Source organism: Mauremys mutica, chromosome 2, assembly GCF_020497125.1.
Source record: "Mauremys mutica isolate MM-2020 ecotype Southern chromosome 2, ASM2049712v1, whole genome shotgun sequence".
Lineage (NCBI taxonomy): Eukaryota > Metazoa > Chordata > Testudines > Geoemydidae > Mauremys > Mauremys mutica.
Window position 1 is genome coordinate 286,278,817 of NC_059073.1, and position 576,716 is coordinate 286,855,532.

The following is a 576,716-nucleotide window of genomic DNA, read 5'->3' on the forward strand; positions in this document are numbered from 1 at the left end:
TTCATGTCTTTTTTATAGGAATAGTGAGGCGATAACAACACCTCAGACAGAGGGCAATGAAATTAACCTTCTGAAGTGAATAGCTCTTGGACGAACATCCTGGAATACACTGTTTTTGCAAAGCCACTATTCTGAATGAGAAACTGGACTGCACACACTGTAAGCTTTCTGAGGCAGGGGACTGTCTCTGGTTATATCTTTGTGCAGCACCTTGCACAGTGGCACTCTGATTTTCGTTGGGGCCTCTAGGTGCTACTCTGCTGTGAACAATTGTAATGTGGAACAAAAAGACATAAAGCCCGGATGCTCAAAAAGAGTTAGGTGCTTAAGTCCCTATTTTAGGTGTGTTATGCCCTGGTTTTGGCTGTCCTGCAGACTCCCTGACACCTCCATTTTTGTAGTAAGAGTTCCCTGTGTGCCTGCCTGTGAGCGTGTGCAGTGCTGCCTCTCTGTAAGTGTCCAGGGACCGCTCTCTTACCAAGCTTGCACAGTGATTCTCAAACCAGGGTATGACAAACATTCAGCCACCTCACTCGCTTTAGGGGCCTAATCCAGTAGGTGTGCTCAGAGGCCACCTAACTCCATATGAAACAGCTTGAGGAGGTGCCCACCCGATATCTTTTTGCCCAGTGATTAGAGAACTCACCGGGATGTGAGAGACCCAGGATGAATTCCCCCCTCTCTGCCTAGGGTGACCAGATGTCCCGATTTTATAAGGACAGTCCTGATTTTTGGGTCTTTTTCTTATATAGGCTCCTATTACCCCCCACCTCCTGTCCTGATTTTTCACACTTGCTGTCTGGTCACCCTATCTCTGTCAGAAGAGAAGAAAGAATTTCAGCAGAGGTCTCCCACCTCTTAGGTGTGTGCTCCAACCACTGGGCTATGGGATATTTTGAGGTGTCTCTCCCTCCATCTCTCCTGTTGAAGCTGTTGCCCTCTGGATAAATAACTTATGACTAATTGAGACCAGTGCACTGGATCCTGGGTCTGCCACATCCTGGGTGAGTGCTTTACCCAGCAGGGAATCACAAGCAGAGGGAGGTGTCTCCATGAGAGGGGTAGGGGTAGCACATACCCATCATCGGCATCTCCCATTGGCTCGTTTAGGTGGTTTCTCACAGTGTGCTGACTTTTTGTGAATTACAATCTAAGGCTCCTCTCTCTCCCTATTCATTGTATAGGAGCTTAGCCATCTCACTCAGGATTTGAGAATCACAGTGATTTTATCCGATGCCTACAAGTGAGGCTTGGTGATGCTGAGCATCACAACCGCTAACTTTTTTTGACTATTCAGTCCTAAGTACTTACATGACCTTCACCGCCATGGTGTCTGCTACCGATAGTCTTAAGGAGAATCACATTTACTGTTTCAATGTGCTACTTTGGCTAAGCTAAGACTTCTGTTGGAGTAGACGAAGAGGAGGAACAGGATGCTCTTATGATGGATCTATTTAATTATAGTTTAGGGTCCTGATCCAGCCTCAGGGGATGGACCATAGAACATTTGGGGTTGTCTCCTGGCATCATCTCGTGTTTTGAGGAACCTGGCTGAGGTCATGGTAGGCACAAAAGGAGCTGAACAACCTGATGAGTGCTAGACTTGGGTGCGGAATCCAATGTATTTTTTTTCAGGGAATATTAATGCATCCGACTTGCTTGAATTCATCCCCAACTGAATTTACAAGATAGTTTATCAATGTACTGACTCCAGTATCAGTTTCTAACTGTAGTATATGTATATCTTTGAGACAAATACAATATCTAAACATCTTATATCAGGACCAATGTACTGTAGCTGGAAATTTATTTACTTTGGTGACCATTAAAAAACATTTGTGGCTATGTATGCTAAATAAACGTACTTAACTCTAATGTTTCAAGTCATAAGCTGATGGAAGGAATTGCCTTCCTCTGAAGCATCAGGGATTGTCATTGCTGTATCCCAGATTTCAGACCACTGGTCCATCTCGTCTGCCCACTCCTTTAATAATGCAGCACGTTCATTCAAGGAGAGTTTCTTTATTTCCGATGGAAGCATAAAGCTCTACTTGTACAGAGACTTAGCTCCCATTTGGTTTTTTCTGTGAGCTTTCTCTGCTCCTAGTATTCTGACATGACAAATGGCATGTGAAAAGTGCAGATGCTAGCTAGTCTCTGGAGATAGCACTCTGTCTCCATAAAAGAAACTTGCAGAATACAAAAACCAAGGAAATAATAGTATGGGGGAAAGCGAACGTCCCTGCAAAAGAGTCCTGGCAATACCCCGCAGCTGAAGCCCATACATGCTGCTCCAAAAGGCCCTTCACTTTATATGAAAACACATCTAACCTTAGCCTCACCCTTCCCCTGCTCTGGACTAGCAAATCTAATCACTTTCCTATTTCTAGTTTCAGTGACTCTATAAAAACAAGTAGAAAAAAGCACTGGCCAGAAATGCCAATGCCACTGATCCTCTTCTCTGCTCCCACTCTTTCTGCACCATTTTGGAGGTAGAAAGAGGCTGGAAATCACCCAGATAGGGTGACCAGATGTCCTGATTTTATAGGGACAGTCCCAATTTTGGGGTCTTTTTCTTATATAGGCTCCTATTACCCCCCACCCCATCCCGATTTTTCACACTTGCTGTCTGGTCACCCTACAGCCAGAGCTCTCCAGCACGAGTCCCCTTCCCCAGCTGGCACAGAGCAGTATAGCTGGCACCTACCCCACCACTGCAACTCCAGGTGGAAGGGGCATGTCAGATGCACTACCTTGTTGAAGCTGGCGGGTAGTTCCCTGTGAGACACAGGCAGCTGATGTACTTTATGACTGCCTGGCTGAGGCTGACATAGAACTGGCCAAAGGATCAATAATCACCTCTCCTGTGCATGTGACCATTAGCCTGGCCACTGTGCCCAGCAGGGATTTTGGGCCAATATCCCTAGTCTATCCATACATACCCGAGGCAGCTGAGCAGCTCCCAAGCAAAAACTAGAAATGAGCATGCATTGGATGTAATCGGAGCTCAGTCTCAGTGGTGCGTTACAGGGAATAGCAAATAAGAGCAAATGTAATATAATGAGGATCTCTTTTTTTTCACTACACCAGTGTATAGGAGCAACTCCATTAAAGTCAATGGAGTTTACACCCGTTTTAAGAGGGTGTAAGTCAGAAGAGACTCAGGCCCAAAGCTTCCACTGAGATACTGTCTGTTTTTTTAACAATTCAGACCTAGTGGGAAACTGTTGGGAGCTAATGACACCGTCACTGTTATAACCCATCCATTAAAACTGGGACAATAATACAAAAAGGTGCCTCGGCAACATTGACATCTCTTGCTGTGTTTGTTTTCTGTGAATATTCAAGAAGTCCAGTTAACAGGGACATATATTCAGAGTCAATTTCAGAGCATATGACAGTGTTATGAGAGAAGTTATGACAGAACAAGGAGCAATGGTCTCAAGTTGCAGAGGGGTTGGTTTAGGTTGGATATTAGGAAAAACGTTTTCACTAGAAGGGTGGTGAAGCACTGGAATGGGTTACCTAGGGAAGTGGTGGAATCTCCTTCCTTAGAGGTTTTTCAGGTCAGGCTTGACAAAGTCACGGCTGGGATGATTTAGTTGGGAATTGGTCCTGCTTTGAGCAGGGGGTTGGACTAGATACCTCCTGAAGTCTCTTCCAACCCTGATATTCTTTGATTCTAAGTGCTTCAAGACTTGTCCAATCAGGGAATAGAAACAATACTATATGACTAACCTGATTTCCCTCCCCCCCAGTTATCTCAAGGTGTTTTGGATCAGGCTTTGGATGAGTTTGGAGGTCCTGCAGGGAAAATTAATATCATAGAATCATAAAATCTCAGGGTTGGAAGGGACCTCAGGAGGTCATCTAGTCCAACCCCCTGCTCAAAGCAGGACCAAACCCAACTAAATCATCCCAGCCAGGGCTTTGTCAAGCCTGACCTTTGTTATGTCCTAGGGGCAGCCGGTGTAGGAAGCAATCACTTGAGGCCAGAGAGCAGACAGCTAACCAAAACCTCCATTTTATTTACAGAAACAGAGAGCTCACTCAGCCGGTTGAAACCGGCTGAGCTATCCCTTAATAGTCTAACTCAGTTGCCATAGTAACAAAACCCATGACAACCAAATACACAACATATTCCTCCCCCCCTAATAAGAACATCTCCTAAATAAAACACACACTAAACTAGAGAAGGAGGGTAGACTGCCTCCATTCCCGGCTAAACCCTGGGGATTATTTTGCCCCATAACCGTGGGTTCGCCCTAACTAAAGATCCAGCCGATGAGGAGGCCTTCTGTCTCTAGGTGGATTACGGCGAACTTCTGGTGTTGTTGCACCCGAAAGTACTAGGGGCTCAGGGTCCGCAGCACGAATAGGTGAGGAGGTGGTATCAGCTCGTGCTGGGCAAAGGGGTATCTCAGCTGCCGTCAGTAATGGAGGAGAACAGTCAGGAACAGGTGACTCATGATTCGGTGTCTCACCAGGAGGGGTGAAGTCAGACCCCTCAACTGCAGATGGGTCCTGAAGACTGGCATGACCTGGCAACAGCTGATCTACATGTCGCCGCCAGGTAAGATTCTCTGCAGTCCGGACTGTATAGGAAACAGGTCCTGTTTGAGTGATGACTGTGGCCGGGACCCATTTAGCTCTGGAAGTATAATTCCGAGCCAAAACTGGCTGCCCTGGGCTAAAGGTTCGGTCTTTTGCTCTGGGTGCCCGTCTGATTACTTGATATTGCTGCTGATGTTGCACAGTTTGTCTGGGTTCAAAAGGTTTCAGCAGATCAAAGCAAGTGCGCAGCTGTCGTCCCATCATTAGAAAGGCTGGGGAAGCCTGGGTCGTAGCATGAGGTGTGTTTCTATAGGAAAGTAAGAAGGTATCCAGACGCTTTTGAATGGAGTGTTCTCCCTTTGCTGATTTCAAAGTGTTTTTCATTGTCTGCACAAATCTTTCAGCTAATCCGTTGGTGGACGGATGATATGGTGCTGACGTGATGTGGTGTATCCCATTTGCCTTCATAAAATTTTGAAACTCCTGAGAGACGAACTGCGGTCCGTTGTCGCTCACAAGTTGTTCTGGCAGACCAAAACGACTAAAGAGTCCTCGTAGTTTTTGGATAGTACTCTCTGCAGTAGTGGACTGCATTATAGAGACTTCTGGCCATTTAGAATGGGCATCTACTGCCACCAAGAACATGCTTCCTTCAAGGGGGCCAGCAAAGTCAACGTGAATACGTTGCCACGGGTTTTCAGGCCAGTCCCATGGGTGTAGGGGTGCCCACTGGGGTGGATTTCTTACACTCTGACATGACATACAAGCTTTTGCCTTCTCTTCAATAGCACTGTCCAATCTAGGCCACCAAAAATAGCTTCGTGCAATTTCCTTCATGCGCACTATTCCACAGTGACCAGAATGTAGCTGTTCTAACATCTGTGATCTCAGGGGTGGTGGAATAATGACACGCCTCCCCCACAACAAACAACCAGATTGGACCGATAACTCCGTCCGCCTGGACATGTAGGGAACAAGGTCGGGTGAGACCGGAGAGGTTTGTCGAGATTTTCCATGCATCACCAGGTCCATAACTTGGGATAATACTGGGTCAACGCGGGTTGCCTTCTTTATCTGAGTAGCAGTGATGGGTGTATTCTCTACCTGTTCAAAGCAGAAGATTTCCTTTTGGGCACTATCTTGATGTTTGACCGGTAAAGGCAACCTTGAGAGGCCATCTGCATTGCCGTGCAGAGTGGATTTCCGATATTTGATTTCATATGTGTGTGCAGAAAGTATCAATGCCCAACGTTGCATACGACTAGCAGCTAATGGGGGAATGCCTGTGTAGGGTCCAAAAATTGATGTCAGAGGTCGATGGTCTGTAAGAAGAGTAAACTTTCACCCAAACAGGTACTGATGAAACTTCCTAATTCCAAAAACAATTCCTAATGCCTCACGTTCGATTTGGGCGTAGTTAGTTTCTGCTTTGCTTAGAGTGCGTGAAGCAAAAGCAATAGGTCTTTCTTCTCCCGAAGGCATAATGTGTGACACGACCACTCCCACTCCATAAGGGGAAGCATCGCAGGCCAATTGCAGGGGTAAGGATGGATCAAAGTGCGTTAGAACTTCAGAATTTAACAATGCATCCTTAGCTTTGTTAAATGCAACATCACAGGGTTCAGTCCACTTCCAGGCCTTGTTCTGCCCAAGGAGCTCATGAAGTGGTTTTAGCAGTGTGGCTAACTGTGAGATGAACTTTCCATAATAGTTCAGTAGTCCTAGAAATGAGCGTAGCTGGCTTACATTTCGAGGTGGGGGAGCCTCCACAATAGCTTTAACTTTTGCAGGGGCCTTATGAAGACCTGCAGAATCGATGATGTGTCCCAAATATTCAACAGAGGGCTTGAAGAATTCACACTTGTCTTTGCGAACTCGTAGGCCATACTCTTCCAGTCTTTGTAGGGTAGCCTCTAAATTCTTTAAGTGATCCTCTTCATTTCTTCCAGTGACCAGGATATCATCCAGATAGCACTGAACTCCTGACAAGCCACACAAGATCTGGTCCATAGCCCTCTGGAACAGGGCGGGAGCCGATGTGATTCCGAAGGGTAGGCGACAGTATCGATAAAGCCCCTTATGAGTGTCCTGGTCTGCACCCTCACTTGAAACTGGGGGGTTTCAAAGTGAGGACCAGCATGTATCCCCCCACCCTAAAATCCTAGGGTAGGTCCCACCATGTCATAGGTCTCACCCCCACTTGGAGCTGTTCGGCTCCAATGTGGGGACCTGACTTGGTTTCCCTCTAAACTAAAATCCTAGTTTAGATCTAGTAAGCTGCCACCACTCAATCAGGAAATGTGGATTGAGACACAGTCCTTCCCCAAAATCCTAGGGGATTCCAAGAGCCCCAAATCCATGGAGTTCTTACACCCAGGAGAAACAAACCATTCCCCCTGCTTCCTCCCACCCCCTCCCTTTTCCTAGGAGAGATACCGGGATCTAACTACAGAGGGATACCTCCCCCTTCTCTTTCCCTGAGAATCCACCCAAGGAAAGACCAAACAAGTCCTTAATAGAAAAGAATTTATTAAAGAATAAAAAGAAAATACAGAATCTCTATGAGTCCAAGCTGGACACTCATAGGGGATAACCTTATTAATCTCTGGAGAGAATCCCCCTCCCCCTTTCTTTCTCAGTGAAAGCAAAGTAACAGCAAACAGGAATAAAGAATTTCCTTTAGCAAACACACAATTGCAAATGGAGAAAGCAACTCAAAAGACTAATTCGCCTTTCTAATTAATACTCACTATTGCATAGTAGAAACTACTCCAGGAGAACTTGGAGACATGACTGGTCTCTTTTAGATTCAAAAGAGTTCTCTGAGCAAAACAGGGAACACAGACAAAGGCTTCCCTCCACAGAGATTTGAAATTATCTCGTCTCTGATTGGTCCTTTGGTCAGGTGGTCACCAGGTACTACATGTTAACCCTTTCCAGGGAAAAGAGACCTTAACCCTTAACTATCTGTTTATGACACGCCCCCCAAATCGCCAACAGTGGGAACTACTGGTGGTGATTTCCTCCTAGAACTGTAAAATAAACAGATAAACAAAACACATGCACTTATTACACATACTACTAAGTATCTAAACAACAAGATATTTGACATTGAACAACACTTTTTATGCATTTGACCGGACATACTTGGCAACGTCCTTGCCCATCCCCTCCCAGTGGAAGGAATGTTTTTAACCTGTTGTTGGTTGTGTTCACCCCAGAATGACCACTGGGATGTCATGGCCCAAGCTTAAGAGCTTGTACCGGTACTTAGTTGGAACTACCAACTGTTTTTGAGGATTGTGGCCTTTCTGGTGTCCACCAGAAAAAATGTCCTTATATAAAAGTCCTTGTTTTACAACAGACTGGAATTGGGTAGAAGAGCTGAGAGGCGGTGGGTTGCTGCGTGCCGCCGCCCAAGCTTTCTTAAGGCTGTCATCGGCTTCCTGCTCAGTGTGGAACTGTTTCCTTGAAGCTGCAGACACCAGTTCCTCCTTAGACTGTGGACTTGGTCCCTTTGGAAGCGATGTAGGTGATGAGGTTGTTTCCGTTGACTGTGGACCGCTCTCCGCTGGTGCACAAGGTGATATTTCAGGCTCTGGCTGAGCCTGTTGGGTAGAGTTGTCTGCTGCTTCTGCCAGTTCAGGCCCATTGGCGCCCCCTGGCGGTGGAGTTGCAAGCGCTGGCGTCAGTGCTGGCGCTGGTTTTTCCGCTGGTTGCTCTTCCAGTTCCGGTCCTGGGACTGGATGTACTATGGCTGCTGTAGTTGCTGGCATGGGATCCGGTTCCACCACCTCTGTCTGGGTCTTTGGTAACACAGACCGGGTTCTGGTGGATGGCTCAGGAACAGGGATGGGAGTGCCTGCTTGTTTGGCCTGGCCGCGGGTGACCACTCCCCCCCTCTTGGCCAGCTGCACATGGTTGGCCAAGTCTTCCCCCAGTAGCATGGGGATGGAATAATTGTCATAGACAGCGAAAGTGGACTTTCCTGACCAGTCCTTGTACTGGTCTTCAGGGATGCTGTACCCATGGCAGGTCCTTTTAAAATTTTTGAAGAAGGCCTTAGTGTCCTGACCTGCCATGTAGGTGGGAAATTTCTTGGGATGGGGAACAGTGCCTTCTGGTGCTGGCCACACTCCTCTGCAGTCAGTGAATTTTATGTGTGGCTTGCTGGTGTTGCTTTTTGGTGCTGGCCACACCCCTGTGCAGTCAGGGAATTGGGTTGCTTGCTTCCCAATTCCTACCCTGTCTACTTTAGATTGAATAGAAAGAAACAAAAGCTTTTGATTTGCAAATGGTGTTTGCTTGTTTGCTGGCTTACAAGAAACTAGAAAATCTGGTTTGGTAACTTGCCTTTAGCAATTTTTAAGTACCTCACAGTAGGGGTTCTTCTAACAAAGCCTGTTAGAAAAACTTACACCTCTTGCCTAGCTGTTTTTAAGCGGACAGAAAGAAAAAAGAAAAGAAGAAGAAAAAAAATCCTTTTCTAACACAGCCTGTTAGAAAACCTTATTTCCCTCAGCTAAACCCAGCTGAAAATCTGTTTAAAAAAAAAACAAAAAACAATCTCCCTCTCCTTCTGAGCTGTGGTACTAATAAGCCCAGCTGACCGGCTGGTGCTACTTAGTACCTGCAAGAAAAGTATAGTGAATTCTCTCAGGGATTTGTATTCCCTGGCTCCAGAGGATTTCAAAAGACACAGGGAAAATAAAATCTGGCTGGAGGGTTTCTGTCTCCCCCCCCAAACCTGTTTTTCCTGCTGGATGGGAATGTACTTTGACGAGCACTTCCCCCCACCTTAGGAATCCTGAGTGATACCTGATATCACAAAGGAAGGACACACCTCTAGGGAAGAGTTTTTCCTCAGCATAGCCAGCAGAGAAAAAAAACCTCCTTCTAACCCTGAAAACTGTTTCAAAACTCCCTTTTCCTCAAGCTGCCTGTCCAAGCAAACAGAAAGAAAAGCTGCTTTTTGGTAGAAATGCCTTGCCAGGTATCCCACCTCTGCCACCATGTCCTGGTCTGCACCCTCACTTGAAACTGGGGGGTTTCAAAGTGAGGACCAGCATGTATCCCCCCACCCTAAAATCCTAGGGTAGGTCCCACCATGTCATAGGTCTCACCCCCACTTGGAGCTGTTCGGCTCCAATGTGGGGACCTGACTTGGTTTCCCTCTAAACTAAAATCCTAGTTTAGATCTAGTAAGCTGCCACCACTCAATCAGGAAATGTGGATTGAGACACAGTCCTTCCCCAAAATCCTAGGGGATTCCAAGAGCCCCAAATCCATGGAGTTCTTACACCCAGGAGAAACAAACCATTCCCCCTGCTTCCTCCCACCCCCTCCCTTTTCCTAGGAGAGATACCGGGATCTAACTACAGAGGGATACCTCCCCCTTCTCTTTCCCTGAGAATCCACCCAAGGAAAAACCAAACAAGTCCTTAATAAAAAAGAATTTATTAAAGAATAAAAAGAAAATACAGAATCTCTATGAGCCCAAGCTGGACACTCATAGGGGATAACCTTATTAATCTCTGGAGAGAATCCCCCTCCCCCTTTCTTTCTCAGTGAAAGCAAAGTAACAGCAAACAGGAATAAAGAATTTCCTTTAGCAAACACACAATTGCAAATGGAGAAAGCAACTCAAAAGACTAATTTGCCTTTCTAATTAATACTCACTATTACATAGTAGAAACTACTCCAGGAGAACTTGGAGACATGACTGGTCTCTTTTAGATTCAAAAGAGTTCTCTGAGCAAAACAGGGAACACAGACAAAGGCTTCCCTCCACAGAGATTTGAAATTATCTCGTCTCTGATTGGTCCTTTGGTCAGGTGGTCACCAGGTACTACATGTTAACCCTTTCCAGGGAAAACAGACCTTAACCCTTAACTATCTGTTTATGACAATGAGTCACAATAGTCAACAGCTCTTGGGACTTTTCATCGACGTGCATCTGTAAATATGCTTGACTCAGATCAATCTTACTGAACTTTTGTCCCCCAGCCAGGCCTGCGAAGAGGTCATCGATGCGGGGAAGCGGGTATTGCTCTGCACACAACACTGGGTTGACAGTGACTTTAAAATCACCGCAAATCCGGAGAGAGCCATCTTTCTTCACTATTGGAACGATAGGAGTGGCCCATGAGCTATGGGTAACTGGTATTAGGACTCCATTGGTGACCAGGCGCTCCAGGTCTGCTTCAACTTTTGGCCTGATGGCATATGGCACAGTTCGGGCTTTCAGATATTTTGGTGGACTGCCAGGTTTAATGTTCAATGTCACAGTGATTCCCTTCATACTTCCCAAATCATCTCCAAAAACAGCAGCATGTTTCCTTAGTATAGGGGTTAGACTAGTTTCTTCTTTAGTCATCCGGTGCACTTCTGCCCAGTTCAGCTGAATCTTCCCAAGCCAAGACCTACCCATTAAGGCTGGGTAGTCACCTCTCACCACAAACAGTGGCAATTTAGCCGCCTGTCCATTGAGCTCCACCTTAACATCAATAGTGCCCAACATGGGCACAGCTTCACCTGTATACGTCTTCAGAACAGTTTTTGTTGCCTTAAGCGGAAGATGCTGTAGCTTTTCCTTATACACAGTCTCAGGAAGCAGCGAGACAGCTGCACCGGTGTCTAGTTCCATGCGTATAGGTTTGCCCTCCAATAAGGGGGTTACCCAGTATTCATGTGAGCCCGCTGCCAAAGACAAAACATGCAATGGCACTTCCTCTTGTGAGGAGGTGTCACCTTGATCATCCTGGGTCTGCTCTAGGGTATGCAAGGTTCCTCTTTTTGTCGGCCAGACCACAGGCCTCTTTTTCTTTTGTTTACAGGCATACTCAATGTGTCCCTTTTTGCCACAGTGTCGACACACCAGGTCCTTACACCAGCATTCTGATGCCTGGTGACCCAGCTTACCACAGCGGTAACATTCTTGACTCTGCACCGTTTTGTGGGTCAGTTCTTGTGACACTTTTTGCACCCTAGGGGATGCACCGATGTATTGTGCCTCCCTTGTAGCCAGTTCCATGGAGACAGCAATATCAACAGCCTTCTGTAATGTAAGCTGAGCCTCTGTCAGTAGGCGCTTCCGTATAGCTTCACTGCAGAGGCCACACACTAACCTGTCACGCAGGGCATCATTTAACATCTCTTTAAATTCACAGTGTTCTGCTAGCTTTTTTAAAATGGCTACAAATTGTACAACTGTTTCATCTTCCTTTTGGTCTCTTTTGTGGAACCTATATCTTTCAACAATTACCAGTGGTTTTGGGGAGAAATGAGACCCCAGGATTTCCACAATGTCACTGTAAGATTTAGTCTCAGGCTTAACAGGGTGTAGTAAGCTGCGTAGCAGAGAGTAGGTTTTAGCCCCTACAACAGTTAAGAATATTGGCACCTTCTTCGCTTCTGTAATGTCATTTGCAATACCAAAAAGCTCAAAACGCTCAGTATACACATGCCACTGCTCTGTATTCTCATCAAAAGGCTCCAGGGGCCTGGTCAGAGTAGCCATGATTTTTAGTTTCACTTTCACAGTCAGTGCAAACAAGCTGCTTTTTTTTCTTTGTTTGGTCTTTACCTTGACTTCTACTTCCTTCTGTTACTGGAGCAGCACCAGGATCCCACCCTCGTCGCCAGTGTTATGTCCTAGGGGCAGCCGGAGTAGGAAGCAATCACTTGAGGCCAGAGAGCAGACAGCTAACCAAAACCTCCATTTTATTTACAGAAACAGAGAGCTCACTCAGCCGGTTGAAACCGGCTGAGCTATCCCTTAATAGTCTAACTCAGTTGCCATAGTAACAAAACCCATGACAACCAAATACACAACAACCTTAAAAACCTCTAAGGAAGGAGATTCCACTACCTCCCTAGGTAACCCATTCCAGTTCTTCACCACCCTACTAGTGAAAAAGTTTTTCCTAATATCCAGCCTAATCCTCCCCCTCTGCAACTTGAGACCATTACTCCTTGTTCTGTCATCTTCTACCACTGAGAATAGTCTAGATCCATCCTCTTTGTGACCATGTAATAAAATTCTTTTAATGCCTCCATGCAAGGGGGCAAAGTTAAGGTTACATGTGCAAACCTTGCAATTTCCTGACTCTTGAATGGTTTTTTACATCTGTTTAAAAATATTTTAGTAGCATCAGATACATGCAGAGCAGAGTCAGACTAGATGATCATAATAATCCCTTCTGACCTTAAAGTCTATGAGTCTATAAATCCTAACAAAGGTAGTAGATGAACTTTGCCTCTTTTTCTATTGGCTTTTTAAAAAAAGCATTCATTATTCAAAAAAAAATTCAATGGCATTTTTCAACACTTTTCACAATTTTGTTTACCCTTTGCTTGCCATTTGACATGTGAAATTTGAGCTTTTTTGTGACTGGCCACATGAATCATATACCCTTTTTGCTCCCTGATTAGAAGAATTGAGCTCTTGTTATCAGGTTCCTCGCACAAATTTTAAAATTTTGCCTTTGGTGAGAATTTGAGCATGTGAGCTAGGAATTCCTTTCCTCAATCATCCGTGCTTCAAAAACTCCATCACACAAATGGCCCACTTTTGTGGGATTGTAATTTCAAGTTCATGTACTCAAATATTTGAAGAAAGAAAATTTTAAAATGAGCTTTCCCTAAACATTTGCATCACGAACCTGGTCAGTAGGGCTTGGATTTAACCAAGCATTTAAGCACATGCTTAACTGAAGTCAATGTCATCTGTTTAAGGCCCCTATTCAGTCATTCAAGGACCACCAAAGTCAATGGGACTTAAGCGTATACTTAAAGTTAAACCTGTGCTAACACGCTTTCCTATTTTGGAGTCTAAGTGCTTTGCAAAATCAGGGCCTCGAGTTGCTCTAATGAACTGTAAACATGAGCAGAGCAAATTCATATTTAAAGTCTAACAATCATTCATGGCAATTATTTGGCATTATTTTCTCACTTCTGATATGCAAGATTGTTTATGAATTATACAACATACTTACGGCAAATAATTATTTCGTTCTAAGGTTAGATGTGGTTTTACATGCCTGACTTCCCGTTTTTGCACTAGAAGAATAGTTTTAATTATGTATTGCTGTTTGTATCATTTTAAGATAATTACACGGCAGCTAGATTTAGATCTGATTTATTTATTAAGCCACAAAAGCTCACTTTGCAATTAGTTAATATTCACTTAATGTAAAACTGTCCTGTGAACAATAGGCAGAATGGCTGAGACCCTTAATTTTAAATTGTTTTCCATGTTTACTATAAATATCTAAAATTGCAAAGGAAGAGTAGAATGTTCAACCTTTTGTTAAAGAAACTATGGCAAGCAGGTATTACAAAAAATAGTTTTTTGGGCTGTTTTTTAAGGATTTACAACAGCCAAAAGACATTTAAACTCCTTTGACAATTCCAGCCATTGGAATTTAATGCGACCAGAACAGACTAATGGTAGGTGAGAATCTACACATGAAAGTGACTATGGTATAAACCAAAAGGAATTGACCACTGAGCTTCCATTATCCAAACTAAGACCTTGATCCTGCAAATACTTACATACCTGCGTACCTTTCAACAGGTAAGTGCATAGACTTCCGTAGAATTACTCTTGTGCTCAACTTGAAGCATGTGTGATAGGCCTGGTCTGCACTAACGAGGTAAATCAATCTAAATTAAGCTAGTTAAGTTACATAACTTATGTAACTTAAGTCGATGTGGCTTAGATCTGCTTACAGAGGTGTCTACACTGCGCTAGGTTAATGGGAGACGCTCTCCTGTCGACATAGCTTCCTCCTCTCAGGGAGGTGGAGTACTGAAGTCAACAGGAGTGCGCTCTCCCATCCACTTATCGTGTCTTCACCAGACCCACTAACTCAACTCTGCTGCATCGATAGCAGTGGTAGTGACGACAAGCCCTAAGTGTTCACAGGATCAGAAAAAGAAAAGTAACAGTATAAATGTTTAGTACTATATCTTTACAGAAACGGGGCCCAATGTAAAAAAAGAAGAGGGACCCATGCTGATGGACTTCCCTTTGCAGGATCAGCTCCTTGATCAGTTAGGAAAATTAATTGTTCCCCGCTTTGTGGGCTTTATACCTGAAAGTCTATCTACAGGCAGAACAGGCACAAATACATAAAAACTGCAATAGGCTATATGTCTTACATATTATTTTTAGGATAACTGAAACTCCCAACTGCCTGGAGTTCCAGTCCTGCAAACATGGATATATATGCTTACTCCAAAGCAGGTGAGTTGTATCATTGACTACGATGGGACTGTACACTTGCTTAAAAACGATGCATGTGTGTGTTTGCAGGCTTGGAGCCATAGGCCTACCACCTTATTAGTAGGGTCCTACCAAATTCATGGTCCATTTTGGTCAATTTCATGGTCAGAGGATTTTAAGAATCATAATTTCATGATTTCAGTTATTTAAATCTGAAATTTCCCGGCACTGTAATTGTAGGGGTCCCAACCCAAAAGGGAGTTGTGGGGCGGGCGGGCGGGCGGAAGGTTATTGTAAGGGAGGTTGCGGTGCTGCTACCCTCACTTCTGCACTGCTGTTGGCGGTGGCGCTGCCTTCGGAGCTGGGCACCTGGAAAGCGGCAGCTGCTGGCCGGGAGCCCAGCTCTGAAGGCAGAGTTGCTGCCAGTGCAGTGCAGAAGTAAGGGAGGCAATACCATACCAGGCCATCCTTACTTCTGTGCTGTTGCCTGCAGAGTTGGGCCCTCAGTCAGCAACCGCCACTCTCCAGCCGCCCAGTTCTGAAGGCAGCAGCGCAGAAGTTACGGTGGCATGGGCTGGTATTGCCACTCTTACTTCTGCGCTGCACTGGCAGCAACTCTGCCTTCAGAGCTGGGCTCCCGGCCAGCAGCTGCCGCTTTCCAGGTGCCCAGCTCTGAAGGTGTCATAGAAGTAAGGGTGGCAATACCATGGCCCCCCTTAAAATAACCTTGTGACCCCCACCCCCGCAACTCCCTTTTGGGTCAGGACCCCCAGTTTGAGAAACGCTGGTCTCCCATGTGCTATATAGTATAGGGTAAAAGCACACAAAAGACCAGATTTCGCAGTCCGGGACGTGTTTTTCATGGCTGTGAATTTGGTAGGGCCCTACTTATTATGTAAGCACTGAATAAAGCACCTTTCATCCAAGGGTCACAGCACTTTACAAATGTTATTTAAGCCTCATCGCCTTTCTTTGAGGCAGGCAGGTGGTTACTCCTTTGTAGACATGGATATATTGAAGTGATAGGGTCAAATAACTGTCCCAATGCCACAAAGCAAACTGATGGCAGAATCAGTACAGGATACAGCCTATGAATCTCTGCTCTAACCTATTAGCCATATTCCCTCTCATTTTTCGAGCAATGTTGGCTCATTGCAGTGTATGAGGGGGGGGTTAATCCTTACTCAAATTCCTGTTGACTTTAACTGGATGAGTCATGGGAGTAAAGACTACAGGGTCAGACTCTAATTTTAGTTAAATTAGACCCCAAAAGGTAAATATAAAATGAGGAGCCAAGATCAGATAATCTCCTAACGTCTTATTCATTGATGACTGTTAAAAAGAAACAAGTTTATCAATCCATTAATTCAAGGTTAATCTGTTCTGGGATTTCGACTCTGGTGATTTATGATTGTGCTGCTCAGAACCTTAAATACACAGCTATGAATCACTGTCATGCCAGGGCTGGCCAGTCCCTTTCCTGCAGCCGTTGACTCAGCCACCACTCTCGCTAAACTTTCCAAATGATGTTTTCTGGAAACGAGAGGGGTAGCCCTCGCCGACGGTGCTGGGAGTGCATGCTAATTTATAACAGGATTAAACATGCACCGCCTCCCCCCCTTCTCCCCCCCCCCCCCGTGGCTTTGCAGTGCTACCATGGTAAGACTTCTAACACAGCCGCTTCGGTCTATTAGCATTCTGTCCATGTCTCCTCTTTGTCGCAAAGGTTGGGTTTTGTTTTTTGTCTACCCAATCAGCCATATATAACCAACTCCACAATAGACACAAAGTCTCTTAGTGATGCTCTCCGGAACCAGCAACATTCATGCAGCCTTCTTAGAGAGAGACAGAAGCCTAAAATTAAGAGCTGTTTTGTGTGAAAATCCATCCTTAGGAAATTTCTGAGCACAGTGCATCTGTGTCTGTTTGGGCTGCATTTTGCAGGGACTGGAGCACTGATCCAGCAGCATACACAACAGATGGTGCCGTGAAGGAGAAGCTTAAAGTAGGGATCTTCTGTGGGTAAAATCTCTTTGGTTGGCCTAGCGAAGGGGACTGTTGTACTGGGCTGACTGTAGGGCGCTGGAGCCCTTTGTGTCTGTGCTGCTCTCGGCAAACGGGAAAAGGAGCAACTCCCTCTCTCCCTGGCCCCACATTAATTCCACCCACAGTTAGTAAACATTTTGCTTCCTTCAATGCTTTCTTACCATAGGCAGCTGCTGGGCTGGTTAGCCAAGCACGTGTGTGTGAAAACCCCAGCAGCAGGGATGGAAATTTAAAAGATCAGCATGGAGCAAAGACTCAAGGAGTTGTCATTCTCATTGTACCCTGGGTACCAGCTCTTTAAAAATGTTCCTGCTTTGCAGGGCACTAGCTGCCCCATGGGTGGAATCCATTGAGCAGCCTGTGCTCCTGAACAAAGACACTTCCTTTTTGCAAGAGAACAGGAATTTTAAAGGGCTGGGACTCATTCAGAGGCAGTCTGCAGCTTTTCTGGTTATTGCTACAGGTGAGAAAATGCCAGGACATTGAAAATGACTCAGGGATGGGTATTTCCAAACACAGGAGTTAAAAAAACACAGCAGGCAGATGCAGCTGGATATAAAACATCCCACCCCTCCGTTAAACATACAGTACGAACGAATCCATCATGGTAACTAATGTAACTAAGCAAGTACCCCAGCCTTGCTCTTGACAGGGATTTAATCTAACCACAGTGGTGCTGTGGCTTGCTTCTGTATAATTTGTCATCCCAGGGGGTAATGTTAGTTCACATTTCCTGCAAATGTTCTGGAGTCAAAATGATACCTTGTCACTCTTTGTTTTCTGCAAGAAGCTCAGCAGAATGGTCGGGTAATGAGTGGCAGTGACAAAATTCCCACCTCACCAGGCCAGAATGTCTCAGTCATTGTGGATGATCATCCCCAGAGGAGGGATGGCCCCACTAGGAAAGATTTAAGGACTGATCCTGCTGAGATGATGAAGCACCCACAGTTCACATTGACTTCACTGGGAGGATGTCCAGCACCTCCCAGGACTTGGTCCCTTATGCTGGCCTCCCTCATACCTGCTTTCACAATGAAGATGTAGCCCCAGTGGTTTGGCCTGTTGGCTTTCTCCTGAAATCTTGATACATTTTTGTGATATTAATTCTATAATTGTAAATCTCCCTGCATTTTTTTTTGCTATACCTATAAGTGTCAGATGATCAGCTCTCTAGGCAGTCATTCCTCTGCATTTCTGTGATGAATCTTCCTGCCAAACTCTCATAGTCAGCAGTAGCATCCTATTTTAATTAAAGGACAACAAAATGTGCCCCTTTTAAAAAAAAGGGAACTGCACCAGTTGGGCCAAAATCTGCTCTGACTCATGCTGGTCTGAAATCCGGAGGAAATCATTTACGACAGCCAACAGAAGTGTAAGTGAGAGCAGAATTTGGCCTGTGTTTTTCAGTCCAGCACTAAGCCCACAAGACAAAAAAAGCAGTCGTCATGATGAAACAACTGCGAAACTAATTTTCCTACAATTTTTTTTATTCGTGATAAAGTTTATGATCGAACCCCCCTGAACCATAGAGGAATACACATGTTGCATCTGGTCCAGCTTTCTATATAATGTGCCAAACCAAATTCCTGGAGCTGAACAACTCCGTGGGAAAGTCTGGCTCTGGATCTTGTGAGTAAATTCAATTTCTGGCTCTGCCACAGACTTCCGAGTGTGAACCCGCGCAAGGGATTTAATCTCCCTGTGTCTCAGTTCCCCCATCTGTCAAATGAGGATAAGAATAGAGCTCACTAGAAAATGGAATATTTTGTCATTGCAAATGTAGAGAAAAATGAAGACGTTGATTGTCCATGGAAACTTTGTTGGTTTTTTTGTTGTTGGTACTCCCTTCCTCCAATTCTGTCATGTCCATCTAGATCGTAAACGCTTTGGGATAGGGACTGTCTCTTACCGTGCATGTACCTGTTCTGTGGCTAAACTTAAGATTTCAAGCTCATTTCAACACCTTTCACCAGCTCCAAATTCACATGGAAAACTTAATAGTGAATTTATATAAAATTTAATGAGGCTATAAACCGGTTTACAATCCCTTCCAGTGGAAACTGTTATGCCAGAGTGAGACTGTTCTCATGGGAAAGGTCTGAGTAGAGAAAGAAAGAAAATAAGATATATCAACAGGATCATTTCTATGCATAACATTTGTCAGAGTTTTTGGCACTGGGAAGCTTGTAATTGCTGTCATTTAATTCCACTACTATTATACAAATGGCCATAGATTTTTAATGGCCAAAAGTCATCAGGATCTTGGTCTTATGTCCCATCCACTATACAACGCCTTTGTCAGCACAGGACTTCCCCATACTCTGAGTCAGTAGTGACACAGGCGTAAAGAGTGCCATCTATTGAATGACTAATAGCATATCTTACAGCACCTCCGGTTCCTTAGAACAGTGTTTCTCAACAACCAGGCTGTGGTCTGGCTCCAGTCCCCGAGATCTCCCTGACACAGTTTAGGAAGGCACCAAGCTGGTCCCTGGTATCAAAAAGGTTGAGAAATGCTGCCTTCAAATTCCCCCATCCAAGTGCTGAGCTGGCTGTAAGCTTGTGAGTGAGAGGATCACAGAATACATGGCTGTCTAGGTTTTTCGTACCATGCCTGTTTCAACTAGACTGTAGCATCTAAAACCCTTGATTGATGTCAGGGCCCCAAAGGGAGAGAGAATCCCCGCCCCAAAGTGTTTAAGTCCTAAAACTGTGAGGGCCAGATCCCCAGCTGGTGGAACTGAGCTTTGCTGATTTACACCACTGAGGATCTGACTGGTTCTGCAGGTGGATAGAATTTCCCTTGATCTTGTCCAAGCCCTCCTGGGATGGGAGGAGGGGTTAGGTGTGGGAGAGATTGAGGCTGAAGGGACATGTGCTCTTTTCACCATCTACTCTGTACTGGCCCCATCAGCATAATTTTACTTCCCCTCCCTCCCCACAATGTTAAAACTGCTCCTGGGACAAGATTCGGGGACAGGGCAATGGGGAAGCTCATGGGTTCACACCTGTTACTTTTCAACCAAATGTAAAATCTGGCATGGGTGCGAGGAGTGGCTGGGTTCAGGGAAGCTGGGTAGTGACTGGGTTGTGTCCATCAGAAGAATGGGTTGATTTTTTTCTTAGTGGCCCATTTAGCAAACCTGAAGGAGGTTTCTCCTTTGAGTTATGAGGTGATCCATCCAACCATTGCTAAGTGCAGTGATCCGTGGTTGTGACAGTGTAAGGATGAGGCTCCTGGGAAAAGAAGGCTGTAATTGGAGATAGGGGAGTAGACGGGGGAAGGGTAAAAGAGGAAAGCAAGCAGAGGTGGATGTATGAAAGGTAGGTTCTTATCTAAGTAGCAACGGCTTCAGCTACATGTTTTATTGAAGAGAATCGATCAGTTGTCACTCAGGCTGTCATTGGGAACTGCTTGTACTGCGTTGGCTGACTAACTGCAGAGCCCTTTTGTAAACAGTTGCATGAATTTGTCCTTGTCTTGAAGTGCAACATCAGACAAGAGGGGGAACTTTGCCTTTGGCCATCTTCCTTGAGCACCACCAGGGAAGCTGAAAAACAGAACTTCAGGGGCACTCGTTGGGCTCCTTCACTCACTTTTTTAAGGGATTTAAAATGCACCTTTTCATGGGCAGCCTCTGCCGACCCAGTGGTCTGACACTCAAAATAAGTTTGCCTTGAAAGTGTGGTGCAGGGTGTACAGTCCATGCATGTCTTCTTGCTTCTTTTGCTAAGACATTGCAAGGCTTATTGTGTCTTTTAATCCTTTGCTCCATGAACCAGATGGGGGTTGTCCAGGGGTGTGCAAATGTAACACCCAGTCGTCAGGATTGAACCTAGGGCCTCAGAAACTTAGTGCATGAGCCTCTACTGCATGAGGTAAAAGCCAACTGTCTGTTAGCAAAAGCTGTAGAGCAGACTCATTTTATCTAGTGGGCTCGGTGCCACTAGATGGGACAGAACACCGCACCCAGGAGGTGTGTGGGTTACACAAACAGGCCTCATATTGCGATGAACAGTCACAACAGCACACGATCACTTCTCATACCACATCCCCGAAAGTCCCCAACATGGTACACATTAGTGTGCAGCGTCAGAGCCGTGTTCTGTGTTGCTGTCCCCTCAATCTGTGGCTCATCCGTTCGGTACTGACTCTGCCATCCTCAAAATGTTCTACTCCACTGCTTTCAGAGGGACTCTGGCACCATTGCAGAATCTCGGTCTCTCTCTGGTTGGGTAGAATTAAGGAGCTAAGTCTCAGCCTTGTGGTCCCCGTTTTCCCAGCCAGTTCTAACCAGTACTTAACCCATTAGAAAACAAAATAAAGCCCATCAGAAACACATGGAGATGTGGTTGGGAATCAGTTGCTTAATCTAGGAGTCAAAGATGGGAAGCTTAGCAAAGGACCAGTAATGATTAATAAGAATTGGACTATGTGTGTGTGAGGAGTTTCACCAGGACCTCAAGGAGGAGGAGGTGTAGAGGGGTGGGTGTGTGATACATGGTCAGATATAAGAAGGCATGTGGCATCAGCACAAGGAGCCTGTTATAGAAAGTAACAGATGCCCCCTGTCAGTGATGGGAAGGCTGCCAATCATAACCTTGTGACAATGTCCTGGGTAGGGGCCTCACCCCAGAACTCTGACTGAGCCACTGTGCTTCCTCATTGATGGGTATGAATGTGGACATGTTAGAGTCCACCCATGTGCAGCGCTTGTCTGTGCTGACAGCAGAATGCCCAGAAGGGGACATGAAACTGGCAATCTGTCCCCATTGATGAGCTTATAGTTACAGAGAGATGTCAGTCCAGCTCCGTGATCATGCTCAGAAATATAAAGGATTCCATGTATGGGCATGAAGATATGGGGGCTGGCTTGAGCTGGGTGAATTTGAAGAAGACAGACACTGTAATGAAGCCCCTCATTTCCCCTCTTTGCTTGCTGGGAGAGGACCTCACAGGATTTCCAGTATGTATTGGCCAGTTTGTATATGCACCGTTGCTCCCCAGTGGCTGGCCTGAAGAAGCTAAAAGACCTAGTGGAAACTCTCCTTTGGCAGAAGTAGGAGAGGCCAAGCATGGATCCCAGATCCAACATCGGCGACCCCTGTAGAATCACAGCTGCCTGCAAAAGAGGGGCATACAATCGGATGGGGGTCAATAATGTGTTCTCCACACCCTCCACGTGGTTGGCATTAGGCAGAGTAGGGGAGTTGCCAAGTCTCCACCAGTCAGTAATCCTCCATCTCCCCAGGATCTGACAGCTCACTGCCTGCCAGGCTCAGAGGTATTTCCTCCCTGTGGTTACGTCACCCAGGGAGCTGAGCAGATAGAGATGAAGGAAGTACACTCTGAACTGGGCCAGCAACAAATGGCAGCCTCCAATCACTTGCCTGTGCTTAGTGCGGTCACTAGTGTCCTTATTACCGCAGGAGCGAGTGCAAGTGTGCAGTAAAGAAGCCACAGCACAAGCTGGAATCACTCCCCCCTGCCCTGGTTAGCAGAGGGGTGTCTTGTCTTCCTCATCTGCCTTGGCACAGAGGTTCAGCACTGTTGGCACGTCCCCAGGCCCTTTCCCCAAATCCTGCCTGCCTGGAGCAACCTCTCCAGTGCTGTTTGCCCGTTTCTTTCGGCCTCAAGCACTGTGTCCCTGCCATAGACTCTGTCTGTCGTCCTCTATCCTTGAAATACAGATGGTGCAGTTGGGTGGGTGTGTGCATCCAAGGGGATTCTCTGCCACCCTAGGAATGGCTATCCCAGCAGCCAGTGTGGTGGGGGGACTTTGAACCTTCATCAGCCTTAGCTGAAGGTTGGTTCCCTACTCACTGTATGTGTATTGTCTAAGCGAACCTAGACTGGCCAAGCACAGTTTTGCCAATAGGGGTTACAGACAGCTCCTTAAGTCTGTGCCAGCTACCATGCCCACTTGTCCAGGGACAGCCTCTGACAGATGCACACTCTGCGGAGGCCCAGTCATCACTTCTGAGAATCATAGGTTCAATCCTAAGTAAACCTTTACCCTCCTTCATTCCTGGGCAGGCTGGGGGCCAGACTGACCCTCAATGAGACTTTAAAGCAACCTCGGGGCTGATCTAAGCTACCCCAGCTGCAAGCAGCAGTTGCACTGGCATTTGGCAGAGTACATTGCACTGTGTCCTATCCCCGGGCATGCTCCCTACACCATAGAGCAGTGGTCCCCAACGCGGTGCCCGCCTAGTGCCCAGCAGGGGAGAGAAGCTGCAGCCCCGCGCCTGCCGGGGACAGAGAACTCCGGGGCCCACAGGGTGCAAGCGCTGGTGTTCTCTGTCCCTGGCAGGAGCAGGGCTGCAGCTTCTCTCCGGCTTCTCCAGGGCTGCAGGCTGCGGGTGCTGGTGTTCTCGGTCCCTGGCAGGAGCAGGGCTGCAGCTTCTCTCCGGCTTCTCCAGGGCTGCAGGCTGTGGGTGCTGGTGTTCTCGGTCCCGGCAGGCGCGGGGCCGCGGGTTAACCCGGAGAGAAGCCGTGGCCCCGCGCCTGCTGGGGACAGAGAACTCCGGGGCTGCAGGCTTCATTCTATGTTAAAGTAAGAAGTATAAATATATTTGGACCAGCAGTTCAACAATGTTTTATTTTTTTTAAATACATAAGAGGAAAAGTGTTTATGATATTTATTTTGTAAAAACTCCTTAATTTTTCTTACAGGTAGATAAAAAAGAGCAAATTCACATGGTAAGATGAAAGAGTCATTGCCGAATAATTTAAGTAATACCTTTTACATGTAAAATTACCCTTTTTATCTTATGGATTCATATATTATGTAATATTAAATTTGATGTTTTTCATATTATTTAATGTACAAATACAAAATAAGCCTTGAAAAATTGTTGGCGCCCGCCACGCTCTTCCGAGAACATGAATGTGCTACTGACCACAAAAAGGTTGGGGACCACTGCCATGGAGCCAGGGTACACTGGCTTTGCCGTACTCAGGGGCTCCTCTATGTCAAGAGAATCCATGGCTGCCTCTTTCAAATAGCTTTCCTGGAGCTGGGGCGAAAAAGCAGCGTGTGTATCCTCCTGTTCCCCACACGGAGTGTACACAGCGAAATGTGCTCTTGTAAAGGTTTCTGCAGGCCGGCCCTGTGATGATATCAGGGCTATAACTCAGATGCTCAAAGATAAATGCCTGAACTAACGATATTTCGATTTTTGTAGTTGTCCCTAAACTGAGTTGAAATGCATAGGGCCAGAATCTGCAGCAGGTGTAAACTGGCCTAGCTCCATTGACTGCAGTGCAGCCACTGCAACTTATAAGAGCTGAGGATCGGGCCCAAAACATAGAATAGTTTCCAAGAGCCTGGTGGTTTGAAGCCATTACAATGCTGGGTAATAAAGAAATACAGCTTTCTGCTGTATAGTGATAGATCTTACGTGATCTTATGGGTAATTTAATCCACCTCTTATCTGAAGCTATCAAATCCAATGAATGGCATTTCCCAGCACTGCTTCATGATATTCTCTCTCATCTCAGTCGTGGCTTGCAGTGGCTTTGGACTCAGATGAACAAGCTAATTTATTTTAACCATCTCTTATGCTCCTGACAATTGGGCATTTTGCTAACTCATGAACGCTTGTGACATGAGCAGCTGAGCTCCACTGAGGTTTGCCTCTTCTCATTCTGATAGACTATGGGCAAATTTAGCTCCTGAGGTTCGGTACGATAGAATCATTGGCCAGGTTTTGTGCACTATTCTGCGAGAAGATAAACACTGTGTTCTGCTGAAAAGCTACACTGGGACTGTCGCGGTGCAGGGACTCACCACTGCAGCGCCTCCTGTTGGTTGTCTCAGGGAATTAGCGTTTCCAGGCTCCAGAGAGCCCTCTGCAGGCTGGTGTCCCACTGCTCCTGGCTCCCATGTCCCTCCCAGGACGTGGTGCCCCTTGTCTTTGAGGTGCTTCCCCCTGGCAATACCCCCAAAGTCTCAGGATCTCCCCACCCAGGGGAACCCCCAACCCTCTATCCCCACCTTGCCTCAGTCATGGGCTACTGCCAGTCACCATCTAGCCCCCGCTCCCTGGGGCAGACTGCAGTGTAAAAGCCACTCATCATAGGCAAGGCGGGGTTGGACCAGCTGCCTTCCTCTACCACCCAGTACCTCTGTGGGCCTAAGACCAGGCCCTGCAGCCTGGGGAGTTACCAGCCTGGAGCTCCCCTGCTCCTTTGGCCTATCACCAGCCCTGCTCCACTCCAGGTATCTTCTCTCATCTCCCTGCAGCCAGGTCCCTCCCTCTCAAAGCTAGAGAGAATCTGTCTGTGCTTCTGGCCCATCACCCTCTTATAAGGGCCAGCTGGGCCCTGATTGCACTGGCTACAGCTGTGTCTGGCTTCCCCATCAGCCCAGCTTTTCTCTGCCACAGCCCTCTCCCAGGCTCCTTTAAGCCTTTCCAGGCAGGAGCGGGGTCACCACTCCGCTACAGGGACAAATCCACTTTTTCCTAGTGGCTAGTGGTGGGAACATGGAACTCTGGATTTCACTGCTATCACGGTCACTAAAGTCTCACTGGGCTACTCCCTATGATGTGCTGAGTGCCACCAGTTTCCACTGTGTCAGGGAAAAATGATAAACCCCCCCAGTGCCTTAGGCCTTTTAGCAAAGCTATGAAACTTAAGTGCTTCAGCTAGGCTTGCTTTTCTGTACAAAGGGCATGCGGGGGCAGAGGGGTGCGGTCAGGGGCCCATGAAAGAGGAACTGGAATTAGATAAAGGGGAACCAGGAGATCTGTTAAGTTACAACAGCTGAGCTTGCTTTCGGGACTACAGAAAAGGTGTTAGAACAGTCAAACCACAAACTTGGCTAGGGATAACAATAACAGGAAAAAACATATATGGAAAACTAATTATTAAGCTTGCTCTTGATTAACGTTGTATTCCAAATAAGGCAATTGAAAATGTATTGAGTGTGTTACATGCTTGCAGTTTTAGCCTTTATAAGCTTGGTAAAATTTGTGGAGAGCAGAGCAGTTTGCCTCTTGCGTGGGGCCATGCTGTCTCTCCCTGCATATATGCTTGTATAAAATAAAGGAGCCTCAGGCTGTCTGATCTAAAATCAACCGTGTGGTCAATTTTCCACAACAACTGATTTCAAAGGCAATTGATCATGTTCTGCCCTTCATGGGACCAGCCCCTTAAACTGTCTGTCAGACTTAACCCATCTGTAAAAGAGATGTCATTATATTATGTAAATGCAGCTAAGAATCCGGTGGCACCTTATAGACTAACAGACGCTTGCATCCGACGAAGTGGGTATTCACCCACGAAAGCTCATGCTGCAAAACGTCTGTTAGTCTATAAGGTGCCACAGGATTCTTTGCTGCTTTTACAGATCCAGACTAACACGGCTACCCCTCTGATACTTGACATTATATTATGTAATTAACATTTGAAAAATACATCAAGGGAATCCTAGCTGAGAGGAGCTATGTACAATTTTACTCATGGTCCTTTGTTTGCTTTTTGTTAATCAGAGGCATTTGAACTCATTTCCAAGTTAAGAGGAGACATGTGACAAGTGCTATTAAAAACTTGACATTTACCGCTCCTCGTAATTACATTTACCGGAGTATTTGCAGCAGTCTTCATGCACTAAGCCTAGGGAATGCTGTAAATACCGCACATCAGGCGATGCCGTAAACCTTGGGATTTTAACAGTGCCTGTGGTAACACACACACATGTTCAGGGCCAGACATTCAAGAGCTCAGCTTCTGTTTAGATACTTGTGACAGGGTAGGTAGACAAATCTCGCTCCAGCCAGGAAGGAGTTAAAGGGCAGCACTGGGCTCAGTAGCCCCACCCTGCAACACTTGCACTGGGTGCTGGATTTAAGAGGAGAAAGCCCAGCCGCTGCAGGCTGGGGGTGAAGGCGAGCAAGCGGGCTGCTCCTAGGTGGATAAGGAGGCTGGCTCGGGTCAGGGACTGTAGGACATGCTGAAGCCCTTTGCAGGGAGGGGAGGCTTGAGCTGGATGGCTGATTAGGGGAGGGCCGGTAGCTAAGCGAGAAGCTGGGAGCCTGCCTGTGAGGAAGGGCTCTGGAGGCTGATCCTTAGCTGGATTGAGGAGTCGTTTGTTCGGTGTGTTCATTGGATGTGCGCTAAGTGCCCTTGTTCCCCTGGAAGCAGTTGAATGCTTTAAATGGCTTGGCAGAGGTCACTGCATGGCTGGTGTAGGCTGAAGATTACGGTGGGAAACTGAGGCAGGATCCCTGCAAATATCGCAGCTGCTACAAGGAGATGCTCTGGGACGAGGAGAATGTGTGTAAATACCTTGGGTCCTTTTAGTTAATATTTAGATGTACAACATCCCACTCACCCCCACCATACACACACTTTTCCCTACATAGGCCTCTTTGCAAGTCTTTTGAAAACCCCTCTCTCTTTTGTTTATATTTAAGCTTTTCTAATACTCTTAGCTGCCATTCTTTGCCATTTCTAAGGTGAGGTTTCAGTAAGTTCTCCGTTTTGAGGACATGGACCATCTGCTAAACCCTATTGGCTTCCCTCCCTAGGAAAGATGGGGAGTGGGGTGCAGGCCACTGGGTTTGGGTCAGTCCCCTCTTCAGTTACTCATGTGGGATTCGCAAATATCTATTTTTTGTTAATAAGCCTCCACCCATATTTTAAACAAAGAGCCTCTTTAATACTTTTATTCAGGCACTGTTATAGCAGTTAGAGCTTCAAAGCACAGTGCCTGCTGATTTCCGTTGCACCTGTGAGTGTCAGCGCTATGCAGATTAGATCTCAAGGTTTCAAGTCAGGCACCCAGATGGTGACTGTGACAGAGTGGAGCATGTCTGTATCAAATTAGGAATTCCTAGTCCCAATCTCCTCTGAGGTCAGACCAGATGTTTTATTTTTGAGTCTTTTGTGCAGGGCACTCTTTGCCTTAGTTTCCCCATTGTCACAGTGTCAGGGCACCCCATCTAGTCCAGGTGAGTACACTCTGTCCTCCTTGCATGCAAGGCGGTGTTTCTAGTCCTCAAATTGGTTCCCTGCACTGTTCTCGGTCCCAGAGTTATGAGGCCTAATGGACAGAGTCGATAGGATCACCCATATCCACAGGGCAGTAAGGCCTAATAGTGGAGTCCATGGTTTGCCCCTTCTCTGCAAAGAAGTAAGGCCTAGTAGCCAGAGTCAATTGTGTTGCTCTTATCTACAGGGTGGTAAAGCCTAAAGTCAAGAACAACAGGTCACCACCTAGGGGTGGATGGCAATGGGGTAGGGGGACCTGGACCCTCCTTGCTCCACCGGGTCCCAGCGCAGGGCCCTGTCAGTGGTGAGGGTCCCCACCACTGGGTCAGCAGGGATCCAACAGCAACATGCTGACTGTTCTCAGCCCTGCAGCTGGCATCCCCCCAGGCTACTTCCTTCTGTGTCCCTTGTAGTCATGATTTGGGGGTCTCCAGGACTCATCGGTGCGGGGTCTCCCGGATGTCCGCTGGTGTCTGGGTCTCCGCCTAGGTCTCAACGTTCCTTGCTCCCACTCTCAGAGCCTCTGGCGCTTCCTGGGCTGGATCCTGCAGCAAGTGTCCTTCCTCTTCAGCTGCCAGCCCAGACTGAGCTGAGCTGCTCTCTTTTCTAGTACTGCTTCACTTGGAGCAGGCCCAGTAGGGCCTGGTGGGCGTGGCTTCCTCACTCCACAATGGAGAGTTAATCTTTCCCAATCTAATGTTGGGGGGGGGCTGCACCCCATCACACCTTTTGTTTCAAACTTTCAGATATAACGATGAAGAGCACTAGGTAAGAGCAGTCATTAAAATTCGTTGAGGACTGGCTCAAGCCCCTATCTATGTGCAAAGTAAAAGTGTTATACTTATTTGTTAAGATACTGTATTACAGAGTTCTCTCTTTCTCTGTGCTCATCTAATTAGCTTAGTGCATGACAAAAATAATGTCATGCACTTAAGAAAAAAGAGAGAAACCAAAAGTTTCAGCCCTAGCAGCACCTTATTTCAAGGTTGCCGTACTCAAGAGCCCATTATAAAGAACCCTTTATGCTAACAGTAATTAGAGATAATTGCCAGCAGTCTAGCTGTTCATTTTCAGGAACCAGGCATAGGAGGTTATCTCTACTTAAAGTGGCCATCTCATTTGTGCCTGCCAGCATGTTTCTATAGCAAGGACCTTTGCAATTTTACCTAAGTATGTGAAAGGATAATTGACAGTATGTGTAAATATAATGTAGCTGAAAATTGGCAGTATGAGAGCCCTCTTCAGCTCTAACGTTTGGAGATGAATGACGGTCTTGTGGCCGAGAAATGAGACTGAGGCTTAAGAAAAGGGAGTTCTGTTCTTGGTACTGCCACAGACTTTTTGTGTGGCCAAGGGCAAGTTCCTTAATTCTCTCTATCTCGGTTGCCCATCTTCCCAGTGTGGATAATTGTGCTTGACTTGACAGGCATGTTGCAAGGATAAGTTCTTGCAATGTTTGTGAGGCTTTCTGATATTTAGATTGTCAGATCTAGGGAGTGGGGAATATCTGTTTTTCTTCTGTGCTTGTGCAGCCCTCGCACAATGGGATCCTGGCCCAAACCGGGGGCTCCTGGGTGCTACAGTAATACAAATAATAACAATGATGATTACGGAAGTTCCCAAATAGATAATCAAGCTAGTTATCTGTTCTTCCTTAGCTAGTCCCATTAACTGGCAGTCCAAGCATCCAAAAATGTCCCCACTAAAATATCCTGGCTAAAATGTCCCTTGCACAAGGAAAAGATTCAAATCAAATACAAGTATGCCAAAAATTCAGTCTAACCTCATTTGAGCTAACAGTCTCTCCTGGGCTTTACCTATGATACCTAAGCAAGACCTGCACAATATAAATGTGCACCATACACTGGTTGGTACATGTTCCTTACTTGATCATTTAAACCCTGTGCTGACGCTGACAGATGTATGTAGTGTAATTAGAGTGACCAGATGTCCCAATTTTATAGGAACAGTCCTGATATTTGGGGCTTTTGCTTATATAGGCTCCTATTACCCCACCCCCAGCGCCGTCCCAATTTTTTTTCACACTTGCTGTCTGGTCAGCCTAGGTGTAATTGTAGCCCAGGATACTAGAGAGACAAGGTGGATGAGGTAATATCTTTGATTGGACCAACTTCTGTTGGAGCCACGTCCGGCTCCAGACCCCAGCGCACCAAGCGCGCGCTTGGGGCGGCATTTTCCCGGCAGGGCGGCAGCCGGCTCCGGCGGACCTTCCGCAGTCATGCCTGCGGGAGGTCCACCGGAGCTGCGGGACCAGCGGAACCTCCGCAGGCATGTCTGCAAGAGGTGCCCCAGAGCCGCGGACCGGCGACCGCCAGAGCGCGCCCCGCGGCGCGCCGCCCTGCTTGGGGCGGCGGGATTCCTAGAGCCGCCCCTGGGGAGAGAGACTTACATTTGTCTCTCTCACTCACAGAAGTTGGTGCAATGAAAGATATCACCTCACCCACCTTGTCTCTCTGACAGATGTGGAAGTGAAGAAGAGTTTGGTATCTACTTGAATGATGTGGAAGGTGTTCAGATGCTGAAGTGATGGGAACCATATACATAGATAGATAGTGAGGGTTGTGGCAGAAAGGGTAGTGAAATAAGCCACCACTTGTAGCATAATGGTGTTATGTCAGAAGCATGTTTCATTTCTAAATATAATGAGCATTTTATAATAGAGATCAAGAATATAGAATATGGTCCTGGGGATCAGGACTCTTGAGTTCTGTTCTGGGCTATGACTGGAACTTGCAGTGAGACCTTGGACAAATCACTTAAAATCTCCGTGCCTCAGTTTCCCATCTATAATTTGGGGACATTTTTTCCAGAGAGGAGATCGTAATCCACAAACTGTTTGTATGCTGAATGTTAAGTGATACATTAGACTATCCATCAATAGATGGCGATTACCTTAAATTTCTTCAACACGTTAGCCCACAATTGTTTATACTCTTTGGATGGATCATAAGCATTTACATTAGTTAGTTGCATTTTTAGTAGGTAGGACACATGAGTAGGTAGGACACTACCTTGAGGGGTGGAGTTTGAGAAGCAAATGTACGAATTTGAAATTTGGTTTCTCAGAATACTAATGTGACAGGTATGGCAATTTCCTGCAGTAACTCTGGAAAACCTTATTGAATTAAGTTTAAGCATGTTTGGGGTCCGTTGCATTAAATTTATGCTTTGTGTATTTGGGAGGGGTTGTATGTAACCTCTATTTTAGGTGGGAGATGTGAGATGAGGTATTAGGAACTTCAAAGGACTGTAGTGAACAATGTGCCAGACAGAAGTGGACTTTTGGGACAGACAATGTCAAGCAGTTTGCCAGGAGAAGCTCTAGAGGGATGTGAATGCAAATTCGTCATGCCGAGTTATGCAAAAACAAAGCCATTTGAAGCTATGCCTTGAGGAAGGGAACTTTCTCGGCTGATCACCTGTTTCCAGAGTCTCAATATCAAAATTCCAAGCGGTATAAAGGAAAGAGTATCCCATAGCTAGTTCGGAGCTAAGGCTATTATGAACTTGGAACCACAGAAAAACTCCTGGCTGGGGTTTGAAGGACTGACTCCTACCAGAGCCCTTGTTGGAGTTCAGGGTGATCTCTGGTAAGCTTGTTAGCGTGCATGTTAAGGTTCTTTTGTTTTATTGTTTTAATGTTTTCTCTGTAATTCTTTGACCATAAGAGCAGCAAAGAGTCCTGCGGCACCTTATAGACTAACAGACGTATTGGAGCATGAGTTTTCGTGGGTGAATACTCACTTCGTCGGATGCATGCATTATTCTTTGACCATACGAATAATTCTGCTTGCTTATACAGGACTGTGTAGTAACTTGTAACTGCAGACAATTACAGTTGTTCATAGCGTTCAGTGAGAAAGCAAAGCACAGCTGCTGGTCTGGTTAGGCAGTCTGGCTTGCTGGAGATATCACAGTGTAGGCAGGGAACTGTGCAGCCTGAGAAAATCCCAGTCAGGAAGGAGAGAGACAAGAGTCTCTGCCCAAAAGAGGTGGCGGCTGAGGAGCCAGGGAGCCTAGAGTGGGTGTCCTTGGTGGACCACAAGGGGAAATACAAGGAAACTGCACCTGAACTGTGACAACTAACAGATATTACGAATGGCAATATACAAAAACCTGTAGGAGAAAACTTCAATCTCCCTGGCCACACACTAGCAGATTTAAAGGTAGCCATCCTGCAGCAAAAAAACTTCAGGACCAGACTCCAAAGAGAAACTACTGAGCTTCAGGTTTCAGAGTAGCAGCCGTGTTAGTCTGTATCCGCAAAAAAAACAGGAGTACTTGTGGCACCTTAAAGACTAACAAATTTATTGTAGCATGAGCTTTCGTGAGCTAAAGCTCACTTCTTCAGATGCATAGAATGGAACACACAGACAGGAGATATTTATACATACAGAGAACATGAAAAGGTGGAAGTATGCAGACCAACAGGCAGAGTCTAATCAATTGAGATGAGCTATCGTTAGCAGGAGGAAAAAAAACTTTTTGAAGTGATAATTAAGATGGCCCATAGAAGGTGTGAGGAGAACTTAACATAGGGAAATAGATTCAATTGGTGTAATGACCCAACCATTCCCAGTCTTTATTTAGACCACAGTTAATGGTATCTAGTTTGCATATTAATTCAAGTTCAGCAGTCTCTCTTTGGAGTCTGTTTTTGAAGTTTTTTTGTTGCAAAATTGCCACCTTCAAGTCTGTCACTGAGTGGTTAGGAAGGTTGAAGTGTTCTCCCACTGGTTTTTGAATGTTATGATTCCTGATGTCAGATTTGTGTCCATTTATTCTTTTGCGTAGAGACTGTCCGGTTTGGCCAATGTACATGGCAGAGGGGCATTGCTGGCACATGATGGCATATATCACGTTGGTAGATGTGCAGGTGTACGAGCCCCTGATGGTGTGTCTGATGTGATTAGGTCCTGTGATGGTGTCACTTGAATGGATATGTGGACAGAGCTGGCATCGGACTTTATTGCAAGGATAGGTTCCTGGGTTAGTGTTTATGTTGTATGGTGTGCGGTTGCTGGTGAGTATTTGCTTCAGGTTGGGAGGCTGTCTATAAGCAAGGACTGGCCTGTCTCCCAAGATCTGTGAGAGTGAGGGATCATCTTTAAGGATAGGTTGTAAATCTTTGATGATGCGCTGGAGAGGTTTTAGTTGGGGGCTGTAGGTGATGGCTAGTGGTGTTCTGTTATTTTCTTTTTTAGGCCTGTCCTGTAGTAGGTGGCTTCTGGGTACTCTTCTGGCTCTGTCAATCTGTTTTTTCACTTCAGCAGGTGGGTATTGTAGGTTTAAGAATGCTTGATAGAGATCTTGTAGGTGTTTATCTCTGTCCGAGGGATTGGAGCAAATACGGTTGTATCTTAGAGCTTGGCTGTAGACAATGGATCGTGTGGTGTGTCCGGGATGGAAGCTGGAGGCATGTAAGTAAGTATAGCGGTCAGTAGGTTTCCGGTATAGGGTGGTATTTATGTGACCATCGTTTATTAGCACAGTAGTGTCTAGGAAATGGACCGCTTGTGTGGATTGGTCTAGGCTGAGGTTGATGGTGGGATGGAAATTGTTAAAATCTCGGTGGAATTCCTCGAGGGCTTCTTTTCCATGAGTCCAGATGATGAAGATGTCATCAATGTAGCGCAAGTAGAGTAGGGGTGTTAGGGAACGAGAGTTAAGGAAGCGTTGTTCTAAGTCAGCCATAAAGATGTTGGCATACTGAGGGGCCATGCGGGTACCCATAGCAGTGCCACTGACTTGAAGATATATATTGTCCCCAAATGTGAAATAGTTGTGGGTGAGGACAAAGTCACAAAGTTCAGCCACCAGGTTAGCCGTGATATTATCGGGGATACTGTTCCTGATGGCTTGTAGTCCATCTTCGTGTGGAATGTTAGTGTAGAGGGCTTCCACATCCATAGTGGCCAGAATGGTGTTTTCTGGAAGATCATTGATGGATTGTAGTTTCCTCAGGAAGTCAGTGGTGTCTTGAAGATAGCTGGGAGTGCTGGTAGCATAGGGCCTGAGGAGAGAGTCCACATAGCCAGACAATCCTGCTGTTAAAGTACCAATGCTTGAGATGATGGGGCGTCCAGGATTTCCAGGTTTATGGATCTTGGGTAGCAAATAGAATACACCTGGTCGGGGTTCCAGGCATGTGTCTGTATAGATCTGTTCCTGTGCTTTCTCAGGGAGTTTTTTGAGCAGATGGTGTAGTTTCTTTTGGTAATCATCAGTGGGATCAGAGGGTAATGGCTTGTAGAATGTGGAGTTAGAGAGTTGTCTGGCAGCCTCTTGTTCATATTCCGACCTATTCATGATGACGACAGCACCTCCTTTGTCAGCCTGTTTGATTATGATGTCAGAGTTGTTCTTGAGGTTGTTGATGGCATTGTGTTCAGCACGGCTTAGGTTATGGGGCAAGTGATGTTGCTTTTCCACAATTTCAGCCCGTGCACGGTGACGGAAGCAATCTATGTAGAAGTCTAGTCTGTTGTTCCGACCCTCTGGAGGAGTCCATGCAGAATCCTTTTGTCCTTTTGTCCTTTTGTCCTTTTGTCCTTCCAGATCCACGAATATGATACAGTTTTGCGGTGACCTAGAATCCTACTTTCGCCGTCTCCGACTCAAAGAATACTTCCAACACACCTCTGAACTACATACTAACCCACAGAATCCTTCCTACCACCGCTATAATAAAAAGGATTCTGCATGGACTCCTCCAGAGGGTCGGAACAACAGACTAGACTTCTACATAGATTGCTTCCGTCACCGTGCACGGGCTGAAATTGTGGAAAAGCAACATCACTTGCCCCATAACCTAAGCCGTGCTGAACACAATGCCATCAACAACCTCAAGAACAACTCTGACATCATAATCAAACAGGCTGACAAAGGAGGTGCTGTCGTCATCATGAATAGGTCGGAATATGAACAAGAGGCTGCCAGACAACTCTCTAACTCCACATTCTACAAGCCATTACCCTCTGATCCCACTGATGATTACCAAAAGAAACTACACCATCTGCTCAAAAAACTCCCTGAGAAAGCACAGGAACAGATCTATACAGACACATGCCTGGAACCCCGACCAGGTGTATTCTATTTGCTACCCAAGATCCATAAACCTGGAAATCCTGGACGCCCCATCATCTCAAGCATTGGTACTTTAACAGCAGGATTGTCTGGCTATGTGGACTCTCTCCTCAGGCCCTATGCTACCAGCACTCCCAGCTATCTTCGAGACACCACTGACTTCCTGAGGAAACTACAATCCATCAATGATCTTCCAGAAAACACCATTCTGGCCACTATGGATGTGGAAGCCCTCTACACTAACATTCCACACGAAGATGGACTACAAGCCATCAGGAACAGTATCCCCGATAATATCACGGCTAACCTGGTGGCTGAACTTTGTGACTTTGTCCTCACCCACAACTATTTCACATTTGGGGACAATATATATCTTCAAGTCAGTGGCACTGCTATGGGTACCCGCATGGCCCCTCAGTATGCCAACATCTTTATGGCTGACTTAGAACAACGCTTCCTTAACTCTCGTTCCCTAACACCCCTACTCTACTTGCGCTACATTGATGACATCTTCATCATCTGGACTCATGGAAAAGAAGCCCTCGAGGAATTCCACCGAGATTTTAACAATTTCCATCCCACCATCAACCTCAGCCTAGACCAATCCACACAAGCGGTCCATTTCCTAGACACTACTGTGCTAATAAACGATGGTCACATAAATACCACCCTATACCGGAAACCTACTGACCGCTATACTTACTTACATGCCTCCAGCTTCCATCCCGGACACACCACACGATCCATTGTCTACAGCCAAGCTCTAAGATACAACCGTATTTGCTCCAATCCCTCGGACAGAGATAAACACCTACAAGATCTCTATCAAGCATTCTTAAACCTACAATACCCACCTGCTGAAGTGAAAAAACAGATTGACAGAGCCAGAAGAGTACCCAGAAGCCACCTACTACAGGACAGGCCTAAAAAAGAAAATAACAGAACACCACTAGCCATCACCTACAGCCCCCAACTAAAACCTCTCCAGCGCATCATCAAAGATTTACAACCTATCCTTAAAGATGATCCCTCACTCTCACAGATCTTGGGAGACAGGCCAGTCCTTGCTTATAGACAGCCTCCCAACCTGAAGCAAATACTCACCAGCAACCGCACACCATACAACATAAACACTAACCCAGGAACCTATCCTTGCAATAAAGTCCGATGCCAGCTCTGTCCACATATCCATTCAAGTGACACCATCACAGGACCTAATCACATCAGACACACCATCAGGGGCTCGTACACCTGCACATCTACCAACGTGATATATGCCATCATGTGCCAGCAATGCCCCTCTGCCATGTACATTGGCCAAACCGGACAGTCTCTACGCAAAAGAATAAATGGACACAAATCTGACATCAGGAATCATAACATTCAAAAACCAGTGGGAGAACACTTCAACCTTCCTAACCACTCAGTGACAGACTTGAAGGTGGCAATTTTGCAACAAAAAAACTTCAAAAACAGACTCCAAAGAGAGACTGCTGAACTTGAATTAATATGCAAACTAGATACCATTAACTGTGGTCTAAATAAAGACTGGGAATGGTTGGGTCATTACACCAATTGAATCTATTTCCCTATGTTAAGTTCTCCTCACACCTTCTATGGGCCATCTTAATTATCACTTCAAAAAGTTTTTTTTCCTCCTGCTAACGATAGCTCATCTCAATTGATTAGACTCTGCCTGTTGGTCTGCATACTTCCACCTTTTCATGTTCTCTGTATGTATAAATATCTCCTGTCTGTGTGTTCCATTCTATGCATCTGAAGAAGTGAGCTTTAGCTCACGAAAGCTCATGCTACAATAAATTTGTTAGTCTTTAAGGTGCCACAAGTACTCCTGTTTTTTTTACTGAGCTTCAGTTCATCTGCAAATTTGACACCATCAGCTCAGGATTAAACAAACACTGTGAATGGCTTGCCAACTACCAAAGCAGTTGCTCCTCCCTTGGTGTTCACACCTCAACTGCTAGAAGAGGGCCTCATCCTCCCTGATTGAACTAACCTCGTTATCGCTAGACTGATTCTTGCCTGCATATTTATACCTGCCTCCGGAAATTTCCACTACATGCATCTGATGAAGTGGGTATTCACCCACAAAAGCTTATGCTCCAATATGTCTGTTAGCCTATAAGGTGCCACAGGACACTCTGTCGCTTTTTACAGATCCAGACTAACACGGCTACCCCTCTGATAACTAACACATAATTATTTTTTTAATAAATGCTTTTTGTGAAGGCTTATGCCACAAATAACTGTTCACATGAATATACATGGGAAGTGAATAGTAAAGAGTCATGGTTTGGGGTGATGTAAACTTAATTTTACAGTTCAAAAAAGAGATTATGGGGTGACTTGATTAAGTACAGAAATACTTCTGATGTGCGGAGGAGGGGAGGAGGCTTAATCTACTTTTGGGGGCGGTGGAGGATGGGAAAACCAGAACAAGAACCAGTGGCTGGTAGTTAAGGCCAGACAAATTCAAATTAGAAATAAGGTATAAATTTTTAAATGAAGGGTGATTGTCCACAGGAACAAACCAAGTGGTGGATTCTCTGTCGCTTAATATCTTCAGATCAAAACTGGAAGATGTGCTTTAGTCAAGCAAGTTATTGGAATCAGTACAAGGGTAACTGGATGCAATTCTCTGGCCTGGGTTACACAGGAGGTCAGACTGGATGTTATAATGGTCCATTTTGGCCTTAAAAATCTAGACCTAATATTAGCAAATTTTTCTTTCTTTTTTTCGGTGTACACCTAGGTCTAATACCTACCTCAATGAGGCTCTTGATATTCATAATAATAATAATAATAATAATAATAATAATAATAATAATAATACAGGAGGGGGGAGGGATAGCTCAGTGGTTTGAGCCCTGGCCTGCTAAACCCCAGATTGTGAATTCAATCCTTGAGGGGGCCATTTAGGGATCTGGGGCAAAAATCTGTCTGGGGATTGGTCCTGCTTTGAGCAGGTGGTTGGACTAGATGATTCTATGGCCTTTTGGTCCCAACTAATATCCAGGAACCCCAGTTGTGCTAGGTACTGTACAGACATGTAGTGGAAGGTAGTTTCTGCCCTGAAAGCTTAAAATCTAAATAGACAAGGAAAAGGGCAGGAGAAACAAAGTGTTATCCCCATTCTACAGATGGGGAGCTGAAGCACAGAGGGCGAGTGGCTTGACCCACATGAAGTCTGCGGCAGGACAAAAAAACAGAATGGAGATCTCCTGAGTTCAGTCCAAAACCACATGACTCTTCTTCTATAACTCTTCTTAAAATTAAGAAATTAATACCAACAGATGGATCTTAACCTGACATAGGCAAGTCATAACTCTGTTTCAAATATAATGCTTTGTCTTGTTTGATTTGGAGGAAGAATTACTTACATAAAATCTGTTTTATGTTAACTGAATTCTAAAATAACCCAGAATGTGTTATTTAAAATATTTAAGACAACCTAATGTTTTCAATGATTGTAGTTCATAGCCATGTACATGCTTTTTATCAATTCATTCTCAGGAAGTGTGCAGCATTGAGACTAAAATAGGTTTATCCACGTCACTCAGACCATACAGCATAGGCTGCAGTCAAGGATCCCAGAATTCAACACCAGCAGCCCCCAGTAAGCCACCATCTCCCCAGCATCTGGCAGGTCAATGACCTTCAGGCCCAGAAGCATTTCCACCCTGTGATTAAGTCATCCAGGGAGGTGAACACATTCCATGCACACAGATGCAGAAGGTGCTCTCTGATCATGACACCATGGTCTCCAGACTTGCTTCTATGCTGACCCTTTTGACTGGGAGGATCTCTGCCAGAACTCATTTGCAAGGCTCCGACCCTATCCACATTCAGATCCCTCCTGCTGACTCATCTCTGTTACGAAGCCCATCAGAAACTTTCTGACTGATAGTGTTGTTTGATGTAACTTGGGGATGACTTCCTGATTTGGTTTCTTAGGTGTTGTCTATTTGTCTGTTCATCCTTGGACTTTGAGACAGAGAACGTCAAAGGTATTTAGGAACCTGCTCCCATTTCAATCTATTGGACTTAGGTGCCTAAATACCGCTGAGGTTCTGGGCCTGAGCCTTTTGGAGTGGAGATCACACTTTCTTTTAGGTTTGGCATACTAGCTGCTGTTGGTAACAAGCTTTGAAAACTGGTGGAGTCACTTGAACTACTATCAGTACAGATGTTAAACAGCTTATTATCTGCCTCATAGGGGTTTGCTTTCCTGGTTCTTAGTACAAGTATGGTAACAGGTGCTAGGTTTGTCAACTTAGCCGCAGCATACAACAACAGTGACTCACCACAACAGGCTCCTCACGAAATATACAATGTGCGGAGAGATCACTATCTCGTACAAAACGTGTTACCCGGGGTTCTTTCAACCCAAAGCTCTTGGTAACTTTTACTCTGTTCAATGAGGTGTCAGGAAATAAATCAGGGGAGACATGGCCGTCTGACCAAGAGATGGCTGGCACAAACAGGACAACACAAGACTGCTTTCACTTACAGTTAAACTTTACTAGTCTCAAGCACTTACACACGTCCACAACAAGATTAGTAAAACACCCCCAACCCTTGATAATTACCAAAGCTGAATGTGGCTTTCAAGTGACACAGCAGCAGGCTTCTGGTGGCCAAATCTTCCATCTGTCGGTGGGGACCACAAGATGTATCCAGAGGGAGAGTCCAAAGAGAGTCCAAAAAAAGTCCCCAAACGAGTCCAACTATCTCAAGCTTTCCCCCCTTATTTATACATTAGTAATGGAATGGCATGTCCCTTAAAGAAACCTTGTTAAGTAAGCAGTTTTAATGATCCAGCAAGAGGTTCCTTCTGATTATTGATTAACCGGGTGTGGGTCTTTCCAGGGTCTGCAGCCTTGAGACCCCAATAGACATTCCTGAGAGTACATCCTGCTTTTTTTAAATGCATGTATCAGCAACTTCAACACAATTCTTATCAGGGAGGATGCGGGGTCAAGCTGCCCTTGCTGTGGCACCCAAAACCCCCTCCCCTCCTGCCTTGGTCAAGCTGAGATTGCTGAATGGCCAATTTACAGCTTGCTGACTAGGCCGCCTTTAACAATATGCCATAGTGGTCTTAGGCACTTTACTGGTTTGCCAAAGTCTCCCCGTACAAACGGATACAATCTCTGCTAGAAAATCAACGTTTTTGCATTGAACTCTGGGCGAAGCAGGGCCAATGACAGCAACAGAAAAACAGGCTAGCACAAGGGAGCCTACTCTTGCCAATCCTCTTCAGCACTGAGATGAATGGTCAACTGCACAAGAAGTTTTATCTATGCAGACGACCTATGCGTCGCTGCTCAAGCCAAAGATCTTGCACAGATCAAAGCTATGTTTGCATTGGCACGGTCTGGGCTCTCCATCTGATACATCAAGAACAAATTGTGCACCAATCCAGCCAAAACACAAGTGAGTCTCTTCCATCGTTGGAATTGTGAGGTCAATAGACAACTCAGTATCATCTGGGATTGGGATGGGGTATCCCTTGCCCACTGCTGGAATCCTGTCTACCTTGGAGCAACACTAGACTGCACTCACTCCTTCAGGGCACACATAGAGAAGACAAAAGGCAAAGTTAGCACCTGGAACAACATATTCCGTTAACTTGCCGAGTCAAAATGGGGAACCAACCCTGCAACACTAAGAGCCCCTGCAGTTGCCCTATGCTATTTGTCAGCCAAATATGCGTGTCAGGTGTGAGGAAGATTGGCTGTCACAAAGAAGCTGGACCTAGTGCTGCATGACAGCCGCCGCTACATCACAGAATGTCTAAACCCAACACATGTGAACAGCATTTATGTGCTTGCCAGAGTCTCTCCTCTGGATATTAGGAGAGTGGTCACAAACAAAATGGAATGGTTACAACAGGTTAAAGAGGAATGGGGCAGGGATAGCTTAGTGGTTTGAGCATTAGCCTGCCAAACCCAGGGTTGTGAGCTCAATCCTTGAGGGGGGGCCATTTAGGAAGCTGAGGTAAAAATCTGTTGGGGGATTGGTCCTGCTTTGAGCAGGGGGTTAGACTAGACTAGACTAGACTAGATGATCTCCTGAGGTCTCTTTCAACCCTGATATTGAATGCCTTCCTACAGACATGGGGAAGGATTGGTTAACCTGAAGATGTTTAAATCACCTCTGAACAAAATCCGGTAGGTCAATAGGTGGAAGTGTGGCTATTTCAACAACCCAGAAAAGTGACTGCAATGAAACACAAACCATGGAACAGCTGTTGGCTTCTGGAGGAATTGTGCACCATGGAAGATCTTGCTAGGATTACAGACCAGGCCATATCATCTGGCTAAACCTATGGTGGTGGTGAATGAATAGGAAAAGTACAGAATCACAGCCCCTGAGATGAAAGGTTCCACATACTCTGAGCCATAAGCTGAAAAAACAGTAGTTTAATTTAATAGCAAAGGGATATTACAACCTGCAATATTTAAGGCCAAGATATTCAGAAATTGGAGCCTCCTACAACCACATATGGGCACCTAAATACAGGGCCTTATTCTTCCAAAGTGCTGAGCTAGAGCTCTCATTGGGTTGCCTTCCAAACCTAGAATATGCCATATACGGAGTTGTAACCAGAAGTTCACAAAACGGTCTGCTTCCCACCTGTTTTCCCATGTTATTTACTACATATTGTTAATGAGCATTTTGGTGATATGATCTTCATAAAATATCCAAAAGCAAAGGGAGAATAGGGACTCAGACACATTGTAATTTTTCCAGTCATATAATTAAGGCTTCTTCAAAACATCTGAATCCCAGAATGTATTTAACACACTTCCATAGTAAATACTAATCAATCATCTTTGTTATCTGTTGGGTTTTTTCTCCCCCATTTTAACATAGAGAACCTATTTTAATCAAGGATGAGCAAGCCAGCGGATGCTCTCATTTATCAGGCATGCCACTTGTATAACTATTAATTTGACCCTGATAAAGCTTACTTTTGTCCATTAGCCTTTTGTATTTCCTTGTGTGAAACATCACATTTTGAAATACTGTGCCTCAGTAATATCTAAAGAGCTTCTTAATGAAAGCCCATTCAAGATGAGTTACCTAATCAGGTTTCTAAGCACGTGCTTAAAAGTTCAGATGAGCATGTGCTTAAAGTTGAACACATGCTCACGTGCTTTGCTGAAGCAGGGATTGAGAGCTTTCCTTTTAATCTGAAACAGTTTGGATTGGCCACATTAAGTGTGTTCTGTATTTTTGTCATAAGAAAATTCAGTAATATTATAATCTTGTCATCTTTCAAGGAATCAGGAGCTTCAGCGCTTTCTATGAATTGTCTGTATGCTGAGTTTGTTAAGAAACTAGGTCCCTTAAACACACTGTTTTTCTCCAGTTTAAAGGGACACGCTGATAATTTTTCAGCTAAAGTTTAGATTTGGAGGAGAAAAGGGGCTTATACAACTTATTACAAGAACGTTTTCATGTTTATTTGCATTCTAAATATCACTGGAGGTTTTTTTATTAGGATTTACATATTCTCTGCCAATGTTAGAAGCCCAAACGATACAGTACAGAGAACCAGAAAGGGAAATAGAGTAGAAAGAGCACCAGATCTCCAGCTGATGCAAATCTGCAGAGGATCCCAGGAGCTACTTTATATCAGGGAGGATCAGGCCCTGAATATGAACCTGATTAAAGCTCTGTAACTGTTCCGGCTGAGTGAAATGCAAAGGTAATCAAAATGGACTAAGCAATTAAAAAATCAAATCACTTTTCATAGTGGGTTTTTTCAGCTTTAATAAATCTAAGATGGGGGAAATAGTGGGGCAAATTATCCTTTCATTTACATGACTGCAGAGAAATATATAAATGCTCCCCAGCCCAGCCTTTCCTTTCACTGAAATTCAGGAAGGAGAAGAAAATTCATGGAAACTTTCTTTCCTGTAATATGTTTTGGAGGATATTGGTGGTGTAACACCAACCCACACAGGGGTGTCAGCAGCAGGGATCAAACCTGGGACCTCTAGAGCTTAATGCATGAGGCTCTACTGCATGAGTTAAAAGGCATCTTCTTTCTTAGCTAAGGCTGTAGCAAATTCATTGTCTAGGGGGTCTAGCCACCACTAGAGGGGGACAGAGTGGCACTCCCTGCAAGCAGGGGGTTACAGGGGCATTAGGCTTCTAGCAATGTACCTGAGAGCCAAATTTGGCTCAGTGATATTAAAAATAATTATATATGGCCCAATACTGTAACCTTGTGTCACTCAAGTAGTCCCTTACTCAGCAGGTAGATCTGCTAACGTCCACAGGTCAGCTGGTCTTCGTAAGGATGTCTCCCCTGAGCAAGAGCTGTCTTATCTGAGTCAAACAGGGTAACAGCTGACAAATGACACCGATGCTATAAATCCACGCTACTCCTTTAAGTAATGGGATTTTTGGCAGCTGCTCCTTTTCTCTCACATCTTGATCTTTCATTACCTGTTGCTACTTCACTGCCAATTGGTCACTGAGTGACTGCTGCCCTTAGCTTCGCCCTTCCGCTATGTCAGAGGGAGGGGGAAGAACCATTTAGATCACATGAAAATAAATGTGGAGCGCCTGAGCCTGCTTGTTTCTATATCCTTGGGGTCTGCTTTTTTCTCCATCTGAGCCACCCTCTCTTATATGCAGGCTTCACGTAACACAAGAACTGTGATGGCTGAAGGATGAAGAATGGCTTAATAAGGGAACTGGTATTGATCTGATAACAGTCCAGTGCCCATCCTTTAACAGGAGAGGAAGTGCCAGGGAATTTGTAGCAACATTTCTCGGCTGTGTAATGGAGTTGGAGCCACGCCAGTGGAGCTGGCTGTGTCACACAGGGCCAGGTTGGGACACCTTTACTCACGTGGAGCAGCACTTTACCTTGCACACAGACACAGCCTGCCGCAGCAAGTCTCCGAGCCCAGGCTGACAGACTGGGGCTTGCCGGGCTCAGGCTACGGCACTAAAAATAGCTGTGGAGATCGTTGTAGCTTGAGTTGGAGCTTGGGCTCTGAAGCCAGCACCCTCCTTAGGCTTCAGAGCCCCAGCCCGGGACGCAACCTCAGAGTGCTGTTCACACCACTCTTTTTAGAGCAATAGCGCGAGCTCCAGTCTGTTGACCCATGCCCAGAGGCTTGCTGGCATGTGCTGCTGGCTGTGTAGACATACCGAGTGGGACTACGTATAGTGAAATGGGCTAATCAGGGCGCCTAAGGTAAGGGAATCGGTTTGCCCCAGTCCGTTGTTCCGGGATCGCACCGCTGCCTTCTCTGTTAGTGGTTGCTATGACCCACCTGTGAAGTGTGCAGTGAATACAGCTAGAAAAACACCATTGCCGCCATGAAATGACAGAGGGAAATACCTGCAGAGAGTGAGATCAGACTACAAGTGATTGCACCCCAGACACATAAATACCGTGGTGATTGACACCATGGTATAGCGAGATTGGTTTTAAACCCTACCAGTGCCATGAAAAAGCCAGTGTTCTCTAATATTCTTGCGTGCATCCGACGAAGCGGGTATTCACCCTCGAAAGCTCATGCTCCAATACGTCCGTTAGTCTATAAGGTGCCACAGGACTCTTTGCTGCTTTTACAGATCCAGACTAACACGGCTACCCCTCTGATATCTAATATTCTTGTTATTAAAAGCCAACATCTCACTACCCTGATTATTCACACGCCCTCTATTTGCAAGCAGTGGGATGAGTGAGGTTCTTAGGCATGGGAACATTTGCAGAAAGCCAGAGCATTGCAAGTACTGTATTAGCATGAGTTAAGGAGGCAAGCAGGGGAAGAATTGTGCCTCAAAGAGGCTGTGCCCCCTGAGGCTTCTTTTGGGGTGGTGCAGTTTACACACCGCCCTTTGCCCAGGGCCGTGCCTAAAATTCTAAGCCTGGTCTACACTGGTGGGGGGGGGGTGACGGGGCGGGACAGCCCCACACTGGTACAGCAGGGGTTAACCCTTCTTTGCTAGCAGAGGAAGCCACGCCCAGGAAGCTCTGCTGGGCATGCTCCAACTGGCAGACCGGTATAAAAGCCTGCAGGTCTGCTCAGTCTGGGCTGGCTACCGGGGGAGAAGGACGCAGACCGTCAGCTCCTGCAGAAGGAGAGCCCATGAGCCTGGACCGGGGCATCAGCCGAGCAGAGGCCGCCCCGGAGACCCCGGGGAGGGACGCCGGCCGTGAGGGACCTACGGGGGAACCGCTCCCACAACGCAGACGTCCGGCTATACAGGGTAGGAAGTGACCCAGGGGGATTGTCGAGACTGACAGCCTTAAAGCTGCAGTACCGCTCGGCGTGTTGCGGGCGGATCCCCGTCGAGCGGGCGGCAAGGAGAGCTTGCCACAATCAGGGCCCTGGGTCGGGGCGCGGTGGAGAGGGCGGGCCCGAGTCCCCCTACCCCACCCCTTAATACCCCACTCCGAGGGGGGGGGTCTATGGACTCTGGCCGCTAGACCGTGCTACCCCGCCCCGAAGGGGGTGGTTATGGACTCTGGCCACTAGGCCGTGCTACCCTGCTCCGAGGAGGGGGTTGTTGGACTCGGGCCGCTAGGCCGTGCTACCCCACTCCGAGGAGGAGGTTGTTGGACTCTGGCCGCTAGGCCGTGCTACCCCTCCTCGAAGGGGGTGGTTATGGACTCTGGCCGCTAGGCTGTGCTACCCCGCCCCGAAGGGGGTGTTTATGGACTCTGGCCGCTAGGCCGTGCTACCCCGCCCCGAAGGGGGTGTTTATGGACTCCGGCCGCTAGGCCGTGCTACCCCGCCCCGAAGGGGGTGTTTATGGACTCTGGCCGCTAGGCCGTGCTACCCCACTCCGAGGAGGAGGTTGTTGGACTCTGGCCGCTAGGCTGTGCTACCCCGCCCCGAAGGGGGTGTTTATGGACTCTGGCCGCTAGGCCATGCTACCCTGCCCCGAAGGGGGTGTTTATGGACTCCGGCCGCTAGGCCGTGCTACCCCGCCCCGAAGGGGGGGTTTATGGACTCTGGCCGGTAGGCCGTAATACGCCGGCTACCAGGGGCAGACCGAAGGACAAGTGAGTGGCGCAGCGCTAGGCCCCCAGCCCGCCCCTGCCACAAGGGGGTGCTGGGGTGCCAGACCCGTCACAGGGGGGAGGAAAGGTGAGCTACGTCGGTCTAAGTTATGCAACTTCAACTACAAAAACAGCTTAGTTGAAGTCAACATACTTAGCGCTACTCACAGCAGTGTCTTCACTGTGGTAGGTCGACTGCTGCCGCTCCCCCGTTGACTCCACTTACGCTTCTCGCGCCGGTGGAATACCGGAGTCGACGGGAGAGCGCTTGGCGGTCGATGTATCGTATCAACACTAGACGCGATAAATTGACCCCCGCTAGATCGATCGCTCCGGAGGTAAGTGTAGACATGCCCTACTCTTGCTCGCTCTTGGTTTCACTGGCTTTGTTTTTACAATCCCCTGAAACTCAAATCTGAGAAGTCCCTGCAATCAGCAAATTCCTCTTCATCCCATCCGCGCAGAGCAGCGCAGCACAATGCCTTTCATGTTCCAAAGCTTCTATTTGGCTGCATTCCCATCTTGGATGCCGTCGGTGTCGCAGTATGACCAGGGTTGGCAGAATTTGATTTTTAATTCTCTAGCATTTTGATGGAGAATATCCAGGTTTATTTTTAAGCACTTTTTTGTTGACATTTTTATTTTACATTTTTCACAGTCGTGGGAAATCTTTTGGGAGGGTGAGAAAATAACTATTTATTAACAGTAGACGCTGAGATTCCAAAAGTTAAAGCTTTGTGACTGTTTGGGTTTTAACAGTTACAAAGCTTAAAACATCTCACGTCAAAACATACAAAGTAAATACCCTCAAATCATATTCTAGAAAGTCCCCAAGCAGCATTTCTCTTACTTTGCCTATCTGTAAATTTCAGTTATTGTTGATGGAAATTTTTTTTCATCGGTTTGTGTGTGTGCAGTGAAATCAAGGGAAATCTAATCCTTCCAAGCCTAAATATGATGAGTGGAACTAGAGAAAGAGTGTCAGGTGTCAGCAGGGATCTAGTTTGGTGCAACACCAGGGCTCTACATTGCAAATAGGCAGCTAGGCTACTACTGGACAAACATAGAGATCTGTAGATCTCAGCAGAGATCTGTTTCCTACAACTCTGCCTGCCTGCTGCATGGCATCTTGTTAACAAAACAATTGTCCGCTTGGCAACTTTCCAGACTCTTGTTGAAACTGAGGCTATGTCTACACTAGAAAAAAAAAAAACCAGGAGTACTTGTGGCACCTTAAAGACTAACAAATTTATTGTAGCATGAGCTTTCGTGAGCTAAAGCTCACAAGTGAGCTTTAGCTCACGAAAGCTCATGCTACAATAAATTTGTTAGTCTTTAAGGTGCCACAAGTACTCCTGGTTTTTTTTTTTTTTTTTTTTGCGGATACAGACTAACACGGCTGCTACTCTGAAATCTACACTAGAGACCTTAGAGTGGCACAGCTGTACCGATCCAGCTGCGCCATGCTAAGATCTCTTGTATGCCAACAGAAGAGAGCGCTTCCATCGACAGAATTCAACCCCTTGCAACGAGCGGCAGTACCCACGTGGGCGGGAGCAGCTCTCCTACTGACATAGCGCTGTCCGCGCTATCGCTTATGCCGGCAAAACTTATGGCACTCAGGGCGGTGGGTTTTTTTCACACCTCTGAGCGACACAGATTTGCCAACTTATGCGGTAGTGTAGACATGGCCTAACTTGCAAGTCTTTCACTGTGTGGTGCTTTCCTTAAAGTCCAAGCACCTGGAGGCATTTGATTACAGGAGAATCTCATCTTGTGGATCTATATCTATCTATATTAATGAAAGCTTCTACCCCTGCTGGGTGTAAAGAATAGTTTAAAGCGTTAACCAAATTTACTCTTTGTCTTCTGGTTTGAGCCTTTAAAGAATCCAAATTTTATTACTTTCTTAAAATCATGTGACTCCCATTGGCTGGGAACAGCGAACCGCAACCACTGGGAGCTGCAGGAGGCTGTGCAAATGTAACCAAACTGTCTGGTGGCCTGCCAGTGGATTACGCTGATGGGCTGCGTGCGATTGCCCATCACTGCCTTAGACCCATTTTTCACTCATCCAAATGACGTCTGAAGATGCAGAGCAGGGGAGAATCAGCCCCACGTTGGACTCCATGCAGGACTCACTGGGTGAAATCCTATGTCCTGTGCTATGCAGGAGGTCAAACTAGATAATCACAATTGTCTCTTCTGGCCATAAAATCTATTAATATAGAAATACAAAAGGTTTAAGGTAATGGAGAATCAGGCCGATTAAGTCTGCCCTCCTTCCCAGTGTTTGTCCACGAGAAGCCACAGTGCTAATAATACCACTGTTGCTCTCCACTTCATAGCAAACAAACATTTCTATATCCATATCTGATCCCCTTCAGTGCTACAGATGCTGCCTCCACTGTAGAAAAGATATTTTCTATATTCTATGATATTTATCTTTCATGTTACAGCTGTAGCAAAAGATTCTGGCTGCTTGCGCATCCTTTTGCTGCCTGCATGTAAACAACTGTAACGATCTAAAGGGTTGATAGCTTAATCTTTAGGGAATAGCAAAGGTGAAAGGAAAATGTCACCCTCTGACAGTAACTGCATAAGTATGATTAAGCGACGCTACTGAGTGGCTTCCTAGAAGCCTGAGCTATAGAATGTGCTTAAGGCTCAGGAAGTGAGACATTCTCACATTTCAGAATCTTGTACAGCAAAAATATTCTCATTTTTGATTGATAAGATGAGGTGGGAGGAGGATATTCTAGAAGCTTGTTTATCCAAATAGACTGGGGGCCATAGAATTTAGTTGAAGAAATGGAGGCTTTTCAGGGCATGTTATGTCTATCCAACATAAAATCCAATTTGAGATAAAGGAGAGAAAAGAGATGTTTGGAAAAATAAAGTAGTGGGTGTGTCTGTGTAGAAATGTAGTGTGCACAGAGCAGTTTCTCAAGCTATGCAAAGTCTATCTGAATCAACCCACTTTCCTTTGTCTTTCTATGATATTCTCTAGTCTTCTTACAAAAAACTACCATGCTCTAATTGCTTTAATAATAGTTTCATAGAGTTCAAGGCCAGAAGGGATGACTCGATCATCTGGTCTGATCTCCGACACCTTCCCGACCATTAATCCCACCCAGCACCTGCACACCACGCTCGGCAACTGAAACTAGAGCAAAATATCCCAGTCGAGCTACAAGCCGTGCTGCACTTAACTGTTGCTATCCTACATAAGACCATAAGAACGGCCGTACTGGGTCGGACCAAAGGTCCATCTAGCCCCGTATCCTGTCTACCGACAGTGGCCGATGTCAGGTCAGGGCTGCCCGGGGGCAAGTGGGGCAATTTGCCCCAGGCCCCACAGGGGCCACCACGAGAATATAATATTCTATAGTATTGCAACTTTTTTTTTTATGGAAGGGGCCCCTGAAATTGCTTTGCCCCAGGCCCCTGAATCCTCTGGGCGGCCCTGTGCCAGGTGCCCCAGAGGGAGTGAACCTAACAGGCAATGATCACATGATCTCTCTCCTGCCATCCATCTCCACCCTCTGACAGAGGCTAGGGACACCATTCCTTACCCCACCCTGGCTAATAGCCATTGATGGACTTAACCTGCATGAATTTATCCAGTTCTCTTTTAAACACTGTGCGCTGTGTGAAGAAGAACGTCCTTTTATTTGTTTTAAACCTGTGTTTAATCCTGTGTTCACTTCTTCTAATTTTGAGTTCAGATCCTCAGCTGGTATAAACTGACCAGGTTCCAGTGATTTCAGTGGAGATGTATCAGTTAACACCAACTGGGAATCTGACCCGATTTGATCTTTTTCATTACTATAGTGATTTCAAGCCCACTGTTTCTCCTTTGCTTTTCTCATTATGTGTTGCCTGACAGAGTTTATTAAATTCTGCTGTTTGCTCATAGCTGAGGCAATAGACGTTAATGTATGGGGGTTTCACTTTCTGAGATCTATGTTCTGTCCTGACCAAGGCCACCAGAGATTGGCCTAAAAAGAGCCACAATTAGCTCACTGGAAACTTTGGAAAAATATCCTACACAGAGGCAATTCTAGTATCGTATATGCTAAATTCTGCATCACCAATGAAAACAGAGCTATTTTCCCTACTACCATAGGAACTGGCAGAAAGGATCAGACACAGGGTCCATCTAATTCAGCAGCCTGTTTCTGGCAGCGGCTTGTGCCATGTGCCACAGACCAATGTGCATACAACTCCACAGTAGGCAGAGGTTGGATAATCTGTCCCCGCTCCCTCCGCCACCCATAGTTAAAGATTGGTTTAAAGCCTGAGGTTTTACAGGCCTTCCAAAATATTTCTTAACGAACATCTGGAAAGGCCACATTTGGAGTATTGCATCCAGTTTTGGGCCCTCCACTATACAAAGGATGTGGACAAATTGGAAAGAGTCCAGCGGAGGGCAACGAATATGATTAGGGAGCTCGGGCACATGACTTATGAGGAGAGGCTGAGGGAACTGGACTTATTTAGTCTTTAGAAGAGAAAAGCGAAGGGGGATTTGATAGCAGCCTTCAACTACCTGAAGGGGGATTCCCAAGAGGATGGAGCTCGGCTGTTCTCAGTAGTGGCAGATGACAGAACAAGGAGTAATGGTCTCAAATTGCAATGGGGGAGGTCTAGGTTGGATATTAGGAAACACGATTTTTATTAGGAGCATGGTGAAGCACTGGAATGGGTTACCTAGGGAACTGGTGGAATCTCCATCCTTAGAGGTTTTTAAGGCTCAGCTTGACAAAGCCCTGGCTGGGATGATTTAGTTGGGGTTGGTCCTGCCTTGAGCAGGGGGTTGGACTAGATGACCTCCTGAGGTCTCTTCCAACCCTAATCTTGTATGATTCAGTGATTCTATGAACTACGGAAATAGGTGCATTTACTGTGTCCACTACAAGATCTGAGTTACTTATGTCCCAGTATCCCTGCAATCAATAACCCAAAGACATGCACAGTCGATTCCCTGGGAATAAGCACAGTGGTAATTTTGTATAAAGGCCTGCAGTTTTGTTATGCTGATGTGCCTGAACATGACGACTTTACCTCCTAGCCCATTCATGTGTAATTTCTGGCAACTTCATGCTACTGGCACTCGTCTGTGCCGGTCTACAGGGGACAGGGACACTAATTGTTACAATTAAAGTATTACACAAGCTGGGCTCTTTAGCTCAAGCTGTAGTTGCTTGTCTGCTTTGCTCTAAACATCTCTGGTTCAGTCCCCAGTGTGTTGTCTAAGATGGCAGCCCTCGCATGTTATACCGTTCCACAACCGTCAGAGCACCTTCTTAGCATGCTTTCAGACAAGCCTAGAATGGGGGAGTTATCCTCTGTCAGACAATGCTACAGTTTGTTTCTGTGTTGTTTGCACCCACATTCACAAGGCAAGTGAGAATTTAGCCCAATATTTTCTGTTTTCTTCATTTATTTATTTGTAATTACTAAGGAAAATTGAAAGCAAACAAGATCTCTGTTGCTTCACAAATGTATCTGCTCCTCTTCTCTCTTCCTTGCATAAAATCACCACTCTCATTTTCTGGCCTCCTAATTATCTCCACAGCAACTAATGGTGACTCACAAACAAAGGATTGTTATTTAAGTTGAAGAGTAAGCAGCAGGAGCAGAGGCATGACTCTAAGCAACAAAGATACTGTCTGGCCTGACGTGCAGTTCTCTTTCAGTTAGCCAGAAAAGCCCAGGGGTGAAAGTAAGGTGGTATGGGCCATGGCAAAGGACCATGCTTAAAGCACTGCTGCTGCACCGTTTTAACATCATCGCTCCCTATGCCCCCTACCCGGCCGCTGATGAAGGGGTGCAAAAAGAGCAGCTGCCTGGGGTGGCCGGAGCCCCGGGCCCTTTAAATTGCGGCTGGAGCCCCGGGAAGCACAGGCCAGGCAGCGTGGAAGGGTTGGCTGGGGAACACTGACCCCCCCCCCAGCTCCGCCCCTTCCTCCCCAGGCCCCGCCCCTTGCCGGGGCCGGAGCCAACCCCCGTACTGGTAAGTCTTCGGCATGACTTTCACCCCTGGAAAAGACTCCAACTAACTTCAGTCAACAGGCTTGGGATCAGGCCCTCTCTTTTAAATATTCCTATTACTGAAAAATAGACACAGGCCTGAACCAAAACCCCAAGATCCAAATGCTTTCTAACTTTGTATTTGGAGCTACCTCTGAACTTCCTCTCTGTAATTAAAGCAAGAAGCAGGAGAAAGAAAAAAAGAGACTGTTAATACCAACATCAGGCCTTTAAAGAATGTTATGTCAAAGTTCTCTGAAAGGTATCAGCAGGTTTTTAACCTGGTTGCTATTATACATATCTACACAATTTATATTAGCAGACACCAAGTGGAAAAAGCCTGACAAATCTTTCCGGAACTAAGAGGGAAAAAAGCATCTGCAATATATAGTAAATAGATTTACAATGTTACCAACTCTTCAGATTTTTGTCACAAGTCTCCTGATTTTTTTTTTCTTAAAGCCCCAGCTGCTGGAGCCAAGGGTTTATGGGAGAATCTCAGCTTTCAGTTATAATAAAACCAAAAGAACAACAAAAAGTTGCAGAAAGAAGCTCAGAAATGTGACCCGAGTGTAATTTAACAACTCAAAACAAAAGGCAAATAAAAGGAACCCAAAATTTCATGATCTTTAAGCCAATATCAGGACTTCTGGGACCTGACTCATGATTTTTGAATGGTCGAATTTGGTAAAACGTGTTTTAGCTGATATCAGCATGTCTCTTGGAATGAATGCTTTATGGACTTAAAACCAGCAAACACGTGCCAATAAGCATTTGCACCTGTTCTTCTGGTGTGTGTAGCATTTTGGCAATTCCTTTGACAGACTGTCAGATACTACAATGGGGTGGGTGATGGCATGGAAATAGAATGACACAGGGCAATGCACGAAAGGAAAAGGGTCACATTTTCTTTTGATAGTTGTTGAATTTCTACTGCCAATTCACGGTGTCATGGAAATTCTTCCTGGCCGGGAGTGGGTGTGGGAGGGAGGGGACATTTAGTACACTTTTGGGTGCCCAATGGATAAATAATATATAGTAGATGAACATAATATGCTATAGATGAACCAGTAGTGCCTAATGGTTAGAGCACTGGACTGGGACTCAGGAGAGCTGGGTTTGAGTCCCAGCTATGCTGAAGACCTTGAAGTTTCCCCATATGTAAAATGGGAATAGTGACACTCTCTTCCTTTGAGATCTACTGCTGGAAAAAGCATTGCATAAGATTTAGGTTGCCCCTGTTCTGCAGGAGAACTGTGCCCCACCAATCCATTAGTTCTCTGGGGCACTCAGTGAACTAGCTAACAAAGTAGAGAGCTACATGCATGCCAACGAAGCGGGTATTCACCCAGGAAAGCTCATGCTCCGACACGTCTTTTAGTCTATAAGGTGCCACAGGACCCTTTGCTGCTAAAGTAGAGCTCGAGTTTCGTGCTGTACAATGACTTCACCAGAGTACTCAGCATCCTGCGAGACTGGAGCCATCATGTAGCTAGACTTTCAAAGCCCTGTGATAAAGTCCATTGCTAAGAAAACGCAATCAGCGCAGGAGTGAGTGCATGTCTGATTGTCCATCATGGGGGTTTTATACCTTCCATGTGAGGCAGAAGCAGATTGAGTGATTTGCCCAGCATCACGCAGGAAGGAATTGAGGCCAAGTCCCAGGTAACTGTCTGTCCTTCCTCCCTCAAGTCAATGGGAGTTTCCTGAGTGAATCCCATTTAGCGGTTGACCAAAAAGACCTGCTATAAAACTGCAACTTTCAGAACCTCTCAGAGGGGAGACAGACTGTTCACTTGGCTCATTTCCTAGCCAGCAGAAACAACAGAGTTCCTAGCAGGAGAAGGGAAGAAAGGAGAGGGGGGATGTAACAGATATGGATCAGCTCTGTTTGCCAGGAAAAAGTTATTACTTGACGCAGGCAGGCTGGTACGTCTCTGGCAGCAGCATCCAGTAATTAAATAAAATATTGTTGAGATGCAGCCTGTCTGGACAGTTGCCCAGGTTGGAATTGCATGTGCAGTGACCTGGTGTGATCAGTACTTGTGCATGAGTTTAGGAAACACAAAGCAGGCTTGCAAATTGTAAGCTCTATGGGGCAGGGACTGTGTTAATTGCTGCATATACCGGGGCTAGCATAAGGAGGCCACTGATTGGGTCCTGGGAGCGCTATTATGTATTCAGAGGAACTGACTCCAGTGCATGTATCCTTGATGTAATCCAAAGCAGCATTTGGCCTTTACTCGTTGAAAATTGCCACGATTTGCTTAAAGGCCACACCGACACATGGTGTTTCCAAAGTGAAACGTGCTCTCTCCCGGGACCTTGTCAGCAGCTGACTGTGGCCCATCACTAACTAGGACCAATGAAACGGACAAGAATCATGTCAGTTTCAGTCAGCAGCTTCCAGATTCTGTGGCTGAGGGTGGGGCCCCAGAGTTGTGGACATCGGTAGCTCAGGTGAGCTGGCAGGAAACAAGACAAGTTTCCTGTGGAACCTATATGAACCAGATGTGTTTCTGTGAATCAACATTTTCAAGGTTTCACCAGAAAATTCCCCACTAGCTGTAGTCAAGGATCTCATGTTTACACCTCACCTGCTGTACTTTTCCATCTCATCATTAACACGCTTATAGAAAACAACTCAAAAAAAGAGTTCAGAAAAATCTCAGCAGCATGTGATTTACTTTGTCACTGGAGCAGAACTGGCTAAGTTAACAGTACCACATGTTCTGCTTGCAGGGGCAGAACCCAGCTTTACTGGTTTCTTTTGTCATTCAGCCTTTGAACACTGTGGTTACAGAATCTTCTTCCCTTCCTTTTTTTCCATTACCCTCATGAGATTTTTTTTTCCGTGCTCCATGCCCACGCAAATGAAAACATCCATGGAGTCGAAAAAGTTCTTTGTGGATTCTTCTCCTTTGCCGTCTGTTGGGCTTGGTTTGGGGATATATTTGCATTGCAGATTACACAACCTCCTCTACATTTGAAACACTGGTGTAATTATTTATGCTTGTTAAATTGAAAAGGACTAATGGCTGCCATCGGCTGAATCTTTGATCCAAAGACAATGACAGATCTAGTTAAAGTCAAGGGGTGTTCCAAGCACTCTTTCAGACTCAGTGAAAAGAGCAGTTAAGCTCCTTCACGTAGTAGAGACACCTAAAAGCAATGGAAGTACTGACCAAGACACTTGACCGATGAGAGCTAAATTTGTGGGCTGTGGGGTTTCCCTGATTGAAAGGCAGGGGTATATTGGTTTTACAGCCTGCCTGGGTTTGAGGCTTAGCGCAAAAAGCCAGCAGAGAGCCGGGAGAAGCAGTTGCAATCATGACTTTGAGTGGAAGCAGAGAGACAGTTTCCTGAGCACAGAACCTGCTGGAGGGGCAGACCTGGGGATGTATGAACAAGGAAACTTCCTGCTGTTTGTTTCTACTGCTTTCAGGGAAGCGGGACTTTGTGGACATTATTTGTAAAATAAACAAAATTACACATAAGAATGGTCACACTGTGTCAGACCAAAGGTCCATCTAGCCTAGTCTCCTGTCTTCTGATGGTGGCCAGTGCCAGGTGCCCCAGAGGGAATGAACAGAACAGGTAATGATCAAGTGATCCATCTCCTGTTGCCCATTCTCAGCTTCTAGTACCAAAGAATATATCTGACTCCTCACAAGAACAACCCTGCAGTTTTGGCTAAGCCTTTGAGCCAAAGGAACAGCAGTGCTCAAAGATGCACCTGCTGTTGCAGTCTAGAACTTGATTCCTTGTCATGCTCATTATGAGTCTGTCTTTTGCATATTGCTGACAATATGCTTGGTGCTGTGGAGCACTTGGAAATACAGAGCATCCCTAACCCAAATTGTTTACGCTCTGAGAGAAAGAGGCAGAGAAGGAGGTAAAATGAGAGATCCAGACGTGGAAAGGATGCAAGATCTTAGACTATGCACATGGTTAAATGCTTTGCTGAATCAGGGCCTTAGTGAGGTGGGTTTGTGTTTATTTATCTCCCTTCCTCACCTCCCTGCTTTTAATTATAAACTCACTTCTTGTAGCCTTAATGGGAAAAGTACAGCTCAAAAGACTGCAGTGAAAGGAGGGTGATGGCTGGCTGAAGTGGGAAGGGAATTCCACACACGCTTCAGTAGTTATCAGTTGCTATGGTAACCCATGTTACCCTGTGATGGGGTGTACAAACCCCACACTAGGCAAGGAGGGGTTAAGGGATTATTTTGGGCTCAGCCAGTCCAGTCCCGACACACCTGCAGCAAAGGCTCCATCTACTGGTGGAGTTAAGAGACAGAATTAGGTGATTTGGGTGGCAGAGCTGGAGGTGAACAGACTGGCAGCCCACAGCTCCAGCAGAGCAGAGCAAAGCCTAAAGGCTCTGACACAGCTGCCCAAAGGGGCCCTCCCTGAGGGAAGGGATGACCCACCCCAGAGACAATCAGAGAGGGACGTAGCCCTCTTGCCCCCATCTGTGAACCCTGGACATTGGTAACTCCCGCTTACTTATTTTGGTTTGGACTTCCCCACCAGTGGAAAACCTTGGACTAGGCTCCCTAGTGGGGAGGGAGGAAGGGATGGGGATAGCTCAGTGGTTTGAGCATTGGCCTGCTAAACCTAGGGTTGTGAGTTCAGCCCTTGAGGGGGCCCATTTAGGGATCTCGGCGGGAGGAAAGTTGGTGATTGGCCCCCCTTTGAGCAGGGGATTGGACTAGATGACCTCCTGTGGTTCCTTCCAACCCTGATATTTTATGTTCAACCCATAGGGGTGGGAGGGCATGAGAGGACAAGGCCCAGGGAGGGCAGTCTTGGTTGCCAAACCACTGGTAGCCTAAAGGGCCCTGGGTCAGAGCCTGATGGAGTGGGAGGGCCTAGGCTTCCCTCCCAACAAGCCCCTTGGCAGTCAGGGGGTGTGTCTCTGACCTCTTGGCCATGCTCCCCAACCAGATCCAGACTGAAGACCATTACATAACCCAGTGGCAGGTCTGCATAGGAGATTCATGAGTCTTCTACAACTGCCAGGGACGGATTTGTACAGGCTTTCAGGTGCCTAAAAATGCAGAAGCAACTCCCTGGGGAATGTATAGTGCAAGCCCTCCTCTGTACCAGTCTGCAGACACACTCACTGGGGGATTACACAGACAAGGGTCTAGTGGAATTTTCAAAAAAAAAATGGAAAGAGTCCAGCAGAGGACAACAAAAGTGATTAAGGGGCTGGAGCACATGACTTATGAGGAGAGGCTGAGGGAACTGGGATTGTTTAGTCTGCAGAAGAGAAGAATGAGGGGGGATTTGATAGCTGCTTTCAACTACCTGAAAGGGGGTTCCAAAGAGGATGGAGCTCAGCTGTTCTCAGTGGTGGCAGATGACAGAACAAGGAGTAATGATCTCAAGTTGCAGTGGGGGCGGTTTAGGTTGGATATTAGGAAAAACTTTTTCACTCAGAGTGGTGAAACACTGGAATGGGTTACCTAGGGAGGTGGTGGAATCTCCTTACTTAGAGGTTTTTAAGGTCAGGCTTGAGTAGGGGGTCCTACTTTGAGCAGGGGGTTGGACAAGATGACCTCCTGAGGTCCCTTCCAGCCCTGATATTCTATGAACACAGCTTAGACACCTAACTCCTACTAAAATCAATCTGCTGAATTTTGACTTCAAGGGGAGTTACGTGCCTAGATGCTTTTGAAAAGCCCAGTAGTTGTGTAGCTGCACCTTTAGATGCCTAAATACCTTGGAAAAATCTGTCACCACGGTACCTCTTCAGTTCCTGAGCTCAAGTAAGAGCTGCTCATGCATTCGGTGTGAAAAGTTCTGCATTCAATCCTGGTCGATAATTCATGGAGGATAGTTATCACTGAGAGGCAACTGAACCAGGGCAGGAAACTACTAGATTCTAAACTCTTTGCAGGGGGGGACTGTTTTTCTGTTCTGTGTTTGTACAACTCCTGGTACAGTGGGGTCCTCAGCATGGTTGGGGCATCTAGGCACTATTATAATATTAATAATAATGGCAAGCATAGCCAGCACCCTGTTCAGAATGCAGAGAACATCATTTTAAATCTTGCATTAGGTACAGGACAGTATTTATATGAAGGCTTTTTAGATTTTACTTGTGAAATCTCTTCCTTTATTTGGGAAAAGCCAGTTAATCAGGATAACGGCTTCTCCACCAGATTGTCCCAGTTTAAGAAGATTCAACTTTATCTGGGCTGCATTTCACACCTGCCAAAAATAAGCATTAAAACAGACTTTTTCTCTGTCATTTTAAGGGTCAGTTGAAGAGTCTCTCAATCTGGCATCTTTGTTATAAGCAAAAATCACCTTTTCACCCATTACAAAAAATTGCTCCTGTTGGGTTGAAACCATACTGTGTTCAGCAGAGTGGAGGTGAGAGTGAAGGTCACCGATGAATATCTTTTCTTGGATCCTCTTGTCTCCTCTCTCTGTGTGACCCAAGTTCACTGTCAAAATATAAAACACTTGTCAGAATGGGGAGTGGGCTGGACAAGTGTCCAAAGAGGAATCAGCATCTAATATGAAATATACTGTAAATCACTTAGACAACAAAGGAGATGGTTTATTTGAGTTTCTCGCATTATTGGTTTTGTATTATGGTAGGGCCTGAAGTCTGCAAACAAGATCAAGGCCCATTCTTTAAGTCACTGTACCAACTCCTACTAACAACACTCTGGCTTGGAGCGATTGTAGTCTGTATAGACAGAATGTGGGCAGGGATGCAGTGGCAAAATGACTTGCTCAAAGTCACACCTGAAGTCAGTGAAAGAGCTAGGAATAGCACTCAGGTCCTCAGATGTCCCATCCTGGGCCCTGGCCACTTGATCACAGGACATATCTAATTAGCTGCTGTGACAAGATGGCCAATGTAGTATGGTGGGTCCTGCACTTTTCTTGGTGTGGGGGGGCTAAGATGCCACCCCTTGCCCCTGCTCTTGGGGCACCAAGGGCCCCTCTAGTGGCCCAGGAAGGTGGGGAAGCAGGGGAGGGGTCTGGGTTTTCTCCTCACTCTGATCCCAGCCCCTCTCAACCCCTGGAGGTCCTTACCCTCTTGGATGGGGTACCTTCAGTCCTTAGACACTGGGGCAGGGTCTCCCATAATCCAGTTTTCTGATCTTCTAAGTCTCACAACACCCCTCCAAGCTCCAGTCCTCTCTCTCTCCTTCCTTCTTCCCCCTGACTGCCTGAAGCAGCAGGTCTTATTAGGTTGCTAGCAGGGCCTTAATTGACTACAGGTGCTCCAATTAACCTGTAGCAACCCTCCCTAGTCTTCAGGGAACCACACCTTAATTAGCCTAGGGCTTATATACTTCCCCTCTACCACGATCCCACTTCTCCCTGGCCCTCCTGTATCATACTGCGTAATATAAGCGTTGCTTTCATTTAAAGCAGGTTCTTTAGTCTACAACCTACTACTTCGGCTGTAACATCACAGGATTAGTACAGCTTGTATTAAATAGTACGTGCAGGGCTCAACTCTCTGTGCTAGGTGAAAGCATACCCGCTACATAAACAGGACAAAGAGAGAGAAAGGGAGTAGTAATATCCCCATTTTATAGATGGGAAAACTGAGGCACAGACCAGCAACTTGACTTGTGCAAGGCCCCACAAGAAGTCTATGATAGATTTCCTGTATTTCAGGGCCTTTCTCCTTCAGTCTTAGGAAAGAGAGATGCTCTTGTTCTTCCCCTGTCCCCTTTCTCTTTGAATCAGTCACCGTAATTAGTACAAATAGCTGCAGCTGAAGCGTACAAATATCCAGCATTTTCCAATTAATTTTCCATTGAAAACATTTTATTGCGTTTCTATTTTTTTTCCTGCCCCATACCAATTTTAATGCAATCCAGATGGAAGAAAAATGGTCTGTGGCAAACCATGTGTTTCTTTCAGGGCACTACAGTACAGCCGCGAGAACAGACTGGCATCTCACTTACCAAGATGAAGGCAAACTTCACTTGTCTATCCTGCCCCTGCCATTGGGCATTAAGTCACACAGTTTAACCAAAGGTGGATAACACGGATTGTGAGAGCCTTTGCTCGGGGACCAAATTCTCTGCTTGGTGCAGCAGAGACAAAGTCTATCCGGGAGAGGTTACTGCTCCCTACTTCTCAGGGCAGAGCTAAGCATGTGTATCCCAGAACTGTGCTAACTTCCATCAATTGACTGTGGTCCCTAAGAATAGCAGGAGCACAGTGAATTCTGGACACGCCTCCTCCTCAGTCTCACAGGTCTCTTCCAATGTGGCCAACTGGGGTAATAGGGACAACCTGCTCTGCACCAACTGAGAGCTCCTTTGTGCCAATCTCAGCTAGGTCGATTTTAACATTCTCCGGTCCTTCTGTGCCACTAAAACAATATAAAAAGGCTGGGACGGATAGCTTGGTGGTTTGAGCATTGGCCTGCTAAACCCAGCATTATGAGCGCAATCCTTGAGGGGAGCCATTTAGGGATCTAGGGCAAAAATCTGTCTAGGGATTGGTCCTGCTTTGAGCAGGGGGTTGGACTAGATGGTCCCTTCCAATCCTGGTATTCTATGATCAAGAATGAAAAACAATTATCTGGCCCCACATCTTCATTTTGTACAGCACCAAGCACCCTTGGTATCATTCAGTCTACAACACGAGCAGCATTATGCAGACAGACACCACATAGGCTGATCCATCTCCAATTTAGGCTTCCCTCTTCATTTCTGCCCCAAGTGGCTAAACTAAGATTCCTGGGTAGTTTTGGTTTTTTTGGGGGGAGGGCAGGAGGAGCGTTGGGTGTTTTTTTAAGAAACATTTTAAATCTCTAAATCCGCACTGTGAGCAACGAACTAAATGGGACTCTGGCTCAGTGGCCTTCTCTGATGTTTTTAGTAAAGCAGGTCAACATTTTTCAAACAAGTGTTTTTCATCCAAAAATGGCCTTTTTAACTGAACAGTTGTGTGGGAAATTGTCAGGTTTTGACATTTTAAATCAAATGGGACAATTTTTTAATCACAATTTTATTTGTTTTTCTCTCTTCTCCCCCTCATCTCCCCCACCATTCATTTTTGACAATCAAATATTTTTTCTTCAACATTTTTCATTAACCACCTGCCCACCCTAAAATACCAATACAAGAGGAAAAATGAAGCCCATCAAACCAAAGGAGCATTGACATTTTGAACTGATCTGCAAAATATTTTTTTCATTTTTCAGTCTCTATATTTTAATATATTCAGTCAGCCTCAGTTGATTCCATGAGAGACTGCTGTATCTCTCATGGACGTGAGATGTATAGGGTATTTCACGAAGCTATTCCATAGAGCAAATCTTGAGAAGATAGAGAAATCATAGGTTTCAGAGTAGCAGCCGTGTTAGTCTGTATCCGCAAAAAGAACAGGAGTACTTGTGGCACCTTAGAGACTAACACATTTATTTGAGCATAAGCTTTCGTGGGCTACAGCCCACTTCATCGGATGCATAGAATGGAACATATAGTGAGGAGATATATATATATATATATATATATATATATATATATATATATATATATACACACATACAGAGAGCATGAAAAGGTGGGAGTTGTCTTACCAACTCTGAGAGGCCAATTAAGTAAGAAAAAAACTTTTGAAGTGATAATCAAGATAGAAATCATATTGTACTGAACGCATTGGGAAAATCTGGCATGAAGGCATTAAAGCAGTTTCTAAATTGTAAACCCTTTTGGACAGGTACAGTCTTTTTATTCTGTGTAGCAACCAGTGCAATGGGGTGATCAACGCTGATTCCCACTCTGGCACTTTGAGTGCAGAAGGTGGGGGCCCGCAAGGATTCTAAAAATTAATACTGGCCACTCCAGGCTAGTATTAAACCCCCAAGGTTACAGCTTCTCTCTGACCTTGGCTTGGTAAATGCTGCCACCACTCAAATGCAAAACTCCTTAGACCCAGAAACGTGCATTTGGGCACATTCTTTCCTGTGGGGTTCCCTCAAGCCCTTTCGCCCCCTCTCTGGGGAAGAGCTGAGAAAGGAAAACAAAGAAATCAGCTGTTGTCACCAGCTAACTAAAAAACATGTGCACAAACCTCTTAAGACACAGAGATCCAAATTCTGTTAGTAAAAAAGGTAAATTTTATTAAAAACAAAAAGAAAGAAAAGACATCTGGAACTTAGGCTTTTGCTAGGTTTAAAAAACCCACTTACAAAAATTAAACATCAAGAATAACCTTCTTGAGGTCCAGCTTAAACGTTACAAGCAACACAAAAGCATTTGGGGTTAGCACAGAGGAGTCCACATGCCATAAGGAAATAAAAGAAATAACCCTAATCGTGTCTTTCTAGACTTTTCCTAATCTACCTACACATCTGGGTAGTTCTAGGTATGATCTGATGATTTCCATACCTGACAAAAAGTGTTTTACAGCATAGTCCCAGCCCTGTTCCCTCTTTCCAGAGAACAACAACAGACAAAGTGAAGGGTATTTTTTTTCCATTTTAAAAAGTTCTAGCCTTCCCATTGGCTCTTTTGGTCAGGTGCCCACTCCCTTTCCTTTACCTGGGGACTTTTTTAACCCTTTACAGGTAAAGCAAGTAGAGAACAGCTACCAAGAGGGATTTTACAGCTAACTGGCTGGCTGGGTGTCCATCAAAGGAGCTACCCCCCTCCCCTTCATTTATCACAGGGGTCCTGGTCTAGGACTAGGGCTTATAAGTGCTACCACAATACAAATAATTCATAATAATAATTCATTGAGAAATTAGCTCTTGTGCCAAATTTTGCTCAAGGAAGCATTATGGCATTTACAGAGACCATAGTATTGATGAAAATGAGACTTTCTTTTGCTCCTATAAGGCTGTACTATAATCATACGCCTCTGTGAAGTAGGACAGCTCAAAACCCACACTTCATTCACAATGTAAAGCCTGGTCTCCACATACTATTTGTTCCTGTATAACTATTTCAGTCAGGGGTCTGATTTCTTTTTGCTGAAATATTTGATACGGGTACCACCCCTAGGGTGAAATCAGTCAGACCGGTATAAAGCTGCCTCATGCCAGCATCACTTATTCCCCCGTCCCATACAGGAATAGCTATACCGGTGTAAGCACCTGTATACTGGTATAGTTAGTATGTATACAAGCCCAAAATTTTAAACCCCTTGCAGCTGAGTTCTGTCTCTTCTCTACCATGAGAGTCGCTCAGGCGTACCTCACAGCTGAAACACCCAAATATCACTGGAAGCTGTGGGTGGTCCTACCCCTCCACCCAACCCAGCACCACTACCATCTGCCACTTTGCTGAGCCTCATTACGCCATGTAATCCTCTGATCTGCCCTCTTCTACAATGACACATTTCAGTCTTGTCAGTTCTACCGCCAATACCGCAACAAAGCTCTTTCTCATGGTCGTTTCCAAAGATCGCTAGGCTGGTTATTCTACTTTTTTTTTTATAGACTAAAATTCTAACATTTTTGGCCTGGCAATGGCTCTCCACTCATGCACACTTGAACCAATGCCAGCGAAGGGATTACAGGCATAGCTTGGTATGCATTTTAACTCGGTCTGCATTCATTCTATTTCCAGGCTGCTGCCGGTAAAAATAGGACACTTTCTCGAAAAGAATCTGACTGGGGGAGGGGATGATTCAGAGAAATGGGAAGGGGAGGCAGAGCCTTTCTCCTGAAGATTGCCAATGGACATCCAGCCTGGGATCATCACTGCTCTTTGATGGCTGCCTGCTCGCCTATGTGCAATGAGTTAGTGGGCTGGGTCCCGTTCCAATAAAGCAGGTGCCTGTATCACAGAGGCACTCTCACAATTAGCGCTCAGCTGAGAGGCCAAAGACTGAAGATAGGCACAAAGACTAAACTACCCTCTTGCCATTATTCTACTCAGGTTCTCCTGTGGCACTCCTCACCCTGCTCGCTGTGTGCCTTCCAGCAGTGCATTCAGAAATGCGCCTAGCATCTGTTGCTTGGTGTTTGGTATCTCATCCTTTCCACCTAGGGTGACCAGACGTCCCAGTAAAATTGGGACTGTCCCAATTTTGAGCAATTTATCCCGCATCCCGACCAGAGTACGGTCAGGATGCCATTTGTCCCAATATTTTGTTTCCTGGTCTTTGGTGGCAATTCAGCGGAGAGTCCTTCAGTCGTGGATGGTCTACGGTGGTATTTCGGTGACGGGTGCTTCTGTCTTTGGCGGCAAAGTTTATTACCCCCTGCCGAAATACCGCCGAAAACTGTCTGCAACTGAAGGGCTCTCCACTGAATTGCCACTGAACTCCGGGACGGGTGAGTGTAAAAAAAAAAACAAAAAAAACCCTGCATTCCCCCTCCCTCCTGCGGTGGTCCCAATATTTTCCCCTTAACATCTGGTCACTCTATTTCCACCAGAAGTTGTACCACTGGCTCAGGGTTGAGATACATGAGCAGGGCAGCATTCAGAGGTTCATGCTGCAGCTGTCTCTGCTTTGAACAAACACAGAACTCCAGGAATCTATAAATATACATTTTGTTCCACTACCAGCCAGCTCCACTAGACAATCAGGAGGATGTGGCCTGATAAAGCCAGGAAGTAACACCAACCCTGTTCTTCTTTAAACATCTATCAACTTGCCATGTACCCATTGCCCTTTAGTTTACAAGTCTTTGGCTAATTCAGTCCATACAACAGTGGTATTATCCAACACCAGTTGGAATTAGGTTTGAATGTGAGGTTTGGTGAAACTCTTTAATAAATGACTTACTAAAATCCATTAGATAGGTATATATATCTATCTCATAGAGCTGGAAGGGACCCTGAAAGGTCATTGAGTCCAGCCCCCTTCCTTCACTAGCAGGAGCAAGTACTGATTTTTGCCCCAGATCCCTAAGTGGGCCCCTCAAGGATTGAACTCATAACCCTGGGTTTAGCAGGCCAAGAGCTCAAACCACTGAGCTATCCCTCCCATTACAAAAACCCATCAAAGGAAGGCAGAATATTACATAGACCCTGTTCCTGTAATTGTTTTTTGTAACTGTAAAAAGCATGTATTACTATTCGTATTGCACTAGTGCTTAGCATCGCTAGTCATGGCCCAGGACCCCATTGTGCTAGGTGCTGTACAAAACAGCCCCAGCCCCAAAGATATAACTATACAAATATAAGATGAGAGACAACAGCTGGATGGGAGGGATAGCTCAGTAGTTTGAGCATTAGCCTATTAAAGCCAGGGTTGTGAGTTCAATCCTTGAGGGGTTCACTTAGAGATCTAGGGCAAAAATTGGTTCTGCTAGTGAAGGCAGGGGGCTGGACTTGATGACCTTTCAAAGTCCCTTCCAATTCTAGGAGATTGGAATATCTCCTATTACCTATGCAGACAGATGAGGGAGCACAATGAGCCAATATTGGTTAGCATGGCAAGCAATAGCCTTGGCACACCAGCTGCCTAAGGCTGCCAAGTTTTGGGAAGGGGTTGCAGATATTGCAGCAAAGGATAATTTTGAGAGGGGATTTGCAGGAGACTAATGAGGTAGCTTTGTGGATGTTTACAGGGAGCTGCTCCCAGGGTGAGGGGCACATGGGTGCTTGTTTGAAAATGTAACAAGTGGGCAATGAAACGGCAGGTTTAATTTGTTTCTGCTGCGTGTTCTCTCCTCATTTATCTCTAACACTCCCTCATCTGTGGAACTGGGAGGTGCCCCAATGTCGCTGGACGCTCCAGGATTTGGCCTTGTCCTTCACCTCAGGCCACCAGATTTTCCGCTGCTGCAGGCGGAACAAGTTGATCAGTCAGTTTCTCCCAACTACTGGGTTTTATAACTTTAATTTGTATTTGTTTTCATTCAGTCACGACTTTCATCTCATTCCTCGCTCTCCTTTCCACCCCTCCCCCAACAATGGCTTTGTGAGCAAACAGAAATTTGTGAGACAATGTCTGTTTTCCATCCAAATTTTTCAGGTATCTGTGGAGAGCTGAAAACTTTCAGGTTTTGATTGTCAAACACCAAGTTATTTTGGTGGTATTCAGGCTTTTGGTTTTTCAAAACAAATTGAAACAATTCAACGCGTGACATTTTTTTGAAATGTTTTGTGGAAAATGAAATGCATGTTCTGACCAATTCTATGGCTGCAGGACTGGGATCCAACTAAAAAAGGGATGAAAATCTCACCCAGAAGTGAGTGATTTTTGTCTGTGTCCAGGCAACTTTGTAATGAATGTTTACATTTTTCAGTGTCTGTACTTTGGTGTATTCTGCACCAGTGTGTGTCTGCGTCTGTGTGTGTCTGTGTATATATATACATGCACTGGTGCAGAATTGTACAGTGTGGCAGAGTTCTTTATGCAATTTTCAATTTTTTAATCCTTTAGCAAGTTCACTAAGAAAGAGGAAGATTCACTGTGTACCACACCTCAAAATTGTGCAACATAAATGAGCAATTACTTGCTTGTGGACATGTTATGAACTTAGCAGCCCATTAACATTGCAGATGTCAGGTCTAGTAAGCGATTTCATACCAGTCTTGCAGCTTTACTAGTCCCATGCAGTTGAATAGTCACTGAATGGGGAGAGACTGTCTAGGAAGGAGTACAGCAGAAAGGGATCTAGGGGTTATCGTGGACCACAAGCTAAATATGAGTCAACATTGTGATGCTGTTGCAAAAAAAGCAAACATGATTCTGGGATGCATTAACAGGTGTGTTGTGAGCAAGACATGAGAAGTCATTCTTCCGCTCTACTCTGCACTGGTCAGGCCTCAGCTGGAGTATTGTGCCCAGTTCTGGGCACCATATTTCAAGAAAGATGTGGAGAAACTGGAGAGGGTCCAGAGAAGAGCAACAAGAATGATTAAAGGTCTTGACAACATGACCTACAAAGGAAGGCTGAAAGAACTGGGTTTGTTTAGTTTGGAAAAGAGAAGACTGAGAGGGGACATGATAGCAGTTTTCAGGTATCTAAAAGGGTGTCATAAGGAGGAGGGAGAAAACTTGTTCACCTTAGCCCCTAAGGAGAGAACAAGAAGCAATGGGCTTAAACTGCAGCAAGGGAGGTTTAGGTGGAACATTAGGAAAAAGTTCCTAACTGTCATGGTGGTTAAACACTGGAATAAATTGCCTAGGGAGGTTGTGGAATCTCCATCTCTGGAGATATTTAAGAGTAGGTTAGATAAATATCTATCAGGGATGGTCTAAACAGTATTTGGTCCTGCCATGAGGGCAGGGGACTGGACTCGATGACCTCTCGAGGTCCCTTCCAGCCCTAGAATCTATGAATCTATGAACCTATGTCTAACTTAATGAGAGCTGAAACTGACCTGATGGCTGATCTTTCAGCCACACTTAATTCCAAGTCTGGGCAGTCAGAAGCAGCCTCTTGCTTTTGTAGCTGCCCTGCCGCTTTTGCAAGTGAAATTCCTTACACAGAAGCAAAGTGGGAAATAGAAAAAAAACCAGAGACATATGCTGGCACAAATGGACGACACATGTGATCAAGGGGAATGGGATTTCATCTTTAACATATTTCCTTTGCCTTCTGTTGTGTGGGATTTTAGTGATATTTTGACTGCATTAGGTATACCTTGGTTGGGAGCTGGTGCTTTATAAAGAACATTTTTATTAAAAGTATATTTTTAATTCATTCCATTTTGTATAATCATCATCACAGTTTGTGTTTAATATCTACCTTCTGGCAATCCTTTACTCCACTGCCTTCCCTGCAATGCCTTTATCTCATCTCCCTGTGCCTTTTGCAGCCAATGTCCTGGGATGAATCCTGGTCCCACTGAAGTTGATGGAAGTTCTGCCATTGACTTCAACAGGGCCAGGATTTCACCCCTGGTGCTTTTACTGCTTCTTCCTAGACTTCTTCCTCATCACTCTATTCTTAATCCTTTGCCATTTGCCCTTCCCTCCACCAAATTTGCCCTTGCCAAAATATCCACTAAGGCCTTGTCTACATTCAGGAACAGCCCCGGATCAGCTATTGGTAGCAGATGATCGGTGTGGCTGCATTGCTGGTGACCACTAAAGTGGAGACGAGAGAAACCCACAGTTTTCACAAATTGAGCACGTTTCACAAATCCATGTTTACGTCTACACTTTGCCGTGGCCGCTTTCCTGATGCCAAGGAAACTGACAATAGCAATGGAAGATTAAAATAGCAAAGAGAGAGTGTTGTACTCCTGCAAATAGAAGAGGAGATTCTGTAGTGAGGGCTCTAGACTGGGAGGCAAGACCCAGATTTTTAAAGTTACTTAGGTGCCAACAGGTGCAGATAGGAGACAAGTAGGATTTTTAAAAATGACCATGTGCCTATCTCCCATTGAACTCAATCAGGAGTGGCCACTAATTTTGTATTATTTTTTTTTTTGCTGCCTTCTTTTTTTCTATATTTTGGGTAACCAGTCTGATATTTAGGGACCATGATTTCCAGAAGTTCTGGAAGTCCCGCAATTTCAACTGAAGTCAATGGAAGCTCTTGGGTGCTTGATGTTTTCTGAAAATCAGACCTCAAGTTGAGCACCCAAAATCACTGGCCACCTTTGGAAATTTAGCACCATGGTCGAAACACCCAGCATCTACAACTGCTTATTTCCTCAAGGTCGTTAGGATAGGTTTAATGGTCCTTATCAGCAAAGAAATGAACTAAATTACAACCTCAGGCTTGGTCAGCAATCTTTTTGAATATAATGTTGTGGTGCTGAGATGGATAATGGGCATAAGCACCTATTCCGAGGTTGATGGGTTTGACAAAATGTCAAAAGTCCTGTCAAACATAAGGTTGTTTTCCTATAATTAACTAATTATAACATAATTAAAACCACATGTGTGGATGGCAACTGAGACCTTTTGGCTATTAATAATTTACAAGGCAGTGATCAAAATACAGATGGAGTAGGCAGGAGATTTAATACTGCTGGTCGGTTGCATCGTCCCTTTCTTCTGAGCTTTCCAAAAGTAAGAAATTATGGGAGACCAAGGCCTGGAGAGGTTCATAGGTGACTTGCAAAAAGCTTAGGAATAGAACCTAGATGTTCTGTCTCTGAACCCACACTCAACACACTAGATAAAGATGCCTCCCAGTGATGGGCTGAAACCCCAACACAGGCCAGAGAGGGCTAAAAGTGAATTAGTGACATTTGCGATCCTAGTGCTGTAATTAATTAGTTGCATCTCAGCCAAAGGGATTGAGATTAAGAGGGTCAGAGGAAAACCCTATGGCTGCCGGGGCATCATAAAAAACTGCATTCAGTATGGGGAAGAAACTACACTGCTCCTATGAAGGCCCCAGATCCAGGATTCGGTGGCAACCAGCCAATGAAGCTGGAGAGAAGATTCCAGGCTGATTTGTTGGGACTTTGGACTTCAGTTAACCTTTTGTTACCCCAAAAGAGGTCTGAACTACACCCTTCTAAGCCAGGGGCTGGAGTGTATGTAGCACCGACAGACCCAGGTCAGCGGTGGGTGGGATTGAACCTGGGGCCTCTGGAGCTAAATGCATGAGCCTGCATAAGCTAAAAGCCATGTAGCCTTTAGCTAAGGCTGTAGCAGACTCATTAATCTTTTTCAGAGGTCTTGGTGCCACTAGCAGGGACAGAACACAGCAGGGATTGGTCCTGCTTTGAGCAGGGGGTTGGACTAGATGACCTCCTGAGGTCCCTTCCAGCCTTGATATTCTATAACACCACCCCTAGGAGGTGTGTGGGTTATATACTTCCCCTTGCTGAGGAAGCTCATCCCGAGCTTCAGAGACTTCCCAGTTGAAATCCTGCAGAAGCCCCTACTTGTAACATTGACAAACCCTGGTCGTTGGCAGGCAGGATTGAACCGGAAAACCTCTGGAGTTAAATGCATTAGTCTCTACTGCATAAGCGAAAAGCCACATGCCCCTTAACTAAGGCTGTAACAGACTCATTAATCTCTCTCTCTAAGTGGTCTTGGTGCCACTAGATGGGACAGCATGTGCGTGTGGTGGTTACATGTGCACAAATGTAAACTGTCTGCCAGGGAGGTCATTGGAAGAACTCCTGTAACTCAACACCCTAGCAAAAGGGTGTGCTCTGGAGGTGCGTGAGCCCCACACCACACCCCCACTACATTATTTTTTAAAACAACCAAAAGCCAACCATGATTCTTGTGTTACAGGCTGAGAGACTTGGTGACAGAGAGGTTAAATGATTTACCTAGTAACTCAAAGTCCTGTGCTGTAACCATTACATCATGTTTGCTTATTTCCCATAGATCTCTGCAAGTGTGCAGGGCCAGCAAAAGGAAGGTCCTAAGGGCAATAAAGAAAAGAACATAAGAACTCATTCAAAGCAGTCAATACCTAGTGCAGTTTAGGGTGGGGCATGGCTTCCTGCAGCGTGCTGTTATTACCTGTGTTTCCAGGTGTGTTGTTCATAAGTTGTTTCACTGTGAGTTTAAAAGGAGAAGGGGCCACAGAGTTCTTTATCGCTCGTTTATCGCACACGTCTCCATGCTTTCCTGAATCAAGGTCTTATTTGCCTCCATTTCATGCCAAGTGAAGGGGGTTTACTGATGAACAACAACAACGCTTGAGGATCCAAAAGAAAAGGCCAAAAGAAGTAATTGGGCTGCGGCTGGCCAAACAAACACATGGGAGCTAATCATCCCAACGGAATCCAAATCTCCTATTCCCAGTCCAGTGCCAGAAACACAAGCCCAGCCTTCGTCTAAGTGGGCCCAATTCTGATAACCTTAGTCCCATGACAACTGCCTTGCTCCATGAGTAGCACCAGTGAAATGGATGTGCCGGTGTGTGGAATAAGCGTGAGTAATGAGATGGGAATCTGGACCAATATGTATGATGCCAAATTGTCATTTGAAATTCCATGAACCATAAGGAGGGGGAGGAATTGTATGTGTTGCTCCACGCATAACTAGGAGTGATGAGACACTAGTGGTAACAGAATATCTAAAGCGATGAGCAGAAAAAAGAACACTGTTAGTGACGTTTATGTGGTGGAACAGCCTCCAAAGGGAATGGAGGAAAATCCATTGCTTGGTCCATTTAAAAGTAGGTTGAATGAAATACTAAGGGGAACAGTCCTACAAAGGCAAAAGAATGCTAAGATGAACTAATAGGTCTTTCTGTTGCTAATTGCTGCACTGTGAATCTGTGATTGACTGTGTCTCTGTGACTTGACGCTTGCTAGATAAAACAGTAGCAATCTCTTTAAAACAGTCATCCAGAAGGGAATTATGTGAGAGCTGTCAAGTGACAGATTTGCGAATTAAACTTTAAATGGAGTTTGGATAGGCAATTAGTATTTCTGACATGTTACCCGCTTTTCTCTTTCCTCTGCAGCTAAAGTCCTTGGGCCAGATCCTCAGCTGGTATAAAGTGGTGTAGCTGCATTGCCTCCAGTGGAGCTACGCCAACACACACCGGTGGAGGATCTGGCCCTCAGTGTCTAGTGTCATCTTTGTAACTGTTTTCAGAATAGCAGTCGTGTTAGTCTGTATCCGCAAAAAGAACAGGAGTACTTGTGGCAGCTTAGAGACTAGCAATGAGACTCCAATGAGAAACTGCTGAACTGGAATTAATATGCAAACTAGATACCATTATCTTGAGCTTGAATAGAGACTGGGAGTGGCTGGATCATTACACAAATTGAATCTATTTCCCCATGTTAAGTATCCTCACACCTTCTTGTCAACTGTCTGGAATGGGCCATCTTGATTATCACTAGAAAAGTTTTTTTTCTCTTGCTGATAATAGCTCATTTAATTAATTAGCCTCTTAGAGTTGATATGGCAACTTCCACCCTTTCATGTTCTCTGTATGTATATATATCTTCTTACTATATGTTCCATTCTATGCATCTGCTGAAGTGGGTTGTAGCCCACGAAAGCTTATGCTCAAATAAATGTGTTAGTCTCTAAAGTGCCACAAGTACTCCTGTTCCTTTTAACTGGGTATAATCTCAAAGGATCCACTTGGAGGGTCTCCTCTGGGCATGGTTTCCCCCTCATGCTAGGGGCATGAGCACATACAATTCTGGGGGATCAGGCATGGTATTACCCCCACCCATTCCCAAAGATGGAAGAAAACAGTGGTCTTAACAAATGTTAATTAGTAAGGGCATGATTTCTGAGGAGCAGGATCCAGTTGTAGCTGGATGGCAACTGAGATCTTTTGGATATTAATTTATAAGGTAGTGATGCAGATCCAGAGGTAACAGATGACTGGAGATTTAGTAATGCTGTGCAGTTACAAGATCGCCCCTCTTCCAATCTTTCCAAAAGATTGTATCAGTATTGTGGGAAACTGAGGCATGGAGGTTACTGTAAATATTTGTAATTCTAATATTTTTTCTATATTTTGATTATTTCCAACTAATTCACATTGTTCAGAGCCAGCCCAGGAACACAACAGCTACAAATGTAGGGCTTAATCCATGCTTGGTTTGACAGGTTTGGTGCAGGCAGGGTTAGATACAAGCATGTCATTGAATACCAGGGCATAGCACCCCATAGCCCAGTTATTTTCAAAGTTCGGGGTGTGACCCAATACTGGGTCGTGACTTGAAAGGCCCTGGGTCGCCTTGCTCAGTGACCCAGTGGCTCTGGTCAGCACTGCTGACCGGGACATTAAAGTCCCATTGGCGGTGCTGCCCAACTAAGGCAGGCTAGTGCCTACCTGCTCCGACACCATGCTGTGCCCCAAAAATGGCCAGCAGTGGGTCCAGCTTCTAGGCAGGGGTGCCACGAGGGGGGAAGGTGGGCAGTGCCTGCGAGCGAGAACTGTGCAGAGCCGCTTGTGGGCCTCCGCCTAGGAGCCGAACCTGCTGCTGGCCGCTTCCGGGGCACAGCACGGCCCTCGGTGCCAGGAGAGGTGGGAAGCCTGCCTCTGCACCCCGTCTGCACCGCAGACCGGGAGCTGCCGGAGGTAAGTTCGCACCCCAACCCCACACCCCAAGCCCCCAGCCCCCCAAAACTGAAACCCCTTCCTGCACCCCAAACCCCTCATCCCCATCCCCACTACAGAGCCTGCAGCTGCAGCCCAGAGCCCTGACCTCCTCCCACACCCCAACCCCCTGCCCCAGCCCTTAGCCTCCCCCCAAAACTGGAACTACTTCCTGCACCCCAACCCCCTCATTCCTGGCCCTCCCCAGAGCCTGCCCTCCCAGCCCAGATCCCTGACCCCCTCCCACACCCAACCCCCTACCCCAGCCCTGAGCCCCCGCAAACCCAGAGAACTTTGCACTTACCTTAATTGAATTACATCTTATTGAATTCAGATAAATTCTCCAATTTGTCAAGATCATTTTGAACTCTAATATAGGTTCCCAAAGTCCTAGCAACCTCTCCCAGCTTTGTGTCATCTGCAGATTTTGTAATATAAATATTCTTCACTCCATTATCCAAGTCATTAATGAAAATATTGACTAGTACCAGACCCAGGCCTGGCCTGACCCCTGCGGGATCCCATTAGATATGCCCTCCCAGTTTGACAATGAACTATCAATAACTATTCTCTGAGTATAATCTTTCAACCAGTTGTGCACCAACCTTATGGTAATTTCATCTAGATAATGTTTCCCTAGCTTGCTTATGAGAATATCCTGTGGTACTGGGTGAAAAGCCTTACTAAACGTAAGATATCACATCTGCTGCTTCCCCCTTCTCCGCTACAGAGGTAGTCCTGTTGAAGAAGGAAATTAGGTTGGTTTGGCATGATTTGTACTTATAACGTATTTTCCAGGTGATAGCAAACTGATTTGTTTGAGTATCTTTACAGGTATCAAAGTTAGGCTGACGGGTCTATAATTCCCCGGGGTCATCTTTGTTCAACTTTTTAAAGATAGGTGTGATGCTGGCCCTTCTGCAGTTTCCTGGGATCTCGCCTGTCCTCCAGGTGTTCTCAAAGATCATTGCTAATGGCGCTGAGATTGCTTAAGTACCCCATATGAATTTCATCAGGCCCTGATGAATTGAATACATCTAACTTATCTAAATATTCTTTAACCTGCTCTTTCCCTGTTTTGGCTTGTGTTCCTTCCCCCTTGTTTTTAATATGAATTGTCTTGAGTATCTGGTTACCATTAAGCTTTTTAGTGAAGACTGAAACAAAATGAGAGGGGTAGCCATGTTAGTCTGTATCCACAAAATCAACAAGGAGTCCGGTGGCACCTTAAAGACTAACAAATTTATTTGGGCATAAGCTTTTGTGAAGTGGGGTTTTTACCCATGAAAGCTTATGCCCAAATAAATGTGTTAGTCTTTAAGGTGCCACCAGACTTCTCATTGATTTTGTGAAACAAAATAGGCATTAAACACCTCCACCTTCTTGAGGTCATCAGTTATTAGCTCTCCTTCCCCGCTAAATGAAGGGCCTACGCTTGCCTTCTTCTTTCTCTTGCTTCTAAGGTATTTAAAGAACCTCTTATTGCCTTTTTTGTCCCCTGCTAGATGTAACTCCTATTGTGCCTTAGCCTTTCTGATTTCGTTCCCACATGCTTGTGACATTCTTTTGTATTCCTCCTTAGCAGTTTGGCCATGCCTTGCACTTTTTGTAGGATTCCTTTTTTGATTTTCAGGTCATTAAAGAGCTCCTGATAGGGCTATATTGACCTCTTACTATTCTTCCTATCTTTCCTTCTCATCAGAATAGTTTGCAGTGGTGCCTTTAATACTGTCTCTCTGAGAAACTTCAAGCTCTCCTGAACTCCTTTTTCCTTTCGATTTTTTGCTCATGTGACCTTACTTACCAATTCTCTGAGTTTGCTAAAGTCCATTGTCTTTAGTCTGCTGCTCTCCTTCCTTTCCTTAGAATCATGAAATCTATCATTTCATCATCACTTTCATCCAAATTGCCTCCCATCTTCAGATTTGCTCCCAATTCCTCCTGGTTGGTCAGAATCAATTCTAAACTGGCTTTTTCCCCTGTCACTGCCTCTGCTTTCTGAGACAAAAAGTTATCCCCGGTACGTTCCAAGAACTTGTTGGAAATTTTGTTTGGCTGCATTTAAGTCGCCCATTATTATGCGCTTTTGTGTTTTGGATATTTCGGTTTGTTCTAGATATGCCTCATCCACTTCCTCTTCCTGATTTGCGATCTACGGCAGACCCCTATTATGATGACATCACTATTTTTACCCTTTTTACATTTACCCAGAAACTGTCAACTGGTTTGCCTCCCACCTCCTTCTGGTCCTCAGAACAAGTATATATATTTTTGATGTAGAATGCAACACCACCTCTCTTTTTACCCTTCCTCTCCTTCCTGAACAAGCTGTACCCCTCTGCACCAATATTCCAATCATGAGACGTATCCCCCCCAGGTCTCTGCAGTGCCAGTTAAGTCATAATTTAGCTTATGTGCTAATACTTCCACTGCTTTCTGTTTATTCCCCAAAGCCAATGCATCTGTGTATAGATGTCTAAGATGTTGAGCAAATTTGCCCACTGATTTCTCTCTTGTTACTCCTATGACCCAACTGTAATTTTCCATGTCCTCCTCCAACCCTCTGTTAAGGTCACCTTTTTTTTTTACACTTGCCTGTGGGTTTTTTGTCACCTGCCCCCTTTGAACCTAGCTTAACGCCCTCCTTCGTAGGATGGCAAGTCGGTGTACAATAATGCTGCTCTGCATGTCAGCTCACCAGCAGACTTTCTTCCTCGGTATGCAGCTACCTGCTCTAATTAATGTGTTTGTTTCAGGCAATATTTCATCGCGTCTTCAAATCAAATCAGCTTTACTCTTATCTACAACGAGCTGGCTAGAAATCCCATAATCAGCCCCTGCCTATCTTCTTAAAGCCCTTAAATCTGGCGGCTGTGAGCTGAAACGCCTTCCACATCTTTAATCTCCTTTAATAATGTTTAAGTCTACATATGCTAGACTGTTACCAATTAGGGATCTTGAGCACTTATATTTTAATAGTCTCTTTTACAGTGTTTAAATAAAGCTTCCCCGTTTCCCTCTCATGTGAAAGGTGTGAGTGATCCCTGTAGCTTACAGCGTTGCAGGGAAATGAGATCCATGTCTGGGAGGAATCCTTGCTGCCAGTTGTGAGTGATGCATGACATTCAAAACGCCAAGCCCTGTGCTTGGGGAACTCGGGCAGTGCTGCTGTGTAACCATCGCTCTGCTTGGCTGTAGCCTTCTCTGCGCCGGCACGTAATAGTCAGACACGGCCACATATGAATGGAAAATCGAAACATTGTAACACATCCCTCGCTACCTGGGATATCACAGTATTCCTAGTTCTGAACCTCACGGCCATTTAGAACTCCATGACAACAGCAGAGATAACACCCAGGTCCTTTTCCAAAGCACACCCCCCCCCCAGCTTTTTGAACTAAATGAGAATCTCCATCAACTGTCAGCATGATAGGGCTCATGACACACAGTTGAGCATTCCAGATTCCATCCAGCAGAGGCCAATTGTTTACATTCACACCAGCCAGGTTATTCCAGAATTATGTGTGACAGATCAGCTATTGTCTGTCGAGAAAGAATCTTTCATATAGATGGATTTTATTGGGAAATAAGGAATTATTGAGAAGATGGGAGCTTTACAGGTTAAGGCTGAAAGAGACTGGCATGTTAACTCAGAAAAGCAGGCACCAACTCCTAGGGAAAAATCCTTTAACATGCAAATGAATTTTACTCTGACCAAGGTTTATGCTAGGAAAGCTTATAAATTATTGCCTATGCAAGATCAAACACATTTTGGCAATGCTGGAAGGCAACTGGAAAAGTAACTATGCTCTAGGGAAGGGGGCGTTCATAAAATATGGTCTATAGTAGCTACTGTACTGGAGAGATTGTTTTAGCTCCCTAGATATTGCACTTAAGCAAGTATCATACGAATACAACTCCTTTCCCCAAGGCAGAGGGAGCCTTTGTATTTAAAAGATCTCTTAGAGCAAGAAGCCCGTCTCCTCCAGCCTTCCCACCAGAGCTACTTCAAACACTTAGGGCTAGTCTACACTGGGGGGTTATCGATCTAAGATACGCAACTTCAGCTACGTGAATAACGTAGCTGAAGGCGAAGTATCTTAGATCGATTTACCTCGGGTCCTCACGGCGCGGGATCGACGTCCGCAGCTCCCTGTGTCAACTCCGCTACCGCCACTCACTCCAGTGGAGTTCCGGAGTCCACGGGAGCGCATTCGGGGATCGATATTTTGCATCTAGATGAGACGCAATATATCGATCCCTGAAAAATCGATCGCTACCCGCCGATAAGGCGGGTAGTCTGGACGTACCCTTAGAGGAAAAGTAGCCATTTGAATTGGTGGTGGCTTTTTCTTTAATATCCGTATTGCATTAGCACTCACAGAACGCCACACCCAGCCACAGAGCAGGGCTGAGGCTCCATTGTGCTAGGCACTGTACAAACACTTGCCAATGTGGCCCATGCCCTGACGAGCCCCACAAATGCAACAGGGCATTTTTTACTCCTGGGGAAATTCGGCGCAACTGCAGCGCAGCATCAAACTGCCCTCACTGTGCCCCCTGCCCCTCGCAGATTCCCTTTGCTTCCTTGCAGAAAATGGTTCCTGTGGGGAAGCAAAACGAAGCTGCACCAGTACTCACTCACCCCCCACTCCCCAGCAGTTTGGCACTCAGACTTTGCTCTGGCAGTGGGGGAGGGGAGAGGGGAAGAGAGGTAAATCACTGGGGGGAGGGGAGTCTGGGGATGCCCCAGCTGACCAGGGATTCTGGTCTCAGCTGGGCGGAGGGGGTGAGGAGGAGGATGGCGATGGAGTTCCCTCTCCCCCTCCCCTTCCCTGCAAAGAGCTTCCAGGGCTGGGTCAGATCAAGCCCCAGAAACTTCCCCTGGCTGCAGGAAGCTCTGCACTGCAGGAGGGGAGGCTGCGGGGGAGGGGAGGAGGGCGAGCCTCAGGAGGGGGATTGGGGGCGGGAGGGTCCAGATGCACGGGAGTTGGGCAGACAGGGGCAGCAGCTCCCTCCCTGTACAGTGACTCCACCGTGTATCCGGAACCCCCCCCCCATTGAGCCGCCTCCGCATCAGGAGCCCCCCCCCACAATGAGTCCCCCAAATCCCCATCCTGCCCAGCCTCACCCCCTGCATCATGAGCCCCCCACACCCAGACACCCACCCCACTGCGCCTCAACCAGCTGCACCCTGACCTCACATCCCACCGAGCCCCACTCCCCCAGCCCCCACACACTGAGGCCTAACCACCTTCACCTGGACTCCCCTGCAGGGTCCCATTCTCCCTGCACCCAGACCCTCGCACTGAGCCCCTGTGCAACCAGATCCCCCCCACCGAGCTGCCTGCACCCAGATTGTGCCCCACAGAAACCTGCTACTCTCAAGTGAATTCTGCGCCTTTTTTTTTTAATTAAAATTGCAAAGATCTGCATATTTTAATTGTCACAGAAACAATTTGGTAATTTATTTCAGCAAACAATTGTCAGCAAACAATTGAAAATGGTGTGATTATATTGTGTTATTCTGACAAATAAAATATGCAGAATTTTAAAATACTGTGCGAAGAATATTTACTTGTTTGGCGCAGAATTCCCTGTGGCGTAGCATTTTTCACACTCAGACACTGGTGTGGCTGTTGTTCAGGATCGGCTCCAGTAGATGTCACTCTTCCCTCTGAGTCAGCGTTCTGAGTGAGTTCTCCGGATGTTGCTCTGCTGGAGGTGACTTGAAACCGAGGCCCCATCTACTTAAGTATTTATAACATGGTATCTGAGGGCTGAGCTCTCCTGGTTATTAAAGAGCTTATCATACTATCTGGCCAAATTTCAATGAACAGTTATGTTCTGTTTCCCTAAATGCTCCATGCGGTTTCAATCAGACACAATGGCCTTCTCCAATTCCTGTCCCATTCTGCCATGTAAGTTTGCAGTGCGTCATTCAATAGCTGTTATAGTCCACCACAGAGAATTGCATTTCAGTGGTGCATGAAAAGATTCTTCTGTGAATTGGGCTGAATTCTAATCTGTTACACTGGTGTGAATTTGGAGAGATTACTTTGACACGCACTAGTTTTTGTGGCCACTGGATCCTACTTTCCTCTCTAATGGTTTAGTGGAGCTGAAGGAAATAAATCAAAGGTAACTCCTAGTTACGCTGGTAGAACTGAGAAAAGAATTTGGCAAACAGCTTGCTCTCAGTCTATAGCCTCTGCCTGGATGAAAGGCATTATATATATATATATGTCAGAGACTATCATTACTGGAGACGTTATGAAGAACTCCCATCACAAAAGGGGGCATTACTTCAGGAAGGGAAAATCTTGACTAAAAAGTTAACCAGCCTGTAACAAGGTCAGTTCAGCCAGAGGGGTAAGGCAAAGTATTCAATGAGTTCTCAGCAAGTGGTTGACTCTCTTGCCGTAGGCAGAAGTCTTGTCTGCTAAACAAGATTTGGACTGGATAATATTTGGATGGAGACCTCCAAAAAAAATCTAGGTATTGTAGGCAGGGATGGTGCCCTTCCCACTGAGACTACTGCGTCTGTGTCTCCATTTTATGGCAGTAGGGGGCATGCTGTTGTTCAAAGTGCAGTATTTTGAAACAAATGAAAAGCTAAAACCTTTGTGTTTACCAAAAATGTTTTGACTCGAGTGTTTGACTCGAATGTTTATGTGCGAACAGATTCGGTTTCAATGAATTGGCATTTGGGGGGCAAAACAAGGTAAATTGAAAAATTCCCAACTGGGGTACTTTCGATTTGACTCCAGATTAGAATGTAGATTCTTTCTGTGACCTGGGGTAAATCACTCCCGGCCAGATTCTCATATTCTTTCTGATGCTGATCAGCACCTCACTCCAAAAATGATCCTATTGATTTTACTAGGACTATTCCCAGAGTAAGCCTCACTCGCACTGAGTAATCTCCATCAGAATCTATCTCTTAATCTCATAGGGTTTGTCTGCACTGCAACCTCCCAGCCTGGCTAGACAGACTAGAGCATTAAAAATACCAGTGTGAATGATGTGGCTTGGGATCTCATGCCTTGGAGGGGGAATGCGGGGGGTGGGGGGTTGTATAGTGTAGACAGACCCATAGTACTTCCATTTCTCAGCCTTTGTCTTGTCTAGTTAGATTTTAAACTGTTCTGGGCACGGACTGTCTCTTTCTTTCTTTGTGTTTGGATGGTGTGTAGTGTGTAAGGGGGTCCTTATCTTGGTTGTTGCCTGGATGCACTTCTCTAACTCAAATGGCTAATTCTCCCATGGTTGCTTTCATAGATTTCATAGAATATCAGGGTTGGAAGGGACCTCAGGAGGTCATCTAGTCTAGCCCCCTGCTCAAAGCAGGACCAAGCCCCAGACAGACTTTTACCCCAGTTCCCTAAATGGCCCCCTCAAGAATTGAACTCACAACCCTGTTAAACTGCTTCTATGTTTTGCCCCAGAGGTGGAAGCATTTCAGTGGTGGGAGATGTGAACCCTCTGGTTTTCAGTTTATGCAGTGCTTTACAATCCTTTGAGATGAAAGCTGCTACGAACAAATAAGGTAATTATTAGTAATAAATCCTCACTTTAATCAATCTACTGGTGTCCCTGTCCTACTTGAAATATGAATTGGGGGTGGGCTAACGTGGGATCCAAAGCGTCATTTGCCACTTTCGAACGGTTGATGATTAAATGTTCGGAGAGAGAATGCTCTCTAGTTCAAAATGATTCTGTTAAATTATCTTACCCTTTATGACAATTTGTGAAGGTCTTTCAAAAATTAAAGAGATGCCTGGAGAAAGAATCGCTTCGGAATGTACAACATGTACCCTGTCACTGATGAGACTTCGTTTTTCCAGCTTTCCAACCTATGCTCATTTAAAGCCTTTCATTATAGTACTAATGGTAAAGCCATGAAAGGGAGACTTGATAGAACAATGTGCTTTATTGCTCATAAACAAACTCGAGATGAGTAAAGGGAACATTGAGAGTTCAGAAAGATTGGCGCTAGAGTCTATTTTCATGTTTATCGCCAAAACCTGGGTAATGCTGCAATGTTATTGCCTGTTTGGGTCCTTGAAATATTAAGCAGCAGACTATATCCTTAAGCATTGTTGTGACAGATTCTCATGCACACAGAACCCCTCCACCCCCACCTCAGTGACACAGCCTTAATGGAATGTGTGTTATTGCAGACAAAAGCTGCTCGAAAGGCATCGTTCAAAGGTCTACTTCCCTAACCCGCAGGAAAACAATGTACATTTTTCATGAATTATTTCACGCTGTACGTTTGCTGGTGTGTGTTTGTGTGAGAGTAAACATTCAAATAACAGGTTGGAGCTTGATTCTTTATGCACTGATTGCTAGAACGTATATTTTAGTCACAGAAGCGGTTCACGGCTAGATAAAGTCTTTTGGAAATATTGCAAAATTCACCATCTTTCATTAGAAGAAATATTCTATGAGACTGTGGACTGACTTCATACTTGGTGACAGTTCACTGAAATCAATGGAGTTATCTCAGGGATGAATTTGTCCCAAGATATTAAATGTGCTCAAATATGGCTTCTGAAATTATATTTATATTACAATGCACAAGGCCTAGTGGGTCTATTTTACTAGGCTTACGTACGGAGAGACTGTCTCTGCTCTAAAGAACTTACACCCTAAATATGCCAGGCACTCAAAGGGTGGGGGAAAGGAAGTATCACTATTATCCTCATTATAGAGATGAGGAACTGAGGCACAGAGAAAGGAAGTTACAGCCATATGGGACGACTCTGGCATGGCTGGAAACTGAGGCTAGATTTCTGAGTTCCAGCCCAGTGCTTTAACCATGAAACCATGCTTCCATCCTTGCAGTATAATTAAATCATTGCTTCCTTTGTGTGCCCATATTGAATGTGGTCCAAGCTTCAGGGACTGGAGCACTTGCATGTAAAAGAATGTACCTTCCACCCTTTATTTTGAGTATGTTAAGGTAGGCAATTGGGATTAATTGAACCGGTAGCCATAGAAAGTTGCCGTAGATGAAAAGGATGAACACTCAGATTGGAACTGAAATGCAAGGAAACCTAGTCCAAGGAAAATCTATGGAAACATTAGGAGACAGCTACAACAAGGAGCAAGGGGAACAACCTTCTAAAAGAGAGGAAGGATGTCCTTTTGGTTTAGGGGCTGGACTGGGAGAAGTGGGATAATATATGCATCACATCAGGGTATCATCCTGATCTCTAATAGTTAGAAGCTGCTTCAAGCCACAAGCCACAAGGTTTAATAAACCCGCCAAAGTTTTTGCTGTCATGAATTCTGGATACTCTTGATATCTATATAAATGTCTAATCACTTTTTGAATCTTAAATCCTTGGCCACAATGACTTTCTGTGGCAACAAATTCCACAGTTTAATTACACATTGTGTGAAAAAGAATTCTAAGTAGTTATTAATTCCCCACCTGTTATTCATAGATGCATAGAGTTTAAGTCCATCAGAGACCATTAGATCACCTAGTCTGACCTCCTTTATATCCATTACTCCTTCATTGAGCCCAATAACGTGTGTTTGGCTACAGCATATGTTTCAGAAAGGCAGCCAGTCTTGATCTGAAGACATCGAGATGGAGAATTCACCTCTTCCCTTGGTAATTTCTTCCAATGGTTAATTCCCCCTCACCGTTAAAAATGTGTGCCTAATTTCAAATTTGAATGTGTCTGACTTTAACTTCTAGCCACTGGTTCTTGTTATGCCTTTCTTGATAAATTAAAGAGCCTTTAGTAGCCAATCTATTCCCCCCCATCAAAGCATTTTTTAAAATTTCAATAGTCTCCTTGTTCTTGTGTTACACAACCGAGAGAACAGAAGTTCTCAATCTACCTTCTCAAATTAACAATATGGACAGAGAAAGAAAATGGCCAAAGATATTGCTAAGATTCTTAACAGTGACCATTGGAGGATCCTCAACAGTGGGAGAAGGCAGGAGAAAAGAGGAAAGAGCAAGGAGAGGAGTATGGAGAAAATAATATTTGTCTGGATTGTATTAAATTGGCTTTTAGCCAAGAGGCGATGGAGCTGACTCAGATAAAAAGAAAATTGCAGAGGTATAATGAAACAGGAACATATAAGACCATTATTAGCATATATAACACACTGACAAAGCTTGCCTCCCCTTTCGGAGCTGGCCCGCTAGAGGATAACAATGTACTCCTCAGAACATCTAATGGGAGTTTCCCCTTTAGTTAAGCAGCAGAGGAATCTGTTGTGGTGCTTATGGTCTCAGGTTTGAACCCTGCTGATTATCCAGATAGCAAATGCTATTAGAGGCTGTCAGATGAGTAGGGCCCTACCAAATTCATGGCCATAAAAAATGCGGCAGGGACTGTGAAATCCGGTCTTTTGTGTGTTTTACTCTATACTGTACAGATTTCATAGGGGAGATCAGCGTTTCTCAAACTGGGGGTCCTCATCCAAAAGGGAGTTGCAGGGGGGTTGCAAGGTTATTTTAGGGGCGGTCACAGTATTGCCACCCTTACTTCTGCACTGCCTTCAGAGCTGGGTGACCGGCAAGAGGCAGTTGTTGGCCAGAAGCCCGGCTCTGAAGGCAGCACCCCCTCACCCCCACCACCAGCGCAGAAGTAAGGATGGCAATACCATACCATGCCATCCTTATTTCTCCGCTGCTGCTGGCGATGGCTTTGCCTTCAGAGCTGGGCTCCCAGCCAGCAGCCACCACTCTCCAGATGCCCAGCTCTGAAGGCAGCGCTGCTGCCAGTACCAGTGCAGAAGTAAGGGTAGCAGTACCGCAACTCACCCTATAATAACCTTACGACCCCTCTCCCAACCACACACACACACGACTCCTTTTTGGGTCAGAATCCCTATAATTACAACACTGTGAAATTTCAGATTTAAATAGCTGAAATTATGAAATTTACGTTTTTTTAAATCCTATGACCGTGAAATTGACTGTGTATTTGGTAGGGCTCTACAGATGAGATAGGATGATGAAGAGGACAAGTATTTCTATAGGAGAGAAGAATAGGGGACTATGGTGGTAAAGATCTTTTGGGAGTCCATTCTCCAGGTGCAAGATGATTGATTAGTGCCAAACAAAAAGTATAGGAGGAAAAATGACACATATACAACAAATTCATATGAGAATATAGTTATGAATGGAGCTGTGCTTTGCTTACACAAATACCTTGTCTGGGCCATGAGAAAATGTGTATTCTTCACTGAAACTCACTCTTAGAGCTGGGCAGGGAACAGTTTTCCCATCCTATGAAAATTTTTGAGACTTTGAAAATTTTTCCCATCCTGAATCAGGACAAAATGTAAAAGTCAAATTTCTGCAAACTGAAAAACAAAATAAAAAACAAAACAAAACAAAACAAAAAAAAACCCCAAACCATCTGTTTGGGTCAATCAAAACACTTTGTTTCAATAATTTCCAAATGTTTCCCTTCAATTTTCATCTTTATTTCTTAACTCTTATCAGCTTAAATTTAAAAAAGAAACGTAGTTCTGAACTAGAATTTTTTATTTAAAAAATGTTGAAATGAGAGGTTTTGACAATTTCAAAGTCTTTTTTCCAATTTTTTTTAGGGAAGAAATTTGTGGAAGCAGATGCTTTCCCACAAAAAGTGTTGGTTTTGACAAATCAGCACTTTTTTTTACCAAAAAAAAGCTGAATAAAAAATTCCTGACCAGCTGTATTCACCCAATATTACCTTGATACTGCCTCTTTGCCAAGTGCCCTGATCCTTCTGGAGTTCCACTCCGTACAGGAATGGACTTTTCCTCCAGTTTCACTTCTTAGCAATCCTACATTAAGGCAGAAGAGACTGCCTCCCTGCTCCTAGAGAAATCTCTCCTAGCTGTGCTACTGCATTAGCAGAGATCAGAATCCCCTTCCCAAGGAAACCTTCACACACCAGGTAAGGTACAACTTTGGAGTAACTCTTTATAGAGGTTAGTAATCAGAACTGACTCTCTGACATATGGATCAAGAGCATAGCCCTGGGTTGCACTCACCTAAATGGATGAGAGTAGCAAAGAATATTACCCCAGAACACCCCGAGTGATCTGTCATATAAGTTGGGAGAAAAACGCTTGAATGCAGAGTCAGAAGAGACTATGCCAGGGAGATCAAGGAGGGGAGAGTGATCCAGAGTGACAACAGCATCTGATAAATCAATAAGGATCAGACTGGAAGTGAGACCTTTAGATTTAGGCACAAGCTGGTCATTAATAACTAGAGACGTGTGTCTAGGCGGAATGTAATGAGTCTTCCAGATGATGCAAAGGAAGCCTGTCAGCAAAGTGATGGAAGTGCTATGCCAATCAAGTCTGGAAGTCAAATAGATCAATGTTTTGCCCCCAATCACTGCTTCTCCAGCTTCTTATTGATGCTCTAATCAACTGCAAATGATCTGGATTAAGGCTCAGGCTTTGAGAACATCTCTACTCCACCTCCGCAAGGCAGTAAGTACGTGATGCATGACGCTCTGGTCTTCCTGCACATGCTGAGCAGGTGCCAACTTTACGGGCAGGGTCTCTTGTAAGGAACCTCCCTCTGCTGTGGGTTAATGAGGAGTCTGGAATTTCTGCCCCCTCCCCTTGTCAGGCTCCTAGAGGAGCCTTCTCCTTGATAATTAAATGCTAATGACAGCTTGTGAGGGTGGGTTGCATTTTGAGTGGACAGGGACCTCTTCTAGGGTTGAAGGGAAAAGCTGAATCATTGGCAGTGTTCAATCTTCAGTACACACACATTTCCAACATCTTCCTGGTTGCCCTGAGTTTCCTTCATCCCCAAGACTAGCAGCAGGGGAACTGAATGGCAGCCAGAGAGCACCGCCAACTATGCCCTGTTTCCTTTCAGAGAGGAGGATGGCACACACCAGCTCTATGCCATTCTTTGCTGAGTTGCTCATCGCTGGGCTGGCTATGTGGCATTGCTGCAGCTCCACCGCTATAAACTCTCTGCAGTAGTTTCACCCTAGCGATAACTGGGATCACATCCTAACAGAGGTTGTCCTATGGACCACATCTTACACCTAATTGCACAGACAACCAGCGATTAAAATAAGTGTGTGTGTGGGCGGGAGTCACTGTGGGGTCACGGGCCTATGTTAAAATAAAAACAAAATTGAACTGGATTGTTGAGAGGTGCAGGGTCTTACCAAAGCTGATGCTCCAAAATATGATACCCTCCCCCGCAAAAAGAAACCATTTTTTTCACCTGACTTGAAGCACTGCAGACAACCTTCCCTCCCATCCATGATCATGTAATATCCCTTTAGTAACATGCTTATTGTTTACTAGGGAAATTGCTATTAGTGAGGTATTGTGTATTTTTAGCTTCTGATTAGTCAATTTAGCAGGTGGAAATGACGAAGAGTAAGCAGACAATTCTCTCCAGGCCACGAGCAAATGCTCCGGGGATCACCATTTCAGAGTCAGCAATTTACTCATTGTGCTTTGTTGTAATTAACGCTGGTTTGTCTGAGCCGATAGCTTTTTTCTTCTATTTCCCCCTGCCCCACAAAAAAACCCAACCCTAATTTTAAATGAAAAATCTTGTGGAACATTTTTTGTTTGAAACTCTGTTTTGAGAGAACAAAAAAAAAAGTCTCCATTTTTTTCTGGAAAACCAAAAATGTTTTACTGAAAAGCTTTTGACTGTTTTGGGGTTTAGTAAAAACAAAAAGGCACAGCCCCCAAACCAAATAAATCCCCACAACACCCTGGAAAAATTATCTGGAAAAACTACATTTTCCCCTTTCATTTTTTCATGGAAAATATTTACCACTTTCTGAACAACTCGGGGGGCCACATTATCAAAGCTATTTAGGCGCTAATGATGCAGATAGGCACCCAGTGGAATTTTCAAACATACCGAGGTGCTTAACTACCATTGAAATCAATGGAAGTTAGGCACCAATCTGCATCTTTAGGTGCCTAAATATCGCTGAAAAACTGGCCCTAGATATTTTTCTAAGCAAGCGGAGGTAATATTGTGGTTAAATTATCATCTATTACAAAGCTAGTCTAATTTTCACAGCAGGATATAAATATGGATCTAGGCCCTAATCCCGCAAACTCTTAAGCATGTGTTTACTTTTGTTTCTGTGAATAGTCCCATTGGCATAAGTGGAAGGATCATGGTAGCCAAATTAAGCCCACGTATAAATGATTGCAGGCCTGGGACCCAACTGAATGCCTGTATTAGCCATTGTGATCAGTGGCTTCTTTCTCTTGCCAAATAATGCTTATTGTGCCATAGTCCAGCTGCTATATTTATGTCTCTGTCTTCACACAGCATAGAGCCAATGAAGCAGAATTTGTCCCTTCCTCAACTGCATCTGTTTTTCATTGTTTTGTTCCTTTCAGAGGAGCAGCTTCCTAAGTGCTGTCATTGTTGCCACATATTTAAGGTAACATGTTAGTTCTGGTCCCTGAAGCTGTCCCTCATGCTTGCTGATAAGGATAATGACATTGCCATAACAGAGCATCTGTTTTCCCACTGATATGACTGCTGCTCCCTAACCAACCTGAGCCAAGAGTATTAATATTTTTACTAAAAGATTGAACAGACTTAATGATGCAATGTAACCCTGGCTGGTCTTTTTTATGATGCCAGTTTTACCAAGATCTGGATCATAGAGCTACTTGCAGTAGGTTAATCAAGTGCATAGGAAAATCCTTTCCTAGTGGAGCAACTCTGAGTTGTACAACATAACGTGTTCTGTAGAACCTGATTCTGCAATTTATTTTTGGGCTTGTCTACACTTACCAGGGGATCAGCACTGTGGCGATTGATGCAGCAGCGGTCAATTTAGTGGGTCTAGTGAAGACCCGCTAAATCGACTACCGATTGTTCTCCTGTTGACTCCTATACTCCATCGGATCAAGAAGAGTAAGGGGAGTCAATGGGAAAGCATCTTCCATCGACATCAGGTAGTGTGTACTTTGAGGAAAGTAGATCTAAGCTACGTTGATTTGAGTTACGCTATTCACATAACTCAAATTGCGTAGCTTATATCCACTTTTCTCTTTAGTGTAGACAAGGGAGTGCTCTCAAATCCTGTGGACACCAGTGGAAGTTGAGAGCAATTCTGCTCAGTGCCTCAGAGGATTTGTCTTTTTTGTCACTTGTTTGTTCTAATTTCAAATTTGGGCTAAAGGTTTTGTCTTATATTTCCCTGAGGCTTAATGACATTGTATGTAGTTATGCTCTCATGTTTAAATTTCCCCTTCTTCATTCATTCCAAGATGGCCAGCAATGTTTTGCTCCTCCAAGAAATGAACAAAAGTAGCTGAGGGGGGTGGTGTGGGGAAAAATTTGACAAATACTTCCTGGAATTTTCAATGAATTTGCTTTGTGTGTGTGCATTTTACGTTCTCCAAGCTTTTGGCATGCCAAGCTTCAAATTCACATTTGCAAGTAATCATGGAAGTTGAATTTTAAATCCACAAGCAGGAATGTTTGCTCTTCCAATCATGGAAGAGAAACAACATAGTGTAAGTTTATCTGACCAATTACAACCAAAGCCAACTTGCATTTTGAATATCAACTAAATACTCCCAGCAATCTGTTTGCAATGAAACCGCAAATTAAAAAAAAAAAATTGGGGGGAGGGGAAGTTAGTTGAATAAATTCAAATAACTAAAACATTTAAGGAAATTGAGATCAGATGATAGATATTCCAGGAGCTAAATTAACCAGATACATTATTTTTGCAACATATTTGCTCAGGTCTAGAATTGAGAACCTTCTGTAACGCTCATTCACTAAAGATCTTTTTATCTTTGGTAATAATATCTTAGATCTACATAGAACTTTTTAACTCAAAGCACTGAACAAATGACAGCACCAGGAGGAGTATAAGTACAACCAATTGGTTTACAGCACTGGAAACAACGGCTGGGAGAAGAGAAACCTGGACTAAGGGCAGTGGACTCCACACTTACAAAAAATGTCATGATCTTTGATAGCCATATAGAACCTGAGAGTGGAAGGTCTAATCTAAATCATAAGAACATAAGCACTTCCATACTGGGTCAGACCATGGTCCATCGTACCCATGGATTCACAGGATCGATGCTGCACCCCCATCTTTGGAACAGTCTCTAAGAGGAACCCCTGAAGTATGCCAGACCTCTAAGGGGGTCTCACTCTTCATGCACAGGGTAGGTCCCACAGCCTCACCGCCTCCTTAGACTGAACATCTGGAGCTTCAGCACTCCTGCATCACACCATTAGCTCTGTTCAGAGAGTCCAACTGAGATAGACTTCTGGTAGACACTTGATCACCCTACATGGATTAATGCACTTCACCAAGCATTTGCAGTGACAATCAAACAGTGTTGTCAAAACAGTAGGGTTTATTAGTCAGCTCAGCAGGAACACAACACAGGAAGTCCTTAGGTTAGCATGGAGAAATGAAGGTTAAAGCATACACCATTCTGGTTAGCACAGAGCCCAGCAAAGCTGTATTGATCCCCATTGTTCAAGCTCTGTCTGGCTCCTTGTGGCCAGGGTTAAATCTCTCTTCAGGTGTAGCAACTGTGACAGATATTCCAGGGTTCTCAAACTTCATTGCACTACGATCCCCTTCTGATAACAAAAATTATTACATGACCCCAGGAGAAGGAGAACAAAGCCTGAGCGCACCCGAGCCCTGCTGCCCCGGGCGGTTGGAGTGGAAAGCTAAATGAAAGCTGAAGCTTAATAGAAGCCGAAGCTCAGGCTTCAGCTTCAGTCCCGGGCCCCAGCAAGTCTAATGCCAGCCCTGGCAACCCCACTGAAACAGTTTGGGGTCCCAACCCACTTTGGGGTCCCAACCCACAGTTTGAGAACTGCTGTGTTAACCCAATAACCAACCTGTGTCTGATATTTTCATAATTTGCATTCCCAAAATCAGTTTTCAACCAATATATGCAGAGCTCTTGTAAAACATTCATCATTTCCCCTTGTTTTGAATTCTCTGGTGGAAACAAGCTCTTTCATAAACCACATTTCCCTGAGGTATAAAGTATGCATCAAACATAGCCAGAGCCTTTTCATAATCATCTTTGTGACTGTCTTCAGTAAAGTCAAAGGATTTAAAGATATGCTCTGCTTGCTTCCCCACAGCACAAATTAAAGATACTTGTATATCATCAGTTTCCTTGTGGAGCTCGGTAGCAATGCAAAATCTTGCAAAATATTGTTTTCAGTCAGTTCATTGTGAAGGTTTGTGAAAGCTGAAGTTTTCTGGGGCATAGAAGAGTGCCATGTTGATGAGCTCCTGCAACCTTTGTGGCTGTTTTCCTTCTGTTTCTGTTCCTAGTTTACTCCTTGTGAGAACTTTTTGTAACTCTTCATAGTCAGCTTTGGACTTAACTATCTTGAGTAATTGTATATTATCTACAAACTTTGCCACCTCACTGTGTAACCCTTTTTCCAGATCATGTATGAACATGTTGAACACCACTGGTTCCCTATCTTTGAACCAGTTACTAATTTGTGGGAGGACTGTCCCTCTTATCCCATGGCTACATAGTTTCCTTGAAACCCTTTGGTGAGGGACCTTATCAAAGCCTTTCTGAAAATCCAAGTACAGTATATTGAACTGGATCACCATTATTCATATGCTTGTTGATTCCCTCAAAGAATTCTAATAAATTGGTAAGGCATAACTTCCCTTTACGAAAGTCCGGTTGACTCTTCCCCAGCAAATCATGTCTATCTATGTGTCCTGATAATTCTGTTCTTTATTATAGTTTCTACCAATTTGCCTTGTACTAAAGTTAGGCTCACTGACCTGTAATCGCCAGGATTTCCTTTGGAGCCAATTATTTTAGTTTATTGTTCATTTATTTTGTGTTGTTATGATTAACATGTTATGTCATATTTAATCATTGTATGCTGAATAGGGTTAAATTGTAGGATTATAGAAGTATAAGATTGATAAGTAGTTAGGAGGGATAATTATTTATTAGTTATCTAAGTAAGTAGGCCTGAAACTCAGGACCTGCAGGCTGAGGACTGTAAGATTTTAGCTTAGCCATTCTAGGCCATATGCTAAAGAAATGCTTGACATAAGTAAATGACCGAAGAATGATCCTATGCCATAAGATTATGGGAAAAGATATACTAATGGGTGATATTGCGAAAAATTAACAGAGTAATTTTTTGCTTACAAGATACCTGGCAGTCACATTTTTCTGACACATGCCGTAACCACAGGGTGCATGATGTGCTAATGAGATACAGTCAGAATCACATTATAAAAGGTGGGTGCCCAGATTAGGAAAATTGAGCTCCTATGGGAAACTCCATCAGGAGCCATCCCTCTACTGATGATCAATCCATGAGACCCATCAGACCCTAACACTATCTAGGAGGATGTGAGTATATTTGTATTTGTAACTTGTGCATAAGTCTCTAGAATTTCAATATACTTAGGTAATCATAACCTTAACTGTAACTTGAATAAAACTTGTAAAACAGACGAGACCTTGTACTTGTGAATGTATGTACGGACACTACCCTTGGTCTTTATGGGATCCTAGAGACTCTAAATCTGACACAAGTAGCAGAGGTGACTTTCGCTCTGATAAGCTTGAAACTGTAGCCACTGAAGAGCTGAACCCATGATGGTGTCATACCACATTACAAAATTCACTTTAAACAAAATAAAAGGCTACAAGCCCTTTTTAAAAATTGGCATTACATTAGCTACCTTCCAGTCATCTGGTACAGAGGCTGATTTCTGTGATAGGTTACATACCACAGTTAGTACTTCTGCAATTTTATGTTTGAATTCCTTCAGAATTCTTGGGTGAATCCCATCCAGTCCTGGTGACTTAGTACTGTTTAGTTCATCAATTTGTTCTAAAACTTCTTCTCCTGACTTCACTGCTAAAAAGATGTCTGTTCATTTTATCCCTGGGTAGCTATCGCACGCAAGCTATCCTGAGGTGAAAAAACAGTAAAGGGAAGGCACTTAAATTTTATCCTGAGGTAAACTAGGTGAGGTCTACACTATATACCCCTGCCTGCTTGTGGCTGATCTTGCCTCATGTCATTTACCTTTCAATAAACGTAAAATGCCTTGTCTTCACTGTGATTTTTACCTCAGGATAGCTCATGCATGCTAGTTACCTTGAGGGGAAACAACCATACCTGGTCTTAGCAGTAAATACAAGGCCTAAAAGTAAACTGCATGATACTCAGTTGATTTATATCAGAAGGGTGATGGGCTGAGACTCCTCTCCTGTGACTTGAATGTGTTGCCAGAAGAGATTTCAAAAGTGGGGTGAAATCCTTGACCTCACTGACTTCAGTTTTTCCATTGACTCCAACGAGGCCAGGATTTTATGCCTGGTGTTTATCCCCTTCCGATGGTGAAGGAATGAATGTCACCTTCTGTGAGTTATCTGAACATTACCTTGCTTCATTAGTGGTCTTAAAAGGCTTAGGCCGAAGCCGGCTTCGTTTGAAACCAGTGAGGATTTTGCCATTAGTGTCAATGGGACTAGGCCCCAAGACTGAGGTGTTCAATACCTTTCTCACTGGCTCTTCTGATTCCTTCCTACTGGTATAACTATGTTGGTAAAAATCACAAATTTAACCAAAATAGGTATACTGGTACAAAGTCCGTTTAGAGAGACGAGAAAAATAGACAAGGCAGGTATTTGCAGCTTCATTTTACTGGGCCCCCATGAGCCATGCAGCCTGTTGATTTTTCTCTCGCTGCAGAGCTGTGTGCTTGTCAACATAATTGAGTAAGGGTATGTGTAGGAAGGAGCTGACAATCCAACAGTCCTTTATTCCAGTCCACATAGTTCAGTAAAGAAATCAGAGCATTTTGCTTCTTTTTCCCTCTCTTTTTTTTCTTTTCAATATCACTCCATTGCTGGAACAGATAGCACAGTGTACGTAGGACCCTTCATTTCCGGTTTTTATTTTAATTTTTCCTGGGAATTTATTGGTGCTTATTACTACAACAACAAAAACAGTTGCAATTCGGTGCAAAAACTATTAATAATTTTTCTGGGTAAATATTGGGGTTTATTCTGGTGGAAAGAAGGACAGATTTTCATTTTCTTCCCATTTTAGTGTGTCAAATCTTTAAACCGTTATCTGCTAGCAGCTTGAAATGTTTATGTGGTAGGCGTGAGATTCATCAGTATGTTCAGATGGGCATGCACTTCAGAGCTTGCATGCATGTCTGTGTATTGTGTATATCATCTAGACTAATGCATGGCCTTACTTCAACAGGCAGCTTTGCATATACACACAGATTAATGTATTATCATAATATATATATTTCATGCAATGTATTGCATTTTCCTAATAAAACACGTTATTTTTTATATAGCTGAATGACATAAAAGGAGGGTGAAAATTGGAAAAAAACAAATAATACTTTTTGTAAAACCCAGGATTTTTTCAGGAAATTGTTTTAAACTGAAAATGAAGGGGTTTATGTATAAGATACATACTGTCTCATAAGGCCTTCCCTAGAGAGCTATTCATTATTATTATTAGCACTAATTACTATTTATTTTATCATTACTATTATTAGAGCTAGTTGTAAAATAGCAGACTTTTTTTGCAAAACCCCTGCATAATCTTGAAATTTTGAATATTTTCAACCAGCTGTAATAATCCTTATTATTTTATTATTTATGTTGCACTAGGTGGGTTCTAAGCATTTAAAGGAAGTAAAAGGCAAGGTCCTTCCACCAAAATAGCTACAATCTAAGGTTTGTAAACACTTCTGTAACCCACTGGTCAGTGTGCCCTTCTGTGTCTGATACATCTATGATGAGATATTACTACAGCCCACGTATTCAGAGCCTAGCTCTTTAGCTGAAGGAGTTCATGCTTTTAGCTCTGGAAGCCCCAGTTCAATCCCCATTCTATGCCAAAATGATAGTTTTTGCATGGGCTTAATTTATGTATGTGAGTAGGTCCACACGCAGGTAGTCCCATGTGCATAAACTGAAGCACATGACCTGTGTAACTATTTGCATGATCTGGGCCTAACTGTTTTGTTAAGAAAAATGTCTTCTCTGAGGACAGAACCTTCAGATTACAAGACTGGCCTGTGGTTTATTCAGGGCCAGCTCCAGGTACCAGCCAACCAAGTACGTGCTTGGGGTAGCACCTTGGGGCAGGGCAGCACTTGGTTTTTTTTTTTTTTTGGTTCGTCCGGGTGGCGCTGGAGGGTTTTTTTTGTTTGTTTTTGTTTTGTCTGGGTGGCACTTGGGAGGGGGGTGTTTTGGCGGCGTGACACTCGGATGGGGGGGGCTTGGGCGGCATGGCGTTCGGGGGGGCGGGGGCTTGGGCAGCACGGTGGTCGGGGGCGGGGGCTTGGGCGGCGCGGCACTCAGGGGGGGGGTTGGTGGCGCTCGCGGGGGGGGGGGGTTGTTACGGCGGGGCGGCGCTCTTTTTTTTTTGCTTGGGGTGGCAAAAAAGTTAGAGCCGGCCCTGAGTCTATTATGTTAAGAAAGCTCTAAAACAACTTTCAACTGAGAGCCTCTAGAAAGCCTGAGGTGACTCTACCTAGATTTGTATATCCAGAGGCCAGACATTCTCAGTGAAAGTCACTGCTCTGGAATTTTCTCTTCCCTTGATCCAACAGGGCATGAGTCTGTTGGCCTTCAGGACTCACTAAAATAGCAATGCCCGTCTGATTACCTAATACTTTTTCGGTGCAATTTGAGTGGGTGGGGTGGGGGGAACTGGTAAAACTTGTGAATACAGGCCTGATTTTCTGCTCCATTACACTGGAGTAAAATGGATGTAACTCCAGTCCTGAAGCTTTCTTCTGATGGACTATAACATACAAGTAAATGATCATGGGGATGTTTGTCACACTTGGTGAGTTACAGGTTTTGTTACTGGTTTGGCTTTTATATTTTTCAAGTTGGAGGGCGGGGCAAAGTGAGCGGGCTGGCAGGAGAGGGTTTGTTGAGATGAATAGGGTGAGGGAGGGGGCATATTGGGCAGTGGGAGTGAGGCTTACAGTGAAGGGGAGAAGGGGATGGGGCAAACAGCCCAGGCTCAAAACATGGCATTCAGATGACGGCACTGCTGCCCAAGGGGCTGTGAAGATCTGGGGCGGTGGAGAAGACACCCCATCTGGATCTCACCACCCCACTTGTGTAAATGCTGTGGGTGCCCTTGGCTCCTGCAGGGGCCAAGCAGCTGCTGCTCATGCCTCAGAAATCCTTCCTCCGCTGAGCCTAGACGGGGCCCACACGGGGGGCATTTGTCCCAGGGCGTTCTTTGGCTCTTCCCAGTTCCTGATGGGTGAATCTCTGCTTCTGCTGAACCGGGATCTGATTCTTTACTGGAGCCAGCCTGGCTGGGGGATGGGGGAGGCAGCTGGGGGGTTGATGCGGGGGTCCCTATCAGCTTCAGAGCTCCCCTCAGGCTGCAGGCCAGCTGCCTCTGACTCCTGCAAGGGGTGAATCTCTGGCTCTGGGCAAAGCTTTCTCCCCTGTGCCCATGTGGCTGAGGTGGGTGGGTCGCCTCCTGTGAGTAGCGGGTTCCATCTGCTTTCATAGAATCATAGAATCTCAGGGTTGGAAGGGACCTCAGGAGGTCATCTAGTCCAACCCCCTGCTCATAGCAGGACCAAACCCAACTAAATCATCCCAGCCAGGGCTTTGTCAAGCCTGACCTTAAAAACCTCTAAGGAAGGAGATTCCACTACCTCCCTAGGTAACCCATTCCAGTTCTTCACCACCCTACTAGTGAAAAAGTTTTTCCTAATATCCAACCTAAACCTCCCCCTCTGCAACTTGAGACCATTACTCCTTGTTCTGTCATCTTCTACCACTGAGAACAGTCTAGATCCATCCTCTTTGGAACCCCCTTTCAGGTAGTTGAAAGCAGCTATCAAATCCCCCCTCATTCTTCTCTTCTGCAGGCTAAACAATCCCAGTTCCCTCAGCCTCTCCTCATAAGTCATGTGCTCCAGCCCCCTAATCATTTTTGTTGCCCTCCGCTGGACTCCCTCCAATTTATCCACATCCTTCTTGTAGTGTGGGGCCCAAAACTGGACACAGTACTCCAAATGAGGCCTCACCAGTGCTGAGTAGAGGGGGATGATCACATCCCTTGATCTGCTGGAAATGCCCCTACTTATACAACCCAAAATGCCATTAGCCTTCTTGGCAACAAGGGCACACTGTTGACTCATATTCAGCTTTTCATCCACCGTAACCCCTAGGTCCTTTTCTGCAGAACTGCTACCCAGCCATTCGGTCCCTAGTCTGTAGCAGTGCATGGGATTCTTCCGTCCTAAGTGCAGGACTCTGCACTTGTCCTTGTTGAACCTCATCATATTTCTTTTGGCCCAATCCTCTAATTTGTCTAGGTCCCTCTGTATCCTATCCCTACCCTCCAGCGTATCAACCACTCCTCCCAGTTTAGTGTCATCTGCAAACTTGCTAAGGGTGCAGTCCACACCATCCTCCAGATCGTTAATGAAGATATTGAACAAAACCGGCCCCAGCACCGACCCTTGGGGCACTCCACTTGATACCGGCTGCCATCTAGACATGGAACCATTGATCACTACCCGTTGAGCCCGACCATCTAGCCAGTTTTCTATCCACCTTACCGTCCATTCATCCAGCCCAGACTTCTTTAACTTGCTGGCAAGAATACTGTGGGAGACTGTATCAAAAGCTTTGCTAAAATCCAGAAATAGTACATCCACTGCTTTCCCCTCATCCACAGAGCCGGTTATCTCGTCATAGAAGGCAATTAGGTTAGTCAGGCATGACTTGCCCTTGGTGAATCCATGCTGACTGTTCCTGATCACTTTCTCCTCCTTTAAGTGGTTCAGGATTGATTCCTTGAGGACCTGTTCCATGATTTTTCCAGGGACTGAGGTGAGACTGACTGGCCTGTAGTTCCCTGGATCTTCCTTCTTCCCTTTTTTAAAGATGGGCACTACATTAGCTTTTTTCCAGTCATCCGGGACCTCCCCCGATCGCCATGATTTTTCAAAGATAATGGCCAATGGCTCTGCAATCTCATCGGCCAACTCCTTTAGCACCCTCGGATGCAGCGCATCCGGCCCCATGGACTTGTGCTCGTCCAGCTTTCCTAAATAGCCCCGAACTACTTCTTTCTCCACAGAGAGCTGGTCACCTCCTCCCCATACCGTGCTGCAGAGTGCAGCTGTCTGGGAGCTGACCTTGTCTGTGAAGACAGAGGCAAAAAAAGCATTGAGTACACTAGCTTTCTCCACATCCTCTGTCACTAGGTTCCCTCCCTCATTCAGCAAGGGGCCCACACTTTCCTTGACTTTCTTCCTGTTGCTAACATACCTAAAGAAACCCTTCTTGTTACTCCTAACATCTCCGGCTAGCTGCAACTCGAAGTGTGATTTGGCCTTCCTGATTTCACTCCTGCATGCCTGAACAATACTTTTATACTCCTCCCTGGTTATTTGTCCAATCTTCCACTTCTTGTAAGCTGTTCTTTTGTGTTTAAGACGAGCAAGGATTTCACTGTTAAGCCAAGCTGGTCGCCTGCCATATTTACTTCTCTTCCTACACATCGGGATGGTTTGTTCCTGCAACCTCAATAAGGTTTCTTTGAAATACAGCCAGCTTTCCTCGACTCCTTTCCCCGTCATGTTATTCTCCCAGGGAGACTGTTATTCTCCCAGGGAGACTGTTATTCTCCCAGGGGACTTTGCCCCCGTTTCCTCTAGGGACGGGGGCAAAGTATCTAGCTGGGCATCCCCCCTCTGGGCACCGGCTACTTCCATCCTTTGCCCAATCCCACCCTCTCTCCAGCGGGCGTGTTTCCCTGCACCGGAGCAGCTGTGGAGCCACAAGTCCGGTCTGGCGGCGGCTGTGTTCATGCAGTTCCCCTCCCTCCCAAGGTGGCTGAAAGAATCAGAGGCTGCTGCATCCCCTCCCTGAGCCCGGCACCCTGCCTGGAAGCGCCTTGGCAAGTCGCTGCCCCCTCGATGAAACCCTCTGCAGGGCTCTCTGTGCAATGCACAGCCCCACCTTTCCTGCTACACTTCTACGCCTCTTCACGCCCACCCTGGTCCCACGCCCTGCAGCGATGCCACGCTGCATCCGCGGACACCAGCGCCTTGTCGCTCGCTTGCAGAATCCGGGGGGCAGCGGAGAGGGGGCTTGGGAAAAAGGGGGGGGGAGAGAAGACTTTGATTTAAGGAACCTGATTTGGATAAACCCCTCCCACCCTTCTTTCTCATTCGCCCCCCTCCTCCTTCCATAGTAATGAGGCTAGCCAAGGGGAGGGGACTGGCTCAGTGCCCTCCCCCCTTTCCTTTTCTCAGGCACTTGTCTGGAGCTGCGGGGGGGGGGGGGAGTGTTTGCATTTCTCTGCAGGACCGGCTCTCCTCTTCGCAGCGCATTGTCTGGGCATGAGACTCACACCCAGGGGAGCGCGGGCTGTGCATCTGATCCAGCCCCCTCGCCCTGCCCTTCCCCCCGCTCCTCCAAGCGCAAATTAATGACTTGATTAAAAAAATAAAAGTTTGCAGCCCACCTCTCCCCCCCCCCGCCCCCGGCGATGTAGCAATGGGAAATTCCTTCACGGCACAGACCGCGCCAATGCCTCGTGCAGGGGCCGCCCGGAGACGCGAGGCAGCACTAGGGAGGGATTTTTAATTCCTTTTGGAGCAATCAGACCGTGTGTGTAGGGGCAGCCTAGCTCCCTCTGGTCCATTGCATCTCTTGGATTGCTCAACCACCTCCTCGATTCAAGCAGATCGCCACTGCAGTTGCCTTCAGCCTTCTCCCCCCGCCTTGCCTTGCTCACCTGGGAAGGTGAAGAATGCATCTCCAATACTGGGACGGATCCTTGCTGCCATGGTAAGCTCTGCTCCCTCTTCCTGCCGGCGCGCATTGTACTTGCTCGCAGTGCATTTTCTCCCCTCGCTGGCTGGGGCTCAGCGCTTAGCTGGAGACTGGCTGGCAGCTGAGAGCTAACCGTGCCATGCTTTAGTTGAACCCTGACTCGACCGAGTCGGTGCCTTTATTGTAGTGCGTGAAGGACAACAGGGAAGCGGTAAAGGAAGCGGTCACATGAATTGTGTTGTGTTGCAGGAGTGACACTGATTTGCTCGCTTTTCCCAGCTCCTGGATGGGAATCACACACAAACGTCTTTCTGCCGCCAGCAACCACTGCATGCAGCTGTGGGGTGGTGGTGGGTTTTTTTTTCTTTAAAAACAAACAGCTGGGAACAGGCTAACGTGTTGTTGGTATGTGGCTCACGTCTGGTTTTAATGCAATATGGCTGGTAAATAAAACCTGATTGCTAACAGACCCAGAGCTGCGATTGGTATTTTTCTGGCTCAGCTACTCCCTTGCACAGTTCTGCATCTTCGGTCACCTGCCGCAGCAACTCTGAGTCGCCCTTCTACCAATGCGCCAAAGAGGGTTAGCGAGACTTCTCTGGTTTTACTATGAAGTAGTAGCTAAAATCTCAATTCTTGTATCGTAGTGTGTGTGTGTGTGCGCGCGGGGTGGGGGGCTTTCTCTTATCCGTATTTGAACAGCTTGTTCCAATATTTCCATCTCTATGCAAAGCACATTAAAGGGACTCAGAAAAGAGCTAACAAACAGGACTTCTCATCTTACTGCTCTGCTGTGCTGTGTACCTGTCATGTGCAGTGTTTGGAGCTGTGGTTGTACTGGAATCTTATGGTTTACATCAATAGCAGAGAATACTTAATGTGTGGAGATATAGCTATAGTATTAGGAGAGGTGTGTAGATTTCTTTTTTAGTTACATGTTGATATTTGTAGCCAGATGCACATCTCGCTAGGGTGTGGACATGTGAAGGAACTCCTCTGAAGACAGTGGATTTCCTCTGGGTTTAAGCTGGGGTGAGAACAGAATCTGGCCCTTCACTTGCAAAACATATGGGGGGTATCATTGCAGATACAACCACCAGACAAAAATCAATCCAAGCATAGTCAAATTGTAAATACCTTTATAATATTTTAATATCCTTTGTGGTTGCTTATACAAGGCATATGTTGTACAGTTGTATCCATCTATAAATTGATTGAAGCAGGTTATTTTAAATCTGACAAAGTACACATACATGGCTTTTTTTGTGTGTTACTCTGTTTAGATACGCCTCAGTCTGCCTTCTGCAGTCCTATACATCATAGACTGGATAAAATTGGGGAAACAATTGATGGGAACATAATTTTTTTTTAAAGTAAATAGATGCTTGCTGTATATTATTACTGTCAGCTGGACTGGGAGAGTGAACTCCTTAACCTGATATAGCTATAAATACACAGAGAGACTACTTTTGGCAGGCTTTCGTGTTCATATAATGCAAAAATTCACTCCTGGAAGCTTTGTGCTTCACAGAAGTTTCCCAGTGGACGGACATAACAAAACAGTTACATTCTGATGAAGAACTGAAGAACATCATTTGATGTAATGATTTGTAGATTCCAAAGCCATAAGGGGCCATTGTGATACTTACCACTTGTACAACACAGGCTGTAGAACTTCCTAGAGCAGATCTTTTAGAAAAACAGCCCATCTTGATTTAAAAATGATCAGAGTTGGAGAATCCACCATGACCCTTGGTAAACTGTTCCAATGCTTAATTACTCTCGCCATTAAAAATGGATAACTTATTTCAGATTGAGTTTGTCTAGCTTCAACTTCCAGCCATTGGACTGTGTTATTCTTTTCTGTGATAATCTGAAGAGCCTATTATTAAATATTTGTTCCCCGTGTAGGTTCTTACAGACTATAATCAAGTCACCCTTTACATTTCTCTTTGTTAAGCTAAATAGATAGACCCAGAAGAACTCAATCATTATAAGGCATTTTTTTTCTAATCATATAATCATTCTCACGGCTCTTCTCTGAACCCTCTCCAACTGACCAACATCCTTCTTGAATTAGGGGCATAATGATAAGACATGGACTGAAATTTTTCTGTCCGTATCTTAGCTACCGTTCAGTTTTTTGCCTCTGTTTGGCTGAGGGCTGCAATTGTTGATGTATTGAAACTGAAGGTCAAATAGAATTGATCTGTTGTCACTGGCAATCACTTTTGAGGACATGGCATGGAAGGCTTTTTGTTCTGTTTATTAATGTGAACGTGCACATGCTTTAAATGTGTTGCAGTGAGCAGGATTGCTGCTTGAACTGAATCGACGGTTAGATCACTGGATCGGTTCTCTTGGCTAAGCAGAAGGAAAGCCTGCTGGTCCAGTTGATTTCTCTTTGAATAGGGCTGCTCTGTAAATAACGGAATACACAGTGGCTAATCAGGCTCTGATGTTCCATCATTCCTTGACAACACAACACCTAAAGTGTACCTTTTCCCTAATGCATTTAATATCTGCCATTTGCACTACAGATTTACAGCCGCACGTAGCCATCTAGAAGTGCTCTACTCTGCACATATCTGGAGGGTGTAAACACCAAGACAGGAGAGGAATTGTTCAGGATGCTACCAGGACGAATAATTGGAAGGGTTGGGGTGACATTACAATTAGGAACAATTACATGAAAAGTGAAGGGGAACCTTCCAAACAGCAATATCTCTGAGATTGTGGAATACTCTACTGGCCACTTTCATCCCCTGGTTCCTGACTGCTCTCTTTGTATTCAGGCTTTTCTCATCCCAGCTCATGGCAGCCAGCATTCTGGGGACAGTGTTTTGGGGATGGTTTTCCTGTGCCTCTGCCTGTGATCATGTGTTCCAGCAAGGGACCTGATACCACCTCATCTGAATACAGAGGATTGGGTTATTTTTTAAATTCCCTCTGAGCACTTAGCACAAAGTAAGTCTAACTCCAAAATTTTCTTTTAATAAAACCCGGTTCTTAAAGTTGAGGAACAGAGAAAAGTCAAAGTCAATCCAAGGCAGGTAACGTACTGTAATTCTTATCTGATCTACAGTCTAGGTGGAAGTCTTCCTAGAACAGGTCAGATTTTACAGTTACGACTGATTTAAACCAAAGTGCATTCAGTGGGGTAGATCCTTAGCTGGTGTAAATCAATGTAGCTCCTTGGACTTCTCTTACTTGGATTTATCCCAGCTGAAGATATGGCCCCTAGAGTTCATGTGCGACAAGTCATTTATGCTTAAAGTCAGCAAGGAGTATTCTCCCAACGGCTAATGCCCTCTTATGTTTACTGCCTGTGCCCCATTGCTGTTTAAATCTGAACATCCTGTATTATCATTTTAGGCATGAAGGGTGTGATTCTCCTCTCAGTTAGGGCCTGATCCAATGCCCATTGGCATCTCACTAGGAATGGAGTGACCTTTTACCCCAGTGCAAATCTGGAGCAACCACGCCACTGAAGTCAGTGATGTCACACAAATGTGGGTGTCTTTCTCCTTGTCCTTACCTCACTTTTAAAGTCATCCTTTGTGGCAAAATACAGGCGTAGGTGCTGGAACTAGGGGTATTGGGGGTGCTGCCACACCCCGTGGCTTGAAGTCGTAATAACAATCCAAATACATGGTTTCCACCTTCAGCACCCCCACTGCAAAAATTGTTCCAGCAACCCTGCATATAGGCCAGGACAGTTGCCACACCACTGACTAAATTTACGACTCTGAGTTCCTTAATTCCCCCTGACCTTTATTCTGATATTTAATGAAGCTCAGCATCCCTTGAGAGAGCTTTACAATTCCCTCTTACTTTAACATGCAGCACTTCAAAGGAATCCTTTGAACCTGAGTGTGTTTGGTAGCTGTACACCACACATACTAGACATGGGCATTCGCTCATCTGCTGTGACTGGCTGCAAAGCTGCGTGTCCCTTTGGATGCCAGTTAGAGCCGATTGGAGAAATGAGGGGGGGTAAGACATTCATACATTTTTGGCAGATATTTCACCTTTTTCTGTTTTCTTGTTTGTTTTTTGTTCGGTCATTTTCTGATTAGCTCTAATAAATGTTGCTATCTCGCTTTATGAAATCTTCTAGCAAGCTGTCCTTGCTTGGACATTTGCATAATGACAAAACTTAAACCCTCAAGAAACATTTTTAAAGTTACTAGGGGCCAGATTCCCAAGCCCTTATTCATGTGCTGTAATACCTTAAACATGTATGTGGGTGAGGCTACATGGAGAGACAAGACGATCGGAATCAGCACCATATGTTTTTAATAATTCCAATGTATATCTCACGATCAGGGGTTGGATTGTCCCATCTCCCAAAGGATGGTGTGGAAGTCCTTTGTTCAAGACAGTTGAAACTAGAATGGATAATGTGCCGGAGAATATAATGTGGGAAACAATCATGCACAGATACAGGGATGGAGCTAATAGTACCCTTCCAGCGTTTTGCTGCTCTGAGTCTGTGATAATAGTACTATCCATCTGAGTTATTCTAATACAGTTGCCTTCTCAGGGTGAGCTACTCAGCCTTTAGAATCTTAGTTTCTCCACTCAGAAGCCAGATTATTGCTTTGCAAATCAATGTGATTACCACTTCATTTCAGTGATACCATTTGCCCCACCGTGGGTAAATAAGTGTGTGACAATTTTTCCATTATAATTCTTTTTTTTAGGGCATATATTATGAATCTCAGTTGAAACTATTCAGACATGATGTTACTTTACAAAATACATTTTTTTAAAAAATGTTTGACATGATATTACTTTAGGGTGCATTTAAAAAAATCATTTTTGAAAGTGTGAAAACTTCTATTTAAAACAGGTGATTTTATAAATGCTGTTTAAAAAAATCCTAACAAATCTAGATTGTTTATGTAACTCTTAAACTTTTTCCTTATGACAGAAATTGCTTAATTATTTTTTGGTATGTATTTAAATTAAAAAAGGAGGTCATTAGCATTATCCCCATTTTACAGATGGGGAAACTAAAGCCAGGGGAGGTGAAGTGGCTTACCCAACATCACCCAGCTGGCCAATGACAGAGCTGGGACTAGAACTGAGGTCTTCTGAGGTCCAGTCCAGTGCTCTAATCATTATGAAACGACAATCAAAATAGCATTTTGGTACCGCTTTGAGAACTTTGGATGAAAGGTGCTCAGTTCCTGGAAATTAATTGATCATTGTAATTTACTGACTGTTATTTTTAGTCTCCGGTAAATGTTGAATGGGACTGATGGATAGTGAGAAAAGTCCTCCTGGTTTATATACATACTGTCAAGTGACTGAAAAATAAAACATGGAATGGATTTTTATTTTTCAGTTCTCTGATACAGGGCCCAGTTCTGCCACACATCCTCTCCCGGAGGAGTACGTGACTCTGCAAGCTGTCTTGTTGATATGAAGAGGAAGAAGGTACTACTCAGTCTGAGTAAAGGTGCCAGAGTAGGGCTCCGGTTCATGGCGTCTGAGCTAGATTGTGTCATTAGGCACAACCCTGAACGAGGGGAGGTGCTTAAGTTGCCCCAGTCCAGAGGTGAAATCTTGGCGCCGTTGACTTCAGTGGGGTCCTGATTTCAGCACGGGAGCTGCAGCGGAGGCATTGTGCCTTGGCGACACCTCTCTGGGCCACATTCCATTGCTTTCCCTTTGCCCCAGAGTGGGGTAGTAACTTGCAAGTGCCTATACCAGCTGCAAATCACAAGCCATCTTTAGGCTAGCTGAGTTGTGTTAGCCAGCACAGTGGGGTGGGAGAGAGAGCTCTGCCTTTTCCCCACCCGGCTCCTCAGATTAGCCAATAAGAAGCAGAATAAATCCCTTGTTTTACAGGAGGGTTGGTGCCATCTCTGTTGACCATCATGTTACACCTCTATACTGATGCAGTTTTATTATTATGCATCCGAAGAAGTGAGCTGTAGCCCACGAAAGCTCATGCTGAAATAAATTTGTTAGTCTCTAAGGGTATGTCTACACTACAAGACTATTTCGAATCAACTTAAGTCGAATTTGTGGAATCGACCTTATGAAGTCGAATTTGTGTATCCACACTAAAAACACTAATTTGACTGTGTGAGTCCACAGTAACGGGGCCAGCGTCGAATTTGGAAGCGGTGCACTGTGGGAAGCTATCCCACAGTTCCCGCACTCCCCGCTGCCCATTGGAATTCTGGGATTTCCCCCCAATGCCCGCTGGGGGAAAAAATGTGTCGAGGGTGGTTTTGGGTAACTGTCATCATTGAACCGTCAATCACGCCTCCCTCCCTCCCTCCCAGAAAGCGCCTGCGGGCAATCTGTTCGTGCACTTTTCTGCTCAGTGACAGCACGGACACCACAGCACTGCGAGCACGGAGCCCGTGGCAGTTATGGCCGTTGTCAACTCCTCGCACTTTATCGTCCACCTCTTCCACAGTCAGCTGCTGAGAAATCGGGCTACTTTTCAATGGTGCTGCGAGCACTGGTGGACCATGGGGGACGTTTTACCAACATCAACGTCGGGTGGCCAGGCAAAGTTCAAGACGCGCATGTTTTCAGGAACTCTGCTCTGTTTAGACGCCTGCAGGAAGGTAGTTTCTTCCCGGACCACGAAATAACTGTTGTGGATGTGCAGATGCCTATAGTCATCCTCGGGGACCCAGCCTGCCCGCTAATGCACTTGCTCATGAAGCCCTATACAGGCGTCTGGGACAGCGACAAGGAACTCTTCAAATACCAGCGAGCAGCGTGACCTGTGACTGTTCAGTTTCTTTACAGAGAAGCTGAACCTGCCCCTGTTTCTTTACCCAGTTACTGTTGACTCTCCTCTTCGGTTACATACCCCGTTCACCCCGTTACCCCCACTTCCAGCACACGTGTAAAAATAAAATACATGTCCCATTATTACTTAACAAAGGTTTCTTTATTCATGACTTTTCGTGAAAGGGTTGAAACTGGGATGCAGACTGTGCTGGGTAGGGTGTGCGGTGATGTAAAGACCACCTCTAAACTCGAGGAATGACAGGCTCCTTCTCCCAGAGCGGTCTGCAGTGCCGGACTGGTTGTTTCAACGGAGCCTGCCATCCCTCCTTTTTGGGACTCTGTGTGCGGGGGCTATGTGGCCTTGTGGCGGGGGAGGACGGATACAGATTCCTCTGCTGCGTGGCTCTGTGGTCCAGGACAGGGACCGTTGCATGAGATCTGTAACCCCGCTCCCCCGCTACAAAGTCACGTACACCCCCCCCCACCCACACAGAACCTGCAAACCACCTCCCATACCGACCAGGGTCCGTACTGACTGCACTGTGTGTGTGACCTGCTGCTGATCCTGCCCCCGTCTCTGTACCCTGCTAAAGGTGACTGTCCTATGCAATATCCTACCCCCTTCCCCACCCACCCCTTCAAACGCAGCGTTGTGTAAAAAAGCATGACGGAAACAGTAATTAACAGCAAAGTATTTTTAATAATTAACCAGACAGTCAGGGGATGAAACTGGGATTGGGGCTAGAGTGAGTCAGGAAGGGAAGGACTTCTCAAAAATTAGGGTATGAGAGCTTTTGGGTACTTGAGCACTCTGCTGGGGTGCAGTGACAATTTTCACGGGCCCTGGCGCCACTCCTTCTGGTTACTTTGGGTGACGGGAGGTATGGGACTTTGTGGCGGGGGAGGGCGGTTGCAGATACACTGTGGGGGGGCTCTGTCCTCCTGGCTGCGGTCCTGCAGAACATCCACAAGGCGCCGGAGCGTGTCCATTTGCTCCCTCATTAGTCCAAGCAGCGTTTGAGTCGCCTGCTTGTCTTCCTCACGCCACCTCTCCTCCCGTTCGCTGTGTGAGCGCTGCTGCTGAGAGAGGGTCTCCCTCCACTGGCTCTGCTGGTCCGCCTCGGCTCGGGAGCACCCCATAACTTCAGCGATCATCTCGTCCCGTGTCTTTCTCTTTCGCCGCCTAATCTTTGCCAGCCTCTGTGAGGGGGATGCTGTGGCAGGTCTGGAGACAGTCGAAGCTGTGTGATGGGAAAGAGGGAGTGAATTCCTTGCAAAGATACATTTCTGCAAACAATGAACACAGTCTAGTCTGTGTCTGTGAACAACAGCATGCACAGCACCTATCTCGTCCGCACTCCTGCAGCAGGCAATCCGGAAAGCATAAACTCTGCCCCTGTTCTACCCCATCGCAGTGTCCCCCGACCCTTGCACTTCTGGGTTGAGATCCCAGTGCGTGATGGTGCAAATTTCATTGTCGCGGGTGGTTCTGGGTAAATGTAGTCAGTCATTCCTTCCTCCGGGAAAGCAATGCCAGACAATCATTTCGAGCCCGTTTTCCCTGGATTGCCCTGGCATACGCCATAGCGTGGCAACCATGGAGCCTGTTTTGCCTTTTGTCACTGTCACCGTATGTGTACTAGATGCCGCGGACAGAGGCGATTCAGCAGCGCTACACAGCAGCATTCATTTGCTTTTGCATGACAGCAGAGATGGTTATCAGCCATATTGCACCATCAACCATGCTAATGTAAATTGGCAAGGTGATGACGGGTAGCTGTCCTATTGCACTACACCTTCTGCTGCTGTCATAGGTGCCCCTGGCCGAGATCGGCCGGGGGCACAAAAGACAAAACTGGGAATGAATCCCCGAGTCAATCCCTCCTTTATGGTATCTAAAAATAGAAACAGTCCCGCCTAGAATATGGGGCAACTGTACTAGGGTTTTAGTGTATCAGAGAACTACAGAGCACAGCCGCTCTGTGTCAGATCCCACAGGAATGATGAGCTGCATGCCATTCACAGGGGGTGCCCCTGCAACAACCCTACCTGTTGCTTCCCTCCTCCTCCAGCCTTCCTGGGCTACCGTTGTAGTGTCCCCCCATTTGTATGCTGAAGTAATAAGGAATGCAGGAATAAGAAACAGTGACTTGTTAGGGAAATGAAATGAGGGTAAGGCAGCCTCCAGCTGCTATGATAGTCCAGGCATTACAGAATCTTTTCTTTACACATGAAGGGCGGGGGCTGATGGAGCTCAGCCCCCTGTTGCTATGATGAAGACGGTTAGCAGGCCGTCTACTTATGGGCTGATGATGAGGACAGGTAGCAGTCCTATTGCACTACATCATCTACCGCAAGGCTGATGATGAGGATGGGTACCAGTCGTTTTGCACCATCAGTCACCCATGAGGCGGGGGAAGGGGGGCGAGGATGCTACCGTAGCGTGCCGCAGCATGGCGTCTACCAGCAGCATTCAGTACACATAGGGTGACATTTACAAGAGTCAAGAGACGATTTCTTTCCCTTTTCCTTCTGGGGGTGGGGGGTGGCTGTACATTGACGAGCTATGCCCTGAACCACCGCGGACCCTGTGTTTGACCCTAGAAGCATTTGGAGCTCAGCCAAGAATGCAAATGATTTTCGGACACAGCGGGAACTGTGGGATAGCTTGCGTACTCAGCCCCCCCCCCCCTCCTTCCCTCCATAAGCGTCCATTTGATTCTTTGGCTTCCCGTTACGCTTGTCACGCAGCAGCGTGCTGACTCTCTGCTACGCCGTCTGTCCGGAGATTTTTTTAAAATACTTTGGACCAGGCGTAACATTATGGTAATTTTCCTAATTAGATGCAGGAGTCGCCAAGCGAGATCACCCTGAGGAGGGTCACTGAAGGAGATAGAGAGCGCATGCTGCGTGAAAGCCAGCACAAACCAGGGGCCTATGCAGCCGTGCTCGGGGAGGCAATGCTCCCTGAGTACCTCATGAAAGCCTGGCGCGGAAAAGTATGCTACCACGGAGCACCCAATAAGGCATCTCTCCCCAGGAACCTCCTGCGGAGGCTTTTCGATTACCTCCAGGAGAGCTTCGTGGAGATCTCCCAGGAGGATTTCTGATTTATCCCCATATATATAGAGACCTCCTTTTCACATACTTCAGATTCCTGTTATATTAAGAATAAAAGTTTACATGTTTAAAGCACTTACCGAGTGATCCTTCCCCTGATTCAGGGTCCGGGTTAACGGCCGGGGAGGGTTGGTAGGGGATCTCCGTGAGGGTGATGAAGAGATCCTGGCTGTCAGGGAAACCAGCGTTGTAAGCGCTGTCGCCTGCCTCGTCCTCCACAAACCCTTCCTCATCTTCCCCGTCCACGAACATCGCCGAGGAACTGGCCGTCGACACTGTCCCATCGTCAGAGTCCATGGTCACTGGTGGGGCAGTGGTGGCAGGCTCCATAGCGTCCGTTTGCCGCTTTGATTTTTTGGTAGCCTTGTCTGGGGTCCTTGATTTTTCACGCGGCGCTGCGTTGCATTCCACCTGTATCCTCTGTCTCTCATGGCTTTGGAGACCTTCTCGTAGGTCTTTGCATTCCGTTTTTTGGAGCGCAGCTCCGAAAGCACAGACTCATCGCCCCACACAGTGATCAGATCCAAGACTTCCCGGTCAGTCTATGCTGGGTCCCTCTTTCTATTCAGAGATTACATGAACTCCTCTGCTGGAGAGCTCTGCATTGCTGCCGGTGCTGCTGAGCTCGCCCCGATGTCCAACCACGAAATGAAATTCAAACTGTCCAGACAGGAAAAGGAATTCAAATTTTCCCAGGGCTTTTCCTGTGTGGCTGGTCAGAACATCGAAGCTCGGACTGCTGTCCAGAGCGTCAACAGAGTGGTGCACTGTGGGATAGCTCCCGGAGCTACTAAGTTCGATTTGCATCCACACCTAGCCTAATTCGACATAGCCATGTCGAATTTAGCGCTACTCCCCTCGTCGGGGAGGAGTACAGAATTTGAACTAAAGAGCCCTCTATGTCGAATTAAATGGCTTCCTGGTGTGGACGGGTGCACGGTTAATTCGAATTAACGCTGCTAAATTCGAATTAAAGTCCTAGTGTAGACCAGGCCTTACACATGTCTCTTCCTGATCCAAAGAGAAAGCAAGAGCAAGATGGTTCCTCAAAGGAGCTCACAAATTTATTTGGTGCAACTCTCTCCTTCATGAATCCTATCTGTTCTCCATGAGTGAAGTTTAGAATCCCGTTTAAGGCCAGTAGGGACCACCAGACCATCCACACTGACTTCCTCACAAGCCATTAACATGACCCAACTACCTGTGCACTACACCCAAAAAGTAGAACTGACTTTCCGGCGTGGTTACAACACCTGAATTTGGTGTGAATGGTCCGTCCGATTCCTTTGCCAGGTTGTCGTCTACTTTGTGCTAGAAATCTAACGTTCTCTCCCACCGGTAGCTGGTGGTAACTGTGCCATTGCTTCTATAGTATTTCTTCTGTTCTACTTTTCTGGCATACAGTTCGTATGCAAATGCTTCAGGATTAGCTCCAAAGCTTGTTAAATGTTGGGCAAGTATATATCAGTCCATAGTGAAGCTCACAAAAATTGGTTCAGGTATCTGCTCTTTTAACCCAAATGCAGAATGGTTATTATTTGTATTACTATAGCACACGGGCACCATGGTCATGGGGTAAGTGCTATACAAACACAAAACAAAAAGACAGTCCCTGGCTCAAAAAGCTTTGAATCTAATTACCTGTCTTTATAAAGTGCTTTGAGATCTGAAGATGGAACAGCATGATGTGAGTATAAAGCACGATTGATAGCCAAATATTTTTTTCTGGTGGGGTACCCATGGCACAGTGATGTTCAGTGGCTTGGCTGGAAGGTAGCATTTCCTACTGGTTTTAGACACAGGTTACAGCACCAGGTAACCTAAATTCTAGTCTTGAGTTTGATATTTAATTTGCAATGACTTCTCCTCACTTTTTCACCACCGTTTGGAGTGAAGGTAAGCTGTGTTAGGAATGCAGGGATATGATGGCCTAGGGAACATGTAGGTCTTGTTCAGTGTGCACAAAATGAGGCAGGGCTTCACGGGAGCCATTGTTGGCTTTTTAAAATAATCTGGAGATTTAACTGCATTTATTTAACATTTTAGAACTTTTCCTACCCAAAATAATAATAAAAAAATGATTAACAAAACCTGTGAAATTCCAAAACCAAAAAACCTTAATGTAATAAAAAAGAGAAGGGTGGGAGGTGACAATAATGGAAATACCTTATTTACTGTCAAATAGGTTTTTTTTTTTAGTATGGGATGGGTTTTGAAATTTCAAAATTCAACCGTAACGCAACCCTCATTTTCATATTTTTCAGGGCATACACATTGAACACCTTCTAGTGCAAACCCATGCATACAGGGTTAATCTCCTCAGCGTAAATCAGTAGTCATACACGTTCTCATAAAATACATCCAGCATCTAACGTACTGTACGAAAACAATGTTACTGTCAGTTGATCATTATATTTAACTAATAATGCTTCCCATTTAATATTATCCCTTGGAAAAAAATATTTACTGAAATCACAATGATAAAATACATAAACCCTCCTCAGCAGTCTATATGTCAGAGCTGAAGTTACTGTGTTGTGATGGAAAAAATGCTTTTCTTTATACTAGATAAGAATGATGTTTGTTTTTATTTGGGGAGTGTAAGACTTGCAATGTCCTTAACGGCTAGTTTGCTTTCTTTAAACATTTGGGTTTTGCAAATGATGTGATAAATAACAACGGTTGTCACTTAGTTAGCCACCGTAACTGTTTTTATTTTTAGACGAAGTTTTAAATTTAGGAACACATACAAAATGAGGCATTCAAGTCTATAGTTAAATGCCTAGTTTATTTTTTATTGCCCTTTACTAAACCAAAATTAAGAGAATACTTACGAAATATATTGTGTTAAATGTTTACAGCTTCTGCGGCATGAACCAGATGACGATCTAGCAGCTGCAGTTGCTGTGTTTTATCTCTTGCACACTAGTAAACTGACCTCTCTCTGCTTTGGCATAGAGAAGAAGTTTATAAAGAAGCTAGAAGTAGCACATTATGTAAAGGCCTGTGTTAAAGTAAATAGAAATTACTCATTTCCTGTGTGGGGATAATCAGACCCTTGGAATCTTACCAGGAGTTTTGTGGTTAGCTTAAGATGGAGAGGAGAAGAGAGAGTATCAGAAATATCACAGATGCTTAAGCTCCTAATGACTAATTAATCTGCCACAGTTGTCAAAGAAGCCTGGACTTCCATAGTTTGAATTAATTTACTTGAGTTGCATTAAGTTTGGCATTTGGGGAGTATTTTATGCTAGTGAATGAGCTAGTTAGTGGAGATGAGTTTATACCCTGGGCGAGCAGCTGGAGGAAAAGTCATTGGCGAGAACAGCACTGAATAATTGCAGAGGAGAGAGCAGGATGGAAGGTCGTCATTGACTAGGCTGAAGATGCTACTCTGCACCACTGGCCCTGGATAACTCTGCCTCACCTATAACTGCCTGTCCTCTCTTACTCCTGGTCTTGCTCCTCACACTCTTCCCCGGCATCATCGCTGTCCACTCTCCTTGTGCTGTTCTACCCTGTTGCCTTCTTCTGCATAGACGGCCATATATCATAGGTGCCGACTCCATGGGTGTTCCGGGGCTCAAGAACTGACCAAAAATAATAGGGGGTGCTCAGGCTTTTGTAGGCCTTGGTGCCCGGACCGTGGCCCTGACCCCCGCTCCTCTCTGAGGCCCTATCCCCTCTTGGCCTCTTCCCACCCGAGACCCTGCATCGAGGCCCCGCCCCCACTCAGCCTCTTCCCCCGCACTGTGCCTCGAGGCTCCACCCCCGCTTGGCCTCTCCCCCATGAGGCCTCGCCTGCAGCTCATGAGGTGGGGTGGCAGGGGCCGAGAAGACCACTCACCAGCAAAACCCAAAAGTCAGCATGTTGTGCCATACACATACCATTTCCTTCCACCAATGCCGTCATTGTGAAAAACGGTAGAGCTCCAAAAGGGGGCAGATTTAGCCAAACAAAAGCACTGTCATCGTTTCGATGACAGTAGCACCTAGCAGCCCCCAATCAGATCAGGGCGCTATTGTGCTAGGCACTGTACATACACCTAAGAAGAAACAGCCTCTGCCCCAGAGACATTATGTTCTAAAGAGACAGGGCAGATAAACGGGCAGAAAAAGGAACGATTACTATCCCCATTTTATGTGTGAGGAACTGAGGCTCAGAACGTGTACACAACTTGCCTCGGGTCATACAGGGAGTCTGTGGCAGTGCTAAAATGAACCTGGATCTTTTAAGGCCCAGTTCCATGCATTGCCCATAAGACTGTCCTTCCTCTCATTCTATTCCTTCCCCCATGTTTGTTGCATGCTCCCTTTGTTTTCAAGTTGTAGCCAATTATTTTAGTTATTATTCATCTGTTGTGTGATGTTATGATTAATCAGTACGTTATGTCATTCATATTCATTGTATGTTAATTTGTAGGATTATAAAAGTATAAGACTGATCAGTATTTAGCGGGACCAAGTATTAGACATAATTAAGATAAGCTGAAACACAAGTTCTAGGTTGAAACCTGCAAGACTTGTCTTGGAGACAAGAAATGATGACATAAGTGACTGGAAAATAACCGGATACCCTAAGATTAGGGGAAAAGAGGTACCATCTAGTAAGATTACGAAAAATTACCCAGAAGTTTAATATTAGATCATAAAAATACCATAAAGGCGCATCTGTCTCCATGAGTCTTCAATACAGGATACAGGTTGTGTGTCAGTGCTAATGAGAATAAAGGGAATTTACACAGGTTATAGAAAATTGGGGTCCCTGAAGTTTCCAGGGAACACAGACCAATAAGAGAAAAGAGGGTTGACACTTCTATGGACATGCACAGAATGTAGATTTAGACAGAATCACATTATAAAAAGGGGAAGCTCAGATTAGGAAAATTGAGCTCCCTATGGGAGACTTCAGCAGGAACCATCCCTCTACTGATGATCAAGCCATGAGAGACCGATCAGACCCTAACACTGTGGTTAAGGATGTGAGTATAACTACATTTGTACCTTGTGCATAGGTCTGTATAGAATTTCTGTATGCTTGGGTAATCATAATTTTAATTGTAATTTTAATAAAACTTATAAAAGAGACTTCACCTTGTACTTGTGAATGTCTGTGTTTAAGTGAGGGTTGCTCTGCATTTGAGGAATGAGCTCAGAAATCATCCATACCTCTTCTCTTCAGAATGGTTCATTCTGTAATGTAATGGCTCATCTGACTGTGCATGGAACCAAATCAAGCACATGGTCTGAACTGTACATCCCCACTGGGAGTTTCCACCTGATCAATATCTATTACTTACCCACATATGGATAAATAGTATGAGAATATAGCAAGGGGGTGGCTTAGCCATAAAACGTCAAGTCAGTCCATTTTATAATACATGGCTATTTTGTTCAGAGGCAAAGAGGGAAATCTTTTGAGCTATCTCACTATTTCTAAGGCATCTATTGCTTTGCTATCTTAGCACGGATGCGTTCAGATGCAGTCCATTTGATCCACTAATGTGCTCAGCTAAATCTTGTCTCTATTCCATACACAACAAGGAAAACATGGACATTTTATTTTTATAACAGAAAAATCTAATTCCAGATTTTTCAGGTGATCCTAATATATGGATGTTAATATACCTTGGCACCGTTTTCTCCAACAACTTTGCTTTGCAATATAAACTGATCCTGTGTTTGGGTTTTCTGCTTTAAACTGAATAGAGTCACAGAATCTCAAGACACATTTGTCTATCCTAGGTACCTATATGCCCCTCATTACTGTAGTATCTCAGCACCTTGCAATCTGTAATGTATTTATTCTCTCAGCACCCCGGTGAGGTAGGGCAGTGCTATTATCCTCATATTACCAATAGGGAACTGACGCACACTGAGGCAAAGCGACTTAGCCAAGGTCACTCAGGACACCTGGGCAGAATAGGGTCTTGAAGCTATAGCTCTTGAGTCCCAGGCTAGCTCTTTAAGCAGTGGGGCATCCTTCTTTTCTAAGCGCTGCATTACTCTTCATGTTAAGAACGTATAAGGCCTACATTTAAAAAAAACTAACCACCACCTCTCTAGTGACATCTCCTTTTGGACACGCAAGGCTTTTTAAAGTGGTTTCATTTTTGGAAAGTGCTCAGCAACCACTCTGAAAAAACAAGCCCCTTTAGCATGCTACAAGTTGGGCATCATAAATCATTAGGCCAGGGTTTCTCAAACAGGGGTCGCCGCTTGTGTAGGGAAAGCCCCTCGTGGGCCGGGCCGGTGGGTTTACCTGCCCCGTCCGCAGGTCCGGCCGATCGCAGCGCCCACTGGCCGCGATCGCTGCTCCGTGCCAGTGGGAGCCGCGATCGGCCGGATCTGCAGACGAGGCAGGTAAACACACCGGCCCGGCCTGCCAGGAGCTTTCCCCACACAAGCGGCGACCCCTGTTTGAGAAACTCTGAATTAGACAGTTCTGAGGACTTAGACTAGAGCCTAAGAATTTGCAATCCATGAGCAGGATACCACTTGCATTGGAACTGAGACGGATGAAGCAGCAAGGTTCATATAGGACCAAACTTGTGTTGGTATTAATGTTCCCTGCAACTGTGCAGTTCTTCTCTACTTATTGATATGCATCTCTCCTCTGGGCAGATGCATTTGAGGTTTTGTTTCAACTTCTGTCGGTGTCTGAAAGACGGAATAGCTGCTGCTGAGCAAGAAAAGTGACCGGCTTCCCAACTTCACCTCCTTTATCTCCTCCCTTGATGTCCCCTATTTGTAACTGGGATATCGCCCTGACGTCAAATGCTTTTTCTCCAAGATCAAGACGTTTGAGGCAAATGATAGAATTCACAGATGACAAAACATGGAATTGTGTGAACTGATCAAAATTCTGTTAGTATTAGCACTGTCTTCTGATGCTGCATGGTTCTGCCCCTCTCATCTGTGTGTATCAGTGTACAGACATTACTCTTCTCACACAATATCTTCTCTGCTGGTTCTCTGCTGCTGGTTCATTCTTTTCACATATCAGTATTCAGTGCTGGACTTGAGGGAGAAATATCTGGCTTTCTCTCCTCACAGCAGGAAAGAGAAAATATAATCATAAAAATATTTCCTTTCTGAAATGTCACCTGCCTTTGTGTGATTTTCAGATTTGCCAGTAATCAATGAGCATGGCAAATCATTTTCAGTGTTGCTGCTGAAAGCTCCTTAGAAGAGCCCTCCCCAACACACCCCAGCAAAGTATTGATATCTCGTCCTTTCATTTCATGCACCAAGCTTTCTGCACCCCTTTCGACAGTGTCCCCAAATAACCTTCCACCGTTTCTTGTTTGCATGCATTTTTTCTGTAGCATTTTTAATTTGTGTTCTCTTCATTCAATGTGATTCAGCATTTTTTCGCTAGTACTGTGGCTTTGGCCAACCTTGAGATAAACAGCTACATGCTTGACTGCCGTCTATTTTCATCCCTAGATTTACAAAAGGCTCATTGAGTTTCCACAACCCTTTCATCATCTTTTAAGTCATGAATGTGGGTGAGGGTGAAATGATTGTCCTGGAACTTCACTAATTATTGTAGCTCATCCTTGCTAAGATACCGTGGCTTCAGCTAGAGCTGTTCTTTTGTTCTCGCTGTACATCTCCGCAAGCATTCTATCAATGTCCTTTGATGTTTTTTATGCAGTCTTTTTAATTGACCTGCCCATATAACTTATTATTTGTAATTATGGTAGCACCTAGAGGTTCCAATTGATATGTGTTAGGCACTGTATACTGTGATACAGCATGGCCAGAGGGCAGCAGGAGAGGGTTAGAAGGAAGCCTTATTCCCTGTAAGGGGAAAAAAGTTTGCTATAGATTAACTAGAGCACCTGAATCCAATTAGAGCACCTGAAGCCAATTAGAGCACCTGCAGTCAGTCACATGATAAAACCCCCCTGCTTCAATCAGACATTGTGGGAGTTGGAGCAGAGAGGATTGGTGTTGGAGCAGAGAATAGTTTGGAGGGAAGCAGAGGATAGTTTGGAGAAGTGCTGCAGTGGGCTAAGAAGTCCAAGACCTAGGTAAGGGGCACCTGGCTTGTGCAGAGGGAGGGCAGGAAGCCCCCACAAGCTGAAGGGCAGGAGAGGGAAGTAGCCCAGGGGAAGGAACCATCAGTTCAAGTGGTTCACCACTATCCTCAGTGTCCCAGGGCTGGGACCCGGAGTTGAGGACAGGCCCAGGTCCCTCCCTCTCCACTCCTCTCCTCTAGGACACTAGTGGGGCAGTTAATATTCCAATTCAGGGGCAAGAAATGGCACCCTGAACCCCCCCCAAAGAAGAGAAAGTGTGAGACCCATCATAATAGTGCTGGCAGTTTGCCACAATACCCATAGTAAGAGACAGCCAGAGAGCCTACAATCTAATTCAGTGGTCCCCAAACTTTTTTCCTCGTACCCCCACTTACCCCATCCATGCCCCCTTCTGCCCCCTGGGTCCAGGAGCAGGGTTGCAGCTCCGGGACAGGAGACGTGGACAGGGGTAAGGGAGCTGAGGTTGGGGCCAAATCTGGGGTGGGAGTTGGGCTGGGAGCCAGGGGCTGAGGCCGGCAACCGGGGGCCGGGGCCAGGAGCAGAACTGAGTGGTGCTCCCTCCCTGCTCCCTATGGGGGCTGGCCTGGGCCCCAGTCCTGGCCCCCCAAGACTTCCTCCCCCCCAGGTATGTGTGCTCCACAGTTTGGGGACCTCTGATCTAAATGGACAAGACTGACAGTGGGAGGGGGAAAATGAAGCAGTATCGTTCCCATTTTACAGAGGGGGAAGTGAGACACAGAGAGATGAAATGGCTTGCCCAAGGGGAGTCAGGAAGTTGGCAGCTGAGCTGAGAATTAAGCACATCTCTCCTGAGACCCAGTCCAGAGTCTTTACCACAACCTTCCTCTCGCAAGTAGACCTTTATCAAATACATATGTTTAAAACCCAGAGGAGGAGTTGCACATCTGAGGCTAACTAAATACAAGCAAAGATTTTGATTTTTTTTTTATTTAAATTTATGAAAGCAATTAGCCAAACACTTAGGGCTCTCCCTCGCCCCCAGGGGACTTCTATCAACATGACACTGTCATCATCATCACGATGAAGAGAACATGAAGCTTAGCAGCTGAACACTCCAAACACAGAGCTCATGTGTGCTTTGAAAAGCAGCGTGTCACTTGCAAACCTTTGTCCTTTGCTAATGCTTGCAATGTGCTTGCCTGGTTTTTTTTTTATGACAGTGAGGAAGAATTATGTTGGCCTTTGCAGGCAAAAAGCATCTCCCTTGATGTGAAGACCCTTTCCTTTCAGCGGGATCTGTTTAATAATTGGTGCCCATGCTTAACTCCCCCATGAAAGGGATGGTAATTAGACTAGTGTGTAGTCAGCAGAAGAGATAATCATTTTCATTAGATGCTGTAATCTGGAAGGATTTCCTTTCCAAATGGGTTTCCATATATATAACTTACTAATTATGAATGTATGAAGGGTCTTCTGTGAACTTCTCGTGACTACTTAGCCAAGCCTTATGTCCATGGAAGGTAATTTCCCCCAGTACCAGCAATAACAGTTCAATTCTCCTCCCATAAAGCTAATGGGATTTTTCCTCATTGATGTCAATGGGTGTAGGTTCTGGTCTTCAATTCTTTGGGTGAAATACTAATCCTGAAATCAGTCCCCACTGATATCAATGCCTGAACTCCCATTGACTTCAGTGGCATCAGGATTTCATCTCTGGATTTCACTTCAGCCTTCAGTATCACCATAATCTGAGCATTCTTAATATAGCCATTCATCAGATGATTACTTCCACTGGTATTAAAGATTTACCTTTAGTAAACTGGCGTGTCTGTCTTGGGTTTGCATTAAGAAGTGGGACCTCTAGCGATGCACTTATACTCTAGAACTCTACCTAGACATTTCCATCTAGATTTCTCTGTTCCTGGTCCCTCTGGCATGAGTCTTTTCCTCCACTCTGGGTATTTTTTGTATGTTTGAATTTAGTGCTTGGAAAAGGTGCCAGATTCATTGCCCTGGGGAAATCATGTCCCTCTGTTTATCCACAGGAACAGCAGAAGCAACAGCAGCACAAGCTTCCCACGCACTGCCTATCTAGTGTACTTCAGCCTCACCAGGCGGGAACACTGTCAGACCTTGCATCCGACGAAGTGGGTATTCACCCACGAAAGCTCATGCTCCCAAACGTCTGTTAGTTTATAAGGTGCCACAAGACTCTTTGCTGCTCTTGGAGGGGCAGTTCAATTTCTAGCCCGTTTCAGGTCTTGGCTTCTTGGTTGCGATGGAGTGCCATTCTGGAGGCTTCTCGCTTGCCACTAGGAATGGATTGAGTTGACTCTTGCTCACAGTCCTTGAAAGAGGCACTGGTGGCAGCTTCCTCTTACTCAGGGCCGGCTCCAGACCCCAGCGCGCCAAGCGTGCACTTGGGGCGGCGTCCCAGCGGGAGGGCGGCAGGCGGCTCCGGCGGACCTCCCTCAGGCATGCCTGCAGAAGGTCCGCTGGGACCACGGCTCCGGTAGACCTCCCACAGACGTGCCTGTGGAGGGGCCGCGGGTCCCGCGGCTCCGGTGGAGCATCCACAGGCACACCTGCGGGAGGTCCACCGGAGCCGCGGGGCCAGCGGACCCTCCACAGGCACATCTGCGGGAGGTTCACCGGAGCCGCGGGACCGGCGACCGCTAGAGTGCCCCCCGCGGCCTGCCGCCGTGCTTGGGGCGGCAGAAATCCTAGAGCCGCCCCTGCTCTTACTACCTGTCAGGGAGCTGGGCCAGCCACAGAGCCAGTCTGCGGGCAAACTGGTGAGCGTAGCTGATTGGCTACACTGCCGGATTGGTTGGTAGAGGCAGCAGACTGGCTCCTAAGCCCAGTAGCAGCAGCAGTTCAGCGGCTGCTCAAAGCCTTTGCCTGTGGCTCTGGTAGGTCCTGTCTTGGCCTCTGTCTTGCCTCAGTGCATGTAACACAGTTCTAACCCTCGGTTCCAATTCCTAACCTCTGACTTTTACTCTGACCTTTAATTCTGGCATATGTCTTCTGACTCCAGCTCTAACCCTGGACTCCACCCCCTGGCTCCTGACTTGGGCTGTGGTCCTTGACTCTGGCAGCTGGCCGCTATCTCCTGCTCTGACCACTCGACCTGACCGCCCACCTCCTGGTCACATGACACTTCCCATCTGAGTTGGATACAAGCTACATCGAGCTTGGCTTCATAGAGAGGAAAATTGGGTTCTATATATCGATCTCCTGAGCCATCCATCCTCCTAGGTCTGTTTTTTATGTCTTAACTGCCTGTGTTTCAATTTATAGCCTTTCCCTGAAGTTTTTGGCAACCCGGATTTCTCTTTATGCTCTTAGTTTGAAGCTCTGGGAGTGCTAGGGTGTTGGCATCTACCAAAGAAGGTTTATTAGCTTGTTCATTCCCAATTACCATTTATCATCCATCCCTTTTCAAGTTGCTGTTGAGAGAATGACTGGATTATAGTGACCTAGGTTGACCTAGGTTTTTTGGGGGAGAGGGGGAGATATCCATACATGCCTGCATATGTACCAGTGTGCACACATACAGAGGGAGACACACCATCCAGGTTTGGCACGCCTAGAGTTTAAAACGATTTGACTGCTTTTTCTTGACCACTTTTGTGAAGCCTCCGTTGATGGTGATTGTTGCTTTATTTTGCTTCCTCTAGCTCCTTTTTATTCCAGTTCTTTGTACAAGTGGGGAATTGTTGGAAGGTGCTGCAGTGCTGTGGCGGTGATCACAGTATAAGAGCAAATGATTGCTGACTGGATAGATGGATGTTGCATTCGTAGATGGGCTGCCTGATGGTTATCGGTTTTTAGCAATTGACAGTGTGATCTGGCTGGGTACTTGGAGTGATTAGCTTTGGTTTTAGAGCCATTTTAATATTGTGTTCTGCAGGCTGTGCAATAGGGCCAGATTGCATCTGCAGTGTTATTGTAGCCGAGTTGATCCCTGGATATGAGAGAGACCAGGTGGGTGAGGTAATAGCTTTTATTGGACCAGATTCTGCAAACTTCTGCAAGCAAGCTTCCAAGCTACACAGGGCTCTTTTCGGGTACTCCATAACCCTTGGACCGGGCCCCAAATGTGGGCCATTGCCTCAAAGGTACGATGGAGCCTAATTAGTAAAACATTTTGTTTTTAAAAGCCCTGTCCTGTCTGCTGTGTGTTGGATGTTAAAGAGTCCATCTTCCTTTCCCTAAGAGTTGAGCGCCGATGTCTGTGGCTAACATTCTGAGTCTGCCTCTCTGCAGCAAAATGTGTGCTGATTCATCGACACCCTCTGCCTACTAGCTGACTGCATTGCCGTGAGGTGAATAGTTGGCGAAGTCTAGGGACGAAAGGTGCCATATGAATGTGAAATACTCTTCTGTCAGAAAGTTACAGGCTAGAATACCGTGGATGACTACTTTTTCTTAGCGTATGTGCAACGCGCCTCAGGTGGCATGTAACCAAGATTCATCGCGGAATTTGGTCCGCTGCTTGGATCATTAGCTTCCCCAGCTCTGACCGGGTATTGGCAGGGAGTGCAACGTGAATGCTGATCCATGCACCCTCATGGACAATATAAATATAGGATACAATAGTGTAGGTACCCAGGGTTCCCTCTTCCTTAATCTCCCAGGATTTGTGCATGCTGTTCTTTTGCTCTGGCAAACTAACCTGCTTCAACACTTCCTTTCTATCTCTGTGTAATGCAGCTGCTCATTGGATATGTTACTTCCATTTGCCGTGGCTCTGGGCTTAGCTCTAGTGTGCCCTGATAGGGGAGTCTTAGGCATGTGGCTTACGAACACTAACACAGAATAAGGCTGTTAGTGGATACAGTAGAAGAATTATCCCAAGGTGGGCAATATAAGCTGAGAAGTGTATTTGAAGGGAAGGTTGGCTGAATGTCGGAGAGTCTGTATACTGAACTTGTGGATCCCTAGGCAGTGATTTCCTTAGGGACAATAATTACATGGAAGATTTTAGACTGTATTCCTCATGTCTCTTTTTAGTGGCTCGGAGGACGTATTCAGAAGGCAACTAAAGGGATGATGTAGGCATTTCTCAGAAGGAAATGTATCATCCTTCTCTTTTCTATAGCTCAGAGATATATTTTAATCATAAACAAGTTATCTTCTTTAATGCTCCGAGCATTTCCCATGTATGGCCCAAATCTGCAAACTTAGGAGCTTTGGGGCCTCCGGAAAGGTACCAAGTACTGTCTCACAGGCTGCATCTACACTCTGAGCTGGGGTGTACGTCTCCTGCTCAAGTAGACCTATTCAGAGTAGCTCGAGGAGAGCTGGTGCGAGGATAAATAGCAGTGTAGTATTGATAGCATGGGCAGTGCCATTGGAGGTGTGGCTGAGCTGTCTCGAGTACCAACCCACTTGAGAACAGTGGGTACTGCCTCAGCTGCCACTGCCTGAATGACTCTAGCTTCACCATTGGTGCTCCGGGGCTGGAGAACCCACAGGGAAAAATGGTAGGTGCTGAGCACCCACCAGCTGCCCCCATCAGCTCCCTCCCACCCCCCAATGCCTCCCACGCGCCAGCGGGCTGTGCTGATCAATGCCTCCCCCTTCCTCCCCCGACTCCCGCCCACCACAAACAGCTGTTTCACAGCTTTCAGGAGGCTCTGGGGGGAAGAGGGGAGGATACAGTGCGCTCGGGGGAGGGGGCAGAACTGGGCGGGAAGAGGCAGAGCGGGGGTGGGGTCTTGGGGGTAGGGATAGGGTGGGGGCGGGGTCTGAGGCAGAGCTGGGGGTCAAGCACCCCCTGTCACTTTGGAAGGTCAGTGCCTGGGACTGAATTTGATGATCTCCCGAGGTCCCTTCCAGTCCTAGAGTCTATGAATCTATGAATCACAGGCAAAATGAATGTATTTCAGATTGCCTGTTTTCATAGGTCAATGGGTTACTTCCCAGTTCTCTCTGCTATATCTGCTATATCTGCCCTGTGACTGGGCTGTTGCTACCATTCTGCTGCCTGTGAGAACTGGAAGCTTCCTGTGAGCATTGTACATCCCTGTGTCGGTCAGTAACAGCCTTTATGCTGATCAGCTTAATCTCTGTGTGCTGCTTAGGGTTGAGAACTGACACTGCCGGCCCTAATGGTCAGAAGTTAAAAACACAAGTAACTTTCCAGGAGGTCAGGTTCTAATTCAGTTTCTAGTGAAGTCAATGAATGTTATTCAACCATTCAATGCTGAAAATATTTACTCACAAATTATGTGAAGGAAAAATCCTAAAGTTTGCTGAACAAACCCTTCAACTTGTATAACTTGTCTCATTGAAGTCACTGGGACTTTGTCAGAGTGCCAGATCTGGTCCAAAGAGAGGGCTGGGGAGTACCCCTCAAAATGCAGCCTCCACATCATTTGAATCTTTAATCCCTGGCTAACAGGGCAACTAGGTGAGTGTGTGTGTGTGCGTTGGTTTTTTTATATATAAACTGAAGTCCCATTCTTGAACCACTTCTGTTGAGATAAAAATGTCAGGTCAACAGTTTAAGGACCAGATTTCAGAACTCTGTTATGCTGGTAAGCAGTTACTCACTTAAGTAGGATTACTCTTGTTAATAACTGCTCACCAGTATGAGCAAGTGGCTCCCAATCTGGCCAATAATCTTTATCCTTACATCAGAAAGCTGGTCCAGCGAAGGCCAATTAAACCCTGAGATGAATGGATGATACACCCCAGGGTTACAGACCATGCAGTTCATGTAGTTTACATTTAAACCACTCCGCAGTGTCTAAGAAAATGAAAGTGATTTTTTTTCTTAGCTTCAGCCTTCCGGGCTCTATCATGGATGAATGTATCAGAGCTGAATACAAGATTAAGAATTAAAAGCTTTACAAGGTTAAATCACAGAAACCCTACATGGGATGCAAAATGTATCATTATGTATGGATGAAAAGTAGAAAAGTCTAAAATAAAACTGCATGGAATAAACTGGCAATACACATGATAAAATATCTAGAGTAACTCACAATTAAAACAGCAAGAGAAGATTTCTCTTACCTGTAAAACTGGGTTCTCCTCCTAAATATCGAGTGTTCTAGCCACTAATGACTGGATTATCATGCTCCTGCCATCCATGATAGGATAATCTAGCAGTTGATGGCTAGAACAATGAGCAGCTACAACGAGGAATAATTTTTACAAAAAAAGTAGTGTCATATTGAGGTTTCCTTGCAAGTCTGTTCAAGAGGCTACAGTAAATGTAAACAATACCAATCTTTTCACCACGGCCACTAGTCACCAGCGAGCTAGACTAATACCGAATGTTATCAGTGATAGTGGCAATTGTTGGAGGGTTTACATGGGATGTTGGGCATATAATTTGTAGAGTGGGTTGCGAGGGGGAAATGGCAACACTTAATTTTTCATGGAACAAAATCTCATCCATTTTTGAATTTTGAATAAAATGTTAGTCAACTCTATAGAATAGATGGAAAAACAGACCAAAAATATCCCTGCAATTTTTTTTTTGAAATAGCAATAAATTTTGCTGACACTTCAAAAATTCAAAGAATTTAATTCTTGTCCATACAATGCAATCGTTATATAACAAATGTTATTCAAAGGACAGCAAAGGACATCTGGCTAACAGCTGGCAGAGGAGGTGCTCGATTCCTTCGTCTTCAGAGGGGTTGTATCTATGTGTGCCTGTGGTAAATTAGACCAATGTGGTATAGTAATACCAAAATCAAACGCCGAACTCAATCATGAGAAGAGCCAAGTGCCCTCAACACTCTAAAGCTCTTCACGGGAACAGATCTTTACTTTGCTATGTGCTTGCATTGACATGACAAAAGTGAGTAGAATCCCAAGGGAAAAAAATGGATAGCATCATTAGTGTTATGTATATGGCTTTGTAGCTGGACAAATCACTGAAAGACTAGGAGTGTGTGTGTGTGTGTGTTTACTTGGAAAATTAGCTTGTTTTGAAGAACTGTTACAAAAATGTTTTCCAATTTTGGAGAAATTCAGGATTGTTTCAACTGTATATTAGAATAAAAAGATGATTAAGACTGAATGGTTTGAGTTAGGTCAGTGGTCCCCAACCTTTTTCATCTGGCGGGCGCCAGACAAGGAGCCATGGAGGACCATGGCGGTGGACAAGCATCTGCCGAAATTCCGCTGACAAGCGGCGACGTTTCAGCGGTGACGCCTCTGGATGATGCAGCTTGTTGGTGGCATTTCAGCGGATGCTCGTCCGCCGGCCAGTATGCGGGTGCACTTAGAGGCCCTGGAGGGCGCCATGGCACCCACGGGCACCACATTGGGGGCCCCTGAGTTAGATGATAGAATGTTGCATAACAGGGTGATGGGTTGGGGATTCAGTAGTCTACATATTTATGGCCAGTTATTCTTTATCTCCTGTCATTGTTTATTGTTATTTTATTGTTCTACTCTATTGATTTTCTGACTGGCTTGCTCCCTCAGAGGAAAATGAGCCAAAATTGTTTCTACCAACCCCCCCTGATCCCAGCTGATTAAGGATCCAGAAACAATAATTTTGTGACCAATCACAACCAACCCACTCCGGGGGGGGGAGGTAACTAAAATGTGTCACAAAATTCTAGTTTCATCTTAATAATGAGGGGGGAAGGAGGGGAACAAGCAAAGTGTTCTCAGAAAACTTTTTCGTTCTAATCTCCTGGCTTTTTGTTTCGTGGCTGTTTCCTGAACAGGCAAAATCTTTGCTAAAATACTTAATTCTTTGGACAGATCTAATTACATCCAAACTATATGCAAGGCAGAATCCTGCCATTCGTTGTACAACGTATGTTTACTATCATATCAAATATCTACCACGCACTTTACTCCATTTGCCTGAAACAGCATTATGCTATTTTCCCTTGGGGCCATTAGATGTTCATTCTTATCTGCTGAGACAAAGGGATTATTTTCCCCCATGAGTGACACATCGCAAGCTGGTATAAAAAAAAGTCTTATGCCTCCTTTACTCCAGCTGGCCACAGACGCTTGGGACAGAGGTGAACACTGAGGCTCAGTGAAAAAGAACGATTCTAAATATGCCCCCACGACTCATAGTGTGTTTTTTGTTTGCCGGGTGGCCATAAAAAGCTGCTGACGGACTTGCTGCAATGTACGCTGCCAACTGGGGATTCTGAGCGAGCCACTCAGCAGACCCCCTGCCGAGCCGGGGGACTGAAGGCCAAGAGCTTGTCACAGGCTTTACATGCATTAGTGTGCATTTCTTGAAGTGCCTTTAGCACTTGACCTTGCAATCCCACATGCCTCAAAGGCTCTTCGGTGTTGACATATAAACAGGTCAGCCTTTGGACTATGCCTTGTCAGCTAAGTATTCACAGAGAACTGGTGATCTCCTCCTCCTTGGAGATGGGTGATGTCCCAGATCCCCAGCCCCCGTGTTACCCTGGTGATGGGAGACTCTTTCCTGAGCTCCTACCATCTGCAGACTGCAAGAGCCATTAATAATGGAGCAAGTGGAAATGAGGGCTTCGGGACTTGTATATTTCTCATCTTAATAAATTGCATCCTTTGGAGAGGGCTAAAATAGATCGCCTAGTGCTGGCAATCAATAATGTTTTGCTTCACATTCGTTTTTTTTTTTCTCTGTCTCTCAAGCACTGAATAGGACTGGTTGTTCCTTTGCCGTGTGAGAACGGTCGCTACCCTGTGAAAACAGGCATGTTCACAGCAGTTACCCTAGTAAATGGGTTCGGAGGACATTCAAAGAAATTTGGTTTTGGAGAAGATGTGGAGGCAGGGAGGAGGGGGAAAGGAGTTATTCCTGGAAAACTAATAATAAGGCCATCTCCATGCTACAGCCTCTCCAATGACAGAGCTCTGGCGCTGTAGTTGTGTTCGTGTAACGTCATAGTGTAGATGCTTCCTTTGTTGAAGGAAGTGATTTTTCCATCAGTGTGGTTAATCCACCTCTCTGAGAGGCGGTAGCTAGGTGGATGGAAGAATCCTTCTGTCAGCCTGGCTGCATCTACATCGGGGGTTAGGTTGACCTAATTACAGCATTGAGGGTGCAAAATTTTTCCACAGCCCTGTGTGCTGTAGCAATGTCAATCTAATTTTTAAGGGTAGACCAGGCCTCCAGGAGGGATCCTGCTCCCCTGGAGGTCAGTGGAGTTTTGCCATTGATTTCAATAGCACCAGGATTTTACCTCAAGAGTATTTCACAGATGCAGAGCAAGGAACCACTTGTTCATGCCAGATTTTCTTCAGCAGCTATTCAAACCGTGGAAGAGCCGGAGACTGTTTTGGTGAAAGTATCTCTGCATAGTAACATAAATACATAGGAATTGCCAGACTGGATCAGATGCCGGGGCTCTCTAGTCAGTATCTTAACTCCAATAGCGGCCAGTGCCAGAGGCTTCAGAGGAAAGTGCAAGAAACCCTGCAGTAGGCAGATGTGGGATAATTCCCACCCCACACACACCCTCATGTAGGTTTAATCCTAGTCCCTAGTAATGAGAGATTAGTTTAAATCCTGGTTTTATAGCCCTGTTTTAAGATCTGCCCAATACCTTATTCCAGTGCTTCTCCAGCTGTGGTCCATGGAGCCATTTCTGTCCAATGGAGAAGCATCTGTCCATCTGCAAGCAGCAGTGCTACTGACCAGAAGCTGGGACTGGACAACAGGGTCTGGATCACTGAAAATTTGCCCTGTTCTGTTCATTCCCTCTGAAGCATCTGGCACCCGTCACTGTCAGAAGACATAAACTGGGCTACATGGACCATTGGTCTGGCCCTAGTATGGCCATTTTTATGTTATGTTGTGGCCAGGCCACGTGATAGATCCATGCCAAGACTGAGGATTTATGTAGGCTTTTTTGACGAGTTAAACTAAATAATCTCTCTGCATCTTGCACAGCTGCTTCATGTCCTCCTCTGTTGGGTGTTTCATTGATGTCATTTCCACTGTGATCAAATTTGTACAACACACCAAAATTGGAGGGTAAGTAAATGCACCGCAGGATAGAACAGAATTGCATAACAAAGAGAGATGAGAGTAGTGTAGTATCTACATATACTAAGGCCTGGTCCACACTCGGGGGCAGTGTCAAGGTAAGATACGCAACTTCAGCTACGGGAATACCGTAGCTGAAGTCGCAGTATGTTATCCTGACTTACCTCCCATCCTCACCGCTCGGGATCGACGTCCGCGGCTCCCCCGTCGACTCTGCTACTGCCACTCGCTCCGGTGGAGTTCCGGAGTTGACGGGAGCGCGTTCGGGGATCGATATATTGCGTCTAGATGAGACGCGATATATCGATCCCCGCAAAATCGATCGCTACCCGCCAATTCGGCGGGTAGTCTGGACGTACCCTAAGAGACAGACTCTGCCACACAGCATTTACAATCTAGATGGAGACGAGAGAGCGAGGAAGGGAATATTATCATTTCCATTTTACAGATGGGGAATGGAGTCACTCAGATTGTGACTTGCCCAAGGACATACATGAAGTCCGTGGCAAAGCTGGGAATTGTAACTAGATCTTCCTGAATCTCTGACTAGTGTCTTAACTCTCATTTATTTATCCTGTTATGGTAGCACCAAGAAACCTCACCCGTGGGTCAGGTGCCCATTGTGTTAGGTGGTGTACACACAAAGAAAAAAAAGGTGGCCTCTTCCCCAAAAAGCTTACAACCAACCTTTCTCATCAATGTGTTTTGTGACTGGAGATCTTACTGGTTTTCCAGGCATCTTTCTTGCATAGCTTGTCGTCCCACTCCCACCCCGTTCTCCATCCTTCTAAAACAACAGCACGTAATATCTCAGAAAGATGGAAGCAACTGAATTGCAGCACCAGACCTTTTCTGAGATGCATCTCCCTGGTGATGGAGTTCTCTAGGTTTTCAGGTCTCATAGATGGGAATAACTTTCTTTACCAAGCAGGCAACAGAAAAGGAAATATTCACCAAAGTCTGGTGAGATTTAGCCCGAGCATGCTTGCCTATTGTGGCACAGATTTGCTGGAGAGACTGACAGATCCTCATCTGGGATATCACTGTAGACTTGCTGAGTCAGTGCTCACTGAAGAAGAGGCAATTAGTTTCAGAAAGTCAGTGCAGCTTGCACAGGAAAATAATAAGGAATCCAACATTCAATTACATCATGTAATGAGAGTCAGCTAAAAAGTGACACGTTTTTAAAGTGCTTATATAGCAATGCTAGAAGTCTAAATAATAAGATGGGTGAAGTAGAGTGCCTCGTATTGAATGAGGATATTGATATAATAGGCATCTCACAAACTTGGTGGAATGAGGATAATCAATGGAACACAGTAATACCAGGGTATAAAATATATCAGAAGGACAGAACAGGTCATGCTGGTGGGGGAACGGTACTACATGTGAAAGAAAGCATCGAATCAAATGAAATAAAAATCTTAAATGAAGCAAACTGTAACATAGAATCTCTATGGATAGTAATTCTAGCTCGAATAATAAGAAATATAGCAGTAGGGATATATTATGGACCACCTGACCAGTATGGTGATAGTGACTGTGAAATGCTCAGGGACATTTGAGAGGGTATTAAAATAAAAAAAAACCTATCCCAGTATTGACTGGGTACATGTCACCTCAGGACGGGATGCAGAGATAAAGTTTCTTGACACTTTAAATGATTGCTTCTGGGAGCAGCTAGTCCTGAAACCCACAAGAGGAGAGACAATTCTTGATTTAGTCATAAGTGGAGCACAGGATCAGGTCCAAGAGGTGAATATAGCTGGACCGCTTGGTAATAGTGACCATAATATAATGAAATTTAACATCCCTGTGGTAGGAAAAACACCACACTGGCCCAACACTATAGTATTTAATTTCAGAAAGGGGAACTACACAAAATTGAGGAGGTTAGTTAAACAGAAATTAAAGGGTACAGCACCAAAAGTAAAATCCCTGCAAGCTGCATGAAAACTTTTTAAAGACACCATTATAGAGGTTCAAATTAAATGTATGCCCCAAATTAAAAACAAAAACAAAAACAAAAAAAAACCATAGTAAGAGAACCAAAAAAGAGCCACCGTGGCTAAACAACAAAGTAAAAGAAACAGTGAGAGGCAAAAAGGCATCCTTTAAAAAGCGGAAGTGAAATCCTAGTGAGGAAAATAGAAAGGAGCATAAACTCTGGCAAATGAAGTGTAAAAATATGATTAGGAAGGCCAAAAAAGAATTTTAAGTACAGCTAGTCAAAGACTCAAAAAGTAATAGCAATTTTTTTAAGTGCATCAGAAGCAGGAAGCCTGCTAAAAAACCAGTGGGGCCACTGGATGATCAAGATGCTAAAGGAGCACTTAAGGACGATAAGGCCATTGCGGAGAAACTAAATGAATTCATTGCATTGGTCTTCACAATTGAGGACGTGAGGGATATTCCCAAACCTGAGCCATTCTCTTTAGGTGACAAATCTGAGGAACTGTCCCGAGACTGAGGTGTCATTTGAGGAGGTTTTGGAACAAATTGATAAACTAAACAGTAATAAGTCACCAGGACCAGATGGTATTCACCCAAGAGTTCTGAAGAAACTCAAACGTGAAATTGCAGTACTACTAAGTGTAGTCTGTAACCTATCATTTAAATTAGCTTCTGTACCAAATGACTGGAGGATAGCTAATGTGACGCCAATTTTTAAAAAGGGCTCCAGAGGTGACCCTGGCAATTACAGGCCGGTAAGCCTGACTTCAGTACCAGGCAAATTGGTTGAAACTATAGTAAAGAACAAAATGTTCAGATACCTAGATGGACATAATTTGTTGGGGAATAGTCAACATGGTTTTTGTAAAGGGAAATCATGCCTCACCAATCTACTAGAATTCTTTGAGGTCAACAAGCATGTGGACAAGGGGGATCCAATGAATATAGTGTATTTAGATTTTCAGAAAGTCTTTGACAAGCAGGGTTGCTGGAACAATTTTTATAGTGGGGATGCTGAGAGCCATTGAACCAAACTGTAAACCCTGTATATGATGGAAACCACTTCAAGCCAGAGGGTGCTGCAGCACCCCCCACACCCCTAGTTCCAGCACCTATGTTGACAAGGTCCCTCACCAAAGGCTCTTAAGCAAAGTAAGCAGTCATAGGATGAGAGGGAAGGTGCTCTCATGGATTGGTAACTAGTTAAAAGATAGGAAACAAAGGGTCAGTTTTCAGAATGGAGAGAGGTAAATAGTGGTGTCCCCCAAGGGTCTGTACTGGGCCCAGTCCTATTCAACATATTCATAAATGATCAGGAAAAAGGGGTAAACAGCGAGGTGGCAAAATTTGCAGATGATACAAAACTACTTAAGGTAGTTAAGTCCCAGTCAGACTGCAAAGAGCTACAAAAGGATCTCTCAAAACTGGGTGACTGGGCAGCAAAATCGCAGATGAAATTCAGTGTTGATAAATGCAAAGTAATGCACATTGGAAAACATAATCCCAACTATACATATAAAATGGTGGGGTCTAAATTAGCTGTTACCACTCAAGGAATAGATCTTGGAGTCATTGTGGAGAGTTCTCTGAAAACATTCACTCAAAATGTGCACTGGCAGTCAAAAAAGCAAACAATGTTGGGAATCATTAAGAAAGGGATAGATAAGAAGATAGAAAATATCATAGTGCTTCAGAAAAGGGCAACACAAATGATTAGGGGTATGGAATGGCTGCCATATTAGGAGAGATGAAAAGTCCCAGTTTGACAGAGTTCCCCAGAGTCCCCCAGGTTGACTGTGCATTGTGTGAAGAAATACTTCCTTTTGTTTGGTTTAAACCTTCTGCCTATTAATTTCCTATGGTGACCCCTAGTTCTTGTGTTATGAGAAGCAGTAAATAACACTTCCTCATTTACTTTCTCCACACCAATCATGATTTTATAGACCTCTTTCATATCCCCCCTTAACGGTCTCTTTTTCAAGCTGAAATGTCCCAGTCTTACTAATCTCTCCTCATATGGAAGCCGTTCCATACCCCTAATGATTTTTGTTGCCCTTTTCTAAACCTTTTCCAATTCATATATATAATATTTATTGAGCTGGGGTGACCACATCTGCACGCAGTATTCAAGCTGTGGGCATAGCATGGATTTGTAATAAATGGTGAAAAGGCCTTTATTCCCTGCTGAAGGGAAAACACACTGTTCCGGCTTCCTCTAGATTCTGTTTCATTTCTTACTGTGTCAAGTAAAGGAAGGATGCTGCTCTTTATGCAGCTGGGGGCCCAATGCTATGAGGGGCTGAATGCTTCCTATCTGTCTAACCATCCAAGTTATTATACTGCATTCATCATCGAGGTGTTTAGCTGCCGCAGCTCCCACTAAAGTCATGCATGGCTCTGGGAAAGGCACATAACAGGGAAGAGAGTGAATTACTGTGTAAACAATAACTTGGTGCCATGCGTTTATTATGCCCTCCTGCTGTAGCTAGCGCTACCTGCTGTGGCCTTCACAGCTCTCCAGTGAGGCAGAGCTGATCAAAGGGATCTGCACTTCAAAGGTTTGCTTTAGTGGTTTTCAGAAACCAGGGACTTCATTTGCTGTACTCCTTATGGCCACGCTTGCAAAGCCCTGAGGGGTGGAGGAGGTTGATCTGTCACTTTCTCTCAGGCCTGGCATCCCACCTGAAGCAGCTGGATTTGTTTCCTAGAATCCACGAGGCCTTGTTTGAACAAGAATTGCTCTTCAAAGCCACGCTCCAGGTGTGGTAGCTATTTCGGTCAGTGGCTCCATGGAATGGGCAAAGTGTTGTCGTTGAACTCCAGTGGATCTTAGAGTGCTGGGGTCTCAGCCTGGTACTGCAGGGAGCAGCGCCATTCATGCCCCTGGCCTGGCTGACTTGAATATTTAAGCAAGCGCTGGTGAGAAGGTGGTCCCTTCCATTGCTAAGTATCTGTGCGCTTGATTAACCCCCATGGGTTCAAGGAGTGTGGCTTGTACTCAAGAGGCAATTCACTCCTAGAGGAGAGCAGGGGGCAGTACCACTGCTAACCTACCCTAGAAGTCATGGTAAGACAGCTTTATGTTCTGCCCAGAGGTTCCTAGGAACCAATCTTAGGGACATGTAGCTTGGACTGAACATCTCCCAAGCAGCCTGTCCCTCTACCCTTCTCTGGTCAGTCCTATGCACTTTCTAAGCTGCTCTAACTACCTGCAATTCCCTAATGGGGTTTTCCGATCTACTGCAATGCGCTGCTGGAGTGGAGGTTGCATGTAGCCCCTTCTTTCCTCCAAATCTGGGCAGAGTTTCTGTCACTGATGGGGAGTGGATGTAATCATGGGTTTTCCCAGCAAAAGTGATATGAGCTGCCTGAATCCATGGGCTTGTGAGCTGTATTCTCTTCTCACACCAGTGTTACCCCAGTGTAGCTCCATTGGCATCAATGAAGCTACACTTGAGAAGAGAAGAGTGAGTAGACATGGTAACAGTTTTCAAGTCTATAAAAGGTTGTTACAAGGAGGAGGGAGACAAATTGTTCTTCTTAACCTCTGAGGATAGGACAAGAAGCAATGGGCTTAAATTGCAGCAAGGGCGGTTTAAGTTGGACATTAGGGAAAACTTCCTAACTGTCAGGGTGGTCAAGCACTGAAATAAATTACCTATGGAGGTTGTGGAATCTCCATCACTGGAGATCTTTAAGCAGGTTAGACCAACACCTGTCAAGGATGGTCTAGATCAGTGATGGGCAGCCTGTGGCCCGCGGGCTGCAGGCGGCCCATCAGGGTAATCCGCTGGCGGGCTGCCAGACAGTTTGTTTACATTTGCACGGCCAACGGTTGCTGCGGGACTGGCAAACTGCGGCCACTGGGAGCTGCGAGTGGCCATTCAAATGTAAATGCAGGTTGCCCACCAAAGATCTAGATAATACTTAGTCCTGCCTTGAGTGTGGGACTGGACTAGATGACCTCTCGAGGTCCCTTCCAGTCCTACAACTCTATGATTCTATGTAATTAATCCTGATTTATACCTGGCCAGGCAAAAGGAGAATCAGGCCCATCTAATTTCCTGTACTCATTCTTTTCCTCTAGCTTTTTTTTTCTGTATTCTTCCTAAGTTTTAGGGATCAGAGTTATGCTCGACATTCCAGGTATGTTGACAAGTGAATGAGCCCCTTTTGATGGTACCACAAAAGAAACACAGATTTGTCTTGCAAATGTACCACTTCCCAGATAGCCTGTGCGCACAGCTTGTTTACAGCTCAGTATCCTGACCCTCAGGCACCATTTGTGCATACAGAAGGGTAATCAGGTCTAATTGCATTCTTAAGGGGTCCTCAACCACTGAGAGCCTATAGGCTTCATAGAGGAACAGCACTACTGGGAACCTTACGGCCTAGCCGCCAGCAATAGACTCCACCGTCCAACAGTGGTTTGTGAACACTCCGTAATATGCCGCTAGAGGAGAAGTACATTATTCTCTCTTAAAGGGGCCTTATGCAACTGTGTGACCATTATGTAAGGTTGTTTCAGGGCCATGAAGAGTGGCACTCTCACTACCCGGGTTTTGCATTTGATTTCTCTGTATAGTAATATCGGCTCTTTCATTATGGTGGCGCATTGTAGCTTGTGTTTTCTTTGCACCAGATGAACTGTGTGTTTCTGGTTCTAGAAGCTATGCAAGCAGAACACTGGCTAATAAAAACAACTGCCCACAGATAATTTATCATTAATTCTTTAGTTAGTTAGCACATGTATGTCATGCCAGTAGGTGAGCATGGAGCTTTCCATAGCCATTGAAGAGACAGGTTTCAATTGTCAAAAGTGACTGGTAATTTTTGGGTGCCTGAGTCAAGAAACTGCAGGGACCTGCTTTTCAGAGGGCAGGTGCTGAGCACTTTTTGAAAATTCAGGCCCCTGGAAGCTGTTTTAGGTTGGGCTTCTGAAAACTGAGGTTCCCAAAATCACTAGCATGGTAACTTAGAGAATGGTCCTGGTCTAGAGGCGTTGACAATGGCAAGGCTTTGAGATGCTGGGGAAATACCCTAGGGCAAAGGGAGGCCTGGTAGCAGAGGGACATGAAATAAGGTAGTGGGGATGCTATGCATTGTGTTACACATTGTGTTCCTTTCTTCTAAGCATTATTTTCATATATGGGTGGTTCATGAATTTAGGATTCATCGTGTCCTGGGCCAGACCAGTGGCCAGGACCAGCTGCTTCAGAGGAAGGGGCAAGAGATTAGAGAGTAAAACAGTAATAACTACATCTCAATATTGACATAGGTCACTCCCATAAGGCTATGGTTCCTGGCCTTTTGGAGTAGCTGTATCAATGAACCAGGCCACCGCTGTATTTCTTGTCCTTCCTCTACCTTCTTCACCTCACTAATGATGAACTCGGGGCTCAGTATCTGTACAATGGCTCTTGCTTGCATGTTGCTCAGTTAAGCCTGCTCCGGACTATGCATTTTAGACTCCTTCAGACTCTCACATACTCAGAGGGCTGGGGCCCTAAGTTCTCTTATAGAGTGAACATGTGTAGCTGAAAAAAGGAATGGGTAGCACTGGAGTCCATCTTAGAGTTCATGAACATGGGCCAAAAGGTGCCTGAGGTGCCGACTCAAGGATCCTTCCCCACTCATTACGCTTCTCCAGGTTCAGCCAGGCAAAATTGCAGTCCCTGCTAGCACACCTAGGGTAAATGAAAGGGGGTGGAAGGAGACAGATCTGTGACCCCACTAATCTCTTCCCTGACCATCTGGTATGGCCAGCCATGGGGTGACTACACACTGCACCCTCCTGAGGGGGTATAGCAGTGAATATGAACCCCCCCTTCAGGCCAGTTTACTAGATTCACCTGGGTCTACACCACCCCTAGCATAAGTCAGAGTGTGATTTAAAACAAAAGGGCCGTGAAAGGATCTCGGCTCTGGAGCAAGCTATGCCCTGGTCAGAAATAACTCTGGTCTGTTGACCTTTAGGGTACACATCTATTTGCATGGAGTGCTAAAGGGGGTGGGACGTGGTGAGGTTTAGAGCTGTAGAAGGTTGTGTGTCTTGTAGGGGGCTTCGCTCGGTTGGCTGTGGGATATAGATGGTTGGAATATTTTTAATCTTTTCATCAAAATTTTGAATTTCAACAATTTTCATGAAAAATTTGATCTATTTTCCAACATCTCCACTGCCTGAGGGTGTGGAAAAAGGGCTTCTAGAGTCTGTGATAGCTGCTCCTTCTTACAGAAATACAAAATAGGCATACCGCAGAACTAAGGAGAAAACCCGACAAGGAAAAGAAATTCAGTCAAACAGCAATTGCAAAACTTGGATGTACCAGCCTTAGAACACACCTCACTGGCTGGAAAAGAGTTCTTTACAGTTTCCTTTTGTACGTGCTCCTAACACAGTGCAGGAACTGAGTGTATTCTTACCTTTGTGATCTCATCAGGCATATTAGTTAGAAAAGGACAACTACATCACAGATTCTGCAAAAGGGTAATTAACCCATCTGTGAGGACAAAAGGAAAAGTCTCATTCTATTTTTACTTGGCCTACTAATGCTCCTAAAATACAGTTTTATAAATATTTCCTTGCAATTGACTATTCATGTGCATTAGTTAAGAAAGTCATGCCATTCCAACCGACTGACATTTTATGAGGGTTGTTGACAGAATAATGGCATAAAAGAGAACTGATAGGTGGTGTAGTAGAAAAATTTCCTCTACACAGGAATTACTGAGTGGATTCTTTGGCCTATAGTATGCAGGAAATCAGATAGACTAGTGTTTCCCAAGGTTCAGAGTTTGCCCCTTGCAGGCAGGGTATATGGATAAGCCTATTAATTATTCTCCTGTGACTTAGCTTTCATAAGTCTCTCTAGATGGTTGTGAAGAAACACATGAAAACCTTACCCGCATATAACCAATGCATCTATGTCTGTCTGGGTTTGCAGAGTGCCTGAAGCACTGACTCTGAGAGGTGTGAAGTGCTCCATTGAGTATAATGGGTGCTAACTCAGATGTCAGTGATGATATTTTAAATGTCAACATTGTTAGCTATTTTACTGCTTATCCAAGCATGTAAGAAAGGAGAGGAAGTATCATATTATAAAGATCTATGGTCTCTACTCATCTTAGATAGACTTAACAAGAGATGGGTGGGGAGATGTGCAAATAGATTTTTTTTGGCTCACTGGCTGTATCAAAAAATCAAAAAACATTGTTTCAGGTCACTGAACAAAATATTTCATTTAACACAAAACAAAATGTTTCTTTTAGCTTTAGAGGTTTAACCTTTAAAATAAATAAATAAAACTGAAGAAAAATTTCAAAAAGAAATCATTTTGAATTAAAAAAAGAGTTCATTCTGAAAAAGTCAAAATGAAATGTCAATTGTTCTGGAAAAATGTTTATAGATTTTTCGTATCAAAACAACTTGATGAATTTTACACCAATTTGTGTATTTCTGTCAACACGGTTTGCATTTTCCGTGACTTCTTATTGGATTCAGTTGCAGAATCGGGGCCCTGGGTCATGAGAAACTGAAAGTTGTCCTTGTCTAATACCTAGGTGATTAGATTTGGAAGTCTCGATCCAGTTTGAGATGGGCAGGTTTCCATGTCTTGCTTGCACAAAAACCTAGCCACTTTGTTGGCCTTCTCTACAGAGAGGCTGGGGAATGGAGAACAAACACTGCTAACATAGGGCTGTAGGGAAATTTTCCACTGTCTGTGAGAAACATGGTGTGGCACTACATAGAGGGCTCCAGCCTCTAGCAGTGTTGGTTCATCATCTCTTTAAAATAATTACAATAATAGAGTCCTGATGGCCATTATTTTAACACAGAGCGTCCATCCATCCATCCGTCATGTAACTAGCATATTTCTAATGCATGCATTACCATGGTGACTAAATGCCAGGCATGTGAGTAAGTCATCAGCTGCTCTTCAATCTTCTCCCACACTTTCCTCCCAATATCCCACATGTCTTGCAGTAAGAGAGTAAAGATCCATCTTCATACCCTTCTCTGGGCTTCTCTGCCAAAGCTGCCCACAGGAGAACCAATTACCAGCTAACAATCTGAAATCCAGTCCGAGCCATTGCCTCTGCCTGGCTCCCATGTACACAGGCTCCTTTTAATGGAGTGACTCTTATTTTCCACCTCCGCACCATTAAATGTCAGGATGGACTTTTTCTGTCCTCCTCGGCTCAGGTCTTATCTCTCTCTCATTATTTGATAAAACATCAGGAAGACAGTGTAGAAGTAATTAAATTCAGTACCTGAGTAGAGAGCGAGGTGAAGGCAGGAGGGAAGAGAGGGAGGAGGGTGAGTATGGAGAGGTTTTTGTGAATCATTTTTCCTCCTCTATTTAGTGGAGGCCTGGACTGAGATGACTAATGTAGAAGGAGAGGGTTTTTTTTTTTTTTAAATGAAAGGCGCTCGGCTTCCTGAATGCTGATATCTTGCCAGCAAGCTGCAGTCAAGGTTGAAATTGGAAGGAATATTGAACAGCCCTCGATTGGAGAGTTATTTCATATTTATCTTTGTCATTTATTTATTTATCTTGTTGCTTGCAACCCGTCTCCCTCCCCGTCTTCCTTTTATTTCTCCGTTTACTAGACTTAGCCCACATTTTTTTCTGCAGTCTTTTCTTTTGTAACAATAACTGTTTTTTTCCTCACAACATGTATGATTCTGGTATTCATTTTTGAATTCTCTTTCCTTTTTTCTCCCATCATGTATATGGTTTTTGTGTTATCTTTGATCCCTCTGTTAGATTTTCCCTTTTTTCTCCTCTTTTTTTGGTCATGTTAGAGAACGGTATGCCAAACTGAGAGCCCAGGGAAATTGTGTCTCCCATATATCTCCGGAGAAGTAGGGCCAGATTCCCAGCTGCTGTCAATTGACATGGCTGGTGATGACTTCACTGGATCTAAGAGTCCAGCCCCTTGATTCAGCTCAAGAAGTGAAAGTTCCCCAGTACGTCCAACAGGGGACTCAGTCCAGTCCTTGGGTAGTTCAGTGTTCATGCCCCTTCAGTCCCTGGCCTTGTACCAGTTGTCACATTCAGTCCCTTTACTTTTCTTTGGAGGTGTTTAGCTTTTATCATTTACATTGTTTCAGTAGTGCCTTTGTTCCAGATTATCGATAGCACAATAGTGTCCATGCCCCCTCCCCCATTCAAGGATCAGGACCCTGTTGTACTAGGAGCTGTACGCACAAGTAACAAGATGTTGGCTCTTGACTTACTCAGCTCACAATCTAGATAGTGTAACCTCTGTTCCAGGCCTGTTCCTCTTTCCCGCAACTCCCCTTCTTATTTCTCATTATTATAATTCTCATACTGTTTCGTTGCAGAGACCTGAGCTGAGTCTTGAAGACAGCGACACTGGGATCGGCAGATGGTGTGTGCTTGAGCCACAAGACCAGCTCTAAGTTGCTACAGATTGGCTACATATCTATTAGGAGAAGATGGCCGTCTCCATGAAGATCTGCTTCTTCACTCTTGTGCTCCTGCCTCTGGTATGGAATCCCAGGAACAATGGGTGCATGTCTTTGTAATGGCGTACTGCGGGTGCATGTTTTTTAAATGCATGGGGTTGTCAGCCTACCCTAGGAGAAGAGCCGGTTGCTGACAGTGGTTGATGGTGCTCCAGCTTCCCCCTTAGCTGCTATTAAACCACTTTCAGCGTCTAGGGCAGATGGGGGTAGAATGATGCTCACCGCCCTTTTTGCAAATGAGAAGAAGGCAGGGTCATAAAGGAACATGGTCAGGGTTAAAACAGCAGCCAAGATTGTCAAGTGCCACTCGTGGTTTTTGGAGGCCTCCATTTTTGGATGCCCAACTTGAGACAACCTAAAAAGGGGCCTGCTTTTTAGAAAGTGCTGAAAACCTTGACTTTAAGGTGTGTCAAGCTGGGCACCCAAAGGCACTAGTCACTTTTTTTAAGACTCTTACCTATAATTCTTGAATATAGCTCATCACAAGATTTGTAGGTGAAAGATGCTCGGTAAGGATGTAGCTGTAGCAAATTACTTACAGCTGTATCTGTAGCAAATTACTTACAGATACTGCCACACTGCTTCATGCATTTCAGTTCAGCTCTTTACTAGAGTAGTGACTTCTCGGGATTTCTCAGAAAACATTATATAGAGCGAGTCCCTGGGATATATTGTGTTTAAACCCTGAATCCCAGCCTTATTAATAGCTCCCAGTAACTTTTGAATACAGAATGCTACACAATTGCTTAGATATTTACATTTTAATGCACCCAGATAAGCTAAGCATTGTAAAAGGCTACTTAAAATAAGATTATGTAATGCATTAAACAATAGCTATTTGATCCAGAAGTTTGACTATTTTTCGTATAGACATTTTGCTGCTATACAATGGATTTACAACATCTGGATCACAAGGTACGGCACACAGCATACCATTTATACTCCTTTATTTAAACACATGTAGATGTACATTCTTTTGCCTCAGGTCTTCTTCAGAGATTATTTTCACACTCCAAAATGTAGAGTTTATCAGCTGGATTCTTCGGATTGGAATGAAAACTGTAGTATCCTCCAAAAATTTGGCATAGTGAGCAAACACAAGTTTGCTCTGTGAATTCTTCTAGCTAGAAACACTCAGCCCTCTTGATTGTTGGCTAGTTCGTCTGGTCAGATAGGAAGTCTTCCTTATAGACAAAACACTACAGGTCTGAGATCCAGATGTGACAGCAGCCATGTCCTCTTGGCTGATAAACTGACCTCTAGCAGTAGAGCCTGATGGGAATGCTCAGTGTTTCCCCTCTTGCTTGAATTTTCTGCTCTCTGAGCTCTCATTAGCTCAGCTCCGAGGTTAATGTTGTGTGAGATATGTAGAATTGTCTGCCTTTAATGATGGTTTCTATGCTGACTTCAAGCAGATACTGAGCCTGCTTATTATCTACCAGCTCCTCTTTTCTGGATTCTCCTGTTCACTTCTAGCTGTGCTTCCTGCCTTTGTCTCTGCACAGATTTCAACAAGGCTCTTCCTCTTTTTCATTGCTGCTCTCAGGACTTAAAGACAAAATGCTCTGTTCTAAAAGCATATGGATTATATGTGCAACATATTATTATTATATCCTATATAGTATTGTATTTGGGCAGGGGGAGGAATTCCTTACCTGAATTCCTAATATCAGCTTGGTTGCTGCCCTTAGACAAAGGGAGTTGTTGGCAGCACAAGTTATTTTCTCACATAAGCAGTAAGATAGAGGTGACTAGTAAATATAAGATGTTAACAAAAATAGAGATGGGCCATGGTCCCTCTTGGATCCAGAATTCAGTTTCTTCTCCTTATGTGTTAGTGTCCGTGGGAGTTCATATCTGGGTTTAAATTCAGACTGTTGGAGGCAGGCATCATTTGGACAATCCCGGTTTCTGGTTTGGGAAACAGGAAAGCCATGCCAATGGCATCCATCAGATACTGAAACAACACATTTCACTTTCTGTTCCAATGTGAATTAACTTGGATGCTCTAAAGTCCAACTGGCTGGGATAGATAATAGGTGAAACAAGATAGCACTCTAGAAGAACATCAGATTATGGGGACATGGGAAGGAGATTGTTAATGTACAATGAGGCTACCAAAACAGAAGAAAACAGTGAAAAAGAAAGCTCCACTGATCTAGAAACTCACCACTCTCTCCTCCCATGCTATATCATGGGCATTGGACTGGATATGAACCACAATTCTAAAGATGAAAGAATCTATATTCAACTGCAAAGCTCCAGAGCAAGGCAAATTTCACTTTGATTCCTTGTTAGTGTGGGTACAGGAATCACGTGGGCCCTGAAAGGTTCAAAAGAGTGATTAAATGGTGAGCATGCTGTTGTCTCTTAATGCTCTTTTACACCTTACCTCTCTTTCTATAAGAAACTAGGGTCAATTCCCATTCACTTCAGCGGAGGTCAGGATTTATCCCCAGGTTCTCAAAAACTGAGCATTAGTCATGTTTTGAACCTGTCCCAATAGTGATCGTATTTTCAAAATAATAAATGATTAAGGGCTTTTCTACACCAGCGTTTTTCAACATTTTTTTCATTTGCAGACCGCTAAAACATTTCAAATGGAGGCACGGACCCCTTTGGATATCTTAGACATAGTCTGTGGATCCCAGGGGTCTGCAGACTTCAAGTTGAAAACCACAGTTCTGTGGTAACAACAACCTTTTGAGGACCCCTTAGACATATTCTGTAGACCCCCAGGGGTCCACAGACCCCAAGTTGAAAACCGATGGTCTACACAGTATGTTAGTGCTCACTAGCTGGGGTGTAAATTCAGGAGCACACCAGCGGGTTATGCACTAACTGGCCCATGTGTACTCTGCTGGCATGTGCTAGAAGTTCCCTACGTTAGCGCGTGCCAGCAGTGTCCACATGGGCCAGCTGGTATGCAACATCCCAGGTGGCGTGCACAAATGCATCATGTCACTTGAATGAAAAGAAAATGACCTCTCTTTCCTGCATGTTTTCTCGAGTGTGGAAATCAGCATGGTAACTTTAAAAAAAAAAGAAAATGAACAGCAAGAAGAATGGAATGAGGTCCAATACATGCTATTACAATACCACCGTGGAACACTGCACCATTAGCTTAATGACTTTGCAGGACAAAAAAATCCCTGTCAAGGGTTAGTGTCTATAACCAGAAAAGGAGTTTCACATATTTGAAAGTAAAGAGAGAAACTCCCTAGCTTGAGATTCGGCCCAGCACTGTGACCCCTGGTGTGGGGGTCTGTCCTGCCTAAAGGCATTTTTGGTGAAATCTTGGCTCCATTGAAGTCAATGAGGGTTCTGCTCTTCACTTCAGTGGGGCCAGGATTTCACACGCAGCGCTGGAATTGCTCTCCTGGCCGGAAGCTCACCAGGCTGCTGTTTGGGTCCCAATGCACTAGACCTGTGTGCTCTCAAGCATTCCTTCCACACAGCAGGCAGCAGCCCTGTATTTCCCTTTGGCCTTCATGGCATGAATCCTTGGTACAGATGGGGCTCTACAGCTCAGCTGCCCCATGCCCCTAGGACCAGCGCTGAAGCCCCAAGATATGCCAGTCATTTTTCCAGAGCTCGAATCTCGTGGGAACTCTGGGTTTGCAGTTCCCCTTTTAGGGACATGGGATAGTGGAGAAAGCACAAATAAACAGGGTTTGTAAGGGTTTCCAAATGCAATTACTTTTTACTTCGATATCCTGAGAAATAAATATTCTAGGCAAAACAATGAAACTACCAATATACATTTCCCAGCTTCAGGTTTTTGAGCATTCCTGAGTGCTCTCTGGGTTTAGCTCAGAGTCCTCTGGAGTGTCCTCTGGGGTATCCTGGATCCTTTCTCTCCTCTTGCACATGGCTTCCTCTCCAGATCCTGGAGTATCTCTGGTCCCTTCTCTCTCTAAAATATTCGGTGAAAGACCATCTCTTTGTCAGGTAACCCCCACTCAGCCTTATCTGGTTATCAAAGCCCCTCACCAGGTGATCGATTGCTTACATATCTCCCCACTTGAATTCAGATTTGGTGGTTTGACTTATGTGGCAATTATCTCTTTTTGTCCTAGGATGCTCCCTTTAAAAAGGGCAATCGTCAATATTTAACAACCCGCTGTTGTTAGCCCTTTGCCACCACTTGAGATGTTAGTCCAAGGCAGAGGTAAAAAGACATCAGGACAGCATAGACCAGCCTTACAATCAAAATGGAGTTTCCAGTCTGACAGAGAGATAGAGTCCCTAAAATCAGACAAAATCCAAAAGCTGTACATAGACAGTGCTCTAACCCTGTCTCTTCAAACAGGCAGCTGCTGAATTGACGAGATACAGGAGGCATTCAAGATGGCAGGACAAGGTGGCAAAGAAAAAGCCTCTTGCACTTGTGCTAATGAGGCTGGGAGAGGGAACTGAGAGGAGAGTGATGCTAGATAAGATGAGGAATTGGGAATGACAAGCTCAATGAGATTTGTAGACTCAGATTTTCAAGGCAAGAAGGGATCATTATGACCATCTAATCCAATCTCCTTTACAACATAGGTCATATAACAGCAGTTCCCAAACTTTTTGTAAGCATGACCCTATTTTAATTAATTATTTCTGTCTGGGACCCCAGATAGCATGGGGGACACCCAGGGGCGTCTCCAGGCACCAGCATGCCAAGTGCGTGCCTGGGGCAGCAAGCCATGGCGGGCGCTCTGCCGGTCGCTGCGAGGGCAGCAGGCAGGTGGCCTTCGGCGGGGAGGGTCCGCTGGTCCCGCAGCTTCGGTGGACCTCCCGCAGGCATGCCGCCGAATCCGTGGGACCGGGGACCTCCCGCAGGTGTGCCGCCGAATCTGTGGGACCGGGGACCTTCCGCAGGCAAACCGCCGAAGGCAGCCTGCCTGCCGTGCTTGGGGCGGCAAAATACCTAGAGCCGCCCCTGGGGACACCATTTTGTAGAGCAATATGGAGTCCCCCACACAGCGTGACCTTGCACGCACAGTACATATCAGGTCACGCTGTGCAGATGATGCCACTTTGCAGAGCAAAAGGGTGTCCTTAGCACACTAGGGATTGGTGCAAACCCATCTGCTGATGGCACGACCCCATTCAGTGTCGCAACCCACACTGTAGAATTTCATCCAGTGATTCTGCATCCAGCCAAATGACTTGTGGTTGAATTAGACCATAGCTTCGTTAAATCATTCTCTTTGCTAGAGAAATTCTCCACCACAGACCTTGATACAGAGGCGTTTCTAGCGGAATCCCAGAAAAGGTTTTAGGAAGGAGCCATCCGAGGGCCCCTGAAGTGGGAATCTTCTGACAAGATTTTCAAAAACCTGACTCTGAATATTGAACGTCCAGCAAAGGACACATTTAAAGTGGCCTGATGTCCAGAGGGTTACTGCTCAGAAATTGAGGCCCATTTCACGTGTCTCAGATTGGGCGCCCAAAGATTGAAACACCGAAAATTACTAGTCACTTTAAAACAAAAATCTTGTCCCTCATTTTTAAAGGTGAATTGTGTTGTTATTGTAACTATATAATAGCTCTCTTGAGCTTCCAGGTGAATGGGCTTCCTGGTAAGTGTCAAAAGGCAACAAGCCACTGCTTACTATCTCTTGCATTACAGTAAGTTGCTATGATCACTGTTGTGGATAATTCATGATTGACTGTGGCTTCTGTAATGAGTGGCACTCGTTTGGTCACAATGAACGACCAGAAGGCAAACCAGGGTTAACAGGGTAGAATATTTGTCTTTAATGCATATCATTTTTCAGTGGCTCTGTACTTGTTGACAGTGCAGGATTTTGCTATAGTCTCCTGCAGGGTTCCAGAGAGGAACATCACTGATTTTTTCTCCCCCTCTCGTTATTGGAAAGACTTATGCCCCAGGTAGAGTTTTTATTATAATTTCTTTGTGTGTTAATTATTCATTCATTTTTCCTCCCTCGAGTTTCCTCTCTCAAGCTGGAGCCTGTGCATATCGCACTAATGTTATTTACACTGTATGCCTTGTTGTAGCTGCAAATTGCTTTGCAGTATCTGTACTAGTGGGTTTGCTCTCTGCTTTGACTCTCTGATCAAAAGTGACATGGATCCCCTTCACTCCTGGATCTCCCTGCTCTGTACAGTATCGATGTCTGGAAGCCAAACACATTCTCTTGCTGAATTTTACCAGGTTCCTTTCTTAGGTCAGTTGCAGATATCACTGCAAAGTTTTAGAGCAAACAAATTTCCTTCTTATATGCTGCAGACTAAGAGGCCCCCTGTAAAATGCTTTCTTTCCCACGCCCTGCTGCTTTGTTTTGCCTTTCCACCCACACCACTGATGTTTGATAAATCTCTATGGTACTTGCACGACTCCCATCAACGTAGTATCTGAGCACTTCACAATCTTCAATGTCTTTATCCTCACAACCCCCTTGTGAGGCAGGGCTGTTATTCCCAATTTACAGATGTGGAACCGAGGCACATAGAGATTAAGTGACTTGCCCAGGGTCACAAAGGAAGTCTGTGGCAAAGCAGGGAATCAAACCCAGGTCTCCTGAATCCCAGACTAGCACTCTAACTAGTGGTCAAGTCACTTAGTCTCTCAGTGCCTCAGTGCCCCATCTGTAAAATGGGAATAATAGCCCTGCCTCACAGGAGTGTTGGCATCTCTTGGCATGATGTAAATTCCATAAGGCAGTGGGATGAACTGGATTCATAGTCCTCTTTTATACTTAGAATAAAGCCAGCACTGGGAGAAACCAATGTAGCCACACCACTGCAAACCCCAAAAATATAGTTGAGCGTTTCTTGTTTCGAGTCAGGGTGAACTCAACCAGTGCAAGTCATGCCTTTTCTTGTCTACACTTGGAGATTGCACCTGTTCAGCTCATTGACTGAATGATCATGATGGTCCCTTCTGGCCTTAAAGTCTGACTTTCTGCATATTGCAGGCTACAGAACCTCACACTCTTCTGTAATAAGCCCATAACCTCTTTGAGTTACTGACGTCTGGTCCCTGATTGCAGAATCAAGGCTAATACCAAATATAGACAAGGCCATGTGGTCCCCTTCCACTGAGGAGAGGATGAAAGGGGAAAAAATATCCAAAAATCCTCTGCTTACTTCATCCCATGGAAATCCGTAAGAGTAAAGCTCATTGGTGCAGGAGAGGGAACTTTTTTAGAGGCCAGTCCAAGACTGTAGAACAAACGCCTCCAGGGACTAAGGGCCACCACAGACCTCACCACCTTCCACTTCAAGTGCAAGGTGCCTTTCTTTGACCTCCCTTCTGTAACATAAACCCAGAGCAGTGTATCCATTAACCCCCAAACCCTACCCAAATCTTCTACTGCATTCACAATTGTCACTTGGGCGGGGTGGGAAAGAGAGAGAGAGAGAACAAGCCGCATGTGACAGATGTTATGCATTAATGTGATGCGCTACTGGAAGGTGCTCAGATACTACAGTGTTGAGGGGGGTAGAAGAGTCTATAGATCAGAGTCCTACCACTTTTCCCTCCACTCGTGGGAGGAACTGGAAGAGACAAAGAAAGGGCAGAGGATGTGGTCTTTTCACCACATGGAGCATGAACGTCTAAGAACTCCTGGACAGCAGTGCCATGAATTTTGGAAGAGCTGAGCATATCTCTGCTTTTCTAGACTGCCCTTGCTCCTGGCAACTTCCCTGATTTCAGCAATGCCCTCCCCCCCCACCTCTTTCGGAGGAGGAAGTCAATATTGCTTTGAGAAGCATCATCTGTGGCATGAATTCTGCAGCTCATCCGTGGCCATGGAATACATCTTTAATGGTGTGTGTGTGTGTGTGTGTACAGTACCTAGCACAATGGGGCCCTGATCCTGGTGTTAGGATGGATACTGAAAAAGTTGTTATTAAACCTCATGCTTCTGGGCTTAAGCCCATTTCTAACAAGTGGTGTATGTCTATGCTGCAGTCATGGAGTGTGACTGCAGTTTGAGTAGACCTACCTGAGCTAGCTTTACTGCTCCCACTACCCAAGCTAGCTAGATTAAAGCAGGTGAGCTTGTACAGCCCGGGCTGAAGCATGGGCTGCCACAGTTTCACTGCTCTGCTACCTGAGCGAGCTAGATTAAAGCTAAAGCTAACACAAGCTGCAATCACACCCCGGCTACAGTGTCGACCTACTACCCTTAGAGACCAGGAGCAGACCTATCGTGGAGGGCAGATTTTCCCATATTCGCCTTCTGTGGGGTTCTTGCACTGTTCTCTGAAGCATCTGCTACTAGTGGCTGTCAGAGACAGGATACTGAGCTAGGTGGATCTCAGGTCTGATCCAGACACTACTGTACATTCCTAGGCACTACGGTAATGCAAACAATAGAGGCATTATTACTAATGGGGTTAAAGTGCTTTTAACATAAATGGATCTGATTTTTATCTGTGTCCTCAGCAAGGTCAGAGCTGATGAGGTATCATGGATGCCGTCACTTTATCAGATTTATATTCAACCTCTCTCTCATTCCTTTCTCTGTCTTGCCTGCATGTGCCTTGTCTTCATTTGTCCAGCTGTTCTCTGCACCCTTCAATCCTTTTCTCTGCTGTCACTTTCCTTGTCATTTGACTGGGTTTATTTTAGCACACATCTGCAAATGCAATAAGGATGTTTTTACTGGAAACGTTAACAAAGTCATCGTAAAATTATTGAGAAAATGGGGTCTTAAAACACGGCTCCTTTGTCTGGTACAAAAAGCACTCGAGAAACAAAGAAATTCATGAGTCACAAAGTTGCATTTGGATTTGAATTGAATCTTAAATGCGACTGCAATGCAGGTGTTTTAACTGTCTGTAATAATTCAATCAGATGTATTTCTTGAGCTAATGCTTGGAGTTTTCTGTGGATGCACTTTGAATGCCACATGGCTTGAAAGTCCAGATGGTAAAATATTCCATCCGATGGTTGATTGGTTGGATTACTGAGACGTGCCTTGGAGTCCCTGACAAAGGAAGGTGTAATTGATGCTCCTCGTATACTAATATAAGCTGGGGGAGGCAGGGAACCTCTACGAGATTAGAGGTCTGTAGCTGTATCTGGCAGCGTCAAGCCTCCATTTACTAAGGCGAGGAAAGGACCCAGACATGTTTTCTCCAATCCTATTGGCTGAGAGGAGATAGATTGCTAGATCTTTTTAAGGGCATGTTATCCCCTGACCTTCTTGCTGCTCTCCATAATCCACTAACACCTCTGCTCTGTCCTTTTATTACACTGAGATAAATTCAGACAGGATCATCTAAACTTGGGCCTCTTGTGATTTAAGATGAGGCAGTTCTTTTTAGAGGCATTCTTGGTTGCTTCATTTGCCTAATTCCTCTTCCTCCCTGCTGATGCATCTTTGAGGACTTGCAATTTCCTCTTCTTCCCAACTGTGTGGGTGCAAATAAAGGCACTTGTTCTCTTCCCCTCTCCTCTGACTACCTTTGTTTCCTTGCTTGGCTATTACCAACTAGCCTTGAACCAGTTCTTCTGCCTTTTCTCCATTCAGATGTTTTTGGTCTCAAGATCTTGTATCCCCATTAGAAAGGTCGAGGACTCCAAGTGGGGTGGGATATTGTCTGCCACAGGAACCCCTAACACAGATGTACCTGGAACCCAACCATTTCATATAAATACACTTATATATCTCCAAGGTCCCCTGCTCAAATAAGAACCAGGGTTGAGCCAGAAGCATATACATTGCACAGCGGAAAACCTCAGGGAAGTAAGTATTATTACTGCTGCTACTTATTGTTACTAGCACTGCCATTTTATGTAACATTTATAGATAGTGCGATAGGTGTACCGAGGAGTAAGAGGCAATCACCAAGATGCTGGCTGGGCCCACAGACATATGCCATTGTGGCTAATAATTGGTCTGGGCACACAACGCAAGCGAGGTGGTTCACAGGAAGAAGATTGAGCAATTTCTGGTGAGACCTATTCTGATCGGAGAGTCAAGGTCCAAGAGTCTAGAATAACACAAGCTGAACTATGCCCATGTTCACTGCAGGATTGTGAATAATATCAGGTTGTTGCCTAGGAGAGGCCAGTGTTTAAATAAAGTTCAAACAAGACCATGCTAGAAACCACATGGGGATACTTTGCAGAGGTCGTGTAAAGCAGGGAGTTAACATAGGTTTCGCTCTGTGCACTTATGCGGCATCTTTCATCAGAAGTTCTCAAATCTGTATTAATTAATACATAGTATTAGAAGAAGCAGCAAAGAATCCTGTGGCACCTTATAGACTAACAGACGTTTTGTAGCATGAGCTTTCGTGGGTGAATACCCACTTCTTCGGATGCAAGAAGATGCACTTGCATCCGAAGAAGTGGGTATTCACCCACGAAAGCTCATGCTACAAAACGTCTGTTAGTCTATAAGGTGCCACAGGATTCTTTGCTGCTTCTACAGAACCAGACTAACATGGCTACCCCTCTGAGTATTAGAAGAGCATCTTGAGGATTAGAGCACTCGACAGGGCCCCAGAAGATGTCGGTTCAGTTCCAAGCACTGCCACAGTGTCCCCTGTGTGACCTTGGGAAAGTCACTTACATTTTCTCTGTTCCCCATCTGTACAGGGATGCTAATAATACTATCTTGTCTACTGAGACTATAAACTCTTCGAGTCGAGATACTTTCTTACTGTCTGTTTATACAACAACTAGCGTGCTGGGGGCTGCAGGTGACTGAGCTGCTATGCCGATAGAAGCAATAGACATATAGCTATAGATAGAATGTCAGACACTATTAAGATAAGAAACTTGTTTTTTCTGTACATCCATAATTGCAAAACATCTAGATCTGAACCCATTTCATAAGCTTTTGGTTATGCGCACACATAGCTATCTAAACGTTGATACATTTTTTATTTAGGCTTAACAGATATCTGGGTCTTAAAAATGTTTGTTAGGTAGCAGATTACAAAGCACAAAATGGTTGCCTTACATTAAAACCTTCCCCCCCCTCCCTGGTAGTAGCCATAATAATATCGGTGACAAGCAAACAGTGTGGGGCCTACAGAGATTTAGGGTCTTTTATTATGATTTTTGCCCTCTTGTTTCGTATTTGTAAATTTGGAGGACTATTGGATGAACAGTTAAATAAAAATAAAATATTAGATTCACTGGGAAAGAGCATGTAAAATAAAATGTCAGATTCAGTGATTTTTTTTATTTTTTGTGTTGTTCAGTTATTAATATCCAGCTCCTGGAGAGAAATTATTCAAGTCTGTAACAAGGGTGTTGCTGGGCTTTTCTTCCTTTCTATTGCTGAATCAGCAGCCTGTGCTGATTTACTGTACAGTTAGCTCTCAGTGAGGCAGCCTCAGTGCAGACTGCAAGTTGTGTTAATAAAGAGACAGGAGTGCAAGCCAAAGGGTAGGAAGGAAGGGTCTGAGCAAAAAAAGGAAATTTTCTTTGTATTGCTTACCTGTCATTTACTACAGCTCTGTGGCATTAGTCAGGAACTCAGGTATTCCAAGACTGGCTCTCTCATTGGTTCAATCCATGGCCTTTGATAGGCATCTATCCATTATGGGCCTCAGTTTCCCCATCTCAAGCACAACACTTGTCTGCTTTACCGGGATGTTGTATGGGATGTATTAGTCAAACGCTGTAAAGCCCGTCAAGAAATATATTGCTACCATATGTAATTGCCCAGTGTAGTTACGACTGCAGGTCCCAAGGGTAAATAGCCCAATTCAACAAAGCCCTCTGTTTGTTTCTCTGGACAGGAGGTGAACAGCTTCACTTTAGTCCCACTTTGTCCCCAATTTCGTAACAGGAAGCAACACTTCTCTCACAAAATACATATCTGGCAACTGCTGAGGCCCGGTCTACAACACAGAGTTAGGTGAATGCAAGGCAGCTTACATCAGCCTGACTCTGTAAGTGTCTACACTACAATGTCACTCCTGTCAATATAACTCGCCCGCTACACCGCCTTAATAACTCCAGCTCCACAAGAGGCGTAGCACTTAGGTTGATGTAGTTTGGTTGACGCGGTGCCAGTGTAGACACTGAGTTGCTTACATTGACTGTTGCTGGCTTTCAGAAGACTTCCCACAATGCCCAACACTGACAGAAAACTGTGCAAGCACTCCTGGTGAGGGTGTGGTAGTGTGAACATGCTGGCTGCCGCTTCCCACAGCTCCCATTGGCCAGGAACAGCAAACCGCAGCCACTGGGAGCTGCGGGGGGCCGTGCCTGCGGATGGTCAACGTCAACAAAATGTCTCACGGCCTGCCAGCGGATTATCCTGATGGGCCGAGTGCCAAAGGTTGCCAATCCCTGATCTAACATATTGCATCACATCATGAAGAAACAACCATCCCAGAAGTTTTCTAACATCGTCCTGAAGGCTAAAAAAATCTGACCTCATCTTTGTGTTTACCTACCCTTTCCCTTCTCAGTGCACGTCAGCACGCTTGTTCTGTTCATCCAGTTTCTTCTGCAGCTGCCTAGGAGATTCCTTTGGGATGTTTTTGTGAATAAAATGTCTACACTGAGGCCAATAATGTCTCTCCTGATAACATCCATGTTGCTATGGGCAGGTCTACACTACTGCTTAAGTTGATCTAACTTACATTGCGCAGGGGTGTGAAAAGACACCCTCTTGAGCAGCACAAATGACAGTGACCTAAACGCTGTCCACACTGGCGTTATGTCAGTGGAAGACGCTCTCTGGCCGACATAGCTTCTGCCTCTCGCCGAGGTGGAGGAATCGTGATGACGGGAGAGCTCTCTCCTGTTGGCATCTTCACCAGATGTAGCGCTTCTAGAGTAGACCTGCCCTGTTGTTTACCAACCACTGACCATTGATTAGTTTATGTTGTTTTTTTGCTGCGGCTGCAGCCTACTGCCTGCTCCCTCAGTCCCTGTATGATGAAGCTATTAATATGCAGATAAAACCAATACCTTAAGACCAATTTCCACTGATATATTTAATCAGAGGGAACAAGGACTGATCCTTGTCCAGGGTGCATGAATGCTCCTCCTACCCTGGCTAGAACCAGGGACAATCTGGATCTGTATATTTGATACCATGGTGATGAGTTATAGGGATCACAATGAATAACGATTAATGTAAAGAAATCTCTATCTTCAGTATTATTGCTTCATTCCTTATTTTTTGTACAGTGTTTACTTTTATACCCTGCTTGTTTTGGGTTTTTTTTATATACCTATAAAATTGCACTGGTAAAAGCTTACTGTGTATAATTTAAATACAATAACCTTGAAAATCTGATAGAAGACAGTCAAAAATGTATTAACGTCACCCAGGACCAACCCATGAGAATTAATATAAAATATCGTACATCCCCACCCATGCTTTAAATTCTTTCTTTAGCTGCAATATTATCCCTCTGGTCACAGAGGGATCCACCTTATTTATCTCCACAACTTATTTGGCATCCAGAATTCAGGTGGCTGAATGTGCATTATTGTTAATTTATTATTGTCGCCCCTAAGAGCCCCAAGCACGGACCTGGACCCTATCGTGTTAGGCGCTGCACAGGGAAGGAAAAGACTGTCCCCGCTCCAAAGGGCTTACAATCTAAGTATAAGAGAAGAGACAACAGATGGTCCTAGGCAGGCAGGGGAGTACAGGCAAACAATGAGACAATATTAGTCAGGATGACAGCATGGCAGGAGATTACCCATGGCAGGAGATTAGTAAATTTGTAGGCTTCATAGAAGAGGAGATTTTTAAGGAGGGGCCAAAGATGGCCAATGAGCTGGCTTCAGGGGTGCTGGAACAATTTGTGCAGTGGGAGCACAAGAGTCATTGAACCAAACGGTAAACTCTGTATATAATGAAATCCATTTCGAGCTGGGGATGGGGAGGCGGCAGCACCCAGGACCCCTGGTTCCATCACCTATGCGTGGCTTTGTAGATGTTTTCAGTGAGTCCCTCCCAAGCGTGAAGGGAAGCATGGGAGAAAGCACCAAAGTGCAACATTTAACAAGTGTGCTATGGAAGTCGGCATACTGGGCTGATTGGAGGAACGAGACATCATCTCAATAGGGAACGAGAGATGACAGGTAAGGTGGGGACAGGTTGCACAGCTGGCATAAGGAATGGGTGAACCAAGTAGATTAAAATACATACTCCCTTCCACCCCTTCCCTCTCCCTGCCATCCTGCATCTCCTTGCCATATAACTAAGCTGCAGCCCAGAGAGAAATGAGGATGGAAGACTGTGACTGTAGCCCTCACCTTCTAAATGTTGTTGTCACATAAAAGTTGCAGGGAGGATAAAGGTCCTGGATCTCCCCCTAGAAACAATGTTGTTGTCTGGAGGAATGAAAGAGATCCCAGACTTCTCCTTAGAAACTACCCAGAGGGAGGAGAAGTGCTCTACACGTCTTCATCCCCTGGAATGCGGGGGGAGAGACAGAAAAGTGTGGTAGCCGACTATTGTCCCCATAACCAAGAAGGCAACATGAGCAGAGGTGAACCGGGACATAGAATCATAGCTTCATGGAAGATATGGGTTGGAAGAGACCTCAGGAGATCATCTAGTCCAACGCCATGCTACAAAGTCATTCGTAAGGAAGGGATACGAATAGGGAGTTGGAGGGGGGTGGCATCTCAGATGTTTTGGATAATTCAGGTTCTTGGCAAGCATCCATGCTTTGGGGACTTTAGCTGAACCTGAGCTCCAAACTTTCTGAGGTTCTTTCATCACTTACTGCAGCCTCCAAGAGGAAGTGCTCTGTATCAATGCCTGGTTGGCATGAAAAGAAAGATCAGTCAGACAGAGCATGCTGCATGGTGCTAATGCAGCGACTGCCAAGGTTAAATATAGAGACAAAACTTGGCTTGTCCTGCGGGGATTTGTAATGCAGCAGGACTGCAGGGCTCGTGGATTGCAGCAGATATCAGAAGCTGAGCATCTGTGAAGATATAATGTCACCAGTGACATTTATAGGAAGCCAGACCAAAATTTTCAAACCTGGGGAGCTAAAGCTAGGCTCTTGAATCTATATTTATCTTCCTAAGTAAATGTGGCCTGATTTTTTCAAAGATGCTAAGCAACTGCAGTTTGAGCAGCCTAAATTTAAGAAGCCAGATTGACAATTTTGGCCCAAGTCTACTATGGTTAGTGTAGATTAATGGCTTTGCATACTTGGGGTGTTGGGGCACTTTCCCCTCTGACACTAAAAATGTGTCTCTTGTACAAATAGGCAGAAGATCATCAGGCCGAAATGTCTGTACATTGCAGTCAATCAGACATCTTCTTGGCAAACAGTGCCAGTTGCCCTCTCTGTTCTCCTTGGGGAAAGCCCCATGTCACTATATTCTGTATTGAGACCTCCCAATCTCAATGGCAGGCTTAACGCTTAGCTGTATCTTCCATTTTGTTTTCACTGAGACTTAAAACAGCAGGAGAGCATAACATGGGAGAAATAGGATTTATCATGAATCCTTCTCAAGTGGGTAAGACCGTCACTGGTCTAACTGAGCAGATGTCATTGTACAAGAGAGTATCTGCCTGTGTGCATGATGGGATTCATAAAGTGAAACCTGGGCCTTGGTTCTTGGGAATTTACCCATTAACTCTCATGTTGTAACTGAGACAATTGTGCCTCACTGAACGTGGCATTTTATGGGCTGATTTAGTTGGGGATTGGTCCTGCTTTGAGCAGGGGGTTGGACTAGATGACCTCCTGAGGTCTCTTCCAACCCTGATATTCTATGATTCTGTGATTCAACTTTGTGTTGAGTCAGTTCCACATTAAACTGCATTTCCATATGGGTGCTTCACGGGAACTGTAACCTGTGTAGTTTGCACAAACAACCAGGTGACTCCCATGGTGCACCATGCCAGAGCATAGACTATGTTACATCACAGAAAATGGAATCTTGGCCAGGGAGCCCAGCCCATAGGAGAATGGGGAAATGTGGGACCCCGAACTTCATCTCCCATAAGGCAATCGGCCACCACAGGAAAATGCAATTCAATGTTAAAGTGACTTGAAAAGAAAACTCCTGACCAGCTGTGCTAGTGAGCATTTTTGGCCCCACCTGAGCAACCTTGAAGGGGGCTGACTTTCTGAAAACGCTAAGCATCCAACCCACTGAAAAACTTTAAGGCATCTCAAGATAAGCAGCTAAAATAACTAGCCCCTTTGGTATATTTAGACTCATCAGTCAGCTAAGGCTACATTGTGTCATGGAAGCAGCCCAAAAACTAGCCAGGGGAGGCCAGGAGAGAATTCCCATCTGCACAGAGGAAATCACTGCCAGCAGAAAGCTGATGTAGGCAGCTCAACCAGCCACGCCTCTTCTCCTCCCCTGGTTTAAGGGGAAGAAGGGATGTGTAGAGGGTAGAAGGTTGGGTTAGGGCCTGGGCATGAGGAGGCAGAACTATGCCCTGTTCTCCACCACCCTAAGTTATGGCTGCACAGGGCAGCTCTAACTGGCACCCGGTCTGGGCACTGGGGCAATTGTACCCCCTGCTGTGTGCTCCACCCAAGCAGTACTTGAACAGAGTAGAGAAACAAGGGCTCCATCCCCATGTGTTTTTTTCCAGCCCAATATTAAACATTTCCAGAGGTGGGGGCCTCCCTTTCCCCGGGGCATTATTATTATTCTGCATTATAACTGTTCATTATTGGGAAGCTTTTCCAGATCTTCACCCTCTACTTTTCCCTCTGTTAGTCTCCAAGCTGGTCAGTTTTATTGTGGTGTTACTCTGACACACCATTCAGCCTCCTTCTCCACTAGCTTCTGAATAGGTTTGTTCCTCTCACCCCAAGTATGTGCGGTGGGACAGAGGCAAATCTATGGAGAGAGATTTATTGAGAAGGCTGGTTTGCAGATTACTGGCCTCAGTCCTCCGAATAATGGATTCATTAAGAGATTAGCCTTTTCCCACTTGGACACAACATGGGAACCAGTGTCTCCTGGCTCTGAAATGAACACACATGAATTTTACAATGGTAGCATAAAAAAGTTCTGCCATTATGAATGGCCACCATTATAGCGAATGCTATGACCCTACCCTTAAGCACCCTTCTTTCTAATCACAATTCGATGTATTCTTCTAAATGTTGAAGCCCCTTGGGAGAACATAAGAGCATTAGCAGGACACTGGGTCAGAACCGGGTGAGGATATCTGGTAAAGTTGAGGGCAAATAGCATTAATTTAATTTAATTAAAGCTTTCTCCCTGGATGGGTTTCTACAGGCTCATCTAGTGGTAGTTGTTGCCCAGCTCTGTTAATTGTGACTCAGATCAGTGGTTCTCAACCAGGGGTACGCGTACCCCTGCGGGTACCCAGTGGTCTTCCAGGGGGTACATCAACTCATCTAGAGATTTGCCTAGTTTTACAATAGGCTACATAAAAACCTTGGCGAAGTCAGTACAAAATAAAATTCCATACAATGACTTGTTTATCCTGCTCTATACACTGAAATGCAAATACAATATTTATATTCCTGTTGATTTATTTTGTAATTATACCGTCAAAGTGAGAAAGTAAGCAATTTTTCAGTACTAGTGTGCTGTGATGCTTTTGTATTTTTATGTCTGATTTTGTAAGCAAGTAGTTTTCAAGTGAGATGAAACTTGGGGGTACAAATCAGACTCCTGAAAGGGGTACAGTACCCTGGCAGGCTTGAGAGCTAGTCATGACCCCATTGAATGGTGAGTTCTTGCTCCGATTCTAAACAAAGGGCATTTCCTGCCTGAAATATTTCCATTGGGTTTTATTTAAATTTAATTAAGGCCTGGTCTAAACTATGGGGGGGTGTCGAACTAAGGAACGCAAGTTCAGCTACCTTAGTTCGAACTACTCACCCGTCCAGACGCTGCGGGATCGCGATGGTGGAGTTCCGGAGTCGACGGGAGCGTGTTCGGAGTTCGAACTATCGCGTCTACACGTCGACCCGGCAGGTAAGTGTAGACCTACCCTAAGTGTAAATGGTCACATATATAATGGGTAAGAACAGTACTTTGCTTTGCAAACAAATGAACAGTTGAGCAAAGCCACAAGTCGAAAGTCTCCAGAGTCACGTTATTTCCAAATGTACGTCTGGAGAATTAGGTTTTGCACACGGGTGGATTTGCTCTGCTTTTGAATGCCAATATCCTTCAAGGTTATTTTGGCATGGTTCCCGCATTCAGCCACTCGGTGGCCCTGGTTGTGAGTTCTGCCAGAGTTCAGGGGCTACACAGGCAGCAAACTGGCCACTTGGGAATCTGAAAGGGGATCTCCAGTGATGCTGCCGCAGTGTCACTGCTCCAGCACCAGTGCTAGCTAGATGAAAGCTACTGTGGGTATGTTTCCATGAGCTGTAATCACACCCCATAATTCCAGTGCAGACAGACCCCCAAAGGCACTAGCAGAGAATGTGCAGACCATGGGGAGGAGGAGCAAAGGGGGGTTTAAACCACCTTCCTGCATCCCCTGATCCCAGGCTGCCCTGAGGGCTGGAGCAGCCGCTGAGTTAATTTAAGCAGCCTTGGTGGCCTGATGACATTACAGCAGCCTCTCTGGACTGCCCTACTGGTGGCAACACCATCCAGGTTCTTCACAGATCCATGGTCCAACCCCCCACATGTTCCAGGGTGCTCCTTACAACAAGGTTAGCAAGGGCTCGTTCGAAAGCAACCTGCAGTTGTCTCTACAGTGCCTGTGCTGGAGGAATCTCTCCCCACCCCCTCAGTCCAAATCAGGAGGTTAGTAGTTTTTTACCTGGCATAAAGGACCAGAGTAGCGGTGAGGGTCACAGCAGAATGTGTATAGCTGGATTTAGGAAGGGCTAGATATTGAAATGGATAATGAGGTCCACAGTAATACGGAATAAGATTAAAAATGAGAGAGTTGAACAGATGGCCTCGTGTTTTAGGGCATACATCACAACCTCGAAGAGCTGAGGTTAGTAAGACACATCCCCGGATAGCAAGTACACCGCTACCTCGATATAACGCCACCTGATATAACACAAATTTGGATATAAAGCAGTGCTCTGTGGGGTGGGGTTGCGCACTCCGGTGGATCAAAGCAAGTTCAATATAACGCGGTTTCACCTATATTGCAATAAGATTTTTTGGCTCCCAAGGACAGCATTATATCAAGGTAGAGGTGTAATTGCTTAGTCATTGAAGACAGGGATTCAAGAACCTTCCTCTAAAGCAGCTGGTATTGGCTGCTATTGCAGCCAGGGAACCCCCAAAGATGTACCCTGATCATTGCGTCACAATTAATAATTCCAGATAACTATAGCACCTGTAGCAAGCTAAGATAAGCACATATTAATAACAGATACAGCTTTATAAAAATCTCAGCCAAAGTTAGCTAAATATATAACCTGTTATAACCGGTCTAATTTGGAATGGCAATTCCTATGTACCCCAGAGATGGCACTGAGAATACCTGCCTCATGTCACTCACACTCACAGACAGATTTGATAATTGGTCTTCTCCAGAAAATGAAAGGCTGCATATGCCAAACTCAAGAAATAGAAGGTACTGCTGATTGCATAATTCACCTCTTTATCCAGAGTTACTGCTTCAGAAGGCATCCATTAAGTGAATTATGTGTGATTATACTGCGGCTGTTTTCTAGTGTGCAGATAGACATGCATCTCCCAGGGAGTCATTCAGCTCCAGAAGGTAACCACATCTTACATACACATTAACCCATTGAAAGGGATCAATGATCTGTCTTGCCAGCTGGCTCTGTCATTTTAGGTGCAATTTCTTTTAAACCGAGTGTCAAAAAATATTCCATCGACTCTGTTCTTGTGACTCGCTTTGAATAGCTTTCTAACGACTTTCCTCTTTAACTTTGTCTGAAGTGTTTTGAAATTACAGTAGTTTGGTCTCCATTTAGGCCAACTGACAAAAGCACAATCAAGTGACGACGTGTGGCCTTTATGGAGCAAACAATGTATTGAGTTGTCAGGCCAATGTTGTAGGAAGCAGTAATGGCGTAAATCAGCACCAAGAAAATCTATCTAATCAGAGATAATTCCCGAGCATCCCCACAAATAGGCTGAGAAATGATCGACAACTCCAGGCCTTGGCTGGGCCAATTGTTGCTTGTTAGAAATGGGAATGAAAGCTAATAACATTGTTTCCATTGCAAAGAAGCTTCCTTTCTGTAATTCCCTCATGCGTATTCATCGTTTTGGTGAGTTGGCTTTTTAAAAAATGAGAATCAGAATAGAGGTAGTAAAAAAATGTAATTCAGTATGACGTCACCGATAAAATAAACCCAATGGATTAAACTCATCCCTAGTGTAACATCACTGAAGATGATAGAGTTGCACCAGAGATGAATCAGACTCCATTTCATCTTTATAGTTTGTTGATGTAGATGACTTTGTTTCCAAAGGGCTCAACTGTGTTCATATACACAGTCTCTGTCTCTCTCTTCCTCACTGCCTGATCTAAATACTATTGAAGTAGGTGGAAAGACTCCCGTTCGATTCAGTGAGCTTTGACTCAGGTCCTTATAGATAGGAAATACAGAGATCAAAGGGGAAAGGAAGCTAATGCTATTGTATAACTGTTTTTAAATCATTTCTTTGTTGCAATGAACGTACCAAGGGTATTGTACCAATTCCTGTTACATCGGGACTTTGGTTTTACAAATATAAGGCCTGATCCTGGAAACTCTTAAGCACATGAGTAACTTTTATTTACTCGGGTAGTCACATTCAATCTACTCATGTGAATAAAATTCTTAAGTGTTTGCAGGATTGACCCATAGAATGTCCATTTTATACCAGAATTTCTAGCCATGAATTTTACACTTTGGGGGAAAATCCTCATTGTTTTTTTATCTCTGAACCTGGTCTTCAGTGGGAGCAACCTGAGACTTCTGAAATCCATTCATACGCTATGAAGAGCTTTTTTGATTTCCACTTGTGATCTGCAAAATTATTATTATTGCTTTCCATTCATCTTTTTTTCTAAAATAAGTGTTGATCAATTGCTACAAATATGGCACTGGGTCATTTTAATTTCTAGAGCTCTTCAGTGTACCACCCTGACGAGTGGAATCGGATATCTTTTGCTACCAGTCTCCACCTGATCCCTTAGCTAGATTGGTCCATGGACATCTCACAGGCTATGGGGCACCCTCCTTACACCTGTGCAGGGGCTAGCTCGACCTTGGGGCCCCAGTGTGCAGAAGTAAACAATGATGGGTATCTGCTACTCCATTTCCACTATTACACCCTCCAGAGTGGGGGAGGGTTGATGTGCAGAAGCCATGGCACCATCCCCGCCAAAGTATTGGCCAATGCAGCTAACCCAGAGCAGGAGGAGAGGAGGTGTCATAATTTGCTCCTGGAATAAGCCAGCAACAAAACATCAGCTCCCTTGAGCAAAGGGGTTTAGTGAGGGGTTGTTACTCCCTGAGCCACAGTTCCTTCACCAGGCTCCTTTTGGGCAGCTCAGCAATGTCCTGCCCCTGACTACGGGCCATATCCTTGTGGCACCAGCTCGCCTTACGTTTGCTTCTTTGATGCAACTTAGCAATGCTGATGATTTAATTTGTAATGCCTAGGGACCTATGAAGAGCAGGGCTTCCTGTGCTAGGCACTATAGAAAGACAGAGGAGTACCCAGAACTTATCACTTATCTTTACAAATGAAGGCTCAAAAATAGCATGAATGTGTTCCATGTCTCTAAGGGGCTTTTAATCATTCCTATATCTCTCATCGTGCTTTATGAAGGAAAGTCAATATGACTATCTATTAGATAGGGAAACTGAGGAGTAGAGACAAAGTGACTTGCCAAAGGTTGCCCAGCATGCAACTAGGGATAGAGCCCAGATCACCAGAGTCAGGATTCAATACACTATCCACTGGGCCACCTTGCTATAGTAGTAACATATGTCTTTTATCTTGTTTCTTCAAAGTTAAATAGCCAGCATCTGTTTTTAAAGCCATCAGTCTACATTTATTTGTCTTCAACATCACAAGTTCAGGTTTCATACTCCTTTTGCTTGATTGATTTTTAGTTCATTGCATACTATACAAAAATTTGCCTGCCTTCCTAGATGCTTCAGGAGTCCCAGTTGCTTGGTTCTCTGGGATTCCTGGGTTTTGGTTCTAAAAATTCATTTGTCTTTCTCGTGCTGCCTGCCTGGCTTCTAGGTTTTGTGGTATCCATCAGTGTGTGCCAGAACTGCAGGCATCACTGGTGTTTTCAGGGAAACTGCAACCAGTCTGTCTGGGAGCAGCAAATAACCTCAAGGCAAAAGAGATGAGATCAGAGAAGGTTGTGACCCTCGTGTCACATTTTGGGGATTCGGCCCACAGCAGTGCAGGGGTGTGTCACTGCCTGTAGCCCTACGTGCCTTAAATGCTCACAGATTGGACACCAACAGCCAGTGGACAAAAACACTTCCCTGAGCATCTGGTTCAGAGCTCTGCAGCCCTGGTTCAGCGTTCTGACCCCAGCAGCCTGCCAACAACACAGGAGCCCCACCAGGGTCTCCATCAACTGTGGTTACTACTTGCAGGGTGACCCCAACACACTCTCCACCCTGGATTTTCCCCAAACCTTCTGCCCTGAAGTGCCCAGCCCTCTCATGGAACACTCAGAGAATTCATAAGGTTTGTTGCACCTTTAAAGAGACCAAAGTTACACCTGGGAAACTCATGCTTCCGTTACCATGTACATTTTGTGGTGCTGCTTGGTCATACTTGGGAGGCTAGGGACATAGCATCCCTATGCATGAGTGGCATACAGTGAGCTGAGACGTGTCATGCATGCTGGGCTTAATCTGTGATTTCCAGGGACCTGCCCGGAAATTCTCAGCCTGGAAACAGAATTAGATGATATAGCCCATCTCGGTATAACTCTCATTTAAACACTGACACCTCTTTTGAAGTGCATCCCAAACACTGTTTAATTTTCTTAAAGTGAAGGCTGTGTTCCTTAGAAAGGCAGTGTGTCCTAGGGGATAGTGCACTGCACTGGGGCTCAAACATAAGAACATAAGAACGGCCATACTGGGTCAGACCAAAGGTCCATCCAGCCCAGTATCCTGTCTACTGACAGTGGCCAATGCTAGGTGTCCCAGAGGGAGTGAACCTAACAGGTAATGATCACGTGATCTCTCTCCTGCCATCCATCTCCACCCTCTGACAAACAGAGGCTAGGGACACCATTCCTTACCCATCCTGTCTAATAGCCATTAATGGATTTAACCTCCATGAATTTATCTAGTTCTCTTTTAAGACCTGTTATAGTCCTAGCCTTCACAACCTCCTCAGGCAAGGAGTTCCACAGGTTGATTGTGCTCTGTGTGAAGAAGAACTTCCTTTTATTTATTTTAAACCTGCTGCCTATTAAGTTCATTTGGTGGCCCTTAGTTCTTATATTATGGGAACAAGTAAATAACTTTTTCTTATTCACTTTCTCCACACCACTCATGATTTTATAGACCTCTATCATATCCCCCTTAGTCTCCTCTTTTCCAAGCTGAAAAGTCCTAACCTCTTTAATCTCTATGGGACCCATTCCAAACCCCTCATCATTTTAGTTGCTCTTCTCTGAACCTTTTCTAATGCCAGTATATCTTTTTTGAGATGAGGAGACCACATCTGTACACAGCATTCAAGGTGTGGGCGTACCATGGATTTATATAAGGGCAATAAGATATTCTCCATCTTATTCTCTATCCCTTTTTGTATGATTCCGAACAACCTGTTTCCTTTTTTGACTGCCGCTTCACACTGCCTTGCCGTCTTCAGAGAACTATCCACGATGACTCAAAGATCTTTTCCTGATTAGTTGTAGCTAAATTAGCCCTCATCATATTGTATGTATAGTTGGGGTTATTTTTTCCAATGTGCATTACTTTACATTTATCCACATTAAATTTCATTTGCCATTTTGTTGCCCAGTCACTTAGTTTTGTGAGATCTTTTTAAAGTTCTTCACAGTCTGCTTTTGTCTTAATTATCTTGAGCAGTTTAGTATCATCTGAAAACGTTGCCACCTCACTGTTTACCCCTTTCTCCAGATCATTTATGAATAAGTTGAATAGGATTGGTCCGAGGACTAACCCCTCTCCATTCTGAAAATTTACCATTTATTCCTACACTTTGTTCCCTGTTTTTTAACCAGTTCTCAATCCATGAAAGGACCTTCCCTCTTATCCCATGACAACTTAATTTACATAAGAGCCTTTGGTGAGGGACCTTGTCAAAGGCTTTCTGGAAATCTAAGTACACTATGTCCACTGAATCCCCCTTGTCCACATGTTTGTTGACCCCTTCAAAGAACTCTAATAGCTTAGTAAGACATGATTTCCCTTTACATAAACCATGTTGACTTTTGCCCAACAATTTATATTCTTCTATGTGTCTGACAATTTTATTCTTTACTATTGTTTCAACTAATTTGCCCAGTACCGATGTTAGGCTTATTGGTCTGTAATTGCCGGGATCACCTCTAGACCCCTTTTTAAATATTGGCCTTCCATTATCTATCTTCCAGTCACTGGGTACAGAAGCCTATTTAAAGGACAGGTTACAAACCATAGTTAATAGTTCCGCAATTTCACATATGAGTTCTTTCAGAACCCTTGGGTGAATGCCATCTGGTCCGGTGTTTTGTTACTGTTAAGTTTATCAATTAATTCCAAAACCACCTCTAGTGACACTTCAATCTGTGACAATTCCTCAGATTTGCCACCTACAAAGGACGGCTCAGGTTTGGGAATCTCCCTAACATCCTCAGACGTGAAGACTGAAGCAAAGAATTCATGTAGTTTCTCCTCAATGACTTTATCATCTTTAAGCGCTCCTTTTGTATCTCGGTCGTCCAGGGCCCCCACTGGTTGTTTAGCAGGCTTCCGCTTCTGATGTACTTAAAAAACGTTTTGTTATTACCTTTTGAATTTTTGGCTAGCCGTTCTTAAAACTCCTTTTTGGCTTTTCTTATTACATTTTTACACTCAATTTGGCAGTGTTTATGCTCCTTTCTATTTACCTCACTAGGATTTGACTTCCACTTTTTAAAAGATGCTTTTTTATCTCTCCCTGCTTCTTTTACATGGGTAAAAGAAAAAGAGACCTGAGTTCTCTGCTCAGCTTTGTCCCTGGTGTGCTGAGTGACCTTGGCAAGTCACCTCTCGGTCCCGTAGCACTGTTAAAACCTACTAGGGAACTTTTAGTTCATACCAGCAGGGTCTACATGGACCTGTTAGCATACAAGCCTGTTTGTCAGCCTGGGATAGAATTTTGGGGTTGACCTTTGATACTCTTATATCCTTAGTAAGATGTGTGAACAAAGAACAAAGACACTGTGTGTGTTGCTTCTGCCTGGCCAGATGGTTTGTGAGTACAATGGGAAGAGATAAGGGATAGAGCAGTTAAAGTGTTACAGGGCATGGTGGGAGTGTAATATATACACTTTAAAGCTGCCTCAACCCCATCTCAAGGCATGGTCAAGCAACCAGGCGGGAGGAGCAAAGAGGGATGGGCGGGGGAAGGTATAAAACACTAAAAGACCAAAGAAACGCTTGTCCCTGACCGTAGCACAACCTCACTGCTCACCCCTCCCATGGGGTACAAAAGGCTTGGGACTGTGTGCGTGCTCGGCAGGTATATTTGGGCCTGCTAAGAAGGGGGAATCGGGACACAGGCAAGGCTCTGCGGCGTCAGAACTGGGAACGGAACACTGGGAAACGGACTCTGTTGGCATGTAAAGCTATGGACATGCTTGCCGGGAACTAACCCCAATAAACATGGCATTGCCTGCACTTCGGACTTCTGGTCTTCTGCTTGCTGTCTGCGTGACAAGAACCAGAGGAGGGGGTGAAGGGAAAGCCCTCTAACAGGACCAATTAATGCCCAACACATTAATGCCCTTTAGAAACCACACCCCTGCATTACTGCCCTGCATATACAAACCCCTGGTGTCTTCCTTTTCTCTCTTCCTTTGCAGTGTGTCCTACCCTGGACTCCTGTAGAGATATAAAGACAGTGGCTAGTACCAGGAGAGATTTGATCAACACAGCTCAGTTTAGCTGGGATTGCATTTCATTTTGGCTGTAAAACCATCTTGTAGCCATGGGAGAAGAGAGGAAAGGAGGAAACATGGGCTGCAGAGCCACAAAAGTGTAACCCTTCTGCCCCTCTGAGTTGGCAGCAACAAGGGCCGGGTTCAGTATCCAGGGGTTCCGTTTCAATAGCGCAATGCAAAACTGGCTTGAGCCCCAACCCAGTGACCTGGGACAATTACATATCACGCCCCCCCCGGGCGCCTCTAGGAGGCAATACTTCCCCTCTCGCAAGCACGGAGCCTGAGTGTAGCAAAATCCTTTTAATAAAGGAGGGAAACAATGCGGCATTACGGTGGGGAAACACCACAAACAGGATTCCTAACACAAACCATGAGCAAAAGACCCACCAAGTAAGTTTTGGCAATGTCCTTTTCCCCTTAGGGTCTTAAGTCCAATCACCCCAAAGTCCAACAACCCAAAAGTCTCTGTCCCTGGTCAGTGCCGCCCCAGAGTTCAAAAGTTTATCTGCAGAGTATTAACGCCCCCCCCAGCCTGGGTGGAATGGGGGAGGCACACAGGGTGTTAATGGGCACCTTACGTGGGCCGAGGCTGACTGCCTCGCCTCTCCGTGAAGTTCTGCTGTAGCCTTCACCACGAATGGCTCTGTTCCACCAGCCGCTCCGTTCCTCCATCCATCCCGTGAGCTGCTCCAGACACCCCCACAAACTGCTCCACTCGCTGTTCCATGGGCCGCTCCAACCATCCCACAAGCTGCTCCGCTAGCTGCTCCACTCTACCAGCCATCCCATGAACCACTCCCGCTGTCCCCGCAAACTGCTCCGCTCTGCTCCAACTGTCCTGCAAACTGCTCTGCTCTGCCAGCCACTTAGCAATATATCTTCAGGCTCCCCCACTAGTTAACACAGCACTCAGTGATCTCAGCTCAGTAATTTTAGCTCTTTTAGTGGCTTCAGCTCTTAGTGATTTCAGCTTGTGGTAGGGGAGCCCCAGTGCTGGTGCACCATTGGCCCAAAGTGAATTCAGCTCAGCAGCCTCTAACAAGACTCCTAGTGGAATCAAAATTAGCTCTGCTATTCAACAATGGAGAGAGGAGGAGGTGCTATTGGTGTGCTAGGCCTTCAAAAGGCACCCATACCATCAGGTACACACATCTATCCCCAACCTTTCCCAATTCACTGGGTTTTGGAACCCATGTCCCTTGTCTAGCGAGTGATATTTAGTTGATGGTGAGACCCTCTGTCATAAAACAGTCTCATAGTCCTTCATTCACATAATCAGGGTAGCAACACTTTATTCCTCCTACCTCAATAACCGAGAACTTGGGGATCCCACAGCTGTCAAAGTGACCATTTTGGGCTGCCGTGGGCTCATGCTAGGTGGAGTGGGTGTGCCTATGCAAACAAGATCAGCCCCCTAAGTTCTTTTCCACACTTGCCATAATTCACCACCAGATGTCAGGGTAGAGCTCATCCTGACTCTGCTTACAAAAGTATTTACCTGGCTGAAAACTAGAAGAAAGAGGTAGATTCAGTGACATGCCCAAGGTTACACAACAGTAAATGGTAATACTAGGAACTGATCCTAGGGCTTCTGAGTCCCCATTCAATGATTTAATCACTAGATGATCCTTCCGCTATGGCTTCAGACTCCATAAAAGCAGTGTATTAGAAGTGGATAGCAGGAAAAATAAAACCAATGATATTCCTTGCAATAATTAATCTCCATTGTAATCCTGTTGTTTAGCTTTAGGTCTTCTGCACTGGGCAGTGAGTTTACAGTGCATTTATTTCACCTTCCAGGGCTGTTTTCCCCCCAAGAGGAGGATCACAAGATTTACTGGTTTTCCCATGAGTTCAGGATAGACTGGTGTATTTGTAATTGTTCCGCTTTCTGCCTTTCAGGTCGCAGCGACGCACTCAGACTGCATCATCAGAAAGGAGCAGGAGGCCTGTCTGGAGAAAATCAAGAGAGCAAGTGCTGTCAATCCACTGAATGAGTCTTCCCCAGGTGAGTTCCAGTCTGGGATGGATATGTATGTTGAACAAACCCCTTCCAGAGTTTCCCTCTTCTTACATGTGTGATCTGCCATGTGGCACACAGAATATTGATGCCAAAGGCTTACTAGAATATGATTTAGCAGTTAAAGTTAAATTAGCTAGGATAAACATTAGAAGAGCAATTAACTGTCATGCTTCAGGGCAAATGCTGATGACCAACCAAGGTCAGGAATATACTTCCTTCCATAGTACAGTATGACGCAATGAGGTATATTTATGGGACTGATCCAGAGCCCATAGAAGTCACTGGAAAGACTTTTCAGTAGGCACTGACTGAGTCAGGCTCTATGGGGTTTTACACCTTCATTTGGAGCATCTGACATCAGCCACTGTTGGAAATTGTATATGGGAGCATCGGTGTTTTCTGGAATGGCAGTTCCTATGTTCCTGTCTTCATTTCAGTAATAATTTGCATCAGTGGAGCACCTGATCAAAGGACCTCAAAAGTGCTTTACAGACATTAATCATATGCTACCGTGATGAGTGCCAGATGGATAGACAGAATCGTCCCACTACCTCAGAGCCACAGACAGAAAAACTGAGGCCCAGAGAGATGCAGAGCCTGCAATGCAGAGGGGCTGAGCACTGTCTCCTTCTCACTGACTTCAGTGGGAGCTGTGGATGCTCAGCACCTCTGAAAGTCAGGTCCTACATAACTCATCTGAAGTTGTAAAGCAAGTCACCAGTGGAGCATTACTGGTAGCCAGGCATCAATTCGAGGGCTCCGGACAAACTCCTGGTGGTGGAATTTGGGGTGGAGGGGTGTAAAGGCAGCATAAAAGTGGCCAAACTGGGGAACATGGTGAAATCCTGATTGTGCCGCCTCTGCCTGGCCATATTTTCCATCCTGGAAGCAAGGGGGAGGATGCAGGAGCCTCTACGTTGACTCAGTGCCACCGGAGCATGCCCTAAAGTGGGGGTGCTCCTCCCATGGGCCGTTCAGATGGCTTTGTGGGCAGAAATCTGCCAGGAGCACAATGCGAAGTAACCACACTAGAGGCTTGCAAACAGGCTCACGCAGCAGCGGCTGGACCCTGCTGTCCAGCGCCTCGTGAATGAATCAAATGGTTTGATGGAACCAGGGAGAGTGCACAGGTCAGGCCTTTCCTTTTACCCACAGGCTTCTCTAGTTGTTTCTGAGGGCGGCCCCTTCGGTGGCAGATGAGCCTCTGAATCATTAATGTGGGTAAGGGGGAGAATCTTTCGCTCCCCTGCAGAGCTATAGCAGCAGCTGATTGTGACTCTTGTTACCTTTTATTAATGATGAGCCAATTGGCTGTTGTTTGAATTCAGGAATTCAGAGAGTTTAGGGGCCATTGGATCAGCTGGTCTCACCTCCTGACCAGCACAGGCCAGAGAATTTCACCCAGTTGCCCCTGGTTCCTGGATCCTGACTCTCAGATCCTTGAATGTACAGACCAGTGTATCAGGCCGTGCCCCCAGGCAGAATTACAACTGAAGCCAATGCCACAAACTCTGCTTCTCCTGGACTCTGCGTCTGGCGAATCCATCCCTGACATGGGAGGGAAGCAACCCCTGCCTGCATGGACCTCTCTCTCTGCCCTACAAGCACTGCCTTGGCAACGGGGCCCAGCTCCCCCTTTTCTCCTTCCCTAAGCATCTTTCACAGAAATCACCACAGGCGAGATCCCCCCAGCTCGTCCTCAGCAGCGCTGGGGAGAATGAGGTCCCTTGTTGTCCCCTGGTTGGCCTTGCTCAGTTTGTGACTCCAGTTAGAGGGCAGGGGAAGAGCTGGAGCGACTCCCTCAAACTCCCTGAGTTCCAGTGGGAGGAGGAAGGCAGTGAGTGGGAGTGGCCACTGGCACCCAGTGTGGAGTAAGCTCCTTCACGAACTGTGTGTGTGTGTAACTTACTTTGCCACCTTCCGTCTGCCCCACTTGGGAGCCAGGGGAGGAATTGTAACTCTCGGGGTCACAATTATGCTAGCCTGGCTCAAGCTGGCACTCTACAAATAGCAATGTAGCCACCTGAGTCCGTACCTGCCTGGACCCCCTGGGTCCCTGGGTGACTAGCCTGAGCCACCACCCCTGTGGCCCCGGCTACACTGCTATTTTTAGTGTGCTCACTCGAGGAGAGCTACTGTGGGTACATCTACGCAAGCTTGGCCTCACACCCTCAGTTCCGCGTGTAGGCCTGACCTTCGGGTACCACTCCACTGCAAATGATGCCAGGATTGTCTCATGCTCGGCATATCTGCGCTCACGTCTAATCTAGCTGGTGCAGGTAACAATAGCACTGAAGGCATGGTGGGCATGGACCCTGGTGGTGGCTAGCAACCTGAGTACATACCCAGAATCCCCAGCAGGCTTGTTCTTGGGTAGCTAGCCCACCACAGTTACCTGTGCCAGCTCGATTAATGCTAGGGGGGAGGGTGATGTTTGCCTGCCCTCCCTGCAGACATACCTGTGACGGGTTGGATCATAGAAACCCCCCTGGGAGCTGCCAACTGATGTGATAAGACAACCTCTGCTCCTGTTTTCCCTGACAGCTCGGGACTCCAACACTGTCTTGCTGAGCCAGACACTCCTGTCTGCTCCAACAAAGACCCAGGGTCTGAATTACTTGCCCCAAAACGTCAGGTTTACCTGAAAGCAGCTAACAGAAGTGTGCTTGTCTTTAACACCCAGATGCCCAACTCCCAATGGGGTCTAAACCCAAATAAATCCGTTTTACTCTGTATAAAGCTTATGCTGGGTAAACTCATAAGTTGTTCGCCCTCTATAACACTGATAGAGAGATATGCATGTCTGTTTGCTCCCCCAGGTATTAATACATACTCTGAGTTAATTAATGAGTTAAAAATGATTTTGTTAAATACAGAAATTTATTTAAGGATTTAAGTGGTTCCAAGTAGTAACAGACAGAACAAAGAAAGTCACCAAGCAAAATAAAATAAAATGTGCAAATCTATGTCTAATCAAACTGATGCTTCAGTAAGTTTTTTCCTCAGACTGGACACCTTCCAGTCCTGGGCACAATTCTTTCCCCTGGTACAGCTCTTGTTCCAGCTCAGGTGGTAGTTAGGGGAGTCTTCATGATGGCTCCAGGGCCGCCGGGGGGGGGGAGGCAAAGGGGGCAATTTGCCCCGGGCCCCGGGCTCCGCAGGGGCCCCCAAGAGAACAGCGGAGGCTCCCGCCTCCGCCCCTCTCCTGGAGCCTCAGCGCATCAAGCGCCGAGTCTCCGCCGGGGCCCCTGAGCCCCGCCCCGCTCAGAGCCGCGTGGTCAGGGGGCGGGGCTGGGAGCTCCGGGCTGAGCTCAGCTGCCTCCGCTCGGCGTGGAGCTCCCAGCCCCGCCCCCTCACCACGTGGCTCTGAGCGGGACGGAGCTCAGGCCCCGCCGGCCACACGCTGCGGCTGTTCCGGCGAGGCGCTGAGACTCCGGGTGAGGAGGGAGCCGGGGGTAAGAGGCTGGGGCCGGGGCGGGGGGGAAGCGGGACCCGCCGCCGAAGCGCAGCCCGGTCTTCGGCGGCGGGGGGCCCCTTCCGTTCCGGGACCCGCCGCCGAAGTGCCCCGAAGACCCGCGGCGGGGACCCCCCCCCCACCGAATTACCGCCGAAGACCGGGCTGCACTTCAGCGGCGGGTCCCACTTCGGCGGTAATTCGGCGGTGGGGAGTCCCCGCCGCGGGTCTTCGGGGCACTTCGGCGGCGGGTCCCGGAACGGAAGGGCCCCCCGCTGCCGAAGACCCCGGGCCCCCGGAATCCTCTGGGCGGCCCTGGATGGCTCCTCTCTCTGTTCTGTTCCATCCCTTTATATATCCTTTGCATAAGGCGGGAATCCTTTGTCCCTCTGGGTTTCTACTGCCCCTCACTGGAAAAGCACCAGGTTAAAGATGGATTCCAGTTCATGTGACATGATCACATGTCACTGTGTGACCCCAAACCTTCATTCCTCCCAGCCTGACTCAGAGGAAGGTTTGCCTGCAAACAGAGCCCCAGTCAATTGTCCTGTTGATGGGAGCCATCAAGATTCCAAACCCCCTTTAATGGCCCACACTTTGCATAATTACAATAGCCCCTCAGAGTTATATTTCATATTTCTAGTTTCAGATACAAGAGTGATACATTTATACAAATAGGATGACTACACTCGGTAGACAATAAGCTTTTTAATGATACCTTACAAGAGACCTTTTGCATGAAGCATATTCCAGTTACATTATATTCACTCATCAACTTTTTATAAAATCATATAGACTGCAACATCACAACACCTTCCTTTGCAGTGTTAATGGGTTTATTCCCTGCGCTGCTGCCTGCTAGCCCATACTTGGGGCAGATTATAAAGCCATAATCTAGACCTATCTGATTCATCCAGCCCTGTGTGGTACATATTTCAGACCAGACTCTGCCATATTTATTCGTATTGAGTACTCCCTTATTCCACAATGATTCCTACTGCAATCAATAAGGCCGAAGGCGGCACATGAGCTGATTTTCAGTGGCACTCACACTGCCCAGGTCCTGGCCACCGGTCCGGGGGGCTCTGCATTTTAATTTAATTGTAAATGAAGCTTCTTAAACATATTAAAAACCTTATTTACTTTACAGACAACAATAGTTTAGTTATATATTATAGACTTATAGAAAGAGATCTTCTAAAAACGTTAAAATGTATTACCGGCACGTGAAACCTTATATTAGAGTGAATAAATGAAGACTCGGCACCCCACTTCTGAAAGGTTGCTGACCCTTGGGGTAAAGCAATATTCAGCATCACCAAACCTGGCCTTTCGTTCATAGTTATCAAGAGCCTCATATAAAAGACGGGCCCATTTCAGTTCTCGCTGCTCTGAAACTCCCCGCTTTGGGATACCTGCCTGCAGGTGGAGGCGGCCGGGGGCATTTGCAGTGCGTTTTCGTCTTTGATTGGTTCCTTTTCCTTCCACCCACCTCAGCCAACCTGTTCTTCAGCTGGGAGCATGTGCTGCGCTCTCATTAGTGGGCTAAAAAAATAAGGCTTATTAAAAGTGACAGCTGCTAGAGAAATGGACTGTTAGCTTGTTTCCTTTGGAAAACTGAGCAGCATAGAAAACACCTATGTGCTTGTCAGAGGCAGATGGGAGAAGGAAGAAATGTGTTCTGACTGGTAAATAAACAGAGAGGGAGGCGAGGGGTAGAAACCTAGGTATAGCCTTTGATTTCCCATCCAAACAAAGCCATGGAACAAAACCTACTTCACGAATAATCCTCTATCGAAGGAAATCTCTTTTCCTGGAGGGGCTGAGTGTAAGGTCCTTGGGGCAGGGGCTGAGTTAGTGGGCACAGGGGCAGTTTATTTCATTAAACCTTGTTCTGTGTTTATACAGCACCTGGCGCAGTGGGGTTCTGGTCCATGACTGGGGCTGCCGTGATGCAAATAAATAATGGGGAGTTCTGTGAAGCTGTTCCTTCCAACTCATTCTCATGCTTTAAATCCTTCCCTCAAATAAATTAATCCCATAGAAGTCAATGGGGGCTCTTTCTGCATGCTCCAGACTGCTCATATTAGCTCAGTCCTCCCTCACTTTGCCTCCCGCTGTGTTTGGCTCCTGCTTCCAGATTTGCAGAGGAGTTGGCTCCCCGGCCGGTCCTTAGGGCTCCCCGCAGCGAGCTGCAATATGTGCACAATGCTCACGCTGCAGCTGTAGCCATGGAGCCTTCAGATTAATGCTAACAATATCCTACCAAGCAGCCAGCCTGCGGACGCATTCGTGCCTTGGCACAGCAGCTTTTCCCCCTCCTCTGGGTTGTGTTTGCTGTTGTTTTGTTCTCCGCTGGGTTGTGTTTTTCTTCCCTCTGCTGCTTTGTGGTGTCTGTAAGTGCTTGGGAAACAATGGAGCTTTTCATGTTTATTTTACAGCCCCTCCATGATCACTGCTTCCTCTAAAGGGTTTTCAGTCTTTCAGGGGCTTTCATAAGAAAGAAAATAAGGCGAAATACTGACCCCGCCCCCTCATCTCTGCAGTCCTGGACTCCTATGTGCAACGCCTGAATAAAAGGAGATGCATACATAGATTTTGAGCTAGGGCCAGAATCCTCCTTTAGTGGGCCGTGGAGGGAGAGAAAATGTTACAGGGAAAAACGATGTAGGAGAATGAAGGGGAGGAGACAGGAGAGAAGGAAGGGCGGCCATGCACAGCAATGAGACCAGATGCTCTCCTACACTGATATCGCCCTGATTTTCTGCCATGTTCCAGCCTCAGTCCTAGAGCAGATTAGAGCAGCTTCTAGGCTGCTCTAACCTATGATAGCTGGCAACCGGCTACAGTCCACTGACCCCAGCCCATCATCCCTGCAGTACACTAGCTGAGAATTGGCAATGCACATCTGCACTCTGGCCAAACCCTCTCCTTCTCCCAGCATTCTCTGTCCCATCCCCATCACCCGGGAGTTAGTGGGGATGGCGTGGGAGTAAAGAGCTGTTGATAATACCTGATGGGGCTGGAAATGTGCAGCTGTCCCTTTAAATAGTTGCCTAGATTGTCTGTACAGCAACTGAAATGTTCCCCTTACTAGGCCCTGGTCTGCACACAGCCCCGGGGTCGAACTAGGGTACGCGAATTCAGCTACGTGAATAATGTAGCTGAATTCGAACTACCCTAGTTCGAATGACTTACCCGTCCAGACGCCGCGGAAGCGAACTCCGCGGCTCCAAGGTCGACTCCGCCAACTCCTCCTGCCACGGTGGAGTACCGGAGTCGACCGCGGCGCTTCCGGAGTTCGAACTATCGCGTCTAGATCAGACGCGATAGTTCGAACTCCGAGAAGTCGAACTCGCCGCGTCGACCCGCGCGGTAAGTATAAACGTACCCTAGGGGAATACTCAGCAGGCCAGGTGCAGTTAGCATCTGGCCCCTTTTTGCTGCCAGAGTTGGAACAAATGGGCTGGAGCACACGACAGAGTCTGGCCCATGAGTCCGGCTGCAAGACATTTTAAAGTCTAAGGGCCAAACCCTGCATCCTTTACTCACGTAACTACAATGGAAACACTCTTGTGAATATGAGTTCCAGTACAGATCCCTTAGGAGGTGATTTGAATAGGGGCTGATGATGCTCAGCACTTTACTGGTTTGATCCCTTGGTTTAGTAATTACAGTTTCTGAAATACAGTTCCTTGGTCTACCATGTCCATAATGCTGGTCTGTTCTGGGCCCACAGTGCACTGGATTCCATCTTTGTAGGGCAATGCCCTGTCTCCCTGGACCTGCCATCCCAGGCAGGGGTCTACACTCTGCCTGTAGTACAATAGTCATGATACCTGCACTTCTGCAGTGTCCATCATACCAAGATCTCAGAGGGTTTTATGACTGTTATATAGTAATACCTAGCTCTTACAGAGTGTTTTTCATCAGTAGATCTCAAAGCACTTCACAAAGAAAGTCCATACCATTATCCCCATTTTACAGCTGCGGAAACTGAGGCACAGGGCAGTAACTTGACCACGGTCACCCAGCAGGCCCATGGAAGAGCTGAGAGTAAAACCCAGGCCTCCAGTCTAGTGCTTTATCCTCTAGGCCATACTGCCTCCTCACAGCCTCTCAGAGGTGTACGTTGGGGACTGAGTGATCACATCACAAACAACCCTGAGCACAACAGGTATACAACCGTGCAGAGCAACACTCCACAACAGTTTAGCACAGGGACTGACCAGGAATACCCTAGCCAGTTGAAACTGCAGGGTGTATTTTAGTAGCTGTCATATTTGTAGAACACACCGGGGCTTATATTCCTTCCTTATCCGAAGTGCCCTGAGATCTTTCATGACCACAAAAAAGAGACACGCATTACAGATGCTTTAATGCACTTCTGGGCCGCATCCGGGCACCATAGTGACAGGCACGGTCTAAGAAGCTGAATGGAATAAGAAGTGGTCAGGGCTCTGGTTTTATGTCTCATTGTAAAATCACTCTTTAATTCTGGCTGCCCCAGTAAACTCTTTTAGCAGGTGGCATGCTTTCCATCCCACCCCCACCTCCTGGTGAAATATTTAAAGGGACAGCTGCACATTTCCAGCCCCATCAGGTATTGTCAACAGCTCTTTACTGGGCTATACACGTGCAGCGATCTTCCCCCGCGGGAGAATCATGCAAGCCAGAGCCCTGTTGTCATTTGAACATGATCGAGTAAAATGAAAGGTGTGGGGCAGGGGAGACAGAGTTGATTAGGTTGCACTTTCCCAAATGCAGCGGGTGAGCGAGTTTCACAGATGTGCGCTTTGAAAAGGAGCCCGTCTGGATGGGAAGATGGAGCCGGACTGCGGTGTTGTGCTGGAGAGGGAGAGTTTGCTCTCGTTTTTTTTCCCTGAAATGTCTCATCAATCTCCCATTCTTTCAAAGCCTTTGAGTGAGCTGTTCTTATTGCCCTTGCCAGCACTGGGGAGAAGTTATTTCATTGTGCATGCGCCTCCCTCCTTGTTGCAGCTGTGTACGGGAATAACGTGGCCGGAGTTGTTCTCCTGTCTATTAGCTCTTCAGAAGTGCTTTGGCGGTGTTGGATTTCTCTCCACAGCAGGGCAGAACATCCACTGACAATCTAATACCAGGTTCAGAAGCATGGGGCAAGAGACTTGGGGTAAAACTAGGTGCTACATGATGCCAGACTTGGCAGATCCACTCTTATTATTCGTAGTGGAAGGGGTATAAACTCACATGCTTCAGCATAAGCCAAGGTCTAGACACTTGGGTTAGGAAGAAACATTCCATATGGACAGATTATCCCATAATTGCCACCTGGAGTTTTTACTGCACCTTCCTCTGAAGCATGTGATGCTGACCACTACTGGAGACAGGACGGTGGGCTAGATGGATCATAGATCTGAGCCAATGTGGGAAATCCTATGTTCCTGCATATTGCATTAACACCTAGTGGCCCCACTCACTGTCAGAGACCCATTTTGTGATGGATTGTAAGACCACTCCCATGTCAAATCGCCTACAATCTAAATAGACAAGACATGTAATATTATTATCCCCGTTTTACAGCTGGAGAATTGAAGCATAGAGAAATGATGTGACTTGCCCAAGATCGCACAGAATGTCTCTGGCAGTAAATGGGACTAAACCCAGATCTCATGAGTCCTATTCCCTAACCACAACATGATCATCCCTCTTGATTTCACTAACCCTTTTGTTGCTCGTCTTCCATGGCACCTGCGGTGCTGCCATTGTTCTAGCAAGAGGCCATTACAAACAAGTGGAATGCCTGGGCATGCTGGTACACTCTGGATACGAGAGGAACATCCTACTTGCATATATTTAGTATGATCAGCCTCCATGCTGATGTATTCCGCATGGATGCACTAGGTGTGTTCCATAGGAATGTAGGAATTCCCAATCCAGATCAGACCAGTGGCCCATCTAGTCCAGTAGCCTGTCTACAACAGTGGCCAGCGCCAGATGCTTCAGAGGAAGATGCAATAACCTTCTGAATGGAGAATTATGGAATAACCTTCCTACAGAGGAAGTTTCTTCTTACCCTCATCAGCACAGCAGGTACGTGCTGCTGGCACGTTCAGTAGCACTCTAGTGGATAACATGGACTCTCTCATTTGATTCCCTCCCTCTCCACCTCCAAAATAAATCTGTGTTATTGTCCTTTGGACATTTGCCGAGTTTAATTTAATTGAGCCAGCAAAGGAAACAAAAGACGTTGTATTTCAGTGGCTAAGAGCCTGAAACCACCATCTAACTTGAAAATACAGGTGTGAAAAAGGCTATTCTGTATTACAGAGTGTATTATACTATGCCATGACCCCAAGGTCTTGAGCTTGGGTCCAGACGGTTCATAGGAGCAGCCACACTCCAACCCTCCACCTGCCACCCTAGGATCCATGAAGCCCAGCCCCACTGTGAGGCTCTGCCCCTGAAATCCAATTGGCAGGGTCCCAAAACAGCTGATTGGCCAGCTGGCCCTACTTAAACCAGCAGCAGGAGCAGGGTGCAGTCCAAATAACTGGGCTTCACTCTGCACTGGAGTATGTGCTTCTGGCTCTCGTTTGACTTCCTGGCATCCCAGGCTGGCTTAACTCCTGGCATCTGACTTGAGGTTCCTGACCTCCAGTGTGTCTCATGGCCCTGACTCTGGTTTCTGACTTGTGGTTCATGATCTCCAGTTTGTCTCCTGCTTCTGACCTCCTGTATCCTGGTATCCTGACACAGCTACCTCTGGACGCCTGTCTTGCCGCTGCAGACTCTGGCTCTGACGCCTAGGTCTGGCCGCCTACAACCTGGCTGTGACCTAACAACACTTACATAGTGCTTTCAAACAGATGAAGCCCTATACTCTCTTGGGAGGCAGATTATTATTAACCAACAGAACTGTTAACCAAGTCCCTAGTGCAGAATCTCTTAGTGCAGGTGGTGGTGCGTGAGCCAGAAAGACTTAAGTTCCTGATTGCAATTGCCATCATCATGGCAAGTCCCAAAGGGACATAGACTCCTTGCAGAATCAGAACCACCCACATCGATATCTAGCAAAGCCCTGAAGATGGTCTGGCTGGATATTCAGTTTATATCCATTGTTGGCAATCATCTCACACCACCGAAGCTTTTGGTGACCGTCTGATTGCCAGCCATGTGATCCCCAGCCCTGGAGTGCGTTCCTCAGTAAACGTGCTTTGTAATTCATTAGCCCTCCATCCTAATAATAACTGACAGCAAATACAAGCCCAGGCCAACCCTAGATTTTACTTGTAAATCGACCCCCTTGGATGAAGAGTCCTGTGCCAGTAAGCTCTTTGGGAGGGGAACTGTCTTTTTTTTCTGAGTTCATACTGCCCCTACTACAATGGAGTCCTAGCCCAGGAGGGGAGGCTCCTAGGTGCTACTGCAATACAAATGATTAATAATAATGTGTGAAAGCCACAATGTTATTTTACAGTCTCTTTTGAGAGGATTTCTGCACATGAAGGGGCCCCAGCAATGAATAACAGAGGCATTTTGAGGTGGTTTTTATCAAGGAAGGTGCACAATTACTCCAAACCAAAATGTATGATTAGCTAGTTTTTTTGTTAGAAAGGATTACACCAGGGCAAGGAGAGGACCGTGCATTAGTGCAAATGTTATTTATTATCTCTGATTGAATGAGCATGTAAAAGCAAAAGGGCTAAGGAAAGGGGAGGAGACACCGATGTATATGCTAATGATTCATGAGGACAAGACGAGCATTGACCTTTTCAGTAATACCTTGGGCACCTTCTTTTGTTCTACATGCACAGTGTACTAAGTGTAATGGAATTGTGTAGATACAGGAAGACAGATACTGAGAGAGTCTTAGCGGTCAGTGAGGAGCTGTATTACAGTGGGTTTGGTTTCTCAACATGTTCCTATATAGGGCCAGATTCCCTACTCTGTTACGATCCCTCTGTGCCACTCTGGTGGCATAAAGAAGCTATACTCTGGCTGCAGATTTCCAGCTGAGAATTCTCCATGTAAACACATTGCCAGTTGATTGTAACTGTTATATATATCTGTCCCTTTTCCCCACTACATAGGGAGTGTGTTGGAGGTAGGAGTGGGTGGGGAGGACTCATGGGCTCCATAGGGATCCTACATCAGTGCTGAAACTTAGATCCACCACTAGATAGTTCTAGGTAGGCTCAGGGCTAGCATCTGCCCTGAGGATGAAGGAACTGTAACCAGCTGCCTGTGCTGAAGTTCTGGTTCAAGAGAGAAGTTGATTAATCAAGTTCATAGTGAGCAGAGAATGGTGTGAATTACTGAGCTGAACCGATGCCCAGAACTCGGAATCTAAGTAATTGGTTTTACTATCATGAGTTTGGGATGGGTGGCAAAGCGAATTATGGTTTGTGGGTTATCCTAACATTATTGGCTGGATCACACAGCACAATGCAACCATTGCCTCAGTTGGTGTAAATGAGCGTAGCTCTGTTGAAGTCAATAAATCTACTCTGATTTACACCAGCTGAGGATCTGGCCTGTTTTTTTTCTATATATGCCACGTTACAGAAAAAAAGTATTTTAGGATAGACCAGTTTTTGCATTCCTCCAGCTCCAAAGCCAGGGGAGGAAGGATACGAAAGTAACCCCAATGTTTTATAAGTTATTTTAAAACATTTCTAAAGGTATTTTCTGTAACATTACTGGCAAATACAGAGACCTTTTTTCAACCATCAGTTCAAATGTCCACGATTAGTATTATCACACTCTGAAAGTCAGACCAGTGAAATTTTAAACCCCTGTTCTTAACTTTGGGAGGAAATAAGAAAACATTTATGTGACATCTGCTTTTCAGTGTAAAACTGGCAGCTGTTAATTGCTTCTATTTGGAATACTAGAAGTCGTTCTAGTGAAGGTAGACTTGTGGGATGAGTGCATGATTGCAGGATCAAACCTGAATCTGTTTAGTGTGCTTGCCGAGTTTCTCTTGTCTGCACTGGGGATGCTGTAGAGGAAGGATCACGTCCTAAAATTGTGCAAAAAAGCAATTTGTTACTTGCTGAAAACATCCTAGTTCATCATTCTGAACCATTCTGCATTTGCATGAATAGAGCTCTTTATCCATTGGTGTTATCAGTGGATTAATGGCATGTTTTTGTGTGGGTATATATATATATATATAACCTGTATGTTCTTGATAAAACAACTGCAATTACTAGTCGCTATCTTGTCCATTTAAAGAGAAACATGGGTTTACATTCATTCTGCTCCTTTATTTCAATACCAGGTGACAGAACCTCCTCTCAGTTGGCAGCGATGTAAGGCCCCGGTTCAGCAACATAGTGAATCATGGGGTTAGCTTTAAGCAGGTGTGTAAGTCCCATTGATTTCCATGGAACGTAAGCATGTTTTTAAACTTCTAGGGAGGTCAATGAGCTTTAAGCACATTCTTGAATTTAACCACGTGATTAGGGACTTTCCTGAATCGAGCCCAAAGCACCTGCCTCCCTATACATCAAGAGAACGGTATTACTCCTGCAAGATTTGTATGATGCCATTCATTGTGATTCAATAACTGTTTTAATTGGCATGCCATCTCTGTCAATTTGTTATTAGACCTCAAAAGAAATGTTTTCATCAGTGGAAAGTACCTTGCTTGTCCATACTTCTTTTGGAGAACCTGGGGATAAAACCTAATTATTCAAATCTCAATTTTTGTCTGAAGAATAGCTCAGGACAATACAAGCAAAGTGAATATGGTCCTATATGGAAGTTGAAATTGGACTTAAATAATCCAAAGATATTGTGCTTTGAGCAGTGGGTTGGACTAGATGACCTCCTGAGGTCCCTTCCAACCCTGATATTCTATGATTCTATGTGCTGGCTCTCTGCACAGGGCTGCATTTCCCCCAAGGTGAACACAGATAATGAAAGGGCAAACATGCTACATCACCAAATACACCATGTCCATTTATTAGGATCTTTACCGTTAACTTTTAATTATGTACGACAATGACAATATAGTAGTAAACATTCAGTACCACCTTTTTTTAGAAATGACACAATTATCATATTAGACTTTGCTAATTATTATTAATTTGTATTAACGTAGCCTAGAGGATGGACCAGGGCACCATTAGGCTAGGTGCTGTACAAGCAACAGCCCACCCTGAACAATTTACACAATCGAAGGATGACTTTACACTACAGTTTTTCCGGTACAGTTTTATTGGCAAAACCCTCCTAGTGTAGAGGCAGCATGTTCCAGCCAAAAATATGCATTTGCTAAGGTAGCTTATCCCAGTTCAGCGAGCAATCTAAGCTATATCAGCAAAAGGACTTCTATACCAATGTAACTTCAGCGACACCAGGGCTTTTGCCAGTATAGAGTTGTTTGGGGAGGGGATGTGTTTGGGGAGAAGGGACTTGCACTGTTAACAGACATTGCTATAACAGCAAAAACTTCTAGTGTGGACCTGGCCTAAGAATAAGGGCTTGTCTACGCTACCCACCAAACTGGCGAGCAGCGATCGATCCAGTGGGGGGTCGATTTATCGCGTCTATACTAGACGCGATAAATCGACTGCTGAGCGCTTGCGTGTCGACTCTGGTACTGCACCAGTGAAGGTCCTGCGGTAAGTGGATCTAAGTACGTCAACTTCAGCTACACTATTCATGTAGCTGAAGTTGCGTATCTTAGATCGACCCTGCGCGGTAGTGTAGACAAGCCCTCAGAAAACACATGGCTACAGAAGATGGGGAAGCATGAGGAAGCAATGAAATGATGCCAGTCAGCATAGTCAACAGTGGTCACAGCACACCAGCTGCCTAAGCATTGTCCATGATTTGAGGACTTCAATAACTCAGGCATAGGTTAGGGGTTTGTTACAGGAGTCGGTGGGTGAGATTCTGTGACCTGCATTGTGCAGGAGGTCAGACTAGATGATCATAATGCTCACTTCTGACCTTAAAGTCTATGAGTCAATTAGTATGCTGTAGACATCACGGCAGAGGAGAGTTTAAAGGTGATACAGCCTTTGCCATGGTATCTTTGCTGATAACAAAGTAAAGGGTGATAATTTTTGCATACAAATTATAAACCATGTGGGATCGTGAGATCCTAGTGTAGTCACTTCTCCAGCTGAGTGATGACACTGGTGTAACTCTCTGGTTTAGAGTAGAGTATGTGACCTCGAAGGATGATTTGTATTACCACAGAGCCTGGGGGTCCCAGTGATGGACCAGGAGTCCACTGAGGTAGGTGCTCTGCAAACACAGAACAGAAAGGCCATCCCCGCCCCAAAGAGCTTCCAATCTATGTAATAAACAAGAGGCCATAGAAGCATAGAGACAGATGGATGGGGGAAGAGAAGGAAACAGAGACAGTACTGATCAGGATGATAGGCAGTCATCTGGGCACACCAGCCATCTGACTGTTGTCAAGATGTTTTTTGTAGGCATCCCAGCAAAGGATTGTTTTAAGGAGGGGTTTAAAGATGGGCAATAATTTTGTGGAAGTTTATGCGGAGAGCCTCTTGAACGTGAGGGGCAGCATAGGAGAAAGCTCGAAGCTGCTTGTTGGAAAATTTAACAAGTGAATGAGGGAGGCTGGTGTTCTGGGCCAGTCAGAGGTGGAAGCCGACATTTTGATAAAGAATGTCACTATGATAGCGGAGGTGGGGAAAGGCTGTGAAGGGCCTTGAAAGGGAAGACAAATAAGATTCCTTGTGGGGTTTTTTTTCCCTCCAAATTTGGGCCTAGTTTTCAGAACACCAGACGCACACAGCACACTCAGATGCCTGTGACTGTGTGCATGAGTTGTGTGAATCATTACAGTGACGGCACATCCAGGAGCAGTTTGACACCACTCTTCATTTGTATGAGCAAATCCCGGATCTGTGCCACTGCTGTGCATGAGAATTAGAGACGCATGGGTGGCCCTTTCCCATTTGGTGTTGTGAGAATCAGGCTTAATGGGTTGATGATTTCACTCTTGTCGACGTTATTATTTTATCTCTTGTTTAGGCGGGCTGTGGCTAAAACTGCCTTATTTTATACTTTTGTTTCTTGTTCGGAGCTGCAGCCATTGCTTCTTAATATAACTCCCTTAAAACGTTAAGCCAAGATCTTCATTCTATTCAATTGCATAATCAGTAATAGTATATGTAGCTGACTGCGTGTAATAATTTGGACTCATGGCAGACTTTGCATATTTTTTCTTCAGCAAAATTGACTTCTCAAAGCAAGAACTGTATTGAGTTTTGTTGTTGTTGTTTTACTTTCTGCCTTCTTGTTTCTCTCTCTCCTTCCTTGGAGTGTTAAGCCATCATTTTCCTGCTGGAAATAACTAAGGGTCAAATTGTGGTCTGGCCTATTTGGTTGTACAAAAGCCTGAAAGGGAGAGAACATCCCCATGGCTCTGTGGAGAATGGGAAGGATAGGGGAGCAGGGACTGCATGCCTAGTACTCATGCTCCGTACCTCGCCACCAACTCCAGCAGGACGGCAGAGGAGGGTGGGGAGCCGGCGGGTCCTTGGCTCTGTCCACAGATTGCTAGCTAGCACAGCTGAGCCAACACGGGGTGGAAATGGGCTTCTCTTTAATGCTGTACGTTGTGCCTAGATGCCATGATTGATGCTTGGTTTGATGGCTTGATAAATAGATTGGTACTTTAGATATTTAATGGTGGTTCAAGGCAGTTACCTGCATCTTGCATTGTAATGAAAATTTGTGGCTGAGGGGCCAACTGAAAGCAGAGCAGCTTTGCTTTTGAGGCAGGTATTTGGGAGGCCGAGGCAACAAGTAAGAGTTCAAGCAGATTCTCCACCTTTTCGTTTATTCCAGCCAATACGGCATCCATAATTATAGCTGACTTGGTTCCCCCTCCCCAACATCTGTAACAAATTACAGACTTGAAATGTTTTATAGCATTTAAACAGATACAAACAGTTTATGAAAACGGTTCTGGAAAAGGGAAACGGATTCTTCGAAAGCTTTGCCGACAGCACCATGAACAGCACCAGACATTTTCATGCTCGATTTCACTCTTTATCCACATGGAAGACCCACTGATTCAGCAGGAAGCGTGCGTGTGTGTGTGTGTAAGAATCACTGGATCTGGCCCTATTGTTACAAGAAGCACTGTTCAAGATCAAATTGTTGAACCGTGGAAGACTGTCACGTCGAAGTGCTGTGCCAGTTCCAATCTGTCTGGTGACATTCTCCTGTCTTGTTGGTTATGTGCACGGCTTGCTTTGTAGAGGTGCTGAATTCCCCCAGCTCCCATTCTGCACCTTTGAAAATCAAGCTGTGCATCTGTTGCGTACATGGTCCTAGACTTGCACGAATGGATTGAAGAGCAGAGCACAGCAAAGCAAACAGAGCACCGGACAAACAAAAAGCAAGGAAAGAACAATTCTGAATTTGGGAAGTAAGGGTATGGGGGAAGGGATGAGGGAATAATTTAAATGACTTTCACCATAGATTCAACGGCTCAAGTGTTAACAAGAGCAGGATGTGGAAGTCAATACTGACTTGAGGGATATGTAACGGGAGACCGATCATACTATTGCCCAAAGGATGCGCCAACAGTAAAGCTAATATGGGGATAACAGCAAACAGTTCATTAAAAATGCAATGGGGAATTATACGTTTTGAGAATAAGCATCATCTTTGGGTCCTAGACTTTAAGGCTCTTGAGCTAGCTCTCACTTTCTGGTCATACAGCCAAAAGACTAATGTAATTCTACCCCTTCTCTGTTAACCTGCAAACTACTTAAAACACAAGCTATTGTTATACTAATGTAATAAGCGAGAGCAAAATTAAATACAGCACTCCGAGTCTGTACTACTTTATCATAATATCCCTCATACAGGATACACCATAAGCGCTCTGTTTATTTTCCATTACCCTTTCAAATTGAAGAAGTTAAAAAGAGAGATTCAAGTGCTTCAAAGTGCAAGAGCCGTTCACCTCTGTACATCTGAATGCAAGTTCTTGCTCAGGTCTCAAATGAAGGATGTGTTGGTGGGTTCCTAATTATTTTGCACTTACCTTCACATGACGTATTCTACTAGGATGAAGTTCACCCCTGTGCAGAGGGCTGACACAAGGTTTATGTACCACTTAAGTCTTATTTGGAGGATGTAACTTGGTTGTAAGTGCTGCATGGTCCTCACGCAAGGATGGACTTCATCCTTACGTTCTAGTGGATCTCTGTGCACATCAACACTGTGATGCCATTTGGCATAATTTATATCTGATTATGAGGCATGCAAGGATGAACTAGCAGAGGTGTTGCAAGTCAGAAAGTCAGCAAATGAACACAGAAGCTACAGATGGAAAAGAAATATTCAGCCATTTGCTCCATCCCATGCCAATGCAGGATTATTCCCAGATCATGGTTCCTGTACCTTGTCCGGTGTATTTTTACATGGCTCAGCTAATGGGACTTCTACCATCTCTCTTGGTAGTGTGACAGACCCAGGCCAGTGGGGTACAGGAGTCTGGTAGAGGGCAAATATACTGGTCACTGGATGAGTAGTTTTCTGTTCCCCGAGTGACCAGAGCGGGAGCTGCACTAGAGTAATCAGGAACCTGCTAGAACCAATTAAGGCAGCCAGGCTGATTAGAACAACTGCAGCCAATCAAGGCAGGCTAATCAGGGGACCTGGGTTTAAAAAGGAGCTCACTCCAGTCAGGCGAGGAGGAGCCAGAGGAGAGGAAGTGCATATGAGGAGCTGGGAGCAAGAGGCACAAGGAGCTGAGTGAGAGGCTGTGCTGCTGGAGGACTGAGGAGTACAAGCGTTATCAGACACCAGGAGGAAGGTCCTGTGGTGAGGATAAAGAAGGTGTTTGGAGGAGGCCATGGGGAAGTAGCCCAGGGAGTTGTAGCTGTCATGCAGCTGTTACAGGAGGCACTATAGACAGCTGCAATCCACAGGGTCCTGGGCTGGAACCCGGAGTAGAGGGCGGGCCCGGGTTCCCCCCAAACCTCCCAACTCCTGATCAGACACAGGAGGAGTTGACCCAGACTGTGGGGAAGATCACTGAGGTGAGCAAATCTGCCAAATAAGCGCAGGACTCACCAAGGTAGAGGAGGAACTTTGTCACAGTAGATTATTCCATAGTCTCATAGATCTCACCAATAGGAGGGTATTCATAATATTCACCCTAAATTTCATACCGTTATTCTTAGTTATACCTGCTTTTGCCAGTACCAAGCAATTTCTCTCTCTCCTAGATGTTCATATCCTTCAAATACATGTAGCCCAGTAGCATGTTGCGCAATCCTGACTTCCTTTCAGATTTCCATGGCAGTCCGCCTCTCCAGCACTGTCATGTTTTTTTTTTCTTGCTGTACTCTAAATTCTCTAGGCTTCAATCTGCTCTCCTTTACACTAGCCTTACCATCATCTAAACACACTGGCTTCAGTGGAGTGACTCCGGATTTACTGGAATAAGGGGGAGGAAAATCAGGGCCTCTGAATTAGTCTCTGACTATGCATAAAATATACTCTCCCACCATTCCAAAAGACAGAACCATTCTCCTGGTGGTTTGATGCGTACGTGAGAAGCCAAATATGCTATATACTGAACACTGCATTTTCTCCCCTACATGTTCCATCAGTGATGGCAGCCTGGGTGGCCCCTCTGTCTCCTTTTCCCGTTCTCACCTCAGTGCTTCCTTCCATGCTATCCCCTAGGTGAGGAGAGCCGCAGCCACCAAACTTGTTCACCAGAGACCTGATCCAAACCCTGACAAAGTCAATGGGAGTTTGTCAGACTCTAAGCCACTACCCTCACCTCCTTCAACTGCCTTCTAAAAAACAACTTCTCCCTTGTTGCCTATGAAGCATGAAATTAACATAAAAAAAACAAACCCACTATGGCCCCCACATTAGTGAAACAATTGAGAGGCACAAGTGCCTTATTTGTGTTACCATATAATTTTCCTTATCTTTCACTCACACCCCAATTTTTCTGCCTTAACGAACCTCGTTTTGGGTCATGTTCCAGTTAGATGACAAGGTGTTCAGGGCAGGGAGCGAGGGTTTATTTTTGTTTGTGTGGCACTTACCACACTCTTGAGCAATTGGTAAAGAAAAGGAGAGGGTTTTTGTCTGTATCATACTGATCAAAATCCCCTCAGCATGTACATATCCATATAGGTCCGGATTGTTTGTTTATTCTCTGAATAGTCCAAAGTGGGCTGAGTCAGGGAAGCTCGATCCAAAGCAAGATGCACAGACTCTAATTTTAATTGAATCAAACCTTTGTCTTTAGGTTTCTCACTCCATCACTGACAGCTTTGTAAGTAGTTTGAATGTATCACTGTGTCCGCCTTCCTGTTCAGGTGTATGAAATGGGTTGTGTTAAAATGACTGTTATCAGACTGTATGAACTGGCTTTTTAACTGTGTTGATCTCTTTTGTCTTCCTCCACTGGAACATCCTGTCCCGAGGGTTCTAATAAGGAATTGCTTGACTCACCACTAAAGCAATTATGGAGTTTGCTCAGAGAAAAAAAATGGTTATTTAATTCACTCATTTCTCAGTCTTGGAATATTTGGAGGAGTAAACACAAGGAGCTAGATGCATCCTTGGTATCACTCTTTTGACATCAGTAGGGTTACATCAGGGATAAACTTGACCCAAGATCTACTAACAATTCTCTTCTGCTCAGGGATGCATGTCATTTCAGTACGGATAATTCTATTTTTAAACAAAAGAGCAGGAAAATGGAGGAAGAGATGGTCTTGTGGCTGGAAATAAAGGACTTAGGAGTCCAGCTATTGTTAAAACATTTTTTAGAAATATGGCATTGCCCTACTATCTCCACACTTGGGGTTAGTTTTGATGTTCTTCAAGGAGGGCCGCCATTTTAATATGACTTCCCCACAGACAGTCCTGTTGGCTGACAGAGGGCCCAATCCTACAGTCCTCAGTTAAGTTTATGGTAAAAATTATCTCCAGGTAAAATTCACTTGCAGGAATTCTGCCTAAGTAATATCTGCCGAATGCTGAGCAAAGAGTTTATAAAAAGAGAAATGTTGCTGAGCAGATGAATGTCGTTCTGCATCTCTCTCTCTCTCTGCTTTGTCTTGCTCTCTTTCTGTAACCCCTGGTGTCTGTCTAATCCGCTCCAGGTAATTTTTACCATGCCCTTTATTGTAGAATCTGAGGTGGGCTAGAACCTGATATGAATACACATATTACTACTTATATTACTCCTGGAATACTCAAGGAGGTGACTGAGGAGATCTCTGAGCCATTAGCAATTATCTTTGAAAAGTAATGGAAGATGGGAGAGATTCCAGAGGACTGGAAAAGGGCAAATATTGTGCCAATCTATAAAAAGGGAATTGACAATCCAGGGAATTACAGACAAGTCATCTTAATTTCAGTACCCAGAAAGATAATGGAGTAAATAATTAAGCAATGGATTTGCAAACACCTAGAAGATAAAAACGTAATAAGTAACAGTAAGTATGGATTTTCCAAGAACAAATCATGTCAGACCAACCTGATACCCTGTCAAAGAAAGCTAACAAGCTTTATGGGGCAGGGGGAAGCAGTAGATGTGGTATAGCTTGACTTTAGTAAGGTTTTTGATACTGTCTCATATGACCGCCTCATAAAAAAGCGAAGGAAATAAAGCCTAGATGGTGCTATTTTAAGGTGGGTGAATAACTAGTTGGAAAACCATTCCCAGAGTGTAGTTATCAGTGGTTCACAGTCAAGCTGGAAGGGCATATCCAGCAGGGTACTGCAGGGATCAGTCATGAGTCTGGTTCTGTTCAATATCTTCATCAATGATTTAGATCAGGGGTCCCCAACGCGGTGCCCGCGGGCGCCTGCCCCTGCGTCCTGACCCCCGGGAGAGCACCCGCCGAAATGCCGCTGCGGCATTTCGGCTGGGACGCCTCTCGATGACGATGCTTGTCACTGACAAGTGACGTCATTGAGAGGTGTCGCCCCCAAATGTCGGCAGCGACGCCTCTTGATGACGCTGCTTGCCATCAACAAGTGACATCATTCAGAGGCGTCGCCCCCAAATTTCAGCAGCGATGCCTCTCACTGACGCTGCTTGCCATCGACAAGTGATGTCATCGAGAGGCATTGCTCCCGAATTTCAGCGGGGACGCCTCTCAATGACATTGCTTGTCGACGGCAAGTGAATTCATCGAGAGGCATCGCCGCCGAAATGCCGCCGAAATTCGACAGCATTTTGGCGGGTGCTCCACCGCCGCAGTGGTCCTTTGGCTGGCGCCCGCCAGCCAAAAAGGTTGAGGACCACTGATTTAGATAATGGCATAGAGAGTACACTTATAAAGTTTGTGGATGATACCAAGCTGAGAGGGGTTGCAAGTGCTTTGGAAGATAGGATTAAAATTCAAAATGATCTGGACAAACTGGAGAAATGGTCTGAAGTGAATAGGATGAAATTAAATAAAGAGAAATGCAAAGTACGCCACTGAAGAAGAAACAATCAGTTGTACACATACAAAATGGGAAATGACTGCCTAGGAAGGCGTACTGCAGAAAGGGATCTGGAGGTCATAGTGGCTCACAAGCTAAATAGGAGTCAACAGTGTAACACTGTTACAAAAAAAGCTAACATCCTTCTGGGATGTATTAGTAGGAGTGTTGTAAGCAAGACACGAGAAATAATTCCGCTCTACTCCACACTGATTAGGCCTCAGCTGGAGTATTGTGTCAAATTCTGGGTGCCACAATTCAGGAAAGATGTGGACAAATTGGAGAAAGTCCATAGGAGAGCAGCAAAAATGACTCAAGGTCTAGAAAACATGACCTAGCAGGAAAGATTGAAAAAACTTGGTTTGTTTAGTCTGGAAAAGAGAAGGCCGAGGACAGGTCTACACTAGAAGTGCTACATTAGCGCAGCTTCACCAGTGCAGCTGCGCCACTGTAACACGTCTGGTGAAGATGCTCTATGCCGACAGGAGAGCGCTCTCTCGTCGGCATGATTACTTCACCTCTGCGAGAGGCAGAAGCTATGTCGGCGGTGTGGACAGTGCTTAAGTTGCTGTAACTTGCGTTGCTTGGGGGTGTGTGTCTTCTTCATGCCCCCGAGAGAGGTAAGTTAGATCAATTTAAGGGATACTGTAGACCTGCCCTGAGAGGGGACATGAGAACAGTTTTCAAGTACATAAAAGGTTGTTATAAGGAAGAGGGTGAAAATTGTTCTCGATAACCTCTGAGGATAGGACAAGAAGCAATGGGCTTAAATTGCAGCAAGGGAGTTTTCAGCTGGCCATTAGGAAAAACTTCCTAATTGTCCGGGTGATTAAGCACTGGAATAAATTGCCTAGGGAGGTTGTGGAATCTCCATCATTGGAGATTTTTAAGAGCAGGTTAAACAAACACCTGTCAGGGATGGTTTAGTTATTACATAGCCCTGCTGTGAATGCAGGGGACTGGACTAGATGACCTCCTGAGGTCCCTTCCAGTCCTACACTTTTATGATTCCAGCAGTAAGGGTGGCGGATGTGAGAAAAGGCTTGCAACAACAGGCCCTATGCCTCCAGACCGGTCATAGCTGACTTCCTCTGATGAGAATAATTCACTTTTATTATATTTAAAAAAAAAACACCTTTTAAAAACAACGCTGCCCAGATTTATTGGTGTCTTACTCTTCTATGTAATTAGATGAAGGAATGGTTCCAGAATCTTTGTCCAAATTGCAGTTTCCCTTTTAAGCTCTCCAAAATGCACCTACTGCCAATTGGTTGGCAGGACTTAAAGGATTCCAGAGCTTTTCTTGGACAAGATTTTCTTGGCAGGTGAGATTGCGACTGCAGCGCTGAGCATGAGCTCAGAATAAATATCCAGCGGTTGTAAAGAATTTAAACAATGTTAAAAGAATACAAGGTTTGTGCCTCTCTCCTGACAGATAACAGCTCCTGTCCTTTAAAAAACTGCATTTCCCATGTGCAAAAGAGTCTAGCACATAAATAAAAACCTAGCCTCCTTATTTTATTTATCGGGTATGAAAGATTAATATGATAAACAAAGAAGGGATGAAACACAAGCCTTTCAGCCTACTGAGGAAGGATGCTCCTCTGGTTAATGGTAGATGAAAGACCCTGCTAATGGAAGACCTTCTATTAAGGGAGAAGGCTGCTGTTTTATTAATAATTATGTATTAAATGTTGTTTGCTGAGAATTTGTTTGACCTTCTGCGTGTGTATGGTGGTGTTTTTTTGTTTGTTTGCTTTTTGCTTGAGTTTCCTCACCTATGAAATGGGAATAAAGACACATCCCTACTTCACAGAGATGTTGGGAAGAGAAATCTCTAAATAGTACCTGAGTGCTTTGATGATGGGGAGCCATTAAGAACTTGGAGAACTCAACTCCCTTGAACTTTGATTCGAATACAATAGGGCCCTGCTCTGAAATAGATGTGCTTTAAGTCTGGCAAAACCCAAACCTTCTCCATCTTCAGACCGTCTCCAAAGGACGCCCTTTTTTATTTCATGTGTCTTAAAATACATTTCCACAAAATAGCAAACCAAACTCAGTTTTGTCCTTTTCTCCTCCCCTCAATCTCCCTCAAATAGTCAAGCGTTAACGATGGCACATTTTTCAGATAAAAAACAAACATCTTGAATCACATTTTTGTGATGTTCTATTTTCTACTTAAACAAAATTGTTTATTTTAATTGTTTTGTTTTAAAAAAAAACAAAACCTGTGCTTAGCTTGGTGAAAATGATGTCCTCTGAATGATAACCCCCTCTGTCAGAAAGAAGATTGAATTGAAAATGCTGCCGCAGACTTAACTATACTTGCATAAACGATACATTTTAAGTCATTCTAATATATGCTAGACAATATATTTCCATACCAATGGACCACTACAGTATGAAGAAACGCAGTGGAAAGTGATAGAAGGACCAGATTCTGATCCTCTTGCTCATGTTTTAGATGAGCAAACTTCAGAGTGGGTATGTCTACACGGCAATTAAATGCCTATGGCTGGCCCTTGTTAGCTGACTCAGGCTTATGGGGCTGTTTAGATGTGTTGTAGACATTCGGGCTTGGGCTGGAGCCCAGGCTCTTGGGACCCAGAACCCAGGCTCCAGCTCGAGCCCAAATGTCTACACCGTAATTTTTAGCCCTGCAGCCCAATCCCAAGTCATCTGTTGTGAGTCAGCCAAGACCATTCTGCGGGTCTCTGAGTTCAGGGTAGATGTATTCATAAGAGTACAACTCAAGTCACTGGGAGTAAGGGTGGCAGAATATGGATGTAAGGGGCAAGATCACTGGCTGCTGTAAATTGTCACAGCTACATTGATTTCAAAGGAGCTATGAAAATTTGCACCACCTGGGATCTGCTCTAATGCCTTTAAAGGTTGGGTAATGAAGGGCTTGAGCATTTGGTCTTTGTAAATAAAATTGCTCTACTTTGGAACCGAGTCATATGTTCAGAGTTGCAGACCTACGACTAGACAGATCGATTTGACATTCCTTGACCACGGAATTTCTGGAAGTACTGGGCGACCTTCAGGCTCTGACCTGTGAGTCAAACTCATGTTCCTCTTGATTGCTGAAATCCAGCACTAAGGTATCAGGTCAGTTACTGGAGAAGATTGTCTCCCTTCAGCAGAGCAAGTCCTATCAAGCATAATGAGGTGAGGACTAACAAGCAGTTCTTGATATGGAGAAAAACTCTATTCAGAGCTCACTTTGGGGGAGCAGACTGTGAAGAAGATTTTGGTGAGATAGTTCTAGCAATGATTGGAGCAGTTAAATGTCCTAGACCTCAGTCAATCCAATTGTAGGCCTGGCTATCGTACATGGATAATGCACTGGCGAATATTCTGCTTCTGGCTGAGTTAAGAGTTTGGAAGTGAGCTGGCTGAGACTCAGCCCAGATAAGACAGAGCGTGCAGAATGAGGCCGGGGTCATTTCAAGTTCCTCAACTCAGACTCATATCTAGGAGGTGGGTGTGCATAGCTGGATTATTGGCTGCTACTGGCTAGCCAGGTAGCATCAGTGCCCACCAGTGTTCTTTACCCTCTGCCCATGGCAAGATGTTTGCTTACGTTTTTTCGTCTGCATGTGACCTCTCGATTCTTATCCACACTTTTGTCACATCAAATATTAGATTACTACAATGCATTTGACCAAGGACAATACCTAGAGGCCATGTGGAAACTCAGCTAGTGCAGAAGGTGCTTTAGATATGGGTTTATCTATTGGAGGTGGCCCTTAGTTCAGGTTCACTATATTAATTATATATTGACAAAGCCCTGACAAAGCCCTGGCTGGGATGAATTAGTTGGGAATTGGTCCTGCTTTGAGCAGGGGATTGGACTTGAAGTCTTCATGAGTTCCCTTCCAACCCTGATAATCTATGAATGATACATTGATGCCTCCCATGAACTTCTGAAAACCATGCCCTAGATTGTTCACATTTTCTTCTTTAACTTTTTCTTTCTAAGGGACATTCACATGATGGATATATCCATGCCCTTCAAGCCATTTGCATTTCCTGATCTGGCAGCTCAACCGTTCATCGGCTCCTGCTTTTTTTTCCCTCAAGTCATAATCCTCCTTCTGTTCATAACTTATTTCCACCTCCTTTCAGACTAGAAGGTCATAATGGTCCCTTCTGATCTTAAAGTCTATGAGCCTATGTCCTAAAGAGAGTATTAGTTCAGGAATAGATTAATTCCAAATAAACAGTGATACCTTTTTCTTTCAAATGCTCGTACTACTAAAAAATGGAGGGGTATAGAAGTTAAGATATCTGGAATGACCAATGTATTCTGGGCCACCAACCAGTCACCATTCAAATACATCCAAAAGATTCATGTTTTCGCTAATGCTCACAAGAAGTAAATAAAAAAATGATGATAAACTTAAGAAAAATGTCCCAGTCATTCTCCTCTGGGCCTCCCATTGTTCCCTAATGCCTATGGCTGTCTTGTACGTGCCGTAAGATCTTTGCTTCTTGCAAGAGGTCAAACAAATTCTCAGCACACAACATTTAATACCCAACTTGAAAGACCTGCAAGAGGCCTGATCATCAGAAAGCGTGGACCCCCCATCTCTGTAAATCAGGCCCCTTTTTAGGTGTCTCAATTTGACCACCAAAACTCACTTATAACATTAAAAAATTTAGGACCCCTGCTCACATACTCATGTATGTCTTTGACTACTGAAATAATGTGATTTATATTTCAGTGCGGGAAGCCCCTAGATCACATTCACCCTACCTATAAAAGGCTTTATTCTTAAGATGCCCTTTAAAAGTTATTGTGCATGGCTGAATTGAGTTTAAATATGCTAGCTCTCAACATTACATTTCCTTTGATATTTTTTTCCGAAGCAACTTGACCTTGAAGATGATATTTTAAAGCAATGAATGAGGAGATGAGTAAAATCACAGAGCATTGTAGAAAAAACTGGGTGAGTTTCATCTCTGGTCTGTAATTTAAATGTATTTTTCATTTAAGGAAATAATACAGTTATTGTAACTGGTTAAAAAATATAGGCCAGATCCTTGATATCACTCCAGTGAAGTCAGTGGAGTTATACTGACTCTCACCAGCTGAGAATCTGGGTCTATATTTGCCGTGTATCAAAAATTTAGAATTTTGAGACAGCAGCGGGAGAAGAGAGAGTGCTTAAATGACATGGCTGTTTCCCCGGCCTGTGCTTGTGTGAAGAGTAGGGTTAGCACTATCGCGAAGGAGGTCTTTGTCACTGCTGTTCAGCCTGAGCTCTGAGTCCTTTTCTCTCAAGGACTGGTTCAGATATGAAGGGAGTCTTTCAGCTGCCAGGAATAGCAGAGCAAAAAGAAAGCACATCACTTGGAGAGAGGCTGCATTCAAAGCTAAACACAGGAACAAAGCTTGTGTGAGCCCTGGGGGGGAATTGGAAGGCTTTTGGTGCCGTCTCCTTGGTTTTAATTTCTTCTTTTGACAGACGACATTAAAAAGATATGTTTCCATAGTTTTCAACTTGTAGTGAAGTCTTGCATCTCTAGACACATGTTGTCTCTTTGTTCAGCAGCTTGCAAGCCAATTTCATCCTTGGTGTAACCCCCGTGCTTGATTTTACTGGAATTAAACCAACATTGAATTTGTCCCTAATTGTTTTTGGTCTAATATACAATTGCCATAATAATTATATTACAGTTGCGTCAAAGGGGTCCAGCTGAGATCAGGGCTCCATTGTTTTAGGCACTGCACATACACACACGGAGGAGCTTTCAGTCTAAACAAAGAAAGGATGGCAGACAGAAAGTGTTATGATCTCAGTTTTACAGAGTGGGAACTGAGGCAGAGAGAAATTCTTGGTAGGTCTACACTGCTGACACAGATTGTGATTGCAGCTTGTGTAGAGGTATCTAAGATAGCTTTAATCTAGCTCGCTCCAGTCCTGGAGCAGTTAAACTATGGGAACATGGGTTGTAAAAATTGCCCCAAACCCTTAGTTATTATTCGGGCAGCTAGCCTATATTGAAACACATGCCAGGTCTTCACTGCTCCGCTACTTGAGCAAGCTAGATTAAAGCTCTCTCAGGTATGTCTACACAAGCTGCAAATTGCACCCTGTGATTGCTGTGTACCCATATCCTAAGTGATTTGCTTGAGGTCATCCTAGGAGGCTTTAGCAGAGCTGGGAATGGAGCACAGATTTCCCAAGACTCACATGGTGCCTTTAACCACAAGAACATCCTTCTGAATGCAGCATGTGGTTCTCTTCTCTTCATCTGGGCCAGGCCCCTGTTGGTGGTGGTGGGTTTTTTTGGTTCGTGGTTGATCATCCAGCACTGAGAGCAGTCAGTGTCAAATAATAAACAATCAGGATTCAAGTGTAGGGCCCTTCTATAAAACACACACCCCGCAGTGAAATAATACACTTCTCCAAGCTGTTCAAAACCATGAAGTGGAGATTCTTGGATGCAGCATTGTCATGAATGTTTCAGCCCATGACTTCCAGAAACCGACTCAAATTCTTGCTTAACGTTTCCTTTGTACAATGCACCTCTTGCCTTCTTTCTGTTTCCCAGAAATGCTGAATTAAAAACATGCCCAATTATGTCCGGAGCACCCACAAGGAAGTTTTTATTTGGTTTTGACATGGGGGAGCCATATGGAGTCCCGAACAATCTGCCACAGATGTGCAGCACAAGGACCCTGACAGCGGTGGAGCATTTCAAGAGCTGGATTTAAAAAGAGGTGCTGCCTTTTACATTGGACTATGAAGAGGCTGTCATAGGCACTCTCCTGATGGATTCTTTGCTGCTCTCCTGATGGAGGCACTGGAAACTGCTCACACAAAGGCTACACCGATGAGCTTGACTGTGTACAATTACGCTCCAGAACTGCCATGTTTTGTGTGAGAGTTCATGGGTTCAAATCCCAGATGAGTCCACACTTCTGTGACAGCTGCCATTTTGGCCAACACAGTGGGAATTGAACTGGAGACTCCAGAGCTCAGAGCATGAGTTTGAGCTAAAACACCAAGCTTCCTGATTGAGAACTATAACAGAATCATATCCTCGATGGATCAGGCACAGGAGGGAGGACTGTAACACACACTCACCCTGTGGGTTATGGACACACTTAGCTTTAAGCTCACGAGTATTGCCACTGAAGTCAAGGGAGCTACTCAGTTCTTTAAAGTTAAGCATGCAAATAAATCTTTGCTGCATCGGGGCCTTCAGCTGTAAGGAGGGGCAGGGATGGAGTCTCTCTATGCTTATATAGCACCTACCACAATGGATCCCCAGACTTGATTGGATCCTTTCAACGATACTGTAATACAAGTATTCACTGGTAATATAGGGTTGGACAGTATTTTCACAGGATATTATGGTCACTACTGAGTTTATCTGCCCCGAGCCAAATAATGAATGTGAACCAAACTGTAAATCTTGTCTATAATAGAAACCACTTCAAGCCAGGGCAGGGGTTGGAAAACTTTTTGGCCCAGGGGCCACAATGGGGTTGTGTAACGGGTTGGGACTCACCCCTGCGGCACCTCCTGCTGGTGACTCTGGGAATTAGCTCTTTCCAGTGGAGCGCCTTCTGCAGGCTGGTGATGTCCCGTCCGTCGTTCTGTCCTCTGTTGTTATCTCTGGACCCGCGTTGCTGCGTGCTCGGCGGCGTCCTCTTCGAGGCCACTGCCCTCCGGCAGTGCCCCTTAGTCCATCTGCACCCCCTTCCAGGGGTCAGTGATCAGCAGTCCCAACACCTCAGTCACTATGTCCAACCGCCCTTGAGTCCAATCCCTCTTGTCAGGGATCTGGTGTAGCAATATGGCCACTCCCTACGGCCAATGGCTGGGTGCACTGCAAGGAGGGGGACCCAGGCCCGCCCTCTACTCTGGGTCCCGGCCCAGGGACCCTCTGGCGTCAGCCTCGCTGTCCTTCTCTCCCCTTCGGCTGTCTGTTTCCCTGGGCCGCTTCCCCTATGGCCCCTTGCACCCGCTAGGCCCTTCCCTTCAGGGCCTGCAGCCTGGCAGGCTACAGGTTCAAGCTCCCTAGCCTCCCTAAGCCTGGCCAGCACTGCGCTGTCCGTGGTGCTAGTCTCCTCCCTTGGAGACTGACCTTCCCCTGTTGAAGGCCTGGGACAGACTGACTGCTCCTGCTCTGGGCAGCCTTTTTATATGCCTGAGCCTGGCCCTGATTGGCTGGCTCTAAACTGGGCCCTGATTGGCTCACAATAAGCCCCTCTCTGATTGGCGCCCTGGCCTGCTGCAGCCCCCTCTCACAGGGAGTGGGGCAATCCGCCCCACTACAGGTTGCAAAACTGGATGGAGGGCCAGGTAGGGAAGGCTGTGCCTCCCCAAACAGCCAGGCCCCCGCCCCCTATCCACCTCCTGCCACTTCCCGCCCCCTGACTGCCCCCCTCAGAACCCCTGACCCATCCAACCCCCGCCCCCGCTCCTTGTCCCCCAACCGCTCCCCCGGACCTCCCGCACCTAACTGTCCCCCTCAGAACCCCTGACCCATCCAACCCCCCCTGCTCCTTGTCCTGGGACCACCCTCTCCCGGAACCCCCTTCGCCTAACCATCCCCCCAGGGTTTCCACCCCCTATCCAACTCCCCTGCTCCCAGTCCCCTGACTGCCCTGACCCCTATCCACACCCCCGCCCCCTGACAGGTCCCCTGGAACCCCACGCCTATCCAACCCCCCCTTTTCCTCATCCCCTGACCACCACCCCAACCTCCACCCCATCCAACCACCCCCTGCTCCCTGCCCCTTATCCAACCACCCTGCTCCCTGTCCCCTGACTCCCCCCCCCCACAGAACCCCCTGTCCCTTATCCAACCCCCCGGCCCCGGCCCGCTTACCATGCCACTCAGAGCAGCATGTCTGGCATCCGTGCTGCCCGGCTGGAGCTAGACACGCTGCCGCTCTGCTTGGCAGGAGCGTGCCGCTCCACCGCCCAGAGCGCTGCCCACGCGGCGTTGTGGCTGCAGGGGAAGGGGGGACAGCAGGGGAGGAGCTGGGGACTAGCCTCCCTGGCCGGGAGCTCAAGGGCCGGGTAGGACGGTCCCGCGGGCCGTAGTTTGCCCACCTCTGAGCTAGGGGGTGCAGTAGCACCCCTAGTTCCAGCACCTATGTCTGGCTTTCACTGATGTTCTATGTCAACTTGAGCCAATCACATCACCTCGCTCTTCCTTTGTTTTCCCTTTATCTGGCTTTGCCCCTGCCTGGAAGCTAACCAGACATTTCTTGCTATGTGTTTGTACAGTGCCTGTATAATGGAGCTTGGACTTCTGTTGCGCTGAGTGCTATCATAATATAGATATTAATGGCAGAGATTCATTAGCATTGAATTTCAAACAGTATTAGAATCACAGAATCCTAGGACTGGAAGGGACCTCGAGAGGTCATCTAGTCCGGTTCCCTGCACTCATAGTAGGACTCAGTATTACAATGCATTTCTCCCCTATTCATTTTTTGCCAAACACATGTGGTTCTCATGGTGTATATGGTCTCTATTACTGTTCCAGTATTTGCAAGAATACCAATTAGAAGAGAGAAAAAAGTTTACCCCACTTTCACCAAACGTGTTTGATTTAGGGGGGAAATGGAGCAGGTGGTTTGCATAAAACCTCATTAGTCTTTTTGATTGTTTCAGACACCTCTTGGAAGAAAATGTCTCATTACCGTGCATATTTACATAGCCCCTGGTTTTGTATTGACTGTCATGTAGCACTGTATTATAGAGCATATTATTTAATGTCTTTAAGATTTATATGACAAATACAGTTCCTAGTGGGTGAGCAGACAGTGGGCATCCCAGCCTACCAAAGCTAACAATGTGTAATTTGATCTGGATTTCCATCTTCATCATCCTGATTATATAATTAACCTTTGCAAGTTGATGTCTTTGAGCCTTCTGGAGAATGAGGTTTGCGTTTCTCAATAGCAGACAACAGCATTCTTAGAGGAAAGCCTCCATCTGGCAAATGGACTGACACAGGCAGACAGGTGGCCTCAATTAGCAATTTCTTCAAACCCCAGAAGAGATTTAGAGAGACGATTTGCAGCAACATTGGAGTATGCGGTGGTCAGCAAATCTGAATAAAGTTTCAGATGCCATTCCAGCATTATTTAGTGATGATTTCAGTTTGCTACTTGACACTAGTTTAAGTGTATTAGGAACAAAAAGAAACCTAACATTGGTAGTGGTCCATTACTAGATGGCATTTGACTTGGTGCAGTATAATATTTTGGTTTAAAAGGTTAATTTTGTATCAATCATGAACTAGATTAAAAACTGGGTAACTGACGAGCCTTAAAATATAATTGTAAATGGAATGATCACAGAGTAGGTACGCTTCTCGTGGGTGCCCCAGGGATTGGTTCTTGGTCCTCTGCTATTGAATATTTTTTATCAGTGACCTGGTGGAGAACATAAAATCAGAATTAACAAAGTTTGCAGATAACACAATGATTGGGGGAGTGGTCAATAACTAAGAGGACAGGTCACTGAAACAAAGTGAACTGGATTGCTTGGTAACCTGGGTTCAAACCAATAAAAGTGTACAGTCACGTTGTCTGGAATGGCAACAACTGGGAGTGCCTACCTCAGGGCAGGCTGTCAGAAAACAGGGCAGACACCCCAAATTGGTGGTATGTTCTATAATTAAATTTCACCAAGCCAGTAACAAATGTGAACTCCTGGATCACTGTACCAGTCTTACCATAGAGTCACAGACAGTCCCCTCAGACTCGCCAGCCTATTTTGCCACCAGACAAACTGATAAAAGGTCACTTATACCAAAAATCACAGCACATCAGGTTGCTCCCAGTCCCAAAAGACCAGTCTCTTACCCCAGATCAATGTGTACTTTATATCTTACACCAAAGACAATGCTGGCAGCCAATTCTATAGTAAATTAACTAAAGATTTATTAGCTAAGAAAAGGAAAGTTCTGGAACAGCCTTCCCAGGGGAGTAGTGGGGGCAAAAGACATATCTGGCTTCAAGACTAAACTTGATAAGTTTATGGAGGGGATGGTATGATGGGATAGCCTAATTTTGGCAATTAATTTGGCAATTGATCTTTGATTATCAGCAGGTAAGTATGCCCAGTGGTCTGTGATAGGATGTTAGACGGGGTGGGATCTGAGTTACTACAGAGAATTCTTTCCTGGGTGCTGGCTGGTGAGTCTTGCCCACATGCTCAGGGTTTAACTGATCGCCATTTCTGGGGTCAGGAAGGAATTTTCCTCCAGGGCAGATTGGCAGAGGCCCTGGAGGTTTTTTGCCTTTCTCTGCAGCATGGGGCACGGGTCACTTGCTGGAGGATTCTCTGCAGCTTGAGGTCTTCAAACCCCAATTTGAGGACTTCAATAACTCAGACATAGGCTAGGGGTTTGTTATAGAAGTGGATGGGTGGGATTCTGTGGCCTGCATTTTGCAGGAGGTCAGACTAGATGATCATAATGGTCCCTTCTGACCTTAAAGTCTATGAGTCTATGAAATGAAAGTTATTGAGAGGTTAAAGCAGGTAAAATATATGCACAGGTGAGTCACAGTTTGCAATTCCCAATGGTGGCAGAGATGTAATAAACTGCCAGGTTCCCAAAAGTCTTTTCATGGTACCCAGTATTGTATCTGTGCCCAAATGGCAATGTAGTGGGGTGGTTACCCCGCTCCTGCCCTGAAGGGCTTAAAACAGTCCTGGGGGAAGGTTGTGGCTGGGAGCTACTAAGCTGGACTGATTGGGAAGTGGCTGCAGCTGGGCCACAACCCAATCAGGCCCAGCTGGTCCCTATAAAAGGCTTGCCTGCAGGGAGCTAGAGACAGGGTACCTGAGTGGAGCAGGGCTGGGGAGCTCCAGCCTGGAAATCCCCAGGCTGTGGCCTAGCAGAAGGCCAAGGGATACTAGGGGTTGCTTAGGGCAGCTCAGGGGTAGGCCAAGGCAGCAGGTCCAATCCCTCCTTGCTGGTGATGAGTAGGCTGATACTGCAGTCTGCCCCAGGGCATGGGGTTAGACAATGACTGGCAGTAGCCTGATACAGAGGGAAGGTGGGGATAGTGGGTGGGGGGTTCCCTGGGGAGGGGAGACCCTAAGACTGAGGGGTTTCTGCCAGGGGGCAGCAGCACAGGTAAAAGGGCACCTGGGTCCAGGGAGGGACACGGGGGGACAGAGGACAGGCGGCTCATCGGCCTGCAGAGGGCGCTCTGGAGCTGGAATGAGCTAATTCCCAGAAGTTACCAGCAGGTGGCGCCACAGGGGTGAGTCCTCTCATCTACAGGCAACAATGGCATTCTAAAGAATTGTCTCCTTTCACTGAAGGTCTTTCTTTCACTCACAGCGTGAGAGGGAATTTAGCAGCAGAGCCATTCAGTTAAGTACAGTGCTCCCTTTAAAAATTGATAAGATTATGTACTCAGATTCAACATCAAACGCAAAGAACCAGAAAGCAATCTGCAATAGCAGAGAGGGTTAGATTTTCTGTCCCTTTCTTTTCACACAGAGGCAGAGCACAATTCCAATTTGAGGGCCTCTTGCACAATCAGTTTGTGGATATTAATGGGGAATTTAAGGGATTTCTCTGAACTCTTCTGCAAACTGGCAAGCCTTCCAGGCTTACAACCCTGAAAGTTGGGGACATTAAATGTAACAAATTTCATTGGCGGTCATGCTAAAAAATTTCCTTGCCAGTGAGATGCTCCTTGAAAAATGTTCAGAGTTTGTCGGGTTCCTGACAGCAGTACTCAGAAAGGAACAGGAGCTGAGCTGTTTTACCTTATCTCCAGCAGCTAATAAGAATGAGCCTTTTTTTCTGTCTTCTTAGGGACTTATGTTGCTGCCCATAACCCTAAACAAACAAGCAAGCAAAGTTTGTTTTACTTGAATAATAAGAAAAAGATGCTGGCCCAGATTGTCATCTGCATGCTATGGAGCAGATGGATTGAAATCAGTGGAGTTAAAATGAATTACATAAGCTGAGGACCCAACCGTCTATCTACTAAGCACAGCTGAAGATGGTGGGCAGAAGTAGTAGGTTATGGTATCCCAGTTCTGTAGCCAGTTTTCTGCCTGCCCAATCCTTACCATAGTTTAGAGCAGCCTCAAGGATGCTTTAAACTACAGTGGCTTGCGCTGGCTCTGGCACACTGGCTAAGGACTGCCTGGGGGTGGGGGTTATGGCTGGAGCACCACCAACTTAAAAACAGGGCAGTGTGGAGTAGAAATTAGGGAGACCATTGCTGGAATCCTGTCTTGTTCGGATGTCAGCACTTTAAAAAGGATGTTGACAAACTGGAAATGCATTTAGAAAAGAGCTAAAGATTGAATCGAGGTCTGGAACACATGCCTGGCAGTGACTGACTTCTGAAGCTCAATCAATGTCATTTATCTGAGAGAAGGTTAAATAGTGATTTGATAACAGGCTATAAGGCCCAGATTTTTAAAGGGTATTTAGACATTGCCGCATTCAGTGTAGCAAGGCCCGTGTGATTAGATGGTGAGTCCCATGTTCATAAGTGACTTAGGAGCTTTTTCTTATTGAAAGTCAATGGGACTTATTCTCCTAAATACCTTTGAGGATCTGGGTGTTAGGAATCTAACACCTATTGAAATCAGTGGGAGTTATGCACCTAAATACCTTTAAAGACCTAGCCCTACTTGCCTAAATCACTTTTCAAATTGGGATTTAGCCATCTAAATCCCGTATGCCTTGAAATGCTGAGCAAAGCAATGGCTAAATGCCTTTAAAAATCTAAATACATACACATAGAGATTTCTGATCATGATCTGATCTTTAATCCAGCAGATGAAGGTATAATACGATCCATTGAATGGCTGGATGTTGAAGCTAGAGCAATTCAGATTGGAAATAAGGTGCATGTTTTTTAACATTGCTACACTTTACCTGTAGAGGGGTATATTCTCCATCCCTAAAGGATATCTACCTTAACCAGAAATAATGTGCTGGATGCAGGGGAACTATAGGGTGAGGTTCTCTGGCTATTGCTATGCAGGAGGTTGGACTAGATGACCATAATGGTCCCTTCTGGCCTTAATATATATGAATCTATACTACCTGCATGGGAGGTAGGGGACGGGGAGTACGGGTTGCTCCCAGGGAGACCACCTGGTCAGTATTTGACTGGCCTGTCTGATTTTTTTTTTATGGATTTGCCAGTTGCCAGAAAAATAATTTAATCCACTGCATTTTTTTTACCTGGGTCTAAAGATTTGCATTATTTCTGTGTCCAGCTAAAGATGCTGCAGTGTTCCCACTTCTGCAGTTTAAGCGATAACAGATCAACACTGTTAAAAAGACAGCAGGTGTCTGCCCACCAACACGCAAGTGCACTGCCTGTGTGCGTGTGAGAGGGTTTGAGTCACGCAAGTGAGGACAGGAGTGATGTCATCAATCTTATTTCTATGTGTTCTCTCTCTAGATATTATAAGTGGCTGTTGAGGGGGTGGAGGGGAGCGTTGCGGAGTTGCCCTCTGCTTGGGGGTTGGGGTTGCAGCGGGCTTACCTTGGGTGGAGGAGGTGCTGGGGTTTTTTGCATTTCCAAGGTGGTACCCCTTGCTGCCCCTGTGGTAGCCGGGGACTATCCCTGATCGGTTACGCAGGGAGCACAAGGTGAAAGAGAAAAGGCTCTTGGGCCTAGACCATCAAAAGGTGTTTAGACTCCTATTGTCCCTTGAAATCAGTGGGAGGTAGGTGCCTAAATACTTTTGGGGAACTGGGCCCTGCACTCCCACTCCCAGACCCCACCCTCATTTTTCATGTAGTCCTTAGGCAACCTCCTGCTGGAGTGACTGGACCAAATCCTGAGAGGTGCTGATCTCTTGGGGTGTTTCCGGTCTTCAGGACCTCTCAGGTTTTATTTGCCTGAGGGGAAAACTGATGAAAGGCCTCTGGATTTGGCCCATGGTGTTCACTGATAGCTACATTAGAGCAGAATGCCATACCTGGGGGCCAGACTCTCCGTGGGAATAAATTGGTGCAGCTTGATTGGCACAGCTTAATTGGCTTCAATTTCTGCCCGCAGAGAGTATGGCGCCATTATCGCTGTTCCGGTACCATAGTAATGCCTCCTGTTTAATACTGTTGTAGTCAGTACAAAATAACCCCACCTATTTTAGGCCTATGTGAAAGAGTTACACTCCTTTAGAGTAATGGGCAGTATGTTTATGGTTGTGAGATGACGGTAACTATAAAGCACTACCACAAATTGAAAGGGGATTGGATTTGATTGCAACTCTTTCTTTATTTCTCTCTTTCTCTTCTCTAGGGTGCCCTGGGATGTGGGATAATATTACATGCTGGAAGTCGGCGAGTGTGGGCGAAATCGTCTTTGTCAAGTGCCCTGCTCTGTTCCGAATTATTAACTCTGAAGACGGTAAAGTGCTCGTCTCCTTTCTTCATTTGTTCCATGTGGTTGCTGGATTCAGCAGCCTCTTGCTGCTTGCAGTCATGCTGATCATACAGCCAAGCAATTGGTACTATGAAAGGGGATGAAAAGCTCTTTAGTGGACTGGGGCTGCTGGAGGCAGAGTGGGTAAACAATACATCAGGCTTCCAGAATTTGTGTGCGCGTGGAGGAAAACTTCACATAATGTACAAGATGAGAGGATCACTACACTCCGGCTAATTACAAAATAGAAAGCTGTGCCTTTAGATAACCATTGAAGCTAATGGGAATTGTGATTGCTGTCTAAGGGCCTTGTATTATTAATACAAAATTAAAATAAAAATAAAAAGAGAGCGAGAGAGACAGGTCTTGAAGTCAAAACTCAGGGTCAGATTCTGGTTGGCCTCATGCATGTGTGTGGTGGGGGGGGGGTAGAGGGTAGAAGGAACCTCCCCGCTTGTGTAGCCCATGAAAAGGTCAGGAAGAATTCCAGGGCCTTCAGTCACCCGAGGGTGGGGTTGGCTCTATTTATGCTTCCTATAAGGGGTAGAAATGGGAGGGGCCATGGACCTACCACCCCAGGCATCTGTTGGTGTAGCTGGCTGGCGGCGCAGTAGGTGAATCAAGAGTTGCAGTAGCAGTGAATATGCAGCCTGAGGCATTCAGGAGACGGATACCCCCCGGTGTTCCCTCTGGGGCAGTACAGGTGTACATCATCTTCAATGCAGGGATGTGCCTAACTATCCCAATCAAGCCCTCAGTCCTTCCTCATGCAAAACTCCCAATGAAATCAATGGGAATTTTGCCTGAGTAAAATCTTCAGGACTCGAGCAAGTTATAATAAACTGTTCAACTATTTAGTCTGATTATTGATATTAACGCACAGGAAACGAGGTTCCCATTTGAATGCATGAGAGAGGCAGACTTTCAAATTTTATTGGCAGGTTTTGTTTTTAATAATAATCCATTAATCACATTTTTGCTACCATTAAATAGCCCAATTTTGGACAATTCCTCCCAGCACTAATCCTTATCCAATGACGTAGCCATTAAATGGCAGCTCCGATTGAGAGGAGTGCTAACAAATCTCGATCCTGATCCCAACTGCTATTTTGCAAATTTTTCACACACATTCTTCTATAGTAAAGTCCACATTTGCACCTGGAAACACTGTACAGAAAAAGCTTTGTATATCTGAGCAAGTAAGGACTTCATGCACAAACACATGTGTGTGCTAAACCCCATTACACTGTTGTGATTGCTTCAGTGTCCTGGTCATTTATTCTCGTAAAAACGCTACATAGGATTTTATATGTCTAAATGTCATCACAAAGACCTTGTTTTCGATGTCCTATAATATATGAGACCCCCTGCAGCAGCCTCAATAGCGTTGAGGAATTGGTTCTGTAGTGACTCAGAGATGCACTTTGTAAATCGTCAAAGGCTAGTGATGATAGCAAAACATGCCAGAGTTTTATGGCGATAACACAGGCAAGAAAATTCTTGCTCTCTCCATGGATTTCTGACGAGCCTGAGACACAGATACCCATCTGCATCAGCCACACACACACACACACAGAGTCACTCACTCAGTCTGATGGCCAAACTAGTTCATTCAGGTCATCTCCAGAGCAGCAGTTACATTCAACCAAAAGTTTTCCCAGTACAATAATCATGGGGTGCTCGCGCTATGAAGGCACAGTGCTTTTATGATGATTATTGTGCACCAACTGGCGGCTGATTTATCATTTTCTTCTGATATAATTATAGCAGCCTGGCTTTCACTAGAGGTTCTTGTCAGAAGATTTTCAATTAGAAGCCCCTATTTTGGAGTGGTTTGTAATGACATTCTTTAAATATCCTTCAGCTGGAGCTTGGCAACGTAGAAGATCTTTTCTTTTTTTTTATGCCAGTGCACTGCTCATGGATGTTGCTGGTTTGGCAATGCAGAGAGTGATGTCCTGTTTATCTACAGCAAAGGCAAGATTTCTCTATACTAAACATGCCTCAACCCCAAACCTACCAACCGTCCCTCACCATTATGAACGTCAGTCCTGCATTTATTAACATTGCACCCAATTTTGGTGCTCTCTCTGCATTGGAAATAAACAGCCGTGGAACTGCACTTACAGACAGAGCTATGTACCACAAAGGGATGCATCCAGCGGTACTTTTAAATCTCTTGCGTAAATTCTTTTGTGTCCTGCATTTAGGATTTTTGTCACATGGTGCCTTCTGCAGTTGGGCCTTGGCTGGTTGAGCTCTCAACCTTGACCTGGAAGGGTGAGAAGAAATGCAGTGTAAAAACCCATTCAGCTCTCTTGGTCTCCATGCCAAAATTGCTAACAGGTGCCAGGTGGCATCACTTGCAGTTATCATGTGTAAACCTGTCCAACAGAAGCAAGTCCAAGACCTACCAAATCATCAAGTAACCAAACAGTTATTAGATCATTAACAATTTGAGGCCACTACTAACTCAGACTGGCCTTGTACTAGTGGCCCAAAGGTGGAAGAATCTACATCCATTTCAGATCCCCATGATCTTTTGGTATCATCCTTACACCTTGTTTATTTTTATTTGTCCAGTATTTTTGTTTCAGTAGGAGCAGAGTGGAGAAATAGTCATGTTTACATGACTGTTCCATTTATAAAGGGTTGGTTAATCACCGGACATAATGGGATATGACATTTCACATGACATGAAAACAGTAACCAAAATAATGAGGAATCCAGTGGCACCTTAAAGACTAACAGGTTTATTTGGGCATAAGCTTTCATGAGTAAAAAAACCCCACTTCTTTGTTTTTTACTCACAAAAGCTTATGCCCAAATAAATCTGTTAGTCTTTAAGGTGCCACCGGACTCCTTGTTGTTTTTGTGGATACAGACTAACACGGCTACCCTTCTGATACTAGTAACCAAAATGATATTTCAAGATCCATCTGGCTGAGAATTATGTAATCACTCCTAAATCTCTTCTACTCTAGTATGTTAAGGACAGATCAAGGTTTTTGAGCTGTCACTCTGCTGGGATTCGAGGATGCAATATTTCTTTCTTGAAAATATATTTATGTGACCTCCATCCATCAATCCTCCATCCATCAATCCATCAAGAGACCTTGCTTTCATTTTAGTCTTCTAGGGGAGGTTATAAATCAGAGAATTGTAGAACTGGAAGCAACCTCAAGAGGTCATCTAGTCCAGTCCCTTGCACTCATGGACAAACTGGAGAAATGGTCTGAAGTAAATAGGATAAATTCAATAAGGACGAATGCAAAGTACTCCACTTAGGAAGGAACAATCAATTGCACACATACAAAATAGTAAATGACTGCCTAGGAAGGAGTGCTGTGGAAAGGGATCTGAGGGTCATAGTGGATCACAAGCTAAATATGAGTCAATAGTGTGACACTGTTGCAAAAAAAAGCAAATCTCATTCTGGGATATAGTAGCAAGAGTGTTGAAAGCAAGACACAAAGTAATTCTTCTCTTCTATACCACACTGATTAGGCCTCAACTGGAATATTGTGTCCAGTTCTGTGTGCCTCATTTCAGGAAAGATATGGACAAATTGGAAAAAGTCCAGAGAAGAGCAGCAAAAATGACTAAAAGTCTAGAAAACATGACCTATGAGGGAAGATTGAAAAAACTGAGTTTGTTTAGTCTTGAGAAGCGAAAATTGAGTGGGAGCATGATAACAGTTTTCAAGTACATAAAATGTTGTTACAAAGAGGAGGGAGGTAAATTGTTGTCATTAACCTCTGAGGATAGGACAAGAAGACTGGGCTTAAATTGTAGCAAGGGAAGTTTAAGATGGACATTTAGGTTTAGGCATAAAGTTGCTGTTTGTCATGATTTTTGTAGTACAGTGCCAGTGTTGACTCTGCTGCTGACATGTCCTACTTTATAGGCCATTCAAAGCATCCCAACTCATTTTTGGTAAATAAATTGTGGTGATGTGTGACAAAGCTGTGATGTTGCACTGCTGTGTAACAAAGGAGGACAAGGCACTACAGTGAAGCATCTTGGTCCCACTGGATGTAATTTAATAAGCTGTGATCCTCAATAGTAATGTCAGCCTGTTTCTTATTTTCCATTTTTTCCAACCCAATGAAAATGCTGGCTTTCAAAAGAAGTCCAGAAAGCACCCACAATTCTGTTTGGCATGACTGAGAGGTTTTGGAGCAATTAATTCTGTCGGTCCAGATTAGTAGATCAGAGCTTGAGTAAAAACTAGTACAGCTGACAGAATGCAGTGTTCAGGGATTGCCATCTGCTCGACATTGTGACATTTATTTATTTAGCGTGTGCATCATCGTCTAGCCAACGATGGCATCTTCAGTTCTTCTAGGCCACTGCTGAACCTAGTCAGCAAGCATTCCTCGACAATGTGCATCATCGTCTGTGTTGTGCCGCAGCTGAACAAAGGGCTGTCACAAAAGCCCCAGCAATGCTAGCTGGCTGCACAGAGACCAAAAGATAGCTATGACTGGCTCTTGCTGGGTCTTCTCTCTAGTCAGAATGAATTCCCCTCCCCCTACAAGTGCTCAACCTAGGAAGCTATACACTGCATTAAAAAGAGCATGATTATGATACATTTAATTACTGTATATAAAAACAGACAAAATAGTTTAGATAGATTAGATAGATAGATAGATAGTGTAGTGTGTACCACCCATAAGAAATTCTCTAGTTAGAAGTTAGAGTTCTATAGCAATTACTCTAAAATACTATGGAATTCAATGGCAAATGAGATCCTTTCCATAGGTGTTTTGAACCATCATATAGGGTTGCATGGCTGGGATAGAACTAATTCCGTTGGATGGCCAAAATATTATTTGGGAACTGTTTCCTTCACTATTAAATTCTACAAGATCTTTTCATCAGGGCAAGGCTGATTCCATCCCATGAATTGGGTGGGGAAAGAAGCACTAATGGTCTGCTTAAGGCTTTCACCTCACTTCTACAATCCGCTGTAACCCCAGACTTGTCTCCCATGTGTCCTGCCCAAGTTTTATTATTCTGGTGAGCTAGAAACCACCGAAACTCTGCGCTCCCACTGCAGGATGTGAATAAGTTCCCATTAAAACCAATGGGAGTTACACATATTCTGCCATAAGAGAATCAGGCTGCAGGCCATTCCCATGTCTACTGCATTACAGTTACAATAGGCACTGCTGCTTCCTAGGCAGTGGGCTTAGCTGTGGCAACTAAATCTGTTGGATTCAGGAAATATTCTGTGGTCTTCCTCATTTTGAAATACATCATTCTTTTGGCAAAACTGAAGATGTCAGAAAGAATGGAAAAGGAAGGTGTGTGTGTGAAAGAGGAGTGCCGTGCTATCCCTATATCTTTCTCAGGATGAGTTGTGTATGGAAAAGGGCCCACTACTTATTCAGATACTGTGACATATCTATGGTGTCTCTATCTATCTATCTATCTATCTGATCATATGTAGATAGACCTTACGTACTTTGTCTTGTCCAAGCTGAAAATTGCTCAGAACATTTGCCAGCGACAGTATCTCTTACTTTGGCTGCTTTATTATTGTATTACTAGCTGAACACCCATCTTCTCACAAGGGTGTGGCAGCTGGGCCACATAAGCCACATCTGTGCAGTCTCCTGTATGCAACCAATGAAACTGTTGCATGTAAATTAGCTGTAGAGTAAAAGTGGTGATGGGCTCAGTTACCTCTGAGATTACAGTGGTTTGGACTCTTGGCATTGCATAGATACATGACTTGCTGTCTCACCGTGTAATTCATGAAGTCAAAATGGCTGAAAATGTTAAAATTGCATAGTAACAGACCACAGATCTCAACGGTGATTGAACCTGGTGATGTTCTGAACAAAAAGAGCTCTCCACCATGCTTGTAGCTGTTTGCATTGCTTCAAACTGACTCAGGAGACATTTTAGGCTTCAGAGTGACATAAACAGTTGACAGTCCTGGAATGTTATTGATAGAGAGAGGCAGTAAAGCTGACTATTTAAGATCAGAGACTTTCCAAGCAATAAAATGTAGCTAGAGAAAATACGCTTTTCTACTGAGCCTGGAGAAGTAAGCTTTCTCTGTTACCAGCCGAAATTAATGTCAGCATTGCGGCAGTCATGCACCGCTGGCAAATTAGTGTGGCTAAAGAATCAGGTAGCTGGGGTCTGACTTTTCAGTCCAAATTTCTCTCTTGGTGGATTTTTCAGACTCCTGTGAGGGAAACTGACATGGGAAGCAAACTCCAAAAACAAGGAATCTCCACTGGAAAAAAAAAAGTGCCCCAGTCCACTATAGTTCAAATATACAGACCACTAAAAAAAATACTGCAGCTGAGTGCAACTAGCATCAGGATACACAGGGAAAGAGGTGGCCTCTTTAGATATCCAGAGTGTAGGTCACTCAGGGCTTCATACTGAGTTTGACACTAACATCTTGCTTGGCACTCAGAAGCAAAATCCAGAGTAAAGCAAGCTGTTGCTTTTTAGTGAAACTTTTGGGTATCTTTCAAAGATAACCCCAGACAGAATGCCCTTCAGTAGTCCTGGCTAGAGCTGATCAAATGCCAAAAAAAACCACCTGTGATGAGCTGTACCAGGCCCTTTGATGCCCCTGCTGGAGGCCTCAGGGTTCTACCACACCCTGCCCCGGGAAAAGGAGCAGGGAAGGTGGGTTCTCCAGGCCTGCCTAGAAAGGCTTCAGGGAAGCAGCCAATCCTAGCCCAGCAAGCTCAATTAAAAGGCACTGCAGGGCTTGAGACATTCAGTTGCTGGCTGGGACCAGAAGGGCGAACAAGGAAGGACTGGAAGGCTGTGAAACTCTCCAGGTGAGATGGCCCGAGAGAGACCCTGCTCAAGCAGGGAACAGACAGAGAACTCTGAGGTAAGGGTGAAGAGGAAGGAGCTATATGAGAAGTGGCCCAGCGAATAGCAGCAGTGATGAAGTTAATTGAAGCAGCACATGGCTACTATTTGTATGGTCCCTGGGTTGGGACCTGGAGTAGTGGGTGGGCCTGGGTTGCCTAAGACCTGAGAAGGGGATAAGGCTTGTTTAGAGGCCCAATTGAAGGGCAGGAGAAAGCCCTGGAGGCACTGCACTGTACCAGGCAGATACAGACTTAAAACTAGCCCAGAAGGGGCTGAGAACTGAGCCCAGAGACAGGGCTGCAGACACCAACCAGGGCACCGTGATAGGTCCAAGTTGGACTTTTATTACCCCGGAAGAGGTTTGTTTGTTCATGCGCAGAGACTGTGTTGGCCAGAGGGCTGGCCACTGAGGACCCACCTGATGCAGTTAACAGCAAGCCCAAAGGCGCTGGAGGAGAGAGAATGTGGTCAAGTTTGCACCTGACCAACAGAAGGCACTCCTGAGAGGACAGTATCCCCAGTCACACCACCCTTACTTGAGAAAGAAGGTTACAAATTCCTGGCCATTGGGGGTGTTAAAGTATATAGTTGGTCACTGCTAACTGTCTGAGATTCCAGATCTCGGTGTAAACTCAAAAGCCTGTCTCTTCCACCAACAGAAGTTGGTCCAGTAAAGGAGATTACCTCACCCACTTTGTCTCTCTGAGATTCCAGGAGCATTTGTTATTGGGGTCTTGATGACTTTTTCTTTGAGGGAAGCCAAGCTCCTGCGTTCTTGCAGGAGGACATCAACAATTGCTATTAACACTTCTTTTGGGCTGGTCTTTCATTACCAGTGTGTTCGCAGATGGAGACGATAACTCTCCCAGCTCCTCTAAACAAGCAAGAGGGATTAAACTCACTGTGACCCTGCTCCCACATCACCAGGCAGTCCAGTTGGGGAGGGGGTGAGAATTCACAGCAAAGAAGGATCACCTCTGTATCCAAGTAAAGACTATCCAAACTTCCATACAGTGCCCTTGGTCTAGCCTTGGCAGATGCTGTGTTAGAGGACAAGATCGTTTTGCTGGCCTTCCCCACAGCCCTGGCATGGGAATGTAAGAGGTCTCTGTGCTACCAGTGATCAAACACAAAGTGTGATCACCACCACCAGTGCTCCAGCCTCTTCTCACTGCTTCATCAATACACCAGCGTGTGCAAGGTCTCTCACAATACCCTAGCCGAGCACAAAGGATAATCACAATGTGCTACCAGACTCTCAGCAAAGTGCCCCAGCCCCTGAATAGTGTCTGCCCCTCAGAGAATTCCAGGCAGAAATAGCAATCTAAACCAATGCCCTCTCTAACCTTGCTGAGCTGCTGCTTTCCATAGAAACTGTAAATGACACAACAAGGAATCGCCATCTGAATTGCTTTCAGAAAAGATGGAAGGTGAGGGATCTGGAGTACTTACTGTGTGGGGATGGACTTAGGGCAGTGGAATCAGCAAGGAGAGGGACAGGGACAGTGTGCAAGAAGGTGAGCTTAGCCATGGGAAAAGCTCAAGAATAAGACCCCAGAAAAGCTGCTGTCTAACTGGACTGCTGTTCCCTGATGCAGCTTCGCAAGCTGGCTGAACAGATTGCTGCAGGATCTCATGCACAGCACAATAGGCGAGGGAGGAAAAAGGCATCTTGTAGCAGAAGCTACAAGAAGTTAGCTCTGATATTTATTAGCAAGGAGGTGTTAACAGTACAATCAGTGCTGTACAAGACACAGAAGACATGGTCCCTGTCCAAGAAGCTCACCCCCTAGCTAGGTGGAGAACACAACAGAGAACATCTAGAGAAAGTTTTAGAGTGGTAGCTGTGTTAGTCTGTATCAGCAAAAAGAATGAGGAGTACTTGTGGCACCTTAGAGACTAACACATTTATTTGGGCATAAGCTTTTGTGGGCTAAAACCCACGTTGCCACAAGTACTCCTTGTTCTTTTTTCTAGAGAAAGTGTTATCCATATTCTGTCTCTCTCTCTCTCTCTCTCTCTCTCTCTCTCTCTCTCTCTCTCCACCCCCCCCCCTTACATTTATATAGGGCTTGATCTTGACCCACTGAAATCAATGCGGGCTTTCCCATTGATTCCAATTGGCTCAGGATCATATCCATTTGAGGATTACCTTTTGTGAGCTGACCCTTTAACCAAAATACTTACTGAGGGAGAATGAGAATTATCGAAGTGCTTTGGAACAACATGAGCTCTGACTGCCTCTGTTCCCTCTAGCCATACTTGCTGCACCACGAGCAAAGGGTTAAATAGAAGTTATCCCCAAATAAACATGTACACGAGGTAAACCAATCCCTAGGCCAGCCAACATAGAGAGCAGGGGGGAGAAAGTCAATTTGTAGAAGACAATTTAAAAGAATGTACTGAGGTTTAAATGCGTATTCTATACTATTTCTTGGCCTTCTGTTCCGTTCAGCCTGAGAAGCAATTAGAAGTTACTTGAGAATTATGATTCACGCACATCAAGATGGTAGCGAGGAGGTAGTTGTTGTTGTCTATCTGCAATAGATCAATGGCATTTCTCATTTGTGAAAACTCTATTACATAAATGACCAACAAAGAGGCAGGACGTACTTGTGGCTAATACAGGAGACTGAGATTCAGGAGATCTGGGTCCAATTCCCATCTCTGCTGTACACTCCATGTGACCTTGAGCAAGTCACTTCATCTATATGCTTTGGTTCTCCCATCTGTAAAATGATGATAAACAATACTTCCTTTGTCTGTCTTGTCGATTTAGATTGTAAGTCTCTGTCCCAAAGTGTTATCTCTTACCATGCGTTCGTACAGCTCGTAGCACAATGGGACCCTGAAGTTTGTTTAGGGTCTCTAGGTGGTATTGTGATACTAGTAATTATAAATACCGTATTGTCCCGAGTATAGGCCGCACTTTTTTCCCCTAATTTAAGTCTTTAAACTAGGGGTGCGGCCTATAAGCGGGATCTTGTCAAAAAAAACCCAATAAAAATACTTTAAATCCCAGCCGCGGCGGGGAATCAGAGCGCTCTGGGCTGCCCGCCGCGGCGGGAAGCCCAGAGCCCTCTGATTCCCCGCCGCGGCTGGAATTTAAAGAGCTCTGGGCTCCCCGCCGCAGCGGGCAGCCTAGAGCCCTCTGAGTCCCGGCCGCGGCTGGGATTTAAAGGGCTCTGGGCTCCCCGCCGCGGCGGGCAGCCCGGAGCCCTCTGATTCCCCGCCGCGGCTGGGATTTAAAGAGCTCTGGGCTCCCCGCTGCAGCGGGCAGCCTAGAGCCCTCTGAGTCCCGGCCGCGGCTGGGATTTAAAGAGCTCTGGGCTCCCCGCCGCAGCGGGCAGCCTAGAGCCCTCTGAGTCCCGGCCGCGGCTGGGATTTAAAGAGCTCTGGGCTCCCCGCCGCAGCGGGCAGCCTAGAGCCCTCTGATTCCCCGCCGCGGCTGGGATTTAAAGAGCTCTGGGCTCCCCGCCGCGGCGGGCAGCCTAGAGCCCTCTGAGTCCCGGCCGCGGCTGGGATTTAAAGGGCTCTGGGCTCCCCGCCGCGGCGGGCAGCCCAGAGCGCTCTGATTCCCCGCCGCGGCTGGGATTTAAAGGGCTCTGGGCTCCCCGCCGCAGCGGGCAGCCTAGATCCCTCTGAGTCCCGGCCGCGGCTGGGATTTAAAGGGCTCTGGGCTCCCCGCCGCGGCGGGCAGCCCAGAGCTCTCTGATTCCCCGCCGCGGCTGGGATTTAAAGCGCTCTGGGCTTCCCGCCGTGGCGGGCAGCCCAGAGCGCTCTGATTCCCCGCCGTGGCTGGGATTGAAAGGGCTCTGGGCTCCCCGCCGCGGCGGGCAGCCCAGAGCGCTCTGATTCCCCACCGCGGCTGGGATTTAAAGGGCTCTGGGCTCCCCGCCGCGGCAGACAGCCCAGAGCCCTCTGAGTCCCGGCTGCGGCTGAGATTTTCTTTAAGTTAAAAAAAGTTAAAAATTTATTTTTTTTAAAATAGCACCAAACTTTAAGGGTGCGGCTTATAATCAGGAGCGGCCTATACTCGGAACAATGCGGTAGTTATAGTGGTGATGAAAGATTTTCTGTAATTTTGAAAAAGTGGCACTTCATAAGTATCAGAGTTGGCCATAGATTGTTAGGCCAAAATGCTGTTCATGTGCAGAGAACATGCCTTCCAGGCTGACCAATATTGTCTCAATGATTCCTTGTACCACCCCCCTCCCCGTTGGTCTGCCGGTATCCATCTGTTGTCATTTGTCTTATGCTTGGTTTGTAAACTCCATGACACAGGGACTGTCTCTTTTTGTTCTGTTCGTACAGTGCCTAGCACAATGGTCCATGACTAGGACTCCTGGAAGCCACAGTAATACGAATAATAAATAATAGTAATAATAATAGAAGGGACCACCTGATCATCTAATCTGAGCTGCTGCACATCACAGGCCACTAAGACCAACCCAATTATTCCTGCATGGATTAGACTAAAATATCACGGCCCTCTGGAGACTATAAACTATTGTGTCAAATACTGGACAGAACTGTCCATCAAACAATATACTAGACAAGTAACACTTTGCTGAATGTATGATTAGATGGAGATTATTAGACCCACTATAGCGCTTATTGGTGTGTGTAAGCAATTATTGATTGAATAATAAATGTTCAAATACATTATTTGATGGATACTGTTCATCAAGTCTTGTGCTGTTACTTACTACATTATAGCACTGACTTCAATGTGTACCATGACTGTAAGACTTTAATTGAAATCCCTAACGAGGAGGAAGTGCTATTGATTCACTGATTTTGTTTTTCTCTGTAGCGCCTTTGATGAATCTAGCCCATTTTAATCATCTGAATGTGTTTCCTCTGATTTATTTGAAAAGCCTAGTGCACCAGAGCCCTCATTGTCCATGTGCTGAGAATAATATAACAGGAGGACTCGGGTGGGAGCCAGGAGAGCAAAGTGTTCTACAAGAAGGCAGCACATCAGCTGCAGAATGGTCATTGTCTGGGTCTTCAATGCAGTTCTTCTTTTTTAGCCTGTGAGTTTCAAAGCCAAGCTGTGCTTCATTGGGACATGGTGTGGATGCTTCAGGACTAATTCTGCCCGACCTTGCGCCATTAAACCCCAGTGCCAGTCCATTGATCTCCATGGAGTTCCAAAGGCCTGCAGCTGAGACAAAGCAGTGGTGAATCAGGCTCCCTGTGAATGCTCACTGGGACATGGAGTACTGCACCCATCCTTTGTACGCTCTGCAGCCAGGAAGAGGAGGAGAAAGCCAAAGAATGTTGTGGTTGTAACTCTGGGTTTCTTGTTGAAAAGGAAACTCTGTTCTTGTTTTAACAGGGCTTTGAGAATTTGAGTCAGATTGAACCTGTACTGCTGATAATGGTGATGGGAGTCCATATAAGTACATACCATTGAAAGCATACATATTAAGGGCTTGTCTACATTACCCGCTGGATCGATGGGCAGCGATCAATCCAGCGGGGGTCAATTTATCGTGTCTAGTCTAGAGACAAGTGCTCTCCCATTGACTGCAGTACTCCACCAGGGTGGGAGGCGAAGGCAGAGTCAACGGGAGAGCATCAGCCATCGACTTACTGCAGTGAAGACACCGCAGTAAGTAGATCTAAGTACATCGACTTCAGCTACGTTATTCATGTAGATGAAGTTGCGTATCTTAGATCGATTTCCCCCCCACTCCCCCGTGTAAACCAGGCCTAAGAGCAAAATTCTGCCCTATTTGAAAGCTCAGAGGATCGGACACTGTCCAATCCGCAATCTCAAGCTTCCTATCCAAATTCAGATTTAGGCCCCAACTGTACTTATCTTTAAGAATGGGAGTAACCCAACTGAACTCCATGAATAATGTGAATAAACGTAGGCTTGTCTTCTCGTATAGCGACATTGTAGCCTTTTAGTGAAGCTGCTCCTATGCGAGAACTTCTCCCACTGCTGTAGTTAATCCACCTCCACTAGAGGCGGTTGTTATCTCGATGGGAGATCTCCTGCCAGTTTAGCACTGTATACACAGAGGGGTTAGGTCAGTATATCTGTGTCATTCAGGGGGGTGGATTTTTCATACCCCTGAGCGACATAGTTTTACTGAAATAGGTCTGTAGTGTAGACCTGGCCTTACTCACACGCATAACTGTTTGTAGGATCAAGGTCATAGGGTCATATTTTAGGTTTGGATACATGCACACTTGGGTGCCACAAACTAGGGCCGCCCAGAGGGGGGGGGCAAGTGGGGCAATTTGCCCCGGGCCCAGCAGGGGCCCCTACGAGAGTTTTTCGGGGCCCCTGTAGCGGGGTCCTTCACTCACTCCAGGGCCCCCGAAAACTCTCGCAGGGCTCGGGCACCCGGAGCTTCTTCGCTCCCGGTCTTCGCTGGCCGGGGGTCCTTCCTCTCCGGGTCAGAAGGACCCCCTGCCGCCGAATTACCGCCGAAGCGGGACCCACCGCTGGAGTGCAGCCGGGTCTTCGGCGGTAATTCGGCGGCGGGGGGAGGTCCGGGACCCACCGCCGAAGTGCCCCGAAGACCCACGGTGGGGGCTGCACTTCGGCGGCAAGTCCCGCTTCAGCGGTAATTCGGCGATGGGGGGTCCCCGCCGTGGGTCTTTGGGGCACTTTGGCGACGGGTCCCGGAGTGGAAGGACCCCCCGCCGCCGACTTACCGCCGAAACGGGGGCCCCCTGCCACCGAAGACCCCAGGCCCCCGGAATCCTCTTGGCGGCCCTGCCACAAACTTCAATGAGAGTGGCACCCAGAGATGGGAAAGCCAGACTGTGGCCTGTAGCTTCCCTGCAATTATATTTACAACATGTTTTTTATCCGTACGCTCATGTGATTGGCTTTGACTTCTAGTTATAATGCAGAGCATAATGTAGAATGTAAATCTAATTGACTTTCCCATGGCTTAACGCATTAGTGAAAATTAGGTTGATGGATAAAGTCTAAAAGCTCCAGATAGTAAAAGGTTCTCCTGGAACTTTCTCTAACGCATTAGCAAATTCTGGACTGCAGAAAAATGTTAATAAAATGGAAATGTGCTATTAGGACAGGCAGAAAATTAACATTATAGAAAATATGAATCCATTAACTATGTCCAGCACAGGTAAAAATGCAGTAGTAATTTGGCTAGACAGGGATTTTTTTTCAACATAAAAAGGCTATTCATTGCACAGAGCTACATTAGTGTAATGTGGCTGTGACTGCAAATGTCATGCAATTCAGAATGAACCAAAATCCTATGTTCTATCACCACTGTATCTGAGTAGTCAGAAATAAACACAAATAGTGGGAATCTATCTCTTTCTTCCTTGTCAACTTCTAGGAGAAATAGTTTAATTGAGAGAGAGAGAGAGAGAGAGAGAGAGTCTGCTCCCAATAGTTAATGCTAGGAGAAAAATAATATTAGAAAGGCTAGAAAATTTGATGCTTTAAGATTTAAGCCAATCTTTATTAGGGATTAAGATGAGACGTTCGTGTGGGCCAGGTTATCCCACATCTGCCTACTGTGGGGATTTGTGCACCTTCCTCTGAAGCAGAGAGATAGGATACTGCACCAGATGGACCATGAATCTAATCCTGTCTGGCAATTCCCGTGCAAGTTTTGCCATTGATTTCTGTGAGAGCAGGTTCGGGGTCTGACTGAGGGACAGCAATCAAAGAACACCTGGCTTGCATCTGATCCTGCTCCCAGTAAAATCAGTGGCAAAACTCCGATTGATGCCAATGGGAGATGGATTGTGCCTTTGACCCTCTTAGATAGATCTAGTATTTGTGCTGTGAGAGTTGGTCATACACCATTTGACAAGAACAGTGTTCAGTGATTTTGGATGACACAAAATGTTGGCCAGCCAGTCCCGCTATTTGCAAACCTACTCAGTGTTTCAAAATGTGCAACAAATATGACAAGCGAAGGAATAGAGGTTGATGGATTTCTGCAAAGAGCCCTGTGATGGTATTGGCATTCTGCTCACAGGGTTCGAGATTAATCATTGAAAATGACTAGTGAGTTGAGTACACACATTTGATGTTGAATACATGTATTCAAGCAACCTCAGCAGCCCAGTTTGCCTGAAAGGGATTTGAATAGAAGGATGATGATGATGATGCAAGAAGTTTGGATGTTTAGGCTTGCTGATTTGTTTTCCTGGCCTCCCACTTGCCCCATAATCCCTGTAATCTTCACACTGAAGTCTTTGATTTCCCATTTAGTTGCTCCAAAGTGACATTTCAGTTTATTTTAAGAGCAAAAACGTGAAATAAAAATTATTTTTTGTTTTTTTCCAAAAGCCTCGTGAAATAATTTTTATTTCACAAAGCTTTTGAAAAAAAACATAAAATACAAGTTCCTCTTATGTTGTGCTGACAAGGGTCCAGGCATTATTTCTGTTCTGTACTGCTGTTCCTTTTTCAGCAGCAGCTAGACAGATCTCTCAACATTTTACATAATTTCTTTTTATAAAAGACCTCCATATAAGGTAGATGTGTGGCTATTCCAATCCCCAGTTAATAGCTGTAGGTCACGTTCAGCGTTAGTGTGGGACAATCTGAGGGCAATGGGATACTTCATGTTTTAAAGGACTACGCTAATCTAAACAGTTAGCCTGCAAAAGGCAGATAAAACGTTGTCCACATCTTTTCACTAAGTGTATTTGTTCAGTAAAGCATTGACAGAACTAGTCTGAACATCATGAGGATCAGTTAGTTTTCCACCATGATGCTTCTTCTCTGGTGCAACACTACCATCTTGTGGCTACACATGGCTCATCTTTTATCTGACTGGTGTGCTCAGTTCTCTGACACAGAGCCAAGTGCAAAACCCACTGACTTCACTGGAAGGACTCTGACTTCAGTAAGCTTTGGATCAGGCCCTTAGCTTCACTAAGGCAGCGAGTAGGGTTGATGGGAGGCTGGCAGGGGGCAATTCCAACTTGATGGCAGAAAATCAACGGGCTTCTGGTCCACCCATGCACTCCTCAGATTTCCTCCAATCTGTCTGTCTCGTCTGCGTTGCATCATCATGCATTCCAGGCACCAAAATTGTTCCAGGATCTTGGATCTTTTTTTTCAGGATGGTGTCACATCATAAGGGAGGATGTACATCTGGAAAACTTTTCTCACCAGGCCAATACCCCCCAGCCCACACACACTCGCACCACACCCAGTACCTTGTATTCTATTAAGCAGTAGTTGAAATCCCAAGCCCTTGGCTCAGTAGGACAGCAGGTTGATCTGTCTGACAGAATATGAACTAACCTGACAGCATTTTCAGGCTGCTGAAAAGTATGCCAGATCCTCAGCTGGCATAAGCCACTGTAGCTCTAGTGACTACAATGGAGTGACACTGATTTACATAAGCTGAAGGTCTGGCCCAATGTGCACTCCAGAGCAGATGTGTCCAGTACTGTGCAAGGATTAATAATTCCAGCTTCCAGGGAGTGTAGATGTGTGTGAGACCAGCCCCAATTGGCCGTATGGCCCCAATTGGCCATCCACTCGTCTCTGCTGGCTGCAGCAGGGCCAGTGCAACCATTTAGCCAACCTAGGTGGTCACCTAGAGTGCTAGGATTTGGGGGGCACCATTTTCTTTGGCAGCGACCGCAGCGGCCAGATCTTCGGCCACCCCAGTCGCCGCCGGCATTTAGGTGAAGGGAGCGGGGGCAGGGGAGTGCGGGGAGGGCCGCCTGCAGCAAGTAAGGCAGGTGGGCGGCACGCAGGGGAACTCCCTGCCCCAGCTCACCCCTGCCCCGCCTCTTCCCCGAGCACGCCGCGGCCGCTTCATTTATCCCACCTACCAGGCTTGCAGCGCCTAAGCTGATTGACGCCGCAAGCCTGGGAGGCGGGAGAAGTGAAGCAGCCACGGCGTGCTCGGGGTGGAGGCGGGGCAGGGGTGAGCAGCTGCCGCAGGGGGGGGGTGCCTCAGGGCGGAGGGGAGGAGCTGCGGTGGGGGGGCACCTCAGGGCGGGGGCTTGGGGACGGGGGAGGGCGCAAGGTGGAAGTTTCGCCTAGGGAACGAAACATCCTTGCACCGGCCCCGGGCTGCAGATGTCGAGACAAATTACAACTAAGGAAACTGATTGGGGAAGTAAAAGTGAAAGAACGATCCTGCCCTTCCATCCTTATTCCAAAGGCCGAAGGGTGTGAATAATGGTTTATTCTCTGGTGTCTTGGGGTGGGGTTTGCCACCCTGCAAACAACAGCAGAAGCCCTTCTGTGTATATATTAAATTAGAGAATTTTAGATCCAGAGACAGGCTCCTCTGCCAGCTTACCGCAAATACCCACAACTACTCATTCTTTACTGTACCTAACACATTTAAAAAAAATCTGGGTCTCATTTCCCACTAAAGCATAAAGAGACATAGCTTAAAATACTGTCTTTGCATCCCATACAATCTTGTTCCAGTCTTCAGTGTTGTATGAGGTGTACATGAAGGCAGAATTTGGTTCTCAATTTGTTTTTTAGCGTGGGAGGTAGCTTCATTTTAAATACAAGAAAAATGAGGCACAGACTGGTTAAGTGACTTGCCCAAGGTTACACAGCAACTCAGTGGAGGAGACCTGAATAAAACTAAGATCTGCTCATCATGATATAGGGAATCACTGACCTTCTTAAACAAGGAGTTGCTTATTAAGAAAATCAGCTACAGATAACCAACCAACCAACCAGGTTTCCATACAATTTGAGTACCTGCTTTGTGTCTCTAGTTTTCTGGGAGCTGCACCCTACCTGGAATGCTATACAGCACACAGAGATAAAGGTAATAATTGGAGATATACCAATCTCCTAGAACTAGAAGGGACCTTGAAAGGTCATCTAGTCCAGCCCCCTGCCTTCACTAGCAGGACCAATTTTTGCCCCAGATCTATAAGTGGCCTCCTTAAGGATTGAACTCACGACCCTTGGTTTAGCAGGCCAATGCTCAAACCACTGAGCTATCCCTCCCCCCTAGTAACTGAATAATATACAGGAAGTAAACATATCTGGTACTGGGCACTGCACTTTAAGAAAAATGTAGACAAATCAGAGGGTCCAGGGGAGAGCAAAAAAACTGATGAAAAGTTTAGAAAATCTGACCTGTGAGGAAAGGTTTAAAAGAAACTGGCCATGTTTAATCTTGAGAAAAGACAAGTGGGTGGGGGGCTGATAACAGGCTTCAAGTATGTTAAAGGCTCTTATGAAGAAAATGGTAAGGTTAATGTGACCAGATACTCAACAAAATTAATAGTAACAACAAGCAGGAAGGAACTCAAGCCTAAACAGGGAAAGAACAGTTCAAAGAATATTTAGGTAGATTACATGTATTCAAGTCAGCAGGACCTGATGAAGTTCATCTTAGCATACTCAAAGAACTAGCTGAAGTAATCTTGGGCCCATTAGCAATTATCTTTGAGAACTCATGAACGTTGGGTGAGGTCTCAGAGGACTGGAGAAGAGCAAACATACTATCTACCTTTAAAAAGAGGAACAAAGAGAAGTCGGGGAATTATGGACCAGTTAGGCTAATGCTGATACCTAGAAAGATACTGAAACAAATTATTGAACAATCAGTTATAGGATAATAGAGTTATAAGGAATAGCCAACATAGATTTGTCAAGAACAAATCATGCCAAACTAATTTAATTGTCTTCTTTGTCAGGATTACTGGCCTAGTGGATGGGGGGAAATGGTAGACATGATATATCTTGATTTTTGTAAGGTTTTTGACACAGTCCCGCAACACATTTGCATAAGAAAATTAGGGAAATTGGGTCTAGATGAAATTACTACAAGGTGCATGCACAACTGGTTGAAAGATTATTCAAAGAGTAGTTATCAATGGTTTGCAGTCAAACTGGGTAGGCATATCTGAATAGAATCAGTCCTGGGATCAGTGCTAGTGAGAAAAGGACCTAGGGGTTACAGTGGACGAGAAGCTGGATATGAGTCAACAGTGTGCCCTTGTTGCTAAGAAGACTAACGGTATTTTGGGCTGTATAAGTAGGGGCATTGCCAGCAGATCGAGGGATGTGATCATTCCCCTCTATTCGGCATTGGTGAGGTCCCATCTGGAGTACTGTGTCCAGTTTTGGCCCCACACTACAAGAAGGATGTGGAAAAATTGGAAAGAGTCCAGCGGAGGGCAAAAAAAATGATTAAGGGGCTGGAGCACATGACTTATGAGGAGAGGCTGAGGGAACAGGGAAGAAATAGTAGAGGAAGCAATAGTGGATGGGAACCTGGGAGGCAGTGACCATGAGATGGTCTAGTTCAGGATCCTGACACAAGGAAGAAAGGAGAGCAGTAGAACAGAGACCCTGGACTTCAGAAAAGCAGACTTCGACTCCCTCAGGGAACTGATGGGCAAGGTCCCCTGGGAGAATAACATGACAGGGAAAGGAGTAGAGGAGAGCTGGCTGTATTTTAAAGAATCCTTATTGAGGTTGCAGGAACAAACCATCCTGATGTGTAGGAAGAAAAGTAAATATGGCAGGCGACCAGCTTGGCTTAACAGTGAAATCCTTGCTCGTCTTAAACACAAAAAAACAGCTTACAAGAAGTAGAAGATTGGACAAATAACCAGGGAGGAGTATAAAAGTATTGCTCAGGCATGCAGGAGTGAAATTAGGAAGGCCAAATCACACTTGGAGTTGCAGCTAGCCGGAGATGTTAGGAGTAACAAGAAGGGTTTCTTCAGGTATGTTAGCAACAAGAAGAAAGTCAAGGAAAGTGTGGGCCCCTTGCTGAATGAAGGAGGGAACCTAGTGACAGAGGATGTGGAGAAAACTAGTGTACTCAATGCTTTTTTTGCCTCTGTCTTCACAGACAAGGTCAGCTCCCAGACAGCTGCACTCTGCAGCACGGTATGGGGAGGAGGTGACCAGCTCTCTGTGGAGAAAGAAGTAGTTCGGGACTATTTAGAAAAGCTGGACGAGCACAAGTCCATGGGGCCGGATGCGCTGCATCCGAGGGTGCTAAAGGAGTTGGCCGATGAGATTGCAGAGCCATTGGCCATTATCTTTGAAAAATCATGGCGATCGGGGGAGGCCCCGGATGACTGGAAAAAAGCTATTGTAGTGCCCATCTTTAAAAAAGGGAAGAAGGAAGATCCAGGGAACTACAGGCCAGTCAGTCTCACCTCAGTCCCTGGAAAAATCATGCAACAGGTCCTCAAAGAATCAATTCTGAACCACTTAAAGGAGGGGAAAGTGATCAGGAACAGTCAGCATGGATTCACCAAGGGCAAGTCATGCCTGACTAACGTAATTGCCTTCTAGGATGAGATAACCAGCTCTGTGGATGAGGGGAAAGCAGTGGATGTGCTATTTCTGGACTTTAGGAAAGCTTTTGATACAGTCTCCCACAGTATTCTTGCCAGCAAGTTAAAGAAGTCTGGGCTGGATGAATGGACGGTAAGGTGGATAGAAAACTGGCTAGATGGTCGGGCTCAACGGGTAGTGATCAATGGTTCCATGTCTAGTTGGCAGCCGGTATCAAGTGGAGTGCCCCAAGGGTCGGTGCTGGGGCCGGTTTTGTTCAATATCTTCATTAACGATCTGGAGGATGGTGTGGACTGCACCCTTAGCAAGTTTGCAGATGACACTAAACTGGGAGGAGTGGTTGATACGCTGGAGGGTAGGGATAGGATACAGAGGGACCTAGACAAATTAGAGGATTGGGCCAAAAGAAATATGATGAGGTTCAACAAGGACAAGTGCAGAGTCCTGCACTTAGGATGGAAGAATCCCATGCACTGCCACAGACTAGGGACCGAATGGCTGGGCAGCAGTTCTGCAGAAAAGGACCTAGGGGTTACGGTGGACGAAAAGCTGAATATGAGTCAACGGTGTGCCCTTGTTGCCAAGAAGGCTAATGGCATTTTGGGTTGTATAAGTAGGGGCATTTCCAGCAGATCGAGGGACGTGATCATTCCCCTCTATTCAGCACTGTTGAGGCCTCATTTGGAGTACTGTGTCCAGTTTTGGGCCCCACACTACAAGAAGGATGTGGATAAATTGGAGAGAGTCCAGTGGAGGGCAACAAAAATGATTAGGGGCTGGAGCACATGACTTATGAGGAGAGGCTGAGGGAACTGAGATTGTTTAGCCTGCAGAAGAGAAGAATGAGGGGGGATTTGATAGCTGCTTTCAACTACCTGAAAGGGGGTTCCAAAGAGGATGGATCTAGACTGTTCTCAGTGGTAGAAGATGACAGAACAAGGAGTAATGGTCTCAAGTTGCAGAGGGGGAGGTTTAGGTTGGACATTAGGAAAAACTTTTTCACTAGTAGGGTGATGAAGCACTGGAATGGGTTACCTAGGGAGGTGGTGGAATCTCCTTCCTTAGAGGTTTTTAAGGTCAGACTTGACAAAGCCCTGGCTGGGATGATTTAGTTGGGTTTGGTCCTGCTTTGAGCAGGGGGTTGGACTAGATGACCTCCTGAGGTCCCTTCCAGCCCTGAGATTCTATGATTCTATGAACTGGGATTGTTTAGTCTGCAGAAGAAAAGAATGAGGGGGGATTTGATAGCTGCTTTCAACTACCAAAGAGGATGGATCTAGACTGTTCTCAGTGGTACCTGATGACAGAACAAGGAGTAATGGTCTTAAGTTGCAGTGTGGGAGGTTTAGGTTGGATATTAGGAAAAACTTTTTCACTAGGAGGGTGGTGAAGCATTGGAATGGGTTCCCTAGGGAGGTGGTGGAATCACTTTCCTTAGAGGTTTTTAAGGTCAGGCTGGACAATGGGATGGCTGGGATGATTTCGTTGGGAATTGGTCCTGCTTTGAGCAGAGGGTTGGACTAGATGACCTCCTGAGGCCCTTTCCAACCCTGATATTCTATGATTCCTCTCTAGTCCCTTCCAGCTCTACATTTCTATGATTCTATATCCTTACATTCTTTTTTCCCCGTCAGACATACGTTCCGAGATTCTGAGGCCAGAAGGGACCACTGTGATCACAGAAGTTTCCCAGACATTGCAATAACATTTGGTTGTCATGGGAAACAAACCAGTAAAAAAAAATAAATCATCTGTGCTAACCAGATGTCATTTCTTTCCAGGTTGGGAAGTGGATAACATGGGGCAAACTCATCCAGGTAGGAGGCAGTTCTGTTGGCTTCCTACCTTTTATACATCTTCTCCCGGAGCTCCTCTCTCTAAATCGCTCTGGGTTATGATGTGCCTCAGACTGAAAATGTAGACAGACACCTGCTATTTTTGTACTTAGTAAATATTGGTAGTACAATAGCACTCATGAGGGGAAATAAAAAAAATTGATGTATTTTAAAATCAGTTTAATCTAAATGCTAAAATGTCTTACTCAAAACCATACGGTTATTACATAATACGGGGCAGAACTAAGGTTGTTTTGGTGCCTTAATTGTGCATTTCCATACCTTCACATGTTTGGATTTCCTTTAATTGTTATCTTAACTCGGATTGTCTTGGATTTATACCGCTTGATTTGGGGATACATTACAGGGACGTAGTGGGTATTTTATCCTAAATTACTGATCTGCACTCTCAACCTTAACTCCATCTTATTGCAGATTTTAAAGTGTGTGTGTGTGTAAACTTTAACATAAGTATGACCATCATTCAAACTAGAGGGTGAACCCATATTTGCAATTCCATCTTTCCCAAAGGCAAAACAAACCAGGCTACTTATTTAGGACCTGATCCAAATTCCCTGGAAATCAGAAAGGAGACTTTCCTGGACATTGGATCAAACCCATATTGTAGGAGCTGTAAACAAAATGTCCTCACTATATTTCTGGTTTTGTAGGTGATTTTGACCTATTGGATAGCACAGGCCAAACTCCCTTAGGTAAGGAAAAGAAACAAGGATGTTTTATTTATTTATTTTTACTCTGTTCTAAAGGAATAACCCAGCTTTCTCTCCTGCCAGCTGGAAATTATTTTTCAGATCAATTCTAATTATAGTGCCGCACTTCGTTGTGTGTTACTTTTAGCAGCATTATGAAGATCTATTCATCAACTGAATGCTACAATCTAACAAGGATATAATTATAAATTATATTTACTACTGTAACAATAATTACTGAATGGTGTTGAAGAAACCCAACCTTGTGATTTAGTAGCTGTTTCTGCAGAGAACTGGGAGCTGGTGTGCAACAATAACATACTGAAATTCACCAAGTAATGGAATGCTCACAAAAGAATGTGCTGATTAAATAGGTGCATTCGGTTCCATTTATGGAGGAATGACATGACTAAAAAATAAGGTCAGTGCCATTGACATGATGTGCTGTCTAACAAAATTGCTCTAAAAATGAAAAATACTGAGCAGCAGAAAATCCTCATGCAGAAGTTGAAATTGTAATCAATTCTGGTTGAGGTTCAATCCAAACAGAAGAAACCGTAATGGCTCAATAAATATAAAGCATTCTACAGTTCTGGCTTGTCGGGCATTCAGAAAAGACTTCAGTGCACCCACATGCACTGGTCTAATTTTTCAGTGTAGTCACAAGAGCTACTACTCTGGAACAGCCATGTGCTGGTAGAGTGTTCTAGGTAATTGGAGATGTGAACGAGCATGTTAGCTATCCTTCTTGGCTTCAGAATCCTCCTCTTAAATACTTCCACAACTGCAGTCTTTGGACTGAAGCTAAGGTTTAAGTTACGAAGTTGTCAGGCCAGGAACTGTGTGGTAATGCTCCAGTCAGTAAAGGAAGATGTTTCCTGTGGTTTGGTTTGGCAATGGCATTTGCCTTGTGATCTGTTTTACATGATGCTTGTATCCACTCCAGATGTAGGGGACATCAGCAGAAACTGCACAGAGGATGGCTGGTCTGAACCTTTCCCTCATTATTATGATGCCTGTGGGTTTGATGAAAATGAAACAGAGTCTGAAAATCAGGTAGGAACCCTTTAAAATGAGGAGCAAGTGAAGAACAGTGCCCACATGTTAATTGTATGGTTCATGGCTGAGCCATACGGCATTCATGTTATTCATATCCATAAATATGAGTTCAAAAGAGGCAGGGCTTTGCTTGTATTCTAACATTACACTGCATATTTCCATAATATTAATACATACCGCTTATGTAGCATGTAGCTCTTATAAACATTAGTTAATTAATCCTTACAGCTACTACGGCATATAGTCTGCCACAAAGTAAGCTGCTATGCCTTTGAACAACCTAGGAAGGAGTCAGTGCAATTGCAAAATTCTAGTGTTCTGTCACCTCAGTAAGGCACAAAGCCACAGAAAGGGCCAAACCTACGCTAACCCTGGTCATTATACATGGCACGGGAGAAGTAAATGAAGACATCATGTATGAGCCCAGTCCCGTTTGTGTTTCTCATCCAAGCAGTCCCATTAAGAGCTGAGGTGAGTGGAATTACTCCCCTGAGTGAGGTGAGCAAGATCTGGCCCTACGTGACAGTACTATTGGTGACCATGTGCTGTTTGTTTCTCAAGGATTACTACTACCTCTCCGTGAAGGCTCTGTACACAGTGGGATATAGCACATCCCTTGTATCCCTCACCACAGCAATGGTTATCCTGTGTCGTTTCAGGTGAGTCACCAGGAATGAGTTGTCGCTAATCTCTGTAGGGGGGACAAAAGATCAGGGCCCAGGGGACCAAAAAAAAAATCAAGTCCTTGATCTCAGGAGTTACAAAAATAAGATGAAAGATGTCCCTTAAAATCAGATCTTTCCAACGGGTGGTGTCATTGAGTCTTGGTTTTGTTCATATTTCAGTGCACATGGGATTGGAATTTTCAAAGCACTCAGCATTGGCCTAACTCTGATCAATCTTAGGTATTTATCTGGCCTCTATTACCATAGTATCTGAACACTTCATGATCTTTTAACATATTTATCCTCACAATATCCTTGGGAAATAGGACTGCGCTATCATGCCCATTTTACAGAAGGGAAAAGGAGGCACAGAGAAACGTAATGACTTACCTTAGGTCACCATCCTCCTCTCCCAAATCACTGATTAATGAAATCTTGAAGTCAATGGTAAAATGGCCTACCTCTGTTCCTAGTAAGGTAAATGGGACTATTACCATCGACTTCAATGAGAGTAGTTAGGTTGAGCGCTTTTGAAGGTGCCGCCCATGAAGTCTTCATGGAAAGTTCTGTAGGAACCAACTTTCACACCTGTGTACTCACTCTCCAGGAAAATTAAGCACAGACATTATCAAGGTTCTGATGAGTATCATCTCTTAAACCAGGAAAGCAAAATTCCCCTCTGTCTAAAAACCTAAACCTACAATGCAAAGAGTAAAAACGGAATCCAAAATTTTGGCTAAAATTCAATAAGAGATGCCAGCATTAGAGCAAATGCATTTAAAAGTCTTCCATAGACATAAAATATTTTTTGTCACACAATGCACAGTTAGCTGGTAGAATTAATTGCCACATGATATCATCAAGACCATGAGGTCAATAAGATATAAAAAAATGCTGAGGTCTCCCAGTCCCATGGAAAGCACAGAATACTGTTTCCTGAATTGCTGGATTGGCTGGATTCACTAATGTTCAAACTCCAGGTATTCAGACGTGAAACAACCAGTCTTGATGTTGTATTCTTAAGAGAGAAATCAATCATCCACCCGCCACCCACATTTCCTCTCTCCTCTTTCTAGGAAGCTTCATTGCACTCGGAACTTTATTCACATGAACCTCTTTATTTCATTTATTCTACGAGCAATATCAGTCTTCATCAAAGACGGGATTTTGTATGCAGAACAGGAAAACAACCATTGTTTTATATCTACTGTAAGTAGAACCAAAGCCGGAGTCCATTGTTTTTAATTATTGTTAAATATTTGTATTAATAGTTGGGTTGGTCCTGCTTTGAGCAGGGGGTTGGACTGGATGACCTCCTGAGGTCTCTTCCAACCCTGATCTTCTATGATTCTATTGCAGTTGCTCCTGGACGCGCCACCTGAGATCTGTCCTTCATTGTCCTTGACTCATACAAATGCATAGTAAGAGAAAATCCAAACCTGTATCATGATCAGCTTCCAGTGTAAACAGCACCTAACACACTTGTCTTGGTCCATGACTGGGGCTCCTAGGCGCTACAAATAATAACACAAGTAATTTTAGAGTCCTGTGGCACCTTATAGACTAACAGAAGTATTGGAGCATAAGCTTTCATGGGTGAATACCCACTTCGTCAGATGAAAGCTCATGCTCCTATACTTCTTTTAGTCTATAAGGTGCCACAGGACTCTTTGTCTCTTTTTACAGATCCAGACTAACACGGCTACCCCTCTGATACTTGACAAGTAATTTTAATAACAATCAACAGTGAGGGAAAGGGATGTCATTTAAAAACAGAGTGATGGTGATTTGCAGACATCCTGTTGCTTCCATGATGCGAGACCGTTTTGGTCGGTTTTGCTTATTAACCTTATTGTTATTCACACACCCATATTGTGAGTTTAGGTTCCAGAGTAGGAGTGTGGTAAGAAGGGAAGGCAGAAGGTGAACAGCTAAAAGGAAAAACAAAGGGAAGAGAATGAGTTCAAGGCAGTCTGAGGGGAGGCAGGAATAAAAGAGAAAGAGGAGCCTGGAGTAAGGCTGAAGTGAACTATGAGGGAGGGAGTTGGAGCAAACAGCCAATCATCACAAGGGAGATGGCTATTAGCCAGGATGGGCAGGGATGGTGTCCCTAGCTTCTGTTTGCCTGAAGCTGGGAATGAGTGACAGGGGATGGATCACATGATGATTCCCTGTTCTGTTCATTCCCCCTGGAGCACCTGGCATTGGCCATTGTCGGGAGACAGGATACTGAGCTAGATGGACCCTTGGTCGGACCCAGTAGGGCCGTTCTTATGTCCAGAATTAAGACTAAAAAGCATAGTCTGGTGCCATCAGTTGAGCCGAGAATTCACTGTTGTAGCTCAAGCCTTGCTCCATACACGCAGTTTCTACATTCCCCAAGCCTGGATGGCTAGAAGAGGATGGGGCCGAGGGGCACAAGAGACCAAGTGCCCCTGGACGAGGGATGGAGGGTCTTTTTTGAACATATCTGTGTTGGGGATGAAAGAAGATTGTTCTAACAGAAACTTAAAAATATCCTAGAACTTCAAACCATGGCCGTAATCAGGACAGGGCGAGCGGGGCAGTCGTCAGGGTGCAAAGCCATAGGGGCAGAAAAAGATGGGGGGGGATGGTAGGGGATGCAAATATGCTTGCTTGCCCTGGGTGCTAAAATGCCTAGTTATGGCTCTGCTTCTGTAGACTACCCCAGTAAAGTTCACTTAGTGAGGATAGCTCTTTTGCTTCTGCACAGCAGCATAGCTTCATGCCTAATGCAGGCACTGCAGTGCCATGCTGTAAGGGTCACTGAATGGTGTGTAACAATAAAATACATATATATATGTAAAATGTTTTGATATATTTTTATATATATATATATTAAAATATATCAAAACTTTTTTCACCCTCAGGAAAAGTTCAGTTTGTTTGGCTCAATTTTATGGGTAACTTTTAATCTGGTTCTTACTTTATCCAAACCCATCATCATTCTGATGAACATCTAGATGAGTTACTAAACTGAGGTCTCTCTTGCCCATCCAATTGTGATGTAAAGTCCCATGATTCTTTTTCAAAGGAAGAGACTGTTACTCTATTTTCTTCGTCAGCCTTTTCTTTCTCGCTTAAACAGATTCCAGCTTCTAAGGGTCTGTCTCTACTTTGAGCTGGCGGTGTAATTTCCAGCTCGGAGACACTAGATCCAATTGAATTTGACAAATGGTTTTGGTTGAAAAATTTTTTTTTAGCGAGATTAAACATTTTGTTTTGACCATTTCATTTTGAAACATTTTGTTTTGACTTGTTGACTCAAAATGGCATTTCAAATTATTTTTTGGCTAATTAAAAAAATGGCAAAAAAAGGAGGGGAAACCACCATAGATGTCCAATTAAAAATGAAATATTCAACCAAAAAATTAACAGCATAGTTTTGAGGCCACCGAAAACATGTTGAGTTGGCTGAAAGAGTTATGCTTCTGAAAGAATTGCATTTTTGCATTTGGTGAAAACTTTGTGAAAAAACAATTTTGGTTCCTATCAAACCAGAATTTGGTTCAGCCCTCCCGAACCGAAAATCCATTAATTCAGCCCTTCTTGAGTAGTTTAAAGTTTCCATGAACCTCAAATCACAAGTGGTGAGTCCCACAGATCCTACATTCTGGTGGCCGCATCTTTGGCTGACATAAATGGGTGTAGCGCCATTGAAGTGAATGGAGCTATTTCAATTCAGACTAGCTGAGGCTGTGTCCAGGTGTTGGAGTGTAAATGGGAGGCAACCAGGTGTCGTCTCCTCCTTCCCAAGCTCCAGGGATGAGCTTCCAGTTTTCAGGGCTATTCTGTGATGTCGTTTTGTGCGTGGGTGATGTTGCAGGTTCAATATCATCCTGTTGACATGCAACATTGGAAAGACAAGTCTGCCCAACACAATGTCTGTGTAGGGTTCAGCAGACTCCAGCAGAGTTTGACAGAGTAGATTTGTAGTTTTGTCTAAAACTTTTCCCCATTTGCTTTGTATGGTAAATCATTCAGCTATCTTCACACTTATCCTCACTTTTCATTTCCTGACACTGAGTGACAGCTTCCACCAAATTGCAGTGAAGTAAAATTCTGAACTTTGCACAGTAGGGTGCATCCTTTATGAGCCTCTTAGCAATCTCAGGCCTTTCCACACTTTTACTTCTATTTAATACTCTTCCTTAGATTTCTCTATACAAAATTGGATTATTTTTCTTACCTGCACTTAAGGCATGGAGGACTGTAATCTAGCAATTACCTGCCATTGTTGACATGCACCTTACTACTAGTAGAAGTTCTTAAGCTTCCTGAAAGCACTCATAAAATACCACCTAACTGCAAAAATTGGTTTTCTGCCCTTTAGAGCTGCACTCTTTAAGTGGCTTCTAATAGTTTTCTTAAACTCTTTAGATGTATGTATTATAAAATAAAAGGCCAGATTGTTTTACTTGTTGCTAGAGGATTTCGGGATCTGTGTCTAGTTCTCGTATCCCCGTAAACAAGGGTGAAACAGCAAAATAACTTTATTTGTGCTTGGTTTTTTGTAGGTGGAATGCAAAGCAGTGATGGTCTTTTTCCACTATTGCGTCATGTCCAATTATTTCTGGCTGTTCATTGAGGGATTGTACCTTTTCACCTTACTGGTGGAGACCTTTTTCCCAGAGAGGAGATATTTTTATTGGTACACCATCATCGGCTGGGGTAGGTGGCATTTCTTACATCGGCTTTGTTTATTTTTAGCCCTAATGCATGGAAAAGACTTCAGTCCCCCTACTTTTTTCTTGAAATGAGGAGTTGACTAAGAACAAGCGAATGAGTGTAATCAAAGCAGAAGCCACCTGGTATTTTCAGTCACCAACTCCAGGCACTTGCATTTCTGTGCTCTTCATGTGTTTGCGTGTACAAGTGTGTGTGACGTGTAGTCTAAATGGAGGGCTTCCTTACCTCCCACCCCAAAGCCCCAGCATCACAACCATCTTCCTTGCCCAATTTGAGATGAATGAGACCTCCTTTTGGGGGTCCTCAGCAGAGCTCATAGGCAAGTCATGTGGTTGGCTGGAGAACCATGTAGACCCAAGAGTCTTTCTTTCTGAAGAAAATCAACACGCCTCTTGTAGCAGTCCAAGAAGTGCTTTAATAGTCAAAAAAGAAGCAAACCAAACCACCCCCACTTCTCCATTGTACGTGGAATTACTGAGATAAGGTTTTTTTTCCCCTCGCACTGGTATTATAGATATTGGTATTGCCATTATAAATCAAACTGCTTCTTGTCTCCCAGTCTAGCCAGACCTGCATTAAAATAAGGAGGATTTTGCATCACTGGCAAGCATATGGTTTCCTTTAGAGGATTTCTCTTTGCAAGAAGAGCTCTTGATGTTCTTAATAGGAAGTTTTCTGCTTATACAAATCAAAAAAAGCAGCTCTGGCCCATTCCTTGAGGCTTCAGTCATGTCTGAAAGCTGATGGCTGAGTAGAAAGCATGTCCAAGTTAGGCCTGCTTCACAATCCAGGGATGGATAGGTAAATAAGAGCTGGTTATCTTGGAAAGAAACAAACTGTGCTTTAGAGAATCCTGTGATAATATGCAATGTGCTTATTTTGGATGTGAAACTTCTGGGACCGAATTCATCTTTCATGCATGTTAATCAGACAGTATGTAATTGACATTTTGGCAAAGAATCCAAGATGCCAGACACTAGAGAAACCATTGATTGCAGCTGCTTGTCTCAGGTTTAATCGCATATTCTCAAGGTTAGGCCCAATGTTTTATGTTATGCAAAACAAGTTCCCTTCAAAACGGATCATGGATAGAAATAACTTCTTAGAGTAATTTAAAAAACAGCAAAGAAATCTGAAAATGTTTACAACTCTGGTTCTTCCAATTTGTATTATTCTAGCACCTCCGAGTCCCAATTGGGTTCTGGGCTCCATTGTGCTAGGCCCCGTATATACACATAAGAGACAGTTCCTGTTATGGAGCTCATGCACGCTAAACAGACAAAGAGTGTGAGAGGAAACAGAGTCACAGAATGATGAAGTGAGAAAGCCAGGTATAGAGCTCTGGTCTTTGCAATGCTAAACCAGAGCCCTAGCCACTCAACAACACTGCTTCTCATCTAAGCTAAAAGAGTAGGGCTCTGTGCCTACGTGGCGCCCACTGAGTTTAATGAAACTCCTTGCAGGTGTAAAACTCCATCCCCATAGAGCAGAGTGCAGGATCTTTTGGCCTATGTCTGTTAGCGCATCTGCATATAGTGTTAAATATGAGAACAAGATAAGACAGCATACAGACATAGTGAAAAAGGGATTGTCGGGCTATAACATTAAAGTACTACATATATGTGTTACCAGTCCATTGTGCAACCCTGTCTCAGGTGAATATTTGATTTCAGGATCATAAGTTCCCCAGAGCAAAATATGTCCAACACTTCAAGGTGCAGGGGGCTGCATGCATAGGAGTTGAAGGGTGGTCCGTGCTCTGCAGGGCTGAGGCCTTCACCAGTGTTTTGGAGGGCCCCGAGTGCATTGTCAGCACTCAGCATAAAATTAATGACAATTATAAATGTGGATGCTTTTCTGAACTATTCAGTCCCCTTAGCCCTGCAAAATAGGACTGGTGATTTCAGGAGAGAGCCTATCTTCTCATGAGATTTCTTGTAATTTCTGCTCCTGATAAGGGAAGAAATTCTCTCTGCAAGAATAGGCCTTTCAGTGGCATTTTGATGTTACTTTTTTGGTGACCTTGCCTGGAATCTGGAAGTGCAGAAGCATGCAGGGGAGGAAATGATAAAAGGAGATGACATAACTTTTTCCTGGTGTGCATGTGTATGTTCTTGTTACAGATGATCCCAGATCAGAACAGCCTTATACAATACGGAAGCAGGGACGTGCACAGGAATTTAAATTTGACCCCTGTTGAAGGGACACATTGGACACACACATATTATATATATTAAACCATATCAACACACGCACAAAGACCATAGGCATGGAAATAAACAGCAGTATACTCATCATTTCAATGAAAATCCATGTGTCATGGAGCTAGGTCAATAGATGAATCCACAAGTACTTGGCTACGGTGGGATCACCGAGCTCCTCTGGCCGGAGCAGGGGCAGAGAGGAAGCTCTTGGGGCTTGAAGAGCTTGTGCTCTCACTCCCCTCTGCGGTCCCGTGGCTGGAGGAGCTGTCAGCTCCCGCCATGGCCCCAGGGCCTGCTCCCCTGCTTGCCCCCTGCCCTTGTGTATGCCCCTGTATGGAAGCGATGTTTGGATTACGTTTGCAATCGATACGTTGGGCCCCATACTGATCTCACACCCACTTTTCATTGTTGTAGCTCCACTGACTTTTTTGGAGTAACTTCTGATCTATGCCATTGTAAGCAAGAGATGCAGCAGACCCGTTTGATCCGCTCATGCTTACCGTTTCATCAGATCTTCATTTTTAATGTAATGTTTTGGTTTGAAATTTTAGAAACATCCATTATGCACCCAATATCCTTGGTCTTTCATAAGAATGAGACTATTAAAATTGGATTCAACTTAACACGTTTTATTTCCTTTCCCCAGAACATTTATTTTTGTTGCTGTTCAATCTCTCCCAATTTTAATTTTTCAGAATATCTGAGTATGTTCTTCTTTAACAGAGCTCTGCTTTGCTCAACCAAATATGTGTAGAAAGTGGTATTCTCAATTTTAGTAGCTTCAAGACAGGGCCTGAGAAGATTAATTCTACTTATTAACCAATGTGACACCAACTCAGCTTTGCAAAACGTATGAAGCGTACTTGCAGCTGTCAGTCTCACCTTCTGCTAGACCCTAAGGTTGTCTACATCCTTGTGGTTTCTGTCAGTCCGTCTCCTTAATCTTCCCACCAGGGGTTGAATCTTTCATTTGCCCCATTTCAAAAATACAATGCATGCCATTAAAACTCAACATTTGCCTCTGTGCAGCAGTTGCATACCACAGCATCTCTAAGTATAGGAAGCCTGGCTTATTTCCAGGTGATTGAACAATATCAACAGCACAACAGTCTAATACTAGATCATTCTATGATATTGGCCTAAATCGCTATAGAACCCTCCATGTCGTCATTTATACTCATGAAACCTCAGTGAAGTCAACTCACCCTCTCTCGTTTCGGACTTGAAGTCCTTACTTGCATGCCAAATCCTTACAGAGTAAGGACTGCTAGATTCATTTCAAGAACAATCCTATTGTAAGCTGTAGGGTTTGGGGTCATTCCTGGCAGCATTTTTTTCCTATCAGCCATTGAAACATAAAACCTCCGTGGAGAAAGACTATGCATCAAATGGAACTGATGTGTGATCTGCAAATAAGAGCAATAAATAACAATAAACAAATAATGATTTCTCTTTCTTGTCTTTTGTAGGCACCCCAACAATTTGTGTCACTGTCTGGGCTGTGCTGAGACATCACTTTGATGATATTGGGTAGGTACCATTGGGTGAGAAACCCTCCAGTGACCTCATTTTCAAGTGAAGTACAGAAGTGAAGAGGTCTGGTGGCTAGAGAAGGGGAATGTGGGCCAGGAGACCTGGCTTCCGTTCCCTGCTCTGCCACTAACTCATTGTGTAACTTTGGGCAATTTGCTTAGGCTAAACCAATGATTCTCAACTTGCGGCCCAATCAACACAGAGCTTCGGTCCATGTGACATTCTCAGGGCCATACTGGTAATATTGGACGTGGTCCATATAACCCATAGTGGGCTGCATATGCGGCCCACAATGGTAAATAGGTTGAGAACCATTGGGCTAAACCATTGAGTACCTAAGGTTGGACTCCTAAATACCAATTTAAGCACAGAAGTAGACGTGATACAGTGTTCCGAGTTGCTGCCCTTTGAAGCCAGTGGGAATTGCAGGCGCTCAGCATCTCTGAATATTAGATCCCAACTTCACCAAAGATTGGAGATGTTTGGATCTCAGGTTCTGGCTCAGGTCCATCTCTCTTAAATTCCCTTCTTAGTGATTCAGTGACTGACTACACATAAAAACCTCTCTCCATGGAGGATTTTTTTTTATCCAATGTTCTATTTTGATGATAAAACAAATTAAATCACCTATTTCCATGCAAAACAAGCCAGAAATCCCTGTTGTATCATTATGATGATTGTAGCACTGGTCCTAAATGCATTAATTTCTTTTAGAAATCCAGATGGTCCCTATTTTGGGGAGTAAATATCTCACGGGAGGAAAAACCTTTGCTGCTTTCTTTCTTAGAAGTTAATTAACATTTAGATGGAGTCTAGCTGAGTCTCTCAGTGGCGATTTTTTTTTTAAAGATCAGCTAGGTTTGTTCAGGGGTGGGGAGGAAAAGCCAACATGAGTCTGAAAACATTTCAGAAATTACGGGGCGGGGAATCCACCGAGAGAAAGGGAAAGGTCTGAAATTTAAAGACACTGACTTCAACTCCTGATTCAGCCGAGTGTAAGTGAGAAGGGAACTGGGTCTCTGGGACTAGATGGTGCTGTCTGCCAATCCAGAGTCATACCACTGAAGGGAATGGAGTTTCATCAGAGCTCAGAATTTGGCCTCTAAAAATGGAAAAGGGCCTTCCCCCCAAAAGAAGAAGTCACGTGCTTCTGGTCTCCACAGCAGGAAGCCACTTGCACCTGTAACAGAGCCTGCCTGAGGAGTGCAGTTTTTAAGTCGATACTTACATGCCCTGCTGTTTTCTCATTGTTTTTCATGTTCTAATGTGCTCTTACGTCACTGACTCATAAGAAAAGGAAAAGTGGCTGCTGCTTCCACCCCTTCCATTCTGTGGGAGGCACATGGGTTGGGCTAAAGTGGCCTTGGGAAATGCACATTTTGCCCTTGTAACTGCTTATTTTAGAAACCAGCCCATGGGCAGTCAGGTTCAGTGGAGAGTGCAAGAGTCATGCCTAGTGGTCAAAGCAGGAACTGGGAAGCAAATCTAGTCCCAGGGCCCAGGCTGGAGTCAGGAACCAGTAGCCATTCCAGGAGTCAGAGCCAGGGCTAAGAGCCAGGCCAAGGGTCAAAACCAGGATTGGAAGCCAGTAGCCACGCCAAGGGTCAGAACCGGAGTCAAGAACCAGGGTCAGGAAGCTGGAGCCGGGAGCAAGCTGAGATAGTTAGGACTGAGCAGGAACATGGTCGTGGAACAAGGCAATAGCAGGAGTAAGTCTGGAGCACGGCAGGGAGCAGCGGGCACAGGGAGGATCGCAGCTGTGGACATGAATGCATGGAGCAGCTAGAGAGCTGCTGCCGGGCTAACAGCCAGCCAGCTGCTCTTCCTGGCCAGTTAGGTGGGGCAGTCAGTCAGGGAGCCTGCTGCAAGCCAGCTGCACTTGTCGGGGTGCCAGAAGACAGACTCTGTTCCGGGCCCTGATCCCTGACATCTTATTCCTTTATAGACAAACTCTTAGCCACAAAATGATGCATCTTAACACTGCAAAACTACTTTCAATGATGTTCATATGCTAACCAGACGTGGTCTCCCGCACAAGCCCTCCAGAGCAGGACTAATCTCTGCAGGGTCCTGACAAATTCAGTTTTACAGATCCCGGCTGAAATGTTCACAAGTGCCTGCGTGGCTTAAGGGCACAAGAATCGTTGACTTTCAGTGGGACTCTTGCTCCTAAGTCACTTAGGCTCTTTTGAACATTCCATTCACTGTGTGTAAAATTTCATATCTGTGCACCACATACACGTGGAAGATGGAATCTGGCTCATACACATTTTGTCTACTCCCACACGTACACACAACAAAGGGACCATAGTTTTTAATGTACAGGTTTCTACTCTCCTCCTCTGCCCCCCGCTCCTGCAACGTTTTGCAGGCAGGCATTTGAAATATGTAAAAGGTAAAGATAAACTTCCACAGTATTAACATTTTGTTCTTCTGAGTTCTTTTCACTGTTGGTTAGAATCCGACAACACATCACTAGAACCAGGATTTACCGTTGTTATTCCAGTGAGGAGGAAAGCTCACGACGTCAAGTGCAAAGCATTTTATGACGCCTGAGGGTGCTAGGAAAAATAAATCCCAATGGATAACCAGGCTTGGTTTGTTTTAAAATTAAAACCATTGATCAAAAGCTGTGCAGGGGGGAAAGGTCAGATGCGTGTACAAGAGAAAAAAGTTTGCACTGTTTGCCAATTCTAGAAATACGTCCAAGGCCTGAAAACCCAAACTTTCTGTTGACCAATTTAGCCCTCAGATGAGTGTCTGTATGTAATCCTCATGCAGTTCCATAGGAGTCAATTGTGCATATGAAGGCAGAATGCAGATCCAATGGGCAGACATTTGCTTTAATGATAGATTGCTGCAGAGGACATTACAACAGTTAAAATACGAACTGACCTACACATTTGCCCAAAACTCAGTCTGAACTGTCTAAAATAACACTTTGCTCTTCTGCACAGTAAACCTCAAAACACCCCCTTGAGCTAGTTAAGTGCTTGAATACCCATTTTGCAGACAGATGGACTGATGCGCACAGGCACTTGGGGCCAGATTTTCAAAGGTCAGATCAGTGGATAGCAGGATTTCCGGCAGTGCCTAAACAGGTGAAGCACCTACCTGTGATTGATTTAAATGGGAGTTAGGTGCCTAACTCACTTAAATCTCAAGAGACTCCTCTTTGCATATTAGGGTGCCTAAATACCTTTGAACATCTGGCCCCAGGTGATGTGGCTAAGGCTGCATAGGGAAGTCAGTGTCAGAGACAGGACTGGGAACTCTTATTTCTTGACTCAAAGTCTTGTGCTTTAGTTGCAAGACCTTCCTTTCCCTTTTGTGACAAAATTCTAATAGAAGAAAATATCAATGTACTGGCGTGTCCGGTGGTCTCTTTATCTCTCTCTCTCTCTCTCTCTCTCTCTCTTCTCCTGAATCCCCCTTTATTTTTTAATTATTTTAGCTGCTGGGACATGAATGATAACACTGCCCTGTGGTGGGTGATAAAGGGCCCCGTGGTTGGATCAATAATGGTAAGTAACATATGTAACATGGCTCTCCATATGAGCTAAAACCGAATTAAAGTCAATGACTCTACAGGTTGTCATGTAGCAGAGGGCGAGGCTGGCTAGAAATTGCTCTGCCCTAAGCAAATTGGAAAATGCCTGCTATTATGTAACACATATGTACCCAGGTAGTACTGCTCCCAGGGTTCACAGACACCTTTAGCATGAATGACCTCTTTCTGGCTCTGGATAGTAAATCACGCACATCTCTTATTGAAGTGATTAATCACTGGAATAAACTAGCAAGGGAAGTGGTGGATTCTCTGTCATCTGGATGGCTTTCTGGAAGATGTGCTTTAGTCAAACACAAGTTATTGGGCTCAAAACAGGAATAACTGGAGGAAATTATCTGGCCTGTGTTACATAGGAGGTCAGACTAGATGATCATAGTTCTCCCTTCTGTCCTTAAGCTCTATAAGCCAATGGAAGTCCTAGGTGGGGCATCAGGATGACCCTGTCCTAGGCAGTGTATACTTGCTGTCATAGGCCCACCAGGCTTGCTTTGCCCCTATCAGCTGTACAATCAGTTGCACATGTACAAAATGGGAAATGACTGCCCAGGAAGGAGCGCTGCGGAAAGGGATCTGGGGGTCATAGCGGATCACAAGCTAAATATGAGTCAATAGTGTAACTGGGATGTATTAGCAGGAGTGTTGTAAGCAAGACACACAAACTAATTCTTCCACTCTACTCTGTGCTGATTAGGCCTCAGCTGGAGTATTGTGTCCAGTTCTGGGTGCCACATTTCAGGAAAGATGTGGACAAATTGGAGAAAGTCCAGAGAAGCGCAACAAAAATGATTAAAGGTGTACAATACATGACCTGTGAGGGAAGATTGAAAAAAAAAAGGGTTTGTTTAGTCTGGAAAAGAGAAGACTGAGGGGGGACATGATAACAGTTTTCAAGTATATAAAAGATTGTTACAAGGAGGAGGGTGGTAAATTGTTCTCCTTAACCTCTGAGGATAGGACAAGAAGCAATGGGCTTAAATTGCAGCAAGGGAGGTTTAGGTTGGACATTGGGAAAAACTTCCTAACTGTCAGGGTGGTTAAGCACTGGAATAAATTGCCAAGGGAGGTTGTGGAATCTCCATCACGGGAGATTTTTAAGAGCAGGTTAGACAAACACCTCTCAGGAATGATCCAGATAATACTTAGTCCTGCCATGAGTACAGAGGACTGGACTAGATAACCTCTCGAGGTCCCTTCCAGTCCTATGATTCTATGATTCTATAGTAGAGCCATACTGGTTATAAGGCTTAGTTATGTGGGCGCAGATGCAGAGACTAAAATGAATTCAGAAAATAATAATGCAACAATTGCAGGTAGAGGAGCATAAAATGAAATCATACGGATCCTGCAATTCCCGGTGACAGATCACTAAGGGGGATTCACCCTAGAGGATACGTAGGTGATGGTATTTCCACCCCCCTCCCTTTGGGTTTTCAGTGAAGGGAAAGCTAAAAGTTATGTCTGGGGCTCTGATGGTGGATGCTGCTGAGGGGATGCACTGAGCAGAGCTGGTTGCAATTTCTGACTATTTTTTTTAATCAAAAATGCAGCAGCATTAAAATCAAAATGTTATTTTGAAAACATCTCCATATGGATGAAACATTTGATTTTTGTATGGAATAAAGAATTTCAGAGCCCGGGGACCGTGTTAGCTTTTGTTTCCGCAGGTTTTTTAAATCGAAAAATTGACATTTTTAACAGAAACAAATTGGGATTTATTTTTTTTTACCACTTCTAGTGCTCGGTCAGGGCATTCCCCAGCTGCAGTGGCCAAGGCCCCTCACTAGCCCGCACTGCCCGCTCTTTGGGTACTGCAAACCCTCCCTCTGTCTGTCCTTCTGTAGAGGAGGTTGAAACCATTTTATTCCACCACACCTGCTCCCTTTTGTGGACATTATTCCACCACAGCCCCTCCCCACCTGCATGGATCTCTGAGCTGAATCGAGTCTCAGGACTGCAAGGAGCAATACAGCAAAGCCACCTGCCTTACCCTCACTCAGTAAGAGAACAAATCAGCTCTTCCTTCACATGTCACCTGATTCCGAGAGGTGCTGAGTGCATGAAGTCAATGGGAGTTGAAGGTACTCAGTACCTCTCAGGACTAAATTCTGGCCAGCCAAGTACAGGCGTTCAAGGATCTGTTTCCCTTGCCATTTTTGATAATGACAGATGCTGAAAACGGTTTACGTAAGCCTCTCATTAACTGTTGCTGGTAAAGGCATGCTCAGGCACGCAAGGGAGTCTGTGCCCACAAAATCTGGGCTTAGGGCAATAGAGAAAATGGGAATGCTGCCTCCAGGGCATATTGCCCCACTATTAGTCATGACCCTGCAAGATCCCCTCTCCACTGAGGTTCTGCAGAGTTCCAGCTCTGCAGATTTGGGAGGAGTGAGGCAACAGGGGCCAGCGGGTCAGACACTCCTTGTCATAGCAAGAGAAACATGGCATGGCTAAGAGCATTCTCCCCATAAGCCAGGATTGCTTTTCACTTCTCTTTTTCTTCTCTTCCCAGATAAATTTTGTTCTTTTCATTGGCATAATCGTTATCCTTGTGCAGAAACTCCAGTCGCCTGATATTGGGGGCAACGAATCCAGCATTTACTTGTAAGTACAATGGCTGTCAAATAAGCAGTAATTAATTCCGATCTCTAATATACACATAGGAAAAACACCCTCAATAGAACTCAATTGACTTGTTTGGCTGTGTCATAGAGTCTATTAATGATTTTTTTTTAATCCAACAGCCACCAAAATACTTTTTTTAGTGCCACCTTTGATCTCTCTTTAAAGCTCTTAGAAAATAATTTTCAGTGCTATAGATATATTTTAAAAAAGGATTATGCTCAGATCAGTTATTTGGAAATTAACATACTGTCCAAGCTTCGAGGATTATTATATTTATGAGACAGTTTGCTGTGCTTCATATGTTCCAAGGACCTGATCCAGAGTCCATTGAATTCAATGAGAGTCATTCTGTTAACTTCAGTGGACTTTATCAGATTCTAAGTTACGAAGTCCTTGTGAAGTTACATATATTCCCATTTTTGGATGGTAATTTTGAATCCATTCAACATAAACTAAACAATCGTTATTGTTCTTTAAACTGCTTCAAAGCTCACAGCTAATCTTAAATACTTCCATGTGAGGTTTTAAATCAGAGCTTGTTTTCATTTTCCCCTTTAATTTTTAATTTTTTTTTTTCAAAATATATATCCTGTCCATTAGCTCCTACTTCTTCCTCCTCCTAGAGAGCTGTTGTTAACATTGATTTGTCTGTAAACCCCCATGTCCGGTTTGTGTCTCCCATTAGAATGATTTTTGTTTTTCTTTTAAATACTTACGGAATGTTGAAAGGAAAAAAAAATAGTTACAACATGTCTGGTGCTTCCCCCAGTTTCCTGCCTAAGGACTAAGCAGGTTTCCCTTGCACCTTTCCAAAGTCCAAGCATTTTGTGCACGCTAAAACCCTGATTATTAGTCTGGCTTCTCTGCTTAGCACTGAAAAATCCAATTTAACAGGTTACAGGAGGAGATTTCTTAGCATAATCTGTAGGATTATGCTTAAAATTTCTATCTAATGCCTCCACTGTACCTTTGATAGCTACAACTGCAGCACGTTTGCACAGCCCAGTGCAAAAGTTCTTACTTACACAAAAAGGTCTGTAGTGTAGTAAGCAGTTCATTTTGTCACTGATAAGTCCTGGACAGAGCATAGAGAGATCCTGTGTAGTGACCATTTTAAAGCTAATTTAGAAGATAGAACTTCAGGATCTTTGTCTCTCTTCAGCATCCTAAATAATTCTCTTTGCATTCATTGCTATGGAGGCTTGTGTCTATGACAAAACACTGCAAAATCAACATTTGCCTAAGTAAGCATTGCAGGTTTGGTCACTACAGGAACCCATAGTTCATTGTGTGAATTGCATTGACTCACTGATGAAGATCAATTTTTTCCTCCTATCCTATTATGTTTGCATGAAATGGTGGTGTTTCTGTAGATCACTTCCTCCTTTTGATCTTCCCTAAATGGAAAAGCCGTTTAATTAAGGTGTTTCACTCAAAGCTGTAAGCTTTATACCCACAGACCTAAAGAATGCTTTAAATACATTCTGCGGATACACACTGCTGAGACTTACCACTCAGGAGAAACTGTAGTGGCTAGGTTAGCCGTCTTACCCTCATGGTTTGCCCAATCCAGTGCATGAAGACTTCCCATGTAATTGCTTGCGGGAAATCCCCACTGCATCTCAAATGGCAATCTAGATGTGCAGAGCCATTTCTTCCTCTGAATAGCTAAGCGCATGTTTGCTGCACATCTATTACATATGAGGCAAAGCATGCCATAAATTCAAATGATCAGATTAGGCTATGAAGCATCCTTGCCATTTTTTAGTCAATACGGTTTCACTGATATTTTTCCTATGTGTATAGTTGGCAACCAGAACAAGAAAACATCATATTTTCTGTTTCATTCGCTGCCTTTATTTTTTCATATTTGTTTGCAACTTTATAAATGGACATGTGTAAATATATCCTTCATTTATGTACGTGTTATGAAGTGGAGTGTTGTTTATCCAAACAGATTTAACAGTAGCAAATGCGTGTAAAAGTGATGCAAGAAATTAAAAATGTATGCATAGATATACACAGGCAGATATAGTGTGTATATATATACACTGCATACTGTATACAAATCTGTTATAACAGCAGAGGTATGGTTATGTCACCATATTAAAACTCCCATGGCATTTATCCTAGAGCCCATAATGAATATCTGCCCTGCCCTATTCTGTTATCTCAGACTAACAAATGTTTAGTTTGCCCATTTCTTTAACCAGACAAAAAATGAAACACTTCCACCCATTTCTGCAGTAACCTGAACACACCTCATATCAACAAACATGCTAAAAGCAGTTTGTTTGGGTTTTATCTTTTTGTTCTAATGTACCATTTTGAAAAAAGCACTGTGGAATTCAGTTGTGTCAGGCTAAATGAGAATGAAAGACAAGGAAGCTCATTCTGTATCCCAGCTGTGAATCCACAGACATGAGTCACATGGATGAACAAATAAATTTTCATACTGTTGAATACTGGTTGGAAAAAACACTTTGGGTGAAATCCTGGCCCACTGACCTCAATAGGAGTTTTGGTATAGGACCAAGAATTGGGGCCAGAATTTCATCCTTTATTATTAAAATGAGACAAGCCATCAAAATTTCCACTCAGACAGTCCCACTGGGGTCAACTCAGTACTCAAGCCCAGGTTCAGCAAAGCACTTAAGCACACGTTAACTTGTTCAGCAAAGGAGTTAAACATGTGGCTGAGTCCCATTGACTTCAATGGGGTAGAAGCACATGCTTAAAATTAAGCAGCTGCTCAAATGTTTTGTTGAATCAAGGCACTAATAAACTGGAGGTTCACAAGTATATCTATGGGCAGAATTTAGCTTATTCAGTTTAGTGGAACTACTTATGTTACTGCTATTGCTCATGTGAATAAGGTGAACAAGATTTAGCATCTTTGTGTTGCCCTAAAAAGATCACTGTGAATATGTTGTTACACACACACACACACACACACACACACACACACACACACACAGAGGCAGAGAGAGAGAAAAAAAAATGTCATACAGTACTTTAGGATAAGTTAATTCATACATTTCCATATTAAAGACCATGTGTATCTTTTTTGTAAAGACAAATACTCTTTTCACCCATATGGGACAAAAAAAAATTGCATCCCTACATTATATTTATCCATTAGGATAATTTTATATGTTGGATTTAATTGAGATGATACAGTAGATGACCCATATATAAATTAATATGTAAATAGTTCCTTATATATTAAAGTTCATACACACAAAATATGATCTACTGTCCATGTATATGAAACACACATGCCCTTTCCACATGGGTAAACGTGCCTGTAACTCAAGAAGAATTCTCAAAAGCTGGTTACTGGCTTTGAGAGGAAATTTTATATTCTTATTATCTATATTGTATCTTCGCATATGAGGGTCATTTTATCAACTAGCTTATGAGTTTGCTTTTGCTTTTTTTTTTTTAAATCCTGTTTCCTAGACACCATGGGCTAGATTCACAAAAGGACATAGGTGCCTAAATCCAAGAATCAGACTTGACTGGGGTTCAAAAACCCTCTGTTCAACTGCCGTCTCTAGGTGCCAAAAAGCCTAAACTCACTCAGCACCTAAATTTTTGCAGTAGATATTCCTTAGGCACCTATGTTTCTGCCTCATGCACACTGCAGCCTTGTGCCAGTCAGCCAGACACCTAAGCCCCAGTGTGATTCATGAACTGGGATTTATCTCACAGGGGGAGGGATAGATCAGTGGTTTGAGTATTGGCCTGCTAAACCCAGGGCTGTGAGTTCAGTCCTTAAGGGGGCCATTTAGGGATCTGGGGCAAAAATCTGTCTGGGGGTTGGACTAGATGACCTCCTGAGGTCCCTTCCAACCCTGATATTCTATGATGATCTAACTTGCTGTGAGGCCTGATCTAGTAAGGACACCTACAGAGAAGTTCACAACAAAATGGTGGGTGGAGAAGCACAAGGACCTCCCTCAAAACTCTAGCACAGTAGTTAGAGCACTCACCTGGGATGCTGGAGACACCCAATTCAAGTCCCCTCACCACATGATTTGGAGAAGGATTTGAACAGGCATCTGCCACCTCTCAGTTGGATGCTGTATCCATTGGGCTGTGGAGCATTTTGATGCAGGGCTGCCTCAGTCTCTCCTGTTGAAGATGTTCCATTGTGGTAAGTCATTACAGAAAGGTATTGGCATAGGATCCTGGGTCTCCCAGCTCCTGGGTGAGTGCACCAACCACCAGGCTACAGACTCATTCTCATACTTTTCCTTGCTCTCTCTCTCTGGCCCAATGATCCTTTCCTTATTTATCCCCAATGGAACAGCTTCCAAAGGAGAGACTGAGAGAGCACCACATAAGAATATCCTGTCTAGCCCAGTGACTGGGTCGCTCACCTGAGATGGTAGATCCCTATTTCTTCATAAGGTGGAAGGGGAACTTGAACCCACAGCCCCAGGGGAGTGCTCTAACCACTGGGCTAAAAGTTACAAGTAGGGCTGTTGATCAACTGCAGTTAACTCACGTGATTAACTTAAACAAATGTATCACAATTAAAAAATGAATCACAATTAATTGCACAGTTAAACAATAGAATACCAAGTGAAATTTATTAAATATTTTGGGATGTTTTTCTATATTTTCAAATATATAGATTTCAATTACAACACAGAATACACAGTGCACAGTGCTCACTTTATATTATTATTATTACAAATATTTGCACTGTAAAAAGGATAAACAAAGACAGTATTTTTCAGTTCACCTTATACAAGTATTGTAGTGCAATCTCTTTATTGTGAAAGTGCAATTTACAAATGTAGATTCTTTTTCTTGTTACATAGCTGCACTCAAAAAACAAAATAATGTAAAACTTTAGAGCCTACACGTCCACTCAGTCCTACTTTTTATTCAGCCAATCGCTAAGACAAACAAGTTGGTTTACATTTAAGGGACATAATGCTGCCCACTTCTTATTTACAATGTCACCTGAAAGGCAGAACAGGCGTTCGCATGGCACTTTTATAGCCGGCATTGCAAGGTATTTATGTGCCAGATATGATAAACATATGAATCATGGTAAATATCATGGTAAATCAGTCTCCTGGGAGTGACCCCTTTAGTGGACTAGGACCTAAGGACCCACAAAGTTCCACAGGGGCAAGCCCCTGGCCTCCAAGCCTGGCCCATCAGCACCAGAGATTCCTGTCTCTCTCTGTGACTGCCTGCAGCGAATCCAGCCAAGCCATATTTCTGTGGGAGGCTTGAACTGGGTCCCTCTAAGCCACAATGCTCTAAGTGTGTATTGACAGCGATGTAGGCAGCCCTTTCAAAGCAATGTAACCACTAGTCACTGGGCACACAGAATATGAAAGTCCTTTGGCTACCATAGAGAAATTAAGGTTAAAGCGTAGTCCATGCTGGTTAGCTCAGGCCCCCGGCCAAGCTGTAATGAACCCCATGTTCGGGCTCTGCCTCTCTCACTCTCAGTCACTCTCTCAATCTCAGCCCTTAGTCAGTTCCCAGGTGAGAAAGCCCAGACTCCTTCCAGAAGCCAACCCTTTATCCCCCAACCCTCATACCTTCCAGTCCTTTGCTCTCAAGCTGGGGGTCTTTGCTCAGCTTCCCTGCTGAGAGGTGGGGAAATCCATCTCCCTCTGGGTTCTTGGTTGCTAGGTGTCAATTTTCTGGTGACTGGGTTCTCCATTGTCGTCTTGGATTTTCCACTGGTGTGGAGTTGGCTTCGGACAGTCTTTTTTAATGACTCATTCAGAATCAGGTAGCTAGGCAACAGGCATTGCTATGTCTCTTAGCCTGCCCTGAGAGCAAACTTGGTCATTTTCTCCCCACTGGGTAGCCACGCAAAATATAGGGGAAACTGAGGCACACACAGGCTTCATAAAAATATTACAGCAAATTCTCATTTTGTCACTGCGGATAAGCCCAGGAGAGTATTTTCCGCTGAGAATCACAAGCAGAGGGAAGTGCCTCCCTGCTGCCTGGACTTAAGCACCTACTCCCAAAAGAGAGCTGGCTTGGCACCTCCCAGTGTACACCTACACTACACACTACGCCTAAACTCTGACACAGGTTTGTGCACAAACCCCCCTTCCATCCACACAGAAAACAGTCTGCTTCAGACCATCAGGCACTCGGGATCAGGGTCCTAGGATCCTACTGAGGGGACGGTCAGAGCCCGAGCATGGCTGGGACTTTGCAGTGTGGACGCAGCTCAAACCACAGACCCATGTGAGAATGGCTGCATAGTGCAGTGTGGATGTATTAGCTCAGCTGTGAGGCCCAGGTCCTACAATGCAGTGTGGACACTCAAGTGCATGCTGGGTAACTCCAAGCCTACAAGCCTGGGTCCCACAGACCCAGGCTGACAATGCAGCTGAGGCATATCCCCAGTGCTGGATTTTCTGAAGTCCATTCTGAGACGCCTGTCTGTCCCCATTCGTTGTCTGCCTAACCCAGGCTTTGTGAACCCCAGTGACTTTTTAGGCATCTAAAAGTGAGGCACGGTGATGCTCAGCATCGCTACATGTAACTTTCTTTGCGACTCTACCCCCGTGGCTCTGATTCTGTCAAACACTTAAGCACATCCTTGACTGTATGGAATTTAAGCATGTGCTTACGTGCGTTCCTGGATCGGGTCTCAGGGGGCCTAGTTTCCCATTGCCTTGGGGCCTTGTGCAGTCATTTCTACCTGTGCGAAAGTGGGCCAGATTCTCTGCTAGCATAACTCCATTCAGTGGTGCTCTTAACAATCTGGTTTCTCAGGTTTCCTAGACTCGTCCCAGAAACATTTAACAATAAATTCATTTATTTTCTCTGCTTAGCTCATACGTATATTGGGTGGCCCAATTCTTCATTCCTTGGGTATCCCACTGAAGTTAATGGGAGCTCAGAGTGCACCCAGAATGCAGGGTCTAGTCCCTGAATATCAACCACCAGGAAATAGGTACCACTATGGTTCATACGTCATTCAAACTAACTTTACCAGCGTGCCACAAAGTCACATGTATCTCTGTTCACAGACCAACAGTTTCACTATAAAATGATGTCACACTGCATTCATCTATAACTGCCCATAAGGGCCTCTTCGCTGGAGGCAAGGTGCATTATAGAGGAAGTATATTGCAATGGTACTGATGCTAAAGTCTGTGTAGTGTAGCCACCAGGATTGTGGGACTTGCTTCATTCACCTTAAAATATATTCAGCTCCCCAAATATGAGGGATTATCATCAAAATTAGACATTCACGCAGAATAACCTTCCCAATGATCATTATAAGTAATTTCCTATGTTTTCAAGTTGAAAAGAAAGGTTAGAAACATTTAGCTAATTCCCGGTGTTCTTCATTTTCTTTCTGCAGACTAGTTAAATGCTTTAGCGAGTGCGATATCTCCAATTTCATCCAGTTGTACATCCGCCCATTCATTACCAGCCTGGTGCAATTTGTCATCCTCCATTTGGTTCGGGCTCAACATTACCTGTGTGCTGCTCGTTCCATTTCAGATTGAGTTGCTCTAACTGTGACAGACCTGGACAGAACAAACAATGACTCAGTGTTTATTTTAACGATGCTTAAAACCCAAAGTTCTCCTTCCATTATACTTGAGTGAAGGCCGGATTCATGAAAAAATATCTCAGCCATTGAGAGGGGGGCACTGAATTCATTGTCAATGCCCTTTAAAATTTCAAGACTCTTTTTTTTCAGAGTTCTGTCTATGTTTTGCTAGCTTATTAGACCATATTTTCCCCCAAATATCATCACTTGTTAATTATCCTTGCCGCCTACAGGCAGAACTGAGCCGTCAAAGGCAAACATGCAGAAAGTTCAGGCTTGTGGTCCTTGGGCCATGTTCTGATTTCTCAAAAATAACAGGAGTACTTGTGGCACCTTAGAGACTAACAAATTTATAACAGACTACAAAGAGAGACTGCTGAACTTGAATTAATATGCAAATTAGATACAATTAACTTATGTTTAAACAGAGACTGGGAATGGTTGGGTCATTACACTAATTGAATTATTTCCCCATGTTAAGTTCTCCTCACACTTTCTATGGGTCATCTCGATTATCACTTCAAAGGTTTTTTGTTTTTTTTTCTCCTGCTGATGATAGCTCATCTCAATTGATTGGACTCTTACAGTTGGTCTGCGTACTTCCACCTGTTCATGTTCTCTGTATGTATCAATATCTCCTGTCTGTGTGTTCCATTCTATGCATCCGAAGAAGTGAGCTGTAGCCCATGAAAGCTTATGCTGAAATAAATTTGTTAGTCTCTAAAGTGCCACAAGTACTCCTGTTATTTTTGCGGATACAGACTAACACAGCTGCTACTCTGAAACCTGTCGTTCTGCTTTCTGTTATTCTGGTGTCAGTCCTCAGTAGTGCCACAGACTTCACTAGAGTTGCTCTGGTTTGACACCAATGTAAATTAAATCAGGATTGAACCTGGTTGGAGTTTTGAGAACCTCAGATAAAAGGTGTTCTAAAAGGGTGAAGTGTTGATTATGTATTAACCTTCATAATTTTATGTATTATTTCTTTTTGATTACTGCCCGTAATACACAGGAACCCAGTGTGAGCTGATATCCCCTTCTAGTGGCTGAACTATGTAAAAACGATTGTCTCCTACTGCCTCCAAGCTAAAGCAGCTGGTTTTATAGCTCAGACAATAGCAACTTCAGCTTTTATATCCAGTGGTCCAGGTAGCATTCCAACAGATGATCCATCCAGGGGCATTGTTACATCCACATATTGAAAGCCATGTACCAAGTTATAAATGAGCAACTAAATTCTCACCATCTGTTTTAACTCTCCTTTTGTGGACTAGAGACAAGTATCTACTATTTAGAACCCTGCTTTGACTGGCACAATCCATGGCACATCAGTTGGTGCCTGCATCATTCATATATTTTTTCATGAATCAGCTGCGGAACCGGAAGCCAAGAAATGCTTAACACAATGAACAGCCAAGGTTTTTTCATCCATTGCATGGCAAACACAGTAATATGGTGAAGATAGTGGACCAGATTCTGCACTCAGTTGCCCAGGTATAACTGAGCACAGAATTGTCTCTAGAGTTCTAGAGATAGTAAATACACCTGTAGTGCAGAAATAACTACATTGAGGTGTCTAACTAAAATTCATTTTACTGTATGCATGACCAAAGTTACTATTAATGAGAGGTTTATTTATATATGAAACGGAATGTAATTATATCAGTACGATAGGTTAAAAAAACCCAGGAGATGCATGAATCACTTATATGCTGGGTTGAGCCATAAGACTAAAATAGCGCAAGCATTTCCATTAAGCTTTTTGCTTGTTCACTCATTGCCAAGGGCTAAAGCACATTTGATTGACATATATTGGTTTTGGCTCATGGATGCATAGTATAATTTATTTTTGGTTTGTTTCTGCTTTTGCTTTTTTTAACCAACTCTTCATCCTGACTTTTGTATCATGCCTGTTGAAAACTCAAAAGAAAAAAATAAAACCACACATCTATCTAGCTAATTCAGGTCTACGTCATTCCTCCAATCAGCATCTTGCTGGAAAGAAAGGAGAAACATGGCATATACCATAGGTAGGTATGATTTTACATATGGTCCAATCTAAAGGGCTTAGGTTAGCAGAATCACTGTCCTAAAGCTAGTGTTTTGGTAAACAACACTCCTCTGCAATTCACTGACAAAGTCACTGGAAATTCAGTGATTCATTTTGCTACTGCTTTGTCTTGCTGCAAGTGCTCAAATTAGCAGTGCCAGTTATTTCCAACAGGATCTTCCTGGCATAAACCCCAATTATAACGGGAAACTGCAGCTCCTTTGCTGAGCGGTCTGTCCATTGGCATGGCGCTTTAATTGCTTAAACACGGACATTATGAATGGGGGATGGGAGGTGGAACTCCCACTAACACCAGGAATGCAGGGGTCTCTTAAGCAAAGGTTTATCCATTCCAACACTAGGAAAAGATTATGGAAACAGTGAATGTTGTTTACTTGTCAGCACATGAGACAATGAGGTCCTAGGTCTCATTTCTAGAACAGCCAATAAGTATGTTGAAAATGGTTGCTCTGACTATTTTTTTTAAAGACTAAATCTTACAAAAGTTGCCCACTGTTCAAGGATAAAATGCCTCCTTCACAAATATTGGGTTGTATCTGTTTTAAACACCATTAAACAGATGATTTTCTGTACCTCTGCACCACACTAGGAGTAATTAAGGTGAACCCCCTTCTGCCCCCAAAACGAACTGCAGAAAGCAGTGGAAGTCTCTGGCCTGCCATTGAGCTATCTGTGTATGATACTTAGATGGTCCCATTCCTATAGTATCTGAAGCCTCACAATCTATAATGCATTTCTCCCCACAGCGCCCCTATGATCTATATCCCCATTTAGCGCATGAGGAACTGAAAGTCAAAGTGTCTTGCTCAAGGTCACTCAGGGAGCCTCTGTTAGAGCAGATAATTGAACTTAGGTTTCCTGAGTCCCAGGTTAGCACCCTAACTACCCATCCATCCTTCTTCTGTACATATCCTGCTTGCATTATTTTAATAGTGATGGGAGGAGCAGGCCTAAAGCCACATCCATCTTGGATTTGGTTTTGCCATTTTATCGGTGACTTCCCAGTGCAGCATTCCATATGAGGGACAAAAGATTTGTAGTTGTCAGTGAGGTCAGTTTAAAGAAAATCCCGTTAGTTTCCAGGGAAACACAAACACTTTACTGTGCCTACATACGACACTGGTATCCTCTGATTTTGATGATGTAAATCACAGCAGCACTGTTCACATGTCAGTAGTTACAAGGTCACCTGCAATGCATGAATTTTTAAAATACAGTTCTGCTTGGGGGTGGGGGGTTCATAATTCAAGGCATGTCCTTTAGAACTCACTCAGCACAGGTGAGAGCCGTTATCATGTAGGCCAATTGGGCTTTATTTTCTATTTTGAAGTAGCAATGGAAAATAAACAAGTGTTTTTTTTATCTAAACATTGCTACATGTGCACCCTGCTCCAGTGTATGTGTACCAACAGTTCCATGATGTTGGCGTGTGGTAGTGTAGAGAGGAAGGGGTATAATCACCAGGCAGGCTTTGTTGTGAATGGGTTGGCTATTTCTGAAATTAAGAAAGCCCTGGTGATGTCCCAGTAGATTCCACTTGAAGCCATTACATTCTGCTGGGTCATTTGATACTTCCCTAATTATTGATTAGCCCAATCCTTTCAATCGGCCACAGTTTTCTGAGATGGTATTTTGACATGTGGATTTAGTGCAGCAGGAGTGCGAGCTTCCCCAGGCACTCGCTGTCCCACCTTTGCCAGGGCTAGTGTGTCAAGCCATGAACTGAAGGACACAGTGGCTAGGACAAAATGGCAAGGTTATTCTTGGATTTTTTGGGGTGGGGAGAGGGAGGGATTTTGAGTTTTGTTTTTCAAATTGATCCCCACTCCTTTTTTCTTGGAGTCACTTGCTTAATGGGGCTGAATTAATCGGGTCTTCATGCTGCAGTTGTTTGCTGACTGCAGATAATGGGGAATAATTCTGACATCTCTTGAGCTATGATGTGCTTTTAATTTCTTTCAAAGCTTGCAGCACAACATGCTATTCTGTCAAACGTCTGTCACCATTCGCCTTTAGGCTTCTATCATATGAAAAATGAAAACGGCATTAATTGCCAATAATGGCTCTTCTTTTTTTTTTATCCTTGATTTCTTGTGCCCTCTGTTTTGCAATTGACGCTCTTTGTGCCGAGTGTCTTAAGGATTATAAATTGGTGCACTGGACAAGCATGCAGGCATTTCATGATGTATGGCTGTGTTGAGTAAGACTGTGGTGTGGAAAGGTGTTGATGAACCTGTCTCTCATGAGACTAACATATCTAGAACATAAGAACGGCCATACCGGATCAGACCAATGGTCCATCTAGCCCAGTATCCTGTCTTCCAACAGTGGCCAATGCCAGGTACCCCAGAGGGAATGAACAGAACAGGTAATCATCTAACTGTGTGCATGAAAGGAACTGCGTGCTGGTGATTATGCAGTTAGTTAAATTCTCTGGGCCAGATTCTTCCCTCACTTAGGAAGGGAACCTGCAAATTGCAAATCATATAAGTAGTTCCACTGAAGTAAATGGGACAGTTCATATGAATAAGAGTCTGCAGTCGCAGGCCTGTACACTTCATGCAGCAGCCCACTGGGTCACATTCTCCTCATTTCCACCCAAGTAAATGCCATTGACAGTACTGGGTTGAAGAGGTGTAGCAAAGATACCTTGGCCCATTGGCTGCAGTGGGGTTTCACAAAGCGGAGACAAGAATAGAATTTTACCTCATGCGATGTCTGAGTCAATCTGATTGTTATTAATACAGCATATTAAAGTGGATTCTCTCATTTACACTATTGTAAATCAGGAGTAACTCCATTTAAGTCAGTGGAGTTACGCCAGGGTACAACCAGGGTGAGTGAAAGGGTAATTGAGCCCACAGAGCCTGCTCTTAGCTTCTGTTAATTTGGCATAGCTGCATCGAGGTCAATGGAGTTCTGCCAGTTTACACCAGCTGTCCATCCGGCCCTCAGTGTCACATGTTCACATATGCTCTAAGCTTCCTGCTCTATGTTTTGTGCTTTCACTAATGGGAGTTTGTGCACACCGATCCAGGAATGCAAAATCTTGTTGGCATGTGCAAATGCTTGATTTTGTGGGAATTCAATTCAATTCAGCAAAATTGATAGTCCAAATTTTCGGGGCCCCTTAGAAAATGCAACTATTAGCGTTAGACTTTCAGCTTATGCTGATTTGGGGCATTAAATGCTATCTTTAAAAAAACGGTAGTGACTCATTAATTAATTAAGAATTCCCTGATCTTCAATGTGTGAATTTGGGCACGAGTGCTCTGCACATCAGGTCAGTACTCCTTTCTGTAATTGCATTCCAACACACATAGGCTTCATCTGGTACAGTATGTTTTTCATATCGGCTCATTACTCTCATGTCCTCTGTGGTTAGGTCAGTTCATTTATAACAGAATCACTCCATTATACGTGACAATATACAACACCCCTTTGGATCACCAAGAACAATTCACTTGATTAAATAGGATCACATGAAACAATGTAAGGGAAGCTCGAAATGATGTAACTTTGAAACGATAGCACATTTAGTAAAGAAGATTCTAGGCTTAAGTGTCCGCTTGCTGCTTCTTTTTGCTCCCAGCCTTCCTGGCCAAACAAGGGCTACCCTACAATATGGTCTCCCTTCCGCTACTTGATCTCCGAGTGAAACCCACTGCCTTCCTCAGGGCTGCCTGCCTGCCCTATCAATATGGACAACACCAAAAATGATTCCAGGGTGTGGTTTATTGCTGACTAGGGGTGGTTTGGACCCAAATCCCATTTCATCCCAGCTGAGTGGGATTTGGGACTTCCAGACAAATGGTTCAACTGTGAGCCCATCTCCAAAAACAGAGAAACATGAGAGCTTCCATACTAGGTCAGACCATGGTCCATCTTGCTGGTATCCTGTCTCCAACAGTAGCCCATACCAGAACTTCAGGAGGAGTGTACAGAACAGGACAATAGTAGTGATCCATCCCCTCTTCCACTCCTGCCTTCTTGTAGTCAGAGGCTCACAGTTGCTCCAAATATTAGGTTGCATCCCTTACCATCTGGGCTAATCGCCATCAATGGGCCTATCCTCCATGAACTTATCCAGTTCTTTTTGAACCCAGTTATACTTTTGGTCATGACAATGTCCCATAGTGACGAGTTCCACAGGTTAGGTTTGTGTTGTATGAAAAAGTACTTCCTCTTGTTTGTATTAAACCCGCTGCCTATTAATTTCATCAGGTGACCTTGGCTTTTGTATTGTGTGAAAGGGCAAATAGCACTTCCCTATTCATTCTTTCCTCACCAGTCATGATTTTATAGACCTCTATCATATCCCTCCTTAGTCATCTCTTTTTAAGATAAACAGTCCTAAGCTTTTTAGACTCTTCTCATACAGAAGCCGTTCCATACCCTTGACCATCTTTGTTGCCCTTCTCTGAAGCTTTTCCAGTTCCACTTTATTCTTTTTGAGATGGCAACCGGAACTGGACACAGTATTCAAGGTGTGGGTGCACCATAAGTTTATATAGTGGCATTGTGACATTTTCTGTCTTATTTATATCCCTTTCCTAATAGTTCCTAACATTCCGTTGGCCTTTTTGACCTCTGCTGTGCTTTGAGTAGAAATTTTCAGAGAACTATCCACAGTGACTCCAAAAATCACTTTTTGGGGTGGTAACAGTGAAATTAGAACCAACTTTTGTATATGTATAGTTGGGATTATGTTTTCCAATGTCGATTACTTTGCACTTATCAATGTTGAATTTCATCTGCCCAGTCACTCAGTTTTGTGAGATCCCTCTGTAATCCTCACAGTCTGCTTTGGATTTAGCTATCTTGAATAGTTTTGTGTCATTTGCAAACTAACACTTCACTGTTCACCACATTTTCCAGATCATTAACAAATATGTTGAACAGCACAGTCCCGGTACAGCTCCTTTGAGGACTCTGCTGTTTGCCTCTCTTCATTGTGAAAACTGACCATTTATTTCTACCCATTGTTTCTTACCTTTTAATCAGTTACTCTGAGGACTTTCCCTCTTACCCTATGGCTACTTAGTTTCCTGAAGAGTCTGCTGAGGTACCTTGTCAATGGTTTCTGAAAATCCAAGTACACCATATTGACTGGATCACCCTTAACCATGTGCTTGTTGACTCCCTCAAATAATTCTAATAGATTGGTGAGGCATGACTTCCCTTTACAAAAGCTGTGTGGATGCTCCTCCAGAAAATCATGTTTATTTATGTGTCTGATAATTCTGTTCTTTACTGTAATTTCTACCAATTTTCTCCTTACTGGAATTAGGTTCACTGGCCTATAACAGCCAGGATCTCCTCTGGAGCCCTTTTTAAGAATTGATTACAATAGTTATCCACCAGCCATCTGGTACAGAAACTGATTTCAGTGAATACTACTACAATTAGTAGTTGTGTCATTCCATGTTTGAGCTCTTTCAGAACTTTTGGGTAAACACCATCTGGTCCTGGTGACTTATTACCATTTAATTTATCAGTTTGTTCTAAAACCGCTTCTAATTGGCACATCAGTTTGGGACAACACTTCAGATTTCTCACCCAAAAAGAATAACTCTGGTTTGGGTATCTCCCCCACATCCTCTGCAGTGAACACTGATGCAAAGAATTCATTTAGAGTCTCTGCAATGACTTTCTTTTCCTTAACTGCTTCTTTAATAACTTTGTCATCTAGCACCCCACTGCCTGCTTGTCAGGCTTCCCACTTCTCATGGACTTTACAAAAAATCACTGTTATTTTTTTATGTCTTTAGCAAGTTACTTCTCAAATTCTTTCTTCCCTCAAAGGTTCCCTAGTTCCTAAACCTAAATCCCGCCTTCTGATACCATCTCATCTACACGTTTAAACCTTGCAATAATTCCTGTCTTACTGGCCCTGTGCATAGAACTGGAAGCATTTCAGAGAATGCTACCATGGAGGTCCTGGACTGTAATCTCATACCTAGCAACCTAAACTGGGCTTCCAGGACCTCTCTCTTACATTTCCCTGTGTCACTGGTATCTACATGTACCACAACCAGCGGCTCCTCCCCAGCACTATATTTAAGACTATTTATATGTCTTGTAAGATCCTCTACCTTCTTACCCAGCATGCAATTCACCAGTCATCACAAACCCAACTATCTATGTTTCTAATAATTGAATTCCCTGCTACTATTACCTGTCTCTTCCTAATAATTGTGGTTCTTGCCCCTGGAGGGATATCCTCAGTGTGACAGAAGGCGGGTCCTAACTATGGGATCTATTCCCTCTGGTCCAGTTTGATGCTGTCCTGCCCTGAGAATTTCATCCTCCTCCACAGCACAGGGGCTGTCAGGAGGTGGATCTGCTCTACTATGCCCCCAGAAGTCTCCCTTGTGTACCTCTGTCTCCCTTTGTTCATCCAGTTCAGCCACTCTGACCTCAGGAGCCCATACTCAGTCTCTGAGGGCTGTGGTTTGCTTGCACCGCACGCCCACGAGGCAGGTAGCTGTACATGTTTCAATAAACTGGGGAGCCCCAAACATGCTGATGGTCTCTTGCCTGCATTTTTTTTTTGACTCTTGTGGCTTTTTTTATGTAGCCTTAGTTTAGGGTAAGTGTGTTAGGGGCATGGGTTTATTTGGCTTTTTTATTACTTTTCCTGGGGACTTGGTGCCTTTTGGATTCTTATAATCCCTCAGCCTCCTCCCTGAGCAGCCAAACTCTCCTTCCCTCGGTAGCTCACTCAGCTGCTTTGCTCTCGCACTTTGGCACAGGTTAGCCTTATCAAGTAGCCAGCATCAGTAGCAGTGGTATGCTGAACAGGGCCAGTAACTCTAAGCCTGTGGAACAGTGCGGGGTGGCTTCCCCCCAGGCAGCCAGAGCCCGTGCGTCAACTTCTGGTTTTAGTTACCATGGGGTAAACCTGGAGTAACTTCTGCTTTTAGTTACACTGGTGTAAACTCCTTTAACTTCAGTGGGGCTAATCAGGATTTACACTCATGTAGCTTTAAGCAGCGTTGAGGCCCCATGTCATCAGTACCAGGGAAGCATTGGAAACAAAAATAGCCTCTTCACAGACATCTGGTCACATTAGCTGCCCTCTGCCCAGCAGCTCCAGAGTTTTGCATTGACTTTGACTTGGCAAGCCCATAGAACTACACAGTGTAAGCCATTCTCACACTCCTCGAGCTTAAAGACCAGAAACAAAGTTATCCACAGAGGTTTTGAACTAAGAGTTCTCATGAGAATGTTAGAGAGTTTGGAGCTGGCCAAGAGTTCTGGGGAATGGGACTCACTCTCAGAAACCCAGCTGAGAGGCAGATTTCTCTTTGTGAAGTGCACAAAAATGTTTGTCCATAGGGCAGGACAAACACAATACAGCTTACTCTCTGCCTGTGTGGATTGGGTGATGCATAGTTCTAATATAAAAACAATGAGGAGTCCTTGTGGCGCCTTAGAGACTAACACATTTATTTGGGCATAAACCTTTGTTGGCTAAAACCCACTTCATCAGATGCATGAAGTGCATCAAGGACTCCTCATCGTTTTTGCTGATACAAACTAACATGGCTACCATTCTGAAACCTGTCACCATGCAAGTTCTAATATAGATTCCCTGAGTCGGACGGATGCTCAAAACTTGTATTAACTGAAGTTTTTGCAGACATCACAAGTAATATTTTTCAAATGCAAAACTACTTCAGCTTTGCAAGCATTTCTTCCTGATCCCTTAAACCACACTTTTTGCAAGGGTGATTTTGAATTTTCCTTGCTACAGTGAATCCTGTGCTATTCAGTAGGAAGAGAAGAAACTCCAACTCAAGCCTCTTCAAAAAAGCTAAATAGATACAAGTAGGTGCTTAGAATATGAGGTGTACACTGTGTCTATTTTTCATTAGATAACTCCTCCGCTCCACTCCTGTAGCGCCCCTCTCCACCTGATTACCTCCTTTACTGGCAATCTACTTACAGGTTTTGATGGACAGGTCTGGGTTCTTTTGGATCCCGCCACCCACTCAGTAGGGTGAATCTATTTTGGTTATGAAATTAGTTGGCGGTGCCTCCACCCCCCTCGCTCCTTCCTGGCAGAGTTACCAGGGCAGCTTGGGCGGAAAATTCTAACTACAGAGGAATCCCCACTTATTTGCCAGATAGTTGGAGACTTCCAAGAAATAGCACAACACATAAAAATATATTTAACACAACAATTATATTAAACAGGCAACAAATACAACATAACAGGGGAAACACTATTTTTAGGGTCACCGGTGCCCACACTTAAAATACCCGTGTCTGGATGTAACAAATGCAAAACTGGTGTCCTGTTGGTACGCGTACTTTGCTGGGGCCCTGGATGACCTATACAATTCTCTGCAGAGGTGTAGCAGTGTGGCTGACTGGGTTCAGAACAGCCCAAAAGACCCACAAGTGGGAGGAGGTGGTGAATCCCTCCACAGGTGTAATAAGCGGTAAATTATAAAATCCTCAAACCCTCACTCCCTGGCTTGAGGACACAGTTCAGGGAGTAGAGGGTCCCCAAAACAAATACCCTGACTAACTAACTAAAGACAAGGCACTCACGAACTCCACAAATGATCTTCAGGGTTGAGGATGACGCTGGACGATTTCAGGGGCTGCTGTCCGCTGGCAGGGATCCTCCTCAGGCAGGAATCAGCCCTGGACTAGCAGCGCTGACCATGTGGGGACTGGTCTCACCAGGGGAGCTGGAGGCGAACCCAGCCTGGCTGGGGAAATTTCTCAGCAAACATAACAATTGGGAATAATCCGTGAGGAAGGAAAACCCAGCTGGGGAATCTGGTGTCAGGTCCCTAGAGGCCAGTTCTCAGGGGGAACCCTGCTTGCAGGCCTGGGACTCACCAGCTCCCCACACAGCCAGTTTGGCCTTTTTCCTGGCTGGCTCCAGCCTCTCCTCAAAATGGCTTCTCCCTCTCCTCAACTCCCTGGGAGGGGCATCTCCACTCCCTATTGGTTGCTGGGCAGACTTTGAGTTTGCCTTGGCTCCTCCTCCCTGAGCTGCCAGCAGACAGAGCTCCAGGAATCTATGTAATCTCTTTGGGGGTTACACTCTCCCTGGGCAAAAGTCCTTGCCGTCCTCGGCAAGAGTGATTAAACCACAAAACAGCATGCAAGGTCCTCTTCATCAGGTAATAATAAACATTGCTTAGTGGACAATAAATGTCATTTACCAACAAGTAGGTATTGCCATGTCCACATACAATATTAATTTTAAATAACATGAAATTGTTATTCAATGTACATTAATAACATTCTTACTATATTGAAATAAATGACTTAACCTTGGAGTCTCCATTGTTAACTATCAGACAGAAACAATAATAGGCCACCCGCACCCATCTGTTTACTAAGTGCAAAGGGACAGAGGTGGAGGTCCCTGGAACGTCATAAGTGAGTTTTTGTACAGGCTTTCGCTCTCGTTCTGAACGTCGAAGTACAGGAGCTTCTTTATTCTCAGGGCTCTCAGCAGTAATGGCTGCAGGACAATTAATGATTTCCCTCTCTGCCGGTTGCATGGATTCTCCCACGTCCTCTAGAGGGGGAACCATACTAGCTGGTAAACCACTTGCCTCTTCAGGCGGTGCCAGCAGGCAGGGGTTATCATGCTCTATTGTTGACTGATGGGGGACAAATGGTGCAGCTTCAGGGTTAAGAATTTGAGCTAGAGGAGGCCCAGATTCTCCCTCTTTAATAGTTTTTACCTCAGGTAACAGCTCATGAAGCATAGAAGGTGTTGGATAATAGGGGAAGAATTCCTCCTCACTGCTACTTTGTGAATGAGGATCATTTTCTCCAAGGGAGGTTAAAGACTCGTTGTCTGCCTCCTCAGCAGATTCAAGTTGTGCAGGAAGGCTTCTTTCTGCAGAAACTTGCTTCCTTAGTCTAGAGCGAGTAATGGGTCGCCGGGAGGGACTACATTCACTATTGTTTTTTTCACCTATTAACTGCCCCACTGGCAAGAGGTGGTTTTGGTGAATAGTCTTACAAACATTTTTTCCATTTTCCATCCTAAGGCGGTATACAGGCAAGTCTGGTAGCTTATCAACCACTATGTAGGTGTCTCCATTTCACCGGTCAGCTAATTTGTGCTTTCCAGTGAGACCTAGATTTCGGATTAAGACTCTGTCTCCTACCTGCAGATCCTGTTCACGGACCCGACTATTATATTTCTGCTTGTTGGCAAGGTTGCTTTTCCTGGCTGCTTGGGAGGCCAGTTTGTAAGCTTCCCGCAAGTCACGTCTAAGATTTTGAATGTACTGGAGATAAGTTGTTTCGCTAGCTTCATCAGAGGATATCCCGAAACACAAGTCAATCGGTAGCCTTGCTTCTCTACCAAACATTAAATAATAAGGCGAAAATCCAGTGGACTTATTTTTACTGCAGTTATAAGCATGCACAAGGTAACTGACATGCTCACTCCATCTGGTCTTTTGGGATGGGTGCAGAGTTTCCAACATGTTTAGCAAAGTCCGGTTGAATTTCTCCGGTTGTGGATCTCCCTGAGGATGGTAAGGAGTGGTTTTGGACTTCCTTATTCCTAAGGTTTTTGTCAGTTCATGAATTAGTCTGCTTTCAAAATCCCTTCCCTGGTCAGAATGGATTCGGGCAGGGAAACCATAATGTATAAAGAATTTGTCCCATAAAATTTTGGCCACTGTACTAGCTTTTTGGTCTTTTGTGGGATATGCTTGGGAATACCTTGTAAAATGGTCAGTAATTACCAGTATACTGGTGTGGTTTTTTCTATCAGGCTCCAATGACAAAAAGTCAATGCACACCAATTGCATGGGTGCATCTGTAGTGATGTTCACCATAGGCGCTGCCCTTTTTGGCAGGGTCTTCCGCTTAACGCACCGAGAGCACCGGTTGCAGTGGTTTTCCACAGATGCCATCATTTTGGGCCAATAAAACCGGTCTCTGACCAATTCCAAAGTCTTGTCTACCCCCAAGTGACCATGGTCATCGTGCAATGACTTCAACACCATCTCCTGGTATTCTCGGGGTAAGACCAGTTGTTTTCGCACATGGCCCCTTATAGTCTGGATGGTCCGGAATAACAAGCCTTTGTTGATCACTAAATGATCCCACTCTTTTAAGAGAAGAATTGTGCTGGGGGGAAAGTTAGCCTTGGAGATGGGTTTCTCACCCTTTTCCACAGCTTCCAGCACAGGCCTAATGTCTGAATTTTTCCACTGAGCTCTTCTCAATTCAGTTGGAGTTAACTGGGGCAATTCAAAAGTCTTTAGCCCAACGAGGTTGGCATAAAGTGTAGGTATAGCCTTGTCAGATACCCCCAGTGTATCAGCATATTTTTCATCATTTACATAAGGGGAATGCAGTTTTCCTATTATGGTCTTGCAGGTGGCACGAATAGCAGGAGAAGGTATTTCCATCCACTCAGACTCTTTCTCAAGTGAGTTATGAGGGCGACGGGACAATGCATCTGCATCTGCATTGGTTTGACCCGAACGGTACTGCAGCTTAAAGTCATAAGCAGCCAAGGCAGCCATTCATCGCTGCCCAGTAGCATCTAGTTTAGCTGTGGTCTGCACATAAGTAAGTGGGTTATTATCGGTTTTTACTACAAAGGTCGCTCCGTACAGATAATCATGAAGTTTGTCCACAACAGCCCATTTGAGAGCTAAAAACTCAAGTTTGTGCACGGGATAGTGTCTTTCTGATGCAGTCAGCCCTCGACTGACAAAGGCCACAGGTTTCCATTGATTCTCATAATTTTGATAGAGAACTGCTCCTAATCCATCAAGACTGGCATCTATGTGAAGTTCATAGGGCTTGGTAGGATCTGCAAAGGTTAATACTGGTGCAGTAGTGAGTTTCTCAATAAGGGTATGGAAAGCGTTGTTGCATTCCTCGGTCCAACGGTCCCCAAAGGGCTCATTCACCTTGAAATACCTCTCAGGAGGACTCGCAAGCTTATGTTGGGGTGATCTCTTCCACGTTGGGGGGTAACCCCTTGTCAAATTGGTGAGAGGTCTAACAATGGAGGAGTAATTTTTTACAAATCGGCGGTAATATTCACAGAAGCCTAGGAAAGACTGTAAAGCTTTCAGGTCTTTGGGTATAGGCCAGGTGGTTAGTGCCTCAATTTTCTCTGAGTCAGTCGCCACACCTTCTGCCGACACAATATGGCCTACATATTTTACTCGGGTCTGACAAAATTGACATTTATCAAGTGACAGTTTCAACCCACTAGCTTCCAGGCGGTCTAACACTTTCATTAGTCGAACTTCATGCTCTTCCAGAGTCTTCCCAAAAACAATTAAGTCATCCAGATACACCAGCACTTCTAACAAATTCATATCCCCCACCGTCTTTTCCATCAAACGCTGGAATGTAGCAGGAGCTCCCGAGATACCTTGGGGCATCCTCTCAAACTGGTAGAATCCTAAAGGGCAAATGAAAGCTGTTTTCTCTTTGTCTTCAGAGCTCATCGGGATCTGGTAGTAGCCGCTTCGTAAATTTAAGACAGAGAACCATCTGCTTCCTGCTAGGCAAGCTAAGGCATCATCTACCCTGGGTACAGTGTATTGATCTGGGATGGTTCTTTTATTCAGTGTGCGATAGTCCACACACATGCGCACAGTCCCATTTTTCTTTCGCACCACCACAATAGGGGATGCATAGGGGCTACGGGATTCAGAAATTATTCCTGCTTCCAATAGTTCATGGATATGCTTTCTCACATCCTCAATGTCTGCAGGTGCCAGTCTTCGGGACCTTTCCCTAAAAGGCCTGCCATCTGCCAAACGAATGGTGTGTTCCACGTTAATGGCACACCCCACATCCCATTCCTCAGTGGAAAACACATTAGGTCTCTCACTTAGCTGTTTTTTCAGTCGGTCTTTCCAACTGGGAGATACAGGAGAGTCACCAAAATTAAAAAGATCAGGATCCAATGCCTTACAGGTCTTTCTGGATGCAGTTGCAGGGCTCACGACACTCTCTACCCTAAACAATCGTGCCAACACCATTCCTTTCCTGATGGCTATGGGATGGTTGGTTTCATTTCTTACTCTTACCACAATGCCAGCTTCCTCCATTTGTGGTAAGGATAATAAACCTCTCTGAACCATCAGACCACTAGGGAGGTTATCTCCATCAGAAGGCTCCATCATCACTGTAGGAGGAAGGCTGCGACTGTGCTTCTCAAGTTTTCCTCTCAAGTCAATCTCACCATGTGGGGGTATGGACAAAACCGCTTTGGATACTCTTACAACTTTCCCTAGTGAGTCATCGACACAGCTATCATGGTCATAATACATCCGGGATTTGCCCAGGTTAGGCTCTTGCCCTGGAGGGTGAACCATGCCTGGGGTCTTCTGGCCCAAACGACCACAAAGAGTGGCCAAAGACCGGAACATGTTGCTGTTGGTTCCAATCAATATGGGAATGCCATCAGAATTTTGCGTCTCAGGACAAATCAAAGCCAGAGTATCACATTCCTGGAGACATCCAGCCAGTTCTGCAGGAAAACTTAGAGTCACTAGTACATACCCATCGTACGGATAACTAGCATTGCTAAGGCCCCATATTGCCAGTCCCTCTAGAGGATAGATCTTCACTTGAGGCAGGAATTGCCGATGGAATTCTCTAGTAATAATGGTGACCTGAGATCCACTGTCCAGCAGGGCCCTACAAGGAATTCCTTCTACCATCACATTAACTACCGCTGCTGGGCCTATCAATCCCTCTGGGAATGGGCTCCAGGAAGGCTGTTCATAATGCAACTTAGTGGAGCTCTGTCTGTGATGGCTCCCAGTATGCTCCATTACTGGGACCCTTGGGAGTTTCCCTGTAGCTCCCTTTTTCGTTGTGCTACCTTCTTTTCATTCCTTGAGTTGTCACACTGGGTGGAAATGTGCCCATCCTCACCACATCGGTAGCAGAATCTCTTGTTCCTTGGGAGGGTTGCCAAGGTTTTCTTTACAGGTTCTCTGTTGGGGTCTCCTCTTCCTGGGCGAAAAGGAGGGCACTTTCTTTCCATCAAAGTTGGTGGAAGAATTTCGCTAAGTGATCCCCGAGGCATCTTACTCGTCATCAATTCCGTAAGCTGTGCTGTCAGGGTTTTAAGCTGTTGATGGAGGTCCTCAGTGGTGGACAGACAAGGATCTTCCTTCAGTTGGTTAGGAGCAACGGTCCTGCTCACTGAGATCTTATTCCTTTCTCTAACAGTTCTCTTTTCCTCCTCCTCCCGGACTTCTCGCAGCAATTGATGGAAATCTGGAGGACTGTCCAAGCGGTCTACAAGTTTCAATTTCATAATTAGAAAGTCATCATAAATGGCACCTCGTATGACCTGTTCTAGTCGTACTCGGTGTTCCTTGCTCCTCTCAATGCCTTTACGGCGGATGCACAGCTGAAGGGACGGTTCCAATCTGTGAAGATAGGACGATAGTTTTTCACCTGGCTGTTGGTAACAGGAACGAAATTGAAAGTAGAGGTCTTCCCCTGTCTCTAGGCTCCCAAAGGCATCCTCCATGGCCGAGAGATAGTCATCAACAGTGGCAACCGGCTTGCTGGCCTTTAATGCACATATTACATTCCCTGCAGGTCCTCGCAGGCTTTCTGCAACACGTTTCCTCTTTTCAGCCTCACTACATTGCCATTCCTGCATCACCTGATTTAGTTGATGCCTCCAAGTGTCATAGTCATCTTCCCCTACAGGCACTGGTTTAATACCTGAAAAGTACTTCAGCTTTCTGTAAGGACCCGATTCATATGCTGTCTTTATGGACTCCCCTATTGCTTGTCCCATAGCAAAAATTATTTGGTCCGTAGAACTGGAGGGAGGTACAGGACTACTTCCCAAAAGAGTCCTTAAGTCACTCATGGTCTTCCCTTCCTGCCTAAGAAAGTCTCTCAATTTGGACTGAAAATTGATAGGTTCAGATGGTGGGGCAGGTGGGGAGGGAAAATGTGATTGTGCTTGTATGGTCACCTTCCATCCATCCTTCTCTCCATCTGGCAGAATTACATGGGGAGTCACCACAGTAGACAGTATAATCTTGCTCTCTACAAGAAGGGATAAAGTAGCTTCCCCTTTTGCTTGCATCTGACTCCGAACCACACAGGTTCCCCATTCTCTAACATTAGCAATCTCCTCTTCAATTTTTCTGATGTCCCATTCAGTGGGTACATTCGTGAGCAGGAAGTGGCGTTCAGGGTCAGCCCCCTCCAGCTCACACCAAGTCACAAGCCTCTTCTGGTAATCCATACTGGGAATTTACGTAATTTCCCAGGAAGACAGCAGGGGTGTATATAAGGTCTGAGTTTAAAAGACGGGATCCCAGCGGTGCCTCCAATGTAGCGCCCCTCTCCACCTGATTACCTCCTTTACTGGCAATCTACTTACAGGTTTTGATGGACAGGTCTGGGTTCTTTTGGATCCCGCCACCCACTCAGTAGGGTGAATCTATTTTGGTTATGAAATTAGTTGGCGGTGCCTCCACCCCCCTCGCTCCTTCCTGGCAGAGTCACCAGGGCAGCTTGGGCGGAAAATTCTAACTACAGAGGAATCCCCACTTATTTGCCAGATAGTTGGAGACTTCCAAGAAATAGCACAACACATAAAAATATATTTAACACAACAATTATATTAAACAGGCAACAAATACAACATAACAGGGGAAACACTATTTTTAGGGTCACCGGTGCCCACACTTAAAATACCCGTGTCTGGATGTAACAAATGCAAAACTGGTGTCCTGTTGGTACGCGTACTTTGCTGGGGCCCTGGATGACCTATACAATTCTCTGCAGAGGTGTAGCAGTGTGGCTGACTGGGTTCAGAACAGCCCAAAAGACCCACAAGTGGGAGGAGGTGGTGAATCCCTCCACAGGTGTAATAAGCGGTAAATTATAAAATCCTCAAACCCTCACTCCCTGGCTTGAGGACACAGTTCAGGGAGTAGAGGGTCCCCAAAACAAATACCCTGACTAACTAACTAAAGACAAGGCACTCACGAACTCCACAAATGATCTTCAGGGTTGAGGATGACGCTGGACGATTTCAGGGGCTGCTGTCCGCTGGCAGGGATCCTCCTCAGGCAGGAATCAGCCCTGGACTAGCAGCGCTGACCATGTGGGGACTGGTCTCACCAGGGGAGCTGGAGGCGAACCCAGCCTGGCTGGGGAAATTTCTCAGCAAACATAACAATTGGGAATAATCCGTGAGGAAGGAAAACCCAGCTGGGGAATCTGGTGTCAGGTCCCTAGAGGCCAGTTCTCAGGGGGAACCCTGCTTGCAGGCCTGGGACTCACCAGCTCCCCACACAGCCAGTTTGGCCTTTTTCCTGGCTGGCTCCAGCCTCTCCTCAAAATGGCTTCTCCCTCTCCTCAACTCCCTGGGAGGGGCATCTCCACTCCCTATTGGTTGCTGGGCAGACTTTGAGTTTGCCTTGGCTCCTCCTCCCTGAGCTGCCAGCAGACAGAGCTCCAGGAATCTATGTAATCTCTTTGGGGGTTACACTCCTTTTTGCACGGTTTGTCTGCATTATTATCTCTGGCCTCCTTTCCGCTATGTTTTCAGTCTCCTTTTCCCAGGCTTGTCTTCACTACGGCACTAAATCAGCACCGCTGTGATTGATGCAGCTGGGTCGATTTAGTGCGCCTGGTGAAGACACGCTACATTGACAGGAGCGCAGTCTCTTGTCATAGTAATTAATCCGCCTCCATGAGAGGCGGAAGCCATTTCAGCAGGAGCGCATCTCCCACTGACGTCACACGGTGTAGACACTGCGTTAAGTAGATGTGAGTTATGTCGCCCGGGGGAGCGTGGTTTTTTCACACCCCTGAGTGACATAACTTTCATCGACGTGAGCAGTAGTGTAGACAAGCCACCTGACCCCCCACCCCCAAAAGGATTTGCCCAGGAATTCTTAATAGCATCATTCTTAACTTGTATAAAGTTTCCTGTTTTTCACCTTTGCAATCGTGCATAAGCCAAATTCTCCCTCACTTACACCTGTGCAAGTCTACTGAGTTAAGCACTACCTCTTCATCTCCATCTGCCTTGATGACACTGCGCGGTCCCATTCTAGTGAACAAACCTGATCTATCAGCTTTCCTAAATCCACTGTCAATGTATTATCAAAGTGCTGATGCTACGCAAAATTAGAGCACAATACATTTTTACTAAACATTAAGAAATGGTTTGACCTCATGTGCTTTTCGCTCTGTTTAGAAAAGCAATAGGTCAAATTAGATCAGGTAAAACTCAAGTAAGTATGTTTTAAGAGGAAATAATTGGGGATTTTTGAGAGCTTTTTTGGAGAAAAAAATATTCCAGTTTTGTTTTAAGAAAAAGCCTTTTTTTTTTAGTTTTTGCGTTCCTTTCTTCCCCTTTTTTCAGTTATCAAAAAGGGAAAGGGGTAATGGATTTGGATACAACTGCATGGTATCCAAAAAGACCACACAAGCAATAGTGGTACAAAAGCTTCTAGCAGATCTACATTCTACATATGTTTGGTTTATCTTGTAGAACACAATAGCAGGGACATAATTCTCTATTGTGCTTGGTCCTGCTAGTGAAGGCAGGGGGCTGGACTCGATGACCTTTCAAGGTCCCTTCCAGTTCTAGGAGATAGGTATATCTCCATATATTAAATTAAATTAAATTAAATTAAAAATGTATTAAATTAAGTTCAGTAGGATAGTTGGAAAAAAAGAAAACTCGTGGAAAGGTTTTGCTGTTTTTTATGATGTTCTGCAGACCTTTTCCGTAATTATTCCCAAACAACGTGTATTGCTCTTTCCTGGCTTTGCAGCAGCACTTGTCATCAAATATTATTTCCAGAGCTGTGTTTTTTCCTGCTGCTAATGCTAGTTTAGCAAACAAGCAGAATCATGTTGGTTTCTTATCCACCAGAATGATCTATATACACACACACAATGGAAAATTAATCTGCCAACTAGAAAAAGAGTGTAGCTACAGCTGGGTCAGTCACAGGATATTTGACAGACAATTGGTCCAATAAAAGATGTTATTTCTAAGGAAAAAAGGAGTGACGTGATAAGGGAAAGCATTTCTCACGCTTCAAAGAAGGTGCTACATGGAAACGTGTCAGGAAGAATTAAATCCAGGATTAAGATTTTCAAAAGTGGTAAGCAATTTTGGGGGTGTCAATTTTTGGGTGCCCAATTTGGGAAACTATAAAAGGCCAGATTTTCAGAAACTGCTGAGCACCGGCCCTCTGAAAATCAAACAGCGAGGTACCCTAAATCACTAGTCACTTTTGAAAATTTCAGCACTCATAAAAACAAGCTGACTGAATCTTCTAAAATTGTCTCCTGATTCCTCACTATGGATTTCAGTTGCCAAACAATGCACAATACAGCACAGTCAAAACAGACAAGGTACATGATGCAATGAACAGTTATACTCTGAGAAGTGATTTTCTAACAATAACACCATGCAGTTCTTTATTTACTCTCAGCACTATGCACAGTAAATGAGCTCTGCTTACAAGTCAAAGCATGATTATTTTTTTCTATCTGCTAGAACAGTTTGTGCCACGAGATCGAAAATTCCTGCTCTGTTCTCTCTGGCTCTTACATCATCACCAATAATATTCTGCAGTTGGAATGTAGCTATCCAGGTTGTTAAAGGTGCAGAAAGAGAGAAGTGTCTTTAATAAGTGACTCAACAGTGCTAACCGTGGTAATGCATATGGTCCAGCTACAAAATATTTATTCTACTTTATTGTTCCGTTTATAAAATGCACCTTTCTGCCATCTCTAGGCAAACTGATGGGCCTGAACTGAGTCATCCCAATGAGCGTTAGGGCTGGCAAGCTTTGACTTTGCCACCTCTAGCAGATGCACAAAACCACAAAATAATAATATATTAACACAACCAGAGAAAGACATGCTGTCAGTGCAAAAAGTCCCCCAAACTGTCATAAAAATTCCTTCCTTCCCATGCCACCTCCCTGGGCAAATGCCTGAGTAAATAAGTAGGCTTTGCAATCAAGAGAGCTGAGTTACGTCTGTGAGGTCAGGTTGGGAAACAAACTGCAGTCATTTGCTACCTGACCCAAGAACTACAAATCTGTGGGCTGTTAGCTGGAGCACCTCAGATGGTCTTAAGAGAACAGATGAAAGGGTTGGAAGAGCATCAAGGATCCCCGAAAGCCCTGAATCCAGCCAGGGGAGAATTCTCCTGATGCAGGAAATGAGAAAGACAGTGACTGTTGTCTGAAGACCTCCTCTCAAATATTCATCTAGGGAGTATGCTGTGGGAGGGAGGGGCATATTTGGGCTGGAGTTGCAGCATTGCAGAGATTTTGGACAGACCCCGGAGCCTGCCATAGCTTAGCCTCCCAGATTTGTCTAATTCATCCTGGGGGCTGCTCTGGCCCCCAGAGTACCCCAGCAGCTGGAGAGCACCAAGGCGGCTTAGATCCACCTCCTTAGCCCCCTCACCTCTTGGTCGGCAATTTCTGTGCTGCATCTCTTAGAAGTGCAGCATAGACAGCCCAGGGTGGATAAGGGGCCAGCACCTCTGCTTCAGGGGAGCTGTGCTGATTTACACCAGTGGAGAATGTGGTCCCTAAAACAGCCAGGACCCCAGATAATATACCATCCGTACATCAAAACCAACCCCTTGATGTCCCCCCAGAAGCAAACAAGAAGAGAGCACTTGTGTAACAGGGTCCCTGGGGAAGCCCCACTAAGCAATCACATTGGGCTTCTGGGGGCTCGTTCATACCAGAGTTATGCCACCAATGTAATCTGGGGCAAAGTGAAAAGTCCACCTGCAGGTGGGTTGCAGCAACACAAAGCATTCGTAAGCCCTGCTCCCTGCCACGCGCTGCTCACGCAAATCGGGTGGGGCTTGCTGGGGCAGGGTACTTGACGCAGCACATCCCCAGGGCAGCCTGCATTGATGGAGACTCAGCCACAAGTTAAAGCTGTCTCCCCAGACAGAACCCCCAAGGGGAAGCAGCGATGCAGAAGCCACCTGCACACGCTATATAAAGTTGTTAGCCATTGGCTCCTTATAAATGTTCCCCCAACTTGCCCCAATACTACCTTTCTTGCCAGCAGTGGGCACGCCTCCCAGGCACACATGGGAGTGTAATGAGTCCCTCCTCTTCCAGGGGGCTTAGCCGGAATCTCAAGGAGAAGGTGCGGTACTGTCGATACTGAATAAGGCTGCCGTTTTTACTTGTATACTCCTCTTAGCGTAAGCACACTGACAAAGCGTGAGATACGTCCCAATGAGCAGAGCCGGTCATGCACACAGTTTCCCAAGGAATTCCCAGGGTTTAGAGGAAGCTAAACTGAAAAAAACACATTGTTGTCCGTGACCACTTTCTAATAATGAATCACACGTGGTTGCAGAGTTACACATGCCTTTAATTTGGGGCTGGTCAGACCACAACACAGACTTACAGCAATTTCTGTTTTATAACTTGATGCCACTATTTAATTGTTTTCCATAATACCTAGGGTCTGTTTCAATTGAGTATATTGTTCTTTTATTCTCTGTGCAGTATCTGACAGCAAAGTCACATGTATTTTTTTTAATGCATAAATGTTCTAATCACCTGCAGCCAGGTTGTTCCTCCCTTAACTTACTGTGAATCAATACACCACAATTGCCAGCGGCAGCTAATGCATTTTATTTATGTTTTTGCTTTGATCAAAGAGCTGGTTTGTGCTGCATTTGCGTTTAGTTGCATCCACTTTCCATCTTTGTGCCATGTCTCGTGAAATGTGTTGAAACTGACCTACTTTGGCCTTTTCATGGTATTCTGAAAAAAATGCTAATCTTGTCATATTTAGCAGCTGCGTTCAGAAATGCTACTGTAAGCCCAAGAGGGCTAACCAGCACTCTTGCAAGATGTCAGAACTATCCACCATTACCCTGTAAGTGTACACAATCCCGTGACATTATTGTGTTTTTGTGAGGCATGTTGCAAATAAATGGTTTATATTAGCAGCGGGTCCAAAGGGAAACTGTTCATTATTTCTTGTTGCATGCGGATGATTTTGGTTTTGTTTTTTGTTGTTGTTGTGTGCTTCTGCTGTTACATCACAATCAAGAATGTTAAGCTTATTTGTTTGAAATGTGTCAGTTTATTGACCAACATGATTTATGATTATGAATAGTAGAATTAGGGCTTAATCCAAAGCCTTTTGAAGTCAGTGGGAGTGTTTTTTATTGAGTTCAGTTGATTTTTGAATCAGTGTGTAATATACCCACAAAGTCTTTATGAAAACTTAACAAACCTGCCCATTTTTAAAGAAAAAGTATTAATCATTATGTAGCAAGGGAGTGCTATGCACATTGGAAAGAAAGTACTTTGCCTGAAACTTTGCTAGGAAAAGATAAATATGAAAAATATGGACCAGCTCCACAGCTGGTATATATTGGTATACCTCCACTGAAGTTAATGGAGCTACAGCAGTTTATGACAGCTACAGATCTGGCCTAAAATGTATTTATGTATCTTTGCTATGCTGTATGATGTACAGCGCAGCTTTCACTGGAATTTCATGGTAAAGTCTTGTGATTTGAACCCTGCACTCTCAAAGATGGCCTGTCAAACTGATCTAAACACAATACAGCCTTTTCTCAAGGTCAGGGAAATTTCCCTTCTGAATGGTTGCACATTTTTTCCCTTTGTTTTCTAACCTATCCCATTTTAAGCCTGAAAATATATTTTTTTTTAGTTTGGAGACTGGATCTCTTCTCAGGTTACTTACAAAAAGAGAGCAGAGGAGGTGCCCAAAAAGATTCAGCCAAGGAACTGATCCTGAATAAAAACAAACAAAAGAAATAAAAAGTAGGAAAAGAAGAAAATAATTGTTTAAAAAAATCGGCAAAAGGTATTTGCTCAGTCCAGAGAAGGCAGTGATCTGAGAACACCATAGAAACTGAAATCCGCATTTCTGAGCTAAAATATTTTTTAAGGATGAAATTCACTATTTAATTCATAGGGAAATGGTGGACAGGCCTAATGCTGAGCCTCTGCATAGCGGTGAATTTCACTCTAAGTGAATTCAAAGGAGTTGAAAGGTGGTAGATTGACAGCTGAAGTCTTCTAGCTACCATAATATAAACCCGGCACAGGCAGCAGGCAATGTTAGCTCTCCATATGCCATCCCTGTAACATACCTCCAGCGTGTTCATGAGAGCTGCTGCCGAGCTGTGACAGGTTAGTTTAGTATTCATGCCCATTCAGCTGTTAGGCTGAAGGCATTAAGTACGAGCATTCTTACTGGCATGCCAAACAAGAGAGATGTAACCAGCTGCCCTGTTCGGTTTCAGAAGAGGCCCTGCAGATCTAAGTGGTGTGTTGTCCAGCCAGGCAGAGATAGGCAGGCCATTGACTGAATCCTCTACATTTCAAAACTGTAGAAATATACAGAAAATGTCTCTATCCAGGAGATTGCTGAGTTCCCAAACAACCATACCCTCTCCATATCCACCCGTCTCAGATTCTGCTTCCCCCTCCCGCTGCCGCTGCTCACCATGTCCCTTCTCTCCTCCACCCACCCCCTGCGAGGCTGCCCACCAGGTCTCTCTGCTCCTTCAGCCTCCTCTCCCCGCGAGATGCCTCACATCCCTCCTCTCCTCCACCCCCATCCCGTGAGACCCCCCCCACACCTGCCATTCACCACGTCCCTTGTCTCCCTCAGTCCCAAGAGACACCACACCTTCTGCTCACCATGTCTCTCTTCACCTTCCTGCCCCGCGAGGCCCCCCCACCAGCCGCATCCCTCCTCACCCGCCCACACCTCGTGGTGCATCCTTCCTCAGGCCCCGACCTGTGAGACCCCCCCACCCCGCCTGCTGCTTGCTGGGGCCCTCCTCGCTGCTCGCTCCAGCAAGGGGGTGAGGAGGGACACGGTGCTCAGTGGGGGGTCTCACGGGGGTGGGGGTGGAGGAAAGGAGGGAAGCAGCGAGTGGCAGGTGGGGGATCTGGTGAGGGCAGGGAGTGAGGAGGGACTTGGTGAGTGGCAGGCGAGGGGAGGTCTCGGGGTGGGGAGTGAGAAGGGACGCAGTGAGCGGTAAGGACCTCAGGAGATGGGGGGTGGAGTGGAGGAGAAGAGGGATTCACTCACCAGGCAGTGGTGGGCGGTGGGGGCCTCAGGAAAGGGACGGAGCTGGGAGGAGAAGAGGCAAAGTGCAGGGCCTTGAAGTCCAGCAGTGTGTCGGTGGCAGCTGTGCCAAGGTAGGCTGAGCCTCCACTGGCCTATTATATCCACCACCCATGACAGCCACGATGACTCCAAGATCTCTTGTTCGAGTGGCAACATCTAATTTAGTCCCCATCATTTTGTATGTGTAGTTGGGATAATTTTTTCCAATGTGCATTACTTTGCATTTATCAACACTGAATTTCATCTGCCATTTTGTTGCCCAATCACCCACTTTTGTGAGATCCCTTTGCAGCTCTTCGCAGTCCGCATTGGACTTAACTATCTTGAGTAATTTTGTATCATCTGCAAATTTTGCCGCCTCACTTTTTCCAGATCATTTATGAATGTGTTGAATAGCACTGGTCCCAGTAGAGATCCCGGGGGGACCCCGGAAGTTTTATATGAAAGTCGTCAAGAGAAGAGAACTAGGGACTCAGCAATAGGCCTCAATCAGTCTGTTCATAAATTGGAATAGTTGTCAATGTTGTCTCAATCTTAATGTGCACAGAGTAGCATTGCCTTAAGCTTATATATATGACAAGGATGTAGTTCTGTTAGGTGGCCTCATGACCAGACTGGCATAAGCAGGGAACCATGACACAGACACAACTTCAGTAAGCAGAAGACATCTAGAGAAGAGAGAGGCAGCTTTCAGCCTTCAGCTGCTGTTTTTTCATGATTCCCTCTTTCCCAGAAGCAGGAAGAACAGATAAACCCCAGAGCTTCCTCACAGAATCCGTTCCAGAGTCACGGTCCTCCTCCCTTTGGGGGCTGTCTATGTGTCTGACAAGGAACGCTCACTCACCAAGCCTTCACAATCTCTCTCTCACCATTCTATCTGCCAGGATTTCTAAGTCACAAGATGTGTCTGTGTTGAATCTTATTAATTAAGGTGGAAGAAAACATTTAGGACAGCTCATCCTCCTTACCGGCAGTTCTTTCCTAATGCTTTATCAGTAATGATGGTCTTGGTTTTTTATTAACCCACAGGGGCTGGGATTTTCAGCAATGTCTAAGGGGGATGGGAGTTGGCTGCCTCCCTCCCTTAGGTGCTTTTGAAAAATTCCTGGGTAATTTCCCTGGTAATGTTTGTTTTGCATCTGTGAGTCTGTGCAGTACCTAAGAAATTATTTCAGTCAGAAAAAACAAAAACAAAAAAAAACCTCTTAGAAAGCTTCTCAAGACAAACTTTTCTGGAGTTATGCTCTGCTTCTTAGAAGAACTGCACTACAACTATAAAGCATTTCTCCAAGTTCTACCTACCTATACATTCAACTGAGACAATCCGTAATAGTGCCACCTTGTGACTAACAAGAATGTTATTGTCGAATCCAGTTTTTAATGCCCTAAGCAATGGTGAGACAATTCTGCGTTGTATTAGCTCTTGTGGTCAATATGTTCTTCTTATTTATATTCTGGCTTAATAATCATATTATTAATGTCAATCTTTTACTCCTAGTTCTTACCCTCTTGTACCACTCTACATAATTCCTCTATAGCCATGTTTTTACATACTTCAAATACTTATAGACCTTTATCATTTCCCTATCCACCTATCCACCCAACCCCACTTAGTCATTGTTATGCATATTTGGTTATTTTGGGTGGAATTTTCAAAGCCATATAAGGCATTCCCTTTAGAATTAGATTTATGATTAGAAATTAATGGTCATTTAAATATTTTGATAGCTTTGAAAACCTCTCTATTATTTCCTTAGAACTCCGTTCCAGATCACAGCACACACACACAAAATCTCTGATTTTCTCAAATTAAGGTGTTTATTTTCCCAACCACACATGCAAAGACCAGTCATGTGTTTTAAAATCTTGTTTAAAATGTGAACTATGCATAGGGTAGAATATTCAATACAAATCACTGGAATGGGGACTAAATTCATCTAACATATTTGATCTTTTCCATCTTTGATTCATGCAGACCTATGCCCCCAGCAATGCACATGGGCTTCAGCAACCTCTCTCCAAACAAGCTCATTAATGCAAATGAAAGAGTCCGTATAGAGGACAAAGTTATGGAACTTTCCTCGTTGTTATTTCTTCCCTCCTATTGTAAATGTACCTCACTTAGGGCATTAGAATTCAGGTTGGTTGAGGCAACCTCATCAATCAGGAGATGAAGAAAAAGAAAAGGAAAAAATGAATCCATGTGTTTTCACAATAAAACTCCATTGCTACTCTGACTCCCAGTCACACTATAAAAGTGAGAAAACCCATCCCTGAAACTGTGATAACAAAGTCTCTCATTTTTAAGGCTTTCGTTGAAGACAGCCATCAAAACAATAGATGTTCTGCCTTGTTCGTTGTCTAACAGGGCATTTTAGCTAACTCTGGTATCTTTAGGGGTGTTGGACTGTAGCCAGGAGTTTAGTCGCATTTCTTAGAGGCTGTGTCTCTTCCAAACAGCCAAGTAATGTTTGGTTGGCGAGCTAGTGTTTCTGCATCTTCAGTAGCATGTCTGTTAAGTTCTGTGGCCATGAATGTAAATGGAGGCAGCACGCGGTAACAGTCTTGCTTCCATCACTGCTTCTGCTTTCATTTTTCTTTCCTGCTGCTGCTTCTAATAAAACAACAGGAATCATCACTTCATCCTCAACAGACTGTTTCTGCCTGTTGCAGGGTGACTACCCACCATCATGTTGCCAAGCCTTCTCATTCAGAAACAGCTATAGAGAGCTGCAAAAATTGTACCTGGATACGAATTTCTGCTCAATCCAGGGGATGTTCAGAACTGGTTTGGGTTTAGCTTATTATAGCAATAGGGCCAGCTGTGAAATTGAGATTTGTGTGCAAACTTCCCCAAGTTCACGGGTATTGAGATCCCCGGTTTTGGCTGTGACCCATCTGTAGATGTGATAGCTGGCTGCCAATGCTGGATAGCATCTACGGAGAGATTTTGGTTCATCAGTTGTTTTAATTTTGTGTTTGTTGCCTTTTGGTTTCCTCACCAGCAGTTTTGTTACATACAAGATCTGCACAGTATAGAAATTGTAGGGATCTCAGTTCCTTAAAGATGGAGGTTGTTAATGCCCTTCCCCAACGTCCTTTTGTGACATGGCCAGTCTATTGCACCAGATACTTCAAGTTGTCTTTCATCTAGGCTTGCTCTTTCATCCATTTCTGTTTGTTTTCTTGGCCTTTGCGGAATATGGAGCATTGAGCCATCACACTGCAAAGCTCATTTGTTAGTTCACGTGTTTTCTCCATAGCAGTAATGGAAGCACAATTATGAAAGCACATGACTCCTTTTTTAAAAAAGTGAGGAAACTTGTTCTGTTTAAAGCATGATTTTATTTAGTATTTCAAAAAGTCTCACCAACCAGCTTAGAGCCTTTGTCTTGACATCCTGCTTCAGGAATAGTATGCTTCAGTCAGACAAGACAGACTCCTTAACAACATCTAATTCTTTTATACCCATTACAATCTCCTTTTCTAACTTGTTTTGAGCCAATTTTTGATCTTCTATAAATCTGTGTGTGTATAAAACACTTATTTCTTAGTGTTCACTGTGCATGTATTTCCTTCAAGGTTTTCCTGGGGTTAATTAAAGACAATATCCTCCAATCCTGAGATGGCATTGCAGTACAGATTCTGAGATTTTAAAGCCAGTAAGGACATTTTGATCAACTAATCATACCTCCTGCTTAGTGCAGGTCATAGAAATTTACCCAGGCATTCCTGCATTGAACCCAGTAACTTGTGGCTGAATTAGAGCATGCCATTTCCATCCATTGTGAAACAATATACTTTCCATTCAAGCTGGGCTTTTTTTTTTAAAACATCTCCTCTCTAAAATGATGGATTTTGGAGAGCGATAGCTCCTTGTCTATCTTCATGCCTCAGCTTGATCTCTTCTCATTTCATGGTGAGCTTAAATATTGTAGTGTCAAATGGGTTTGAAGATTCTGTTAACCTGCTCTCTCTTCTTGTGCTTCTGTCACTTCTCTTATCCTCTGTGATATTTTTGTAGTCCATAAAAACTGTGTACTGAGGCTTATGATAGACTCATAGACATTAAGGTCAGAAGGGACCATTATGATCATGTAGTCTGACCTCCTGCACAGCGCAGGCCACAGAATCTCACCCACCCACTCCTGTAACAAACCCCTAACCTATGTCTGAGTTATTGAAGTCTTCGAATTATGGTTTGAAGACCTCAAGCTGCAGAGAATCCTCCAGCAAGTGACCCATGCCCCATGCTGCAGAGGAAGGCGAGAAACCTCCTGGGCCTCTGCCAATCTGCCCCGGAGGAAAATTCCTTCCTGGCCTCAAATATGGCGATCAGTTAAACCCTGAGCATGTGGGCAAGACTCACCTGCCAGCACCCAAGAAAGAATTCTCTGCAGTAGCTCAGATGATATAGATAGGAACATCTATCTTAGAGCTGGAAGGGACCCTGAAAAGTCATTGAGTCCAGCCCCCTGCCTTCACTAGCAAGAGCATGTATTGTTTTTTGCTTCACATCCCTAAGTGGCCCCTCCAAGGATTGAACTCACAACCCTTGGTTTAGCAGGCCAATGCTCAAGCCACTGAGCTATCCCTCTCTCCTTAAATGTGCAGTAGTGATCCATTGTAGTGAATTGACCGATGAAGCCTGTATACTCTCACAGCCTGTTGACTACCTGTACTTTGGCTGGCTCAAGCTGTGTCAGACAAAGGGGAATGCTGCAGAGGATGGGGAGGGGATACTGCCAAGAATACTGCCAGCAATGAGCCAGTGTCACATTTTCGCAGGGGCATTCGGTATAGCCATGTCAGCACTGCCCATGAAATAATTGCGGGGAGTTCTTCCAGAGCTCGGCCAGGGCCTCTTTCTTTCTCTATTCTCACCTGTATGCCAGCTTGTTTTAAGGGAAATATTCATGTGTCCCCATCAGATGTCTCTCAGCCACTCATCTTTCTACTGGAGGAAATTAACCTTTGCAACCAGAAGTTAATCTTTGTGACCGCTATATCCACTTTGTTTGCAGATAGGCATTCAGTTGGCTTGTTCCTTTTGTGTGCTTACCCATAAAAATTCAACTTGTATTGTAGCAGAAGGCAAGCGATGGTTTCTCATGGTGGCAAGCTGCCCCACCAACCACAGGCTTGCTTAATTAGGGCTTGACTGATGCAACGACATTGTGCTGGCCCTCTATGTAGCGTGAATTTCATCCATATAGAATCAATTGCTCACTAGTTCATATTTAGTTCCCAGTATTCTTGCCTAGACCCACTGGGCTCGATTTTCCTCTCACACCATTTTACATTGGTGCAACATAGTTGATCTCAATGGAGTTACACATGATTTCCACCAGTGTAAATGAAAGCAGAATCAGGCCCCTGGGCAGTAAAGTCATGCATGCATAATACAATGGAGACCTTTTCTCTTTCAAGAAGAGGTGAACACACAGAGAGGAGATTCTGGGTGCTGCATATAAAGAAGGCAATCAGGTGTGCTATTGTTCTTGATTTTATTTGTATTATGGTAGCACTCAGAGACCACTGCTAAGATCAAAGCCCATTGTGCTTGGTACTGGACATATCCCTAGTAAGAGACAGTCCCTGTCCAGAAGAACATGCAAGCAAAATAAGAGAATATGATAGTCCACAGTTCTAAACTATTGATACATATTCAGACTCAGACTGTACCAAGTGTCAGAAAATGGGGGCAGAATAAAATGTGGGCAAAATCAGGGGATGGGAACGAATGGGAAAACTTTATGTATATATTATTTTTATTTATTATTATTTTTTGCAAATGGAACACCACAAACTGTTAATCAAAGCTCAAGTTGTCCCTGCAAAGATATATTAACGTTCTTTCAATTTGTCGTAACAGGAGGCTGGCCCGCTCCACTCTGCTGCTTATCCCCTTGTTTGGAATTCACTACACTGTGTTTGCCTTTTCTCCTGAAAATGTCAGTAAACGGGAGAGACTAGTGTTTGAACTGGGACTGGGCTCTTTCCAGGTGATTATACCATGAATTCTGCTTTTTTTAAAAAAAAAGAAAGAAAAGAGAACTCTGGATTTGTTATGACTGCTGTGCATGGATCTCTCTTTGACTGTGTGTTCATTCACTTACCGTAGGTGCTTTGTAGACTAGCAATTCTCTCTCTCGCCCCCTCCTATTTTCAATCAGTTCCTTGAGGATTTTAATTTAAGGTCTTTTCTCTGCTGTTTATCCAGGGCTTTGTCGTTGCTGTTCTCTATTGTTTCTTGAATGGGGAGGTAAGATTTTTGATATTTTTACCTGTTCTCCCTCCGCCCCCATCTGTTTAGCATGACATTTGCTTGTGATCACACCGTGTAACCCACCTCTCAGCTGTAATTCATTAGCTATCTACTCCTTGTTTGCATCCAAATTTCAGACTGCCTTCATCAAAGCCGGAAGCATGGTCTTTTGGTCAAAGTACAGGGCTGGCAGTCAGATAGGTCTGGGTTGTCTTCCTGCCTTTGCCTCTGGCTTACCCTGTAACTGCTCGGAAAGTCACTTGGGACTCCTACTACCAGTGCAGGATTGGGTTCTTAATAGCCTTATGTTACAGTGTAGCTGTAAAATGGGAATAATAATAATTCCATACTTTACAGAGGTGATTTGGAGCTATTTTTATTACTGCTTGTAAAATGATTTGAGATCCTTGAGTGGAAACAGGGGATTTTGCCTCTAAAGATGCAACACAATATTTAATATTTATTTCCAACATTTTGCTGTGCGTAATATTTGCAGTTTCTTTACATTTTGTTAAATAACTTAGTCCTATTTTAAAGGGCACTTTCTCAATTTTGGCCTTTGGCACAGTGAGTGGAGAGGAATGAATTGCAGTCATGGCCATGGCATTTATGATTCTTGCCTTTCAGACACTGTAGATTTGATCCTAGATTTGACAGTTATTTTGTTTGTTATTAACCCAAATTGGTCTCTGGGGTTTGCAGTCATTGTGGTTTTCCATATGAGTGCCATTTACTATGGATGTGGGGTGGGGGGGGAGAATTAAAAATATAGGGCCGAATCCTCAGATGGTGTAAATCAGCTTTTCTCAGTGGAGTGATGCTGATTTACATTATCTGATCTGGCCCTATAATGAAAGGCCCTATAATGAAAATTATATATAATTTTCCCCCAAGTATATATAAAACTGACCTTGCCAAGGCACTGCTTACAGGGAAGTTTTAGGCAGTGTTCTGCACTTTTTACATAGGCAAATCTACAGTAATTGTGCATGTGAGAAATCCCATTTCCATGCAATAAAACTATGCTCTAACTTTGTCTGTGCATCTCAGTCATGAATGAAGATTGAGAGATATATTGTCTAGTTGATGTGCAGCATCCTAATAATGCTTAGCATTTATAACGAGCTTTCCATCCTTAGAGTTCTTAAAGTAGGGAGTTTCCCTTAGATAGAAGATTAGTTGCTAAGTTGTATTTACATTCCCATTGCAATCAGTGACACATTAGGTATACCTGGGTATTCAGCGACCCAGCAGGTGAGTGTACCGTACTGCGTACATGTCATATATACACCCAACAAGTTCAGCGAGCATCATGTGGTTAACAAAGAAGAGTTAAACCTAATTACTTGTTCATCTTCCAACTGTACCTGTCATAGCATGTGCTATTATTGCGTCATTTAGGTGACATACCAGGACGATGCTAGAAAGGGTAGCATGCACACTTTCATATCTGCCTGCTGTCACCCCTTTGTGGGGAAATGAGAGAGGAGAATGCAGTGTTTTCATTAGCCACACATCCACAAAAGGCGGATGGAAGCACTGGGAACAAGATGGGGATGAGATGTGGATGAAGCATATTCCGTCTTGAATGGTTCGCCAAGGTCCCAATCCAAAGTCAATGCCAATCAAAGGGGAAATCTTTCCATTGACTTCACTGGGTGGGGGCGGTTCATACCCAAGGAAAGATTAACTCAATAAGTGCCAAATGCAATGGAGAGCAAAAAATGCAAGCATGGTGATGCAGATTGTTTCCACTCATAAGGGAAAGACTCCAATCTGATTTGAGGATGGTGGGTCCACAAAGTTGCAGCCCATTGTTTCAGAACTGAAAAAAAAAATATCACTGACCGTATCATCCCTCTGCTCTAGATATGGTGGGTGAAATCCTGGCCACACTGAAGTCAATAGCAAAGTTCTCACTGATTTCAACAAGGTCAGGATTTCACCTGGAGTATCCAAGCTAACCACTAACTGCCTGGAGTTAGGAAGAAAGTACCACTAAGGGCAGAGGAGTCCATACTTGTCCATTACAGGATTTCATGGCTATGCTTCTTCCAAAGTATCTGGTATTAGCCGCTGTCATAGACAGGATACTGGACCAGAGTCATGACCCAGATACTGTGAGAGTCGGTGGGCTTAGGAACATTATTAATGTTATTGTTACATTTTTATTTATTATTTGTATTATCATAATGCCAAGCAGTCCTAGTCATAGACCAGGACCCCAATGTGCTAGGTGCTGTACAAACACAGAAAAACAAAACAGTCCTGTCCCCAAAGAGCTTACAATCTCAGTGTAAGACAAGAGACAACAGATGGGGGAGTATAAGAAATCAATGAGACAGTAGTCAGCATGGTAGGCAGTGGACATGACAGGACCTCGATGCACCCCTGATCTGAATCATGGTGGCAATTCATGTTCCCTGATGTCAGTGAGCATAGACTGAGTATACAATAGGGTTGCATTGCATTTCCCCACTGCCTCCACCCCGTGCACATCTAGAATTCTCCCTAGAGTTCACTGAGAGGAGAAGTTCAAGACAGGACTTAAACAAGCATTGTTTATTTTTGAAACTTGATTGTCTGTCAGCATGTACCCGAGCGGCTAAGTACATAAAAAAATGACCTTTTAAAGTTTCTCCCTAAAGGTGCAATCAGAAATAAAGAGAAAATGGAGGAGCTGGAAAGTCAACCGGTATTTTGCTGTGGATTTCAAACATCGCCATCCCTCTCTGGCGAGCAGCGGAGTGAACGGGGGGACACAACTCTCCATTCTGAGCAAGAGCAGCTCTCAGATTCGGATGTCCAGCATAAATGCAGAGAATCTAGCGACATGAGCAACTAAATAACCCCTCCCCCCAATAAAACCCAAGACACCCCGTTAAAAAAAAAATCATAATTTTGGTGGTGTGGGTTTTCTTTTTTAATGATTATTATTATGATTTTTTAAATGTAAGATGTGTCCACAAGCATGAAACAAAACATCCCTGGCATTTTGCAGAGAAGAAAAAAAGGATATTTTTTTAACAATCATTGTAAATACACCACTAAGATCCATGCCATTGACAAAAAAAAATCAATAAAACGCCAAGCCCACCCCCACACACCTATTTTGAGCATCTGCAAGTAATCCATTGTCAGCCAAGTGTATCAAGTGATTGCTGTGCAGTTGTGAACATTGGTTGCCAAACTGATATAAATCTCTCTGTGCATGGACTTCATTGTTGTTATGTTTGGGGTCTGGGTTTGTTTGTTTTTCTAATCCAATGCATCGTCGCTATGCCTCATTCCCATCTTTCGTGTCTGAATATTCTCAGTCTCTTTGGAGTCTTAGGATATAGCTATAGCGTTGGGGTTAATAATGCCAGCCAGTTCACCAAGGACTCCGGAAATGGATTTCATGGCTGGATTTGGTCAGAAGAACTCAGCGGACTTAGAACATCTGCTGTGACTGTGAGACAGCATACCTGTCACCATTCCGGAGAGAGGAATCCATGCAGCAGAGATGGGGGCTGCTATTTTAGGTTCTAGCTAAGCTGTGAATTTTCTAAGAGGGCCATCCATTTGAGAGAGATCTATATTTTTGGGGTTGATAGGTTGGAGTTTTGAGTAATGTGAACAAAGATTCCCCACCCCCACCTCCCCAGAGGCAAAGGTCAGTTCCAGGAGTCTCGCTTCCTCTGAATTACACTGAAGCTCCTGCATCGATGTCTGATCATTGCACTGCGACTGGTAGTGGCATGACATGTGTGTGTGACCTCTGCGACCAGGCTGGCATTGACAGTGTTACGCCTCAAGTTTGCCAGCACAAGAGACTCAACAGGGGTCCAACATGGTGGTGCAGGAAGATTAATGTCCTCAGTGTCTGTGGAGCACCTAACGTGAACAGTCAGACACTACGGAAGAGAATGATAAAGACTTTGGATCATTGACCATATCTGGCAGTTTCTTCTGTCATTGGATCTTTTGTTTGTTCACCAACAGATATTATTAATGCCAATGTCAGAGGGACAAAAGAAAAAGTCCTTTCCAACTTTGCCTTGCAGTAGAGCCACGACTGGATACATATCTACTTCAGTCAAACATCAATGATGTCAATTATTTCTTGAGAGGTTTTATGTGGTGCATAAAGGCTTTAAGGACTGTATTTGCTCTTATTTCTGTGTGGATTTATATGTGAGTGTATTAAAAAACAAAATGACATTTAAATATGATGGTTTGGACTCAAACTAACAGCAACCAGGGAATTCAAAATTATGGTTAGCTCTTTGTTCTTAAGTGAAATGAAAAAGAAAGTGTGTGTGGGGGGGAAGATATAGACACAACATTTTCCTGTCGGCAGAGATTTTGATTTCACTAGGTTTTGTTAGTTTAGTTCAAAACTTTAATGTCATTTTAAATATAGTTTTTTTAAAAAAAATAGTTTCCTTGTTTTTAAAAGGAAAAAGTCATGAAAAGTTACGAAAGAAGTATTAATTATAATACTTAACACTTAGTGCTTTATGGGACGTATTCTGCTCTTAGTTACAGCCGTGTAAATCTAAAATAATCCCAGTAGAGTTAGGAGTCAATCCTGCAATACATTGAAATGGATGGATCACTTGATGATGACCTATTCTGTTCATTCCCTCTGAAGCACCTGGCATTGACCACTGTCGGAAGACAGGATACTGGGCTAGATGGGTCTTTGGCCTGACCCGGTATGGCCATTTTTATGGTCTTATGAAATAAATGGGAGTGCTGCCTTGACTACAGTAGGTGCAGGAGCAGACATTTATTCCAGATTCACACCACTATAAGGGTGAAATTCACTCCTGTACAGAAGACCAGTAAAAGGACTATGTACAGCTTAAATGTACTTTGAGGTCTTAAGTGGGATTTATATGATGTACAGGCTTTTTGCCAGTCCTCTGCATGGGGTTGACCCTAACCGAGAGTAGAATTTGGCCCCCTATGTTCCAGACCTTGTGCAAAAATTACGTAAGTACTTTTTAACTGATAGATTGGAAACTTTTCTCTCATCAGATGCTGTAAATAGCTATTTTAGCAAGTTTCCCAATGAATCATGTTCTTAATGGACCAGAAAGACACTGAAGAGGGAGAGGGGTAAAGTCAGATCTATCCGGTAAATATATACTTATAATTTTTTAAACAAAACTATCTAATATTAAATGAACAGATGAAATTTAGTTTTGTATTTTCTGTAGTATGGACTTTCATGAGGTTAATACTGACAATGCTGTAAGTGTATTATAAAACGAAATAATGGACAAAGCATATTTTGCATGAATGGTTACTAGCCAATTTTCAGCCATTGATCACCATATTTAAAACTTGCCTCTGGTTGGAGGCCTTTTTTGTGCCACATTTCAATCCAGAGCAAGAGGTTTTTCTCTGGCAGTTCTAAAATCCTCTCCTAGTTGAGTTGGTGGGTCTCAGTCCAGTTCCTCGTGGGCAAGTGTCCACATCACAAAACCACCCTTGCAATTGGCACACATTGGAGGCTAGATCCTCAGCTGGTGTAAATCAGTGCAACACCATTGGTGTCCATGCAACTACGTCGGTTTACCTCAGCCGAGGATCTGACATGGGCACATTATTATTTTTGAAAGGCTCAGCAAGAGAGGCCAGGGGCTGAATGGTCCTGGAGACTGAATTCACCTCTTGATTCTTAGAGCCCAAACTCAGGATTGAGGCAGGTTGGTGGGATGTTGTGTTGGAAGCTTCCACACTATATGCTGTACTTGTTCAGTAGACCAGTAGTTCTCAACCTGCGGGCTGCTTGCGGCCCAATCAGCACACAGCTGCTGCCCATGTGACATGCTCAGGGCCATGCAGGTAGTGTATATACATATTGTGTGGATGCAGCCCACATAACACACAGAGAGCTTCATATGCGGCCTACAATGGTAAATAGGTTGAGAACCACTGCAGTAGACTGAGAGAGGACTTCAGTCTTTGAGATTTTCCATCCAGTATCGTTCACCAGCAATGAATTTACTAGAAGTTGTAGCTCTCTATATACTTAATATATTCTATAAAGTACAGGCAAATCCCTTCTAGTGGGATTTTTTACTGGAAGTACTGACCACTCTTACAGTGGTGGCATTCATGTGGCCACTGTATTGTTCAGTGTTACTCGAAAGATCATACTTCAGGTATATATAGAGAAACCAGTAGTTACTAAACAAAGATTCTAATGCCATTGCACAAAATATGCTCTTGGGTATCTTTATGTCGAATGTAAATTGAAGATGCTAGATGTGCGTGTCACCACTTCTGGTGACCATCATCACTAAGCGTCAAGATAGAAGGAACCAAAAGGAAGAATTGCTTCAAAGCATGTGTAAATATCTATTCACGTGTAACAGTGTTTGTTTTATTTCTACTGTGAAATATATTTTGGAGTTAGAAAGTACATGTTATTAAAACAAAATGGAATTTAAAAAAATGTGTGCTTTGCTCCTTGAGCCATTTTTATAATATGCCAATAATACATTTCCTGTCTAATTTTCTTATTTGGCTTTTGTAAATGTACAAAATCTTCTGTACTGCAGCTTTTGTGGGTCTGTAGTGCATAGAGCTGCTGTTCCGTTGTCTGCCGTTGAATGGGGAGATCTGCTACGAGATGTATTTTAAAATCCTGAAAGAAATACTGTGTAAGAGAGGTGTGATTTTTCAGTGGTGTTGGGCACACTTATCTCCCTTGGACTTTATTTGGATTTGTGGGTGCTCAGCAGTTCTGAAAATGAGACCCTGGGTGCCAAAATCTAGGTACCTCAATAAAAGAAGCCTGAATTTCAGAGGCACTAAGGTTGAAAAATACAGCTGCTTTGCCTAACTTAAGTACTCATGTTTGAAAAAATTGGGCTTAAGATTTTAATGGCACAATCTCAGTGATGTTCAGGAAAGACTCTCGCTTCTCTTTTTAGTCTGTGGCAGATGATTCCCATTGGATATGGAGGTCTAATGGAAGTTACCTAGTTACTGTAGTAGGTTCAGAGAAGAAGTAGATCAGTCCTGAAGTTGTGTCTGTGATACAATATGAGAAACCATGTCCTTACAGTTCTGGCGCAAAGAACTACATGTGTGCAGCACTGTTAATACAGTGTTATGGGCCATTATTTTCTAAGGGACCAGTCTTCAAAGGTGCTGAGTTCATCAGTTTGCAGGATCCTAATATTTATTTTTTTCCACAAGGGCTTTACCAGAACACTAAAACCAATGGACAACATGAAGTAGGCTAGGGTTTGCTTGGAAGATCCATGCCATGATTCCCACTGCACGTGGACATCAGTTAATCAAAGCTAAAGTTCTCCTGGATGTAAAACTCAGAATTCAAACTCTCTTTCTGTGTATTCCCAAAGGTGACAAGTTATGCCTATGTTGCTTACATTGCTGGTCGTTACATTAAGAGGGCTAGACAAATTATATTTTTGTGGCAGTTATCAGAGATAGAGGTTCCTCAAGTGCCTTTTAGGACCAGACAGCAGTTTGGGGAGGAGGGAGGCGGCAAAGGGGGTGAAATCAATTTAAGATTATTTTTAACTGCAGCAAGCACGTTATCTCTTCTAATATATAAATTCATGATCAGTATGACCTCATACTATGACACAGTAAATAATAATATGCTGGAATTATAAGAGCAAGCCTACCTGGACCATGGTAGTATCCTTCTGCTTAGAGTCTATGGGAGTTTTGCCCTTGAAATGGGAATGGAATTAGGCTCTTTATGATTGTGGAATCAGATCCAAAGCTCACTGAAATCAATGAGAGTCATGATACTAACTTCAGTGAGCTTTGAACAGGCCCTTAATATAGACCCTAATCTGGATTCTGGTCTCAGCACCACTGGTGTAAATCTGGCACAACTCTGTTGACTTTACTTATGCTGATGTGAGGTCGGAACTGGCACACGGCTGCCTTGAAACCTTGTAACAAGATGGTGGAATCTCATTAGTTCCACAGGTCTCATGAAATCTCCACCATTTGAGTTGGCAGAAATGTCACAGGATCAGCTGGTGAGATTTCAGCAGTGTCGCATCTGAAGTTGACTCTCAGCCATGATTTAGATTCCAAAGTGAACTGGCCTCTGACTAGTATGAGTTCAGATCTTAACATTATCTCCCTGGCCCATACGTACCAGAAAATAGATGCCGACAGTGTAGGGAGTCCAGCAAAGCCATTCACATGATTTAACGACATTGAAACAGCAAAAATAATGGAGGGAACTAGATAGAGTCACATCTAGACAGAGTCTAGTCTCAACACAGATAACCGTTCCTTGTTTAACTCACATCACCACAATGCACGCGCTGCTGTCTCTTGTTCCTGTGGGGAAGGTGTAATGTTCAAAATGGTCACCTTCTGGGAAGCTTTGAATTGTCACTTCTGCTGAGAATCTCTTACATGTTCTGCTTTTTTTTCTTCACCGCTTAAAAAAGTATTTATTTTCAAGATGCCAGAGGCAATATCTCAGAGCTGAAAGGGTCAGCGTGGAACCGCAGTTCTGGTTAATGCCTTCACCATGAAGTCCTCGAATCAGCGAAACTGTCTCTAAATAGAGCTTTTGATGGAGTTTTCCATGGCTTCAGATGATCTTTAGTTAACACAACAGAACAGTCTGAAAGTGCCAAATGTACATTATGGTGGCTTGCTCTGGGGATGGGGGAGATCAAAGTAGACTAACCTGCTACAATCAGACTAGATGCTCCTCTTCATCAGCAGAGCTAGATTCTTCATCAGGGTCAGGACAAAGGCAGGGCTGTGACCATGCCCCTCCCCTTTCCGCAGTAGCCAATGGAGCTGCGATAGTGCAGGGCAAAGCACAGGCTGCATCCATTAGAGGAAGTTGCAGCACCAGCACTGGTGTGTGCTCCTTGAGCAGCCTCCCAACACACACACACATACTGGGATTTAACAGCCACAACATAGTCCTGTAGCTTTTTGCTACGTGCCAGTGAGCTGCTTAGAAGACAATCCAAATGGTAACTCCCCCCGCCCCCCTGTTCAGTTTACATGCTTGTAAATGAGAGCAATATAAAGAGGTTTTATTTTTCCCCGTTTCATTTATATTTCAGCAGGACTAGGGATTTCTTCCACCCTTTTTCCCCCCACCCCCCATACATTGTTGTGTGTTTGAAATTCCAAGCCTTTGTGTACATAAGGCTCTGAAGAATGTTTAACAGCATCTGTTTACGTGTCATTACAGAACAGTCTTATCAGGAGAACTGACATACCTCGGAAAGTCCCACCATGGGCAGTCGGATGGCCCGCACAGATTTCACCATAGCCTGCCACAGTGGCTACTTTTTCCAGGCTGCTTGTTGAAATGAGGCATTTTGTAACTTCTCACACACTTCTAAGAAGAGAATTTGATCATGTACTTTGCTTACTACGTTAATAAGAGAGGAAACTTACTTTCGGTCGTATTTTTTGGCAGTCTTAAAAATCTTGTCCACACGAAAAATAATGAAATGTGGCCCGGTGGTTTTATAAACCTTTTGACAGGTTCAGTATTCCCTGATGGTATTTCCAGGCTTTTCCTCTATCTAGTTGGGATACACTCTAACTTACATTGCCAGATATTGAACTCTGGCCCGTCACACTGCTGCTACTATTTGTAGTTCACCATTCTTTTCATCTCCTCTTTTGAGGATGGTCTTCCCACTGCCAATGCCTACGGTGACATTAATCTTCGCATTTAGCAATGCCAGTCCTCCGCTCAGTGACCATCTTCTTGGTTTTCAAACCCTGTGACTGTCCAGCTCTGAAGCCTAGAAGCTCTGTTTGTAGTAACAAAGGCAGTCAGTGGGCTCTGACTCACGCTACGGAGGCTGTTCCTGTATATTGGAGCTGGTCAACATTTTCCAAAATTTGATTTGTCAATGAAAATTTTGAATTTTGACCACCAGGAAAAATATGGATGCTTTGACATATCACTCATTCAAACATCTGAGCTAATAGCCATTGCTCCCTGTACTCTAAAACACCACTTCCTATTCAATATCGCTTTTCTTGCCAAAGGAAGGTTTGCTCTGCTCACAGAAGATTTCCAGGTTCAGATTAGTGTTTGATACAATTCAGAGCTTTCTCGATGCTGCGCCAAAATTAGCCAAACTTTCTGAAGTTATGCAGCTCACTTATTATATACATCATGCTCTTTGTTTGTGGGTAGCTCATGCTATCATTCCTATATGTTAGTAGTAGTCATTAGTTGTAGTACAGTCATGCTGAGAGGCCACGACTGAGATCATGGCTCCGTTGGGCTGTTTTAGATAGATTGGGTTCTCTCAAGAAGAAAAGACATGAGAAGTTACAATTCCTAGACTTCTCCAATTGCCCAGTCAGAAAGGACAGCATTTGTCCTTTGTTAGATAAGTCTCTCAAGTCAACAATTATAGGGTGGCTACTTCCTCTTCCTTCCTTTGAATCACTTTATTAAGAGAAGCTTGTTAATGCATGAAGACAGCATTTGAAATGAGAATGTTCCCAAGGTGATTTGTCCAAAGGAGCAATAAGAATTATGGCCTGAATGATCGGGTTTCAGATAGGGGGCTTTTCAGTTGCAGTGATGCCGCCATATTAGGGCTATTTAAATCATTTCTGGAAAACATCTGACCCTTTGCTCATTTTTAGAACCAAACCCAGTTGCACTTTCTTCAAGACTTGGCTTTGAAGCATTTCATTAGCTGGGTTTTTCCCCGCCCATCGTCCTTTCAATTTTGCTGACATTGCACTTCCTGCTCCCAACCAAAATCAAATGGTGCCAAAGCACCACAGGAAAGGCTGGTCTCATGGTATTTCTAGCCATGCCCAGGAGTATCAGCAATGCACTGAAACAGTGTTTTCCCGGGAGATTCACAGTTCTGTGCTTGCAGACTGCAGAAGCTGGGCCAGTTCAGAGAAACTTCTGAACATTTGTGTGTTTGCTGGGTTCTGACTGCCAACGTTTTTTAAATGTACCCATCCCTAGTTAATGTGAGCAAAGTCCTGCTTGTCTTGCCTGAGTGTAGGGAAGAGGAGAGAAAAGTAGCACAGGAGCCTATAACTTGCTAAGGGTATCTGTAAAACAGCCCAAGAGGATTCCAGTCAATCACTCTCTTGAGGAGCTGCAAACCCACTGGTTTCATGTCTCCAAGTCCTTTAGAGTAGATGCTACTTTCAGCAGTAGACAGGATGGCTTACAGCGATTCTACTAGTAGCAGTGAAAAAAGTATGCTATCAACCATGATTCCCCTGGGCACGCTCCCAAACATGCTACCAGCTGGATTCACATGTGATGCATGCAGAGCCATCTCTGAGTCAGCCACAGTTGAGATCTCTGTTTGCAACCTCCTGGGTTATGCCTCTGTGTTAACTGCCTCATTACCAAACCAGGGGCATTATACCTGGGGGCACCTTTAGTGAGTTAGGGCAGGATTTACTCAATATCTTTACAGATCTCAGATAGGCACAACCAGCTACAGATTGCATCTACTATCAGAGAGCGGTGGAGTACGGAGCATGCAGTAATATCTAATGATACTCTGATGTTAAGCTCTATGTGTTTTTGTGGTAGAGAGCGACATTCAGCTAAATGTGTATTGTACAACACGCCCTGTTTTAACCCCTGTGATCCTTTCACCTGGATATTATTGTTATTATTGCACATTTGCTTTCTTTGTGGGGAATTCATCCATGTGAAGAGTTAATGTGTGGTATGAACCTCGCAGTGTCTTTCAGTAGCTGAAGTAACCTAGGCCTCTGCATACACCTGTTCCAATGGACCTTATCACTGTACAGGAATCTCCAGAGGTCTCAAGGTACCTGCATAATCTGTAAAAACACCTGTTAGTATCTTCATTCTCTCTCCCAACGTCTTGCCTTTACAGTAGCAATTCAACATGCGATAGCTCCCGAGAAGAGCTGTGCCAAGTTAATGTATGTAAAGCGTATTTTGGCTTTTGAAGGTGTCAAGGGATGAATTTACTGGCCCTCTGGGTCTAATACTGGCCTTTTTATCGTTATTAGTAACAGGATCTGGGGTTATTACATTTTGTTAAGTGGGGAAACACAGATGTCAGCTGCTGCTTACTAGACTAATCTTTTTGTGTGTTCTGAGAAACAGTTCTAGATTTTAACATGTATACTGCTGTAGATGACACAATAAATGTATTATCATTTTTGCACGTCTGTTCTGCTATGAAACTGAACTCTCAGGCTGATCCAACACTGCAGCGTTACCCTTTTGGGAACAAGCAGGATGCGCTCATTAATGAAGGTGGTTTGATTGCTGGGAAGCACAGAGTTTAGGGCCAGAAGGGATCACATAATTTGATTTCCCATATAATACAAACCACTGAACCCCAGCCATTTACCCCTGCATTTAGCCAAATTACCTGGATTAGGCTAAAATATTACCGCTCTCAGGAGCCTAAGGCAGTGTGTGCCACAGGTGAGAATAGGAGACACCGCAGTGCATCAGTGCCTCAGGCCCCTGTAATGGCAAAGAATGACTTGGTGAGATAGGTCCGTGTGATCCTAGCCAGGGACCCAGGTTCCATGCTTCACGGGAAAGCAAAAAACCCAACACAACCCCTCAGTCCCTGCCAGTCTGACCCGAGGGGAAAATTCCTTCCCAGTCCTGAAAATGGTGATTACTATGACCCTGGGTGAGCCCCACTTGCCAAGATGCTGAGAAGGGAAATTCTCTGCACTGCCTCCAAGTGATACTTCCTGGGGGGTACCAGGGTTGTGAGGCAGGAGGGCCTTGTCCGTGCCTGTTGGGGGTCAGCTCCCCTATGCCACCGGCAACACAAACATTGCCCTCTAGGTTTCCGAGGCCCTGCTGTCTCTCCACCTGCTAGCGATAGGCACACTCCCACCCACCAAGTCTTTCCAGCCCCATGGCCATTGGTCACGCTCAGGATTCACAGAGTCACTGCTTCCAAAGGACAGCATATCCCAGCATACCAGTTCCACCGCAGATCACCGTTCGGCTTAACACACAGCACTCAGATACGTGTATAATGAAATCTAGTGTCCGTTTATTTAACAAAGCACAGAGATTCAAGTGGTGACCAGCAGAAGGATTGGAAATACATGCTTGCCTATAAAACAAAACCATAGCATGCATTCTACAGCCTAGATTTCATGTCTGGTAGAGAAATGCTTGCCCGAATCCTTGCAGCATTTTACCGCCAGACTTGACTGTGATCCTCCTTTCATGAGACAGACACACTGTCAGCTTGTCTCCCAGGTGAAGGACCCAGTGTGTTTCTTTGCCCCTCAAGATATACCGGTTTCAGCCTTTGTCTTTATGCATGGACAGGACACCCCTCGCTGTTTGGTCCATCCTGCAGACTTCCCCTCTTGTAGATTTCACACTCGCTTATTTTGCCTGTGACTCAGTATACAAATAGGCCTGCAATTGAGGGCCAGTACGCCAGTGGTTTTCAACCTTTTTTCATTTGTGGATTCCTAAAAATTGCGAGTGGAGGTGTGGACCCCTTTGGAACGCTTAGATATAGTCTGCAGATCCTGATCACAGGTTTAAAAACTACTGTTCAGGGGTGAAAGTAAAATACAGCTCTTACCGGTATGGGTCCCACTCTGCTCCCCACCCTCGGAAGGGGTGGGGCCTCAGACAGAAGGGGTGGGGCCAGGGGTGGAAGTAAGTTACATTTCTTACCCGTACAGTCCAAACACAAGCAACCCACCTCTCCTACATACTTCATGGATCCTTCCCATTGCATGACTTAGATATAGAAAATAAAGCTATTACTTCTACCAGCACTGTCTGTAATAAAACTTTACTATTGGAATAAGCCTGAAAAACCGAAAACTCACTGTCACATTTTTCTCCTTGTCCTCCCTCCTCCTCCTCCAGCCAGGCTGCGGACAGGGCTAGGCTCCCTGTTCTCCCAACCCCCCTTCAGCAGCGGCTGTACGGGTGCCCCTCTAGCTTGTAGCAGCGAGCAGGGGGACTGGCTGAGGGAGAAGCCTCCCCAGGTAGCCTGCTGCCTGCATAGGAACAGTTTAAACTTAGCTGTTCACTCCCTGGTCTGAATGTGGTTATTCGGGGCTATTTCTGGCATCCTTGTTAATTTCACTCACAGTTGTGGTGGGGGGGCAGTGACCAAAGCCGGGGCAGTTCTTTTCTGCCCCCTGGATGAGGCGATCTTCAATAATATAAATTGAATATAAATGAACTGCCCTGGCTTTGGTCACCCCCCAGGCCACCCTGGACCCTGCATCGTGAAGCATGGGGGCCCCCCAAAGCATGCCCCTCCCAAAGCGCAAGCCCCCCCAACAAATCCCCCCCCAAAGTGTGGGGCCTGGGGCAGTTGCCCCAGTCCATCCTATGAACAGGATGGTACTGGCGGTAGGTGCCTAAATACATTTGAAGATCTCGGCCCAAATCACCAACGTTGTCTCCCTGGCATAATCTGTGAGTTGCATTTGTCAACCTCCATCTCTCAAAGGGGCAGCATCTGGTAGCTGGGGCAGCTGCTGAAGATGGCAAAGGCTGTTGTGTTGGTTGAACAATCAGGAGAATGACTTCAGCGATGACAAAGCAAAGGCCGTAAATTAAACCAGAGGGTGTAGATTCGGATGCAGCGGCATAGCAGTTGAAGTAGAACAATGCAATTGACTGGCTAGGTTTTGTGCAAGCTAGCTAGCCAAGGTCAGGAGAAAATCTGCTTCCCAATGGGATTTAGATGCTACAGTGGCTCCCTGCTCAGGGGCGAATTTTTCTGGACACAACAGACAACCCTTATGACAGACAAGAAAGTGAAAAAGCGCAAGCTTTGCCTGTGCTCTGCGCATCACAAAGAAATCCTATACCGGGTCATGCAGCTAGCCCAGGGCTATTTATCAGTCACCATGTGGGAGAACTACAAAGTATTGCTACATTAAACCAGGCCTGAATGAAGCCAGGCTGCAATATTGCAGCATCTAGTTCATAGAATCATAGGACTGGAAGGGACCTTGAGAGGTCATCTAGTCCAGTCCTCTGCACTCATGGCAGGACTATTAGCTAGACCAATATTATCTAATTCAGGAGATTAATGCTCAGTAAAAGAAACCACAAAGCAACTCCCTTATTACACTTTTGGCTGCATTAATAATATAGCAGCACGCCCAAAGCCTCTGCTATGGCTGAAGAGGTGTCGTCTCAGCTCGGGGAGACGGGCGTGCGAAAGTTCCTGGTGTCTGAGTCTAACCACTAGGCAGACTGCCCACAGCCTGGGCTCTGACCTAGGGTCCCACATGTTTTTATGACAACTGATCATTGCCAGGTCACAGGGGTGCCTCAGCCACATCCTTCTGCCTCAGTTGCTGGCTACAGGTAGGGCATGGGTATCGGGATTATGTGTGGTGGCAGGGAGGAGGCCTGAATATGCACACAGCTTGAGGACCCCTCTCTTAAGGATCAGGCACCAGTAGCTGGGTAAGCCAACTTCACAGCAGCTTTGAATTGGCAAGAGTTGGGCAAAGTTGTCTTAGCACAGCCCTGCCATGGGCCCATGAGTGCTATCTTTTAGCTACACACCTTTCCCCATGATGGAAAGGGACCAGTTTTGTAACATGTAACTCCTCGTCTCAATGTGAAAATGCTGTTGGGTCAGACAGGAGGGCTTGCCCACAAGGCTAGGGGCAAAATTCACCTCATGGAGGTGGGGTCGGGGACAGCACAAGACTTAGGTCAGACTGTTATTCAACCAGTTCAGCTGGGCACACCCTTACGCTGTCAAACATCACCATGTCCCTCTTACAGTTGTGATAAAAGTAAGATGAAAATGAAAATGCTCCGTGTTAACAACGCTAGCCCTATGTAATTGAGGGGTGGGTGGGTGTGCGTGCGCAAGAGAGATTGGAGAGCTTGACAGAAAGTGCTTGACCTTGAAGGACCGAACGAGCAACAGTTTCTTTGCTTTAGATTTTTCAACACTGTGATCTCCCCGGTTGCATTTTATGGTCTGCCCCAGGAGTCACAACCCACCAGTTGACAGACTGACAGTAAGAAATTGTTTAAATTTTATTTAATCCAGGTGGGAGAAATGTGAGCATCCCTGCTGCTGAAGTATCAGCTGTATGCCAAGGCCAATGTTCTGTTGCCATTTAGGCACGTTCTGTATTTAGGCACTCCAAATGTGGCTGACTACCTAGCTTGGTGTATTGGTTTCCGGTATTTTTGCATATTATAGAACGGCTTACAAACAGACACCACAAGGTGGTAGCACCTCCCCACACAAAGGAACCACATTTCAGGATGATTTAGTTGGGAACTGGTCCTGCTTTGAGCAGGGGGGTGGACTAGATGACCTCCTGAGGTCCCTTCCAACCCTGATATTCTATGATTCAGTGTTAGCCTCTATGAAAAACCTGTTTACATTGTTCAGGCTCTGATATGACACTTCATGTCCCCAGTGAAGAAGGGACCAGCAGCCATTAAAATCATAGGCTAGTCTCTGCTCCCTGATGTGTCACACAGATGTTAACACAGTCGGGGCAAGTTTTGCACTGATCCAGGTGTGATAGTTGATGCAAATTATATATTCAGGTAGTTTGCATAGATGCAAACAATTATTCATAGAACCCTAAACTTCAGCGTATGGTCAATAAACCCTGACCTGAAGCGGTGCCAGGGGTAGGACACAGAGGTGCACAAAACTTGGCATCTGTGGGGAGGGGTTCTGGAGCGTGTCTGGAAGTATTAGGTAGATTGTGGTGAAGAGGAAGACCATTGCTGGGTATTTAGGGGGGCTGGCGGGGGAAGTGTGATGGGGTGGCTGGGGCAAGAATGGTGTTGGCAAGGCAGTGTCTTTGGGGAAGCAGGATGGGAGGCTGGGGGAACTGGGGATCCTGGTGGGGAGGGTGGCAGTCTCTTGGAAGAAGTTGGGTGAGGGGTGGCTGGTGGGAGTGGCTGGGGGGGAGTAGCTAGGGCTAAAACATGGTGTTGGGGTTGCCTAGGACACTGCAGGAAGTGCTTGAGGCCCGGGGTGCAGGAAAAGGACCTCTTCATCTTGTCCCAATGGCCACCAACGCTGCTTGCCACGCCTGCCCCTTCCGTATTTGGCTCCAGCAGGGAAGCTTTCTGTTCCGTGAGCACTACTGTGGCTTGGGTGTGTGTGTCACACAAGATGGCTGACACTTGGCAGCCCGTGTAACAGGCCATGGGTGGGAGAAGAGGGGAAAGACCAGGAAACAAGGGGGAAAACTGCTCTGGGGAGAACGTTACCCCATAAAGCTCACACGATTCATTATTGTAGAGCCCACTACTGGTCCATATGAAACTGGGGGCACAGCTCCCCTCAACTTCTGTGGCCATCAGGGCCCAGTCCCGCAAACACTTGGGCACATGGGTAACTTGACTCATGTGAGCAGCCCTATACAAATTAATGCAACAGTTTACTTGAGTGAACTTTCATGTGTTGGGGTAGGGGGCTGACTCACGTCGGGTCTGCACGGCTCTGGATTCAACTCTCAGAGGTGCTCTTAAGAACATCAATAAATTTAAGCTGGAAACTTGAAGGTTTCTAACCATCAGAAGAGCGAGGTTCTGGAGCAGCCTCCCAGTTGCAGTAGTGAGGGCAAGAAACCAAACTCGTTTTAATAAGGAGCTGGGTCAGTTTATGAATGGGATTATGAGGGTGTTGCTTGCAATGGCATTAGCAGGGGGCTGGTCTTGACCCAAGAGGTCTCTTCCAGTCCTATGTATGCAGCCAGGTGTCTGCCATATGGCCCCAATCCTGCAATCGATTACAAGTGGGTGCACATGGTTAGGATATAGATATGCAGGCCTGCTTGTAAAGGCCTGTACTTTAAGAATTGAGGTATATGTTTATCATTTAGCTAGTTATAGAGGTATAAAAAAAAGAATCAAAATCACTGTCACCTGCGTAAAGGGCCTTCTCTCACTATGACAGTCTGAGGCCCTGTTCTTAGGCTAAGGCCTTTGACTAAGCGGCAGGGGCAGCCGTAAGCTGGGAAGTGAACAGTCACATCCTCACATTCCAAACCAGTCACAGTGAAATAAGGTGCTATTGGGCTGGTAGGAATAGAATCCTGTCCTGAGAGTGCCCATCACCACCAGATAAAGATGGTTAAAGAAAACTTAGTTTGACAGCATCCGTGCTGGAAAGAAATCACTTCTCATTAGTTGTGGTTGTGAAACCCCCATTTCTGTATTTTTTTATCTCTATGGCCCCCACTTTTCTATTGTTAATCTGTCTGGTTGTCTAATTGTTTCTGTCTGCTGTATAATTAATTTTGCGAGGTGTAAGTTAATCAGGGTAGTGGGATATAATTGGTTAGAGAATTATGTTACAAAATGTTAGGATTACTTAGGTAAATTTTAGTAAAATGATTGGTTAAGGTATAGCTAAGCAGAACTCAAGTTTTACTATATAGTCTGCAGTCAATCAGGAAGTAAGGGAGGGAATGGGAACAGGGACTGGGGGTGGGGGAATTGGAATCATGTTTCACTAAGGGGGCAGGAATGGGAACAGGGACCCAGGCAAGGCTCTGTGGTGTCAGAGCTGGGAAGGGGGACACTGAGGAAGGAAACTACATGGAAATAGGAGACAGCACCCACCCCAGCCACCACCACCTCCCTGGGCTCTGGAAGAGGACGCTCTGTGAAGTCAGGCTCTGTATGGGAGTGAGAAGGAGATGGAGACGGGGCTGGCTGGGGTTAGGGATTGGGAGGCCCTGCTTTGAGTGGGGAGGGGTTGCTCATAGTCATTCAGTCTGGGGAGCTTATTTGGGCCTGTATGACATTACCCACAGAGCCAACACCATGGTGCAATCCTCTCAGAGGGGGCCAAAGTGGAACTGCACTACCAGGAAATGGAGGGGAGGGATGCTGGGGGAACAGTACCACATCTGAGGAATGTCTAGCCCCTCCGCCCGCCATTATCCCGTTATCTGAAAGCCTCACACCCTTTAATGTATTGATCCTCACCACCACCCTGTAGGGCAGGGCAGTGCTATTGGCTCCACTTTACAGGTGGGGAACTGAGGTTTTGAGGTGCATAAAGATGTAAATAGAGTGGGATTTCCGAGAACACCAGGGTACCTGACTCCCATCAGTTTCAGTCAGGGTTAAGTGCCTCTTAGGTGCTTTTGACGTTCCTATTAGGCACCTAAACCCCTTTTAAAATCTCAGACAAGTTACTTGAGGCCCGCTCACCCAGCAAGGCTGTGGTAGAGTAAGGACTTGAACCCAGGCTTCCTACATCTAGAACCCTAAACACTGGACCACCCTTCACTCCATGGATGCATCGGGTATCTGCCCAAATGGTCATGGGTTCCTGCAACCAGGTTTGGGGGCAGGCCTTGGAGCATATTGGTCCTGAAAATAAAACTCTACCCTCAACTGAGCCATGGGGGAGGAACCCTCCAAGGGAAATGCTCATGTAGATTTCCTTCCCCTTAGCTTAATCCTGGGAGTTTCACCATGGAAGGGGACAACCCGGCCTTGAATAAGGGCCTCAAGTTTTGGCCAAAGCACCATCCTCCTGTTTACAGAGAGGACTATTAATGCAAAGAGGTTGGGATTGACCAGTGTTACCCCATGAAGCCATCGCTAAACTAGGATTTGTTGGCTCCCGATTCCCTGCCCTACCCGCTAGACCATACCACTAACACAGATACTGTGGGATGCTGGGGACACTGAAACAGGAACCAATCTTCAGCTGAAACCTAGCAAACTGAGAGAATGCCAACCACAACCACACTGGGAACATAGAAATTGCCATGAAGGACCGAACTAATGATCGATCTAATGCAGAATCTCCCCAACAGATGAGTCTGAACAGTCTAGGGCCAAGATTTGTAAATGTTACTAAAAATCATGTGACATGTAAAAGGGGACTAGTATGCAGGAGATGGATGCTCTGTACTTTCTGAAATGCAATGATATTTCCTATTTTAAGTTATCTCAAGCTGAGCAACCACAATCATGTAGCTAGGTGGGGCCAGCTCCCCTTCTGGTGTAAATTGGTGCAGTTTCATTGACCTCAGTGGCCCTGTGTTGAGGTACAGTCGTTTCGGAGTGGGGTCAGCGGACCTAAGGGAGTGAACTCTCAAGGAATGAAAGCTCAGGTCCCTAATTTCTCTGCACCAGCAGTGAGGAGTGGGAGATGTTTAGTACAAGAAGTTCCACAGAGAATTAGGGTGACCAGACGTCCCGTTTTTAAAGGGACAGTCCCATATTTAAGCCATCCTGCAAGTGTCCTGACTTTTTCTTAACAACGGGAAAATTGTTCCGTATTTTCTGTCTCACCCCATTAGTGCTGGTGGGTCCTGCTGCTGGCTGGATCCCTTCTCACCAGCCGCCCTCCCACCAGTGGGGAATGGGGAGGGTCCCGCGGCCAATGATGGGGGTGGGTCTTCAAGTTGGTGGCGGGGCGAAGATGCAGCATGTGGGTCCAGCCGCTCCCCCTGCTTATCCATCAGCGCAGCCCCTGCTGCGTGCCGGCTCGCGGCCAGCGAGGCCTAGCTCCCCGTCCCGTTTCCGGCTGGCACTGGCTGCGCGCTGTGAGCTGTGGGGGTTGGTGAGTGCGGGCAGGCGCCAGGCAGTGGCCAGTTACGTGTCACCTCTGCTGCCCACCCACTGGCCCTTTACATGCTCCCCCTTTCGCTGTCCTCTCCCTGCTTTTCCCTTCACCCACCCCCAGCCCCGCAGCTCCTCCATATCCCCCCCAGTAGGGCGTGTCCTGCTCCCAGCGCTGTGCGGAGAACCAACCCCTTGTCGGAGCGCTCAGCTCACCAACAGCCTGGCCGGCAGGGACCTTCCTTCCCCCACTGCCTCTGGCTGGGCTGGCGCCCTGGGAGAGCCCAAGACCCTCCAGCCCAGGGCGCTGGCCAGGAGGAGCTGAGCCCTGCATGTGCCAAAGCCCTGCATAGCGCTGGCAGGGGGGAGCCTCTCTGCCCCTCAGCTAAGCTCTGGAGTGGGGGGGGGAAGTGATTTCCAGCCTGTTTACACCCTGAACCTGTAGGCTCCACAGCAGCTCCCCAGGCAGGGGCTTACCACCATCTTCCTGCCCTACCCCGTCACACGCTGGGTCCTGCCCCCAGGGCACGCAGGGTTGCTCCATCCCCTAGAGTGCTCCTAGGCACCCTCCCCTGCTGAGCCACATCTCTGGCTGGGTTTGCTGAAGGCCCCGCAGTTACGTTCCCTGGGCCCTGGTGCACAAGGCATCCTTAGGGCTTAACCCCTTCCAGCCCTAAGGCGGGAGGACAGGAGGTGGCTGGGTTATGGCGGTGGCCAGCAGCAGCCAGGAGGTGTTAGCTGCCTTTGACACTGTGCGGGCAGGAAAGGACAAGCTGCTTCCAGCCACGGAGGGGAGAGGAGGGATCAGCTCTGCAAAGACACGGGCCAGGTCATCCCTTCCCCCAATCCTCCTGCCCTGCGGCTGGAAGCAGCTCCCGTCCAGGGGCGGCTCTAGGTATTTTGCCGCCCCAAGCACGGCAGGCAGGCTGCCTTCGGAGGCTTGCCTGTGGGAGGTCCCCGGTCCTGCGGCTTCGGTGCGCCTCCCGCAGGCGTGCCGCCGAAGGCAACCTGACTGCTGTCCTCGCGGCGACCAGCAGAGCGCCCCCCGTGGCTTGCCGCCCCAGGCACGCGCTTGGCGTGCTGGTGCCTGGAGCCGCCCCTGCTCCTGTCCCTTCCCTCCTGCACAGTGATGAATTGCTGCTGCTGGCCACATTCTGGTGTGAACCCAGGGAGAAATCTGGGGGGGAGGGGGCATGTGACCCCATGTGTCCCCCCACATCTTGCCTTGGGAAGATGTGGCGCTAAGTACCAGAAGAGGCGGGTCCGTACCAGGGGCCCAGCCAGGCATGGCAGGCGAAGCACATCAGGCAGGGAGGGTCGGGTCAGTCAGTCACCTAGCCTGTGTGAGAGAGGTGTATGAGCATGTATATGTGTCATCTCTCCTTGTGTGTGGGGGGAGGGGTGTGTCAGTCACCCCTCCCTGTGTGAACCCTAGAGCTTTAAAGATAAGAAGGTAAATAAAAAGAATCCAACTCCACAGTATTTCTTTTTAACGGGGGCTCAGTCAGCTTGATGTTAATTTGAACATTCGTACTGCATAGTTCTGATTGATTGCCATTGAACTCGCTTGAATATGAATAATTTTACCCGGTGTCCCGTATTCAGCATAGGGAACTATGGTCACCCTCCAGAGACTCCATATTGGCCATCCCTCCAGAGACTCCATATTGGCCATCCCTCTGTTATTTGTTCAGGAGACAATACTGCAACAGCTCAGCTTGCTCTGGGAGGCTCACACGGAGGATGTGCCGTTCCGGTAGAGGGATGTTTTCCTCTTAGGGCTGATTTTTTCAAGCAGTGATAACTGAGTGACATAGTTAACGGGGCTGTTTTCTCTAGACATGCACCGAGGTTTGCGGGTGAAGTGCAGGTACTCTTGGTACTGCCACTTGCGCAGTCGCTTCTTTAATTCAGCCTGAACCTAAGGAAAATGGAGGGAAGGGGAGAAGAGCCAAAGAATTGGACATAGAATGAATGTGGCTATTCCAACTTCACAGACATTTAGGCTAAGATTGTCAAAAAAAATACCTGCCCAAGGTTAGCTTTCTAAATCCAAATCTAGGCCCCTAAACAAGTGGATAGATTGTCAAAAGCGCTCAGGACCCAGCAGCTCTCACTGATTTTTAGGGGCTCCTACCACCCACCTCCACCAGTCACCCCTCTGTTGGTCAGGCCCTAGCACAATGGTTTTTGTGCTTTCGTCCACGGGGCCTCCAATTTGTGGCAACACCTGCTGGAGCTCATCCATAAGGCCCTTAGCCTGTCCGAATCGAAGTCTGTCTGAAAAGACCCATTTCAGCCCTGTTACAATCAATAGAGTTGGCTTGAGTGGATTAGTCTTTTTATGCCCCCTTTCCCCTAACCTCTGTCTGGATAGTGCCTAGCACATTGTAGGTACTGCCATCACACACACACACACACACACACACACACACACACACACACACCTCTCTTATAGCCACAGGAATATGTCTGCAGTGGATGCCATGAATAACATTGAATCACAGATATGTGGAGGACTGGAAGGGCCCTCAATAGGTCATCTAGTCCAGGTCCCTGCACTCAAAGCAGGACTAAGTAATAACTAGACCATTCCTGATGGGTGTTTGTCTAACTTGTTCTTAAAAACCTCCAGTGACAGAGATTCTATACTATTCATATAGTCTATGTATATTCGATACATTATAACTAGGGCTCCATGTCTGTCATGGAGTTTGCGGAAGTCACGTGATTTTCTGCGACCTCCGAGATTTCTGCAGCAGCCAGTGTGACTGACCTCAAGGCCGCTCAGCCAGCCCTGGGGCCAGACACACTGGGCGCTGCTCGGGCGGCTCTGGGCAGCAGACCCTGAGGACCAACCAAGCAGTGGCCAGTGTGGCTGACCCCAGGGACCACCTGAGTAGCAGTCCCGGGGGTGGCAGGAGCAGGAGCAGCTGCAGCTTGACAGTCCCTGGCAGTGGTCACTGGGATGGCTGAAGCAGCGGCCGGGGGACGGCCCCGGGGGTGGCCGGATCAGCTGCTGCTCAGTGGCCCCCGGCAGCTGCCCCACCCTGCCCCAGAGCAGAGGCTCCCCCAGACCCACACAGCAGGGGACCCATGGAGCAGCGGCTTCCCACAGCTAAGATGTAGTCAGGGTATTTATAGTACAAGTCGTGGACAGGTCACCGGGCATGAATTTTTGTTTATTGCCCGTGACTTTTATTAAAAATACCCGTGACTAAATCGTAGCCTTAATTATAGTCCCAGTATTAGCATGATCCCATGTAAAGTGTAACCTAAAATGAAATGCAAAAAACTTAAGGCCAGAAGGTACCATTACGGTTACTTAGTGTGACCAGCTGCTTGGCACAGGCCAGAGAACCTCTCTCACTAATTCCTGCATCAAGCCCATAGTTTGTGGTTGAACTGGAGTGTACCAGGATGGAATTTTCCAAAATTCACAAAGCCCTGAATTAGGTATCCAGGCTCCCCATCAATTGTATGGGGAGAGTTAGGTACCTACAAAAGGGATTCTCAGAAGCCACCATGCTGAGTAGGGAGCCGCCTAAGCTAGCCAGGAGCTGGCTAACACAGAGATAAGGCGTAGATCATCTTAGCTATTTAGTTATTTAACGCCCAGTGATCTGAGCCCCTATGCGCCTCTCTCTGCCTGAGCTTCTCAGCTGTGAACGCTTCCCTGGAGTTAGACGCTTAAGCCAGGTCAGCCTTTTCTCACAAAAGACCCCTTCCCATCCATAGGTGCTGAGTCTGTGGGTGCCCCAGCCCTGGAGCACCCATGGAAAAAAATGGTTGGTGCTACATCAGCGCCTCCCCCTCGCCTCCAGCGCCTCCTTCCCGCCGCAATCAGCTGTTCCATGGTGTGCAGGAGACACTGAGGGGGCAGAGGGAAGGAGCAAGGGTGGGCCAAGCTTGGGGAAGGGGGCAGAATGAGGAGGTTGGGGGCAGCGCCTTGGGTGAAGGGGGTGTAGTGGGGGCAGGGTTTGGGGTGAAGCCAGGGGGAGCACCCCCCAGCACATTACAAAGTCGGCACCTATGCCCCCACCCCCTCAAAGCCAGCAGCCAAATGGCTAAAGCACTCACCTGGGAAACCAGAGTTCAAATCCCTACTCTGCCTGCTTTGGAGCACGGACATGAACGCTGGTCACTGCATCCCGGCTGCATTCCCCAACCAGCCTGCATTGCGTGTTCTGGGGTGGGGCACTCACTCGGTGGCCAGAGGAGGTGGGGGAGTGATGCTATAGCCCAATGGTCCCAGCACTCAGATTCAAGTCTCCCATGACCCTTGTGAGTGGCCTAATCACTCGGCCAGACCCACTCCCGGAGCTGCCTTTTGTGTGGAGCCCAATCCTGTAGGCATGTGCCAAGAAGGCTGAGGAGGGATATGGCTGGTCTCTATAAATACATTGTGAGGTTAAATACCAGGGAGGATGAGCCGCTATGTAAGCTAAAGGGCAATATCAGTATAACCCCCACAACTCCTGGGTGTGGTGTTCTGTCCCCTCTAATGGCACCAAATCCACTTAGAGATTAATGACTCTGCTGTACAGGGGCGGCTCTAGGATTTCCGCCGCCCCAAGCACGGCGGCATGCTGGGGTCTGGGAGCCAGCCCTGTTGCTATAGCCTGAGCTAAGAGGCAGGTGGTTTTTAGTTCATGCAGTAGAGGCTCATGTATTTCACTCCAGAAGTCCCAGGTTCAATCCCGACAAGTGGGGTTAGCTGTGGGGTGGCATCCAGGGCTTTGACGACTTTGCACTTACCCACCAGTGGGGATTTAAGGCACCTGCAAGGTTAGGTGATAACTAGGTGGCGGTTTTGAGAATGTCAGTGGTGCCTAAGGAGGCACCTAGGTGCTGTGTACCTTTGTGAATCTGCCTCTTTTGTGACTTAGGAACACCCATCACTTTGGAAGTCCATGGGAGCCGTGCTCTCAAGTTGCTTTGGTGCTTTTGAAAAATCCCACCTGAAACATCCATATTTGCTTATGCCTTAGTTGGCTTTTAAATACTTTTTTTACGGGACAAATTCAGGTAAGTTCTGGCCATTCGCATTGCAAGCTCCATAAAGCACATATATAGTATAAAAAAATCCCACACCTTCCCTTGGGAAACGGCCACTTTTTAAAACAGATGGCGCTTTATGATGTACCTTGGAAAATGTAGCCAAGAGTCTTAACAATAATCAAAGAACATGAAGCATAAGATTGAACAAGACTATCTGGAACCACACAGGCTGCCCCGGGGAAGAAAGGAGCTTGCTAGAGGAAATAAAAGCTGGACAGAGGTTTGATATGTATCTAGAGACACTAATTGAACAGACTTTCTCATGACAGGGGAATCCCTGACCACTTGCCAAGGGATCACTACCTCAAGGCTGATGTGGTGCCTTCCTGTAGCAGACCAGAATTACGTGTGTTTAGAAAAGGAGAGAAACACAGGCAGGAAGACCGATAAGGCTATTTCATGCTTTCAGGAGCAGATCAAAGTCATGCATGGTGGCCTATTCTGGAAATTGGAACACAAGGAAAACAATGGAAGCCCCTGAGTTTCAAAGGTCTTATGCAATCGCATGTCTTGCTACTTACCTCTCCATTTAAGAAGCAATATAGAAGGGCGACAACAAAACCCTAGGGAATTAAGCGGGGGAAAAAAAGGTTATTTCTAAAAAAGGTGAACTTCAGCACAGCAGGCCTTGGAGCACAGATAATTGTAGAGTGACATCAGCCTAATTAGTACTTTGATTAGGACACACAATAACATAATTTTTCCAATCAGTATTTCGGTGGCATGACACTATTCATATGACTTTCATATTTAGACTAAACAATGTCATGGACCTGATATTGTATATGTGCACCACTGACCTCTAATGGATATAATCAGAACTGCTCACCTGTGTGAGAGGGGCCCTGTACTGCTAGCAGCTAACCTAAATTCTTCTTTAGCTCAAGTAGAAGGATCTGTGGTTTTTGGAGCAGGTGGATCTGAGTTCTAGCCCTGTTTTGGCATGCAATCCTGCGTGTATAGTATGAAATCCTAGGCAGCCAAGGTTTTTTTTTTAAATATGTAGCCATGAATTATAAGGCTATAATTACACAGCAGGATTTTGACAGTATCTTTATAAATAAGGCAAAAACTGTCATCAGTGCGATCATCAGAAACCTGTCATGAAATCACAGCTATGTAATGAAAGTGTGTTTTTTAAGTACCTGAGTGTGATATTTTCCAAAAGAGAACAGACAGTTGCTTCTGCTCATACACCCCTAAATGTTCTCCCAGAAGCCTGAAAATATCTTTCTGCAACGAACAGACCATACCCTGACCCTTGGACTAATCCTCCCTGGGGCCTATCATAGAGAGCGTCTGGAGTAGTCACGCCATGGGACAAGGACAGCTACATTCGGGGGGGGGGAGGGGGTCAAAATTTCCATCTCATGCTTTTTACTTTGGGCTGCAAGTTTACCGGTAAGTACATGTGCACAGCCTGTGTCTATAATTTGATTCAAAAGAGGCTGAAAATTAGTACGCTATAAAAACTTCAATTTCCCTTATAGACGCTGTTTGTGGCAAAATATTTCTTTAGGGTGGAATTTCCACAGTTCCTAAGTGGTTTAGCAATGGCTTTCAATGGGATTTGCGCGCCTAAGTGACTCAGACAGTTTTGAAAATTACAGTTCCGGTGTATTTCTTTCTATTTCTAAGGCCAAGGAGGTGCCTCTCCATAGCCCTGTGTATCCTGCCAATAGTTCAGTTTGCCTACAAAGCTGTGCAATAAACCATGGCACAAAATCCAGCCATGATAGAGTAGGCCAGAGAGCCTGTCTCATGCCCGAGCTCCTTCTGCCTCCCCCCGCACCCGTCCGTGCCTGGCAGCTTGCCCAGAACATTAAGAGATTCAGGCTATTTCTGACCAAGAAAGGATGATCATTCCAGGGAGAAAACCCTGGCAAGAACCAGAGTGTGCCAGCTAGTGCACGGTGACGCATTGCAACCCCAGCAATATGGCACAAGAGAGGTAGTTTCTCATATAGGCAGGTCCCTGGTAATTTAAGTGTACCTGAGTCAAAAGCAACAACTTAAATTCTGTCTCAAAGCCAACAGGTAGCCACGCAGAGCATGGACGCTGGTGTAATGTTCACTGCATGGGCAGTTTGTATCCCAGTCCAGTTTTAAGCTGCTGAATATACTTAAAGTGTAGCATCATCCGGTGTGCATTGCAAACATCTAAACTCCAAGTGACAGAGGCATGGATGAAAGAAGCAAGGTCTACAGCCAAAGAAGAGCCATACTCTTCTGGCCACGAGAAGATTGAGAAAGCAATCCTGGCCACAGCTGCTACTTCATCACGAAACGACAGTTGTTGGGCTTACCAGACCCGCAGGCTACAAATTCGAGTAGTGAAGGGTGGGTGCACTAGCAATGGAAGGAGAGAGACTGATGTTATTTCTCCTAACCTACTCTCATCGCCTGTTTGATCCGGACGGAACGTCAGCCAGCTCATTCTGATCCACACCCCAGCCTTCTTGAGACACCAGGGAAGGCACTCAGTCACCCTCCCTGGACTGGGCAAGGACAAGACAGTCATTAATTCTATCTTTATTTATCCTACCTGAAAGGAGCCCAAGCCCAGCTCAATATAAAGTCTAGCGTCCAATCCAGTGCTTTCCGGGCAAAACGCAAACACGATGTAGTGCACTCCAAAGAGTGGGATCAGGAGCAGTGTGGATTTAGCGAGTCTCCTGGAAAATGAAAGAAACCACAAACATGACAGACTTGACAACTTTTCAATGAATGTAATGGAAGGTGGGAAACAGAACCGAGACCGAGGGGGTGCGCGCACAGCGTAGCAATGCACACCGTGAGGGGGAGGGGATTTCTAAAGCGCACTAATATGTTGCACATTAATTGGTCTGTGTGTAGATCCTGCTGGTGTGTAATCGTTAAAGTGCATGAGGGACCTTTCAGTGTGCACCATCAGGATTCACACGGACCAATTAATGCGCTTTAGAAATAACACCGCTGTAGTGCCCTAGGCTGCACCATGTAGACAAAACATAAATCCTCCATTTATCTACAGATCAGGCACGGTCTGTCGTCGACGTGCAAAGCCAACATGCATCTAATCGCGCTAGGGTAATTTGTTCTCTGTGCCTTTGCAATCTTTTTTCTCTCTCCTGTGTCAGCGGGCATGGATGCCAGTCTGTGGTACCCATGAAGGTGGTTCTTCTGATGAGGCCATCTGTCCATCTGGAAATGGACGCACCAATTCTTTTCACATAGATAATCAAATGTGCCTTTTGGGCTGGATTGGACTGGCAATCTAGTATTGAAATTCTCCAGCCTTACCAAACCCATGAGCCAACTAGTCCCCTGAGTGGGTCTAAGAGACCATTTCCGAGGTTGGCAGGACTGAGTCTCTCAGGAAGGGCATGATGTGCCGGGGGGGGGTATGGAACCAGAATGGGAGGAGTTAAACATCTGGGAACCAGATGCATCTGGAGCTCATTAAACTACAGGGCATAGCTGATGTGCATAAAATAAGAACGGTGAGGGAGAGAGGAGGAGCCAGTTGTGTGGCAAAGAATTGAGCAAACCTAAGTAGAGCGTGTTAACTTGATTACAATTTGTTAGGTGCAGGACTTTCAGTTGGGCCTGGTTGGTGGCCTAGCCTGGAGAGGACTTTATATGGGGGGCCTCTAGAAAAAGATGGCAGAATTTTACCTGCTCATACCTTAGAAACAAGGCAGCAACTCGATTATGGGTTTCTTTGTTCTGGGAGTTACTTTCCCCACTATTGAGGAAGAGGCCACAGGGGGACACCCCCAGGAAACAATACATTAAACCAGATCCAACAGGAGATAATAGAAAAAAAGATATAATCACTTACACAAAATGACTAAACTGGCTGCCGCTGACCTCCGGAGATTGTAATTTCTGCACCAGAATTCTGATCACATTGACAAATATAATAAAGTTAATCTGCAAAGAGAAGAAGGGATTTCTAAGCTTCCTAGGAGATGGAGCCAGATCTTCAACGGGTGCAAATCAACGTAGATCCATCCATGTCAAAGCAGCTATGCCAATTTATGCCATCTGAATATCTGGTTCCCAATCTTTACCCAATCAAATAAATAATAAGGGCAACATTTTCTATCTTAGTTGCCTAAAGTGACACCCCCCGAATCCTTATTTAGGCACCTAAGTAAACATAATCTGATTTTCAGTTTTGATGTGCTTCCACAATGACTTTGAATAGGAAGTTTACCTGCTCAGAGCCTGAAAATCAGGTCAATTTTTTTTATGCCTTAATGACGGATGTAAGTACTAATCTTTAGGCACCCATGCTTGAAAAATTTGACCGATGCTCATTTCTATAACATTCTACAAAACAGATTTTGCAACACAATTTAAGTCAGTACGAGTCCTGCTTGCATATGCAATGGCCAAATTTTGTCCTAAACATGCATCCTCAAGGCTCAAGTGCAGAACGCACTGGCATAAAATTGGAGAAAAGACTGATGAGAGTCTGGGTAGAGGGGCAATATTGTTCCGTGGTTTGGAGAGAAAACAGAAGAATAAAAACAGGGGAAAGATAAAGGACTAGGTACAGGCATGTCACAAGCCCTTTATTATTATTATGTATTGGAATTGTGGTAGCTCCTAGGAGCCTCAGTCATGGGCAGAACCCTGTTGTGCTAGGGGCTGTACAAACACAGAACAAAAAGACGCCCCGTGCTCCAAAAAGTTTACAATCTAAGTACATCCTCACATTTTGGAGATGGATTCTGTGGCCAGATGCATGAGTAAGTGACAGAAAATAGATGATTTTACACATTATTCTACACAATGAGCCTTTAAGGCTAAATGTTCCTGTACCTGCAAATGTGCAATGATCATGCTTAGATGATGCAGGAGTGTCCTTATTTAGGCATGGTCCTAGCATTAAACTCGGAGTAATTAGCCTTGTATCACCTGTGTGTGATCTTGCCAATATTGCCAATTTTGGCTGCACACATCTAGCTTACATTGGCTGAAATGGAGTGCAGTACAAACATCCCAGGGCAACACCCTGCCCTTCATTTGTAATTTGCACGCATTTCACTGCTGCTTGTCTCTCTTCCACTCACAACATAGCAAGTGTTATGCAACACTTTCCAGCTTCCTAAAATTCAAAACAAATTAAATGCGGTATGCGGCACTGTATCCCTGTCTGACTGAAAAGAGCGATGTGCTTAGCCTTCAAAGGATTCAACAGATCAAAGGCAAAACTCACTAATACAGAGAGCAGTATGGGTCCCTTGATGATCCATAACACTGCTGTATTCTCATCATCATCATCCCAGCATCTGAAACAGGAAACTAAATAATTACCTGGTCTGGTTTGTGCTGAATATTAAATGACTCAAGTCTTGGTACAGAAAAGTGGCTGTCATTAACTCTTCTTATTAGCAATTTAAAAGCATCTCTCAAAAGTTCTTCCAGCTTTTCACTCCCAAGAAGGTTGCTCTATAGCCGAATGCAAAGAAGGCTTATCCAGCAAGAGGCAAAGGTAGCGGAGGTGGTGGGGGTACATGTGGCTACACGCTGCAGTGAAAAATAGGCTGAATTCACACTGCAGTGCGTAGCTTTATGCAGCAGTGAAAGGCTCTGGCAGCAGAGAGGTCATGGGGAAAGGCCAGAGCCTGGCTGCCAGAGCCTTTCCCGGCTGCCTCCTCCTTGCCAGAACCTTTTCCTGCTCCCGGAGCCTTTCACTATGGTGGGGAAAGGCTCTGGCAGCGGGACACTACACTGTAAAAGTAGAAGTGTATATGGTGGAAGCACTGCCTGGGGTTTTGGAGAGCCATGCAGGGTACATACCCTAAGGATCTGGCATGTCTTTACTCTACTCATGTAAACTGTGCCCCTCCATCTACTCTGCTATTTATATCCAGGCTAGGGGGACCTGCCGTGGCTGCACACTACATGCTGCTGAAAATGTCAACATAGCCAAAGTGAAACAAGGAAGGGGACATTATCCTGATTGCAAGCTGCTCATTAATACTCTCTCTCTCTCTCCTCTGCCATGTGTAGCTATATTTCAGGGTAAAGAAGAGAGACTGGATTCAGTTGCAGTACATCCAGGGCTCACATGCCTCGCTTCTTTGCCAGGGCTAAATATATGGAGATATAGCTATTTCCTAAAACTGCAAAGGACCCCTGGGGTCATTGGGCCCAGTGCCTTGCCTTCACTAGCAGGACCAAGTACTGACTTTGCCCCAGGTCCCTAAGTGGCCCCCTCAAGGATTGAACTCATAACCTTGGGTTTAGCAGGTCACTACTCAAGCCACTGAGCTACTCAGTCAGACCAGGCTGCTCAGTAGCACTGAGTTCCTGAGGCTTTCACTTTAGCGCTTTTGACTGGAACCCGGCACAATCTGGGGCAGGTGAGCAGCAGCCAAAATGGAGCCTTCATCTAAAAGGTGCACGTGCTGTGGTGTTAACAGCTAGCAGAGTGTGGGCACAGGGATGAAGGGAAACGTATCCAGTTTGGATTTTATTTTCTCCGTTGATTTAGCTACTCTACAATGAATGTAGGAACGGACAGACTGAATCAGGCACAGTGCAGCATCCTGTCTCCTGCAGTGGCCAGCAATAGCGGCATCAGAGGAAGGTGCAAGAACTTAATGATAGGAAGGTCTGAGATAACCGGTCCCCTTGGTCTGTGTCTATGCTTAAGGCGGCATATAGAGTGCAAGCACATATGGTTTCAGGCCCCACTGCTGGAGCCTTTCCCTGCTGCAGAGGCCTTTTGCTGCAATGGGGAAAGGCTCTGGCAGTGGAGAGGCAGCAGGACACTACATTGCTAAGAGCAGCTATGGGAGGCACCGCTTGGGTGTGAAGAGAGCCTGCGTAGGGACTATACCTTGGGGGTTCAGACATGTAGGGCACCCTGTGCTACTCTACTCAGCTAAGCCATATCTCACCATCTACTGCTATTTCCTTGTATTGGTTTTGAATTTGCTACCTTTCAATTTCATTGAGGGTCTTCTTGTTCTTGTGTATGAGACAGGAACAAGAGAAGCTCCCGATCCACCTTCTCTAGAGTACTTGGTATTTTATATACTGTATGTCCTGTTTTATTAATCTCCTTTGTAAGGTAAAAAATCCCAATCTCTTCAATCTTTCTTCAGAGGGGAGTTTTTCCAGGCCATTGGTTGTTCTTATCACCGTTCCCTGAACCCCTTTTATCATCAATCAAAGACTAGTACAGTCTTTCCAGATTTGGTTCTGCCACTGAAATCAAAGGAATTTTTGCACATGGAATAACTGCAGGATCATAGTAATTTGTCTGCTTGCTTGCAGTCTTTCCACATGAGGAGATCCAGAGAAAAGAAGGACGTTGAATTCGTCCTTTTACCTTAGAGGCTACATAAGAGGAGCATGTGCCATGAGAAGGTGGAGACTGACATCCCACCACCATTTACACAAACTACAAAGAGGGGGTATTTTGCTAGTGATATATTTGGGTAGCACACATTAACATGAATGGAGCAAGGTGGACTGCATGGGTCAGGTGAGTGGTGGTGGGCTACACAGCCTTTCACCTTGAGGTCATTGGTCTGAATCTTTCCCAGCTTGGGAAGGAGTAGAAATTGTTCCTATCTCATGGCCCGTGTGAAGTGAATTGGAGAAGTAAAGTTCAGCTCCTAGTAACCAAGCATCTGTGATATATTGCCCTCCCCTCTCCCTCAAGTGGAGAGGCTTTGCGGTCAAACCAAGGTTTGAATGGAGATGAAAATGGAACTAATCTTCCACTCCTAATAATAGTAAACCAGACTAGAAGCTTCCTAGCCAGGTGCTATAGGGTAGCTTGCACTGTTTGATACAAGGGCTAGGTAGAAAGTTGATGAGATACAGAAAGGTTGTTCCAGATGGTAGGAGCTTCAGGGTATAAGACTCTTGCCCCAGGAGTGGTGAGATTATGTGAAAAGCAGAGGAGATGAGTGCCAGATGTAAGACAGTTCAATACACAGCATAATCGTTCAAATGCAATAATTCACACGTACAGTATTGCCAACCCCAGATGTTCAAAAATGGAGTCCAGTCCCCCCCAGTCATGCGATTGGCTTAAAACCTCCACAACCTCTGGAAAAATAATAAGGGTTTGGTTCTTTTTATTTGCTTTCTGTCTGCAGGAGGGACTTGCTTCACATTGTCAAGTTTTCCCTGCAACCACGAGGGCGAGACACGTATTTTAAAACGAAAGCCACGGTTCTCCTGCAATATCATGATTGCAGCAGTGGGGGCTTTCAGAAAAATAATTCAAAATTGTGAGACTTTTGATCAAATCGTGAGCTGGCAACGCTGCCGCTTCAGTCAGATGTAAATTGGGAGATAGTTCTCAAACCGATTTCCTCATTTGCCTGTTTCTGAATTTTAAAGATCAGAAATGCAAATTCTTATGCTTAACAGCTTTGGTTCTTTTTAAACTCTCTCTATTCTTGATGAATCGCATTTATTGTGCCAAATGCGATGCTCAGCCGCACTAGGATTTTGGCTCACCCTGTATTCTGTCTGTAGATTCGGGTTAGGATCCAAGCAGATATCACCGCACTGGGAGTTCCTAGAAGAGTCGATGTAGAATACAACATGGCTTTATTTTCAATAGTGAGTTCCATGCAAACCTGATCCCCAAATTCAGAGATTCCAAGGTCAGAAGGGGCCATTGGGACCATCTAGCCTGACTGCTTGCCTAGCACAACCCAGAGAACTTCCCCGAAATAATTCCTAGGGCAGAGCTTTAGAAAAACATCCCGTCTTGATTTAAAAATGGTCAGTGATGGGGAATCCACCACAACCCTTGGTAAATTGGATTAATTATTCTCCCCAAGAAAAATGTACGTCTGATTTCCAGTCTGAATGCTTTACAGGGCTACAAAACTGCAGCCGGGATATAGCATAAGTGCCAAACAACGGTGTCAAGTGATCTTGCACAGAACGCATTTAGGCACCAGTTCAATAAAAGAACAGTGAAGTCAAGAGGCATAAGCAAGAGAGAAAAAAAACATATTTGAAGAGGGGATTAGAAAAGACTGATGAGCCACTGAGGCAGAGAGCTAGACGAAGGCCTGCCTATGAATTCTAAGCTTTTGTATTGTTGCAGAAATCACTTACTTACCTATAGCTATTGCAATTCTGGACTACTCTGGGCAGAGGATTCTAGTCCTCCTCCAGTGCAACTCTTTGAACACATGGGAGATTGAATATTTCCATCATGAAGGGCATAAGAGGCAGCGCACCAGCCTAGTTAACTTCCTTCTAATAATCTAATGACTGTATCAAGAAATGTGTGAGATCTATTCCCACTTCTGCTCTTTCCTGGCCTTAATCAGAGCTTGCAATTAGATAGCTATTAACAAGTGTTATTTAGCTGGGCCTCACAACATCCCTATGAGATGGCTAACTATATTTGCTCTCATTTTCTAGATCAGGAAATTGAAGCTCACAAAGGGCCACCTTTTCAAAAGTGGTCTCTAATTTTAAATGCCTCAGACCAGTGGTCTGCAACCTTTTTATACACAAGATCACTTTTTGAATTTAATCACAACCCGGGATCTACCCCGCCCCTTCCCTGAGGCCACACCCATTCCCTGAGGCTCTGCCCACTCCATCCCCCCTCCCTCTGTCGCTCGCTCCCCCCCACCCTCACTCACTCTCACCAGCTGGGGCAGGGGGTTGGGAGTGTGGGAGGGGCTCCAGGCTGAGCCTGGGGCAGGGGGTTGGGGTGCAGGCGAGGGTTCCAGGCTCAGGCAGAGTGTTCGGGTGCAGGAGGGGCATGGGGTGCTCGCTCTGGGAGGGAACTCAGGGCTGAAGCTGAGTTGGGGTGTCGGAGGAGGTAGAGCGGGCTGGCTCCAGGAGGGGGCTCAGGGCTCGGGTGTGGGCTCCTGCTGGGCAGCACTCACCCCTGTGGCCCCTGGGGGGGAGATGTGTCTCTGCACACTGCACCTCCCTGCAGGCACCACCCCCGTAGCTCCCATTGGCCACAGTTCCTGGCCAATGGGAGCTGCAGGGGCGGTGCTTGCAGGCAGGAGCAGCACACGGAGTCTCCTGACCAACCCCAAAGGCTGCAGGGACGTGCTGGCCGCTTCCAGGAGCGGCGTGGGGCCAGGGCAGGCAGGGGGCCTGCCTTAGCCCTGCTGTGCCACCAGACTTTTAGTGATCAGAGATCGCGATCGACTGTCAGAGGCTCCAGGATCGACCAGTCAATTGTGATCTACCACTTGGTGACCACTGCCCTAGACTTTGAGTGCCCGGTGTTAGACCCCTAATGTGAAATGCTCTCTTCGGTGAAGTCAGTGGCAAAACTCCTACTGATTTCAATGGGGCCTGGATTTCAACTTTTGGGCAAAAATTTCAAATGTGTCCACTAATTTTGGGTGCTTCCATTTTGGAACACCCAACCTGATACGCAGAGCCCCAGTCGCCACAGGTGTGCAGTAAGGATAATTACATTTATCTCCCTCTGGGGGGCATTGCGTGGCCTGATGAAAATAATTCAGGTGAAGTTTTATCTTATAGTCCAAAGTATTCTTAAGGCAAATATCAGACTAGAACTCATGAGTTCCAGTCTCTCAGACCTATACAGCCACACTGCTTAGTACAGGGATTAGCAACCTTTGTCATGGAGCCCATCAGGGAAATCCACTAGTAGATCAGGCTGGTTTGTTTACCTGCCACATCCACAGGTTTGGCCGATCGCAGCTCCCACTGGCTGCGGTTCGTTGTTCCAGGCCAATGGGGGCTACTGGAAGTGGCGGCCAGCACATCCCCCTGCCCATGTCGCTTCCAGTAGCCCCCATTGGCTTGGAACGGCGAACAGCAGCCAGGGGAGCTGCAATCGGCCAAATCTGTGGACGTGGCAGGTAAACAAACCGGCCCGGCCTGTCAGTGGCTTTCCCTGACGGGCCGCGTGCCAAAGGTTGCCGATCTCTGGCTTAGTGCATTACACTCACACCACCAGATACTTCATGGGGTGTCTAGAAATTGACAAAATTTCCACTGGAAATTTAAAAAAATAAATAAATAAAATTCTGCAGTTGCATTGAACATGTGCTACCTCATGAATTGTCAATGCTCATCGAAAGTGCATCTTACAGCAAATGTTTTTCAGCGCTCTAGGCATAACTGTAAGAAGGCACATATACAAACAAAGGGAGAAAACATGAGAGTGTACTAACCCCAGCCAATCAAAATGAACCACCACACGTACTGTTTATCAGAAACAAATGTCAAGAGCAGCAGTGTTTGCAAGTACATCCCTTCTACCAGGAGCCAGAAGAAGTTGGCTAAAATGCTGAACTGAAAGAATGCCACTGCAACCTTACATGCAACCTAGAGACACACAGGAAAAGGAGAATATTAGCTGCAATCGCTGAAGTCAGTCATCCTAAAGGTCCTGGGAAAAAGCTGGAAAAATTTGAACCAAGAGAAATATGCACTTACACAGGTTCTGATCTAAAGCCTATTGACCTCAATAGATTTATCATTGACATCAATGGGGTTTGGGTTACACCCATAGATTATACAAGACTAGTGAGTTGTGTACAGTTGTTTGAAAGTGAAAATTTAGACCTCCATTGTGGGCCAAACTCCTCACTCGTGTAAGCGGATGCAACTCTGCTGAAGTTGACAGAGTTGTGCCCTCGTACACCAGAGCTGAGTTTAGCATTTCTTTCTGTGTCTGATGTGATTTGCTGCTTTGGTATATTGAGGGCCATATTGGAATTGCAAGCTATTGTAAGAGGTTTTTGGGAGTTGTAGGGGGAGTGATTCCTGATCCTGCTTGCAGACTAGGGATCCCTGTAGGAAAGCATGGGATCTGGGCCTAGCAGAGTGAGTCGGAAGATAGACAGCCTAAAGTAAAGGGGGGGGTGAGCTGTGCCTTTCTGTTTTAGGGAGCATCCTGTTTTGTCTCTCTGTTTTGGGAATTATTTAAATTCTATTCAATAAAGTAGTGCTACATTGCAACCCTCCAGAAAGATAAAAACATAAATACTCTAATGTGTCTGTGTGTATGCCATAAACATAACAACACCTACAGTATGGTGAACTCAGACCTATTTTTCCCCCATAAAACCAAAATACAGGAAATCTCAGTGTTACCTCTGTGTTAACAAGGATTAACCAGTAAAATCAAACACAGTGAGAGAGAAGAAAAGATTGATACCGTTGCCATTAAGCAGTGGTCCATATTTTCATCAGCAAACAAAACAGCATCTTTAATGAAAACAGCAGTGGCTCTGAGGATGAAAGAGACAAACAGGTGCATGTGGATGTAATTCCGCGTACAGTGGAATTTTCTGAAATGAGAAAATAAAAAGGGAAATCATTCTTCAAAGAGAAATTTCAGCCTGCCCCATCTAAAAACCAAACAGGAATCAATTCTGTCTTCAGACATCACTCAGTGAGTCAAAACAAGTAAAGTAGGGCTCGCTTTCCCTGTTGTACCCCAGCAATGTCTCATCTTTGAACTGGAAAAGCCATCTCTAGAAGCAAGGCAATAGGTTAGCTCATTCTCTTTGTTCCTGGGCCTCTACTGCTATTACTATGGAAAGTGTGGTGGTTTTATGCCTATCCACTGGAAAACAGGCTGAGACAATTTGTGATTTGATTCAATGCTCATTGGAGAGACATCCCTTTTGATTCCGGTGGATACTGGATTGGTTTCTTATTGCATAGGTCACTGTGTTGATGCTAAATAGTAATGATTTCCATTCATTACCACCCAGGGCTAGATTTGTACTAGTGGCCTAAAATCAAAAGGTTCAGCCCCCTATCATCCAAACTCAGCACGCATAAGATCATCAGAATGACCACACTGGGTCAGACCACTGGTCCACCTAGCCCAGTATCCTGTCTTCTGACAGCAGCCAATGCCAGATGCTTCAGAGGGAATGAACAGAACAGGGAAATCATCAAGTGATCCATCCCCTGTTGTCCAGTCCTAGCATCTGGCAATGAGAGGTTTAGAGACACCCAGAGCATGGGGTTGTATCCTTAACCATCTTGGCAAATAGCCACTGATGGATCGATCCTCCATGGATTTATTTAATTCTTTTTTGACTGTGCAGTTTATTTTCCCTCAATCTCTGTGCACAGGTCCTCTAATCTGTAATGGATGGTACAGGCACATCTGAGGGGAGTTGATGGCGAGAATGTCCTTGCTAAGCATGGGGAAAGTAGTTACCCTATGTGAACCGTGAGGCCATCATGACGGTTATGCAGCATTGACACAAACCATAGTCCCATTAAAAAAACCCAGCTCCAGGAGGAATCGTGAGAGGGTACGCACACATTCAAGTCTTATGTTTTAAAGTGTGCTGGGAAATATCACACCATAAGGGATGGAGAATAGGTTACCCTGGATGGAAATATAGCATCTGTGACAGAATGCGAAAACTGGCAAATAAAACCACTGGAGAGACAAGTCACAGACATGAGAATTAGGATGAAGCTGAACAGTGTCTCGAAATACCTCAAAGGCCGCTGCGAGCGTTTACCTGAAGATGGCAAAGATAAGGAGAGCTGTAATGAGTGAAGTCAGAGATGTCGCATAGCCGGCAGTGTAGACATGCCAAAATGCAGAATAATACGATTTCTATGAGAAGAAAAGATACAAAAATAGAGATGGATGCGCAGCATTCATCCCAACGTGCCCATTTTACTAAGGCTCAATTTACTTCAGTAAATAGTTACAAAAGAAGCTCTTTTGGTGCTGAGAATACGCCTCTTCCCAGTCACCTCAGCCATATAATATAAATGATACTTTAAGTCTCCAAAGTGCTTTATAGTGCATAGGGGCTCTAGCCTGGGACTCGGGAGACTTGAGTTCTAGTGTTGGCTCTGCAACTGATCCTCTGGGTGACCTTGGGCAAGGCACTGGTCTGCCCCCGTGCCTCAGTTTCCCCATCTGTAAAATGCAGTTAATGATTTGGGCTCATTGAAAATTTTTCTTTGAAACTGGTTTTCAGCAGAAAACTGGGTTTTTGATTAAACACATTTTCTTGTGATGTGTCTATTTTAACAGGAAAGTTTTGGGTTTTTTTCCATTCTACACCCAAAAAGGCTTTCAACCAATACCACAAAAATTTCATATTTTAGCAAAAAAATTTCAATGTTTTGACAAAATGACAAAATTCTTCTGCAGAACACTGCCCTTATTTTCTGACCACCTCGAACAGTGACACGTACTCTTCCCTCCCTTGTATAGGGCTCTGATGTGTATAAATGTGCTACATGGGCCCGATTCAAAGCCCCTTGAAGCTACCAGAAAGACTCAATTCACTCTAAGAGCTAAGTATTGTTAAGATATGTCTTGGTTTTACAAAACCTTGCAGCTTGGGTTTTATATTTGTGACACAAAACTAGGCGTGTCTGACAGCTGGGCTTCATTTATTTGAAGCACCAATGTTTGGGAGCATTTGGATAAACGCACCTAGCTGTGGCCTAGCCCAAATCCTCAGTGAAGGTCCGATGGTTCAAGGTGCTGAGCTTTTACAACTGATGGGAGGTGAAGGCACTCAGCCTGTCACCAGCGTTCAGCACCTTGCAAATTCTGTCACTAACGAATTTTTTCAATACCTAGGACCAGCTGCAAGGACCATCAGAACTAATGGGAGTCTAATGAACTTGAATGGGGTCTGGATTAAGCCTCTAGCGAGTAGGTACAACTAAGCAAAAAGTAACAGATGATGAAACATTATGGAGTTAAGAGAGTGACCCAACCTCACACGGTTCTTTTCTGAGCTCTGACCCAGAGTCCTTAATTCCTAGTTCCAAACTCAACCTACTAAGGGTATTTCTATACTGCAATCAGAGGTGTGACTGCAACATGCATAGACATACCGAAGCTAGCTTTGATCCAGCTAGCTTGAATATCAATAGCAGTGAAACCAGGGCTGCACAGACTAGCTGCTCAAGCATATAACCAGGGTCCCGGGTGGGCTTGTACAGCCCGTGCTGCCGTGGCTGCACGGCTACTGTTATGCTAGCTCCGGTTGGTCTAGATGTGCTGGTCACACCTCTGATTGCAGTGCAGAGGATCCGAAGTGTTATTGCCTCTTTGATATTACACTTTAACACCACTAAGTTCATTTTGACATGTTGCATATTACCGCCACTGGTAATTAGTACCGAGGGTCAATGTTGGGATATTGAAAGTCTTTTTCCGGAGTGTCTGGCTGGAGAGTCTTGCCTGCATGCTCGGGGTTCAGCTGATCGCCATATTTGGGGTCAGGAAGGAATTTTCCTCCAGGGTAGATTGGCAGTGGCCCTGGAGGTTTTTCACCTTCCTCCGCAGCATGGGGCAGGGGTCACTTGCTGGAGGATTATCTGCTACTTGAAGTCTTTAAATCAGGATTTGGAGACTTCAACAGCTGAGTCAAGGGAGAGAATTATTTCAGGAGTGGGTGGGTCAGCTTTTGTGGCCTGCATTTTGCAGGAGGTCAGACTAGATGATCATAAAGGTCCCTTCTGATCTTAAGTTCTATGATTCTATGGTTCTATGATTCTATGTATCCTGAGAAAAACAGGAAGCATCATCAAGCTTTGCCTGTGCAAATTGTTTTCAGTTTCACTATGGGGCCACCTGCTTAGCCCAAATCATAAGGAATCAAAATCCTTAGTTTGCTGCTGGGTCAGTCAAATTTCCTCAGGGCAGATGCAAGTGCCACATTGTTCACCAGTTCATCCTAACCCTAACCTTGTTTATCAAAAGGCTTAAGAGATCCCAACAACTCCAGGCTGAGACAGTCATTATCAATTTTAAACAGGTCCAGAAACATTGGCCGTAAACCTGCCCATCGGAGAATCATCCTGGCACTTTGTGAAATCACCCTACCGTTGTCTATGTAAGATGCTACGCAAAGGTGGAAAGCAGGAGACTTGATCAGTAGGGCAGGCGCAGGGCCGTCCTTACCGTACGCAAAGTACACAGCTGCATAGGGCACCAGGAAACTGCGCACTGCTCCAGCCTCTGTCCTGCCTCTTCCCGTCCCTGGAGACTGCAGCAGGGCTGGGCCTGCACTCACCGGCAGCGGGAAGTGCAGGGACCCGGCCTCAGCCGTGCCACCGGTGAGTGCTGGGGGGGTGGTTCCCCTCTGCCCCTCAAGCCAGCGCCCCTCACCACAGAGGCCTGCCCCCAGGGGGCTGCGTAGGGCCCCAGAATAGCTAGGGATGGCCTGGGCAGGCGGGTGGGCCAAAGGCGCTTTCCCCTTCTAGGGTAGCTGACAGAAGCACAGTAAGCAGCAGAGTCCAAACAGGTGAGAGTGAAAAGGGAACTCGGGTTCTGAGTGCACCGAGAAAACACTACCCACTAGCTCTCCCGTAGTGTGTTTTGTGCACTGTCTCTGGTATTTATCTGACCCCCCCGTTACCACAGGAGCTGAGCACCTCATAATCTCTGATGGATTTAACGTCAGGACACCACGTGAGGTAGGGCAGTGCTGTTGTGTCCCTGTTTTACAGATGGGGAACTGAGACACAGAAAGGCTAAGCTACTTTCTCAAAGCCACGTGGGCAGAGAACTGACTTGAGCCTAGGTCTCCCATGTACCCTAATCACTGGACCATCCTTTCTATCTCCAGAGAAGGCTGTTGAACACAAGTGTCTGGAACCCTAATTTCAAAGGAACCGTGAAGACGCCTCTTCCCCTTTCACGGTATGCAGTGTTCCCCCATGGAAGCAAAGGGTTAGGCAGCAGGCTATCTTCTCCATCCAGAGAGATGCAGAACACAGCAGGTCAGACTCTTCTATGCCAAGATCCATTCAGTGCAGGATGAGGGGACCATAAATGGTTCCCCGATTCTCCACCCTGCATTGTGTCAGATCCAGCCCTGATGTCATTCAGACCAAGGGGCCCTATGACCCCCGGAGTGCAATACCCCCTAGCCCTAGTCCCCTCCTTGCCCCTGATACCCCCACCTATGCTGGGGCTGGGTTGGGGTGGTGGAGGAGGGGTCAGCTCCCCCAACCTTGTGGTGGCTTCCTCCCCAGCACCCAGGGAAGTCTCAGCTGGACAGCACAGTCAAATATTCAGCCATTTGCACCACTTATGTGGTGTAGGGTCAGATCAAAGGAGAGAATCTGGCTTATGTATATTCAGCATTCCTCGGGATGTTTTCATGGGGTCCGTTCTGGGTTTGCTCCTACTAGGTGCATCTCCACCCCCATACTGACCTGATCTTCAGGGCCTTTACTGGAACCTTCATCAAATCCGCAGGCAATAGAGTATGGTGGGTACGGTTCTGACCAATATGCCTCTTGTGTACAGTTTCTTTGCAGAAAACCTGAAACAGTGAAACACATCAGCAAATGACCCATGTTGTTTAGCACTGACAAGAAACAGCTTATCCTTAGTGCCCAAATCCTCAGATCTATTATATTACTTATCGATACTTCTGGATGTGCCAACGGCTTTTCGCAAGATTGGCTATACAGAATTAGAGCTACTTTCGCTATCTACCTTGTGAAAGGCTGAGACAAATATTCAAATGAACGGGAAAGTAACAAAGCAGCTTCCAGGTTTATATAGGAATTGCATACCGTGAGCGTCACCTAAGTCATGCATCCAAATCGTGCCTTTAAGGACCAGTTTGGGTCTTGAGACATATGACTACTCAGTTGATTAGACACACAAGGTGGGACCAACACGGCTACAACAGCACTGTATACCCACTTTATAGCATTAATAACAATACTCTGAAGTTCTGTAATATCTTTTACCCAAGGATCCCAAAGCACATATCATTTCTGATCACTTCCAAGCCTGAAAGACTTAAGCCTCTCAGCACTTCAGGAAGGTAGGGTAGTATTATCCTCATTTTACAGATGAAGAAATTGAGGCTATGTCTACACTGCCCTGGGTGTGAATAACTGGGTGCACCAAAGTGCTACACTATAACTCCTCCACACGGATGTCGTGGGCACAAACTAAACGGTTCCTAGTTCACATTTAATGTAGTTCAGTTTGAAGAGGAGTATGTTAGCAGTCATCAGTAGCTTGCCCAAGGTCACCGAGGATCTGCAACAAAATCGGGAATAAAAACCAGGAATCCTGGCTCAAAGGACCCCACTGCAAAACCATCCATCCTCTCAATTGCAGTAGGATAGACAAAGTTATCTGGGCTCTGACATTTGGGCTCCCATCCTTCCAGTCAGACAAATGAGACCACTATGTTAGCAAGATACTCCCCACTGATTGTCACAGCATTGGGCTTTTGCTTTTAAATGGTGAGCTGGATTACTGCCAGAGCTGGCCAACATTTTTTCAATGAACGTTTCACTGTTGAAAAACGCCATTTCATCCACATGGATACATGCTGCAGGAATTTGTCAATTTTGATGAAATTTCTTTTACGGGGAAAAAAACCCATCGAAAAGAGGCATTTCAGTCTTCTTGGAATGGACCATTTCAATTTTTCGTTTCAAAATGACTTTTCATTTTGAATTCTTTATTTGAAGTGATTAATGATAATAGCAAATATAACAAGTCAAACTGTGAACGAAACATTTCAATTTTATCAAAATGGAACATTTCAAATGACCCGACACTATTTTTTTCCCCAAAAAATTAGTTTTGTGAGAAATTTCAATAACTCTTTTTTTTTATTCCAATGTGGAACAAAAATTAAATCCGAAAGGTCAGAATTTCCCATAGAACACAAATTCTTAGCTTCCACCAGTTTAATTATAACGTTATCAACTTTCAGACTGCACAATTGGGCATGGGATTATTTTAAAAGGGCCTTTTATTTTCCACATCAAATTCAAACACAACCTTTTCAAATGCAATTCTAATCTATAGCATATTCATGCTGGGAAGTGCTTCTGTCTTCCAAATTTTGGGCTGCTAAATTTTCTTTTTTCTAAGCTACTGTGCATAAGAGCCAAATATGTCCTTTGTATTTGTGCATGTCGTCTCTACTACTTTCAATACCCTTGCAAGTAGTAGTGCATTCCCAAGATGATTGCAAAAAATCAGTCTTTGCTGACTTTTCTCCATCTCTTTACAAATGGCTCTGATCAGACAGGATCAGAGTGGGCGAAGGGATTGTGAAGGTAGAGCTGTCCAGGTGGAGGTATTTGTGTACTGAAGGAGATCAATGGTTTATCCAGTCCATTATCTGGTCATGGACATTGGTGCATGTAGGATACATTAGAGAACCCCCCACCCCCAAAAATTACCTAATGAATGTTTGTAACCCTGAAAAAGAATTCTTCCTGGCACCAGTAACTTTATGCCCTGATAGCAGTGGCGGATTACTGCATATGCCAATGGCGCCTGGGCCCATGGGCCCCAGCCAATTTGGGGCCCCCAGAAAAATCTCCCCCCGCCACAGCCCAGAAGCAGAGCTTCTCAAGTCTCAGTGCCACAGTAGGTGGGGAGGGGCATGGAAAGGAGCGAATGTGGGGCAGGGTTGCAGGGGGAGGGGGTGGAACGGGGACGGGGCCATGGGCAGAACTGGAAAGGGTCTGCAGGGGAATGGGTGGAATGGGGCAGGGCCATGGGTGGCACAAGGGCAGGGCCACAGGCAAAGGTAGGGGGCAGGGCCACAGTTCTGGTGCCGGGTCCCCCTCACTTGCTCCAGCCCTGGGCCCCAGAACTTGAATGTTGATTGTTTACGTATCTTAGCCCTTATGCATAGTTTTAAATGGCTAGGAACCTTAATAATAGGGAAAAAAGCATTCTTGCCCTGTATGTTGGTGATTTCTTCAAAGAAACCCGGGCATGCAACTTGTACCACTTCTCCAAAAGTGGCTTTGGGCCAGCAACTCAGGCCATCCCAATCCCCTGGGCATCCTGGAAAGAAAAAGAGTCTGAAATGAAAGAGACGCCTGCAGAATGAGGCATTTGAGAAGTCTTGCAATCGCTTACCGAAAGATTGCCCATGTCTTGATCAGAGGACCAAGTGCAAGACTCAGCTGCAGTTCTTACTTAGCCCAGATTCACAATGGCATGGTGTGACGCTGGCAGACCAGGTGCCATCTCTTGCCAAGGCTTTAGGTGCGTTAGTCACTGGTTGAGATGGGTATTGGGCTTCTAACAATAATGTCTTTAGCCTTCAGACTTTATGAAATGCTTGTAAATTGCTGTATGCATTAATCTCACTTATACTTTCCTTGTCACCTGCTATAAGGAAATATTTACATTTTTGCATGTAACTAAAAAAACGGTTTGCTCTGAAACTGTGAATCCCGTCAGGAAGGACCATCTCCTGCACAACAAGAAGGCCTATCAAAACTCTATGGGCCATTGTGGGCCATCACAATACACAGACTGTGTTAATTACCCCCTTGTACCCATGAAGAGACTGTGTGCAAAAGGGCTCATCCCATCAGCTTGAATTCTGGAAGAAGGAAATAAAAATCCCTGACAAGAATTTTTTTTGTATTTCTTTTGCTGTCTGGACTCTCCTGTGAGAGCTACTAAACTGAAAGACATTTGGAGCTGACAGATTCCTGCAACTCTGTCACCTTGTAAAACCATAGAGTGTACCTCAATTTTGTATCTATGCTTGCCTGCTTTAACCGTGTAATAACTCTCTCATTTCTTTTCTTAGTTAATAAATCCTTAGATAGTTTACTATAGAATTGGCTGCAAGTATTGTCTTTGGTGTGAGAGAGAAGGTACAAATTGATCTGGGGCAAGTGACTGGTCCTTCGGGACTTGGAATAACTTGAATATTTTGTGATCTTTGGTGTATAGCAACCATCTATCACTAAGTCCAGCTTGCTAAGGGGACTGTCTGTGACTCCATGGTAAGACTGTATTAGTCTTTTAGGAGTTCATGCTTGCTACGGGTGAAATCTAATTATAGAATACACAACCAATTTGGGATCTCTGTCCTGCTTCTTAGCAGTCCACTATAAGGTTGGCACTCTCAGTTATGAGCCACTCCAGGCAGCATGACACGTGGTTGTGCTAAATCCCATGTAATTCCACAAATTTAGGGGGACGTTGTATCTCTGTTTTACAGTCATGGACACAGTCTCTCACATATACATTTTCCAGCTCATCTGTATCTTTTCTTTTCTTGAGAAAGTGGAGGTAAGAGTCAAGCAAATGCAATCCTAAAATTGTACAGTCATCTTGAAAAAGGAGCTCTTTTAGTCAGTAAAACAAAACTGGGCATCAAGAAAAATTGCTAATGGGTTTATCCTCACATCACATCTGTAAGGTAGGAAAATACTAGTATTCCCATTTTACAGGTAGGAAACTGAGGCACAGAAAGACTAAATCATAAGCCCAGAGTCTCACAGGAAGTCATGACAGAGCAGGGAACTGAACTCAGGTCTTTTAAGTTTCAGGTTAATACCTCAGGTTCAGTTCACTTCCCTGCTCTATCACAGACTTCCTGTGAGACCCTGGACTAGTCAGACTTTCTGTGCCTCAGTTTCATTCTGTAAAATGGGAATAATAGCAATTGCCTACTTACAGGGGTGATGTGAGGATAGCACAACTCGCATAAATTGTCATAGCTCCACTGAAGCCAATGGTCATGTGATAAATTACCCCCGCAGAGGATGTGCCCCACCTAAGGTTATAATACTGGCTATGAATGTAAGCAATGCACAAATAAAGTGTATTATCAACATAAAACACCACTACAATCAAAAAGAAATAAGAGATGCTGCAAGATGCAAGTTCTTTACAGAGCACAAGTGATGAGAAAAATCAGGCCAAACCTTCCGAAACTTTACTCAAGAGAACAGTCCTTGCTTATGTGGCTAGCCCTACTGAAGTCAAACAAAGACAGCTCATGTCATATTTTGCCGCATAGGGCCTATGTCTCTCACCTTTTAAGTTGGGTAAAGTAGCTTCATTTTTTTCTAAACATAGAGCCTGGTCTTTCACCACCTGTTGGAATATCTTGCATTCCGGATGGATAGAAGCAACCTGGGCAAGACATAGATAGAAATGGTGGGTGCGATTTAACAGGTTGGATTGTGAATAACTCTCCCCTTTGCTGACGCATTGGTAACTACGCATAGGTGTTCTTAAGGATCTTAATGCAATTATTTCTGATTTCCCGGGGGCGCTCGACCCCGGCTCCGCCCCAGGCCCTGCTCCCACTGCACCCCTTCCCCCAAAGCCCTGCCTCTGCTCTGCCCCCACCCCACCTCTTCTCGCCCCTCCCCTGAGTGCACCCTGCCCTCGCTCCACCTCTTCCTACCTCCATTTCTCCCCCACCTCCTGCCCGCTGCTGAACAGCTGTTCATGAACATGTGGGCCTCTTAGGTGCTGAGTTATTCACCTTGCTAGAGACCATTTCTGTTGGCCCCAGATGAAGGAGGATATTGAGCACTATGTAACTCAGGTCTGTCGATGCCTAAAACAGCTGTTCAGTGGCGGGCAGGAGGCGCTGGGGTGGGAAAGGAGCTGATTGGCGGGGCCCTCCGGTGGGTGCTAAGCACCCACTATTTTTTTCCGTGGGTTCTCCAGCCCCGAAGCACCCACAGAGTGGGTGCCTATGAAATTAGACTGTCAGTGCTTTGGGGCAGTGACTGTCCTTCTGCCCGGCGTTTGTGCAATGCCCAGTGCAACGGGATCCCAATCTCAATCGGGGCCAGCACAAGACAAATGATCCACAATAGCAGTTCCAGCCAGGAGGAGCCAGGGTGTGAAGTCAGGGGGTCTGAGCGCATGTGTTTGTATTAACGGCCATGGTGCTACTGACACAGACGATGGGCAGCGGGAAGTAAAGTAGCAGAAGAGGTTTTCATTGTGGTCTGAATTCTGATATACATTTTACATTAATATAACAAACAGGTGTGACCCTGCCTTCCCTGGGGACCCCCCCGCACTCCCACTACAGTCAGCGAGAGACTTAGGGGGACGCAGTGAAAAATCTCCAGATATTTAAAAACATGATGTCAGCGTATACATCAGGAAAAATGAGGGGCGTCCATACACTCAGAACATTGAAGTTCTCCCACTAAGCTGAAAGAGGTGAAATCATAGTTAAGAACAGTGAAACCAAGTGGCATTCTTGGCCATGGCTCGATCTAGATGGCCCTCACCGTGGTGATGTCAGTTCACAATCATTTGTGGATTTTTATCCTCACAACACCCTGAGGTTAGGGTGACCCCCTTTTCAAAAGGCAAAAGCAGGAGATATGCAGGAGCCCTGCCCCCCCCCGTGGCTCCTCCTCCTGCTCTTCCTCTTTCCCCCCCCGCCCCCCCGAGCCCTAGCCCCCTGCAGAGGGCAGAGCAAGCCCCTGCCTGTGTCCCCACCCTCCAGGGCATGTCACACAGGGCAGGGTGGGGACACAGCGGCCTGGACTCCCTGGGCAGCTCTTACTACTCCCAGCTGCAGCTTCCGGCCTGGCCAGGGGGTGGGTCCACGGCGGGGGGGAGAGAAAGAGTAGGGGGTGGAGCCTCAGAGTGAGGGGTGGCTAATGCCCACCTCAGTCCCCACCCCACCACCACCACTGGGAAGAGACTGGTGCTGCCCCTAAGCCTGGGGTAGGGACAGAGCCACGGAGCAAGAAATTCGGGACAAATGCTGTCCCGGAGTCATTCAGGGACTTGAACACTGCATTTCGGGACTGTTCCCCCCAATTCAGGATGGGTGCCCCCCCCCACCTGAGGTACTCCTCCCATTTCACAGAGAGGGAACTGAGGCATAAAACAGACTAAGTGATTGCCCCAGGTCACATAGGAAATCTGTGGGAGAGCCAGGCGCTGAACCAAGAACTTCGGAGTCCCACACTCTTACCTTAGCCACTAGGCCTTCCTACACCTCTTTTATTTACAGCAGAGCCTGAGGAGGCCAGGAAGGAAAGGGGAGACAGATGGTGGTGCTGAAACAAATCTTTGTGTGCTCAATTTAATTTGATCCTATTCGGATTTTCAAATTGTCTCCACCAACCAAAGGGCCTGATTCTCCCCCTCTCTTTCACTGGTATGAAACAGGAGACACTCCACGGAACTCAGTGGCGTTACACAGCGTAAAACAAGTGAGTATTGGAACCAGAGTGTCTGAGTGCTGTGTATTGACAGCACCAAAAGTTTCATTCAGCTGAAGCCACTGGGACCATATGAGTGAATAAGGCAACACGATTTGGCCTTTTGCAAGCTGGCCTATTTAAAACCCACCCAGAAGCACTGAAAATACTGATTTCATCTAAGTGATAGACTGTAGATGTACTGAGACATTTCTGAAGAACACTGTAAGCCACCCTAAGCCCCCAAAGACTTTGAGAGTACAGTACAGTCTTGTCTTTTATTGTACCAATCCTGACAGTACCACTACACCGGGTTTCTTTTTTCAGTCACAGGCAGTTGAATTATAGGCTTATGGAATGCTGTCAATAAACAACACAATTTAATGGGAAATCAGGATTCTGTTCTTAGCCTGAATGGAAACTTTACTGCCCACATAAACAGTTAAAACTGCACAATAATATCCACCTAGAAAAAAGGACAAGCCTTCATCTTGAAAAATCCTTTGCAAGAACACCTAAATTTGGGGTTTTAGAGGACCGTGTGCCTTTTAAATGTGTGGCATCTGCGATGGCTCACATGCCCTGATATTAGAATGGAAAGAGAATTAAAGAGTTAATGTGAAAAAAAAATGAAGACACGCTGTAAGCAATGGTTAATTTTCACCCATTATGCTTTGACAATGGGTAACCTTAAATATATTTTTTTAAATCAGCATGATCACCTCCTAAAATAGCATCTCTCATTTTTGTACATTAGGAACACACTTCTGAATTGCTATTATTCAGAATTCAACACAATGCTTCTTTAATTTTTTACATTTTCAAATATATTGTGCGTTGCACTGAGCTGGCACAATAAACAACTTCAGAAGCAGTAATAAAATGATTACTATGAAAATCAATTGCAATTTACATTTAAAAAAAACAACCACCATTCAGTGCTTTGGCTGGAAATAGGGTGTTTCTTCAGCTCCTGAAGTGTTTGTAACTGGTTGTTGACAATGGGAAACTGTTTATAGTTGGGATATTTTTACGCTGGGTGTTCAAAAATCATAGGCATACAATCTGGTGCAATGCAATTTATTTAGCATAGAGAATCCTTTCTCTGACATATCACAAAGTGAAACCAGTTGGCAGCCAGTGTTGTCATTATATAGGGCTAGCGTCTGTCCCCCTTACACCGAGTAGAACCTAATTCTGAAAATGGTCCCACTAATGGGAATGGGACTACTTGCAAAATATGGTACTGTTCAGCATAAGAGTGAACCAGGTCCTTAGCATTTAATGTTTATGGCACCAAAAGCTTGCATGGAGGTAAAAGAAACAGTCCCTGTACTGATGAGCAGACCATGAACACTATAGGACCCAAATTACTTTGTTCCATCTGGATGTAAGTGGAGTTGTGTGTGTCATATATGACCGCATTGCCAGTACCCCTCCCCCACCCCCCATTCCTATTGCTCTGAGCTAGGGTGACCAGCTAGCAAGTGTGAAAAATCAGGACAGGAGATTGGGGGGCCGGTAATTGGTGCCTCTATAAGACAAAGCCCCAAATATCGGGACTGTCCCTATAAAATCGGGACATCCGGTCACCCTACTCTGAGCATTAATCTGAGATCAGGTGGGTTTGCTGGGCATTTTAGCACTTAAGAACATAAGAACATAAGAAAGGCCGTACCTGATCCACTTCCTGCAAGAGAGATTCCCCTTTCCTGTCGATGCAGCTTAAACCTGCCTTATCATACTGATGGGGCTTGACCTGCTGGAATTCTAAACTCAGTGGCTCAATGATTTCCCCAGTGCAGTAGCTTGCACAGGTCTCTCTCAGCTCTGGTATAATGCAAGTCTATCCTCAGGATTAGGTGGGTCTCTTTGGGTCTTTGAGAATTAAGATGCTCTATATTTGAGAATCTATCCAATTCATGCATGGTATTCTAAGGCAGCTGCCACGATGTTATCCCTACCAAAGGTGGAAACCTGATTATGTTCCAGGCTGCTGTTGCTTCTCCTTTCCCTTATCCCATTCCACTGCTACCAGAACAGGTCACCTTCAGGGTTATCTTGTTCAGTTATTTTAAGAAAAGTTGTGGCCCCTTGGCCACTAGCATCTGTCTTCATTGGTCTTCATTGCTAGGAGTTTGGCCCGTACACAAGTGTTAACCAGAGCTGGTAGGAAAATGGGGGGTTTATCTGCCGAAAAATTCTACAAAACAATATAAAAATATTCAGTTTCATCAAAAAATTTCCACAAACAAATTCAAATGTTCATCAAAAAACTAAAACATCCAAAGCTTCTGCACAGAAACCAGATTTTGTCAAGAACATCAAAACAATATTTCATGTCAGTTTGACCCAAATTGAAATATTTTGGATTGTTAAATGAAGTCAGAATATTTTGATTCAAGGCTGGTTCAGTATTAGACTGAGACCTCATGTGCTGCTGTGATACCTCATGGGAGTTGTACTTTGGGTGCGTCAGCCTCTCATTTTCCCCTGTGGGTGAGTATCCCTGGCCAGACTATATCTCCCCTGGACTATAGGAAAAAAGGGGAGAGAACCCTTAGCTATCCATCACTGAATGGACAAAATGGGCCAGCGTTCTTGGAATCTGTGAAAGGTGGATCCCTCAACCATGTGGGTTGAGGATGCTGCAGGTGAGAAATTGCCTAAAACCAGGATTATAATCTGTTAAATTTCAGACACTAGAAAGTGTGTTTGAGTTTGTTTTATTTCCAACCATTGTCTGTTTCTATCATCTCTGCTTAATATCACTTAAGTTTCTGTTCCTTAGTAATAAGCTGATTCTCGTTCTATTATAAACCTCCCTCAGTGCTGTACATTAAAGTGACGTGTGGGTCCTCAGCTAAACTAAAGACTGGGGTGCATTCTGTCTCGTTGGAGACAGCAGACTCAGAATTTCTGGGAGTGGCCAGTGTGACAGACAGGACACTGCAGAGAGATGCCTCTGGGTAACTTGGGAACAGTGAATGTTACCTGCAAGGCAAGGATTAGCCTGGCAGATACTCCTGGAGTTTGCTGTCAGGGAGACAGCCTGGTGTGGCAGGGAGCTATCAGACAATTTAAGCTCCAGCACAGCTCTCTGTTGCAGAACTGAGAGGTAACATAGTGGCTTACGTTTATGGGCTCCCTGAGGAGACCGTCACAAGTGCATCATGGGAGATGTATTTAGGCTGGTAAATCCAGCCTATAGAGGAAAAATTGAGGTATGATGCTCTTGAATGACAATGCTTAGAAGGCGCCGCAGCAGCTTCTCAGGAGGATGTGGGTTAATGTCAAATGGAGCTGCAGTGAAACATTTAAATTCAGGAACATCAAAACATTTTGTTTTGACAGCAAAAGTGAAAACAAAATGTTTTGATATCTCTGAATTTACATTTTTGGTTTTCAGCCAAAAATTTTTGACTGATGGAGTTTAGTCAAAAACTTTTTGGTTTTCAGGTGTTTGTGTTTTTCAGTAAAAAGCCAAAGATTTCCATGGAAAGCAGACACTTTTTACAATAAATAAAACAAATACAGAGGGATTGAAACCCCCATTTTCCATTGAAAAAAATATTCCGCCTGCTTTCGTGTTAATGTCCTTTCTCTTGCAAAAAGAAATCCTAGGAATTCTTTAATAGCTGTACATTTCATTTCAAAGAAAGCGTCTCCAAAACAACAGTGTCCAAGCACTATGCTAGGATAGCTCAGTGCAGTCTTACCAGGAATAATGTCACCTTGTGCTTCTCCATCCCAAATTCTTTCTGTGTCTAAGATTTCTCCTAGGAGCCTCCAGTCTAACTGTTGACTAAGATCAATCATGCTAAGATTATGAGCAATTAGAACATCAAAATTTTAACAAGGTGTTTCTTGTTCTAAGCTCCCATTTCAGAAGTAAATGACTAAATGTCTCTTTTTGTCAAGACGCCTAGTGGCCTTTGACACAGACCATCCCATATGTTAAATATCATGGTGACTCGTCAGAGCTTGCAAATCAGCACAAGTCCAACAGCAGCCCTACCTAAGGCCTGTCTAGCAAGAAACAAAAATGATGTTGGAGCTGTACGCTACCGAGTGGGTAGCCTTCCTGAAAGCAAACATGGTTATACAAGAAGAGAGGGAAGTTTCCCTTAGAAATACAACTTGTGATGATGTTAAATCTGTTGGCCTTCCTCGGGCTTTAAAAAAAAAGGTAACTTATTTTGCACTCAGAAAACCTTTCTGGCTAGAACATTGTCTGCTGTTGCTGACTGTCTCTCACTTGTACTTTACACAATACTTGGTTATTCATCTTAAATGATGAACAGTAACAATTTAGGGCTTCAGACTGCAAGCTGCTGCATGTCTTCAATTCACAGTGGTCTGAAACCATCTAAGGTACTTACATGGCCCCTGCTATCATTGTTTCTGAAGCCTTAGAACCTTTGCCGTATTTATCCTCACAGTACCCGTGTCCTATTTTATGGATGGGGAACTGAGGCACAGAGCAACTAAGGGGCAGATTTGCAAAGGCATCTAGCTCTGAAACCTAATGGGAGTGAAGCACCTAAGTATCATGTGAGCTTTTGAATATCTACCCCTAAGTGATTTGCCCGGGTCACACAGGCAGCCTGTGTCAGAACAGGGACTTGAATGCAGAGACCTTAAGTCCTAGGTTACTGCCCTAACCACTGGGTCATCCTTCCATCTTCCTTCAGAAAACTCAGCACCGAACAGAGGCTGTCTACCTTCAATAGGAATGAGTGTGATAGAAAATCCTAAGTTAGAATCTTCAAGAACTAGGGTCTGGCCTTGTAAATCTGTCATATTCTTAACATCAAAATGCTTACAGCACTGGAAACTCCAGCATTGTGCAAACAGGAAAGGACGTGATACTCTATTTTATTTGCTTTGAGAAATGCCAGCTTGTCTGTAACAGAAGAGTAACATCACAAGCTGTATCACCTTGGGTTGGGGTTCCTTTCAGGTCTCATCAACTGAGCAATGCCAAGTCTGGCAAGTGCCTGGATGGGAGGCCGCCAAGAAACACCTGCCTACTTCAGAAGGCATTACCTACTCAGCTGGCAACTACCCTCACAGCCCAGCCAAACATAATGCCCCAAGGACTGCTATGATCCCAAAAATGCGTCTTCAGACGAGCCATACCACAGCGGTCCTGACAATATGTGGCCATTAAAAATTCTTAATACATTTTGAAAAAAGCCGGGCTGTGAACCCCGGGCTGGGATAAATTCTATCTATCCTCAGAAAGTCAAGCCCCTGTACAGTGTCTCAAACTGGGCAGCTGACTTCACCAGGCCCTTTTGCCAGCATAACCCAAAGTGTTCTGAATAAATTTGTAACCAAGTCTGGCTGGACATTATTCATAAGCAGAAAAAAGGGCCACCTTCGTCAGATAAGTTCATAGGCTGTAAGGCCAGAAGGAACCATTATGATGATCTAGTCTAACCTCTAACCTATCCTTGCAACAAAGCCCGTTGCCAACTCTGTCCACATATTTATTCAGGGGACACCATCATAGGACCTAATCACATCAGCCACACTATCAGAGGCTCGTTCACCTGCACATCTACTAATGTGATATATACCATCATGTGCCAGCAATGCCCCTCTGCCATGTACATTGGCCAGACAAGACAGTCTCTACACAGAAGAATAAATTGACACAAATCAGACGTCAAGAATTATAATATTCAAAAACCAGTCGGAGAACGCTTCAACCTCCCTGGCCACTCAATTAAAGACCTAAAAGTGGCAATACTACAACAAAAAAACTTCAGAAACAGACTCCAAGGAGAAACTGCTGAATTGGAATCGGTTTGCAAACTAGACACCATTAAATTAGGCTTGAATAAAGACTGGGAGTGGATGGGTCTTGTAGAACTATTCCCTCTACTGTTACTCACACCTTCTTGTCAATTGTTGGAAATGGGTCATCCTGATTCTCAATACAAAAGGCATTCTTTTTAATCCTGCTGACAATAGCCCACCTTAACTGATTACACTCATATGAAAACATCATATAGCCTCTGTGCTGCCATCTAGAGGTCTGTCTGATAGGGCCTAAAGTTGGGCCCTGTCAGCAGGTCACCACCCTGTGCATATCCCCATGGCCAGGGCCGCCCAGAGGATTCAGGGGGCCTGGGGCAAAGCAGGGGAGCTGCGGCGCTTGTACTCACCCGGCAGCGGTCCGGGTCTTTGGCAGCATTTCGGCAGCGGGGGGTCCCTCCGTGTCTTCGGCGCCATTGAAGGGCCCCCCGCCACCAAAATGCCGCCAAAGACCTGGACCGCCGCCGGGCCAGGGCTCGCGGGGCCTGGGGCAAATTGCCCCTCTTGCCTCCCCCAGGGAGGCCCTGCTCATGGCAGGACACTGTGCTGCAGTTTTCTCAACAGAGTTTCCAGCCTCCCTTTAGTGGCTTATGGCTCAGCCCTCTGGCCAGGCCTTTGTGAAAGTTCAACCTCCCCTCCCCAGGGTAGTAGAGTCCAAAGGCACAGTGGGTCTTTGGCCCTGCTGGGCTTAGTTCTCAGCCCCTCTGATGTTATTCATGCAGCTGCACTCCCTCTGGGCTCATGTAGGGATGAAGTGAGAAAGGCTAAAAGCCATGTAGAGTTGGACCTTGCAAAGGGAATTAAAACCAATAGTAAAAGGTTCTATAGCCATATAAATAAGAAGAAAACAAAGAAAGAAGTGGGACCGCTAAACACTGAGGATGGAGTGGAGGTTAAAGATAATCTAGGCATGGCCCAATATCTAAATAAATACTTTGCCTCGGTCTTTAATAAGGCTAATGAGGACCTTAGGGATAATGGAAGGATGACAAATGGGAATGAGGATATGGAGGTAGATATTACCACATCCGAGGTAGAAGCCAAACTCGAACAGCTTAATGGGACTAAATCGGAGGGCCCAGATAATCTTCATCCAAGAATATTAAAGGAACTGGCACATGAAATTGCAAGCCCATTAGCAAGAATTTTTAATGAATCGGTAAACTCAGGGGTTGTACCCGTACGACTGGAGAATTGCTAACATAGTTCCTATTTTTAAGAAAGGAAAAAAAAAGGGATCCGAGTAACTATAGGCCTGTTAGTTTGACATCTGTAGTATGTAAGGTCTTGGAAAAAATTTTGAAGGAGAAAGTAGTTAAGGACATTGAGGTCAATGGTAATTGGGACAAAATACAACATGGTTTCACAAAAGGTAGATCGTGCCAAACCAACCTGATCTCCTTCTTTGAGAAAGTAACAGATTTTTTAGACAAAGGAAATGCAGTGGATCTAATTTACCTCGATTTCAGTAAGGCATTTGACACGGTTCCACATGGGGAATTATTAGTTAAATTGGAAAAGATGGGGATAAATATGAAAATTGAAAGGTGGATAAGGAACTGGTTAAAGGGGAGACTACAACGAGTCATACTGAAAGGTGAACTGTCAGGCTGGAAGGAGGTTACTAGTGGAGCTCCTCAGGGATCAGTTTTGGGACCAATTTTATTTAACTTTTTTATTACTGACCTTGGCACAAAAAGCAGGAATGTGCTAATAAAGTTTGCGGATGACACAAAGCTGGGAGGTATTGCTAACACAGAGAAGGACCAGGATATCATACAGGAAGATCTGGATGTCCTTGTAAACTGGAGTAATAGTAATAGGATGAAATTTAATAGTGAAAAGTGCAAGGTCATGCATTTAGGGATTAATAACAAGAATTTTAGTTATAAATTGGGGACGCATCAGTTGGAAGTAACAGAGGAGGAGAAGGACCTCGGAGTATTGGTTCACAGGATGACTATGAGCTGCCAATGTGATATGGCCGTTAAAAAAGCTAATGTGGTTTTAGGATGCATCAGGTGAGGTATTTCCAGCAAGGATAAGGAGGTGTTAGTACCGTTATATAAGGCACTGGTGAGACTTCATCTGGAATACTGTGTGCAGTTCTGGTCTCCCATGTTTAAGAAGGATGAATTCAAACTGGAACAGGTTCAGAGACGGGCTACTAGGATGATCCGAGGAATGGAAAACCTGTCTTATGAAAGGAGACTGAAAGAGCTTGGCTTGTTTAGCCTAACCAAAAGAAGGTTGAGGGGGGATATGATTGCTCTTTATAAATATATCAGAGGGATTAATATTAGGGAGGGAGAGGAATTATTTAAGCTTAGTACCAATGTGGACACGAGAACAAATGGATATAAACTGGACACTAGGAAGTTTAGACTTGAAATTAGATGAAGGTTTCTAACCATTAGAGGAGTGAAGATCTGGAACAGCCTTCCAAGGGGAGTAGTGGGGGCAAAAGACATATCTGGCTTAAAGACTAAGCTTGATAAATTTATGGAGGGGATGGTATGATGGGATAGCCTAATTTTGGCAATTAATTTGGCAATTGATCTTTGATTATCAGCAGGTAAGTATGCCCAGTGGTCTGTGATGGGATGTTAGATGGGTTGGGATCTGAGTTACTACAGAGAATTCTTTCCTGGGTGCTGGCTGGTGAGTCTTGCCCACATGCTCAGGGTTTAACTGATCGCCATATTTGGGGTCGGGAAGGAATTTTCCTCCAGGGCAGATTGGCAGAGGCCCTGGAGGTTTTTTGCTTTCCTCTGCAGCATGGGGCACGGGTCACCTTCTGGAGGATTCTCTGCAGCTTGAGGTCTTCAAACCGCAATTTGAGGACTTCGATAACTCAGACATAGGCTAGGGGTTTGTTATAGAAGTGGATGGGTGGGATTCTGTGGCCTGCATTGTGCAGGAGGTCAGACTAGATGATCATAATGGTCCCTTCTGACCTTAAAGTCTATGAGTCTATGAGCTCTCAAACCCCAGCCTTCTCCTCAGGTGGGGCATTCCATACCTTGGCCTGTCTTAACACCGTCACTAGGTCCCTGATAAACCCAAAGAGTTTAGTGCCAGCCCAGCCTTCTCTCCAAGGAAGTTCTGACCAGCCACAGTCCTACTCAGCTCAGCTCAGATCAGATCAAGCCAGCTTCTCTCCCCAAGCACAAGCAGCTGATCTGCTGCCCTTCCCAACCAGCCAGGACTGAGCCAAGCTCTCTCCCTTTTCACAGGCCTGACTCCCATTACAGGTGTGGCAGGTAAGGCTGATTATGCTCACCCCTTTTCATTAACCCTTTCCAGCCCATGTGGGGCATTGTTTACCCCGCCACAGACCCTGCGTTGTTTTTTGGGTCTGTTTAGTATTGCTCTTTCACCAGCTCCGGTGCCGAGACAGTCTCACAAACACAGACTTGACTGTTTGTGCTAAATGGAGTCGCCCATGTATAAATGATGCTGGTGGTATTTACTTAGTACACTATTTGCTGCATGAGTCAGGAGCCTGCACTTATTCCAGAAGGCTGCTATAAGGAGTTATAGCCAAACCTGCAGCTGCTTTGCTCTCTGAACTATATGACCTTTCCCCAGCTTGCTTTGGAAATTACAAAAGGTAGAACATCCCAATGGCGAAAGCCCTAGAAAGAAGTTAGCCAAACCTTTCTAAAGCAGCAGAAGGATTCCACCCTGAAGATTTGGGTCTAAACATGGGTAAAGGTCCAGTGTGGTTCTCTCTTATCCAGACCATTCTGCCTACTGGGTCTCATTGGCAGTGAGCATCTTGATCATAGTCTCTCTTTTTAAAATACCTTTTACTGACTACCCTTTGGGTTACCGTCAAAATTCCTCTTTGTCGCTTGCTAGGTCTGACACAGACGTGATCCAGAATCCTGCTATGTAACCACGTGTCCAGTCATTCTCTCCAGTCTGTTAATTAGATTATTTCAGAAGTCTTTTTTGAGTGAACACGACAGGCTAGGGGGCATTTTCCATGTGTTTTTCCTCTTTCTGAAGTTGATTACCTATGGAGTAAGACAAGCTGATTCACTATCTGCCTTACAGGTTTCATTTAAGCAATAACTTTTCGAGACTGTTTTTAAAGGTTGGAGCAAAGCTTGAATGTTTGTCGGTTGTATCAGATTATATCTAGTTATCTGCCTGTATCTAAACTGCATAGATCTATATATATAGATATATATTTACATAGATATGTGGCTATATATGCACATAAACCTTGTAGACATGCATATATGGACATATTGCTGTAGTTTGTGTGTAAATATATACAACAGACATTTTCTAACTATAACCTGGAGGAAGAAATGAAAATGTAGTGACTTGAATTTATCCCAAAGTAGGTCAAACATTTAATTACCATTGATGCTTTAAAAAGGAAATCACTGCCCAATTTCCCCTCTCAGTATGGGTAATACCCATTGCCATTAAAGGCTTGATCCTGTATTCAGTGCATACCCACAGTTCTCTGTGGAGAGGAATTTAAGGTGCACAAGGAATGGAGGATGAGGCCATACAGGGAGTTAGGCATCTCCTACCAGCGGGGAGTGTCTTAGTCAGTAGAAGCTGTGTGTCTAACTTCCCATGAAATGCTTCATTAAGACATCGTTACGCCTCAGTAGCAACCCCTCCTTGGTTACAACAATTACCTTCATTCCACTTTACTCGGTAAATAGGCTTTTTGGCTAAAGAGGCCTGGGTAGCCCTGTGGATGAGGCATTCAACTGGTCTGTGGCCTTGTGCAAGTCAAATCCCCTTTTTGTAACTCTGTCTCCCCTCCTGCCCCAAGGGCAGACAATGTCTCTTGCCAGGCATTTGACAATGTGGGGTCCTAATCTCACTTGAGTGTCTAGGTGCTACTGTCATGTGCATAAAGAATAGTTTTAGCTCTCTTATTGCCTGGCTTTGCAAGGTGACAAGCATCTCCTGGGAAGTACCGACTACTCAACTCTTACTGAAGTTGATGGGAATTGAGGGTGATCCATGTCACACAGGAAGTTTTCATCATCTTGAATGATGGGGCTTCTGGTTTATTTTCATGCCTGGACAAATATTTGTTCAGAGGATCCTTGTTGGAATTATTCTTTTACTCTAACTAGATCTTCTGGCAGAGAATTTAGAGTATAGGGAGAAATTCCTGTCTTGTAGAGCTGGAAGGAACCCTGAAAAGTCATTGAGTCCAGCCTCCTGCCTTCACTAGCAGGGCCGAGTACTGATTTTGCCCCACATCCCTAACTTACCCTCTCAAGGACTGAGCTCACAATCCTGGGTTTAAGAGGCCAATGCTCAAACGACTGAGCTATCCCTCTCTTGCAGGAGTGCTAAGCACCTTGTTTTCTCTAAACACCTTGTGGATTTGGTTTTTTTTTTCCACATTTCCTATTTAGAATCCAAAGTTTCTCCTCAACCATTAAAAAAATGACTGATCCTTCACTCACTGACTCTCCTAACAGATGCGTCTGAGGCTCAGGTGTGAGTGACAAAATGATGTCAAAGGCTATGCGGTCCCTACAGGTTGTCAGGCAGGAATTTCTGTCCTGTCTAATCCCATGGGACAAGTATGTTATGACCGGTACCGTCTGTGATAATATTTTGAAAAGATAAGATAATGACTGTCAGATGTGTAATGATTCACTGCAGCCATGATTAACATGAAACAGGAAATTCTAATACCAATGCTGGGGAACCAAGTCCTGTTAACAGAGTTTCTAAACACAGATTCTAATCCAACGCACAAGTGACTGCTCACTGTGTGGGCACGTAGAAAGTGATGCCAACGCCTCTGTGAATTTAGACATAGTATAGCACAGCTTGGTGCTTGATATCACTCAAGGTATTCAGCAAAACAGCATCGCTGCTCTGTGGACTTGCACGTGCTTTGCACCTCTCTAAGGAAATACACACCTGTTACATTCTGGGTTTGCAGCAAAGTTCTCTTTGCTGCAAAGTCCAAGTTCAGGTGGCCTGAAGGGACCCCAAACCACGGGGGTCCCTTCAGGCCACCTGAACTTGGGATGTGGATGCTTTGTATACTTTTCCGGTTTTTTTTAACAGATTGGACAATATTCAGCTAATCAAAGACCTTATCAACCCTAAATCACATGCAACCCCTCTCCCTCCCACCCCCCCACCCCCGGGGAAGTGGAGCACTGGATAACTCTAACTTGTAAAGTCATTTTTTTTTTAGCATTTGACAAATGAATCTCTCCTTTCTTCTGCTCTTTCGGCCTATGCCCAGCATGGCAGGTTGTTTTTTTTCCCCCACCCCCTCCCCTCTTAGGATAATAGGCACCATATCTGTACAACAACCACCAGACCCCCAGGCGAGGTGGAAGATCCAGATGTGTAGGGAAGAGGGAAAGTGCCCCATCCAGATGTGAGCGCAAGTGGGAGAAAATCAGATGCGGAGACCGGAACGCAAGTGCCCCATCCAGATGTGAGTCCAAATGCCCCATCCAGATGTGAGCGCCCCCGCCTCTGAGACCACCGCGCCGCCCGCCCGGCAGCCCTGCGTCCCTCCCTCCCCAGCGCAGCGCAGGGCGCAGCGCGCACGGCACTCACCAGCGGGAGAAGCACCCAGGAGAAACTTAGCATCTTCAGCAGCCGCTGCCGCCTCCTCTGAGCTCTGGCTGCCGGAGCCGGGGCTCAGCCCGTCCCCACCTCCCAAGTCCCGCCCCTGCCTCCTCCGGATCGCGCTGCAGCTCCCTCCCCAAGGGTCCTTCCCTGCGCCTAGGGCTCCTGGCGAGTCCCGCTCCAAATCCTCCCAGAGCGCCCGCTCGCCAATCTCGCCTTACCCTGAGGCGGCGGCGGGGGGGGGCGTGTGTTGGATCCTCCTGGATCCTGCCGAGGTTTGATCCCCCAGCCCCCGACTTGGGCCGTTAAAAACAAGGAACTGCTCCTTTTAAGCCCCCGCCCCCGCCCCACATATCAAGACAGCAGCGCTGCAAGAACCTGGCCCCGGACCCACCGTGCCCCAGAGGTGTTGGGCCGGGCTCACACAGCAATGCATTGCTCTCTGTTCTGATGGCCTCTTGCCTGGGTTTGTGGCCCAAATGTGCAGGGTCTGGCGGGAGCCAGCTGCCAGATCCCAGCTGTGGTGGCGCTGAGGGAGCCTCTGGGTCTGGAGCTGCAGGGGGCAGCTGGAGTCGCTGAGCTTGTAGGCAGTGAAATGTGGAAGATTAGGTCTGGATCCATCCAGGGGTCCCAGGGCTGGATCCATCCAGGGATCCGGGAGGCTATTGTCACAAGATGCCCTGATGCCTGGAATGTCTCAGAGCAATGGGAACCGTGATCCTTGTTTTCTATTTCGCCGGTGGGATTTGGAGGAGAGGGGCAAAACACTGTGGCAGGACCCTGCGGGGTGCAGGAGCCAGAACTGGGTTTTTCCCATACGGTTCTTCCAGGCTCCATCAGGATCTGGAATGTCTGGAACAGAAAGCAGAGCTAGAATTTCTCCTTTTATGGGACAATTTAGGGGCTTGGGTAGAACATATGGCAGGATCCACATAGATCCAGCTTTACCCCAAGCCCCCTGAATCTCTACATCCTCCTCCACCCTTCCTAGTCCAACTCCTCCAGTCTCTTTATCCCTCAGAGCTCCTTGAGCCCACAAATTCTCACATCCTATTCATTTTCCTGGGGCCTATGACCTCCTGCCCCTCTCAATACCTCCCTAAGCCCCAACATCTCCCAGAGAAACTCACCCAGCTGCCAAATTCTCCTCTCCCCACAACATGCCAGATACTCCTTTCCCCCTTCTGCAGGATCCTAAGCTCCCAAAACTTCCCTCCTCTGAGGACTTCCCAGGATGCCTCTAGCCTCTCCCTTCATAAGATTTCCCCCCCACACACCCCACTCGGCCCCACTCCACCCCAGAAGCCTACAGTGGAATTGCTGTGACTGGGTGTAGCACAGCACATGAGCACACTGAGCCATGCTCTGCTACACGCTGTATGGGGCCCTTTAAGATAAAATTGACTTCAGTGTCGATTTGCATGTCATTAATCATTTATCCTCATCCACAGTGTTATGGGCGAGTGCAGAATTCAGCATCAAAGTGAATAAGCTGATGCTGAAATGCTGCCCTTCTCTGTTGTTGAAACTGGGGCTGCAGGGGGCGGGGGGAAGTGGGGTGTTGCCTCCTTGCTGTATGTACCAGAAGGTCATTACCGTAAGTAATAGAGCTTCAGGCCTGATTCTCTCCCACAATGCCAAAAAAATGTGTGTGTGTGTGTGTCGGGGGAAGCTACCTGACAACAGAAGCACAAACTGCACCTTGTCCTCCCTTCCAAACCAGGGGAGTTTGCATTCAGCTCAGCGAGCACAGGGGAGTCAGGCAGTGGGTGTGGTTTATGTCAGGCCATCTCCATGCGCTGAATCAAGGAGGAGTCCCAGGAAGGTGCAAGAATAGGAGAGATGGGGGAAGAAAAGAAAGAGAGGAAGGGAGGAATCCAGGCAGGGGTTTGCAGGGCTGTATGTGGAGCAACCCCTGGGATCCAGCCTTAGTCAATCATCTCCTCCAGCCCGTTCAGAGTGACTCCTGCTCACCAGTGTATGAGGTCCCACAGTCTGGCCAACACTCCGTCAAAGGGCTGAGTCAGACCCTCGCCCTCCCCAAAGATAATGAGCTCGGCCAAAAAAAAAAAGCAGGAGATGTTCTCAAGCCAGGGTTTTAAGGCTGATTTCCGAACTCCCCCTGCTCACCCCCCAGTGCGTGTGACAATTACTCCACTGCCGCCTCTCACAAACATATAGCCAGCCAGGCGACGCTGGCCCCTGCTGCTGGAGCACGTGCGAAAGGATCCAACTGCCACCAGGTTTCCCTTGTACTGGACACTGTACAAACATGGGTTCATCTCAGAAGGGACCACCAAACATCCACTCTGTGGAAACAATTTCTAATGCCTTTGGAGCTGGGCAGGCTTCGACCTGGAAGGCTCTCCTGCTAATTAGCAATGCCTCAAGGCATCAAACTTCCACCTAAGTGTAACAGTGCACCTTTAAGAAAGAGGCTGCTTAATGGAAAGACACATGTATCAGATCAAGGTCTGATCCCTTTGGAGTCTGCACAGGCAGGGTCTGCCACCTTCTAGACGCACAGAGGCATAGTCGCCTGCACACCACTCCCAGCCTCAAAACACTAGCTCCAGCAAAGTGTCCCACCCATTAAACAAAAATAAACACTAAAATGCCATAAGGCTAATATTAACATCCCACCCAAATGCTCTTCTGAATGCAGTGTTTTGCAACAGAAATTCACTCTAATAGCTCCAATTATTATTCCAGGGTCTTCAGTTCAGTCCAAAGTGATGCTAACTTTTGCCACGTGTACTTTATTGCCCCTCTGCCAAATATTAGCAGATTTTATGGGCCTTGCGGGTCACTTTTTCATTTGGGGAAAAAATGAGTGAGGCAAAGTCAGGGACTGTGTGATTTGTTTAGTTACGAAATGTACACAAGTCCTTCTTCCTGGCACAGAGCTGGTAACAAACAGCACTCAGGTCATTCCCTCCCTCTTGTAGAAAGCCCCACTAAGTCACCTTCAACTACCTGAAGGGGGGTCCCAAAGAGGATGGATCTAGACTGTTCTCAGTCGTGGCAGATGACAGAACAAGGTGCAATGGTCTCAAGTTGCAGTGGGGGAGGTCTAGGTTGGATATTAGGAAACACTATTTCACTAGGAGGGTGGTGAAGCACTGGAATGGGTTACCTAGGGAGGTGGTGGAATCTCCATCCTTAGAGGTTTTTAAGGCCTGACTTGACAAAGCCCTGGCTGGGATGATTTAGCTGGGGTTGGTCCTGCTTTGAGCAGTGGGTTGGACTAGGTGACCTCCTGAGGTCTCTTCCAACCCTTATCTTCTATGATTCTATGACCACGGCTCTTTTCCCAGGTGCAACTCTCTTGCCTCTGTCTTTCTCCACCATCTCACATTAGACTCACTCCCAAACTGATTGCTTAACCCACAGGCCTTGTTCCAGCTGGGAAAAACCTTTTAGCTGAAAACACCTCATCTAAGCCCGCTACGTGACCTGCGGGACTATCCTCTTTTTGTGCAGTGCCTTTGCAACGGAAAAGAAGCTCAGAAAGGGCTAGAGGATACCCTTAATGACTCTCTGGGTGTAGTTACTGCATGTCATCTCTAACAGTTCCCATGGGTGACATCAGGATTCCTGGTTTCTCTTCCTGGCTCTGGGAGCAGAGTGTGCTTTAGTAATTACAGATAAAACATAGCCAAGTGTGATACCACCTTTGTTTTGGTCATCTGCAGGAACAGAGGCTGTGGCTTCTGGGTGTAAACACACGACCTTCCTCCCTTTGAGCTAAAGAACCAGCTCTGTTAGTAGAGAGCCATTATTGGACCCATAGTAAACCTCCACCTATGGTCTAGCCACACTGCTTTAGTATGGGTTACACAAATACATAACTTCACACATCCTTCCTGAAAGGTAGCAGAGCAAAATCACTGAGACTCAGCTCTGTTCTGTTAGAAACCTGGGGTCTAGCCCCAGCTCTCCTTGAAGTGACTCCATGCAACCTCTCTATTAGCGTACCTGTAAAATTGGTGAGTGAGAGTTACTTCCTCCTGAGGCCTTGGTTAATCAGAAGAGTTGTGAAGTGGTGTACAGAAAGAAACATGAATAGCAGCGTAAGCCAGCTGTATGGCTGCTTTGCATCAACATAACCGTGAATCTGGCCATTGCGCTAGGTGCTGTACAAACAGAGACAGTCTCTGCCCCAAAGAACTTACAGTCTAAATGGGAAAAATAGACAACATGTATCAGAATGTCATTATCCCCATAGTACAGAGTGGGAAGTGAGACACAGCAGACTAAACAACCTGCCTAAGGTCACACAGGAAGGCTGTGGCAGACATCTTGAGTCCTGGTCCAGTACTTTGACCATACTATCTGCCTTCCTCCATGGGACCTTTTGTCCTGCAACCAGTCCTTTCTATTTTTCTCTAGGTGCCTCAAATACACCCACTAATCAACAAAGGTGGGGAACTAAGCGTAGGGTTAATAATGTAATACCTGCCCTTAGTGATTGTGCTAGCACTTGCCAAAAATACATAGTTCTGCCTTTGATACTGACTGTAACTAAGCAATCCCTTCTGCAGCAATTACAGAATAACACATCTGAGATAAGGACTGACTCAATTTTCTTATGACTTGATAGTCCTCCCACCCCCCTGCAAGCTTACACAGAAGTGGGTAGAAATGTCTTATTAGTGCAAGTAAGTGACCCCTTTGAATGTGTGAATCTCAGTCAGTGCTGATGTCTTGGGACTGTTGCTAACACATATCCCAGAAGTTCTGAGTGTATCAGTGCTGATTTAATTAAAATGTCTTGACATTTACACAGCTCCCCTGAATGTTAATAAGAGCCAAGCTGCTTTCTTTGAAATTATCTGGAACTCATTCTATTTTAATTTGACTTTTCCATAACAAAAATCCTCAGCAATGTAACTGTGTTTCCCTTCAAGCACATTTACAGAGCTTCAAAAGGAGGAGTGTGACACTCCATAACGGTGCTGCAATGCGACCTAGAAGCTAGCGAATCCATGAAGGTGAATCAGTCGAATACAAGTGACTTTGCTAACCAGTGTTTTGATGGGTTTGAAATTAAAAAAAAATGAAAGGATAGAAGAAAGGCTGCAATTACTGGGTGCACCTAATGCGATGCTTAGACAGAACGTGAAATTTACCGACCAACATAGTGCAGCTATAATTAAAGACAATGTTTCATGGTATTTTAAAAATAAGTCACTGAAGGGTGTATAAAAAGAATTAAAACTCTACATCTGTTGGTGCTCCCATTGGGCTGGGGAGGGGATGACGGAAGACGTGAAGGCAGCTGGAGAAACGTGCTGCTGTAGATTTGTTCAAAGTACTTATGGAATTATGCACAGAAAGAGGAACACTCGGAGCTGGGCAAGGATAATCTCTTCAATGAGCTTTGCTGTGTTGCAATGGAAGTGGAGCTGCTCTGTGATAATTTATGAATGCTGTGTGTTGTCCTGGTGACTGGGACGGTCAGTTAGACCATGAGCATGTGGGAATGCCCCACCAGCCAGACACCTGGGGAAGAATTCGTTGTAGTAACTCAGAGCCTCCCCACCTAGTGTCCCATCGCTTGCCAGTGAAGATATTTGCTGCTAGCAGTCGCAGCTCGGGTACATGCCATTGTAGGCAGTCTCATCATACCACCCCCTCCATAAGCTTAGCAAGCTCAGTCTTGAAGCCAGTTAGGTTTTTTGCCCCTACTGCACTTGAAGTCTTTAAATCAAGATTTGGGGATATCAGTAACTCAGCCAGAGGTTCTGGATCTATTACAGGAGTGGGTGGATGAGGTTCTGAGGCCTGCCATGTGCAGAAGGTCAGACTAGATTATCATGATGGTTCCTTCTGGCCTTAAAGTCTATGAGTCTATAAATCTATATTTACTCTATGTATGTGGTGGGTTAGTCTACTAGGGGCTGTAAGGAAAAACCCGGAAGGGCAAAGAAGGGTTTCAGCTAAGCCCTCCCCTCAGCAAACACTTGGAGGCTGTAAGGTCGGTTTGGTCTCTTTATTGTCAGTGCCAGTGGCAGCTATCCCTCAATATGAGGATGATGTCCACCAGGGGGAAAAGTCATTGATGAGACTTAAGATGGCCGAGGAGTCCAGTTTGTGCTTTACAGGGTTTTCTGCATATGTGATAGATGATTGCTTGGAGAGAGCACAACTGCTGGCCAGGATGCTGTATCCTTTCCTTCCTCCTCTGTTGTTTCTCAGCCTCTCGAGCAAGCTGATTCTCTTCAAAATAGGGAGAGGCTTGGTGAATGATGCGATGCCATTGCAGTGTGTGGCCAGCCAGCTCTTCCCAATTCGTGGGGTCAATGCCTCCCTTCTTAAGATATATTTTCTGAGTGTCCTTGTAGCATTTCCCCTCTCCCCCATGGGTCCTCTTATCATGACTAAGTTGAGAAAAGAGGACTTGCCTCGGAGGACGAGTACCAGCCATCCACACGCAATGGCCAGCCCAGCGAAGTTGATGTTTCATAATCTTTGCCTCAACACTGGTGATGTTCGTTGCAGAGGGAATGCTGCCATTGGTGTGATGATCTTCCCATCTGATATGGAGAATCTTCCTAAGGCAGCGCTGGTGGTACCACTCCAGATGCTTAAGATGGCTTTGGTATGTCACCCATGTCTCACAACCATAAAGAAGAGTGGGGATGACCACTAAATTGTAGACCAGGGTCTTAGTTTCCATCTGCAGATCTCGGTCAATAATGACACGACAGAGCAACTTTCTGAAAGATATGCTAGCACAACGGATCCTATGTTCAATCTCCACTGTGGGTCTCTGTATATACCACTAGTCACATCCTCTTGAAGGGAAGAACCACAGGTGCTGAACCCAGTTAGTGAAATCCACATAGACAGTGCTCCAGAACCCCTACCTGACCCTGTCCCCAAACTCACCTTCAGCACCAACCTCACAGGTGTTTAGATGAAGACCGGTGCCATTGTACCAATGGCTAGGCTGCTGGTATGCTGCAACCACCATCAATCATGATGCCCAGTATGGCTTCATTGTGTTCCACCATCTGTCTGTTTCTAGAATCATAGAATACCAGGGTTGGAAGGGACCCCAGGAGGTCATCTAGTCCAACCCCCTGCTCAAAGGGTGAACCAATCCCCAGCCAGATTTTACCCCAGTTCCCTAAATTGCCCCCCTTACGGATTGAATTTACAACCCAGGGATTAGCAGCCCAATGCTCAAACCACTGAGCTCTCCCTCCCCTTCTGTTGGCTGTCTTATACTTTGATTGGAAGTTCTTTGGGGTGGGAACTGTCTTTTTGTCCTGCATGTGTACAGCGCCTGGCACAATGAGGTCTTGGTCCATGATGAGGGCTCCTAAGCACGACAGTAACACAAAGAATAAATATAAGCAAACTCACTTGGGCCAACAGTGGGGTTTGAATCCTGGGGCTTATAGAGTTAAAAGAATAGGCCACTCATTCATGGTCTAGTAATAAGCCCCATAGCTGCTAACTCTGGTAGGCTCATTAACCTCTTATGTGGGAGGACAAAGACCCATCTCCTTTGCAGCAGCACCCTTGTGTGATTATCCCATGAGGCATCAGTATTTTTAAGCACCTACTTACTTTTGAATATCTGGCTCTTAGAAGCCCAAGACATGTTATCAATGAGATGTAGGCTGCTCAAAGTCACTTTTAAAACTGGGAGCTAGAAGCCTAAGGCTGTGACTACACTTAGCACTTCAAAGCGCTGCCGCGGTAGCGCTGCCGCCGTAGCGCTTTGAAGCGCTAAGTGTAGTCAAAGTGCCAGCGCTGGGAGAGAGCTCGGAGAGAGCTCTCCCAGCGCTGTCCATACTCCACCTCCCTGTGGGGAATAACGTACAGCGCTGGGAGCTGCGCTCCCAGCGCTGGGGCTTTGACCACACTGGCGCTTTGTAGCGCCGCAATTTGCAGCGCTGGAGAGGGTGTGTTTTCACACCCTGCTGCAGCGCTGCAAATTTGTAAGTGTAGCGAAGCCCTAAGTCACAAAGGCCTTGTCTACACTGGTGGCGCATAGGGTAGACAAGGAGGAAGCGGTGGGGAAAGGCTCCAGCAGCTCCCTGCAGTGAGGAAAAGCTCCGAATCCAGCAGCAGGGAGGCAGCGGGACACTTCACTGCTAAAAATAGCAATGTAGATGGGGGAGGCCATGCTTGGGCATGTAGGGTATAGACTGTATATAGACCCTAAGGTTCTGGTGTGTCTTTACTCTACTCACCTAAGCAGCACCTCATGTTTATACTAATATTGTGCCCATGTTAGAGGTCCGGGCAGCGTAGGGAGTCAATACACCGCTGTAGGTGAATGTAAAAATACCCTTAGAAGCCTTTAGAAAAAAATTCCTTAGATCTTGCCACGGCCTCTCTTTTCTGACCCCTTTCTAAAGTAAAAGGCTCTAATCTTCTCAGTCTGTCTCATTTTTCTCAGCTGTCTGTGGGACCCTTATATTTCTTCTGCATCCTTTTCACCCTTCCTACAAATCTGAGAGAAGTTGCTTTTTCCAGTGACTCTTGGTGCAATCTTCAATACCCAATAATAGCCTCCAGAGAGCTGGCAGCCAACTGTTCCTATGCTCAGAAACATTTTTTTCCATGCATCATATTATTCAGCCAGCCTGGTGTTTTCCTTTAATTGTGTGTCAATCAGAATTTGCTTTGAGAAGTCACTGGAGCTACACTGATTTGAACCAACTGAAATCTCTCCCTAAGTGAAATTTACTCCTGTAAAAGTGAGTGCCAGCCTGAGGCTTATGCCCCTCTCAAGTCCTGGTTAAATCTTCAAAATAGGGTGTAAGGACGATCTAAACAATGGACGGACCTTGTGCTACTCTTTGCACAAGCGTGAATTTAATCCTAAATCTGCTGCCCTGAGTGTTTACCCCATTCATCTCCATGGTCATGCCTCAGATTCACCACTTACGTGAGTGAAGCTGGTAAAGGGACAGGAATTATTATTCCATTATCATTCATTACAGCTGGGATTTTCAAAGGAATTAGGTGCCCAAGTCCCTTAGGCTACATTGAAAATTCCAGCATGCTTATATAGTCACTGTAGCTGGTTGAAACTCCCACCCCAACACACACAAACACACACACACACACACACACACAACCCTTGTGGAAAATTTACAACAACAAACAAAAAAACATTTTTGTCTAAATTTTCCATCAAAATTCCAAGTTTTCAGTGGAAATTCAAATACTGAAAAATCTGGGATGGAAACTAAAATATTTTCAGGTTGGGTTGTTTGTTTTCTTTTCAATGAAAAACGGAAATTTTCCTTAGAAAGCAAACGCTGCTTACAAAAAAAAAATCATGCAATCAAAAAATCAAGTTTCCATCAAAAACCAGTTTTGATGGAAATTTTGTGACTAGTATGCATGGCAATTTATACACAGTAAATGAAGTCCCTACCTTAAGAGACTTCCAACTGAGGAAAGATGCATGAGGAGGTGGGGGTGAGAGACAGAGCGAGACTCAAGGGCTACAATTCCAAAGTAACGTGGTTCCTAAATTTGGTGCCCAGATCTGAGGGTGAAGAATTCTGGCCAAGGGTAGGGGTCCAGATAGAGACATCCTGGAGGTGAATGCCTGTCTGCGAGAATGGTGTCACCAGGAGGACTTCGGTTTCCGTGACCATGGAATGCTGTTCCAGGAAGAAGGACTGCTAAGCAGAGATGAGGTCCACCTATCGAGGAAAGGGAAGAGCATATTTGGATACAGACTGGCTAACCTAATGAGGAGGGCTTTAAATCAGGTTCGAAGGGGGCAGGTGACCAAAGCCCACAGGTAAGTCAAAAACATGAAGACCTGGGAGAAGGGTCTGAATTTGGGGGGAGCATGGGCTGTTATAGCAGGGATAAGGGAGAGACAAGACAGAACTGGGGGGGAGGGAGAATCAAATCAGTATCTTAAATGTCTGTATACTAATGTGAGAAGTATGGGGAATAAGCAGGAAGAACTCGAAGTACTAGTAAATGAACACAACTATAATACAGTTGGCATCACAGATTTGGTGGGATAATACGATGACTGGAATATTGGTATAGAAGGGTACAGCTTGCTCAGGAAGGACAGGCAGGCGGAAAAGGGAGGTGGTGTTACCTTATATATTTAAAAAAGTATACACTTGGATTGAGGTTGAGATGGAAATAGGAGACAGACTTGTTGAAAGATGCTGGGTAAGGATAAAAGAGGTTAAAAACAGGGCTGATGTCATGGTAGGGCGCTACTACAGACCACCTAACCAGGAAGAAGAGGCGGATGAGGCTTTTTTTAAACAACTAACAAAATCATCCAAAGCCCAGGACTTGGTGGTGATGGGGGACTTCAACTACTCAGACATCTGTTGGGAAAATAATACAGCAGGGCACAGATTATACAACAAGTTCTTGGAATATATTGGACACAATTTTTATTTCAGAAAGTTGAGAAAGCTACTGGGGAGAGGCTGTTCTAGATTTGATTTTGTCAAATAGGGAGGACCTGGTTGAGAATTTGAAAGTGGAAGGCAGCTTGGGTGAAAGCGATCATGAAATGATAGAGTTCATGATTCTAAGGAATGGTAGGAGGGAGAACAGCGAAATAAAGACAATGGATTTCAAGAAGGCAGGCTTCAGCAAACTCAGGGAGTTGGTAGGTAAGATCCAATGGGAAGCAAGTCTAAGGGGAAAATGAATTGAAGACAGTTGGCAATTTTTCAAAGAGACATTATTAAGGGCACAAGAGCAAACTATCCTAGAGTCTAGGAAAGATAGGAAGTATGGCAAGAAACTACCCTGGCTTAACCAGGAGATCTTAAATGACCTAAAAATCAAAAAAGAGTCCTACAAAAAGTGGAAACTAGGTCAAATTACAAAGGATAAATATAAACAAATAACACAAGTATGTAGGGACAAAATTAGAAAGGCCAAGGCACAAAACGAGATCAAACTAGGTAGAGACATAAAGCGTAACAAGAAAACATTCTACAAATACATTAGACGCAAAAGGAAGACCAAGGACAGGGTAGGCCTGTTACTCAATGAGGGGGGAGAAAACAATAATAGAAAACATGGAAATTTCAGAAGTGCTAAATTACCTTTTTGTTTCAGTTTTCACTGAAAAGATTAGTAGTGATTGGACGTCCAACATAGTGAATGTCAGTGAAAATGAGGTAGGATCAGAGGCTAAAATAGAGAAAGAACAAGTTAAAATTTACTTAGACAAATTAGATGTCTTCAAATCACCAGGGCCTGATGAAATGCCTCCTAGAATACTCGAGCTGTCTGAGGAGATAGCTGAGCCATTAGCGATTATCTTTGAAAAGTCATGGAAGACGGGAGACATTCCAGAAGACTGGAAAAGGGCAAATCTAGTGCCCATCTATAAAAAGGGAAATAAGAACAACCCGGGGAATTATAGACCAATTACCTTAACGTCTGTACCTGGAAAGATAATGGAGCAAATAATTAAGCAATCAATTTGAAAACATCTAGAAGATAATAAGGTGTTAAGTAACAGTCAGCATGGATTTGTCAAGAACAAATCATGTCATACCAACCTGATAGCTTTCTCTGACAGGGTAAGAAGCCTTGTGAATGGGGAGAAGCAGTATATGTTGTATATCTTGACTTTAGTAAACCTTTTGATACTGTCTCATATGACCTCCTCATAAACAAACTAGGGAAATGCCACCTAGCTGGAGCTACTATAAGGTGGATGCATAACTGGTTGAAAAACCTTTCCTAGAGAGTAGTTATCAGTAGTTCACAGTTATGCTGGAAGGGCATAATGCGTGGGGTCCTGCAGGGATCAGTTCTGGGTCCGGTGAAGCAGGAGGGGGTACACTGGGCAGGATTCTGAAGGTGATACAGAAGATGAAGGGATATGAATATGGGCTAGACCTGTTCAGAGCAACTGGCAAGACAGATGAGCTTTGCAGCTATGTTCTTGATGGATTGAAAGGGGAAATCTTGGGTTGTCCTGCCTATGGTGCCAATTTATCTCTAACTTGCTTGCCTTGGTGTCTGTGATAGCACCTGTTAGTACCATGCTTGCCACATCTTTATCCTTGGGACACCACTTTATCCTTTTTGTTTGATTGGGGCTATAGTTCTCTAAGCACAAAAAGAAACAGAGAAAAAAACTATTTAGGAGGAAGAGAATAGCAAAGAGCCAGATGCTCAGGAGAGAATCTGACCCAAAGCCTTCAAGGCTGTGATTTACTTAGGAGACTAAGGGAGTTAGGCACCCACATATCTTATTGAATTACAATGAGAGCTGAGCATCTACCGCTCTTAGGCTTCCTTGAAAATCCCAGACTGACCCCATCAAACTGCCTCTCCCTGACATGCTAAGCATCGATCATAGGCAGCATTTGCAAACACAAGTACAGTGACATCTGCACGGAGGAACCCACTTCCAGTGGGAAACCCCCTGTCTTAAGCAGCCCGTTTATAGCTTTCCTGACAATCACATTCAACTTTTTGTTGACAACACAGCTCTGTGAGGCGTTTGTAGCTGGCTCCATGGGTAACTGCTTACGACTAGTCTCATTATTTTCCCCAATTTTTTTTAATTATCTTTGGACTGAAGAAGAGGTTTCAGTCAATGATTTCCTTAAATAGAAGCATATGTACACACACACACACACACACACACACACACACATATATTCACACAGTTCAGCTTCCTCTACCTTTAATAACCAGGTGAAAGCACATTTTATTGTGATGCATATCATGCAAGGCAAAAATATCTGTACGTGGGTGAACTGAGCCTCTGATTTGTTTAAAGCTATAAATGAACTCATATTAATAGTAACCTCTGAAAAAAGATTGCAAACATCATTCAATGCGTTGTTTACTTTGCTCAAATGGGAGGTATTGCTACATATGCGTAAGGATGCAAATGTTAACAGAATGCATTAAGCCTACTTGAAAGAGGGTTTCTGAGGCATGGGTGGTCAGGGGCCTGTTCCAGGTTCCACAGCAGTGGGTGATTTGGTATATAGTTAGCAGAGTTGTGCTTTCTGAGCACTGCCTGTCATTGGGCTGAGGGCACTGTGTCCCAGAGAGGCGCAGTACCTCCAGGAGTGCCCCTCCGCATGGAGCACTGAAACCGAAACCCCTGCTGATGCTGTGGTCTCCCATGTTGTCCTTTGCCTTTACAAGGAAACGGTGTCATCCCAACCCACCGAAAGGGACAGTCCCTGCCATGAGCGATGTGCAGAGAAGAGTTGCTCTTCTGACCTCTGTGCTGTGAAAGGGGGTGAAAGTAACATAAAACACTTACTGGTACAGGGCCTTGTGTGGAAGGGGCAGGACCTCGGGTGGAAGGGGTGAGGCAGCCTCTCCCATCCAGCCCTTCCACGCTGCCCAGTCCATACCACCCAGGGCTCTGGTGGCAATTTAAAGGGCCCTGGGTTCTGGCTGCTGGGAGCTTGGGTCCTTTTAAATCACCAGGCCCCCGGGGCAGCTGCCCCGTCCCCCATTGGTGGCCCTGCTGGTAGGGTCCCTCCTGGCAGGGCCACTGACAGAGGGGGGACAGAAGGGGCAGTAATGTTAGAGGGTCCTTAGACACTGCCATGGCAGTGCTTTAATATTGGCTGCATGCGGGCCCATACTGGTGGCCACTTCTTACCACGCCGTACCAGCCCAGTTTCACCCCTGGCTGTGAAGATAGTCCCATGCAGCCTGATCTGAAGCCAATGGAAAAATCGCCATGAGCTATTAGTTCCACCCTGTTATCCTAGCTCTGCCAGTAAAGGGGAGGGATAGCTCAGTAGTTTGAGCATTGGCTTACTGAATCCAGCAGTGTAAGTTCAATCCTTGAGGGGGCCATTTAGGGATCTTTGGGAGTTGGTCCTGCTTTGAGCTGGGGGTTGGACTAGATGACCTCCTGAGATCCCTTCCAGCCCTGATATTTTATAAGTGTTCCCAGCCAAAACAGTAGCAGATGTAAGGGCAGACACTCACATTTACCTCAGTGAAATGAGATGCAACAGGAGATGGAGCAATTCCTGCCTCCAATTTCACTGCAAGTCTACGGAAAGGTAGCTGCTGCCTTGTGAAGCCAGCACAGTTACAAGTGTATGGGTTAATGTCAGCCACACGCTCACCAGAGAGTTACACCAGTATATATTCATGGGAAGAAGAGGACGATGAAAAGATGTGCTACTTGTAAGGGCTGGTCCACACTAGCTCTTTAAATCGAATTTAGCAGCGTTAAATCGAATTAAGCGTGCACCCGTCCACACCAGGAAGCCATTTAATTCGACATAGAGGGCTCCTTAGTTCGACTTCGGTACTCCACCTCGACAAGGGGAGTAGCGCTAAATTCGACATGGCTATGTCGAATTAGGCTAGGTGTGGATGCTAATCGATCTTAGTAGCTCCGGGAGCTATCCCACAGTGCAACACTCTGTTGACGCTCTGGACGCCAGTCGGAGCTTGGATGCTCTGACCAGCCACACAGGAAATGCCCCGGGAAAATTTGAATTCCTTTTCCTGTCTGGACAGTTTGAATCCCATGTCCTGGTTGCTCATCGGGGCGAGCTCAGCAGCACCGGCAACGATGCAGAGCTCTCCAGCAGAGGAGTCCAGGCAATCTCAGTCTAGAAAGAGGTCCCCAGCATGGACTGACCGGGAAGTCTCAGATCTGATTGCTGTGTGGGGCGATGTGTCTGTGCTTTCGGAGCTGCGCTCCAGCAAACGGAATGCAAAGACCTTCGAGAAGGTCTCCAAAGCCATGACAGACAGAGGATACAGCCGGGATGTAATGGAGTGCCGCGTGAAAGTCAAGGAGCTGAGACAAGGCTACCAGAAAGTCAGAGCGGCAAACGGACGCTCCGAAGCCCAGCCCCAGACATGCCGCTTCTACGAGGCACTGCATGCCATTCTCGGTGGGTCTGCCACCACTGCCCCACCAGTGTGCATGGACTCTGAGGATGGGATAGTGTCGACGGACTGTTCCTCGGAGATGTTCGCGGACGGGGAAGATGAGGAGGACGAGGCAGTCGACGGCGCTTTCCCCGACAGCCAGGATCTCTTCCTCACCCTACACTGAGATCCCCTACCAACCTCCCCAGCCGTTACCACGGACCCTGAATCGGGAGAAGGATCAGTCCGTAAGTGCTTTAAACAAGTTAACATTTATTTATTAAAAGCAGCTAAGACCAACGAGTTAACATTTTTTAAGTAATTAAACAGGGAGAGACATTAGGAGAACAGAAGGTCTACATACAGGGGGATGGAACTTTTATCTTCATAAGATATCTCCAGGAAAACTCTCCTGGAGGTAATCTAAAAGTCTATGCAGGAGGTTCCTTGGCAGAGCTAGCTTATCGTGTGCCCCGAGGTAGCACACTTTTTCCTTTCCATGCTACAAGCTGGAACTCCGGGACCATTGCCCTCACGAGCATGGCAGAGTAGGCCCCTGGGTGGTGGTGGCTTTCTTCCAGCATGCGCGCTCTCTCTGCCCGTGAGACTCTCCTCAGGGTGATCTCTCTCGCACACTCCTGCATGAAATTAGAGTAATTGGGGTACTATTAGTAATGGGAGCGCTTAACTGTTCCTTTGCATAACAAGAAGCCTCACTTAACAGCCACGTGCTGCAGTCTACAGAGTGGCAGCATACAGGGATCTTTCCCTGTAAACAGCCGCGAGGGGGTGCAACAGGGGCCGAGTTTATGCTTTCAGGATTGCCTGCATCAAGAGGACAGAGCTGTACATTCACTTCTATGAATCCAAAAGTGTTTGGCTTACCATGCCTTGCTGCTACACGAATTCTTCTTTCCTGCAAAGGTTCTCTGATCTGCAGCCCAATACCCCAGGCAATGAAAGCGCATTCAGAGAAATCGAAACTTTCCATTTAGTGAGTGCGCATGAGACAGGTGCTGTGCATACTCTTGTTCACAGACACCGAGTAGACTATGTTTCTTTGTTTAAAAAATGTATCATTGTAAGAAATTCACTACCTTTTTGACATCACACAGGTGCAACTGTATCACGACCTGATGCACCATGCCCCTCACAGATGATGGCGTAAACTAGAAGGCGTAAGAAAAAGACAAGGGACGAGATGTTTGCTGAACTTATGGGCTGCTCCAGAGCCGAGGCGGACCAGCAGAGCCAGTGGAGGGAGAACCTCAGTCAGCAGCACCGCTCACTCTGCGAACGGGAGGACAGGTGGCGTCAGGAAGACCAGCAGGCGACTCAAACGCTGCTTGGACTAATGAGGGAGCAAACGGACACGCTCAGGCGCCTTGTCGATGTTCTGCAGGACCGCAGGCAGGAAGACAGAGCCCCCCTGCACTGTATCTGCAACCGCCCACCCCCGCCTCAAACTCCAATCCCCCCCCTCATCAAAAAATAACAAGAAGGAGGGTCACCAGGGGCCGTGAAAACTGTCACTGCACCACAGGACAGTGTTAAATTACCCAAAAGCTATCAGTTACTACATTTTGAAAAGTCCTTCCCTTACTGTGTTCTTTATTATTAAAAGTAGTTTTCTGTTACTTACTTTTTCCGTCATGGTTTTTTACACAACGCTGTGTTAGATGTCTTGGGTGGGTCGTTGGGTGGTTCAGGGGGTAGTGTAATGCATAGGACAGTCACCTTTAGCAGGGTACAGAGACGGGGGCTGGATCAGCAGCATGTCACACACACAGTGCAGTCAGTAGGCGGTTAGCTGGTATGGGAGGTGGTTTGCAGGTTTTCTGTCATTGGGGGTGGTACGTGCATTTGTAGCGGGGGAGGGGGGTTACAGATGTCATGCAACGGTCCCTGTAATGGACCGCAGAGCCACACAGCAGAGGAATCTGTATCCGTCCTCCCCCGCAACAAGGCCACATAGCCCCCGCACACAGAGTCCAAAAAAGGAGGGACGGCAGGATCCATTGAAACAACCAGTCCGGCACTGCTGACCGGTCTGGGAGTGGGAGCATGTCAAACCTCGACTTTAGAGGCGGTCTTTACATGACCACACACCCTACCCAGCACAGTGTGCGTCCCAGTTTCAACCCTTTAACGCAAAGTCATCAATAAAGACACCGTTGTAAAGCTACAGTGGAGCACGTACTTTAATTTTTAAATGTGTGTTAGAAGTTGGGGAAGCGGGGTGGACGGGGTATGTAACTGCAGAGGCTAGTCAACAGTAACTTGGTAAAGAAACAGGGGCAGGTTCAGCTTCTCTGTGAAGAAACTGAACAGTCACAGTTCACGCTGCTCGCTGCTCGCTGGTACTTGAAGAGTTCCTTGTTGCTGTGCAAGGTGCTTGCATAGGGCGTGACGAGCCAGGGCATTAGTGGGTACGCTGGGTCCCCTAAGATCAGTATGGGCATCTGCACATCCCAAGCGTTATTTTGTGGTCCGGGAAGAAACTACCTTCCTGCAGGCGTCTAAGCAGACCAGAGTTCCTGAAAACACGCGCGTCATGAACTTTGCCTGGCCACCCGACGTTGATGTTGGTAAAACGTCCCCCATGGTCCACCACTGCTCACAGCACCATTGAAAATTAGCCAAATTTCTCAGCAGCTGACTGCGGAAGAGGTGGACGATAAGTTGCGAGGAGCTGACAGCGGCCACAACTGCAGCGGGATCCGTGCTCGCAGTGCTGTTGCGCCCGCGCTGTCACTGAGAAGAAAAGTGCACGAACAGATTGCCAGCTGGCGCTTTCAGGGAGGGATGCTGAGCGTGATTGACGGTTCAATGATGACAGTTACCCAAAACCACCCTCCACACAATTCCCCCCGCCCAGCATGCATTGGTGGGAAATCCCAGCATTCCAATGGGCGGCGGGGAGTTCGGGAACTGTGGGATAGCTTCCCACAGTGCACCGCTTCCAAAGTCGACGCTTCGCCCGTTACTGTGGACTCACACAGTCGAATTAGTGTATTTATTGTGGATACACAACTTCGACTTCATTAGGTCGATTCCAGAAATTCGAATTAAGATGAATCGAAATAGTCTTGTAGTGTAGACGTACCCTAAGATGTAATGCAATAATGCCCCTGAAAAAAAAATGTTACTTCTGAGAGACATTTCTTTTCCTTCATCATCCAGGGGCATGTAAGTCAGGCGATGCCTGTGAGTGACTTAAAACCCCAACCTATGAGTTTGAGGAATCAATTGATTCCTTAATCAGATACAGGATCATATATGGAAGACAAGGTATCGGCTGGGCAGGTGTCAAGTTGTTCTTATTGTTATGGATTGGCTCCTCTGGGCACAATTCTTAGCCAATCTGTGCTAAGCCATCCTGTTGATTTTTGCTATGCTGTCCTTACCTTCTCTCCATCCATTTGTTGGTCTCATCCACCTGTTATGTCTTCTTTTGTCAGACTGGAAATAAGGCACAAATGTTTAACAGCGAGGGTCATTACCCCTTGGAACAATTTACCAAGGGTCGCGGTAGCTTCTCCATCACTGACAATTTTTAAATCCAGATTGGGTGTTTTTCTAAGAGATCTGCTTTAAGAATTGTTTTGGAGATGCCCTAAGGCCTGTGTTATACAGACGGTCAGACCAGGTGATCACAATGGTCCCTTCTGGCCTTGGAATCTATGACTTTCCTAGGCTGCAAGCCATTTGGGCAGGGCCTGTCAGTTACTGTATGACTGTACAGTGCCTAGCACCATGAGAGTCTGGCCTGGCTGAGACCACTAGGTACTACAACAGAAGGGGAAGATTTCCAGAGGTCCAAAGCAGTTAGCTATGCTGTGCCTATTGAGAGTTGGTGCCTAACTCTCCTCGTGCCTTTGAAAATCTCCCCCTAACAGTAGTCATATAAAATAGCCCTGATGGCTACAGGCAGCAGCAGAAAAGCTGGTTTAACTTTAACATGTGCCATAGACATCTGAAAGACCCAACCCAAAGCCCACTGAAATGACTGGAAAGACTCCTGTTGACTTTAGAGAGACAAACTGGGTGAGGAAATATCTTTTATTGGACCAGCTTCTGTTGGTGTAAGTGACTAGATTTCAAGATACAGAGCTCTTCTTCAGGTCCTATTGACTTTGGCAGGCTTTGGAAAAGCTAGTGAAGGAGAGAGGTAGGCTGTAAATGACCCAATCAGTCCAGGGGCCGTCATTTCAACAGGTGAAAACTAGAGATAAAGAAAACTAAAACAGAAATCAAAGCAGGAATCATAAGCTTTTCTGATCTTCAAGCCTCCAGGTGGGCTACTAGGGCCAGCATTCTCCAGGGCAGCTGTGAGCACTCAGGGCCTTTGAATTCTTGGAAGTGTCTTCCATCGACATGGCAGTATCACTTCCTGCAGCAAGTAGAACAGACGTACTTGTGGCACCTTAGAGATTAACACATTTATTTGAGCATAAGCTTTCGTGGGCTACAGCCCACTTCATCGGATGCATGCCCATCTGTAGCCCACGAAAGCTTATGCTCAAATAAATTTGTTAGCCTCTAAGGTGCCACAAGTACTCCAGTTCTTTTTGCGGATACAGACTAACACGGCTGCTACTCGGAAACCTGCAGCAAGTAGGTTTTTCTCACAGGTCTCCTAGAGAAAGTCCTGGTTCTGCAAAGCACATGCTTAAATGCTTACCTGGGTAGAGATGATTTCTCGAATAAGGGGCCTGAATACAGACTACCTCAGCAAATTAGTTTGATGGACTACATTTCTGGCATCCACCTAACCTATCTGAAAACCCTCAGGGAAAGATGAATGCCAGCTGTTAGATAAAGTTACGGCTTTTTTCAGGGTGACCAAAGTCAGCAATGTCAGTCTCATAATTTTTGAATGTTGCTGCAACAAAACCAGGTTCTTTATAGGCAGTTTTAAATTTAAAGGAAGGATGCTAGCTAAGGCATTGGACTGAGACTTTGGAAACCGAGATTCAATTCCTAGCCCTTCTGCAGATTTCTTGTGTAAGACTGGATAAGTCACTAAAGGTACGTCTACACAGCCAGTGACAGCTCATGGCAGTGAGCCTCCATTTTACAGAGAGGGAACTGAGAGACAAAGATCAAGGGTACAGGTTTCAAGAGCATCTAAGGTCATGTCTACACTATGCAGCTAAATCAGCACCACTCAGATCGATGCAGTGGCATCAGCTGGGTGGGTTTGGTGAAGACATGCTAAGTTGATGGGCGAGCGCTCTCCCATCGATGTCTCTAATCCGTCTCAAAGAGGCAGAAGCTATGTTGCCCAGAAAGCGTCTGCCATCGACACAGGATAGTGTGGACACTGCTGTATGTTGGTCTAAGGTACGTTGAATGAAGTTACGTTACTTATGTAACTTAACTAGCATAACTTAGCTCAACTTACAGCATTACTGTAGACCAGGCCTTAGTGCTTTAGAAGCCTAAGTCCAATGAGTTTCTTTAATCATATAGCGACACTGGAAAATTTTACCCTTAGTCTCTACATCGCTCAGTTCCTTATCTGTAAAATGGGGATAATAATACTCCCTTTTCCCTAACCTTTGTCTTGTGGATTTAGTTTTTGAGGATCTGGACTGTCCCTTACTATGTATAGAATACATGGCAATATACCTATCTCATAGAACTAGAAGGGTCATAGAGTCCAGCCCCCTGCCTTTACTAGCAGGACCAGCTACTGAGTTTGCCCCAGATCCCTACGGAAGTTCTGCAGTATGATAGTCTCAAGAATAAAACCAGGATAAAAAACCATCTGTGGTCATGAAAACTAGGATGTTGGAGACTCTTTTTGTGGAGTGGGGGGAGGGGATGATTTTAGCATCAGTGAAAATTAGTTTCCAGCAGCGATTAAATACAAAAGAAAATTGTATAGCTGACTAGCAGCTTCTGAGAGTGTCCTTTTAGTCACGCTGAATGAAAAGAGCAGGGTATGTATTATTCAAATAACACTTCCAGCGAAAGTCTGAGCTGAAGCAGATAAACAACAAATAGGTCCATCGCTAATTATTGAAGGACTCATTATGGAAAAGCCATCCTTTGTGTAATATGGAATTTGCTATGCTCACACTTTATGTTGACACAGCTGTGGTGATGACACGTGGGCATTCCCTCGCCCTCCGAGCCATGTCCCTGAATCACATGCTCAGCAGGCAGCAGAGGAACCAGAGACCGAGGAACTGTCGCAGGAACTGTGAACATCTAATGTTCTTATCCTGCAAACAATTATATGTCATGTTAAGTATGTGAATAATCCCATTAACTTGAATGAGATGACTCACATGCTTCAAGGTAGGCATCCAAGGCTGTGTCTACACTACCAAATTAGGTCAACCTAATTTACATCAGCATACAGCCATCGCAATTATTAAATCACTGGTGCGTGTCTACACTTTGCTCACGTTGGTGGTGCACACCCTCACCACAAGTGCTTGTATCAATTGTATTGTCACTGTGGGGCATTGTGGGACAGCTCCTGAAAGCCAGTTCCAGTTGACGTAGGCAACGCAGGATCTCCACTGACACTGCATTGACCTCATTACATTGACCTGGACTCTATGCCACTCGGGGAAATGGTGTTACTAAATCGGCATAGAGAGGCACTTACATTGCTGGGAGCCAAATTTAAGTGAATACTTTTCCACATTGAGGTCAACACAAGGCAGCTTACGTCAGCCTAACCATGTAGTGTAGACCAAGCCTAAGTGTTTGCAGGGCTGGGGCCTAAACCAGAATACTGTCTCAGCCAGTGGTCAGCAGTAGAAGACATTAAACAACTAATTGTTCACTACAATAGAATGGGAAAGACAAGATTTATTCCTGAATCCTCCTGATGACCTTTTAATATCTTGAAGAAGTTAGTGTGGGGTACAAATCCAACTGACGTCAATAGGAATCTTTCTAGTGAATTCAGTGGACTTTTGGATTAGCTCCTGGATTTTAAATTATTCAGAGGAGGGACAGTATCATCTTACGTTTGTACAGCTGCCTAGCAGCCCTGGGAGCTGAGACTGAACAGAAGCTGCTGTAGATTGGAGCTGGGGGAAAAAGCAGGCTCTGGTTACTGTACAACTCTGCTTGTAATGGAAAGGATCATGCAGCACTTTCCCTGGTGCACTGTCCTCCTTACCCATGTAGATGCACACTTAGGGCTTGATACTTCTCCCACTAAAGTCAATTGACATTTTCCCATTGACTTAAATGGGAGCATGACTGTGCCACTAGGTATGATGTTTTCCCAGTTGTTTGTGTGCATGCAAGAGCTTGTGTATACAGCTGGGCACGGTCTCATTTACATTTGACTCCACCTTGTGGAAGCCAAATATACTGGAATTTATCCTTTCCCTCTGTGTGTGTGTGTGTGTGTGTTTGCGAGCGCGCACTCACTAAACAACGTACTAACAAAAACTTAAAATGCAACTCCCCTCCAAAATCCTCTATTAGAGCAATATCTGGGCTGTTTTAGGATGAAGCAATTCCCATACAATCCGAATTCAAATTAAATGAAACATCTGGGAACCAAAGTTCACTTATATCACCCAAGGTTTCTTATCCCTCCATTTCTGGGATATCCTGTCTTCATCATGCTCTGATTCTCAGAGCCCTAAGCATAGTTACCCTTCCTTGCTGAAGCAATGGACCTTGGAGAAGTTCAGTCATAGAATCATAGAATATCAGGGTTGGAAGGGACCTCAGGAGGTCATCTAGTCCAACACCCTGCTCAAAGCAGGACCAATCCCCAACTAAATCAGCCCAGCCAGGGCTTTGTCAAGCCTTAAAAACCTCTAAGGAAGGAGATTCCACCACTTCCCTAGGGAACCCATTCCAGTGCTTCACTACCTTCCTAGTGAAAAGGTTTTTCCTAATATCCAACCTAAACCTCCCCCACTGCAACTTGAGACCATTACTCCTTGTTCTGTCATCAGGTACCAATGAGAACAGTCTAGATCCATCTTCTTTGGAAGCCCATTTCAGGTAGTTGAAAGCAGCTATCAAATCCTTCTTCATTCTTCTCTTCTGCAGACTAAACAATCCCAGTTCCCTCAGACTCTCCTCATAAGTCATGTGCTCCAGCCCCCAATAATTTTTTTTTGCTCTCCGCTGGACTCTTTTCAATTTTTCCCCATCCTTCTTGTACTGTGGGGCCCAAAACTGGACACAGTACTCCAGATGAGGCCTCACCAATGTTGAATAGAGGGGAATGATCACATCCCTCGATCTACTGGCAATGCCCCTACTTATACAGCCCAAAATGCTGTTAGCCTTCTTGGCAACAAGGGCACACTGTTGACTCATATCGAGCTTCTCCTCCACTGTAACCCCTAGGTCCTTTTCTGCAGAACTGCTGCCTAGCCACTCGAACCCTACTCTGTAGCAGTGCATTGAACCTCATCAGATTTCTTTTGGCCCAATCCTCTAATTTGTCTAGGTCCTTCTGTATCCTATCCCTACCCTCCAGTGTATCTACCACTCCTCCCAGTTCAGTGTCATCTGCAAACTTGCTGAGTGTGCAATCCACGCCATCTTCCAGGTCATTAATGATTGAATCCACTCTTCACTATGCTCTGGTCATCCACCACGTCCTCACTGTGAGCAAGACAACCAGGGAGAAACTGATCAGATTTTTATAATCAAGAAAGGTTCTGAATTCTGTCAATATATATAGAATCAAAGTCTTAAAAAGGAGGCATTTATTAGAAAGCTACAAACTCAGGACACACACAAAACGGGTTCCACACAGCTTGAGTTCCAGCTCTGTGTCCTTTGTTTACCAGTGACCATGCCCTGTCTGGAATGTTGTACAGCACACTGATACAATAGTGGTTGAATAACATAAGTGTAGGCAACCATATCATTACAAACCAAACCCTTTGCTCAGGATTAATGGGCACAGGTCCATTACTAGCCCCTGATAACCCAAACTTTTTGGGTATCCACCAAGATCTTCAGATTTAAACTTGACAGTATTCCAAAAATGGACCAATAGGTGCAGTATTGATACACTGGGCCAAACTGCCCAGCCTAAACCATTGTAACCCCATTGTCTTATTTTTGTACATTTCACAAGATCAGATCATGTATTTTATTGTTCTGCCCTCTATACATTTTTGTTATTAAAAATATTTGCAGAAACATTCCAGTACAACATATGGAGAATAAGCTAGTGCCATTCTGAGAGCTAAATATACTTACACAATATGTTTTATTAAAAAAGGAACAGTGTAAGCACAGTCCCATATGCTTCAATTATATAACTGAGACTATGTTACTAGATATAATTCTATATAACAAATCAACTGTGGGAGGAAAATATTCCTAAATCACTTTTCCTTCCTTGTTAGGAAGTATGTGCAAATCCAGCCTTAAGTTTATTACAATTAACGGCAAAAAAAAAGTGTTAATGCAACATTAAATTCTGAAAATTAAGGTTTCTCACACAACATTAACTTGGTGAGATGCAAATATTTGTGTTATATAAAAAGAATGCACTGGAGTTTATATATAACAAGGACAACAGGAATATGAAGGATCATATATATGCAATTTGGTAATGTAGCTGAGAAGTCTTCCATTTTAGAATTACATGACTTGGGCGCTCTTAAATCGTTTAAATGTAATGGAGAGTTTGAAAACTTATTTGCATTTCATTTCCCTTTTTTTTAATAATAACCCCTTACAAAACATGCATTCAAAATCAGAAAACAAGTCCAGAGCTATAGTATTGGTTTAAAGAGCTTAAAACTGTCAGGGTGCCCAAAGGTACCATAAAGTTGCTTGAACTGGAGTTATTCTGTTTGTACCTACAATGGATATTATTAAAGACTAGAGCTAGGTGAACAATTTCCAATTTATTCAGTGAATTTCATTTCTTTTCCTGTTTGCAAATAGTCCATATGATTTTCTTGAGCCAATTAAAAGATTCAAACTCTCAGGCCAGAAGAAATCTGTGAACAGGCTCCTGCTTCATCTCCAGCAAACCCAAGCTAATAAACCCTCCTGGTGAAATATACTTCACTCATCATCCCCCCCGGGTTCTTTCACAAATAAGGGTATGTCCACACTACCCGCCGGATCGGCGGGTAGTGATCGATCTATCGGGGATCGATTTATCGCGTCTCGTCCAGACGCGAGAAATCGATCCCCAAATGCGCTCCCCGTAGACTCCGGAACTGCACCAGGATGAGAGGCAGAAGCGGAGTCGACGGTGTGAGCCGTGGCTGTCGATCCCATGCCGTGAGGACGGGAGGTAAGTTGAAATAAGGGTACGTCTACACTACGGGACTATTCCGAATTTGCATAAACCGGTTTTGTAAAACAGATTGTATAAAATCGAGTGCGCGCGGCCACACTAAACACATTAAATCGGTAGTGTGCGTCCACGGTCCGAGGCTAGCATCGACTTCTGGAGCGTTGCACTGTGGGTAGCTATTCCATAGCTATCCCATAGTTCCCGCAGCCTCCTCCGCCCCTTGGAATTTCTGGGTTGAGATCCCAGTGCCTGATGGGGCAAAAATCATTGTCGCGGGTGGTTCTGGGTACAGCCTCACCCCTCCCTCCCTGAAAGCAGCAGACAAGCGTTTCGCGCCTTTTTTGCTTGGTGAACTGTGCAGAGGCCATAGCACAGCAAGCATGGACCCTGCTCAGCTCAATACCGCAATCGTGGATGTTTTAAACACCTCGTGTACTCTCGTGCAGTATATGGTGAACCAGGACCTTCACACCGAGGCGAGGAGGAGGCGGATACAGCAGCGCGGCGATGACATTGATGAGGACGTAGACACAGAATTCTCTCAAACCGCAGGCCCCTGCGCTTTGGAGATCCTGATGGTAATGGGGCAGATTCTATCCATTGAACGCCGATTTTGGGCCCGTGAAACAAGCACTGACTGGTGGGACCGCATTGTGTTGCAGGTGTGGGACGATTCCCAGTGGCTGCGAAACTTTCGCATGCGTAAGGGCACTTTCATGGAACTTTGTGACTTGCTTGCCCCTGCCCTGAAACGCCATAATACCAAGATGAGAGCAGCCCTCACAGTAGAGAAGCAAGTGGCGATAGCCCTGTGGAAGCTTGCAACGCCAGACAGCTACCGGTCAGTCGGGAATCAATTTGGAGTTGGAAAATCTACTGTGGGGGCTGCTGTGATGCAAGTAGCCAAAGCAATCACTAAGCTGCTGCTATGAAAGGTTGTGACTCTGGGAAACGTGCAGGCCATAGTGGATGGCTTTGCTGCACTGGGATTCCCTAACTGTGGTGGGGCGATAGATGGAACCCATATCCCTATCTTGGCACCGCAGCACCAGGGCACCCAGTACATAAACCGGAAGCTTTTCAATGGTGCTGCAAGCACTGGTGGATCACAAGGGACATTTCACAAACATCCACGTGGGATGGCCAGGGAGGGTTCATGACGCTCGCGTATTCAGAAGCGCTACTCTGTTTAAACGGCTGCAGCAAGGGAATTACTTCCCAGACCAGAAAATAACAGTTGGGGATGTTGAAATGCCTGTCGTTATCCTGGGGGACCCAGCCTGCCCCTTGATGCCATGGCTCATGAAGCCATACACAGGCAGCCTGGACAGTGGTCAGGATCTGTTCAGTTACAGGCTGAGCAAGTGCAGAATGGTGGTGGAATGTGCATTTGGCCGTTTAAAGGCGCGCTGGCGCACATTACTGACTCGCTCAGACCTCAGCCAAACCAATGTCCCTTATGTTATTGCTGCTTGCTGTATTCTCCACAATCTCTGTGAGAGTAAGGGGGAGACCTTTATGGCGGGGTGGGAGGCTGAGGCACCCACCTGGCTGCTGATTACGCGCAGCCAGACACCAGGGAGATTAGAAGAACACACTAGGAAGCGGTGCGCATCAGAGAAGCTTTGAAAACGAGCTTCATCAATGGCCAGGGTACAGTGTGACTGCTGTGTTTGTTGATGAACACCCCCCCCCCTTGATTGACTCATTCCCTGTAAGCAACTCCCCCTCCCCCTTCGAGTACAGCTTACTTATGCAAATAAAGTCACTCTCGTTTAAAAATCATATATTCTTTATTAATTCATTATAAAAAGAGGGAGAGAAGTAAGGGTGTGGTTTGGGAGGAGGATAGGAGGGATGGAGAAGGCCATTAAAAAAATTTCACAGTAATGACAGCCTTCTGGTTGGGCTGTCCACGGGGGTGGAGTGGGCGGGTGCACGGAGCCTCCCCCCACGCGTTCTTACACGTCTGGGTGAGGAGGATGTGGAACATGGTGAGGGTTGAGGGTGGTGATACAGGGGCTACAGCGGCACTCTGTGATCCTGCTGCCATTCCTGAAGCTCCACCAGATGCCAGAGCATGTCAGTTTGATCATGCAGCAGCCCCAGAGTTGCATCCCGCCACCGCTGATTTTCCTGCCGGTCTTCCTGCCACCACCTCTCATCTCGGGTGTCCCTCCTGTCCTCACGTTCACTGGCCTCTTTCCTGTAATTTGATACCACGTCCTTCTACTCATTCAGATGAGCTCTTTCATTGCGTGTAACTTCCATAATATCCGAGAACATTTCATCTCGCGTCTTCTTTTTCCTCCGCCTTATCTGTGCTACCCTTTGGGATGGAAGAGGGACGCTTGAAAAATTTGCAGCTGCATGAGGGAGAGAAATATTTAAAAAGATACATTTTACAGAACAATGGTTATACTCTTTCACAGTGAACAGCACTATTCACCTTACATAGCATATGTGATTTCCCTACAAGGTCGCATTTTTCATCTTAATACTGAGTGCCTGCAGCTCTGGAGTTACAGATCTCACAGACACAGGTCCGGGCATCAGAATTCAGCTTGCATGCGGCCATGGTAAGCCACTGTCTTTCGGCTTCTGTAGTGATTTACCCCCCCCCAACGCATGGCTAATACTAGCTCCCTGCTAATCAACACCCTTCCCACCCCTCCCCCCCACCCACTGCGTGGCTGGTAGCTTGGGGAAGCCCCGCTGACCAAACACAAAGAAGATCATCGGCATTTCACTCCTCCCCTCCCCCCGCTTGGCTACGTGCAGGAAAGGATTTTTTTTTAAGCTGCTGCAGTCCACGAACCCAGTAGGAAAATGGCCATCCCCCTTACTTAAATTCCTGATTTTTAACCAGGTTACCCTGAACGATATCACTTTGCTGAGGATAACACAGCGAGATAAAGAACGGATGCTTCTTGAATGCCAGCAATCACCGGGACCATACGCTGCTATGCTTTGCCATGCAATGATACCTGATTACTTGCTACATGCATGGCGTGGTAAAGTGTCCTACCATGGTGGGCGGAACAAGGCTGCCTTGCCCAGAAACCTTCTGCAAAGGCTTCTGGAGTACCTACAGGAGCGCTTCATCGAGATGTCCCTGGAGGATTTCCTCTCAATCCCCGGACATGTTAACAAACTTTTCTAAGTGACTATACTATCTGCGAATGCATCCCAAGTCCTCAGGGCAAATCAATCATTAAAAAACGCTTGCTTAAAAAAAATGTTTGCTATTTGCAAAGGTACACTCACCAGAGGTCCCTTCCATGGCGTCATTGTCTGGGATAGTTGCTTGGGAGGGCTGGGAGGAGGGTAATTCCGTCAGGGTGATAAAAAGCTCCTGGCTGCTGGGGCTCACGGAGTGCTGTGTGCTCTCTGCTAGGTCGTCCTCCTCTTCTTCATCTTCATCTTCCCCGTCTGCATAATCCTCAGCCATGGCAGAGATTACAACCCCCACCTCGGAATCCACGGTCAGGGGTGGGGTACTTGTGGCGCAGCCCCCTAAAATTGCATGCAGCTCAGCATAGAAGCGGCATGTTTTTCGACCTGCCCGGGACCTTCCGTTTGCTTCTTTGGTTTTCTGGTAGGCTTGTCTGAGCTCCTTAACTTTCACTCTGCACTGCACTGAGTCCCTGCTATGGCCTTTATCCATCATAGCCTTAGAAATTCTTTCAAATACTTTTTCATTTCGTCTTTTGGAACGCAGTTCTGTTAGCACTGAATCCTCTCCCCATATAGCGATCAGATCCAGTACCTCCCATGCAGTCCATGCTGGGGATCTTTTTCGATTCTCAGGAGACTGCATTGTTACCTGTGCAGATGAGCTGTGCGTGGTCACCTGTGCTGATGAGCTCTCCACGCTGGGGAAGCAGGAAATGAATTTCAAAAGTTCGCGGGGCTTTTCCTGTCTACCTGGCCAGTGCATCAGAGTTCAGAATGCTGTCCAGAGCGGTCAAAGTGGTGCACTGTGGGATACCGCCCGGAGGCCAATACCGTCGATTTGCGGCCACACTAACCCTATTCCGATATGTTAATCCCGATATTAGCGCTACTCCTCTCGTCGGGGAGGAGTACAGAAACCGATTTAAAGAGCCATTAAAATCGATATAAGGTGCCTCCTAGTGTGGACGGGTGTGGCGTTAAATCGGTTTTACGCTCCTAAAACCGATTTAAACGCCTAGTGTAGACCAGGCTTAAGATACGTTGACTTCAGCTACGCTATTCTCATAGTTGAAGTTGCGTATCTTAGATCGACCCCCCCCCCCCCGCTCCAGTGTAGACCAGGCCGAAGTGTGTTTATTATTGCGTCTTCCTTAAACTCCAGGTGCAACACAGTATAGGAGCAGGTGGATGGAGGCCCCTTCCTGCTCCTTTTATACTGCTTGGTTTCTTCCCTGGGTTCTCCAAGGGGTGAGCTAATTACCTCATTAGCTTATCAGGCTCCCTACAGGTGTAAGTGGGCCCTTTTACCTTTCCAAACCCAATCAAGCAACCAGACTTCCTCCCACTCTAAACACACCTGGTGTCCTGGATGATCTCAGTGACCAAGGTGCTGACCTCCCAAGGGCTGTATTTGTAGCCGCTGTCAGCACCCTGTCACAGGACCACTGGGATAATCTAGTCTGACCTCTGGTATACACAGGCAGTAGAATTTTTCCCAGAAGCTGGATGAAAGCCTGTCTAATATCTAATCATGTCTTAAAGACATCAAGCAATGGTGAGTCCATCATCTTTCCAGGTAAGCTGTTGCAATGTTTATTTACTGTCACTGCTAGGAAACTGAGTCTTATTACAAGGTTGAATTTGTCCAACTTCCAAATATTGGATCTTGCTATGCCTTTGCCTGCAGAATGTAAAAATCTTCACCACACTATTGGGTAACTTTTCCATGTGCAGGTATCTATACCCAGTGATCAAGTTAGCTCTCAACCTTCTCTTTAAAACAATAAGGAGTCCAGTGACATCTTAAAGACTAACAGATTTAGTTGGGAATAAGCTTTCGAGGGTAAAAAAACCCCTCACTTCTTCATGCATTCTTCATGAGGTTTTTTTACCATGAAAGCTTATGCCCAAATATATATTTTAGTCTTTAAGGGGCCACTGGACTCCTTGTTGTTTTTGTGGATTCAGACTAACACGGCTACCCCCTGATACTTGACAATCTTCTCTTTGATATTCTGATGACATTGAGCTGCTCAAAACTTGTATTGTAAGGCTTGTCTTCCAACCCCTGGAACATTTTTGTAGCTCTCATTTGAACTGCACACTTCAAGAAGGATATGGAAATATTGGACATCAGACTAAGTCACAGTATCCTAGGAGTGGTCCTACCAATGCTGTCTATGGAGACAAGATCACTTTTTTTATAACTTTACTTCATTATTTCGAATTAGTCACCAGTGGATAATTTTTGGCCTGCAGCTTGTTCATAAACAAACCATTGCAAGCATCTGAAATTCAAATGCTTCTGATTGGACGCAGGTCACACGGCATGCTTCTGATTGGATGAGCATGGCTCCTTTTAATAGATTTCTGGTGTGGATACTTGCCATTATGAATTCAAAATTTGTGAATATTGTGAAATAATCACTTGAAACATTTGTCAAAACAGTGACTTCCTTACCTCCTCCCCCGCCCCAGAAATGTATTTGTGGAAAGTAAATGCAGAAGGGGGTAGTGAGCACAGTTAAATCAAATTAATTACAAGAACTTTCAAATAGCATTTGTGGGGAAAGTTCTGCAGTATTGTCCAGCTCTTTCAGGCTAACTGAAATAGTGTCATCGAGTTTAAGGCCAGAAGGGCCCTGTAATGAGGTTTACAAACCCCATACTGAGCATAGGCAGAAAGGAGAGGAGAATCTCTCCTGCTTACAGGCAAGCAGCTTGATCACAACCTCCATGCACCTATCAGAATTGCCAATTCTTGAGACAGGCACCCAGAGCTGCGACCACTAGAGAAAACAGGACGTGCTATAAAGGGGAAAGGTAGGCAGAAAGACCTGAGAAAGCAAAGGGGTGACAGCTCTGCACCAGGCTGTCTCCAAGAAAGCAACCAGGAGACAGATGCTGAGACCCATAGAAAGACCATACACTGAGAGGTGATGACCATGTGGTACCAGAAGTGGGGTTACATTTAACCAACCCGGCAGAAAAGAGAAGCCTGAAAAAAACAAACAAAACAACCCATTCTTTCCTTTTTTCCCTCCTATACATACAAGAGAACTGTGGAGGTGAATCAGCTGCTGCAATGACTGACTGGCTTGCAAGCACAATAACAACAGTTATTTGAACAGATGGCAGCAGTTGTTGCATGGGGTGGCAGAACTAGTACTGGGTTTGTAGACACTGACCACTAACCCTAGCTGAGGCCATACACCTCATGGAGGACAATATGGCCATTCAAACCATTCGGTGACCCTCTGCTGAGGACGTAACAGCTCCATATACACAGCAGAAGGAAATGGACCAGGGAGACAAGGGTGGTGGCCCCTTGTGGGTAAGCAAACGCAAGAAGCTGACTGGTTGATGGGCAGGATGGGGGTAGGCAAGCACCTCGCAGTCCATGGGTAAGATTTCCCGAAGACAATAGGCCCACGACTTTAAGTGCCCCACAAGATTCTTGCTCCATGTCTAGAAGGAGCCAGTGAATCTCAGAAAGTGGGTGACTCAGCCACTGGAAAACAAAGGACAGATGGGATAGACTGTTATTCCTGTGGACAACAGGAGCATAGATTTCATGACTGCCCCTGCATGGACTGTAACTTCAGACAGGTCTGGACAGGAGACAATAGGGCCCAGAAAAAAGCCCACGGGAACTCACAATTCACGTGGATAGTCAGATGACACTGGCCCTTGTGGACTCGGGATGTGACCAGACATGTGTCCGTGAACGGAGAGTCAAAGAGTAGGGGGATGTGAGAAAGGGGACATCCCTATTAAATGCATCCATGGAGATATTTTATGGTATCCCAGCATGACAATAAGACTGACTGTTGATGGGAACCAAGACCGCATGAGAGTATGCAATGTAGGCCTTGCTGGAGCACTAGGCATAACTAACCATGTCAACCAAAGGCTGTCAACCAGAGTAGGCCTGGCCTTGGCAAAACAGTAACACGCCACATATTGGCTAACCAAGTAAGCACATTCCTGACCAAAACCAAAAAAACCCAAATCTCTCAAGTAACTACAGAAAAACATTCTTTAAAAATAGTATAGAAACACACTGACCGTTCCTAAAATAAAAAAATAACAAAATAATAACTAAAAATAGTTTACTCAATCTAGTATATACAGAAATAAAAATAGTAACTAACAACATCTGAAGTGTAGTATGTAACTTGTTTATATCAATGTATTTAAAAAAAAAATCAAAAAAGCATCTTTGTACTTGTTGAGGGGAAAGCAACCTGGTGTTCTGGTTGTATGCTGCAACCAATGCAACCTCGTGCTAGGGAACCCCCTGATCCCCTCCCTTTTGAGCCCCACGGAGTGGTTATGCTTGTATATAAGGTGGGGTCATATATACACATACATACTATACATATATGCCCATACACACTACAAATATATATGCCATATCCATATAATTCATATATATTAATTATTTGGGAGTGCCTCTAAGGCTCAATCATAATATTACATTCCTCAGTCATGGTCCCGGGCCTAACATTCCCAGGCCCACCATAAGGGACTAAAAAATAATTGGATAATAAAATCTGCCTAATAGTCGTACGAGGGAATGTGCAGACTAAACGGACACATGGGACATGAGTGTATGGATGGTAAAATAAGGTAACCACATAACAGTGTTTAGCCCACTGGGTTATCTTTAGTCCATACATTATGCTTTTCCAAGACAATGGGTAAACATCCTCCCCATAAAGAGACAAAAAGCGGGGGAATGTAGTAAGAGGAGGCCCTAAGATATAAACCTTGATATCAGAGGCCTAGTATAAGGCCTGAGGCCTAAAGTAATGGTCAAGACTTTGCTAACATAAAGCAAAGTTAAGCTGTGAGCCAGAGGCAGGCCATGCTCACAGAAGCTGGCAAGGAAAGGGCTGATGCTGCAAGAAGATACGTACCTAAAAGGTACTGAACACTAGATATCAGAACATTCACATACTTGCACATTCCACACAGATAACAAAGAACAGGCTGGCCAATCCCAATGACAGAGGCAAAAGGGTAATATGATGGATAGAGTTGTTTTGATCGAACCAACATGTACAAGGTGAGAGGCGGCACCTTAATACGTAGAGGGGTTGTACCGTGCTACGTAAAAAGGTTGCACCTCAATACGTCAGGTGTAATGTGTAACTTGTTTGTATCTGTGTATAAGAATGCACTCCTGGGGCAAAGTCTTTGTCCAGCCGAGGGGGCAGTGAAAACTCCCGCCACTGACTGAGCTAAGTCCATTGCCAAGAGGCACTTTCTCGTAGTATGCCCTAAGTTAGGCTAAAAAACCTACAGGGAACTGCCATTGTGTCCAAGGTCGCAATAAACCTAGTCGACGTGACTTTGCATCTTACTGGACTCTGTGGTTATTGGGGGTTCTCGTCGGGTCTGCTGTGTCAGCTATCTGTGCAGAGCTGGGGCAGCACACAGAGAAAACTCATGCACGCAGCCAAGTGATATCAACAAGAAAAAAGCAGAGCACCACACCGGTAGCACTCTGACTACACTTCTAACAACAATTGCCTTTCAAAATCTCAAGGCCATACTCTGCAGATACTCAGTGCTGTAGAGCCTGAACTTTGAAATGGAATTCCTACTGGAAACAGATGCAACAGAGGTAGGACTAGGGGAGTCCTTTCTCAAGAAGTAAGATGGAGAAGAACACCTGATTGTACATATCATCTGGAAACCCTTCCCCCATGAGAAAGTATACTCAGGGAAAGAAAAGGAGGGCTTGGCTGCCAAAGGGGCAATAGAAAGCCGGAGATACTATCTCCTAGGAAATGAATTCACATTAGTTACTGATCATGCCCCCTTGTGCTGGCTAAGTGGGATAAAAGTGATGAACCCAAAGATGATGAAATGGTTCCTGTCATTACCACCACATGCCTTTTGGATACAGCAGCGGGCAGGAAGTTTGCATCACAGTGCTGGTTTTCTGTCAAAGGAAGGAGCCTTTGCCACTAAGGCCAGGCCTAGACCTTGTGGGGAAGGATGTGTAATGAGGTTTACAAACCCTGTATTGAGCATAGGCAGAAGGGAGAGGAGAGGCTCACCTGGTCACCCTCCCATAACTGCTGATCATGGAGACAGGCACCCACAGTTGCGACCACTAGAGAAAACAGGATGTGCTGTAAAGGGGAGGGAATTGAGAGGGAGGCAGAAAGGCCTGAGATAGCAAAGGGGCGACAGCCCTGCACCAGGCCACCTCCGAGAAAGACCAGGAGACAGAAGCTGAGACTCCTAGAAAGATCACAACAACAGGTGATGAAAGGGTCATTGTATCAACTAGGCTGACCTCCTGTTGCTTTCTATTCCAAACGTAGATGCAAACTAGGGCATCTCATATATCACTCAGTGACAGGACAAGGAATAATGGTCTCAAGTTGCAGAGGGGGAGGTTTAGGTTGGACATTAGGAAAAACTTTTTCACTAGTAGGGTGGTGAAGAACTGGAATGGGTTACCTAGGGAGGTGGTGGAATCTCCTTCCTTAGAGGTTTTTAAGGTCAGGCTTGACAAAGCCCTGGCTGGGATGATTTAGTTGGGTTTGGTCCTGCTTTGAGCAGGGGGCTGGACTAGATGACCTCCTGAGGTCCCTTCCAACCCTGAGATTCTATGATTCTATGAAATGTTGACAAATGCTGACTTTTCATGGCTGCCACTCAGATTTTAAGGTCAAAAAGGACCACTAAGATTATCTAGTCTGACCTTCTGCATAGCACAAGTCATAGAATTTATCCACTGTGTCCATAACTTGTGATTGACACTAAGCGTGTCTCTTTTAGAAAAAAGAAACAAAACGTCCATTCTTGATTTAAAGACTTCAAGGATGGAGAACTGACCACAATATTTAGACTACAAACTTTTTGGGGAAGAATTGTTGCTCATTAAACTGTGTTTGTACGGTGCCTTCCACAATGGGGCCCTCTCAGTTGGGTTCTTTAGGCACTATTTTAATACAGATGATAAAGCAATAAATATTCCCTTGGTTTATTAATCTCACTGTTAAAAATGTTCTCTGCTCTTGATACAAAAATGAATCTGTAAACGAAATGAAATGCAAGTGGAGTATGGCGGTTAACATGCTGAAATCAGAGCAATCCTAGTCTTTCCACACTCTGTTGTATTTTTAGTTTATTCTTAGTGCAACATAGTAACACAAAAGATAAATGATTATGGCCTTTCTGGCTTGGGCCCACATCCTCAAAGCTTTTCTTGGAAATGTCACTACCTTAATTCAGGTTGAGATGATCAGGTGATTAGTAGGTTACTTCTGCAGGTTGTATTAAAGTGGATATAACTATCAATTGTGACCGTAATTCTAATCCCAGACCAGTGAAAGCAGCTATTCTGGTGTCCACTAATTAATAGATGGCAGTGAGAATTCTATCAGGGACTGAAGTATTTCTTCCTAATTCATGGCTTGTTTTGTTCAATCTACCGGCAGTGGAGGTTTTATTATAGTGGAAGAGCGGCAGGGATAGAATCAGTATAATTAAAAAGACATTTAATAAGATTTGAAACTGCAACAGGAAGAATTTCTTTCTTTTGTGTTGCTTACATACTAAACTATTCAGTGGTCTAAAGAGGCAGAGGGAACTACGGAAGTAGACCAATTATTGTTTGTGTGACGGACTCTAGCTGGGCTATGAATAAAACAAGATGTATTTTGCACACCAGGGATTCAAGGATCTATTGAAGAAAAGCAGGACAAAAATAGCCAGCAACCTTTGAAATAATTGGCTGTGCAGGCGATTCATATAGACTTGATGCTAATGTGTGCACTTTCTTTCTCACCCATTGTCTCACTTGGCATCTGTAAGATGTTGAACGTGCAGCAGGCCTAACTCCACCTCTCATTAACAGTCTGCCCTGCCTCTGAGTGATCTCTTTGGACACCTGGCTGGCATGCATTTCACACCTGCAGTGAGAAGGCAATATTGGTCAGGGAGGATGGGTGAAAGGATGGTCTTGTTAAAGTCACTGAACTGAGACTCAGTTTCCCTATTTCTGACCCAGAATCAAGTGAAAAAAGATGGTTTGTCAAGGTCCAAGATTAAATGCAAGCATAAATGACAGTTCATACTATACGCAATGATTCAAGGATGAATTGCGACAACCCAGATTGGAAAGTAGCTGCCCCCTCTCCCCCTTATATTAATAGGATCATAAAATCATAGAATATTAGGGTTGGAAGAGACCTCAGGAGGTCATCTAGTCCAACCCCCTGCTCAAAGCAGGACCAGCACCAACTGAATCACCCCAGCCAGGGCTTTGTCAAGCAGGGCCTTAAAAACCTCTAAGGATGGATATTTCACCTGCTCCCTAGGTAACCCATTCTAGTGCTTCACCACTCTCCCAGTGAAATAGTGTTTCCTAGTATCCAACCTAGACCTCCCCCACTGCAACTTGAGACCATTGCTTCTCATTCTGTCATCTGCCACCACTGAGAACAGCCTAGCTCCATCCTCTTTGGAATCCCCCTTCAGGTAGTTGAAGGCTGCTATCAAATCCCCCCTCATTCTTCTCTTCTGCAGACTAAATCACCCCAGTTATTGATTGAGTTGTTTGATCTGCTCATACTTCAGACCAACCAGAAAGAAACTTTGGGCCAGATTGTGATAGGTATGAAAATATGGGGGTTGTTACCTGTCAGCTCTGTGTTCTTAGGGAACCAGGGCGCAGTACCCATCCTGTCTGACTCATGAAAGACCTCCCCCCTGCAGCCTCTTCTTGAACCAAAGCCGATCAGAAGAAAGACTTACAAAAACCAATGAAAAGGCAGTGGGAGACACACCTAAACCCCTCCAAACAGGGGTGGCAGGATTAAGGAAACTCCCCTAGCCTCATTTGCATCGAAGATGGGACAGGGAGGCATCCTCATTAGCATACAGAATGGAGAAGAGAGATTCCAAGGCAAGAACCGTATGGAACTGTGGGACCAGAAAAGCAGGGAAGCAGTGCATGCTGGGGGATCTCTGCTCCAGATGTTAATTAATCCACACCTGCACACACCCAGCTCAGTAGTTATCAGACCAATTCTAGTAATAAATCCTTTATTGGTATCCAAAATAGTGAAGCTGCCTAATTGCATGGTGAGCTCCGTCGAAGGAGCACCGTCCATAGCCAGTAATCATCAGCTCCTATTTTCTAGCCTGAACAAAACCACTTTGGTATCCTCCCTTGAGCCATCAGTTTACACATAAACAACTCTAGTGGTCTCCCTTGAACCATTGTTCTTTCCCTACAAAACCCCCTACCCACGCTCAAGTAAGTGCTCTGATGCCTGGATCCCACATCTGCATCACTTCCATTGGGACTTCATCTTCTCCTGACTGATCGTGCTGGGGACTCTGCCTGTCTCCAGCACTCCAGACCCCCAGCCACCACCATCACCTGGGAATCCCAATTGATTCAAGCTTCGTGGAGTGGTGAGAACCCATCTCTCTCTCTCTCTCTCCAGGTGTAGCCTTCTGAGCCTGACTTGTGTGATCAATTATAGTTTTCTAAACCTGACTTTTATAATCAAATTTAAGTTAGATTTAATATTATCACTGTTTTGTTTGTTTGGCTGCCTTTGCATGGTTATTACCTGGCAATAAATAACTTCCATGGCTAAGCTGATTGCTTCTCTGTCTCTCTTTCTTCCTCCCTCCCCCCGCCTTGTGGGTGTTTCTTGGCTTCCCCATTCGCTCTGCAGCAACGCTCCTCCTACCTAAGCTAAAGATCCCTGCAGCGCCCAAAAATCCTGTAGGGTTTGTTCAATGTAGTTGTTTACTACCAGAACAATTGTAACATGAAAGTAGGGACAGAGACATGCTGAACCTGGGACATATAAGGGTGGGAGATTGAAAGTGCTGCTCAAGCCAGCCTGCTCAGGCGTACTCTATGCTGGTGCGGCACCCATGGCATATGAAGATGACAGCTTGGAGGTGCTGCTCAACCCAGTCTGCTGAGTCCAGGGACATATAAGGGGTCAGCTTGGGAATGCTGATTAACCCAGTCCTCTCAGATGCGCTCTGTTAATGTGTGTGTGTGTTCGTCTGATTCTGGGGCTGGAAGAACCCAGCCCTGGGGAACCGAGGTCCTGCAGGAGAGCTCCATTGGGAGGGAACTTGGAGCAGGGAGAAGTTGAGCTCCGTAGGAGAACACAAGTGACCCAAGCAGTCCATTGATAGAAGTACAGAACCCCCTCCAGAAGAGTAACCCTAATAAATAAGTGTACCCCAAGGTAACGGGCAAATCTGGAAACAGGGTGTGCAACGTTACGTTTCTGAATTGCATCCACTTTGCAGTGGAGGTGGAGATGACTGCCCAAGGGGTGAGGCAGAGGAGACGTCAGGTTTATGGAATGGGGTTGAGCTGGGGAAGGAGACAAACGAGTAGTGACATTTGGCTGTGAGAAATAATTGCACCGGTTTATTAACACGAATCTACACGGAAGCAGAAGCTGATCAGAAATCACTTGTGGCAATTGTAAAACCAATAAGAAACGTAACAATGTGATTACAGGGCCTGCTATGAAAACTTCAGGCACATCAACAGAGGCATGGGAACCAGAAAGAAAAAAAAAAAGACTGTGGCAGGTACTTGTGAGCATTGCTAAAAGAAAGTACCACAGAAACTGATGTCCGAATGGTGAGTAGTGAACTAGTACAGCGGGTTATTAACAATCTTCCAGTGGGAGGAAAGGGGAAAAAGCCAGCTAAAATCAAAGCAGAGCTATGGGAAGCTGAAATACTGAGAGCTTTGGAGCAGCAATAGGTAATGGTTAGTCTGGTGACAAAAATGGCACATCAGTTTTTATTATGGGCTGCTTGGACCTTGGGGGCATAGGATTAAGCAGGGACCGGTCAGAGCAGGTGGGAGGGAGGGGCACAGAATGGGCGGAGCCTTGGTTCCACCTCCCCTACTCTCCATCTGCTGGTGGTATAGGCCAGTAGCGGGTTGCTACTTGTTCATCACCCTCTCGCAACATGGAGGAAGCAGGAGGGATTTGGTCTGAGCTGCCACTTGTGTTACCCCTAGGAGCTAGCCCATGTCTCTCTACCTGAGCTGGGAAACACACTCCCAGCTGAAGTGAAAATAAACCAGTAGGGATCGTATCCTGCACTCATTGGAATCAATGGGGAAACTCCCACTGCATAACTGGGAACAGGAGCAACCCCATAAGGCTAATGTGATGAGGAAGGGGAAGGATGATCTGCAAGAGTGTCATTTCTGTCAGCACTCTGCAATGTTCACTCAAAGCTGTGAAGATATTGCTAGATGGCCTTCTATGCTATGGAGTAGGTTGGCTTCCATCGTCACCTCATGGCTCAGTTACTTCATTAGAGCTTTTCTGAATCACAGAAGTCTAGAAAGGGGAGTGAGGAACTGTAATCTTCCAAGATCTGCTGTTCAGTTTGCCTGGACCTTGACACCCTGCACTGACATAGGTCATTTGTGCTCCTGTATCATGAGAGAAATGGGCAACGTTGCTGTGAATTACCCAGGGTAGACTAACTTGGCATTTAACTCCTGCCACCCATGAAAGTCACAGACTCAAATGCGATGATTGTGCAGTTGCACAAAGTGGTAGGTTTGATTTCACAGAGGTTCCACTTTATTGTTCTGTTGGATGTGGGATTTGCCCTTGTCCCTGCAGAACTGGCATGGGGATTGCCCCCAAAATACACAATTTCCTGAGATTTTAGGGACTAGGTCTATCTCTAAAAAGATCCAGTGGATATGTCTACACTGCAAAAATGCCCCCACGGCAGTGATTCTCAGAGCTCAGGCCAACTCATTTGGCGTTGTGCTAAAGGGCTAAAAAACCAGTGTAAATATTCTGGCTGGAGTCTGGGCTCTGGGATCGTCTCCCCTCCCCGCCACCCCTCGAGTTGGGTTTCCAAGCCAGGCTCCAGCCCAAGTGGGAACATTCAGTAGAACTTGCTGCTGGGGGAGGGGGAAGGGGGTGTTATTTGCAGTGTAGACGTACCCAATGATTCCACACAACTTCCAGACGCCTCATTGACCTCCGCTGACATTCCCACTCTGTGGGGCATGAGGACTGTTGTACAGTGGGGAAGTGCTCATGAGTCAGTGCTGATAGGATGACCATAACTTACATAGGCACTGCTCACCTGTTTTAAAGGATGGAGAATGATTTGCAGAAGCACACAGGGTTTGTCTAAACTGCATCTGGGAGCGAGCCTCTCAGTCCAGGGCTGCAGACTCTCGCTAGCGAGTCTCACACTCAGACCCTGAACTCCAGCCCGAGCTGCAGCATCAAAGCACCAGCGACAGAGCCATTTATAGAGCGCTAGTGCAAGTCCTGATAGCACAAGTCCCAGATGCAATGTAGACGTACCCTTTGTGATTTGCAGTGCTTTGTAATTACGCCAGCTTTTATAGCATATTATATTTCAGTTTCCCTTTAAGACAGCGATACTCAGACTGAGGCTCGAGAGCCGCAAGAGGCTCTGTAATGTGTCTCCTATGCCTCTTCGCAGCACATGATATTAAAATACTGTGGTGGTTTAATTATTAACCAGTCTAAGTTATTAACCAATCAAGATGCTCTTACTATGATAGTAACCAATTGTAGTTGAGAAAATAATAATATTTGGTCAGTCATTTTGCTGTGAGAATAATGTGCATATATATCGTAAATGAAACAATGACTTCACACTATTGTGGTCCTTTTGGGCAATGTTAATCACCGATTTGGCCCCTGAACCACTGAGGTCTGAATATCCCTGCTTTAAGAGGACAATTCGAGCCATGTTCCAGTCCAAAGAATCGTGGGGTCTAATTGCATAAAATAGTTACGGTAATTGACATCTTTGTCAAAATAAAGAGCTTGTATAAAGAAGTCCCATTTCCTTTTGTCAGAGCATGAAATTAAAAAAATCACACTGATGTAAAATCCAAACTCAATTTAAAATGAATAGTTAGTTATTCATTATTAAAGAATAACAGGAAATGACTTTCATTGTATGTATGTCCTGTAACCGTTTTCTTACGGCTTTCTAAATGGTCTAATGCACAGTTCAAACAGTAGGGAAATGTGCTTATCATCTACTTAAGTAAAGGGACTCTGCATTCTTCCATTTATCTCTGCTTGGTGGTCCAACAAAACAATATTTGGAGTTACAATAGCAATTCAAAACGAAGGTAGAAATTGAGCATCGCCAGTACTATTTATACCAACCAGGATTAGGTAAATCTAGGGGGGGTTGTCAAAACAATACCAAACACTGGCTGTTTCCTCTTTGAGAGATTTATTTATCGACTTTATCACTCAAAAATACAGACAGTACCAGGAAACCATTTTATTAGCACTTTTCGAAAAAAATGTATAATCAATTGTTCATCTTCTTTCTCCCCTCCCCCCCACACCTTTTATGGTGTGGATGCTGAAACTGATTATGTGGTACAACTAAATGTTTTATCTATTTGTCAATATAATAGTCCAGGGTGAGCCTACGTGAAAGTAGATCTCATATGAACGGCCATACTGGGTCAGACCAAGGGTCCATCTAGCCTAGTATCCTGTCTCCCAGCAGTGGCCAGTGCCAGGTGCCCCAGAGGGAATGAACAGAACAGGGAATCATCAAGTGATCCATCCCCTGTCGCCCATTCCCAGCTTCTGGCAAACAGAGGCTAGGGACACCAACCCTGCCCGTCCTGGCTAATAGCCATTGATGGACCTATGGACAATCTCTAATTGTTAGAAGTCCCAGTCCCCATATGTATCTTGTGAAGTTTATGAAGATATATTTTAGGGTTCTATTCTTCATTTTAAAGGGAAATAATGGATCTCTAGTTAGTGATGTTACTCTAGCTAGGTAGGATACATAGTAACTGCTGTGATGTAGTGATTTATCTTTGGAGTGTTATTCACTAAAAAGTGTGTGTGTGTGTGTAAAACTGTCTTATGGTTTGACCAGTACTGGATGCCTAAGAAAGAAAAGTGAATCCTATTATAATTTCCACTTTCAGTATTCAGAGGGTTTAACCAGTTTGAGAAATGCTGGATTAGACTAAAGTATTAGACTAAAGTATTTCAGTCCTCAGGAGACTAAACTGCCGTGTGCCACAGGCAGAGACAAAGAGAGACAGAGGTGCACGAATGTCTGAAATCCCTGTAATGGAAGGGAATTGATTGGGAGAAATATGCCCAGATGATCCTTGCAGGTACTCCATGATCCATGCTGCAGAGAAAGGTAAAAAGACCCCAAGATCACTGCCAATCTGATCGGTGGGTGGGGGGGAGGAATTCCTTCCCAACCCCCGATCTGATGGTCAGTTTGACCATGAACATGTGAGTAAGACACACCAGACAAGTATCTGAGAAAGAAGCTTCTCTCTACCACCTCAGAACACCAGTTCACCCCGGCCATGACTGAATATCCTTCATCAAAAGGGCATATTTAATCATCGTCAAATCTTCAGGCAGCCTTTTTCAACCCACTGTAATCACCTAATGCTTAACAATGAGCCCATCATAAATTATTTAATAATAATTGTGGCTATCCAGCACTTATCCACAGGCTTCAACAATTGTGTGCATCCACTTAAGATTCTGAGATCATGCCAAGTGATATCAAAGATGCAATCCTCTTCCCTCTATATGACAGAAAAGGTGATGGATGAGAGTGTGCAAATTACCAGGGTCTACCTATTGCAGGTAAAGCAGTGACAGGAGTCCTCAATCAGCCACTACAACACTGTGCCAGATTTCTTTCTGAGAGGTTCTTGGATAACTCAGTGATGATAAATGCATGGACAGAAAGTCACTGGGTGGTTTCAGAATAGGATGTGGTACCACTAGTGTGATCTTTATTCTCTTCCAATTGCAGAAAGAGTAAGTGAAGAATACCAATCATAGCAAGTGGCTTTTATTGATCTACAGAGCATCTTTGAAAGTCCTAGAAACATGTTTAGCCAACCTCGCAAGAAAATAAAGGTACCCATGCAAGTGTGTTGTAATCAGTGTTTTATTTCATGAGGAAACCTAGAAGGAACAGTTGTTGCAATAATGTTCTTCCTGATCCCAATCTGATCAGGCCAGGTGCGAAACAGGGATGCACATAAAAAACAACGAAGAGTCCTGGTGGCACCTTAGACTAACATTTATTTGGGCATAAGCTTTTGTGGGCTATAACCCGCTTCATCAGGTGCATGGAGTAAAAATTCAGTAGGCAGGTATAAATATACAGCACATGAAAAGATGAGAGTTGCCTTACCAAGTGGGGGGTCAGTGCTAAGGAGGCCAATTGAATTAGGGGGGATGTGGCAAATTCCCAACAGTTGATAAGAAGGTGTGAGTATCAACAGAGGGAAAATTATTTTTTGTAGTGACCCAGCCACTCCCAGTCTTTATTCAGGCCTAATTGGATGGTGTCAAGTTTGCAAATGAATTCCAGTTCTGAGGTTTCTCACTGAAGTCTAGTTTTGAAGTTTTTTTGTTGAAGAATGGCCACTTTTTAGTCTGTTATTGAGTGTCCAGGGAGATTGAAATGCTCTCCTACTGGTTTTTGAATGTTACAGTTCTTGATGTCTGATTTGTATCCATTTATTCTTTTCCATAGAGACAGTCTAGAATGTGCACATGTACTGTGTTTGATTCAATATCTTCTCTGTGGCTGTCACTGATGAAGGTTGTAACGTCTACAGCCAGGAATCTGCGTTCACCTTGGAGTAGATAAACTTTTCAGTCTGTCATACCCAAAAGCAAAAATGGACCAAAAACTTGGACTATATCCAATAACTAACTGCTGTGGCTCTTTTCCTCCATTCTGTTTTTATGAAGTTGATTATTGGATTTGATTACTAACCTCAGGCTGCAGTAAAAGGTAAAACAATAGATATGGTTTATTGCCTCTTCCACTGTTCATTTTCTAGCTCCTCTTCAGCTGAGCACTATTCTTTGACACTTGGTTCTTTGATATTCGGCTGAATACAATACGTAAATTAATATTTAGCTGATAAAAGCAGGGAGGAAGAGCATTGTGAAGGTCTTTGTGGAGTAACTAACTGCCCCTTCACATCCCACTTGGGTTTTCCGGAGGCCACAGAGTAAGCCTGCTTCTCCATGCAACCAAGTCCACATGTCCTGATCCTTTCAGGGCAGGCAGCAGACCCACTGCTACTTTCTGGAGCTAGAGATGATTGAAATGTTTTAGTGCTCCTGGCGTCTTGTACAGAGTCCCATGAAGTGCAATGAGGAATTCTTGGCCATCGCATTAGGATGCTGCTTGCATTTTATGTAGCTATAGCTGTTATGTATCATTCATTCCTTGTTCACCTTTCACTCTTGTTTAAAGTAGTAAATATACAATGCTTCAGAAAGGGGGGAAGCTGTAGATCAAATCTGGAGATGAAACTGGAGACTCTAACCCCTCTAGCCTGTCCCACCAAGCCCTGATTCTGGATACTAAACCAACTTAGACCAGGACGTAAACTCACCCCCCTCACATTATTACCTCTGAACCCAGACCACTGAGTCTAAGTTGGAGCTACTCCCAGGCCTGGGGTCTGCAGGCAAGGACAGTAGCATGAAGAGCAACTAACAGGAGAGTGTTGGTTGAAGTAGCTCCATCCTACTTTAACTTACACACTTTTCATAGATTCTAGGGCTGGAAGCGACCTCGAGAGGTCATCGAGTCCAGTCCCCTACCCTCGTGGTAGGACCAAATACTGTCTAGACCATCCCTGATAGACATTTATCTAACCTACTCTTAAATATCTCCAGAGATGGAGATTCCACAACCTCCCTAGGCAATTTATTCCAGTGTTTAACCGCCCTGACAGTTAAGAACTTTTTCCTAATGTCCAACATAAATCTCCCTTGCTGCAGTTTAAGCCCATTGCTTCTTGTTCTATCCTTAGAGGCTAAAGTGAACAAGTTTTCTCCCTCCTCCTTATGACACCCTTTTAGATACCTGAAAACTGCTATCATGTCCCCTCTCAGTCTTCTCTTTTCCAAACTAAACAAACCCAATTCTTTCAGCCTTCCTTCATAGGTCATGTTCTCAAGACCTTTAATCATTCTTGTTGCTCTTCTCTGGATCCTCTCCAATTTCTCCACATCTTTCTTGAAATGCGGTGCCCAGAACTGGACATAATACTACAGTTGAGGCCTAACCAGCACAGAGTAGAGCGGAAGAATGACTTCTCGTGTCTTGCTCACAACACACCTGTTAATGCATTCCAGAATCATGTTTGCTTTTTTTGCAACAGCATCACACTGTTGACTCATATTTAGCTTGTGGTCCACTACAACCCCTAGATCCCTTTCTGCCGTACTCCTTCCTAGACAGTCTCTTCCCATTCTGTATGTGTGAAACTGATTGTTCCTTCCTAAGTGGAGCACTTGGCATTTGTCTTTATTAAACTTCATCCTGTTTACCTCAGACCATTTCTCCAATTTGTCCAGATCATTTTGAATTATGACCCTGTCCTCCAAAGCAGTTGCAATCCCTCCCAGTTTGGTATCATCTGCAAACTTAATAAGCGTACTTTCTATGCCAATATCTAAGTCGTTGATGAAGATATTGAACAGGGTCGATCCCAAAACAGACCCCTGCGGAACCCCACTTTTCAGCAGGATTGAGAACCATTAATAACTACTTTCTGAGTACGGTTATCCAGCCAGTTATGCCCCCACCTTATAGTAGCCCCAACTAAATTGTATTTGCCTAGTTTATTGATAAGAATATCATGCAAGACCGTATCAAATGCCTTACTAAAGTCTAGGTATACCACATCCACCGCTTCTCCCTTATGCACAAGAAAGCTATCCGATTGGTTTGACATGATTTGTTCCTTACAAATCCATGCTGGCTATTCCCTATCACCTCACCACCTTCCAAGTGTTTGCAGATGATTTCCTTAGTTACTTGCTTCATTATCTTCCCTGGCACAGAAGTTAAACTAACTGGTCTGTAGTTTCCTGGGTTGTTTTATTTCCCTTCTTATAGATGGGCACTCTATTTGCCCTTTTCCAGTCTTCTGGAATCTCTCCCGTCTCCCATGATTTTCCAAAGATAATAGCTAGAGGCTCAGATACCTCCTCTATTAGCTCCTTGAGCATTCTAGGATTCATTTAATCAGGCCCTGGTGACTTGCAGGCATCTAACTTTTCTAAGTGATTTTTAACTTGTTCTTTTTAAATTTTATCTTCCAAACCTATCCCCTTCCCATTAGCATTTGTTGTCAGTAGCTACCGGTGTGGTGCTCTGCTCTTGTTCGATGATGATAACAGTTGGCTGCGTGCGTGTTCCCTCTGTGTGCTGCCCCGGCTCTGCACAGATCGCTGACACTGCAGACCCCAAGAGAACCCCCAAAGACCACAGACTCTAATAAGGCACCCGATCCAGGTTTATTGTCAAACAACGCACTAATAATTTCCCGTAGACTTTACAAGACATACTACGAATTTGTGCCCCCTGGCAATGGACCGGCTCAGTCAGTGGCGGGACTTTTCACTTCCCCCAGGCCAGAAAAAAATGAACACTCCAGGACCTACTTTTATACGGTTACAGGACGGATTACTCATCCCTACTGATGTATTGAGGTACAGCCCTTTGACTCATTAGGGGTTGTCTCCCTCTTTGATCATGTTGTTTCGAACAGATCTATCCATCATGCTGTCCTTTTGACCCTGTCTTTAAGATGCACCTGCAGGTTCCTTGTTATGTCTGTGGCGTGTCCTTGTATCAGGATGTCCAGGTGCCATCTTGGCACAAGTTCCTCTTATTAGCACTTATCTGTGAATGTGCACCTGCTTCTAACAACCCCCTTTTCGCCAACTTCTGTGAGTGGGGCCTGCCTCTGGCACACAGCCAGCTTTTTCTTGGCAATGTTTGGAAGTACTTTGGTTCAGGCTTCAGGCCTCAGACTGGGCCTCTGACACAAGAGTTTATGTTTCAGGGCCTCATCTTACTACAGCATTCACTATGTTAGGCATTCCTTCAGACTTTGCGATGAAGTCTGGCCCTTCTGCCTGTACGTGACATCAGCTTAGTTTCCCAGACCCATCAGTAAGTGGCTGGAAGTAAGTATAAAGAAGCCTAATTTACATTACCTCCAAAGTAGGCCTGGTATTGTTAACCAGCCCCAGTCCAGACTAGGGCTCTTAGGCGTTACAGCAATACAAACAAACAGAAAAAAAAGTCACAGATGCTCATTATTATTTGTTTGCCTTCCTTTCCAAGGATCGGTCATGTTCTCCATGACATCCTGCCCTGCTCCTGGTTGTGTCCAGTTCTGGGCACCGCATTTCAAGAAAGGTGTGGAGAAATTGGAGAGGGTCCAGAGAAGAGCAACAAGAATGATTAAAGGTCTTAAGAACATGACCTATGAAGGAAGGCTGAAAGAATTGGGTTTGTTTAGTTTGGAAAAGAGAAGACTGAGAGGGGACATGATAGCAGTTTTCAGGTATCTAAAAGGGTGTCATAAGGAGGAGGGAGAAAACTTGTTCATCTTAGCCTCTAATGATAGAACAAGAAGCAATGGGCTTAAACTGCAGCAAGGGAGATTTATGTTGGACATTAGGAAAAAGTTCCTAACTGTCAGGGTAGTTAAACACTGGAATAAATTCCCTAGGGTGGTTGTGGAATCTCCATCTCTGGAGATATTTAAGAGTAGGTTAGATAAATGTCTATCAGGGATGGTCTAGACAGTATTTGGTCCTGCCGTGAGGGCAGGGGACTGGACTCGATGACCTCTCGAGGTCCCTTCCAGTCCTAGAGTATATGAATCTATGACTCCACTCTAGCGTTCCTGGGTCACCTATCAGTCCCAGATCTCACCAGCCCATCCTTTAAAAAGCAACAATGCTCCCTTCCATCTCTGGCATGAGCTGGTTCTGCCTTGTATAGGCCAGATGACCTCTCCCATTCCTAGCAGCCTCTGCAAGGAAGTTGGTTAGAGCCAGAGTTGGTTAGAGCCATCTGGACCACCACCTACATCTGCCTGGGTTTTGTTTGTTTGTGTTGTCCTTCTTGCTTTTCTCCATGTGACCGTTGGCTCTCTCACAATCTCTCTTGCTTTCAATGTCATTGGTTACTTTTACCTCTCGTTTTCATGATTGCCACTAGATGGAACTGTATTACTGCTAAATATGTGAGCTGTTATATATGGTTTGACTAGCAGAGGGCAGTCTGTGTCTCTGTAGATGTTTAAACACTCAATATTCGTGAGAAAAAATGCACAGGTGGCATTCATCTTTTGAAGCAATTATGAAGTGAATCGCTGTGCTCCAGTGAAGTCCAGAGAGGAACCCTAGAATCTAGCTGTAGACCTCGTGGAGCATACCACAAAGGTATTAAGCTGGTTTTAATGGGAGCTAGATGCCTAAATCTCTTTGAGGATCTGGGCCCAAGTGATATGCCCAAGGTCACATGGCAGGCCAGTGTTAAAGCCAGGAATAGAACCCAGGTCTCCTGAGTTCCATTCCCATGCTCTACCCAGTAGATGACACTGCCACATCAGGTGTCACTCCTTGCCCATTCCATCTTGGGCTTCCCAACTGATTCTGTCAACAGAGGACCCAAATGAAGCTAACAGTGCTACTTGTGATATGGACAAACTCCAGAGGCCACGCAATAGTGACATGCTATGTGCAATTTCTACAGCATCATCATCACTATTAACCAGCTGTATGAAAGTAGCACCGAGAAGCTGCACCCAGCTTGTGGCGACATTGTGGAAGGCAACATACAGTCGGATCGTAACCCATCGATTTTTCAAAGCTGATCTGAACACTTAGGGCCAAAGAGTGGTACTCCAAGAGGGATGCTTGGCTTGTGTCAGACTTGAAGAAGCAACCTGGGCTTCCCTGTTACCAGTTGCTTACACCACACAGGTAACTTTCCCTTCTACAAACAGCAAGGAGTATATATCTGAAGGGGAATAAAACCTCACTAGGATATCAACTCCAGGGCACTTAAGGCCTCTGTGATGCAGGCAATCCAGCTCAGTTTAAAAGCAATAGGCAGTTATCTTGTCTATGACCCTGTTGATTACCAATGTTATTGTGTCCACCCGTTAGAACAGAACAACAGAAGATGTTGTCACACTGCATTCACATGGTACATGCCCTGGTAATTGCATTTGCACTAAGTTTACCTGTGATTGCTGTCTATATTCTTAATGAATCCTGAAATACTCATGTATGTTAGTGTTTAGTTGTGAATTAAATTGATATTTTAAACTGCATGCAAGCTAATGTTCTTGGCTTCACATTGTTCCCGTGTATCTATGCCCATGTGCCTAAAGTTGCTCAGCAAGGAGGAGCACTGACTTCAGAGTGGGGGTGGGGGAGTTGTGTGCTCAACAAAGGGAAATCTACAGACACATACTGAGTTAAAAACAACACCTGGCAGGCTGTTTTCAGCTATAAATACTGGGCCTTGGGAATGATCCTGACAGCTCTTGATCTTTTCAGATGCTGTCAGGGGGCTTTCCAGGTACAAGAGAGAATTCCCCAGATCCACTTGGGGAAAACCCTGAGAAACTTATGAAAAGACTCTAAGCAGATTGACACATCTCTGCTAGCACCGGACTACATACTCTGATCCAACTGTAATGTATTTTATCTGCTTTAACCTTGCAATAACTCTCATTTATTTTCCTTAGCTGATAAATCTTTAGTTAGTTACTGAGGAATTGGCTACAGCGTTGTCTTTGGTGAGATCTGAAGTATACTGTGACCTGGGGTAAGGGACAGGTCTTTTGGGACTGGAAGAACCTAGTGTGTGATGAATGTTGGCTTTAATAACTTGGCTTTCACCATAAATCCAGTTTGTCTGGGCAGTAAAGTAGGGGCTGGAGAGCCTAAAGGGGACTGTCTGTGGCTCCATAATGAAACGACTATAGTGATCCGGGGGCAAACTTTTGTTACTGGCTTGGTGAAATCTAATATTAGACTATATCAGTACCCCTGGTTTATGACAGTCTGACCTGAGTTAGGCACGCTTAGCTGGGAGCCACTCCTGGCAGCGGGACAACCCCACTCAGAGATTAAGGCCCCATTGTGCAGGGAGCTGTACAAACACAATAAAAAGACAGCCCTGCTCTGAAGAACGTGCAGTCTAGATTGTAAGATGCAACAGCTGGATGAAACAAACAGCCAGGGAGGACGAGGTAGCAGTAACACAAGCATGTTTTCATATGGATTGGCTGGGCACACAGTGTAGCTTCCTGCTTGCCTAGATGTTGTCAGCTGGCAGTGTTGCGTAGGTATGACCGCAGAAGTGTGTTGTGAGAAGGGTGGCTGTATGGAATTCATAAAAAAACAACCTCACAATGATAACGGGTGGCAGGGAAGACCTAAGGGCATAGGGGACTATAAAAGGCAAAGGCTAGATTCTGTGCTGCATGGCCTGAGAGGCACACACAATGCAGAGGAGTTGGAACAAAACGTGGCTTGATGTTACCTTAGTGCTCCCTGGATTCCGGGTTACTCGGGGGGCCAGAATGACCACTGGGGTAAATTGGAGCATCCCCTAAATTGTCATAGTGATGGGCACTTTGGCCACTCCCCCTCCCACCTATAATCCACCCTCTCCTGCGCCCCCAAGCATCTCCCCATGGCAGGGGCTGAGAGAGGACCTATGCAGCTCCTACACAGGGGAGATTTCCCTGGACATCACTGCAGCTCTTTATGATCCCTGCACATGACGCAGTGGGCCTCTTTGGAGTACCACTCTTTGGCCCTAAGTGTTCAGCTCAGCTTTGAAAAATCGATGGGTTACGATCCGACTGTATGTTGCCTTCCACAATGTCGCCACAAGCTGGGTGCAGCTTCTCGGTGCTACTTTCATACAGCTGGTTAATAGTGATGATGATGCTGTAGAAATTGCACATGATGCGCCAGAATGAATGTAACGTGGCTTGGGGCAATTTCGCAACCTTTGTCAAGAGCGAGGCTGATGGAGATGCTCCCTATCTGTGAGGTGAACGAACCTCTGAGAGGGGAGTTAGCAGGGAATGGCCACGGCGACTCATGCACTTAACATTGCTGCAGTTTCCGTTGATTATTTCTGTGTGTAGAGCTTATTCAGTCCGGAGAGAGAACATAAGAACATAAGAACGGCTGTACTGGGTCAGCCCAAAGGTCCATCTAGCCCAGTATCCTGTCTACCGACAGTGGCCAATGCCAGGTGCCCGAGAGGGAGTGAACCTAACAGGCAATGATCAAGTGATCTCTCTCCTACCGTCCATCACCACCCTGTGACAAACAGAGGCTAGGGACACCATTCTTACCCATCCTGGCTAATAGCCATTAATGGACTTAACCTCCATGAATTTATCCAGTCCCCTTTTAAACATTGTTATAGTCCTAGCCTTCACAACCTCCTCAGGTAAGGAGTTCCACAAGTTGACTGTGCGCTGCGTGAAGAAGAACTTCCTTTTATTTGTTTTAAACCTGCTGCCCATTACTTTCATTTGGTGACGCCTAGTTCTTGTATTTTGGGAAGAAGTAAATAACTTTTCCTTATCCACTTTCTCCATGTCACTCATGATTTTATATATCTATATTTTATATAGAGCTCAGACTAGTCAGAGGGCGACATCGGTGGAAGGGGGTTAATGTATCTTAACTGCCTTCTATATCACCGTAATAGAGCAAGACAAATATAACTGCATCTTATGCTTCCGATTTGTTATGGCTTGAAATCCTACATCTGCTGAAGTCAGGGTGAGTTTTGCCATTTCCTTTGGTCCAGCTCCTCAAACGTACTTAGGCGTCTAACACCCATTGACTTTAATGGGAGTTTAGCACCTAAATACCTTTTGAGGCACTGGGCCTTCATTCACAGCAGCAGCTCCAGGCACCAGCATTCCAAGCGAGGGCGGCAGTCAGGCAACCTTCGGCGGCTTGCCTGCGGGACGTCCGCTGGTCCCACGGATTTGGCGGCAATTTGGCAGCGGGTACGCCAAATCTGCAGGACCGGGGACCTCCTGCAGGCAAGCTGCCGAAGGCAGCCTGCCTGCCGTGCTTGGGGTGGCAAAAAAGCTAGAGCCGCCCCTGTTCATTCACATCAGGTCCTAGTGCTAAGAAGACACGGAGGGCTGCCCTTTGAAAAGTGTGTGTGTCTCTGACTTGCATGTCCACTGGGCATTTGGTGCATGATGTAACGATATAAAGGAATATCTGGTCTCATCTTCAAATACTTTACAGTCTACAAGCCTAATTCTGTTCCCAGCTAGTCAATCGCAAAACTCCCATCAACTTTAATGGGAACAGGAGAGGACCGGAAATTAAGCAGACAAGTAAGCACAAGTCTGGATATAAATAGATAATTATTTACTCATATGTCCTGAAGAATTGAATCCCAGGGTATGTCTAGACTACCCGCCATATTGGCGGGTAGCGATCGATTTCTCGGGGATTGATTTATTGTGTCTCATCTAGATGCGATATATCGATCCCCGAACGAGCTCCCGTCGACTCCGGAACTCCACCAGCGCGAACGGCGGTAATGGAGTCGACAGGGGGAGCCGCGGACGTCGATCCTGCGCCGTGAGAATGAGAGGTAAATCGATCTAAGATACTTCGACTTCAGCTACGCTATTCATGTAGCTGAAGTTGTGTATCTTAGATCGATCCCCCCCGCCAGTGTAGACCAGCCCCCAGACAAAGATTTTTCCTAAAGTGATTTCTTTATGGTACTTTTAAAAACATAACCTTTTGCCTCTGTTCAGTTGAACCCCGATTATGTGGTCTCAGGAACTGCTATGCCAGAAGCACTCATTAGTACTAATTGAATTTATGTTTGGCTTTATGTTATGAAAAGTTCCCCATATAAGAAAATTATGTGTTCAGTTTTGACCAAAACCTTCTTGAAAGAAATTTAAACCACTAATTCTCTTTGTGTTCCTGTCCTCATTAGCAGATCTAGCAAGAGAGATGCCCCTGGGCCTCATAGGTTAAAAATAACTAAACACATCCTAGCCTTGTTTTGATTTATTTTTTTTAAATTGGAAACCTTTATATCCCTTATGCTTCAGTGCCTTTTATGGATTAATGTGTGCAATCAGTTTGTTCTTTTAAAAATTGTTTTTACACTGGTGTCAACATTAGACAGTTGTAGTTGATTCAGTGTAAAACAATGAAGTCAGTGTTCTGCAAATGCAGGAACAAATGTGAATGCAGTAAATGTCATTTAAATTAAGGAACTGATTAAACAAGCCCATGCAGGTTATATGCTCAACACAATAACGTTCTCAAGAGTTTGAAAAAACAATTCCATCAAAGAAGTTCTGCATTTTGGAAGATTACTTGACTTCTTAGGACTTTAATGAACACACTGTTACTTTAAATGTTCCTGTGAAATGATTTTCACTTTACAACCTTGCATTTTATTGCTTTAAATATCAGAAGGTCTTCTCTTTCATGCACCTGCTGTAACTTATCTTGTTGCTGTTCATCAAGGAAAGATTAAGTTAAAAAAAAAAAGAAATTGCCCTGTTTTAAAATTGCTGTCAGGAATTAAAAAGCCATTTGGGTCCTGATCTAAGGCCTGGTCTATACTTAAAAGTTAGGTTAACAAAGCTGTGTTGGTCAGGGTGTGAAAAATCCAAGTGCCTGACTGATGTAGCTAAGCTGACCTAACACTCAGGATAGATGCAGCTATGTTGACATAAGAATGCTTCCCTTGACATAGCTACCGTCATTTGAGGAGGCTGTATTTCTTCATAGATGGAAAAACCCCTTCCATCATATGCTGCATCAATTCTATGGGGTTATAACAGCATAGCTACAGTTTCCATAGTGTAGACATACCCCAAGACTCCCATCAACCTCAATAGCATTGAGATCAGGCCCTTAATGAGAAGAACCCTATGTTGTAACAATAGCCACCATCGTCCCGTAGAGTTCCAAGTTAATTCATGATGACAGTTTTCACCCCAAAGCTGTGAAGATTTGTGAAAGGACTGATTGGCAGAGGGAGCAGAGAAAGATCAGCTTTGTAAGGTTGTCTGGGATAATTAAGGAGGGCTATTAAAAGTCAGGCCTTTGTGAACTTGATCTCATGTAGATGTTGTCAGGAAATGTGTGTTGGGGGGGGGGGTGTCCATGGAAAATTTAAGTGAAAACCAAAAAAAGTTTTCATTTTCGCCTAACCTTTCCTCACAACTATTCCAGCTTGTTGAAAATCTGAACATTTTTCAGTTTTAGTGTTTCTTGTTTTTTCAGAGAAAACCCTGAAAAACTACATCAAAGTTGGACATTTCTCACAGAAATCTCCATGTTAACAAAAAAAAAGCCATTTTGGTCCAAAAAATAAGGTTTCAAACAAAAAATTTCAGGCTGTTCTAGTCCTACCCAATATAGAGGAATGAGGAATAGATAGAGATGCATTTCAGTGTCTTGTTGTATATATAGATGATCAAAGTCTGCATGGAAACAGCTCCCATTGACTTTTAAGGTGGCTGAGGCATTTGGGAGCAGTAGGCATGTTTCTAAGAACCAAATCTTGACCTGTTCGTTTCCTTGTCTTCTCCTTTATCAATCAACAATGGTCTCCAAGTCCCATCTGGTGACGCAGATTAGCTGGCTTTCACCATCTTCCTGGTTTACCTCACTTCTGTCTCACTAGCTCGGCCTTCTCCTCCACCCCAACTCTGGAGCTATCCCTATTACCAGCACACACATGCCCTTCAACCAATGTGCTGCCAACGCCGCACTCCTTGCAGGGAGCTCCGCCCACCGTACTACACAACCCCACCCACTCTGCATAGAGTTCCATTCCTTGCACATCGCAGCCCCACCCACATACAGCCACACCCTTAGGACCATAGAGCTTTGGCCACGGTATCATGGAGCTCCACCTACTCTACCACAAAGCTCGGCCCACCGTCTCCAGGGCTTTACCCATGGAGTGGCACACTGAAGTTTTGCCTAGGATGGCAGATTGTGTTGAGTAGCCTCTGTCCTGGAGTGCAGAGAGCAGTCTGGGATGGGCCAGGACAGAAATGAGGGGGGCCCTATGCAGGATGGAGGTCATGTGGCCAGCACATACTTGCATCTGCACCCCTGCAAAGCCCCATAGGGGTCACTGAAACAGGGGGTACATCTTCAGGCAGCCCTCCTGATTGGCCTAGTGTGCACCGGCCCCCTAGAGGCCTGATATAGGTGATGCCCAAACTGCCATGCCTGTGCACCTACACCAGTGCAGAGATAAATCTATGCCTTACAAAACTCCCCCATCCCCCACATTCCCTCACAACAAACATCTCTCACACTCTGTTGATGTGAATGTAACCCCACCGACTTGAACTGCGATAGTCCCGATCTCCACTGAGCTAAGCCAGAGCCAACACTCTGTAGCATTAATAATTATTTTTTGTCTCACTCTGCCTTTGAGATGTTATACTTATCGTTTAACCTACACCCCTATAATTTCTGCATAGCTTCACCGGTTTATTTTCCATTGCCTAATGTTTCTCATCTTTCCTTCTCAACTACCCTATTATCTTATCCCTTAGCTCAATTACAGGTCTTTTTCCACTCCTCTCCCTTATGCTGACACGCTCAAATCAATCTTAGCCATCTGTTACATTCCCCAGGCGAAATAAAATGTGATGTTACTCGATAATGTGCCAAACTACCCATATGCACCTCAGGTCCTTTCCCTGGCAGAGAGCTTTATCCACTGGCAGGAGCCATGGTTCCCCCTTTCCACGTTTATTTCCTTCTGCCAAAAAAAGTCAGAGGGGTATTTATTATCGGACTTAGCAGAACATATTAGGATCATTTTGAAATTCGGCATTAGATTTTAATGTAATTGCCCAGCTGGACTGAGGGCAGGAAAGATAGGTCGTGCGGCCTTGCTGAGGGGTCACTGAGGGCAAATCTGATCTGCAGAATCTGCATAATTGGTGATCATGCACGAGAAGGAAATAACTCGTTTGATTCCCAAATTGCAAGATTAGTTTGCAGCAATTAGAGCTGAGTGAATAACGGACTCTTATTTTCAGTTTTTCATTTGTTTCTGAAATGATTTTGTTTAGGGTTGAATTTTTTTTTCCATTTCATTTAGTTGGGGAGGGAGGGGTTGCCCATTTTAAAACAGATCTAGCTAAATTTTGAAATGAAATGTCATTTAGAAATGAAAAGTCAAAACATTTTGTTTTGAATATGTCCAAGCAAATGGACTTTTGAGGGAAAGAAAAATAGTTCTTTTGTTTCAGCCTAATAATTCAAGTTAAATTCAGTGAATAGTTTCAGTTGAACTGAAACTGCATTTTTCAGAAAATAAACTCTATGTCCCAAAAATTTTACCTCCCTAGAAAATAAAAGCTTTTTTACTTATAAACTGAGCAAATCTCAGCTGGAAACATTGAGACACAACAGATGCAGAAACCCAAGGTGCCATTTTTTTCAAGGTAGAACTATGCTTTACACAAAACTGTAGGTGCAAAAAACCCAAAGCAATCACCATTTGTGGGCGGGGTGGGGATGCTGACTTGTTAGAGTTATTAGGCCTTGTGGTCTGTACTGTCTCCAGTACACAGCCTATGCCGACATATTCTCCTAGTGTAGAAGGAATTTACACCACCAGAAGGCGTTTTTCTTCCAGTGTAAGAACACCACCTCCCCAAATGTCACAGGCACTGACTTTTGTTTTTTTCTGGTGCTCCTCTCCACCCCCTCCTTCCCACCCTGTGAGTGGTGGGAGGCCTTATGGGGAAGAGGCAGAATGGGGGTGGAGCCTCAGGGTGGAGCAGTGAGTGGAGCCTCAGAGGGAAGAGGCCAAGCAGGGAAACGCCTCAGAGTGGAGCTCGGGCAGAGCATGGGGTGGGGCCATGGTCAGAGTGCTGGGGACCTCAAAAGATTAATCCGGCCTGGGGGTGCTCAGCACCCTGTATTTTTTTCTGGTGGGTGCTTGAGCCCCGGAGCATCCAGAGAATCGGCGCCTATGCCGAATGCATTAGCTATGCCAACAGACACATGCTCTGTCAGCACACCTGCACCTACACTGGGTTTGTATGAGTAATAATATCAGTTAGGGTATTTTTTTCACACCACCAACTGAATTCGCTTTGCCAGGACAAAGCTACGTCTAGACTTGGAGCTGGGGGTCTGAGTCCGAGCTCTAGGAGACATATTCACACTCGCTGTCATCAAACTAGCAGGCCAAAAATAGTAGTGTAGCCACAGTAGCACAGGCAGAGGTGAGCGGCGGAATGAGTTAGCCACTCTGAGTAGAAACCTACCCATTCCCCAGGGGTACCTACTTGTGGTGGCTAGCCCACACCGCTGCTCGCCACTGCTGTGGCTACCACAGCTGCACCAGTATTTTTAGCAAGCTAGTGCGAGTATGTCTACTCGAGCTGGGAGTCACACCCTCCTGCTCCAAGTGTAGACGTAGTCTGAGTTTTTTGTGGAGAACAAGCCTGTGTCTCAGATATGGCAGAATACCAGAAGAAGGGAAGGTTGGGTATACCCAAATATACCCCTGGGGCTATATTTTGGATGTCCCTGCTTTTATTGCACAGATTTTTTTCACAGTGTTTGGACATAAAATAGAACTCTCCAGACCCCAAAGCCCCATCCCTGATGTGAAATCCCGGTGTATATCTCAACTCAAACATAAATCCTATTCGTTGTCAGTCAGATCTGAGATTGCACCTGCTGCATACTCCCATTAATGTTTTATTAACATGCTTCTTCCCCCTTCATGCCTCCTTTGAGACAGCCGCTCACAGCAGCTATTGGGAATTCTCTGCAGGTGGTTTGATTTAACAGGTCATTACGTTACAGTTAGCAAAGGTGCATTGGCTAAGGGAATTGCTCTTTTTCTCAAATTATCTGCAAGCTCGAAGGTGGTCATATCAGATTAAGGCATTTAACATTTTGGGGAGATGAGCTAACGCGCTGAGCGAGGAAACAGCTGTTCTGACCATTATCAGAATACAAGATTAACAGAAAGGCTTGAGGATTTCCCTGGTTTCAGTGGGAAGGTTGGAATTACTTATTATCATAATCTTGATTTCCGTAACTAGTTCGCTTATCCCATCAGGAGGGCTCTGCTGTCCAGGGTATCCTTCCAATTCACTCGTAATGTCAAATATTTTACCCCTTATTCAACTTGCTCAACTCACAGGAATTCTGAACATTTTCCCCCTCTGAGTTACAAACTACATTTGCTTCCTTGATCTATGAATCTTCAACCTACACTTTTCCTTTCTCCTCTCAAAACTTCCTATATAGCCTTAGAGAGAGGCTGAATTACCGTCTCCTCTTCAAACATATTTCATTCCGACTTATTATGTTCCTGACTTAACGTAATCATTTTTCTCTTTAATTCTTCAAGCACAACATTGAGAGACACAGAATGTGTTTACATGGAGAAATTGACCTCAATAGCTATTGCGGAATAGCTCCCTGTGTGCCTACTCCATAGCACAATAAAAGTCACTATATTTCAGAATAATTACACCACTTCAGAAGCACACTAATGATTCTGGAAGCAAAGTTTCCACGTCAGTGAGATGGGGTGAAATGGGGATTCTACGTAAAGTGCTTTGAGATCTATAAATGAAAATCGCTATACAAAAGTTCGGTGGTATTATTCTAATTATTATTAGCTTGCCCCAGAATAGAATATCTACAGAGGAGGCTATACCGGGATAGTTATTCTGGTCAGTTTCCCCATGTAGACAAGCTCATATACACCAAAGTGCCATTTTTTTAGTGAGATTTATGGTCTCATTTGCCGCTTCTGCAGTGAGAAGCCAGCTGCAGTTTCTCTCACACTTTCCCTAAGGTAAGGGCAACTCATTAGGTATGTATCGCTGACATTTTACTACATGCTTTTTGACTTGTCTATTGAAACAGTAAGCTCACTAGAGCAGGGACCATGCCTCCCTGTGAGTCTGTACAGCACCTTGTATGGTGGGGCCCAGCTCCCCGTTGGGGCCTTTGTGTGATACCACAATAAACACATTAAATAATAACTCGAATATGTCATTAATATTATTCGAGAATTGGTATGCTAGAGCTTTTGGCTCCACTAAGCTGGTGTTCCAATGTGCTATTTCCATCACCATATAAGTGCAATTAATGGGCAATGCAGCGCAGGTCAAGCTCCCTCAGCTTAGCAGCCTTAACCTGAACCTACAGTCCTTCCATAGTAGCACAACGGACGGTGAGGTGAAGGAAGAAGTTCAATGGTGAGGTCAAAATACCCAGTGCTGGATAATTTATAATGCGCTCGAAGCACATTGCTTTGAGGATCTCAAAGCAATTATCTCCCACATTTCACTGCTGGGGAAATTAAGGTGCCTTAACATCTTATGAACCAAGTTTTCAAGTTTAGGTGGACACCTAAATGCCTGGTTTAGACATGTAAAGCCTGGCCCAGGCACCAGAGTCTAAGTACACCGGTAAATGCCCAACTTTAGCTACCTGCATTTGGAAACTTGGCCCTGAGGGAATTGTTAATGAACAGCAGAGATGGAAACAGAATTTAGTAGTCGTGGCTCCCAGCCTGTTGCTCTAACCACTTGAATAAACTCCTTTCTGAAGCCTAGTTGTGTTTATTATTTTATAAGAAGCTATGCAGTGCCCTCATGGAAGGAATAGTAGGGGACTTCTAGAGATGGTGCAAAAACCCTACCAGAGGCTTTCTGAATCAATTGCAATCAGTGAAAAGTCACTGGTGGACAGAGTCCAAGGAAAGCTGGCGGTGATCCAGACAGCAATCAGCAATTGAGCGTTCTCCTGTACAGAGGAAAGATCACAATCATTTCTATATGGTAGAACACAACCCTAAGATGTCTCCTCCACAACAGATCCGAGGGGACGCATGTTAGGTAGATCAAGGACAGGGGTGCTACAGAAAGAGGCTCTATGCATTGCCTTCCCTTCCTCTCAATCTGTCTGAAGCCCTTCTGCAGTGCAGGCTGCATTCACTGAGGAATCATTACACCATTGGATACTCTCTCTTCCTGCACAGGCAGTAGGGATCAATTCTGCATAGAGGTCTCAGTCCTCACCGATGTTAAGAAGAGCTTAGGTTGCTCAGCAGTTCCCTGGATCTCACCTAAAATTAATCTTAGGGCAGTAAAAACTCAGGGGGTTATTAGTGAAGTACAAAAAGCTCCCTCAACACTGTTACTGGATCAAAAAGTGAACAGCATCTGAAGGCTGTTCCTTGGCAATCAAATTGACTACAAGATGGCAGAGGATAAGGAATGTTCTCAGCTCTGCAGTAAATAAAGCACTCTGCTTCCAAGATAAGCATGTCAATCAAATGCAGCACAACTGTTGCCACGAGAGGAGACGCTGCAAAGAAATGTTAGTGGGTAGGAGGCACTAAATTGCAACAGTGAGAGGCTTATTAGGACACCTGCAAATAGAAGACACATGATGGCCTTATTAGCTACATCTTTCCTGGGCTTGGAGCAAGGACAGGGGTGAGGAGAGAGGACTGGAAATGGCTTCAAGCCACTTGTGTGCTCTGTTTTCTGGGGCAGCCAGGAGCTTGCCTGACACCCAACGTTAGCTGGAGCAGCTTCAGGAATAGCCATAGCGGAGTGCAATCCATCTGCATCTCTTCCCTTGAGAAGCCGCCTATGCTTGGGACTAGAAGCAGACCTCATGCCAACTCTACCCTGGCCAAGGGGACCTGGCACAAAGGATATTTGCCCCCTATACACCACCCGAGTGGCGTGTCAGGGTCTTAGTTCAACTGCGCATCGGGCCCACATTAGTCAAAGGTAATAAGGGTTACAAAACCAATGATGTAGGGATGGACCGAAAGCAGAATTTACCTCAGATCCAAGCACTCCCATGCTTTGTGAGGTTTGAAATGGGCACTCGGAGTTTGGCAGCTCGTAGGCAACTCTGCAATATAAGTTTAGTGCTTGTTTTCTTACAATAGAGACAGTCCCAGATATCCACAGTCAGGTCCATTTTTAGGGTCTCAGTCTGGGCCCCAAAAAAGGAGATAGACCCCCAAATCACGGGACATGGCCTAGATCGGGAGAAAACTTCTGTTCGGCATTAAATAATTCCGAAGAAACTTGTTCCATCCATTTGCAACTTGCAAAATAAACTTAAAAGCGTCCTTTGTTTTATTCTACCTCTAACTTCACTGGCAGCTTTATCCCAGCCTCATGGGATCCCGGCAGTTTCCTTGGGTCTCTCTGGTGTACCACATGCATGTCTCTTCTTCCCAGCTTTGCTGAGATGGAAATGCTAGGGATGCTTTTTTGGGCCAACAGTCAATCTTGCTGCCAAGGGAGAGAGCGGTAGGCATGCTGCTGCTCCTGTTTCATGTTGTTGAGAGAACACAAAGGCTTCATTTCTGCCAGAGCTAATTGATTTTACAGCCAGCGTGTTACACGCTAAGAAAATAAGCACCTGTATTGTATCACACTAATGTTCAGAATGATCCAGCTAAGGAGAAGAAGAAGAAGGCTCCAACTCATTTCCCGCCCCTCTCGCCCACACAGAGCCTTGCTCAAAGACGAGCAATTAGACCTGGCTTCAAATATTGAACTCAAACTGCAGCTTGTTTAGAATGAAAGAGCTGCAGAGTTTTCTTGAAGCCTCTGGGTTACTTGGGAACTTAGCAAGGAATTTATCCTTATGGCCAACATTTTCCAAAGTGATTTGGGGTGCCCAGTGTGAGATGCCTTTAAAGGACCAGGATTTTCAAGCACTCACTTGAAATCAGGCCTCTTCCAGCTGTCTCCAGCTGAGCACAGAAAAATGGAGACCCCCCAGAAGGAAACTCTTAGCATCCAGTCTATTGAATAAGAGTTCTTAATGCCATGTGCTAGATGCTCTTGGGTATCTAGCTTAAATACTTGTATGGCTCCCATTATCTTGTATCTCAGCACCTCAGAGTCTTTAAAGTATTTATCCTCACGACACCCCTAGGAGGTAGGGAAGTGTCATTAGTTCCATTTTACAAACCGAGAACCATGGCACAGCGAATTTAAGTGGTTTAACCAAGCTTACACATGAAGTTGATGGTAGAGCAAAGAATTGAAATGGGGTATTTACAGTTCTAGGCTAGCACCGTGACCACTGAGCCATCCTTCATCTTGGCGGAGCTGGGATCAGCCAAAGGCCAAGCTGAGGGGTGGGGACAAAGATGGTTTTTAGTCATCTGAATGCTCCCTCGATCCTAGGGCTGACTGATATACTGCTCCTAGACGCTGCTTGTGTCCCTACTGCAGAGGCATTTCATGCTCACGATAGGTGTGTGTCAAAACAGTAGAACTACTCAGTGTTGTTTCTATTTCATCAGAAGCCCTTGTCCCTCATTCTGATCTCCTTTATTCAAGTCTTACACTGCTATAATTGCAGTGACTTCAGTGGAGTTCAGAGTCTAGCCCAAGGCTTATCTTGTTTCACAGTACAAAACCATTTTACGTTTTTCTGTAGCAATGAAGTCGTTGGGTTTATCACTGCAGACAAACTAGGAATGAAGCTTCTATAGTAGTTTAAGAAAGGTAAAAATAAAAACCAGCCCTGAATTATTATGGGATACATCCTTATTCCCCACTGACTTTTGTTGTTCCTTTTAAAGGATGCATCCACTCGGCAATGATGTTGTGTGTCTGGATTAAAAAGTATGAAAGAAAGATCCAAGTTGTCTCTTAACGCTAAACCTGTCCTTTTTTTCCACCTTTTTAGAACCTAAAGCCGGGGTGGGCAAACTACGGCCCCCGGGCCAGATCTGGCCCATCAGGACTTTGGATCCAGTCCACGGGATTGCCACCCCCGTGGTGCTGAGGGCCCCGTGCCACTCCTGGAAGCAGCTGGCACCATGTCCCTGCGGCCCCTGGGGGAGCAGCGGGGGGCAGAGGGCTCTCACCTGCAGGCACCGCCCCCCCAGCTCCCATTGGCTGGGAATGGGGAACTGTGGCCAATGAAAGGTTCGGGGGAGGTATCTTCAAGCGAGGGCAGCGCACAGAGTTCTCTGCTCACCCTCCTCCAGGGGCCGCAGGGACATGGTACCGGCTGCTTCCGGGAGCAGTGTGGGAACAGGACAGGCAGGGAGCCTGCCTTAGCCCCGCTGTGTGCCGCTGCCACCCTGGAGCCACTCAAGGTAAGCGGCACCGGGCCAGAGCCCGCACCCCTAACCCATCCTGAACCCCAAACCCCAACCCCCTGCCCTGAGCCACCTGGTGCACTCCACACCCCTCCCTGCACCCAACCCCTGCACTGTGCCGCTTTCTGCACACTGCACCCCCTCCCATACCCCACATTCTCTCCCACACCTCAACCCCCTGCCCAGCCCTACATTCATGGCCCTGCATGCAATTTACCCACCCAGATGTGGCCCTCAGGCCAAAAAGTTTGCCCAGCCCTGACCTAAGGCTTCCTCAAGTGTTCTTCTGTATACCTAAAAAAATCATCATCATCTAAATGTCAGCCAAGAAAATTTAAATCTTGAAGGACCTCTTTTATAATTCACTAGACTATGGGAAAGTCATTACCACTACATAGGGTGACCTTTCATATCAAAACAATGCAGTGTGTGTTCACCCTAGGAAGTTATTTTAGAATCTGATGCCAATCCCGCCTAAACTTGGAATGTGTAAAACTTTGTAACATTTACTCTCTTGCCAATTTAGCAAATGTGAGTCTGAAATCAGGTAATCTACTTACAATAAGGGATTTCTGGTTACTTAATAGTATTCCCAAATCCTCACACCTCTATCAGTTTTAGGAACAACCCAGGAAATTCCAGATTAGTTTATTCCCTCCTTCTATTATACTTCTCATCTCTACAACTTCTCACAAAGCTTCAGAAATTCAGGTCTGATGCTCTTTTTGTTGTTGTTGTGATGCCTTTCACTAATAAAACCAGAAGTTATATTTTTCTATGTTTTTTCTCTTTCATTTTGCCCCCAAATCTAACACTCGTTCCAAGACACCCCAGTCCAGCTTTACCTTGATAAACTTGATTTCTGTAACAATTAAAGACAACATCAGGAAAGTACCTTTGTATTTTATACAGATGTGAATGGGCACCTTGAACCTGCTATCCTTTCTTTGTATGGTTTTTCAATATTATGCCAATTTTCTCATTTCTAAATGTAGTATTTATCTGGTCCCTGTAACATCTGAGCACCTCAGTGTTGAATGGTTTTATCTTCTTAGCACCCCTGTGTGGCAGAGAAGTGCTAATACCCCCATTTTACAGATGGAGAACTAAGGCCCAGACCGTAGTGCCGTTTCAAACAATACTACGCTAACATGCATTAGATAATGTCTACTGCACCCCAGCAGGAACCATATGGGCCAGTTAGTGTAAACTGAATCATCATGAAGCCAAGCCCTAAGTGACAAAGAGTTGGTAGCAGAGCAAGGTATAGGACCTAGGTCAAGTGTAACGCTCAGGCTGGCACCTTAATCACTGGACCACCCTTTCTCTCTTCACTGAGCATCGGCAAAGACTCTCTTGCACAGTCCTTCATACGTTATAGCCCATGTTTCCATGCTCATATTTAGAGGGAGAACAGGGTCCTCTCATGAGACCATTCTCAGCTGCTGACCCTAGTGGTGCTCAGATCCTTTTGTGCCAGCGGGTGGATCCTTCCTATCTCAAGTGTCCTCCAGGCTCCACTAGTCCACAACTCCTAGTCTTGGCTCCCATAGAAGGAGGTGGTGGGAGGTAGCAGGACCCACTCCAGGTCCCACTGCCTTCCTGGCTCCAGTCCTTCAAAGTCTATGCACCTGGAACCCCAGTGACACCCATGGGAGTTCGGTGCATGGTATAGCCTACATTTTGCACAGCAGTTTATGATATGCTTGTAAGGGACTTTGAGGTGAAAAGGGCCCTGTATTTAAAGATATTATTCACTTGCAATCACTGCTGCAATTTTAATTTTGCTTCCATAAAACTCGATGCCAAATGAGACAGTCAGAATGAGGCACTGAAATAAAAGTCTTGGACACCCTTTCTTGAACAAACAACCTTTCCAAAACTGTACAGCATCATCCCAGTATTTGCTGCCAAGCTGTGGAGGGCACAGATGGAGAGGAATAATATAAAAATGTCTAATTAAAGAGCAAACATTTTCACTGATCAACTGCAAACATTGATTCCTAATTGAATGGGACAGATGTAAACACACACACACACACACACACACACACACACACAAAACCCTAACAGAATTGGATTTGCACTTGGGGCTAGATTTTCAAAGGGATTTAGGCAGATAGGCATGGAGTGGGAATTTCAAAGTGTAACCTTTGGGTGGGCTTGAATTTACTTCCCTGCCCTTCTTTGGTGCCTAACCCCGCCCCCAGCTCCCATAGAAAAGTATCTGGAGACCCAGAATTCAGTCACTGAGGCTTTTCAGCAAGGATTGCACACGGTCAACCTCCCCACAGTAAAGTCCAAAAAAGCTAAAGGAACAAACGTCATGTTTAAGTACCAACTTTACAAAATCTTATGATAAACCTTAAAAACTTAAATTTTACAACATAACATAGCAACTTTCTAAGCCACATACATTATCTTCACAGTTATACATAAATATAAAGAAAGAAAACAAATTACATCTGAACAGATCTGTCCCCACAGAAAGACAGTGAGAAGAAGCTCAGAGTTCCCAAAAGCTTAGCCTGAGTTCACCTGAGTCTCAATTGGAGTCTTTGATCATCAAATTTATACAACCTGCTGAATGAAAAGCAACATCTTTCCTTCACTTGCTTGTGGAAATTCTCAGCTGGAATCCATGCAGACTCTTCCTCCTCCACTGCTGAAATCACTGTTCGGTACTAACCAATTAACTAACCACTCAGTTAAGTATATAGCTTTAAAAACAACCCTGTTACAAGAAAACTACAAAATCAGAATAGCAAAATAAATGACTCTTTCCCCATCTTCCCATTTAAATAAAAGAAACATTGGTGAATCGTCCTAGTTGAGACAGTTTAACTAAAACAGTTTGGATAATATCAAACAACATTCAAAGTATACAATTAAAATAAAAGAAATTTGTTTCCCTCAAAATTTCCCCTTTCTGTAATTAACACTGTCAGGGCTTTCCTGTTGGGGGGTTAACAATATAACTAACCATCTGCAAAATGCTTCAAAGTTAGGGGAAACAGCACCCTGCTTTCTGCTCCTGGGGCTTATCTTCCCCCAACTCACACAGGGCAGATGGCATTTTGCAAAGCAGCTGCCCTGCCTGCCTGCCTGCCCTCATGGAGTCTGTGTCCAGCCTGTTGCCAACTCCAAACAGCAGGAAGTTGTCAGAGAAACCTTGAAAAGCTGCTAGATGTGGCTACGTAACCTACACGAGGGAACATTTCAGACAGATGCAATAAGAAGTGTCCAGCTCACAGGAGGGGAATCTCTCTCCCCTCAAAGAGCGAGGGGTAGTGTTGCTACCTTCCTAATGGCTGGTAACTGGATCCCCAAGGCCCCACCCTCTACTCCACCTTTCCCCTCCCAAGGCCCCACCTCGGCTCCACCTCTTCCCTGGAGGCCCCACCTCCTGTCACTCCCCTTCCCCAAGACTCCCCTGCTCTACCTCATCACTCAAGGCCACACGCCATCGCAAGCCACATGAGCAGCCTGGCCCCAGAGGTGGCGGTGGCTGCTGCTGCTACATGGCCTTCTTCCTTCCACTTAGGGTTGCCCCAGATCAAAAAGACCAGACATCAGAGCTTGTCAAATGGCACCTGGACACAAAAGCCCAAACCTGAACCGTCCGGGTGAAAATCGGATAGATGGCCACCCTACTGAGGGGCGCCCAGGGCAACGTCCAAGTGAGGGAGTCTTTCCCCAGTCAAGGGTGGGGAGCCAGGGCAGAGTCTGGGGTGGGGGGCAGGGCAGGGTCCATGTAAGAGTCTCCCCCCGGCAAGGCGGGGGGTGGGCAGGTCTCAAAGGGAGTATCCCTGGGAATCGGGGGAGGCTGCACTCACTGGAAGGCCTCGGCCATGGTGCCCTCAAGGCAACAATTCTCCCAGGACTTTGGAGGCAGCAGCTGAGATGCCATCTCCTCTTCTCTGTCTCTACTGCATGTGCCCAGCCAAGCTACCCCAGCTCAGGTTCCTCCCTCCCCAACTGATCGTGGCCTTACCAGGCCCGACAGGGGGACCACCGAGCTGTTCAAACAATGGAGCATGTGGCGACTCTGGGCCAGGCCGTGCCTGTGGATTGATGTCTCTGGGTGCCACTGTTCAGGCCTCCCCCAACTCGGTGTGTTTGCTGTCTCGAGTCTGGACACTATCCTGCCCCTCCCAGCTCAGGGCTGATTGGCAGGATCGTGTAGTCAGAAGAGCGTGGAATGGATTTTATTATGATCTTGTGACTATACAAATTGTCAACTTCTTTCTCTCAATATCACTGTAATCGGCAATGACAGTTGCTAGATTTGTCACTGGTCACTTTGACAATTATTTCCTTGCTAGGGAAATCAAAAAGTCATTAAATCTAGAGAACAAGTTGCTAAGTTGGCAACTCTGGCAACAGAGACTAGTGAGCATACCCAAAACTACCACACCCAATTCCAGAAATATCAGAGTTTGGAGAGCTAATTGTGCATCTGTGTAGCAACAAGGACCCAGACACAACCCATTCCTACCTAACCCCCGAATAGATATCTTAAAGAGATATCTCCCTATTAGGGACACGGGATACATAAGGTGAGGTATTAGAGCTCAGAGATATTTTTTGGCTGACACTTTTTTGGCAAAAAATGCAGATTTGGCAACACCAAAGTGTCTTGAGAATCCACGCCAGTTTGGCTGAATTGTTTTGGTTGAAAACCATTCGAAAAACAAAACACCCCAAAACAATCTACATGTTTTGTTTTGACATTTTTGAAATGAAGTGTTTTGATTCTTCAGTTTGAAACAACTTTTCAGTTCAAAGATCCCTTTAATTTTATTTAAGAAATAATCAAAAAATGGTTTACAAGGGATCAAAATTAAAACAGAAACGTTTTGGTCAACCTAAAACTGAACCAATTTCATTGGTTCGCCAAGAATTTTTTTTTAAAATCACTTTCTTTGATTGGAAATTGTTTTTTTCCCATTTTTTGGAATTGTCAAAAAACTAAAAACATCTGCAAAAAAAAAAAACAGGAGTACTTGTGGCACCTTAAAGACTAACAAATTTATTTTAGCATGAGCTTTCGTGAGCTAAAGCTCACTTCTTCAGATGCTTTAGCTCACGAAAGCTCATGCTAAAATAAATTTGTTAGTCTTTAAGGTGCCACAAGTACTCCTGTTTTTTTTTTGCAGATACAGACTAACACGGCTGCTACTCTAAAAACATCTGTTATTTGTCCAACTCTATTAGGCATCTAACCCTCCATTTAAATCACTGGGAGTCAGGATTTTCAAAAGTACCTACTAGGCACCATTCTGCATCTTGAGGTGCCTAAATACCTTTGAAAATCTTGCCCTTAGTGTTTGTGAAAGGTGCCAAAGTGATAGTTCTAAAGACTGAAATCTTCTATTGACCATGGGTTGATGATTCCCTGCAAGTCAGGTGAGGTTAATGTTTAGGGAGATGCTTATACTACTGCTGCCAAGGCTATATGTGGTCTATGTGTAGCCTCATTCCCTAGGCAATGCTAGCCAACATGTATGAATGGACTGATTTCCTAAGTGACAGTAATGTTGACTTGGTCTGTGGCATCGACTATGCAATGGCAACTGGATGTGGTGCGATCCATTGCTGGTGACAAAGCACAGTGCATGCAGCTTTCCTGAGACCGAGTACACTTTGCAAGTGCAACAGAGCTAGGCTTCACAGAATTTTGCATATCACTGACAGATAATATCCAGGTTTATTTTCAAACATTTTCCCCAGTTTTTCAGGATTTAAATTGTCACAGTTGCAAGGAATTAAGGGGGAGGAATCAGATAATAACTATTTAATGACAGTAGATGTTGAGCTTGAAAACACTGAAGCTTTAGCACCATTAAAACAAAGTGTCAACATCACATGTCAAATTATACAAAGTAAATATCCTTACATCAAACGCTACTAAGTTCTCAAGCAGCATTTCTCTTACTTTGCCTACCTGTACATTTCGATGATGGATTTCACCATACCCACAATGTTTACTGACATATACCAATAAAAATCAAAGCCTTCCAAGCCTAAATATAGCTTACCCAGGGCTCTAAGGAGCAGATCCGGTGCTAAGGATGTGCAGCTGCATGTAGTGCCAACCTAGGCCTATCACATGACAAGCCTGGCGTTGGAAACAACTGGGGTTGTCAAAGGCTGTTGTCTCAGCCCTGGTCTACACTAGGACTTTAATTCGAATTTATCAGCGTTAATTCGAACTAACCGCTCAACCGTCCACACCAGGAAGCCATTTAATTCGAACTAGAGGGCTCTTTAGTTCGAATTTGGTACTCCACCCCGGCAGGTGGAGTAACGCTAAATTCACACTTGCTAGCTCGAATTAGGCTTGGTGTGGATGCTAATCGAACTTAGCAGCTCCGGGAGCTATCCCACAGTTCACCACTCTGTTGACGCTCTGGACAGCATTCCGAGCTTGGATTCTCTGGCCAGCCACACAGGAAATGACCCGCGAAAATTTGAATTCATTTTCCTGTCTGGGCGGTTTGAATCTGACGTTCTGGTTGCACATCGGGGCGAGCTCCGCAGCACCTGCAACGATGCAGAGCTCTCCAGCAGAGGAGTCCGGGCAATCCCAGAATAGAAAGAGGTCCCCAGCATGGACTGACCGGGAAGTCCAGGATCTGATCGCTGTGTGGGGCGAGGAGTCTGTGCTCTCGGAGCTGCGCTCCAACAAGCGGAACGCGAAGACCTTCGAGAAGGTCTCTAAAGCCATGAAAGACAAAGGATACAGCCGGGATGCGATGCAGTGCCGCGTGAAAGTGAAGGACCTAAGACAAGGGTATCAAAAAGTCAGAGCGGCAAACGGACGCTCCGGAGCCCAGCCCCAGACATGCCGCTTCTACGAGGCACTGCATGCCATTCTAGGTGGGTCTGCCACCAGTGCCCCACCAGTGACGGTGGACTCCGAGGACGGAATAGTGTACCGGGACAGTTCCCCCTCCCTGTTCGCCGATGGGGAAGATGAGGAAGGGTCTGTTGAGGACGGCGCAGGCGACATCGAACCCACTCCCGCTTTCCCTGACAGCCAGGATCTCTTCATCACCCTCACAGAGATCCCCTACCAACCGTCCCCGCCCGTTAACCCGGACTCGGAATCAGGGGAAGGATCAGGCGGTAAGTGCTACAAACAGGGATACATTTATTTTTTTAAGAAACAGGGATATATATAAAAAATAGAAATACTATATAACAATTTTTAAATATGAAACTAGACAAACAGCAGGTCTACACAAACAGCAATGGAGCAATAGTCCTCTGGGGATAGTTCAAAAAAGCTCTCAGAGAGCAGCTGGAAAAGCCTCAGCAAGAGGTTTCTTGGGAGAGGTGCTTTATTGGGTGCTCCGTTGAAGCACACTCTTCCGCGCCAGGCCATCCTCAGGTACAGGGGGACCATCGCCTCGACGAGCATGGCAGCGTATGGTCCTGGTCTGTGCAGGGCTTCTGTTAGCATCCGCTCTCTCTGTGTGCGCCTGACACGCCTCAGGGTGATGTCGTTGTGGAAGTGCTGCATCTAATTAGTGGAATTAGTGTACTGTTACTATTGTGCATGGTAGACTTTTACTTTGCATAAGAATGACCCTCGCTTAACAGAGTTTTACTTTGCATAAGAATGACCCTCGCTTAACAGCCACGTGTTGCAGGCCACAGAGGAAACGCATACAGGGGTCTTTCCCGTTCACTGGCGGGAGGTGCCGCATAACGCTCATCTTTTCTGCTTTGCACATTGCCTCCAGCAGGAGAGCACAGCTAAGCAGTAACTGATAAGCACTCTGTACTGTAAGGCTTACCAGGACTTTGTGCAAGAGGGATGCAGCTGTCTCTCCTCGCTTGTGCACTATCCAGTGCAATCGCGCCGCCAATGAGAGCGTATTCCGAAATCTCGGACTAGTTCCGAGATCTCCTGAGACTTGGTTCCCTGTTTGGTCTTCTTAACTGAAACTGACTAGACTGTGTTTACTGTTGGAAAACATGTATTTGTTCAAGGAAATCACCTACTTTTTCGCATCACACAGCTTCGGGTCCTTCCCGGACTGCCCCGCCATCCCCCTCGCAGAGGCTGGCTCAGATTAGACGCCGAAAGAAAAAGACAAGGGACGACATGTTCCAGGAACTGATGGCCAGCTCCAGAGCGGAGGCGGCAGAGCAGAGACAGTCGAGGGAGAGCCTGTGTCAGCAGCATCGCACACACATGGAACGGGAGGATAGGTGGCGGCAGGAAGACCAGCAGGCGACTCAAACGCTGCTTGGTCTAATGAGGGAGCAAACGGACACGCTCCGGCGCCTTGTAGATGTTCTGCAAGACCGCAGTCAGGAGGAGAGAGCCCCCCTGCAGTGCATCTGCAACCGCCCTCCAACGCCAAGAAGTCCTGTCCCCCCCTCACCCAAAGTGACAAGACGGAGGGGCGGTAGGGGCCGTGAGAACTGTCCCTGCACCGCAGCACACCGATAATGTTCGAGACAACTGTCGCGCTGTAAATTTGTACAAGCTCTTTCCTTAAAGCATCAACCAGTCCCAACTCCAAGTTTAAACCCCCCACTGTGTACTACATTATTAAAAGCGGTTTTGTGTTACTGACTGTTTCCGTCATGTTTCTGGTGTCAGAAGACTTTCTGTTGTTCTGTAGGGGGGGGGGGTTGTAATTTCACTGCATAGCCCACAGTGCCATGCTACAGACTTGGCTGCAGGGTCAACTGCAGGGCACACACAGACTGCAGTCACTAGGCACCAGGGACAGTCTGTGTGGTGTATGCTGCCCCGGGTCTTTCCTTGATGTGTATGCTTGTGCAGGGTCCTGGTGCCTGACATCCCAGAATGTAAAGGCAGGCTTCCCTTCACATGCACTTGGACCGTAGTCACGATCCTCCCCGGTGCCCTGAGCCCCAAAAAGAGACCTCATCCAGGGGCAGATACTCACCCTTCCCCCACACCCCTCACCCCTTCCAACGCCCAAACCCACAGCCGTCATGTTAACCCCTATCCAAAGACGGCACCCCTCGCCCCTTCCTGCAAACCCACCCATCAGTGCACACCTTAACCAGCACAGAGTGCTTCCATGTTTCAACAAAGAAAGAGAAATGCAAAGTCAACGAAAGATTTATTATTAATTACTAAAACATGTCCTTAGTTTTAAAACGTCCTTCGGAACTGGGGGAAACTTGGTTTATGATCAGGCTCTCTTAAAATCAAGTGGACAGTCACAGGTTACCCTGCTCTGCGAGGAAACTCGCTTTCAAAGCCTCCCTGATGCATATCGCTTCCCGCTGGGATATTCTCTCAGCACGGGTGTCTGGCTGATCGTAAACAGCAGCCAGGCGATTTGCCTCAACCTCCCAAGCGGCCAAAAAGGTCTCGCCCTTGCTCTCACAGAGATTGTGGAGCACACAGCAAGCAGCAATCACTACGGGGATATTCTTTTCGCTGATGTCCGAGCGAGTCAGTAAGGTCCGCCATCTCCCCTTGAGACGTCCGAAAGCACACTCCACCACCATTCTGCACTTGCTCAGCCGGTAGTTGAAGAGTTCCTTGTCTCTGTCCAAGGCGCCTGTATAGGGCTTCATGAGCCAGGGCATTAGCGGGTAGGCCGGGTCCCCGAGGATCACTGTAGGCATCTGCACATCCCCAACCGTTATTTTGTGGTCCGGGAAGAAAGTGCCTGCCTGGAGGCGTCTAAACAGACCAGAGTTCCTGAACACACGTGCGTCATGAACCTTGCCCGCCCACCCGACGTTGATGTTGGTAAAACGTCCCCTATGGTCCACCACAGCTTGCAGCACCATTGAAAAGTAGCCCTTTCGGTTAATGTACTCGCTGGCCTGGTGGGCTGGTGCCAGGATAGGGATGTGAGTCCCATCTATAGCCCCACCGCAGTTTGGGAATCCCATCGCGGCGAAGCCATCTATGATGACCTGGACATTTCCGAGAGTCACTACCTTTGAGAACAGTTGCTCAACGATTGCGTGGGCTACTTGAATGACAGCAATCCCCACGGTAGATTTGCCCACGCCAAAGTGGTTCGCTACTGACCGGTAGCTGTCTGGCGTGGCAAGTTTCCAGAGGGCTATGGCCACTCGCTTCTGCACACTCAGGGCTGCTCGCATCCTTGTGTCCTGGCGCTTCAGGGCAGGGGACAGCAAGTCACACAGTTCAAGGAAAGTGCCCTTACGCATCCTGAAGTTTCGCAGCCACTCTGTGTCATCCCAGACCTGCAGCACTATGCGGTCCCACCAGTCTGTGCTTGTTTCCCGGGCCCAGAATCGCCGTTCCACACCATGAACTTGACCCATTGCCACCATGATCTCCACTGCCCGGCGTACCCTGCTTTCTGAGAGGTCTGCGCCACTCTCCTCACCGTGCTGCCGGAGCCTCCTCGCCCGGTTTCTCAGCATCTGACTGTGGAAGAGGTGGACGATAACGTGCGAGGAGTTGACAACGGCCATAAGTGCAGCGATGATCGCAGCGGGCTCCATGCTCGCAGTGCTGTGGCGTCCGCGCTGTAACCGACCAGACAAGGGCGCGAACAGATTTCCCGCCGGCGCTTTCAAGGAAGACAGGGAGGGCGGGATTGACGGTTCAATGACGACACATTTTTTCCCCCAGCATGCATTGGGGGGAAATCCCACAATTCCAATGGGCAGCGGGGAGTGCGGGAACTGTGGGATAGCTTCCCACAGTGCACCGCTTCCAAAGTCGAAGCTGGCCCCGTGAATGTGGACTCAGAAGTTCGAATTTGTGTATTTAGTATGGATACACAAATTCGACTTCATAAGGTCGAATCCACAAATTCGACTTAAGTAGATTCGAAATAGTCCTGTAGTGTAGACAAGCCCTCAGACTTGCAGCAACCACGTGGAGCATTTGTTCACCCTGCAAGGCATAAGAGCGGCAAAAGGTCCACCAGTCACTCAATAAACCCACCCGCGCCATCTAAGAAGGCAAGCAGGGGAGGAGGAGGAGAACCATGGAGCTGCCAGGGCAGAAAGGAGGAAGGGTTCTCTCAGCTGCTAGCCATTCTCCATGACCAACCAGAATGAGAGGAGGGAAGCACCAGGAGCTCCAGCAGGATCAGTAGCCCAAGCCCTACAGGATCCCTATTACTGAACGCTTCAGGGAAAAGAACGCCAGCAGCCAGGTAGTTGTAGCTGCAGTCCAGGTTCTATGTGATCCATTAACAGCCTGGGCACAAGCTTTCCTCAAACTCAGCATACTGAAGCTGAGACCCTACCAATTGCTTACACCTCCATGATCAACCATACAAGGCTTTAGTCAGCCATATTCACTGTCAGAGAAAGCCCCAGAGCCTTTGCCCCTGCAGGGGCTGGTAAATACAGCCGAAGTTATTGTCAGACCTTCGGATACAATGTTCTATCCCTCCCTCACAGACACACACGTCCTGCTGTTTGTGACTGTGCCCTGTAAAAGCCCAGTGACTGATGCTCCCAATTTCAATTTGCTCTTCCTGAAACATCTTTTCCTTATTTGTTTCTGGCAAATTGGAAATTGCTTTTCTATTTTAAAGCAGTGATTTCCGTACTCACAAAAGCACAGTTCCCTGATTTCAGCAGCACATCTGAATAGGTTTTTTACTAAAAGCACAATGGGCCGGATTCAGACCTGGGGAACATGGCAACAATCCCAATGGATAACAGTAATTTCCTATTTGTCAAGCGGCTTTGCCATGCTCCTGCTGTGTGACCTTGGTCGTTGCTTCTCTCTGGGCTTGTTTCTGACCCTACTTAGACTAAACTCTTCAGGGCAGGACTCAGTACGTGTTTGTACAGCACATACTAGAGTCCCAAGTAGGGTGCCAGCCAGCAGAGATTCAAACCGTCTCGTTAATTTCAGGTTTGGAACTTTAATTTTTTTCGGAGTTACACTTTTCATTCTGTGCCAGGGGAAAATTGAAGCCAACCCTCTCATTCTGAGAAAAATTGAGTCCTTGCAGCTGCCTGGGCTGACATGTTGCCTGATCAATGCACCTGCACTGGGGTGATATCAGTCGTGTTGTTACGGCCCATGCTGCCTTTTTCATTTTTGACATGTGCCGTCTGCAATGACTGATAAAGCGGTTACGTTCAAAGCAGCCCTTTAGAGGGAAAATAACAGCGTTTGAGAAAAAGTTGGAACCGTTGCCGATTCTTTAGTGAGCGATTCCGATGATTTTTCGAATACACCTAAATAATCTCTAACCTCTAGTCCGGGCTCTGTTTGAGCTAAATAAAGGTTTCAAAGCCTCCCAATAGTTGTTTCTTGTTTCCACCTGAGACTGGTTAGAACACTGTGCCCCTTCCTATCAGGCCAGGATCACCTCACGACAATTAGCCGTGTTTTTGTCATGAAACTCAGTAGATCTAGCTGACTCAGGCCCTACGCGCTTACAGTGTCCAGTGAAGTCAAGGCAAAGATTTCATTTGAATTTACTGGGCTTTGGATAAGGCTGATATCATGGGCCTTAAGAAAGCTTCACCTAGGTCTTGTCAGGCTTAGGGGCTCTGAACAGCACCATGGGTCTGAACGTCAAAATGTTGTCCTGTAACTCCTCAGGGTGGATGCTGCAAGTGTGAACTAGTAGATTCTAGTGCAGGACTACTCTAATGTGCAATAGAAACCTTGTAGTTTGTGTCTGCAGCATCTACATGGGGGAGTCAGCACCCATTTTGGTGCTCACTGCTATTCACACCCCTACTGTCTGAACTGCGGGGCAGTGTATGTTATCCGCAGGGGCGGCTCTAGGCACCAGCAAAACAAGCTGGTGCCTAGGGCGGCAAAATGTAGGGGGCGTTCCCTGCCGCCGGGGGGGGGCGGCAGGCTGGGCCGGCGGACCTGCCGCAGTCATGCCTGCGGGAGGTCCACCGGAGCCCCGGGAGGACCGGACCTGCCGCAGGCATGACTGCGGAGGGGGCGCTCGTCCCGCGGCTCGGCTGGACCTCCCGCAGGCATGCCTGCAGCAGCTCAAGCGGAGCCTCCGGACCCGTGAACCGTCCGCAGCCGCGGGAGGTCCAGCCGAGCCACGCGGGACCAGCGGTCCCTCTGCAGTCATGCCCGCGGGAGGTCCGCTGCTCCCGCGGCTCCGGGGCGCCTCCCGCGTATGACTGCTTGGGGCGGCCAAAACCGTAGAGCCGCCCCTGGTTATCCGGGGTTCTTTCAACCCAAAGCTCTTGGTAACTTTTACTCTGTGCGAGGAGGTGTCAGGAAATAAACCAGGAGAGACACGGCCGTCCGACCGATAAATGGCTGGCACAAACAGGGCAACACAAGAGTGCTTTCACTTAAAGCTAAACTTTACTAGTCTCAAGCACTTACACACGTCCGCAACAAGTTAGTAACACACTCCCAACCCTTGATAATTACCAAAGCTGAGTGTGGCTCTCGAGTGACACAGCAGCAGGCTGTCTGCCGCTGGGGAACAAAAGATGCATCCAGAGGGAGAGACCAGTCCCCCAAAGAGTCCCCAAATGAGTCCCCTTATTTATATATTAGTAATAGAATGACATGTCCCTTAAAGAAACCTTGTTAAGTGAGCAGTTTCAAGCAAGAGGCTCCTTCTGATTATTGAATAACCAGAGGTGGGTTTTTCCAGAACTTTCAGCCTTTGAGACCTCCATAGACATTCCTGGGGCATATCCTACTCTTTGAAAACGCATATATCAGCAACTTCAACCCAATTTTTATCAGGAAGGACACGGGGGCAAGCTGCCCTTTTGGTGGCACCCTAAACCCCCCTCCTCTCCTGCCTTGGTCAAGCTGAGACTTGTTTTTAACAGCTTGTTGACTAGGCTGTCTTTAACAATAAGCCATAGTGGTTTCAGGCACTTTACTGGTTTGCCAAAGTCTCCCCGTACAGTGTAGACATACCCTTAATTCAGAATACAGTAGCCTAGCTTCTCAGAGCACATTTCCCCACCGCTTTGCTCAGTACATCAGTTTCCCATAGAATATCAGGTCAAGTTCAATGTTTGCAGATGACACAAACATTTTGGGGGACTGGTAAATAATGAAGAAGAGAACAGATTGACTGATTCAGAGTGATCTGGATTGCTTTGTAAACGGGGCACACACAAACAATATGTGGTTTAATTCAGGTAAATGCAAATGTGCACATCTGGGAATAAAGAAGGTGGGCCATACATACAGGATGGAGGACCCAATGCTGGGAAGCAGTGATTCTGAGAAAGATTTGGGGGTCATGCTGGATAGTCAGCTGAACACGAGCGCCTAATGAGATACTGTGGCCAAGAGAACTCACGCAATCCTGGCATACATAAACTGGGGAATCTCGAGTGAGGAGTAGAGAGGTTATTTTACCTCTGTGTTTGGCATTTATGCGACTGCTGCCAGAATACTGTATCCAGTTCTTGTGCCCAAAATTCAAGAAGGATGTTGATAAATTAGAGAGGGTTCGGAGAAGAGCCATAGGAATGATTAAAGGATAAGAGAATATCCCTGCTAGCAATAGATTGAACTGTTTGAGTCTATTTAGCTTCCAAAGAGAATGTTAAAGGGTGACTTATAGTCTATAACAGGGATCAGCAACCTTCGGCCCGTGGCCTGCCAGGGTAAGCCCCTTGGCAGGCCGGGCCGGTTTGTTTACCTGTCGTGTCCATGGGTTCGGCCGATCGCGGCTCCCACTGGCCACGGTTCACTATTCCAGGCTAATGGGGACTGTGAGATGCCGCGGCCAGCACATCCCTTGGCCCGCGTACTATGTGATGTGGGTGTAACATGGATTTATATAATGGCAATAAGATATTCTCCATCTTATTCTCTATTCCTTTTTTTAATGATTCCTAACATCCTGTTTGCTTTTTTGACTGCCGCTGCACACTGAGTGGATGTCTTCAGAGAACTATCCACGATGACTCCAAGATCTCTTTCCTGATTAGTTGTAGCTAAATTAGCCCCTGTCATATTGTATGTATAGCTGGGGTAATTTTTTCCAATGTGCATTATTTTACATTTATCCACATTCAATTTCATTTGCCATTTTGTTGCCCAATCACTTAGTTTTGTGTGATCTTTTTGAAGTTCTTCACAGTCTGCTTTGGTCTTAACTATCTTGAGCAGTTTAGTATCATCTGCAAACTTTGCCACCTCACTGTTTACCCCTTTCTCCAGATCATTTATGAATAAGTTGAATAGGATTGGTACTAGGCCTGACCCTTGGGGAACATCACTAGTTACTCCTCTCCAATTCTGAAAATTTACCATTTATTCCTACCCTGTGTTCCCTCTCTTTTAAACAGTTCTTAATCCATGAAAGGATCTTCCCTCTTATCCCATGACAACTTAATTTACGTAAGAGCTTTTGGTGAGGGACCTTGTCAAAGGCTTTCTGGAAATCTAAGTACACTATGTCCACTGGATCACCATTGTCCATATGTTTGTTGACCCCTTCAAAGAAAGATTAGTAAGACATGATTTCCCTTTACAGAAACCATGTTGACTTTTGCCCGACAATTTATGTTCTTCTAAGTGTCTGACAATTTTATTCTTGACTATTGTTTCAACTAATTTTCCTTGTACTGACATTACATAAAAAAGCACTAGCAAAGTCAGTACAAACTAAAATCTCATACAGACAATGACTTGTTTATGCTGCTCTGTATACTATACACTGAGATGTAAATACACTATTTACATTCCAATTGAGTTTTTTTAATTATATGGTAGAAATGAGAAAGTCAGCAATTTTTCAGTACTAGTGTGCTCTGACACTTTTTTATTTCTATGTCTGATTTTGTAAGCAAGTAGTTTTTAAGTGAGGTGAAACTTGGGGTACGCAAGACAAATCAGACCCCTGAAAGGGGTGCAGTAGTCTGTAAAGGTTGAGAGCCACTATCTTAGAGGGTACCAAAGATGGTAATAAATGTTCTTTTGGGGAAAAGAGAAGTTAGTTGAAATAAGCTGGAGCTGTCATTATTGCTCTTCCTGTTGTTAAAGTCTAGTCCCATTTCACCCCAGGTGATCTTTGGGATTTAACTGGAGCTGGTGATGTCATCTGGGTCCCGCTCTCTGGCCTGGGCAGGATGAGGACAAAGGTCCAGGGTCCCAGGAGATGGTGGAGATGGTGGAGAAGGCATTCACGATGGTGCGATTCACTTCAGTGAGCAATTTTTCTCCCCTATGTTAGTTTCTTTCTGTAAGCTGCAAGGACCCACTGTCACAATTGGGACATGGGCAATCTGACCTACTGGTCAGGCCAGGTCAGATTCCAGGAGGTCAGGATCTAACACAGGCTACCAGGCAAACCAAGACTTGGGAGTCAGGCAGGGTCAGGTTACCAGGAGAATAGCTGCAGGGTATTACAGGGGAAGCAGTACTAAGCAGAAGGGATCCAGTTATATGGACAACTTCCTGTTCCTGTGCTTGTTTTAAATAGAATCTGAGAACCAATCAGATCCCAGGACTGGAGTCCTCTGTCAGAGTTCATCTTCTGTGCAGACAACTATAAGCAGATCGCTGGGTGGCAAGTTAGAATTTACTAGCTGCTACGGGCTCAAGGCCTGAAGTCCTACATACCCCCAAAAGGAACCATGGGTGCAAATCCCCCACCCCTTATGATTTTGCCAATCAGTTCGGCTTAGTATCTGACACACCAATTTTTGCCCCTTCATTTCCAGACTCACATTTTCTTGTTTACCGTGCATGATCTTAACACTGTCCTGAGTTATATTAGGAGGCCTTTTTGCTTGGACTAATTCAATTTCTGTCTCCCTCTCATAGCTCTTCCCATCAACATTTGTTATTAGGTTTTTGTGACATCTGATGAACTTTCACATACTCTGGCAGTTGCGCTCACAGTTAGGGAGGCCCAATTATCACAACCGAGGCTGAGACACATAATGGCTGGGTGGCTTGCCCAAAATCAGACAACTACTCAGGGTACATCTACACTGCAGCTGGAGGTGTAGTTTCCAGCTCAGAAAGATGTACGCACATTAACTTTGATCGAGCTCGAATACTGAATGCAGCGGTTGTAACTGCAGCACTTCAGGCGGCAGCCTGGGTTAGCCATCTGAATATGCACCAAGGGTTTTGGAAGGGATTGTACTCAAATGACTAGCCCATCCCATGGCTCTTGCTACTGTGGCGACGCTGCCATTCTAAGCATGCTAGTTCAGTCAAAGCTAATGCACATATATCAGCAGGAGGGCTAGCTCAGTGGTTTGAGCATTGGCCTGCTAAGCCCAGGATTGTGAGTTCAATCCTTGAGGGGGCCATTTAAGGATCAAGGGGGGGGGAGTTGGAGATTGGTTTAGCTTTGAGCAACACTAGATGACCTCCTGAGGTCCCTTCTAGCCCTGCTATTCTATGATACATGTACCCAAGCTGGACACTACTGCTGCAGTGTAGACATGCCCTAAGCAGTAGAACCAAAACAAGAGACCAAGTTTAGCTGCTAGATTTCCCCCTTATCTTCTCTTGGTGAATATCGTGGGGCTTAGGAAATTTAGGTATGAGAGATTTGCTGTTTTTGTGGATGTGAGCAATGGACCGGTAGAAAGCTGCAGCTTTGAAGAAGGCAAGCCCGCCACCCTGCTGAAAATACTAACTGTGGCCTTGATTCCCCAAGGTACTTAAGCACATGCCTATCTTTAAGCACTTTGGATTCACTGGGACTATTCACACTGTTCAAGTTAGGCCCAGGCTTAAATACCTGGCTGACTGGGGGCCTCTCTAACTATGACGTTTAAGAAACACACATACGGTCACAGACACTCCGCAGAGCATGGAGCCTGCCGTGCGAAGAGACCGGAAGCTGCCCATACATTCAGGAAGAGCAGGGAAGCAACGGTTGCAGAAGGCGTAGCTGTGGTCTGCAGATGGGTACTGCAGTAATTAGACCATTCCCCATGCAGTAAGATATAGCTAGTTATCTTACTGCTGCACCCTGTTTACCTGTCCTCCAGCGGGTACATTTTGCTTAGTTTGCTGCATTCTAGCTTCATGCTGGGGACCTAGGTATTGTACCCAGAAAACAATGACACATCCCTTCCCTGGTGACCCTTTACTCAGGCTGTGTGAGTGTCCTGAATTTTTTTAATTATATTTTTCAATCCTCCTTTTACACGTTCTGCTTATGTCATCTCTTTATTTGCTCCTGTGCAGTAGCAATGCATGGTACTTGGGACATAGACAGTAGGTGAGTCTGTGGTTTTCCTTGGCAATAATCTGGTTCCTGCATCTGAACAAATATTACTCTGCTTTCGCCCTTATCATTTATCCACCCTTGAACTGGGTAATGGTTTTGTAAAGTGCAGTGCCCCTGTTGCCACTTAATTAACATTATGGATGGCCTGGTACAGCAAATATTGGCATCACAGATATTGCAGTCATGAAAATGCCTACTGCAGTTATACTGTGAAATTCCCAAGTACACATCTCATTTCGATTTAGGAAGAGAGCTCCTGAAGATTAAACAAATGGCACTTTCTAAAAAGCCTGTTTGGTCACTTTTCTGTGGAGGGAGAGCTTTTCTAGAGCTATCAGTCCAGCACTTTCCAAAAGCCCGACATTAAATTTGGAACTTTTAAATTTCAGAGTGTGTATAGGATGACTATATGCTAACAGGGATTTGATTCTAATCCCATTTACAGCAGCTTGCTACTAGGGGGAGGGATCGCTCAGCGGTTTGAGCATTGGCCTGCTAAACCCAGGGTTATAAATTCAGTCCTTGAGGGGGCCACTTAGGGATTGGGGGCAAAATCAGTACTTGGTCCTGCTAGTGAAGACAGGGGGCTGGACTCAATGACCTTTCAGGGTCCCTTCTATGAGATAGGTATATCTCCATGTACCTTGCTGTTGTTACATCTGATGTGGGTGTGAGATCAGAACGGGGCTTTTAGGCACACAGGGGCCTGGTTCATTGTTTCTTTGCAGCCCCGAAAAGGGATTCTCCCAGCACCTCCCACTCTGACCTGCTTTAGGCATGGTACAAGTTTCCTGCCAGAATGGCCCCTGCACATCCACAGCAGCCCCAGGCAGTGGGACAGTTCCAGGACTGAATCAGAGACAGAACGAGATGTATCCTGGCAGCTGAGTGCCCAGTAACAGCCATGGTTCTGCAATGGCACAGCCTGTGCCAGGGGTTGTATTAGCTCCCACAACATGCACTGGCCTTTGCTGAGCCCTGCGTTAAGTTTCCACCTGTAAAGGGTTAACACATAGTACCTGGTGAACACCTGACCTGAGGACCAATCAGGGAAGAGAATTTAAAATTCCTAGGAGGGAACTTTTTCTCTCTGTTCTTGTGTGTGCTGTTCTTAGCCGTTTGGAGTTACAAGGGTCCAGATGTTTAATCAAGTCTTCTGCAAGTTTCCATCTTTCTGAACTAATTTCTTCTAGTCAAGATAGTGAGTATTAGAAAGGTACTTTGTGTCCTCATCTAATAATCCTATGTTTGCAATTCTGTGTGTTTGTTATTGATTATTCTTAATTCTGCCTGTATTGTTTGTACTGAGAAGGAGAGAGGATTCTCTCCAGAAATTAGTAAGGTTATACCCTATGAATGTCCAGCTTGGACTCATAGAGATTGTGTTTTTTCTTGTTTTTCTTTTAATAAATTCTTTCTATAAAGATTTGATTAAATCCCTTCTACTGTGGATACAGGGGGAGGGGGCTAAGAAACTCTCTCTCGGTGGTGAGACAAGCATATCTCCGGGCAGAGAGGGGAGGGAGGAGACGGGGAGGTTTCTCCCTCTGTGAGTTGATCTGTGTTTCCCCAAGGAACGTCTTTGGAAAGAGGAGGGGAAAACAGGGGTGTCCCGGCCCACATAATTGACCGGGTGGTGGCAGCAAAAAGGAGACCTACCCTAGGATTTTAGGGTGGGGGGATACATGCTGGTCCTCAACTTGAAACCCCCCAGTTTCAAGTGAGGGTGAGACCATGACACCTGCTATTACTGGGAAGCAACAGAACTTCTCCTTCTGCCCAAGTGCTGGAGCTGTTTTATGGATCCGAGGGCATGTCTACACTCCAATAAAAGACCCGTGGCCTGGCTCAGCTGATGGGATTTCAGGGATAGGGCTGTAGCTGGTCCGGTTCAGAGGTCTTAGACACCTGGACTCCAGCCCTAGCCTCTTCACTGCAGTGTAGACGTACCCAGAGAATCCTCAGTTCACTATGATGGCCAAGCTTTTGTAAAGGGCTGCTCAATGGATAAGAAACACACTTTTCTCATAGTACTGCAGGCTGAGACCATGTTCTGTAGGGGAATAAACCAGTGGAGGGGTGGGGGAAGAAAACCACATGCTAACTAACCAAGAAGTAAGGGTGGGTGGAGCATTGGCCCAACTCCTAATACTCCAAGTATGCCAGTTAACCCTTTGATGACCAAAACAGCATCCTCTTCTGACCTTGGGTCCTCCCCAATGGTCATTGGCAAAGGGCAAAGTGGTGCTTGCACCTCATTCTGAAAGCTGACACGATGCTGATGTCATCTTATGCGCCACTCTGACTTAAACAGACTTTAAAAGACAAGGGGTCCAGTTTGTTCCAGGACAGTACCTAGTGTAAAGCTGGCAAGCCACGTTCCAGCTCTGGCCAAGGCTGCAGGTGTCAGTTAAGAAGTGACAAATTCACCGCTGGGAGCCGGGCTTGCTGACTTGTGTGTTAGTATAGTCCAAAGTAGATGTTAAGAAATGTATAAGAATGTGTTTAAACTTCATGAAAAGCTGGTGGGATGAACACTAATATTCGATTAGCCAAACCCTGTTACTTGCCATTGACTTTGTTTTTGCTATAGGGTGAAGTCACCGCTCACATGCTACAGCATATGAACACCTGTGGAAAGGACGCTCTCAGGCACAGGAAATATTAAACAGCATGCTTTAAAGTTTAAAGCCATTTCTGGTTCTAGGGATTAATAGGAGAACTACAGTAGGGGCAGACTATCCCACATCTGCCACATGTAAGTGTAAGCAGAGTCAGAATGAGCTCTACCCTGACATCTGGTGGTGAGCTGTGGAAAAGGACTTCAGAGGCTGATCTCGTTTGCATGGGCACACCCACCCTGCCTAACAAGATGGACTGCTGGCCCAAATGGTCACTTTGGCTACTGTGGAATCCCCAGTATCTTTGTTATTGGGTCAGGAGTTGTAAAGTGTTGTTATCCTGGTTATGTGAATCAAGGACAGTAGAACTGTACTTGGCATTTTATGATGGAGGGACACGCCCTCAACTCTGCAGCCCTCGCAAAGGACATGGGTTCCAAAACCCAGTGAGGTGAGAGAAGCTGGGAATAGGTATGTAGATCTAGTAGTGTGGGCCCCTTCTGAGGGTCCTAAACATCACTTTGATTCCTCCTCTCTCCACTGTATAATAACAGAGCTAATTTTTATTCCACAGGAAGTCTTGTTATATGCTGCAGAGCTGAAATCACTGATACCTGGGTCTAAGCATTAAACCTACTTTGGGCTAGTGGTGCACCAGTACTGAAGCTGCCCTACTACCAGCCAAACTCACTGAGAGCTGAAGTTACTGAGAGCTGTGTTAAGTGTGTGGGGGGGTGAAGACAAGTTGGTGAGTGGCTAGCAGGATGACTAGCAGAGCAGACAGCAGGGTGGCTGGCAGAGAGCAAAGTGGATGGCTGGTGGTGAAGACTGCAGCAGAACCCCGTGGAGAGGCGTGGCACTTAGCTGTCGACTCGAACAGTGGAGCATGTAAGATGCCCCCCATACCTCCCTCCACTTCCACCCAGGCTGGGCGGTAAACTTTGCAGATGAACTTCTGAACTCTGGGACCAAGGTCAGAAACTGTGGGAGGGGTGACTGTTGGGTTGCTGGACTTGGGGAAATGGATGCTGCAAAACTTACTTGGGGGTGGGCCTTTTGCTCATGTTTTGTGTTATGAATCCTGTTTGTGGTGTTTCCCCAACAAAATGCTGCATTGTGTCCTTCCTTTATTAAAAGGCTTTTGCTACACTCAGACTATGTGCTTGCAAGAGGGGAAGTATTGCCTCTTAGAGGTGTCCAGGGAGGTGGTATTTAATTTCCCAGGTCACTGGGTGGGGGCTCGAGACGGTTTTGCATTGTGTTATTAAAATGGAACCCTTAGATACTGAACCCAGCCCTTGTTGCTGCCAGTTCTGACAGGCAGAAGGGTTACATAAGGTTTTGGCCACTGTCAGAGACAAGATATGGAACTTGGTGGACCATGGGTCTGTTCAAGTCTGGCAGACCCTGATTCCTGACAGATGCCTTGCTGGAAGATATGATTTAGTCAAATATACAATTTAGTCACGGAGGTCATGGATTCCGTGACTTTAACAGACCTTCGTGACTTCAGCCCTGCAATGGGAGCAGGAATGGGCAGGGCTCTGGGATGGGGCCATCAGCCCCATGCCGGAGGTGGGGCTTGGGCTTCCATGATTTATTGTTTAGTGCCTGTATCCTGTCTGTTATTTACTAAAAATACCACTGACAAAAATCTTAACCTTAAATGTAAGTTATTGGGCTCAATGCAGGAGTAACTTGGTGAAATTCTCTGGCTTGTGTTATACAGATAGTCTGACTAGATGATCTAATCCAGGGGTCGGCAACCTTTCAGAAGTGTGTGGTAAGTCTTCATTAATTCACTCTAATTTAAGGTTTTGCGCGCCATTTTAACATTTTTAGAAGGTCTCTTTCTATAAGTCTATAATATATAACTAAACTATTGTTGTCTGTAAAGTAAATAAGGTTTTAAAATGTTTAAGAAGCTTCATTTAAAATTAAATTAAAATGCAGAGCCCCCCGGACCGGTGGCCAGGACCCGGGCAGTGTGAGTGCCACTGAAAATCAGCTCACATGCCGTCTTTGGCACGTGTGCCATAGGTTGCCTACCCCTGATCTAATCATTCCATCTGGCCTTAAAATCTGTGAATCTATTAATTCCTTTGCTCCTAAGAGAACATAGGAATAGCTATTGAAGTTGATATTCAGGATGCTCCCATGCTGATAAACACTGTCAACTACATAAACCACTTTCTCAGTGTGGAATATTAAAATAGTTTAATAATGTGACTATGTGTTGTCTGCGGATAATATGCCTTTTACAAAGAAAGTGCAAATGCAGTCCGCAAAAGGAATGTAATTAGGTATCTAATTTAATGTAAGGTGACAGTAGGCCAGATTCATCACAGGGATTAGCATGTTTTACTTTTCAAGCTGTAGCAAATAAAGATCTTTTTTTCCAGTCGTTAATGTTCAAAAGCTGATCAATAAATATAGTTCAGCCGATAATTGCTACATATCTATCTATATTCATAGAAAACTTGCACCTGCAGAGAGAACAGAGTTTCATGAAGTGCTACTTACCTGGTAATCTTCCTTGCAAAGTGCAAATTTTGTAGGGGGAGAGATAGCTCAGTGGTTTGAGCATTGGCCTGTTAAACCTAGGGTTGTGAGTTCAATCCTTGAGGAGACCACTTAGGGTTCTGGAGCAAAAATTGGTCCTGCTAGTGAAGGCAGGGGCTGGACTAGATGACCTTTCAAGGTCCCTTCTAGTTCTAGGAGATTGGTATATCTCCATTTATTACCTTTAAATTTGCTATTTGCAAAATGCTGAGCAGCAGCTACTGCTGCTGTGAGATAACAAACCTCAAACAATTGGAATGGTCACCAAAAGTAAATCAATACAGAGCATTCGGATGTGCAGTATCTGGGTATACTGAACAGAGCTGGGCAACATTTTTCAGCCAACACTATTTTTCAGTGAAAAAATGCAGATTTGATGATACTGAAACGTTTGGTGCATTCATGTCAGTTTCAGCAAATTGCTAGATTTTTTGTTCCTCCTAGTCAGAAAAAAAGAAAAGAAAATGTTTTATTTTGACATTTTATTAAAGAAAAATTGTTTCAAATCTAAACTTTAAGGCACATGCAGGAAATAAAAGTTTTTTTTAAATGAAAAGTTAATTTGACCTTTTAAAAAAATAAGTGACCGCAACATTGTTTGACCCACAGATTAGGTTGTAACATTTCAATTTGCTGAACATTTCTCATTTTGGGGTTGGACCAAAAGGATATTTTTTTGGTAAACTTTTTGAAAATGCCAAAATGTCTAATATGGAAATATTTGGAATTTGGGATTGGCTCTCATTCAGCACTCAATGGCCAGAAACTGGTGTGGCTACACCAGTGCAAACCCCACGCATAGAGGGTCACAATTTGAATTCGTTGAGCTTACCTCAGTTTCAGGCAGGATCAAATTAACTTAGTGACTGAGTTCCTTGGGCAATTCCTATACTGAATGCAGGCAGATCCTTGCTTTTCTGGTCAACCCTATCCTTGAGGGACACTGGATGGGATCTGTCTAGCTCATCGTGTTCCTTAATTAGTAGTTGCCTCAAGGATATATTTATGGGGAGGGGAAAGAGTGTTGGTATCATTATCTATTGTACTATGGTCATCAATATGTGTTATCAAAGCATGGAAACACATTACATTCTGAAATAATTATACTGCCAAAATGTGTCACAATCCCCTAAACTGGCTTAGCGGATAAGTGCCCACTACTGCTACCAACAAATGGAGCCACTCCTTTAGCACCAGGGGTAGAGATCTATGCACTGGTGCTAATGGGGCCTAGATTCAAATCTTGCTGACAACCCATGTAGGGGGTTTTACACAGAGTACTACTTCAGAGTTCCAGAAATGAACAGTCCTTAAAATATAGGAGATTGAAATGGTGGCAGGCAGACTTCACTTTCTCTGGAACTGGACAAAAACACCCACCACACCAATGCATCTGTGAACATCCACCTTCTACTGTGGTTCTCACCACCTCCCTATACCTTTATGTAGCAGGTTTGAAAAAAAAACAAAAAAAAGCACGTGGACATGGAATGTGTAAAATCCAGTGGGCCAGACGCTCAGTTGGTGTAAGTCAGCTATGCCGCTTTATGTGATCGGACGACCTGACCCCATGTGTTTAACTGGTAGACTCCTCCGGATGCAAGTCCCACTTATTGTTAACCAAAGGTTTCCTCAGCACAGTACTAGCAAACTGGGCCTCATGACCAGCTGGGATGTTTGTTTAGCCATTACTCCGACCTGCTTTTACAACAGTGATATTTTGCATATTTAAAGAAAACCAGACAGGCCCATGAATTATTGGGTAGACTCTCTTCTCCATTGTTTGTTCCTTCCTCCTATCGGGGCCCAGTCCTCTATGGATAGAGAGACTTGTACGCATTTTGTTTAAAAGGATGTTAATTTCCACATACACCAGATAGATGGGAGACAGGTGTAATCTAATCCTGGTACCTGTGTGTCTTTGGAATGCTAAGGGTCTAGGATACTTCACCTTGACTGAGCACTGGGACTGCTCCCTTCATGAATCCTGGGTGCACAGCCTGCCACAAAGCGGCTGGGAAAGAGGGGGAGATATGCACTCACTTCCTGCGTAGAAGAGTTGGGCTGGAAGGGACCTGAAGAGGTCAACTAGTCCATTCCCACTGCCCCACCCCCCTGCCGCCAAGAGTAATGCCAGAGTTGAGGGGGATGGTCAGGGGAGTAAGCTGTATACCAGGGGTCGGCAACCTTTCCAAAGCGCTGTGCTGAGTCTTCATTTATTCACTCTAATTTCAGGTTTCGCATGCCAGTCATACATTTTAACGTTTTTAGAAGGTCTCTTTCTACAAGTCTATAATATATAAGTAAACTATTGTTGTCTGTAAAGTAAATAAGGTTTTTAAAATGTTTAAGAAGCTTCATTTAAAATTAAATTAAAATGCAAAGCCCCCAGACGGGTGGCCAGGACCCGGGCAGTGTGAGTGCCATAGAAAAATCAGCTCATGTGCCGCCTTCAGCACCTGTGCCATAGGTTGCCAACCCCCGCTGTATACTCCCCCTGTGCTGCCAGGAGCAATGGCAGGGATGGTGCCTCTTGAGTCACCACTTGGAGTCTGCAATTCTGCACTGCTTCTTCCAAGGGGAAAGTGTCCACCTGCCACAGCCTGTCCCTGAGAGCCCCTACATCCGACACAATGGCACATCTCGCATCAGGGAATCCCAGCCTGCTGACAATCAGATTCACACAAGTCCTGCTGGACAATTAAGATTTTCACTCTTCTTCCAGCAAAAGTGGCTAAAAATGTATTAGTCCCGGAGTCTGAGTCCCCTGGCTCTGCTGCCACTTGCCTGTACATTTTCCAGTGAGCTGCTCCACCCTCCACTGCAAATAGGCTGGAGAGAGGAAATCCATTAAAGATAAGCTACACATGGATTCCTCACAGCCCATTCCATGACAGACACCAGCTGAATTACGGCAGGAAATTGCCTGGCTTTGGAGATGGACTGCCAGAGCCAGCGCTGTCAGGAGAGAGACAACATCATTCAGGAACGATGAAGTCCCCAAGCTTGCAGGACACCACGTGCAGCTCTGTAACTATTCAAAGGCTGCAGGACTTGCACTTTATTCACTTTGACACTTTCATTTCCCTCCCCGCTGCTGGAGTCTGCTTGCATTATAACCACTTGACGGTTGCCGGAGGGGCTGCATTACCCCTTCACAGCTGCCTGAGTTCCCACTGGAGAATTCCCACCGACTTCAGTAAGAACAGGGAGAAGCCTGAAGTATTTTCAGTTGCCCATTAAATGTTCAAGGAACGGCAGCCTCTACTAGTTAATGTGCCTCGGCTGTACGTGCGTAGAGCTCTGATTTTCTTCCAGGGATGCCAAATCTAACCGGTAAATTTCACCCACCGGAGCACAGCTCCAATTACAGGTCACACTGGTGCTTAATTCCAGCACAAGCGGGACCCAGTAGAGACCGTGTTCTCCCCTATGTCTTGTTTGGCAAACTGCCTTTTGGCCCCACCCCCTGGCTTTCCAGTTCCAGTGAGGAGGGTTTAGAGCCTCTCAATAGGGGAAGGAGGCCTGCAGGCATCAGATGACCCTGTGAGAGCATTTATCGAGGTGGATATGTAGACGTTGCAGAGGTGGGTGGGCTTAGTCATAAGTGTCAAGGAGCTGGTGCCTACTGTAGCTGAACCCAAATACGACCTCAAATGAGTTAACCAGGGTCAGCTGTAGATCTAATATAGAACAGAGCTGAGTGAATAGATGATATTTCAGTTTAGTGGCAGTTCTGATTCCTCTCCTTCTTCTCCCCCCCCACCCCCCACCAGTTTTTTACCTGCTTTGGGTCAAACCAAATCTGGAATTTCTGATGAATCAAAAAAAGATCTGTTCCAGGGTGGGGATTCAAATCTGGGAATTCTACATCCCAAGTGAATGCCCTACGTACTGGGCTAGGGGTTATGAGGATGGGGATGGGGGGAGAAAAACAGCACCGCTGCCACCTCTGGCTATTTTGTGAATCGTCTAAACCTCTGCATTAAATTCACAAATGGTTTCAGGTTGACCCAACGGAAATCTTTAATTGAATAAACTATTAGTCTGAAACATTTCATCCCGCTCTAATCTAGAGTATGTATAACACAGCCACATTAGCATTGCTATCAGAACTCTAATGGTTGCATTTCCTGACCTTTCGGAATCTGATTCTCTGCCACGTTTTGGGTGCAACCCAGATCAGCGAGTTGTGTCACCGCTTGTCCTGTAACCCTGAGTGCTTTAAAATGCTCTGCTACTGTAGCTCCCTCTTTAGACACTCCCAGCCAACATACAAGCATTTACTGAATGTCTGCGTGTTGAGCCATCTTGGTTATACCACAGCCACGCTTTGGTCTCCACCAGCCAAGTGATCCCAACACATGCCCAGACCCAAATGTCCCCCAAACTATCTACCTTGAAGTGTCCAGTCCTCTCCTGGAACACTCAGAATTAATATGGTTTGTTGTTCTTTTAAAGAGACAAGAGCAGAGTTTTTCTTTGAACTGGAGTTAACAATCTCTTCAGTTCAAACAGCACTGAGTTTGATGATAGTAAACATAAAACATTAACAAAAAGGACATTGGTTAAGTTAGAAGGGGTTACCAACAAATGTAAGAGTACAGTTTCTAATGGCCAAGACCTAACCTCAGCAACTTACAGCCTTTGTTCAGAGAGTTTCCTCACCAACCTTCCATTCTCAGAGACTCCAACCCCTCTTGGTTGAAAAACCCATCTTTTGCAGCTTGCAAGAACTCTGAGCCCTTGTGTCTGTCCAGTGATAGATGCCAAGATGGCTTCTTCTCTTTCCTTATATCTCCCCAAACTCACTATTTTGTCCCCAGACTCAGGAGGTAAATAGGACTTCCATTGTTTTTGGTCACACCTTGCTTAATTTCTTTAGAGACAGGTAGACAGCCGCCTTCCCTCCTGTCAGGGAGGGAACCTGTTTACTGCCTCCCACTGATCTGCCTGGTTTAAACACCTTTTAGTCACAGACTTTAAAGAATATTAGTGAGTATTCATAGTTTCTCTTATAGGGTAATCAATACATTTCATGATAGTGGTGTCATTAGTTGTCATAAGAGACCTTACTTGATACACTTTTATAATACAGTAATATTGCATACAATCAGGAGCAGCACCACGGTTTTTGCTACCCCTCTGAGCATTTGGCGGAGGGGGCCCTTCCACTCCGCGTCTTCGGGGCACTTCGGCGGCAGGTCCTGGAGTGAGTGAAGGACCCGCCACCGAATTTCTGCCGAAGACTCGGAGCGGAAGGACCCCCTGACGCCGAATTTCTGCCGAGGGTGGCAAAATCCCGGCCCCCAAATCCTGCCACCCGAGGCGACCACCTAGGGTCGCCTCGTGGAAGTGCCGGCCCTGCATACAATCAGCTGATTCCATAAGTTGTCTTCATAGCCCAGATAAAAGTTTGTCTCCTGTGTTTAGGTGTAGATGCTGTCTTCTCCCCCATATTTTAGCTTGAGAACTTAATTTACCTTATATGTAAATTGACCTTTGTTGTCTCTGCCAGACACCAGGCTTGGACAAAAACAAATACACATGCCTTTGTCTAAGGCAAACTGTGCTTAGGCATGGCTTGTCAGAGACATTAAGAACATAATTCTAGCATGTATCCATATTTTGTACACATCCTGTACATATATGATGCAAGTTATGTGAGTTATTAATGGTCCATGATGCAAGTCTGTGAGTTATTAGAGGTCCAATGATATATTACATGCCATCTCTTTGGTGTATATCATGTATGACAACAATGTTAGATGTAGTGAGTACATCAGGCGTGATGAGAGTTACTGAGACAGTAATAAACCACCAATAGGCCACTGTGTCATATTCTCATTCACATGAAGGCCACTTTGCTCCTCTCTGGATGTAAATTACAATTATACCAGCCATAAGGCCCCTTTTCACTGCCAGGGCAGTGTACAGTGGCCAGAGCATAAATGAGAATCTGTCCCTGTGTGTTCAAACATACAATATTAGTGGGAGTTTTGCAATACTACTACATCCTTTATATTTAAAGGTGAAACCCATTTCCTTAGGATTTAATTTCTCATCTATCACAGGTGCTGCTTGCCAGTTTCCATTGCTATATGGGTCTTTTTCACAGAGATACTGTACAAAGTGACTTTCCCCCCAACACATGGAAAATTCATGCAATCCAGTTTCATAGCTACATCTCTTTTGAATCAATGGGGATCTACCTTGAAGTGAGGCTACTCAGAATTGCCTCTAAGATTGGTCTCCATGACCTATTGACTGCTTATTCTATCCACTGAGACTGCCATACAGGGGCCAATTACGACAATAATTATTATGATGTGGGACATTTGCTCACTAAGAACTGGACTGAGACCACCAGAGTCTCTTCCCATAGCCCATCCGATAGCCGTCAGGTCACTGATGACTATTGCAAGGATTTAAGATTGTAGAACAAAGTACATTTGTATCAGTGTATGAAGTTACCAAATAGCCAGTGATGGAAAGGACCTATTGCAGTAAGTCATCTATTTACTTACAAGAGTATGATGTCACTCAGATGCAATTACTATGGGGATCAGAGCTGTACAAGTATCCAGAAAGATAGAAATCAACATCTACATGTATGAAGTTACCATACTGTTGTATCTAAGCTATATCAACAAATGCCTCTGGATAAGAGCAGGACATTACATTGGTATCTCAGATACCGCGATGTGATAAGGGTTGGTAACATTTTTCATTTTTATGGCACCCACTATAGATTGAAGTAAATTCTGCTCTTGTTTACACTCCTGCAACACCATTTCATTACAATGGGTTTGTACAGGTGCTGATGAATAGACCTTGGTCCTTCATCACCAGTACAGTCACTTGGAACCAGGAGCAACTTCACAGTGCAAAGGCCCAATCTTTGGCCTGGTCTACACTAGGGGGGGTGTCGATGTAAAATACACAACTTCAGCTACAGGAATACTGTAGCTGAAGTCGACGTATTTTATTCCGACTTACCTCCCGTCTTCACAGCGCGGGATCGGCGGCTGCAGCTCCCCCGTCGACTCCACTACCACCGCTCGCTCTGGTGGAGTTCCGGAGTCGACGGGGAGCATGTTCGGGGATTGATGTATCGCATCTAGATGAGACACGATATATCGATCCCCGATAAATTGATCGCTACCCGCCGATACGGCGGGTAGTCTGGATATACCCTTTGGCTGGTCTTAAAAAAGAAAATCAGTGTAGCTTCACTGACTTATGCCAGCTGAGAATCGGGACCTAATTTCCCACCCCCCTCAGAGGTTTTGAACTTGTGTCCTCTCTCTTGTGCCAGTTTTAAACCAGTACAACTCCATCCACATTAGAGTTACTAGTGAATTACATTACTGGGACATAAAAATCAACCCCACAGGCCATACATTTTAATCAATCATTTAACATGCAGTAATCAGTGTAACCTACTTTTACATCATTTCCCCCCCTGAAGAAATAGATAATGAATTTTAAAGGTGAATGTTTTCTCTTTTGGAAAGATAAAAATGACCTTGAGCTATCTACTGTTCACCTACAGCACTGCAGGATTCTCAGCAAAAAGTTTTTAGGCTTATCTATTATAATTGCTTATACTCAGACATTGATTGTGCCTAAAACCTTGCTGTGATTTGAAACTGTTTATTCAAATTATAATTGCAGGGCCATGAACAGTTCAAGCTGCATGCATGAGCTTGCTCGGGGATAGCCTCTTGGCCCCGATGCTAACGCTCACAGTTTTGGAATCCAATGTGTGAGATGGAAGAGATTCTTCATGTAGTGACAATGTGTCAGGGTGCATAATAAACTGTGGATCAAACAGAACAACTTCAGAATGCCTGTTGCCACATTGTACTGCAGAACAATACGATCATTCTAGAGCTGTCATCTGCACAGGGATTATGGGCACTACGTAGAGATAGAAATGTCAATGAGAACGGTTACCAAAGCAAGTTTTCTACAAGTTGGCCCAAAATGGAATATGGTTATGTTTGCTTCTGAACTTCCATGGCATTGCTGACAGAGCCAGAATCTGTTCTGAAGCCAAGGGCTGGACTGGGACATGAGGTACAGATCAGCATTGAGAAGCATTGTGGAACTACACGTTCTCATGGGATAGTGGCACCATTTTCCTTGGAGTTCCGACATACAGATGGAGTGTACATCCTGCTCACTAGGAAATTCCACCCTAAGACACCTGCCAAAGGCCACACAGGGAGTCTATGGCAGAGCAGAGAATAGAATGCCCTAACCACTGGGACACCCTGCCTGTCCAAAGAGCCATTGTGGGATGGGGCTTAAGTCACCAGCCTTTCAGTTAAAAGCCAAATGCACCAATCAGTTGCATCACAGAGACTACTGGATCTGGATTGTCCTCCAGAATAGCTCCATCATTAGTACATTGTATTCAGGCAGGATAGTTTCCCTTATGACCATTTGTTTTTACACCTAGTGGCTTCTTTCCCATGGATAGCCCACCCAAATAGCTAGTGGGTGTTGGGGCTTGACACAAACCAGGGACACAAAAGCAAGCATGTAGAGAGAGTGGGAGTCTCATGGTTAGAAGTAGGGCTCTCACTTTAAGAATGAAGGGAGGTGCACTATCACAGTGAATGAGACAGTGCACCACATTCTTTCACTCTCGGGAGAAGGGCCTGGAAGATGCACAACACAAACGTGTCAACTCTGTTAGTCACAATTGCCACCCCTAGTGCACTCTGGTTTCCATGATCAAAGGAGAAAAGCTTTCCTGTCTCTGAATTGCTGCTGTTAAAGTGGCGGCTGCACTTTTGTTCCATTACTTTAACTCTGCTATTCCCTGCTGTAATTTTTTCATACTGATGCAATTTGTTCATCAGCAGACAACATACTTTGTTATTCTCCCATCACGGTAGAGGTACATGTTGTGAAGAATACAAATAGGTTGGACTTGAAACACTGTGCATAAATTAAATCAAAGATGATTGTCTTCCTGCATATGCTCACAAGAGCATCAGGGAGCAACTACAGGAGGAGAAAATCATAGAGACTATATAGTAAGGTGATGGGTGCACTGATTCTCTTGTCCCATGGCTGCTTGCTGATGCTCCTATAAACATATGCAGGAAGACAGTCTGATTAATTTTTACACAGTGTAACAGCTGGGGAACAATTTCAACTCTAAACTATTTGTAGTCTTCATTATATGTACATATATGAGAATGGGAGAATAAGAAAATACATTGGTGGTGAGGAGATCCAACTGGGGGAATGGGGGAGAAGAGATTTCTGATAGTCAATAGCTCTTCTAATCTAGCAGACAAACGCATATTGAGAGCTAATGCCGGAAGCTGAAGCTTATAAAAGAAATCAGATGAGAAATAGAGTTCAAATCTTTAACAGTGAAGGTAAATAACCATTGGAACAGCTTACCTTGAGGTGGAGTGGATTCTCCATCACTTCAAGTCTTTATATTGGGATATCTTCCTAAAAAATATATGCTACAGCTCAAAGAGAAGTTATGGGCATGATGCTGTAGTTACTGCGTGAAATGCTTTGGCCTGCACTAAGCAGGAGATTTGACTAGATGATCATCATGGTGCCTTCTGGCCTTAAAAATCTACGAACACAAGAACTGACCAGAATCAGCCCAGATCTCAGACCAAGACAATTTGTAGCCCTTTTTGAATTTATAAATAGCAATATAATTACAGCAGTATAAGACAATACAGACCAGATCCTCAGCTGGTGTAAATTGGCTGAGTCCAACTGAAGTCACTGGAGCAGTACTGATTTACCCCAGATGATGATCTGGCCTATGATTTCTGCCCTGAAGATCTCGCTATCTAAAGTAGTAGTAACTCAGCAAATGAGGAGTAGATAACTCAGTAGATAACAGCGGTTGTGGGAAAGGAAGTGTCAGCAATCACAGACATTAAGTAGAGGCTACACCGCCCCTCTGTGCAAAAGCCAAACAAACAAACAAACAAAACAAAAGTGGGTATAATTGGCCATGAGTCAAGCAGGGCATGGGAAGAGATCCTCAAATAGTGTAAATCAGCGTAGCTCTATTGATGACAGTGGATTACACCAGCTAAGGGTGTATGTGATTTTCCTGCGAGGTAGTAGTGGGTGAAACCTCTGATTCTTGAGTTTATCTGATATGTCGAGCCAGCCAAGCAATTCCAGAACATCATTAGACAAGAAGACATGATCCCTTCTCCAAAGAGAATAGTCTAAAGTAGACTGTAGATAGAAGATGTTTTTAAAATTAGTTCTGCCAAAAGCTAAATAAACTCATTATGTCACTTTTTGTATTGGGCAACCATAAGTGCTTCTGAAGTTGGCTCGTCGCTTCTTCAGAATGCATCGCCACATGCGGTAGCACAGGATTCTTTAATCTATCCTATCCTCTAATCCTGGAAACATTTTCTCATGACAGACATCCTGGGTTAGATTCTCGGCTGGTCTCAACTTTAGTTCTATTGAACACACTGGAGCTGTGCCAACGTACAGGAGCTGTGGATATAGCTTGTTGCCTACATTTCTGTTTGTAACCAGATATATTCTGACTGGAATACTGAACATGCATATTAGGTTGGTGCCTATATAATTTTGTGCTTGTTCATCATGAATGCACAGTGATTACTGCGCAGTGGATTTAAATGTTTGTATTAGAAGCAGGAAATTGATGGCAGGGCCGCCCAGAGGGGGGGGCAAAGGGGGCAATTTGCCCCGGGCCCCGGGCTCCGGAGGGGCCCCCAAGAGAAGAGCGGAGGCTCCCGCCTCCGCCCCTCTCCTGGAGCCTCAGCCTCCGGCCGAGCCCCTGAGCCCCGCCCCGCTCAGAGCGGCGTGGGGAGGGGGCGGGGCAGCTGCCTCCACTGGGCATGTAGCTCACAGCCCCGCTCCCTCACCACGCGGCTCTGAGCGGGACGAAGCTCAGGCCCCGCCGGAGCCAGTGCTTGGGTAAGGGGGGGAGTGGGACCCGCCGGGGCCGGGGCCGGGGCCGGGCGCGGAGGGGGGAGTGGGACCCGCCGGGGCTGGGGCCGGGCGGGGGGAGTGGGACCCGCCGGGGCCGGGGGTGGGCGGGGGGAGCGGGGCCGGGGCCGGGGGTGGGCGAGGGGGGGGGAGTGGGACCCGCCGGGGCCGGGGCCGGGGGCGGGCGGGGGGGGCGGAGTGGGACCCGCCGGGGCCGGGGGCGGGCGGGGGGGGGGAGGGGGAGCCGCCGGGGCGGGGGGGGAGCGGGACCCGCCGCCGCCGCCGCCGAAGCGCAGCCTGGTCTTCGGGCGGCGGGGGGCCCCTTCTGTTCTGGGACCCGCCGCCGAAGTGCCCCGCAGACCCGCGGCGGAGACCCCCCCCCGCCGCGGGTCTTCGGGGCACTTTGGCGGCGGGTCCCGGAACGGAAGGGCCCCCCGCCACCGAAGACCCCGGGCCCCCGGAATCCTCTGGGCGGCCCTGATTGATGGGCTTGACCTTATGAAAAGATGTTGTCATCTTGGGTCTTCAGCTATTACAGACGGCTGTTGTATCACTGGAGAGCCAACCCAAACATGAAGTCTTAATGCATTCAGTAGACCTGGAGGGAAAGAAGCTCTTCTAACCAACCACTTTCCCCTCAAAAATGCAGTAGAAATTGAATGGATGAGGAAATGATTCATATCAGCCACCTTTGTTGGGGAATCTTGTGTGTAAGGAGGTGGAGGGGAAGGGGAACTAGAAAGGACTTTGTGTCACAACCTGATGTGGAGGATCAACCCCCTCGATAACCAACATCTACCAGAGCGATGCTCGATGGCCAGGTCTTCACTGCCAAAGAGGTGTTTTGTTTACAGCAAGATAACTAACATGCAATAGTCACTGAGCTGTTACAATCTTAGAGGAGACAGGACACCTGTAGTTTTTTACCAAGAGGAAGCTAGGCAATATCTGCCTCTGACTGACTTTGCCTTTTTAACCACATGGTAAAATGACAGCGCCTTTTCTCCACCAGGATTTTACAGTGGGACGGTTAACCCACATTAGACATCCTGCAATAAAAACCACACATTCTTTCAGCAGTAAAGACAAAGGTTACAAAGAGCTAGGGACTCAGGACTGGACACTGATGTTAGTTACTGTGTCTCTAGTGAGTCAATGGGATCATTCTGTACAGTTCAGGGAGCAACTCAGCATGAGAACTGAAGAGCAGTCAGAGAGCACAGAAGCGGGACCCTGGGTACAGACAAACCCTGAATACATATACTGGGTATATAATTAGGTATTGATGTACAATGCAATTCACATTTTTAAAAGTGCTACACTATTCTACTGTTATGACCCCAAGCACTGCAGCTTAACATAAGAGAGTAGAAAAGCACAGTGCAAAATCACAAGTAATAGTGCAATAGAACTCACTCACCACTAGCGGCACCACCTCCTGGCCACCCGGGGGACTAGCTCTGCCAGGTGCTGCCCTCTTTTGGCAGTGCCCTTACCCATCATCCTTTCTCATCCCACAGGCCCCTCTCGCTCCAGGAACCGCAGCCTCCTTTTCGGGACTCCGGTGCTCCAGCCAGGTCACTACATGGTTCCCCCTTCATGGGGGAGAAGGTAACACAGTCTTTCTGGAACAAGTTGTCCCAGGCAATCTACTGTCATTTGCCTTGTCTGTACCATGTTTAGCTAGTAACAGGACCTGAGCTCACCCTCTACTCCGGGTTCCCGCACAAGGGCCCTCTAATCACCAGCCAAGGTCTGCTCTCTTATTCCTTACTGCTTTTCCCCTAACCCTTGTCCCACCTCCCGCCACAATTTGAGTTTGCCAGCCCCCAACTCCCTCCTCCCAGGGACTACCCTCTCTAGTCCCATACACACCTCCCCTTCTCCCAAGGCCTGGCTACGGCCTGCTTCTCTGCAGCCCTCTTCTGCTCTCAGTTCCTGGGCTTTATGCAGGTCCCCTGCTGTTCCTATCCAGCTAAGCTTGCTTCCAATTAGAGGCCCCTTCCCAACCTAAATCTCTCCCCTTTTCACTGCTTATTTGGTTGATTGGGCTCACCTGGCCTAACTCAACCCTCTCAGGGCCAGCATGGGGGATACATCCCATCACAAGTCCATTAGAAAATGTAATTACATGTATAGAGAACTTTTCAGATCTATGATTTCAGATTCATTTAAGTATTTGAGACTTTTATGTTTCTGGGCTGGGAGACTCAAGAGATCTCAGGGGGTTAGACATCCAACTCACACTAAAATTTCAATGGCATTTAGACACTTTTGCAATTCCCAGCTATGATGTCGGAACATAAATATATCCCAGAGCACTTTTAAAACTTCAGCTAGATATTAGTAATGAGCTAAGATGTGAAAAAATTATCTATGTCTTCTTCCCCCACTATTAAAATGCTACCTCTGGTGTGGAATGTAATATTAATATTATTTTCTTTCATAAAAATTGATATAGTTCTAGTCATGAAAATTGTCTCACAGAACTAGATAAATTCATGGTGGATAGATCCATCCATGGCGATTAGCCAGGATGGGGAGGGTTGGTGTCCCTAACCTCTGTTTGCCAGAAGCTGGGAATGGGAAATGGGATGGATCACTTGATGATCACCGGTTCTATTCATTCCCTCTGACACCATCCCTGCCCAGCCTGGCTAATAGCCGTTGAGGGACCTATCCTCCATGAATTTATCTAGTTCTGTGAAACAGTTTTCAGGAGGCAGGATACTGACCCAGTGTGGCTGTTCCTTATACAGGAGGCTTTATGGCAGGAGGCAGGATACTGGGCGAGGTGGGCTGGGCTATGCAGCAGGCTAGGTGGATCATTGGTCTGACCCAGTACGGCCATTCTTATGTACAGTGCTCTAGAATCATTTTAAAAGAAAAAGACCAGATAAACCAATAACCACAAAACCGCTGGGAAGGAAAAATCTTTAGCTTGGTCTTAAATGCAAGCTTCCTATCAAATTCCAGCGAAAGGCCTCGTTCCACAAGGCTTCACTTTAGGTAATGGAACAGAAAGCATCCCCTGCTAGAGGGGGCCTAAATGATGCATCTGTTTAAATTTCATGATTATCTGTCTTTACGTTTCAGAATTCTGTGTCTGTCAGTGTTTCTCTTACGGTTTGATGGATTCAATATCTATAGCACCCGGTGAGGTTCATTTCTGATGATCTTTCATAACACTGCTGGCATAGTAAGCTAACAGTCTGTGTTATGTTTCCACTGTTTTTTGTTTTCTTTTTTAAATTGGTTTTCTACAACTGTGTTGTAGTAACTCCACTCCTTTGCAAAGCCATAAATGTGGGGCTGTTCTCATTACAACTGACTGGCGGAGGACTTATTTCTCCCTTGGCCTAATCAATGTATAGCAAGCCCTAGTGGGAGCATAAGGGAGGAAAAGAATGAAAGAATTGCAAGAAGTTTTTTTTCTTCCCAAGTAGCAGCAGCAAAGGAATTACAACATTAATAATATGTGGAATCTGTATTGCGCTTTTCATCTTCAAAGCGCTTGACCAAGTTGAGAACTAATTAACTTCACAACACCCCTGCGATGCAGGGAAGTAATTGTTGTTGTGCTCATTTCGTAGGCAGGGAAATGAAGGCCGAAAGATGAAGCGTATGATCACAGAGGGAGTACCACTGTAAGTGCTGGGATCAGAATGCAGGCATTACCCACTCCCTGTTCTGTTCTCAGGGCACTTATGCATGCCTCGCTCACTCTCAGAAGACTGTTGAGAACAAGTCTCAGCAAGTGGTTTCAGTGTTCTTGGCAAAAGAACCTAATTAAACAAAGGCAATTGGTTCCACTCATTATAGCAGAGACGTGGAAGGAGCTGAAATGGTGCAGAGGATAATGAAATGGATCCCTCCAGGACATAAAAGCTAAACCATTCAGACCTTCAGAACCCAGATGCCACCCTGAGCAAGACAATTCAACCTACAATATGAGTGGCTTGAGGATAAAAACCTTGGGGTGGAATTCATCCCTGAGCAGAAGGCCAGCACAAAGCCTAGGGCAGCATAAACCCACATGAGGTTTTGCCTTAGCAAGGACTAATGATTACGAACCCCAGCATTTACCTAAGAAGTTTTGAGATGAAAAGCTTTTTCCTATCCTAAGGGTGGAGGAATAAAAATCAGACTTAGAACCCTGGAAGAAACCTTATCTATAGAGAGAAGACAATCTCTTATGTAGCTTAGTGCCCTAAACATTCATGCCATTGGGCAGTAGGTAAACAGTTAACAGATCCCTTTCCAAAGATCATTTACATCAGCTGCCTTTTGAAATTGAACCACGGATCATGAGAACTGAAAAAAGCACACATTTCCAAAGAGGGAGCTGAAGATCCAGACTTGCAGGTTGGGAGCTGTAACAGACCCACAGCCTGTATGGATCACACACCAGATGCAGGACAAATAAGCAGAGGGTTGTACATGCATTTTAAAGCCCCACTCTTGTGGAGTGAGTGCCCTAGACTTAAATGAGGATCTACACAGGAGCTGCAAATTACCCATGGGAAACAGTTTTCAGGAATGGGTGCAGAATAAAAATATGAAGTGGGAAAGGGTCACTACCCCAGTAGCTGGAATGTTATCCCAGAGCATCCACAAATTACAGTCGGTTGTCACCGGTGACCCCAATTATAGCTCTTTGCTTTAAACTACCCGCACGTACAACAGGAGCAGCAAAGACTGATGATCTTTCAATCAGGTAAGCACAGAGCTGGAGCCAGCAGAGAAGAGAGATGTGAAATAGTGGGGCTTTCAGCATGGTATGTGATGAAAAACAAGGGAATTTTAAAGCAATCCCAAGTAGAATAATGGCCTCTTGGGTGAGTCACTGCGGTGTCTTTGCCAAATGTAAATGACTAAATATGTTTTTTTGGTAACATATTCAACCTGAAAGGGTTAAAAAAAGTGTTCCTTTTTAAATGGTGGTTTTGCTAATATTTGAACATTTTCTGTCAGTGTCCCCAGAGCAGCACCTGCGAGACTGTCGACGAGGAAACAGTGCTACATAAAACTGTTTTTCTTTTTAGCAGCAGTTCAGTTATGTAGATCTAATGACCTGGTTTGAACCTGACCTGCTTGACAAGAAAGGTGGAAATCTATCAACCGCTTGCATGGGGTTTTGAACCTAAAGCCTTCAGGAGTAAAACACAGACCTCAGCCGCAGCAACTCCATTAGCTGGTAGCAGTAATATGCTCTTACTTCTATGTGGTCACTAGAAGAGGTGAAGACACTTGCTGTGATACTACTTTCTGACTTAGTACAATGTCTTACTTGTATTGCAGTAGTGCCTACAGCCCACCAGTCAATGATCAGAGCCTGGCTCTGTTGGGCACTGCACACACATATATAGTGACATGATAATCCCTGCCCCAGAGAGTCTACAGTCTATGTATAAGACAAAAGTCAACAAAGGGGCGAGGCCCACTGGTGGGGAGGCGTGTGTTGCTCCCGCCCTATTGCAGCACTTGGTAAAAGAGGGGACTTCAATCTCCAAGGCTTTCACAAGTACTAAACTCACACACGCAATGACAAAAGGATATTCCCTGGTCACTGTTCTTTCCTCTCACATCACTGGAGCTATGCCAGTTTACACTAGCGAAAGATCTGACCTTACTGCTTTCCTTGAACCCAGTGGGCCTGATTCTCCTCTTTGCTCCAGTGGTGGAAGTCAGAGTGGCTCCTTTGCAATCAGTGTGCCTGACTCTCCGTTGCCTTGCGTCTGCTCTACTGCTCTGATCTGGCAACATTTTACACCCACTGCACACAAGTGCAAAGGATGACAATGATAGAGAATCAGGCCCCATGGAATTAAACCAGTCTAAACCTAACATAGTGAAAAGAGAGTCACGCTCACTATTCGCACATAATTATAATGCATGATTTTGACCTCCGTTAGCCCTGAGTTTGAAAGCCCTCTCCCAGTGCACTAAGAAGCCAGTTAATAAATTCATCTCTGCTTAATCTCGCCTTCCTTTCTTTATTAGACACAGACAACCTTTCGTTTTCCATCAGCTAAAGGATGATATAGATTTGCTTTGCTGAGGTTGTTAGCACTGATCCTGTTGCAATGGCATTCGACTGACTACATCTTCAAAATTGCCGTCCACTGTGGTTGCATTGATTTAGGGGCAATGACTGTAATAGGCTCTTAGCTTCATTACCATCCAAAAATGAAGTTCGCAAAAAGAATCAATACCCTTAAAAAAATCCCAAAGCGATGACAATTTATGTCAGCTGAGAATATGGCAAAAAAGCATCCTAAGGAATATATACTAGAGACATCCTTGTGCTGTTATGGGCACTTTAACAAGGGGCAGATTGTAAAGTAGTGTTTCATTCTCATTTTAATTAATAAATAATACAAACATAAGAGTATCAGAGGGGTAGCCGTGTTAGTCTGGATCTGTAAAAGCAGCAAAGAGTCCTGTGGCACCTTATAGACTAACAGATGTTTTGGAGCTTGAGCTTTCATGGGTGAATACCCACTTCGTCGGATGCATTCACCCACGAAAGCTCATGCTCCAAAATGTCTGTTAGTCTATAAGGTGCCACAAGACTCTTTGCTGCCAATACAAATATAGTATCTCATGGCCACAGACACCCCCAAATGCCTCAAAGTTCTATACTAGCTCGTGTTATTTACTATATTTATTAGTGATCTGGAGTATGTGGGTGAGGGTGTTCAGAGTGAGGTAGCTAGCTTTGCATGTGGCAAAAGTTATTTAGATGAGTAAAGTCCAGCCAGGACTGTGGGGAACTTCAAAGAGACATAATCAAGCTAGGTGAATGGGCAGCAAGATGTCACTGAAATCCAGTGCTGATAGCTGCAAAATAATAAACGGTGGAGAAAAGAACAAACTGTTCATCCACCTGGCAAGATTCTAAATGAACAATATCAACATCGTGCACATCATTAGAAACAACTCAGTGAAGATCACAGCTCAATATGCAGTGGCAGTCAAAAGCCCAAACCAGGTAGCATGCCTAAGGAATAGAATGGAGAATAATATGGAAACAATTATACTGTCACTATATAAATCCATGGGGCAGCATTGCCTAGACTAGAGCACTGTGTGCAGTAGTGGTCACAGCATCTGAAAAAGGATATTGTAGAAGTAGAGGGAAGTTCAGATAAGGTGACAAAAATAGGACCATGGAAAATATGCTCATATGAAGAACGACTGGAATTGTTTATCTAACGAAGGAGATGAATAAAAGGGGACAGGATACAAATATATTTAAAAAAATCATTGATCTAGAGAAGGCAGATCAGGAGCTTCCCTGTCTCATAATCCAAGGGCAAGGGAACATTTAATTAAATAAAAAAATGAAATTAAATTAAACAATGAGAAAAGCAAATTATTTTTCATTCCACAGGTAATCAGTCTGTGGAACTCACTGCCACGGGATGTCTTTGAGGCCAAACATTTTACAAGATTAAAAAAGAGATTGAATTTTTTTATGAATATCAAGAGTTATAGTTTAAACTAAGAAATTTTGGAAGAGATATTAAACCTCAGGATTCAGGTTCATATCAGTCTCTAACTATTAGAGATTAGAAGGAGACATAACATGCAGGAGTGGGGCAGATTACCCCACATGTGCCTTCTTTAGGGTTTCTCGCAGCTTCCTCAGAAGCATGAAGTGCTTGTAGCTATCAGAGACAGGATACTGGGTAGAGCTGGTCAGAGAAACTTTAATGGACCCATTTTCCAGTTGAAAAAAGTAGTTCTTTTGAAATCTAAATGCTTGTGAAATCATGTCAATTTCACCTACTTTTTGTTTTGGAGAAAAACTGGGGGAGGGGCGGGGGGGTTCTGAAAAAACATCTGACAACAAAAATTTCAATTTTTCATTTTGAAACAACTTTCCATTTTGAATTACTTTTATTTTGTATTCTATTGGACATTATCAAATCAAATACAAAGTTGAAACTGAAGTAAATGTTTTGATTGTGTTGAAATAAAATGGTTCAAACATTCCAAAACAATTTTTTTTAACTTTTCCTTCACAAGGAATTTCAATTTTTGGTTTTGTGCCATTCTGAGACAAAGTTCCAAAATGTTGAACTAAAATTTCTATCCTGCGAATAGCTGTAATACTGCGCTAGAAGAACCTCAGGTCTGACCCACCAATGCAACTTCTATCTCAGTTTTTGCAACCAGTGTGTCCTGCTTAAATTCCAGCCTTTTTTCTAAGGTACTTATGCAGCCCCTATTACACGAGTACCAGAGCACCTCAGACGTATTTATACTCACAACACCCTAGACCAGGTAAAGAGCAGAGGTATAGACAGACTAAGTAACTTCTTCATGGTCACACAAGAAGCATTTGGGGGAAGCATGGAATTTAAGCCTGATCTCCAAAAACTTGGCTTGTATTCAAACCACTGGATCATCCTGACAATTCCACTCTGCTGTAACTCCAGCTGGTAAAGTCAGTCCCCATTGTCATTGCTTAAAGCATTATTTGGTATTATGGTCACAGCTTGGTTGACATATTTTATAGTCACATGTTGGTGCACTTTAATGGTGGGTGAATAATCATTGCCTTTACAGTCCCAAAAGCAATTTGGGATCTCTCTGATGTCCACCATCATCTCCCTGCACATAAGAAAATACATTTTGATTATTATGTATTAATTAAAAGGATATTGTAACCTCTTCCATTACACTTACCCTTTCAGGGTGTGGTCTAGTGAGCAGTGTGCTGGACTAGGACTCAGAAGACCTGTTCCTGGATTGGCTGCTGAGAGACCTTGGCAAGGTCTTGTGCCTCAGTTTCCCTATCTGTAAAATGGGGATAATGATGCCTCCCTCATAAAATGCTTTTAAATCTACTGATCATAAGACCTGGGTATTGTTGTTAACGTGTTCATGTGGCTTAATGAGTATGAGAAGGGATTTTCAATTGTGTCGGACTAACATGATTGAAAAACATGTATTTTTTGCCTGTCAAGACAGGGGCCATCTGAACCTAGATGGCGTTAAAGGTAGGCTGGACGTACACACACCATTTCTTTGTTGGGAAAAAAATGAGCACAGTGTATGGCTGGCTTTAGAAAGCCAATAAGTGTGATCAATCAGGCTTCCAGATTCTTCAATCATGTTAGAATGTTAGTGTTAAGGCACCATTCTCATTGAAATGTTTTCCTGTACAATCCATTGCAGACATATACTTTTGAATTTGAAAGACTAAGAGAGGCGCTAAACTATTTGGGAATGAAGGTGCATGTAACAGCAGCTCTGTATGGTGCTGTTTTTTGTCTTTGCGGTTCTACTGCAAAAGGCATGAGTCATCTAGCTACACAAACTGTTGTATTTTACCCTCACTAATAAAATGTCCGTAATCAAAACTAAAATGAAGATTCAGGTGGAGAAAGGTAGAATTTGACTCACACTGATTTCCACGTCAGTCTTTGTTATCTTGCTTTTAACAGAAATCCTGTACTAAAGCCCAGTCCTTGATTCTTTCCGATTTAGGGATGCTCTGGCCTGGGTTTTATTTTGTTCAGATTTGTATACCATGCCTGTCACTATGGTACCTGAGCATTGGACCTAGGTTTTAATGGTGTCTGAGCTTTGATTTCTTGTAAAGTATCCACTTACAATTAATCATAACCTAAAAACAATATACTTAGCTATTGGTAAGACAATCAATTTCATGCATGTCTATAAACACAAGCCTTTCAGAAACCACTGAACTATATACAAGTGGCATGACAATGCCTGTTTCAATATTACCAACCCCAACCATAAAAGAAAAATCATGAATTGGGCCCCCAAAATCGCAAGCTTGACTTAAAAAATCATGAGATTTTTGTAAAAAATACTACTGCTGAATGTTGATGTTCTTTTTATTCACTTCTGTTTTTTGTGCCTTTAAGTTACACTCAGCTCATGTTTTAAAACTTTTCTTCTCAACGACAAGGGCTAGAAACTTACTTAAAATGTTGTTTGCATTGTTGTTGTTGCTGGGGTGGTCCCAGGATATGAGAAAGACAAGGTGGGTGAATAATATCTTTTACTGGACCAACTTCTGGAAGAGATAAGCTTTTGAGCTGCACAGAGCTCTTGTACAGATCTGGAGAAGGTAATGAGAAGAAGACCTCTGTGCAGCTTGAAAGCTTGTCCCTTCCTTCAACAGAAGTTGGTCCAATAAAGTGTTACCTCTCCTACCTTGTCTCTTTAAGAATAAATGATAGCTGTGATTCTCACATAAGCACATGACTCCAGGAGCTGGGGCTTTAAGGGAAACCCCAATATCACAAGACTCATGATAAAGCCATGATAGTTGGCAATACTGCTGATTACCTGACCTTTGTTTCTCCAGCTCTACTCTTCCAGCAACGCAACCTTTAATTCAAACTATTATGGTAACATGGAAAGCAAATATCAGTAACACAAACCCTGAAGGCATTCCTCAGCTTTTAAGGCAAAACTCTCATTGAATTCAATGGGGACAATGTCAGGCATTTTCTGTCGCACGCGAATGCTGCAGTTATTTGTGGAGAAACAAGAGCTTTCTCCTTGTAACTTTTCTCCAGCCTAATCCTGCAGTGAGGAATCTTGTTCATGTGCAATGTGTCGCTCTGAAGGTGGCTGTGAAGCTGCTGTTTTAATTTCTGTCTCACGGAGCGTTCTTGCTGTATGCCATGATCTCATTCCCTTTTGCCCCGTGCTTGTTCACAAAGTCTGCAATACCAACGAGTAATATTGAATTGCACCATTCCAACATCGTGCTCCCGAGGGCTCTATACTTATCCCCTGCCACACCCTCCGTGCTCCTTATTTATGTACATCTGCCTCTCCATTAAACACCCATCTAAGGCATGCCTTGCCTGAAGCCCTATTTCAACCCAATGCCATGCAAGCAATAAACCTTCTGCAGAATATCATTTCAGCTATTGCCGTGCATTACACTGTTATGCTAATTAAAAATCCAGTGAATGGATACGGTCAATTCAATCCATGTGTATGTGTCGGTGTGCACACACAGGCCTTCCTAATATATAAAATGCTGGCTTTCCTAAAGCCATTAAACAGCTACAGTTATGGGAGGATATAATTTATGTTGCTTTGATTCTGGCAGAGTTAAAAGCAGATTTCCCCAACATCAATTCCACTTGATGGGTGGTTATTACAGCAAGCCATCTTGGAGGCTGCAAACCTGAAACTGCTGTTATTTTTTTAAGTGCATGTTTTCCCAGAGGTTCGGAAAATTCCGACTGACAGCGTCAGAGCCCTAGACTTTCAACCAAATGAAAGTCTGTTGTAGGAAGGTTTCTAAATGGTTGTTTTTATCCATGGTATAGCCTTGCAATAATGTTTGCAAAGTGAAACAGAGGAAATGTTTTCCAGTACAGGATGCTGTGGCATACGTTTGTCCCTGGAATATGACTGCTGTGTTGATTAGCTATATTTTATTTTAAAAAAGAGATGCATCGTGGTATGCTTTTAGTATACCCATACATGGTATACACCTCTACCCTGATATAACGCCACCCGATATAACACGAATTCGGATATAACGCGGTAAAGCAGCGCTCCAGGGGGGCAGGGTTGCGCACTCTGGCAAATCAAAGCAAGTTCGATATGTCGCGGTTTCACCTATAACGTGGTAAGATTTTTTGGCTCCTGAGGACAGTGTTATATCAGGGTAGAGGTGTAGTTTGATGTTAGGATTGTAGTCCTTTTACTTGGCAAAGGGGACTGAAAAAATAAGTACAGTTACAACTTAAAGTAACCATCTTTACCTACATTTGTTACTCAGTAAATGTAGGACGATAACTACATGGAAATGTACTGTGTTTAGGGCACAATAAAGCCATTATATGACCCAGCTCTCTAATCTATTAAAATATAGCTAACAGCACGACCAAACACAGAGTGCTCTCACCTGTACAGCAAACCGTGTGTTGAAATTGGTGGTGTGATTTACTCACCTATCTTGGAGGTGTAAAGTATTCCAGACCACCTTAAAAGACACAAGTGATACTATATAGTATGGTGGATGGCAACACCCACCTGAGACAGGTAGTTTTCTGAAGCTGATGAAAACAGTACCACAGGGTATAATCAAATTCTGCTCCCCCTTATATTAGTGGAGTCAATGGCCCAGATATTCAGGTGCATCTGAGCTCCACTCAGCTACTCGAGGAAGTAAATTTCTGTTCTTTTATGGTCAGATTGTGTTTTAAGTCATAACCTAGTCCCCAACACTGGGTTATTTTATCATAACTTGGAGCTATATGCTGACATCTGCATCTGTGAGCAGAGGGTAGCTAACATCATTGGATATAGACTGGTTGCAGGGGTCCTAGAAGGGGGTAGGGCTAACTCTGCTACATGGTCTATTATTCCTGCAAACAACACTTAGTATGCTCTTCCGGATAGCTGTTCCACTTGCTAGGGATGGAGGCAGAACTGGAGGGTACATAGCTGTTCTCTGGAGCATCATCCTGATCCCATACGATGAGTTGGGAGGCAGTGTAGAAATGCAAGTCCTTTGTCCTAGTTATGGATCTCAGGAGATCTGTGGGGTTGGGTGGACCAACCTGTGCTATATCTGCGAGTTAAACTAGACTTCACCACATCTCTTTCTACCATTAGGAATTTGTGTCCTCTGCATTCTGTGGCTGATTGATTCTCTGACTTTAAATCAGTGCATTGATTTATGAACATTTAAGAAACTGCAGTTCAATAGATCCACGTAGCCTGTCAGGAGAGTTTCTGCCCTTTTCAAGAAGAAGCTCAAACAAGCCCTAAAAAAATGGAGAAAATAGGGTTTCTCCTCCCTTCTTGCTTAGTCGCTTTCACGTAGTGCTCAGCCTAAGCAGAGACAATGCACACTTACATATTCAATAGCTGGCTTTGGTTTTGCTGAGTCGTCAGTGGAAATGAGTCCAAACAAGGAAAAATAGCAAGCATCCTTGACCATATGTTTTAAATACTACATTTCACCATCTTCTTCACTTATGAGAGAAAAAGGAGACTCCCTGCATGACAGTCCTACAAATATTAAGATCCGGTGAGTCCTCAGTATGTTTTCTGTACCTTTAGGAAGAAATATTCTCATGGTGAACACACAATAATGCCTGTATATGTAAGATAGATGGATGGGCGGATAGGACAAAGATTGTGGAAATCCCCACAGTAGACATATAAGAAGTATGTCTTAGATCATTCCATGGTCTTGTGTTTCACAGATACCTTCTAGGATTTAATTAGGGATAGGCCTCAGCTGCAAAGTTCAGACCTGGAGTTGGACTCTCCCAAAGTTCTGGGGTGTTCTGATTTGGGACTGGATCCTCTGCCAAAATTTACATAGCTCCCCTGATTTAGATGGCGCCACATTGATTTACACCTTGCAGTTCTGTCCTTGGAGTATTTTTCTTCTCCATTATAGAGACAGGAGCCACGGGCAGCGGGTATCAAAGGCAAGGGAAGGCTGTGCCTGCCCAAACTGCCTGCATGGCTCCGCCCATACTCCATTCTCAGGCCCGCTCTTGCTTCCCACCACGGTCTGCTGCGGCTCTTCCTTACCCTGTGGCAGGGGACTCAGGCCAATGGTGCCAGAAACGGAGGGAGGGGGGCAGGGCCATCCCAATTTTTGAAAGTGGATGGGCTTGGCCTGTCCATTTTTCAACAGGTTGGAGCCCACCCGCTTCCCCTTCTCTTTGCCCTGAGGCTCCACCCCCGGCCAGGCCAGTGTGGAGCCCAACCGGGGAACCCCAGCAGCTGTGGGGAGCCATGGCAGATCCTCCACCTTCCCAGGATGCAGGGGGGCTGAGAGCAGCTCCCGGCCCATGTCCCCGTCCACCCAGGCTCACCACCTGTCCACATCATCAGCTCCTCACAGCTGCCCGTGCGGCTCTCCCCAGCCCGGCTGTGATAAGAGCCACATGGGCAGTTGTGAGGAGCTGCAGACCCTCCACCTGTCCTGGGCAGGTGGGGAGCCCAGGGGGTGGGGACACAGGCCAGAGGCTGCTTGGAGGGTCCACCATGCTCCCAACAGCTTCCCAGCTCTTATCATGGCCAGGCTGTGGCTCAAAGGCCACCCTGCCCCGGGCAGAGCCGAGTCAGGGAGAGCCGTGTGTGCAGCTGTGGGGAGCCTGGGTCCCTCCACTGCGCCTGCCCTGGGAGGGGGGCCTGGGATGTGGTCAGGAGGCTGCTTTCACCTCCACCTCAGGCCCCCCTGAACCCCACACTTTTTGGAGGTCTCGGGCGCCCTTGCCCTGGGCTGGGGCTAATGGGGGCTGGCCTGCAGCCAGGGACTCCGGGTGGCGGGAACCAGTGCTCATGCTGCCCACCCACCTGGGGCTCCGCGGTTGGGGGCAGTGCCGCCCGCTGGCCTGCCCGTGACGCTGGGCCCGGGGACTGCACTCAGCTGCCTGCCTGCTCTGCGCTCCAGGCCTGGGGGAGGGGATGCACTGCTTGCCCACCCGTCTGCCACTCTGGGGTTTGGACTGGGGACCGGGCTGCCCGAGTGCCCACCCCCCCAACCCTGGACCTGGTTAGGGGGGTCTCTGGGCTCTGGTGGGGGCAGGAGGGGCGGGTCGACCAGGGGCTAGTGTCCCCAAGCCCATGGTTCACCCGCCACCCATGATAGGAGCTCCTGCAGAGTTTGGGTCCAACAATTGAGCTTCTCAAGAGTCTGCCAATTACCAGATCTGGGATTCTGATTCAGGCCTGTATCTAGTTTTGTGATAATATTTTGTCCCATTTAGTTCACCTGAAACAAACTAATTTGGAGAGAGACAGAAAATCTCGAGAAATAAAACAGCACCGATCCAAATCTTACGTTCCCCCTCTGCTCAGCTTTATAGCAAGAAGTACTCTAATGCTAGCAGGAGCAGAGACAGCAGTAGTGAAAAGAGAGGGAGGGAGGTGAGGAATACAATTTCCCCCAAAGTATCCTTCCTACTTCCAATGATCACAGCTCCCATGGAGGTGAAGCAGTTCTTGGACCTGTACACGTGCAGAGCATTGAGTAGCAAGGAAGAGACAGAGGATGGACTTTAAGGCATAACAATTAGTACTGAGAACAGACTGAGGGAGCTGAGATTGGTAAATCTACAGTTTTCCCTCCAAATCACATTTTGTGCAAGCTATGTATTAGCAATAAGAGTTACAGGGTCTTTGCGTATATGAGTTCAGTTATTAGAGGCCAGATTATCATGATGGATGTTTGCTGCCTAAGACGCTGCCCAGGCATCCTTACAAACAAGATTTCTTCACCTCCAGAGGCATCTGTGGTAAATAATTTTCATCAAGATGTTTTATGGAAGATGTGAAAGTCCTGATTTATTGCACTTGTTCTGACTTTATCTGTCAATAAACAGCTCACATGTGGCCTGAAAGCTGAAGAAAGGCACTTCTAGGGTTTTTAGGATGTTTTATTTTTTCAGCCTTAAGGTTCTGCTAGCAGATAGTAAATAAAGACGCAAGTACCAAAACTCCTGACATAAACTAAGAAAAAAAGAAGAGGCTGAATTCGCACACCCCTTAGATATAGTCTGTGGACCCATAGGGGGCTGGAAACCAGTGGTTTAGTCTTCACAGTTTGATGGGGAAAAGAAAATGCTAGAAGGATCCCATTTTCTCTCTAGTCACTTTAAATAATATTAAGGGGACTCACGTGCAGCCACATTATATCACATTTAGCTTCAGAGATCTGGTGAGATCTGACAGGTGAATTCAACATATCTTATGAACTAAGCATGGTCAGGCTTTGTTAATGCTATTTGGTTTCAGTTGGGAGAAGTGGGTGTCTGTGAACTATTTTTTCTTTCAGGTCCTATGGATTTGCACTCCTCAGCTGGACTACGAACCCAAAACTTAAAGAAAAAACCAAGCAAGTTTTGTCTTGTTCTTAGTTGAAACCAGGCAGAACTACCAAGGTTCTCATAGTTTCCTAAAACAAAAACTGGGCACATTTTATAGTAAAGTGCCATTTATAGACAAATAGTTTATAAGGGATTAATAAATGATTAATCTATTATTGTAGAGTTTAACAGGTCAATACGTGCTTATATTCCTGTCTTATAACCATTGTGACGAAGTTCCTACTCTGCCTTGGTGGGTCCTGCACTTTTTGGCAGAATTGCTCACCTCAGAGCTTCACGGCACCCCTCAGTTTGGCCGCTTCATATAGAGGCTCAAACCTGCCGTTCACTCAGCTAACCTCATCACTGGCCAGCATGGGGGAAAGGGAGAACAATCCCTGCAGTCTCTGTGTCCCACCTAGTGGGTCGGGGACAGGCCACATCCCTTTCCAGATTAGACCTTCCCCTCTGGTGTGTCTCACAGACCAGGTCAACTTCTCCTGTGTCAGATCAGGAGTTGGGGGGATGGGGGGAACCCAAGCCAGCACTCTACTCCGGGTTCCAGCCCAGGGCCCTGTGGACTGCAGCTGTCTACAATGTCCCCTGTATCAGCTGCGTGACAGCTACAACTCCCTGGGCTACTTCCCCATGGCCTCCCCCCCAGCATCTTCTTTATCCTCACTGCAGGATCTCCCTCCTGAAGCCTGATCGCACTTGTACTCTTCACTCCTCCAGCAGCTTCTCGCTCCCGGCTCCTTGTGTGCCCCCTCACTAACGGAGGGGAGGGCCTTTTTAAACCAGGTGTCCTGATTAGCCTGCCTGACAGAATTGATTCTAGTAAGTTCCTAACTGGCTCCAGCTGTCTTAATTAGCTTGCCTGTCTTAATTGGTTCTAGCAGGTTCCTGATTGCTCTAGGGCATCCCCTGCTCTGGTCACTCAGGGAACAGAAAACTATTCATCCAGTGACCAGTATATTTGCCCTCTACCAGATTCCTGTACCCCACTGGTCTGGGTCTGTCACACCATATATAACTTTCTGCTGATGTGCTATAACACACATTACTCAGGTCTATAATATGCTTATGTAAGCAGAGCCTGAATGAGGTCTCCCCTGTGGAAGAGGACTTCAGGAGCTGATCTCATTTGCATGGGCACACTCACCCTGCCTAGGTGCTCAGCATGCTGGGATTGCTTGCACAAATGATCACTTTTGGCTGGTGTTGGATCCCCAGACTCCTTGTTATTGGGGCAGGAGTAATAAAGGGTTGTTATCCGTCTTGTGTGAATCAAGGGCAGCAGAACTGTACTCGGCATAGCCCAATGGAGGGACTCACCCTCAACTAAATAACACTTGCTAGGCAGGGGCCATGGGTTCCAAAGTCCAGTGATTTGAGAGAGGAAGTTGTATTTGAGGGTGCAGGTGTGGTCCAAGGGTCTTAGATTCTATTTGACTATTCTCTCCACTGTGTAATAAAAGAGCTAATTTAGAGTCAAAGGAGAGTCTTGTTACTCACTGCAGAGCTGAAATCATCCTTATTGCTGCCATCTCTGACTGGCAGAAGGGTTACATGTACAACATCTGTTAATTATTTATAAACTCTTTTGAGCTATTTATAAATATGGTCATCATATGATGAATATGGTCATCATATTTGTTGGACATGCATCCGATGAAGTGGGTATTCACCCACGAAAGCTCATGCTCCAAAATGTCTGTTAGTCTATAAGGTGCCACAAGACTCTTTGCTGCTTTTATCATATAAAGTGTGACCCAAACCCCTACTTATCTGTTCAGGTTTCACTCTAAACTACATCCATATTCACCTGAACTTCATTGAAGTTGTGGGCAGGGCTAAGTGAATCATTTATAACACATAATGTACTGACGATGAATTCTCCATGATCATGTTAATAATCAGACCCATTGACTTTAATAGAATTTCTCCAGACTGACCAAATGTAGTTGAGAGCAGTGTGGCTGCTCAGCAACATGAGCTACTGTGAGCACATCAGACCTGTCCTCCATTCTCTACACTGTTTTCCTACAGAATTTCAAATCAAGTTCAAGGGTTTGAGTCTTTATATTCAAGGTGCTCCATGGCGAGGGCTCAGAATAGCTAAAAGACCATCTAATGCTAAGGGATGAAGACTGCGGTTGACAACTCCGCTCTTGCGGCATAATGGAACTCACTACAACTACGGTAACGTTTGTCTGGGCAGGACACAGAACTTTTTCCTGGCCAGGCGGAGACAGTGGAATGAACTCCCCCAGGAACAAAGGACCATCACAAACCTCAGCACCTTCTTCTCCAAGTGCAAAGTGCATTTCTCTGACTTGCCTTCTCGAGCATGAATACATAGAAACTTATATATTAAGAAAAAAATTAAAGTGAACCAAACCTAAAATCCTACCAAAATAAGACATTCCAGTACACACATTTCTTCCCTTGTGGGAGAGGATGAGAGAACAAACAACATGTGACACATGCTTAGTCACGTTGCTTAGTGCACTCCTAGAAGGCACTCCAATGTTATAGTGATGAGTGCAGTATAATAACTTATATAGACTAGAGTGTGGAATACAGTGTCTGATTGCCCATTAGCAATGTGGTGGTGAGAATACTTATCTTCCTCACCGTGATTTAAAAACTTTTGTGTAACACTTCGGAACTGTGAAGTGCAATGGAAGTGCTGATTATTGTCATGAATACTCTTACTAACATGTGTTGGGACACTGCAGTGAACTAGCAGGTTTAAAAAAAACCCTAACATTGAATATGAAAGCAAAATAGATTGAAAAAATAGTAATTTAGAAGACGGGGTGTTTTTAGGCAGACCGCCCACCATAGTTTTCCTGTCTGTAGCCATCTGTTCGCTCTTGTCCTATATGTAGATTGTAAGCCCTTTGGGACAGGGACTTATTTTTGTTCTGTGTTTGTGCCGTGCTCAGCACCACGGGGTCCTGGTCCATGACTGGGGCTTCTAGCTGCTAATCGTAGTAAAAGTAATAATAATAAATAACGGGAGGCTGCCAGTTCTATAGTTGAGAGCAGGTGCCTTTCCCAGCTTTCTCTAAAGCACAATCTAGACAAGATACAGAGTCCAAACTCTCCCCCTTTCCTAGCAATGAAATGAATAAAGTAACACAGTTCAGCGCATGCCTCCTCCTTAGAGTTGGCATCTCCCAGGATTCCTCCTCAGCCCACAAACTTGGTCATCTCTCCCGAAAGAGCAACTCCCATCTTCCTTATGTGCAGTTGGGGCAATGTGTGAATTAGCAGAACCCAAACCGATCCTTTTGGATATTAGGAAACATTATTTTACTAGGAGGGTGGTGAAGCACTGGAGGGTTAAGTAGGAAGGTGGTGGAATCTCCATCCTCAGAGGTTTTTAAGGCTCGGCTTGACAAAGCCCTGGCTGGGATGATTTAGTTGGGATTGGTCCTGGTTTGAGCAGGAGGTTGGACTAGATGACCTCCTGAGGTCTCTTCCAACCCTAATATTCTATGATTTTGCAGCAGGAACAGCGTCTGCAAAGAGATTGGGGCATTTCATTCATTCCCATAGTTGTTATGGAAAGCCTTGATTCTGAGTGAGTGCTTTGTTTTTGATTTCCTCTTCCCCGAATTATCAGAAAACCCCAAAACTTAAGAGCATTGCCTTAGAGAAATCCAGATAACTGCTTGTACTGAACTGAGAACAATGTTCATACAGAGAGCTGAACAGCTCAAATGTTGACATCTTTAATACTAATGCCACAGTACATACTACTGAAGAGGTGTTTTTCAGCTTCCAAATCAATATTTTTTACTCCATAAATTATACTGCCATGCCAACTGAAGGGGAAAATCTTTCTAGTGAATTGCTGGCATATAATATTGAATATACCATAGAAAACTGAGTTACATTTGAAGCTGACAACACAGAGAGAGTCTGCTTCTGTAAAATAAGTGGCATAACATTTGCCTCCTCCAAAACATGACTTGGTCTTTGCCTGTGAAGGAGACATACAGTGAGTCAGACATTTTCATCTGTTAACCTGTGGGATGAAGCAGCTCATTTGTTTAATACTTAATTCATGATTTTCCCCTCTAGTGTGAAGTCAGAAGAGACATAATAGACGTGAGGTTCACTAAGTGGTAATAAATATCTACAAGGGTTAAAATTTATTATTCCGGATCATGCTTTCTCCCTCTTTCTTACAGTTACTCATCCAGTCAGGGAGCATAAATACTGTGTGACTAAGGCTGGTTGAAAGCTTTCCCTCTAACTTTTTGAACAGAAAATTGTGTTTTTGATGAAACAGCATCTTTTGCACACACACAAAAAGTGTCTGCTTTCTGCGGTAAATTTTGATATTATGAAAAAACCAGCATATCTGAAAACCAAAATATTTTGATTCAACATGGCACTGCAGTGCTTTGTGAAAGTTGTATTTTGGTTGCCTTCTGCTTCCATTTTCCTTTCTGGACTAGGCTTTCTAGCCAGACTACATCTGCCATGATGCACCATTGCCAGGGACTCTTATGCTGCATCCCCTCCCCTCACCAAGAAGGAAGAAAGTGATGGGAAATATAGTCCAACCAGCCAGCCTGCTCCATAGAGCCTCATCACAAGTTCTCCCATGTTACATGTGACTCAGAAATGTATATGCACATTGTGGGTAATATCCTGCTCTCAATCTGCATGCAGAATTCCCCACTGAAATTAACACAAGTAACGTGTAAAAAAGTCACAGGATATGGCCCAAACCCAAAAACTAACAATATAGGAAAGCGCTACAAAACCTTTGCACCACCTAATTTAGAGAGTAGCATAAATTCATAAATAAAACAAATATAAAGAAAATCTTTCCCCAAGGGTTCAACTCCCAACAGCTCCCATTCATAAGAACATAAGAACATAAGAAAGGCCGTACCGGGTCAGACCAAAGGTCCATCTAGCCCAGTATCTGTCTACCGACAGTGGCCAATGCCAGGTGCCCCAGAGGGAGTGAACCTAACAGGCAATGATCAAGTGATCTCTCTCCTGCCATCCATCTCCATCCTCTGACGAACAGAGGCTAGGGACACCATTCTTACCCATCCTGGCTAATAGCCATTTATGGACTTAGCCACCATGAATTTATCCAGTCCCCTTTTAAACATTGTTATAGTCCTAGCCTTCACAACCTCCTCAGGTAAGGAGTTCCACAAGTTGACTGTGCGCTGCGTGAAGAAGAACTTCCTTTTATTTGTTTTAAACCTGCTGCCTATTAACTTCATTTGGTGACCCCTAGTTCTTGTATTATGGGAATAAGTAAATAACTTTTCCTTATCCACTTTCTCAACATCACTCATGATTTTATATACCTCTATCATGTCCCCCCTTAGTCTTCTCTTTTCCAAACTGGAACTGAAATAAGTGGCCAATTTTTAAAAAAAGCTCCGCTACCATTTTGGGGTGGGATTTTCATGCCTAATTAGTTTAGGAGTAGAGCTAGGCAAATGATGGATTTTTCAGTTCACTGGTCTTTCAAAAAACAAATTGAACAAAAATTATTTCAGGTCAAACCACAAATTACGTCTTTCAGAATTTTTTGGGTGAATTGAGACATTGTAAAAACGTCAACTCAAAACATTTTGGTAATGTCCAAGGGAAACATTTTGTCTGAACCCAAGTTATTTCCATTTTGATTTTCAGGCATGTTGACAAAAACAAAATATCATGAATTGCCACTAGGAATGACAACAAATAGTTATTGGGCCAAGAGAAAAAAATGAAAATGACTCTACAGTGGGTTAGAGCACTCACCTAGGATGTGGGAGAGCCAACTTTAAGGCCTTGCTGCAGTGATTGTAGTTTTTTATAAGTGGAACAGCTTCCAGGGGAGAGCTTAAACACTTCCCTTGTCAGCATAGCCCAGTGACTCAGCCACTCTCTTACAGTGTAGGAGATCCAAGTTCAAATCCCTTTTCCACATCGGGGGGGCATTACACCTTGGTAAGTGCCCTAATCACTGGGCTGAAGTAATAAGGAAAGTACCCACCCTACCTCCTCCTTCAGCTATTTTGTGAATCCTTTGCCTGAAAACTGAAACAAACAAACAAATACACAAAATGGGTCAAACAAAACGCTCTTTTGCCATTTTCAATTCAGTCAAAATTAGTCATTGAACTTAACATGAATTTGCAAATAGTTTCAGTTGACCCCAAACTGCATTTTTTAATAAAAACATAAGAACGGCCATACTGGGTCAGACCAAAGATCCGTCTAGCCCAGTATCCTGTCTTCTGACAGTAGCCAATGCCAGGTGCCCTAGAGGGAATGAACAGAAAAGGGAATCATCAAATGATCCCACAATAAGATATTTGTCTGAAAAATTGCACCCAGCTCTACTTAGGAGTACAAGTCAAATTGAAAATAAGTTGGACACCCTTAGGCACTGACATGCCATATGACCTTGAAGAAAGTTAGGCTCCTATCCTTGGTGCCTATCTGGGAATGGAGCACTTCTGAAATTGGGGCCTGAAATTTTCATTCCCCATTGAACCAACTTCATCAGCTTCTTATCTCCATCAGTTGCTATATTTCGCTGAATTGAAGTGTCTAATGTCTAGTATCTTAATGCATTGATTCACGTATCAGGACATTAGTAAGCATCAATCTACCATTTCTACTAGAACAAGCACGTGACAATTTTTTCCCTTTAGGTTCTTCTTGCATGTTATGGATTGTAAACCTAATCTAAACAGAATGTATTTTCTTAATCCACTTTTTCCTTTGCACATAAGTTGCCATTTCTCTGCTCTTCCTTTCATTATTTGATTATTTCATTTCACAGCCACCTGGTATCTTCTCAGCATGCATTGTTGCTTTTGCAGTGAGGTGAGGTGTCTCCTGATCTTTTCCACATGCCTTTTGCACTAAGGTTTAATTTCTTTATTGCAAATCAAAAGCTTTCTACCTCTTTCTTTTGTGTTCCACCTGAATCAACTTGTCTTCCTGGGCTTTCCACTGTTCCCTTTATTTATTCAAAGCTGTGTGTCACAAACTTTGTTTTTTTTAGGCTTATATTTGTATGCATGTTTAATCTTTTAAAAAAAGCAATTCCATCTCCATACTCGAGTTCCAAAAAGTTTTTATTCAGGCATATCATGCCTCTGATGGATGAGTTTTCTTATTGTCAAAATGCCGCTCCCCACTGCCAATTGATTTTAGTTCCTTCTGCGTTCTCTCTTTAATGTGAATTCGTTCAGATCCTCACATCTATATTCATACTCATTATGAATGATCCAAGCCCAGTGCTAGCAAGTCAGGTTGTATTTACATTGCAGGTTAACAGGTCTGCAGAGGAAGACAAATTACTGGCTGCATTAGCTGGACATGGGCATAAAGCTGTTACAAAGATGATCTACTGAACTCTGCTTAAACAAAACTTCCAGTTGACCAAAGACGAATTATGACTTTCAGGTGCACAGCCCTGGCACCTTCTAATCTCTGCAGAATCAGAGTTTCAGTCTTGCAAAGCTCCTAGGCTGAAATAAAGCTTCATGAGTAGCCTAGTGCATGGTGCCAAAAGTTGAACGGTGTCTGCAGAGCATTTTCTACATAATGGTGAAAATATCCTTGAATGATCGACTGGAGAAAAATTTGCATACACTATGCTGTATCTATACATGGGAAGGTAGATGGTCTAATGATTAACAAATGACACTGGGAATCAGAGCATCTGGGTTCTAACCTTCCTCGGTCACTGACATGCCATATGACCTTGAAGAAAGTTAGGCACCTACATTTAATTAGGATTTTTAGAGCTGCACAGTCCATTCTACGTGAGGAGACCCATCTTCTGGATATCAGACAATAATATGCAAAAGAAGCAAAGACAACTTTAAGGAAAGCTTTGTAAATTACAGGTCAGTGTTGTCTGCTGCATGCAAGTTTCATATTTCACAGTTTCCTCTTCATCTTCTATGTTGTTCAGTCAAAGAGTTCTTTATTACCTGCCAACGAACCCTATTGTGTCTGCTTAATAATTGAGATAAGTGTTGGGGGTTTTTTTGGGGGGGGGAATGTTAGCGCCACTGATAACCTGTGATCTTTGGAGAGACACATGGAATTAATCTCTCATCGCTTCATGTTCTTTCATACACAACCTACCTTGCTCAGTCAGCCCCTAACCTGTTGAGCTACAGAAAATCGTTCTTTAGAACCACAGCAGTAATTATGGAAATTATAGTATTCTTTTCTTTGCAGATTCTTCCACAATTCTAAAAGATTAATGATAAAGTGTTTCTATAACGTCTTCCCATTAACACTTCCATATATAGACTCTCGGGCATCGGCAAACACACACGATAGCTAAATAAGAAAGATTGGATGAAATGAAGTCCCAGTGCAATCTTTGCAAATAATGAATAATGTCTTGGATTGACTGGGGAGGGTGAACAGTTGGCTAGGAAAGGAGCAGAAGAGATTGAGTTACAGTTTTACTGAACTCCTAATCAAACTAAGAAGGTTTCCATGGGTAATCCTGAGATCAGGAATAACAGAAAGCCAAACAATGGGGAGTGGTGGAGGAGACAGGAGACAGATTTCCTGCCCAGTCTGCATTGCCAAGCCTCCAAAACACACAGGACGTAGCAGGTATAATATAGATGGCACATTGTAAACTCTCCCAGTGAGGAACCACATCTGTAAAGTGTCATACCCGTCACAGTGATAAAATGCATAAATACTGTTCAGCACTTACAAAGGAGTTGATTTTTTAACTGGGCAGCTAGTATCTTTCAGTCACACATCACCTGTTACCAGGGAAACCCAAATTCAGGTGGTGCATGTAGGCTGTAGTCCCACAGGTGCATGAGAGCATTAAATAGAGACTCTTAAATCTGAGCTCAAGAGTCAGCAAAATACAAAAACTGTTGTGAAATCCCAGAAATCATCTCAGACTCGCTCCTTCTGAGCGAGCCCCTTCGGTCACTTTAAAAAGGTTTTTAAAACCCATCTGGTATTGCAGAAATATTTTTGAACAGGCAGGCTTGCAAATATTGTCCATCAACACGAAAGAATCCATTATAGTGAGATTCAGTTTCTGCAGCCTAAGGCAGAAACGATATTGGTCCAATTCTGTTATCTGTTTTACTTAATTATGTTGATGGATTTGCCTTTATAGACAAGTGATTAAATGCAATCTACTTAAAGCAGCAGATTCTGCCACCTGTACTTTCACTGAATAGTACCTTACTCACCGAGTAGTCCGCTACTCAGTGAACAAGGTATTAAATAGGAGTACTTGTGGCACCTTAGAGACTAACAAATTTATTTGAGCATAAGCTTTCGTGGGCTACAGCCCACTTCTTCGGATGCATAGAATGGAACATATATTGAGGAGATATATATACACATACAGAAAGCATGAAAAGGTGGGAGTTGTCTTACCAACTCTGAGCAAGTTTAAAAAAAGAACTAGATTAGTTCATGGAGGGTAGGACCCTCAATGGCTATTAGTCAGGATGGGTAGGGATGGTGTCCCTAGCCTCTGTTTCCCAGAAGCTGGGAATGGGCAACAGGGGATGGATCACTTGATGATTACCTGTTCTGTTCATTCCCTCTGGGACACCTGGAATTGGCCACTGTTGGAAGACAGGATACTGGGCTAAATGGACTTTTGTCTGACCCAGTATAGCCATTCTAATGTTCTTATAATGGCATAATCTGACCCTAACATAGGCCACGTCTATACTTACCCGCCGGGTCGACGCGGCGAGTTCGACTTCTCGGAGTTCGAACTATTGCGTCTGATCTAGACGCGATAGTTCGAACTCCGGAAGCGCCGCGGTCGACTCCGGTACTCCACCGCAGCAGGAGGAGTTGCCGGAGTCGACCTTGGAGCCGCGGAGTTCGCTTCCGCGGCGTTTGGACGGTAAGTCATTCGAACTAGGGTAGTTCGAATTCAGCTACGTTATTCACGTAGCTGAATTCGCGTACCCTAGTTCGAACCAGGGGCTGTGTGTAGACCAGGGCTTAGAAGACATTGTCTCATGCTAACTGAAATTTTCCTGGTGAGCAGCTACCTTAAAACTGCTGTTGTATTGCCGTGTGCTGTGAACCTGTTAGATGACTGGAGTAGACTGCTTAATTGTTTGGATGTGACATCTTCAAGGACAAGCCAGCGTGCTGGATGGAAACACTCCCCCATCTGAAAGGTAGCTGTGGTTTGTTTTTCAGTTTGTAAAGCACTTACTGAATGGACAGCCTTATAAATGTAAGAAATGGTTGCTAATAAAACTGTTCAGGGAATGAAATTAGAACTCCATCACTTTTAGGATGAAATACACAGTGTTTGCTCCCAATTACAATTCAAGTTCTTTATTTTCAAAGCCAGGCACCAGCAATGCTGCACATAATAGCAGCCATTACTATAGAGAGGGAGGGTTTACAACATGTCGTATTAAGCATGAAACTCTGATTTCCTTGCCCAGACAATCTTATTTCCTTGGTCTGAAGCCATGGCATCCCCTCGGTCCCTGATGTCTGGCAAAATTACTCTGGCCGACTGGTACACTGTCACCCCCGACGTGGTTGTATGTTAGTGCTGTTTGTTAGCTATGTGCGTGTTATAATCAATGGGACAATTTTTCAAAAAATCCTCAGCACCCCCATGGGAGCCAGGTTTTCAGTAGCCCCCAGCTCCCATTGAGGTACCTAAACGAAGTGGCCAAAAGCACTTGACATCCAGTGTGTCCCATGGAGACCAATGGCATCTCCTCCTTCTTTCCTAACCCCTTCCCTCAGGCTCATGGGAGCAGACGAGGCAAATGCAATACCCAAAATCTGGCCCTGAGTAAACTGCTTGTGAAGCATGTGGGGGTAATGTATGTGACATATATAGTATGAACTGTAAATGCTATACTGATACACTGTGTTGTATTAATACATAGGGCTTCTGATTTTCAGTTTTAACCCATACACATGGATAAAACACCCCTGTTTAAAAAAAATCTGACATAGGTGTTTATTGAATAAACACAGGGTGGGGGAACAGATACGTTTATTTGTATCCAAGGACTTGTCTGTCCAGAGCAGTAGTGCAGACTATGGGAGTGCAATTTCTAAAGCGCACTAGCATATTGTGCATTAATTGGTCTGTGTAGACCAGGGGTCGGCAACCTTTCAGAAGTGCTGTGCCGAGTCTTCATTTATTCACTCTAATTTAAGGTTTCGCGCACCGGTAATACATTTTAAATTTTTTAGAAGGTCTCTTTCTATAAGTCTATATTATATATCTAAACTATTGTAGTATGTAAAGTAAATAAGGTTTTTAAAATGTTTAAGAAGCTTCATTTAAAATTAAATTAAAATGCAGAGCCCCCCGGACCGGTGGCCAGGACTTGGGCAGTGTGAGTGCCACTGAAAATCAGTTTGCGTGCCGTCTTTGGCACGCGTGCCATAGGTTGCCTTCCCCTGGTGTAGACCTTGCTGGTACACAGTAAAGGTCCCTTAGTGTGCTTTAACATAGTGCCGTTTGAAATAATATTACACTGAAGCACACTAGAGAACATAACAGAGTGATTACTCATGACAGTGTATACAGAGTTTTGTACATCTATATAAAACTCAAAAATTGTTAAAAAGGAACCTGGAAAATTAAACTAACAAACACCCATACCAGAAGCCCTATACTACATGATTTGTATCATCTAATGCTTATATACTTAAAAACTGTCTGAGGGGAGAGAGGATAACGGATTGGTGACAGAAATTAAAGGCGCTTTAACTGCATTTTTTTAAAGCTCTCATAATTCAGAAGAATTCAAAATGGCCAATTTCTCCAGTCATTTCTGTTAGGAAAATGTTTAAGGGCACACTATTCAGTTGTAGGGCAAAGCATTAGAAGCTACAATAAAGCTTAAATGGAAGGACATTTTGAAATAATAGTGTGATTAAAGAGAAACAAGCTGGTTTCAAGGTAGGAAGGTCACATATGCATGTAGCAACTCACAAGCATTCAATAAACACATTCTTAAAATAGGTAATAGAATTATAACAATACCAACACACTGATTCCAGATATGTATTGTTGATGACCAACTGAGGCAGAAGTTTGCCTTTGACCTATGAAATAAAGGGGTATATTAGTCAGAGCAAAGCGTGAGGAGTCATAATTCCAAGGTCCGGCCCTTAGCTCTGGCAGCAACTGACTCACTTTGTGACCATGGGCAAGCTTTTGAACCGATGCGTTGGAATGATACATTGGCATGGCATGCTCCAGCTTGAAATTACTTTAAGACAGTGGTTTTCAACCTGTGGTCTGCCAACCCCTGGGGGTTCACAGACTATGTTTAAGATTTCCCAAGGGGTCTGTACCTCCATTTGAAATTTTAGGGATCCAGAAATGAAAAAAGGGTTGAAAACCACGGCTTTGAGATATTAGCTGTCCAGTAATTACTGCTATTTGATAATGAGCCTTCATGTCGATAAGGACCCTTTCATCTAACACTCTCAAAGCACTTTACGGACAATTAAGACTCACCATATCCCTGTGAGATGGTTAAGTATTTTCATTCCATTTTCTAAAAATGGGTAAATTAATTTCAGTGTCCATTGCCGTAATACCTAAAAGCAAGCGGAGGCACAGAAAAGTCATGATACCAATTCTGCCAGGCTTCCTGCTACTGAATTGTGCCTTACTCCATGAATAGTTCCAATGTACTTATGCATAAGGGCTCAACAAAGTATTGGCATAGCCAGAGGAGAACTCATGGGGAAAACTGGTTGAAAAACAAGATTGTTTCCCCTCAGCAGATATTGTTTGTGTAACCCTTCTGCCCGTCTGAGTTGGCAGCAACAAGGGCCGGGTTCAGTATCCAGGGGTTCCGTTTCAATAACACAATGCAAAACCGGCTCGAGCCCCCACCCAGTGACCTGGGACAATTACATACCACCCCCGCCCCCGGGTGCCTCTAGGAGGCAATACTTCCCCACTCGCAAGCACGGAGTCTGAGTGTAGCAAAATCCTTTTAATAAAGGAGGGAAACAATGCGGCATCACATTGGAGAAACACCACAAACAGGATTATAACACAAACCATAAGCAAAAAAACCCAAACCACCTCCAAGTACATTTGGCAATGTCCTTTCCCCCTTAGGGTCTTAGGTCCAATCACCTCAAAGTCCAACAACCCGAAAGTCTCTGATCAGTGCCACCCCAGAGTTCAAAAGTTTATCTGCAGAGTTTTACCCCCACAGCCTGGGTGGAAATGGGGGGGGGACACACACAGGGTGTTAAGGGGCACCTTACGTGGGCCGGGGCCGACTGCTCCACCTCTCCGTGGAGTTCTGCTGCAGCCTTCACCACGACCGGTTCCACTCCACCAGCTGTGCCGCTCCTCCAGCCGACCCGTAAGCCGCTCCAGCCGTCCCCGCAAACCGCTCCACTCCACTCACTGTTCCATGGGCTGCTCCAACATGTTGTAAACTGCTCCGCTCTGCCAGACGCTTAGCGATAGATCTTCAGGCTCCCCCACTAGTTAACACAACACTCAGTGATCTCAGCTCAGGGCTTGGCTACACTTGCAGATGTGCAGCGCTGGGAGTTACAGCTGTCTTCGTACAGCTCTGTAGGGAAAGCGCTGGAGTGTGCCCACACTGACAGCTACCAGCGCTGCAGTGTGGCCACATTTGCAGCATTTGCAGTGGTGTTGGGAGTAGTGCATTATGGGCAGATATCCCAGCATTCAAGTGGCTGCAACGTGCTTTTCAAAAGAGGGGGGTGGGTGGAGTGTGACAGTGAGTGTGGGGGAGAGAGAGAGAGAGAGAGAGAGAGAGGATTTTTGGAGCCGACACTGTGTCAGCTCCCTGCCTTGCAAATTCTGACCATTTCCCCGATGCCTCATTCACTCTTAAATGCAAACAGCCTGCAGACCAGGTAAGCAGCTGCTCCGACGGACTCCCTTTCCCCCCCTCCCCCTTCCCCTCCTCCTCCCCGCCATGCTGTTTCTCTCCTAAAGCAAACACTAGCTGTGGACATTCATCCCCCTGCCTGCCTCATTCACTGCAAACAGGAGCTGTGTTTGTTTTTTAGATAAGCAGCTCCGGGAGCCCCGAGTTCACAACAAAACAAAGAGAGGCATCATAACAAAACAAAGAGTTCTTTAGTTAAAAGCATTATGGGAAAATTCTGCTGGAGGCCAATTACAGGACTTTTGGTGGCCACACTGGCAGAGCAGCGCTGCATCACCAGTGCTGCAATAGTTATACCCGAGGCAGAGCAGGACTACAGCCAGCACTGCAGCCAGGGAGATGCAGCGCTGTATGTGCCTTGCAAGTGTGGACAGTGTGTAAGTTGCAGTGCTGTAAACCCACCACCTGCGCTGCAACTCTCCAGTGTAGCCAAGCCCTCAGTAAGCTTAGCTCTTTTAGTGATTTCAGCTTGTAGTAGGGGAGCCCCAGTGATGGTGCACCATTGGCCCAACGTGAATTCAGGTCAGCAGCCTCTAGATGGATTTCTAAAGGATTCGAAATTAGTTCTGCTCTTCAACAGTGGAGAGAGGAAGAAGTGCAATTGGTGTTCCAGGCCCTCAAAAGGGGCCAATACCATCAGGTACACACACCAGTCCCCAACCTCTCTCAATTCACTGGGTTTTGGCACCCATGTCCCTTGTCTAGCAAGTGCTACTTAATGGATAGTGAGACAGCTCTGTCCTAAAGCAGTCTCATAGCTCCTCATTCACATAATCAGGGTGACAAAACTTTATTCCTCCTCCCCCAATAACAAAGAAATTGGGGATCCCAGAGCTGTCAAAATAACCATCCCAGGCTGCCGTCATCTCTGCTAGGTGGAGTGGGTGTGCCAATGCAAATACCTGAAATTCCTTTCCACACTCCCCATACTTCCCCACCAGATGTCAGGGTAGAGCTCATCCTGACTCTGCTTACATCTGTTTGGTGGAAATTTGAATATTGAAAACTGTTGCCTTCTGGGAGTTGTAGGTTGGGTGCTTCGTGCTCCCATTCTCCTCTCCTATGATGCAGCAGTCGCCCCTTTTGTAGAGGGGAGGTGGTGTATCATGGGAGTCCCTGACCAAGATGCCTGATGGGAGACATAGACTGGCTGGGAAGTCCAGCCAATAGAGGATTATGAGAACATGACTGAACTGCAACTCCCATAAAGCTCCATGGGAATATTTCCAAACTGAAATGTTTTGGTTCTCAGCTGGTCAGTTATTTGATGAAAATAATTGAAATTTGCTGCAAAAAGCAGACAGCTCAAAGCCAGATTAGGGCATTGATTTATAAGGATCAGCTCTATGTCTGCAGCTTTTTGTTATTTCTGTATATATATAAGACAGGGCTCGGCAACCTTTCAGAAGTGGCGTGCCGAGTCTTCATTTATTCATGGTAATTTAAGGTTGCGCGTGCCAGTAATGTTTTTAGAAGGTCTCTTTCTATAAGTCTTTAATATATAACTAAACTATTGTTGTATTTAAAGTAAATAAAGTTGTTAAAATGTTTAAGCTTAATTTAAAATTAAATTAAAATGCAGAGCCCCCCGGACCCATGGCCAGGACCCGGGCAGCGTGAGTGCCACTGAAAATCAGCTCGCGTGCCGCCTTCGGCACACGTGCCATAGGTTGCCTACCCCTGATCTAAGACTACAATATTGAGAAGTGCATATTTCAAATTTATAGATGAGTGCTCCAGTAATTAGGAGCAGACTGATGCAGCAGGACCAAGACAGTTTAAATACATGAGTAATACTGTAGGTGGAAGTTGGATCTAATTCAGATAAATGTAAAATATTCAGTCTGGGAGCAAATACTGACAAATGAATCCATTACATGAAAAGGTGCTGCAATGAAGGGAATTGGGAAGTGTACAGGAGTGGGGGAGGAGAAATGCATGAAAAGGTGCCTTGAAAAAACTTTTCAAGGAGAGAACTGGGATGGAATAGCAGAAGATAAATGGAGTCTAACTCCTAATTCCATTGAAGGCAAGAGTGTCAGGCTTCAACGGGGGAGGTTTGGGCAAAGATTAAGCAATAAAACCTCAAGGGCTATTTACCAAGAATTCATCTCCATATGTATAATTAATATGCAGCACTTGCAAAAGTAGTTGTGATGAGCATGGAGGGATTTTTCTAGGAGGTATATTTTTTAATTAAATGCAGTTATGATCCATAATATATCTACCACTTTTTCAAGACACCATTGGGATGTCAGCTCTCGATTTTAGATATTTTAATTAACACTAAAAATGTAGCTGTAAAACAATATTATGACCATTAATTATATCTGTGACATATGTAGCTCGAAACTGACATATACTTGTTTTCTGTGTACTACATCTTTTAATGTCTAAGACACGGCCTACAGAAACTTCAGCCATTTTGTTTTTAGAATTGGTGCAACCTGCTATTAGAGTAGACATACACTGTGCTCTCTCATGGAGTTGTGACGTTGCCGTCTATATGATTTTATAAAACCATGCTAATAAGTGAATATAATGTAACTGTAATATGCTTCTTGCAAAAGGTCTCTTGTAAACTATTGTTACAAAGCTTATAATCTACTGAATGTAAATGTACCAGTCTTTGTATCTGAAACTAGAAATATTAAATATAACTCTGAGGGCCTATTGCAATTATGCAAAGTGTGGGCCATTAATGGGGGTTTGGAATCTTGATGACTCCCATTAACCAGGACAATTGACTGCAGATGGCTCTGTTTCACCTGTAAGTCTTCCTGTATACCTGTGTGCTGGCAAGTGGGCAATGAAGTCTTGCAGTGACATGTGATCATGTCACCTGAACTGGAATCCATCTTTAACCTGGTGTCTTTCCATTGAGGAGGGGGGGTTGGGAACCCAGAGAGGGACAAAGGATTCCTGCCTTATGCAAAAGATATATAAAGGGGTGGAACAGAACAAAGGGAGGAGCCATCATGAAGAAACCCCTAGCTACCACCTGAGCTGGAACAAGAGCTGTACCAGGGGAAAGAATTGTGCCCAGGTCTGGAAGGTGTCCAGTCTGAGGAAAAAACTTACTGAAGCATCTCTGAGGGTGAGATTATCTGTCTTCAGTTTGATTAGACATAGATTTGCGTGTTTTATTTTATTTTGCTTGGTAACTTACTTCGTTCTGTCTGTCACTACTTGGAAACACTTAAATCCTACTTTCTGTATTTAATAAAATCACTTGTTACTTATTAATTGACCCAGAGTATGTATTAATACCTGGGGGAGCAAACAGCTGTGCATCTCTCTCTATCAATGTTATAGAGGGCGAACAATTTATGAGTTTACCCTGCATAAGCTTTATACAGGGTAAAACAGATTTATTTGGGTTTAGACCCCACTGGGAGTTGGGCATCTGAGTGTTAAAGACAAGCACACTTCTGTTAGCTGCTTTCAGGTAAACCTGCAGTTTTGGGGCAGGTAATTCAGACCCTGGGTCTGTGTTGGAGCAGATGGGAGTGTCTGGCTCAGCAAGACAGGATGCTGGATTCCCAAGCTAGCAGGGAAAACAGGAGCAGAGGTAGTCTTAGCACGTCAGGTGGCAGCTCCCAAGGGGGTTCTGTGATTCAACCTGTCACAGAGTTTACTTTTGTTTTCCCTTTGTATATATCTCTTTAATCTTAAATCACTTTTGACTGAAATTATATGTTTTTCTTTATGACAGTCCTGGATTGTTCTGATTTTAGCCTTATAATGTAGTTAAATTACCAGTAAATAAGGGTCATGAATCTTCATAACTAAGAGAAAGTTATCGCCCAGTTTAATCTACTAGATGATGTGCAAATAGAAGTAATACAGAAGATGCTGGGAATTTTCCTTTTGGACATAATATATATTTTGTGCTGAGCATCTTTCATATGACTATCTGAGATCTTTTACAAACATTAATTAACTAGGCCTCACACACTCCTGAGAGGTAGATAAATATTGTTATCCCCATTTTACACATGGGTAAACTGAGGCCTGGAGAGGTTCACATGACTTGCCTGTGGCCACAAATACCTTGGAATTCTGACTCCTCATGCCTTGCTCTGACCAATACACCCCTTCCTTTCATAGGTCAAAAGCAAACTTCTGCCTCAGTGGGACACTAACAAATACATAGCTGGAATCAGAGACATTAATTTGTGGAAAGTGCTAATCTCCCACTGAAGATTTTACATCCTGCCCGACAGGAAGGGTCCCACCATACCAGACAGACTGTTGTGGGATGATAAAGGAGTCAAAAGATGTTTGTTGTTTTACCCTCTATGCTGTGAAAACGTGTCATGCATGTGGATTCCTCCCATCAGCTGAATTTGCAGCTCAGAACACAAGGAAGGAAGAGGGGGAAAAACTCCTTATAAGAAGGAACTTTATCTCCTTGCTGCTTGGACCCTGGGTAAGGTTTTCTGGGCATAAGCAAGAGATCCCCATCTGCTTAGCCATAAAGGTTATATAGAGCTTGCTTATTACAGAAGTTTCTATTCCCTTTTGAAACTTTGTGCATCTGTGTTTACCTGCTTTAAACCTTGTAAATATCTCTCATTTCATTTTCCTATTTAAGATGTAAGGTGCAATTGACTTTGGGTAAGTGACTAGTCCTTTGGGACTAGGAGTCATAGGCACTGACTTCTACTGGCGCCGGTGGGTGCTTGATTCCCCTCTGCCCCCAGCCCTGCTCCGACTCCACCCCTGCCCCACTCCCATTCCAATCCCTTCCCCAAAGTCCCCACCCCCTCCCTGCCCCTATTCTGACTCCTTCCCCAAATCCCTGCCCCACCTCTTCCCCACCTTCTCCCCGGAGCGTGCCACATTCCTGCTCCTCACCCCTCCCTCCTGGAGCTTGCTACAGCTGTTTGGCGGCTGCAAGTGCTCGGAGGTAGGCGGAGGAGCGGGGACGTGGTGTGCTCAGGGGAGGAGGAGGAGTTGAGGTAGGGCAGGGAGCTTGGCTGCCAGTGGGTGCTCAGCACCCACTAATTTTTCCCCATGGGTGCTCCAGCCCCAGAGCATCCACAGAGTCGGCACCTATGCTAGGAGTAACCTGTATATCACTGTGATTCTTGGTGTAAGGGGCCATCCAACACAAAGGTAGGCTCACTTTAATGGCAAGATAGGTCAGAGTACCCAAGAGGGTTTCTCTGATGCCCTGTTAAGACTGGTATAGTGCCTGTGGATGTTACCCTTGATAAATGGTTAGTGAAATTTAAGCCCAGAATTCACAGCCAATTTGGGGTTTGTGCCCAGTGTCCGCTAGGGTTGGTACTCATGCTCTTGAACATAGCAGGCAGGGTTATACTCACAGTTGTCCGTTTTTGTAGGACTAGACAGTGCCACCTTTATTTACATGGAATTGTACCTTACTCTGCAAATAGTTCCACTGGTTTCAGCGGGGTTACCTAAGGAGTAAGGTTCTACTCGGTGTGTATAAAGTTACTGGAATTTGCCCCAAAGTCTATAAAGAGAACACGGAGATTCATTGTCTGATCTCCCCCACTCCCATCCTGATGTCTGTGTGAAGCACGGATGCAGAGTCAGCTGATGGGAACAGTGTATTGCTTCTCTGTCTTGCTTAGGAATCCAAATCTGAAAGTTCACCCAGAAGGTGACAATCATGTAGCCATGAAAACGTTGAAAGCGGCCCATCATAGGGCTCTGATAAACAGAAGGACTTACCTGCATGCACAATACAGAGAGCTCTGGTCCACAAACACCCCATGGTACAGAAAGGCTGAATGGTCTCTAGTTTGTAATATTATGGGGGAGGAAGGCGGTATTTAATTTTTTTTAAATAAAGCTACCTTTTGAAGTTTAGGGCTAAAATAAGGAGATAGGAGGAGGAGGAGGAAGAGAGTTATTTTGCAGTTGCCTTGAAGTTGCCTTGAAGTTGCCTTGTATCGCTCCCCACGTGTGTAAATTCCATGGCAATGCATTTCCTTTGAGTACTGAAACAATTTGCTTCAAAAATGAAAGCAAGGGCTGCAGCAAAAACAAAATCAAAAGTGACTTTGAGTGTAGCTGCATAAAGTAGACTTACTAACAGGAGATGCTTCAAAGATCCATGTAATGTGTGTGTGAAGATGAAGGGTGCCCCAGTGGGTTTGAATACTACTGTGGGATTTGGGATTAGAAATGGGCAAAGAATTGATTTATTTTTTTTTTGTTCAACCAGCAAACTGATCAGAAAAAAATATTCTGCTCTGTTCTGTGACACAGGAGGTCTTCTCCCCGGCTTAGCAAGTACTCACTGACTTGCCCAGTCTCCTTTAAGCAGCTGTATTTATCCAGACATAAGCACATAGTCAGAGGTGAAAGTAAGCCGGTACACCCCACTTTAAATTGCCGCCAGAGCCCCGCTGCCGAGCCTCCAGGTAGTGGAGGTGGCTAGAACCCCCGGGGTTCTGGCGGTGATTTAAAGGGCCCGGGGCTTCCCTGCAGTAGCGGCGGCTGGGAGCCCCTGGTCCTTTAAATCACCACCAGAGCCCCGCCGCCGCTACCCCAGGGCTCCGGCAGCAGGGCTAAGGGAGTGATTTAAAGGGCCCAGGCCTCCAGCCGCTGGTACACCCCGGGCCCTTTAAATCTCTGCCAGCTCTGGCAGCAGGGCTCTGGCAACAATTTAAAGGGCCCAGGGTGGATATTTATTTTAAATGGAATTCATGACAAATTAAGTTCAAGATATGACCAAAAGAAAGTACATAGACAACTCCACTGTCGTGCATTACACATGCTGCACTGACCAGCATGGCACTGTGATGCAAGTGGCAAGCTGCATTTGAAAATGCACAGATGATACAACAGAGTTTAGCTTATGTGCATTTGAGGAACTAACAGATGCAGCCTCTATCCAGCATTATGACCTGCTAGGAACTGGAGGACAGCATCTGCAGGACAAAGCAAGTGATGGGGAGAAATTTCATTCTGGGGGAATTCACTATCCACAGGCAACCATTTATTATTATTTATTTGTATTGCGGCAGCACATAGGGGCTGCAATCATAGACCAGGAATGTATTGTTCTAGGCTATGTCCAATCACATTACAAAAGGACAGTCCCTACCCCAAGCAGCTTACAATACAAACAATCAGACGGGGATAGCACAAGATAGCAATGTGACAAAACTGGGCAGCATGAAAAGCAGCAGTCACAGTACACCAGCTGCTTAACCATTGTCACACATTCTGTCATCCATCTCACCTCAGCCCCATCATCTGCATGGCACTACCCATCTCAGAAACAGAACAGCACCCCTACTGGAGTGGAGGTATGGTGGCTGGAAAGAAATGTCTCAGTCATGTAGATGGTGCACATTTGGTGGGAGTTCACTATCCTTCCAGCTACTCCTATCCAAGTCAGCTATCTGGCATGGTACTGTGCTTTGGGCCTTCCTTATGTCTCCCAGCACAATGCCCTCCCAGTAAGGTCACCACCAGCTCCCATGTAAACCCTGTTATGTAACTGCCTGTGGCCTCTTCAGAATGGGGGCTCTTTTGGCAAAATTTCTTTCTTTCTGTGGAATTGCAGATACAAGGATTTTCAGAGCTCGCAGTGTTCATCATCTAAATGTGTTGTTCATATTAATATAGTGTCATTATTACTACTTTTTAAAATCTATTATCTTTTTACATAGGAGAAGACAAAGTCTTTACATGAAAGATAACCATTTGAGATCTAACATACTGAAAATGGAAGGGGAACCATTTTAAGCTATACAATATGGACAGTGAGTAAAACGAATTACAAAAGAAATGCACTCACTGTCAAACAAAAGTTGTTTAGTCATGGTGAAGCAGTTCAGCACTACATGTTTAGCAGATAATATTGAATAAAAGCTTAAGGTTAAAGGAAACTGTTTCCAACACCTGGAAACATTGAAAAAACCATAAGATTTTTAAAGGTCTTTAGGCAGTGAACTCAGTGGGATTTAGGCACTTAGACACCTTTAAAAATCTGGTCCTGTCTCCATGTTTCTCTCCAAGAGCTCCCCCTAGGGGCCCTGATAGGACCTTTGCACTCCTCCACCTCTGGTCTGCAACATCTGGGCATTCAACCACATCAGTCTGGTCATGTTTTAGCCCTATGGCTGGCTACGGGATAGCCCACTCCTTTTGGGGTTGTCAGTGAACACACACACAAAAATCAGTGATCACAAATGAAATGTCCCACAGGTGCAATAGGGCTCTCTTTCTTCACAGGGTTCCTGGTAAACCCAGTTGGACTCATAGGTTAGTCTAGAATAATAATCCTACAGTAGTGGTTCAGTATCAGAATCTCCCTCCATCCCATCATGAAGGGGGTCATTGGTCAGCAGTTACTCAAGGAGTTATTGCCTTCACACAGTCCTTCTCCGGGAGCTGAGGCCTGCTCTCCTCTCTCGCCTGCCCCCAATCGTACCGTGTTCTCCCTTTGTAAGATTCCCCCCTCCAAGTCTAACATCACCCACGGGGGGCGGGGCTGAAGAGAGCCTGCAATAGCCAATTAAGCTTGTGCTGCCCAGTGCGGGGTTTCTATGTCCCATCACAGGGCTGGCTTTAGGATGTGCGGGGCCCAATTCAAAAGAGCTGCTGCTGAAATGCCGCCAAAGACAGCAGCAGCTATTGAGCTGCTGCCGAAAATAGGTCCTTCCTTGGCAGCAGTTGTCTTCCGGGGCCTTACCACTTCCGTACACTGTGGGGCCCTCTGAGGCACAGGGCCCAATTCATGGGAATTGGGGGAATCGGTCTAAAGCTGTTCCTGTCCCCTCATAGGCCTGTAGTCTTTTCTTATGGGTTTGTACAGCACCTAACACAAAGGCCCCGCTCGCAGATTGAGGACCTTGCGTGCTAGCTTTAATATACATAATTAATAGTACTCTACTATATTTTTTGTTTTTCCCCATTGGCAAATAGTTTCTTCTGAAATAATGATGACAATAACTAAATTAACATCCCACTGAACTGCTTAGAAAGAGACTTAGATTATAGATTATAAAATATCGGTAGAACTAGCTCTTCTGCTGCTGTTGCTATTGCTTTTAGCCATCTTCATTAAGGGCAAGACCATGGCTTTGCCTACATGCCCATAGAGGGGAGTAAAGAGACGTGTCACAATGTGAGAAGGGTAGGTGGGTGGGCGGGTGGGGGTGTGGAATGGGTGGAGCCTTGTTTGGGTTAGGTTAGCAGCGGATTAGTTCAACCCCAGAGCAAAGGGGTAGCCCAAGAGAGAACTGGGACTCATCCCTTCCAGATCTGTTGCTGGGGTAACGTAACTACATGCTGCCCCTTGCTCAGGGCAGATAGCAAACAGACAGCCTCGCTCGGTGTGAGGAATATCTCCAGTGCCGCAATTCAGCAAAGGAAGGCTGATCATTCTCAGAGGCCTTCTCCAATCTTATAAAATGATATATTACATGTCAGGTTTATTTATTTTCTGACTGGCTCACATCCAGCACCAGCTGTCACTGTGAAAGTGAGATAAATTGCTTTTGCAGTCCACCCAAATCATGGAGTAAACTCAGCAAATAAGGGATGCAGAAGAAATACCAGACGACAAACCCAACCAGTCCAGCTTGAAAAAGTCAACAATTCATTCTGGGTTTGACTTACTCTCTAATTATGACAGACACCCGGTGACAGAACTGGCTCTTTTGAGATTTCCAGTCCAATTTTGCAAAGCCACTAATGTTCCAATAAGTATTCCAACTTGTTTAGGTACTTTTCTGAACAATATTCTTGAGATTCACCCAGTACTGAATTCATTAGGTACAGAAGTATACGCAAAGGTTGTGGTTTCCAGAACCCTTTAGCATAGGCCTAACTCTGCTCCAATTAGGGTGACCAGACAGCAAGCGTGAAAAATTGGGACAGGGGGTGGGAGGTAATAGGAGCCTATAAGACCCCAAAATTGAGACTGTCCCTATAAACTTGGGACATCTGGTCACCCTAGCTCCGATCAAAGTCAATGATAAGCCTCTCACTGATTTCAAAGGGAGCAGAGTTAGTTCTTTAGAAAATGCAACCAACCAGACAAGTATTCAGTCGGTACAAGAACTGAGGATCTACATCAAAATTTTGGAAGAGAAAAGGAGGAAAAAATATCTCTCCTTGTTGATCAACAAGCATTATGGGGAATATGTGAAGTACATTATGTTTCATTGAGAAAACTGTGTTTTTGGGAGACATTCAAACCTTGACGGTGATTATCTGAACTGAACCTCTGAATCCAAAAAGCTGCAGTAGGGAAAGTGTTGAGAGGCTCTCTCTGTGAGTTCATTCCTGACAGAACAGCTGCGAAATTAGTTAGGATTCCATAAAGATGTACGGTATATGTTTTGTAATGGCAGGAAATGGTGTGGGAATTTCAAGAAACGATTGACTGACAAGCCATTACTGTTCTTAGCATCTAAAGGTCAACAAGCAAACTGTTCTTTGTCTTTGTGTTTTCCAAGTAAAAGAGAATTGCCATTTCCCATTAATACAAATTGGTTTTCATGGTTTGGCAGAGGATCAAAACCATTAAGAATTCATTCACTTTCCAGAGCTTTTGATATACCTTCCAAGCATAGGGAATATCTGGGAAATACTAGAATAGATCACTGTGGTAACAGTATTAGTTATCCAAGAGAAACTTGGAAAATTTTGAAATGCAGTCACTGCACATCACATTCCCACTGGCTGCATGCCAACTTCATTTTTGCTAGAGTGGATTTATGAGGTTTTGCATTCTGGAAAGAGATTGATCTTTGTAAGTAAGAACAATTAAAATCACATCTTATCTGCTTTAAAAAGAATCAGTATTGTCAAACCGTATTTTTCACTGTTTAAGACCAAGACTTTCAACACTAAGAGTAAAATTTTTGACAGCGTCTAAGTGCCTTAGGAGTCTACATCACATTTTCAAAAGTCATTTAGGCTTTTTAAGAGTCTAAATCCCATTGACTTTCAATGAGATTTAGGAGCCTAACTCATGTAGACAATTTTGAAAATTTTACCCTAGTTGCCTAAAGTTAGGCTCCTAAATCCATATTGAGATACCTAAATAAGTGGCTCCCACTGAACTCAATGGGACATTCTAGGTGCTCAGCATCTCTGAAAATTAGGCCGCTTAATTAAGGGCACATATATATGAGTTTAGGAATCTAACTGTAAGCGTTGAGGCTGGGATTTTGAAAAGGGCCTAAGGGAGTTAAGCACCTAAATCCCATTAAAAGTGAAAAGGAGTTAGGCACCTAAAGAAATTCCCTTAGCATCCCCAGAAAATTCCAGCCCTAGTTTTGCAAATCTTGGCTTACAGCACAATGCAGTTTTACCACTCTGGGTGTCGGGGGCGAGGGGAGGCGGGGGGAGATGGTGAAGATGATTATTGGCTGAGTGGAGGGTCCAGAAGTCATTTCTCTGGTACTGAACAATATAGTTCAGATATACTTAAGTGGAACCTAGAGGAAATTATCTTAAGTATTGCTTCAATAGGAGCAACATGTGCCATATTGCTGCTTGACATATTTTCACTAGAACCATTTTCCATTGGAAAATGCAGTTTCATCAGAGTTGAAGCTTTTCACGGGGATGTGTTGATTTCTACAAAAAATTTGATGGGAAAAAGACTAAAGGAATCATTTCAACTTTCTCATTCTGATAATGTCAAAACCCTAAATTTCAGTAACGTCAAAATATTTTTTTCCTATAAGGTAAAATCATTTCATTTTGTTTCAATTTTTCTATTATATGTAAATATTAATGTTAATTTTATATAGAAATAATGTGTATTATGCCACAACATTATCAAAATGGAACATTTTGATGGATCCAAAATGAAATTTCATTCTGTGGGAAATTTTGAAATTTCAGATTTTTGTTCCAATTTGGAACAAAAACAAATTTTGAAATGTCTGCAGTTACCACAGAATAGAAATTAGAGCCAGAGTGATCTGGAGTGAAGCAAGGCTATGAATAAGCAGGGACAGGCAATGTCACAGCTCTGGATCTGTACTTGAACAGCCACCAAACTGTTGCTGAGTTAGAGCCTGTCTGCTGACTGTCCATCAGGCGGCCTGTTACAGGCCCGTTACAATCGTTGGGTTGCCTGGAGACTGACTCTGCGGCCGGCCCTGTTTCCTGACAAGTAGCATCATGATTTAGATGTACGTGGCACTTTAAAATACAGATAAAAATGGATTTCATATCATTCCATTCCATTACTGCTGAAGTAAAATCTTTATTTTCTTCCAGCCACAGGGACTTTTCTGCATCCTTAACGAGCACTAGATGCTTCCATGAAAAAATAACTTTTATGCTGAAATGGGATTAGGCTACTTCACAGACTTACTCTTCTTATCTTATGACAGCTGCTTTTCTAGGAGTATGAGTGTGACCCTTTTGCAGAGCTGAACAAAGTGCGGAAACATTTGTTCACAAAATGGCGTCTAGCTTGGACTCCTGAGTCAATCTACTCATGTTCAGGCCCCTTTTTTAGTTTGTTTTTCTGTGAACATTCATGGTACCAAGTTTTGTTCACATCAACTCTGGCTGGAAGAACATAATGCAGTCAATGATACTTCTGTAGAGCTGACTGATTTTCCAGGTTGTAGTCTACGGTAACCTTCTGTTCTTTATGCTAACCAAGGACTTTCTATGCTGTGTTGCAGACACCTAGTAAACCCTACTGCTTTTATAGTGCTGACTGAGAGTCATTGCACATGCTAAAAGTGGGGGTGCATTGCTCCTTTGGGGGTACAAGTCTCTCCCAGATATCCAACTCAAGTGGACTCACTGAAGGGAGCTCATGGCATGAAGCAGAGGTGCTGAAAGCTCTGAGGTTTGGTCTAAGGAGGCAGTGAAGCCAAGGTGCTTACCCTAGTGAAAGAGTGTCCCCCTCAGGAGGGCTCTTCCCAGGGACTGTTCCAGAGCATGGCACCTGTGGATTAATTAGTTAATTAGTTAGCCGAGACAGTATCTAGGTCGATGTAAGAATTCCATCGCTGTCTACACCGGGAGTTAGGTCATCTTAACTATGCCGCTCAGGGGGTGTGGATTTTTCACTCCCCTGAGAGACATAGTTAATCCAACTTATTGTTCCAGTGTCGACCAGGCCTCAGGGAAACTTAGGCTAAGCTTTTAGCTATACTGTGATTAGCTATACTGTGTTTATTTTGCTTATATATAACTATGAAGATAATGTACATGGTTACGAAGTAGCCTTGTTATGTAGTAGAAACTAAGCTAGTACTATTATATATCTTTATCGTCATAAGATTTTATAAAATTGGTACTTAAGAATTAAGGTCTTTCCTTTTGTTCTTTTATTTTATTTTTTTGGACTTGATTGTGCGGAGGTTGACCCTGTACAACCCGTGCTGAAAATCCTCAATGACTGAATACTGGTTCTCCGTGTGCTTTTCTACAGGAGTTGTATAAAAGCACTAGGAGAGAGAAGGTGAAGTAAACGCTAGCCCACCCTACAGTTAGGTAACACCAACAGACCCCAGTTTTTGGCAGGTGGGATCAAACCTGGGACTTTGGGAGCTTAATGCATGAGCCTCTATTGCATGAGATGAAAGCCAACTGGCTGCTAGCTAAGGCTGAAGAGCAGACTCATTTTATCTCTCTCTCTAAGTGGTCTCTGGGCTACTAGATGGGACAGAACATGACACCCAGGAGGTGTGTGGGTTACAGTTACACCAGCAAAATAATACTTTTGTCAACTTAAACTTGTTCCCTCAACAAAATAAGCTACATGAGTAAAATAACTTTTTTGCTGATATAAACTGCATCTACATTATGCTTTTTTTTTTTTTAGCAAAGCTATGTTTGTTAGGGAAGTGATTTTTTTTTTCAAATCCTAACTGACATAGTTATGTCAGCAGTACTTGTAAGTGTTGACCAGGCCAAGGAATCAGTCACATTAGCCAGGATAAAATCACAAGAGCTATGAGGGCATGAGCTAAATTGTTTATGGGGACCAAGAAGAACTTTCCCTCATAACAATCTGATTTCACAATAATTTTTATTTTGGATGCACCTAACCCATGACTTTCACAAATAAAATGTACAAGAGGAGAAAAATAAAATCGCTAAAATAGGTAACAAAGTGTCCAGCTCAAACCACTCAGGCGAGAATAATAGTAAGAAAGTCAAGAAGACTGGGTGCCTTAAGTCCTTTTGAAAATTCACAGCCTGGAGGCATGCCAAGGTGTTACACCTTCCTTTGAAGCATATGGTAACTGCTATTGTTTGTGAAAGGAAACTGAACCAGGTGGCTCATTGGCCTTCTCTGAAGTGACAATTCCTATGATTAAGCTGGTTCCAGGTGACTTGAGAAAGATCCTGGGAAGTGCAGTGAGTGGGATTGGAGAGGGTTAGCAATCATAAAATGGATGTGCTGTAGCAGGGGTTGGCAACCCTTCAGAAGCGGTCCACCGAGTCTTCATTTATTCACTCTCATTTAAGGTTTCGCGTGCCAGTCATACATTTTAACGTTTTTAGAAGGTCTCTCTCTATAAGTCTAAACTATTGTTGTATGTAAAGTAAACAAGTTTTTTAAAATGTTTAAGAAGCTTCATTTAAAATTAAATTAAAATGCAGATCTTATCAGTTTAGTGCAGTGATTCTTAACCTGGGGTGCACGCATCCCCGGGGCAGGGCCGGTGCAAGGATATTTTGGACCCTAGGCGAAATTTCCACATTGCACATCAGTTCATTGAGGGGCAAATCCCCAACGAGCCTTTATAGACCCCAGGGGCCAGTCGTGCCCAGGGGCTGCTCCCCAGACCAGGTTCCCCCCTCCCTACCTCCTGAACTCCCCTGGAGGGTGCACAGGCCCCCCGTGAGCCCGTCCAACCCAACCCAGGTGGCCCCCGCCCCAAGTCCACTCACTGGCTTTGCCGGGCTTGGGCCGCTGCAGCAACTCGGCAGGGAGGAGCCACCTTCCGGAGGCACCGGACAGCCAGAGCGTCCCGCTTGCGGCAGCAGCGAGCCCCAGTCATGGAGGAGCTGGTGCGGTGCAGGGGGGCAGCAGCCCTGCAAAGGTGGTGGCAGCACTGCTAGCGGGGAGCAGCTGAGCCCCCCCCCCACCCCTCCTGCTCAGGCTGCGGCCCGGCGCCCCCTCCCCCGGGGACTCCTGCAGGCTGCAGTGGATGTATGTGGGTGCCAGCCCCCATTCTCCCCCTGGCTCCCCCCTCGCCTAGGGTTACCATATTTCAACCATCAAAAAGAGGGGAGAGCCCTGCCCTAGCCCCCATCCACTCCCTCCCACTTCCCACCCTGATTGCCCCAGTCAGAAGCCCCCCGCTCCTTGTCCCCTGACTGCCCCCTCCTGGAACCCCTGCCCCTAACTGCCCCACCCAGAACCCCACCCCCTACCTAAGCCTCCCTGCTCCTTGTTCCCTGACTGCACCCTTCTGAGACCCTCCCACCCTAACTGCCCCCCTAGGACCCTACCCCCTACCTGTCCCCTGACTGCCTGAACCCTTATGAACACCCCCACCCCCAGACAGACCCCCAGGGACTCCCACGCCCCATCCAACCACTCCCCACCCCCTGGCAGGACCACCAGAACTCCCAACCCATCCAACCCTCCCCCTGCTCCCTGACTGCCCCCCGGACTCCCCTTACCATGCCCATGCCGGTCAGACGCTGGCTCCACGTGGAGTTTTGCCTCCACATGGGGTGCTGAGGCAGCAGGAGGGGGGGAGCTGTGGGAGGGACAGCGGCGGCGGCGGCTCACACTTCCAGGAGCCGCAGAACCCGAGTGTGGTGAGGGAGGAGCCAGGGGACGCGCCTGCCTGGGCTGCGGCCCGGTGCCCCCCACCCCCGGGGGGCTCCTGAAGTGGATGCATTCCGGCAGTGGGCCCCGTGCACCTCCCCGGCTCCTCCCTCGCCGCACTCAGGCTCTGCAGCTCCCTGGAGTGTGAGCTGCCACCACCCCTCCTGCTGCAGGCTCATGGCCCTGTGCCCCGGCGGCTCACACTCCCGGGAGCTGCAGAATGAGCGTAGTGAGCGGGGAGCCGGGGTTGGGGGGCGCGCCTGCCGCCGGTCTGGGGTCCTGGCCACCGGCCCCACTTCACTCAGCCGGCCGCGTGCACTGAGCGGGGCTGGCGGCCGGGACCCCGGCTGGCAGCCGCGTGCCAGGCAGAATCGGCTTGTGTTCCAAAGGTGGCACGTGTGCGGTAGGTTGCTGACCCCTGTGGTGTAGTAACAAGTGATGGGAGGCTTTATTACATACGGTTGGCATTTGAATTGATACTAAATCATTATTCTAATCAGTGCAAGTATAAATTGTACACTGTAATATAGCACATTATTTTGTATCAACCTTTCATAAGAGGCTCATAATTTCTCCTTGATTATATTTTCAAGGCACAAAGGCTTACAACTGAAAAGTTATTTCTAACTTGTTTATAACTTTTCCTTTGTTTGACTTCCAGGGGTCTGTAGGGCACTGAGCAATCCCAAGGGGTTCCTTGCAGGACTGTAGTCAATTAAGTATGCTAGATTATGAAAAGGAGAACCATAATATACTGTTGATAGGCAAGACGAGTTTCTGTGAGTGACTGTCGAGTTCACATCCAGGTGAGAGGTTTGAATCTGGCCAGTGTTGGTAATGATCAAAAGTTGTTGCCATGTGATGCATCCTTTGTGAAATGAGCTGGTGACTTAGTCCACTATCTATTGCCTGATCCATTGAAATCAGCGAGAACCTTTCCAATGATGACAATGAGATTTGGATTAGGCCCTAAGCAGATAAGGGTCCACATCAACTAAGAGACCTGTTGGGGCCTGTAACAGGGCAGGCTGACTAGTGATCAGAGCTGGGCTGCAGCTGGAACAAAGGTCAAAGCCAAGCTCAGAGTCTGAAGCCACACCAGAGTCAGGATCCATGCCAAAGGTCAGTGCCAGGACCAAAGTCACACCAAGGATCAAGCCGGAGTCAAAGTCAGGCCAAGCATCAAGCTGGAGTCACTAACTGGAATTGTGGCAAGGAAGCATGAACCAGGTACAAGGTGTAATAACAAGTGTGGGAACCAGCTGAAGAGGCCAGAACTTACTTTCAAGGGTCTGGTCAAAATCAGGCCTACCTACTGGTTGGTCAGACAATGGGTGGGACAGGAACAGGAAACTTTATGCCTGTCCATGGGTATAACCTCTGGTGGTGAGGGGTTAGGTTTTGTTTCTTCAAGTGAGCTTGTGGTGCACTGGGTAAGGGTCTTGCTTCATCATACTATAGGCCTGTGTTCAAGACCACTGGTTATACCTCTATAACTGAAACTAACTGTTACCTTTGACTCTCCAAATAGAAACCTATAAACCCTTAACTATCTTATCTCCCCAGAGATGGTCCTCTAACTAGTGCCATGCTAATAACTGTGTTTTTGGTTCTGTAGCCAAACCGAAAAATAATTTAAAAAATATCTTTTTGGGTTGTCCTGAAACGAATTATATTTGTGAACTGAAAAGGTCAAAAAAAGTTTTGTTTCAAGTCAAACAGAACGTTTCATTTGATCCAAAATAAAACATTTCAGTTGACCTGAACCTAAAAGTGAAAAAAATGTTTAGTTCGCAAATGTTTTGTTTGACTTTTGGTTTCCTTAACCTTTTTTAAAATATAAAGCTGAAGTAAAATTCTAAACAAAAAGTCATTCTGAATCAAAGAAGTCAAAACATTTTGTACAGAAAATGTTGGAACAAAATAATTAGGTATTCAGGGTTCAAAAAATAATTAGATAAGTTCATGGAGGATAGGTCCATCCATGGCTATTAGCAAGGATTGGCAGGGATGATGTTCCTAGCCTCTCTTTGCCAGAAGCTGGGAATGGGTCACAGGGGACTGATCATTTGATTATTACCAGTTCTGTTCATTCCCTCTGAAGCATCTGGCATTGGCCACTATCAGAAGACAGGATACTGGACTCGATGGACCTTTGGTCTGACCCAGTGTGGCCATTGTTATGTACCTTAGGTTTGAATTTTTTGTTTTGTTTTTCACTTGGAGGAATTTGGCAAATTCAACCCGAATCTGTGAACCATTTCAGTAGACCCAAATCTGCATTTTGTCAGCAAAAAACACTTTTGTCCAAAAAATGTCATTTAGCTCTCTTTCCTACATCAGGTATTGAGATGCATTGCAAAAGTAATTGGAGAAAGTTTGCATTGCAGGTGAAATCCTGCCCCTACTGAAGTCAATAACAAATCTCTTATTGACCTCAATAGGGCCAGGATTTCACAACCAGTGTCTATACTGTTCTGAGAGTAGATCAGTGATTTAAAGTATTTGGGTTGTCAAACCGCCAGCATTACATCAAGTTCTAGTTAAAAAGAAACACTGCTGTAACTTTTCTGCCTCTCTGCAGAGTAATTTAATACATACCAAATAAGACAGTAAACAAACAGAATTCTAAAGCGACTGTGGGTGCGGTGAGCTCTTGACCTCTGCTTTCCTTTTTTATTAACAACATGAGGAATTCTTTTAATATCTAGCAGCTTTGTAAGAAATGTGACGAAGTGTATTAGTGCCACTAATAAGTTCCCCATTGGTGTCTTTTGTAATGTCTTCCTTTCCTAAAAGAACCTTACACAGTTTCTTCTGGGAATGAATAAAAGGGCACAAGGAGTCATGAGACAATTTTATTTCTGTACTATATTCCTGGTACATACATTATAGTGTTTTTACACATCCTATGGGGGAAAAAGCATCCTCTTGGTTATAAACCAAACAGTTTACTTAGTTAGTAAACTCCCCAAACTTATCTGAGAAACATACTTCAGTTCAGATTGTAGCTTATGTTCATAACTTTATATATAATGTTGCTGTGTGCATTTTGCCATGATATTATTGATCAGCAAGTTATGAGTTTGTAAATGATACCTCACAAGACATATCTTGTACACATGTATTACAATAGTGTGTAGGGTGTGAACACAAGGGTATGTTCTGTCACAATATGTATTGCACACCATATGAATATGTATTACACTTTATACTATATATGAATGTTAATATATTATATATAAATGTTATCACAAAGCTTTATATTTGAATGGTAATGTGCTTACGCTTGTTCATTCATGCTGAGTATCCCATAACACTTTGCAAAGCTGAAGTCAGTTTTGGCACTAGTGAATATGAAGGCTATCAAAATGAAGATACAGCCCTTCTATGTCCCAGTCCAGCTACCTTTACAGGCAACTGGTTGGAATGTAGCATCCAAATATAGCTAAGAAAAGTACAAAACAAAACTACAAGTTAAGGTTGGATTATAGTGATGTGTAAAACTTTGTAACTTTTAAAATCATGCTATAAATACAGTTACTACTAGCTGAGATGTGTATCTTTGAAGCCCACCTTCTGTGTAAGGTGAACTGAAGATGCTGTGAACTAAGAACAACTCCCCTAAAGGAAGGGTATTTATGTGTCCCTTTTATATTGTACTTTTTTGTCTTAGACAATAAACTTAAGTTGTTTGGTCTCTTGAACATTTTTCATGATGAGCCACAATTGTAGTCAAACAACTGGCTATGTATTAATCAATCCCACGAAAAGTTTTGGTTTTGTCGAAAAATTCCCAACCAGCTGTAGTCCTGACTGTGGTCCGTGAGTTCTAACCACTAGATACGCTCCCTCCATCTCCAGCATACACATTCAGTGAATAATGGCCATAAGAATATGTGTTTTCTCCTTTACTTTGAACATATTTTGGACCCAATTCCAGGAATATCTTATGGAATCTCCTTTTCCATTCAGGGGTTATAAAAAAGAACAAATATCTAAGTAGTAGCAGGAGGCAAATAGCCCCGTGTTTAGTGATGCGTTCTTTAGCCCATTAAAACATCTGGCTTTTATCCCTCTCTAAAGTCTTTTTATTTGTGTACAGAATTAATTTAATTATACGGTAAAATGTCAAATACCATTCAGATACATTACATCCTTATGGCTCAGTGGGGAAGGTCAGACTGTTAATGGGGAAAAATGTGTAATGATGATGCTAAATTGAAAGTACTCACTCTGTTCCCTCTCCTCCATTGTGAAATAAGTCGTGCATAGATAGCTTCTATTAAACAGGACTGAAGTTTTAATACTCTACCAAATGTCCCAACCACATATGCAAATGGTAGCAATGGGACACTTCTCATAATAATGCTTTGCACCCATATAAGACTTCAGAGCACACTGCTGACAATGATTAAGCCTCTGTATGGTATGTTTCAAAGAGTTTAAGGTCAGAAGGGACCATGAGATCATCTAATCTGATCTCCTGCAAAGCACAGGCCACTAAGCCTCACCCAGATGCCCTGACAATGAAGCCAACAACTTTGAGTTAGAACGGATTGAAATTTTTCCTTCAAAATGTAATTTTGTTGAAAAATAACTTTTCATTGAAAAAGAGACCATGCCAATTTTTTTAGAAAAACAAACAATAACAAAAACCCACCAACTTTCCAGCCAACCAAAAAATTCACAGAAGCAAACTGAAGGCTTTCCTGAAAATAGAAATAATTGTGGTTTTCAGTTTCATAAAAAACAATTAATTAATTAATTGATTAATTAAACAAACTTTCCTGGGCTAGTTTGATGAAAATGAACATGCTTTAAAATTTTCCTTGAAAAATAAAAGGTATTTAGTCATAAGCTTTAGTCATAAGCCCCTTTTTACAGATGGGTGAACTGAGGCACAAAGGAATTAAGTGAATTCCTCAAAGCTACACTGGGATCTAGTGGGAAGTCCTACATCGCATGCCTCTGTGCTGACCATTAGCTATTAATGCCTCTGTCATCTGAGGCACTACAGTAGTCAGTAAAACTCTTCAGTGTATCTATTCTTCAGACTTTTGTGACTGCAAAAGTAGAAGTTGAAGTTACAAGTTCAATTTAGGCACTAGGACCTAACTCCCATTGAAATCAATACGAGTTATGTGCTTTGAGGATCTGGGACTGGGTGAATTTAGTAGCTGAAAGGTATATGTATGCGTTTCAAGGGAAATATTCCCTTCCAACACCTCCTGGGGAAAAAACAGTGTGGGGAAGAAACTGGTAGAACTCAGTATCATAATATACATGGTTTTTTTTACTTGTACAATGGGAAAGAGCATTCTAGTAAATTTCATGAGATAAGATATTTGTTCTCTAGCCATATTTAATTTTGAATAGTTGGTGAATGGATTATGTTATGGGATTTCTCTGCAAATGAAAGTTGAAAAGTTGTCTATTTCCCCCCAGCAATTTCAAAGAAGCTTTATAAGCAACATGGGTATATAGATGTAGGTTGTCTGAAAGATCCAAGATATAATTATGTTGGCTTTGCAGCACTCCTCCTAATTTGTTCTGAGTGAAAAAAGAATAACAACATTTTTGGTCTGGCATTTAGAACCAGTGAAGTGCTTTATATGAGTAGAAGTAATGAATATTGTCACCTCTGATCAAAACCAATGTCTTCTAAAGAGTATCAGGTTTTTTTCTCCCAGAACTTGATGAATGATTATAATTATATCAACATATTCAAGTAAATTAAGCAAGTTGTCACTATTAATTGCAACCTTCCCTTCAAAGATGCAACTTCTCTGGCTTCTGCATAAATAATCAATTTTCATTTTTACTTCATTATCTATATCAATATCAACCCAGCATGACAAATTCACATCAAGCTAAAGATAGGACATTAAGAAATTAGGAATGCGAATTCCATCTTGCTCAAGGTTACAATTACATATGCTGATTTAGATTTACTCCTCTTTGTCCTTTTTGCAGAACCACATGTCCTTGCTCTCTAAGGCAGTTAAGTAGATGTTTCTAATTACGTGTACCTGGATCTGAAGTGCAATAGACTAGTTCAGTCAGTAAACGAGGATTTGTTCAAAAAAGGTAAAATGAAATCTGAAGGATTCTTGGCACCAGAGTGGCAAACATGGTGTTAATTCCTAGGTCTGACAGACAGGTAAATGGCCAAAACATAGAAGATTAAATACATGTGGTGGATCTAATTTTCAAACATTGTCACCTCAGCTGGACATCTGGCTTCAACATCTGGATACTAGGTCACCACAAAGGCTTATTAAATGGGCATTTCCATGCGTGAGGACTGATCTCAGTGCCTAAATAGAGTATTTGAATGTGTCTGCATTTCCAAACTAGGTTCTAAATGCCATTACATAAGCAGTGAGATGCATGATGAAACTTTTATTGTTGAAGGTACCAAAATAAAGAACTTTAAGATAAGCAATAAGACTGAGTAATGGTATGAACCAGCTTGATCTTAATGCTTAAAAATGCTTAGTTAACTTTTTGAAATTATTATTTCTTATTTTCTGGCATCTCTGCTACTCCTGGTTGCAACCAGGACTAGAAACAGAACTGGTTCTTTCTCACCTATGTAAATGGGTGTCATGTGCTACCATTGTGCTTTAATAGCATTTGACACTGGGTGTAAGTAACTAAGACCTAGCATTTGGCACAGGTGTAAATAACTATGGAAGGTAGAGATAAAAATCACACCCAAAATTGAATAACATTGTCACAGGTCCAACCAAACCCATGGGTCTATTTGAGAGAGTCCACATCTGGATCCAAACTTTTAAACTGGACCCTCTCTCTCTATACTAGAATTAGACAGAACCCCAGATCCGAACACTAACTAAACTAAAGGAAAGTTTGCATCTGTGTCAGAGATCTCTAGTTAAGAAGTATTTTATAGATTATAGAAGGTTAAAAGTAACTATATTGCATTACATGCTCTCCCTGTTTTAAATTAAACATCACCATAATGTTCAGGAGAAGAATTCCAACCCCTAATACATGTCATAGAATCATAGAATATCAGGGTTGGAAGGGACCTCAGGAGGTCATCTAGTCCCCTGCTCAAAGTTACTAAGACACCTCAGCCAGGTGTCAACAAGGCTAATGGACTATTACCTGCTAAGGGTCCATTCTTTGGCAGGAAAGGGGGCAGGGACAAAAAATCGACATCTTAGCAAAGAAACGGCATGGAGTTTCCTTTCTTCACCAGGCTGTGTATCACCTTGCTCCCAGTTGGAAGCGCTTCTCAAAGCTGGGAAAGGACTATAAAAAGAAGGGCAGATACCCCAAGACATGCCTCTCTCTCCCCCTGCCCACCTCATTCTCCACACTTAGAAGGCAAAAGAAAAGAGCAGTTGGATGCTGGGGGAGGGGTCCTGACCTGAAATTTTGGTCAGTAACCTGCAGGAGCATGTGATGAGAAAGTTTGCTTTTGTGAAGAAGTGGGGCTGTTCTTAATGTTCCCTCTGAATACTGTGGGGGGGGACTCAGTTCCTGGCCGACCCTCTTTTGCCTAGCAACTAATGGCCAAGCCCTTCCCCCCCTGCAAGGGAATGCTAAAAGTGTTGGAGACAAAGATCAGGTGAACTCCTGGCCCGGGACAGGAACTGAGCAGAGGAGGAGGGGCTGGAGGGGGTTTTTCAGTCTGGAGCTGGCTGGGGATGAGGAGTGAAGTGCAGACGTTGGGGTCTGGCTCACTGCCCCCCAGAATGGACCCGGCCGAGGGGTCCGGTTTGCGATACCTACAAGCTCTGTTTTAGACCGTGTTCCTGTCATCGAATAAACCTCTGTTTTACTGGCTGGCTGAGAGTCACGTCTGACTGCAAAGTGGGGGTGCAGGACCCGGTGGCTTCCCCAGGACCCCGCTGGGGCGGGCTCACTGTGGGAAGTGCATGGAGGGGCAGAGGATGCTGAATGCTCCAAGGAGAGAACCAGGAGGTGAAGACGTGTGAGCTTCTTGCCCTGAAAAAAGTCTGCTCCAAGGGATAGGAGGCTCCCCAAAGTCCTGACTGGCTTTGTGGGGAGCAGCTCCAGAGCATCGCCCAGGGACTCCGTGACAGCTTTGAAACTAAAATAGTTTCTTAAAAGCAGCAAAGAGTCCTGTGGCACCTTATAGACTAACAGACGTGTACGGCTACCCCTCTGATACTTGACATAGTTTCTTAAGAAGATACCAATAAGCATTTTATCTTCATTTTTCTTATAACCATTTCAGAGTTTTAGGCCTCATTACTTTTACTCACTTAAAATCTCTCTCTGTGTAGTTAATAAACTTGTTTTACTATTCTATGTAATCCACTGGGTTTAAGATGAAGTGTCTGGATAACTATTTAAGATAACAAAATGGCATATTATTCACTAAAGAAATAACAGACAACATATTTGTGCTATCCAGGAGAGGGCTGGGCAGTATAGGAGTGGGGGCGTATTTAGGTCACCCCGCGATATAACTAATGCTCGTGAGAGCCAGGGTGTAGCGGGCAGGCTGCAGTTACACACACACACACTCAAGGTGCGGCTTGTTTGTGGAAACTACAGCAAAGCATTGTAAGGCACCCCAGGTTACAGGTCAGGAGTGGTACAGCCCCTCACTAGTCTGGATTGTGCCCCAGTATATCATATATATATACTGGTAAACAACAGGAATGCACCAATTATGGCAAAAACTATCATTGAGAAAGTTTTCTTAGGTTAAGGCTGGGAGTTCTTGTCAAAAGCAGAAAATGAGCCCCCATAATTGCCACTTGGTTAGGACTCAGCTGGGCTGTAGAAGATACAGATTCAAGTCCCTGCCCTGCTTAATTCAGAGCAGAGACTTGAACCTGGGTTTTCTATAGTTCAGGGAAGTGCCAGAAACAACGGTCTGTACAGTTAGCTTCTCTCCAGCACCCTCAATATTTAATTATTTATTGTAGAACAGTACCAACAGCAGAGCTGTACTAACTGGGCCTATCCTATTTGCTTGCTTGGGAACTAACTATGAAAAGTAGGTCAAGTTTTTTTTCAATAATTAATGTTAAACACCGGCATAAGAGAACCAGACAGAGTCTGAAATAGTCCAAATAAAAAGGCCTACGGGTAAGGCTCAAGGACCGTGTTGAGGTTGAACGTAATAAATTTAAAAAAATGTGGGAACAAAGCTACCTATGTGAAGTTTGGCCTTATGGGAGAGGGTTTAACTGGCGAATGAAATGATGAGATTAACTTTGCCAGGGGTCCCCAACGCGGTGCCCGCGGGCGCCATGGCGCCCACTAGGGCGTCTAAGTGCGCCCGCGTACTGGCCGGCAGACAAGCATCTGCCGAAATGCCGCTGACAAGCAGTGTCATCCAGAGGCGTTGCCCCCGAAATGCTGCCAATTTTCGGTGGCGACACCTCTGGATGCTGCTGCTTGTCAGCGGCGACGCCTATTGATGTTGCTGCTTGTCGGCGACATTTCGGCTGATGCTCGTCGTCTGGTGCCCGCCTGACGGAAAAGGTCGGGGACCACTGAACTATGCTATCTACTTCCCGCCCCATTTTGGACTTTAAAAGGCGACTTGGAAAAATTCTCACTGGCTTCCCCAAGACAGAAGAAGCAAAGCAGACTGAAGGATTTTCTTTTAGAAAGGAAGGTCATCAGGCCTTGCTCTTGTTTAATGAACTTTGTCCTTTACCTGTGAGTCATGAAAGTCATTAAATATCATCATGACATCCAGTCCTCAGCCCTTCAGCAGGGATACCTGATTGTCCGCATTGGGAAGGTTCCAGTCAGTGGCATGTAAGATCCTATTCTGTCTCCCTTCATTTTTGGTTTTACTTTCTGCCCAATTGTTCTTCTTATCCTACCTCTCAGCACAGCAGGATGTGATGGCCCATGCAGCCCTGCCCTGTCTGAGGAGAAAAGAACCAGCCAGATGATATGAATAAAAAATATGTATATATAAAATGGAGATATCCTATCTCCTAGAACTGTAAGGTCATCAGGTCCAGCCCCCTGCCTTCACTAGCAGGACCAAGTACTGATTTTGCCCCAGATCCCTAAGTGGCCCCCTCAAGGATTAAACTCATGATCCTGGGTTTAGGAGACCAATGCTCAAACCACTGAGCTATCCCTCCCCCCATTGCATGATGGCTAGCATGTGAGTCAGAGTCCAGAGCAACAGACTTTGTGGTCAACCTGCCAGCCTAAAGCATCCATTTGTGACTGGGCAGTCACCATGTAATGAAAGCACATTGACAAAAGCCGTATCTTCACCCCACCTTTTCTACCCTGTTTCTTCTCCACCTTGTGTCTGTCTGTTAAAAACAGGAGAAGTGGATCTCATTCTCATAAATCAGGACTGAGAGTAAAATAACCCTTTTCTTTTCCTCAAAGAAAGGTAGTTGGTAAAAGAAGAGACTTTGATATTTTGCCTTCAAGAGAAGAGAGACTATATTGGATATTAAGAAAAACTATTTCACTAGGAGGGTGGTGAAGCACTGGAATGGGTTACCTAGGGAGGTGGTGGAATCTCCTTCCTTAGAGGTTTTTAAGACCTGGACTGACAAAGCCCTGGCTGGGATGATTTAGTTGGGGTTGGTCCTGCTTTGAGCAGGAGGTTGGACTAGATGACCTTCCAAGGTCTCTTCCAACCCTAATCTTCTATAATTCTATAATAGGTTTTGATTGTTTGTTTTACATAATTACTCAATTTCAGTTTGACTGCTTTGTGCTTGTTTTGATTTCTTGGTTTTTTTATGTGTTTTAATGAATTAACTTCCAAGATCAGAGTGAGTGCTTTTGGGTGTTTGCCAATAACTGAATAAACCCAGGTCTCAGTAGAAAGAACTCAAAACTTTTGTAGTGCTGTTTCAATGTTGGACAGGGAAAGAGTTTAAAACATCTTTAACTGTTTCAACTGTTGAGATCAATACAACAGAGATTGACCCAGGCTGATCCTAGAATAGCCAGTAGGTTGGTGGTTTGGGCACTCACTTGGGAAATGGGGGGGAAGCAAAGCAGAGATTTGAATCTGAGCCTCCCCCATCCCATGTGAACTCTCTAGCCATTGGGACACTGACTGTTCTCATGTCTCTCCCTCCCTCTTATTTTTCACAAAAAAACTTTGAATGGTCTCTGTCCCATCCCAATGCAAACTTGAAATCCCCAAAAGTTTTGCAAGACAAGAAAACCATTTCCCACCCAGGACTTCTATTTCTGGCTCTGCCATTGATTTCTTACATGGCTTTACTCAGGTTAGATAACCTCTCAGTGCTTCAGTTTCCCCATTTGTAGAAAGGTTAAAATGATATTTGTCCATATGGCAACGTTGCTATGAGGCTTAGGCTACGTCTTCACTACCCGCCATATCGGCGGGTAGCAATCGATTTCTCGGGGATCGATATATCGCGTCTCATCTAGACGCGATATATCGATCCCTGAATGAGCTTCTGTCGACTCCGGAACTCCACTAACCCGAACGGCGGTAGCGGAGTCGACATGGGGAGCCGCGGACGTTGATCCCGCACCGTGAGGACGGTAGGTAATTCGATATAAGATACTTCGACTTCAGCTACGTTATTCACGTAGCTGAAGTTGCATATCTTAGATCGATTCCCCCCATAGTGTAGACCAGCCCTTAGTTAATGCTTACAAAGTGCATTGTGCTCTTTAAATGAAAAGTGCTCTGCATGTTTTTATTGTATTGTTTTTGTTCTGTTACACTGAGTTAAAGCATTTGTTTTTCACCTCCGGAAGCTGGAGTTCAAACATAACAACTGTGTGTCAAATTGTGATTGGACAGGACATCAGTTTAAACTTTAAATAGAAACCTTATTGGACCCTCTAAGGTTCAGCTACAGTTACCTCAGAATCACATCTGAATCCCTCTGTTGTCACCATCCTCCCTGTCACACAGATTATCAGATCTGAGCCCCCTCTGTCATTCCACTACCATACCCAAATACTTGCCAGATCCTGTCGCTTTTTCCCTCCTCAAAGTCTCCAGAGTCCATCCTTTCCTCTCCAGCCCTAATGCTGAAACCCTCATGAACATCTTGATCACCTCTTACCTACATTGCTTCTACCACCACCTTTCTGGTCTCCAACATCTCATCTCACTGCATTCAAAATGCTGCTTCTAAAATCATCTCTCTCTCCCTCTGCTCTGACCCTTCATCATCCATGGAGATGCTCAGATGTTACAGCAATAGAGGCCACATAGGTATGAGGACAAAGAGAGGGAATTTATAAAGTGCCTGTCTCCTTAATAGCTAAACAGCAGCTATGTCACTCCCCTCATCCTATCCCTTTACTAGCTTCCTTTCATCGTTTGCACGTCATCCTAACCTTAAAAGCTCTGTTCAGCTCTGATCCGGCCTGCAGCTCCATTGTTGTATGTTGTGTTGGTGTATCCATGTCAGTCTCAGGATATTAGAGAGATACTTTGCATCTCCATTCTCATTTCTTCCTCTTCCTTTTCCCTCTCTCTTTCTCTGCTTATGCACCTTCCCAGGACTGGCCTTAGCAGTGGGCCACCCGGCCGACCGCCCAGGGCATAGGGTGACCAGACAGCAAGTGTGAATAATTGGGACGGGGGGAGGGGGGGTAATAGGCTTCTATATAAGAAAAAACCTCCAATATTGGGACTGTCCCTATAAAATCGGGACATCTGGTCACCCTACCAGGGCACCATGGTCAAGTGGCGCCATGCAGCAGTGCACGCTGCTGGTGTAGAGTCAGAAACTGCTCCCTGGGGAGTGCCACGTGGTTGGGGGAGGGGAGATTTCTCCCTGTGTCCTCCTGGCAGAGGAACATGGGAGGGTCATGAGCGGTGATGCACAGACTTCTGTGGGTAAGAATGGTGTCCTTAGCCTCTGTTTGTCAGAGGATGGAGATGGATGGCAGGAGAGAGATCACTTGATCATTGCCTGTTAGGTTCACTCCCTCTGGGGCACCTGGTATTGGCCACTGTCGGTAGACAGATACTGGGCTAGATGGACCTTTGGTCTGACCCGGTACGGCCGTTCTTATGTTCTTATGACTCCATCCTCCCAGTGTTTCTCCATGCCTCCCTAGAGGGCTGTGAGTAGGGGGAGTGAGGAGCAATACCAAGCACTGATGCCTCCAGGTCGCTTTCCCTCTCTGGGCTGTGCTGTGAGACAAGCCTCAGGACCTGCTGCTCCCCCGTCCTCCCCTTACGCAGCCCACCTGGATGCGGGGAGCCCTGATGTTCCTCGCCCCTCCCCCACCCCCACATCCCCTTAGGGGGCATGGCGGAGTAGTATCTGGTGGGGTCGAAGCGAGCAGCCATGCCAGCCGCTCCGTGCATCCAGGTCACTTTCCCCACATGGGCACAGGAGTGGGATGCAAAGGATAGTCATGAAAGGTGGGTGGGGAGCCCACAGAAGCCGGGGCAAGGGGGGACACCACACCCAAGTGGCCCGGGGGCTTCAAAATACAAGTTCGCCCAGGGCACCATTTCCCCTAAATCTGGCTCTGCTCCTTTCATTCTGAATAGCATGTTGAAACACTCTGTGGTCCAGCAACATCCGTGGCCCGGCATGATTTTAGTTACTTGGATTTCCGCTTATCGTGGGTGGGGCCAAGTTTCCTGCGGTCCGGCAAAGTTTGTTTACAGCCGCCAGTCCTGGCTCTCTGTGTTCTGTGCAGCTATTTAGCTCTAATTTACCCCTAAATAGGTCTTCTAAGAGCCCGGCAAGCCGTGGCAGTGTTGGTAATGCTGCTAGGCATAAGCATGTGTCAGTGTCGATACAGCAAACGGTGGAATTGTTGCAGAAATTGGAAAAGGGGGCACATCGGTACGTGTTTCGTTTATTTGGCTCATCGAGATAAAAATAAAGAGAACCACTCGCTACGATACTGTATTGACCTCCCGTGGGTTGGCAAATTCTCTGGTTCGGCACCAGTCAGGTCCCAAGGGTGCTGGAGTAGAGAGGTTCAACCTGTATCACTTTTGTAGCCTTCTACAGTCACCTACGTGCCTTCTGCAAGGCTGTTCTATGCTTGTGGCTCTCTCAGTTTCCAAGCAACTTGCCTCAATTTATTCAAATCCCCCTTCCAATATACTTCATCTACATATTTTTACTCTTTGTTATTATTTATTTCTGATAGCACCTGAGATGTGCTAGATTTCCAAACTCTTAAGGGCCATCCCTGCTCTCAGGAGCTCATAATCTAAGCCTTTAAATGATAATCCACTGATCAGAGGATGTATGGTGGGAAAAAAGTCTGGACTGATTCAAGTTTCATCCTTCAGTCTACAGTATATAGCACATCTATTGATCCGCATTGTCTGCATGACTTAGGTTTTGATCCTGCTTCAGTAGGGACTCTCAGTTCCCATAGACACCAACTGTAAGTCTCATGGGGCAGGGCAAATGTCTGCCTTTATAAATTATACAATTCTGAGCAAAATGGCAGTGCTATATAGGGGCCAGATCCTGTGCCACCCTTGCTCACATTGGTTTAACGAGGACTGCGTGAGGAATAAAGCCATGTTCATCAGCAGTATGGCTGGAAGGAAGAATTTGGCCCTAAATTATTAATATAGTCTCTCATGCAAAACCAGCCCAGATCAGGTATAACTGAGAATCTGCTGGACTGGAGTAGCAGGTGAGGACAGGTGAGTAGCAGAGCTGTGCAGCTAGGAATCGGTGAGGGCTTGCCTACACTATGGACAATGTTCATTCTGTTCATAAGCATTACATTCACTCAGCGCATCAAAGACTTGGTCTACACTGTCAAGTTAGGTAGACGCAAGGCAGCTTACCTTGAGCTAGTTATGACAGTGTACACACTACAGCCACAAGAGGCGTAGGGCTTATGTCGGTGTAGTTAGGGCAGTGCAGTGTCAGGGTAGACACTGCGTTACCTACACCAGGTGTTGGGTGTATTGTTCATTTAAGGGCACCATTGGAGTCCTGACATTGACAAGAAAGTCCAGCTCCCAGCTTCCCAGCCGAGCTGCTGTGGGATGCTGCTGGGTCTCTGCTCCAAGCTGGGCTACCATCCAGGCTCCCAGATTGGGCTGCCCCTGGGCTCCCTCGGAACCCCACAGGGAGCCCAGCAGTGCTCCCTGCTCCCAGCAGTGAGCCCAGCTGAGTTCCCCACCGGAAGCATGGCAGCTTACTGATCTCCAGGTGTGGAGCTTCCCGTTGGAGGTGAAAAGCCCTGGGAGTCTGGGATCCCAGCAGGAAGCTGCATGGATCTGAGAGCCCTGGCTCTCATATTAAGAAAAAATAATTCTACCCACTGCAGGAGTTACTGGATGAAATGCTATGCCCTGTGTTGTGCAGGAAGTCAGACTAGGGGAATCATAAAGATCTCTTTTGTATTTACCGATCTTTGCAGTTATCATGCCTTTTACAGTGAATCTGCAGTTTTTACATGCTGTATGGAATTATATGTTGTTACTTCAAGCTTTCCAACCTTTTTGAGGACAGGCTGCTTGTACAATAATAGTATTTGGAGATCTGTGCTAAAATGATTTACAAAAAAATACCTGTGAAGTACATCAAAGATGTCCCTGGATTAGATGGTTTATTTGTTATCTTTCAGTGTATCTCCTTTGATATATTAGGGTGTATTTTAAGAAGGCTTGATAGAGGATGATCAGTATGCACGGTATTTCATCGCTCTGTTGCAATACTAAAAATGAATGCAAGCATGCCACAGAACTACTATTTAAGTGTCTTAATTTAATCAGGGTATTTTGATTACAAACAAACTGTGATTTTTCCTGAGGTGTCTGTGAAAACTTGAATCAGCAAGAGTAAATCTTTCCATATCTGTTAACCAAGTTTTCTCTTTAGTGTGCATGGACAGTTTCAAACCTCAGTAAAATTGTCTGTTTTGCTTAGTCTCTGATTAGAAAAATGCCTGCAGCTCTTACAAGGAAACATTTAGCAAATGCAAGTAATATTTTCTTGAAAGTACTCATGATAAGTTCATACATGTTTTAAAGAAATACGTACTTGAATACAATCCTTTTATTAAGTGTGTGAGATCCATGTACAGCTCCTTAATGACATAAAATCTAGAAAAATCCTGTTGCTTCCATATCCAAACCAGTTATTTTCAGATTCAGTTTTTGTTGGCCCACCCACAAATGGAGTAAGTAGTTCCCGTTCATTGATGTGTTGCTGGACCAGTGCGTAGATGGGTGTGTATGTGCTCACCAGCTCCTGAAGGGACTTTGGCATATGACAGCTGCATATGGGCTATGGATAGTAACAACTACATCACACAATGGAGCATGGATTTGCCTAATAAAAGGTAGTGTCCCCAAATAGTTCTCTAATCCTTCTAAACCTGCCCATACTTCTGTAATTGAACAAACAGAACAATCCGCTCCATGAGAATATCAGTGGTCACATGACTTCAGCATGCTCCTGTCCTCCGTTATGGATACAATGAACCAATCAGGAATCACAAAAAACTCATGTAGTATGAGACTAACACCATCAATCTTAGAGCTTGTTTAGATGAACAGTTAACACGTGTGTCATACATTAACTGACCATGCAACCATGCACTAAAATACCTTGATCTACTTCACCTTGAAACGGGGGTTTCAAAAATGCTCTGTAAAAATGCTAAATGTCATACATATGGAAGTTCTCTTGTAAAAAGTTTTTAAATGGAAAAGTAAAATTGTCTTGTCAAAAAAACAACAGCAACAATTTTTCATAACAAATATTTTTCCCAGCTGATTGTTATGTTGGATGTCACTCCAACACATCTGTGACAGATAATGTAACTTTTTTATACATACACACAGAGCTATGGATGAGTGCATTTAAAATTAAATCCATTTCAGATGAGCAAGACAAGACAGTCAGATGCTAATAACGCTGTAAATATTCCTCATTACATCAGTAACATTCAGTCACTGTTTATGTGGGCTGAGATGGATTTTTAGAAATGGAAGCAGCCTGCCGATTCTTGGGATTTCATTATGAGTCTCTCAGTATTTGATGTTTTTCCTAAAGCCCCAGGGGATGGACACAAGTGATTACATGAGAAACTTTGCATTAATTTAAAAAGAAAAGACATTTTAAGTCTTTGCGGTTGCAGAGAAAAGCTCAAAAAATATAACCCAACTGTAACCTAACAACTTAAAAACCACAGGCAAATAAGAACCTACAATTTATTATTATTATTTAAAATCTCAAGATTTTTAAGCCGGTCTTGTGATTTTTTTTTGCAGGGGAGGGGGTGATTGGCTCATGATTTGGGGGGTTTGTGATACTGGAAACATGCTTGATTTCTGCCTGGTTGTGCTGGAAAGCACTGAAAGAGTTAATGTCCTTCCACTACCCAGAAGCAGCGCTGCGACTATCTGGGTTACTACTAGTTGCAGACCTCAATTGAGACTGCACAGGCCTTTGTGCTCCACAGTGTTGCCAGGTGGAGTCAGGTGAGTTTGGCGGGGGCTGGAGCCTATCTTGCAACATGAGAAGCTCTGGCCCTCTGGCGAACTGCAGCTCTGCCTGGAGGAAAGAGTGGGAATGGTGAGGAAACTGAAGTAGGGATTTGAGTCCAGATCTCCTAGTACCCACAGCGCCTTGCTGGGCACTCAATGCCCATCTGAATCCCCCAAGGTCCAGTGTCCCTCTCCAATGCCATGGTTTGTGGCTCCATGTCGAGTGGTGACTCATCCACAGTGTAATAACCTGATGAGTCTGCAGAGCAGCAGATTCTTTGCCTGCCTTCCTCTCCCTCCAAGGGTGAGCTGGAAAAGTTACCTCGGGTGAACCAGCACCAATAGCAGGTGGCACAAGAGAAGGCGCCAGCCAAGCAGCGATGCAGGGTGCAGGCAGCAGCGGGGAACAGGAAGAGCAAACTGCAAGCAGGGGCCGTGTGGCAGCTGCTCTGGCTGGACAACAGCAAGACAATGGAGAGAGGATCACAAGACCACCAATGGTTAGCCTGAACGCTGGCTGGCGGGAACCCAGCCCCGTGCTCAGTTCTAGAACTGGCTGGGAATTTTCTGATATTTTGTCCCAAAAAAGCCAATTTGTGAAAATGGAAAATTTCTACCAGAAAGGGGGCTGTTTGGACAGACTCCTGGACTCGAAACTTTTTTTTTAAAAAAAGTATGTATGTATGTATGTATGTATATATGTATATATGAGATGATTGGGTTAGTTTGCTCCCTTAAAGAAGCAAAAGCACATCACAGCTTAGTAACAGTGATAAATACACCCTCCTCTCCAAGTACAGCACTGATTTGCATTATGGTGAAAACAGAACATAGGTTAAGTGATACCAGGTAGATGGAATAAAGTTAGAAAGGGTTAGAAACAAATAAAGGTAAAATATGCTTTCTAGAGACTAAGACCTAACTTAACAAGCTACAGTCTTTGTTCAAGGCAGTTTCCTTACCAATCTTCCATTCCCAGAGACTTCAATCTCCGAGGCTGAAGGACCCATTTTTCTTAGATTTCTCAGTGGCTCGCTCTTCCCCACCCTCACTCACTTTCACAGGGCTGGGGCAGTGGCTTGGGGTGTGGGAGGGGGTAAGGGCTCTGGGCTGGGGGTGCAGGCTCTGGGGTGGGGCCGGGGATGAGGGCTTTGGGATGCAGAACGGGGCTTCAGGTTTGGGGGGGCTCAGGGCTGGTGCAGAGGGGTGTGAGGGGGGTGAGGGCTTTGGGCTGCAGGAGGGGGCTCCTGGCTGGGGGGAGGCTCAGGGCTGGGGCAGGGGTTGAGGTGCAGGGGGGTGTGAGGGCTCTGGGCTGGGGGGACGGCTCTGGGGGTGGGTCCAGGGAAGAGGGGTTTGGAATGCGGGAAGAGGCTCTGGGTTTGGGGGGGGGCTCATGGCTGGGCCTGGGGGGTTGGGCTCGGGGTTGGGGTGTGGGCTTATCCAGTCAGTGGCACAGCGGGGGGGCTAAGGCAGGCTGCCTGCCTGTCCTGACACTGCATTGCGCACACGCCACAAGGGCCAGCAGGTCCAGGGCTAGTAAGCGGGGGCGGGGGCAGAAGGCTCCATGCGCACTGCTTTGGCCCACAGGCTCCGCCCTCACCCCAGCTCCCATTGGCTGGGAACCGGCCAATGGGAGTGCGGAGCTGGTGCTCAGGGCAGGGGCACCATGCGGAGCCCTGTGGCCCCCTGCCAAAAAGCCCGACCTTCTGGCCAATTCCAGGGCTCAGCGCAGTGCCCCAGGACAAGCAGGGACTAGCCTGCCTTAGCGCCACAGAAAACTGGACATCTGGTCACTGTACTATCAGTTGCCACAGAAGGCCTACATTTACCTGTATAACCTCGCTAAATTTCACAGATCATGGTGTGAGTCCAATACATTCATCCACATGCTGCTTCCAAGCTTTTCACAGCATGGGTGGCATTTTGATGTGCTGCTAGTGAACATCCCTTCAGCCAGCTGCATTCAAGTGAACCTTCAGGTCACAGAGGGTTCAGTTTTCTTTGTGAGGGATCAACATAAGGATGGTGAACCATTTCTGCCTTGAAAATAGGGCCTTACTGGGTTTGACTGGTGAATTAGCTTTTTACCAGCCCTCTGCTCAGGACTAAATTGCATCCAGAGTGTGTAGGAGATGCTAATCTTGCTGTAAACCAGAAATTCTGAAAAATACTTAATTCTCTTGTAGAGAAGAGGGAGGCACTTACCCACACTGTAAATCTGACTTATCAAATAGAGAAATACACTTTTTACAGCACTTGGTAATCAGTAAAGAAAGTGACTGGTATGCTTCCAGAGCATCCCTGTGGAAACCATTCCTCTGAACTTCCCAAATACGAGATCAACCTGCATCCCTGAAATAGACTTGGAGTCTTCCCAAGCTGGCCAGGAGATAAAACAATTTTGTGGGGATTTCTTCATTCATTCATTTATTCACCCCTCTCTGAATTTGATGTAACATATGAAACTACCATAATTGGCCATAGTCATTGTGTACCATAGTCATTCTTAGCTGTGCATGTTATAGATCTTGGAGCATTTCACTGCAGGTCAGGGATTCCTGGCTCTTTGCCATCTTTGAGAAAGAAGCTTTTGGAAAGCTTCATGTCTGAGGAGTCACTAGAGTGGTTACTAGAAAGTGAAAACTCATCTGTGTAGATAAAGCACTCCCGGGCTCTTCCAGATGCTGCTAGTTGAGTACAAATCCACAAAGGATGTATCTGCAGTCAAAGTTCTGGAAAAGCAGAGTCCACCTATGGGAGCATTGAAAAGGTCAGTAGCTGTAATTCATGAAGACTCAGACTTTTCCTCTAAGAAGGAAAAAAGGAGTGTCAAATAATGCACCTTCCTAACTATTAAATGAGTAATGGGTAGAAGGTAGGACCACAATTTAAAAAAAAAGTAGGCGCCTAGAATTAGACCTCTAAGTTTATGTGTAGATAGATAAGAGACCTCACTTTCAATAGCTCCCATGGAGGTCATTCTCTGCATCACATTACATCACCTTAGAGCAGGTGCAAATTCTTTTATGTAAAGGTTTTCCAATCAATTCATCCATAACAGACTTTAAGTTCACTAGACTCAGGAGAGGTTGCTAAGGGGCAAACATAAGAGATTTTTTTAAAACCACAAATCAGGAAACCAGATCAAGGTTTGGAGGGTGGGTTTTAAGTTTACGTTCAGTATCTTTCTGCTTAGTGCTTAAATACTTTTCAAATAAAAAGCAACAAATGTAAACTTAAAAGCTACCTTTCTTGGTGGGGTTACACATGAGTCATTTGCAATCCAGTTACTCATCTCCTTAGTGTTTAAGGACCTGAAATTAGAAAACCTGTTGTGGAAATAGTATGTTCCACCCTGGGCACCAAAGATGTCTGGTTTTTCTTGGTTTTTCTTGGTTTGTTTTCTAAAAAGTCTGCAGTATTGGATTGATTCAAAGCTTTGATACAAGAAACAAAATCTGGCATCACAAACACGACATGTTTCTAGATTCTTAGCATATTCAGAATACAAAAGCCAGCACAAACTACAGGGTTGAGGGAATGATCAAATGACAGACAAGCCTTGTCTGTAGACCAGCCTAAGGATTTCCCTAAGTCACCATACCAGGGGGTCCAGTTTGCCAGAACAGTTCATACTTGTCACTGAAGGAGAATGTCAGTTTCCATCAGCAGCACAAATCAAGATCAGTTTCTGAACGACACATGTTTCTTTCCCATGTTAGAACCATACAGGAATCAGAAGGCTGCTGTGTGTTCATATGTGATTCCCCGAGGAATATTCGAAATCAGAAATCTTTTGGTGTTAATATCAAGATGTAAATAGATAAGGCAGACAAAGGAAGTATTATCTTCATTTCCCAGATGAGGAACTGAGTCAGAGAGAGAGAAAGTAACCTGCCCCCAAAGGGGCAAAGTCTGGGCCAGACTCAGGAATTAAACACATACCTCCTGAACCCTAGCCCACCATGTTAGCTAGAAGACCACCCCTCCTCAGTGCTAATGCCACCCTGTCCTTTGTTTTTCCACCACGTTAAAAACCATCATCCATCCTCTTACACAAAATCAGCCCCAGTGGCTTTGCATTCTTTAGACACAGATATTGATTCTTCATTCTAACAGCTTTACATTGGTGCAACTATTGACTCAAGGAAGTTACTTGCAATTTGCTTTGGAGTACCAGAGGAAAATCAGGCCAGTTATTTCTAGTTCAGTAGTTTCCAAGAAAACAAACTGCTGTAAAGACTCAGTTATGCCCCATGCCCAGGACTAGGGACAGTGGCTGTGGAAGAAGAGGACAGACAAACCTTCCATGAAGGGAAAACAGTACTACATATTACTAAGCAGCACTTAAATAGAACTTTGTACTGTTTATGACTGTTTCTTATAATAGAAAAAGTTTTCTTCTCCTGTTTGTCCTTTCCTTAAGGGCAGGGCCGGCTCCAGACCCCAGCGCGCCAAACGCGCGCTTGGGGTGGCATTTTGCCGGGAGGGCGGCAGGCGGCTCCGGCAGACCTCCCGCAGGCATGACTGCAGAGGGTCCGCTGGTCCCGCAGCTCCGGTGGCGCATCCGCAGGCGTGCCTGCGGGAGGTCCACCAGAGCCGCGGGACCAGCGGACCCTCCGCAGGCACGTCTGCAAGAGGTCCCCCGGAGCTGCAGGACCGGCGACCGCCAGAGCGCACTGCACGACGCGCCGCCCTGCTTGGGGCGGCGGAATTCCTAGAGCCGCCCCTGCTTAAGGGTCTAATCATTAGCTACTGAATACATCAAATTGTATTCTGGTCTCCCATGTTTAAGAAAGATGAATTCAGACTGGAATAGGTGTAGAGAAGGTCTACTAAGATGATCAGAGGAATCGAGAACCTACCTTATGAAAGGAGACTTAAGGAGCTTGAGTTGTTTAGCCTAACAAAATGAAAGTTGAGGGGAGATATGATTGCTCTCTATAAATGGAGGCGAGTGATACACACCAGGGAGGGAGAGGAGTTATTTAAGTTAAGGGCTAATGTTGGCACAAGAATAAATGGGATATAAACTGGCCATCAGTAAGTTTATGCTTCAAATTAGATGAAGGTTTTGAACCGTCACAGGAGTGAAGTTCTGGAACAGCCTTCTTAGGAGAGTAGTGAGGGCAAAAATCCTAACATGTTTTAAGACTGAGCTTGATAAGTTTGTGGAGGGGACTCTGAGTTACTATAGAAAATTATTTCCCTGGGGTCTGTCTGGTGGGTCTTGCCCACATGCTCGGGGTCTAACTGATCAAAATATTTGGGGCTGGGAAGGAATTTATCCCAGGTCAGATTGGCAGAGACCCTGGTTTTTTTTCACCTCCTTCTGCAGCATGGGGCATGGGGCATTTGCTGGTTTGAACTAGAGTAAATGGTAGATTCTCTGTAACTTAATTTTTTAAATCAAGATTTGAGGACTTCAGTAACTCAGCCAGAGGTTATGGGCCTATTACAGGAGTGTGTGGGTGAGGTTCTGTGGTCTGCAATGCACAGGCGGTCAGACTAGTTGATCATGATGGTCCCTTCTGGTCTTGAAGTCTGCGTTTTTGAGAATCACAGGCAGCGGAGTTACATTTGCATAAAACTGGACCAAAGCAATGGGAAATAAGGCCCCATATTTTCACTGCATGAATACGGCTACAACAATCTCTTGAGAATTCACCCCATGCTCTGTGCAGAGACTCTTTATTTGGGTATTTCAAAGCCCTGGCTAGAACACAGTCTGCAGAAACTTGTACCACTTTGCTTTGTGAGTCTGGCTTGGAGAGACATAAGAGAGAGCCAGGCCCCTTCTTCCTATTTTAACACACATAACTAGTTGTAATAGGCCATAAAATTACCTGGTGTTTACCTGCCATTAATTTCCCTTTGTCCTTGTTTTATGGGACAGCATAACTTTGGTGCTGGTATAGCAGCAGCTGCTACCCTGTTCCAGAGGCTTAACTTATGGGTTTTGGTTTGGGCTGGGTTTGTTTTTTTGAATGCTTAGGGTTTGCAGTCTGGTGGTCTCAATGGAAAATGTTCAATCAACCCTAGGTTTTAACCATCGATTGTCAGAATTTTGATACGGTGAAAACTTACCAGCTCCACTTGACATTTTGCATTGCTGTCCCAAGCCAAGGAATTCATAAAAATACGCAATTGCTTTGACCTTACAATGCTAATGGAAAATATGTCAAGTGTATTGATTCTTCTGTGTTCGTATTAATAGGATAGGGAGTAGGCCAAGTATTGTAACTGTTTTTAGCCACATCAATAGATCGTACAATATGTTCCAGGGTTTGTTTCTTTTTAAAATATTTTTATATCTGAGTGTTCATCCTGCTAGCCAGCAATCAGTATCAGACATGAGTTCATTCCTCATTTTGATGCAAAAAAGCTGATACAGTAGAAAGCGATCCAAAGTGCTTTACAAACATTAACTGACTCACCCCCACGTCAGCCCTGAGAGAGCCATAATAGCCATAGTCGAGCTGAAGAAACTGAGGCAGAGAAGTGAATGGCTCAGGAGCACAGAGTTAGTCACTGTCATGATGATGATTAGGCTCAGAGATTCCTGGTGCCCTGAGTACAGCTTACATTTTTTTCTAAAGACACAACTTCTCCACCTGCTGGTCCTGAGAAGGAAGCCCTATCAGGTGTACCCACCATCTGAGAGGTCCTAAACCCCAGAGTCGCTAGGACCCAGAAGGAGAATGAGCAGGTGTCATAGGTCTCACCCCCACTTGGAGCTGTTGGGTTCACAAGATGGGGACCTGCATGGACTTTCCTAAACTAAAATCCTAGTTTAGATCTGGTAAAAGCTGCCACCACCCAATAATGTACGTGTATTGGGACACAGTCCTTTCCCAAAATCTTTGGGGATCCCAAGATCCCCAAATCCATGGAGTTCTTACACCCAGGAGAAATAAACCATTCCCCCCTGCTTCCTCCCCCCTTCCTTTTCCTAGGAGAGATACCGGGATCCACTACAGAGGGATGCTTCCCTCCTCCCCTTTCCCTGAGAATCCACCCAAGGAAAGATCAACCAAGTCCTTTACAGAAAAGATTTATTAAAGACTAAAAAGAAAGTAACTGTCTCTGTAACCAAGATGGAACAATACACAGGGTCTAAACTTATCAATCTCTGGAGAGAATTCCCCCTCCTTTCTTTCTCAGTAAAAGCAATAACAGTACAGAATTAAAGAAATTCTAGAGCAAAACACAGAATTGCAAATACAGAAATAAAAGTATAAGAATACTAGTTCCTTGCTAATACTCACTAGCTTGAATAGAAGAATTTATTGCAGAAACCTGGGAGGACTTGATTAAGATGTCTGGACTCCCTCAACTCCCAAGAGAGACTCTCTAAAAAAACAAAGAACAGGAAAAAAAAAACTTACCTCCACAGGGATTTGAAAATATCTTGTCCCTCATTGGTCCTCTGGTCAGGTGTCTACAGGTACTGCTTGTTAACCCTTTACAGGTAGAAAAAAACCTTAACCCTTAACTAACTGTTTATGACAGCAGGGGAGGGAGCTGTCCCTCTCCCTGTCCCCTGTGATTTGGGCTGCCCCTGCCCCATCCTTTCCCCACACCCCATTCCAGAGCAGCAGGTAATCAGCCTCATGTTCTCCTCTGCTTGAATAGCGCTCAGCTGTGGAGCTGAGGCTTCAAGGGATCGCACAACCAGCTTCACAACCCCCTGAAGCAGCCTTTCCCAACTGCTGTGTGTAGGGGATGTCACCGCTGACCCCTGTTCAGGTGCCCCATGCCCCATCCTGGCAGAGTCACAGCGTTTAAGGCCAGAAGCTGTCCCTTTCTCCCCCTTCAAGAGCAGCAGGCCCCCAGCATCCAAACTTGCCCAAGAACACTCACTGAAAAATTATCCCAGGATCAAAATACCACAACTCTTCAAACCCATCAAGGGTTGTGGGGTGTTTTATTGGCCAATTTGTGGATTGTAGCCCAAAGCAGGTCAACAACTGCTGCACCAAGAGGGGAGGATTTCACACAATTACCTCACACCCACCACCTCCCTGCTGCCCTTGCAAGGCTGAAGGCCTGAAAACCACTCCTCTCTGTGGATTCCTGGAGAACACCTGTTTCCCAGAGTAACACAGATGGCAAATACCCAGGAAAGTTCTCTGTCAGAGTCTTACCAGTCATATGGACCTGGGGGATTCCTGTCTTCTGCTGGAGACATATAGCCACCTTCATAGAATCATAGAATATCAGGGTTGGAAGGGACCTCAGGAGGTTATCTAGTCCAACCCCTGCTCAAAGCAGGACCAATCCCCAGATTTTTACCCTAGTTCCCCAAATGGCCCCCTCAAGGATTGAACTCACAACCCTGGGTTTAGCAGGCCAAGGCTCAAACCACTGAGCTATCCCTCCCCCACCACAGACCTGAAGTAGTGGAGATTTGCAGTCTATCTGCTGCAAGGTCTAGCTAATGGGATTTTGAGATGTGCAACCATCTGTTTATGTTCACTGTTGGAGTGCTTCACACTTAATGCATTCTTGCTGGGGCAATTGAACCTGCATCCTAATCTACCATTCTAACTGCTGGACTAGCCTTCCTTACCTTTAATACACTGCTTCAAATCCAGCCCAAGTTACCAGTCACTGAAGGCTGTTACCCTCTGAGGGCTTTGTGGTGCCATATGTGAAAAGAGTTGGCGCTCTCTGTTAAATCACTAGTGACTGGGTTCACATTGTAGAAGAACCTGCTTCCACACTAGGCACCCTTTAGGGTGACCAAATGCCCTGATTTTATAGGGCTAGTGCCGGTTTTGGGGTCTTTTTCTTATATAGGCTCCTATTACCCCCCACCTCCTGTCCCGATTTTTCAAGTTTGCTGTCTGGTCACCCTAGCGCCCTTAGTGGCATTCTCAGCAGACAAGTTAAGGGCACGAGTAGGCATGCACAGATTAAATGAGCACAGAAAATGGTCTCCCTTCTCAAGCCCTAGAGTTACCGAAGGCTCATCCAGGTCAGAGTTCAGGTAATTATCATCAGGTAAAAGGGATGATAAATGTACTGAACTTACATGCTCAGTAGGTTTCCCCAGCAGCATATTGGTGCTATTGTCCAACTTTACAAACCTAGTTTATAAACTAGGGAATGGGCATAAGAACGACCATCCTGGGTCAGACCAAAGGTCCATCTAGCCCAGCATCCTGTCTTCCAACAGTGGCCAATGCCAGGTGCCCCAGACGGAATGAACAGAACAGGTAATCATCAAATGATCAGTCTTCTGTGACCCATTCCCAGCTTCTGGCAAATCATTATGTAAAAAACCAAGACTATCTTAACCCTCAGCTCCTCTCTTAAAAATTAGATATTCTGGGACAATTTCATTCCTCTCTGTAAAAAGAACAGGAGTACTTGTGGCACCTTAGAGACTAACAAATTTGTTTCAGCATAAGCTTTCGTGGGCTACAGCCCACTTCATCGGATGCATAGACTGGAACATACAGACAGGAGATATTTATACATACAGAGAACATGAAAAGGTGGAAATATGCATACCAACTGGAAGAGTCCAATCAATTGAGATGAGCTATCATCAGCAGGAGAAAAAAACCCTTTGAAGTGATAATTGAGATGACCTATAGAAGGTGTGAGGAGAACTTAACATAGGGACATAGATTCAATTAGTGTAATGACCCAACCGTTCCCAGTCCCTGTTGGGAAATCCTTCTTGGACTCTCACAACCACAGATTACCCAGCATTTCTCTTCAAGTCATTTGAGTTCTGGGGTTCCCCAGAGTTGCAGGAAGGATGCCTGATTTGGGGGAACCCTGGTGTGCCCCAGATTTCAATGGAACAGCAACCAAATCCCAGCAGAGAGAGTGCTGGACTTCAAGCACTCAAAAAGAATATCACAGAAGGTAGGGGACCTATTGAGAATTAAAAGAAAATAAGGATGGTGTTGGGGCGAGTTAGAAAGACCTGATTACACCGTGTGAGGGACACAAAGGAATGGGAAATGAGAAGGCTGGGAAGAAGAACATATGGATAAATCTAGCCCTGTAAGATTAACCCAGGAGAGACCCTTTATCTTTGTGATAAAACATGACATTTGTTCTGCTTCAAATGACACAATGCAATCTGACAAAGTGACACATGAGCTCTCAGGGCAGCTATTGGAAATCCATCTTCTGGCACTTTTAAGTACTCTTGCAGTAAAAGGGAAAATAGCTTTTTCCGTGCTTTTGAGAATCAAGTGCTGTGCCATAAAATCAAACACCTGGAGGCTAGCTGGCATGCTGAAAAGAAGTAGTGAATGGACGTGGTTGCTACCTATACTGATGATATGCAGGGGAGTCACAACAGGAAAATAAGGGCAGGTGTCGTTTTTCCACATGGTATGTAATTGGACTGTGGAACTCATTGCCACTGAAAGTTGTTGAGACCAAGAAATTAAGGATTGGACATTTATATGCATATCTAGAATATACAGAGTTATAACTCATGCCCAGACTGCAAAGAGGAGCAGCAGGCAGGGGAATTATGTGAGGGAGTTTTCCAAGTAAAGGAGGAGCGACGATGTGACCCTGGGGTTGAGTTTGCTGTCATTTTGTTTGTCGTTGTGTGTTTGCTTGCCGTGGTAAAAGCAGGGGCGGCTCTACGTTTTTGGCCGCCCCAAGCAGTCATGCCCGGGAGGTGCCCTGGAGCCGCGGGAGCAGCGGACCTCCCGCGGGCATGACTGCGGAGAGGGCGCTCGTCCCGCGGCTCGGCTGGACCTCCCGCGGCTGCGGACGGTTCGCAGGTCCGGCGGCTCCGCTGGAGCTGCCGCAGTCATGCCTGCGGGAGGTCCACTGGAGCTGCGGGACGAGCGCCCCCTCCGCAGTCATGCCTGCGGCAGGTCCGGTCGTCCCGGGGCTCCGGTGGACCTCCCGCAGGCATGACTGCGGCAGGTCCGCCGGCCCAGCCTGCCGCCCCCCCCGGGAAAGGGCCGCCCCACGCGCGTGCTTGCCGCGCTGGGGTCTAGAGCTGGCTCTGGGTAAAAGTCAATATCTTGGAGCAGTCCAAGGGAGCTTTTCTTTAGGCAAGGAGCTGACATCTAAACTCCCCAGCAGCTGGATGGAAAAGGGGCCCCAGGAAGCCTGGCTGGTGATCACTTGAACCCATCTCAGACTGTGAGTAACGACATCTGGGATGTCCTAAACCTATTGTGTATGCGTCTGATTAATATCGAATAAATAGCATATTTAGATAGGAGCACGGTTGCGTGTATTAAACATTTATTGATTTATTCCTGACACCACCTGGAGAGAAACAGGTAAGTTACCACTGCTTTGGGTTCTGAAAACCCAGTGTAACCGCATGTAAAATTGAAACGGTCATAGAGGAGTTTTTAAACTAAGGGCTGGGGAAAAGCTGACAGGTGTGGAGGAACACACAGTCCAGACAGACACATCCCTTAGGGGAGAATTTATTAAAGGAGCCATAGGTGTCGACTCTATGGGTGCTCCAGGGCTGGAGCACCCATGGAAAAAAATTGTGGGTGCTCAGCACCAACTGGCAGCTCCATGGATCGGATCCTCCCCTGACCCCAGTTCCTCCCACCTGCCGGTGGCCTGCTGATCCTTCCCCTCCCTCGCAGCGCCTCCCGCCCACCGCCTTCAGCTGTTCAGCAGCATGCAGGAGGCTCTGGAGGGAGGGGGAGGAGCAAGAACAGGAAGAGGCGGGAGAGGAAGAGGTGGGGCAGGGTAGGGGCTTGGAGGAAGGGGTGGAGTGGGGGTGGGGCCTGGGGCAGAGCGCGGGTCAAGCAGCCCCCACCCCGGGATCTGAGTAAGTCAGTACCTATGAAAAGAGATACTCTATCTCCAACTAAAGAAGAGAGTATAAACTTTGATAAAGTATAGGTAGGAACTGAAGAGAAACAGTCAAATGAAAAAGAGTACCATCCAGTTACACTAAATATTGCCAGATTTTGTAAGTGGTTATATACAAATGCTAGAAGTCTAAATAGTGTGATGGGTGAACTTGGGTTCCTGATATTAAACAAGGATATTGATATAACAGGCATCAAAGGAATTTAGTGGAAGGATGACAATCAAAGGGACACAATATATAGGAATATTAGAGTAGGTCATTATGGTGAGGGAGTGGCAGTATATGTAAAAGAAAGCAAAGGAATTTAGGAAAAAATTAGGAAAAATCTTAAATGAACCCAACTGTACCATAGAATCTCTATGGATAGAAATTCCATACTTGAATAATGAGTCTAGCAGTAAGGATACACTTCCAATCACCTGACCAGGATGGTGACGTTAATTGTGAAATACGCAGGGAGATTGGAGAGGCTACAAAAACAGAAAACCCAATAATAATGGAGGCTTTCAGCTATCCCCAAACTGAATGGATATGTGTCACCTCAGGACGGGATGCAGAGGAGCAGCTAGTCCTGGAATTCTCAAAGGGAGAGTTCTTGATTTAGTCCAAAGTGGTGCACAGGATCTGGTCCAAGAGGTGAATATAGATTAACAACTTGGTAACAGTGACCATAATGTAATTACATTTAACATCTTTGTAGGGGGAATACCAGCAAAACCCATCATGGTAGCATTTAACTTCCAAAAAGGGAACTACACAAAATATGAGGATGGTAGTTACGCAGAAAAGGAACAGTCACGTGAGTGCAATACCTGCAAATCGCATGGAAACTTTTAAAAAAACCCATAATACAGATGCTCCCAGACTTACTCAAGCGTTCCATTCCAGAATGCCTTGCGTACATCGAATTTTGTGTAAGTTGGGGACATATACCCGACAATTATACAAAAAAAATCCAACAGCTTATGGAACTTACAGAACCTTTTCCGTAAGTGCAGGTTTGCATAAGTCGGGTTTGCGTAACCGGCGGAGCGTCTGTACAGGCTGAAACTGTATGTATACCACAAATAAAAAGAAATAGTAAGAGGACCAAAAAAAATCACTGTAGCTAAACAACAGAATAAAAGAGGCTGTTAGAAATAAACAGCTATCCTTTAAAATTTGGAAGTAAACCCTACTGAGGAAAATAGTAAGGAGATAAACTCTGGCAAGTCCAGTGTCAGAATATAATTGGGAAGGCCAAAACTAATTTGAAGAGCAACTAGCAAAAGACACAAAAACTAACCACAAAAACTTTTAAAAAGTATATCAGAAGCAAGAAGCTGCCAAACAAACAGTGGGCTCTCTGGATGATCAAGGTACTAAAGAAGCACTCAAGGAAGACAAGGCCGTTGCGGAGAAGTTAAATGAATTATTTGCATGGGTCTTCACTGCAGAAGATGTGAGGGAGATTCCTGAGCCATTCTTTTTCAGTGACAAATCTGAGGAACTGTGCCAGACTGAGATGTCAATAGAGGCGGTTTTGGAACAAATTGATAAATTAAACGGTAATAAGTCACCAGGACCAGATGGTATTGACACAAGCTTTCTGAGGGAACTGAAATATGAAACTGCAGAACTGCTCACTGTGGTATGTAACCTATTGCTTAATAAGCCTCTGCACCAGATGACTTGCTGATAGCTAATGTAATGTTGAATTTTTAAAAAGGCTCCAGAGCCAATCCTGGCAATTACAGGCTGATAAGCCTAACTGCAGTACCAGGCAAATTGGCTGAAACTATAGAAAAGAACAGAATTATCAGACATATTGGTAAACATAATATGCTGGGAAAGAATCAACACAGCTTTTGTAAAGGGAAATCGTGCCTCCCCAATATACCAGAATTATTTGAGGGTGTGTAAGGGTTTTTGGTCTTCCCTTCCTGTCATTCTCGGTGGGGTGGGGGTAGGGGCTTTCAGGACTCTGACCCTGCCCCGGGTCAGGGCAGAGCAACAAGCAGACTATGATGCTGGCCCCTCTGGGTGAGGTCGAGCAGTAAGCAGTGTAGGGAGCTCGGGCCTTCAGGCAGGGCGGAGCCACCAACAGTCTAGGACAGTGGTCTCCAACCTTTGTACGCACAAGATCACGTTTTGAATTTAAGTGCGACCTAGGATCTAGCCTACCCCTTCCCTGAAGCCCTGTCCTGCTCCCTGCATCCCCAGCTCCCTCCGTCGCTTGCTCTCCCCCACCCTCACTCACTTGCACCGGGCTGGGGCAGGGGGTTGGGGTGTGGGAGGAGGTATGAAGTGCTGTCTCTGGGAGGGGGGTTCAGGGCTGGGGCAGGGGGTTGGGTGTGGGAGGGGGTTTGGGGTACAGGAGGGAATATGGGGTGCTGGCTCTGGGACAGGGCTCAAGGCTGGGGCAGGGGCTTGGGGTGCAGGAAGGGGTTCAGGATGCAGGAGGAGGTATGAGGCGTTGGCTCCGGGAGGGGGTTCAGTGCTGGTGCAGGGGGTTGGGTGTGGGAGAGGGTTTGGGGTGCAGGTGGGGGTATGAGGTGCTGGCTTTGGGAGGGGGCTCAGGGCTGGGGTGTGGTCCTCGTGCGGGTCCTGGGCAGCTGCACAATGGGGCTAAGGCGAGCTCCCTGCTTGCCCCAACCCCACACTTCTCCTGGAAGTGGACAGCACACCTCTGCAGCCCCTGGGGAGGTGGGCACGTGGCTTTGCACACTGCTCCTGCCTGCAAGCACTGCCACCGCAGCTCCCATTGGCTACAGTTTCCTGTTCCAGGCCAATGGGAGCTGCGGGGGTGGTGCTTGCAGGCAGGAGCAGCATGAGGAGACCCCTGTCCCCCACTCAAAGGCCATGGGGGCATGTTGGCTGCTTCCAGGAGTGGTGTGGGGCTGGGGCAGGCAGAGAGCCTGCCTTAGCCCTCCTTTTAGCAGTCAGAGATCACAATGAACTGGCGAAGGCTCCAGGATCTACCGGTCGATCATGATCTATGGGTTGGTGACCACTGGTCTAGGGTGCTCAGGCCTTCCGGCAGTGTGGATCAACAAACAGTTTTCATGGGGATCTGAACCTCGAGGTAGGGCAGAGCAATAAGCAGTCCTTCGCCTGCCATCCTGGCTCAGGCAGATGGCAGACAAACGCAGGCCTCTTGGCCTAAGGCCTAAGGTGGATAGGCAGCCACCCCAGGAGTGGGGCAGTCGCAGGAGGTAGGGGGATCTGGGCCCACCCTACTCCACCAGGTCCCAACCCAGGGCCCTGACAGTGGCAGAGGGCTCCACCACTGGGTCAGCAGGGATGCCATCGAAACATGCTAACCATATTCTGGCCACATAACTGGATTATTGTCTGGTGTCCCTGAGCTACTTCCTAAGACCCCGTTGCAGCGTACGTCGATCTCGTGGCAGTCCTCTGTCACCCGCACACTCCCAGTTGCTCCTCCATCCTCCCATCCCTTGGCTAATCTGGCAGTCCTTCAGGGTCCTTAGTGCTGCAGGGCTCATCCTCAGGTGTGGGGAACAGCAGCGGGCTGTCTCCTTTGCCAGCTCCCTTCAAACTGAGCTCCAGGGCCCACCTTTTAAACTTCCTATACCACCCGTCTGCTTCCGGCAGAATGGGCATGGCTGGCCTGCCTCCACCCACCAAGGGGTAGATGGGGTTCCTTCCTGTCGGTCTTGGCGGGGAGGTACACCCCCTCACTACAGGGTGTCAACAAGCATGTGGACAAGGGTAATCCAGTGGATATAGTGTACTTGGACTTTCAGAAAGCCTTTGACAAGGCTCCTAACCAAAGGCTCTTAAGCTCTTAAGTAAGGAATCATGGATAAGGGGGATGGTCCTCTCATGGATCAGTAACTGGTTAAAAGACAGGAAACAAAAGGGTAAAAATAAACTGTCAGTTTTCACAGGAGAGAGATGTAAATAGCAGGGTCCCTCAAGGATCTGTCCTGTGACCAGTGCTATTCAACATATTCATAAATGATCTGGAAAAGGGAGTAAACAGTGAGGTGGCAAATTTGCAGATGACACAAAATTACTCAAAATAGTTAAATCCAAAGCTGACTGCGAAGAACTACAAAGGGATCTCACAAAACGGGGTGAATGAACAACAAAATGGCACATGACATTCAATGTTGATAAATGGAAAGTGAAGTACATTGGAAAACATAATCCCAACTGTACATACAAAACAATGGGTTCTAAATTAGCTGTTACTCCTTAAGAAAGAGATCTTGGGGACATCATGAATAGTTCTCTGAAAGTATCTGCTCAGTGTGCAGCAGCAGTCAAAAAATTAGCAGAATGTTAGGAACCGTTAGGAAAAGGATACATAATAAGACTAAAAATAACATAATGCTACTTTATAAACCCATGGTATACCCACACCATGAATACTGTGCACAGTTCCATCATCTCATCTCAAAAAAGATATATTAGAATTGGAAAAAGTACAAAGACGGGCAATAAAAATGATTAAGTGTATGAAACAGCTTTCATATGCAAAGGGATTAAAAAGCCTGGGCCTATTCAGTTTGGAAAAGAGGCGAGTGATGAGGGTATGTGATAGAGGGCTATAAAATCATGAATGGTGTGGAGAAAGAGAATAAGGAAGTGTTATTTACCCCTTCACAAAATACATGAACCGGAGTCACCCTATGAAATTAATAGGCAGCAAGTTTAAAACAAACAAAAGGAAGTACGTTTTTACACAATACACAATCTGTAGAACTCGTTGGCAGGGGATGTTGTGAAGTCAAAAAGTGTAACTGGGTTAAAAAAAGAACTGGAACTGTTAGCCAAGATGGTAAGGGATGCAACTCCATTCTCTGCGTGTCCCTAAATCTCTGACTCCTAGAAGCTGGGACTGGATGACAGGAACTCAACCAAGTGCCTTGCTCTGTTCATTCCCTGTGAGGATCTGAATCCGGCCATTGTTGGAAGACGGGCTCCTGGGGCTTGATGGACCATTGGCCTGACCCAGTATGGCCGTTCTTATGTAATATAAATGTTACATTATGTGCTTCAGGGATTAAGCCAGTCTCTAACTATTAGACATTAGGATGAGACCTGACATGAGGGGCAGATTATCCTACATCTGCCACTACAGGGTTTTTACATTGTCCTCTGAAGCATGTGCTATTAGCTACAGTCACAGTCAGGATATAGAACTAGATGGACCTTGGGGTCTGATCCAGTCTGCCAATTCCTATATAGCTAGGTAGGGGGCAGCACTGAGACATGTTCATACACACCACTTGAAACTACATTACATATACATTAACATATACGCCGTACATCTCAGATTGTATAAAGGTCAGCGCAAAGGGAGATGGGAGGGGAAAGGAGGATCAGACAGACTAACCTGTCTCCGACGTCAGGACAGTAGAGATTACCCGGGAAAGGTGATACAGCCTCAGGGCTTCCACGGAAGCCCTGTCCACAGCTGTGAACTTCACCTTAAAGAGGGGCAGCTTAGAGGCAGGCCCTAGGAGCACAGTTCTTGAAGTTTTTAGTTAGGTCTTTCCTAGGCAGAACTCTAAGGCCCTGACTCAGCAAACACTTAAGCATACGCTTAATTTTAAGCATGTTGCCATCAAGGAGACTACTCACATGCTCGTCATTATGCATACGCGTGAGTGCTTTGGTGGGTTGATGTCAGGACTCCCACGCTGGTTGAGGCCCTGGACCAAGTGGGAGAGGACTCGAGAACATGGTGTGAGTTCAGTCTAGATTCTAGGCCAGAAGGAGCAGTTTGCGTTAGCATCACTCCAGAGGATCAAGTCCATGTCAAAGTGGACGGGGCCGGAGCCAAGTGAGTCAGCCGCAGTAGGTTTAGCAGGACAGAGGCAGAGCAAAGTGTCAAGAGCAGAGCAGGGGGGCAGGGATCAAAAGGGACGACAGACAGTGTGCACCAGGGTCTGTTTTCCACAGCGAGGCAGGGTTCTGCCTAGATGCACAGACAGCCTCCAGGTGTTTTCCCGAGGCCTTACATAGGGTGCCTGAGCCAATCAGGGAACACAGAAGGCACTGCCAGTCAAGACTTCCGTGGATGGGCCATCCAGTAGTGCTTGGACCCGTAAGGCTCATAGGCTGCCGTTCCCCACTTTGTGAGAGCTTCCACGTGGCAGCGAAGACACAGCAAACCTGGGTTTCACCCCCAGATCCTCACAACTGGGGTTTAAATGAATTCACAGGCTGTTTTGCCTGAATAAAGCCTGCAGTATTTGGGCCTCTGTCTGCCAAAAAGCCCCCAGTGACTGGTTTGTTTCCCTAACTCATAGCTTCCTCTTACATGAGTCACATTTAGAAAGTTTCATTAGTGGCTAATTGATTTCAGCTATCAAAGGGGAATGTAGATTCATATCAGGTTCTCAAACAATGAATTAAGTGCCAGCATTTTAGCTTCTCCTGATTCCATTTCTAAACAAACATAATCCATCTTATTAAAGTTGCATCCAAAATCTGAAAACTATTAGCCTTAATTACAAATTTAGCAAATCAATTCCAAACCAATAAATGCCAGAGCTGAATGAGAGGTTTGTTCTGACAAGAGCCCTGGGGAAGGTGAGTGCTTACTGTAAATGTTAATGCGGAAGAGAGCTGGGGGTGGATTGTGGGAGTTAAACCATTCCCTGGCATCATTAACAGCTAATCTTGCGAAAGCCTGAAAGGAATGGCTAAGGACCATGGCATTAATAGACCCAGTTGAGCCTTGAGTCATCCCAACATTCAGAAGCTGAAACTTCGCAGTTAGAGTGGCAAGAAGCAGCTGTAGGCACAGGCTGGAATGGAGGCTGTTTAACTCCCTCCCTTCCAGAGAGATGCAAATTATTGCAGATGAAGGGCCAGATTCTTGTTTACATTAAGGACACTTATCCATAGTCTGACACTAAAGGGACTCTTAAATAGGGTGCAAATTTGCATGCACTTTAACGGCTCTTTGTGCTGCCCGAGTGGTGTAAAGTGGTCTTAGGCCATGCATTCACTTCTGTGGCTATGGCAGTCCAGCTACCACATGGCAGCTGTGCTGCAGTAGTGCCGTGGTGTAGACGGGTTATCCCATCAATGTCGTTAGTCCACCTCTCTGAGAGGCAGTAGCTAGGTCAATGGCAGGATTCTTCCATCAATCGAGCTGAATCTGCACCAGGTGGACCTACTTATGGCGTGCAGGGTGCAACATTTTTCACAGCCCTGAGCAACATAGCTAGGTTGATCTAACTTTGAGTGTACAGGCCTTTGAGAAACTGAGAATCAGGCCCCAAGTCTGCAGTAACTTCCCTCCTCTGTGCTGCGAACCTTTGTCCCCAACCCCTCAAAGGAGTTGTTGCCTAAGCAGTGATGGGAGGACCATGTATCAGCACAGCTCCTTCAGGAATGGGAGGAAACCATAGGCATCAGAGAGGGGTGGCCAACTGGCAGGTGCCTCAATGTTTGTCCCAGGGCCCTTGCCAGTCAAGGAGGAAGAATAGGACTATGGTGTTGAATTATGGTGGGTAAGGGAGAGTGAGGATGGAACTTCTACCTCCAATTATGGAATGACCCATCTCTGTGAGCCTTGGCCCTCAGAAGACACAGGTTAAGATGACAAGTTCCTGGAAAAAAGATTATAGGCCTTACTCCAGTTTTGATTATATATCATTGCCGCCTTACTCCAGTTTTATTCAATTTTTATGCTCACTCCAGTTTAACCCCAGTCATGAATCCACTGGAGTTAAACTGGAGTGGGTCTAAGTCCACTGGGTCTCAAACCAGAATGCCATGGCATGAACTAAGGACACAACTAGGATTGCGAGCCATAGCAATCAAGGGCAGGGGAAATCAATGGTCCCAAATGGTGCGACTCTTCCAGTGCTTTTGATGCCACTGTGCCTGGTTTGGGTTCAGGCCCTATCACCTTCAGTCCAGCCCCTTTCATGGGCGTTACAGTCACTTACTTTAAAAATAATAATTTAATTTAAAAAAATTACACTCTGCAAATGGAATTTATCAAATTATTCTGCAGTTGACCCTCTGTGTGTTATGCTTCTTTTGATAGATTGCATGTTATTTATATTACAGGAGCATTTAAGTCTCCAATCAAAGATCCGGGCTCAATCAAGGATCATTGTGCTAGGTGCTGTACAAACCTGTTACAAAAAAAATCCCTTGAGTGCTCAAATTCTAGGATTGTGACAACAGGTGGAAGCAACAGAGAAATTAGAGAGGGATGGGCCAGTGGCCAAGGAAGTAGTTATATGTCAACCTATATTAGGTTTACTTAATACCAGAGTTTATGGTCCTTACTGTTTTCCTCAGTAGTATTTACTTCCAATTTTTAAAGGATCGCTGTCAGTTTCTAACAGCCTCTTTTACTCTGGTGTTTAGCTATGGTGACTGTTTTTGGTCCTCTTACTGTTTCTTTTAAACTTGGATTTGTTAAGGGAAAGAAAGCCATCAGGTTGCAGGCATTTGCAATACTAAATGCAGGCACTGCACTTATTAAACCATTAGTGAAAAGCAGAAGCTAATGTTGTTAAACTGATTTAATTAACAGGGGGCCTCGTGCATGAAGTTAAGTGGTGCCAGCACCTGAAGAATTGTAGCTTTGATATGGAATGACAAATTCATCTGCCTCCAAAATTAGTCGCCCGCTATTAGTAAATAAACCCATTCAGCAGCTGCAAATGTAAGATTGTTTTACTCCTTATTTTACTGCTAAGATTCTGCTTGAGGTTTCCAGCTCATACCCACGAGATGTCCTTTCGGCTCGAGGCACCATGATCCTAGGGCATTAACTTAACTAACTTTAAAATAAGGAGATCGGGCCTGATTCAATAGTCACTGAAGTCAATGGAAAGACTCTCATTGACTTGAATGAGCATTGGATCCCCCACATTGTCATGAGGTGAGAGGCACGGCCATGCAGTGATGGGGATAGTTAGGCAGCAGTTCCTGTCCACCATTATTTAACTCATGCTCCTTCATGTGCTCAGGTGTCTGTATATAAGTCTGCAGATAGGGTGAAATTCGCCCCTGTTTTGAGGACATAAGTGTGATTCAGGCAGGACATAAAACCAGATTTTTAAAGGTATTTAGGCACATGAAGATGCAGATTGGCACCTAGGGGCTTTGTGGATCTAGCCCTATCTGCCACTTTAGACACCTACTTCCAAACTTCAGAACCTGAAAAGTCCCACTCAGCTGCTGCCTAACCCCATAGGTGCCTAAGTTTGTGCCAGTGGACATATGCAAAATCCTGCCTAATTCCTGACACCCAGTGCCTACTCATGCCTAAACCCAGGCAAGATCCTCAAGCTAGATGTTCCCCTGCCTATATCATCTGTGGGACCCAATCCTGTAGTTGTTCTCAGAGGCTACTGAGGCCCCTGCCTGCTGGATCACGCCCCAAACAAATGGTAGCTGTTAGAGGCTGTGATATACCTTATGGCCTAGTGGTTAGTGCACTCCAGCATGTGGGAGACCCAGGTTCAAATCCCTATTCTGTCTAAATCAATGGGGGGCTGTTAATGTAGGTTTCCCAGCTGGAAGCCCTAACTCCTGAGCTATAGAACATTCTGACTTGGGAGCCTTTGCACGTGTGCCAGCCTTTGTGTAGCTGATTAAATAGTCATTGAGACAGAGGCTGACTCTATACCCCAATGGCTAGGAACAGGGTTGGTTCTAGGTTTTTTGCCACCCCAAGCAAAACAAATTTTGGCTGCCCTCCACTCCAGCCCTGGACTCCCCCCACCACTCCTCTGATGCCCCAGCCCTGGGCTCCACACCCCCCACTGGACCCGCCTGCCGCCCCAGCCCTCGGCTCCACACCCCCCACTACACCCTCTTGCTGCCCCAGCCCTGGGTCACTGGCAACTCGCTCCCAGGGTGGGTCATTCAGCAGGAATTTTGGATGTGCACAGAACACAGACAGGATTGGTCCCATATGGTTACAGAGCTGCAGTAAAGTGGAACAATGTTCAGCTTGTGTGATTGGAAGATATCTGGATGCATATTATAAGACTGTCCTACATAAATGAGGAAAAGTTGAGGTGCCTTTGTTATTCTTTTGTTCCACTCTTTCTTTCTATGGGGAATTTGCCAGTGCAATATCACTGTCTTTCTTTTAAACAAATAAAACTTAAAAAAATAAAATAAAATAAAAGGCAATGGCTGTTGAAAATAGCAATACCAGTCCTAATAACCACTGGGAAGCATTTCTTGCTCAATTTTATCCTACTTTTTCTACAGCAAGTTACAGTGGATCAGTATATTTGATTTGGGAGAAATGAAGTAACAGCTGCCCAAATTGAGCCAGATCTCCTCTTCTGCTCCTCCCGCCCCTGCAGCCTCAGGAGCTGGGGAGCACAGCAGCATTTCTGGCTCCACACAGAGCCAGACACGCTGGTCTGAGTGGCATGGTAAGGGGGCCAGAGGGTTGGAGAAGGGGTATGGGATCCCAGGGAGCAGTCAAAGGACAGGGAGCAGGGGGGGTTGGATGGATCAGGGATTCGGGAGGCAGGGCCTGTCAAGGGGTGGGGATGTAGAGAGGGGTCGGGGCAGTCAAGGGACAGGGAGCAGGGGGGTTGGATGGGTTGGGGTTCTGGGGGCAGGCTGTCAGGGGGCAGGGGTGTGGATTGGGGTTGGGGCAGTCAGGGGCCAGGTAGGGGGTGGGATCCTAGGGGGGCAGTTAGGGTGGGGGGGTCTCAGGAGGGGGCAGTCAGTGACAAGGAGAAGGGAGGCTTAGATAGACGGTGGGGTCCTGGGGGGGGTTAGAGGCAGGGGTCCTGGGAGGGGGCAATCAGGGGACAAAGGGCAGGGGGGTTAGGGGTTCGGGGGGCTGTCAGGGGGCAGGGGTGTGGATAGGGGTCAGGGCAGTCAGGGGACAGGTAGGGGGTGGGAGGGTCTCAGGAGGGGGCAGTCGGGGACAAGGAGAAGGGAGGCTTAGATAGGGGGTGGGGTCCCAGGCGGTGGTTAGGGGCAGGGGTCCCGGGAGGGGCGATCAGGGGACAAGGAGCAGGGGGGGGATGGGTTGGTGGTTCTGTGGGGGACAGTCAGGGGGCAGGAAGTGTAAGGGAGTGGATAGGGGGTGGGGCTAACCCCTTCAGTGGAGTGTACTCATTTTTTGAATGTTAAAATATGGTATCCCTACTGTTCCCAGTGCCACCCTGCTCTAGCAGTGAGCTCTCCATTCACAGCAAGCTGCAGCATGAGGTCTTAGCTACCTCCCTCCCTCCCCCTCCCTTTCCTGTTGACAGCTGCCAAGGGAATGCTGGGAAATGTAGTTCTTTCTCTGCTCCAGGGCTGGCTTTATAGGTAGGGAGCTAACCAAGGAACTACAGCTCCCAGAGGCCCCTGTTGGTTCTCATCTCCCATGTTGGATCCCTGCCGCCCCTGCAAATGTGCCGCCCTAAGCACATGCTTGCTTTGCTGGTGCCTAGAGCCGGCCCTGGCTAGGAAGCTCACCTGGGATGAAAAGAATCATTCAAGTCCCTAATCCCATGAAGTTGTACATATTTATAGAAAGTGGAACAGCCTCACCAGGAGAAACAAGAGAACCACATCCAGAATACATTACAAGCCGGTGGTTGGGGCAGTCCCCTTGGAGATCTGGCATCCAGTCCCTGCTCTGCATCAGGCAGAGTGGGGATTTAAGCCTGGGTGTGCCATATCCAGGGTGAGTGCTCTAACCAGTGGATTACAGGGCATAAGATGGGGGCGGGGGCACCCCTGCTGTTTTTGTGAGAAGTGGTTGACCTGGCCTACAGGCATAGGCGGCGACTCTGCGGGTGCTCCAGGGCTTAAGCACCCACCAAAAAAAAATAGGCAGGGGCTCAGCACCTGCAGGACCGATTAATATTTCATGAGCTCCGGAGTCCAGACTGTGGCCGTGCCCCTGCTCTGTCCCCACTCCACCCCGAGGGTCTGCCCCCGCTCAGCCTCTTGCCCCGAGACCCTGCCTATGCTCTGCCCCAAAGCCCTGCTTCTACTCGGCTTCTTCCCCTCAAGGCCCCACCCACTGGTCGAAGCAGGGGGAGGGGGCAAAGAGGAGCACCCAGGGGCGGCTCCAGGCCCCAGCATGCCAAGCGCGTGCTTGGGGTGGCATGCCGCGGGGGGCGCTCTGCCGGTCGCCGGGAGGGCGGCAGGTGGCTCCGGTGGACCTCCCGCAGGTGTCCCTGCAGAGGGTCCGCTGGTCCTGTGGCTTTGGTGGAGCATCCGCAGGCACGTCTGAGGGAGGTCCACCGGAGCCGCGGGACCAGCGACCGGCAGAGCGCCCCTCACAGCATGCTGCCATGCTTGGGGCGGCAAAATGGCTAGAGCCGCCCCTGGGAGCACCCACTGACAAAAACAAAAGTTAGTACCTGTGCCTATAGGTCTAACTCCAGGAAAGGATTCACAGGCCAGATGTTGGTGCCTAATTCCCTTTGAGGACTAGGTCTTAAGCCTGATCCCTCTTTTTGAGATTTCCTACTGACTCCCTGCTCACATCTGGGAATCCCATTCTTAGGCACCTAGCTCTCCTCATGCCCTGTGTAGGGAGCCTGGGTGCCTAACATGAGACAGTGGTATTCCACTGAGAGGTAGGGTGTCTGAAGTTCATAGAGTATTAAAGTTGGAAGGGACCTCAGAAGGTCATCTAGTCCAACCCCCTGCTCAAAGGGTGAACCAATCACCAGACAGTTTTTTACCCCAGTTCCCTAAGTGGCCCCCTCAAGGATTGAACTCACAACCCTGGGTTTAGCAGACCAATGCTCAAACCACTGAGCTATCCCTCCTCTCCACTACAGTACAATGTTGAATCTAAATCTCCTTTGTGAGTTTAGCCCAGAGTGGGATTTTCAAAGAGTCTAGGCACCTAACTCCCACTGACTTCAAGCTTTTGAAAATCCCCTCTAGGCACGTATCTGAATTTTTAGGCTCCTAAATACCTTTTAAAAGCTGATCCATAGACCTTATGATTCATAGATTCATAGACTCTAGGACTGGAAGGGACCTCACAACATCATCGAGTCCAGTCCTCTGCCCTCATGGCAGGACCAAATACTGTCTAGACCACCCCTGATAGACTATTCTTAAATATCTCCAGAGATGGAGATTCCACAACCTCCCTAGGCAATTTATTCCAGTGTTTAACCGCCCTGACAGTTAGGAACTTTTTCCTAATGTCCAACCTAAACCTCCCTTGCTGCAGTTTAAGCCCTTTGCTTCTTGTTCTATCCTTAGAGGCTAAGGTGAACAAGTTTTCTCCCTCCTCCTGATGACACCCTTTTAGATACCTGAAAACTGCTATCATGTCCCCTCTCAGTCTTCTCTTTTCCAGACTAAACAAACCCAATTCTTTCAGCCTCCCTTCATTGGTCATGTTCTCTAGACCTCAGACCGGGGGTTGGGGACCCCTGCTCTAGACCTTTAATCATTCTTGTTGCTCTTCTCTGGACCCTCTCCAATTTCTCCACATCTTTCTTGAAATGCGGTGCCCAGAACTGGACACAATACTCCAGCTGAGGCCTGACCAGTGCAGAGTAGAGCGGAAGAATGACTTCTCGTGTCTTGCTCACAACACACCTGTTAATACATCCCAGAATCACGTTTGCTTTTTTTGAAACAGCATCACACTGTTGACTCATAGTTAGCTTGTGGTCCACTATGATCCCTAGATCCCTTTCTGCCGTACTCCTTCCTAGACAGTCTCTTTCCATTCTGTATGTGTGAATCTGATGGTTCCTTCCTAAGTGGAGCACTTGGCATTTGTCTTTATTAAACTTCATCCTGTTTACCTCAGACCATTTCAGATAGTCCTATGCCTAGGGGTGCTTTGCACCCATATTCCAGGAAAGGAATAAAAATAGGGCTTGAATTTGTCAAACAGGAAATAGATCCTGATGTCTAGTGTAGACTAGAGAGTTTCAGTTTTCAATATAAAAGGGCCCATAAAACAGGAATTAAATTTAATGATGTAATAAAGGTACAATTATGTTTTCATGATTTATGTTATTTGAGGTGAATTATATCGCAATTAAGATATAATCAGCCTAATAACTACATGATGGTAATAGGTTTAAGCATTAATATAAGTATTCCATAGCTGCCTGGGAAGCAAGTCAACTGTGAAGGAATAATATAAATCGCTTGAAAACAATGTATGTTTCTTTAGCTTATTTATATTTTTTTCCACCATGGGCCTATTCTTCAGTCCGGACCCAGGCAAAAGCACCATTCCAGTCAATGAAGAGTTCTGGAGAAGCAAGGAGAGCCAGAATGTGGGTAGCTGGGTTAAAGCAAAACAAGGAAGGAAATTCAGTCCAAAACACCATCCCTCAAATCTACCCTCAGGGTGAAATTGATCCTTTTGCACAGAGACAATGACGGTAATTAACAGTGCGGTATCCAGCCTTTCTCAGCTTCATGCCCTTACCCCTAATTACACCTCCTTGGCCTGTAGCACTGACATCTTTAATATATTTGCAATTTGGAATGAGTGGTTGCAGCTTCGGACTTTTAGCACCTTCTCTCTGGAATGCTAAGAGGTATCAGAGATGAGGCTTCCCTCCCACTCTCTGTTTCTAAAAGGAAGCCCCCTTGCTTTCTTTTCCTTTGCCTTCAGTCACTGGTTCAGGAAGGCTAGAGACAATACGAAGCTATAACTCCTCTATGTGTAAAGTGTTGTGAGGTTTCCTGGCACAAGGCCTGGCCCATCCCAAGTCTGCAGGCAGAATGGACCCTCCATCTGTGACTATCCCTTGAGTGTGCAGAAGAGGGGAATCCACCACCATCGTGGACTCTCATGGACTCTGCTCCTGAACCCCATTAAAGGCTCTCTGTGGTGTCTGGGATGTGTGTGTGGGGAAGGAGGATGGGGAGTGATGTTGCCACCATGTTGTCTCAAGATATTGGAGAGACAAGGCGGGTGTGGTAATATCTTTTATTGGACCAACTTCTGTTGGCGGGTGAGACTATCTTTCGAGGCAGGAGTGTATTGCGCCTGGAAGGGCATGAATTATTTCAACAAAATGTACCTCACTGACATTTCTTTCCCCCCCACCTCAGCCCACTGGCTTTTCCACAAGTAGGCGTAAGCTATCCTATCGTGCTTTGAACTGAAGTAGTGCTTCCAGCAATGTTGCCAACTCTCATAACTTTATCAAGAGTCTCTAGCTCCTGGAGTCATGTGATTATTTGCAAATCTCAGTTTCCATTTAAAAAAAAAGCTAATCTCTAGCCCTCATGTTTGTAACTAAAAGCTCAAACACCAGAAGGCAAATTGAAATGAACTCAACATTTGTTCTTTTTTTTTTGCCATCTCATTATTTTTAAGCCAGTCTTATGATTTGGAGGGGCTGACTCATCATGTTTGAACACTTGGACTCAGCAATACCAAATTTGCATCTGAGCATGCTTCCCAAATAGGAATTAAACTAATAATTAATTGCAAGTATTAAGCTCAACACTATCCCTATTAGGTAGCTGATTATTGAGTCAGTTTATTACTAAGTAATGTTTTTAAGAACACTTAAAAATGATTCCATGGGTGAAAACTAACAATGCCCAAATTCTTCTTTGAACAACTCTGAAAATGATTATTTTATGAAAGAATTTTTCAGAGACCCAAAACCTTAGCAGCAAAGAGTCCTGTGGCACCTTATAGACTAACAGATGTATTGGAGCATGAGCTTTTGGGTATTCACCCACGAAAGCTCATGCTCCAATATGTCTGTTAGTCTATAAGGTGCCACAGAACTCTTTGCTGCTTTTACAGATCCAGACTAACACGGCTACCCCTCTGATACTTAAAACCTTAGCAGTGTATGTGAATGCTGCATGATTATGCAGTCACACAAGCTTTAGTTTTGCAATCACTTCTTTTACTTTCAGTAATATCTGGTCTGTGCTTTCACATGGAACAATTTGCCCTGAGCAATCTGCACAAGTGCTACTTATATTTACATTTGTAAGAGGTGCCATGTTAAATACCAGTTAACTGCCTATCTGCAATCCTGAAGTTAAGGTGTCATTAATTTGTTTGAGGTGTCATAAGGGCTCTCTTGAACTTTCATCTTAATTACTTCTTGTTTTGCTAAAGGCTCCCTGTTGACTTACTTGCTTCCTTGTGTTTCCTTTCCTTAATTGTTCTTATGACTTGTGCAAATTTAATAGGGCAAAGTGGATGTCACATCCTTTCTAGGGGCTGATCTACTAGAAGATAAGAGCTTACTACTGCTGCCAACCAATTGTGGTATTCCTTTCATGCAGGTGGTGGTTGTGACTGAGTAAATTAAAGTGTGGATTTAAGAATTATTTTTGATTAGATAATACATAGCAATTACCTAGTTAGTTGCATTGCATTACATTGAATAAAAATACACTTCTTTGTTTTTATAGTTTCACTGAAGCAGGTTTTTTAACATTTTCACAGGAGGATTAGGAGCAGGGGTGAAATTAGGCCAGTACAACGTATCGGTAAGAAGTGGCCACCGGTACCGGCCCATATACAGCCGACGTTAAAGCGTTTCTTGGCAGCGCTTTAACGTCACTAACCCTTTTCCTCCCCTGGTTGGCAGGCCTGCTGGTAGGGACCCTACCAGCAGGGCTGCCGACGGCGGGGGTAAAAGGGGTAGCTGTCCCGGGTCCCAGCGATTTAAAAGGGCCTGGGGCTCCCAGTTGCCGCTACCGCAGCTGTGGCCGGAACCCCGGGTCCTTTTAAATCACTTCTAGGGAGGCACGGGCCAGGCAGCGCAGATGGGCTAGCTGGGGGAGGCTGACCAGCAGCCCTGCCCCTTCCGCCTGAGGCCCCGCCCCTTCCAGAAGCCAGGCCCCCATACCGGTAAGTCGTCTGTGTTACTTTCCCCCGATTAGGAGTAATCTTCTGCAAAGAGTGGAGCTGAAAAGCCAGGGAGGCCTTCCTCAGAAGGGCTTAGATATTGCTGGAGGTAGCATGAGAACAGACAAAATCCTCACACTCCCATTTCCAAGCAATAGCTCTGCACATCTCTGATATTCTCCGGTTATTAACTAGGTTGTAAACTTGCAATTTGCCAGAAGGGGCAGCACATAGCTGCATTGCACAGGAAGCACACCAGAGAATGAATTGTGAGCCAGAGAGTAACCTTTCCAATTCTGACCCTACCTCCATTGCTCTAGGGAAGGAGCAAGGGCCAGATCCTCAAAGGTGTTTAGGTTCCTCACTCCCACTGAAATCTAATACATACTAAACACCTTTGAGGAGTCTGGGCCAAGTTACTTCATCCCTTTTCATGGAGCAGTTCATTCCCCTGTGTGCCCAATTAGCTACTCTGGCCAACGAGTGTGTGTTTGAGGGGGTTGGGAGGAGGGGGGTGAAGCCAAGGCTCCTCCCACTCCTCACCACATCCCCCCCACTTTTTCATACTAGGGAATATCGGGGTGAATAGACCCTTTCCCTCCCTCCCTGAGCTGGAACCTCGCTCTGAACAGGAGTCTTTCTCACGCTGACACTCCAACTCCATGACTGCAGGGAGCTCAAAAAGTCTATTCAAAGGAAGAGAGCGGATGAAGAAGGCGACGGGGAGTAAATTGAGAGGAATGACTCTAACAGTTACAGGGTCATTAATTCAGAAGTTGTACTTTATTGACTATCGCTCATTAATTTGCCATCCCAATCCTCTCCCTGTCTTAGTGAGCTGCCTAGTGGATGATCATTCACTGTGGTAAATAAATAAAGTTAAAGCTAGAACTGATGCCTGAATGCAGAGCTCCTTATCTTATTTTGTTCTTTAGCCTGAGCATAAATAATGCTAACAAGCAGATCAAGGACAGATATGTGAAAGCAAGTTTGCTTTAAAGAGAGGTCTTATTTCTGTGCTTCCTTTTTAAGACTGAGCAAGATGGGAGTTTGTAGAGAGAGAAGTATGGTTTGCCAGCGGTTAGTTAGAGCAGGACCCTAGGGTATCAGGAAGGGTGGGTTCTCATCCTAACCCACCCATAGACTGGTTGTGTGACCTTAGAGAAGACACTGAGCCCCTAGCCTCTGTTTGGGAGAAGCTGGGAATGAGCGACAGGATGGATCACTTGATGGTTACCTGTTCTGTTCATTCCCTCTGGGGCATCTGGCACTGGCCATTGTTGGAAGACAGGATACTGGGCTAGATGGACCTTTGGACTGACCGAGTAGGGCCATTCTTATGTTGTTATGAGCTTCCCTGCAATGCAGTTCATGTATCTTTAAAGGGGTCAGAACAATCATAGCAACAGCTAATTAATTTGGAGACTCATCCTCTCTCAGCTTCTCCTTCAGGCATTGCTGCTCTTTCTTCCATGCTGCCCATTGTGTGTGGAGCATCCTCCTTGAATCAATCTATAAAGCCACAAGCTGCTCTTCCTCAAGACTGACCCCTACACAACTGAGCCATGTGATCTTGTTTTCCTTACCTTCACACTCCTTTGTCTCCAATTAGGCCCCGATCCTGTTAACACTGACATGCATGTTTAACTTTCCACATATGTGTAATTCAAGTAAAGTCAATGGGCTAGATTTTCAACTGTTGGCAGTGATCAAAACTCCATTAAATTCAACAGAGCTATGCTAATTTAAGCCAGTTGAGGATCTGTACTACATACATGTATGTTTGCAGGACCTGTAAACTCTTCAAGTTAGGGACTCTCTCTTGCTATGTGTTCGTACAATGCTAACAGGATGAGACCCCGGTCCTGTATGGAGGCTCTAGATGCTACTGTAGTGCATATAATAAATAATAGTATTGGTATATATAATTGGTAAAATGATTTTGGATCTTTGAGTGAATGCTGCTACATATGAGCAAAAGATTAATTATATAGATATATATCGGTGAAAGAACTGTGTAAGTTATCACATAGTCATTTTGGCTGAGTGGCAGTGAATGGATCTTAAAAATGTAATTTGCAACTGCTGGTAGCACAGATCATTCATCTGTTTTAACACAGTTTTTGCTTCCTGCTGCCGTGAACACACTTGCGGCTGCCATAAATCTATAAAAGGAGCAGATTAATACTTTCCCATCTCCCCTTCATATTCTTTGTTCTGATGCTTGCTGCCAGTCAGCACTGATTTTTATTGACTCCTATTACTAATTTATATTTGGAATTGCTTTCTTAAGGAAGAGGTTGTCACCCTTCCAAACCAGGCAGAATGACAAAAGGAATACATCTTACTCTATTTTACTTGTTCACCCCAGGGCAAATGGGCCAGCAAAATACTAATACCCAGCTCTTTATAGAGCTATTTTTATCAATAGATCTCAAAGTTCTTTACAAAGGAGGTTAGTATCATTATCCCCATTTTACATATGAGGCATAGAGAGCAGGGCCGGCTCTAGGTTTTTTGCCGCCCCAAGCAAAACAAATTTTGGCTGCCCCCGACTCCAGCCCTGGACTCCCCCCGGCACTTCCCTGCTGCCCGAGCCCTGGGCTTCACACCCCCCACTGCACCCGCCTGCCGCCCCAGCCCTGGGCTCCACATCCCCCACTGCAGCCTCTTGCTGCACCAGACCTGGGTCACTTGTAACTCGCGCCCAGGGCAGGTCATTCAGCAGGAATTTTGGATGTGCACAGAACACAGACAGGATTGGTCCCATATGGTTACAGAACTGCAGTAAAGTGGAACAGTTTTCAGCTTGTGTGATTGGAAGATATCTGGATGCATATTACAAGACTGTGCTACATAAATGAGGAAAAGTTGAGGTGCCTTTGTTATTCTTTTGTTCCACTCTTCCTTTCTATGGGGAATTTGCCAATGCAATATCACTGTCTTCCTTTTAAACAAATAAAACTTAATAAAATAAAATAAAATAAAATAAAATAAAATAAAAGGCAATGGCTGTTGAAAATAGCAATTCCAGTCCTAATAACCACTGGGAAGCATTTCTTGCTCAATTTTATCCTACTTTTTCTACAGCAAGTTACAGTGGATCAGTGTATTTGATTTGGGAGAAATAAACTAACAGCTGCCCAAATTGAGCCAGATCCCCTCTTCTGCTCCCCCCGCCCCTGCAGCCTCAGGAGCTGGGGAGCGCAGCAGCATGTCTGGCTCCACACAGAGCCAGACACGCTGGTCTGAGTGGCATGGTAAGGGGGCCAGAGGGTTGGAGAAGGGGTATGGGATCCCAGGGAGCAGTCAAGGGACAGGGAGCAGGGGGGGTTGGATGGATCAGGGATTCGGGGGGCAGGGCCTGTCAAGGGGTGGGGATTTAGAGAGGGGTCGGGGCAGTCAGGGGCCAGGTAGGGGGTGGGATCCTAGCAGGGCAGTTAGGGTGGGGGGGTCTCAGGAGGGGGCAGTCGGTGACAAGGAGAAGGGAGCTTAGATAGAGGGTGGGGTCCTGGGGGGGGTTAGAGGCAGGGGTCCCGGGAGGGGGCGATCAGGGGACAAGGGGCAGGGGGGTTGGGGATTCAGGGGGGGCTGTCAGGGGGCAGGGGTATGGATAGGGGTCAGGGCAGTCAGGGGACAGGTACGGGGTGGGGGGTCTCAGGAGAGAGCAGTCGGGGACAAGGAGAAGGGAGGCTTAGGGCAGGTCCATACTCACCACGCGGGTCGACGCAGTGAGTTCAACTTCTCCGAGTTCGAACTATCACGTCTAATCAAGACGCGATAGTTCGAACTCTCCGCGCGCTCCGGTCGACTCCGGAACTTCACCACCGCGAACAGCGGTGGCGGAGTCGACCTTGGAGCCGCGGAGTTCAACCCCGCCACGTCTGGACGGGTGAGTAAGTCGAACTAGGGTACTTCGAGTTCATAGCGTAGCTGAACTTGTGTACCCTAGTTCGACCCCCGCCCTTAGTGTAGACCAGGCCTTAGATAGGGGGTGGGGTCCCAGGGTGTGGTTAGGGGCAGGGGTCCTGGGGGGGGCGATCAGGGGACAAGGAGCGGGAAGGGGTGGATGGGTTGGGGGTTCTGTGGGGGACAGTCAGGGGGCGGGAAGTGGAAGGGAGTGGATAGGGGGTGGGGCTAACTCCTCCAGTGGAGTTGAACATTAAAATATGGTATCCCTACTGTTCCCAGTGCCACCCTGCTCTAGCAGGGAGCTCTCCATTCACAGCAAGCTGCAGCATGAGGTTTTAGCTACCTCCCTCCCTCCCCCTCCCTTTCCTGTTGACGGCTGCCAAGGGAATGCTGGGAAATGTAGTTCTTTCACTGCTCCAGGGTTGCCTCTATAGGTAGGGAGCTAACCAAGGAACTACAGCTCCCAGGGCCCCCTGTTGGTTCTCATCTCCCATGTTGGATCCCTGCCGCCCCTGCACATGTGCCGCCCCAAGCACATGTTTGCTTTGCTGGTGCCTAGAGCCGGCCCTGATAGAGGGAGGAATTAATTAGCCAAAGATCACACAGCATCCTAAAACCTAAAGCTCCTGTGTTCCAGTCCCATGTGGCATCCGCTATCTACACTGTACCTTTGCACCACTCTAAGCAACACTCAGACTCTCAGAACAGGTGAAAGTGGGGCAGAACTCTTGTGCTGATCTCTGTGCAGGGCTGAATTTCACCCTGGCTGTCCACCTTCTTTCACTGGGGTCACCTCAGCTCAGCTTCATGTATCAGTGGAAATTAATACTCATTTTGAGGGCCATTCTAGATTGGGGCACATTTTGGGAAGCCAGCTGCACTGTTACTGCTATGTGGCTAGCTGAGTGGGTCAAAATGCGGGGCAATATTTTTGTTACAATCTGCTTTTTTGGTCAAAATGTTGTTAGTACAGGAGTGGGTGCAAAAAGACAAGCCACAGTAGGTGAGGTGCACAGAAAGTGGGATGGTTGGGGCATAGAGAGCAAAGAGAATGAAGGGAGAGTCTGTGAGAAAGTTGTTTCTAGGTCTCGGAGCTGAGAACCTGTGGATCTGCTCCAGTGAAGGCATTTTTGACATAACCTCACCTTCCAGGCAACCACGGGGATCAAAGTTAAACTTCTGTAAGCAGTATGAGCTGCTGTAGGGTGACCAGAGAGCAAATGTGAAAAATCAGGATGGGGGGTAGCCTATATAAGAAAAAGACCCAAAAATTGGAACTGTCCCTATAAAATTGGGACATCTGGTCACCCTAAGCTACTGTCACACGACATTCTGACTAAACAATTAGCAGTGCACAATATCAATGGAGGACATGTTAAATGGATTTAAATCACCATCCAATGAGAGTGTTTCTTCTGGGGCTTTGCAAGGACCTGTTCTTGGCCCCATTTGATATCTAAAGAAGTTTGTAGGTGACAATAACATTGGTGGAGTGGTGTTTAATGACAAGGACAGGTCAGTTATACAGACTAATCTGGATTGCGTGGTAAACTGGGTTTTTCCAAATATGGTGCATTTTAATATAATCAATTGCAAGGTCATATATCTAGGAACAAAGACCATAGGTCATACTAACAGGGTTGGGGACTGTATCCTAGAATGCAGTGACTCTGAAAAGGATGTAAGGGTCATAGAGGATACCCATCTAAACATGAGAACCCAATGTGATGCTGTGGCTAACATGGCTAGTTTGATCCTTGAATGTATAAACAAGGGAGTACCATATGGGAGTTGGAAGGTGGTATTACCTCTGTGTATAGTGTGAGTGGGACCATTACTGAAAAACTGTATTTAGTTCTGGTGCCCACACTTGGAAAGGGTTCAGAAAAGAGCTTCACAAATGATTCGAGGACTGGAAAACCTACCCTACTATAAGCAGTTTAAGAAGCTCAATCTATTTTAGTTTATCAATGGCAAGCTTGAGTGACTTTGTCATGGTCTTAAAAAGTACCTAGATATGGAGAAGATCTCCAGTGGTAGAGGGCTCTTTAATTTGGCATAACCAGATCCAATGGCTAGAAGCTGAAACTAAAGAAATTCACACTGGCAGTAGGGCACAGATTTTTAGCAATGTAGGTAATTAACCACTGGAATAGTTTACCAAGGGATGTGGTGGATTCTCCCTTTCAATCAAGACTTCATGTCTTTCTAAAAGATATCCTCTATCTCAGCCAGAAGTTATGTACTTGATGGAGGAATTGCTGGGTGAAATTCTATGGCCTATGTTATCAAGGAGATTATACTAGATGCTCATAATGGTTTCTTCTGGCCTTAAGATCTATGAATCACTGATTTTGCCAATTCATCCCCTTTGAACTAAATATTCTATGGGTTTTTCCCCCTCCTTCATTCTAGTTTCCTTCATCTTCTCAACCATCTGATTCAGCTTCCCTTCTAAGTAGAGAAAGTCACAGCTCTAGGTTGACCTCCTTGTTATAGATCCATTGCTCCGTGGTTTCTGTTGTGATTCTCATTTTAAGTCGCAGAATGAATCTTCTATGGCACTTTTCATATTGTTGGAATCGCCAAGTAGTGTGGTTCTCTGTACTCCGTCAACATCTTGGTAGCTTGTACAACAGTGCAGGGAGCACAGATCTTTGGATTCTCCCTTCAATTTCTTTTCTACTTGTTTTTGAATTGTTCATTTTTAATTTTTGTCATCAGATTGCTCGCTCTCTTAAATACATATTTTAACATCATCAAAGTCAGGCTTGGGATCCAGGTGGAAGCCCGGAGCCAACATCACATATTGTGTTATTCCCCTTCAGACAGAAAGGTTTAATTAATTTATACACTCGATAAGAGCAAATGAGACAAATACATTCTAGGCACAGGAGGATATGATCATAGCTTCTAAGTGATTTATTCCTGCAAGGTAAAGCATACTATCTACATGGCAAATAGAAAGAAGCAAATATTTTGCATGAAAGGAAAATGATACAGCAAGCCAGATTTCTGAAAGGTGTTGACTACTTTGCACTTTACAATGGAAGGCTTCTGGATGATTGTCCAGCTCTGATACACAGGCTTAATCTATCTCGATGCCAAAATAAAATCAAAATTTGAGAACAAATTCACCTGCACCTGTCTTACCAGTGAACCATGAGTAGGCCTGATTAATATTTGGATGGGAGACCGTGAAGGAAAAGCCTAGGTGCTGCAAGAGAAGGTCTTTGGAGATTCACTAGGTGGCATTCTTTCCCTTGCGAGGGTATGTTTCCACTACAAAGTTAACTCAAGTTTCTCCACTTAGTCTAGCTGGAGTGAGAGCGTCCACACTGAAAAGGGTAACTGGAGCCATACCCAGTCACTGTGTCCACACTGACACTGAACTGAGTGAGGTACTAGGCCTTCTGGGTGCATTTCCCTTAGTTCTTAACATTGCACTAGCTCAAGCGACTGGTAATGGGATTTCAGAGGGACAATCTTCCCCCCGCGCCAGCCTGTTGAATGAAAATCCACAGAATTAAAGTTTTAGTTTTCTAAACAGAGCCAGATTCTCATCCGGTATAAAATGTTCTAGTTCCAGTGACAGAAATGAGAGCTCTAAGGATGATGGGAGCCCCAATCTCTCCTCCCTCTCATTTCGGCGGGGCTATAACAGGGTTGAGGCACACTGGTGGGACTGCTGGGGGCAAGGTTGCACTGCTACAGCCTGCAAAGTAAATGCTGGGTGGAGGTAAAAGCCAGCACTGGAGAATGAGCTTCTACCCAGAACCTTTTTGCAAGTGCTAAAATTAACGAAGTAGTTTTAAAACACACTTATTATTTTCAAAGTGACTCTTAGTATTACATGTAATACAGTAGCACCGAGCAGACCCAACTGAGATCAGGGCTCTACTGTTCTATACACTGTGCAAACACATTTTAGAGTCCCAGCCCTTATGAGTTTACAATCCAAGGCCCTGATCCTGTAAACACTGATGCACATGCTTAATGCTACACGTGAGCAATGCTTTTGAACTCAATGGGACTGTATAGTTAAGCAAGATACTGAAGCTGGGATATACACTGGGGACGTCCACAGGCATAGCTATGGTGCTCAGGGGTATGAAGAAGTCGGATGCCTGACTGACATACCCGGGCTAGCAGAAGCCCCTAGTGTAGGCATGGATATATCAGCAAAGCTGTGCTTTTACCTATATCACTTGTTTTGCTCATGGGGAGGAGGAGTTAATTTATTATACTGGTACAAAGTGCAGTGTAGGTGATTCCGCATTGCTGATATAGTGTACTGTTATTCCTACGCCGCTAAAGAATTCCTAGTGTAGAAATGGCCTGAGGTATGTAAAGTTAACAATATGCATAAGTGCTTGCAGGGTTAAATAGACAAGGCAGACAAAGGGTAGGAGCAGAGAAGTATTATTAGGCCCATTTTTCAGATGGAGGAGTGAGGCACGGAGAGATTTAGGGCCTGATCCAATGCACTGAAGTCAATGAGAGACCACTGGTTTCAATGGGCTTTGGATCAGGCCTACCCAAAGTCACATGGGAAGTCTTTGGCAGACCCAGGAACCAAACCCTGATTGCTTGAATCACTGAGGCCTAGGCTACACTAGTGAGGGAGGGGGGTCAAACTAAAATATGCAACTTCAGCTACGCTATTTGTGCAGCTGAAGTCGAAGTATCTTAGTTCGACTTACCTGGCCGTCCTCATGGCAGCGAGTCGACTGCCGCAGCTCCCCCATTGACTCCATTTACTCCTCCTGCCAAGGTGGAGTACAGGCGTCGATTTGGGGATCAATTTATCACGTCCAGACGAGACACGATAAATCGATCCCCGATACATCAAACACTACCCGCCGATCCGGCAGGTAGTAGAGACGTACCCTGAGACTAGTCTGCACTACAGGCCTATATGGGTATAACTACATCTCTTGGGGGGTTGAAAAATCCACCCTGCTGAGCAATGTAGTTATACCGATTTAAGCCCCATGTAGATAGTCCTGGGTTGACAGGAGAGCATCTCCCATCGACAGAGCTACCACCTCTTGGGGGTAGGGGGGAATTAATTACATTGACGGAAGTAGCTCTCCCACCGGTCTTCACTGAAGCGCTACAGTGGCACAGCTGCATTGGTGCAGCTGCACTGTTTTAAGAGGAGACCTGCCACCCTGAATCAGAAGAAACAATGAGTCCAGTTAGAAAATAATACTCGCCTAGACCATCATGGTGGCTCACAGACAGCTGGGGCAGAGCAGCCAGTTTTCACAAAGATATAGCCAGACAAAAATATTATTCACATGAATTAACACAGCATCATGCCTGGTTCTCTTTAGAGAACATCTTGAAGTGAAATAGTAAAATGACCAGGAACTAGCCTATGACAGAACTCAGAGATTCCAAGGCCAGAAGGCACCATTGTGACCATCTAGTCTGACCTCCTGCATAACGTAGGCCTTAATAACTTCCCCAAACTAATTCCTAGAGCAAGTCTTTTAGAAAAAACATCCCCTCTTAATTTAAAAGTTGCCTGTGATGGAGACTCCACCATCACCTTGGTAAATAGTTCCAATGGTTAATTACCCGCCAGTTAAAATTTTACCCTTTATTTATGTCTCACGGGCAATGAAAGGGTTACTTTCACTCTCAGGAAGGGTGAGCCTAAGAGAATGATTAGACTTTCTGGATGCACTTGAAGGGTGGGCCACGCTTAATTAAAGATGCAGTGCAGCGGGGGAAGGAGCTGGCTGGTAACTCTAAAGAAAAGAAGCACCGATTAAAAGGGGGTGGTAGGAGGAGAGGGGAGCCTGTGAGTCTGCTTTAGTAGCAGAAAGCACAGATAAGGACCGAGGAGAGGCTGTGGGAAAGGGCCTGAAGGAAAGTCAAGACAAGAAGCAGTCCAGGGAGGCATAAGAACTCTGAAAGAGCAGACTTGCCACAGTGGGGAAGGATAGCTCAGTGGTTTGAGCATTGGCCTGCTAAACCCCAGGTTGTGAGCTCAATTCTTGAGGGGGCCCTTTAAAGATCTGGGGCAGAAATCCGTACGTGGTCCTCCTAGTGAAGGCAAGGCAGGGGGCTGGACTTGACTTGACTCAATGACCTTTCAAGGTCCCTTCCAGCTCTATGAGATAGGTATATCTCCTTATATTAGGGTTCCCATCCAGGGACCCTGAAGAGAATGAGGGTTCCCCTAATAGCTACTTGAAAAGGTGGTGTGAGGAAAGCCCTGATGTGGAGGGGCTGAGAGGGGAAAAGCATTATTGAGTATGGAATTGGGCCTCTCCAGGGAGAAAGTGCTAGGAGGTGTTGCTCTGCACAAGAGCAAGAAGATTCCTCTGCAGAGTCTTCACCTCCTCCTGGACTACGGCAAGGTTATGAGCTGGAGTGGGGCTGAAAAGCTAAATTTGGTTGATTGGACTCTTTCCTTATCCCAGAAGGGGTGGGACTAGGTATGACCTGGCTGGAGGGCCCAGTAACAAGAAGAGGCAGACCACCATGAGGAGGGAGTTGCTGTTGACAGGAGGCGCTAGAAGAGGCAAGCCTGCTTTGCTGTGCCCAGGAATGAGTCAACACTTCTATATAGCCATTAGCTATATAGGAGTGGATTTTGTCTTGCTGTGGCCGCCTCCCGCACACACACACTCCCGATTCATCTACATGAGCTTGGGCCTTAGTGAAATCTTGCCACATTGTGGCGAGACACCGTGCAGACATTTCATATGAGCAAAATTATTTCCACCAACGCTTTATTCTAGTAAATAACTTCTGCAGCAAATCTTTCAGCCAACCAAGCAATAATGTAGAATTTTAAACTGGACTCTCTTTACAAGACATTTCTTCTGGTTCAGTGTTGTTGTTTTAAAAAAAAAAAACAAAAAAAAACCCCTTGAATTTCTGTGATATAAATGCATTTTCATGCACTGTTGTGATGATGCTGATTAATGGTTTAAATGTGCCTTAACGACTCATTCATCTGATACTCTCAATTAGATGATACAGGCAGTAATTTTTAATAGGATGTGTTATTTCTTGCTTTCCAATGAAAGTTAGCTTGAGCACCTCAGATATGGAGATTTAATCATGTTTAATAATTGATAATTGTTAATAATTAAATACTAATTCCATTTACTGAGTAGTGGTTCTATTTATGGGAATCATCTTACAGTTTATAGTTTTTGTGCAAAGTACTTAAAATGTACTATGTAGCTTTAAATATTGTTACAATTAATTTCAAAACTGCTAAAGGAGCACTGTCAACTTAAAAATCATACGTTATAAATACCTTTCTTCTGCTATGTGTATATCACACCAGAGATTTTTAAAAAGGAGAAGACTCCCGGGGCTGAAATTTCCAAAGCAGTCTAGGGGATTTAGACACATTTCCTCCATTCACTATTTCAAAAATAGGAAACTGAGGCGTGTCTTCAATTAAAATCAATGGTTAGCACTAGCATAGGTGCTGGAACTGGGGGTGCTGGTGATGCTGCCTCACCCATGGCTTGAAGTAGTAGTAATAGCCCAAATACATTACTTATGCCTTCAGCACCCTCACTATAAAAATTGTTCCAGTACCACTGATGGTTAGGATTTTCAAAGGAGAGTAAGGCAGATAATCACCCAGTTTCCATTTGTGTCTTTGAAAATCACCCCCCAATGTGTTTAAATCTCCTATTTTCAAAAGCATAGTCATACTTTACTTGGTAGTAGTTATTGTCTTTTTGTTTCCCTCTACCTGAGCAATGAAAAACAGGTATGATCACTTTCAGTCTTAGCTCCCCTTTCTGATTCCCCACACATGTGCTTAACTTAGCTACGTTGAGCAAGCCGCCTTGATTTCAATAGGAATCCTCACAATAGTAAAGTTAAGCATGTTTACAGGATCCGGACCTTATGTTCTTCATAGATTCAAGGACTGGAAGGGACCTCGAGAGGTCATCAAGTCCAGTCCCCTGCCCTGGTCCAGATACTGTCTAGACCATCCCTGACAGACATGTATCTAACCTACTCTTAAATATTTCCAGAGATGGAGATTCCACAACCTCCCTAGGCAATTTATTCCAGTGTTTAACCACTCTGACAGTTAGGAACCTTTTCCTAATGTCCAACCTAAACCTCCCTTGCTGCAGTTTAAGCCCATTGCTTCTTGTTCTATCCTTAGAGGCTAAGGTGAACACATTTTCTGCCACCTCCTTATGACACCCTTTTAGATACCTGAAAACTGCTATCATGTCCCCTCTCAGTCTTCTCTTTTCCAAACTAAACAAACCCAATTCTTTCAGCCTTCCTTCATAGGTCATGTTCATGTTCTTAGTGCTGTATTGTGCAGGGAGCGTTTATTTAGCGTATGGATGTAATGCTGGGTGGCTGAGGCAGGCTACAGGGCATTCCGGAGCAGTAGTCAAGGATATGTGAGTGGTCGGGTAGGTGGCAGGTCAATCCGTATCGGAAGCAGTCAAGGGCAATAGTTGGAGTCCTCACAGGACTTGGTAGCTGAAAGAACTGATCCAAGGGGCAGGGGCGGCGGGTTGGGAAGGTGAGGTGAGGCAAAGGGGCAAAGCAGGGCAGTCTGTGCATGCTCCGGCCTGTTGCTCAGACAACTTCCTCTTCCAGCTGGGGCCTTTATACAGTCCAGGCAGCCAGAGGTCGCGGATGTGACTGCTAGGAGCCTGTAGGCCTTTAACACTAAGGCTATTGATCAGAGACAGCAGCTGAGGTGAACGACGCCATCGTCGGGCTTGGATTCAATGTTGAAGTCAGGACACAGGAAGCATTGTAATTTAGGATTTAAGACTTAAATTGAAATGTATTATTTTCATTTATTTGTTTGTCTGTTTATTGTGTATGACCTGAGCAACTGGGAGCCGTGGGAGCCAAATTTATCTCTTTAACAAAACCAAACACACAATTACTGATTTCTCCTCCTTTACTCGCACTTGGCAAGCTGTGCCACTAAAATCAGTGGGGCTAATCACAGCTGATCATACCACATCGTGTAAGTAAAATGGGGCCAAATCAGACCCTAAGTAATATTTCATCATTGATCTGGCAGTCTAGCATATGTCAGTTATCAAAGGAAAACGCCTGGGTAGCAGAGAAGTCCCCGGGTTTGGGGTACCGCTGTCTCTCATAGAGTCAGCATAGGAAGTATGTTGGGGTTTACATGGAGTAAGTGAATATTGCTGCATTTCTGTAATTCCTGGGGTGTAGAATGGACCTATTTGGGTCCTAAAATATAAGCCAGTGAGCAGTATGACCCCACGGATCATGAGTACAAAGGTGGGAAACAGCGATCCTCCCCCCCCACACACACACACATCTCTCACCTTGCAGCTATCATGTTTAAGGGAGAGAAATTGGGGAAATAAAGAATAAACTTCTCTGGATCCCCCAGAATCTTATCGATGGGCTAGGCACAAAATCTTATCCACTCCCACTTTTGCAGCTAGTTCATGAGAGGTGTGCAAGTAGAAATGAACCTCAGTTTATGCACATCCTAGAGAAGCTACTTTGTACTAAATTTTCCAGACCTGGCCTGTAAAATTTCCAAAGAAAGATCAATTTGTGTTTCATTTGGTACAGACTCCCATGCAAAATACATTATGTACTATGACCAAAGGTGCCTAAATAACTGACAAAAAGATTGTGCTGTTCGGAAGTACAGTTTCATTATTCATGTTTTTTATGACAGTGTAATGTAGTGTTGGAGTCATTGGATATTGTAGATTAATAAACAATGGGTAATGGAATGGTGGCAGTGGGAATAGAGCATCGAATATCTCAGGGTAAAGCAATCTGTTCTAAAAAATTACATATGTTTCTAGTTGCATTTCAATTACTCCTATTATTCGGTCATGGTTGCATTACCAGAACAATGGGATTTACTGGATAATAATGGACCCAATTGGTAGTCTGGCAGGTACATGTATTTCAACAAATCAAAAATAATCTTTCATAAAGATTCAAGGCAGGATTTCCATCTTGCATTTTCTAGTAATTCATCAGCTTGTTCTCCATGGGCAAGATGCTTACTTCATTTACTCCAGACGAACTTCACGGTGGATTGCAGAGCTGCTCTTGTTCTATGTCGGTGTAACTAAGATCAGAATCCAACCTAATGTTTCAGCACTGCAGTGTAGCATTAATTTTAGAAAGGAGTTTAAAAGCTGTGTAACACAGCACTATTTGACGTCATAGGGGTTCATGTGACTCTTTAGTTCTGATTTAATGTATTTTCACATCTATCGTGTTTTCAGTTTCAATGAAACGAAAAACTCATGCAAAACTTATCCAGAATTGCCAATTTTCACATCATCCTCATAATTTCATTGGGTTTTGACACAGGACCAAAACATTTCAGCCTCTGGTTATTTACAAGCCTCATAAGTAGAGCTAACAAGGAAATTATATTTTCCCCATAAAAATTTTCATGGTTTTGTTTTGAAAAACTGAACCCTATATTTTTGGCATGAAATCCAAAATGTTTGATTGTCAGTAATTGAAAACTGAAATGTTTTCATTTTTAAAACTGAAAACTTTGTTTGAAAGCTAAAATATTTGGTTTTCAGTTACTGAAAATCAAAACATTTTTAGGTTTCGGATTTTTTTAATGAAAACTTGAATATTTGTGTTAAAAACAAAAAAAATTCTAAATTTCTTGTTTCAACCTCCATTTTTTGACACAAAAAAAAGTTTTATCAAAACAGTTTCAACCAGCGCCATTCACAAGCCTTCCAAAGATCTTTGGTTGAATGTCAAGACTGTAACAAAATCTGAAAGCAGGAGAACCATGTGTGGTTTAGGGTATTGTAATAGAAGGTTCTCCCAAGCAACCGCAGAAACTCAAAAGATTGAGATGTTTGGCACACATAGTACACCTCTACCCTGCTATAATGTGACCTGATATAACATGGGTTCACATATAGCGTGGTAGCAGCGGGGCTCCGGCAGCACTTTAAAGGGTCCGGGGCTCTGGCTGCTGCAGGGAGCCCCAGGCCCTTTAAGTCACCATTGGAGCCCTACCGCTGCTACCCCGGGGCTGCGGCAGTGGGGCTCGGCCGGTGATTTAAAGGGCCCAGGCTCCCCGCAGTGGCCGGAGCACGGAGCTCTTTAAATCACTGCCGGAACCCTACCGCTGCTACCCTGGGGCTGTGGCAGCGGAGCTCCACCGGCGATTTAAAGGGCCTGGGGCTCCCCGCAACCAGAGCCCCGGGCTCTTTAAATCACCACTGCAGCCCTGCTGCTGCTACCCCGATATAACAATGTTTCACCTATAACTCGGTAGGGATGTTTGGCTCCTCACGACCGCGTTATATCGCGGTAGAGGTGTATATGCTGTGACAGAGTTCCTCCTCTACCTTGGTGGGCCCTGCGCTTATTGGCAGATTTGCTCACCTCAGTGATCTTCCCCACAGTCTGGATCAACTCCTCCTGTGTCTGATCAGGAGTGGGGAGGTTTGGGGGGGAACCCGGGCCCACCCTCTACTCCGGGTTCCAGCCCAGGGCCCTGTGGATTGCAGCTGTCTATAGTGCCTCTTGTAACAGCTGCATGACAGCTACAACTCCCTGGGCTACTTCCCCATGGCCTCCTCCCAACACCTTCTTTATCCTCACCACAGGACCTTCCTCCTGGTGTCTGATAACACTTGTACTCCTTAGTCCTCCAGCAGCACAGCCTCTCACTCAGCTCCTTGTGCCTCTTGCTCCCAGCTCCTCATACGCACTTCCTCTCCTCTGGCTCCCCCCCCGCCTGACTGGAGTGAGCTTCTTTTTAAACCCAGGTGCCCTGATTAGCCTGCCTTGATTGGCTGCAGGTGATCTAATCAGCCTGTCTGCCTTAACTGGTTCTAGCAGGTTCCTGATTATTGTAGTGCAGCCCCTGGTCTGGTCACTCAGGGAACAGAAAACTACTCATCCAGTGACCAGTATATTTGCCCTATACCAGACTCCTGTACCCCACTGGTCTGGGTCTGGCACAATGGATAACGATCAGAACCTCAGTCAATCTCTGTAAATTTCATTGTCTGCAGCAATGGGCTGATTTTCAAAAGTGACCAGCCAAATTGTACCAGTAGAGCTTTGTTTGTGCATATGAACAAGAAGTTATGCATGCCACAGCTTGCCTGTTTTGCACCCACAAATGGGGACTGATAGTGAGTCATGGATTCATTTTACACACACAAGTTAGGCAGCTAGTTTTGTCAATTTGGTTCCACTCTACTTTTGTTTCGTCAGTGAGGAAATTCTGGCAGCAATCCATCCAGGAGTAGAATACGTGAATGAGATCAGTTTTAGCAAACTGAGAAATGCTACCTTTGGATTTTAGAGCATCTTTTTATTTGTTTATTTTTGTTCATCAGAACATGGCAGTAGTTTCTACTGAGGTAACAATGAACTCATCATACAGACAACCCATGTCAGTCAGAGATGCAGCTACGGAGCATTTCCTTCAGCCAGCCTTCATCTCCATTTTAAAAGCCATGCTTCTGAGATTAGGGAGCTGTTTCAAGTTACTCTAGTTACGAATGTGGCCCTTGGCTAGTTAATTACTTGAAACATTCAACTCTTTATCCAGGATGCAACAGTTTTCCAGTAAACTCAGCGGGAAGACATACAGATGCTCATAATTTGGCTTATTACTATTAATAATATAACCCATTGCACCAATGTGCAGCCTCTGACTCCGAGGTTTAAGAATTACTAATTGTGCATGTGAGTCCGTTTTTCATAAAAGCAAATATCCACAAGGAGCAAGGCACCCGCACCTTCAACTTTACTAACTGAAAAGCAGTTTACGTTCCACATTAGCACATGTGATTTTGGAATGGTCCGAGTATCGTCATTTACCCTCACTTACACCCACCAAACGTTCTAGTATCAAGCAAGGATCAACACCTAATTCCAACATTCAATCTGCATTGGAAATATCCAGCTGGTGAATGCTGTAAATCCTCTTAGCCTAAATCCTGGGTACTCTATACCCTCCAGAGGAAAATAAAGAAATACACAGCTGGCCATTCCAGTTACTCTCTGGATTACCTAGGGAGGTGGTGGAATCTCCTTCCTTAGAGGTTTTTAAGGTCAGGCTTGACAAAGCCCTGGCTGGGATGATTTAGTCGGGGATTGGTCCTGCTTTGACCAGGGGGTTGGACTAGATGACCTCCTGAGGTCCCTTCCAACCCTGATATTCTATGATTCTAGTCATTCAGCTGGCCTCTTTCAAGTCCCCTTGTGCCAGTAATGCCGTGTTTCCTCCACCATCAGACTACACCTCTAGAGCCCACTCATTCAGTTCCAGTGTGACTAACTGATACAAACTTTGAAGAGAGAGAAAGAAAAGAAAAAAAAAACAATTCACTTGTATGTGATCATATGAACTCATCACAAATATCACCCTGAGGGGTTACACTTCCACTAACTCAGAGCAAAAATTGTTCTGCCTCACCATGTCGTGGGGCTAGGAGGCATATATTAGCATCAGCCATTCCAAATTTTCACAATGAGTGTTGATGTGCTTAACAGTTTACCTGTCATTTTGCAGAGATTAACTGGCAAATCCACTACTGTTTTCTATTCATCGCTGATCACTGTGATATTGGGTAAAATTTTCAACAGCACCTCAGTGATTTAAGAGCTTACGTCCCATTGGCACATAGGCTCCTGAGTGCTTGTTGCTGGGACTTGGCTGTTTCTGAAAGAAAATATTGATTCTATGGATATTATCTCTATAGGTATGATCTGTGCTTTTCCAACTGTTATCTAACCATGGTACTCTACCTGTCACTAGTGGTCTTTTAGCATGCAACACCTGAGTGCACTTTATATTATACACATAGAATCATAGAATAGAATCATAGAATATCAGGGTTGGAAGGGACCTCAGGAGGTCATCTAGTCCAACCCCCTGCTCAAAGCAGGACCAACACCAACTAAATCATCCTAGCCAGGGCTTTGTCAAGCCAGGTCTTATAAACCTCTAAGGGAGATACCACCACCTCCCTAGGTAACCCATTCCAGTGCTTCACCATCCCCTTAGTGAAATAGTGTTTCCAAATATCTAACCTAGACCTCCCCCACTGCAACTTGAGACCATTGCTCCTTGTTCTGTCATCTGTCATACCTCTTTAGTGAGCATTGCCATGCACGTAGACAAGCCCTAAGTGACATGTCTAAAGTCACACAAGAAGTCTGGGGTAGAATGGGGATGAGACCCCAAAGCCTAAGGTAGTTCCATAAACGCTGGACAGTTCTTCCTCACTTCCATGCTAATTGCGTAGTGATGCAATACCCTCTAATAATGCATAAGCAGAGGAGCAGCCTGGATTTTCATTTGGGGGTCACCACCCAAATCCGCTTGATTTTCTAAGGATTATGAGGAAAAGGTAGAATTTATTTTCATTTCCATCTATTGTATTTACCTTCCCATTACCCTTTTTTTTGACATGATCAAGATTACAGATGGACCCAAAGTAACCCCTCATCCTGATACAAATGCGCCCAAACTATGGGGGAGTTAAGATATGGATCCAAACTTTGCAGCTTATCTCTGCTCTAGGTGCAAGGCAGCACTTTAAAAGAACAATTCAGGCAACACATTAAAAATATGAATTGCTGGTAAAACTTCTTCCCTCTCTGTCCTTGCCCTGCTCCGGCACATCATACATAGTCATTTCCCCAATGTGCATAGATTGGCAAGATAGGAGATTGAGGGAGACCACGGTTCAGTAGTTTTCACTCTTGCCTCTAGCAGTATTTGGATGTGCCACTGGCTTGTTGCCTGATTAACTGGCAGATTTTTCTGGGAGGGTCTACCACTACCTGCTTTTCATCTGGCCAATGGAGATTTATTTGCCCTCTAGGCTGTTCATGGGTCATGCCAGGTTATGCTTTCTTAAACCTTTGGTTTCCAGTTACCGGTTAGGAGTAATATGTTTTCTGATAGTGTATTTCTGAAATGTATTCTTTCTCCTTTGGTGGGAGATAGCAGTGTGATTTCTCCTTACAATAGCCTTGAGGACCATCCATGTTTCTTTGCTACCTATGGTTCACTCCTTTGTCCCATTCCAAACCACCAGCTGTCAGGCTCAGAATGTCTGCATAGGAGTCTCTTTGCAGCCCATAAACTTTTGCTCCCTGGTCAGAGTACAAGATTCCTAAAGTTAAACAAGACAAAGAAGGATTGTGCTGCTTATTCCAGTCCCAGGGAACCAGAGACCAGGACTAATTATTTAATCTTGGTTTCCTATATCAGTTTATAGGGCCTGATCTCTTCTAATATGAATTTAGTTTGAATCTACAAATTAGTTTCTCTGGTTCTTTATCGTCACAAACAACTTACATGACCTTATGTCACCTGTCATGATCACCAAAGGGTCTTGCAACACTGTTTTGGACTTGTGCTTCCAAATTGAGAATGAAAGCTAACCATTAGAATGAAATTTCAAAGCATTCAAAATGTGATCGAACTCTCCTAATGGAGCTGAAGTCTAGCAACCGCAAGAAACACTGAAAAGATAAACAAGAGCAACAAGAGAAGTAAAATATTAGCTACGTGTGTTATCTCTACAATCAGAAATGGATACAAGGTGACAAAGGCAGCTGGTGGACAATAAACACACTCTTCAGGATGGAAAGATTTTCCAGGATTGAGCAGCAAACACGCTGATATCAAAAAGATTAGTTACAGTATGTGGTTTCCAGCTGAACTAATGAGCTATGAGTTCCCCTCCCCCACCCCCTGCTTCCTCAGATAATTGCAATGCTTTGCACTCATAACATTTCATTCAAGGTTCTCAAAATGCTTTAGAAACATTGAGGTAGGGCTCTGCAAATGCCTTGAGAGAATTAAGTACCCGGATTCCATTGCCTTCCAGGGGAAGTCGGGCATTTACCTCCATTTTGCCTTTTCTGATCATCCCAGCCTAAATAATTAAGCCACACAATGTCCCTTCGACACACGTAAGCGTTTATCCCCATTTATATAGCTGGGTAAATGAAGAAACTTTCCCACATCACACAGGGCCTGATCCAAAGACCACTGAAGCCAATGGGAGTATTTCTAATTATTTCAATAGTCTTTAGATCAAGCCCACGGTAAATCAGTGGAAGACCTGTGAGTAGAAACCAGGAGTCCTGGGTCCCAGGCTTCCCAGTTCTAAGCACCAGGCACCTTTCCCATCCTCTGGGTTTTTCCCATGATAATTACAGAGGGATAAAAGGAAAGAGGAGGAATTGATGCATTACAAGTTATTAGTAGCAGGTGGCCTGAAACCAAAATCAATTATCTGCTATGATGAAGACATGAAACTTGGCAATTCACAATTCTAAAACCAGTGAACCTAATCTGTTCCTATTCAGGTCAATGACAAAGCTCCCCCTGAATACAATGGGAGCAAGATCAGGCCCAGTATTGTGTATTTTTAGTACCTATGACATGCTGAGCTGTTAAATTATTCATCCATGAAGAATTTAGCTGATGAATTTGGGTATTTTTATTCCCAGGCATCTATTCATAAAGTGGAACCTGCCCACCCCCCTAGTGCAGTACAAAATAGTCTCTGACCCAAAGAGCCTACAGTCTAATTGTGAAAATGATGCAAGTGAGAGCAGAATCAGACACACAAAATGAAGACTCTGAAAAATATTGCATGTGACACGCTCAGCCAGCAGGTATAAAAGATTTGAAAAAGTCCATGCAACTCGGGTGCACACAAATAGAAATCCGCTATGTTTATGAAGAGGCAATCTTTTAACCCAGCCCTACTGGCCTTGTGTACCCCCTAAATTCCCATTAGGTTTGATGGGAGTTTTGGGTTGACAAGGATTGCAGGATCTGAGCCTTTCTTTATCTAAAACAGTGGTTGCCAAGCTTTATTGGTTCAGCTGTCACCTTCTTTAAAAATGGATGTTTGAAGTACAACATGAAATATTTTTCTTTCTGTGCACATTTTTTTTAGGATTGGATAGGCTGACCTTCAATATTTCCAGACTCTATAGTAACATAAATGCATAAGGAAGCCTAAAATGTTAGATGATAACATCCTTTTTAAACATCTCAGGTTTTTAGACAACACTTCGAAAAGATACACAACAAAGAAACACAGATGTTATTACTATGTATGGCTTTTGTGCTACTCAGATTACCAGACACAAATAAGTTAGAAATGACATCTTGATATATTTTGGTAAGCTGCTGCACTACCTCAATGGCTTGACCCATCCACTCCCAGTCTTTATTCAGGCCTAATTTAATGATGTCCAGTTTGCAAATTAATTCCAGTTCTGCAGTTTCTCATTGGAGTCTGTTTTTGAAGGGTTTTTTTGTTGAAGAATTGCCACTTTTATTGAGTGACCAGGGAGGTTGAAGTGTTCTCCTACTGGTTTTTGAATGTTATAATTCTTGCCATCTGATGTGTCCATTTATTCTTTTGCATAGAGACTGTCCAGTTTGGCCAATGTACATGGCATAGGGGCAATGCTGGCACATGATGGCATATATCACATTGGTAGATGTGCAGGTGAACGAGCCCCTGATGGTGTGGCTGATGTGGTTAGGTCGTATGATGGTGTCCCTTGAATAGATATGTGGACAGAGTTGGCCACGGGCTTTGTTGCAAGGATAGGTTCCTGGGTTAGTGTTTTTGTTGTGTGGTGTTGCTGGTTGTTGCTGGTGAGTATTTGCTTCAGGTTGGAGAACTGTCTGTAAGCGAGGACTGGCCTGTCTCCCAAGGTCGGTGAGAGTGAGGGATTGTCCTTCAGGATAGGTTGTAGATCCTTGATGATGCGCTGGAGAGGTTTTAGTTGGGGGCTGTAGGTGATGGCTACTGGCATTCTGTTACTTTCTTTGTTGGGCTGGTCCTGTAGTAGGTGACATCTGGGTACTCTTCTGGCTCTGTCAGTCTGTTTCTTCACTTCAGCAGGTGGGTATTATAGTTTTAAGAACGCTTGATGGAGATCCTGTAGGTGTTTGTCTCTGTCTGAGGGATTGGAGCAAATGTGGTTGTATCTGTAGACAATGGATCATGTGATGTGGTTTGGATGAAAGCTGGAGGCATGTAGGTAAGTATAATAGTCAGTAGGTTTCCAGTATAGGGTGGTGTTTATGTGACCATCGCTTATTTGCACTGTAGTGTCCAGGAAGTGGATCTCCTGTGTGGACTGGTCCAGGCTGAGGTTGATGGTGGGGTGGAAATTGTTGAAATCCTGGTGGGATTCCTCAAGGGCCTCTTTCCCATGGGTCCAGATGATGAAGATGTTGTCAATGTAATGCAAGTAGAGCTGAGGCGTTAGGGGACGAGGGCTGAGGAAGCATTGTACAAGAACTAAAAAAACCTAATTTCCTCATGCTAATTTGCCCCTACTGTTACTCACACCTTCTTGTTAACTGTTTGAAATGAGCCACCCTGATTACCACTACAAAAGTGATTTTTCATCCTGTTGATAAGTGCCCACTTTAACTGAATTGTCCCACTTGGTAAGGCAACTCCCTTCTTTTCATGTACTGCTATATATATCTTCCTACTGTATTTTCCACTCCATGCATCAGATGAAGTGGGTTTTAGCCCACGAAAGCTTATGCCCAAATAAATTTGTTAGTCTATAAGGTGCCACAAGTACTCCTCATTGTTTTTGAAAGTTTTGAGTTTCATTTGTTCAGTAACATGCAAAGCAAGTCACTGAGATGCCTCAGAGCAAGGAACTACCTGCACTCACTTTGATTTTGATATCTCTTGCCAGGGTCCAAAGCTTTTTTAGCTCCCACACTGCAAAATCAAAGGTACGTTTCTGTGAGCGAGAGCCTTCTGCCCAGAGGCAGACACTCATAAGAGCGACAGAGCAGGCTGAGTGCATATTCCTGGTATTTACACAGGAATCAGGGCTTCTGTATAAATTTGCTCCCCACAGACAGACACTAAATCCTATGAGCAGTGACACTGAGAGCTCATTTCAGGAGTTATTACATTCCTTATCGGGATGAGCAATCTCTCGGTGTTTGAGACAGGTCATCAGTCACTTTTAGCAGCATGCCATGTTTTCATGCAGGGCTCAGCAGGGCTGACTCTTTTTTATTTCCCAGCACAGAGTTCTTCTGCACGTTTCCCACAGTGTTAATATGGAAAAATAGTCAAGTGTTCTGATCTGTGGCCCTGATCCTGCAATTTGTTCAGCATGGGCAGACCCATGCATCCATGCAGAGCCCAGTTGAAGTCAACAGGGGTTGACCCACATAGAATCATAGAATATTAAGGTTGGAAGGGACCTCAGGATGTCATCTAGTCCAACCCCTTGCTCAAAGCAGGACCAATCCCCAGATGACTTGAAATGACATGGAATGACTTGCAAGATCTGGGCCTTATACATGCTTCTTTGTCTACTGCTGGACTTCAGCACTAATTATAAGACTCCCATTGCAGGAGTTCTCAGACATAGCTCCATTACTGACATTGTAAATGCTTTGGGGCAGAGACTGTCATACACTGTATGTACAGTGTCCCTGGATGAGGCCTCTAGGTGTTACCATCCTACAGGTGTTAAATAAAGATGATTAACATCATTCCACTGTGATGGGGCCTGCAGTCTTACCTAACTGCCATAAACAAGCCAGACCTCTATAGATTGTCTTAAAGGAAAATTCCCCCTTTAAAGTCCCCTTAACTGGAAGATCCCTGTACCTGAGAATCAAGAAATTCTGAAACAAGGTTCCCAAAGGAGGAAAATACTTTGGAAGGGGAAGAGACTCTCAAAACGCCCATGTGGGACCCGGTAAAGGCTCAGCCTATTACATCCACTTTAATACTTTTTTTCCTCAAGTCTTCTGACACTGACACTGCTGTAGTGTGACATCAGAGGTATCCAAAGCAACGCAGTGACCATATTGTCTAAAAACCCAACCAAATTTATAATGCATCCAGAACTCTAACCTGCCTGCCTTCCCTAGAGCTGGTGGCAGGCCAGGTTCTAGCCTACAACAGAACGCTGTGTTTCAGTCATGTTCCCCAAGCCTCTCTCTCAAACCACACCCAAGCAGTGGGAGCCATGGAAGCCGATGCAAACATATAGGGGTATGGTGGACAGGAGGGGTCAATTGGAAGTCCTTAACCACCAGCTCCAGTGGCCTACTTCTCCACTTCTCCATGTGAAGCAAGACACGTTTAGAATATCGTGAAGGCCACAAAACCATTGTAGCTAACTAATAGCTAACTGACTCTAGTTTGATGAGCTGAAAAGGGACAGGCCTGGCTGAAGTTTTGAGTGAATGTTCAGGTCTGTTCTCATTTTATTCCCACTTACAAAGAAATAATACTTACTAAGAAGGAATAGCTTTCACTTGTCAGTGACCGCTGGGAGGAGGTGTGCTCTGTCCATCTTAGCTACTAAAATGGCCTCCATTATTATAGTATCTGAGTGCCTCATAAGCCTTTTAATAGATTTATCCTCACAGCACCCAGGGCCAGATTAACATATAGGCAACCTAGGCGTGCTCCTAGGTTCCAATTTGGTGTGGGGGGGGCAACCTGAGTGGTACTGTGGCCTTGTGCACCTCGATTGCAATACCAGAGTGGCACTGTGACCCTCTGCGCCAGGTTTCAATGGTGCTCACTTAAATATGGCCTGGCCAGGCCGCCTCCTCCTCCCTGTCATGAAAGAGAGGCACCAGGGCCAAATCTGAGTGGGCAGTGGAATGGCCAGTACTGCTCCTCCTTGCTGCTGCTCCACTTCCAGCAGCCTATGTTGCCTCTGCTCTGCCCAGAAGACTCAGTGACAACCTCAAGTTCAGCTACAAGTAGGGGGAGCTACAGTGAGTGCCCATATGGGGGGACTGGTTGGGAGAGAGGTGGCTGGGGGTGAACATCGGAGAGTTTTGCCTAGGACCCAGTGATGAGGAACTGAGGCACAGATAGATTAAGGTCCGAGTCTTCAAAGATATTTAGGACCCTAATTTCCATTCCATTAGGAGCCTACATATCTTTGTGGCTCTGGGCCGAAACACCGTGTCCAAGAGCACACAGGAAGTCTGGTATAATTTGGTGATTACCAAAATCCAGCAGAAGAGAAGTCAGTTGTGTAATGAGAGGTAAAATAGTTGAGTTAGGGGTTGTTTGCATTTTTTGGGAGGGTGGGTCTAATCCTGCTCCACTGAAGTCAATGGAAACGTTGCTGTGGGAGAATATTTTTTATTATTCTAGGAAATTAAATTCTCTTTGCCTCGTGACCCTTTAGGGTTTGTTCTGCTGCTCTCTCATCTCTGGTCTTATTTTTGGCCGCGTAACACACTGTCTTTATACAATGGGATATAATCCTTGAAGTAAAAGAAAACACCGGCTGTGAAATATGTTGGCTTTCCAACAGTCCTGCAGTCAACACATGCATTCCATTATTTAATTGATTGCAGATAACCTTTGGAAACTTGGAACACACCACCAGCTAGCAGCCTATTTCAACTGAAATCCAAAACATGTTTAAGGAGTGAAGTAATCTCAAAAAAATGGCTTTTTATTAATACTCTGACAGACATGGCTGTTGTTCAAATGGGAAACCACAGGGGTTAATCCAAACAGTTGAGCAGTTATTGTCATCAGAGGCTTGGCAGAGTAAATATCATTGTAATCTGATTTTTGTGTTTGCAGAAAGGGGTGTTTATGTGTTTGTGTGGGAGATTTTTCTCTCCTCTGCTGAAATTATTGCACTATCCTTTCCAGATTTGCAAACGACTTAAAGGAACTGGTCTATTTTTAATTAAATATCTTGAAAAGAGGAAAAAAACCTTGAGAGTGTTAATTGTCAATGGAGCTATTTTATTATAAGCAGGTCTGGTAGCACCACCTCTTATTAAGGTGCCATGACACTTCCCATTATAAGACTCTGTTTTCAGTTTACAACTTTGCCAAACTTTAACCATTTCAGCTGAAATTTTCCATGCCAAACATCTGCCTCATGCTGTTTTTTTGTTTGTTTGTTTGTTTGTTCGTAATTTCAGCCAAACCAGTACAGACATTTCCAAGAATGAGGCTAGGGGAAAATATATTCTGCCCATGATTAAAAATTCTGGTGATTATTTATTTGAAATTTCATAATGCTTTGGGGTAGATTATAAAAGGCAGCCTTGAGAGAATCTGGGACTCCAGTGGTTCTCAACCCGTGGCTCATGGGCCACTTGCGGCCCAATCAGCACACAGCTGTAGCCCATGTGACATACTCAGGGCCATGCAGGTAGTATATATATTGTGTGGATGTAGTCCACATAACATACAGAAAGCTGCATATGGGGCCCACAGTGGCAAATAGGTTGAGAACCACTGGACTAGAGCCTGGCAGCGGGACTAGAAAACTGGGAACTGGAACGTGGTGGACCAGATGATCAGCACAATTAATAGTAACAAGGGGAAAGGAATGCAAGCCAAAATAAGGAAAGAACATGTTAAAGAATATTTAGATAAGGTAGATGCATTCAACTCAGCAGGGCCTGGTGAGATTCATCCTACAGTAGTTAAGGAACTAGATGAAGCAATCTCGGAACAGTTAGCAGTGACCTTTCTGAACTCATAAAGGATGAATGAAATCCAAGAGGACTGGAGAAGGACAAACATAGTATCTATTTTTAAAAGGGGGAACAAAGAGGATCCGGGGAATTATAGGTCAGTCTGCTTAACCTCAATAACTGGAAAGAACTGGAACAAATTATTAAACAATCTGAAATTACCTAGAGGATAATAGGGTTATAAGGAATAGCCAGTATGGATTTGTGGAAAAATGAGTATGCCAAATCAAACTCATTTACTTCTTTGAGAGGCTTACTAGCTTACAGGCTAGGGATGAAGCCGTAGATGTGATATATCTTGATTTTAGTAAAGCTCTTGGCATAGAAGTACATAACAGTCTCATAAGCAAACTAGGGAAATATGGTCTAGATGAAATTATTGTAAAATGGGTGCACAACTAGTTGAATGACGGTACTCAAAGAATAGTTATCAGTGGTTCACTGTCCAACTGGGAGGGTGTGTCTAGTGGGGTTCCACAGGGGTCAGTTCTGGGTCTGGTACTATTCAATATTTTCATTAATGACTTGGTTAGCAGAGTGGGAGGAGTTAAAAGTGCTTTGGAGGACATAATTAGTATTCAAAATGACCTTGACATATTAGAGAATTGGTCTGAAATCAACAAAATGAAATTCAATAAAGACAGGTGCCAGGTACAACACTCAGGAAGGAAAAGTCAATTGCACAGCTACAAAATGGGGAATAATTGGCTAGGTGGTCGTACTACTGAAAAGGATCTGGGGGTTATAGTGGATCACAAATTGAACATGTGTCAACAATGTGATGTATTTGCAAAAAAAAAAAAGGCTAATATCATTCTGGGATGTATTAACAGGAGTGTCATCTGTAAGACACGGGAAGCAATTGTCCTGCTCTATTTGGCACTGGTGAGGCCTCAGTTGGAGCACTGGGTCCAGTTCTGGACACCATGATCTAAGAAAGATGGGGATAAACAGGGAAGAGTCCAGAGGAGAGTAACAAAAATAATACAAGGTTTAGAAAATGTGACCTGTAAGGAAAGGCTGAAAAAACTAGGCATGTTTAGTCTTGAGAAAAGAAGACTGAGGAGGAATCTGAGAACAATCTTCAAATATGTTAAGGGCTGTAAAGAGGACTGTGATCAGTTGTTCTTCATTTCCACTGAAGATAGGACAAGTAATTGACTTAATCTGCAGTAATGGCACATCAAGGCATCCTGCAGTGGCTCAAGAGTGTGTGTACCAATCGCAGGGTTGAATGGTGAGAACCAGGGCACAAACCCCACATTGGTCATGGGTTCTATACTTAGATTTCACCAACTAATTATCACATGGGACCTTCTCAGGTGCTTTAACATGCAGTCACGGATAGTACTCCAATCTGTCTTGCCACCCAGGTGAGCTTACCTATGTGAGATATAGTCCTTTACATCACAGCAATATTCAGGTTACTCCCAGTCCCAAAGGGCCAGTCACGTACTGCAGGTCAATTGCTCTCTAGATGTCACATTAAAGACAATGTTTGTAGCTAATCCTATATTAATCTATCTAAAAATATGCTATATAGGAAAAGGAAATAAGAGTTATTTACAAGGTTAAAGCAGGTAAACATAGATACACACAAATGAGTTCCAATCTTAAGTTTCAAAATGTAATAAAAGTTCCTATGATAAGCAAGCTCTGTACGTCCTTTAGGACTAACCCACTCTAATCCCTGGAGATCATTTGCTTATGCCTAGTAATCCTTGCTCTACAGAATCCAAGCAGAATAAAGGTACAGTTCCTCTTTATTACGGGTTTTTGTATCCTTCCCCCATTCTGCTTTGAGCTGCAATGTTTGCTGATGGGAGGGATTCACTTGCAAGACTCATCTTCATGGACATGCAGAGAGTAAACAACAAAGTCTTTTGTCCTCTTTGATGTTCCACTCCAGTCTATGGGGCATCAATGGGCTTTCCTTGTTGGGCAGGACATATCTTCTGTTGGAGACAGCACTTCACCCTAATTAATGTCTATCTCCTGTCTGGTGATTTACACAGTTACAAAAGCTTACAATGCAAATGCTCAAATATTACCTTACAAGATGGGATACAGATGTAATAAGTGAGATTAATACATGCAGCAACACACAAGCATGCCATGACGTCTAAACAGTAAACACAATCTTCTAATTCTAATACCTATTTGAATAATACTGACACACTGGTGAGCCAGACTGATTCCACCTATGTATTTGTCAGCATTCAATTGAGGCCTGAGGACCTTGGCGTGAGCTGGCACCTGGTCTGCCAGCATCACAAGGAGTTTAAGGTTAGCTATTAGAAAAAGCTTTCTCACTATAAGGGTAGTCAAGCTCTGGACCTGGGTTCCAAGGGAGATTGTGGAATTCCCATCACGGGAGGTTTTTAAGAACAGGTTGGACAAACGCCTTTCAGGGATGGTCCAGGTTTACCTGGCCCCATCTCAGCGCAGGGGGCTGGATTTGATGAGGTCTCTTCCAGCCCTGCATTTCTGTGATACCACCTGATGATATTTCGGGGGGGGGTCACTTTGCTTTGGGATCACTGAGCCCAAAAGAATTTGATTGCGACCGCAAACCAAGCAAAACCAAGAAGTTTTGTTTGCATTTTGCTTTAAGGGTTTGGGGATAATTGAAACTCCCAATTCTAGAGAAAATGTAGAGAGGTGTTAGCTGAAACAAACAAACAATAAAAGTCCAGGGCAAAGCCCTGTGAACCGAACCCACTGAACAGAGCCAGCTCCAGGGGTTTTGCCGCCCCAAGCAGCCAAAAAAAAAAAAAAAGCCACGATCGCAATCTGCAGCAATTCAGAGGGAGGTCCTTAGCTCCGAGCAGGAGTGAGGGACCCTCTGCCGAATTGCCGCCGAATAGCTGAAAGTGCCACCCCACTCCGGAGTGGCCGCCCCAAGCACCTGCTTGATAAGCTGGTGCCTGGAGCCGGCCCTGCCACTGAATGTCATGCAGATCTGGCTATTGCTGGGTTTTAAAAGAGTCTCTTTAACCAGGCCATGTTCAGTTATCAGATGTCAATGGGATAAAAGGACCAGATGTGGCAATGGTAACATATTTTGCAGAGCACCGTCAAAGTGCTGTGCAGAGACAATCAAAGGCATAATCCGATGCTGAGGCACGTCTGCTTTGTTCCATTCTCCAGAGGAAGAATCTATTAGGGTGCATTTAGTTCTAAGTGAGCATTTTTATGCAGTTAAAAGAAATTGGCTTATGCCATTTGCCTACAGAAGACAACTGATGCACTTGCTATTGAGAAGCTGAGAGGCATTTGATTTCTCTGCTTGGCATCTTTAGTTCATTTTACATGCTGTTAAAAATCTGAGGGACTGTGTATCTCAGAGGACATTTAAAATGTAGCACACTTATTTTTAAACTAGAAGTGAGATCTTTGGACGACAACTTGTCTGGAGCCACACTGCTTCAGGCTGTCACGGGAGAGTATTTTTGTCCTTATAGTAACTTATAATTAGGTTTCTTTTCAGTGTGAAACTCTCCAGATCCACACTCATGCCTAAGACCTGTCAAAATACACGAGAGCTTGATGGGAATAAATCCAAAGCAGCATTGCACTGAAAGAGGTGTCACAGCTAGAGGTTTCTTTCTGTCTTCGAATAAGGACAGAAACAAGAAATTACTTTAAGGCCACACCTTGCAGTTCCCAGTTAGTCAATATACCCTTGGATGTCCAATTATGCCCATTCCTATCTAACAGCATCACTTTTGACTGAGTCACTAGCTATTTTGTAAAAACAACAACAACAAGGAGTCCGGTGGCACCTTAAAGACTAACAGTTTTATTTGGGCATAAGCTTTCGTGGGTAAAAAAACCCCACTTCTTCAGATGCATGGAGTGAAAATTACAGATACAGGCATAAATATACTGGCACATGAAGAGAAGGGAGTTACTTTACAAGTGGAGAACCAGTGGTGACAAGGCCAATTTGATCAGGGTGGATGTGGTCCACTCCCAATAATTGATGAGGAGGTGTCAATACCAAGAGAGGGGAAATTGCTTTTGTAGTGAGCCAGCCACTCCCAGTCCCTATTCAAGCCCAAATTAATGTTGTTAAGTTTGCAACTGAATTGTAGCTCTGCAGTTTCTCTTTGAAGTCTATTTTTGAAGTTTCTTTGTTGCAGGATGGCTACTTTTAAATCTGTTATTGACTGTCCAGGGAGCTTGAAGTGTTCTCCTACTGGCTTTTGTATGTTACCATTTCTGATGTCTGATTTGTGTCCATTTATTCTTTTACATAGAGACAAGGAAAATAACAGAACACCGCTGGCCATCACGTACAGCCCCCAGCTAAAACCTCTCCAGCACATCATCAATGACCTACAACCTATCCTGGAAAACAATCCCTCACTCTCACAGACCTTGGGAGACAGGCCAGTTCTTGCTTACATACAGCTCCACAACCCGAAGCAAATACTCACCAGAAACTACACACCACAACACTAACCCAGGAACCAAACCCCATTGCCTACTGTGTCCCCATATCTACTCTAGTGACACCATCGTAGGACCCAACCACATCATCAGGGGCTCTTTCACGTGCACATCTACTAATGTGATATATGCCATCATGTGCCGGCAATGCCCCTCTGCCATGTACATTGGCCAAACCGGACTCCAACGAGAAACTGCAGAGCTACAATTCATTTGCAAACTTAACACCATTAATTTGGGTTTGCATTGGAAGAAGTGGGATTTTTTTTACCCACTGAAGTCTGTACCCAAATAAATCTGATAGTCCTGGGGGGAGGGATAGCTCAGTGGTTTGCACATTAGCCTGCTAAACCCAGCATTATGAGTTCAGCCTTTGAGGGGGCCATTTAGGGATCTGGGGCAAAAATCTGTCTGAGGATGGGTCCCCCTTTGAGCAGGGGTTGGACTAGATGACCTCCTGATGTCCCTTCCAACCCTGATATTCTAAGGTGCCATCAGACTCCTCATTGTTTTTGTGGATACAGACTAACACAGCTACCCATCTGATACTTAGCTATTTTATAGCAACCTGTGGTACAGGCAGTGGAAAATATTCTGCAATGGGTGCATCCCTGGAAATAATAGTCTGCTTCTGCTGACATAAGGAGATTGGGGGAAATGGGAATTCTGTAGGACATCAGCAGAATACATCATAAAGTGTTTGGTTCATAGCAGTCAAGTGGAAAAGACACAGTGTATCATTGAATCTGTCTCTCTGCACAAGACATTTATAGTCCCCAAGGAAAGATGTAATAGATATAAAATGTATAAAGAGGTGAGTGTGTGATAACTGACTGTCATCTCTGAACGGTGTCACATCATGGAAGGAGAAAGGGATTTAAGACAAACAAGAGGATATAACCAGGACAAATAGAATAAGCTAGACAAAAGGCAGCATAGTCTAGTGGATTGAACACTGGACTGGGCTTTAAGAGACCCAGGTTTGTGTTGGGTGGGTGACCTCCTTTCTGTCTTGTCTATGTGGATTGTAAGCTCTTCAGGGCAAGAACTTTCTCTCTGTGTGTCTGTACAGCACCTAGCACAGTGGGGCCCTAGGTATCAGTATAGCATCTAGGGACTACCAATTGGACAAGTTAAGAGGAAGATGTACCCTGAATCTCAAGAAAACCTTCCAAAAGGTGAGATTTATTTCATCATAGAATTGTCTCCCTGGCAAAGTGGTGGAAGCCCTGTTACATTGACCACTGGACCAGCACAAGGACAAGAAAATGATATGGAAAGGAAGATCCTCCCTTGGTAGGTGATGGAGAATGAAGTAGAAACTTGTGATTGGTGAGAACAAACAGGCAAGCAGGAATCTTTGCAAGCCTCTCCTATTGGTTGAGAACAGCCAGGATATGTTGTTAACAGCAGATGGTTTATTAATGCAGACAAAACCTAATATTCAGCCGTCCCTTTGCCACACAGTTGCACAGAAACTGTGGGAACACTAACAGAGAACGCAGGTTAAGCACCACATTTGAATTCAAGTCGGCTAACCAGCTGCTTATGGCATTCCTGAAGGCAGATATTCAATTGGGCAGACTCTGGTGTGCAAACCTTTGGTTGACATTAACAGCGCTTATTTATTTTGAAGTTAATATTCAGGGCATCCATCTATGTGATTGCACTGAATTGTCTGGGGGAGCAGTCCAACATTATACCCCAATTAAAGATGAACACACATCTTTTTCTCAACAGTAAATCGCAGCGGCAATGCATGTAGAACATCCTTGCAATGGGAATTGGGCCATTCTGGCTCTTCAGTATTTGCGTCACAAAAGCAGCTGGAAGGTTCAACAGTCATCGGGAGGCCACTGCGCTTGGTGCTGTACAAACATGTAGTAAAAGGCAGTCCCTGCCCCAAAGAGCTTACAGTCTGAAACAGGCAAGGCAGACAGAGACATCTGAAATGACATCCCCAACATTTTACAGCAGGTCAAAACCAGGGCTAGAACTCAGGTCTCTTAAATACATTAGGCTCCTCTGCTGCTTGCTAGGTTCAAACAGCACCACTACAAGCTTCTGAGAGCCAGTCTGCAAGTGCCTGCTAGCCTCACCTGCCCCATATAGTTTAATTGGGTGGGGCGACCAACAAGAAGCAATCCCCCTTCTGCAGCTGCACAAGGGTCACTCTGAATCTCAGTCCCTGCACTCAGGAGCTCCAGGCCAACTCCTGCTCACCTCTCCCCCGCAGAGAAGGCTGACCAGAGCAGCTGGAAAGAGGTAGGGCTGTGATCCAGCCCCTCCCCTGGCCCACCCTGCAGAGTGGTGCTGCCAGATTAGAGGGAACAATCTGCTTAATTTTGGTGGAAAGAGCAAATTGCTCACTCCTTGTGCACAAGCAGCAGCTCTGGGAGTTGTCATGCCTCCCTGAATCGTAGTCACCCCCATCAGTCTGCTGGGGCAGTACAGATCCCTTGGAAGGGCTGCGATTACAGCATTTTCATTTGAAACTTGAAAAAGGAGAAGAAAAAAGAACCTTCCCTCCCTGCCCATGAAAATGAAAATGTTGTCTCCCAGTTTGTTTTTCTTTGTTTCTTTTTTAAAATCAAACAATAAAAAGGTTTTAGATTTTGGGGGGTTTTATTCCCTCTTTCTTGCCCTATTTTAGTGACAAAATGGAAAAATGATATGGGGGGAGAGGAAGGAAACATGAGAAAAAGAAAAACCTGAAACTTCAAAAAAAAATGGACATCTTTATTTCTTACTTTCAAAAAGATCAGAAAATTTTTTAAAAAAATTAAAAGCTTTTCATGGATCACACTTGCGGTTTTGTTTTTTTGGACCAGCTTGATTTACATTTTATTCTTTCAACCAATCAATTTGGGTTTGTAACAATACCTGACACATTTCTTATAGGCATTAAATAGCCTCGGGGGGATTCCAAAGTTGCCCCCGCCAGCAGCTTTCTTTTAAAATAGCAAATTCAGGTGCATACAAAGAATCAGCAGTGCTACAAATCAATAACACTTTATGGGTCAAAACCAGATTGACTCTCTGTGAGATAGAGTGCATGGAGTGGTTCCCACTTACACTGGATCTTAACTTGGCCCTATGTTTTCAAAGCTGTGTTCAAGCATTTCATTTATAGCACCTAATCAACAATCGGGCCTCTTCTGCTGGACTTTAAATTTATTCTTGTTACATTCAATCTCTTTAGACTGGGATAAAAAATTGTGATGACATAAGAAAGAAACATGCAGTTGCTCTTGTTCAGTGGTAGGACTCGGCTTCAGCGTTGACGCCCCGCCACTTGGTAAGGCAACTCCCATCTTTTCTTGTGCTGTGTGTGTATATATATATATATATATATATACATACATACATACACACACACACACACACTGCTCACTGTATTTTTCACTCCATGCATCTGATGAGGTGGGTTTTAGCCCACGAAAGCTTATGCCCAAATAAACTGGTCAATCTCTAAGGCGCCACAAGGACTCCTTGTTGTTTCAGCTGATACGGCCGCCAAATTGCCGCCGAAGAATAAAGCGGCATCATAGAGCTGCCACCGATCGCGGCTTTATCTTTTTTTTGTTTTTTCCCTTCGCCGCTTGGGGGTGGCAAAAAAGCTGGAGCCGGCCTTGATGGTAGGTAGTATTCACTGTGCGTGAAGAAGTGTTAACAAACTGGAACAAGTAATGCAAAAGGGCCAATCAGAAAAAAATGAAAACTGTTACTCCCCATTTGAAGGATCTGGATTTTCCTATCCCTAATCCTGCATCTCTTTTGGGATCAATGACTAATTTGCACTATTTATATCTCCATAGTCATCTCTATATGCTATTAAAAAAAGAACTAGTTCTCAGAACTCACAATCACTTAAAATGCTTAATGCTTTCAAGCTTACTGACATTTGAGAATGCTGAAGCTAATCCAGAAACTATTTTTTTTTCCAGCTAAGCACATTAATTCATATAGCTGTAAACACAATAGCGGTAGCCTGCTAAGAATACATTCAGGGCCTGATCCAAAGCCTGGTGAAGTCAATGGGATCTTTTCATTGACTTCATTGCTTCGGACTGGGCCCTTAAACAGCAAAAGCCAATACTCCTCAGCGAGTGTATGGTCTGATCAGAATCTTCTGTTGTCTCTCCGATTTTTGGCTAGATGATAGTCATATTCATTGAAACGACATTTCTCGATTCTGTTTACGCTGGATCCCCCAAAGAAGAGGGAAAAGATCATTCACTCCTGAAAGGGAATTTCTGTAGGGCAGTTGATAAGCCAAAAAAACTGACACAACATAAAGCAGTCGTCCTAGATGTCCTGCCAACAACCATAGATGTTTAAAACAAATCAGTATTGCAGAGGAAGCGTGCGTCGCCGGTGCTAGGCTCAGATCTTACAGGTCACGTCCAAAGACAAAGTTGCAGGGTCATTAGGCAGGTGTCCATAACGCTCCCATTTTGCAGGGGGATCAAGGAGAGAGCTCTACAGCGGTTAACACGGGGGGTATAAGCACCGAGTTTTCATTTTCTTATGGACGGGGGGGAGTGGAGCCCCCAACACAATGCCCACCGAGCAGGCAGGCCATTCGTCCGGATTTAAGCCGGACAGTCCCGCTTTTGTCTGCTTTGGCCCTTGTCCAGTACTGCTGCAAAACCGGATCTGTTTTTTTCTGGTATCAGGCAGGGAAGAGGTCATTTTGAAGAGCATGCAGCTCCGCCCCCACCTACATGATCCCGCCCCCACTGGCATGACCTCACACGAGGTACGTGACCTCACACGGACAGGGCAGGCTCATGCAAATGGGGGCGGGCCTTTGCCATTCCCAGAAGTACTGGAAGTCCAGTATTGTAGGATGCCTTAGTGGCCTCCCTACCACTGAGACATGAGCACTCTTGCTGACGATAGATAAAACGATAGCAATCCCACCAGACAGGAATGCTACCGACAAAGCTGCACATCAGTTTCCAGTCTAACCTCCTCTGTTGCTTTTTCCCCAGCTCAGAGTTTTCCAAAACATTCACGTTTTTGAACGGATATTGCACTGGCTTGGTCTGTGCCTGACAGTGATTTTACTTATTCATTCACTTAATTAACTTGAGTGAAATCCCTTCAAACCACTTTGAGGCAGAGGGATTAACAGACAGATATACACTTTTTCTCATTGCGAAAAATTCAGAACACTTTCTTCTTTGTGGAGATAACTCACATGGATTCCTAGATTCCAAGGCCAGAAGGGATTACGGTGATCATCTAGTCTGACTTTCTATAACCCAGGCCACAAAGGCACAGCCTGTAGGGGATTGACCCCCCACTACCTCAGCATTATCAACATGCTGCTCTTGCCAGCTGAGCTAACCAGCCAGCTGTGCAGAAGTATACAGGTTTGAGTTCCTGCTGTGTTACTTGCGTTGTACATCTGTGTAGCTCTTTTTGGGATACATAGAAAGGGTGGCCAAGTGACCTGGGAATTAGGAGACCCAGGTTCGATTGCCTGCTCTGCCACAAACATTCTGTGTGATCTTGGGCAAGTCACAGCCTCTCAGTGCCTCGGTTTCCCCTCTATAAAGTGGGAATAATAGTGCTGCCCTACCCCATACAAGGGCATGGTGAGGCTAAGTAGACTGAAGGCTGTGGGGTGCTCAGATGGATTTCTCTAGCTTATTTGTGTAGGTCAGGCCTACCATGTCTTCTGCTTTCCCCGGGGGACTACTGCCTTTGGGCTCTTTCTACTGGGAAATTCAACCAAGGTTTTGTTTGTTTTTTCTGGTGCTGGGCTCTGGACTCAGTGCAAGGGAATTTCATGAGCACTAAGAGTGATACGCGAGTTAAAAAACAGTCCTAAAACTGAAATATTTCAAAACAATCTCCTTCTTCAACTGTTCCCACCAGATTCTCTCATGAGACCTAATTCTGTGCAGCTATTAAATGACTTGACATGTCTGCCTTTCCCACTGACATTGTCTGGATTAATTAACTGTTACGCTAATGTCAACTAGTCCTAAATCTCATGCCCTCTCCGTGTGCCGAAGAGACGAGGAAGAATTGTAAGCGTGGCACAGGAATGCACACAGTGCTCTCCAGTTTGGGTTTTCTGTCCGTCTAGCTTTAAAAGTGGGGAATGCCCATTTCTAATGGTTTGTGCCTGACCTATGCAAATGTACAATCTCCTGCTGTTTTAAAGAGTCAGCAACTATGATATCCACAGCTGTAATCTAACTCAGATACTATGATGATGGATGCCAAAATAAGAACGGATGGACAGAGCTTCCTGTCAGTAGTATCTAGGTGCTGTGAGGCGAGAAGTCCAGGGTTAAGGTTCCGTTTTTTTAAGAAAAACTTCAGTTGCACAGGCTGTATTGTGTGCTGCTGGCTCAGCGTCCTATCTGCTCACATGAGGAGAACTCATCACATGGTAGGGTTCCCAACTTGCTAATTTCTGAAAATCACACCCCCCCTGCCCCAACCCTGCTCCACCTCTTCCCCCTAAGGCCCTGCCTCTTCACCCAGGCCCTGCCCCCTCTCGCTCCTCTCCTTCCCTCCCCTCCCCCCCGTTGCTCATTCCCCTTCCCCCTCTCCCTTTCTCATGCCTCATCACTGGTTCCTCTCCACCTCCCATCCCCGCCCAACTGGGCTCCCTCTGCTCTGGGGCTGGGACTGGAGCTGCAGCCTGACACGGAATCTGCTGCCTGCCTGCCCACAAGACGCCAGTGGGAGGCGGCCCCATCTGAGCACGAACTGGCACGAGTGGATGACCTGGCGCCTCCCCACCGTCCGCAGTAACTGGACTTTTCATGTCCAGTCATCGCATCTGACTGGACACTGCCAGGTCCCCTTTTCAACCAGCCTTTCCGGTTGAAAACCGGGCACCTGGCAACCCTACCACGCGTGGTATAGCTGTAATCCCAGGAATTCATGACTGCAGTACAGGGAATTGCAGAGTGACAATAACTGCTCCATCCCTGAGGCTGAAGCTGCTGTAGCTTCTCATTATAAGACTTGACACCAGCCTGGTATTTAGGTATCCAGTGGTGAAGTAGTTAACAGAAAATTAATGGCACTTTGCACCTCAGTGTGTCCCACTCTTCCTCACCTTCTCTGATACCTACCTGGTGCGGATCCTGGTATGTGTGTCATATATGGGTTCACAGGCCCTAGTGAATAGGCATTTATTAAATAAAACAACAAGAAGCTACAAAAGAACAGGTTTTCCTCAGTGCTTTCAGCTCCACACTTATCTCTCTGTTTCCATAACAGCATGTAAATGTCATCACGCCTAATGGTTCTCTGCCATGCAGCTAGGCCCAGCCCACTGCATTTCTCCTGCATCCCGAGTATTTTTGGTTTGTTTGGAGGAGGTAGTGAGAGAAATGGGAAGGGGGGGAAAGGAGGGGAGGAAGCAATTAGAAAAGTTTCTGAAAGGGTATCAGGGCTTTCCAATTAAAGCCAGTATTGTCCCTTTGGCCCCAAGCAGTCAGCCAATATTCAGAGCTTTGCATCATTTTTTCTGTTAAGAGAGGAAATTGATGACACAAGTCCATGATGTGTCACCACAGTGTAATCTTGTTTATTTACACACACACACACACACACCAAAAAAACCAAAACAACAACAACAACACTTGCATCCGAAGAAGTGGGTATTCACCCACGAAAGCTCATGCTGCAAAACGTCTGTTAGTCTATAAGGTGCCACAGGATTCTTTGCTGCAACAACAACACAGAAAATCTTGTTTCCCGGAACACAGGAGAAAGACAACAGCAGCTAGTTTCCTTGCTCCGAAATCCCCTTGTCTGCCACTCCAACAAATTCTGCACCTAAGAATCTCTCTCTCTCTCTCTCTCTCTCAATCTCTCTCTTTCTCTCTCGTCTCTGGGTCACACTCAAATTATTCTGCTATCTTCCTTCCCTCCAACAGCCCCCTCCCCTACAAATCAATATCCTATCTTTGTGGCCTTAATTTGAAGCCCCAAAGAGGTGCCAAAGATGCAGAGTTCAGGCCAAATGAGGTAGGGCCTTAATTTTCCCTCCAATCAGAAATATTCATAGCATTTTTGTGTACTCCCAGCACTGCAAATCCCAATGGGTTCAAAAGTGACTGATGTTCCTGTGGTTCAAAAATCTGGAGTCAGGGCCAAAAATGAACTGGAATCATTTCGCAACAAAAATCCCTTGCAAAATGTTTCCGGTTCATTTTGCCCATCCCCATGCCACCAAACTGTCATAGTCTCCCAAAATTTTGTGAAAATAGGAATTTGGCAGTAAGAATATGCAAAACTGCAAAATATTTGTGTGGCAGGTTGGGTCACAGAAACCCCCTTGGGACTGCTATCTGATGTGCTGGGACGATATCTGAGTCCATTTTCCCTGGCAGCTTGGGACTTCAGTACCCTGACTTCTTGTGCCAGACACACTAGCCTGCTACAAATACAGGCTCAGGTCTGAACCACATCCCCCACAAGCTGCAGGCTTAACTGAAAACATCTTAAGAAGTGCTCCTGTCTCTAGCACCCAGGTACCCAGTTCCCAATGGGATCCATACCTCAAATAAATCTGTTTTACTCTGTATAAACCTTATACAGGGTAAACTCATAAATTGTTCGCCCTCTATAACACTGATAGAGAGAGATGCACAGCTGTTTTCTCCCCCAGGAATTAATTACTTGCTCTGGGTTAATTAATAGGTAAAAAGTGATTTTATTAAATATAAAAAGTAGGATTTAAGTGGTTCCAAGTAAAAACAGACAGAACAAAGTAAGTTACCATGCAAATAAAATAAAACATACAAGTCTAATCTTAATACAGTAGGAAACTAAATGCAGGTAAATCTCACCCTCAGAGATGTTGCAATAAGCTTCTTTTACAGACTAGATTTCCTCCTAATCTGGATCCAGCAATCACATACACCCCCGTAGTTACTGTCCTTTGTTCCAGTTTCTTTCAGGCATCTCTTTAGAGTGGAGAGGCTATCTCCTGAGCCAGCTGAAGACAAAATTGAAGGGCTTCCAGGGCCTTATATAGTCTTTCTCTTGTGCCACATCACAGCCACAAAATCGGGTCCCTAGCCACCTGAGAAAGTCACATGTCTATGAATGATTCAGCTTTTTGCAGGCCATCACCATTGTTTACATGTTAGTTAGTTCTCAGGAAAGGTCAGATGTGGATTGACGTCTCTCAAAGTCCATTGTTAGTTAAGTACTCCCAATGACTTGACTAACCCCTTCACACTATGTTGACCAAATCTGTCTTATGTGCTTCCTACAGCAAACACTTTAAATACAAGCATAGAGCCAATGCTCATAACTTCAGATATAAAAATGATACATGCATACAGATAGGATGAATATATTCAGTAGATTATAACCTTTGCAGAGATATGTTACATGACATCTCTAGCATAAAACACATTCCAGTTATATCATATTTACACGCATAAGCATAGTTCTATAAAGCATTATGGGGTGCAACTTCACAATTTGTGCCTCTCTCCATTTCACCCCTACTTCCACCCTCAGCAGGGGAGGGATAGGTCAGTGGTTTGAGCATTAGTATGCTAAACCCAGGGTTGTAAGTTCAATTCTTGTAGGGACCACTTAAGGATCTGGGGCAAAATCAGTACTTAGTCCTGCCAGTGAAGGTAGGGGGCTGGACTCAATGACCCTTTAGGATCCCTTCTGGCTCTATGAGATAGGTATATCTCCATATACTATAATTTGTCATATCCACCACTTGTCTTAAGCTTAGATTTTAAATTCTCTGTGGCAAGGGCTACCATTTTGTTATATGCTTCTACAGCACCTTGAAGAATGATGCAGCATCTTGCATAAATAAGAATAATCACATGATTTTAGAATGGAAAAAAAATTGATCCAAAATGGGCCCAGTGGTGTCATTTTTGCAATCTCCAATTCACAGCAAAATGAAAAATGCCTCAAATGTTGTGCGTTGCAAATATTATGTGCATCCCTAGTTATTACAAATATGAGCATAGAACAGTACATGCAAATCTACTTCCAAAACAACCCTGAAAAAACATAATTATGCAATTTGTTACTTTGGTTCCTTCCCTCCCTGTGGTTCGCCTATGAAGCATGTACTAGTGAAAAAAGTAAATTTGGTATACCCCTAAGTAAGCTCTCAAGAGCTAAATGTAGAAAGTATTACCCTGGCTTTAATAAGGAGACTAAAATAATAACAGGCATTTTTCACCCTGTGACATTTAAAGGGGAATAACATTAAAGGCCTAGAGATCTGTCTGTGGTTCATCAGTATTTGCATTTTTAATTTTTTTTTACACAAGGCTAGGGGGCTTGAATTAAACAGGAGCCTGTTATCCTTTCTCTGTGTTACATCAGCTTTTTAATTAGTTTATTCTCCACCATTCAGAAGGCACCAAGTCTGGGAACTTTAAAGCTACTTCAGGTTAGATTGGTGCCCTAAAGTGAAATATTATGCAAGCACGTAAGCCCTACATATTTCTTAAGCCCAATAGCAGTTTTCCCTCTGTCCTCTATTGCTCAGGTTCCATAGGGCGGTGAATTTAATTAAGACCAATGGAAAAGTTCAATTGGTTAATGTTCCATCAGTCTTACATGAACTAAGGCTAGTGACTTCCAGTTTTATGCTTTGACTTAACCTTTACATTTATTAAGTGATTTTTTTTCCCTTGGGGAAGGTCCCTATGCAGTATACAAATGCACTGATCCACATAGACAAATCAATCTTTTGCGCCTCCGTTTTCCACATGAGGCTACCTTTGAGGGCCGACACTGAGATATAATGGTAGCCAAAGACAACACTGAGACACATTTTACTGGGAAAAGCAAAGGGTCATCAGCTTGGCTTGAGATATTGTTAATGGTCTGCTGTGGTGTATCTTGAAAAGCTGTCGGTGCTTTCACTTCTGTAAGAAACAAAGCAAGTGAGGGGTAAAGAACCAAAGTGATGACTTGCCAAGGATTACGCATAGCAGGTGGTTACGGCAAGAGGAATAGCGGAAGGGACCAGTACTCTACTTGTTACTGACTGGCACCAATAATGTGGGAGGGGCATGGCGGAAGAAGCAAGCCTGATTCCTCCCTCATTGCGGGTGATCATGCCATGGTTCTATATTGCCATGCAGGGGACTAAAGGTTACTAAGGAATCCCTGCTCAGCCTCTGATCATAGGCTGGGCACAGTGGTGAGCAGAGGCTGCATGCCTGATACTTCCCCATTCTGTAGGCAGGGATTGGGTGGAGCTTCCCTCTATCATGTATTGTCCAGCAGAGAAAAGAAGAGTTGTGAGTAACTTTCCTACCCAGAGCAAGGGCGGAGATAGGGAGGAATTCTTACTGAGTTATAATTCCTTCATGAGGCTTGAAGGCCCCTCATCGATGTATCCCTAATTACAGCACAAACGTGTCATTTATCATAAAAAGTCAGTAGCATTCCAGCAGCAGACAATTTATTTGGCCCATTCGATGTTCATGGCGATTTCATTTGTATGCTAGATACACCTCTTCAGTGTAGTCTCAGCTAATGATAATTTATGTTTTCAAGGCAACTGGACAGCTTCATACCTGTAACTATCTCAAAATACTGGCAGCATTAACAGTTCTCTAACTGGTCTAGCTTCTCACTGACTCTCTGAGAGTTGATTTATTTCCTAAAGGTCTTTATCCAGGATTCGGCTGAATTAATCTGATGTCAACAGCAAGTCCTCAGTATAGCCAACCCCAGATGTTCGAAAACCATGAGTCAGAATCCCCCAAATCATGAGATTTGCTCCAAAGTCATGAGAGCTTTGTTAAAGAATAAATTGTCTTTTTTTCAGTCTGTCCAGGGCCGCTGAGAGCGGGTTCGGGCCCCACAGAAAAAAATTGTTCGGGCCCCCCAGCAAGGGTGGACTGGCTAAACAGGGCCAACGAAGTTGGGCCCTGGGCCCACTTCTGGACCACCAGGCCCTGGTAATTTGTACTGGCTCACCCCCCCGCCCCCGGTTGGCCCTGAGTCTGTCTTTTGATGTTTGAATGCCCCTTGCCCATCACCTGTATGTGTGTGTGT

General features: G+C 45.2%; 2 protein-coding genes across 2 annotated transcripts; one reads left to right on the top strand and one right to left on the bottom strand.

Annotated features, from left to right (window-relative positions):
• The first annotated feature begins 98,497 nt into the window (after positions 1-98,497).
• Positions 98,498-288,980, top strand: ADCYAP1R1 (ADCYAP receptor type I). The gene is made up of 17 exons (XM_045006930.1): positions 98,498-98,788; positions 138,951-139,115; positions 166,994-167,099; positions 204,311-204,418; positions 226,343-226,378; positions 227,068-227,109; positions 228,053-228,162; positions 228,727-228,824; positions 229,907-230,039; positions 233,369-233,522; positions 237,214-237,274; positions 240,732-240,801; positions 243,358-243,449; positions 273,929-274,012; positions 282,129-282,258; positions 282,477-282,518; positions 285,170-288,980. Exons 2-17 carry the CDS (start codon positions 139,065-139,067, stop codon positions 285,356-285,358), a joined length of 1,506 nt encoding a protein of 501 aa, XP_044862865.1. The 5' UTR covers positions 98,498-98,788; positions 138,951-139,064; the 3' UTR covers positions 285,359-288,980.
• A 15,678-nt stretch (positions 288,981-304,658) lies between these two features.
• LOC123364443 (vasoactive intestinal polypeptide receptor 1-like) lies at positions 304,659-344,503 on the bottom strand. Its single transcript, XM_045006591.1, has 13 exons — positions 344,452-344,503; positions 329,899-329,998; positions 327,794-327,901; positions 325,279-325,388; positions 321,603-321,700; positions 320,270-320,402; positions 319,281-319,434; positions 316,606-316,666; positions 313,337-313,409; positions 311,951-312,042; positions 310,673-310,802; positions 308,649-308,690; positions 304,659-304,987 (listed from the first exon to the last, which is right to left on the bottom strand). Exons 1-13 carry the CDS (start codon positions 344,482-344,484, stop codon positions 304,799-304,801), a joined length of 1,323 nt encoding a protein of 440 aa, XP_044862526.1. The 5' UTR covers positions 344,485-344,503; the 3' UTR covers positions 304,659-304,798.
• Positions 344,504-576,716: the final 232,213 nt, after the last annotated feature.

What these genes read in the sequence shown, in the direction of transcription:
- ADCYAP1R1 (XM_045006930.1), top strand. Translation starts at nt 139,065, where the DNA reads ATGGCCGTCTCCATGAAGATCTGCTTCTTCACTCTTGTGCTCCTGCCT. An exon ending in GTTATCCTGTGTCGTTTCAG is followed by an intron (nt 228,825 to 229,906) that starts GTGAGTCACCAG and finishes TCCTCTTTCTAG; the next exon opens with GAAGCTTCATTGCACTCGGA. An exon ending in ATTGTTTCTTGAATGGGGAG is followed by an intron (nt 282,519 to 285,169) that starts GTAAGATTTTTG and finishes TTCTCCCTAAAG; the next exon opens with GTGCAATCAGAAATAAAGAG.
- LOC123364443 (XM_045006591.1), bottom strand. Translation starts at nt 344,484, where the DNA reads ATGCTAAGTTTCTCCTGGGTGCTTCTCCCGCTG. An exon ending in AGAAATCACCAACATACAGG is followed by an intron (nt 325,389 to 327,793) that starts GCAAGAATGCTT and finishes TCACTGTTTCAG; the next exon opens with GTTTTCTGCAAAGAAACTGT. An exon ending in AGCCAGTTTAGTCATTTTGT is followed by an intron (nt 310,803 to 311,950) that starts GTAAGTGATTAT and finishes TTCATTTTCCAG; the next exon opens with GAGACTCGCTAAATCCACAC.